This window comes from Odocoileus virginianus, chromosome X, assembly GCF_023699985.2.
Source record: "Odocoileus virginianus isolate 20LAN1187 ecotype Illinois chromosome X, Ovbor_1.2, whole genome shotgun sequence".
In the NCBI taxonomy this organism is placed as follows: Eukaryota; Metazoa; Chordata; class Mammalia; order Artiodactyla; family Cervidae; genus Odocoileus; species Odocoileus virginianus.
This window is the reverse complement of record NC_069708.1, coordinates 36,743,139-37,201,730: the sequence shown is the minus strand read 5'-3', so window position 1 is coordinate 37,201,730 and position 458,592 is coordinate 36,743,139. Positions and strand designations below refer to the sequence as shown.

Here is a 458,592-nt window from a genome sequence, read left to right as displayed (position 1 = left end):
ATCTCACTGTACTTTTAAAAATTATGTATTTATTTTACTTTACAACATTGTATTGCTTTTGCCATACATTGACTTGAATTCACCATGGGTATACATGTGTTCCCCATCCTGAGCTCCCCTCCCAACTCCTCCCCATCCCATCCCTCTGGGTCATCCCAGTGCATCAGCCCTGAGCATCCTGTATCATGCATCGAACCTGGACTGGCGATTCGTTTCACACATGATAATTTACATGTTTCAATGTCATTGTCCCATATCATCCCACCCTCGCCCTCTCCCAGAGTCCAAAAGACTGTTCAATACATCTGTGTCTCTCTTGCTGTCTTGCATACAGGGTTATTGTTACCATCGTTCTAAATTCCATATATATGTGTTAGTATACTGTATTGGTGTTTTTCTTTCTGGCTTACTACACTCAGTATAATAGGCTCCATTTTCATCCACCTCATTAGAACTGATTCAAATATATTATTATTTTTTTCATTTATTTTTATTAGTTGGAGGCTAATTACTTTACAGTATTGTGGTGGTTTTTTGCCATACATTGACATGAATCAGCTATGGATTTACATGTGTTCCCCATCCCGATCCCCTCTCCCACCTCCCTCCCCATCCCATCCCTCTGGGTCTTCCCAGTGCACTAGCCCTGAGCACTTGTCTCATGCATCCAACCTGGGCTGGCGATCTGTTTCATACTTGATAATATACATGTTTAAATGCTATTATATCAGATCATCCCACCCTCGCCTTCTCAAATGTATTCTTTTCAACAGCTGAGTAATATTTCATTGTGTATATGTACCACAACTTTCTTATCCAGTCGTCTGCTGATGGGCATCTAGGTTGCTTCCATGTCCTGGCTATTATAAACAGTGCTGTGATGAAAACTGGGGTACACGTGTGTCTTTCACTTCTGGTGTCCTCAGTGTGTATGCCCAGCAGCGGGATTGCTGGGTCATATGACAGTTCTATCTCCAGGTTTTTAAGGAATCTCCACATTGTTCTCCATAGTGGCTCTAATAGTTTGCATTCCCACCAAAAGTCTAAGAGGGTTCCCTTTTCTCCACACCCTCTCCAGCATTTATTGCTTGTAGACTTTTGGATAGTAGCCATTCTGACTGGCATGTAATGGTACCTCATTGTGGTTTTGATTTGCATTTCTCTGATAATGAGTGATGTTGAGCATCTTTTCATGTGTTTGTTAGCCATCTGTATGTCTTCTCTGGAAAAATGTCTGTTTACATTTTTGGTCCACTTTTTGATTGGGTCTTTTATTTTTCTGGAACTGAGCTCCAGGTGAAGCTTGTATATTTTTGAGATTAATTCTTTGTCTTTTGCTTCATTTGCTATTATTTTCTCCCATTCTGAAGGTTGTCTTTTCACTTTGCTTATAGTTTCCTTTGTTGTGCTTTTAATTTTAATAGATCCCATTTGTTTATTCTTGCTTTTATTTCCAATATTCTGGGAGGTGGGTCATAGAGGATCCTGCTATTTATGTCAGAGAGTGTTTTGCCTACGTTTTCCTCTAGGAGTTTTATAGTTTCTGGTCTTACATTTAGATCTTTAATCCATTTTGAGTTTATTTTTGTGTATGGTGTTAGAAAGTGTTCTACTTTCATTCTTTTACAAGTGCTTGACCAGTTTTCCCAGCACCATTTGTGAAAGAGATTGTCTTTTCTCCATTGTGTATTCTTGCCTCCTTTGTCAAAGATAAGGTGTCCATAGGTGCGTGGATTTATCTCTGGGCTTTCTATTTTGTTCCATTGATCTATATTTCTGTCTTTGTGCCAGTACCACATTGTCTTGATGACTGTGGCTTTGTGGTAGAGTCTGAAGCCAGGCAGGTTAATTCCTCCAGTTTCATTCTTCTTTCTCAAGATTGCTTTGGCTATTCGAGCTTTTTTGTATTCCCATACAAGTTGTGAAGTTATTTGTTCTAATTTTCTGAAAAATACCATTGGTAGCTTGACAGGGATTGCATTGAATCTATAGGTTGCTTGGGTAGTATACTCATTTTCACTATATTGATTCTTCTGATCTGTGAGCATGGTATATTTCTCCATCTATTTGTGTCCTCTTTGATTTCTTTCATCAGTGTTTTATAATTTTCTATATATAGGTATTTTGTTTCTTTAGGTAGATTTATTCCTAAGTATTTTATTATTTTCATTGCAATGGTGAATGGAATTTTTCCTTAATTCCTCTTTCTGCTTTCTCATTATTAGTGTACAGGAATGCAAGGGATTTCTGTGTGTTAATTTTATATCCTGCAACTTTACTATGTTCATTGATTAGCTTTAGTAATTTTCTGGTGGAGTCTTTAGGGTTTTCTATGTAGAGGATCATGTCGTCTGCAAACAGTGAGAGTTTTACTTCTTTTCCAATCTGGATTCCTTTTATTTCTTTTTCTGCTCTGATTGCTTTGGCCAAAATTTCCAAAACTATATTCAATAGTAGTGGTGAGAGTGGGCACCCTTGTCTTGTTCCTGACTTTAGGGGAAATGCTTTCAATTTTCACCATTGAGAATAATGCTTGCTGAGGGTTTCTCATATATAGCTTTTTTTATGTTGAGGTATTGTACTTCTATTCCTGCTTTTGGAGCGTTTTTATCATAAATGGATTCTGAATTTTGTCACAGGCTTTCTCTGCATCTATTGAGATAAGCATGTGGTTTTTATTTTTGAATTTGTTTATGTGGTGTATTACATTGATTGATTTGTGCATATTAAAGAATCCTTGCATCCCTGGGATAAAGCCCACTTGGTCATGATGTATGATCTTTTAAATATGTTGTTGGATTTTGTGAGCTAGAATTTTTTTAAGGATTTTTGCATCTATGTTCATTGGTGATATTGGCCTATAGTTTTCTTTTTTTGTGGCATCTTTGTCAGGTTTTGGTATTAAGGTGATGGTGGCCTCATAGAATGAGTTGGGGAATTTGGCTTCCTCTGCAATTTTCTGGAAGAGTTTGAGTAGGACAGGTGTTAGCTCTTCTCTAAATTTTTGGCAGAATTAATCTATGAAACCGTCTGGTCCTGGGCTTTTGTTTGTTGGAAGATTTTTGATTACAGTTTCAATTTCCCTGTTTGCAATGTGTCTGTTGAGATTTTCTATTTCTTCCTGGTTTAATTTTTGAAAGTTGTACTTTTCGAAGAATTTTTCCATTTCTTCCAAGTTGTCCATTTTATTTGCATATAGATGCTGGTAGTAGTCTCTTATGATCCTTTGTATTTCAGTGTTGTCTGTTGTGATCTCTCCATTTTCATTTCTAATTTTGTTGATTTAGTTTCTCTCCCTTTGTTTCTTGATGAGTCTGGCTAATGGTTTGCCAATTTTATTTACCTTCTCAAAGAACCAGCTTTTGGTTTTGGTGTATTTCTTGATTTCTTTAAATGAAATTCATGACAGATATCTCCCATCACATATAACATATTGTTAATGGGCCAGATGCTTGTATGAAGCTGTCACGGAAATTATTTTTTTTTTCTTTTTTAATAAGATATCCTGAGATTTATATATATTTTCTTAATGTTTTCTATCCTTTCATTCTCTTTTTTTTTTAAATTGGAGGATAATTGCTCTGCATTGTTCTGTTGATTTCTGCCATACATTAACATGAATCAGCCATAGGTATACATATGTCCTCTCCCTGTTGAACCTCCCTCCCCTCTCCCATCCTATCTCACCCCTCTAGATTGTCACAAAGCACAAAGTTGAGCTCCCTGTGTCATACAGCAAATTCCCACTGGCTATCTATTTTACATATGTTAATGTACATGTTTGAGTGCTACTTTCTCAGTTTGTCCCACCCTCTCCTTCCCCCACTGTGCCCGCAAGTCTGTTCTTTATGTTTACCTCCATATTTTTGCCTTGCAAACAGGTGTGTCAGTATCATTTTTCTAGATTCTGTATATATGCCTTAATATATGATACTTGCTTTTCTCTTTTTTACTTACTTCACGCTGTACAATAGGCTCTAAGTTCATCTACCTCACTAGAACTGACTCAAATTCATTCCTTTTACTGGCTAAGTAATATTCCATTGTGTATATGTACCATAACTTCTTTATCCATTCATTTATTGATGGACATCTAGGATGCTTCTATGTCCTGGATATTGTAAATAATGCTGCAATGAATATTGGGGTACATGTGTCTTTTTCAAGTATGGTTTCCTTGATGTATATGCCCAGTAGTGGGTTTGTTAGGTCATATGGTAGTTTTATTCCTAATTCTTTTAAGGAATCTCCATAGCATCTTCCATAGTGGCTGTATCAATTTACATTCCCACCAACACTGCAAGAGGGTTCCCTTTTCTCCACATCCTCTCCAGCACTTGTTTGTAGATTTTTTGACAGTGGCCATTCCGACCAGTGTGAAGTGATATCTCATTGTAGTTTTGGTTTGCATTTCTCTAATAATAAGTGATGTTGAGCATTTTTCATGTGTTTGTTAGCCATCTGTATAGCTTCTTTGGAGAAATGTCTGTTTGGGTCTTCTGTGCCTTTTTTATTGGGTTTGTTTTTCTGATATCGAGCTGCATGTGTATTTTAGAGATTAATCCTTTGTCAATTGTCTCATTTGCAATTATTTTCTCCCATTCTGAGGGTTGTCTTTTCACTTTGTTTATGGTTTTCTTTGCTGTGCAAAAAATTTCAGTTTAATTAAGCCTCATTTGTTTATTTTTGTTTTTATTTTATTTACTCTGGGAGGTGGCTCATAGAGGATCTTGCTCTGATTTATGTCAAAGAGTGTTCTGTCTCTTGCTTGACCATGTCTAATTTACCTTGATTCATGTACCTAACATTCTAGGTTATCCTATGAAATATTGTTATTTACAGCATTGGATTTACTTTCACCACTAGATACATCCACAGCTGATTGTCATTTCCACTTTGGCCCAGCCACTTTATTCTTACTGGAGTTATTAGTAATTGCCCTCTACTCTTCCTCAGATGCATATTGAGTACCTTCTGACCTGGGGGCTCATCTTCCAGTGTGATATCCTTTTGCTTTTCTTTCTTTTCTTTCTTTCTTTCTTTCTTTCTTTCTTTTTTTTTTTTTACTATTCATGGGATTCTCCAGGCAAGAATACTGAAGTGGGTTGCTATTTTTCGCTCCAGCAGATCACTTCTTGTCAGACCTCTACACTATGACTCATCTGTCTTGGATGGCCCTGTGCAGCATGGCTCATAGGCTCATTGAGTTATGCAAGCCCCCTTGATTTGACAAGGCTGTGATCCATGATGAGGATTAAAAGCCATACATTTTATTTCTTTTCAATTTTTTTCTATTGTATTGTTTACTTTTGTAAATTGCATCGGATCTGTTTTATCAAGCCTGTTAAGCCACTTTTTCCCCTTTAATCATTATATTTTTTCTTAATATAAATATTTTATTGAAGTATAGTTGACTTACAATGTTTCACGTTCAGAGCAAGGAGATTCAGTTATACATATACATGTGTATCATTTTTGAAATTATTTTCCATTACATGTAATTATATCCATTACATAAGATACTGACTATAGTTCCCTGTGCTATAGACTTAACATTTCTTACTGGTTAAATATCTCTTTTTTTTTAAACTAGAAATCTAGCATTCTATTCATACGAAGTCAAACAAGTGGAATCAAAACATCATAAATTTTTTAGTTAGGCAAAAATTCATAAGTTTTCCAGAAAATATATTATACATACTATTTATATAAATGTATACAAAAGCTTATTTACTCTGCTTGATAAAAGCTTGAGAAATAACATCAGAAAAAATAAGAAAATATGGAGAAATTGAAAGACATAAACTAAATGTAGTGGAAGAACTTAATGTGAAATAGAAAAAGTGAAAAAAACTAGGTAAAAGTAAAAGATGATCATATTTTGTTGTTATTCAGTCACTCAGTCATGTCTGATTCTTTGTGACTCCATGGACTGAAGCATGCCAGACTTCACTGTCCTTGACCATCTCCCGGAGCTTGCTCAAACTCATGTTCATTGAGTTGATGATTCCATCCATTCATTTCGTCCTCTGTCATCCCCTTCTCTTTAGTCTTTCCCAACTTCAGGGTCTTTTCCAATGGGTTGGCTCTTTGCTTCAAGTGGCCAAAGTATTGAAGCTTTAGCTTTAGCACCAGCCCTTCCAGTAAATATTCAGGGTTGATTACCTCTAGGATTGACTGATTTGATATCCTTGGAGTCCAAAGGACTCTCAAGAGTCTTATCCAACACCACAGTTTGAGAGCATCAATTATTCAGCATTCAACCTTCTTTATGGTCCAACTCACATATCTGTACATGACTATTGGGAAAACCATAGCTTTGACTATATGGACCTCTGTCAGCAAAGTAATGTCTCTGCTTTTTAATACACTGTCTAGTTTTGTCATAGCTTTTATTCCAAGGAGCAGGGGTCTTTAAATTTCATGGTTGCAGTCACCATTTGCAGTGATTTTGGAGCCAAGGAAAATAAAGTCTGTCACCATTTCATCATATAGCTCAGTTGCTTTTGAACATAGATGCTCATTAAAAACATACATGGAGCTATGGTGAAAAAAAGCAGTATCTGGGCATTTTTATTTTTCAAAAAATTCCAAGATAATTTTGATATTTATCTGCAATTTATTAAGTGATTACAGGCTTTTCTATTTAATGGTAGTTCTGGTGATGAAGAGTTCTAATATTTTTCTATTGACCAATCATGGTACAATTTTACTTAGTGAGTAACAGTTACATAATCAAAATAGTAAAATATCAGTTTTCACAGTCAATAGCCAGACAAAGAAATAAAAGATCATTACAATTGTAAGCCATAATGGGAACCTGATTAACCTAAGGATATAAAATAATTACACACAATTTGATGGGGGGGGGGCGGTCAAGCAAAGTGATGTGGTAAGTGAAAGTGCACAGATGCACATGTTTTCATCTGCCCATCCAGTCTATGTCTTTTGGTTGGTGCATTTAATCCATTTATATTTAAGGTAATTATTGATATGTATGAGTCTATTACTTTTTTCTTGTTTTAGGTTTATTTTCTGTAGGTCTTTTCATTCCCTTGTGTTTCCTGTTTAGAGAAGTTCCTTTAGCATTTGTTTTAAAGCTAATTTGGTGGTGCTGAATTCTCTTAATTTTTGCTGATCTATAAAGCTTATGATTTCTCTGAATGAAAGTCTTGCTGTGCAGAATACTCTTGATTGCAGTTTCTTCCCGTTCCTCACTTTAAATATATCACGCCTTTCGGTCTGACTTGTAGAGTTTCTGTTGAGAAATCGCTGATAGCCTGATGGGAGTTCCCATGTATGTTAGTTGTCATTTTTTCCTTGTTGCTTTTAATATTTTATCTTTGTATTTAATTTTGACATTTTGATTACCATGTGTCTCAATGTGTTCTTCCTTAGATTTATCCTGCCTTGGACTCTGTGCTTCCTGGACTTGGTTGAATATTTCTTTTCCTATATTTGGGAAGTTTTCAGCTATTATCTCTTCAATTAGTTTTCTCAGGTCTCTTCTCTCACTCTTCTCCTTCTGGGATGCCAATAATGGAAATGTTGGTGTGTTTAATGTTGTCCCAGAAGTCTCTTAGGCTGTCTTCATTTCTTTACATTCTTTTTCTATATTATGTTCTGTGGCAGTGATTTCCACCATTCTGTCCTCCAAGTCATTTATCTATTTTCCTGCCTCAGTTAGTCTGCTATTAATTCCTTCTAGTGTATTATTCATCTCTTTTGCTTGTCCTTTAGTTCTTGTAGGTATTGGGTAAACATTTCTTGCATATCCTCCATTATTTCCCCAAGATCCTGCATCATCTTCACTACCATTATTCTGAATTCTTTTTCTGGAATGTTGCTTAGCTTCATTTAGTTGTTTATCTTGTCCCTTCGTCTGGGACCTAACTTTCTGCTTTTTCATCCTAATTAACTTTCTATAATGTGGTTTTGTTTTAGCCATTGTGGGACTGTGGTTCTTCTCATTTTTTCTGTCTGCCCTCTCATGGAGGAGGCTAAGAAGCTTGTGTAAGCTTCCTGACGGAAGACACTGGCACTGGGAATAATTGGGTCTTGCTCTTGTGGACAGGGCCATGCTCAGTAAAGCTTTAATACAATTATCTGCTGGTGGGTATTGTTGCAGTCCCTCCCTGGTAGTTTGGCCTGAGGTGACCCAGCCCTGGACCAGGAGACTTCTCTGGTGGCTCAGATGATAAAAGCATCTGCCTACAATGCAGGACACCTGGGTTCAATCCTTGGGTTGGGAAGATCCTCTGGATAAGGAAATGGCAACCTACTCCAGTATTCTTGCCTGGAAAATTCCATGGACAGAGGAGCCTGATATTCTACAGCCCATGGGGTCGCAAAGAGTCAGACACGATTGAGTGACTTTACTTTTTTTCTTTCAGACCCAGCCCTGAGGTCTATAGGCTCTATGGTAGGGTTAACGGCGACCTCCAAGAGAGACCTCCAAGGGAGACCTTCCAGGACTGCCGCTGCCAGTGCCCCTGTCCCCGTGGTGAGCCCCTGCTGAACCACACCTCCACAAGAGACCCTCCAACACTAGCAAGTAGCTTTGGTTCAGTTTCTGTGTGTTCACTGCTTCTTTTCCTCTGGTCTTGGTACATGCAAGATTTTGCTTGTGTCCTCCAAGAGTGGAATTTCTGTTTGCCCCAGTCCTGTGGAAATCCTATAATCAAATTCCCCTGGCCTTCAAGGTTACATTCCCTGGGGATTCCTAGTCCCTTTGCTGAAAGCCTGATGTGGGGCTCCGAACCTTCACAACAGTGGGAGAACATCGTTGGTATTATCTTCCTCAAGTTTATCAGTCACCCACATGGTGGGCATGGGGTTTGATTTTAGCAAGATTACAACCCTCCTACCATCTTGCTGTGTCTTCTTATTTGTCTTTGGACATGGGATATCTTTTTTTGGTGAGTTTCAGCATCTTACTGCCAATTGTTGTTCGATAGCTAGGTGCAATATTGGTTATCTCACAGGAGGAGATGAGTACATGTCCGTCTACTCTGCCATCTTGAACCAGAAGATGCTGAACCACTTTTTATAGCTTCTTATTCCCTCCAAAATAGTTAATATTCTCTCTTTAATTCGTTGATCCTAGTAACCACTTGTTTTAAAGGTATTTCCTCAAATATTATTATTTGAAGCGTTTTTTGTATGCTGTTTCTTTTCCACTACTTTTTCTTTTGGTATCTGGGTTCTTATTATATTTGATTATCGTTGTGTGTTGCTTATTGTGCCTTGAACAATTAGCTGTGGAAATAACTTGAGATCTAGAATGAAAGTGACTTTATCCATCAAGAATTTGCCTCTGCTTTGAATGCCTAGGGATCCTACAATTCTTTTTCCTTATTGAACTAAATTCACAACTTGAGGTGTTCTGGATGATACAGGTGACGTGTATTTGTGCAGCAAAATAGTATACTTATGTTTTACTTTTACCTTGAGTACCCTGAGGTAAAAGGGTATTTTGAGGACTCAGATTCCAAATTTAAAACCCTTCTAGTTTGCCAAATATTCTCAGGGTCAAAATAGCTTGGGTAATGACCTTTCTGGAGACTCACTTTTCCTTCAAATTTTATCTATAACTACCAAATTATATTTAATTTTCTTTGTTGTTTATAAAGAGATTTTTTTAACAAAACAGATATTTTATCCAGTACAGTAAGTCACCACCATATATGAATATTCAAGTTGTGAACTCTCAAAGATGTGAACATGTGTTTGCTTGTCCAATCACGTGTAGTTCATGTATATGGTGTGCATTGTCATGGGCGTTCATCCTTTACAAGTGACTGTGATTTTGTGTACTTTACTGTTCAGTACTATATAGAGTACAGTAGCACATCATCTATATTTCAAGCCCAGGTTGTCTGGAAGCAAGCAGAAAAGCAGCTTGATGTAGCTGGTACTGCTGAGAAGTGCCAAGTGATAACAATGGAAACAGAAGTAAAAATAATTGAGAGAGTGGAGCAAGGTGAAAAGATGGCAGACATCGCTCATTCCTATAACATGAATCATTTGACCATTGGCACTATTCTAAAGAGCAAGCTGTGAAGTCTACTGTGTCAATGATGTCAACAATAATGTTGAAGAAGTGTGGCAAAGTGATGCAGGATATGGAGAAACCTCAGTATGTGGATGCGGAATAAACATCAGCACCAAGTCTCTCTCAGCTTAATGCTGATTTAGGAGAAAATTAAAAGCTTTTGTGAAGACTTGAAGAATAAACATGGCAAAGAATCAGAGGGCACATCATTTAATGCCAGCCATGGCTGGTTTCATTGGTTCAAGGCTAAAGACAACCTCCACAATGTAAAAGCAAGTGATGAGGCAGTGAGTACAGATACAGTAGCTGCCTGGGAATTTCTTTAAATGCTTCAAGAAATTATTGATGAGGGTGCATATTTATCAGAATACTTTTTAGTGTGGATGAGGCAGGACTGCACTGGTAGAGGATGCCAGACCAACGTTGTATCAGTAAGGAGGAGAAGATGATGACAGACTATAAAGCAGCAAGGTAACCTAACTCTGTTGTTTGGTGGCAGTGCTTCTGACAGTATGAAGCTAGAGCTTCTCTTAATTTATCATTCAGAGAACCCAAGAGCCCTTAAATCATAGCCAAAGGCTCTCTTCCTGTTGTGTGGAAGAGTAACCCTAAAGCCTGTGTTACACAGGCTATTTTCCAGGTAAGGTTTTTCCACTACTTTACCCCAGAGGCATGGGAATATTGCTTGGAGAAGGACATCCCATTCAACACTCTTTTCCTGCTCGACAGTGCTCTGGGCCACCGCCCATTCATAGATGACTTTCATCCCAATGTCAAAGTAGTGCATCTGCCTCTGAATATTATGTCGCTCATCTAACTTATGGACCAGGGAGTTACAGCGACTTTCAAGAAACATTATTTACCTCACACTTTTTGTCATGCAGTAAAGGCAAGTGACAATCCTGTGAGAATTTTGGAAGGACTATAACATCTACAAGGCCACAAAATCATTGACTTTGCTTGGTGTGAGGTTATAGCCATCACTGTGAATAGGGTGTGGAAGAAATCTTGCCTGCCATTTGTTCATGATTTTCATGGATTTAGAGAAGGTTTATGAGGAGTTCAAAGAAGTCTTCAGCAACTTAGTCACCCTCAGTGAGAAGCTGGAGCTAGATCTGCAAGAGGATTACTTCACTGCACTCTGCTGGGCAACATGGGGAGTGAACTAATGAAGTCCTGATGGAATTGGAGGCTCAGAGAAAAGATGAAGAGAGACAAGAGGAAGAAGTGACTGAAGAGCCAAAGAGATTTACAATGCAGGAAATGACAAGGGGGTTTCTTTATATGAGGAGGCACTGTTAGTTTTTGAAGCATAGGACCCTAAAGTAGAATAGAACACGAAGGTCGCAGCAGCCATTCCGAATGCAATCCAGTGTTACTGTGTCAACTATGATGGGAAAAAATAAACTATTACTTAGACATCAATGGATTTTTTTTTCAAGAGGACAGACAGAATTTAATCCAGCTAGGAACCAGAACCTGCACCATCAATGTGAGGCATGAGTGAAATTGCAGCATGCCCTCCATCTCCTATTGCTGATGATCCTTCAGCTCTGCCATCCCTCACCCCCCTCCCTCCTCCAGTCAGTAACTCTTCTTGCATGCTCACTTGATGCCAGCACCTGTATGGCAGCTATTGTACTGTACCACTGTACCTTTCAAGGTACTGTACTATAAGATTTAAAATGTTTTTTGTTGTTATTTTTTGTTTCTGCTTGTTTTTTCATGCATTATTGGTGTGGAAAGTATTATAAACCTATTACAGTGCAATACTACATAGCCGATTGTGTTACTTAGGTACCTAGGCTAACTTTGTTGGACTTACAAACAGAACTGGATTTACAAATATGCTCTCAGAATGGAGCTTGTTCATATGTAGGGGATTTACTAATATCTTAATTTGTTTTCTCAGGAGTGTTTGGTGAGATTAAATTCATTTTTCATTATTAAAATATGTCATTCCTTTACTTTTTTGCAAGCTCACCTATGCATTTAAAAAGAATGTTGTTATTTTCCCAGCATTCTAAGTGTACAATAGTAAGAGACTTTTCATGTTTCTGATCATAATGCTGGAAATAGAAGTCTCCAGGTTTATATGAAGAATATACACATTAAGATGTTACAGCAAGCTGAGCCAAAATATATATGAGCCTCTAGGCCACTCTTGCTCCTTTAGGCCAATGCTCAGATTAAAGAAGTCTGAGGTACCTATTATGTGCCTCCCTTTAACTAAGTCTTCTTCTGGAAGCAGAATTTTCTAAGCTGCCCACATTAGCTTTTCCCTGTGATTTACCCAGGTCCAGTGTTTCCCAGTCCTATCGTACCACATCAAGCACTTGGAAAGGAAAAGGGATACTGTACTAGTCTAGTGGGCTAGTACATTAGAGGTAAAGAAGTTAAGTCTAAAGTCTAGAGGTCAAGAAGTCTAGTACACTAGAGGTACACTAGAGGTAAAGAGGTAAAGGGGTAAAGAGTCACTAGAGGTAAATAATTAGCCTGCAATGCAAGAGATGTGGGTTTGATCCCTGGGTCAAGAATATTCCACGGAGAAGAAAATGACAACCCAGTCCAATATTCTTGCCTGGGAAATCCCACTGACAGAAGAGCTTGGTGGGCTAGAGTCCATAGGGTCGCAAAGAGGTGGACACAACTTAGCAACTAAACAATAACAACAAATTAGTCTAGTACTATTCATATTCTGTTTACTTGATTTAATAAAAGCTCCTCCTCATGAAACTGTATACCTAATTTTATGTCTTTGAGAACTCTATTTTGTCTTAATCATTATCATTATTTCTATTACTTGGGAGTATAATACAGAGGGTGAGTGGATGATAGTAGTAGTGGTAATGGAGAGACTTATGCATATAATTACTCTAAGGATTGTGTGTAACCAGCATTAATCTTGTCCTGTAGCTTGGAAAATTTACATTAATAAGATTAACTACAGTTCACGTGGTATCCAAATTCATGGTCCTTGGGGCATTTGTAGTATTTCAGCAATCTACATGTGATAAGAGTTTGTAGTACCCCATTCTGTCCCAGTTACTCTTCCCTAGGTAAGAACATTTTCCTGAATCTAAGATTCACCTTTTTAAAAAATAAGATGGTAGGGTGGGCAAGGCATAATGAGCATATCATTACTTCAGATAAATTGCTCTTATTTCTAGAAATTCCTTGACCATGTATTTAAGGTGCCTATAGTATTCTTGCCTTTCATCTTTTGTCAAGGTATCCTGTTGCTTTTTATAAAGTTGTGGTTTGTAAGGAAGTGTTACTATTTAGCATATGAAGTAATTTAGATTAAAAATGTCTTCATTGATAAAATATGGGTTTTAGAACTGAATAATTTCCATTTTATCACCTCAGCACTCACTAAATTTGTATATTGATTACTTAAAAAGAAGTACATGTAATCTTATCTGCACGTGATCTAATAGTTTCTTCACATTTTAAAGGAATTTCACAAGTGTTTTGCTAGTGTGTTCACTACATTCTTATAAAACTTGTAATATATTCTATTACCATTCTAGCTCTTCAAATGACAGGTAACTTTCTTAAGGTATTTATAAATTATTAACAATTTAATTCTTCCTTAAAATTTGATAACTCAAATACTCACACTCTAATTTGAGAAGTAGGCAAAATCTGTCTTTACTTCCACCTTTTCTCTATAATATCTAACCGTCTTAATCTTCTATCGCTTTCATGGTCTTACTGCCTATCTGTTCTCTCCCTCTACCCCTAATCCAATAAAAGGGGCTCACCTGCTATTGTTAAAATATACTTCAGCATTAAAATTTTCCAGAGAATAGGGTAGCAGTGTAAGAAATTGTTTCTTTTTCTTTTCTCCTTACTCTAAGGCAAGATGAACAAAGATGAAGCAAGGCATCAGTCCCACTCCAGACCCAGGTAACAAATATACATCAATGAATACTGAGTATGGATCTTTATATGCCTGAGGAGCAAGATCCCTGGGGCCCTCTTACCAACTTTTTCAGTGACCTGAAGTAATTCTGGAGACTTCAGACACTCTGAGATTCTAAAGCCTTTAATGGTCTGATTCAATGTCCTTAGCTTGGTCCATATAGTCCTCTATTCAAGACTGATGATGATTAGAGATCCTTATTGTCTTAATCTTTCTTTAGAATGGGAATTGGTACTGTATTATCAAGCCATCTACAGACCCTGGACACCTGAACACATTGTACCACCATCATCTGGCCATGACAGGAAAGCTACCTCTCCTGAGCTCCCAACTTACTTATTTATACTTGAGCATACAGTAAAGAGAGCTTTCCGGGTGGCGCTAGTGGTAAAGAAATGGCTTGCCAATAGAAGAGTCATAAGAGACAGACGTTTGATCCCTGTGTAGGGAAGATCCTGCAGAGAAGGGCATGGCATCCAACTCCAGTATTTTTGCCTGGAGAATCCCCATGGGCAGAGGAACCTGGTGGGCTATAATCCATAGGGTCACAAAGAGTCGGACATGATTGAAGCAACTTAGCATGCACATACAGTAATGGATTTCATGTAGTTTTCCTTGCCTAGTGGCAGAAATTCACAAATGACTGAAGCTAGCCCTTTATTCATTTTTCATTCATTCAAAAAATATTTATTGAGTGCCTACTATGTGTCCAGTTTCTTGGAATGTAAATATGAACAAGTCAGACAAGATCCTGTTCCTCATGAAACTTAGAATATAGTGGGGAAAGAAAAAGACATTAACAATTAGCATGTAAATATATAATATAATATTATATAGTGATAAGTTGTATCTGGTAATTTAAGTCTGTTTAAGGTGTTATGAGAATGCTAGCAGGGAGTGTGACTGTTTTTGAGTGGACAGGACATACTGAACATGCTATAACTTTTTGTAGTTATGAATTTCTGTTATTTTCAATACCTTTCGGCACCCAAGACCTAAAGGAGTTCATTCCTGGTAGCAAATTTGGAGTGGGTACCTGCTGCTTCTGCTGTGTATGACCCCTTAGATAGAAGGCACGAGGCAGATAAGAACATGAGAACTAATCCCTTGGCCATTGAGGTGGAACTGAGGGCCATGGAATGCTTGAGGACATTAGGTTCCTGACTTCTTTAAAAATAATAATTATGAAAATGTTACATATACACAAATGTAAATATGGAATAATGGTGAAGCCCCCATACAGCCATAACTCAGATTCAACAGTTGTCTTTTTTTTTTTTTTTTTGCTAAATTTGCTTTATCTAAACCTTTCTTTGGCTGAAATATTACAAAGTGAAACCCACACATCACATCATTTCATTGCTACATATTTCTGTATGTATCTCCTTTAAGAATGAGCATTTTCTTACATAATCACATGTTAACTTCATCCCTAATAAAATGAAAATTATTTCTTGGTATCATCTATTACCCAGTCCATAATCAGATTTCCCCAATAGTAAGTATCTTTTTTTAAAGAATATGAATATCACACTAAGCACAGAAGGCAATATAGGAAAATGCTTATAAATGATGGACTTTGGAGTCAGGTGAGAATAAGGTTTAATTCAGGATTTCTTATTTACAAATGTGAGTTTAACCTCTCTGAGCCTAGATTCCTCCTCTGAAAATGAAGCTAATAATACTTCAACACTGTTGTGGAGCTTAAGTGAGAGAATATAGTAAATAATTTATTTAGTATCTGATATGAAATTATCATTCAATAAGAGCATTGCCATCACTGTGTGTGCTATGAGAAAAGGGAAACAAATACAATCCAAAACAGGAAAATATGAGCTTTGTTTTCTGTAAGTGATGGTTATTTTTTTTAAAAAAGCTAAAACTTCTGTTTGATGATACAAAATTCACACTAATTAAGATTATCTTAATAGAATGATGCAACTTCTGTTTTATTGTCTTCAGTAAAATAATGATTATTTATATTTAATATTCTTATTTGTAAAACAAACTTAAGTCTCTCCTCTCCTGAAGACTGAATGAGATGACATATGGGAACATATCCAGGATGATGTTCAATATGGTGGGTGCTTAATAAATGTAGATCATATTTGAATTTTAAAAGGCTTTGTTCCATGGCTGATTCATGTCAATGTATGACAAAAACCACTACAATATTGTAAAATAATTAGCCTCCAACTAATAAAAATTAATGAAAAAAAAAAGGCTTTGTAAGATTTAGTTGATTACTACACTAAAGAATTCATGTATGCTGAGTTCTCATAGTTTATTGCTCGTGACATACACATGCAGAGTACATCATGTGAAATGCGAGGCTGGATGAATCACAAGCTGAAATCAAGATTGCCAGGAGAAATATCAACAACCTCAGATGTGCAGATGATGCCACTTTAATGGCAGAAAATAAAGAGGAACTAAAGAGCCTCTTGGGCTTCCCAGGTGGCGCTAGTGATAATGGACATGTTTGCCAATGCAGGAGATGTATGATACACAGGTTTGATCCTTGGGTTGGGAAGATCCCTTGGAAGAGGGCATGCAACCCACTCCAGTATTCTTGCCTGGAGAACCCCATGGACAGAGGAGCCTGGTGGCCACAGACCATAGGGTCTTAAAAAGTCGGACATGACTGAAGTTACTTAGCACAGCACACACAAAGAGCCTCTTAAAGAAGGTAAAAGAGGAGAGTGCAAAAGCTGGCTTGAAACTCAACATTAAGAAAACTAAGATAATGGCATTTAGTCCTATCAGTTCATGGGAAATGGGGGAAAAGTGGAAGCAGTGACAAATTTTGCTTTCTTGGGCTTCAAAATCACTGCAGATGGTGACTGCAGCCTTGAAATTAAAAGATGCTTGCTCCTTGGAAGGAAAGCTACAACAAACCAAGACAGTGTATTAAAAAGCAGAGACATCAGTTTGCCAACAAAGGTCCGGATAGTCAAAGCTATGCTTTTTCCAGTAGTCATGAACATGTATGGGTGTGAGAACTGGACCATGAAGAAGACTGAATGTGCAATAATTGATGCTTTTGAATTATGGTGCTGGAAAAGACTCTTGAGAGTCTGTTGAACTGCAAGGAAATCAAACTAGTCAATCCTAAAGGAAATCAACCCTGAATATTTATTGGAAAGACTGATGCTGAAGTGAGGCTCTAATATTTTGGCCACCTGATGCAAAGAGCCAACTCATTGGAAAAACCCCAATGCTGGGAAAGATTTAAGGTAAAAGGAGAAGAGGGTGGCATAGGATGAGATGGTCAAATAGCGTCACTGACTGAATGGTAATAAATTTGAGCAAACTCCAGGAGATAGTGAAGGACAGGGGAGCCTGGTGTGCTACATTCCATGGGGTCACAAAGAGTTGGACACAACTTAGAGACTGAACAACAAATACACAGATTAAAATTATTACTGAAATATTGCTAAGGAACATGTTTATTTAGAAACAGGAGAATTGACTTGAATGCTTGTGATTCCTGCTCCAAGTTATATTAAACAATTATCTTCCACAGTATTAGACTACTAATGATCATGTTTGTCCAAGTAAAAATTATATTTAAGATTTGAGAATATTGGCCATTATATCTAGGTGAGTTTGTTCAGCATATCCAGGGTAGCCTCACTAATAAAGGCACTGATTAGCAAATAGGTCTAAGCCATGTGTCTCTAAAAGAGTTCTCCTGGCCTATTTCAATCTTAACACTCACTTCAGATAAACATGTTAACTTTAGTTTCATATTATTTTATGCATTATTTCAACATCCAACTCTGGTATTGCAGCTTTTGCTTCCATATCTAATCACTTAGTTTCAGGTTTTGCTTTTAACTATCAATCACAATTCTGACCCATTTGATGCAGACGTTGCCAGGACCAGTTAAATTTAAAATTCGTTTGACCAACATCCTTTGTCAATTTACCTCTCTCAAATCAGCTTCATTAGAAGATATATTCACTATCCCAGGTTTCGCATTATTTAGGAATGTGTATAAATCTTTTTTTTAATCAAGCTAGAGGTAAAACTTGAGGTATATTACTATACCTCAAAATAATATATTATATTGTTATCAAATAAGTTAGCTACTTGATAACAATATTCAAACATTAATTAGATTCAATTCACTTGCTAGATAAGTTATTCTATTTTAAATTAGAAAAATTAATTTGCAAGCACAAATAGAGTGGAATGCTTTCACTTCTTCCAAACATAGGTTCAGTTTTCAACTGTACCTCACATTTTAATAGTAATGAAAGTAAGTTAATAACCCCTCCCAATTAGCCTCAAACTACTTCTCCATACCACTTTTCCATAAATTTGGAAAGGAGTACGTCAAGGCTATATACTGTCACCCTGTGTATTTAACTTATATGCAGAGAGCATCATGTGAAATGCTGGGCTAGATGAAACACAAGCTGGAATCAAGATTGCCGGAAAAATATCAATAACCTCAGATAGGCAGATGACAACACCCTTAGGCAGAAAGTGAAGAGGAACTGAAGATGCTCTTGATGAAAGTGAAAGAGAAGAGTGAAAAAGCTGACTTAAAACTCAGCATTCAAAAAACAAAGATCATGGCATCTGGTCCCATCATTTCATGGCAAATAGATGGGGAAATAATGGAAACAGTGTCAGACTTTATTTTCTTGGGCTCTAAAATCACTGCAGATGGTGACTGCAGCCATGAAATTAAAAGACACTTGTTCCTTGGAAGGAAAGCTATGACCAACCTAGAAAGCATACTAAAAAGCAGAGACATTACTTTGCTGTCAAAGGCCCATCTAGTCAAAGCTATGGTTTTTCCAGTAGTCATGTATGGAAGTGAGATTTGGACTATAAAGAAAACTGACTGCTGAAGAATTGATGCTTTTTGAACTGTGGTGTAGAAGACTCTTGAGAGTCCCTTGGACTTCAAGGAAATCAATCCTAAATGAAATCAGTCCTGAATATTCATTCATTGGAAGGACTGATGCTGAAGCTGAAATTCCAATACATTGGCCACCTGATGCAAAGAACTGACTCATTGGAAGAGACCCTGATGCTGGGAAAGATTGAAAGCAGGAGGAGAAGAGGATGAGATGGTTGGATGGCATAGCTCACTCCATGGACATGAGTTTGAGCAAGATCTGAGAGTTGGTGATGGACAGGGAAGCCTGGAGTGCTGCAGTCCATGGGATTGCAAAGAGTTGGACACAACTGAATGACTGAACTGAACTGAACTGAACTTCTCTATATACTGTCCTCATATTTTCCTTTTCCAATACCCTCAGTGTGCTAGTAATTACTTAAAGTGACTCTTTGGTAAAGGGAAACCCTGATTTGTACTGTTGATTTTCATTATGTTATGACCCCCACCATAGCTAAATTGAAGTTACCAAAGTGTCAGAATAGAGAAAGCATGCATATAATCAGTTGTCCTGAGCAAGTGCTAGTAGATGCCAGCATTAAACTGTCTTTACTCATCCACTTAGAAGAATAATGTGTCTAGATTTTTAATTATCAAATTTCTTTGGATATAATACTTTTGAGGACAAGAAGAAGAATATAAATAAGTAGGGGTATAAGGACTCTACATTAATACTTAAAACAAAGAAATTAAAATGGTAGATCTATTGAAGCTACTATTTATTCAATGTAGCAGATTCCCCATGTTTTAAAGACGCAAATAACTGTGCTGCTGAAATTGCTACACAAGATTTTAACACTAAAGCTTTGGCTGTGAAAAACAAAATAGTGATAGGCTACCATAAGCACCAGCTACATATAACCTTTGGCTAGTTTGCCAGTTGAATATGTTAATGTTAACAAAATGACTCTTAGACTAAATTGCTGAATCCTAATTAGAAATCTGTTAAACTATAGAATCTAACTAACACTGTCAACTTAAATTTTTGGAACCTACAGAAAGAAAGCTCTCATGTATCATACTAGATATCAGGGGAAATGGTTATATAACAGCATAACTCAAACAAGCTCATTACATTTCATTTTCTATGCATTGTTTCACCAAATAAATTTGAGATGATAAAAAAGTAAACTCAGTTACAGTGCTCAAAAAAGGAATGTGACTCTTGACAACACAACACGTATCTGAAGCAGGCTGGGAGTTTGTATTGAAGGAACAATATTAAGAAAAAATTTTCTCGGGACTTACCAGGTGATTCAGTGGTGACTCCCCACTTCCAATGCAAGGGCATGGGTTCGATCCCTGCTCAGGGAACCAAGATCCCACATGCTACATGTCTTGGTCAAAATAAATGAATAAGTAAAAGGAACAAATTTCCTCAATCAATGTAGTACACCACATCATTAACAAAAGAAGGAAAAAGATCACATGAGCATCTCAACAGACACAGAAAAGCATTTGATAAAATTCAACATTTATTCATGATAAAAACTCTCATCCAAGAGGGATTAGAAGGACTGTTTCTTAAAATAATAATGAGCATTTATGATAAATCCACTGCTAACATCATACTCAATGGTGAAAAGCTGAAAGCCTCTCCTCTAAAATCAGGGGCAAGACAAGGGCACTCACTCTTGCCACTTCTAAGAAATCAGACAAGAAAAAGAAATAAAAGATATACATTAACAAGCTGCATTCACCATCTCTTTTGTTAATATTATTCTCCCTAAAGATTCACAAAGTCCTTATAAATTTTCACTCCCGCACATGTATCATTTCACATGTAAAACAAACTGAACACTCAATTTTCTCTCTAACCTTATTATGTAATGAATGAGCCTTAGGACTTCAGATGTTTACTTTTTGAACATAAAAAAAATTATAGAATTAGCTAAAGGCACTTATTATTGCTACATGTCTACCAAACTCCAACCATTTTAATAAAAAATAGATTTATATTTGCAACATGATGTGCAAGCTATAAACAACAAAGAACAGAGACTGTAAAAGTAAATAAGAAAAACCTATGCAGTATGGAGTATGTTAAAGTTATGGTTTGCTGAAGCAGGACTTTTTTTCACCCTCTTTTTTCTCCCCAAAATTTACTATTAACTCTACTATTATCAAAGGAATGCATATATCAAAAGGTGTATATATATGTGTGTGTGTATACTTTATTATATATATATTTATATATACACTTTAAATCTGAAAAAGAACAGAAAAACATTTTAGAAATGCAATTTTAAGTGTAAAATGTGAAATATAAGAGGAAATTATTATTATTTAGGTAGGTGATAAAATTGTATGAAAAAGAATGAAATACCTAGGAATAAACCTCACCAAGGAGATGAAATATGTATACTCTGAAAACTATAAAACATCAATGAAGGAATTTGAAAATGATAAAAAAGAAATGGAAAGATATTCTTGCATTCTTGGTTTGGAATAATTAATATTGTTAAAATGGTCATACTCCCTAAAGCAATCCGCAGATTTAATGTAATCACTATCAAAATACCTTTGATGTTTTCCCCAGAGCTAGAACAAGTAATCCTAATATTTATATAGAACCACAATAGACCCTGAATTGCCTGAACAACCTTAAGAAAAAACAAATTTGGAAGTATCATACTGCCTGATTTTAGACTATCCTACAAGGCTTCAGTAGTTAAACAGCTTAGTACTGTCACAAAAACAGACACCTAGACCAAGGGAACAGAATAGGGAGCTCAGGAGTTAACCTATGCACTAAAGGTCAATTAATTACCGTAAAGGAGACAAGAATATACAATAGAGAAGAGACAGTCTTCAATATGTGGTCTTGGGAAAATTGGACAGCTACGTGTAAAAGAATTAGACCATTTACTCACACCATGTGCAAAAATAAACTCGCTGTGGATTAAAGATCTAAATGTAAAAGTGGAAACCATAAATATCTTAGAAAAGAACATAGGCAGAACATCCTTTGACATAAATTGCAGCAATTTTTTTTGGATTTGTCTCCTAAGGCAAAAGAAATAAAAGAAAAACAAAAAAAAAAAAAAAAGAGAGAGAGAGAGAGAGAGAGAGACCTAATGGACTGTATAGCCTGCTAGGCTCCTCTGTCCATGGTATTCTCTAAGCAAGAATACTGGAGTGAATTGCCCTGCCCTTCTCCAGGGAATCTTCCTGACCAAGGGATTGAACCCAGGGCCTCCCTTCATCTTCTGCACTGCAGACAGATTCTTTACTGCTGAGCCACCTGGGAAGTCCACAGATTAGTATGTTGGTGCAGCAACTTAGGAAAACTGTATGGAGTTTCTTGTAAAAATGAAAAACAAAACTACTATGTCATTCAGCAATTCCACACCTAGGTATATATCCAAAGAAAAGGAAGACATTGATTTGAAAATGCATGCACCCTAATAATTCATAGGAGAATTATTTACAATTGTCAAGACATGGAAACAACCTAAAGGGTCCATCAACAAATGAATGGTAGAAGATATGGTAAATCTTCTATGGTATATATATATATATATACACAGTGAAATTCTACTCAGCCATAATAGTGAAATTCCATCATTTGTAACAGTGTGGATGAAACTAGAGAGTATTATGCTTAGTGAAATAAGTCAGAGAAAGACAAACACAATGTGTTACCAGTTGTATATAGAATATAAAAAATAAAACAAACATATATATAACCAAATAGAAACAGACTCACAGATGCAAAGAACAAACTAATGGTTACCAGTGGGGAGAGGCAAAGGGAACCAGCAAAACAGGGGTATAGGATTAAGAGATACAAACCACTATGTATAAAATAGGTAAGCAACAAAGATATATATTGTACAGCTAAGGGAAATATATCCTTTATTTTATAACTTTAATTGGAGTACAATCTACAAAAATATTGAATTACTATGTTGTACACTTGCAACTTATAAATCAACCTTACTTCAATTACAAACAAAATAATAAAAATAAACTTCTTAAGGTAAGCTTATAAAATGATTTTCATACATTTTCATACAGCCTGTATAATGGAAGGCATTTTTATAAAATAGTATAATTTTTTTAAAAAGTCATGAAAAATTTATTTACCAAGTTAATTTTGTGTGTCATTTAGAAATTTTACTCTAATGGGAACAATGATACTCATTTAATTTTGAAAGAAAGATGTTATTAATATAAATTCTTATAAGACATCCAAAACACTTTATATTTTCCTTTGGGTGTAATTGTCAGGTTATGACTGCCAGAAGCTACTACTTTTACGGCTGTCATTTCTTGATTTGCCTTAACTCCAGTCACTCACTTTCTTGATTATTTATTAAAGCAAATTGGCCTCGCCTGAGTTTATCTTGTTTATAATCTCTGGGTTTGTTTGTTTGTTCAGCTTGACTTTTAAAAAAATAATTAATTTATCTTATTTGGAGGCTAATTACTTTACAATATTGTAGTGGTTTTTCCACACATTGACATGAATCAGCCATGGGTGTATGTGAATCTGCTCAACTTTGGCCTGCCAACTTAGATCTTAATACTGTTTTCCCAATATTTTGCCTGCTTTCTGATACTTATCTTCTTTACCTGAGTTCTTAATTTCTATAAACAAGTCTGGCACCTACGGATCAAGAATTTTGCTGCTGACTTTTACTACATGTCTGATATGCTTTCTCTAACTGCCTACAATTTAGGCCTCACTACCTGGTTCTGACTATTGGACATTTTATGTGCACTTAATTTGTTTTATTCACATGGTTTCAAATCACTGGTTCTACCTTGACTTAGACCCAGCCCTTAGATCCATTAATTCACCTTGCCTATCCTTAGATCTTCAACTTTCATCCACTACCTAGGCCTGGAAATGACATGATTATTAATAGTCACTTTCAAAAGATCATCAACTCCATTCAATCAAGAATATATCATTTAGTAAATTACTGATCCATTGACCTTAGGTGATTCACTTTGCTTTATTTTCCTTATCCAGAAAAAGTGATGGCAAGATGATGTGAAAACTGAAACAGACTTTTTTTTTTCTTATTTGATCTACCTGAAAAATAGCCATCTTGATCGTTTATATTTTTAGTTCAGAGTCATTTTTCAAAAGGTTGTCAAATGACTCTGGATTTTTAAGAACTCTTCCTTACCTTCTCTGATTCTTCCTGTACTACAAATGCTGGTTTGGAATAATTAGATTTTTTATTATCTCCTTTTATAAAACAGATACCAAAGAATGTATTTGGGTGCTTCTTCACACACATTTTGCTTGCTTGGGCAAAGGTATTTGCAAAGTATCTCCCTTATTTTGACCTGAGGACTACTGGTCCATTCATCTCCTCAGGTCTTTTAGTTCCACTAAAAGATAAATGATTTCAGATCAAATTATGGGTGTCTGGTTGGATTAAAGGGTGAGAACTAGTAAAGGATACTGATTTGAGGTTTTCTTGGATGGCCCCCACTTCATAGTGCTAAATAAATAACTAATTCCTTTCCAGGCAATTTATCCAGGCTACTACTAGCACTCATTACCAAATAAATCACTTTATGGATCATCTCAAAGCACATAACATGAAAGTTATTTCCTAGAGTATAACCAGGCCAGCAAGTTCATAGATGATCTATAGGAAATCCATGGTCTCCTCCCACAGCAAACATCATGCAAATTTGTATGTGTGTGTATTTCTGGGGAGAGTATCCAAGGTTGTATCATATTAGCAAAAGCATCCCTAATCCCCCAAGTGGTTGAGAACCACTTTAAAATATAAAGAAAGACAATTTAATCTTGATAAAGCAGTATATTTCCTTTGCCATATAAACAGGGTTCAAGCTGCTTCCAGTAGTTGATCAGTATAATTATGTAGGTGTCCTAGATATTCAGCAAGAGGTAATGCAGGAGACCTGGGTTCAATCCCTGGGTCAGGAAAATCCCCTGGAGAAGGGAATGGCAACCCACTCCAGTATTCTTGCCTGGAGAATCCCATGAACAGAGGAACCTGACAGTTTACATGGGGTCACAAAGAGTCAGACATGATTGAGTGACTAATGCTTTCACTTTCTTTGTACAAGTAAATTTCAGTATGGAATTAGAGAAAGAAATGAATCAATTTCATAGTACCATCTAAAGAGAGATTTATAAGTGGACTTTTTATGGATGTATGCACATTGTTTTTTAGTAGTTTGCTTTGCATAACTGCTAAATTAGATAACTAAAGCTCGGGTTTCTCACTTTTACTGACATTAATAGTACGACTAAAAGGAGAAACATTCAGAGAAATATCAGGAATACAGTTGCTGACATATCAGAAATAGAACTAGACTCTGCAAAAGGTGATCACTCATATTCATAGTTCTAGTTTTCCTAGACCCTCTCACAACCCATCTCTATATCACTATTTTGAATTTTCTCTTAACACTCATTACAGATTATTCTTCATTCCTGACTGATATTCACTATGCAACTAGACTGTGAATATTTTGAGGACAAAATTCATGTTTTAGTAAATTCTCTGTGGCTAGCACATAATAGGAGCTAAATAAATGTTTGTGGAATAAAATTGCCTCCATTATTCCCCTTTATACTTAGATCTTAATATATTGAATCTCAACCTTTTTCATACATAAGAATTTTCTGTGTGGCTGGCTAAATACTGGTTGTTGGGCCCGACTCTTAGAGTTTCTGAATCTGTACAAAGGGCCCCCAAAATTGCCTTTCTAAAAGGTCCCAGGTGATGATACAGGGAAAATATACTCAGTTTAAGTAGAAGCAAATGGGAATATTAGTAATATGTCACATCTCAAAAACCACAGTGTAACTCAGAAATCAGATTCATTTTGGAACTTTGCTAAGTGAACAAGTTTCATTAATACATTTTCTATAATATGAAGTACTTTAATATGTAAAATATAAAGTAGAAATTTAGTATTCTGCAGAAGTCATTTACAGAATCATTATAGTACAGTATATGCTAATAATTCTCAAGAGTTTTCCACTAAATGTTTGCATCAGAGAATTCATTCCTCTTAAATGTACTTTGATCTGCCCCCACAGTAAGGTGAGAGAAGTTCCTTCAAAGGGCATCTCTTTAACCAAAATACTAAGAACAAGACTCTTAGATAATTGAAATCCATTGAGAACCTATAAATTTAATATTTCACTTTCTTTTTTAAGTTATTTCCTTCATGCTTTGAATTAAGAGAGTTTAAAAGGACAACACTTAATATTAATGTTCTCATCAATTTTTGGTGTACAACTTTGATTGGAGATGCCCATAAGCTACAAAATGCCTAAAAGTTGCACAGCAAAAAGTGAAAGAGACAAAGAGCTTAAGTAATATAGAAACAAAGCATTGAGCTTCAAATTAATGATAAGCAGCTGGACCAGAAAAAAATTAACCTGATTTTAAATAGCTTAGACATTAGTTCTTCTAACCTAGCAAGTCATATTGTTTAGAGCTGTGTTCTGGGCTTAAATAGGCAGGCTTCACATGTACAGTAAATGATTGCTTTCATTAAAACAAATTGGCAGATGAATGCTTACATGAAACATGAATTGAAACATGAAAAATGAAAGTTAAAAGCATTTTCTTTGGTGTGTACAACCCTATACTGACCAAAATGCCCAATAAAATGTTGTTTTAATTAATTTGTTCATTATTGAAGGATAATTGCTTTAGAGAATTTTGCTGTTTTCTATCAAAAGATGCTACCTATTGAAGAATAGTAGATTATTTGCCTTTTATTAGTGTTATTCCAATCTAGAGCTTGCTTCCCATTCGATTCCACTAAACCAAATCTTAAAGGGCCAAATCTACCTTTAAGGTATTTTCTTAATCCCTATATGACATGATCCAAAAGTCAGTGAAGTCTATGTTGGAATGAACTTTAGTAGTCACTCATTATAGATTATTCTTCATTCCTGGCTGATATTCACTATGCAAGAATATTCACAATGATTGAGACCTTTGACTTTACAAAGCAGTCCCTATCATTTTTGAATGCTTGAATGTTAAGCTGACAATTGTCTCCATGTAAGTTGTTGAGACCGGCTTGACAAGCAGGGTTTCTGAAAGTGCGATATGGCTAGAGAATGAGAACAAGAAGTAAGAATTTAGAGAAAAGTGAGGATCAGGGGACCAACACCACTCCAAGGTGAAGGTGCCGAAACTGAATCCAAGCCAGCTTTATTATACTTTCAGCCGTGAATGAAAGAATATGCAGGGAGTTAAACTATAACACGACTTCCCTGGTGGCTCAGATGGTAAAGCGTCTGCCTACAATGCAGGAGACCCAGGTTCAATCCCTGGGTTGGGAAGATCTCCTGGAGAAGGAAATGGCAACCCACTCCAGTATTCTTGCCTGGAAAATCCCATGGGAGGATGAGCCTGGTAGACTACAGTCCATGGGGTCTCAAAGAGTCGGACACGACTGAGTGACTTCACTTTCAAACTATAACACATGTGGCCTTCAGGGCCAAAGAACAAAATGATCATTAACCATTGAGTAAGTAGGAAACAGTAATCAATAACAAATCAGTAACTAAGACTAATATTCTTATCTATAGATTTTCAACTAGATATGTAAAACATGTGACTCTGAGAGGCCAGCTGAGAAACAGTCTGGGGTCGATTTTCCTCTGGACTGTTTCCTCTGGACTTGTTCCAAGAGTCTCATGCCTTATAGCATCCAGTTTATCAAGAATTATACTTTTTTTTTTTAACGGCCCTTGCCAGAGCCTGCTTTTCTTTTATTCTTCCTGTCTCCTACAGTTAGTTATCTTTTTAGTCTTGGTTTTGCATTCTGGAGAACCACACTATAAGTCACATGTGTCTTTTCCCCAGTGTAGTTCAGTTAAGTTCAGTCACTCAGTCATATTCAACTTTTTGTGACCCCATGGACTGCAGCATGCCAGGCTTCCCTGCCTCTCACCAACTTCCAGAGCTTGCTCAAACTCATGTTCATCGAGTCAGTTATGCCATCCAACCATCCCATCCTCTGTTGTCCCCTTCTCCTCCCACCTTCAATCTTTGCAGCATCAGGGTCTTTTCCAAAGACTCAGTTCTTTGCATCAGGTGGCCAAAGTATTGGAGTTTCTGCTTCAGCAACAGTCCTTCTGATGAATATTCAGGATTGATCTCCTTTAGGGTTGACTGGTTGGATCTCCTTGCAGTCCAAGGGCCTCTCAAGAGTCTTCTCCAACACCACAGTTCAAAAAACATCAGTTCTTTGGCACTCAACTTTCTTCATAGTCTAACTCTCACATCCATACATGACTACTGGGAAAACCATAGCTTTGATTAGATGGATATTTGTTGGAAAAGTAATGTCTATGCTTTGTAGTATGCTGTCTAGGTTGGTCATAGCTTTTATTTCAAGGAGCAAGTGTCTTTTAATTTCATGGCTGCAGTCACCATCTGCAGTGATTTTGGAGACCAAGAAAATAAAGTATCTTACTGTTTCCATTATTTCCCCATCTATTTGCTATGAAATGATGGGACCAGATTCCATGATCTTAGTTTTCTGAATGTTGAGTTTTATTTTTTTTATTTTTTTTCATTTATTTTTATTAGTTGGATGCTAATTACTTTGCAATGTTGTGGTTGTTTTTGCCATACATTGTGTTCCCCATCCTGAACCCCCTCCCACCTCCCCCCCAATCCCATCCCTCTGGGTCTTCCCAGTGCACTAGCTCTGAGCACTTGTCTCATGCATCCAACCTGGGCTGGTGATCTGTTTCACCCTTGATAGTATACTTGTTTCAATGCTATTCTCTCAGAACATCCCACTCTCGCCTTCTCCCACAGAGTCCAAAAGTCTATTCTGTACATCTGTGTCTCTTTTTGTTTTGCATATAGTGTTGTTGTTACCATCTATTTAAATCCCATATATATGCATTAGAATACTGTATTGGTGTTTATCTTTCTGGCTTACTTCACTCTGTGTAATGGGCTCCAGTTTCATCCATCTCATTAGAACTGATTTAAATGAATTCTTTTTAATGGCTGAGTAATATTCCATTGTGTATATGTACCATAGCTTCCTTATCCATTCGTCTGCTGATGGGCATCTAGGTTGCTTCCATGTCCTGGCTATTATAAACAGTGCTGCGATGAACACTGAGGTGCACGTGTCTCTTTCAGATCTGGTTTCCTCGGTGTGTATGCTCAGGAGTGGGATTGTGGGTCATATGGCAGTTCTATTTACAGATTTTTAAGGAATCTCCACACTGTTCTCCACAGTGGCTGTACTAGTTTGCATTCCCACCAGCAGTGTAAGAGGGTTCCCTTTTCTCCACACCCTCTCCAGCATTTATCGCTTGTAGGCTTTTGGATAGCAGCCATCTTGACTGGCATGTAATGGTACCTCATTGTGGTTTTGATTTTTATTTCTCTGATAATGAGTGATGTTGAGCATCTTTTTATGTGTCTGTTAGCCATCTGTATGTCTTCCTTGGAGAAATATCTGTTTAGTTCTTTGACCCATTTTTTGATTGGGTTATTTATTTTTCTGGAATTGAGCTGTAGGAGTTGCTTGTATATTTTTTAGATTAATCCTTTGTTGCTTTGTTTGCTATTATTTTCTCCAATTCTGAAGGCTGTCTTTTCACCTTGCTTATAGTTTCCTTTGTTGTGCAAAAGCTTTTAAGTTTAATGTTGAGATTTAAACCAACATTTTCACTCTCCTCTTCACTTTCATCAAGAGGCTCTTATGTTCTTCTTCACTTTCTGCCATAAGGGTGTTGTCATCTGCATATCTGAGGTTACTGATACTTTTACCAGCAATCTTGATTCCAGCTTGTGCTTCATCCAGCCTGGAATTTTGCATGATGTACTCTTCATATAAGTTAAATAAGGAGGGTGACAAGATATAGCCTTGACATACTACTTTCTCGATTTGGAAGTGCTCCGTTTTTCCATGTCCAGTTCGAACTGTTTCCTCTTCACCTGCATACAGATTTCTCAGGAGGCAGGTCAGGTTGTCTGGTATTCCCATTTCTTTAAAAATTTTCCACAGTTTCTTGTGACCCACATAGTCAAAGGCTTTGGTGTAGTCATTAAAGCAGTAGTAGATGTTTTTCTGGAACTCTCTTTCTTTTCAATGATTCAACAGATATTGGCAATTTGTTCTCTGGTTCCTCTGACTTTTCTAAATCCAACTTGAATATGTGAAAGTTCATGGTTCACCTACTGTTGAGGTCTAGCTTGGAGAAATTTGAGCATTACTTTGCTAGTGTGTGAGATGAGTGCACTTGTGTGGTAGAGTGAACATTCTTTGGCATTGCCTTTCTTTGGAGTTGGAATGAAAACTGACTTTTCCAGTCCTGTGGCCACTGCTGAGTTTTCCAAATTTGCTGGCATATTGAGTGCGGCACTTTCACAGCAGCATCTTTAGGATTTGAAATAGCTCAGCTGGAATTCCATCACCTCCGCTAGCTTTGTTTGTAGCGATGCTTTCTAATTCCCACTTGACTTCACACTCCAGGATGTCTGGCTCTAGGTGAGTGATCACACCATTGTGATTATCTGGGTCATGCAGACATTTTTTTGTATAATTCTTCTGTGTATTCTTGCCACCTCTTCTTAATATCTCCTGCTTCTGTTAGGCCCAAACCATTTCTGTCCTTTATTGAGCCCATCTTTGCATGAAACGTTCCCTTGGTATCTCTACATTTCTTGAAGAGACCTCTAGTGTTTCCCATTCTATTGCTTTCCTCTATTTCTTTGCATTGATCACTTAGGAAGGCTTTCTTATCTCTCCTTGCTATTCTTTGGAACTCTGCATTCAAATGGGTATATTTTTCCTTTTCTCCTTTGCCTTTGGCATCTCTTCTTTCATCAACAATTTGTAAGGCCTCCTTAAATAACCATTTTGCCTTTTTGCATTTCTTTTTCTTGTGGATGGTCTTGATCTCTGCCTCCTATACAATGTCACAAACCTTCATCCGTAGTTCTTCAGGCATTCTGTCTATCAGTAGTCTTTCAAATATTTGAAGATATGTTCTCTCCAGATCTTGCTCTCTTTAAATTAAGCAACCTCAACTTCTGGAGCCTTGATTGCCTCATATCATATTTTTTAGGTGCCTCATCATTCTTGATTTCTCTTATCTAGAAGCAGCCATCTGTGAATATTTCTTTTAAAATAAGAAGCAATCAACTGAACAGAGTAAATGTTGTCTGATCAAGGTACAGGATACCTTAGTACATTTCTTGCTTTATATGTTTTTTCATAATGCAGTTTGTCTCAATTATCTTGCTTAAGATCATTGGTATACTAGAAAATATTCAATTTATAAAATTTTGAAATAAAGCATTTCCCACCTTAAGTATTTATTGCCCATCATTTACTTTTGTAACTGATTTTCACAAACATAAATGAAATACTGACTGTTGATCCCTGTCAAACTTGATCTTGTTCCGTTTGTATGTTGAGTCTTTTGAGATCTTTGAAATCTTGGTTAATATACATGCTTTAAATATTCTTCCTCTATTGATTTCACGTACAAATTCAATAAACATTTAATTAATATATTGTGAACAGAGTAGGTACAGATGCATAAGTCATGACATTAGAAACACCTCTGATTTCTGAATGTTTATTACTTTTGCCTAGATTGCATCACACAGTCTATACTTTCCTATATCCACTCATTCAAAAAGGCTTATTCAATGCTTACTACATGCCAGGTGTCATTCTAGGTACTGGTGCTATAACAGTAAATAAAACAGATAAAATCCCTACCCTCTTGGGGAAGAACAGAATAAGCATATAAACAAATTACATGATTTCTTATAGTGATGTTAAAAAATAAATAAAGCACAACAGGAGGATAGAGGAGAGAGACTGATTTGGGGATAGTATTTTAAGTATATTGGTCCCTGAAGATACATCTGAGGAGGCAAATTTTAGCAGACAATCTGGGTGAAGAAGTGTGCTATGTGGAGATCTGAGGAAAGAGTTTTCCAAGAAGGCACAAATGTAACATATATAAAGCCAGAACAGGCTTCCCAGAAAGAGGTGTGATGGAGGTAAAGGCTTAGTTACAACATAGTGAACTAAGGCAGAAAAAAGTGGTGACAGTTAAGTAGTAACAATGATTTAAAGCTTTATTTTTACTCTAATGGGAAACATTTGGAGGGTTTTAAACTGGGAAATGATATGATCTGATTCAACTTTGTAAAGAATGTTTTAACTGATGTTAAAAGAAAGTATTAAAGAAGGACAATAGAAGATTATAGGAAATCATGTAAGATGCTTTTGTATTGTATCTATTCAAGCTAGAAGTGATAGTGTATTTGGTATAGTAGGAAAAGAGGAAGTAAAATGTGCTCATATTTGGAGCATATTTTGAAGGTACAGCATACAGAATTTACTGATGTCTTGGATATTAAGTGTGAGGGGAAAAGAAGAATGATCAACTACAAAAAAATTACCTCTTTTTGTAATAATCTGGTTTATAAATTTTTCAAGGGTAAGGAAGCTGCCACTTTTCTCTCAAATCACTTCATTTCAAGGTATGCAGTAAGTACTTAATGAACATGTTAACTTGTCATAGGTAGCTCATCTCTAAATTCTCCACTTCCACTTTTATTATTCTTTATTTAAAGTATCTCAACTTCAATTATTTCTCTTCATTTATGCTCTTAACATCCTGATTTAGACTCAAGTAATCCAGAACCTGGATTACTATTACAACTATCTAAGTGATCTCTGTCACAACAGCCTACTCCCAATCTGGTTCAAACAGCAAAATGATGACTGACAGATCACTTGAAAAATCTTTCAGTCATTCTTTCAAAATCTGCCTACTGATTTGTCTACTTTATGTCCAGGACTCTTCTAGATGCCATCGATATAATAATAAAACAGACAAAGAAACTCACCCTTGTGAAGTCTATATTTGCAATAACTAAAATATATAGAGTATATTAGCAATAAGTGCTATAAGGAAAAATTTAAAAAGAAAAGGGTATAGGTAGGTAGGTATAGGGAGTGTGGAAAAGATAGAAATTTGAAATATGATTGTGTAACCTCTTTAAATTTTAAAGAAATTACTTTGAAAGAAGTTACATATAATTAATACATTTTAAAGAGGTTACATTTGAGCAGAGATGTGAATCAAGTAAGGGACCAAGTCCTAAAAAAGATCAGAGGGAACAATAGTACAAAGGCCCTGATGAGGTCAAGAGCTTAATTTGTTTGAGAAATGAAGAAAACGCTGTGTGACTGGCAAGTGAGTTAGTGGTAGAGTGGCAGGAAAGAAGGCCAGAGAGATGGGAAAAGCCAGATCATTTAAGACATTGGGGTTAATTTGTATTTTGTAGCATATATGAATGGAAGCCATTGGATGATCTGGAGCTGGTCATGATCTGACTTTTGTTGTAAGAAATACTTAAACTGCTCTATAGATTGACTGTAAAAGTTTGAGGTACCTTGCCCTAAGGCCCTTGGTAGCTTTTAATAAGATCAAAGTTCTCTGCCTACATTCAAAGGCTTTAATATCAATATACCTTATCTCCCACTGGTTCCCAAAATATGCCCTCTGTTTGTGAGGCTGATTTCATCATGAACCTCCTGTATATATATATATATACACACACACACACATATATATACACACATATATATTTATATTTATATATACACATATACTGTCCTACTTTTGCCTATTTCTTCCCCTTTAAGACAATGTTTTCCATCCTTTCTTATCCCCCATTCAACAATCAGCTCAGTTTTCAATACAACACAGAATGCTTCTACAACTATCCTCACCTCACTGATCCTTTCAGTCATTAAATGATGTAACTCTTGTCTGTCCTTTATACTGAACAACATGGTCATGTACTTTATTGTATTGTGTGTGTGCTAGTCATACTGTATCTATGAATGGTAAGTTCCATAATGGCAGAAGATCAATGAATTCTGTGTCTCTAGTGGCAATATCATTCAGCTTATTTTGGGAGTGTATCAAGTGTGTTAACTAAGGTAACATATAGCTTGAGGGTTGTTTTTTGTTTTTTTTCCTGTTATGGTATAATGGTGATTACTCAAACTTCCAACAAAACAGATATTAAGGTTAGGTGAACAGAAACGATAATTTTAATTTCTTCAGTTGTCAGACTCAACAGGAGACCTTAACCAATACACTCACTCTTGGGCTTGTTTTAACAATACACAAACTCTAAAGGCTCAGTGGACACCTTGATTTCGGTAATATTTTTCTGAATGTTCGATACATTTGTCAATTGAACACTGACCACAAAAAGTATATATATTTCTGTATGTGATCACTTGATTTTGGCAGCGTGCAACAATTCTGCTGCAAGCGAATCTCGACTTGGAAGACCAGGCAGGACCTGCTCAAATGGCTGGCATATAACTACTATAGTCACAGGGATGCTGGGCGTTCACTTCTACTCAGGAAGCCAGAGGTACTGAGAGACTTGGCTTCAGATGTAGCTGATACGTGCGGGGAGAGGCAGCCCCATTGCAGGCAGCTATCTCTCCTCCCCCTACCCACTCTTGGGTTCTGGGCTGAGGCCAGGGACTGTCCAGAGCTGATCTCGGGCTCCCATTGGCCGCTGTCTTTTGTGACGTCACGATCATGATGAGAATTGATGATCGGACACGCTGATTTCATTGTCTGAGGAGGCAGTGAAGACCCAGGAAAAATCTCGCTGAATACGCCTGCCCCAGAACTGCCTTGATCTGGGATCTTCTTTCTTTCCTGTGACCGCACCACACCCGAGGTAAGCACCCTGCATGTGTGGGTGTGTAAGGTGAAGGAGGGCGAACAAGGCGCCGAGCTAATGCTCTGCCCAGTGCCAGGCACGGAGGTTCAGCGGCCTAAAAAGGCTGCCAACAGACTGGTGCGGCTTTTGGGAAACCAACTGCTTCTACCCTCCGAGTGAAGCCTAGAGGCAGCATGAGGTTAAAAAAGAGCTGATGAAAGGGATACAGTAGACACTGGCAGAGAGCGAAAGATCTCGCTCCGAGAGAGGGCGACGTTTGGGTCGCGCTTCTGGCCCCAGAGTAAGAGGAAGTGGCGACTCTGTCTCGGAAGAAAGGAAAGAGGTGAATTCTACCACTTCTAGATTTCACTGGACTGTAGATTTCGCACAGCCCTACTCAAACGCGCAGAAGGTGCTGCGCCTGCGCAATAACCACCTTTGTGGGGCGTGAGCGGGGGTGTGGGTGGGTGAGGAGTTCCTGGCTAGGAGAATAGGCTTAGAATTTGCGCATGCGCTTTTTTCTTTATCTGGAGGGGGTGGGGCTGAGGTCTGTCTGAGCAGAATTTGGGAAGGGTTGGTAAATTGGCCTTGTAATGTTTCAAGCGCTAATTGATGGAAAGAATCTATCAGTTACTTTGTAAGAGCATATCCATCCCCAAGTGGGCCTGAGAATTTTAGGACGGCAAATTCTTAATCTTCACTAATCGGATTTAGAATAATGGAAAGAACTCGGAGAGGAGTTTGGAATAGAAATTACTGAGATGAGAAACCATTTGGAGAAAACACTAATTATTCAAGTGAATCAAACTTTTAGTCTTCAAGGAACTCTGATTAGGTGTGCCACTCAGTGATGTTTGATACTTAAACTGTTTGGAGAGACTAAAAATATAAACAAAAATCCTTACCTGTCTCCTTTTTCCTTCTTGAAAAAGTCTCTTATAAAGCTTTGGTCTCAGTTTCAGGCTTGGTGCTAAGTCCTTTTCCCTTCTTCCTCTGTGCCACTGTTAGAACCAAGGTCAAATCTTATTTTGAGAGACCCTTGTCCAACTTCCCTTCATTGGGAGGGACTATATTACTCAGCAAACATGAGGAACAATCCTGCCTATCTGCCTTTGTTCTGTCCTTGGTGGATAAATTTTATAGTAGTGTTAATACTTCTGCTCCACGGTCAGATCATGAACTCCTAACTATTTTACAAAGAAATATGGATTTTTCCCCATTTCTCATAGTTAAGGGGTTATCAAGTCTTGGTGAGTTTTCCTTTGAAAGCCTCTTCTACCATTTCCCCCTTATTTTGCAGTCTAAACTCTCATCACTATCCATTCAGTCATTCCAGGAGCCTCCTACCCAGCCTTCTAATTCATCCTAACAGGCTAATGACTTAAGCACTTCCTTCAACAAATCATTTTTCTTCACCAAAATATTATTGGCTCCTTATTTTCTATTGTTCAAAGCCCAGATATACTTGGATTGCAAAGAGCTTCCTAATCTCACTTAATTGTACCGCAGGAATATTATCTTTATTTCTTAGTGCACAACTGTCCCTAATGAGCCCTGAACAATCTACCTACAGAATTTCGCTCCTTGTACAATTACCACTCCCTTCACCTAGGATGCTCTCTCTTTGTCTAATCAAATCTTACCCGCTTTGAAAGCTCAACTTAAGTTACACCTCTCATAAGTACCTCCTAAGTATAATCCAACTCTTATTAAGCTCACCTTTTCTAGAACTCCTATGTCAGTTCTTACATTTGCCACTTTTCTTATAGCCTGCTTTAATTTTGTGTGTGTGTATGTGTTAGACCAGATTCGTCAACTGGATTTTAAATCTGTTCTTAAGAGTTGGTACCATGCCATCTACCATGTATTTCTTTATCCAAGGCACCTAGATGACTATTTGAAATATCTATTGCTATATGGTCTTTGTTTTCCAATTTCTTGGGAAATGAAGTAATATAGTTATAAAGAACTGTATGTACGTGGAAACTTATTCATCATTGGTCAAGCAAGGAACCCTCCAGTAACTGAATAAACCTGAATATGAGTCAAAGAAAATGCAATACAGACATCTCTATATGTTGGGTGACCTGTGAATATATTTTGTCCTCATAAGACCAAAGGAACATTATCCCAGAAGTGGTTCTGTCTGTAATTTTCTCAGTTTGGAAAATACTAAGACATTTTCCTATTTCTGTATTTCTCTTTGATAACATTGCTTTATGCATTTCTTTTAAATATACCAATTATTCACTCTTTTTATTGCAAGATGTCTTACATTTGCTGCTTTACATTGACTGTCACTGATAGTTTTTATCTTGAATCAGAGCTAATCATTGTGATGGTTTCCATAATTTCTATTTTATAACGTTTCAACTGTTACTTTCCTGCTCCTTGGGCTTCAGACTGCATTGTTTCATGGACCTCAATTTTATTTGAATGAAAGTGACTGTGGTTTAATACAGAGGCTTTCTATAGATTTTACTTTGCTGCCTCACTTTGAGGAACCATCACAATATTGTATCAAGGTTTGAGGTTGAGGAACATGCATGAAAAGCAGTCCAAAGGGTATTATTATAACCTGTAAACTTGAAAACTATTGTGAAGTAAACTATGAATATTTTTTAAAGTATTTAATTAATTCTACTTTTAAAATTGTACTCCCAGAGGGAATTATGTTTTTGTAGTAATGTATTTTTTTATGTTTTTATGTATTTTTGTGATCCCCAACAGGATAAAAATATTTGAATTGTTGATTTTGATTTTACTGTAGAGTCTGATAAACATGAAATTAGTGGTGTCTGAATATACTATATCTAGCATAGTGATTTGGAAGTAAAGTGTGAAAATTCTAGAGATATATGTTCTGCATACAAAGGGGACTCTCCAGTTAGTATATTCAGAAACTGTCACCAACAACTGTGACCTTTCTAGCCTCCATAAAATTTCAAGACAATAAACTGAAACCTGTCTATGCAAATGGAATCATTTTTGTGCTAACAAGTAGCTAAATTGCCTGGAGTAACCAGCGATCCAGGTACATAGCAGCTGAACAATTAACATTATACTGTGTCAGTCAAATGCTATTTTATGTCAATCAAATGCTATAACTTGCATTTGACATCTGTAAAGAAACTTACAACAGCAGCTGTCTTACCTTCTTGATCTATCATTTTTCATGAGATTTATCTCCAGTTGGGTTGATCCTTAGAATCTTTAAATGTGTTATTTTTTAGAGAGGCAAAAATTGAGGAAAATGTTTTCTTAGCTGTTCTTCCCTTGGAATTGGGGGAAATTTACTTTAAGCTTCTTAATACATCCATGGAAACATGTAACTTATATGCCCTGTGTAGGCACTTTTCTCAAGTAGACAAGCATTTGTGTATGGTGCCTGCCCAAAATCATACAAGTAGTAAGTGGCAGAGCCAGTATTTCAAAGCAAGCATCATTCTAGAGGCTTCACTCTTAACTACTAGGTTCTAGATTGGAGAGCTAGAGTGAGGCCAAACTTCATTTATTGTTTTTAAACATTGTGTGTAAAATTTCTCCAGACTTATCTCTCTTTATGATTATGTAATGCCTGTGATATATTCCTTTCTCAGTGGAAATGAAACTTTTTAACAGATAGGCTGAGTTTTAGAAGGGATCTTTGTTTGACTCCAGTGGCTTCAATGGCAGAAGGCATATAGACCCATACATTATTTTTCCTACTGTCAAGTACCGAGCAGTGGTGAAAGTATTTCTTCACTGTGAAAGGACAGATAGAGGTGTTTTCTCCTACAGTAATACATTGCTTTATATATTATACTTTCTTATTTGTTTAGTTTGGTCTACCTATTGTGTCTTTTATGGATGAAATTTGTTGTTGTTTAGTCGCTAAGTCATGTCTGACTATTTGCAATCCCATGGACTGCAACACACCAGACTTCCCTGTCCTTCACTATCTCCTGGAGTTTGCTTAAACTCATGCCCGTTGAGTCAGTGATGCCATGTAACCATCTCATCCTCTGTCGCTCCCTTCTCCTCTTGCCCTCAGTCTTTCCCAGCAGCAGGGTATTTTTCAGTGAGTCAGCTCTTCACAACAGGTGGCCAAAATATTGGAGCTTCAGCTTCAGCACCATTTCTTCCAATGAATATTCGGGATTGATTTCCTTTAGGATTGACTGGTCTGATCTCCCTGTTGTCCAAGGAACTCTCAAGAGTCTTATACAGCACCACAGTTCAAAAGCATTAATTCTTTGTTGCTCAGCCTTCTTTGTCTCACATTCATACATGGCTACTGGAAAAACCATAGCTTTGATATACAGACCTTTGTCAGCAAAGTGATGTCTCTGATTTTTGATACAGTGTCTAGATTTGTCATAGTTATTTTTCCAAGGAGCAAGTGTTCTTTAATTCTGTGGTTGCAGTCACTATCCGAATTGATTTTGGAACCCAAGAAAATTAAATCTGACAGTGTTTCCATATTTTTCCCATCTATTTGCCATGAAATGATGGGGCCAGGTGCCATGATCTTCATTTTTTGAATGTTGAGTTTTAAGCCAGCTTTTTCACTCTTCTCTTTCACCTTAATCAAGGGGCTTTTTAGTTCTTCTTCACTTTCTGCCATTAAAGTGGAGTGGTATCATCTGCATATCTGAGGTTGTTGATATTTCTCCTCACAATCTCAATTCCAGCTTGTTCTTTATCCAGCCTCGCATTTGCATGATGTACTCTGCACATCAGTTAAATAAGCAAGGTGACAGTATATACCCTTGATGTACTCTTTTCCCAATTTTGAACCAGTTCATTTTTTCATGTCCGGTTCTAACTGTTGCTTCTTGACCTGCATACAGGTTTCTCAAGGAGACAGGTAATGTGGTTTGGTATTCCCATCTCATTAAGAATATTCTGCAGTTTTTTGTGATCCACACAGTCAAAGACTCTAGTGTAGTCAATGAAGCAGAAATAGATTTTTTTTGTTGTTGTTGGAAATCCCTTGCTTTTTCTATGATCCAGTGTATGTTGACAATTTGATCTCTGGTTCCTCTGCCTTTTCTAAATCGAGCTTGTACATCTGGAAGTTCACAGTTCACGTAAGCTGAAACCTAGCTTGAAGGATTTTGACCATTACCTTGCTGACGTGTGAAATGAGTGCAATTATATGGTAATTTGAATACTCTTTGGCATTGGAATGAAAACTGAGGTTTTCCAGGCCTGTGGCCACTGCACATTTTCCAAACTTGTTGGCATAATGAGTGTAGGACTATAGCAGCATCATCTTTTAGAATTAGAAATAGCTCAGCTGGAATTCCATCACCTCCACTGGCTCTGTTTGTAGTAAAGGTTCCTAAGTGCCCCCTGACTTCACAGTCCAGCATGTCTGGCTCTTGGTGAGTGACCACACCATCATGGTTATCTGGGTCATGCAGATTTTTTTTTTTTTTTGTACAGTTCTTCTGCGTGTTCTTGCCACCTTTTCTTAATCTCTTCTGTTTCTGTTAGGTCCTTGCATTTTTGTCCCTTATTGTGCCTAGCTTTGCATGAAATGTTTCCTTTGTATCTCTGGTTTTCTTAAAGAGATCTCTAGTCTTTCCTATTTTATTGTATTCTTTTCTTTCTTGCATTGTTCACTTAAGAAGGCTGTCTATCTCTCCTTGCTATTCTCTGGAACTCTGCATTCAGTTGGGAATATATTTCCCTTTCTCCACAGTATGAAATGAATGAAATAACTATGCCAATTAGGAGAGTAATTATCTGAGACTCATTCTCTGAGTAGCTTTTCCCATTCAGAAACCGATTGCTTGTTGTGTTGAAATCCCCTCAACAGAGAAACAATTGGAAAAGATCTAAGTAATTGTAAAATGTGGTAGAAGAAATATATTCTACATTAATGGGCAGTATTACATTAGGTATAGAATGTTCAGCCCTGACTCATCCTCACTATTCTAAGACAACATGAAGGTATTAAAATTTTAATATGCATGTGTTATGAAAATAATCAGTCAAGCATTTTAATTAGAACTTAGAGGCTCACTCTTACCTCCAGTGAATACTGAAGAGATGCTAAATATCAGTTTGAGGTGTTTTTTTTTTTCCCCCACTAGGAGTGCTTAATGTAGAGAGAACTCAGTGTTCATTGTCATTTGGAGCCAGTTTACTTTTCTGGTAGGGTTTGGTGCTTCTGTGTCTATTAAATCCTTGCTATTCAAAGTGTGTTCCATGGAATAGTAGCATGGGCATCACTTAGAATATTGCTGAATCTCTGGCTCCACCCAAGACCTACCGAATCAGAATCTGCATTTTAATAAGATCCCTGGGTGATTCCCATACATGTCAAAGTCTAAAGTGAAATATGAATTCCTGTACAACCTAAACTTTTAAGAGCTGATAATCATAGAAAAAAGTGAACTTCCTTTTGTCCATTTTCACATGTGTAAAGTGATATATAATCAAAGTATTGTCTGTTTAATATGCATCAGTTTTGCTCCATTCTAGAGTCAGCATTATCTCATTGAGAAGATAGCTACACCTATGTGATGGGTAAAATTGTTAAAAGTCTGAAAAAATCCATTTACTTTGTTGATAGTAATGACCTTACTATTGAAATGTTGTTTACCCTACTTGCTTGACTTGTCAACAGTGTTACAGAAGAGTATAGCTTTATTGGGGTCACTGTCACTAATATCTTCAAGAGGAACTGTATTAGTTTTCTATTTGCTCCTGTAATAAATTACCACAAAGACAGTGACTTTAAACTACACATGTATTATCTAACAATTCTGGTGGTTAATGGTCTGAAACAGGTCTCACTGGGTGAAAATCATGATGTCAACAGGGCTTTCTTTTCTGGAAGTTTTAAGGAAGAATATATTTACTTATCCTTTCTAGCTTCTAGGAGTTATCCACATTTCTTAGCATGCGGTCCTCTTTCATCTTCAAAGTCAGCAATGACTGATCACATGTTTCACATTGCATCACTCTGACATTCTTCTGTCTCCATCTTTCAGATTTAAAGATAACTGTGATTACACTAGGCCCACTAAAATAATCTAGGATAATCTCTTTACTTTAAGGTCAACTGATTATCAGCCTTAATTCCTTCTGCAACTTTAATTCACTTCCCATGGAGCATAAAATATTCACAGATTCCAGGAATTGGGATACAGAGGGGTAAAGGTCTGCACAGGAAATGATGGCCTTTTGGGCTGATAAAGGAAGCCAGCATCTAATCTTGTTATTAGGAGAAGCAATTAGTCAGTACTAAGGGAGAATGCCATGTAAACAGGAAGATGGCCATTTACAAGCCAAGGAGAGAGGCCTACAACCCATCCTTCCCTCACTGTCCTCATAAGCAACCAACCCTTCCAACACCTTGATTTCAGATATCTAGACTTTAGAACTGTGAAACAATAAATTTCTGCTTAAGCCACCCAGTTTTTGATACTTTGTTATAGCAGCCCTAGCAAACTGATATCGTCAAGATAGTCCTTTAGTTGGTATCTAAGTTGATATCATCCTCAAAATCACTTAATTAGTAATTTTGTGTTTTATAATATGCTAAGTATTGGATAAAGTGAATTAGACATCAAAGTGTTTATAATATACATTAGGCATATTTTGTGAGACAAAGAAAAATATCACATGTCTGGCCCTGAGTTTATTCAACTGTGAAATGAGGGCACAATCTTCATTATACCTAGCTTAAAAATATATGATTCTATTTATTAATTAAATTTTAATGCTATTAAATTAATATATTAATAAAAAGTATTAAGTGCAGTCAAAATTATGTTAATGTTCTCTTCAGGAAACAGTATTTTAATAATTACCTTTCTTGCCATCCATTGCCCATTTTCTCTCACCTTTTAAAGAAAAGCAATAAAGATATTGAGAAATACCATTCTTTTGACTCTCTTGACCACTTTGTAATTAAGATACATTCAGAACACAGTACATTAATACCACTATAATATGCAAATATATGCTTAAGAAATACATTTTAAGTGAATAAATTAAAATGTCTGTGGTAATACACTTATATATTGGCAACGTTTGAGAGCAGTGACTTAGAGAGGAAAGGATTACTTTGCAAAAAGTTTTGCTCTGATTTCTCACTCTGCAAAATACATTAAAGCAATATGTGTTCTCAAAATTCACAGGTGAAGGTATACTTTCTAAATAGCATTGAGAGTATTTTTTCAAATTGTTATCAAGTTACCTGAATTAAATTAGCAGTAAAATAACAATTGCTTAATATGATCATGGTCAAACCTTGGATAATATAGTCAATATGTTCAGATATGGTCTGATTAACACCAATGAATATAATTGTGATGAAATACCCAGCAGCATCTTTGTTATGTAACAGTCTGTTGTGCTTCATATCCAAGTGAAAAATATGACTATGAAGGAGAAATGCAGTGCCAACAAAATCATTAGGGGTTACTATTTATCCCATTCTTCAAGCATACATACATCCATGATTTGGCTATAGCATAAGTTTTCTATCTTAATGTCATAGGCTTAACATAGGGCAGTGTCTCTGAAATTACAGTCTGCAGATCATAGGGTGTCCAAGGACATGTTCTTAGGGGTCTGCAAGTTTTATGAAGATTTTTAAATTTGAGGGTTTTATTTCACTGATAATCTTGAAAAGAAAACCCATAAGATGCATGTATTCACTCACACACAGAGTCTTTCTACCAGGTATAGTGACAAAGCTGCTTTTTTATAGTCATAAATCACAATTAAAATACATTTGATGGAATGAGTTAAGTACATTAAGACAGAGTTCCTCAGAGACCCAAAGGTAGATTTGGACAATGTAGGAAAGATTTTTTTTGATTTTGTTTCCCTCTTTTAAACGAAAAAAAAAAAAAAAAAAAAGACTTTACCTGTGACTATCAGCTTTGAGTTGCACTCCATGAGTCTTTTCAACTATTATACAGTTTTTTAGTCTATTCAAATTATTTGTAGGGATAAATTTATGCTTCCACTGTTTGATGAATTAAAAGTGTGTGTGTGTGTTGTTTCAAAACTATACATGTTACAGATGGTGTGCTTTGAGAAATCTTCCCCCAGATTCCCTGAAGAATAGGATGCATATTTTTACCCTCAAAACCTTTGCAGTTTTTGCAGTAAAATCAGAAATTGAAATATAAGAAAATCAAATAATTCATCTCTTTGCTTCTAGGTAAAACTACCCTTAAGTCTTAATATACACTATGTAAATTTGATTCACAAAACATTAAAAACCTATCTAGTTTAAGTGAGTAAATATGGCTTCAACATTTTAAAAACAAGTTGTAATTACCCATGAAAACTTTTGCCGAGAGTGGGAAGGAGTTAAGAAAGAGTAGGATAGAGTTATGTAGATGATAAGAAAAGGTTAAGAGAGAACTAAAAAGGATAAATTCATAGTACAGTGAAATTCAAGAGACATATTATTTTGATATAATGAGTTACTAATTAATAATTACTTTTGCAGTGTGCAACTATGAGAAATTTTATAAAGCTCTCCTCAGTAGTAAATTAAAATGCAATCTGCATTTAAAAATCTTAATTTAGAATGTTAATTACTAGATGTTAGTGGTCAGGGCTTATGGCAATGGCATCACTATCATGAATTGGTGAAAGATAGAAATGATTTACTTGCACAATTTGCTTGGAGCTAGAAATGTAAAAATGAATAAAAATTAGTCAACAAATATATATGGATCAAGGTAGTGTTTAACTCATTGGGAGATTCTATGTAACAATGGTCACATATTTTCTATGATTGTATGTAATTAGAGCTGAAGAAAACAGGAAATCCGTTTTCCAGTTGAGGCCCTGTTTATGCTTCTGTTGTCCAACAGGTTATCTGTTTGAAATTGATCTTTTTTACTTTGTTATGAGTTTTGATATCTGAGTGTACTGATAAGGTATTTGTAGTTTAAAAATATTTTATTATTTGTGATAAAAGCAGCATCATTAAAAGCTAACAAGTTATTAAAATTGATGAAATATCTGAGATCTAACATATCTACTTGCCAATAATTTTTTGAACATTTACATATGGCTATAGAGCTATGTCGTGTAGATATATACTTTCATCTGTTTATATGAACAATATATACATAATATTGTCTTGGAATTTGTGCCCATGCCACTATGAATATATATTTAACTTTTATGTAACTGGATAATATTAACATCAATTGTAGAGAATTTTAAAGTGTTTTTAAAAATGAGATTAGTGTACAGTTTCTTCATGCCCTGAGAAAATTATATAGATTGTTGTTAAAATTTCCTGTTTCATATGTCTATCTTAGTGATAGAGGCCAATAATATCTCTATTAAAATGAAAGATAAGAGATGTGTACAATGCATTTCAGTAGTTATAGCCCAATAAACAAATAAAGAATATCCTTTCATAGTCTTTAAATAGATGCAATGCCTGTTACTTGACTTCATGCTTAGAAGATGATGAAATTTTTTTGTGATATTTGCAAGTTCTGATAAGTTAATTATAAAATAGCTAAATAGAAAACTGCTATTTGTAAAGATGAGGATTGTTAAATGTAAATGATAGATTACAGTGAGAGCTTCTAATAACAGATTTGCCATAGCAATTCTTTTGCATGTATTCAAATTTCATTAAGTTCAAAGTGTCAGTTCATTATTGCATATTTAGTAAAATTTGTTAAATAAATCACTATTTAACAACTTAGTTTTTAATAGAATTCCACTGTAATATAATATCCTTTAATTTTCAACATTAAATTTACATTAAAAATTATACAGAGACATCTTTGTCATCAAGTCAATGGACATGAGTTTGAGCAAATTCTGGGAAATAATGAAGGACAGGGAAGTCTGGTATTCTGCTATCCATGGGGTTTCAAAGAGTTGGACATGACTGAGCAACTGAACAACAACAAATCTACATGCATGGATGCCATGCCTGTTGGTGTTGTGCTTAATTTTTGCATTCTCCTAAATTTTAAAAGATCAAACTCTCATTACACAGAAGATCCAAATTGCAATTCTAGAGACAAATGTAAAACTACTATGGAAGCAACCTAGATGTCCATCAGTAGATGAATAGATAAAGAAGTTGGAATATTAAAGTAATTAGCCTCCAACTAATAAAAACAAATGGAAAAAAATAAATAAATACTCAGTCATAAAATGAATGCATTTGAGTCAGTTGTAGTGAGATGAATGAACCTAAAGTCTGTTGTACAGAGTGAAGTAAGTCAGAAACAGAAAAACAAATTTCATATATTAATGCATATATATGGAATCTAGAAAAATGGTCCTGATGAACCTATTTGCAGGGCAGGAATAGAGATGCAGAAATGGAGAACAGACTAGACATAGTGGGAGAAGGAGAGGATGGGACGAATTGAAAGAGTATCATTGACATATATACACTACCATGTGTAAAATGGATAGCCAGTGAGAAGCTGCTCTATGGGCACAAGGAGCTTGACCCAGTGCTCTGTGAAAACCTAGAGGCATGGGATGGGGTGGGGGATAGGGAGGAGGTTCAGGAGGAGGAAGATTTATATGTACTTGTGGCTGATTCATGTTGTTGTATGGCAGAATCCAACACAATATTGTAAATCAATTATCTTCTAATTCAAAATAAATAAAAACACAAAAAATACTAATGGACCATTAACTTTCTGCCTACAAAGTCAACCACCTAAAGTAATTGTACATATTCTTTGAAAGACAGAAATTATCAAATCTTGTTTGAGAAGAACTACAATAACTGAACACTTTATTAAATAAATTGAATTTATCATTAAAATTCTTCCGTTGAAGAACTTCCCTGGTGGTCCAGAGGTTAAGACTCTGCACTTCCAATGCAAGGGATGTGGGTCTGGTCCCAGGGCAGGGAAGTTCCATATGTCACATGACACGGCCAAAAATAGAAAGAAAAGGGGGAAAAAAATCCTTGTCTGAATTACTGCACTAGTGAATTAACTCTACCAAACACATAAGAATGATAAAAATTTACAGATTCAAGATCCCTTGAGATAAGTTAAACTCAAAGGAAATCATGACCAGACATTATATTCAAATTGCTAAAAATCAAAAGTATTGTCTTGAAAACAGCTGGAGCAAAACAAAATATATAGGGAAACAAAGATTTGAAAATGACTATAAATTTCTCCCTGTGCAAGGATGACATGCAAACTCATGAAGTGTTCCATATTTTAGGCTTTCTTGTAGCTCAAATGGTAAAGAGTCTGGCCATGATGCAGGAGATCTGTGTTTGATCGCTGGGGTGGGAAGATCCTCTGGAGAAGGGAATGGCAATCCACTCCGGTATTCTTGCCTGGATAATCCCATGGACATAGAAGCCTGGTGGTCTACAGCCCAGGGGTTCACAAAGAGTTGGACATGACTGAGTGACTAATACACACACAATGAATTTCTCATGACAAACCATAGACACCAGAGTCAGTGAAAAAAGCACTTCAAAAATATATAAAGATATGTACTCCAAAAGCCAATGAATTAAAATATTACAAAAACATTTTCAGATAACGAAAAGGAAACTGAGAACAGGGAAATAGAACAAAAAATCAGAAGGATCAACAAAAAACAGTTATTAAAATAATATGCCTAAATCCATCCATATTAGTAATTATATTAAATATAAGTGATCTAAACACAGTAGCTTAAAGACATATTGTCATACTGGATGTTTTTATAGTTTACTTATATAATTTTTTATTGTCTGTATCCCTTTATCATAGTATCAGTTCCAGGAGATTCTTCTCCCCACTTCTCTATCTCCAGTGCATAGACAAGAACCTGACATATAACCTGGCCTATAACTTGGCATATAATGTATTTCATTCATTCTAACAAGCACAATTTTCCCCATATACTAAGACTCATCCAAATGTTAGGGGGTGTATAGACAAAAGTATTAGAACTGACCGTAAAAATATTGAATGCTTCATGAATTTGTATGTCATTCTTGCACAGGGGCCATGCTAATCTTCTTTGTATTGTTGCAATTTTAATATATGTACTGCTGAAGTGAGTAGCATATAGGATTTTTAAAGCTCAACTGTACCTTACATATAGGAAAACTATGTATGAAGACATAAGCTAAAGGTAAAATGATTAAAAAAATTATATTCATTAACAGAATATTCAAAACAAAGCTGAAGTATATCCTTCAGTGTCAAACAAATCAAAATATAGAAGAAGGAATAGTATGAGGAATGAAGAGGGTATATTACATAATGAATAAAGGATCAATTTACCAAAAGAATGTAACAATATTAGTTGTGTATGTTCCTAACAAAACATCTTCAAAATACATAAAGTAAAACTAATAAAATTAAAAGTTGAAACAGACAAGTGCACAATTATACTTGGAGACTTCACCATTCCTCTTTCAGTAATTGATAGAACAAGTAGTCAGAAAATCAGTATAGATACAGAAAATCTGAGCAACATTATTAACCAACATAAACTAATTGACATTATTAGAACCGCATTTCCAACAACAGCCAAAGATATATTCCTTGCAAAATGTACATGGAATATTCTTTAAAATAAATCATATTCTGCTTGGCCCATAAGACAAATTGTAAAGAACTTAAAACAGTTGAAACAAGTACACTAAACTGGAAATCAATAACAACGATATCTGGAAAATACTTACATATTTTAAACAATAAATGGGAGAATCAGTATTTTGAACTGAATGATGATTAAAATACATCATGTCATCATAGTTTTGCTTTGCATTTGCCTGAAGCTTAATGATCTTTCAAATCTTTCAAATACCTGTTGGCCGTTTGTATGCCTTTTTCAGAGAAATATCTGTTTAAGCCCTTTGCTCACTTTTAATTGTATAATTAGTTATTTTTGCTATTGAGTTTTGGGAGTTCCTTACATATTTTGGAAATTAACCCTTACCAGATATATGGTTTCAAATATCTACTTTCATTCTGTTGGTTGTGTTTTCATTTACTTGATTGTTCTTTGCTAGGCAGAATTTTTTAGTATGATGTAATCCCACTTGTCTATGTTTGCTTTCGTTGCCTGTACTTTTGGTGATATAACCAAGAAGTCATTTCCAAGGCCAGTGTCCAGAAACATTTTTGCTGTGTTTTCTTCTAGGACTTTTACAGTTTCAGGTCTTGTGTTTAAGTTTTTTTTTTGTTTGTTTTAGTTGATTTCTGTGTGTGTTTATGGTATTAAACCTGTTAGAATGCCTATTATTAAACAACCAAAAGATAAAAAGTATTGGCAATGCTGTGGAGAAATTGGAACCCTTGTACATTGTTGGTGGGATGTTGATTAATGTTCAGCAGCTATGGCAAACAATATGGAGATTCCTGAAAAAGAATAAAAATAGAATTACCATATGATTTAGCAATCCCACATCTGGGTATATAGTCATCTTTTTGTTTCCATGGATTTGGAACCCAGGGATAGGTTGATATAGAGAGTCAATTATAATGGATTTGAGCATCCTTGGATTTTGTTGGGGTTCCCGGAACCAATCTCCTGCAGGTAGCAAGGGGCAACTATATTCAAAAGTATTAGAATCAGGATCTTGAAGAGATAGCTGCACAACCATATTTATTGCAGCACTAGTCAAAATAGACACAATATGGAAATAACCAAGTGTCTATCAACAGATGAATAAATAAAATGTAATATATACATACAATGGGATGTTATTCAGTCAAAGAGAAGGAAATTTTGCCATTTGCAACAACGTGAATGAACCTGAAGGACATTAAAGTGAAACAAGCTAGTCACAGAACAAATGCTGCATGATTCCACTTAAGTGAAGCGTCTAAAAGAGCCAGAAGGCGAGAATGCAATGGTGGTTGCCAGGAATGGAGGGTGAAGGAAATGGGAAGTTGTTATTCAATGGGTAGTTAGTTTCAGTTATGCCAAATGAATAAATTATAGAGATCTGTTTTAGAACATTATACCTATTGTTTACAATACAGTATTGTATACCATGAACATGAATTTGAGCAAACTTCAGAAGATAGTAGAGGATAGAGGAGCCTGATGTGCTACAGTCCATGGGGTTGCAAAGAGTCAGACATGACTTAGTGATTGAACAACAATAACAATGTTGTCCACTAAAAAATTTGTTAACGGGGCAGGTCTCATGTTAAGTGTTCTTGTTACAGAACATATACACAATGAAACACAAGGAAACTCTGCGGGATGTTGGAAATGTTGACAACTTTGATTATGGTAAAGGTATCACTGGTTTTTGTTTAAGACTAAACTCATCAATTTGTAGACACTGAATATTGTGCAGCTTTTATACATCAGATACACCTCAGTAAGGTTGTTAAAAAATACAGCCTATCAAAATTTGTAGAATTCTGCCAAAGTACTACTTAGAAGTAAATTTATAGCATTAATTGCTCATAATTAGAAATGGAGAAAGGTCAAAGATCTATAATCTAAGTTCCCATCTTAAGAAACTAAAAAAAAAGAGAAAAAGAAAACAAAGAAGACCAAATTAATTCCAAATAAAACAGAAAGAAAGTAATGGTAAGAGCAGAAATCATTGTAAATGAAGACAGAAAAACAATAGACAAAAGTCAGTGAACTACAATATTGTAAAGTAATTAGCCTCCAACTAATAAAAATAAATGAAAAAAAATAATAAAGACTTAATGGTAAAAAAAAAAAAAATCCCTATTCCTCCTTGCTGCCCAACCCATGGTAACCTCTATTCTACTTTCTGACTCTATGAATTTGCCTATTCTGAATATTTCATATAAAGTGAAGTAATATAACAAAAAAAAGGTCAGTGAAATGAAAAGCTAATTATTTCAGAAGATTGATAAAGGTGATAAACCTCTTGTCAAACTGACCAAACAAAAGAAACAGATTTCCAGTATCAAGAAGAAGAGTACATCATAATATACCCTCAAAATACTAAACAGAGCATAAAAAAATAGTCTATAAGAAACTTTGCACCTTTAAATTCAGCAACTTAGATAAAATGACCAATTTTTTTTGAAAGACAGAAACTACCCAAACTCAATCAAGAAGAGCTAGAGAGTCTTAATAATATAGAAATGTAATGCATAGTTTAAAACTTTCCAACAAAGAAAGTTCCATGCACAGATGGCTTCATTGGTAGTTTCTAAAAAATATTTAAATGCAAATAATTCTATATAAACTCTTCTAGAACATGTAAGTAGAGAAGAAACACTTTCTAACTTATTACTATGTACCAAACCTAATACAATTGAAGAAAATAACAACTTTTAACAAAATATTAACAAATCAAAAAATATATAAAAGCAATACATCACCACCAAATGGGATTTATTCCAGGAACAGAAGAGTGGCTCAACATTTGAAAACCAATCAGAATAACTTACCATATCAAGAATGTAAAGAACAGAACAATATCTATACAATTATCTCAATAGATGCAGGAAAAAGTATTTGACAAAATGCAATATCCATTGATTATAATGATGATAGTAAGGTTGTTGTTGTTCAGTCACTCAATCGTGTCTGACACTTTGTGACGCCATGGACTGCAGCACACCAGGTTTCAATGTCCATCATCAAATACGAAATTTACTTGAACTCATGTCCATCAAGTCAGTGATGTCATCCAACCATCTCATGCTCTGTTGTCGCCTTCTCCTCCCGCCTTCAATCTTTCCCAGCATCAGAGTCTTTTCCGATAAGTCAGCTCTTCACATCAGGTGGTCAAAGTATTGGAGTTTCAGCTTCAGTAACAATTCTTCCAATGAATATTCAGGATTGATTTCCTTTAGGATGGACTGGTTGAATCTCCTTGCAGTCCAAGGGACTCTCAAAAGTCTTCTCCAACACCACAGTTCAAAAGCATCAATTCTTTGGTGCTCAGCTTTCTTTACAGTCCACCTCTCACATCCATACATGACTACTAGAAAACCATAGCTTTGAATAGATGGACTTTTGTTGACAAAGTTATGTCTCTGCTTTGTAATATGCTGTCTAGATTGGTCATAGCTTTTCTTCCAAGGAGCAAGTGTCTTTTAATTTCATGGCTGCAGTCACCATCTGCAGTGATTTTGGAGACCAAGAAAATAAAGTCTCTCACTGTTTCCATTGTTTTCCCATCTATTTGCCATGAAGTGATGGGACCAGATGCCATGGTCTTAGTTTTCTGAATGTTGAGTTTAAGCCAACTTTTTCACTCTCCTCTTTCACTTTCATCAAGAGGCTCTTTAGTTCTTCTTTGCTTTCTGCCTTAAAGGTGGTGTCATCTGCGTATCTGAGGTTATTGATAGTTCTCCCAGCAATCTTGATTCCATCTTATGCTTCATACAGCCTAGCATTTCGCATGATGTATTCTGCATAAATGTTAAATAAGCAGGGTGACAATATACAGCCTTGATGTACTCCTTTCCTGATTTGGAATGAGTCTGCTGTTCTATGCCCAGTTCTAATTGTTGCTTCTTGACCTGTATACATATTTCTCAGAAGGCAGGTCAGGTGGTTTGGCATTCTCATCTCTTTAAGTACTTTCCATGGTTTGTTTTGATCCTTACAGTCAAAGGCTTTGGCATTGTAAATAAAGCAGAAGTAGATGTTATTTCTGGAACTCTCGTGCTTTTTCAATGATCCAATGGATGTTGGCAATTTGATCTTTGATTCCTCTGCCTTTTCTAAAACCAGCTTGAACATCTGGAAGTTTACGGTTCACCTACTGTTGAAGCCTAGCTTGGAGAATTTTGAGCATTACTTTACTAGCGTGTGAGATGAGTGCAAAAACAAGACCAGAAGCTGATTGTGGCTCAGATCATGAATGGTCTAGTTGTTATCCCTAGTTTCTTCTGTTTGAGTCTGAATTTGGCAATAAGGAGTTCATGAGCCACAGTCAGCTCCTGGTCTTGTTTTTGCTGACTGTATAGATCTTCTCCATCTTTGGCTGCAAAAAATATCAATCTGATTTTGGTATTGACCATCTGGTGATGTCCATGTGTAGAGTCTTGTGTTGTTGGAAGAGGGTGTTCGCTATGACCAGTGTGCTCGCTTGGCAGAACTCTGTGAAACTTTGCCCTGCTTTGTTTTGTTCTCCAAGTCCAAATTTGCCTGTTACTCCAGGTATCTCTTGACTTCCTACTTTTGCATTCCAGTCCCCTATAATGAAAAGGACATCTTTTTGGGGTGCTAGCTCTAGAAGGTCTTGTAGGTCTTCATAGAACCATTCAGCTTCAGTGTCTTCAGCATTACTGGTCGGGGCATAGACTTGGATTACTGTAATATTGAATGGTTTGCCTTGGAAATGAATGGAGATCATTCTGTCGTTTCTGAGATTGCATCCAAGTATTGCATTTGGGACTCTTTTGTTGACTGTGATGGCTACTCCATTTCTTCTAAGGGATTCTTGCCCACAGCAGTAGATATAATGGTCATCTGAGTTAAATTCACCCATTCCAGTCCATTTCTGTTCACCTTTTCCTAACATGCTGATGTTCACTCTTGCCATCACCTGTTTGGCCACTTCCAATTTGCCTTAATTCATGGACCTAACATTACAGGTTCCTATGCAATATTGTTCTTAACAGCATTGGACTTTACTTCCATTACCAATCACATCCACAACTGGGTGTTATTTTTGCTTTTGCTCTGTCTCTTTGTTCTTTCTCGAGTTATTTTCCACTCTGCTCCAGAAGCATATTGGGCATCTACCGACCTGGGGAGTTTATCTTTCAGTGTCCTATCTTTTTGCCTTTCATTTTCATTTAAACATTATACTCTAGGTCTTAGTCAGGCACAATGAGAAATAAAAGGCAAATGTATTGGTAAAGAAGAAATAAGTCTTTCTCTCTTTGTGAATGACATAATTGGTTAGCACAGACCAGACAATCAACAAAAAAGGCTTCTGAAACCAATAAATGAGTTTATAGAAGTCAATATACCAAAATCTATTGTATGTTGATATACTAGCAATGAACAATTGGAATTTTTTTAAAAAAGACTCCAGCTCTGTTGACGTATAATTCACAAATGAAAATTGTGTATGTGTAAGGTGTACAGTGTGATGGTTTGATATGTAAATGTAGTATGAAATGATTACTACAATCAGGATAATTCATATATCCATCAACTCACATTTTTCTATTTAGATCTCTCTCTCTCTTTTTTTTTTTTTTTGGTATAGTGAGAACACTTGAAATCTACTCAGCAAATTTCAATATACACTATGTCATTTTTAACTATAGTAACCATGATTTTAAAAATACCATTTATAATAGTCCCCCTAAGTCCCCCCCAAACACAAGAAATGCATAGGTATGTAATTTAAAGGACTATGTACTGACTCTGTATACTGAAAACTATAAAACTCTCAGGAAAGAAGTCAAACAAAATCTAAATAATTATAGAGAAATGTATTCATGATTTAGGAGACATACTAGTTGCCCCTACACTGATTTATAGATTCAATCCAATCCCACCAGAAGTTTTGCAGGTACCAAGAATCTGATTCCAAAATTCATAAGAGGATGAAAAGAATGTTAGTAGCTAACTTGAGTTTTTTAAACCACAGTGTTGGAAGACTTACACTTCCTGATTCAAGACTTACTATAAATCTATAGTAGTTAAGACAATGTTGTTTTGATTAAGGAATTAACACTTTGATCAATGGAACAGTAAAGAGTGACCAGCAAGAGAGGCATGCTTATGTGGTTAAATGACTTTTTACACAGATGAAAAAGCAGTTCAGTAAATTATTTTTCAATTAGTGACACTGGAACAATTGTATATCACAATGCTAAATAAATAAATAAAACTTTGATCTGTACGTCACACCATATACAAAAATCAACTCCAGATGGATCCTAAACCTAAATGTGAAATGCAAAAATATAAAGCGACTAAAAGAAAACACAGGAAAAGTTTTTGTGACCTTGTGTTAGATAGAGATTTCTTAGATATGACACTAAAAGCACAGTCCATAATATGAAAGAGCAGTGATAAATTGGACTCCATTAAAATTAAAAACTGTTCTGTAAAATACAGTTATTAAAGTAAGACAAGCTACAAATGAGGAAAAATTTATTTGCAAGTAATATTTCTCATAAAGGACTTATAGGCAGGATATGTAATGAACCCTGCAAGTTCAACAAGAAGAAACAACCAACCCAATTTAAAAACTTGCAAAATATTTGGAGACTTCTACAGAGAAGATGTGAATGACAAATAATCATATTAAAAGATGCTCAATATCATTAGTTACTAGGGAAATACAAATTAAAGCTACAATAATACCATACAATTACACAACTATTAAAATGATTTTTTAAAAAAAATCTGATAATAATAAATATAGTACAGAATTGAAAGAATTGAAAGTTTCATAGAATGTTGGTACAAAAGCAAATTTGTACAGCAACTTTTGAAAATGGTTCAGCAGTTTTCTATAAAGTAAAGCATACATTTGCTGAGTGACCAGCAATCATAATCCTAGGTATTTACTCAAGAGAAAAGGAAACATATTTGGAGACAGAAACCTGAACACAAATGTTGTTTTTTTTTTTTCACAAATGTTTTTAATAGTTTTATTCATAATAGCCACATGTCCTTCAATGAATGAATAGATAAACTGTGTTATTCTTACCATGGAATTCTCCTCTGCAAGAAGAGAAGAAAACTATTGATAAAGACAATACAGATGAATCCCAAATACATTATGCAAAGTGCAAGAAGCTAGTCTCAGAAAAAATACATACTGTTTTCTGTCTATATGGCATTCTATAAAAGTGAAAATAATAGGAACAGTGTAGTAATTGTCAGGGTCTGGGTGGCTGGAGAGACTGATTACAAAGAAGAAACATAAGGGATTTTTTAGTGACAAAACTGTTTGTTGTTGTTGAAAGTCTTCAGTTCGGTTCAGTTCAGTCACTCAGTCATGTCTGACTCTTTGCGACCCCATGGACTGCAACATGCCAGGCTTCCCTGTCCACCACCAACTCCTGGAGCTTGTTCAAAGTCATGTCCATTGAGTCGGTGATGCCATCCAGCCATCTCTTCCTCTGTTGTCCCCTTCTCCTGCTTTTAGTCTTTCTCAGCATCAGGACCTTTTCCAATAAGTGAGCTCTTTGCATAAGGTGGCCAAAGTATTGGCACTTGAGCTTCAGCATCAGTCCTTCCAATGAATATTCAAGACTCATTTCCTTTAGGATTGACTGGTTTGATCTCCTTGCAGTCCAAGGGACTCTTAAGAGTCTTCTCCAGCACCACAGTTCAAAGGAATCAATTCTTCATCACTATACTTTCTTTGTGATCCAACTCTCACATCCATACATGACTACTGGAAAAATCATAGTTTTGACTAGACAGACCATTGTTGGCAAAGTAATACCTCAGCTTTGTAATATGCTGTCTAGATTGGTCATAGCTTTTCTTCCAAAGAGCAAGCATCTTTTAATTACATTATTTCAGTCACCATCTGCAGTGATTTGGAGCCCAAGAAAATAAAGTCTCTCATTGTTTCCATTATTTCCCCATCTATTTGCCAAGAAGTGATAGGACTGGATGCCATGATCTTCATTTTCAGAATGTTGAGTTTTGAGCCAGGTTTTTCACTCTCCTTTTTCACTTTCATCAAGAGGCTCTTTAATTTCTATTCACTTTCTGCCGTAAGGGTGGTGTCATTTGTGTATCTGAGGTTATTAATATATCTCCTGGCAATCTTGATTTCAGTTTGTGCTTCATCCAGCCTGGGATTTCACATGATGTACTCTGCATATAAGTTAAATAAGCAGGTTGACAATATACAACCCTGACATACTCCTTTCCCAATCTGACACCAGTCTGCTCTTCCATGTCTGGTTCTAACTGTTGCTTCTTGACCTGCATACAGATTTCTCAGGAAGCAGGTAAGGTGGCCTGGTATTAATATCTCTTTCAGAATTTTCCAGTTTGTTGTGATCCACACAAAGGCTTTAGCATAGTCAGTGAAGCTGAAATAGATGTTTGTTTCTGGAATCCTCTTGCTTTTTCTATGATCCAATGGATGTTGGCAATTGGCTCTTTGATTCCTCTGCCTTTTCTAAATCCAGTTTGAACATCTGGAAATTCACAGTTCACGTAATGTTGAAGCCTAGCTTGGGGAATTTTGAGTATTACTTTGCCAGTGTGTGAGTGCAACTGTACAATAGTTTGAGCATTCTTCGGCATTGCCTTTCTTTGGGGTTGGAATGACAACTGACCTTTTCCAGTCCTGTGGCCACTGCTGAGTTTTTCACATTTGCTGGAATATTTGTTGTAACACTATAACAGTGTCATCTTTTAGGATTTGAAATAGCTCAACTTGAATTCCATTGCCTCCACTAGCTTTGTTCGTAGTGATGCTTTCTAAGTTCCCCTTGACTTCACATTCCAGGATATCTGGCTCTCGGTGAGTGACCACACCATCATGGTTATCTGGGTCATTAAGATATTTTTTGTATAGTTCTTTTGTGTATTCTTGCCAACTCTCTTAACATCTTCTGCTTCTATTATGTCCACACCATTTCTGTCCTTCATTGTGCCCACCTTTGTATGAAATATTCCCTTGGTATCTCTAAGTTTCTTGTAGAGACCTCTAGTCTTTCCCATTCTATTTTTTCCCCTCTATTTCTTTGCATTGATCACTTAGGAAGGGTTTCTTATCTCTCCTTGCTATTCTTTGGAGCTCTGCATTCAGATGGATATATCTTTCCTCTTTTCCTTTGGCTTTTGCTTCTCTTCTTTTTTATTTGCAAGGCCTCTTCAAGCAACCAGTTTTCCTTTTTTGCATTTCTTTTTCTTGGGAATTGTTTGAAGGCTGCATTCAGGACAACAACTGACAGAACCAGATGTGGACCTGCTTGGCTCAAAATTGCAAAAGGTGTGCGACGAGGGTGTATGTTGTCACCCTGCTTATTTAACTTGATGCAAAATGCTGAATCACAAGCTGGAATCAAGATTGCTGGGAGAAATATAAAAAAATCACAGATATGCAGATGATACAACTTCATTGACAGAATGTGAAGAGGGAGTAAAGAGTATCTTGATAAGAATGAAAAAGCAGAGTGAAAGAGCTGGTCTGAAGCTCTACATTAAAAAACTTAAGACCATGGCATCCAGCCCCATCACTTCATGACGAATAAAAGGGGGGAAATTTGAAGCAGTGACAGACTCTATTTTCTTGGGCTCTAAAATCACTGAAGACTGTGACTGCAGCCGTGAAATTAAAAGATGCTTGCTCCTTGTAAGGAAAGCTATGACAAAATGAGACAGCATATTAATAAGTAGAAACATCACTTTGCTTACAAGGGTCTGTATAATCAATGCTATCATTTTTCCAGTAGTCATGTATTAATGCGATTGCTGGACCGTAAAGAAGGCTGAGTGTTGAAAAATTGATGCTTTGGAATTGTGCTGCTAGAAGAAAACTCTTGACAGTCCCTTTGATTGAAGGAAATCAAACCAGTCAATCCTGAAGGAAATCAAACCAGTCAATCCTAAAGGAAATCAACCCTGAATATTCATTGGAAGGACTGTTGCTGAAGCTGAATCTCCAGTTCTTTGGCCACCTGATGCATAGAGTTGACTCATTGGAAAAGACCCTGATTTTGGGAAAGATTGAGGGCAAGAGGAGAAGGGAGCAGCAGAGGATGAGACAGATAGCATCATCAACTCAATAGATAAAAAGCTGAGCAAACTCCAGGAAATAGTAGTGGACATAAGAGCTTGGTGTGCTACATCCCATGGGGTCTCAATCAATTGGATACAACTTTGTGACTGAACAAGAATTTTAAAAGTGAATAATAATAGTGAATTAAAAGGACAATGCTAACAGTTCTACTGGCCAAGATAAAGATATTCAAGTTATTATATTAGCCTAAAACTCAATCCTTTGTAAATAAATAAAAAAAAATAAAAGTTTTGACATTGGAAATAATGTCTTCTATTTGAGTTGTTGATGATTTTATAGATTCACTCCATTTTCAAAATCAGGTTTTTGAAGAATGAGCATTTATGAATTTTTTTTTTTGTATTTTTCAAATGGTTTAGCCCCTTAATACGTTGCAAATGTGCATTATTTGCTCAGTTGTGTCTGACTCTGTGTGACACCCTGGGCTGTAGCCTGCCAGTCAATTTCAATTCATGAAATTCTCCAGACAAGAATACTGTAGTGGGTAGCCATTCCATTCTCCAGGGAACCTTCCTGACTCTGGGATTGAAGTGGGGCCTCCTGCATTGCAGGCAGATTCTTTACAGTCTGAGCCACCAGGGAAGCCCACTTAATACAATTTTAGGGCATTATTAACACTGGTTTTAAGTATGATATTTGATATATAAAGAGTATTTCATAGGAATTTATCTGAAATATTCCAATGCGAAAATACAGCCTTAGCTATCTGGAACTCCTAAGGAGACAGTCATTCCTCAAAGTTGTATTTTTCAAGTACTTCCAAAGCAGTATATCTAAAATATTTCACCCATTGCTCTGTTTGGTTGCATAGAACATGCTAAACATAATTTAATCATTTCCCAGTGGCTCAGGGTCTTCATTAAAAAGCCAAATTCTAAAGCAGAGAGCAACCTAAGAAATTCCATATGACTATGATAGATAAACGGAAAGGCCTCATTATCCTAAAAATATATAAATATGTTACGACTCTAGCATGTTTTAGAATTTAAGAAAAATAGGAATTCCCTCACAGTCCAGTGGTTAAGACTTCACACTTCCACTGCAGGGTGTTTGGGTTCAATCCCTGGTCAGGTAACTAAGATTCTGGAAGCTGCAAGTCACAGACAAACAACAACAACAACAAAAGCACTAAGAAAGATGAGCTGACATATCTTAAATTATTTGCAACAGTCCAGATTGGTAAATAAACCAAGTCATATAATCCAGAATTTTACTGAGTAGGATATGGATGCTCATAGGAATTAATGATTTACCAAATAGTCTCCAGTGAAGCTAAAAAGTAAGGCACAGATTGTCTTATTACTTGTGGGCTGGCATATTTTCAGTGGTTGCTACAATGCAAAGAGTATTTATTAGACTCATGAGGTAAAGCTAAATGACTTGTTATTTTGATATTTAATCCCTTAATTCAGTTACCTTCCCTCACTCAACCCAGTGGGTCTCAATTTTCATGAATCCAATGGGTTATTTTATCTTCCACATAAATAACAACCCAACTTTTAGAATGAAAAAAATTTTCAACTCTTTTCCTGGTGTTTGTACAGATGGTTAAGAACTTCATGCATTCAATGACTTGCCTCTCCATCGGCCAAGATAATGAGGGCAGCTGGAGATAATAAGTTTTCTTGATTATAGGGTATATCTAGTTGAGCAGGTAAAGAATGAACTTTTTGAGAAAAAATTCATAAAATTCATAACAAAGTTCTAAAATATATAATATTATACACACTATGTGTGTGTGTGTGTGTGTGCAAAAGCTTAGCTAAAAAAATTTATAACATTTTGGTTTCATTTGACTGAAGTATGAATAGAATGCTAGATTTCTAATTTGCATTCACTCAAAACTTTGATATAGTTTCATTTATTCTGACATCTAGTATTACTGCTAAAATCTAGAAAGCTTATTATTTTAGTAATTTTAAAATATTTTTTCCATTTATTTTTATTAGTTGGAGGCTAATTACTTTACAATATTGTAGTGGTTTTTGTCATGCATTGACATGAATCAGCCATGGATTTACATGTATTCCCCTTCCCGATCCCCCCTCCCACCTCCCTCTCCACCCGATCCTTCTGGGTCTTCCCAATGTTTGAAGCATCTAATCCAGTTCTAAGAATATAAAGAAATACTATGTTGTAAAAAATCAAAGCAAAACAAAACAAAATTTACATGTTAAACAGTATTATTAGCTAGAGATTTTGTTCAAATTTCACAAAATTTTATGCTAGTATCCATTATTTGTTTTCATGCCTTATTCAAGATTCCTCATTGCATTTAGTTGCACTGAACAGTTTCAGCTGTATGGAACAAATTTTGATAAATGTTTTCTTTCTGGAATTGAGCTGCAGGAGCTGCTTGTATATTTTTGAGATTAAGTAAGTCAGTAAGAAAAACACCAATATATATTAATGCATATATATGGAATTTAGAAAGATAGTAACAATGACCCTATATATGAGACAGCAAAAGAGACACAGATGTAAAGAACAGACTTTTGGACTCTGTGGGAGAAGGTGAAGGTGGGATTATTTGAGAGAATAGCATTGAAACATGTATATTGTCATCTATGAAATAGATCACCCGTCCAGGTTCAATGCATGAGACAGGGTGCTCAGGGCTGGTGCACTGGGATGACCCAGTGCAGGAGTGGGATGGAGAGGGAGGTGGGAGGGTTTTCAGAATGGGGAACACATGTACACCTCTGGCTGATTCATGTCAATGTGTGGCAAAAAACACTACAATATTGGAAAGCAATTAGCCTCAAATTAAAATAAATAAATAAATTTAAAAAATAAATTTAAAAATTATTTTTCTTTTCATTTTTGTACTGTTATGGATATTTTCTAATTTTCTTTGTTATGACTTCTTAGATACACCCATCATTTAAAAGCAGACATTTAATTTCCAAATTCATGGGATTTTAAAAATATCTTTGACATTAATTTCTCATTTAAATGCTTTCTTCTCTGCAATCACCCTCTGTGTTTTTTCAGTCTTTCAACTTTATTGAGACTTTCAATGGCTAAGTCAAAGATCTCTCTTGGTAAATGTCACAATGCACTTGAAAATAGGGTCATTTCCTAATATCTTTTGATATTGATTTCTAACATAATTTCACAGTGATAAGAGAACAGATTCTATGATTTCAATACCTTTAGACCATAAAATTTTGCACCTTGTTTTGTGTCCTTGGATAAAGTCTAGTGTCTCCTGGTTTATACTCTATGGGAACTTGAATAGAATTTGTATCCTGCTGTTGTTTGAAAATTATATAAATCTTAATTATGTTGAATTGCTTCACTGTGCTTTTCCAGTCTACTATATTTTTCTACTTTTTTGTCTATTCATTCTATTAATTTTTTTATTCATTCTATTAATTTTTGAGAGTTTGATAGTGAAACTCCAACTAAAATTCTTAATTTATGTAATTAAAAAATCAATTGTAACATATAGTTGAACTATAACATATGTAATTTTGTTCTATATTTTCCTCATATCTCATTCAAAAGTACTTTACTACTTAATCCACACCAGATGAGATATTTCAGGTGTTTGAACTTCATCTCCTGACTGTAGCTAAACCGTTTAGGAAAAGGAGCCCAGAATTGCTCTGAAAACTGATATACATGATAGTAATATTGCTTTGATGAATATTGTCCCTACACTCTGGCCCAAACATTCTTGAAAATTTGGTCAGTTTGCAGATAAGAGATTTACATTTCCACATTGGCGTTCTCTTTGTAAAGTAGTTTGTTTCTGAATGTTCCTACCCTCTTCTACATGTGAATTTCTCTCATAAAATCTCTTAATATTATATAGGAAGACATTTGTATGGTCAAGAAAAAAAAAGCCATGTGTACAGATTGCACTGGATATCTATATGGCTATCTTTAATTTCTTTATGAAACTTTATTGTTCAACATATTTTTAAAAGGGAAGTTATTTTCCATGTCAGTGTACTTAGTTGTTTGCATACCCAGCATATTAGAATGATTTCTGTTTGGTTTGTTTTTGTTGCTGCTGTTTTCCTAATTTTGAAAGGATTCATTCCTTGGAAAGAAGGTTTTCTTTCTGTCAACTTCTAGGAATAACAGTTTTGGTGTGACAACTTTTAAAAGAAACCTGAAATTGCCTTTATCTAATTATGTGTTCCTCTTTATAAAATGTACTACCGGAATTCATCTTCTTTATGAAGAGCTTGGCTTGCCTCTTATTTGTGAGATTCACAGAGTTATTCCCATAATATTAAACATCTTGCCTATTAACAAGAAGAGTACTGTGTTTTTAAGAAAATTTCTCTTGCCTAATTATGATGTCAGTTGCAAGTACATGGTTTATTTTTAGGAAAATGTACATGATTTTTAATTTGGGTTTATATACTGTAGCTGTTAAAAATAATTATTTTGTTTAGTATTGTGTAAAGCAAACACATTTTCATAGTCACTAAACCTTCCTGGTTATTTTTAAGCTTTAAAGAGAGATTTTGACTTCTGTTTAAAATGAACCCCTTTATCCCAGAAAAAGAAAAAAATAAATGAAAGCACCTTTCTGTTCCAGAGCACAGCTACTATCTGTAAGACATATGCCAGATGCTTTGCTTGACAAAGAGCAGTGAGTTGACCATGTATGGCTACCTATCTCTGGCTTTACTAGCCATAAATACTTGTTTTGGTGAAAGAACTTGTGTTTTTTTTTTCCTTATGCACTGACACTATCCAGATAAAGGCTTTCTTCTTTTTTGTCTTTAAAGGTGATTTTTTTTCTGAACAAGTTCAATAAGTGTTCACATTATGCATAATTTTCAGTGAGAACATGTCTCCCTTTGGCACACAAATTATTGCCCATTACTGAAAATATTTCACTTAAAAAAAACTCACAACTTGAAAGCACTGAAGTTATTTAAAAAAAACAAAAACATGCAAATTCTACACATACCCATTTTTTATTCCAATTTTCAGAGTATCTTCTTTTATTTTTAGATGAATCTACGTTCTGTATTTACTGTAGAGCAACAAAGGATTTTACAGCGTTATTATGAAAATGGAATGACAAATCAAAGTAAAAATTGCTTTCAGCTCATATTACAGTGTGCACAGGAGACTAAGCTGGACTTCAGTGTAGTCAGGGTAAGTATTCAGGTCTTAAACTCTTGAATTTAATACTTTTTATTGCAAGGAATAATTGCTTAATATGAGAAAAACTATCAGGATATGAAGTCACTAACTTTATAAATAGCTTAATTTCCCTTGTATAAAATTACTATTTTTAATAAACACAATTCTTTAATATGTATTTTTCTCCAAATAGCTTGAAAGCACTAAAATTTTTCATTTTTAAAATATCTTTAAAAAAAATCCCAGTCCTTTCTACTTATAGGTACCTTTAGGATTAGTTGTTGATCTCATGCTTTGTTTATACCTAGAATTAATATAGATATAACCCTCCAAATTGATATCAGTAAAACATGCATTTACCAAGGGACTTTGCATATTTTCTTGATGCATTTAAATTTTTTCATCAGGCACTTATGACTTTAGTATTTATGTCTTTTTAGGAAAACATAGTCTTTTATAAATGCCACATCTTCTAAGTAAAATGTATGCATTTTAATGGGTTACAAGGTAAGGGACAGAAAATCCCTAGGGAAAAAAAATCCTTTTTTTACAATCATAGTTATTCAGCTATTAAAAATCAGAGCTGCTACACATTTGGGAAAGGCAGTGAGAAGGTGACAGAGAGGAGGCAAGAGATAAATGTAACAACTAGTCACAGATTTCATAGTGAGAATATAGGTCCTTTTATGGTTGTCTGAAAATGCTGGAAATCCTGCTGGTTTGAAAATTTAGGGATTCAAAGAGTAGCAACTTCCCCAACTTTGTCATTCATTAGGCTAATTTGGTAACAGAAAGGACTCTAAGTTTATTTTTCTGTTGAAGAAACATTCAAAGACCCCCAAAGATAAAAAACCTTGATAAGAATTCTTTGGAAAATCTATTTTTTTGACTGAAGGATATATTTACCTTCATATAGGGAATTTTGTCACTAATTCTAGTGGGGGGGGGGGCGCTGATATCCAGGCTATCTGTGCTGAGATCATACTCAGATTTGTGTAAGAACTAGAAATGTCTCCAACTGCTAGCTCTAAATTACCTATTTGCAATCCCTTTGGTAAATTTGAGAAAAAAAAAAAAACTAATTGCCTTAGGAAAAAATTTAAATATGTAATATTTCAAGCTGATGAGATTTCTATTTTATAAGTAAAAACTCATGGTTTTTTTTTTTTCCTGCAATAACTTCTTTCTTTTCTTATCTCTTATTTTACCATTATTTTAAAGTGAAAAGTCTTCTTAGGCAGCTACTTTGTGGACCTTTCATATTTCCAATTTTCAATTACAATCTTCCTGCTAATGACTTATTTGACTGTACTTGAGTATTGAGAGTGTTGAAATACAAAGGCTTATATTTATGCTCCAAATGGTGTGAAATCTATAATAAATAATGGAAATGAAAGAAAGGAACTTTCTAGAATGCAAGTTTGCATTCCATATAATTCCATATAATGCAAGTTATATGGAATTGTGTAAAATGGATTCATTCTCTCTGTTCTAGGAGAGTGTAAATTCTACAGAAATTCCATCTTCCTAATCTAAATTTCAGCACAACTTTGGTGGTTTTTTAGCCAGAGGAGAAGTGAGTTGTTTATAGACTCACTATTCCACAACCTCCCCTGCCTCTGATATTTTGATATAGGTCTACATATTCTACTTGAAGGAGATCTTCCCTTATTATTTTAGTATAGTACTTGTTGTGCTTTTACTCAAAAGAACTGAAATCTCACTGTACTAAGAACTTAATCCCAATGTGTAAAGAACTTAAAAGGCTAAAACACCTAGGATATATATATATATATATATGCTTTCTTGGTAGCTCAGCTGGTAAATAATTCGCCTACAATGCAGGAAACCCCAGTTCAATCCCTGGGTTGGGAAGATTCTCTGAAGAAGGGATAGGCTACCCACTTCAGTATGCTTGGGCTTCCTTGATAGCTCAGATGGTAAAGAATCTGCCTGCAGTACGGGAGACCTGGGTTTGATCCGTAGGTTGGGAAGATCCCCTGGAGGAGGACATGACAATGCACTCCAGTATTCTTGCCTGGAGAATCCCATGGACAGAGGAGCCTGGTGGGCTACAGTTCATGGGGGTTGCAAAGAGTCAGACATGACTGAGTGACTAAGCACAGTATATCTATATATCTATATATATTGTGGGGTAAAAGAACAGGAAAAAAAAAGAAGGAAGTATAGAAAAAGGAAAAGTTTGGAGACGTTGAATTTCTAAAAAGTTGACTGAAAAATAATTTTATGGACACTAAGGATAGGTTACCCAAGTTCATTACCTTTCTTTTTTTCTATGTAGTATCACTTTATTAGTTCCAAACCCCAAATGTTCATCATATCAATTTTGATTAACCCATTTTTTTTTTCCTCTCACCAATGAAACTTTTGGAATGAGAATCTTTTATACTCTATATGCATTGGTCAATTTTGGATCCTGTGGCTGAATGACTTTTAGTAAAATTTAATTCTGTTATTGGGAACCCTTAGGTAATGAAATCTCTTTATTTTCAACATTTTAATATAAAGTAATTCTTAACTATATACTTTCCTACTTTATTTGAATAGAAACTATTGAAAATAACTGAATCTTTACTTTTTGACTCAAGAGTTTTACTGTGGAAATCTATTACTATACTGTGCTATAAAATAATGATGCTTATAACATGGTAAGATATACGAGATGATTTTCTCCTTTACTAAAGAACCCCAGACATTTAACGATTTCTCACATCAGTTCTCTTATGATTTTCCTTTCTTCTTTTTAGCAAGTAATATTTAATGAAAATTCTTAGTTTTAGTGCTATCAAGGTGCTTTCAACAGCAATCACTATTACCAATGCCCCTCTTGTTTTGTTATTTCTGATTTACTATAGATTAGGATACCAGGTTTGGTAAAATTATGTGCAAAATAAGATTAAGTGTTTTAAGATCAAGGATTTTCCTTTCAGTAAAGTACATGGATCTTGTGACATCTGTATTGGCTGCATTCTGAACAAGTGAGATTGTTAGACAGCTGAGTTTCATATTCATTTGATATTCTATTGCATTTTGCTTTTCATGGGTACATGATATAAATATCTAGTAAACTATTTAAGTAATTACGTATGTGAACTATAAAACTATTAAAGTAAGCCATAAATTTGCAATGTAATAATATTGCTCTTAAAATTCTTGTGTTAAGATAGATACTATGATGGGAAAATGATAGGTTGTTTGTTTTCTTAGAAATCTTGCCCAGAGCTGCCCTCCAGATGTAGTAGATCTTGAGTTCAAATTTTATCAATTCACTATGCTTTCCCACTGAAAATTTTTTAATTTTAAAATTACAAAGCATCATGCTTCCTGTGCATATTCTTCTTATTTGAAAAGTCATAACACAGTGACTTATTTTGAGTATATGTAATATTCACCTTTTTGAACAATAAATTGAAATTATACTTATTCACAAACATTTCTTTTTAAATATTACTCGAGTATATACTTTAAAATCTTGTAATTTCCCCCCTACCTCCTTCTCTTGTGACATTTATATTCATTTGTCTCTCTGCTTGTAATCCTCACTTCTACTCTTTAGTAAACTACATAAAAGTGAGTTTTACATTCCCACAGCCTCTTGTGAAGCAAAATGGAGTGAGCACCTCTGTTTCTGGAACATATTATTAGATAAGTACTAATTATAAAATTAAAATGACCCACAGAAATGGCCAACTCCATTTCAGGAGTTTCTCACCATAGAGAAAGGATAATGTTCGTTGAGGTTAAAATTAAATTGATTTTGATTCCTTGCTCTGCCAGTAACTGGTCAGGAGATCCTTCTACAAGCTACTTAATATTTTTGATTCTCAGTTTCTTCATTTATAAAATTAGAAAAATTATGCCTAGCAAAGTAGTATATATATATATAAACACATAATGGAATTCAGTGTTAGCTTTTATTTATAGTTTTACAACGTCTGATGTTGTATACAATATAAAATATACGTTGAAAATTGGATGATTTGTGCAGTCTTCAAGAGTACATCCCATTAAATTAACCAAATACACCTAGCACCACGTTTGTGCAAGGCTAGGCCATTTAATGTTTTCACTTATTTATTTTTTGAAGTTCTTAAATAGATTAATGTATTTTAGTAGTTTATAAGATGATATGCATTTTAAAATAATTATAAATTTTAGTGATTGTTTTGTGGAGCATAATATTTATTGTACATTTTAAAAGGAAAAATGATTCAGTGTAATAATACAAAGATTGTTATAATACTTATATAAAAGTATGTATTTTGTAATCAAATCCTAAATGCCAACCACTGGTATTATTTTTATTGATTTTTCTGGTTATATCCATGGCTGATTCTTGTTGATGTTTGACAGAAAACAGCAAAATTATGTAAAGCAATTATCCTTCAATTGAAAAATAAATAAGGTGGCCAAAAAAAGAAAGAAAAAAGAAAGGCTAAAAGAAAACAAAAATAATATATATTCAGTGTATAAAATTCAGTAAGTAGATAAAAGCATAAAAAAGAAAATAGCTACCATAAATTAATGACAAACTGGAAAAGTTTTTGCAAATTGTGACAAAGTGCTGCCAACTCTAGTAGAAAATTGCTGTTATAAATCAATTAAAAATGACAAACACCCCAATATAAAAATTAAGGTTTTTTTTAACTGGTATAGGTAATGTTTAAGAAATTCAATGAAAGTAACCATAGAAACTAAAATCTAAACAGCAATTATATACCTTTTCTTAACTCCTGGGCTTATAGATACTACAGAAGGATAATGCAAAGTGTTGTTGAGGTGTGGGGAAACCAGTACTTTTATACATTGGAGGGTAAATTGAAAATGTCAAAAAGTCAAGCAATTTTCCTTCTAGGATGGCATTCTAATGGACCAATAGAACAATGATGCATGTACAATAGTGTATTTCAATATGGCTTATAATAGTGAATATTTTAAAAGTAATCTAAATTCCTAGCAATATTAAATTAAGCAAGTTATGATATATTCATAGAACAGAAGTTCTTGCTGCAGATTAATTGTCTGGATTTTGAGGAGAAAAGCAATAATACTATTCTATCAAAGTTTCTGGGGCTTCCCTGATAGCTCAGTTGTTAAAGAATCCGCCTGCAGTGCAGGAAACCTGGGTTTGATTCCTGGGTTGGGAAGATCCACTGGAGAAGGGATAGACTGCCCACTCCAGCATTCTTGGGCTTCCCTGTGGCTCGGCTGGTGAAGAATCTGCCTGCAATGCAGCACACTTGGGCTCAATCCCTAGATTGGGAAGATCCCCTGGAGAAGGGAAAGGCTACCCACTCCAGTATCCTGGCCTGGAGAATTTAATGGACTGTATAGTCCACAGGATCACAAAGAGTTAGACACAACAGAGCAACTTTCACAACAATTCACATCAATGTTTCTACATATTTATTATGTGCTGGTTCCTGATGGTCTCTGATCTTATATTTTGCTTTTTCTTTTACTATATATTTTTCCTTTAAATTTGTATAGGCCTTGATTTATGACAAATGAAAATATAATTTATCACATAGAAATTGATTTTCTTACTTTTTATTAAGAACTTTTCCATAATATATATATATATTTTTTATCCTTCCAGACGTGGGTTGGCAATAAAAGAAGAAAAATGAGTAGTAAGAATTCTGAATCAGGAGCAACAACAACAGGAACTGTTTCTGGTACTTCTTTGGCAGCTCCAGATGTTACAGTCAGAAATATGGTTAATATTGCTTCACCCTCAAGTCAACAGTCTTCTTGGACATCGCCCAATAATGATGTCATCATAACTGGTATATACAGTCCAGCCAGTTCATCAAGTAGACAAGAGACAACCAAGCATTCAAATACACAAATTACAGAAGCACATAAAATCCCTATCCAGAAAACAGCCAGTAAAAATGATACTGAGTTTCAGTTGCACATTCCTGTTCAAAGACAAGTAGCACACTGTAAAAATGCCTCTTTACTCTTAGGTGAAAAAACAATTATTTTGTCAAGACAGACAAGTGTGCTAAATGCTGGAAATTCTGTATACAATCACACAAAGAAAAACTATGGAAGCTCTTCAGTGCAAGCCTCTGAGATGACGGTACCTCAAAAGCCATCTGTGTGCCACCGACCTTGCAAAATTGAACCAGTTGGAATTCAAAGGTCATATAAGCCTGAACACACAGGTCTAGCATCACACAACTTATGTGGGCAAAAATCATCAGTTAGAGACCCTTATTGCAGAACACAAAATTTGGAAATCCGTGAAGTATTTTCACTGGCAGTTAGTGATTACCCACAGAGAATTCTGGGAGGAAATGCCCCACAGAAGCCTCCTAATTCAACAGAAGGAACTTGTTTGTCCATTGCAATGGAGACTGGAGATGTTGATGATGAATATGCCAGAGAGGAAGAATTGGCATTGATGGGAGCACAGATACCAAGCTACTCAAGATTTTATGAAAGTGGCAGTTCCCTTCGAGCTGAGAACCAAAGTACAACTTTGCCTGGACAAGGAAGAAATATGCCAAATTCACAAATGGTGAATATTAGAGACTTGTCAGACAATGTACTGTATCAAAACAGAGAATACCATTTGACACCACGGACCTCATTACATACAGCGTCTACTGCAATGTACAGTAATACAAATCCATCACGAAGTAATTTTTCTTCACATTTCGCATCATCAAACCAATTGAGGTTATCACAAAACCAAAACAATTACCAGGTAATGTGTAAGTTTGTTTTATAAAGGTTTCATACAAATTTGTTGGTATAAAAATTGTGTTGGTAATCAACTAGACTTGATACCTGGGTCACGTAACTCATATTTTGAAGTAATTTGAATATTTTTTTCTTCTAAATGGCAGTTTGGGGGTCAACTCTTTAAAGAATTTTATGCTTTCTTTGTCATGTTTAAAAATGATGAGTCCTTTTTTTTTCATGGAAGTTAATAATTGCTACAACATAGCAACCTTCTCCTAACATTTAAAATTATCTGGTCCAGGCAACAATAGCCTTATGGGAAGCATGGCATTTCTCCTCACTAAAATAGGACTAAATTGTCTAGATGCATCCTCTTGAACATAGATAATTCTTGCTATGGTTTTTACTTGCAGTTTTGGAAGATGTCACTAGATGAGTGGTGCCTTCCCTGGGTACGTAGCCAGGCAAGTCAATCATTGCTCTAGGTGACAATGGTTGAGAAGTCAGAGCCTGCAATAACTCAGCCATTTTTTTTGAGTAAATGCTTTATTAACACATTAAGTGCAGCATTAATCAAACTGTCTTTTTAAAAACATTTACTTTTTATTGTTTTAAATTTATTTTTAATTGGAGGATACTTACAATACTGTGTTGTTTTATAAGGAAGAGATAAGTTCAGAGTGAGAATTAAAACAATTTTAGACCTGTGCAAAAATAGGCATTATTTCTTTACTGTTTCACATATTCAGTTATTTATATATGCTTCAAATAATCTCAACAGTGAGGTATAAACCTACTTCAGAATATCTCTTAAGGCCATAGATCTTCTCTCTGAAAAATCTGCTTCAGAGAATTTGAATAGCAGGGCAGGAATGTTTGCTATTTTTTCTTGCTACTAGCTAGACCCTTTAATTTTCAAACACAGTATTTTTTATCTGTATTTAAAATGCTTCCAGGCTATTCTTAACCAATATAAGGAACCAACTTCTCTTGACTCCTTTTATCTTATAGCTCCCTGCTACAAAATGAAAAGCAATAAAAGAGTATAGGAAGTATCCTTCTGGCACCTACCTCTAACAGAAGACTACTCCATCATCATCATTAGTAGACATTTCTTATTAAGGATCTTTTCATTTTTCTATGTTTGTTCTTTCCTAAGGCATGATTAAAGTAACATTGAACCATACCTGTAGGATCCTCCACAATGCCCCCTTTCATTCACCTAACTCTTTTGTACTTCTTCATCCCCTCAGTGTTGCTCCTAACAATCATAACAATAGCATTTATGAATTGTTGAGGACCTTGCATGTACTAGGCACCATCAGTAAATTTGTATACTTCATCTAATTTAATCTTCATGGCAGTCTGATCATATAAGCATTTTATCCACATTTTAATATCATGTCTAGAATCATACAGCCAATACAGGACAGAACCAAGATTCCAACTCAGAAATGCATCATGTGGGGTTTCTTTTTTCTACTTTACCATACAGCCTAACAATATAGAGTATTTGGAGGCTTGAGAGTGCAGAGTTTAATTTTTAGTTTTTTTTTCAAACTGATTGCTCCTATGGTTTTACATTTTTATAGTCTTTATCTTTTTTCCTGAGTGAAAGTTTAAAGAAATTAAGTTTATTTTATATGAAAGTAACTTTTAAATGGAATAAACTTAGCTACATTTTTTTTTGAAAAGTAATCTCTTTAAAGAAAGACAATCTGACAAAAATTAGGACATGGATTTAGAACCAGACAGACCTGGATTCAAATCTAGGCTCTGCTACTTTCTACTTGTGTGCCCTCAGACAAGTGTCATAAACTCTCTGTGTAACAGTTTCTTCATTTGTATAATGCATTTAATAATACCTGTTTCACAGGAATGCTGTATATGAAATGACAATCTGTGCAAGGATCCTTGTACATTCCTGGCAAATAAACTTTCTTATACTTGTTACATCATGGTTGGAAAGTTAATGAACCTCTGCTAGTCCAGGTCTTCTTTACATTCCATTTCAAGTAAAATATTGCACAGCCCACAGTTATCACAAGGTGGTTGAGAAATAAATAACTGAAAGAATATTGGAAATCAGCTCTCAACTTCACCATAATCTATGTATTAAAAGCCTATATATTTCTATTCATATTATAACAGACCTCCTCCAACTTGACCTGAGACAGTATGGTAGACAGTGTTTGCAGAATTGAAGTATAACTGACACATTATTTTTATGTCCCACCTTTATTTTAATTAATGGAGATCTTAGGGAACCAAGGCAGCCTGGGCAAGTGCAGTCCATGAAGATTAATGGCAATCCATTTGGGTTCCTAGTACAAAAATATCATAGACAGGGTGACTTAAAACCCAACAAACATTTATTTCTAATAGTTCTGGAGTCTTGGAAGCCCCAGATCAAGCTGCTGGCTGATTTAGTGTCTGGTGAGTGCCTGCTTCTTAATTCACAGATAGCTATCTTTTCACTGACTTGTCACGTGTTAGAAGTGCCAAGAGAGCTCTCTGGGGTCTCTTTTATAAGGAAACTAGTCCCATTTTTGAGGGCTCCATTCTCATGACCTAATCATCTCCCAAATGCCCCACTTTGAAATACCAGCACCTTGGGGATTAGATTTCAGCATGTGAATTGAGCTGGGATACAAACGTTCAGCCCATGGTAGTTATCCAAGATTTTGATGATATTCTATTACCTACCTGTATTATTAGTAGATCAGGACTTAGAAAGATAAAACCAGTGACCATCTTGTCAACTTTCTAGCTATGAAAGTATAAGCAAGCAAGCAATTTTCTAAGTTTCTGACATTGGGACTATATGAGAGTTATCTGTCTCTTTTCTCTGTTGTGCCAAGTATCTTCAAGCTGAGGTTCTATTCCTGGAGTATAGTCTAGTTCCAGGCTATATAGGTGGCTGAATACAAATTGAGGAATACATGAGGAAGCTAGGAAGTTGAAATTGGCTCTGCTTTAGAGTCACTGTGGAATACCACATTATATAGCCCAGCTCTATTTCAGGCTGACCCCATTCCTTTGGGGCTAGATTGCAACCGTATTGGGCTCCAAGCTGCCATTCATTTTCCATATTATGTTCATGCCAGTACACCTATTTTTGTTGAGTGCTATGTTGATAACAGATTAATAATTGATGATAACTTATGTGAAGATATTGGAAGACAAATGATATAAATTTAGGTTTGTTGCAATTATTATTACTTAATAATTAACTGTCTTCTCAACTCTCATGGACATCATAGCAACTTAGAAGTTAATAGAGTTAGAACATTTTGAGCTTTCTTTAAAAGGTACTAAATAAGTACAATGTATCCCTAACAGTAGAAGTACTTTGATAGCATCCTCCAAATTTATTCAGTGTTTATAGGTTTAAGTGCATTTTTAAAGTAAACATGGAAATTTAATGGCTGTAAAAACTGTAAACATCATTTCTGAACCAATACAAATGGTATTTTGACCTGCGGAAAGGGAGTGCCAGTAAGATTGAATGACTTTGCTAAAATAACTCTCAGGCAATATTCAGCTTTTAAAAAGTAATAGTAATCTGTGTTGAATAGATGTAGTTAGCATATTTAGTTGTGTCTGACTCTTTTGAAACCTTATGGACTGTAGCCAACCAGGCTCCTCTGTCCAGGGGTTTTCCAAGCAAGAATACTGGATAAGGTTGCCATTTCCTTCTTCTGGCGATCTTCCCAACCCAGGAATCGAATTCATGTCTCCTGCATTGCAGGCAGATTCTTTATTGACTGAGCCACTAAGGAAGCCCTTGTAGTTAGCATGGATAATTTTAAATAACTTTATTGAGATATAATTCACATAGTACAGTGGTCACACTTCAAAAATATACAATTAAATAGTTTTTAATATATTCACAGATGTGTTAAAGCAGTATCAATCTAATTTTAGAATATTTCATTACTTCAAAAATAAACTACATACTCATTAGCACACCAAATCTCCCATCCCAGCACGAGACAATCATCAAACTTTCTCTCTCTATGGATGCACCTATTCTAAATATTATTATAAATGGAATAATGCAATATGATGGATTTTTGTAACTGGCTTCTTTCAGGTAGCATAATGTTTTCAAGGTCCATTTTATAATATGTATCAATAATTCCTTCTTTTGCATTGTTCTATGATATTCCATTGTGTATATATAGCATTGATTGTTTATCCATTCATTAGTTGATAAACATTTGGGTTGTTTCCACATTGTCTATTATGAATAGTGCTGTTATGAACACTGATATACAAATTTATGTGTGGAAATACTTTTTTCATATCTCTTGGCTATATATCCTGGAGTATATTTCCAGTTCCTATTGTGATTCTATGCTTAAAGTTTTGAGGAAATACCAATTTTTTTTTTCTGAAGTGGTCGTATCACTTTACAATCCAACCATCAGTGTAAAAGGATTCCAGTTTCTCCATATCCTGACAAACACTTGTCACATCAGTGATTTTGATTATAGTCACTGTAATGAAAGTCTTGATCTGCATTTCTCTCACAGCTAACGATTTTAACTCTTTTTATGTGCTTATTGACAATTCAAATATCTTATTTGGAGAAATGCCTATTCAGAGAATTTAGACACTTTGTAAATGTTCATTTGTTCTTCGAGTTGTGAGTGTTCAGTTCATATTCTCTATACTAATCCTTATCAGGTATATGACTTACAAATATTTTCTCCCACTTCATACACTTATCCTTTCACTTTCATGGGGAATATTGTTTAAACACAAATGTTTTTAATTTTGATCAAGTCCAATTTATCTGTTTTTTTTTTTTTTTCTGTTGTTTCTTGTGCTTTTGGTATTGTATCTAAGAAGCTATTACCTAAGCTGAAGTAACAAACAGTGACTCACATATTTTCCTCTGAGAATTTTATACTTGTATCTGTTACATATAGATGGCTCATTTGTTTTGAGTTTGTTTTTGTGTATATCATGAGGTAGGAGTTTTTCTTGATTATATAGTATATGAATATCCAACTGTCCCATCACCACTTATTTAAAAGATTATACTTTCCCCATTTAATGGTCTTGTCATCCTTTTTGAAATCAATTGATTATATGGAAGGCTTTATTTCTGGACTCTCAGTTCTATTGTTTTGAGACTATATATTTCTTCTTATGCTGATACAACACTATTTGAATTGCTATACCTTTGTAGGAAGTTTTGAAATTGGGACATGTGAGTCCTCCACATGTCTTCTACTTTATCTAAATTATTTTGGCTATTCTAGGTCCCTTAAATTTGCACATGAAGTTTAGGATTAGCTTATCACTTTATGAAAAAACAGATGGAATTTTGATAGTCATCATGCTGACCTGTGGATAAATTTGGGGAATATTCTTGTATTAATAATCCTGTGTCTTCTGATCCATGAACATGGTATGCCTTTATACTTGTTAGATCTTATTTAATTTCTTTTAACAGTGTGTTATACTTTTCAGTCAAGTCTTGTCTTTATTGTTTTAAATTTATATATAAGTATATAACTTTTAATGTTATTTTAAATGGAATTTCATAATTTAATTGTTGGATTTGAATGATTGAATTTTGTACATTGATATTGTATCCTGAGAAAGTATTGAACTAATCTTTTAGTTAAATACTAGTGTATTTCTTAAGGTTTTATTTATATAAAGTCATGCCATCCGTTAGCACAGATAGTTTTACTTGTGTAAAACCTTACTGCATTTTATTTCTTTTTATTAGCTAATTGCTAGAACTTTCAATACAATGCTGAATAGAAGCAGTAAGGCATATTTTCATCTTGATGTTAAATGGAAAACAATGTCTAACAAGTATGGTATTATCTGTGGGGATTTTGTAGATGGTCTTTATCAGGATGATAAAGAATAAAAGTCCCCTTTTATTCCTGGTTTGTTGAGTACTTTTATCATGAATATGGGTTGGACTATTGTCAAATGCTATTTTTGTATCTAAGATGTGTTCATGTGCATTTTTCTATTTATCTTGTTAACATGGCATATTGTATTTTTTTCTTTTCATTTTATTTTTTGGCATTTTTTTGTATATCTTTTTTTTTTCAGTTTTACTAAGATATAATTAACATACAGTACTGTGCAAATTTAAGGTGTTCAGCACAATGATTTTATTCACATGAAATGATTACTAAGCAATTCAATATTTATTACTAAGCAATAAGCTTAGTTAATATCCACTATCTAGTGTGTATTTTTTGAAAAAAGAAAAAATCTTCCTTTCCTTGTGACAAGAATTCTTGGGAACTACTCTCTTAACAATTTTCAAATATTCAAGGCAACAGCAGTGTTAAATACAGTCATGATGCTGTACATTACATTCCTAGCACTTTTTTATCTTTTAAGTGGAAATTTGTACCTTTAATCATTTTCATTCAATTCCCACTCCCCAGTTCCCTGCCTCTGGTAAGCACAAATCAGATACCCTTGTCTATGAGGTTACATTTTTTTTAATCTATTTGTTTTAGATTCCACATATAAGTAAGATCATTTATCAGTTGTCTCTCTCTGATTTATTTCATGTAGCATAATGCCCTTCAGGTCCACTCATGTTATTGTGAACGGCTAAATTTCATCCTGTTTATGGCTGAATAATATTCCATTCTCTCTATATTTTATAGCTTCTTCATTCATTAATCTGTTGATGGTCACTTAGGTTGTTTCCATGTCTTGACTATTTTAAATAATGTCACTATGAATATCAGGGTGCATATCTCTTTTCTCTTAAAAAAAATTTTTTTTATTTTGTATTAGTGTATAGCTGATTAACCATGTTGTGATAGTTTCAGATGAACAGCAAAGAGCTTCAGCCATACATATACATGTTTCCATGTCCCCTAAACTCCCCTCCTATCCAGGCTGCCACAAAAAATTGAGCAAAGTTTCAAGTGTTGTACAGTACGTCCTTGTCTCCATTAGATATATTCCCAGAAGTGAAATTGATTGATTATATGGCAGTTTTGTTTTTAAATTATTGAGGATCCTTTATAACGTTTTGTGTAATGCCAGTACCAATTTATAATCCCACCAACAGTGTGCAAGTTTTCCCTTTTACCCTCATCTTTGACAGCATTTTTTATTTCTTGTCTTTTTTGATGATAGGCACTGTAACAATCTTGAGGTGAAATCTCACAGTGATATTAATTTGCATTTACCTTATGATTAATGATGTTGAGCACATTTCATATACCTTCTGGCTATTCATCTGTCTTCTTTGGAAAATGTCTATTGAGGTCCTTTGCCCATTTTTAACTGGATTATTGTTTATTTGTTATTAAGTTGATGAGTTTTTAAAGTTTATTTTGGATATTAACCCTAACCAGACACATGGTTTGAAAATATTTTTTCTAATTCCATAGGTTGTCCTTATATTTTGTCAGCCATTTCTTTTTGCTGTGCAGAAGATTTTAGTTAATGTAGTTCTGCTTGTTTATTTTTTACTTTGTTGCTTGTGTTTTAGGTGTCATATACAAAAACTCATTGCCAACATCTGTGTCAAGGAGATTTTTTTCCTATTTTCTTCTAGGAGTCTTACAGTTGCTAGTCTTTAATTCATCTTGACTTAATTTTGTGGATGATGGAAAATAGGGGTTTAGTTTCATTCTTTTGCATGTGAATATCCAATTTTCCCAGAAATATTTATTAGGGAGATTGTTTTTTCTTCATTGAGTAACCTTGGTCTTGTAGTTAAATATTATTTGAACTTATATGGGTTTGTTCATTTTTGAGTTCTTGATTCTGCTCCATTGAGCTATGTGTCTGTATTTTATGCCACTGCCATAGTGTTTTGATTACTGCAGCTTTTTTTCCTTTCAGTTTTATGTAGATATAATTGACATGCAGAACTATATAAGTTTTAAAGTACACAACTTAATGTTTTGACTTACATACATCATGAAATGATTACCATTATATTATATAGACATAAAATTTTTATAAAATAATAAAGTATTTTCCTTGTGATGAGAATTCTTAGGATTTACTCTCTTAACAACTTTCATATATAGCATACAACAGTGTTAATAATATTAATCATGTTGTACATTGTATCCCTAGTTCTTGCTTATCTTATAATTGGAAGTTTGCACATCTGACCACCTTTATCCATTTTTCCTTCTCCCCTCCCTGCCTCTGGTAACCACAGATCTGATCTTTTTATGAGCTTGTTTGCTCATAATTGACCTATAACACTATGTGAGTTTCTGGTGTATAACACAGTGATTCTATATATTACAAAATGACTACCATGATAAGTCTAGTTAGCATGTCACCATGCAAAGATATTGCATTATTATTGACTACATTTTCCCATGCTGAGCATTTCTTCCCCATGACTCATTTGTTTTACAACTGGAAGCTTGTGCCTCTTAATTTCTCTCACTTTTTTCACTCATATGTCCCTCCCCACAGCAAGCACCTGTTTGTTCTCTGTCTCTATGACTCTGTTTTCTTTTATGTTTGTTCATTTGTTTTTTAGATTCCACATATAAGGGAAATCATATGATATTTGTTTTTCTCTGACTTATTTCACATAGCATAATATTGTCTAGGTCTATCCATCTCATAAATGGCAAAATTTTATTTTTTAATGACTAACTGTCTGTGTGTATCAGATTTTTCTTTATCCAGTCACCTATTGATGAACACTTAGGTAGCTTCCATACCTTGGCTATTGCAAATAGCACTGCAGTGAACATAAGGATGCATATATTTTTGAAATAATGCTTTGTTTTTTTTCAGCAAAATACCCAGAAGTAGAATTACATATGATAGTTCTACTTTTAATTTTTTAAGGCTCCTCCATACTGTTTTCTGTAGTGACTACTATAGCTTTTTAATATAGTTTGAATTCAGAGAATGTGGTACCATCTGCCCTGCTCTTTCTCAGAATTGTTTTGGATATTTGGAGTCTTTTGTGCTTCTACAAAATTTTTAGGATTATTTTATATTTCTAAAAAAACATCATTGAAATCTTGATAAGGATTGCATTGAATTTATAGTTAGCTTTAGGTAGTACTGACTTTTTAATAATATTAATTTTTCCAATCCATGAACACAGGATACCATTTTGTTTATTTGTGTCTTGTTATATTTCTTTACTTAATGTACTATAGTTCAGAGAGTAGACACTTTTCACCTCCCAATTTAATATATTCCTAAGTATTTATTTCAATGCTCTCATAGATGGAATAACTTTCTTTATTTCTTTTTTTGGATAATTCAGTTTTTAGTATGTAGAAATGTTACTCATTTTTGTGTGTTAGTATCATGCTACTTTACTGAATTCATGGATTAGCTCAAACAGTTTTTTTGTGGACTCTTTGGGATTCTATATATAAAATTTTGCCATATGAAAATAGAGCCAACTTTATCTCTTCCTTTCCAATTATTATGTCTTTTATTTATTTTTCTTGCCTTATTGCTCTGGCTAGCACTTCCAGTACTAGCTTGAATAGGAATGATGAGAGTTGGCACCTTTGTTTTATTCCTGATCTTAAAAGTGAGGCTTCCACCTTTCACCATTGAATATAATGTTAGCTGTGAGCTTTTCATATATGGTATTTTTTATGTTGAAGAATGTTCCTTCTATATCTAATTTGTTAAGAGTTTTTATCATGGGGATTCTGATGTCACCTATATGGCAACATGAAAGTGAAAGTGAAAGTCACTTAGTTGTCTGACTCTTTGCAACCCCATGGACTATATAGTTTATGGAATTCTCCAGGCCAGAATACTGGAGTGGGTAGCCTTTCCCTTCTCCAGGGGATCTTCCCAACCCAGGTATCGAACCCAGGTCTCCGGCACATTGCAGGCCAATTCTTTGCCAGCTGAGCTAGCAGGGAAGTCCAAGAATACTGGAGTGGGTAGCCTATCTCTTCTCCAGTGGATCTTCCCAACCCAGGAATCGAACCAGTGTCTCCTGCATTGCAGGCAAATTCTTTAACAACTGAGCTATGAGGGAAGCCCCTATAGGTTGTTCTTAATTTCATTTCCCCTCACAACAAAAATACTAACAAGTATTAACAACTAACAACTCAAGAATAAGACACTACTGAGAGAATAGTAGAACATGGGGATGAGACTGAAGCATCCTCTTGCACCACAGAGAATAAGGTAGACTGCATTAGAAGGGTAAGAGAAGTAGCTACATGTTGACTGCATTGTCTCTCACCCAGGCCAGCACAGCACCATGTGTACAGGTCTCCACAGAGCCTTTGTTTCTCCAGTGGGAAGAGAGAATCAGGGGAAAACTGAGGGACAACAAACCCACCCCCAGCATTTTGCAGCACTTTGCAAGAGCACCTAATCTGCAACATGGGCGTTCTCATGAGAATATGTGAGACTTGACCACTACAAATCTGATTGTAATGAAGAAAGGGGGAGGTGCTTGCAACAACCAGCACATGGATCTTGACAAACTGCATTCATATTTGCAAATATGATAGTGTATTTGCTGTATAGTAATCTCAAACAGCAGTTTTGTTCATCTGTAGAACCAAGTTAAGGCTGCATTCTGACCACAGTGGGGTACATGTCTGTCTGATTTGAATTCCCAAAGAGGAGCTTTGCTGACCAACCTACTGTGGAAAGTGTCTTCTGGCCCCATCTGACTGAAAGAATTGGTAACATCTCCTGGAAGATCTGGGGGTCCAACAGCACTTGAGCTAAGAGGTGGGCAGCAGAGCAATAGTTTTTAGAACATCAGTGGTCCTGTTCAGTAGGGGATCTTGGGGTGTGGGTTGGCTTGGGTTAAGACAACAAACAAAGAGGCTTTCTGACCTTGGAGATGGTTCTTTTGCTTAGTCTAGACAGGGAAAATAATTTGTAGTCCAACCCATTTCTGAGTGTAACCTTCAGTCCAACTGAAGAGGGAACCTAATCAGAGCATATGAGAAGGTATATAACCCATCCAACAGCCATGCTTACAGTGGAACTTAAAAAGAGAGCACAACCATGACTTACTCCATCTGCAGAACAAAATCGGAATCCGTGTATGGCCACAGAATTCAGAACATAGTCTTGCCTGATTTGGGTCCACAAAAAAAGTGATATGAAAGTCATAGAGCCTATTATGGTGCCCTGACAAGGCAGGTAATCAAATTCATAGCCATGCCTACTCTTGAGTATAGTTCCCAGCCCTAAATACCTAGTTAGCCTGAACAAAGAAACCAAACAACTGCAGAGTACATTCTGTAGCCTCACACAAGCAAGATACCAAGCCAGCAGTTCTATCCAACTATTCTGAGCCAGTGGCACACACCCTCATCCCTGTCTTCAGAGTTCTTGGACAGTGACCTTGCCCTAGAATAGACCCTGATAAAAGTCTCACTTGCCCAAGGACATTACCAGCAGATATGCACAGAACTTCAGCCTGAGTTGATGGGTGAAAAACTATCTCTACCAATGAGAACCTTTAAAGTCCGAGGGAGGAGACCACTTACTAAAATGCACAGATGCCAACTTAAGGAATCAAGGATCACTAAAAATCAGGTAGATTTGACATCACCAAAGGAAAATAATTTAGCTCCAGTTCAGTTCAGTTCAGTTCAGTCACTCAGTTGTGTCTGACTCTTTGAGACCTCATGGACTGCAGCATGCCAGTCTTCTGTGTCCATCACCAGCTCCTGGAGCTTGCTCAAACTCTTGTCCATCGAATTGGTGATGCCATCCATCCATCCATCCATCCAACTAACCTTAAAGAAATAAAGATCTCTGAACTTTCAGAAAAAATTCAGTGGTCATGTTAAGGAAGTTTTATGGACTATGTGAAACCACAGAGAAATAATTTAATGAAATAAAGGAAACCATGTATAAACAAAACAGTTCAAAGAGGAAATAACAACCATATTAAAAACAAACAAACCAACAACAACAACAACAACAAAAAAAAAAAAAAAACAGAAATCTTAGAGTTGAAAAATACAATAATTGAAAAATTCAGTATAGGTTAAAAAAATAAATTTGATCATACATAAGAAACATTCAATGACCTGAAAGGCAGGACAGTGGAAATTGCACTGTCAGAGTGGCAAAAAGAAAAAAGAATGAAAACGAGTGAGGAAAGCCGATGGGAATTATGGGACATGATGAAAAGCAAACTATTCACATTATGAGAATTACAGAAGGTAAGAGAAAGGAGAGAACGTATATTTAAAACAATAATGGTAAAATTTTTCCTGGACCTGAGGAGAGAAAAGGACATTCAGATACAAGTGACCCAAGGAATAGTTTGAATCTGAATAGCGTCTCAGTGAAAGACACTATGATTCAATTCATGAAAGTCAAAGACAAAGATCAAATTTTAGAGTGCAAAAGAAAGAGTAATTGCATAGAAAAGAACACCTATACAACTATTGGTGGATCTTAAAACACAAAATTTTCAGGCCTGGAGACAATAGACATATTCAAAATATTGAAAGAAAATATCAACCAAAAATTCTATACCCAGAGAAAGCTGCTTTCACACCTGCCTTACAGGAAATGCTAAATAGAGTTCTTTTTAAGTCAGAAGATACAGTTAAGAACATACAAACAGAAAGGTAGCTAGTAATGTTAAATAGTCATAATTATAGTCTGCAATATGGTACTGGCAGTGCATAATATATTTATAACTAGCTTATAAGTTAAAAGGACTTCCCTGGTGGCTCAGACAGTAGAGCATCTGTCTACAATGCAGGAGACCTGGATTTGATCTCTGGGTCGGTAAGATTCCTTGGAGAAGGAAATGGCAACCCACTCTAGTACTATTGCCTAGAAAATCCCATGGACAGAGGAGCCTGGTGCAGGCTACTGTCCATGGGGTCGCAAAGAATCGGACATGACTGAGTGACCTCACTCACTTATAAGTTAAAAAGTTAGCCAAAATAAACATAACCACTGTAAATGGAAAAAGAATTAAAACTAAAATTAAGGAATCCTATTGAAGTTAAGTTGGTCAATTTAAAATAAGGCATTATATATTTAAGATATTTTATGTAAGCTTCATGTTCAACACAAGGGAAAATCCTATAACAGTTACATAAATGAACATGATAAAGAATTCAAAGAATGCTGAGCTCAAAAGAGACAACAACACAAAAAGTACAGTAGGTTAAAAAAAAAAAGGAACAATGGATCTACAAAATATTCATAAAACAGCCTTGAAAATGACAATAGTAAGTACTTATTAATAAACAGGATAAATTCTTCAAATAAAATACATAGTATGGTTGAATCAATGAAAGAGCAAGATCCAATGATATGCTGCTTACAAGAGACTCACTTTAGCCTTAAAGACCTACATAGATTGACAGCAAAGGAATGGAGAAAAGACATTTCAAGCAAATGGTAACGAAAAGAAAGCATGGGTAACAATATCAGGAAAAAAAAAAGACTTTAAAATGAAAATGGTAAAAGGAGACAGAGAAGTTCATATAATGAAAAGGGGGGCAATTCATTAAGAAGATATAACAGTTGTAAATATGTATGAAGCCAATGTTAGAACATCTAAATATATAAAGCAAAACTAACAGAGCTAATGAAGAGATAAACAGTAATACAATAACAGGGACTTTGTAATCCACTCTCAACAATGGAGATAGCATCCAGAGAAAGAAACAATAAGAAAACACTGTGCATACACAACGCTATAACAAATAAACCTAACAGACATATATAGAACATTCTAATAACAGCAGAATACAGACTCTTCTCAAGCACACATAAAACATTTTCTAGGATAGACTGTATGTTAGAACACAAAACAAGTCTTAGCACATTCAAGAAGATTTAAATATATCGAGTAACTTCTCTGACCACAATGGCACGAAAATAGAAATAAATAACGAGGAAAGCTGAAAAATTTAACAGCAAAATGAAATTAATTAACACTCTCCCAAATAACAAAAGAATCAGAGAAGTAATTCAAAGGGAAAAAGTTTCTCAAGACAAACTAAGATGGAAACACAATATACTAGCACTTCTGGGAGTCAGCAAAAGCAATTCTAAGAGGAAACTTCATAGCAATAAATGACTATATATTAAGAAGCAAGAAAGATTGCAAGTAAAATAATCTAACTCTGCCTCAAATAACTAGAAAAAGAAAAACAAACTGAGCCAAAATTTTTGGAAGGCAATAATGAAGATAAGATCAGAAATAAATGAAATAGAGAAAATGAAAACATAGGAAAGATTAAAATAATTAAGAGATTCTTCTTAGAAGATGCAAACAAATTTGAAAAAAAAAAAACAACTTTAGATTATACAAGGATGAAAGAGAGAGGATCCAAGTCAACAAAATTATAAATGAAAACAGAAACATTACTACTGATACCACAGAAATACAAAGGATCATCAGAGGCTACTATGAACAACTATACCCAAGCAAACTGGACAACCTCGACAAAATAGAAAAATTCTTACTAACATGCAATTTGCTAAGACTGGATCAAGAAAAATGTAAAATGTGAAAAGACCAGTTACTAATAAAATGATTGAATTAGTAATCACTAATTTCTTAGTGAATAAAGTCCCAGGAACATTTTGCTTCTCCAGTGAATTTTACCTAACATTAAAAGGAATATTAACTCCAATATATCTCAAATTCTTCCAAAAAATCAGAGTAGAGATGTTTCCCAAAATTGTAAAATAGGAATCCAGTGTTATCCTGAAATTAACACCAGAAAAGGATACTGCTAGAAAAGAAAAGTGCAGGCCAATATCTCTGATGCATATAAATACAAGAATCATCAATAAAATACTTGAACACTGAATTCAGCAGTATATTCACCATGATCAAGTGGGAATTATCCCTGAGATGCAAGGATGCTTCAACATAACTTCGTTCAATATTTTCAACAAATCCTAGTTTTCAACATATTCAACATACTTAACATCAACATATTGATGTTAATTGACATTTTAATATATTACAGCACATTAATAAAATGAAAAAAGAATCATGTGACCACCTCAATAGACACAGAAAAAAGACTTTTAACAAAATTCAACACCCATTCATGACAAAAACTTTGTAAATTTGAAATGAAGCAAGCTTAATTATTTAATTTTCAATGGGCATACATTACTGTATAAGGCTTACAACATGAAAGTTTGGTTAGCATATATTGTGAAGTGATTATCATCATAGGTTCAGCTTACATCCATATTCTCATATATATAATTTTTAAATTATCCTTATGATGACAACTCTTAGGATCAACTTTTAAGAACTTACTTCTATATCATTCATCAATATTAGTTATCATCATGACATTATACATTATATTCCTAATACTTATTTACCTTATAATGGGGAGTTTGTACAATTTTGACCACTTTCCTCCAATTCTCACACCCTCTATATCCAACTTTGGTAACCACAAGTCTGATCTCTTTTTCTATGATTTTTGTTATTTTTTTAGATTCCACATATACATGAAATTGTGCTATATTTTATTCTCTAACTTATTTTACTTAGCATAATGCTTTCAAAGTGCATCCATGGTGTCACAAATTGTATAACTTCCTTGTTTTTTAATGACTGAATAATATTCCATTGCACATATATGCCACAACTGCTTTATCCATTCCTCAACCAATGGACAATTAGGTTATTTTCATACTGTAAATACTACTGCTATGACATGGATACAGATTTTTTTCATTTTAATATTTTCATTTCCTTTGGCTATATTCCTATAAGTGGAATTGCTGGATCATATGGTAGTTCTATGTTTAATTTTTTAAGGAAACTCTACCACTTTCAATACAATTTATAACCTCACCAGAAGCTCCAATAATTTGCCCACCTGATGTGAAAAATTGACTCATTGGAAAAGACCCTGATGCTGGGAAAGACTGAGGGCATGAGGAGAAGAGGGTGACAGAGGATGAATTGGCTGGGTGGCATCATTGACTCAATGCACATGAGTTTAAATAAACTCCAGGAGATAGTAAAGGCCAGAGAAGCCTGGGGTGCTGCAAACCATAGGGTCACAAAGAGTCAGACACGATTTAGTGACTGAACAACAAATCACTGTACAAGGGTTCCCTTTTTCCCACATCCACTTCAGCGTTTGATTAGCTCTTGTCTTTTTTATAATGGCCATTCTAATAGGCTTGTGGTGATCTCTCATTGTGTTTTTAATTTGTACTTTCCTAATTTTGGCCACCTGATACAAAGAGCTGACTCATTTGAAAAGACCCTGATGTTGGGAAAGATTGAAGGAAGTAGGAGAAGGGGACGACAGAGGATGAGATGGTTGGATGGCATCACCGACTCAGTGGACATGAGTTTGGGTAAACTCTGGGAGTTGGTGATGGACAGGGAGGCCTGGTGTGCTGTGATTCATGGGGTCGCAAAGAGTCGGACACGACTGAGCGACTGAAATGAACTGAATTGAATGACTAGTGATGGTGAGCATCTTTTTATGTATCTGTTGGCTTTTTGCATATCTTCTTGGAGAAAAGTCTATTCAGGAACTTTTCTCATTTTGGGGGGGCTTCTTCGATGGCTCAGCTTCCTTTTGTATATTTTCTTTGGTGAAATGCCTGTTCAGACCCTTTGCCCATTTTGGGGTGGGGGGAGCTTCTTTGATGGCTCAGTGGAAAAGAATCTGCCTGCAATGCAAGAGACACAGGAGATGCAGGTTTGATACCTGGGTTGGGAAGATGTCCTGGAGGAGTAAGATGGCAACCCACTCCAGTAATCTTGCCTGAAAAATCCCATGAGCAGAGGAGTCTGGTTGGCTACAGTCCATGGGGTCACAAAGAGTTAGACACTTTTTAATTGAGTTATTTAGTTTTTGGCTATTAAGTTGCATGTGTTCTTTATATGTTTTGGATGAAAGCTCTTATCAGCTACATTGTTTGCAAATCTTTTTCCTATTCCATAGTTTATCATTTTTGGATCATTCTTTTGCTATGTGGAAGGTTTTTAGTTTGATATATTCTCACTTGTTTTTTTTTTAATTCTGTTTCTTATGGTTTAGTTATCATATACATATAAAAATTAATTACTGGCATGATCTATGTCAGATTTTTTTCCTATTTTCTTGAAGGGCTCTTATGACTTCTGGTTTTACACTTAAGAGCATGTTCAGTTAATTTTTGTCAGTGTTAGATTCGTCATCTTTTTGCATATGAAATCCAATTTTCTCAGCACCATTTAATAAACTATATTTTCTTCTTTGAGTATTTTTGGCTCCCTTGTGAAATATTAGTTGACCATAAATGCTCTGTCTTATTTCTGTTGTCAAATAGAATATACTGTATATGTCTGTTACAGCCATTTTTTCTACAGTATCAGTTAAATGCTTTGCTTTATATTGATATTCTGCCTGAATGATCTATCCCTTTCTAAAAGTGGGATATTAAAGTCCAACTATTCTTGGAGTTGTTTATCTCTTCTTTCACTTATGCTAGTGTTTGCTTTATATATTTTATGCATTTTGGCATGATTTACATATATATATATTTAGGTATTCCAATGTTGTGTGCATACATATTTATAATCATTATTGCTTCTTGATGGACGCACCCCTTTGTAATTATATAATGACATTTATTGTCCCTTTTACCAGTTTCATTTTAAAGACTATGTTTTCTATTATAAGTATAGCTAACCCTGCTTTTTTTAGGTTGCCACTTGCTTGAAATGTTTTTTTCCCATCCCTTCGTTCTAAGTCTATGTGTATATTAGGCTAAAATGAGGCTTTCACAAGTTTTCAGTGGATCTTGTTCTTTCATCCTTTCAGTCATCCTGGTTCATTTGATGAGAAATTTAATCAATTTGCATTTAAATTCGTTATTGATAAGTAAAGACTTACTATTCAGTTCAGTAGCTCAGTCGTGTCTGATTCTTTGCGACCTCACGGACTGCAGCACGCCAGGACTCCCTGTCCATCACCAACTCCTAGAGTTTGCTCAAACTCATGTCCATTGAGTTGGTGATGCCATCCAACCATCTCATCCTCTGTTGTCCCCTTCTCCTCCTGCCTTCAATCTTTACCAGCATCAAGGTCTTTTCCAATGAGTCAGTTCTTTGCATCAGGTAGCCAAAGTATTGGAATTTCAACTTCAGGATCAGTCCTTCCAACGAATATTCAGGACTGATTTCCTTTAGGATGGACTGGTTGGATCTCCTTGCAGTCCAAGGGACTATCAATAGTCTTCTCCAACACCACAATTCAAAAATATCAATTCTTCAACAGTCAGCTTTCTTTATAGGCCAACTCTTACATCCATACATGACTACTGGAAAAACTATAGCTTTGACTAGATGGACCTTGTCAGCAAAATAAAGTCTCTGCTTTTTAATATACTGTCTAGGTTGGTCATAGCTTTTCTTCCAAGGAGCAAGTGCCTTTTGATTTGATGGTTTCAGTCACCATCTGCATAAAATTCTATTCAAGTTTCAGTAAACTGTAAACTAAGAGACACTGGAGTATATCGAGGGACATAAAACAAGGTGAAAAAGTTTTGTGGTCTAAAGGTATAGAAATTATACAGAATCTATTTACATATCACTGTGGAACTATTTTAGAAATCAATATCAAAATATATTTGAAAATGACCCACATAATTTCAAGTGCACTGTGACATTTTTGCCATTGAAAGCCTCAATAAAGTTAGACTGGAGAAAGCACAGAGGGTGATTGCAGAGAAGAAAGCATTTAAATGAAAAATTCGTATCAAAATAAGAAATTAATATTAAAGATACATTAAACAAAATCCCATATATTTGGAAATTAAATGTCCACATTAAATAATGAGAGTATCTCGGAAGTCATAACAAGGAAAGTTAGAAAATATTTGTAATAGAGTAAGAATGAAAAGAGAATTTGTCAGATTTTGTTACATGCAGCTGAAGCTGCTCAATGTATTTAAATACAATTTGGAGTGTTTGATGAGGTATGAAAACATTAATGTACATTAGCATAAAATTTTGTGAAATTTGAATAAAATCTGTACTTTAGTTTTTAATACTGTAATATTGTTAACTCCCTGTTTTTTATAACATAGTATTTCTTTATATTCTCTAGAAGTTTCAAGCCTCATTAAAATTTTTTTAAGTCACCAAGATAATAAATTTTCTAGACTTTTAGTTGTAATACTAGATGCTGAAATACATTGAATTTTATCAAAGTTTTTAGTGAATATAAATTAGAAATCTAGTATTCTATTTATACTAAGCTAAACAAATGAAACCAAAATATTTTTTGACTAGGCAAAAATTTATAGATTTTTAAAAATGTATATATATTATACATTGTTGTTGTTTAGTCAATCAGTTGTATCTTACTCTTTCACTTTAGCTGCATGGACTGTAGCCCACCAGGCTCCCCTCTCCATGGGATCTCCCAGGCAAGAATACTGGAGGGGTTGCCACTTCCTTCTCCAAGGGATGTTCCCCACCCAGGGATCAAACCCAGGTCTCTTGTATTTGCAGGCAGATTCTTAACCACTGAGCTGCCATGGATTCCTTTTTTCCCCAGCCCTCCAGATTTGTTTCTAATGAGCAGCCACATTAAAAAAAATGGATTATATGACCATGTTTTACTTTTATCTAGTTTCACTTTTTCTATCTCATATTCAGTGCTCCCATTTTATTTAGTTTACGTTTTCCAATCTCAGTCTCTTTGTTGTTGTTCTTTCTCTGTCCTTTATCAAATGTAGTAGAAAAACTTATATATATATATACACACACACACAATAAAAATATATATGCTTATGTATATACATGCTGTATAAAAATGCTATATATATATATATAGTTTGTGTGTATATATAAATAGATTAAATGTACCAATCAAATGTCATAGACTGGCTGGGTGGATGAGAACTTGTGCATGTATTCACTTCCACTTACCACACCACTCTACTTAACCCCCAAAATTGTATGTAATTATTTTATATTGTTAGGTTAATTATGCTTTTATTTTGGCTTGCAATTATTTTTTTTAATTTTTTGTCTGGCTATTGATTGTGAAAACTGATAAACATCTTTTACTATCATGATTATATAACTATTATTTGCTTAATGCCATTGTATACCATTGTATAGCATTGGTCCACAGAAAATAATAGAATCTATATCACTAAAGCTACCATTTAATAGAAAAACTTCAATAACTTTAAAAAATTCAGATGCTTATTAGAATTATCTTGGAATTGTTTGAAAAATACAAATGCCTATGTATTTGTTTTTCTCCCCAAAGCTCCATATTTGTTTCTAAGAAGAAGCCATGTTTTACATTTACTATAATTATTGATATGTACTATCCTGTTACCATTTTCTAAATTGTTTTTGATTTATTTTATGTATGTCTTTTCCTTCTCTTGTGTTTCCTTCCTAGGGCAGTTTCTTTAGTATTTGTTGTAATGCTGGTTTGGTGGTGCTAAATTCTCTTAACTTTTGCTTGTTTGGAAAGCTTTTGATTTCTCCATCAAGTCTGAATGAGAATCTTTCTGGCTAGAATATTCCTGGTTGTTAGTTTTTCTCTTTCACCAATTTAAATATATCATGCCATTCCCTCCTGGCTTGTAGAGTTTCTGTTGAAAAATCAGCTGATAACCTTATGGGATTTCCCTTGTAGGATATTTGTTGTTTTTCCTTTGGTGTTTTTAATATTTTATCTGTCTTTAATTTTAAAATTTTGATTAGTATGTGTCTCAATGTGTTCCCCCTTGGGCTCATCCTGCCTAGGACTCTCTATGCTTCCTGGACTTGGTTGACTATTTTCTTTCCGATGTTAGGGAAGTTTACAGCTATTTTTCAGATGCTTTCTCTTGTCTTTTCTCTCTCCTCCTTTTGTGATACCTATAATGCAAATATTGTTATACTTAATGTTGTCCCAGAGATCTTTTAGGCTGTTTCCTTTTTTTTTTTTTTTTCATTCTGTTTTTCTATATTCTATTCTACAGCAGTGATTTACACCATTCTGTCCTCCAGGTGACATTCTCCATTTATCCATTCTTCTTTCTGAGTTATTCTGCTATTGATTCCTTCTAGTGTATTATTTGTCTTTGTTTGCTTGTTCTTTAGTTCTTCTAGGTCTTTGGTAAACATTTCTTGCATCTTCTCAGTCTTTGCCTCCATTCTTTTTCTGAGATCCTGGATCACCTTCACTATCATTATTCTGAATTCTTTTTCTAGAAAGTTGCCTATCTCTTCTTCATTTGATTGTTTTTCTGAGGTTTTATTTTGTCACTTCATCTGGGACAAAACCCTCTGCTTTTTCACAGATGTGAAATGTAATGTGGTTTTCATTCTAGCCACTGTCAGACTGTGTTTTTTCTTGCTTCTTTCACCCTCTGATGGGTGAGGCTAAGAGGCTTGTATAAGTTTCATGATGGGAGGGATTGGTAGTGGGAAAAACTGAGTCTTGCTCTTGTGGGCAGGGCTGTGCTCAGTAAAACGTTAACCAAATTATCTACTAGTTAGTGGTGTTGTGCTCCCTCCCTGTTAGTTGTTTTGACTTAGACAACCCAGCCTTGGAGTCTAACAGTGGGCTCTATGGTAGGGTTAATGGTGACCTGCCAGAGGACTTACACCAAAGGCCCCCTTCCAAGACTGCTGCTGCCATTGTCCTTATCCCCACAGTGAACCACTCCTGACCCACAGGCGACCCTCCAACACTAGCAGGTGGGTCTGGTTCAGTCTCCTATGGAATCACTGTTCTTCTCCACTGGGTCTTGGCATGCATAAGATTTTATTTGTGCCCTTCAGGAATGGAGTCTATGTTTCCCCCTATCCTGTGGAAGTCTTATAATCAAATTCTGCTGACCTTCAAAGTCAGATCCCCTGGGGATTCTCAGTCCCTTTGCCAGATCCTCAGGCTGGGAACCCTGATGTGAGGCTTAAAACCTTCACAACAGTGGGAGAAATTATTTGGTATTATTATTCTCCAGATTGTGGGTCACCCACCAGGCAGGTATGGAATTTGATTTTATCGTATTTTGCCCCACTACCATCCATTGCAGCTTCTTCATGTCTTTGGTATGGGGTGTCTTTTTTGGTAGGTACCAGCATCCTCCTCTTTGTGGTTACTCAACAGCTAGTTGTGATTTTTGTGCTTTCATAGGAGGAGATGAGCGCATGTTCTACTCTGCCATCCTGAGCTGGAATGTCTTAGGCTTTTGACTATTGGGCATACCTCACAGCTATTTTGTGTTCAGTTCCAGGCCACCCTAAAAAAGTGATGGCAATAAGGTGAAACACATGAAAAATTTTTGGTCTCCCAGTGCATATAAAAGTTATGTTTATACTATACTGTAGTCTATTAAATGGCAATAGCATTATGTCTAAAACAAAATGTATATAGCTTAATTTAAACTTGCTTTACTACTAAAAATGGTAACTATTTTCTGAGCATTCAGCAAGTCATAATGTTTTTCTGGTGAAAGGTCTTGCATCAATGTTCTTGGCTGCTGAGTGATTAGGATGCTGGTGGCTGACTGTTGGGTAGTGCTGTGGCAGTTTCTTAAAATAAGACAGCAATAAAGCTTACTACATTAACTGTTTCTTTCATTTGAACATGTAGAGGACATTGTAGGCTTACTAATTGGCCTAATTTCTGTATTGTTGTGGCTCAGGTAATAGGCAGGCCTGAGGAGAGGCAGAGAAATGAGGAAATGGCCAGTTGGTAGAGTAATCAAAGCACTCAAATTTATTGTTTGCAATCTTATATGGACATGGCTTATAGTACCCCAAAACAATTCCAATAGTAACATCAAAGATCACAGATCACCATAAAAATACAATAATATGAAAAAAGTTTAAAATATTGCAAGAATTACCAAAATGTGACACAGAAACATGAAGTGAGCAAATGTTGGACAAATGATGTTGATAAATTTATTTGATGCAGGGTTGCCACAAAAATTCTATTTGTAACAAACACAATGTCTGCAAAATAGAATAAATGAAGTGCAATTAAATGGAGTGCAAGTGTAGTTATAATATATCTTAGTGTAGCCTTATTCAGTTTCAACTTATTTGGGATTCTTTGTGTCTCATGGATCTGGGTGTCCATTTCTTTCTCCATTTTTGGGAAGTTTTCAGCCATCATTACTTTAAATACACTTTCTTCCCCATTTGCTCTCTTCTTTTTCTGGAATTCCCTTAATATAGATATTTTTACTGTGTCCTATAAATTTCTTGGACTTCTTCCTTCTTGCTAATTCTTTTCTCTTTTTAATTCTTTTTTTCTCCTCTGACTGATATTTCCAAATATCCAGTCTTCTAGGTCACTGAATCTTTTTGTGTAACCAAGTCTACTTTTGAAGCTTTGTATTAAATTCTTCAGTCATTGTATTTTTGCATATCTAGGAGTTATTGTTGCAGTTTTCTTATGTTTTTTATCTCTTTGTTACTCATTTTGTTCTTGTATTATTTCCCTAATTTCTTTTGTATGTCTGTTTTTGTAGTTCATTAAGCTTCTCTAAGAACTTTATTTTGAATTCTTTGTATAAGCTAACAATTTCCATTTCTTTAGGGTCATTGGAGTTTTATTAGTTCTCTCTGCTGATGTCATGTTTGCCTGATATTTTATGATCCTTAATTCTTTATTTTTGTATCTGCTTATTTGAGGAAGTTTTCTCTCTCAGACTTTACAGGTTCTCTCTGGCCAAGACAGTTCTTCACCAATCAGCTTAGGTTGGGTTTCTGAACATGTCTGTTGGTTATGTCCTTGGGCAGGTGGGTCCTGTTATCAGAGTCTATTTTGAGGTGAGGTCACTGACCAAGCTCTTTGTTTGAGTGGGATGCAAAGAATGCATGAGAATGGTTGGATAGTACTACTGGCTTAGTTTACTACTCTAGCAAAGCTGTAGGATGTAATAGCTCTGTAGTTGTCTGGATTCTCTAGATAGGTTTACCAAATATTCAGGTCTAGGTTATATACTCAGGAATTGGTGAGGCTATGAATTTTATTCCCTGCCTTGGTGGCACAGCAGGACAACACCAAGGGCCTATACAGTTCATTCGCTGCAGACCAGAATCATGTTAGAGTGTGCATTGAATTCTCTGGTTAGATGAGGCCTATGGTTTTGCTCTGCAGATGGAGAAAGTCATGGCTTGTGCTCTCTTTTTGAGTGCCACTGTATACAGGGCTGTTGAATTGGTTGTGCAGCTTCCTGTGTGTTCTGGTTAAGTTCCTCGACTGTGCAGTTTAAGAGCTATATTCAGCCATGAACAGGAAAGTGTGAGCTAGTTGCCCTACCTGGAACAGCTGGAGAAGTAGCTTCAAAACTGGTAGAGCTCTTTGTTTTTGGTCTTAACTCAAGGCAAACCACTCTGCCAAGTTCCCTGAATAAATGGGACCGTTGGCTTTGCTATTTGGATGATCAATTCTGCTTGCTGGACTCTACTTGAGCATTGATGGACTCTCCGGGAGTATTGGCCAGCCTTTCTTGTTGGGCAGGGCAGGGAGGTACACTCAGCAGTGAGTAGCCTTGCTAACTAGCTCCCCTGCCTGGGTTAAACAGGAGGACTAGCCCCAAGAAACCTCTCAGGTATTCTGGATCAGGGTATCTTGTCTTGTGGGAGCTGCAGCTACACTCAGCAATAGGTGCAGCTAGAATTAGCTCCCCTGCCTGAGCAGAATAAGTAAGCTGACTCCAAGCTGGGCAATGATATTTATTTGTAACCTTGAATCAGCTGACCCCCCTCCCAGAGCTTTCTGGCTGAAAAGTGCCTCTAGGTTTTCTCTGTGGATAATCAGTTCTGCCTGCCATACTCTGCTCAAGTGTTGTTCACAGTCAGCTGACAACACTTTGTTGGAGATTCTGGTGTTATTAATTTTTACTTGTTTAAGCCCATTCAGATTTTTTATTTTTTCTTGGATCACTTTTGAGATTTTAAATATTTCTAGATATTTATTTTGTCCAAATTATATAGTTTGTTGGCTGAACTGGTCAGCTTTCAGTTCTTCTGACTAGCCTTTCTGCTAAGGTGGGGCTGGGAACCACTCTGAGCAGTGGATTGGGCTATGACTCAGTTTCCCTGCCTGAGTCAGGGAAGACCAGGCTCCAGGACTGGAATGCTGTTCTTTTGAGGACCCAAATCAGGCAAACCTTCACCACATCAAATCCCCTGGTCAGTCTACGCCACTGACTTGGCTCTGTAGATGACCAAAACCACTGGCTGGGACCACTTCTTGGGTGCTCTAGGTCTGAACTTGGTCTAGTAAGATTTAATTCTGGTTGCTGCTAACCTCCTCCCCTTTCTGTATCACAATAAGATTCACAGTGGTCAACCCCTACAAACTTACCCATAATCCTTGTGGGATATACTGGAGTGGGGAATCCCAAGAAGTGACCCACAATGCAGGGGGTGCAGGATGTCTACTTTGAGCACTCTCTTTTCACTGGATGACCTGGAGCCTCAGAGGAAACATCTTGGTGTGGTGCTGTGTCAGCCTAGGGGAGGGGCAATGTGGTCAGCATGTGGCCATCGCTCTTACCATTCTAATGTGGTCTCTATTGGTCTCTGTGATGCAGGAGACTGCTTTAACCCCATAGTGGTGTTTTAAACTTTTCTCTCTGGTGTCTTGTCCAGTAAGAGTTGTTATTTGTTCTTGTGTGGTGAGGGGCCAAGTAAGAAAGACCTATGTCCCATCTTAGTGAAATCACTCCTGATTAAATTTTATATGTTGAACCAACCATAAACTCTTGGAATAAGCTACACTGGGTCATTGTGGATAATCTTTTTAAAATGCTTTTTTCTATACCCATTGAGATTAACATGTGATTTTTCTCCATTATGCTAGCAATATGGTGTGTTAAGTTAACTGATTTTTAGATGTTCAATCACCCTTGCATTCCTGTGATAAGTCTCACTTAAATATGGTGTAAATCCCTCTTACATGTTGCTGGATTTGGTTTGATACTATTTTGTTGAAGATTTATGAGGATGTATTCATAAGAGATATCATCATATAATTTTCTTTATTATAATACTTTGGTTTGATATCAGTGTAATACTGGCCTGATAGAATGAGTTGTGAAGTGTTCTATCCTACTTTTTTGGATTATTTTGTAAAGAATTGTTATTAATTTTCTAAATGCTTAGTAGAATTTACCAGTGAAGCCATCATCAGTTCAGTTCAGTCGCTCAGTCATGTCCGACTCTGCTACCCCATGAATCGCAGCACACCAGGCCTCCCTGTCCATCACCAACTCCTGGAGTTTACTCAAACTCATGCCCATCAAGTTGGTGATGCCATCCAGCCATCTCATCCTCTGCCATCCCCTTCTCCTCCTGCCCCCAACACCTCCCAGCATCAGGGTCTTTTCCAATGAATCAACTCTTCGCATGAGGTGGCCAAAGTATTGGAGTTTCAGATTCAGCATCAGTTCTTCCAATGAACACCCAGGACTGATCTCTTTCAGGATGGACTGGTTGGATCTCCTTGAAGTCCAAGGGACTCTCAAGAGTCTTCTCCAACACCATAGTTCAAAAGCATCAATTTTTAGGCACTCGGCTTTCCTCACAGTCCAGCTCTCACATCCATACATGACCACTGGAAAAACCATAGCCTTGACCAGACGGACCTTTGTTGGCAAAGTAATGTCTCTGCTTTTTAATATGCTATCTAGGTTGGTAATAAGTTTCCTTCCAAGGAGTAAGCATCTTTTAATTTCATGGCTGCAATCACCATCTGCAGTGATTTTGGAGCCCCCCAAAATAAAGTCAGCCACTCTTTCCACTGTTTCCCCATCTATTTCCCATGAAGTGATGGGACCAGATGCCATGATCCTAGTTTTCTGAATGTTGAGCTTTCAGCCAACTTTTTCACTCTCCTCTTTCACTTTCATCAAGAGGCTTTTTAGTTCCTCTTCACTTTCTGCCATAGGGTGGTGTCATCTGTGTATCTTGGCTGGGATTTTTTGTTGGCGATTTTGGTGTTGTTAATTTTTTACTTGTTTAAGCCCATTCAGATTTTTTATTTCTTCTTGGATCACTTTTGGGATTTTAGATCTTTCTAGATATCTATTTTGATCAAGTTATGTAGTTTGCTGGTATAAGGTTTTTTCATAGTATTCCCTTTTCATGTTTTAAATGTTTGTAAGTTTGGTAGAGAGTGCCTCCTTTCATTCTTAGTTTTAGTAATGTGTTCTCATTCTTTTCCCTTTGGTTAGTATATTAATCTCTTAGAGTTTATATAAAAGATAATCAGAAATTGAGTGACTTAAAACAGTAGAAATGTATTCTCTTACAGTTCTATATTCAATGTATCCTCAGGGTTGTAATCTGATGGCTCAAGGAGTGAACACTTCTTTGTTTTTTTCAATTTTTTGTGGCCCCAGGTTTTCTTTGACTTGTCACTTCATAACTCCAGTCTATGCCTCCATCTTCATCTGACTTCCTTTCATGCCTTCTCTTCTTTCTCTTGTAAGGATACTAGTCCTTGGATTTAGAGTCCAGCTAAATATTCTGGCATAATCACATCTCAAGATCCTTAATTATATCTTCAAAGGTCCTTATTCCAAATAAAGTAACATTCACAGATTTCAGTTGTTAAGATATGGACATATCTCTTTGGCAGTCATCAGTCAACAGTCTATAGTCAATCTACATAAAAAAATTTTTTTAAATGTATTTCTCTTGGAAAAAAAATTTTTTGATTTTCTATTGTTTTTCTTCCATTCTCTTTTGTATTTTTTCTCCTCTAGTACTTTTAATTCCCTTCCTACTCCCTCTTTTCCTTTAGTTTGATCTTCCTTAGCCATTTTTAATCAGATTGCTTGTGTATTGTTTTAGATTGTAAGAGTTCTTTATAAATTGCAATATTAATCTCTTATCAAATATGTGACTTACAATTATTTTCTGTCATTACACAGTTTGCATTTTTGTTCTATTGATATTATCCTTTTGATGAACAAAGTTTTTAATTTTAATCTAGTTAAACATATCTAGTTTCTGTTTTGTTCTTATGTTTTTGGTGTTATATTTAAGAAATCATTGCAAATTCATTATCATGAAGCTATTCTGCTATATTTTCTTCTAAAATGTTAATAATTTTAACTTTTATGTTTAGGCCTTTGACCCATTTAAGCTTGTGTTGTGTATTGAGTAAAATAACGTTCCTTCGATCTATAGTGAGTCTGTTGTAGACAGCTTAAAGTTGAATCCTGCTTTTTATCCATTCTTTTAACCTGTCTTTTATTAGTAATTTGGGAATCAATCCATTTACATGTAATTACTGAGAGTGAAAGAGTTACTAGTGTCCCTTGTGTTACTTACTTTCTGAAAGTCTTATATATTTTTGTCCCTTATTTCATCAATTACTACCTTCTTTTCTGCTTAACTGTCTTTTTAATAGTAACTCTTTTTGGTTCCTTCATAGTCTATACATATTTCCCTTTTGTTTACTGTGAGGGTTACATATATAATGTCTTAAAATTATAGCAATCTTTTAAATTGATAGTAATTTAACTTCAGTTGCATACAAAGATTTTAATCCTTAACAACTCTGTCATACCACTTTAATGACATCACAAATTACATTTTTATATATTGAGTATATATTAAGTACCAATTAATGTGGATTTATAGTTATTTTACTCCTTCATCTATAACTTCATTTAGAAAAATAAAAAGTGGAATTACAAACCAAGCATTACAGTAATACTGGTTTTTATATTTGTCCATTTGTTTACCTTTCATGGAGAAACTTTATAATTTCACATGGCTTCAATTTAATGTTTAATGTTTTTTCATCTCAACTTGAATGACTTCCTTTACCATTTCTTGCAGAGAAAATTTAGTGGTAATAAATTGACTCAATTTATATTTATCTGGAAATGTTTTAATTTCTCCTTCATTATGGAAGGACTGTTTCCTAGATATATAATTGTCAGTTGGTAATTTTTCTTAAAATTTTGTCACTTTAAATATATTCTCCAACTTCCTTCTTACCTACAAACTTTCTGCTATGAAATCCTCTGATAATCTTATTAAGAATCCCCTTTGTGTGATGAGTCCACTTTCACTGTTTCCAATAATCTTTCCTTGTCCTTATCTCTTGACAGTTTGATTATAATGTGTCTCTGTGTGGAATTCTTTATATTTATCCTACTTGGATTTTTTGTTTGTTTGTTTGTTTTAAGTTATTGGATATGTATAACAATGACTTTTCTCAAATTTGAAAAGTTTGATTCAAATAATTTCTCTGACTCTTTGTCTTTATCTTTTCCTTCCAAGACTTCTATAATGTATATATTGTCTGCTTGTTGATGTCCCATTTGTCTCGCAGGACTTGTTCACCTTTTCAAGAATTCTTTTATCTTTTTTGTTCCTAAATCTTCATAACATCAAAGATCCTCTTTTCAAGTTCAGTGATCTTCTCTTTTACCTTCTTTTGAAATTTTTCAATGAATTTTTCAGTTCATTCATAGTATTTTCAGCTTCAAAATTTCTGTTTGGTTTCTTTTGTAATTTCTGTCTCTTTGTTGATATCCTCATTTTGTACATATATTGTCACTCTGATTGCTTTTATCTCTTTATGCTTTTTCCTTTAGTTCATTGAACATATTTAAGATAATTGTTTTAAAGTGTTTGTCTCATAATTCCAATGTCCATGTTTCTTCAGGGACATTTTTGTGGACATTTATTTTATTCTTTTGAATGACTGATGTATTCCTATTTCTTTGCATATTTTGTGACTTTTTAAATTGGCCACTTGAACAAATAGTCACCTCCCCAAGTCTTTGCCGCCTGTCTTCGCATTTGAAGACCTTCACTAATTAGACTGGTGTAATGGCTTAAGGTCTTTGTAGGCTTTTCTTGGGCATGTGTCTCCTCTGGTCCTGTGTGCATGCTTTGTGCTGATTTCCCTCTATACATGGCTACATTTAAATATTTTTATTTCCCAAAGAGTCTCATTTTTGTTTCTCTTAGACCCTTAGAAGGTCTAGTGTATGCATCAATAATCTCTTTCTTGCTATTTTTTTGAGTCTTTCCTGCTGCTTCCTGCCACTTTCCCTAGCCTGAGATCTGAGCTATGCCACTCTTGGCTGTGTGAACTCCACCTTAGGAGCTAAAGAGATGAATCTCTCAAGTAGCCCAAAGTCAGGTTAGAATGTTGTAAGTTCACTCTATTCTGTTCTCTTTGGTTCACATAAGGGGACTGGTGACCAAACCAACACTTTCTGTGATTCATGTCATGCCACATAAGGAAGAGAGTGCAACATTTTTTAAATGCCATGAAATTTCCCACTTTTTTGTGTGCTCCTGCAGGTACTCGGTCATATTTGACTCTTTGCAACACGATGAGCTGTAGCTCACCAGGGTCCTCTGTCCATGAGATTTTCCTGGCAAAAATATTGGAGTGAGTTGCCATTTCCTCCTCCAGGCGATCTTCCCAACCAAGGGATTGAGCCCGTGTCTCCTGCATCTCCTGCATTGCAGGTGGATTCTTAATGTGGCTCTTTCTTGTTTTTTTCTTTGTTTGATTGATGTAAAATCTTGAACTAATTTCTAGATCTACCATGATGTTGTTCTTTTCAATTTCTATCTGTTAATTTAATGTTTCCAGGTAAGGGAATTCAACTCTAAATCTGCTTACTCCATCTTATTGTTGTCTTTGCTGTTTGTCTTTTAAATTACATGGTAAATATATCAGTACATAAACTACTATCAGCAATAAACTATCAGGGTGTTTGATGTCTTTTAAGTGCCTGTCTTTTGGTTCAGCAAGGACCCATATGCAAAGCAAAGACTGGAAACCATGATTCATGTTAAGAATGCTAGTCCAAAACAGAGAATATTATAGCTTGATAAAAGCTATAAATCTTTTGCTGTTTTTTAAAAGAAATTTACCTCCGAATATACATGTAATAAAACTTAATTTCAGTTGTATGGAGAACTTAAATGTAAATCTGACAATTTGTTTTCTAAAGTTAGTAAAGAATGCTTATATTTTCTCAGTTTTTTTTTACATAAGAAACATTAGGATAAATATATTTCTATACTCCCCAGGTCCTTGGAATTAAAACACATATTAATTTATATTTTTTACTATATCCCTCCATTATTTTTAACAGGCAATATCTCTAAAATCAGTATGGTAAAACCAGATTTGTTATGTCATCTGTGTGTACTTTTATAATTCCAGTGAAGTGTCTTGGGATTCAAGTTTCCCTGATCTTAATCTCTTGTAGTTTGTGAAATTTTAACTACTAAAATTACATAGTAAAAACAACAACAACAACAACAAAACAAATAGCATTTTGGTTGTCAACTGCAAGAATTTATCAGGCTAGTAAACTTCTCTAAACACTAATTTCATATGACTTAATAGAGAAAAAATCCATATGCTTAAAAAATGTGTTAGTTGCTTGGCCAAAAGTTGTAATTAAAATTTGAAATGTAAAGATTATTTACTTCCTGATAGCTTTTCTACACTTGGTAGAGAGAAAAGAGGGAAATATTTTATTTCTTTTCTTCATTGCTCCAGGACACATTATTCTCAGTCAGAAACAACTTATTCTCTTCCTCTCAACTGCCTACCCTATATTTCCACTCATGGCCTTTGTTGAATTTTGGCAAGTAAAGCTAGTAAACAATAAAGGAACAAGTTAATTTGATCAATCAATTAGTATATATTTATTGATTGCATATTGCATGCCCAGCAGTGTCCTCTATGCTCTATATCTCATAATTGAAAAAAGTCTAGGAAGTTCTGCTGATTATAGAAAAATTCTTGACAGGTTTTAATGCTCCACAGATAGCAAAGCAACTGATGGAAAACTAAAACATTATTTTGTGAATTGCTTACTGCTGAAGTTTATTGAGAGGTATGGTTATTATCTGAATGTTTCAGATAATCAAATTCTATATAAACACATGTTAATTAATAATATACTTAATTTTCTGGCTTATGTAAAATACAGTGTATTTCAGATAGGAGCTTTTTTGCACCAATGAATTCTGGATTCTTTACCAGCTGAGCCACCAGCAGAGGTATATGTGAGGTCTAAATGGCATATAATTAAATATGATGAAAATTCCTTAAAAAATTCCTTAAGTCACTCATAAAAGTAACTATGTGAAAAAAAAAGTAACTATGTGCATGCTTTCTTGTGAACATATAACTATGTATATTAATGTATATATATAATTTATAACTAATATTCTGATATATGGTATCTGTTTTAAGTATGAGAAAGATTGTTGTTGTTCCAATTGCTAAGTCGTGTCTGACTCTTTGAAACCTCATGGTATGCAGCACACCAGGCTTTCCTGTCTTTCACTATCTCCCAAAGTTTGCTCAAACTCATGTCCATTGAGTTGGTGGTAATGCTGTCCAACCATCTCATCCTCTGTCATCCCCTTCTCCTCTTGCCCTCAATCTTTCTCAGCATCAGGGTCTTTTCCAATGAGTTGGCTCTTCAGATCAGATGGCCAAAGTACTAAAGCTTCAGCTTCAGCATCAGTCTTTCCATTAAGATTGACTGGTTTGATCTCCTTGCTGCCCAAGGGACTCTCAAGGGTCTTCTCCAGCACCACAATTTGAAAGCATAATTTCTTTGGCACTCAGCTTTCTTATAGTTATAATGCTGAAGACTAGCTTAAAGGATTTTGAGCATAATCTTACTATGATGCAAAATGAGTACAATCACATGCAGTTTGAACATTCTTTGGCATTACCTTTCTTTGAAATTGGAATGAAAACTGACTTTTTCCAGTTCTGTGGCCACTGCTAAGTTTTCCAAATTTGCTGACTCATTGAGGGCAGAACTTTAACAGCATCATCTTTTAGGATTTAAATAGCTCAGAGAAAGATAAGTGTTTTATAGTTAGATTCACAAATCTTAGTTATCTGTATGATGTGACTCCACTTTACATCCAAATTAGTGTGTTATATACTTTAGGGTATCCACTCTTAGCCAAGAGAAGTAGATTTCCAACATTAGGCACTTTCTTACATTCACATTCAAAGTTGTGACTCTCCAATTCTCCATTAGTTTGAGCAGGGCAGCCATTTGTGGAGACAGTTTTATGATGACCATTAAAAGACTATTTTAGTAATCTCCAGATTGTTTAGTTTTCTTGTATCCCAGCACAAGACCTTTTTTAGAAATATGTTTTATATTTCTCTTCTCAATTTCCACCTCTTCTAAACTTGTTCCAAGCCTGGATTATCTCTTGCCTAAATTATTGTAAAAGTTTCCATACTTAATTCAGTATACTTAATTGTATACATTTAATCACATTGACCATCCTTATGTGTAAAACTACAATTCTCAACATATAATTCATCTGCTTAGAAACTTTCAATGACTCCTTATTTTCTACAGAATTAGATATACATGTACCTTGGCATTAATACACTCCACAAAGTGACCCTAACTCCCTTTCTAGATCTATGTAAATTGATCATCCCCAAACCCACCCTATCCTTTTATAACGGCAGTGTTCATGCCATTCTTTCCCCCATGGAATGTTTTTTTATTTCTATCAAAATTTTGCTCATCTTTTAACATTCAGCTGAGATATAAGTCCACGAGTGATGCAATTTTGCCATATCTTGAACTCCTACTGCACTTCATTTATTGTACCTCCTTTGTGTCATTTTATCAGTTTTCTTTGTATTACAGTCATTCATGCACATGTCTTATCTTTATCTCTAAAATTATAATTCTTCCCCCTAGGAAATTATGTTTTACCCATCTTTTTGTTTCTTGTAGCACCTATAACAGCACCTAGTATAGAGATGCTTGATAAATATTTGAACAGAATTCAAATTAGTTACCTTGGAAAGTTAAATATACTTATGTCAATTTCAATAATGTTCTACTGCTCAAAAGTTTTTGAAGTTCTTTTACAGTTGCCTTAAGGTCCTGTGGGATTCTTTTCAGTGCTTTCAGTGGTGACAAACCATCATTTGAAGGAAAACTTGATTTTGGAAAACAATTCATTCTGAGCCACATTTAGTGAATAATAGGGATGTTAGATCTGAGCTGTTACATTTTTAATTAAACAAAAGGAATATGATTGAGACAGAATATCTGGATGAGTCATGAACTAACAAATATAAAAAAAAATCCCAAGGTGCTTTCAATAATGTGGGATCATTGCAATGACTGTATAACTTCCTAGATTTTTTACTTTGAAACACACAGTACTCATTTGGATATGTAAGTTCTAATATGTTTGTTAAATCAGTCTTGTCTTCTTGTTGATTGATTTTACAATTTTCAAAGCCAGAGTGTTGAAAACTGTTTTTGAAACTTCAATATCACATAAATGGGAAGTATATTATCCGACTTATTTGAAATACTGCATTTTATAGCTTCTTATGAGGGAGAAACCTTGTCATCACTAATGCACTAAAGAAATCTTTCCAAATTTGAGAGAAACATTTATACAGTAATATGATTTTTTTAAAAACCTACAAATTAGCTACTATGCTTGGCCATTCCTGAGTTCTAGCAGAAACATAAGGAACTGAAGAATTTATATGAAATAAGAGTAGAGGGTAGTTAAACACAGAATTTTAGTATCACATAACTGGTGTCACAGAATTATAAAGCAAAAAATGACCCTTCATCTTTTTTTGAATCACATGTAATATATAATATTTGAATGCTAAGGTGCATATTGGAGTTTTGCATTTTCTGGGTTACATTCAAGTGATTTAATAAAGAAACCACATTTTATATTCTTTTTTATTAAATTTTTAGTTTTTAAACTTTTTGTTTTGTATTGATGTGTAGCCAATTAGCAATCTTATAATAGTTTCAGGTGAACAGTGAAGGGATTCAGCCATACATATCCATATATACTTTCTCCCCCAAGCCCCCTTCTATCCAGGCTGCCACATAGCATTGAGCAGAGTTCCATGAACTATGTAGTAGGTTATTGTTGGTTATCCTTTTTAAATATAGCAGTGTACATATATCCATCTCAAACTCCCTAACTATCCCTTCCCCTCATCTTTCTCCCAGCAACCATAAGTTTGTTCTCTAAGCCTGTGACTCTCTTTCTGTTTTGTAAGTAAGTTCATTTGTATTATTTCTTTTAGATTCCACATATAAACAATGTCATATGATATTTTTACTTCTCCGTCTGACGTACTTCACTCAGTGTGACACTCTCTAGGTCTATCCATGTTGCTGAAAATGACATTATTTTATTTTCTTTAATGGCTAAGTAATATTACATAGTATATATGTACCACATCTTCTTTATCCATTCCTTTGTCAGTGGACATTTAGGTTGATTCCTTGTCTTGGCTATTGTAAACAGTGCTGCAGTGAACATTGGGGTGCATTATATCCTTTCAGATCATGCTTTTCTCTGGGTCTATGCACATGGGTGGGATTGCAGGTTCATATGGTAGCTTGACTTTAGTTTTTTAAGGAGCCTCCATGCTGTTCTCTATGGCAACTGTAAAAATTTACATTCTCCCCAACAGTCTAGGAGGGTTCCCTTCTTACCACACCCTCTCCAGAGTTTGTTGTTTGTGGATTTTTTGATGAGAGCCATTTTGATTGGTATGAAGTGATATTTCATTGCAGTTTTGATCTGCATTTCTCTAATAATTAGTGATGCTGAACATTTGTTCTTTGGCCATCTATATGTCTTCTTTGGAGAAATGTCTATTTAGGTCTTCTGCCCATTTATTGATTAGGTTGTTTGCGGTGATGCTGTTGAGCATCATGAACTTCCCCAATCACTCAGTGGTAAAGAATCTGCCTGACAATGCAGGAGATGCAGAAGACGCAGGTTCGATCCTGAAGTCGGGAAGATCCTCTGGAGAAGGAAATGACAACCCACTTCAGTATACTTGCTAAAAAATTCCATAGACAGAGGAGCCTGGCAGGCTATAGTCCATGGGCTCACAAGAGTCAGACACCGTTGAACATGCATGCACACATGCATGTGTCATGAACTGTTTGTAAATTTTGGAAACTAATCCTTTGTCAGTCACATCACTTGAAAAGATTTTCTCTCAATCTGTGGTTGTCTTTTTCTCTATTGTCTCCTTTGCTGTGGAAAAGCTTTTGAGTTTAAGAAAGTTCTACTACTTTTGTTTGTATTTTCATTATTCTTGGATGTTGTTGTTATTCTTGGAGACTATCAAAAAAGATAATGCTGTGATTTATGCCAGAGAGTGTTCTTCCTATGTTTTCTCTAGCAGTTTTATAGTGTTTGGTCTCACATTTAGTTATTTAACCTATTTCAGACTTATTTTTATGAGTGGTGTTAAATAATGATCTAATTTCATTTTTTTTAAACAGGTAGCTGTCCAATTTTCCCAGCACCATTTTTTAAGAGATGCTTTCCAACATTGTGTAGTCTTCCCTCCTTTGTCACATATTAATTAAGTATAGGTTCATGGGCTTATTTCTGGGCTTTCTATCCTGCTCCACTGATCTATTTTTGATCTATTCTATTTTTGTGCCTGTACCATACAGTTTAGATGACTGTAGCTTTGTATTATAGTCTGAAGTCAGGGAACCTGATTCCTCTAACTCCATTTTTTTTTTTTTTCTCAAGATTGCTTTGGCTATTTGGTGCCTTTTGTATCTCCTTACAAGTTATGAGATATTTTGTTCTAGTTCTGTAAAAAATGCCATTGGTAATTTGATAAGGATTGCATTGAATCTGTGGATTGTCTTGGGTGGTATATTCATTTCGACAATATTGATTCTTCCAATCTACAAAAATGATATATCTTTTCATCTGTCTGTGTCTTCTTCAATTTTTTTCATCAGCATTATTTTGTTTTTGGAGTGCAGGTACTTTGTCTCCTTAGGTAGGTTTATTCTGAAGTATTTCATTATTTTTGACATGATGACAAATGGAATTGTTTGTTGAATTTCTCTTTCTGATTTTTCATTGTTAGTGTATAGAAGAAGTGCAAGATTTCTGTGTGTAATTTTGCAACCTTCAACTTTGCCAGGTTCATTAATGAATTCTAATAGTTTTCTGGTGGTATCTTTAGGATTTTCTATGTATAGCATCATGTCATTTGAAAACAGTGGCAGTTTAAATTCTTTTCTTCATATTTAGATTCTCTTTACTTCTTTTTATTCTCTAATTGTTATAGCTAGGACTTCCAAAACTATGTTGAATAGAAGTGACAAGTGTGGACATCCTTGTCTTTTCCTGATCTTAGTGGAAATGCTTTCAGCTTTTCACTATTGAGTATGATGTTAGCTGTAGGCTTGTTGTATATTGCTTTTATTTTGCTGAGGTATATGTTCTCTATGCCCAGTTTCTTGAGAGTTTTTATCATAAATGTGTGCTGAATTTTGTCAGGAGTATTTTCTGCATCTATTGAGATGATCATATAGTTTTATTCTTTAATTTATTGATGTGGTATATCACATTGATTGATTTGCAGATACTGAAAATACTTGCATCCTTGGAATGAATCCTACTTGGTCACAAGAAAGATCTTTTAAATGTATTGTTGGATTTAGATTGCTAATATTTTGTTGAGGATTTTTGCATCTATGTGCATTAGCGATGTTGGCCTGAAACTTTTATTTTTTGTGGTATCTTTTTCTGGTTTTGGTGTCAGGGTAATGGTGGCCTCCTAGAATGAGTTTGAAAGTTTTCCTTCCTTTGTAATTTTTTTAGAATAGTTTCAGAAGAATAGGTATTTACTTTCTGTATATATTTGATAGAATTTGACTATGATGCCGTCAGGTCCTGGACTTTTGTTTGATGGGAGTTTTCAAAATCACAATTTCAATTTAAGTGCTTATGATTTATCAGTTCACATTTTCTATTTCTTTCTGGTTCAGTCTTGGGAGACTGTACCTTCCTAAACATTTGACTGTTTCTTCCAGAGTGTCCAATTTCTTGGCATTCAGTTGCTCATAGCAGTCTTAGTTGATCCTCTGTGTTTCTGTGGGTTCATTTGTGAATACTTTTTCACTCTACTTTTGCTGACTTGAGTCCTCTCCTTTATTATTATTATTATTTTTTTTTTTTTCTTGAAGAGCCTAGCTAAAGGTTTATCAGTTTTGTTTAACTTTTCAAAGAACCAGGTTTTGGTTCCATTTATCTTGGCAATTGTTTTCTTTGTCTCTATTTCATTTATTTCTGCTCTGATCTTTGTAATTTCTTTCCTTTTAATAACTTTAGGTTTTGTTTGTTCTTCTTTCCCTAGTTATTTTAGGTGTAAGTTTAGGTTTTCTACCTGAGATTTTTCTTGCTTCTTGAGGTAAGACTGTACTGCTATAAACGTCCCACTTAGAACTGCTTTTGCTGTATCCCATAGGTTTTGGACCATTGTGCTTTTGTTTTCCTTTGTCTTTAGGTATTTAACTGTTTTCCTCTTTGATTTCTTCAATGATGCATTTGTTGTTTAGTATTAATAGCATATTGTTTAGCCACCATGTGTTTCTGTTTCTTTACAGTTTTTTTTCTTGTGGTTTATTTCTTTTTGTTTTTAATTTATTTATTTTAATTGGAGGCTAATTACTTTACAATATTATAGTGGTTTTTGCCATACATTGATATGAAACAGCCATGGGTGTACATCTGTTCCCCATCCTGAACCCTCCTTGCACCTCCTTCTCCATCCATTCCCTCAGGGTCATTCCAGTGAACCAGCCCTGAGCACCCTGTCTCATGCATAGAACCTGAACTGGCAATCTGTTTCATATATGATAATATATATGTTTTGGATTTTTGCATCTGTGTTCATCAGTTATATTGGCCTGTAGTTTTCTTTTTCTGTGGCATCTTTGTCAGGTTTTGGTATTAGGGTGATGGTGGTCTCATAGAATGAGTTTGGAAGTCTCCATTCCTCTGCAATTTTCTGGAAGAGATTGAGTAGGATAGCTAGTTAGTTAGTAGTTAACTAGATAGATAGTAGTTAGCTCTCCTCTAAAGTTTTGGTAGAATTCAGCTGTGAAGCCGTCTGCTCCTGGGCTTTTGTTTGTTGGAAGTTTTCCGATTACAGTGTCAATTTCCGTGCTTGTGATGGGTCTGTTAAAATTTTCTATTTCTTCCTGATTCAGTTTTGTAAAGTTGTACTTTTCTAACAATTCATCCACTTCTTCCAAGTTGTCCATTTTATTAGTTATTAATTGTCCACTTTATTGGGCATATAGTTGCTGATAGTAATCTCTTATGATCCTTTGTATTTCTGTGTTGTCTTTTGTGATTTCTCCATTTTCATTTCTAATATTGTTGATTTGATTTTTCACCCTTTGTTTCTCGATGAGTCTGGCTCATTGTTTGTCAATTTTATTTATCTTCTCGAAGAACCAGCTTTTGGCTTTGCTGATTTTTGCTCTTGTCTCTTTTGTTTCTTTTGCATTTATTTGTGCCCTAATTTTTAAGATTTCTTTCCTTCTACTAACCCTGGGGTTCTTCATTTCTTCCTTTTCAAGTTGCTTTAGATGTAGAGTTAGGTTATTTATTTGGCTTTTTTCTTGTTTCCTGAGGTAAGCCTGTATTGCTATGAACCTTCCCCTTAGCACTGCTTTTACAGTGTCCCGTAAGTTTTGGGTTGTTGTCTTTTCATTTTCCTTCGTTTCTGTGCAGATTTTTGTGTATTTTTTTTATTTTATTCTGTGATTTGTTGGTTATTCAGCAGTGTGTTGTTCAGCCTCCATATGTTGGAATTTTAATAGTTTTTTCTACTGTAATTAACATCTAATCTTACTGCATTGTGGTCAGAAAAGATGCTTAGAATGATTTCCGTTTTTTGAATTTACCAAGGCTAGATTTATGGCCAAGGATGTCATCTATCCTGGAGAAGGTTCCGTGTGCGCTTGAGAAAAAGCTGAAATTCCTTGTTTTGGGGTGAAATGTCCTATAGATATCAATTAGGTCTAACTGGTCTATTGTATCATTTAAAGTTTGTGTTTCCTTGTTAATTTTCTGTTTAGTTGATCTATCCATAGGTGTGAGTGGGGTATTAAAGTCTCCCACTATTATTGTGTTATTGTTAATTTCCCCTTTCATACTTGTTAGCATTTGTCTTACATATTGTGGTGCTCCTATGTTGGGTGCATATATATTTATAATTGTTGTATCTTCTTCTTGGATTGATCCTTTGATTGGATGGGGAGGGAGGCGCGAGGGGGGTTCAGGATAGGGAACACATGTACACTCATGGCAGATTCATGTCAATGTATGGCAAAACAAATACAATATTGTAAAGTAAATAAATAAATAAAACTGAAAAAAAAATGATAATATACATGTTTCACTGCTATTCTTCCAAATCATCACACCATCGCCTTCTCCCACAGAGTCCAAAACACAGTTCTATACATCTGTGTCTCTTTTTCTGTCTCACATATAGGGTCATTACCATCTTCCTAAATTCTGTAGATATGCATTAGTACACTCTATTGGTGTTTTTCTTTTTGACTTACTTCAGTCTGTATAATAGGCTCCAGTTTCATCCACCTCATTAGAACTGCTTCAAATGTATTCTTTTTAATGGCTGAGTAATATTCTATTGTGTATATGTACCACAGCTTTCTTATCTATTCATCTGTCAATGGATATCTAGATTGATTCCATGTCCTGGCTATTATAAACAGTGCTGTGGTGAATATTGGGGTACATGTGTCTCTTTCAGTTCTGGTTTCCTCAGTGTGTATGTCCAGCAGTAGGATTACTGGGTCATATGGCAGTTCTGTTTCCAGGTTTTTAAGGAATCTCCACACTAGTCTCCATAGTGGCTGTACTAGTTTGCATTCCCACCAACAGTGTAAGAGGGTTCTCTTTTCTCCACACCTGCTCTAGCATTTATTGTTTGTAGGCTTTTGGATAGCAGCCATTTTGACTGGCGTGAGATGGTACCTCATAGTGGTTTTGATTTGCATTTCTCTAATAATGAGTGATGTTGAACACCTTTTCATGTGTTTGTTAGCCATCTGTATGTCTTCTTTGGAGAAATGTGTATGTAGTTCTTTGGCTCATGTTTTGATTGGGTGGTTTATTTTTCTGGAATTGAGCTGCAGGAGCTTCTTGTATATTTTTGAGATTAATTCTTTGTCAGTTGTTTCATTTACTATTATTTTCTCCCATTCTGAAGGCTGCCTTTTCACCTTGTTTATAGTTACCTTCGTTGTGCAAAATCTTTTAAGTTTAATTAGGCCCTGTTTTTTTTGCTTTTATTTCCATTACTCTGGGAGGTGAGTAATAGAGGATCTTGTTGTCATTTATGTCAGAGAGTGTTTTGCCTATGTTTTCCTCTAGTAGTTTTACAGTTTATGGTCTTACTTTTAGATCTTTAATCCATTTTGAGTTTTTTTTTTTTTTTTGTATGGTGTTAGAAAGTATTCAAGTTTCATCCTTTTACAGGTGGATGACCAGTTTTCCCAGCACCACTTGTTAAGTGATTGTCTTTGCTCCATTGTATATTCTTGCCTCCTTTGTCAAAGATAAGGTTTCCATAGGTGCGTGAATTTTTCTCTGGGCTTTCTAATTTGTTCCATTGATATATATTTCTGTCTTTGTGCCAGTACCATACTGTCTTGATGACTGTGGAATTGTAGTAGAGCCTGAAGTCCGCGGGTTGATTCTTCCAGATCCTTTCTTCTTTCTCAAGATGCATTGCCTGTTTGAGGTTATTTGTATTTCTATACAAATTTTGAAATTCTTTGTTCTAGTTCTCTGAAAAATACCGTTGGTAGCTTGATAGGAATTGCATTGAATGCCTAGATTGCTTTGGGTAGTATACTCATTTTCACTATATTGATTCTTCCAATCCATGAATACGGTATATTTCTCCATCTATTTGTGTCATCTTTGATTTCTTCCATCAGTGTTTTATAGCTTTCTATATATAGGTCCTTTGCTTCTTTAGGTAGATTTATTCCTAAGTATTTTATTCTTTTCATTGTGATGGTGAATGGAATTATTTCCTTAATTTCTCTTTCTGTTTTCTCATTGTTAGTGTATAGGAATGCAAGGGATTTCTCTGTGTTAATTTTATATCCTGAAACGTTACTATATTCATTGATTAGCTCCAGTTATTTTCTGGTGGAGTCTTTAGGGTTTTCTATGTAGAGGATCGTGTCATCTGCAAACAGAGTTTTCTGCCTTCTTTACCCATCTGGATTCCTTTTATTCCTTTTTCTTCTCTGATTGCTGTGGCTAAAACTTCCAAAACTATATTGAATAGTAGTGGTGACAGTGGGCACCCTTGTCTTTTTCCTGACTTTAGGGGAAATGCTTTCAATTTTTCACCAATGAGGACAATGTTTGCTGTGAGTTTGTCATATATATAGCTTTTATTATGTTGACGTATGTTCCTTCTCTTCCTGCTTTCTGGAGGGTTTTTTTTTTTTTTTTATCATACATGGATGTTGAATTTTGTCAAAGGCTTTCTCTGCATCTATTGAGATAACCGTATGATATTTATCTTCCAATTTGTTATTGTAGTGTATTGCATTCATTGATTTGCATATGTTAAAGAATCCTTGCATCCCTGGGATAAAGCCCACTTGGTCATGATGTATGATCTTTTTAATATATTGTTGGATTCTGTTTGCTAGAATTTTGTTAAGGATTTTTTCATCTATGTTCATCAGTGATAGTGACCTGCAGTTTTCTTCTTTTGTGGCATCTTTGTCTGGTTTTGGTATTAGGGTGATGGTGGCCTCATAGAGTGAGTTTGGAAGTTTAGCTTCCTCTGCAATTTTCTAGAAGAGTTTGAGTAGGATAGGTGATAGTTCTCCAAATTTTTTGTAGAATTCATCTGAGAAGCCGATTGGTCCTGGGGTTTGTTTGCTGATAGATTTCCTATTAAAGTTTTGATTTCTGTGCTTGTGATGGGTCTATTAAAATTTTGTATTTCTTCCTAGTTCAGTTTTGGAAAGTTATGCATTTCTAAGAATTTGTCCATTTGTTCTAAGCTCTCCATTTTATTAATTATTAGTTGTCCATTTTATTAGACATATAGTTGCTGATAGTAGTTTCTTATGACCTTTGTATTTCTGTGTTGTCTCTTGTGATCTCTCCATTTTCATTTCTAATTTGTTGATTTGATTTTTCTCCCTTTGTTTCTTGATGAGTCAGGCTAATGGTTTGTCTATTTTATTCATCTTCTCAAAGAATGAGTTTTTTGTTTTGTTGGTTTTTTGCTATGATCTCTTTTGTTTCTTTTGCTTTTATTTGTGCCCTAATTTTTAAGATTTCTTTCCTTCTACTAACTCTGGGGTTCTTCATTTCTTCCTTTTCTAGTTGCTTTAGGTGTAGAGTTAGGTTATTTATTTGACTTTTTTTCTTGTTTCTTGAGGTAAGCTTGTATTACTATGAACCTTCCCCTTAGCACTACTTTTACTGAGTCCCATAGGTTTTGGGTTGTTGTGTTTTCATTTTCATTTGTTTCTTTGCATATTTTGATTTCTATTTTGATTTGTTGGTTATTCAAAAATGTGTTGCGTAGCCTTCATATGTTGAAATTTTTAATGCTTTTTTCCCCTGTACTTGACGTCTAATCTTACTGCACTGTGATCAGAAAAGACGCTTGGAATTATTTCACCTTTTTTGTATTTAGCAAGACTGTATTTATGGCCCAGGATGTGATCTATCCTGAAGAATGTACCATATACACTTGAGAAAAAGATGAAATTCCTTGTTTTGGGGTCAAATGTCTTATAGATATCAATTAGGTCTAACTAGTCCATTGTATAATTTAAAGTTTGTGTTTCCTTGTTAATTTTCTGTTTAGTTGATCAATCCATAGGAGTGAGTGTGGTATTAAAATCTTCACCATTACTGTGGGATTTTACTATTATTATTATGGGATTTTACTAATAATTTTAATAGTGCTGTTAATTTCCCTTTTCATAATTGTTAGCATTTGCCTTACATATTGTGGTGCTTCTATGTTGGGTGAATATATGTTTATAATTGTATATCTTCTTCTTGGATTGATCCTTTGATCATTATGAAGTGTCCTACTTTGTCTTTTATCTCAGCCTTTATTTCAAAGTCTATTCTATCTGATATGAGTATTGCTATTCCTGCTTTTTCTTGGTCTCCATTTGCATGAAATATTTTTTCCAGCCCTTCACTTTCAATCTGTATGTGTCCCTTGTTTTGAGGTGGGTCTCTTGTAGATAGCATATATAGGGATATTATTTTTGAATCCATTCAGTCAGTCTTTGTCTTTTGGTTGGAGCTTTCAAGCCATTTACATTTTAGGTAATTATTGATAAGTATGATCCTGTTGCCATTTACTTTCTTTTGGGTTCGAGTTTATACAGCTTTTCTGTGTTTCCTGTCTAGAGAAGATCCTTTAGCATTTGTTGAAGAGCTGGTTTTGTGGTGCTGAATATTCTCAGATTTTGCTTGTCTGTAAACCTTCTGATTTCTCCTTCATATTAGAATGAGATCCTTTCTGGGTACAGTAATCTGGGCTGTAGGTTCTTTTCTTTCATCACTTTAAGTATGTCCTGCCATTCCCTTATGGCCTGAAGAGTTTCTATTGAAAGATCAGCTGTTATCCTTATGGGAATCCCCTTGTGTGTTATTTGTTGTTTTTCCTTTGCTGCTTTTAATATTTGCTCTTTGTATTTGATCTTTGTTAATATGATTAATATGTGTCTTGGGGTGTTTCGCCTTGGGTTTATCCTGTTTGGGACTCTCTGGGTTTCATGGACTTGAGTGGCTATTTCTTTCCCTATGTTTGGGAAGTTTTCAACTATTATCTCCTCAAGTATTTTCTCATGGCCTTTCCTTCTGTCTTCTTCTTCTGGGACTCGTATGATTCGAATGTTGGGGCGTTTGACATTGTTCCAGAGGTCTCTGAGATTGTCCTCATTTCTTTTAATTCTTTTTTCCTCTCTGCTTCATTTATTTCCACCATTGTATCTTCCACCTCACTTATCCTATCTTCTGCTTCTGTTATTCTACTGTTGGTTCCCTCCAGAGTGTTTTTTATCTCATTTATTGCCTTATTCATTATTGATTGACTCTTCTGTATTTCTTCTAGGTCCTTGTTAAACCTTTCTTGCATCTTCTCAATCTTTGTCTCCAGGCTATTTATCTGTAACTCCATTTTGTTTTCAAGATTTTGGATCATTTTTACTGTCATTATATTTAATTCTTTTTCAGGTAGACTCTCTATCTCCTTCTCTTTTGTTTGGTTTGGTGGGCATTTATCATGCTCCTTTACCTGCTGAATATTTCTGTGCCTTTTCATCTTGTTTATATTGCTGTGTTTGGGGTGACCTTTCTGTATTCTGGCAGTTTGTGGTTCCTCTGTATTGTGGAGGTTCCTCCCTGCGGGTGGGTTTGGACCAGTAACTTGTCAAGGTTTCCTGTTTATGGAAGCGTGTGTCAGTGTTCTGGTGGGTGGAGCTGGATTGATTCTCTCTGGAGTGCAATGAAGTGTCCAGTAGTGAGTTTTGAGATGGCTATGGATTTGGTATGACTTTGGGCAGCCTGTATATTAAAGCTCATGTCTATGTTCCTATGTTGCTGGAGAATTTGCATGGTATGTCTTGTTCTGAAACTTGTTGGCTCTTGTGTGGAGCTTGGTTTCATTGTAGGTATGGAGGCTTTTGGATGAGCTCTTATCTATTAATGTTCCATGGAGTCAGGTGTTCTCTGGTGTTCTCAGGTTTTGGATTTAAGCCTCTTGCCTCTGGTTTTTGGTCTTAATCTTACAGTAGCCTCAAGTCGTCTCCATTCCTACAGCACTGATGGTAAAACATCTCCTTTCAAAGGCAATGGGCTGCCTTTCTGGGTGCCTGTTTTCCTTTGCCTGCATTTGGAAGTTGTTTTGTGGAATTTGCTCAGCATTCAAATGATGTTTCTATGAATTTGCTGGGGAGAAAGTGGTCTCTCCATCCTATTCCTCCACTATCTTAGGACCTCCATCTTGTAGTTTTTTTCTAATCTCATAACACTTTGATGAGACAACATGCTTGATGTGTTTTCAATTTTCTTTAATTTGCCGAAGTTTGCCTTGTGGTCCAGCATGTGGTCATTCCTGGAGAATGTTCCGTGTGCATTTGAGAAGAATGCTGCTTTGGGGTGGAATGCTCTATAATTATCAGTTAAGTCCATCCATTCTAAAGTGTCATTTAAGCCTGTGTTTCCTTATTAGTTTCTGTGTAGATGATGTGTCCATTGATAAAAGTGGGGAGTTCAAGTGTCCCACTACTATTGTATTACTGTTGATTTCTCCCTTTACTCTTGTTTGTATTTGCCTTACATTTTGAGGTGCTCATGTGTTGGATGTATATATATTTGTAATTTTTATATCTTCTTCAGTTGAATACTTGATCATCATGTAGTGCCCTTCTTTGTCTCTGTAAGTCTTTTTTTTTTAAATCTATTTTGTCTGGTATGAGTATTGCTACTCCAGCTTTCTTTTGATTTTCATTTGCATGGAATACCTTCTCTTCTCCCCTTACTTTCAGTCTGTAAGTGTCCCTAGGTCTGAGGTGGGTCTCAGCATATATATGTGTCTTGTTTTTGTATCCACCCAACCAGTCTATGTCTTTCGGTTGGTTGCTGCATTTAATCTATTTACATTTAAGGTAATTATTAATATGTATGACCTTATTACCATTTTCTTAATTGTTTTGGGTTTATTTTTTGTAGGTTTTTTCCTTCTGTTGTGTTTCCTGCCTAAACAGGTTCCTTTGGTTATTTGTTGTATAGATGATTTGCTGGTGCTGAATTCTCTTAACTTTTGCTTGTCTGGAAAGCTTTTGATTTCTCCATCAAATCTGAATGTGAGTCTTGCTGCATTGAGTATTTATGATTGTAGGCTTTCCCCTTTCATCATTTTAAATATATCATGTCATTCCCTTCTGGCTTGTAGAGTTTTTGTTCAGAAATTACCTTATAACCTTATGGCAGTTCCTTTATATTATTTTTTGTTTTTCCCTTGTTACTTTTAATATTTTATCTTTGTCTTTAATTTTTGTCAGTTTGATTACTATGTGTCTTGGTGTGTTCCTCCTTTGGTTTATCCTGCCTGAGACTCTGCAGTTCTGGGACTTGGTTGATTATTTCCTTTCCCATGTTTGGGAAATTTTCAGCTATTATCTCACCAAATATTTTCTCTGTCCTTTCTCTCTTTTCTCCTTCTAAGGTCCCTAAAATGCAAATGCTGGTATGTTTAATGTGGTTCCAGAAGTCTCTTAGTCTGTTGCCGTTTCTTTTCATTCTTTTTTCTATGTTCTATTTTGCAGCAGTGATTTCCACCATTCTGTCATCCAAGTCACTTATCTGTTCTTCTGCCTTAACTATTCTGTTATTGATTCATTCTAGTGTATTGTTTTTTTTTTTTCTGTGTGTTTGTTCTTTAGGTCTTCTAGGTCTTGGTAACCATTTCTTGCATCTTCTCTGTTATTTTTCCAAGATACTGGATCATCTTCACTATCATCATTCTGAACTCTTTCTGGAAGGTTGCCAATTTCCAGTTCATTCAGTTGTTTTACTGATGTTTTATCTTGTTCCTTCATCTAGGATATAATCTTCTGCTGTCTCATTCTGATTAGCTTTGTGTGATTGTTATTTTCATTATGAAGGCTGTGACACTGTAGTTCTTACTTCTTCTGTCTGCCCTCTTGTGAATCTACATTTTATATTCTTAATTGTATAATGTCCATGTTTAAAGAAATTCAGTTACCTTGTTTATTATATATATCATTTGTTTCATATTAATTTTTGAGTTCAGTTCAGTTGTCGCTCAGTTATGTCCGACTATTTGAGACCCCATGAACTGCAGCACACCAGGCCTACATTTCCATTACCAACTCCCAGAGTTTACCCAAACTCTTGTCCATTGAGTCAGTGATGCCATATAACCATCTCATCCTCTGTCATCCCCTTCTCTTCCTGCCTTCAATCTTTCCCAGCATCAGGGTCTTTTCAAATGACTCAGCTTTTTGCATCAGGTGGCCAAATTATTGGAATTTCAGCTTCAATATCAGTCCTTCCAATGAACACCCAGGACTGATCTCCTTTAGGATAGACTGGTTGGATCTCTTTGCAGTCCAGGGGACTTTCAAGAGTCTTCTCCAACATCACAGTTGAAAAGCATTGATTCTTTGACACTCAGCTTTCTTTATAGTCCAACTCTCACATACATACATGACTACTGGAAAAACCATAGCCTTGACTAGACAGATCTTTGTTGACAATGTCTCTGCTTTTTAATATGCTGTCTAGGTTGGTCATAACTTTCCTTCCTTTTGAATACTTACTAGTTTATGAGGGAAGTTTAACTCATTTGGTTTAACATATTTTTTCCAGTAACTTAACATGATGAGTTTTAAAATATCCTCAGTTATAGATAAAATTACATATACATATATCCAGTTGGATATCTCTATTTTTTCAAGATTATATTATATGACTATTTTAGCAGGTTTACCTCCTTCATTGAGACCAGCAATCAATTTACTTTGCAAACATTTTATCTTATACCAAGTATTAGTGATAAGATAAGAAGATATAACTTTTGAAGTATTTTTCTGTAGAAGTTTTTAATTCTCAATTCACCATTAAAAAAATCAATTATGCAAACATTCTCATGCCCTCAAGCATTTGAGTTATTTGCTATTATACTTTAATGGGATTTTAACTTGAATAAAAGTTTTTCTTACAAGTATTATTTGGAGTTTATATAATTTATAACCAGTTCTTAGCATATTGATGTATTTTTAAGTCAATAAAAATGGCAAGTCTGATAGCCAAGGACAGTAATCATTTACCTGGTATTTCAATAATATTACTTTACAACTTACCTTGACTGTTTGAGCATCACTTCTTATAAATAAGCATAATACAGATTCATTGATCATCACTAAATATAATTTATCAAAACCAAAAAATGTTTTATTGAATACCAAATTCCTTCACCACTACCACTTAGAAAGGCTGATTTTTCAGTCTCCTAAGAACCATGTGTTTGAGATCACCAGCCCAGGTTGGATGCATGAGACAAGTGCTCGGGCCTGGTGCACTGGGAAGACCCAGAGGGATCGGGTAGAGAGGGAGGTGGGAGGGGGGATTGGGATGGGGAATACATGTAAATCCATGACTGATTCATGCCAATGTATGACAAAAACCACTACAATATTAAAAAGAAAGAAAGAAAGAAAAAAGAACCGTATGTTTGGGAGGGAAGGAGAGAGCAAGTGTAGAGTTCTGAGTACTCCCCAATCCTTGTATGTCTTAGGAAAAGGTGTGGTTAAGTATAGGCTAACCAGAGTCATTGCTCTCAGAAATACTTTGGTCTCTGGAATCACTCCACAGAATCCTATGAGAGTACCATCTATCTCCTTATGTGGCAATGCTGATGTAATATGGTGTTACTAGCTATTCACCTTAGTAGTTTCTACTTAAAAAGGGCCTTGCAATTATGTAAGATGAATAAATGTAGACAGCGAATATATAGTACAATGACTGTAGGTAATTATTTGATGATTGTAACTCATTTATTACACAGACCAATTAAGTTTTATTATAATAATTTTATTGTCCATAGATTTCCAAACCATATCTCCAGGCCCAAAAAACGTCCTCAAAATTTTCTTAAATTTTCAGAGGAACTGCACTACTTTTTGAATTTTGCCATGAAGGAAGGCCTTTTAAATATCTTGTTTTCAATAAGGTAACAGCATTTGTCCACATAGGGGATATGCTCTGAATGCAGACCTATCTTGACATCTTGTGTGAATTCTTTGGTGTTGATCAGCATTCCAAATAGTATCAATGCATACCTTACTGAGATTCCATTTGTTGTTTCCACAGATTTCAGGAAACCTTACTGTGCCTTGGATTACAGGGTGTTCTAGAAAAAGAGCAGTAAGTAATCTTTCATTTAAAGCAGCAATTGGGTTTCCCCCGTCTCATTAGTAGGAATGCCATTGAGAAAATTGTCCTGATATTTGTAAAGTTGAAAATACTGAGCCTCAGTAAGTTAATTAATCCTAATCTCAAAGGACATATTTTGAGATCATAATATTTATATAAACTAAAAAGTAGCCTTAAATAAAAGGCAGTAATTAGAACACTGTATAAACTTTGAGCAGCTTTTTCAGTTAAAAAAAAATTAAAGATATTTCATAAATATCATAATTTTTATACATCTAATAAGCCCAGTTAATTTGATCATAGAATTGAATCATGATTGATATAAACATCTCGATCAAGGTTAAATAAATTACATTACTATATATTTGTGTATTTCAGTATTTAGAAGTGGTGAGTAACTAATATTTTAACAATATTACAACTGTTATGATTCTTATTATATTAATCTAACAGAATTTCATTAAAATTGTGTTTTCCTAAAGAATCTCATTTAGTTAGTCTGTGTAGCACCTATAAATCTAACATGCAGGAGATTTTGATGTAACTTTTCCTTAGAAGGGAAACTATTAAAGGATTCAATAGTAAAAGAAAAAAAATGTGAGTAGACTTTTAGAAAATATCTCAAGTTATCGCATGGTAAATAGCTTTGAAACAATGGAAAATAATTGAGAGTGCAGAAATAGTTGCTATATTTATAGGGAACTGATTTTATAAAAAATGTTAAGACAATTCATTGTGGAAGAGAAAGATGTTTGTTTAATGAATGGTACTGGGACAGTCCGACTTGCACACACACACAAAATTACTTCAAAATAGATTATAGACCTAAATGCACGAGCTATACCAATAACTTTATGAAAAAAATAAGAGAAAATATTTGAGACTAAGAGTTAGGCAAAGATTTCTTAGATATTAAGTCAACAGTGCAATCCATAAAATTTAAAAATGAATAAATTGGATCTCAACAAAATTCAAAACCTTAACACTTTGAAAGATACCATGAAGAAAACGAAAAGATGAGCAACAGCCTAAAAGGAAATATCTGCAAATCACTTATCCCTTAATGGACTTTTATCCAGCATATACAAAACACTTACAAGGACAAATGATCTGTTCACAAAATGAACAAAAGATATGAGCTTGATATTTCAACAAAACTGATACATGAACATTCAATAAATATGTGAACAGCTGCTCAAAATCATACACCATTCAGGAAATGCATATTGAAACCAAAATGAGGTATTTCACACTCTCTAGAATAAGAATCATTGGCAAAGATATGGAGATAAAGGAACAATCATACATTGATGTTGGGACTGTAAAATAGTACAGCCACTTTGGAAAACACTTTGGCATTTTTTTTTTAAAGCTAAACATAACACCTGCCCTATTATCCAACTATTCTGATAAGTCTTTGCCCAAGAGGAGTGATAGCACTTATCCTTAAAAAAACTTTTACATGAATCTTTATAGCAGCTGTATTTATAGTAGCCTAAAAGTAGAAACAAACTAAATGTTCATTAACAGGTGAATGGATAAAAAATTTTTTGTTCATATAGGGGAATAGTAATCAACAATTAAATCAACAATTAAAAAGTGAACTATTGATGCTGTATTTATAGTAGCCTAAAAGTAGAAACAAACTAAATGTTCATTAACAGGTGAATGGATAAAAAATTTTTTGTTCATATAGGGGAATAGTAATCAACAATTAAATCAACAATTAAAAAGTGAACTATTGATGCACACATCACATGACTGAATCTTAAAATAATCAGCTTGAGTGAAAGAAACCAGATTTTAAAAAAAGAATACATACTGTATGCTTCCATCTGTATAAAATTATTGAAAATGCAAACTAATGACAGGAAGCAGGTCAGTGCTTGCATGGTCATGTAAGCGGGCAAAAGGTGGGGCAAACTGATTGAAAGAGGGCATTAGGAAACATTTGAGGATGATGGGTGTGTTCACCCAAGATTGTTTCTTGACATATACACAAATGAGAACATCAAATTGTACAATTTAAATATGTGTAATTAATTTTCATTAGTTATGCCTCAATAAAGCTTTTAAAAAGCTAACAATTCAGTTACTAGAAAACTTGGATAGTTGAATCTACTTTTTCAACTGTAAATCTTGTGAAACTTATGTATAGGTCAAGTTTGTATGATGAAAATTTAGCATTCAAACTGACATATGCTACAAGTATAAAATAAGTGATTTCAAAGATTTTGTGAAAAGAATATAGAAATGTCTAAATTTTTATGCTAATTGCTGTTTAAATGAAAAAATTTTGAATAGATTGAGGTAAAGTATGTTAGTAAAATTAATTTTACCAGGAGTTTCTCACTCTTTTAATATTGCTGTTAGAAAATGGAAGCCTATGTATTTATCTCATATTCTATTTCTATTGTACTCCAGAAGTCTACAATGTGCCAGACATTGTGCTCGATCTTAGGGATACAATGGTGAGAAAAGCCAGATATTTTCACTGTGCTTATGGAACTGGTTATCTAGATTTAATAGGAAGAGAGGTATTCATGAAATAATTATGTAAATATAAAATGCCACTGTGAGAAACACCCATGTTGATCACTTTCTAGCTTCTCCTGGACACACATTTTATCCACACAATGAAATATAACCGTCATCTGAAAATTCTTTAGCTTACTTCCAAGGAAAATTTACCGCTGTCAGTGTCCCTCAATCAAACCAATAAGAATAAATCAGTAGTGAAATAAGCTGTATTTATTACTTGTTGTAGCAAAGAAGAACACATAGCATAGAGAACCTTGATATATCTCAGTAAGAGGATGCTAGAAATACCTAACTGAAGGATTTGGACTTTGGCTGGGTAATTTAGGGGAGCATTTGCTCTAAATTGGATGTTTTGAGAGTGATAAGTCGCTTCAGTCATGTCTGATTCTTTGTGATCCTATGGACTATCACCTGCCAGCCTCTTCTCTCCTTGGGGTTTTCCAGGCAAGAACATTGGAGTGGGTTGCATTTTCTTCTCCAGGTGATCTTCTCGACCTGGGGATCGAGCCTATGTCTCTTACATCTCCTGCAATGGCAAGCAGGTTCTTTACCACTATTGCCACCTGAAAAGTCCCAGCAGGGACAATTCAGTGATAGGGTATTTAGAATGTGGCATTGCAGCCTTGGTTTTGACTGCTGAAACAAAATTATGAAGTAGCTTTGTTTTATTTCATGTTATCATGGTCTCTGTTGGCTATGATGGCTATTACATTTCTTCTAAAGGAATCTTGTCCACAGTAGTAAATATAATGGCCATCTGAGTTAAATTCACCCATTCCAGTCCACTTTAGTTCTGTGATTCCTAAAATGTCAACGTTCACTCTTGCCATCTCCTGTTTGACCACTTCCAATTTGCCTTGATTCATGGACCTAACATTTCAGGTTCCTATGCAATATTGCTCTTTTAGAACATCAGACTTTACTTCTATCACCAGTCACATCAACAACTGGGTGTTGTATTTGCTTTGGCTCTGTCACTTCAAAAAGGACAGAAATGGTCTGAACCTAACAGAAGCAGAATATAGTAATAAGAGGTGGCAAGAATACACAGAAGACCTATACATAAAGGATCTTCAGGACCCAGATAACCATGATGGTGTTATCACTCACTTAGAGCCAGACATCCTGGAATGCAAAGTCAAATGGGCCTTAGGAAACATCACTACAAAACTAGTGGAGGTGATGGAATTCCAGTTGAGCTATTTCAAATCCTGAAAGATGATGCTGTGAAAGTGCTGCACTCAATATGCCAGCAAATTTGGAAAATTCAGCAGTGGCCACATGACTGGAAAAGGTCAGTTTCCATTCCAATCCCAAGGAAAGACAATCCCAAAGAATGTTCAAACTACTGCACAATTGCACTCATCTCACACACTAGTAAAGTAATGCTCAAAATTCTCCAAGGGAGGCTTCAACAGTACATGAACTGTAAACTTCCAGATGTTCAAGCTGGTTTTAGAAAAGGCAGAGGAACCAGAGATCAAATTGCCAACATCCTTTGGATCATAGAAAAAGGACGAGAGTTCCAGAAAAACACCTATTTCTGCTTTGTTGACTATGCCAAAGCCTTTGACTGTGTGGATCACCACAAACTGGAAAGTTCTGAAAGAGATGGGCATACCAGACAACCTGACCTGCCTCTTGAGAAATCTGTATGCAGCTCAGAAATCTAAGCTCAGAAACCTTAGAACTGGACACGGAACAACAGACTGGTTCCAAATAGGAAAAGGAGTACATCAAGGCTGTATATTGTCACCCTGCTTATTTAACTTATATGCAGAGTACATCATGGGAAACGCTGGACTGGATGAAGCACAAGTTGGAATCAAGATTGCTGGGAAAAATATCAATAACCTCAGATATGCAGATGACACCACCCTTATGGCAGCAAGTGAAGAGGAATTAAATAACCTCTTGCTGAAAGTGAAAGAGGAGAGTGAAAAAGATGGCTTCAAACTCAACATTCAGAAAGCTAAGATCATGGCATCCGGTCCCATCACTTCATGGCAAATAGATGGTGAAACAGTGGAACCAGTGAAGAACTTTATCTTTTTGGGCTCCAAAATCACTGCAGATGGTGACTGCAGCCATGAAATTAAAAGACACTTTCTCCTTGGAAGAACAGTTACTACCAAACTAGACAGCATATTAAAAAGCAGATACATTACTTTGCCAACAAAATCTGTCTAGTCAAGGCTATGGTTTTTCCAGTAGTCATATATGGATGTGAGTGTCAGATTATAAAGAAAGCCGAGTACCAAAAAATTGATGCTTTTAAACTGTGGTGTTGGAGAAGACTTTTGAGCGTTTGTTGGACTGCAAGAAGGTCCAACCAGTCCATCCTAAATGAAATCAGTCCTGAATATTCATTGGAAGAACTGATGCTAAAGCTGAAGCTCCTAATGCAAAGAACTGACTCATTTGAAAAGATTCTGATGCTGGGAAAGATTGAAGGTGGGATAAAAAGGGGATGAGAGAGGATGAAATGGTTGGATGGCATCACCAACTCAATGGACATGAGTTTGAGTAAACTCTGGGAGTTGGTGATGGACAGAGAGGCCTGGTGTGCTGCAGTCCATGGGGTTGCAAAGATTCAGGCACGAGTGAGCAACTGAACTGACCATGGTTTCTGAGTCATCTTGTTTTAGATTGTAGTCTGTGAAGTTAAACAATGTTCAACAAAAGAACAAAATGACCCAATCATGAGTGTCAGGCCAGCATATAATGTTGTAGTCTAGTTGAACATCAGTTCAATTTTGAATGACATGTTTTTTTTTTAATCTTACTAGAATGGCATCTTGAGATTATGCACACTATGCTTGACATTCTATTCATATTACAGTTACTGTCCATGCACAACATCTTGAAAAGTCATCTTAGTAAACCTGACTGTTAAATGGATGGTCTGTATCAATAAGTGCCCAAGAAGGTAAACAGAAAGCTTACCAAAAGAATTTAATTTTATAAACTATTTAGACAGGTTTTAGAGGATTTAAAAAAGCAAAAATGAAACTTAGAAGCATCAAGAGTGTTAGTTCAGGAAGTAGCTATCACCTCTTGGGCTAGGAAAACAAAGAGTAGTTTCTATTTTCAGAAACTATAAATTTACAGAAAAGGTTTGCTGAGATGGGACTGATTTCTCAGTTTGGTACACTGCCAGCTAGTGCTGGTACCTTTTGTGGTACAATGAGGTTGACTCTGATAGTGTACAAAAAGAGGAACTGACTGCTACTATTACCAACAGCCAATGCCAGGATGGAGAGTGGGTCTTTGGGTGAAACTGATAGGAATAGAAACCAAAACAGAAAAGACCATCTTCCTTCTTCAGTCATCTAGTCTCCTTGTACTGTTCTCTATTGGCAGAATCTCATTCAAAGATATTTTGTTGTTGTTCAGTCACTGTCATGTCCTATGCTTTGTGACCCCACGACTGCAGTACACAAGACTTCCCTGTCCTTCACTATCTCCTGAAATTTGCTGAAATTCATATCCATTGAGTCAGTCAATTTCATCTGTTCAAAGACATTTAGTAAAGCAAAAATGTGGTTTGCAGAGTTTCATCAAAAACATTGTATAGAAGAGTGTGTTTGGAACTGAGAAAATGTAGCTTAATTACCAATACAGAAGAAACGAGGAATTTTTGTTTGCTTTAGTTTTTTGTAAAACCAAACTGTAGGAGTATATGCTGCTACATGTGGAATGAAAGTTGGTCTATATAAATTACAGAGTTGTTACTGACTTTTTGAAATCTCAATACTGTCTATTTGACTTTTGAAAACTACAAATTGTGCTGATTGTTCTTATTATAACAAACTATGTATGTTAATACTACTCATATTAGGTTGTGGCTCTTCAATAGTAAAAATAATACTAGCATATGTATAGTATAGGGCTTCCTTGATCGCTCAGATAGTAAATAATCTGCCTGCAATGCAGGAGACCCAGGTTCAATCCCTGGGTTGGGAAGATTCCCCTGGAGGAGGAAGTAGCAACCCACTCCAGTATTCTTGCCTGGAGAATTCCATAGACAGAGTAGTCTGGTGAACTATAATCCAAGGGATCACGAAGAGCCAGACTCGACTGAGTGACTAACATACACATGTATGGTATTTTATAGTTTTAAGCAGGGGTCTCCATTCCCTGGGCCACAGAACACTGGTTCATGGCCTGTTAGAAACCAGACTGCACAGCTGGAAGAGAGCAGAGGACAAAACTGAACCCATTCCCCATCATCCCCAAACTGTGGAAAAGTTGTCTTTCATAACACAGGTCCCTGGTGCCTAAAAGATTGGGGATTGTTGGTTTAAAGGCATTTTACTTTGCTTATCTCATTCTAATCCTCCCCAAAATGCACAGAGGCAGATAAGACAGACATTTCTATTTAGACTTTATAGATGAAAATAAATTTAGGATGATTAAGTTACTTGACTGCTATCTCTGTGGCACAATTTATTAGTGCGTTCAGTTGTTAACTGAAAGGTTGGTGGGTTGAGCCCACCCGGGGGCTCTTTTCAAGTTACTTCAAAAGACTATGTGTATATCTAGCAAAAGTTTGAATTTGGATTAGAACTCAAGTCTTTTTTGATTTGTAGTCCCACTATCTTTAGTATCTTGCCTAATAGTAGATGGTGATTGCAGCCATAAAATTAAAATTAAAAATTAAAATTTCCTTGGAAGGAAAGTTATGACTAGCCTAGATAGCATATTAAAAAGCAGAGACATTACTTTGCCAACAAAGGTCCGTCTAGTCAAGGCTATGGTTTTTCCAGTGGTCAGGTATGGATGTGAGAGTTGGACTGTGAAGAAAGCTGAGCGCTGAAAAATTGATGCTTTTGAACTATGGTGTTGGAGAAGATTCTTGAGAGTCCCTTGGACTGCAAGGAGATCCAACCAGTCCATCCTAAAGGAGATCAGTCCTGGGTGTTCATTGGAAGGACTTATGCTGAAGCTGAAACTCCAGTACTTTGGCCACCTGATGTGAAAAGTTGACTCTTTGGAAAAGACCCCCATGCTGGGAGGGATTGGGGGCAGGAGAAGGGGATGGCAAAGGATGAGGTGGCTGGATCACTGACTTGGTGGACATGAGTTTGAGTAACTCCAGAAGTTGGTGGTGGACAGGGAAGCCTGGCATGCTGCAATTCATGGGGTCACAAAGAGTAAGACACGACTGAGCGACTGAACTGAACTGAACTGAGCATCAGGAAAGGAGAAGAGCTATTGTTTATTTTAAGCAGAAGCCCTCAGCTTTTTGTTTCTTGTTTTGTTTTTGAGTAAGAACACTTTTTAGTTTTCTTTCTTTGGTGTCTCAACACGCCTGGGACAAAACAAAATCTGAGCTAAAAGGAAAGTGGAAAGGTGACTGTGGTTAATTATCTATTTCAGTCAATGTTGGAAAGATATGGAAATATAACCTTTTAAGTAAGTCATTGCGAATGAGTTCCAATGGCAACTCTTTTCTCTTCAGCCCCGCAATGAAGGGCAAACCAGGAGAAAGAAGTCAGTAATGTGAAGACCCATCCAGTCAATATGTATTTCTCAGCCTTGCCTGATCATAAGAATCATTGGAGTCATATGTTGGGGGTGATGGCTTGTTAAAAATATATGTCTGGATACTACCCAGTATATACTAAATCAGAAGCTCTAGAGGAAGACCTGGAAGTAGTATTAATAAATGGCCCATTAGTCTTATGATGAGCTAAGGTTGTTAAACACTGTCCTGATTCTAGTGGTTGGGGTACACTGATCAGACTTCATTGTCTGATTATTATTGTCATAGCAATAATTGAACCATATTATGAAAATTAATTCCATGAAACTTATTTTTTAAATTTTATACATGAAATTTATTTTTAAAAACATCATAACATTATGATACTAATTAAAATTCAGGACTAGAGGGGTTTTTAACTTCTTGCATATTACATCCTTATATATACACTTTCTTCTACAAAGCAAATACTGATTTTCTAAGACACAGGGACTGTAAGGATATCCCATTTACTTTATCACACATTAAGCACACAGTAGCATCAGAATAATAATATTATTATAAATAATGATGTCAATAACTTTCAATGCCAATATAATTAATGAAAAAGTTAATTTTTTTCACATGCCCTTCTCATTTCCTCTATATTTTATATATATTTATTTTTAATTGATGAATGATTGCTTTACAATATTGGTTTGATTTCTGTAATAATACATCTATGTAAATTAACCATAGGTGAATCTCCCTTCCATGTCCTGCCCTTTCCCACCCCTCTAGGTTATTACAAAGCCCCAGTTTGAGTTCCCTGAGTCATACATCAAATTTCCATTGGGTATCTATTTACATATATTAGTGTTTATGCTTCCATGCTACTCTCTCTATTCATCTCACCATCTCCCTCTTCTCCCACACCCTTGTCCATAGTCTGTTCTGTATGTCTGTGTCTCCATTGCTTCTCTGTGAATAGGTTCCTCAGTATCATCTTTCTAGATTCCATATATATGGATTAATATATGATATGTGTTTTTCCCTCTTTGACTTAGTTTGCTCTGTATAATAGGCTCTAGGTTCATCCACCTCATTAGAACTGACTCAAATGTATTCCTTTTTATGACTGAGTAATGTTCCATTGTAAATATTTACCACAGCTTCTTTATCCATTCATCTGTTGATGGACATATATGTTACTTCCATGTCCTAGATATTGTAAATAGTGCTGCAGTGAACATTGGGGTACATGTGTTATTTTCAGTTTTTGTTTCTTCAGGGTATATGCCTAGAAGTGGTATTGCTGGGTAATATGGTGGTTTTATTCCTAGTTTTTAATGGAATCTCCATACTGTCTTTCATAGTGGCTGTATCAACTTATATCCCACCAGCAGTGCAGAAGTGTTCGCATTTCTGCACACACTCTCCAGCACTTGTTGTTTGTTGATTTTTTAAATGATGGCCATTTTGACCAGCATGAAATGATATCTCATTGTAATTTTGATCTTCATTTTTCTAATAATGAGAGATGTTGAGCATTTCTTCATGTGTGTATTAGCCTTCTGCATGTCTTCTCTGGAGAAATGTCTGTTTGGGTATTTTGCCCATTTTTTTTTATTGCATTGTTTGCTTTTCTGGTATTGAGTTGTTTGAACTGCTTGTATATTTTGGAAATTAATTCTTTGTCAGTTGATTCATTTGCTATTATTTCTCCCATTCTGAGAGTTGTCCTTTTACCTTGTTTATAGTTTCATTTGCTGTGCAAAAACTTTTAAATTTAATTAGATCTCACTTCTTGTTTTTGTTTGCTTTTATTTCCATTATTCTAGGAGGTGGATCATAATGGATATTGCTATGATTTATGCCATATGCTATTCTGTCTACCTTTTCTTCTAAGAGCTTTATAGTTTCTGGACTTGCATCTAGGTCTTTAATCCATTTTGAGTTTATTTTGTGTATGGTATTAAGAAGTGTTCTAATTTAACTCTTTTACAGATAGTTGTCCAATTCTTCCTGCACCACTTATTGAAGAGACTATCTTTTTCCTATTGTATATTCTTGCCTCCTTTGCAAACAAGGTACCCATAGATGTGTGGAGTTATCTCTGGTTTTCTATCTTGTTCCACTTCTGCCTTTGTGTCAGTATTATACTTTCTTGATGACTGTAGTTTTGTAGTTTTGTCTGAAATCAGGTAAGTTGATTCGCCCAGCTCCATTCTTCTTTCTCAAGATTGCTTTGACAATTTGGGGTCTTTCGTGTTTCCATATGGATTGTGAAATTTTTTGTTCTAGTTCTGTTAAAAAAAATGCCATTGGAAATTTGATAGGGATTGCATTGAATCTGTAAATTGTGTTTGGTAGTACACTCATTTTCACAATATTGGTTCTTTGAACCCAGGAACATGAAATTTCCCTGCCACTGTTTATGTCATCTTTGATTTCTTTCAGCAGTGTATTATAGTTTTCTGTATAGAGTTCTTTAGTCTCCTTAGTTAGGTTTATTCCTAGGTATTTTATTCTTTTTGCTGCAGTGGTAAATGGGATTGATTACTTAAATTCTCTTTCTGATTTTTCATTGTTATTATTTTCATTAGGAATGCAAGTGATTTCTGTGGATTGATTTTTTTTATCCTGTGACTTTACTAAATTCATTGATTAGTTCTAGTAATTTTCTGATAGTATCTTTAGGATTTTCTATGTATGGTATTATGTCATCTGCAAATAGTGAGAGTTTTACTTCTTCCTTTCCAATCTGTATTCCTTTTATGTCTTTCTATTTGATTGACATGACTAAGACTTCCAAAACTATGTTGAATGATACTGGCGAGAGTGGGAACTCTTGTCTTGTTCCTGAGAGGGAATGCTTTCAGTTTCTCACCATTGAGAATAATGTTTGTTGTGGGTTTGTTGTATATGTTCTTTATTATGTTAAGGTAAGTTCCTTCTGTGCCCATTATTTTTAAGAGTTTTTATCATAAATGGGTGCTAAATTTTGTTGCAACCTTTCTCTGCATCTATTGAAATTATATGGTTTTTATCTATTAATTTGTTAATATGCTGTATCACATTAATTGATTCACATATATTGAAGAATCCATGCATCCCTCATGTTGTATGAACTTTTTAATGTGTTGTTGAATTATGTTTGCTAGAATTTTGTTGAAGATTTTTGCATCTATGTTCATCAGTGATATTGGCCTGTAGTTTTCTTTTTTGTGATATCTTTGTTTGGCTTTGGTATCAGGTGATTGTGGCCTTGTAGAACTAGTTTGGAAGTATTCTTTCCTCTGCAAATTTTTTGAATTTCAGAAGGATAGGCGTTAGGTCTTCTCTAAATGTTTGATAGAATTCACCTGTGAAGCCATTTGGCCCTGGGCTTTTGTTTATAATCACAATTTCGATTTCAGTATTTGTAGTTGATTTGTTCATAATTTCTATTTCTTCCTGGTTCAGTCTGGAAGGTTCAAGTTTTCTAAGAATCTAAATTTCCTCTATGTTGTTCATTTTATGAACATATAGTTGCTTGTACTAGTCTGTTATGATCCTTTGTATTTCTGCATTGTCTGTTGTAACCTCTCCTTTTTCATTCCTAATTTTGTTGATTGATTTGATTTGATTTTTCTTTCTTTTTTTCTTGATGAGTCTGGCTAATGGTTTGTCAATTTTGTCTATCTTCTCAAAGGGCCAGCTCTTAGTTTTATTAATATTTACTATTATTTCTTTCATTTCTTTCTGCTCTGATCTTTATGATTTCTTTCCTTCTATTAAGGTTGGTTTTTATTGTTGTTGTTGTTCTTTTTCCAGCTATTTTAAGTGTAGAAATAGGTGGTCTATTTGATTTTTTTTTTTTTTTTTTTGTCTTGAGGTAGGATTGTATTGCTATAAACTTCCCTCTTAGAACTGCTTTTGCTGAATCTCACAGGTTTTGGGTTGTCAGGTTTTCACTGTCATTTTTTTTCTAGGCATCTGTTGATTTCCTTTCTTATTTCTTCAGTAACCTCTTTGTTACTTAGAAATGTATTGTTTAATGTCCATGTGCTTGTGTGTTTTTTATTTTCTTTAATTGGAATCTAGTCTCATATCTTTGTGGTCAGAGAAGATGCTTATGATTTCAAGTTTTAGATTTACTGTGGTGACTTGTGATCCAAGAAGTGGTCTATCCTGGAGAATGTTCCATGTGCATTTGAGGAAAAAGCTTATTCTTCTGCATTTCTGTGGACGATCCTGAAGATATTAACTAGGTCCATTTGGTCTAATGTTTCATTTAAGATTGTGTTTCCTTATTGATTTTGTGTTTTGATGATCTGTCAATTGGTGCAAGCTGAGTGTTAAAAGACCCTACTATTATTTTGTTACTGTCATTTACCCCTTTTTATGTCTGTTAGTGTTTGTCTTATGTACTGAGGTGGTCCTATGTTGGATGCATAGATATTTATAATTGTTATGTCTTTTTCTTGGATTGATCCTCTGATCATTACATAGTGTCCTTCTTTATCTTTTATACTTTATTTTAAAGTTTATTTTGTCTAAAATGAGAATTACCATTCCAGATTTCTTTTGATTTCCATTTGCATATGTTATTCCATCCTTTTACTTTCAGTCTGTACTTATCTCTAGTTCTGAAGTGGGTCTCTTGTAGACAGCATATATATGGGTATTGTTTTTGTATCCATTCAGCCAGTCTGTGTCCTTTGGATGGAGGGTTTAACCCATTTACATTTAAAGTAATTATTGAAATATATATTCGTATTGGCATTTTCTTAATTGTTTTGGCTTTGTTTTTGTAGGTCTTTCCTTTCACTTGTGTTTACTCTCTATATAAGTTCTTTTAATATTTGTTGTAAGCTGGTTTAGTGGTGCTAAATTCTCTTAAGTTTTGCTTGTCTGTAAAGCTTTTGATTTCTCCATCAATATGAATGAGATCCTTGCTGGGTAGAGTAATCTTGGTTGTAACTTTTTTCTTTCAGTATGTTAAATATATTCTGCCATTCCCTTCTGGCCTGCAGAGTTTCTGCTGAAAGATAAGCTGTTAATCTTATGGGTTTTCCCTTCTACATTACTTATTGTTTTTCTCTTGCTGCTTTTAATATTCTTTCTTTTCCTTTACTTCTATTAACTTGATTAGTATATGTGTCTTGATGTGTTTCTCCTTGTTATCCTGTATTGGCCTCTCTGCCCTTCTTGGACTAGATTGGTTATTTCTGTTCCCATGTTAGGCAAGTTTTCAACTATAATCTCTTCAAAAATTTTCTCAGCACGTTTCTTTTTCTCTTCTTCTTCTGGGACTCCTATAACTTGAATACTGGTGTGTTTAATATTGTCCCAGAGGTGTCTGGGTCTATCCTCAGTTCTTTTCATTCTTTTTCTTTTATTCTGCTCTTGAGGAGTTATTTCAACCATTCTATTTTCCAGCTCACTTATCCATTCTTCTGTCTCAGTTATTCTACTGTTGGTTCCTTCTAGAGTATTTTTAATATCCGTAATTGTGTTATTCATCTCTATTTGTTTATTCTTTGTTTTCTCTATGTCTTTTTTGATTGTATTAATTGTGTTAATTGCTTCTTGCATTTTGTCCATTCTATTTTTGAGGCTGTGGAACATCTTTACTATCATTATTCTGAATGCTTTTTCAGGTAGTTTACCTAATCCCTCTTTGTTTATGTGGTCTTGTGAGTTTCTACCTTGTTTCTTCATTTGTGCTGTATTTCTCTGTCTTTCCATTCCCCCCCCCCCAACTTATTCTGCTTGAGGTCTCCATTACCCAGGCCTCAGGGTTGTATTGCCTTTTCCTTTTGATTTTTAACCTCAGTGGGAAAGGTTGATTCAGTGGTTTGCGTTGACTTTTTATTAAGTGTGCCTTGTATATGTGGTCTAGTGGGAGGAGGTTGAGGTTTGTTTTTTTTTTTTTTTTTTTCCTGTCATGTTTAGGGCTGTGTGAGGTGGTATATTTTGCAGTGTCTGTGGAATCCTGTCTGCCAATGATTGTTTATGTGTTTTGGTCTTGGTTATTGTTTTGGTGAGGTGCACTGCACTGGATGCTGTTGGCAGCTGGGTGATACAAGGCTGTTTGTACAGGTGTAGGCCAACACCCTTTGGATCATAGAAAAAGCAAGAGAATTCCAGAAAAACACCCACTTCTGCTTCATTGACTATGCTAAAGCCTTTAGCTGTGTGAATCACAACAAACTATGGAAAATTCTTAGAAAAGATGGAAATACCAGACCACCCTATATGTAGTCACCCTGCTTATTTAGCTTCACACATCTCATCTTTCAAATCCTTACTCAAATCAAAATAATTACTCATGACTCTTGATCCCATCACTTCATGGCAAATAGATGGGAAAACAGTGGAAACAGTGGCTGACTATTTTTCTGGGCTCCAAAATCACTGCAGATGGTGATGGCAGCTATGAAATTAAAAGACACTTACTCCTTGGAAGGAAAGTTATCATCAACCTAGAAAGCAAATTAAAAAGCAGAGACATTACTTTGCCAACAAAGGTCTGTCTAGTCAAGGCTATGTTTTTTCCAGTGGTCAGGTATGGTTGTGAGAGTTGGACTATAAAGAAAGCTTGAGCACTGAAGAATTGGTGCTTTTGAACTGTTGTGTGGAAGAAGACTCTTGAGAGGCCCTTGGACTGCAAGGAGATCCAACCAGTCCATCCTAGAGGAGATCAATCCTGGGTGTTCACTGGAAGGACTGATGTTGAAGCTGAAGCTTCAATACGTTGGCCACCTGATGTGAAGAGCTGAGTCATTTGAAAAGACCCTGATGCTAGGAAAGATTGAGGGCAGGAGGAGAAGGGGACGACAGAGGATGAGATGGTTGGATGGCATCACCGACTCAATGGATATGGATTTGGGTGGACTCCGGGAATTGGTGATGGACAGGGAGGCCTGGCGTGCTGTGCTTCATGGGGTCGCAGAGTCAGATACGACTGAGTGACTGAACTGAACTGAAACTTGGAAGATAATGATAGTTAAACATAAGGATATTTACATAATACCCCTTGCTTTCTCCTTTTCACCTATTTTAAATAGCTTCATAATTTTTTTAAATAGATAATATAATAGACTATATTTTAATGTAATTCCCATGTTCATGCATGCTTTCAATTATTCATTTAGTAAATATTTTAACTTGAAGTTCTCACTATGTTCCAGGCATTGCTGTAAACATTTGGCATATATTAGGAACCACACAGTAAAAGATCCCTTCCTTTGTGGAGCTCACTTTGTATTCAAGAGACATATATAATAAACAAATAAAATAAGCAAATAAATCATACGTCAGAAGGTTCTAAGTACTATGGAGGAAAAAAATAGCAACAGTTTATGGATGAAAGGGGCAGCCTGTAGTAATAAATAGGCCTAACTTCAGTGAAAGAATATTTACTACAGTGTGCATGTTGATACTTGACTGTTACACTACTGAAAAGGTTTTTTGCTTTTGCAATCTCAGGAACACTACTGTGGAATTTCTCTAGAGTTATGAAATCTAGGGGTTTAAAAAATATAGTGCATTGCATATATATGAATTATTTGTCCATTGTTTAATAATTATATCTCAGTCTTTGACTTGGAATTCATAGTTATATTCCTTTCTCTTGTGATATTTGAAATAAAAGTTTCCCCAATTTGGTTTTTGTAATTCTGTTTAGCATTTATATAGTTTCTTTCATATCTGTCTTCTGTTGATGCAGCCACTGTGCCTCCTCATTGCCTGCGGAATCTAATAAAACTTATTCTAGCATTAGCGCTCACTATTTTCTGGTTCCACCCTGACTGTTTAAGTGTATTTTCAGTGGAGGTTGTTGCCTCCTTTTGCCACTTGAACAAACCTATTATATTCTCTGATATCTTCACCTGCACTTTCACTATTTCCACTTCCTCTCATCTTTCCCAACAAAATCTTACTCGTGCCTCAAGCCTCAACTCACAGTCCTCCCCAGTGACCACCTACAGAGCTCTCTTTCATCTGAAATTTCATAATGCTTATTTTTGCATCACACATTTCAATCTCTAATTCTATTTAGCCTTCAATTCATGTGTGTTTATCCAGTCTTCTCAGCAAGCCTCTCTTTCATCACCTATAATACTTAATAAAGTTCTGAGCCTTTACTTGTAAGTATATTGAAATGAATTGATAATGTATTGTATTACAGTATTCTCCATCTGAGGAACTTAGATCTGCTGTTTTGACTTAAAATTGATCAGTCAATTACTGGACAATAACCTATTTGATAATTTTTCAGAAACTCTGCTGATTGTTTCTAAATTTGTTGATTCATACCACTGCTTAAATGTACTACAGATGTGACACACTTGTGGTATTTGGAAAATAGCAGAAAGTGTATGTAATAAGACTTAAATAAGATATGTATATTTTTAATGCTACAAAGGTGTGTAATACCAGAAAAACAAACAATCCAATCAAAAATTGGGAGGAAGACTGAAACAGACATTTCTCAAAAAAAAAAAAAAAAAAAAGAACAGATGGCCAGCAAATACAGGAAAGATGCTCAACACCCCTTATTATTAAAGAAATGCAAATCAAAATTACTTTGAGGTAACACCTCACACTGGTCAGAATGGCCACTACATAAACTAAATGCTAGAGAGGGTGTGAAGCAAAGGGAACTCTCTTGCACTGTTGTGAATGTAAATTGCTACAGCCACTAGGGAGAACAGTTTGGAAATTCCTTACAAAACTAGAAATGAAGCTAACACATGACCCAGCAATTCCACTACTGTGTATATACCTTGAGAAAATCATAATTGAAAAAGACCCATGCACCCCAATGTTCATAGAAGCACTATTTACAATAGCCAGGACATGGAAACAACCTAGATGTCCATCAACAGATGAATGGATAAAGAAGATGTTGTACATATATGCAATGAAATATTACTCAGCCATAAAAATGAACACCTTGAGTCAGTAGTAATGAGGTGGATGAATCTAGAATCTGTTACACACAGTAAAGTCAGAGAGAGAAAAACAAATTTTGCATATTAATGCATATATATGGAATCTAGAAAAATGTTACTGATAATCCAATTTGTAGGGCAGACAGAACAGCCTTTGGACACAGCAAGAGGAAGGAGAGGGAGGGGCAAATTGAAAGTATATCATTGAAATATATATATTGCCATGTGTAAAATGGATAGCTAGTGGGAAGTTGCTGTATAGCACAGGGAGCTCAACTCAGTGCTCTGTGACAACCTGGAGGGTTGAGGTGGGGTGAGGATTGGGGGGAGGTTCAGGAGGGAAGGGACACATGTATACTTGTGGCTGATTCACATTGTTTTATGGAAGAAGCCAGCACAGTATTGTAAAGCAATTATCTTCCAATTAAAAATAAATTTAAGAAGTATTTCAAACACAAAATATTAAAAATATATGTATCTCTTTTGAGCAACAAGGATACCTAGAGATTGTCATACTGAGTGAATAAGTCAGAGAGAGAAAAAGAAATATCATATGATATCCCTTAAATGCAAAATCTAAACATAAGTGATACAAATGAACTTACTTACAAAACAGAAACAAACTCACAGACTTAGAAAATGAATGCAGGGAGCAGGAGTGTGGGGAATGGATAGTTAGGGAGCTTGGGATGGATGTGTGCACGTTACTATATTTAAAATGAATAACAAATAAGCTCATACTGTATAGCACCAAGAACTTGGCACAATGTTATGTGGCAGCCTGGATGGGAGGGGAGTTTGGAGGAGAATGAATACATGTCAGTAACTTCAGATACACAGATGACACCACCCTTATGGCAGAAAGTGAAGAGGAACTAAAGAGACTCTTGATGAAAGTGAAAGAGGAGAGTGAGAAAGTTGGTTTAAAACTCAGCATTCAGCAAACTAGTACAGCCACTATGGAGAACAGTGTGGAGATTCCTTAAAAAAAACTGGAAATAAAACTGCGATATGACCCACCAATCCCACTGTTGGGCATACACACCGAGGATACCAGAATTGAAAGAGACATGTGTACCCCAATGTTTATTGCAGCACTTTTTATAATAGCCAGGGCATGGAAGCAACCTAGATGTCCATCGGCAGATGAATGGATAAGAAATCTGTGGTACATATACACAATGGAATATTACTCAGCTATTAAAAAGAATACATTTGAAACAGTTCTAATGAGGTGGATGAAACTGGAACCTATTATACAGAGTGAAGTAAGTCAGAAAGAAAAACACCAATACAGTATACTAATGCACATATATGGAAGTTAGAAAGATGGTAATGATGACCATATATGTGAGACAGCAAAAGAGACACAGATGTATAGAACAGTCTTTTGGACTCTGTGGGAGAACACGAGGGTGGTATGATTTGAGAGAATAGCATTGAAACATGTATATTATCATATGTGAAACAAATCACCAGTCCAGGTTCCATGCATGAGACAGGGTGCTCAGGTCTGGTGCACTGGGATGACCCTGAGGGATGGGATGGGAAAGGAGGTGGGAGGAAAGTTCAGGATGGGGAACAGATGTATACCCATGGCTGATTCATATCAATGTATGGCAAAAAACCACTACAATATTGTAAAGTAATTAGCCTCCAATTAAAATAAAAATTTAAATAAAAAACAAACTTCAGCATTCAAAAAGCTAAGATCATGGCATCTAGTCCCATCACTCCATGTTTGCAAACAGATGGAGAATCCCTGGAAACAGTGACAAACTTTATTTTCTTGGGCTCCAAAATCACTGCAAATGGTGACTGCAGCCATAAAATTAAAAGACACTTGCTCCTTGGAAGAAAAGCTATGACCAAAATAGAGAGCATATTAAAAAGCAGAGACATTATTTTGCTGACAAAGGTCCGTCTAGTCAAAGCTATGGTTTTTCCAGTAGTCGTGTATGAGAATTGGACTATAAAGAAAGCAGAGTGCCAAAGAATTTATGCTTTTAAACTGTGGTGTTGGAGAAGACTCTTGAAAGTTCCTTGGACTACAAAGAGATCAAAGCAGTCAATCTTAAAGGAAATCAGTCCTGAATATTCATTTGAAGGACTGATGCTGAAGTTGAAGCTCTGATACTTTGGCCACCTGGTGCAAAAAAACTGACTCATTGGAAAAAACCTGATGCTGGGAAAAATTGAAGGCAGGAGGAGAACGGGATGACAGAGGATGAGATGGTTGGATGGCATCACCGACTTGATGGACATAAGTTTGAGCAAACTCTGGGAGATGGTGACAGACAGGGAAGCCTGGCGTGCTGCAGTCCTTGGGTTCGTAAAGAGTCAGACACGACTGAGCGACTGAACCGAACTGAACTGAATACATGTCTATATGGCCAAATCCCTTCTCTGTTTACCTGAAACTATTACAACATTGCTAATTGTCTATACTGCAATATAAAATAAAAATTAAAAAAAAAAATAAGGTTTCTCTGGTCCCAAAATTCTGTTGCAAACATCTGTACTATTGTCACAGTTCACTACAGACCTGTTAATCAATTACTCATAAGATTTCATCCACCGTGAAATGTGTATTCTCCAGTTGGCCTATACAATGCCATGTAATTAACATCAATACTCTAAATCTATAAAAGGTGTAAAACAAAAAGATTCTCCTTTTAAAAATAGGTAAATAAAAATATTTTTATCATTCAGATACTTTTTATGGTCTAAGAAGCTAACTAGATTAATCTATTCTTTTTGTTCAGGAGTTAGATGATTAAAACAGTTTCATGTCAATTAAGATACACTTTCTTTTTAAAGGATTAACCAAAAAATAAGAATTAAGAATTTTAAAAAATGAGATTTCCAGTTCAGTTTTTTCAGAAACACTCTAAAAATCCACAGTGTCTTTTCCTTTTTGTCTTTCCTCCATCCTATATCAATGTACTATCTTTTTTTTTGATTTAGTATTAAGTGTGTAAGTATTAGTATTGGACTTTCCTTGTGGCTCAGCTGATAAAGAATCTGCCTGCAATGCAGGAGGCCTGGGTTCGATCTCTGGGTTGAGACGATCACCTGGAGAAGGGAAAGGCTACCCACTCCAGTATTCTGGCCTGGAAAATTCCATGGACTCTATAGTCCATGGGGTCACAAAGAGTTGGACATGACTGAACTACTTTCAGTTCACTTCACTTCATTAAGTGTGTACCTGGTAAAATATATCCATTACTGTTATAAAGTATGCAGTTTGGTTTCACTTATACATATTGTTAGTATGATTACCACAATAAGTTTAGTCAACATCCATTATCTTATACAAATACAAAAAGAAAAGAAAAATTCTGTTCTTGTGATGAAAACTCTTACAATCTAACAATTTTCAAATGTATTATATGGTGGTGTTAACCATAGTCATCATGTTGTACATTATTTTTCAATGCTTATTTATCTTACATCTGGAGGTTTGTACCTTTTGACCAGACCACCTTCATTCAAGTAGCCTTACCATTTTTTAATGTTACATAAAGCATAAAGAACATTGTATTTAACCCTTATTTTTTCTAATGGTGCTTGTCAATTTATTCATTTATATTACAATTGCTTGATGTTTCAAAACTACTGGAAAGTTTGACCAGAGTCTAAGATTTTCTGTATCCAGGTAGCAAATACTTTATTCTAAGGTGATTGATAAAATGAATTAGTTACTGTGATTCTTCCCTAAATCATACTGGAGCAAATAGTTCCAGACTTTCTAGAATATTTTCTAAGCAAGCATAAATTTCAGCATAAGCACAAGTTTAAGCTCAAATATAAAATTATAGTTTTAAAAATTATTTGGGGAAAAATTCACACAAAGATGACTTTGCAAAGTACCAGTGTCTTTAGTGTGAAAATGCCATGTGATTTTAAAGAATTGATTTAATTATTAATTTATTAATTTAGAATTTATTTATTAATTTTTAATTGGAGGATAATGACTTTACATTATTGGGATGGTTTTCCCACACATCGACATGAATCAGTCATGTATACCCATGTGATTTTTTGGTTGTATATATTCTAGGTCAAAACGTTATACACCCACTAAAATGGCTAAATTCAAAATGCTAAGATAGCATTTTCTGATGAGGAACAACAGGAAATCTCATTTATTTGTGATGGGAATATAAAATGGTACAGCCACTTTGGAATACAGTCTGTTTCTTTCAAAGCTAAACATGGTCTTACCACATGATCCAGCAGTCACACTCTTAGTCATACTCCTAACTGATTTGAAATTTTATTTCTACCCAACTCCTGCGTGAAAATGTTCATATAAGCTTTATTTATAATCATCAAAACCTGGAAGCTACAAAGATGTCCTTCAATAAGCAAATGAATCAACAAATTGACATACTGAATACAATTGGAATACTATTCAATGATAATAAGGAATGAGCTATGAAGTCATGCAAAGACATTGATTAATCTTAAACATATATTGCTAAGAGAAACAGCCAGTTTGAAAAGGCTTTACACTGTATGATTCCATTTTCCATTCCTCAGAAGAATGTAGAGATACCCATAATGCCTGCAATGCATTGCACAATATTTTAGCCTTTCAAGCTAAATTGATTGAAGAGTAGTTCTCAATTTCTACATTTGCCTGCTTTAATCGTAACACATCCACACAGTAGTACATCCAAATTATAGATTTTAGTCTTGTTATGAGACATGTCTTCATTTGAGTACTTTATTGTTAAACATGCTAAAGCTATCTGAAATTTATAACTCTAAGCTATTTTCCTATGCAAGAGAATTTTTGTCTGAAAAATAATTAAGCCAGTTCCTTTGCTTATAATTTAATTACAATGAGTTGCAAATGTTTTCACACTTTAAAACCTTCTGGTTACTTGAATAGATCCTCCTTCCTTCTTTTATACTCTGGCTAACCATACATGAGTACTTATACATATTTATCTTGGATAATTTTGAAATTGTCCAGTCTGAACTGGGGAATTGCTAGTGATTACTTTCTCTGTGGTTCTATGAGTCACATGCTCCCCCCAAAGATAATGCTCTTAAATCTATGCTAAGTGTTATACAAAGAAAAATTATTTCAGTCTCTGCCTTCTAGTAGCTTCTAGTTAAAAGCTAAGCAAATTTTTGGAATATGATAAAAAAATATTTATACCATAACAAGTGCAGCAAAGCAAAGGTTACTTAACTACAACATTGGAAATAGGAATTAACATTTTTATTTCTGGCTATGTTGGGTCTTTGTTGCTGCATGCAAGCTTTCTCTAGCTGCAGCAAGTAAGGGCTAATCTCTAGTTATGGTGCATAGGCTTCTCAGCACAGGCTTCAGTAGTTGCAACACATGGACTTAGTTACACTGCAGCATGTGGGATCTTCCTGTACCAGGGATCGAACACATGTCCCCTGCATTGGCAGGAAGATTCTTAACCAGTGGATCACTAGGGAAGTCTAAGAATTAACATTTTAAAATTTTTCTATAAAAGATTATTTAAAATAGGACAGAGTAAACCTGGATATTATTGCCTTGATGGCATTTATCCTTTTTTTTCATTCTTTTCAGCTTTTGTTGTTGTTCAGTCAACCAGCAGTGTCTGACTCTTTGCAACCCCATGGACTGCAGCACACCATGCTTCCCTGTCATTGACCACCTCCTGAAGCTTGCTCAAACTCATGTCCGTTGAGTCTGTGATGTCATCCAACCATCTCATCCTCTGTCGTCACCTTTTCTTCCTGCCTTCAATCTTTCCAGCATCAGAAGTTTTTCTAATGAGTCAGATCTTTGCATTAGGTGGGCAAAGTATTGTAGCTTCAGCTTCAGCATCAATCCTTCTAATGAATATTCAGGACTGATTTCCTTTAGGTTTGAGAGCTTGATCTCCTTGCTGTCCAAGTTACTCTCGAAAGTCTTCTCCAACACCACAGCTCAAAAGCATCAATTCTTTAGTGCTCAGCCTTCTTTATGGTCCAACTCTCACATCTATATATGACTACTGGAAAAACCATAGCTTTGACTATATGGACAATTTTCAGCAAAATAATGTCTCTGCTTTTTAATATGATGTCTAGATTTGTCATAGTGTTTGTTCCAAGGAGCAAGCGTCTTTTGATTTCATGGCTGCAATCACCATCTGCAGTGATTTTGGAGCCCAAGAATATAAAATCTGAAACTGTTTCAATTGTGTCCCCATCTATTTGCCATGAAATGATGGGACCAGGTGCCATGATATTTGTTTTCTGAATATTGAGTTTTAAGCAAGCTTTTTCATTCTCCTCTTTCACTTTCATCAAGAGGCTCTTTAGTTCCTTTTCACTTTCTGCCATAAGGGTGGTTTCATCTTCATATCTGAGGTTATTGATATTTCTCCCAGCAATCCTTGATTCCAGCTGTGCTTCATGAAGGCCAGGATTTCACATGAGGTATTCTACATATAAGCTAAATAAGCAGGGTGACAATGTGCAGCTTTGACGTACTCTTTTCCCAATTTGGAATGAGTCCATTGTTCAATATCCTGTTCTAAGTGTTGTTTCTTGACCTGTTTATGGATATCTCAGGAGGCATGTAAGATGGTCTGGTATTCCCATCTTTTTAAGAATTTTCCATAGTTTGTTGTGATCCACACAGTCAAAGACTTTAGCATAGTCAATGAAGCAGAAATAGATATTTTCTCTGGAATTCTCTTGCTTTTCCTATGATCCAGTGGATGTTTGCAATTTGATCTCTCATTCCTCTGCCTTTTCTAAATCCAGCTAGGACATCTGGAAGTTCTCAGTTCACATAATGTTGAAGCTCGGCTTGGAGAATTTTGAGCATTATTTGATAGCATTTGAAATGAGTGTGATTGTATGTCAGTTTGCACATTCTTTGGCATTGCCCTTTTTTGGGGTTGGAATGAAAACTGACCTTTTCCAGTCCTGTAGCCACTGCTGGGTTTTCCATATTTGCTGGTATATTTAGTGCAACGCTATAACAGTGTCATCTTTTAGGATTTGAAATAGCTCAGCTGGAATTCCATCACTTCCAGTAGCTTTGTTCGTAGTGATGCTTCCTAAGGCTCACTTGACCTCACACCCCGGGATGTCTGGCTCTAGGTGAGTGATCACACTATCATGCTTATCTGGGTCATGAAGAACTTTTTCTTATAGTTCTTCTGTGTATTGTTGCCACCTCTTCTTAACATCTTCTGCTTCTGTTAGGTCCATACCATTTCTATCCTTTAGTGAGCCCATGTTTGTATGAACTGTTCCCTTGGTACTCTAATTTTCTTGAAGAGATCTATAGTCTTTCCCATTCCATTGTTTTTCTCTATTTCTTTGCATTGTTCACTTAGGAAGTCTTTCTTATATCTCCTTACTTTCTTTGGAACTCTGTATTCAAATGGCTATACCTTTCCTTTTTTCCTTTGCCTTTCTCTTCTTTTCTCAACTATTTGTAAGGCCTCTTCAGACAGCCATTTTGCCTTTTTGCATTTCTTTTTCTTGGGGATGGTTTAGATCACTGCCTCCCGTACAATGTCACAAACCTCCATCCATAGTTTTTCAGGCACTCTATCAGATATAATCCCTTGAATCTATTTGTTACTTCCACTGTATAATCATAAGGGATTTGATTTAGGTCATACCTTGATGGCCTAGTGGGTTTCCCTACTTTCTTCAATTTAAGTCTAAATTTTGTAATAAAGAGGTCATGATGTGAGCCACAGTCAGCTCCCAGTCTTTTTTTTTGTTTTTGCTGACCCTATAGAGCTTCTCCATATTTGACTGCAGAGAATGTAATCAATCTGACTTTGGTACTGACCATCTGGTGATGTCCATGAGTAGAGTCGTCTCTTCTGTTGTTGTAAGAGGGTGTTTGCTATGACTAGTGTGTTCTCTTCACAAAACTCTGTTAACTTTTGCCTCACTTCATTTTGTACTCCAAGGCCAAACTTGCCTGTTGCTCCAGGTATCTCTTGACGTCCTGCTTTTGCATTCCAGCCCCCTATGATGAAAAGCACATCTTTTTTGGTATTAGTTCTAGAAGGTCTTGTATGTCTTCATAGAACCATTCAACTTCAGCTTCTTTGGCATTAGTGGTTAGGACATAGACTTGGATTACTGTGATAGTGAATGGTTTGCCCTGGAAACAAGTAGAGACCATCTTGTTATTTTTGAGACTGTACCCAAGTACTGCATTTCAGACTCTTTTGTTGATTATGAGGGCTATTCCATTTCTTCAAAAGGATTCTTGCTCACAGCAGTAGATATAATGGTCATTTGAATTAAAATCTCCCGTTGCAGTCCATTTTAGTTCACTGATTCCTATAATGTTGATGCTCACTCTTGCCAACTCCTGCTTGCCCATGTCCAATTTACCTTGATTCATGGACCTAATATTCCAGGTTCTTAGGCAATACTGTTCTTTACAGCATTGAACTTTACTTTCACCACCAGTCACATCCACAACTGGTCATCGTTTCTGCTTTGGCTCAGCATCCTCATTCCTTCTGGAGCTATTTTATCACTCTTCTCCATAAGCACATTTGGCACCTACCAACTGGGGAAGTTCATCTTTCAGTTTCATATCTTTTTGCTTTTTCATACTATTCATAGGGTTCTCAAGGCAAGAATGCTGAAGTGGTTTGTCATTCCCTTCTCCAGTGGACATGTTTTGTCAGAACTCTCCACCATGATCCATCTATCTTGGGTGGCCGTGCACGACAAGGCTCATGGTTTTCAGCTTTATGGAGACAGAAGTAAAATATAACATTGCATTTATCTAAGCATAATATGTACATAATTGACAGCATATATACAACATAATGATTTGATATATACAGAGCATGAAATTATATCAACAATAAGTTTAGTTAACATAAATCACAGGTTAACAGTTTAGTAGAAACAAATGAAATCTGTTATTACACTTATCAAAGTCCATAGGACTGTATGCTTTAAAACCAGATGCATATGAGAATAAACATTGAGATTGTTGTTGCTTCTAGCTACGTGATGTAAAATTAACAAAATACCAACAGTAACAGGTAAATGTAGTCAGACTTATGGTCTTGATGACTTTCAACATTTTTAGTACTTATTACTGAAGTTAACAGTGAGAACTGCATGTGATACACACTAATGTAATATCATATTAGACTTGGAGCTTCCCATGTGGCTCAGTGGTAAAGAATCCACCTGCCAATGCAGGAGACACAGGAAATGCATTTTCAATCTCTGTGTCAGGAAAATACCCTGGAGTAGGAAATGGCAACCTACTCTAGTATTCTTGCCAGGAAAATTCCATGGGCAGAGGGGCCTAGTGGGTACAGTCCATAGTGTTGCAAAGACTCAGACACGACTAAGTGACTGAGCATGCATGCATGCATAGTAGACTTGAAAAGAGTTTCTTTTTTTTTCAATTTTACTTACAGAATGCAATAAACTAATGTACATTCTTTTGGAAGCTGTTTTTAGATTTGAATTGGGTGCAGATTTCTCTGGTTTGTTATTAGGTATGAAATCATGTTTCAAAATTCATGTGTGATATTATAAAATTACCGAAGAACAGTCTTTTCTCCCTTTGGCTAACTCAGTTTCAGTTATCTGTAAACACTCATGTTAATTCTAAACATTTGTTAGTGTAAATCTCTGTTCCCAAAAGATTTTCTTCCTTTAATGGTGATGGCATCATTCTACAGATAGAGTAGGAAATTCCAGAATTGGGAAATAAGCTTTCTACTTTATATATACCACTTTAAAAAATGCATATAACTGTTCACATTTTCAGAATGTCACAATTTAGTTATCAAAACTATTTTAAGAATTACTTTTTGCTTTTTCATGATCAGCTTTCTAAGTGATTCAAATGCATTTTGCAATTAGGATTTTTAATATACATATTATTTAGCTATCACATTCAAAGTTTCAAGGTTCAGAAAGTAAATTTTTTTGTTTATTTGCATTTTGTATTAGATTCTGGTGTTTCTAAACATGGATTGAAACCCATATAAAAGCAAGGTTTTCCAAACACATAGTTACAAAATGGGATATTGGGGGTTGGGGGGAGGAGACAGGGAGAGAAATAAATTAGGAGTTTAGGATTAACACATACACACTGCTATATATAAAAAAGACAATTAACAAGGATCTACTGTATAGCACAGGGAACTCTACTTGATTCTCTGTAATAACCTAAATATCAGTTTAGTCTCTCAGTTATGTTTGACTCTTTGCAACCCCATGGACTGCAGCATGCCAGGCTTCCCTGTCCATCACCAACTCCTGGAGTTTACTCAAACTCATGTCTATAGAGTTGGTGGTGCCATTCAACCAGCTCATCCTCTGTTGCCCCCTTCTCCTCCCACCTCTAATCTTTCCCAGCATCAGGATCTTTTCCAGTGAGTCAGTTCTTCGCATCAGGTGGCCAAAGTATTGGAGCTTCAGTTTCAGTATCAGTCCTTCCAGTGAATATTCAGGACTGATTTCCTTTAGGATGGACAGGTTGGACCTCCTTGCTGTCCAAGGGACTCTCAAAAGAATTGAATCACTTGGCTGTATACTTGAAACTAACACACCATTGTAAATGAATTATACTCCAATATAAAATAGAAGTTAAAAATAATAAAAGATAATAAGAATAGATAAATAGCAGTGACTTACTGTATAGCACAGGGAACTATAATTGATATCTTATAGTAACCTATACTTGAAAAGAGTCTGAAAAGGAATGCATATATATATATATATATATATATATATATATATATGTATAACTGAATTACTTGGCTGTATACCTGAAACTAACATAGCATTGCATATTAACCATACTTCAGTTTTTTAAATGGTTTAAAAAAATGTATCGTTTAACATATCAGTTGATTTCAACTCCATGTAAAAAATAGATAAATAAATTTTAAAAACAACGTTTTCAATAAAAGGTACACCAGTCAAATAAACTTGGATTTTTAATCTATTGTGCTACTCTTCAAAATAACTCTGTTCTTCACTCCTTCACACTTGAATAGGTTAGGAGCATCCTGGCTGGTAAGGCATGGTTTTCCTTAAACTGGTTCTTATTCTTTAGAAAACGTTAATGGATTTTTAAAATTTGGTTTGGTGTTAATCTGTTTCAAAACATCAGCCTTTATGAATAAGTTATTTTTGTATGGCATACTTTAATGTAAGGGAAGTAGGTCTAAGTTTTTTCAACTTAATGATATTAGCTATATTTATGCTGTCATTTAAGGGAATAAGTATTTTAAATGCAGTTGTAAAAATGATTATGGGCTTTTCTTTTACCTGAGGGTTTTAGGATAGTAGTATGAGTGACAGGACAATTTCCTGATCTATAGATATTTAATTAAATTAAGCTGTCTTATTTCTCACATGCTGCAAATCAAATGTCTAATTTTATGATTGTATTTGTTTTATACTCATTGCAAAATCTTTCCCATTCTCAGGTTAGAACACTAACTTAAAAGTCATACCTTCTGATAAACCTTTTGGAGCCTAGTTACATTTTACAAGAATAATTCTCATTTTTAGGTCTATGTTATACATTAGTTCAGTAAAATAAGGATATGTTAAAAAAGAGAATGTCACGTTAAGATAATACGTATTCTTTTGTTTTAAGGCACTCAGTTTGTGGTGCTTTGTTACAGAAGCCAAGGCAACCAATAAAGAGGTTTTAAATCAAGGATCAACAATGTAACGGATAACCAATAGACTATTCTGCAAGAGGGAGTGATGAGATTCAAACATTGCTATAAGTAGCTGGTTTCTGCTGTAGGAAAGACAGTACAGATGCTGCTAGAGATGAAGTCATGGCAGGTTCAGTTAAAAACAAGAGAGAAAGAGAATGTAGGAACAAAAAAGAACCTATACAATGCATTGAAATTAAAGAAAAGAAGAATTGAAATCACAAAAGTCTGCTTTATATTAGAGAATCCTCAACCACACATGGGCTTCCCTGGTGGCGCAGAGGGTAAAGCATCTGCCTGCAATGAAAGAGACCTGGATTCTATTCCTGGGTCGGGAAGATCCTCTGGAGAAGGAAATGACAACCCATTCTTGCCTAGAAAATTCCATGGATGAAGGAGCCTAGTAGGCTACAGTCCATCGGATTGCAAAGAGTCACACACGACTGAGCAACTTCACTTCTTTTCAACCACACATGAGTTTTAGTGACAACAAATGTAAATTTATAAACAGTATAGCTGTATACTTATGTATCACCCCGTAGACAGCCAATATTGTTGACTGACAAAATATCCCATCTAGTGGAAGGTTTACCACTGCTTTTTCTTCTCACTTAAGGTTATACAAAATTGCTTTTATTAGGTATGCCTTAATTTGCAATATAAGTATGGGTGTACATAACTTGATATATATATATTTGATGCCAGAAATGTACTTAACATGGGAAAATATAATAGCACTTTCTGTTATTGGATTAAAATTATGAAAAATACATAAAGAAAAATTATGTAAGTTTTTCTCACTGCTGAACTACCTGATTTGCTACTATGCTTACCCACTTTGTGTCTAATTCTGTGATCCTGTGTTTTCCTTGCTGTTTTATTGAATCTGAACATTCTGAGATATCTACAGGCTTATTTTACTGTATCAATGAGGGTAGCATGGAAATGTCAGGTTGGTTTATTTCTCTTCCTCAGTTCTTGTCTCATTGCAACAGAGATTTGGAGCAATGGACCAAAAGGTGTAGAACAACAGATAAGTTACAGCTCAGTTTAGCTCAAGCAGACAGGTTTTTTATTAGTCTGACACTCCCAAAGGAGTCCTCTTCATCCTTCCTGTCAAGTCCCCTTGGCTTCCTGCTTTTATATTTTCAGTCTCCTCCTTTTGGTTACACCTGGTTCAAAGTAGGGCTTGTACTCACCACAAGTCAATGAAAGTGAATACAAATGGGCATATGCTCAAGGCTGATTGACAATTATAAGTTGTATAACAGCAGGCTGCATTGTTTATATTTTCCCAAATGTCTGCTCATAATTCCATCTGTTATGATTAGGTGTAGAATATTCATGAGTCCTTAATGGGCTCCTATAACTGCCTAAGGTTACTTGGAGAAACCCCTGTGGTCATTTTGTATCCATTGTGTGCCTAGGGCACATGTGGAGGAGTTGAAAAGTCTTTGTAGTTATGTTGTAGCATATCTGTGAGCTCTCCTGAGTATGTTTGGGATGGAGTTTAGAGATCGGCTTGCATCTTTTGAGCCAGGCCTCCCCTCTTTGTCTAACTTTAGGTCATGTCTAACTTGTCTAACTTTATACCTAATAGAAATATATACATTATCATATGTAAAATAGATAGCCAGTGGGAATTTGATATATGACTCAAGGAGTTCAAACTGGTACTATGTGAAAATCTAGAGGGATGGAATGCAGTGGGAAGTGGGAAGGAGGTTAAAGAGGGAGGTGACCTATGGCTGATTCATGCTGATGTATGTCAGAAATCAATACAACACTGTAAAGCAATTATTTTCCAATTTAAACTTAAAAAAAATAAGAGAATCCTCTCAAACTACATTCAGTTCATTTCTGTCACTCAGTCATATCAGGCTCTTTGTGATCCCATGGACTGCAGCACACCAGGCCTCCCTGTCCATCACCAACTCCAGGAGTTTACTCAAACTCATGTCTATTGAGTCGGTGATGCCATCCAACCAGAGGGTGACATCATCCTCTGTCACCCACATCTCCTCCCACCTTAAATTTTTCACAGCATCAGGGTCTTTTCAAATGAGTCAGTTCTTCCAATCAGATGGCCAAAGTATTAGAGTTTTAGCTTCAACATCAGTCCTTCCAATGAATATTCAGGACTGAGTTCATTTAGGATGGACTGGTTGGATCTCTTTGCAGTCCAAGGGACTCTCCAATACCACAGTTCAAAAGCATCAATTCTTTGGCCCTCAGCTTTCTTTATAGTCCAACTCTCACATCCATACATGACTAAAGGAAAAACCATAGCCTTGGCTAGACAGACCTTTGTTTGCAAAGTAATGTCTCTGCTTTTTAATATGCTGTCTTGGTTGGTCATAACCTTTCTTTCAAGGAGTAAACATCTTTTAATTGCATGGCTGCAGGCACCATCTTCAGTCATTTTGGAGCGCAAAATACTAAAGTATTCCACTGTTTCCCCATCTATTTGCCATGGAGTGATGGGACCAGATGCCACCATCTTAGTTTTCTGAATGATGAGCTTTAAGCCAACTTTTCCACTCTCCTTTCACTTTCATCAAGAGGCTCTTTAGTTCTTCTTCACTTTCTACCATAAGGGTGGTGTCATCTGCCTATCTGAGGTTATTGGTATTTCTCCCAGCAATCTTGATTCCAGCTTGTGCTTCATCCAGCCCAGCATTTCTCATAATGTACATTACATATAAGTTAAATAAACAGAGTGACAATATACAGCCTTGACATACTCGATTTCCTATTTGAAACCAGCCTGTTGTTCCATGTCCAGTTCTAACTGTTGCTTCTTGATCTGCATACAGATTTCTCAAGAGGCAGGTCAGGTGGTCTGGTATTCCCATCTCTTTCAGAACTTTCCACAGTTTGTGGTGATCCACGCAGTCAAAGGCTTTGGCATAGTCAATAAAGCAGAAATAGGTGTTTTTCAGGAACTCTCTCGCTTTTTTGATGATCCAGCAGATGTTGGCAATTTGATCTCTGGTTCCTCTGCCTTTTCTAAAACCAGCTTGAACATCTGGAAGTTCACGGTTCACATATTGTTGAAGCCTGGCTTGGAGAATTTTAAGCATTACTTTACTAGCATGTGAGATTAGTGCAATTGTGCAGTAGTTTGGACATTCTTTGGCATTGCCATTCTTTTTAATTTATTTTTTTTCCATTTATTTTTATTAGTTGCAGGCTAATTACTTTATAATATTGTAGTGGTTTTTGCCATACACTGACATGAATCAGCCATGGATTTACATGTATTCCTCATCCTGATCCCCCCTCCCACCTCCCTCTCCACCCGATTCCTCTGGGTCTTCCCAGTGCACCAGCCCCGAGCACTTGTCTCATGCATCCAACCTGGGCTGGTGATCTGTTTCTGGAATGAAAACTGACCTTTTCCAGTCCTGTGGCCACTGCTGAGTTTTCCAAAGTTGCTGGCATAGTGAATGCAGCACTTTAACAGCAGCATCTTTTATGATTTGAAATAGCTCAACAGGAATTCCATCACTCCCACCCACTAGCTTTGTTTGTACTGATGCTTCCTAAGGTCCAGTTGACCTCACATTCCAGGATGTCTGGCTCTAGGTGAGTGATCACCCCATCGTAATTATCTGGGCCATGAAAATCTTTTTTGTACAGTTCTTCTGTGTTTTCTTGCCACCTCTTCTTAATATCTTCTGCTTCTGTTAAATCCATAGCATTTCTGTCCTTTATTGTGCCCATCTTTGCATCAAATGTCCCCTTGGTACTCTAATTTTCTTGAAGAGATCTCTAATCTTTCCCATTTTTTGTTTTCCTCTTTCTTTGCACTGATCACTGAGGAAGGCTTTCTTTTCTCTCCTTGCTATTCTTTGGAACTCTGTGGTCAAATGGGTATATCTTCCCTTTTCTCCTTTGCTTTTTGCTTCTCTTCTTTTCACAGCTATTTGTAAGGCCTCTTCAGACAACCATTTTGCCTTTTGGCATTTCTTTTCAATGGGCATGTTCTTGATCCCTGTCTCCTGTACAATGTCACGAATCTTCATCCATAGTTCATCAGACACTCTGTCTATCAGATCTAGTCCCTTGCAGTCTAGTTGATTTTCAATGTGTTAGTTTCAGGTGTACAACAATGTGAATTTTATATATATAGTCATTCTTTTTTAGATTCTATCTCATATAGGCCTTTACAGAGTAGTGAGTAGACTTTCTTGTGCTATACAGTAGGTATTTATTAGTTATCTATTTCATATATAGTCGTGTTGTTGTTTAGTCACTAAGTTGTGTCCAAGTTTTTTGCAAACCCATGGAGTAGCCAGTCTCCTCTGACTATGGAATTCTCCAAGCAAGAATACTTGAGGGGGTTGCCATTTCCTTCTCCAGTGGCTCTTCCTGACTCAGGGATCAAACCTGCATCTCCTGCATTGGCAGGCTGATTCTTTACCACTGAAGCCCATAGTAGTGTGTATATGACAATCTCAATCTTCAAATGTATCCCTCCCTTTCCTTACCCCTAGATAACCATATGTAGGTTACATCTGTAACTCTATTTCTGTTTTATAGATATGTTCATTTGTTCTCTTATATGTGGACTTCCTACTTTGATTTATTTTTAACTAACTTTTCCCTAATTTTATTAACTTTTAAATTAATAATGGAGAAATAGAGCCAATTATAAGAACTATGGGGATTCCCTGGTTACTCAGATGGTAAAGAATCTGACTGCAGTGCAGGAGACGTAGGTTCAGTCCCTTGATCAGGAAGACCCCCTGTAGAAAGAAATGACAACCCACTTCAGTATTCTTGCCTGGAGAATCCCATGAACAGAGGAGCTTGGATAGCTACAATCCATAGGGTCACAAAGAGTCACATCATGTGACTTTACACAACATATTACTAATCATAGAAAATATATTCCATACGGTTAAAAATACCCTTCTTTGCAAAAAAGACATCTAACATATGTTTAGCACAGTTCTTGTCACTGAGTATACAAATTAAAAAAAAAGAAAAAAGTGCATCATACTTTAAATAAGCATTTTTCAGAAAAATAAATTCATAAGGCTAAGAAGCATACAAAAACCCTTGGTCTTATTTAAAGAAATACAAATCAAAACAGCAAGATAAAATCTTTCACTAAACTAGTAATAATTATAAAGTTGGATAATCCCTAGCATTGATAAAGATACAGGAAAATAGGGACTATCATATATTTCAGCCCTTATCCAAGGGCAATTTGTCTATATTTACAAAAACATTTTAAATGCACATACTCTTTGGGTAACCAATTCCATTTTGTGGTGTAAAACCTAAAATTAAGTTACCACATTATTTGTGTATTGACATCTGGGAAAAGCCAAGAGGGCCTTGAATTATGGCCTAAACACAAGTTCCCCTTCCCATCCTGTTCCCGCAGATGAAATACCATATTCAAACAACTCTCCTTAGCACAGGGACAAGACCAAATGCCTATTTGTCCCTGAATTGCAAGCTTCAGTTCCCTGCTAGCCCCCCAAATGATTCAAACAAGTCGATCACATCCTCCTATGGGAAAGAGAGGTTTCACCATGTTTCAGGGTTACACCACAGCCCTTGCTTGTTCATTCTGTTTTCAATGTTCTCATATGTTCCTGTATGGCATACAGTGTTCTCCTTTCACAGGCTGTGAGTATATGTGACTCACATAAATATGGTGGTTTCATCTGTCTGGTGTTGGGAGTCCTTTCCTTGTCAACTTGAAGAACTGGAAACACATGGCTTGGAATTTCCTGTTATACATAATTGCAAATATAAAGCAAGATATGTACCAGAATGTCCATTTCAGTATTGATTTTAATAACAATAACCTGAAAATCACCTAATGTCTATCATTAGATAGCTAAATTAGATAACATAATTCAGTTCAGTTCTGTTCAGTAACTCAGCTGTGTCTGAATCTTTGCGACCCCGTGGACTGCAGCATGCCAGGCTTGCCTGTCCCTCACCAACACCCAGAGCTAGCTCAAATTCAGGTCCATCGAACTGGTGATGTCATCCAACTATCTCATCCTCTGTTGTCCCCTTCTCCACCTGTCTTCAATCTTTCCCAGCATCAGGTCTTTTCCAATGAGTCAGTTATCTGCAACAGGTGGCCAAAGTATTGGAGCTTCAACTTCAGGCATCAATGATTCAGGACTAATTTCCTTTAGGATTGACTGGTTGGATCTCCTTGCAGTCCAAGGACTCTCAAGAGTCTTCTTCAACACCACAGTTCAAAATCATCAATTATTTGGTGCTCAGCCTTCTTTATAGTCCAACTCTCACTGTCTCCATACATGAAAACTGGAAAAACCATAGCTTTGACTAGATGGACCTTTGTGGGCAAAATAATGTCTCTGCTTTTTAATATGCTGTCTAGTTTGCTCATAGTTTTTCTTCCAAATAACATGTTTCTTTTAATTTCATGACTGCAGTCACCCTCTGCAGTGATTTTGGAGCCCAAGAAAATAAAATCTGCCACTGTTTCCATTGTTTCTGCAGCTATTTGCCATGAAATGATGGGACCAAATGCCATGATCTTAGTTTATTGAATGCTCAGTTTTAAGCCTTCTTTTTCACTCTCCTCTTTCACTTTTAGCATGAGGCTCTTTAGTTCCTCTTCTCTTTCTACCATAAGGGTGGTGTCATCTGAGTATCTGAAGTTATTGATACTTCTCCTGGCAATCTTGATTCCAACTTGTGTTTCATCCAGCCTGGCATTTCGCATGATGTACTCTGCATATAAGTTAAATATGAAAGGTGGCAATATAGAACCTTGATGTACTCTTTTCCCAATTTAGAATCAGTCCATTGTTCCAAGTCTGGTTCTAACTGCTGTTTCTTGACCTGCATACAGATTTCTCAGGAGACAAGAAAGGTGGTCTGGTATTCCTATCTCTTTAGGGATTTTCCACAGTTTGCTGTGATCCAGACAGTCAAAGGCTTCGGCACCATCAATGAAGCAGAAGTAGATGTTTTTCTGGAACTCTCTTGCTTTTTCTATGATCGAACCAATGTTGGCAATTTGATCTTGGTTCTTCTGCCTTTTCTGAATCCAACTTGAGCATACAGAAGTTCATGGTTCATGTACTGTTGAAGCCTGGCTTGGAGAATTTTCAGCATTACTTTGCTAGCATGTAAGATGAGTATAATTGTGCTGTAGTTTGAACATTCTGTGGCATTGTTTTCTTTGGATTGGAATGAAAAGTGACCTTTGCTAGTCCTGTCGCCTCGTCTGAGTTTTCCAAGTTTGCTGGCATATTGAATGCAGCACTTTAACAGCATCATCTTTTAATATTTGAAGTAGCCCGTATGACATAATTAGATAATATTAAATAACAATTGCATAAGTAAATTGTATAGTGTCCTTATGATGGAATATAGTGTAGCAGTTAAAATGATTGAAGTATATTGACGGTATCTTGAGGATATACACATGATATAGTGATGATATGGAAAAATTTTCTAAATATAATAAATGAAAAAAGTTAAGTTTATAGTATCATTGGTTTGTTTTTTCTAAGTGTATATACATTTTTACCTTGGAAATTTACTCAGGAAGCTACTGACAGTGGTTGCCTTTGGTGTCAGGATTGGGAGTTTGTACCTAAGAAAGGAAGAGAGATTGTAGCTCATTTTATATCCTTCTGTTTGAATTTGTTAAACAAGTACATAATTACTTTCATTTTTACAATGAGAATAAAAGCAAAAAGGCATGATACCTGCTATTAGCCCATTATCTAGCATTATCTAGAGGGAAATTGAACAAGCTTTCACAAAGCTAGTTTGAAATCTCAACAGTATACATTACTCTCTGGACTGATGATTGGGATATGACAGAATAATCCACAGCATATGGAAAACTGAGGGAGTAAGGAAATGTTAGTTGAGATTAACATTTTTAATAGTTCTCATTTCAAAAGGATTGCTTCTGAGTACAAATATATAATTCATTTCTACATTTAACTCTAATAAGACAAATACTTAAAACAAGAATCTATGCTCCCCAATATCAGAATTTTGTCACTCAGTTTTATTTTAAAAAGAAAAATCAAAGAACTAAATTCCTTGAAATGTTCTTAAAATTGGTGAAGAGGCCAGAAAATTTTTTTCTGTTGTATTACAATATAATCCAAGTGAAATCAAAATAATTACCTGGTCACATAGGCCAAACCTCAGCTTTAACCTAGATTTCCAGGGTTACTAGAATGTTCAGTTCAGTCGCTCAGTCGTGTCCGACTCTTTGTGACCCCATGAATCGCAGCACACCAGGCCTCCCTGTCCGTCACCAACTCCCGGAGTTTACTCAAACTCATGTCCATCGAGTTGGTGATGCCATCCAGCCATCTCATCCTCTGTCGTCCCCTTCTTCTCCTGCCCCCAATCCCTCCCAGTACCAGGGTCTTTTCCAATGAGTCAACTCTTCTGATGAGGTGACCAAAGTATTGGAGTTTCAGCTTCAGCATCACTCCTTCCAATGAACACCCAGGACTGATCTCCTTTAGGATGGACTGGTTGGATCTCCTTGCAGTCCAAGGGACTCTCAAGAGTCTTCTCCAACACCACAGTTCAAAAGCATCAATTTTTCGGCGCTCAGCTTTCTTCACAGTCCATCTCTCACATCCATACATGACCACTGGAAAAACCATAGCCTTGACTAGACAGACCTTTGTTACTCCTCACAAAAATCAGCAAGATAATTGACTAATATGTCTCCATCACTTAAATCATCAGTTTAGGCTGAAGGATGTCTTGTAAAGTGAAAGTGGTTTAAGTCCAATAGAGAGACAAAGGGACTTTCCTGGTGGCTCAGACAGTAAAGAATAACACCTGCAGTTCAGGAGACCCAGGGTCAATCCCAGGAAGATTCCCTGGATAAGAGAATGGCAACATACTCCAGGGCCTCAGAGTTGGACATGACTGAGTGACTAAGCAAGGCTCACAGCTCTTCAAGAGACAAAATTGATTTCATATTCAGATTTCCTCAGGGAAGTATTCACCTTAAGTATACACATTTTTTTTCTCTAAATGAATATTCAGTTTTAATGCTAGTTGATTTTTATTACCTTACTTATTATCTTAGTTAGAATATGCTCTTAGGAGTTTTAAAAATAATTTCCCTTTCCCCCATAAGCTTCTACTTAATGGGAATTTTCATAATAGGTCACCTTTAGCATTGCTGATGCTAAGATCCTAGCACATTTCTAACAAGTCAAATCAGGTTTTATTTAGTTCAATTTAAGGGATGAATCAGCTTTGGATGTCCTTTAAATGAGTTACAAATTAACTTGCTGAGTGTGTTCAGTGTTCTGTTCATTATTCTTTCCATTTCGACAATAATGTAAGCTAGCTTGCAGTGGAGAATTTGGTGCAATGGAAAAATATGGGAATATTCATGCTGGCTGTTATTATGAATTATTTCAGTCTACCTAGAACCATGCTCCCATTAATTTTGCTCTCTGGTTTTGAAAATTTCAACCCCATAACTATTGTACAAACAATAAAGGAGATTTTCAGTTGCTTAGTCTCATCTGACTCTTTGTGACTCACACAGAAGGCAGCACACCAGGCTTCCCTGTCCATCACCAACTCCCAGAGCTTGCTCAAAATCATGTCCATCGAGTTGGTGATGCCATCCAACCATCTCATCCTCTGGTGTCCCCCTTCTCCTCCTGCCCTCAATCTTTCCCAGCATCAGAGTCTTTTCCAATGAGTCAGCACTTTGCATCAGGTGGCGAAAGTATTGGGGCTTTAGCCTCAGCATCAGTCCTTCCAATGAATATTCAGGACTGATTTCCTTTAGGATTGACTGATTGGATCTCCTTGCAGTCCAAGGGACTCTCAAGAGTCTTCTCCAGTGCCACAGTTCAAAAGCATGAATTCTTCAGCACTCATCCTTCTTTATGGTCTAACCCTCATATCCGTACATGACTACTGGAAAAGATAAAAATCATAGCTTTGACTATATGGACCTTTGTTGGCAAAGCAATGTCTTTGCTTTTTAATATGCTATCTAGGTTGGTCATAACTATTCTTCTAAGAAGAAAGTGTCTTTTAATTTCATGGCTGCAGTCACCATCTTCAGTGATTTGAGAACCCAAGAAAATAAAGTCTGTCACTTTTTCCATTGTTTCCCCATTTATTGCCATGAAATGATGGAACCAGATGCCATGATCTTAGTTTTCTTGAATGTTGAGTTTTAAGCCAGCTTATTCACTCTTTTTTCACCTTCGTCAAGAGGCTCCTTAGTTACTCTTCACTTTATACCATTAGAGTGGTGTCATCTTATATCTGACGTTATTTATATTTCTCTCAGCAATCTCGATTCCAGCTTGTGCTTCATCCAGCCCAGCATTTCGCATGATGTACTCTGCATAGAAGTTAAATAAGCAGGGTGACAATATAGAGCCTTGATGTACTCCCTTCCCAATTTGGAACCAGTCTGTTGTTCCAAGCCCAGTTCTAACTTTTGCTTCTTGACCTGCATAGAGCTTTATCAGGAGGCAAGTAAGGTGGTCTGGTATTCCGATTGACTGTTGTGATCCACACAGTCAAAGGCTTTGCATTGTCAATGAAGCAGATGTTTTTTTCTGTAATTCCTTTGAAACTTTCCCTCCCATTTTCTATGATCCAATGGGTGTTGGCAATTTGATCTCTAATTCCTCTCGTTTTTTTTTTGTGCCCTCCAAGAGTCTCTTATTTCCCTCAGTCCTGTGGAAGTTCTGTAATCAAATCCTGCTGACCACCAAAGTCAAATTCAACTGAGGATTCTCAGTTGATTTGCCAGATCCCCTGCTTGGGAAGTCTGTTGTGGAGCCTAGAACTTTTGTAACAGTGCAAAAATTTCTTTGGTATTATTGTTCTCTAGTTTGTGGATCACCCACCCAGAGGCTCTGTTGTGGGGCTAATGGTGATCTCCTCCAAGAGAACTTATACATCACACTCTGCCTCCCAGGACTGCTGCTGCCAGTGCCCTGTCCCCGCAGCAGGCCACTGCTGACCCATGCTTCCACAGGAGGGCTTCAAACACTCACAGACAGATATGACTCTCGCTTGTGGGGGGGTCACTGCTCCTTTCACTGGATCCTAGTGCCCACAGGGTTTTGTTTATGCCCTCCAAGAGTCTCTGGCAGGTGTGAAGCTTGATTTTAAACATGATTGTGCCCCTCCCAGCGTGTTGTGACTGGTTCTCCTTTGTCCTTGGATGTGGAGTATCTTTTTTTGGTGGGTTCCAACAGCTTCCTGTCGATGGTTGTTCGGCAGTTAGTTCTGATTTTGGTGTTCTTGCAGGAGAAGATGAGCACCGCCCTTCTACTCTGCCATCTTGCCAAACTCCGATATAGGAAAGACACATAAAATTTTTATGTTATAAATAACTTGATCGTTATTTTACTTGATTAAAAAAAACTTGGATGACATGCTTTGATTCTTTTATTGTAAACATGTAATTTCTTACTAGTACTTGTAATAGATGTTACTAATCAGGGTTTGTTTGTTTTTAACTATAGCAGGGAGAAGACAGTTAGGTGGTATTGAAATTCATTAACACACAAAGAAAAGCTATATTATATGTCTTACTGAGAGACATATGTTAACTATACAGTCTAACTTCATTTTCTTGGTAGTAAACTGAGAATTCATATATTGCTTTTTCATCCTGATAGCTAAAATTTGTTTTAAAAAACTGTAGCTTTAAAACAAACTTGCACCTGTTTATTATTATATCAGTATTAGCTCTGATAACTCTGTTAAGTATGGTTTACATGTTTTATACATTATCTTTCATTGTTACCTGAATTGAATTTAGAAGAGAGTTCCATATTAAATTTCAGTTAGGGAGGAAATGTTCAAAACTGTTTATGTCTAAGAAGGTTTTAAAGTCTAACCTCTGTGTGGGACCAGATCATTTATTCTTAGGCAGAAGGCAGCAACAGAACCTTACTTCATGCCATGATTTGACACTTTTATTCTCTACTCATTCACTCTCATAGGTTTTTTGCAACTCTCCTTCACATCACTCTCACTCTTTCATCACAAACACGCATATACTCATACAGGATTTTACAGGGTATATATTTTTAATCAGTTAATTTTTAGATTTTTTAACTACTCCTTGAAATAATTGGAGACATCATAGGGATAAAACTACTAGAAAAAAATCAGATATATGTCTATTTCTAACTGCCATGATATCTCTGTGCCCTGTTGAATAAGTCCTTTGATCTTTCTTTACATGTCTTCTTATTCACAAATAAAGGTCATTATTCTATCATGCTTCTTAGTTCTTAGAGATGCCCCTAGGGTTCATTGAATTAAAACCATATATAAAGTCCATAGTTACTTGGTTTAAAAAAAGCTAAAAATTAAAAAGACAGGCTTATTCTGAAACTTTCTGAAGGCATAAATGTGATTGTTCTTTTAAAAGAACATTATCTCGTTGTGGTTTTGATTTACATTTCTCTAATAATGAGTGATGTTGAGCATCTTTTCATGTGTTTGTTAGCCATCTGTATGTCTTCTTTGGAGAAATGTCTGTTTAGTTCTTTGGCCCATTTTTTGATTGGGTCATTTATTTTTTTCTGGAATTGAGCTGCAGGAGCTGCTTGTATACTTTTGAGATGAATCCTTTGTCTGTTGCTTCGTTTGCTATTATTTTCTCCCATTCTGAGGGCTGTCTTTTCACCTTGCTTATAGTTTTCTTTGTTGTGCAAAAGCTTTTAATTTTAATTAGGTCCCATTTATTTATTTTTGCTTTTATTTCCAATATTCTGGGAGGTCATAGCGGATCCTGCTGTGATTTATGTCAGAGAGTGTTTTGCCTATGTTCTCCTCTAGGAGTTTTATAGTTTCTGGTTTTACATTTAGATCTTTAATCCATTTTGAGTTTATTTTTGTGTATGGTGTTAGAAGGTGTTCTAGTTTCATTCTTTTACAAGTGGTTGACCAGTTTTCCCAGCACCACTTGTTAAAGAGGTTGTCTTTTTTCCATTGTATATCCTTGCCTCCTTTGTCAAAGATAAGGTGTCTATAGGTACATGGATTTATCTCTGGGCTTTCAATTCTGTTCCATTGATCTATATTTCTGTCTTTGTGCCAGTACCATATTGTCTTGATGATGGCTGCTATCTAAAAGTCTACAAGCAATAAATACTAGAGAGGGTGTGGAGAGAAGGGAACCCTCTTACACTGTTGGTGGGAATGCAAACTGGTACAGCCACTATGGAGAACAGTGTGGAGATTCCTTAAAAAACTGGAAATAGAACTGCCTTATGACCCAACAATACCTCTCCTGGACATACACACCAAGGAAACTAGATCTGAAAGAGACATGTGCACCCCAATGTTCATCGCAGCACTGTTTATAATTGCCAGGACATGGAAGCAACCTAGATGCCCATCAGCAGATGAATGGATAAGGAAGCTGTGGTACATATACACAATGGAATATTACTCAGCCATTAAAAAGAATGCATTTGAATCAGTTCTAATGAGATGGATGAAACTGGAGCCCATTATACAAAGTGAAGTAAGCCAGAAAGATAAAGACCAATACAGTATACTAACATATATATATGGAATTTAAAAAGATGGTAACGATAACCCAATATGCAAAACAGAAAAAGAGACACAGATGTACAGAACAGACTTTAGGACTCTGTGGGAGAAGGTGAGGTTGGGATGTTCTGAGAGAATAGCATTGAAACAAGTATACTATCAAGGGTGAAACAGACCACAAGCCCAGGTTGGATGCATGAGACAAGTGCTCAGGGCTGGTTAACTGGGAAGACCCAGAGGGATGTGATGGGGAGGGAGGTGGGAAGGGGGATCGGGATGGGGAACACATGTAAATCCATGGCTGATTCATGTCAATGTATGGCAAAAACCACTACAATATTGTAAAGTAATTAGCCTCCAACTAATAAAAATAAATGAAAAAAAATAAATAAAAGAACATTATCTTCTTGCATTTCTCTTATTTAACATTTTAATTAATTATAACATTAAGTGGAGCTTACCTATAGTAAATCTAGATTAATTTATCAAAAGACAGCACTGTGACATGATCTCAACTCTGGTAGTTTTTAATATATGTAGTGTGAGTGTGAATATATGTATTATAGAGAAAAGTTTGAGAGAATATAATTATAATTAAAATATGTAATTTCCAGGATGGTTAGTGATTTAAATTATCTTCTTTTAAAAATGCATTTATATCTTCTACAATTACCTGTATTATTTGTGTGATTACAACCATTTTAAATCAGTATTGCTTAATTACTATCAGTTAACTTTTTTTACCCATTTTATTCTAGCACATGTTCATCTCACAGAAATAAATACCATGAAAATGTCCATTTCAGAATGGGGAAACACAGAGCAAGAATTATGAAATTAATTTATGCATTGAAAGTAACCTAGCACATCTTCCTCTGATGATGCCCTTTAATATTTGATTATTGATTATTCTAATTTTTGAAAATGTTCTTTACAGCTACAAGATCGCACTCAGTTCAGTGACCAAGACTTAGCCACTCTTAAGAAGTACTGGGATAATGGCATGACCAGCCTTGGCTCTGTTTGTCGAGAAAAAATTGAAGCAGTTGCAACGGAATTAAATGTTGACTGTGAAATAGTTCGGGTAAGGGATTTTCAGTAATTTTCATGTTGTAGTTGATGAGTGTCATATTAAAAATTTCATCATTTGTGTTTCTCTAATAACTAGTGATGTTGAACATCTTTTCATGTGCTTTTCTGGCTACCTGCATGTCTTCATTGGAGAAATAGCTACTTATAACATCTGTCCATTTTTTGATTGGGTCTTTTTTTTTTTTTTTTGAGATATTGAGATGCACGAGAGGTTTGTACATTTTGGAGATGAATTCTTTGTCAGGTGCTTTGTTTGGATATTGAGTTTTTTTTTTTTTCATTTATTTTTATTAGTTGGAGGCTAATTACTTTACATCATTACAGTAGTTTTTGTCATACATTGAAATGAATTAGCCATGGATTTACATGTATTCCCCATCCCGGTCCCCCCTCTCACCTCCCTCTCCACCCGATCCCTCTGGGTCTTCCCAGTGTCAGGTGCTTTGTTTGAAAATATTTTCTCCCATTCTGAGGTTTGTCTTTTCATGTTGTTTATAGTTTCCTTTGCTGTGCAAAAGCACTTAAGTTTAATTAGGTGCCATTTGTTTATTTTGGTTTTTATTTTCATTACTCTAGGAGGTAGATTGATAAAAAGCTTGCTGTGATTTATGTCAGAGTATCTGCGTATGTTTTTTTCCAAGAGTTTTAGAGTATCCATCCTTAAATTTAGGTCTTTAATCCATTGAATTTATTTTTGTGTGTGGTTTCTGACTCTGCAACCCCAGACAGTCCATGGAATTCTCCAGGCCAGAATACTGCAGTGGGTAAACTTTCCATTCTCCAGGAGATCTCCAACACCACAGTTCAAAAGCATCAATTCTTCAGCCCTCAGCTTTCTTTATAGTCTAACTATCACTGGACTGGTTGGATCTCCTTGCAGTCCAAGGGACACTCACGAGTCTTCTCCAACACCACAGTTCAAAAACATCAATTCTTCGGTGGTCAGCTTTCTTTATAGTCCAAGTCTTACATCAGTGTTCTAATTTCACTCCTTAATATGCAACTGCCACTTTCCCAGCACCTAGGTCTCCCACATAGCAGGCAGATTCTTTACCAGCTGAGTCACCAGGGAAGCCCATGTGGTATTAGTTCAGTTCAGTTCAGTTCTGTTGCTTGGTCATGTCCGACTCTCTGCAACCCCATGGACATCAGGCCTCTCTGTCCATCACCAACTTCTGGAGTTTACTCAAACTCATGTCTATTGAGTCGGTGATACCATCCAACCATCTCATCCTCTGTTGTCCACTTCTCTTCCCGCCTTCAAATCTTTCCCAGCATGAGGGTCTTTTCCAGTGAGTCAGTTCTTTGCATCAGGTGGCCAAAGTATTGGAGTTTCAGCTTCAGCATCAGACCTTCCAATGAATATTCAGGATTGATTTCCTGTAGGATGGTTTGATCTCCTTGCAGTCCAACGGACTCTTAAGAGTCTTCAGAAGAAATGCTAACAGCTGGCTCTTGTGTGCAAGTAAATGTAGTCTTCAGCTCACACTGAAGGATCATTCCAGAAAATCAAGAGGTAACTACTATTAAAGGAAAAAAACAATACAGAACTCTTCCAGAGGAGGAAATATTTTCTCATACATATATACATGAATAAAGAGGGAGAAATATAGGGGAAAATCAGAGCATATTGCTAAAAATAAATAATATTCTCAAAATAAATACTGTCATGCTCAGACCTTTGCTTTTTATTTTTTTAGGATTCAGATGAGAAGTCAAATGAAATCCTGTATTTACTGAGCATGCTGCTGCTGTTTAATCACGAAGTTGTGTCTGACTCTTTGAGATTTCATGGACAGAGCATGCTATGTGTTATACATATGAACTGGGAAATAGTAATACATTAGACACACCCAATTTCTAAGGAGCTTGAAGTCTAGCAAAAGAGATAACAAAAGAATATAGGTGACTGAAGAGAAATTGGAGTGGGACCATGGTATGTGGAGTCTAAGTGAATGCCACAATTATGGAAAAACAGAGAAGGTGTTTTTGTTGTCATTGTTTTTAATTAAAATTATATACACCCATAGCTTAAGGAGTTAAGTTCTGTAGAACTTGCTACAAAACTAACAATCTTTATTTCTCCCGTCCTACCATTTTGTGGCAGCCAGAATCAATTATTTCCACCCTTTAGATGATTCCTTTGGTATTTACCTCTATCTGTGAATAATTCTTTATTAACTAGAATTATGTTTTGCTGTGAATAACAAAAAGACTCAAAATAAATAGGCATTTATTTTAAAATATTTTAAACAAGATATTTCAAGTCCATGTACACATCTAGATCTGGCATGGCAGTTCTGCCCTGTGAAGTCCTCAGAGATTCTGATGCCTTCCATCTTCCATTCTGCTATCCCTATGATGTAGCTCTTGTCCTCAAGGTCCAAAATCATGACATTTATGGTTCAGGTAGCATGACAGAGGTGAGGAGAAAGAAGGGACAAAAGTGTGTACCAGCTATCTTTTAGAAGGAATTCCCAGAAACTGCTACAAGATACGTTCACTTAAATCCCATTGGCTAAAGATGAGTCACATGGTCATATTTAACTGCAAGGAAAACAGCAAATGTAGCTACATTATGGAGATCCATGTGCCCAACTAAACTTTCTATTATGTTGGATGAGGGATAAATATATTGGAGAACACCTAGCAGTTTCTTCTGTGTATATCACTGTTTCTTGATTTTTTTCAGTGTTAGGCATTGCTGATTGATATTTTACTATGAAATGCAAGGTATTCTAACTCTTTCAAGATCTCTTCATTGATCCTTTTCACCTAAATGTATATTTCTTCTCTTCTTACTCTCACATTATAATTACTTCATAATTTTAGTTGGTTTGATATTCAGTGTTAACATTATTATGACTATGTAAATACATTACCATTTGTCTTATGTAGTATAATATTTTTGTCCTTTTCTGCATAGTATTATTTTGTTTCCTTGAAGTCTATTATTTAATTATTTTTTGGTTTTTGTATATTTGCTTGCTAATTTTCTAGGTACTGACTACTAATTTATCCTGATACACTTCCCCACTTGTACATATCTCCTTTCAGTATATTCATACACATTTGGTAGTGTAACAATTTTATCATCTTAAAGAAATTTTTCCTGGAATCTTCCGATATGCTCCAACTTGAATTGATTACTCTGCACCTGGAGCACAACTGTTACCCTGAGATTTCCATTTTCAATCTGTTCATTCTTTTGTTATACTTTCAATAAGGTATCTTCAAATTTATCTTCCAAATTTTCCACTGAGTTTTTTTTTTTGTTGTTGTTGTTGTTCTTATTCAATCTATCACTGATACTATAAACTCTATGTACCATGAAAGCAGCTTTCAGACTCCTTGGATTGTCATACTGGTTCCTTGAGACTCCATACTCCAGGAGAGGAGACACAGAGACAAAATATTACTGAAAACATACTCTCCTGAAATGAAAGATAACCACAGGATTCCTAGCTAGGATTTTATTTGATATAAAAGAGTTTTAGGCATAATTGATGTTAAAAATGGCCAAAGCCATTGACTGTGCAGAAACCTTTATCCCTATAGAAAACGCTAACAGAGAGAAAAAGGAAGAAGTATTACTATTTTCTTCTTGTCTGTGGCCAGTTAAAACTTATATCAAGAGGGAGGGAACATATGTACACCTATGGCTGATTCATGTTGATGTTTGACAGAAAATGACAAAATTCTGTAAAACAATTATCCTTCAATTAAAAAAGAAAAACTTCTATTAGGGGAAAGAACAGTGAACTGCTTACTATCCTTTTGTTTTTAGGGATTTTTCAAAATGCAGCTTGCTCATGGAAGAAAGAAACTTTGAAAAGATGATGTGTTTTAAGAGAACTGTTTTTTATTATTAGGTAGATAAACTGCAGACAATAATATGTTTGCCAGATAAATATATTCCTGAGATATTGGGAGAAACTATGTAGATGTTTTTAAGTCTAATAGACATTATAATTATTGATCACCAAAATGAACTTTGCCTCAGGATATCTAGTTAACCATTACTTGTGGAATAATGTGAAAATTTTGGATTCACGTTTTCTTGTAATAGTTTATAACTCTAAAAATTCTAAAAAAAAAAATTCTAGGAAGCAAATGGCGCATTTTCCTTCTAACTTCATTGACTGTTACTATGTGCATATATTTCTTTAATTTGGAGTGTTTCCCAGGTTAGAGTCGATTATTTATTGACTTACTCACTCACCAAAGGTAAACTGAGCACTTATTATATACCCGAACTCTTCTAGATGCCATGAGAAAAACACAGCTCTCCTTAGGAATTTGCAAATTAGCATGATCAAAATGTTAATGTCTCTGTGCTTCAGTTCACAGTAAATGGACTTAATATAATAAAGGGTTGTTTTGAGATAATAATAATATATGTGGATAATAAGTGTAAAGCACCATAAGTGAAGTTGCTCCAACTCTTTGCGACCCCGTGGACTGTAGCCCACCAGGCTCCTCCATCCATGGGATTCTCCAGGCAAGAATACTGGAGTGGGTTGCCGTTTCCTTCTCCAGGGGATCTTCCCGACCCAGGGATTGAACCCAGGTCTCCCGCATTGCAGGCAGACACAGGCAGACGCTTTAACCTCTGAGCCACCAGGGAAGCCCCAGAGCACGATAAGTCTTTCATAAATTTAGTTCCCTGACCTATCTTCCTTAAATTCAGTTTAATGCCTTGCCTTTCCATCTATGTTTGGGTTATAGTGGAGAGATGTCAAAATGAACTCTTGTGTGTTAAATATTTGCATAAATAATACGTTTCAATGTTTTAAATGCATTTTGAAAGACAGGTAAATTTCATGGAAAATAAATGTATTTTTTTAAATTTTATATTATATTTATTTTCCAAAGATCATGACTAGATTTGACATCTTTAAACAGAAGACTGCTTTTCACTTATACTGTTTTTACCCTACTTTTTTTTTCATTAAATATATGACCCTCTGCCACTAATGTATATATAAAACAAATTGTCCATGCTTGACTATATACCATATATAGTATACTACATACCATGGACATTGAATTAAAGCTGCTAGGCATCTTGAGATTGGATTTCATGCTCTTATTTTATATAAGAAAAGTGTGGTTAGATAGGGGTATAGCTTGGTGAAGGACACACAGCCAGTTGTTTATTGGATGCCAGATTTTCTTATTACCAATCCAACATTATTTCTATTTCCATTTCACCAGCATATGTTTTACCATAAGAATTACTTTTCATACTTCTTAAAAATACTGATTACCCCATCCCAGATCTACTAAATCATGTTTGCAGGGAAGGGTCCTAGGATCTGAATGTTTCCTTTCCCCTAATAATTCTTATGACATATGACTTTGGAAAGGATTTCACTTTACTATACTCTGTTTGTGGCAAAATATTCTAGTTGATTCTTTCCCTCCATAATACTTGATCAAATTTTGTGATTTGTAATTTTCTTGTCTATTTGTTTATTGTCTATACATCTACCAGATTGTAAATTCAAGTTCCACAAAGGGCATATATGAGGCCTACTTGTTTACTCCTGTATCCCTGGCTCTAACACAATGTTTATACATCCTTGATGTTCAGTAATATTTGTGGGATGAAAGAATGAATTTTTTATACAATTTTAAGGGTTATACTTCATTGGCAGTTATTACAAAACGTTGGCTATATTCCTCATGTACAATACATCTATATAGTCTATCTTACACCCAATAATTTGTACTTCCCATTGCCCCTTCTCTATATTGCCCTTACCCTCCCTTCCACTGGTACTTACTAGTTTGTTCTTTATATCTGTGAGTCTGCTTCTATTATGTTATATTCACGAATTTGTTGTATTCTTTAGATTCTACTTATAAGTGATATCATACATATTTGTCTTTCTTGGTTTGACTTACTCCACTTAACATAAAGCCCTTCAGGTTCATGTTGCTACAAATGGAAAGATCTTTGTTCTTTTTATATGGCTGAGTAGTATTCCACTGTGTGTGTGTTTGTGTATACACACCACAACTTTTTTTTTCCACTTATTTTTATTAGTTGGAAACTAATTACTTTACAATATTGTAGTAGGTTTTGTCACACGTTGACATGAATCAGCCATGGATTTACATGTATTCCCCATCCTGGCACACTGGGAACACACCACAACTTTTTTATCCATTCATCTGTTGATGGACACAGGTTGCTTCCATATCTTGACAATTGTAAATAATGCTGCTATGAACTTTGGAATGCATGTATCTTTTTGAATTAATGTTTTTGTTTTTATTTTTTTGGATATATACCCAGAGGTGAATTATTGCCTCAAATGGTAGTTCTATTTTTAGTTTTTTGAGAAACCTCCATACTGTTTTCCAAAGTGGTTGCACCAATTTACATTCCCACCAATGTAGGAGGGTTTCTTTTGAAAGAATGCACATTTAACAGAAAGGTATGAGCTCTATACATAGTACACAGAAAACAGGTATAGAATGGTATACATTTAAACTGACATCAGTTTGGAATATTATTTTTCTATTTTTAATAGAAATGTACTTAGAAGGGTATAGGGCCTGAGAGTTCTCATTTTTAATAGTCATTATATTTGCCCTGTTAATACAGGGGGAGTTCTGGTTGAAAAGATATAGTTATTACATAAATTTATGAGCAACTGAGGAGGGGTAAATATTATCCAGGAGACTATAGATTTGGAAACCAGTTATATCAATGTATAGATTCTTCATATAAGGAATCTGAGGCCTAGATTGATAAAATAACTTGACCATGGGTCACATAAAGTGGTTGAAAAACTGTATATTTCAAAACCTTATGAAACAAAGAAATAAATACTCAAATTCCTCGATGGCCTAGTGGTTAAGATTCAATGATTTCATTGCCATGGCCCAGGTTCAATCCCTGCTTGGTGAACTGAGATCCTGCAAGCCACATGCCATGCCCCCCCCCAAAAAAGGAATAAATCATCTTTACATAATTGATAGTTGGAATGTGGAAAAGGCTATTTGGGATAAGGTGGATCCAGAGTGAAATATTGGAACCAAGGCTTAGATTAATAGGACAATAGATATTGATTCAGTCTAAGGAAGAACATTTTGGAAAAAAAACACTATATAAAAAATGAACTAGGAAAATCTTGCAAGGTAGTATGCTTCATATTCCTGAAATTTTCATGCAAAGACTGACTAGCCATTCCCCTACAATGTCAAAGAAGGAACTTTTACACTAAATGGAAAGTTAGACTGGTTGGCTTTTAAGATTACTTCTATCTTCTATGATTCATTGAAAATGTAATAAAGCCATTAACATTATATTTGTATACCAAAATATTTTCTCAATGCCTTCCAGTTTTAAGAAATATCCAAAAAGGAACTATTTCAGTCCTAGTATGTAATGAATTCTCATACAATCCTGATGTTCACATCAAATATTATTTTACTTTTATCACTATGCATTTCATAATTACTCATTCCACCCAAAATGGTTGAGAAAAGAAGTTAAAAATAATCAAAACTGGTTTTCTGTTTTCTTTTTCTCCTCTTTCCCCAATCCTTCATGACGTAAAGGAAACAAAAAATATCCTAAGAAAACTGTATTGGTCTTCTTCTGCCCACATCATCATTTTTCCAAGCATCTATGGCTAAGATTATCGTGAAAAAGAAGCTTCTGCACTTAAAATTTGATAAGCATCAGTATTCAAAGATAGAAAATAGATAAAGTACCTGACAGTTTATTGGAGCTTTAGTAAGAAGTTGAAATTCTTTACTTTTTCTGAAGTCTAATAGTTTATTCTCATTGAGACCATGTGAAGGCAAATTGAAACAGAACTGTACTCTTTAAACTAGTACTTTTTCCTTGGGAGAAGTTACCAAAGCTAGCAAAATTAATATTCATGAATATTTTTCTTTTCTACCAGGTAGTTTTCACTTGGTAGTCTACAAAGCAATCCATGTGTTTCAGGTTTCACATTTAGCATGGAATGCTAAATATGTCAAAGACACTACATTCCCTAGAATATGAAGAGAAAATGTACACCCAAATATATAAAGAATTAATCTTGGATTAACTGAATAGATCTTCTGTTTTGCCTTGCATTTTGTTTTACAAAATTTTATCAAGTAAAAGTTAACTTTATTCATAATTTTTATTTACATTTGATAAATAATGTAGATCCTTACATCTAAGGTTCTTTTGTATTTATGTGAACCTTGTGATATAGAAGAAATTCTATTTGCTATACAAAGAAAGGGTACCATAATCAAATTTAGACCTGAAATTATGAAATGCTATTGAGTGACTTTCTACATTCAAAGAAAATAAACAGATTTTAAGAATTATTTTACTTTGTAGATTGGCATGGCAGTTATTCTTTGTAGGGTATCATAACAAAAAATATAAAGGTTATGAGCTTTTTGAAAATTACATGAGAAACTTAAGTATAAAATTGGTTTTAGACCACTGCTTTCAAAAAATGTTGGGGTAGACATAATTTTCTACATAATTTTCTACATAATTTTCTTAGTTGTTTAGTCACTAAGTCATGTCTGACTTTTTGCAACCCCATGTACTGTAGACCACCAGGCTCTTCTTTCCATGGGATTTCTCAGACAAGAATACTGGAGAGGGTTACCATTTCCTTCTCTAGGGACGCTTCCTTATCCAGGGATCGAACCTGCACCTCCTGCATTGGCAGGCAGGTTCTTTACCACTGAGTCATCATGGAAGCCCTATTCAATTATTGATTGTTAACCATTTTTAATTGAATTATAGTTTATTTACCACGTGTTAGTTTCAGATGTACAGCAAACTGATACAGTTTTATATATGTATGTATATGTATGTGTGTGTGTGCACATGTTAGTTGCTCAGTCATGTCTGACTCTTTGCGACCATGGACTGTATGTAGCTCACCAGGCTCCTTTGTCCATGGGATTCACTAGGTAAGAATACTGGATGGATGGTCATTCCCTTCTCCAGAGGATCTTCCCGAACCAGGGACCAAACCCAGGTCTCCCGCATGGCATGAGGATTCTTTACCATCTGCACCACCAGGGAAACCATATATACACACACATATATGCATATATATATCCTAAAGGAGATCAGTCCTGGGTGTTCATTGGAAGGACTGATGCTGAAGCTGAAACTCCAATACTTTGGCCACCTCATGAGAAGAGTTAACTCATTGGAAAGGACCCTGATGCTGGGAGAGATTGGGGGCAGGAGGAGAAGGGGACGACAGAGGATGAGATGGCTGGATGGCATCACTGACTCGATGGACATGAGTTTGAGTAAACTCCGGGAGTTGGTGATGGATAGGGAGGCCTGGCGTGCTGCGATTCATGGGGTCACAAAGAGTCGGACACAACTCTTTGTGTCTGAGCGACTAAACTGAACTGAACTGATACACACATATTATTCAGATTCTTTTCCATTATACATTATTGCAAGATACTTGCTATAATTTTCTGTGCTATATAGTAGGTTCTTGTTTGTTATTTATTTTATATGTAGTAGTGTGTGCATGTTAATCCTAAACTCATAAATTTATCTCTCCCCTCCATCCCACTATTCCCTTTGGTAATAAGTTTGTTTTCTGTGTCCGTGAGTCTATTTCTATTTTGTGAATAAGTTCATCTGTAATCTGTATAATTTTTTTTATATTCCACATTTAAGTGATATCATATGACATTTGTCTTTGTCTAATTTGCTTCACTTAGTATGCTAATCTCCAGATCCAGGCATTATTTCATTCTTTTTTATTGCTGAGTAATATTGTTTATATGTATATATACCACATTTCTTTATCCATTCATCTATTGATGGACATTTATGTTGCTCTATTACTATTAAGAAATTGAATTCATCATTAAAAAATCTCCCCCCAAAATAAATCTACAAGCACTCAAAACCTACAGCTAGCATCACATTTTAATAGTGAAAAACAGAAGCTTTCCCCTGAGACCAGAAACAAGATGTCCACTCTGGCCACTTTTATTATCATACTGGAAGTTCTAACCAGTACAATAAATCAAGAAAAATAAATAAAAGATGCATGATTGTCTGTTTAGAAAGTCCTAAAGAAATAAAACATTCCTACAACTAATAAGTGAATTCACCAATGTCTCTGGATACAAGATCATCATATAAAAATCAATTGTATGTCTGTATAGTTAAAAATGAACACAAGCTGAAATTTAAGGTACATTCTTTGCAATCACTCAAAAAATCAAATACATGTAACTCCAACAAATCATGTACAGGACTTAAATGCTGAAAACTACAAAACACTGATGAAAGAAATAAAAGCAATTCTAAGTAAATGGAGAGACATTCTGTGTGCACATACCGGAAGACCCAACATGGTAAAGATGTCAAGTCCTCTCAAATTGTTATTCAGTTTTAACATAATTCTTATAAAATTCCAGCAAGATTTTGTGTTGATGTAGACAAGATATCTTTAAAAGTCATATGGAAAAGAAATATGCTAGTATAGCCAAAACAGTTCTGGAAAAAATAATAAGGGGAAGAAATTCATTTCTAATTTCAAGACTTATTATATAAGTACAGTAATCAAGACCGTATTAACAGGGTGATAGATGTATAGATCATTGGAACAGAATAGAGAATCCAGAAATATTCCTGCACAACCATGGCCAGCTTAGCTAATTTTGACAAAGATGCAAAAGCAATTCAGTGGAGGAAGTCTTTTCAAGAAATGTTCTGGAACATCTGTATTTCTATTGGAAAATGTAAATTACCTTAGACCTAAAACTCACACCTTAGACAAAAATGAATTCATAATGGACCAGGGATTTAAATGTGAGAAATAAAACCATAAAAAATTACATATTGATACAACTTGGTGAAAAATTCTTAGGAATGGTACTAAAAGCACAACCCATAAAAGAATAAAAGCAATAGCTTCAACTTTATCAAAATTAAAAAAAAAAAAAAACTTTTGTGCTACAAAAGACCAGAATGGTGAAAATACAAGCTACAGACAAGGAGAAAATATTTGCAAGCCCCATATTTGGCAAAGAACTCATATCTGCTACAAAATGGAAGAAAATTTTCAAAATCACATATCTGACAAAAATTCATATCTGAATATATGAAGTATTCACACACCCCAGTACTAAAAGACCAACTCTATCACAAAATGGTCAAAAGACCTGAAGAGACAGTTCACTGATAGGTGGATAGCAAAAAGTATGTGAAAATATTATCAATACTACTAGCCATTGGGAACCAAATTAAGAACTTGATGATCATTACTATATGCACAAATGAGAGCAGCTAAAAAAAATACTTATAATACCAAGTCCTAGCAAGAACACCAAGAAACTGAATTTCTCAATCATTGCTGGTAAGAATGTAAAATGGTACAACTTTTATGGAAACAATTTGGCAGTTTCTTTTAAAATTAAACATATAATTACAATTTGACCCAGAAATTTCATTATTTGGCATTTATGCTAAAGAAATGAAAACTTACATCAGCACAAAAACCTGTACAAAACTGTTCATAGGAGTTTTATGGCTGTATATAACAGCTAAAAATTGGAATCAAGTGTCCTCCAACAAGTGAAGGGTTAAACAAACACTGCAAAGAAAAGGAAAGAAACTGTATCATGAAAGACTTCTTAGCAATAAAAATAAATTGACTATTAGTACATGTAATTTGAATAAATTTCCAGGAAATTATGCTGAATGAGAAATCCAATTTTTTGAAATTTTTTGCAGTCACATGCTGTATGACTTTATTTATATAGCATTCTCAAAATGACACAATTATAGATGTGGAAAATCCATTGATGGTTGTCAGAAGTTGAAGATAGCAGAAAGGAGGAGAAGAATGGTATGATAAAAGAACATAAAATTTTCAACACATATTGTGCAATATCAATTTCCATTTTCTGTTATGGTACTATAATTATGTAAAATGCTGTAACTCCATGGCTGATTCATGTCAATGTATGACAAAACCCACTGAAATATTGTGAAGTAATTAGCCTCAAACTAATAAAAATAAATGAAAATATATATATACAAAACCAAATGAAAAGTTTTAACTTTTTATATCCCCTCCCAAATTCTCACACTGAAAAACAAGTATAAGCATTTAAAAATTTTAAAAAAAAGAAAATAAAAGAAAATAGAATGAAGACCAATTTTTGTAACTTCCTGTAACTCCAAACTTACTTTAATATAACAAGTTTTAGAAATTGGTTCTAAGTCTAATAAAATGGGACATTAGAATACTTTAAAAACCCAGGTAATCATCATGGAGCCAAGCCAAATTACTAGAAAGCACATTTTCACCTAGGAAGATCGAGATTGGAATTAGAATATGAAATATAGTTAGAGCTGCATGCCTGGTCCCTTTTGGGAAAGAATCAGTTCATGTTTCTTTTGAAATATTTGGTGGGTTATTTTCTCCACAAAGAAAACAAAAGCAAAAAAGTGTTCTGCAATGGGCTGCATGTTGCTTGAAAGTCTTATTATTAAGATAATAAAACTTTTAAAATAGAAACATTTATATTTTAGTTTATTGAGTAATAATAAAGCTGCATTTTTCTCGGTACCTATTTATTCTTTACAATCATATTTTACACAGCATCCATTCAGTATTTTAATGGTAGAACTGCTAAGGTTTCTATTTTTACAAAACTTCCTCTTGTATTTCTCTCATAAAGACATGGATTGGGAATCGAAGAAGGAAATATCGTTTAATGGGGATTGAAGTTCCACCTCCAAGAGGAGGCCCTGCTGATTTTTCTGAGCAGCCCGAATATGGTTCTTTGTCTGCACTCACATCAGGAGAGGAAGCTGGTCCTGAAGTAGGAGAGGATAATGACAGAAATGATGAAGTATCCATCTGTTTGTCTGAAGGAAGTTCTCAAGGTATTTTATATGCTGCACCTCCTAATGATATCTTTTGTGTATTTGATGCATTTTTACTTGTTTTTCAGTTTATTGTGCTTCAAATCTAAAGTCATCAAAACATTTGGTTAAATAGACATATTTTATTTATTTTTATATTTTAAAATAATAGTCATATATATTTAAAATGTACAAGTTTAGATATAAATATATATACATAAATGATTACTATGATCAAGCTAATTAACATATCTATCTCTTCACATAGTTACCTTTTTGTCTGTGTATGTAATGAGAGCACCTGAAATCTACTCCCAAAGCAAATTTCCAGCATACAATATAAGACATATAGTTGATCCTTGAACAACATGGGTTTGAACTGCACTGGTTCACTTTCAGTAATACACTGGAAAAAATGTTGGAGATTTGCAACAATTTGGAAAAACCTGCAGACAAACCATGTGGCCTAGAAATATCAAAAAAGAAAAAGGTATGTCATGAATGCATAAAATATATGTAATATATGTAAAACATACAAAATATGTGTTAATCAATTGTTTATGCTATTGGTAAGTCAACAGTAGGCTATTAGTAGTTTAGTTTTGGAAAAGTCAAAGTTATATTTGGATTTTTAACTGTGACGGGGCTTCCATGACCCTAACCCTCATGTTGTTCAAAGGTCAACTATATTGTTAATTATTGTCATCATGCTCTATATTAGTTACCTAAACTTACCCTATGTAATTGAAAGTTTCCACCCTTTGACCAAAATTTCCCCATTTTCCCCATGTCCCCACCCTGGTACCTACCATTCTATTCTGCTTCTATATATTTGAATTATTTGATTCCACATATAAGTGAGATCATGCAGTATTTTTCTTCCTGTATTTGGCTTATTTCAGTTAGTATAATGCCCTTTAGGTTCATCCAAGCACTTGCAAATGGCAGAATTTTTAAAAGACTAAAAGAATGAATAATATTCCAGTGTATGTATATACCACAGTTTCTTTATCCATTCATCTGTCTATGGACACTTGCTTGCTTCCATACCTTGGCTACTGTGACTAATACTGCAATGAACATGGAAGTGCAGATATACCTCTTTGAGGTACTAGTTTCATTTCCTTTGGATATATACCCAGAAGAGGGATTGTCGGATTTAAATAAAAAATTTAAATAGAAAAAAATCATTATTAATCTTTTAAGGAATTTTCATACTGTTTTTCCTAATGACTCTAACCCTTTTTTCACCAACATTTGTATTTTATCCTTTTGATTTTTAATGCTTCCACCTAAGCAGTCTCCTACATCATCATCACAAAAAGTAAAACTGATCTACCACAATAAAGATCTCCCATGCTTAGAAAATATTTGCTATTACAACAATCCATAGATTATAGTACATGGTTATTTCAAATTTTTGGAATTTCAGTCAGTTTAAGTTAGAGCATTGTAGTGAAAGACCATATGGCATAATGTGATAAACAACAGGCTAGTAGCTGGACAACTTGGGTGCAAGTCCTAGATCTTCTACTAGCTGATTATTTGACTTCAGGCAAACTATTTAATTCATCAGGCTTTAGTTTTCTTATCCATAAAATAAGGGAGTTAGGCTAGATCATCTTTATAATACTTCTTAGTGTTTCCCTAAATAAGAATTCAAATACACTACAATATTGTAAAGTAATTAGCCTCCAACTAATAAAAATAAATGAAAAAAAGAACAAATGTGTGAATGAATAAGAAAAAAAAGAATTCAAATAATAATATGTAATTATACCATTTGTCCATGAGAAGAATTTTCCGTTTGATTTCAAATACAGAAACAGTCCTCTCCTGACACCGTTATGAGCACTTTTATTAAGGTTTAATTTACAAAGAGTAGATTTCATCCATCACAAAAGTAGAATTCAATGGTTTTGTTTAGTTGCTCTGTCATGTCCAACTCTTTATGACCCCATGGACTGAAGCCCACCAAGCTCCTCTCTCCATGGGATTCTCCAAGCAAGAATGCTGAAGTGGGTTGCCATTTCCTTCTCCATGATTTTTAGTAAATTATATGCAGTTGTACATTCATCCCTATTTCTAAAATTAACTTTCAGAATAATCACTAAAGTCCAATTTTAGAATATTTTTATGACTTCAAAAAAGTAAAATCCAATTATAGAATGCTTTTATCACTTCAAAAAATTTCCGTGAGACCGTTTTCAGTCCATATCCCCTCCCACCTCAAAACCTAGGCAAAAACTGATCTGATTTCTGACTATATAAATTTGTCTTTTCTGGGCATATCATATAAGTGGAATTATATAATATATAGTGGGTTTTCTTTTTGCATCTATGATAGAGACAATTTGCACTGCTTTTTAAAAAATTCTATTGATCTGGATAGTAACACTATATTTTCTAATTTATTTTTATCTTCTAAGTTTGTTTATGGTTTTCAACAGTCACAACTTTTGCTTGTAATTTTTCTGTTGTCAGATATACCAGCTTTTTTCCTATATGGTTTGTGACTTCGGCGTCATGATCAAAAAATCCTTCCTTGTACTACAGTTATGTAAACATACCCCATATATGCTTCTTATTTCCTTATGGATACAATTTTACAACTTGATATTTATCCCACCTAGAAATTGTTTTATTTTACAATGTGTGAAGACAGTATCTAACTTTACTTTCCAAATGATTACCCAAATGCCCCTACAATATTTGTTGAATAGTACAGCATGTTTCCAGTGATTCTGTGTAGCTTTTAAAATCAAAGATGATAGATAGGAAAATGGCTTGACAGTCATCTTGTTTAGGCCACCTGCCACTTGGAGGATATAAATGTCAAAAGGAAGCAGATGTTGATGTGTATAGACTGATGCATTGACCTGTGTGCTGGATAGGTGTCCTATCTTTATCCTACCATTTGAAGGAAATGCCAAAGTTGAATAATCAAGTTACTAGCAAAAGAGTTCCAGAAAAAGAAGAATTTATCTTCTAACTAGTACAGTACTTCTCAAATGGTCATGTCTCCAAGACCCATGTCTCCAAACTGAGCAGGTGTTACACTTCCTCACAGCCTGATAGTCTGACAGCAATCATTGGAGTATTGCAGAGAAGAACTTTAATGTACAATTTATAACAAAGAAATATGAAGACTGAAGAGAGGATGGGACTATGAGAACTAAGAAGATCCTGAGACCTGGTTCAGACACAGATTTTCTAAAGTCTCCTTCTGTCAGCACCCAGTCTTACCTTATTGAAGACAGTGTTTCTGACCATTGTTGGACTATATCCTGCTATCTGTTCCCTCAGGAAACAGGAATAGAGTAAGACATCACAGGTGAAAGGAATATCATTTAATAAATAGATCAAGCCCTGAGCCTTTGGAATGGAAGTACTAACTCCAAGACCCTAGACTACAGGAGAACTAACCCTCAGTTCAGTTCAGTCGCTCAGTCATGTCCAACTCTTTGCGACCCCATAAATATCAAATAGTGAGAACTCACACAAAGGAAACCACTTGAATAAAAGACCCAGCATCATCCAACCACAAGTAGCACCCTGTGCAGGACACCTCATCTAAACAACAAACAAACAAAAAAATACAAACCCAGTCATCAGCAGACAGGATTACCACCTCACTCAGCCTTGCCCATCAGGGGAAAAACAAAAACAAACAAACAAACAAACAAAAACTCAGCAAAAATCTCACCCTATAAGAAGCATACACAAACCACTGGACCAAACTTAGGAGGGCAGAAACCAAAAGGAAGAAAGAAGTCAACTTTGCAGCCTGGGAAAAGGATCCCTCAAACACAATAACTTTAAAATAAAGAAAAGGCAGAGAAATACTACACAAATGAAGGAACAAGCTAGATACACAGAAGTTCAAATAAATGAAGAGGAAATAGGGAAATTACCTGAAAAATAATTTAGAATAATGATAGTAAAGATGATCAAAAACCTTGAAAACAAAATGAAGAAAATGCAAGAGTCAATTAACAAAGACATAGACGAATTAAACAATAAACATACAGAGACAAACAACACAATTATCGAAATTAAAAATACTCTAAAAAGAATCAGTAGCAGAATATCTGAAGTAGAAGAGCAATCAGTGAGGTGGAAGATAAAATGGTGGAAATAACTACTGAAGAGCAGAATAAAGTGAAAGAATGAAAAGAACTTAGGATAATCTTAGAGACCTCTGGGAGAATAGCAAACACACCAACATTCGAATTATAGGGGTCTCAGAAGAAGAAGAAAAAAGAAAGGGTATGAGAAAATTTTTGAAAGAATTATAGTTGAAAAATTCCCCAACATGGAAAAGGAAATAGCCAATCAAGTCCAAGAGGCACAAAGAGTCCCATACAGGATAAACTCAAGGAGAAACACATCAAGGCACATATTAATCAAACTAACAAAGACTAAACAAAAACAAAGAATATTAAAAGGAGTAAGGGAAAAGCAACAAGTAACATATAGGGGAAATCCCACATGTTCAAGAGCTGATCTTTCAGCAGAAACTCCACAGGCCAGAAGGGAATGGCAGGATATATTTAAAATACTGAAAGGGGAAAATCTACAACCAAGATTATTGTACCAGCAAATAATTCATTCAATATTGATGAAGAAACAAAAAGAGCTTTTCAGACAAGAAAAAATTAAGAGAATTCAGTACCACCAAACCAGCTTTACAACAAATGTTAAAGGGACTTACATAGTCAAGAAATAGAAGAGAAGAAAAAAGATCTACAAAATCAACCCAAAACAATTAAGAAAATGGCAATAGAAACATATATATCAATAATTACTTTATTTTTTATTTCTTTTAATATTTCTATTTTATTTATTTTTTTAGAAAGTACTATATTTTATTTTTTATTTTTATTTTTTTTCCATTTATTTTTATTAGTTTGAGGCTAATTACTTTACAACATTGCAGTGGTTTTTGTCATACATTGAAATGAATTAGCCATGGAATAATTACTTTAAATGTAGATGGTTTAAATGCTCCAACTGAAGGACACAGACTGGCTGAATGTATAAAAAACAAGACCCATATATATGCTGTCTACAAGGAAACCCACTTCAGACCTAAAGACACATATAGACAGAAAGTGAGAGGATGGAAAAATATATTCCATGCAAATGGGAATCAAAAGAAAGCTAGAGTAGCAATCCTCATATAAGACAAAATAGACCTTAAAGAATATTTCAATGTGACAAAAACCACTGCAATGATGTAAAGTAATTAGCCTCCAACTAATAAAAATAAATGAAAAAAAAAAGAATATTACAAGAGATGAGGAAGGACATTCATAGTGATCCAAGGATCAATCCAAGAGGAATATAACAATTGTGAATATCTATGCACCCAACATAGGAGCACCTCAATACATAAGACACACACTAACAGAAATAAAAGGAAAAGTTGACGGTAACACAACAATATTAGGAGACTTTAACACCCATTCACACCAATGGACAGATCATCAAAACAGAAAATTAATAAGGAAACACAAGGCTTAAATTGTACATTGGATGAGATGTATCTCACTGATATCTTCAGGACATTCCATTCAAATGCAGAAGAATACAACTTCTTCTCAAGTGCACATGGAACAATCTCCAGGATAGACCACATCTTGGGTCACAAATCAAACCTCAGTAAATTTAAGAAAACTGAAATCATATCAAGCATCTTCTCTATTCACAAGGATATGAGACTAGATGTCATTTATAAGAAAAAAACAGCAAGAAACACAATCACATGGAGATTAAACAATATATTTCTAAATAACCAACAGGTTACTGAAGAAATTAAAAGGAAAATAAAAAATGTTCTAGAAACAAATGACAATGAAAACATGACAACTCAAAACCTATGGTATACAGGAAAAGCAGTTCTAATGGGGAAGTTTATAGCAGTACAATCCTACCTCAAGTAACAAGAAAAACATTGAATAGACAATGTAACTTTACACCTAAAACCACTGGAAAAACAATAACAAAAGATCTCCAAAATTATTAGCAAGAAAGAAATAAAGATCTGAGCAGAAATAAATGAAAAAGAAATGAAAGAAACAACAGTAAAAATTAATGAAACTAAAATCTGGCTCTTTGACAAGATAAACAAAATTGACAAACCCTTAGCCAGACTCATCAAGAAAAAAAAAAGAAGAAGAAGAATCAAATCAACAAAATCAGAAGTGTAAAAGGAGAGTTTACAGCAGACAACACAGAAATACAAAGGATTATAAGAGACTATTATGAACAACTACATGGCAATAAAATGGATAAACTGGAAGGAATGCACAGATTCTTAGAAAAGTTCAATCTTCCAAGACTGAACCAGGAAGAAAGAGAAATCATGAACAACCCAGCTACAAGCACTGAAATTGAAGCTGTGATAAAAAATCTCCCGAAAAGTAAAAGCCCAGGATCAGATAGCTTCACAGGAGAATTCTGTCAAACATTTAGAGAAGAACTAGTGCCCATCCTTCTAAAACTCTTTTAAAAAGTTACAGAAGAAAGAAAACATGCTAACTCATTCTACGAGGCCACCATCACCCTGATACCAAAACCAAACAAAGACAACACAAAAAACTAAAACTACAGGCCAATATCACTGATGGACAAGAATGAAAAAAATTCTCAAGAAAATTTTAGCAAACAGAATTCAGAAACACATCAAAAAGCTCGTACACCAGAATCAATTTGGGTTTATTCCAGGGATGCAAGGATTCTTCAATATACAGGAATCAATCAATATGATAAACCATATTAATAAATTGAAAGATAAAAACTATCAGATAATCTCAACAGATGCAGAAGAAGTCTTTGACAAAATTCAGCACCTATTTATGATTAAAACTGTTCAAAAAATGTTCATAGAAGGAACATACCTCAACACAGTAAAGGGCATATATGAAAGCCCACAGCAAACATTATTCTCAATGGTGAAAAACTGAAAGCACTCCCCTAAGATCAGGAACAATACAAGGGTGTCCACTATCGCCACTATTATTCAATGTAGTTCTAGAATTTCTGGCTACAGCAATCAGAGAAGAAAACGAAATAAAGGAAACCAGATTGGAAAAGTAAAGCTTTCACTGTTGGCAGATGACATGATACTGTATGTAGAAAACCCTAAAGACAATATCAGAAAATTACTAGAGCTTATCAGTGAACTTAGCAAAGTTGCAGGATACAAAAGCAATACACAGAAATCACTTGCATTTCTATCTACTAACAGTGAAAAATCAAAAAGAGCAATTAAGGAATCAATATAAGTCACCATTGCAACAAAAAGAATTAAATATCTAGGAATAAACTTACCTAAGGAGACAAAAGAGCTGTATACAGAAAATGATAATACACTAATGAAAGAAATCAAAGATGATATAAACAGATGGAGAGATATTCCATGTTCCTGGGTAGGAAGAATCAATATTATGAAAATGACTATACTACCAAATGCAATCAATAGATTTAATGAAATTCCTATCAAATTACCAAGTGCAGCGGCTGTATATTGACACCCAGCTTATTTAACTTATATGCAGAGTATATCATGAGAAATGCTGGGCTGGAAGAAAAGCACAAGCCAGAATCAAGATTGCCGGGAGAAATATCAGTAACTTCAGATAGGCAGATAACACCATCCTTAAGGCAGAAAGTGAAGAAGAACTAAAGAGCCTCTTGAAGAAAGTGAAAAAGGAGAGTGAAAAAGTTGGCATAAAGCTCAACATTCAGAAAACTAAGATCATGGCATTTGGTCCCATCACTTCATGGCAAATAGATGGGGAAACAGTGGAAACAGTGGCTGAGTTTATTTTTCTGGGCTCCAAAATCACTGCAGACCGTGATTGCAGCCATGAAATTAAAAGATGGTTACTCCTTGAAAGAAAAGTTATGACCAACCTAGACAGCATATTAAAAAGCAGAGACATTACTTTCTCAACAAAGGTCCATCTAGTCGAAGCTATGGTTTTTCCAGTGGTCATGTATGGATGTGAAAGTTGGACTATAAAGAAAGCTGAGCACCAAAGAACTGATGCTTTTGAACCGTGGTGTTGGAGAAGACTCTTGAGAGTGCCTTGGACTGCAACGAGATCCAACCAATCCATCCTAAAGGATTTTCAGTCCTGGGTGTTCATTGGAAGGACTGAAGCTGAAGCTGAAACTCCAATACTTTGGCCACCTGATGCAAAGAGCTGATTCATTTGAAAAGACTCTGATGCTGGAAAAGATTGAGGGCAAAAGGAGAAGGGGACGACAGAGGATGAGAGGGTTGGATGGCATCACTGACTCAATGGACATGGGTTTGGGTGGACTCCAGGAGTTTGTGATGGACAGGGAGGCCTGGCATGCTGTGGTTCATGGGGTCTCAAAGAGCTGGACATGACTGAGCGACTGAACTGAACTATCAAATTACCAATGGCATTTTTCACAGAACTATAACAAAAAATATCACACTTCATATGAAAATACAAAAGACCCCGAATAGCTAAAGTAGTGTTGAGAAAGAAGTTGAAGGAATCAACCTTCCTGACTTCAGGTTATATGATAAAGCTACAGTGATCAAGACAGTATGGCACTGGCACAGAAACAGAAATATAAACCAATGGAACAAGTTAGAAAACCCAGAAATAAGACCATGCACCTTTGGCTCTCTTATTTTTGACAAAGGAGGAAAGAATGTACAATGGAGAAAAGACAGTCTCTTCAATAAATGGTGTTGGGAAAACTTGACAGCTACATATAAAAGAATGAAATTAGAGCACTTCCTAACACCATACACAAAGATAAACTCAAATTGATTAAAGACCTAAATGTAAGACCAGAAACTATAAAACTCTCTGGGGAAAATATTTGATGGCATAAATCAAAGCAAGATCCTCTATGACCCACCTCCTAGAATAATGGAAATAAAAACTAAAGTAAACAAGTGTGACCTGATTAAACTTAAGAGGTTTTGCACAGCAAAGGAAACTATAAGCAAGGTGAAAAGACAATTCTCATAATTGGAGAAAATAATAGCAAATGAAACAACTGACAAACTATTAATTTTCAAAATATACAAGCAGCTCATACAACTCAATGCCATAAAAACAAACAACCTGATTAAAAAGTGGGAAAAAGACCTAAACAGATATTTCTCCAAAGAAGACATGCAGGTGGCTAACAAACACATGAAAAGATATTCAGCATCACTTATTGTTAGAGAAATGCAAATCAAAACTACAGTGAGATATCACCTCACTCTGGTCAGAATGGCCATCATTAAAAGTATACACACAATAGATGCTGGAGACCGTGTGGATGGAAGGGAATGCTCTTGCACTGTTGGTGAGTATGTAAATTGATACAGTCACTCTGGAAGACGGTATGGATATTCCTTAAAAAACTAGGAATAAAGCCACCATATGACCCAACAATCCAACTCCTTGACATATGCCCTGAGGAAACCAAAATTGGAAAAGACACATGTATCCCATTATTCACTGCAGCATTATTTACAATAGCTGGAACATGGAAGCAACCTAGATGTCCATCGACAGATGAATGGATAAAGAAGTTGTGGTACCAATGCAGTAAGATTAGATCTCAATTACAGGAAAAAAACTATTAAAAATTCCAACATATGGAGGCTAAATAACACGCTTCTGAATAACCAACAAATCATAGAAGAAATAAAAAAAGAAATCAAAATATGCATAGAAACGAATAAAAATGAAAACACAACAATCCAAAACCTATGGGAGACTGTAAAAGCAGTGCTAAGGTGAAGGTTCATAGCAATATAGGCTTACTTCAAGAAACAATAAAAAAGTCAAATAACTAATCTAACTCTACACTTAAAACAACTAGAGAAGGAAGAAAAGAACCCCAGGGTCAGCAGAAGGAAAGAAATCTTAAAAATTAGGGCAGAAACAAATGCAAAAGAAACAAAAGAGACCATAGAAAAAATCAACAAAGCTAAAAGCTGGTTTTTTTGAAAGGATAAATAAAATTGACAAATCGTTAGCCAGACTCATCAAGAAAGAAAGGGAGAAGAATCAAATCAACAAAATTAGAAATAAAAATGTAGAGATCTCAACAGACAACACAGAAATTCAAAGGATCATAACAGACTACTGCCAGCAGCTATAGGCCAATAAAATGGACAACTTGGAAGAAATGGATAAATTCTTAGAAAAATATAACTTTCCAAAACTGAACCAGGAAGAAATAGAAGATCTTAACAGACCCATCACAAGCAAGGAAATCGAAACTATAATCAGAAATCTTCCAGCAAACAAAAGCCCAGGACCAGGTGGCTTCACAGCTGAATTCTACCAAAAATTTAGAGAAGAGCTAATACCTATCTTACTCAAACTCTTCCAGAAAATTGCAGAAGGTAAACTTCCACACTCATTCTACAAGGCCACCATCACCCTAATACCAAAACCTGACAAACATGCTACAAAAAAATAAAACTATAGGCCAAAATCACTGATGAACATAGATGCAAAAATCCTTAACAAAATTCTAGGAAACAGAATCCAACAACATATTTAAAGGTCATACATCATGACCAAGTGGGCTTTATCCCAGGAATGCAAGGATTCTTTAATATCTGCAAATCAATCAATGTAATACACCACATTAACAAATTGAAAGATAAATACCATATGATTATCTCATGTAATACACCACATTAACAAATTGAAAGATAAATACCATATGATTATCTCAGATGCAGAAAAAGCCTTTGACAAAATTCAACATCCATTTATGATAAAAATTCTCCAGAAAGCAGGAATGGAAGGGACATACCTCAACATAATAAAAGCTACATATGACAAACCCACAGCAAACATTATCCTCAATGGTGAAAAAGTGAAAGCATTTCCCCTAATGCCAGGAACAAGGCAAGGGTGCCCACTCTCACCACTACTATTCAACATAGTTTTGGAAGTTTTATCCACAGCAATCAGAGCAGAAAAAGAAATAAAAGGAATCCAGATAGGAAAAGAAGAAGTAAAGCTCTCACTATTTGCAGATGACATGATCCTCTACATAGAAAACCCTAAAGACTACCAGAAAATTACTAGAACTAATCAATGCATATAGTAACATTGCAGGATATAAAATTAACACACAGAAATCACTTGCATTCCTATACACTAACAATGAGAAAACAGAAAGAGAAATTAAGGAAACAATACCATTCACCATTGCAACAAAAATAATAAAATACTTAGGAGTATATCTACCTAAAGGAACAAAACACCAATATACAGAAAACTATAAAACACTGATGAAAGAAATCAAAGAGGACACAAACAGATGGGGAAATATACCGTGTTCATGGATTGGAAGAATCAATATTGTCAAAATGGCTATACTACCCAGAGCAATCTATAGATTCAATGCAATCCCTATCAAGCTACCAGAGGTATTCTTCACAGAAATAGAACAAATAATTTCACAATTTGTATGGAAATACAAAAAACCTCGAATAGCCAAATAATCTTGAGAAAGAAGAATGGAACTGGAGGAATCAACCTGCCTGACTTCAGGCTCTACTACAAAGCCACAGTCATCAAGACAGTATGGTACTGGCACAAAGACAGAACTATAGATCAATCGAACAAAATAGAAAGCCCAGAGATAAATCCACATACCTATGGACACTTTATCTTTGACAATGGGGGCAAGAATATGCAATGGAGAAAAGACAACCTCTTTAACAAGTGTTGCTGGAAAAACTGGTCAGCCACTTGTAAAAGAATGAAACTAGAACACTTTCTAACACCATACACAAAAATAAACTCAAAATAGATTAAAGATCTAAATGTAAGACCAGAAACTATAAAACTCCTAGAGGAGAACATAGGCAAAACACTCTCCGACATAAATCACAGCAAGATCCTCTATGACCCACCTCCCAGAATATTGGATATAAAAGCATAAATAAACAAATGGGACCTAATTAAACTTAAAAGCTTTTGCACAACAAAGGAAACTATAAACAATGTGAAAACACAGCCTCCAGAATGGTAGAAAATAATAGCAAATGAAGCAACAGACAAAGAATTAATCTCAAAAATATACAAGTAACTCCTGCAACTCAACTCCAGAAAAATGAATGACCCAATCAAAAATTGGGCCAAAGAACTAAGCAGACATTTCTCCAAAGAAGCCATACAGATGGCTAACAAACACATGAAAAGATGCTCAACATCACTCATTATTAGAGAAATGCAAATCAAAACCACGATGAGGTACCATTTAACACCAGTCAGAATGGCTGCTATCCAAAAGTCTACAAGCAGTAAATGTTGGAGAGGGTGTGGAGAAAAGGGAACCCTCTTACGGTGTTGGTGGGAATGCAAACTACTAAAGCCACTATGGAGAACCGTGTGGTGATTCCTTAAAAAACTGGAAATAGAACTGCCATGTGACCCGGCAATCCCACTTCTGGGCATACACACTGAGGAAACCCTAGCTGAAAGGGACATGTGTACCCTGATGTTCATCACAGCACTGTTTATAATAGCCAGGTCATGGAAGCAACCTAGATGCCCATCAGCAGACGAATGGATAAGAAAGCTGTGGTACATATACACAATGGAATATTACTCAGCCATTAAAAAGAATACATTTGAATCAGTTCTAATGAGGTGGATGGACCTAGAACCCATTATACAGAGTGAAGTAAGCTAGAAAGAAAAACACCAATACAGTATACTAACGCATATATATGGAATTTAGAAAGATGGTAATGATAACCCTATATGCAAGACAGAAAAAGAGACACAGATGTATAGAACAGACTTTTGGACTCTGTGGGAGAAGGCAAGGGTGGGATGATCTGAGAGAATTAGCATTGAAACATGTATATTATCAATTGTGAAACAGATCACCAGTCCAGGTTTGATGTATGAGACAAGTACTCAGGGCTGGTGCACTAGTATGACCCAGAAGGATGGGATGTGGAGAGAGGTGGAGGGGGGTTCAGAATGGGGAACACATATAAATCCATGGCTGATTCATATCAGTGTATGGCAAAAACCACTACAATGTTGTAAAGTAATTAGCCTCCAACTAATATAAATAAATGAAAAAAATTTAAAAAATAAATGATCATGCTATCATTAGAAAAAATCGTGGTACATATACACAATGTAATATTACTCAGCCATAAAAAGGAACACATTTGAGTCAGTTCTAATGAGGTGGATGGACCTAGAACCTATTATACAGAGTGAATTAAGCCAGAAAGAGAAAGATAAATATCATATTCTAAGGCATTTTTACAGAATCTAGAAAAATGGTACTGAACAGTTTATTTACAGAGCAGCCTTGGGGAAACAGGCATAGAGAATGGGCTTATGGACATGGGGAGGGGGAGAAGATGGTGAGATGTTTAGAAAGAGTAATATTACCATATATAAAATATATAGCCAATGGAAATTTGCTGTATGGCTCAGAAAACTCAAACAGGAGCTCTGTATCAACCTAGAGGGATGGGATGGAAGGGAGGTTCAAAAGGAGGGATATATATATATATATATATATATATATATATATACACACACACACATACATAAGTACATACATATACCTATGGCTGATTCATAAGGGGTTTGACAGAAAACAACAAAATTCTGTAAAGCTATTATCCTTCATTAAAAAAATAGTTAATTTTTTAAAAGACAAAAGATGATATATACATTCATGTGTATATACATACAGAGGTAATTAAATTCTGGTTTTCCTGTTATGTAACATTGATCTGATTGTTTATAATTGTGGTTTCATAAAATATCTGAAGATCTACCAAGCTCTCATTCTTAGCTCTTGTAGCACACTGTTTCTTCTAGGTGAAATTAATTCATACTTTACCCAATCACTCTCCCCAAAATCCTTTAAGATTTGTGTTGGTACTGCACTAAATGGATAATGTGGAAATATGAATGCAGTTTTGCATGTGCTGAGTTTTAGGTGATGGCAGGACATCCATGTTGGGCTGTCCAGCAGACTCTTCGATAATATGGTCCTGGAGATCAGAAGAAGGGGTAAAACATGCGAAGAAATGTTGGAGTCACCCACATCGAGAACAAAAAAAGTCTAGCCTTAGAAATAGGTGATAAAATAGAAAACAGGAAAGAAGATGGACAAGGACAGTGTGTTGAGAAATACCCAGATTTCTGAAGGAGAAAGGAGAACCATTGAAAGAACATTCAGATATAGGAGAATCAGGATAGTATTTTATTGTTAAAACCAAGGAAAGAAAAAGATTTTAGAAGAAAGAGGTGTGTTTATCTCAACCGTCTCATAGAAGTGAGTAAAAATTACTCTCATATTGTTGTTCAGTCGCTAAGTCGTGTCTGACTTCTTGTGACCCCATGGACTGTAGCATGCCAGGCTTCCCTGTCCTTCACTGTCCCCCAGAGCTTGCTCAAATTCATATACATTGAGTCAGTGATGCCATCCAAACATCTTATCCTCTGTCATTCCTTTCTTCTCATGGTCTCAATCTTTCCAAGCAGCAGGGTATTTTTTCCAATGAGTGGGCTCTTCACACCATGTGGCCAACCTGTTGGAGCTTCAGCTTGAGCATCAGTCCTTTCAAATAATATTCAGGATTGATTTCCTCTGGAATTGACTGGTTTGATCTCCTTTGCAGTTCAAGGGACTCTCAAGAGTCTTCCCCAGCACCACAGTTCAAAAACATTAATTCTTCACTGCTCAGCCTTCCTTATTGCCCAACTCACAACTCACATGACTACTGAAAAAACCATAGCTTTAACTGTACAGACATTTCTTGGCATAGCTTTGACTGTATGGACATTTGACTGTACAGGCTTCCCTCATAACACAGTTGTTAAAGAAGCCGTCTGCAATGCCAGAGACCCCACTTCGATTCCTGGGTAAGGAAGAGCCACTATTCTTGGGTTTCCCTTGTGACTCAGCTGGTAAAGAATTTGCTTGCAATGCAGAGACCTGGGTTCGATCCCTGGATTAGGAAGATCCCCTGGAGAAGGGAAAGGCTACCCACTACATTATTCTAGCCTGGAGAATTCCATGGACTGTATAGTCCATGGGGTTGCAAAGAGCTGGACACGACTGAATGACTTTCACTTTCACCTTTCTGGGCAAAGTGATGTCTCTGCTTTTTAATATGCTAAGTTTGTCATAGCTTTTTTCCAAGGAGCAAGCGTCTTTTAATTTCATGGCTGCAGTCATGGTCTGCAGTGATTCTGGACATCAAGAAATTAAAATCTGTCACTGTTTCCACTTTTTACCCACCTATTTGCCATGAGAAGATGGGATCAGATGCCATGATCTTAGATTATTTAATTTGAGTTTCAAGCCAGCTTTTTCACTCTCCTCTTTCACCCTTATCAAGAGGGTCCTTAGTTCCTCTTTGAGTTTTGCCATTAGGGTGATATCATCTGCATATCTGAGGTTATTGATATTTCTCCCAGCAATCTTGATTCTATCCTGTGAGTCATCCAACCCAGCATTTCACCTGACATACTCTGCATATAAGTTAAAAAAAAATGTTGACATATACAACCTTGATGTATTCCTTTCTGAATTTTGAACCAGTCTCTTCTTCCGTGTCTGCTTCTAACTTTTGCTTCTTGTCCTGCATACAGGCTTCTCAGGAGACAGATAAAGTAGTCTAGTATCCACATCTCTTTAAGAATTTTCCAGTTTGTTGTGATCCACACACAGTCAAAGGCTTTCACATAGTCAATGAAGCCGAAGTATATGTTTTTTTCTGGAATTCTCTTGCGTTTTCTATGATCCAAAGGATATTGACAATTTGATCTCTAGTTCCTCTGCCTTTTCGAAATTTAGCTTGTACATACGGATGGTCTCAGTTCACGTACTGCTGAAATCTAACTTGAAGGATTTTTAGCATAATCTTGCTAGCATATATAGTGAGTGCAAAAGTAAGGTAATTTGAACATTCTTTGACATTGCCTTTATTTGGGATTGGAATGAAAACTGACCTTTCCAAGTCCTGTGGCCACTGCTGTATTTTCCAAATTTGATGGCATGTTGAGTCCAGCACTTTCACAGCATCATCTTTTAGGATTTGAAATAGCTCAGCTGGAATACCATCATTGCCACTAGTTTAGTTCGTAGTGATGCTTCTTAAGGCCTACTTGACTTCACACTTCAGGATGCTTGACTCTAGGTGTGGCTATACCATCATGATTATCTGTGTCACTAGGACACTTTTTGTATAGTTATTCTGTGTATTCTTGTCATCTCTTCCTAATCTCTTCTGCTTCTCTTAGAGTCTTGCCATTTGTGTCCTTTATCGTGCCTATCTTTGCATGAAATATTCACTTGGTTTCTCTGATTTTCTTTTTTTTTTCATTTATTTTTATTAGTTGGAGGCTAATTACTTTACAACATTGTAGTGGTTTTTGTCATATATTGACATGAATCAGCCATCTCTGATTTTCTTGAAGAGATCACTAGTCTTTCCCATTCTAATATTTCCCTCTATTCCTTTGCATTGTTCAATTAAGAAGGCTTTCTTATCTCTTCTTGCTATTCTCTGGAACTCTGCATTAAGTTGGGTATATCTTTCCCTTCTCCTTTGCCTTTCACTTCTCTTCTCTTCTCACATAGTTGTAAGGCCTCCTCAGACAACCATCTTGGAGTGATTTTGGTCAATGCCTCCTGTACAATGTTATGAACTTCCATCCATAGTTCTTTAGGCACTCTGTCAGATTTAATCCCTTGAATCTATCTGTCACTTCTACTGTATAATCATAGGGAATTGATGTAAGTCATACCTGAATGGTTTAGTGGTTTTGCCTACTTTCTTCATTTTCAGCCTGAATTTTTCAATAAGGAGCTCATGATCTAAACAATAGTCAGCTCACAGTCTTGCTTTTTACTAATTGTATAGAACTTCTCCATCTTCAGCTGCAAAGAATGTAATCAATCTGATTTTCTTATTGACCATCTGATTATGTCCATGTGCAGAATTGTCTGTTGTGTTGTTAGAGAAGTGTGTTTGCTATGACCAATGCCTTCTCTTGGCAAAACTCTGTTAGCCTTTGCCCTGCTTCATTTTTTACTCCAAAGCCAAACTTGCTTGTTATTCCAGGTATCTCTTGACTTCCTACTTTTGCCTTCCAGTCCCCTATGATTAAAAAGGACATGTCAGCCCAGGTTGAATGCATGAGACAAGTGCTCGGACCTGGTGCACTGGAAAGACCCAGAGGGATCGGGTAGAGAGGGAGGCGGGAGGGGGGATCAGGATGGGGAATACATGTAAATCCATGGCTGATTCATGTCAATGTATGACAAAAACCACTACAATATTGTAAAGTAATTAGCCTCCAACTAATAAAAATAAATGAAAAAAAAAAAGGACATGTTTCTTTGGTGTTATTTCTAGAAGACCTTTAGGTCGTCATAGAACCAGTCAACTTCAGCTTCTTTGGCATTAGTGGTTAAGACATAACCTTGGATTACTGTGATATTTTATGGTTTGTGTTGGAAATGAACAGAGATCATTCTGTCATTTCTGAGACTGCACCCAAGTACTGCATTTCAGACTCTTTTGTTGACTATTAGGGCTACTCCATTTCTTCTAAGGGATTCTTGTCCACAGTAGTAGATGCAATGGTCATCTGAACTAAATTCGCCCATTCCAGTCCATTTTAGTTCACTGATTCCTGAAATGTCAATGTTCACTCTTGCAATCTCCAGTTTGACCACGTCCAATTTCCCTTAATTCATTGACCTAACATTCCAGGTTCCTATGCAATATTGTTCTTAACAGCATCAGACTTTACTTCCATCACTAGTCACATCCACAACTGGGCACTGTTTTTGCTTTGACTCTGTCTCTTCATTCTTTCTGGGATAATTTCTCCACTCTTCTCCAGTAGCATATTGGGGATCTACCGACCTAGATAGTTCATCTTTCAGTGTCCTATCTTTTTGCCTTTTCATACTATTTATGGGGTTCTCAAGGCAAGAATACTGAAGTGGTTTTCCATTCCCTTTTCCAGTGGAGTGTGTTTTGTCAGAACTCTCCACCATTACCTGTCCATCTTGTGTGGCCATACACAGCATGGCGCATAGTTTCATTGAGTTAGATAAGGCTGTGTGGTCCATGTGATTAGTTTGATTTGTTTTCTGTGATTGTGGTTTTCATTTTGCCTGTCCTCTGATGGATAAAAATAAGAGGCTTAGGGAAGCTTCCTAATGGGAGAGACTGACTGGCAGAAACTGGGTCTTGTTCTGATGGGCGGGGCCATGATCAGTAAATCTTTAGTCCAATTTTCTGTTGATGGGGGGGGGGGGGACTGTGTTCCTTCCTTGTTGTTTGACCTGAGACCAAACTATGGTGGGTGTAATGAAGATAATGGCAACCTCCCTCAAATGGTCCCATGCATACATTGTTGCACTCAGTGTCCCTGTCCCTGCACCAGACCACTGCAGATCCACACCTCTGATGGAGACTCCTGGAAACTCACAGGCAAGTCTGGGTCAGTCTCTTGTGGGATCACTGATCCTTTCTCCTGGGTCCTGGTGCACACAAGGTTTTGCTTGTGCCCTTCAGGTGTCTGTTTACCCAGTCCTGTGTAAGTTCTATAATCGAATCTCACTGGCCTCCAAAGTCACATTGCCTGGGGGTTCTCAGTCCCATTGCCAGATCCCCAGGTTGGGAAATCTGTTGTTGTTCCTAGAACTTTCTTAACAGTGCAAGAGTTTCTTTGGTATAATTGTTCTGCAGTTTGTGGGTTGTCTGTTCAGTGGCTCTATGGTGGGGTTAATGGAGACTTCCTCCAAGAGGGCTTATGTCACAGGCTGTGTGACCCAGGTCTGCTGCACCCAGAGCCCCTGCCCCTGCAGCAGGCCACTATTGACCTGTACCTCTGCAGGAGACACTCAAACACTCAAAGGCAGGTATGGTTCAATCTCTGTGGGGTCTCTGGGTCCTGGTGCACACAAGGTATTGTTTGAGCCCTCTGAGTGTCTCTGGTGGGTATGGGATTTGATTATAAATGCAATTTGGGAGTTTAGGCTTGGTGTGTGTATAATTCAAAGCATGGGCAGTATGCAAAGCAAGGGCAGTAACGTGTGCCTCAATAACCTTAGCTACTCCTTGAAGCAAAATCAGGGCCCCAAAGCAGTACCGCCAGAGGGTCTTTTTTACTTGGTACCAGGCATGGACTGTGTCCCGATTGGCGGGTCAATGTGGGAGAGATACATATATCAAGGTGATACATATATCAATGTGGGAGAGATACATATATTGGGGCTGGCCCCAAGTGCACTGTCAAATCCAATTCCCATGTAAGTATGGCCACCTATATGACCCACATACCCATAAGGTGCCATGAGGGACAAGGGTTACACTATTAGCTTCTCTATAGCCCTGATCAATGCTAACATTAGCACAAAGAGATGGGGGTGTCCATCCTGCCAGCTCAGTACAGTCCCTTTTTTTCAACACAAAGGGGTTCAATATCCCATAATTCAACACTCACAGCCAGAAACCAGGAAAACCCATCCCATAGTACATGTTCTCCTTGGGGGCAAGGCATACTCCATCATTTCTGCACATCTTGTATGATCACATGCTTTGTCTCATTCCACTCAGCCATCTTCTGCTCTGGCCAGGAAGTGCTGCATTTCCAGGTTCAATTAGCCATAGTCATAGGCTGAATGCTGAAGGGGAGTCCCGTGAAGCTCCAACAGGGAGCTCAGTGCAGACCCAACATGCCAACATATTTTGTACTGTCTTGCAGGTGTGTGCCCAATCTACAATCATACTGGTCATGACACACTTGTGGGTGGAAAGACAAAGAGGTCAAATGCACCAGCATAGACAATTCATTTCCAACTAATAGAATGCATGCAAACTTTGTGTCTTGCCACAGTTCCTGGTACCTGAGGTTTACCTGGTTTTGTGTACCACACATTGTTTACCTGATTGCTCACACCCAGTGGTTCTATATGAACTATAACAGGAGAACTCATAGTGAAAGGCTGTTGCTTAACCATGAAATACACTGGGATTCTTGGCCTCCGGAGGAGAAGAATTCAAACTGGGGCCAGAGACAAGTCTTAATCACTCAGAGCTTTGGTGTAATAAGGTTTTATTAAAGCATAAAAGAGATAGAGAAAGCTTTTGACATAGACATCAGAAGGGGACAGAAAGAGCGCCCCTCTGTTAGTCTTTAGCTGGATGTTATATAGCTACTAGCAGTCTGCTAATTAAAGAAAGGAAAGGTGTCAAAACTCAGAGAATGGCACCAGGCCCCTCACCCACAAGATGCACTGAGATAACCTTGGCACCAGGTGAGTCATCCCAGGCCATAAAATGATTGACATGAATCTTGAAGAAAGGCAGATTTCCATACAAATATATAGTTTCATTAACATAGATTAGGAGAACAATGTATGAGTATAACATACTGGTTTGTCAAGTTGGTTCTGAGCCTTTAGGCAGAACCAACTTGAAGACAGAGTCTGGGGTAAATTCATAGCACATTAGTATAGCGCAAGACAAACATTTCTATAAGAATAATGCATTGGTTAGCTCAAGGTTTGAAAAAAGTTAAGTTCAGGTGGAACCAGGTGTCATTATGGTAACAGAATTTTAAGAGAATCCTCTTTTTAAATTTGTATAGAGAAGGAGAAAAATATAACGCTAGTTTCTTTCCTCCTGCCGCTTAAGAGAGAGAGAAAAAATGTCTGACACTTGTAGCCTATTTCCTCCTTTTGGAGACCCTGGCCTTCCTGCCTGTTACTCACTCACTAGTATGCCACAGGGAGTGTGCAAGTGCACCTTTCAGAACCGAGGTGGCTCCCTGCAGTCCCAGCCAGGTAACTCTCTCACGAGGGAACCAGGTGCACAACCGGATTCCAGGGGACAACCTGGTTGCAATCTTTGCCCTCATGGCTACCCACTGCATGTGGTGTGCCTTTATCTTCCATGGCCAAATCCAGTCCACTGTCTGTCCTTGTGAAATCTTGGTTAAACCTGGCAACAGGATACTACCTTGGATTCTGTATACAACCTTTGACAGAATGTCTGTTGTTGTCACTTGCAGTTGTATAAGTGCAACAGTACAATGCAGAAGAGCCTCCAAAGGGGTAACATCAACCCTTCAAGGTTTCTCATTAAGGACTTGAAAAGCTTCCCATAAGCTTCAGGCCCAATCCTTCAAGGAGGGGATCTTTGCAGTGTTCACAGCCCACCCACATGATTCCAAATGCTTTTATATTGTTCTGAATCTTCAAGAGAATCAGAGGTTAGTAGCACATCATAGGACACAGCCTTTACCATATAACTCCACATAGGGAGCCATCCAATTTCCAAAAGTAAGGACACAGCTTCTGGCTTGCAATAAACAAGGTTGCATTCAGCACCAGTGCCAACCAGGGCCATTACCCTGGTTACATTACATTAGCTGGTGACCAGTGAATTGCAAGTTCTACATGGTGCCTCTGGTTCCTACTTGGGCTCTTCAGGAGGGCACCTTGATCTAAGCCCTATTCAAAGCAAAAAAGAGCATCATCTAAAGGAACATCCTTGGGTGCCATGTAATCTTTTCACTGAACCCTCAGCATCTTTTGCTGTGGGTGCTTCCCAAACTTGATAAACTGCTGCTCTCGTCTCAGTTACCTCCATATCTCTAGGAGCAGAGCATTAGGCTATGTATCCATTTTATATCTGTCAACTCCCACTGGCAGCAAAACAGCCCACATTTGCATTCTCATTACCCAGACGGGGCCTTTGCCAGCTCTGGCCCCCTTCAAAGTCTTCACACTTATAATTCCATTTGCCTGTCACTGTCACTCTATTTCTCAGGCACATTGAGGTCACCTCATATATGGTGAACCCCACATAGGGCGCAAGAATAGCAGAGATCCAAAAGTGGTGGACAGGGTATTGTTCTAAATGGCGTCTCAAATGCCGCCAGTAAAATGCTCATCATCTGGGCCTCGGGTATTTGACTTAAATATCGACTGCTTCCTGCCCAGGTCTCTCACCACTTGGGTCAACTCGGCATAGGTATGACATCTATTCACAGTATCCAGGAGCTCTCCCACGTTTGACCACATGGTGCAGATGGCAGTGTTAATCCATTCCATGAGGGTGTGCCTTTGGTTCGGTGCCCCTTTCATGAGACACCTAGGGTTCTGCAACCTTTGTCTCAATGAGGGCTGAGTGGTTATAGATGCCATCCATTCTATTTCATACCCAACATGTATGATACTGTCCACTCTTGTGTCCCAAAGTGGCAAGAGCCATGCTGCCAAGGGTTCCCCTTGCTTTTGTTGAAGTTGAGTACCTGTCAACCATCTCCACCTGAGTATGTGGTCAATATGTTTTGAACTTAGTTACATTGGGGGGCCCCCTTGAGGATGCCCCCCCCATGGGCCCTAGGCTGCTCATGCTTTACTTTCTGCTGCACTGGAGCCCACATGAGAGAATCGTGGCCACATGGTACCACATGTTATATGGTGGTCACTGACTTCCTCCATCCAGTGGAGCCTCAGGCTCTTCTACTTGCTGGGTATCCTGCCGACTATGCCAGTTGTCTTGCTGATCCTGTTTGTGATACCAGTTGTCTTGCTGGCCCACACTGTCTGCTGGATTCAGAGTAGGCAAGGCTTGAGCTAAGAGATTGGAAGAAAACGTGAGGAGCTATAGGAACTACAGGCACTTTTATTCTCCCCTGGCTGGCATGGTGGACATAATACAGCCTCTCTCCTGGCTGATACAGCAGCCACAACATAACCATAACATAGCCATAACATAGTCATGACATAACCTTACATAATGTAACCATGATGCTGCCCCAATGTAGTCTCAGTGCAGCAGTAGCCAGGGCTTTTCAGACGAAGCTTATATATACTTACAGATCAAAAGTAGCCTGTGACCAAGCTGGTACCTCGTGACATGCATGTGCAGTGCTATAAGTGATTGCAGCTGTTACATAACCATGCATAGTCATTGTTTATAGAACATGGGGTGAGATGGCATAAGAGTGTGGGGCAAGAGAGCCTGACTAGCACCTTGTCAAGTTCCCCACACCCTCCTTTCCTCACCTCTGGCTGCTTGGCACTATTGTATGGGCTGGTGAGTCCAGCCACCCCAAGGGGGTTGCACAGTGTTCCTCTCGGATAAGACATCTAAAATAGTTAAAGGTATATAAGTGAACAGTAGAACTGTGGTAAGAAGAAATGGAGGGAAAGAGATATGGGGAGTTTTTGTTCAATGGATATAAAGTTACAGTTACACAAGAAGAGTAAGTTCCAGAGAACTGCCGAACAACTCAGTACCTTTCAGTTCAGTTCAGTTCAGTTCAGTCGCTCAGTCGTTTCTGACTCTTTGCGACCCCATGAATCGCAGCACACCAGGATTCCCTGTCTGTCACCAAGTCCCGGAGTCTACCCAAACCCATGCCCATCAAGTCGGTGATGCCATCCAGCCATCTCATCCTCTGTCGCCCCCTTCTCCTCCTGCCCCCAATCCCTCCCAGCATCAGGGTCTTTCCCAATGAGTCAACTCTTCGCATGAGGTGGCCAAAGTACTGGAATTTCAGCTTCAGCATCAATCCTTCAATGAACACCTAGGACTGATCTCCTTTAGGATGGACTGGTTGGATCTCCTTGCAGTCCAAGGGACTCTCGAGAGTCTTCTCCAACACCACAGTTCAAAAGCATCAATTTTTTGGTGCTCAGCTTTCTTCACTGTCCTACTGTCACATCCATACATGACCACTGGAAAAACCATAGCCTTGACTAGACGGACCTTTGTTGGCAAACTAATGTCTCTGCTTTTTAACATGCTATCTAGGTTGGTCATCACTTTCATTCCAAGGAGTAAGCTTCTTTTACTTTCATGGCTGCAACCACCATCTGCAGTGATTTTGGAGCTCCCCCAAAATAAAGTCTGACACTGTTTCCACTCTCTCCCCATCTATTTCCCATGAGGTGATGGGACCAGATGCCATGATCTTAGTTTTCTGAATGTGAAGCTTTAAGCCAACTTTTTCACTCTCCTCTTTCATTTTCATCAAGAGGCTTTTTAGTTCCTTTTCACTTTCTGCCATAAAGATGGTGTCATCTGCATATCTGAAGTTATTGATATTTCTCCCAGCAATCTTGATTCCAGCTTATGCTTCATCCAGCCCAGAATTTCTTAGGATGTACTCTGCATAGAAGTTAAATAAGCAGGGTGACAACATACAGCATTGACGTACTCCTTTTCCTATTTGGAACCAGTCTGTTGTTCCATGTCCAGTTCTAGCTGTTGCTTTCTGACCTGCATACAGGTTTCTCAAGAGGCAGGTCAGGTGGTCTGGTATTCCCATCTCTTTCAGAATTTTCCACAGTTTATTGTGATCCACACAGTCAAAGGCTTTGGCATAGTCAATAAAGCAGAAATGCATGTTTTTCTGGAACTCTCTTGCTTTTTTGATCATCCAGCTTTAGTTGGTATTATAATTATACAATAAGTGATGGTATACTTAAAAATTTAAGAGGGTAAGTCATGTTAACTGTAACACAAAAAAAGGGACACAAATAAATTTTTAGAGGTGATAGATATGTTTATTACCTGGATTGTGGTGGTAATAACAAAAATATATACATATTCAAACTCGTCAAATTGTATATATTAATTATGTGCAGCTTTTGTGTACACATTATACCTCAATAAATTGGAAAAATTGAAGTTAAAAAAGAAGAATGAGAAGCCATTGAATTTGGTGTTCATGTGTTCTTAGAAAAAGCAGTTACATAGCAAGGGCAGGCAAGCAGATTCAGTAGGTTGAGTAATGAAAGGGATATAAAAGCTGTTAATGTTGAGAGGATCATGTATTTTAATATCAGGTGTTTGGAAAGTTTTGTGAATTTTCAGGTTCATTCTGTCTCTCTGTCTTCAACATTTTATATTGATGGAGATATTAGCACAGAATTTAGTGTATAGCTAAACTGTGATGCAAGGAAAATAAAGGAGAAGCTACTGTATCATTTATAAACCCCTTAATTCTAATTCAGTTGGTTCATGAAGCCATTTTTATCTTGTTTTAGTCTTTACAAATTGCATGTGCCTGAGAATACTTGAATGTTTTCAGTGATTCTAAATAGATCCTTAGAGAATAATATCTGGCAGCTATTTGAGGGATAGAGGAGCAGTAGAGATTTGTGTGTTTCTCTGTGTGGGTGGGAATGCTATGTGGAAATATTCTGATAAAAGGAAACTACAAAAGCCCCTAAGGGGGGTTTCATTGCCCAACTCCAACTTACCCATCTAAAAGGGAATTTTAAAAAATAAATAATAATAATAATAATTAATTGGAAAGAAAAGTGAGCTAATTTTAAGGCTGCTAATAGACCACTGCTACTGCATGGGCATCCTTTGTAATTTAATAGCATGCTCTGCTATCAAGACAGTTGGCATAGTAAGCAAGACCTAATGAGAAAATGGAGAGAGAATTTAATGCATGAATCAAAAAACACTTGATGGGAAATGAAATTGCCTAGAATTCCTCTTGGTGTCTTATTTTTCACTGCTTCATAATATTTTTTGCATTCTCATCAGAAATTGCAAAATAAAAGCATGAAAGAATTTTCAAATACTGAAAAGGGTCTTTTTCTTTAAGGTTTCCTACTGGTTATTTCCTGTTATTGTCTTCATTTTGTTGATGGGGAATACTAGTGTGTTTAATTTAACAGTGTCCTTTTTTTGTGACAATTAAGTAAATTGTATTATCCAGCCTAGACTAATATAATAACTTTAAAATATGCTAACCATATTTGTTTCCAGTTATGAAAATGTAGTCAAATATATGCTTGCTTTGAGTCTTCATTAATTACATTTTAGAGATATAGAGGCAGGATAAGCACAGTAACTTGACATACTATAATATTTCAAAAAACTAACTACTTGAAACTCAGAGTCCTTTATAACACAGCTTTTGCTTCAATAGAGTTAGAGTCTTCTAAATGTCTTAGAAGAAAAAAATGTCTTTAAATCAGGGCTCACATTTTTTATTTCAAAAACAATCAAAACCACTTAAAAATATTCTAGGAAAAAAACTCTGTAAGCAAAAATAAGGATTATTTTTTAGAACACAGTAAAAAGCAAGGTTAGGCAAAGTCATGAAACAGTGCTGATGATCTTTTAGCAGTTTCAAGTCTATCTTTTGCTTCTAGGAAAGTAGGTACTTCCCTGATACAGAGCTTCTGACTTACCTATAATTTCCACCTTCTACTTCCCACCTTTGCTTCTCCCATTATTTTGTCTTTCCATGTGTGGAGATAAAATGAAAGATGTGGTTGGGATTGATAAAGAAAAAGTTAACAGGATTCACCTGCCCCTAAGTTTGTGCTCAGTTGCTCAATCATGTCAGACTCTTTGTGACCTCATGGACTGTAGCTAAACAGGATCCTCTGTTCAAGGAATTTTCCAGGCAAGAATACAGGAGCAGGTTGCCATTTCCTACTCCAGAGGATCTTCCCAACACAGGGATTGAATCCACATCTCTTGCATCATCTCCTGCATTGGCAGGTGGATTTTTTTACCATTGTGCCACCTTGGAAGTCCCTCACCCCTCCCCACCCAACCAACTGCAAACTTTAGCAAAAGTAATAGATGACTCAGTTCATTAATTTCAAGTTTTATGTCTACCAAATATGTATTTTGTAGTTGACAAACTCTAAAAAGTTCATACTATCCTGAGAGGCAAGCTGTCTAAAGTATAGGAACAATTAACATCCATAACGTTAACTTTTATAAATGGCCTCCTTCAGCTGTATCTATTTTGTATGTGGGTGTGCACATGAAAGATAATTCTATGTACAATTACTTAATGTGAGCATGTGGCTACCACATAGAATGCCCTCTAGAGTTTTCACTTTTTAGTAATTCTACTTATTTATTTCCCAATTAAGAGAGTTGCTTTTTTTTTTTTTTAGTAATAACCAGACACATTGACTGCTTTTAGCTTTCAAACTTTCACTAATATGTAAGCTATCAGTAAGCAAAAGAAAATGTGCCTTATTCAGCTATATAATTCCATACTTTTTTATTTTAGAAATCCTAAAAAATAATTTTATATGTATCTTACAAAAGAATCAAATAATGAGTGAGTATGTTGCTAGTAAAGCAGAACCGTGTACAGTTATGAGCAAGTGAGTACAGAAATTTAAGGCAAATCTCTAAGGAATGATACCAGTAATAATCAGCTGATGAACAATATAATTCCTATTCTGAGGGCACAAGTACTAATACCAGCTCTGCAGCTAAATCTGATGACAATTTTCCTTTGCTTTATTTAATTTAGTTGCTGATTACACAGGGCTTGAAATGCAGTGATTTGAAATGTCAAAATAATGAATAAGGTTTCCTTTATCTAGGAACCACTCTTTTTGTGTGTGAAATTTGAACAAAACCTGTACTTTAGTTAATAATAGTACTGTATCACATATTAATTTCCTGGTTTTTTATAATATAGTATTTCTTTATATTCTCAGACTTGGATTAGAAGTTTTTCTTAAACAAATTACTAAGATGATAAATTTTCTAGACTTTTAGCAACAATACTAGATGCCATATATTTTGCATGGAATTAATTATATCAAAGTTTTGAGTGAATATAAATTAGAAATCTAGAATCCTATTCATACTAAGTCAAGCAAGTGGAATCAAAATGTCATAAATTCTTTAGCTATGAAAAAATTCAAAATTTTTCTAATATATATTATACATATTATTTATATACAGATGTATATCAAAACCTTTGTACTACACATGATAAAGACTTGGGAAAGAACACAACAAAAGAGAGATAGGGAAGTTGGAAACATAAACTAAATGAAATGGGAGCACTGAATATGCAATAGAAAAAGTGAAACAAGCTAGATAAAAGTAAATGATCATCATATAGTCCAGTTGTTTTTAAACATGGCTGATCATTAGAAATACATCTGGAGCTTGGAAAAATACATGGGCATTTGTATTTCTCAAAAAATTCCAAGATATTTCTGATATGCATCTGTATTTTAAAAAGTGATTCAGGTCTTTCTATTAAACGGTAGGTTTGTTTACTTATAATTCAATTATTTTTTGTTGACCAATCATGACAAAAGTTATTAAGCAAATAATAATTCCATAATCACAATGGGAAAAGATGTTCATCAGTTTTCACAATCAATAGCCAAACGAAAAATAAAAGATCATTATAATTGCAAGCCATAATGGAAACATAATTAACCTAACAATATAAAATCATTACATACAAGTGCTCGGGCCTGGTGGACTGGGAAGACCCAGAGGAATCGGGTGGAGAGGAAAGTGGGAGGGGGGATCGGGATAGGGAATACATGTAACTCCATGACTGATTCATGTCAATGTATGACAAAACCCACTGAAATGTTGTGAAGTAATTAGCCTCCAACTAATAAAAATAAATGAAAAGAAAAAAAAATACATACAATTTGGGGGGTTAAGTAGAGTGATGTGATAAGTAGAAGTGCATACATGCACATGTTTTCATCTGTCCAGCCAATCTGTCTTTTGATTGGTGCATTTAATCTGTTTACATTTAAGGTAATTATTGATATGTATGATCTTATTACCATTTTCTTAATTGTTTGGGTTTATTTTGTGTAGGTCTTTTCTTTCTCTTGTGTTTCCTGCCTAGAGAATTTCCTTTAGCATTTGTTAAAACTTGCTTGGTGGTGCTGAATTTCCTTAATTTGTGCTTATCTGGAAAGCTTTTGATTTCTCCATCAAGTCTGAATGAGAGTCTTGCTGGGTAAAGTATTATTGGTTGCCGGTTTGTCCTTTTCATCACTTTATATTGCACTATTCCCTTCTGGCTTGTAGAGTTTCTGTTGAGAAATCAGCTGATAACCTTATGGGAGTTCCCTTGTATGTTATCTGTCATTTTTCCCTTGGTGCTTTTAATATTTTGTTTAATTTTTGTCATTTTGATTACTATGTGTCTTGGTGTGTTCCTTCTTGGGTTTATTCTGACTGGGATAAACTTTGTGCTTCCTGGACTTAGTTGACTATTTCTTCTCCCATGTTAAGGAAGTTTTCAACTATTTTATTATCTCTTCAAATATTTTAGGTCCCTTCTCTCTCTCTTCTCCTTCTGGGACACCCTGTAATGCAAATGTTGGTGTGTTAAAAGTTGTTTCACAGGTCTCTTAGGCTGTCTTCATTTGTTTTTTCATTCTTTTTTCTATATTTTGTTCTGCAGCAGTGATTTCCACCTTTCTGTCATCCAGGTCATTTATCCATTCTTCTTTCTGAGTGATTCTGCTATTGATTCCATCTAGTGTATTGTTCATCTCTGTTTGTTTTTTCTTTAGTTCCCCTAGGTCTTTGATAAACATTTCTTGCATCTTCTCCATTCTGTTTCCAAGAATCTAGATCATCCTCACTATCTTTATTTTGAATTATTTTTCTGGAAAGTTGCCTATCTCCACTTCATTTACTTGTTTTTCTGGGATTTTACCTTGGCCCTTCAACTGGAACATCACTCTATACTTTTTCATTCTCAATAACTTTCTGTAATGTGACTTTCATTCTAGCCACTGTGGTTCTCCTTGCTTCTTCTGTCTGCCCTCTGGTGGATAAGACTAAGAGGCTGGTGTAAGCTTCCTGATGGGAGGGACTGGGAAAACTGGGTCTTGCTCTGGTGGAATAAGACTCTGATGGAACAAAATTTTAATCTACTTATCTGCTGATGAGTGGGGTTGTTCTACCCCCCCTGTTGGTTGATTGGCCTGAAAAGGCCCAGCTCTGGGGTCTACGGGCTCTATGGTAGGGTTAATGGCAACTTCCAAGAGAACTGACAACAAGAGGCACCTTCCAGGACTATTGCTGCCGGTGCCCCTGTCCCTGCAATTAGCCACTGCCTACCCACACTCCAGAGGAGAGCCTCCAAAACTAGCAGGTAAGTCTAGTTCAGTCTCCTGTGGAGTCACTGCTCTTTTTCCCTGGTTTTGGTGAGCACAAGATTTTGTTTATGCCCTCCAAGAATGGAGTCTTTGTTTCCCACAGTCCTGTGGAAGGTCTGTAATCAAACACTGATGGTCTTTAAAGTCATATTACCTGGGGATTCCCAGTCCCTTTGCAGGATCTCCAGGCTGGGAAGCCTGACGTGAGGCTCAGAATCTTTACAACATTGGGAGACATTCTTTGGTATTATTGTTTTCCAATTTGTGAGCCACCCACCCGGTGGCTATGGGATTTGGCTTTACTGTGACTGTGCCCCTCCTACTGTCCTGTTGTGGCTTTTTCTTTGACTTTGGACTTGGGGTATCTTTTTTGGGGGGGAGGGGGAGTGGGTTCCAGTGTCCTCCTGTAGATGATTGCTTAACAACTAGGTTGCAATTTTGGTGCTTTTGCCCTCTTGCAGGAGGGAGATGAGCACATGTCCTTCTATTATGCCATCTTGAACTGGAAACCTAGAAACCACTCTTTTCTAGAAAAAAAAAAAAAATGAGCTCATAGTAGACTTTGTATTAAAACTCTGGTAAATTTTCCCTGAATATCTCTTGTTCTCCATGCACTCATATGTGAGTTCCTGGATGAGCAGTGACTACCTCCTAGTCATCCTCCATGTTCGTACAGAGACTCATATGTCTTTCCATGGGAAGGGATGGACTCAAAAAATCTTAGGAGAACTGATAACTATTTTGTTCTGCTTTCTCTGGTGAAATAAATTATTCATTACCAAGGAACTGAGAACTTCCACTAATTTATCCAAATAATGTTCATGATATGGTGTTCAGAAATAAAAGAGAGAAACATTACTCATCTGTTTTTATAAGGGGTAGAGGTGGAGGAAATCTAAGATAAACGATTATCTTGTAGGTACACTATGCTGTGAATTAGCCGCTTCTCCTAGCTCAGCATGAAGCTTTTTAGTAGACTGATCTTTCTGAATTGATTTTCTTTTTTTAATTTTTTTCTTTTCTCATTTTTAAACTACTGAGTTTTTTTTTTTTTAATTTCATTGCTGTTTTATTGTTATTTAATGTGACAGTCAGGCATTGACTACTCATTCAAATTTACAGTTTGCTAACTTCTTTTTCGTTTTGTTGAAATATAATTGACATACAACACGGTATAAGTTAAAGGTGTACAACATAATGGTTTGAATTGCATACATCATCAAATGATTACCACAAAAGTTTTGCAAAAGCCCCTCACCTCAAATAGAAAAAAAATGTTAAAGAAATAGAAAGCAAATTTTCCTTGCAATGAGAGCTCTTAGGATTTACTCTCCTAAAAATTTTCATTTATAACACACAGCCATGTTACATTACTTTGCTGACAAAGGTTCCTATAGTCAAAGCTACGGTCTGTAGTCATGTACAGATGTGAGTTGGACCATGAAGAAGGCTGGGCACTGAAGTATTGATGCTTTTGAATTGTGGTGCTGGAGAAGACTCTTGAGAGTCCCTTGGATTGCACAGAGATCAAACCAGTCAGTCCTAAGGGAAATCAAAGCTGAATATCTATTCGAAGGACTGATGCTGAAGCCCAAGTTCTAAAACTTTGGCCACCTGATGCAAAGAGCAGACTCATTAGAAAAGACCCAGATGCTGGGAAAGATTGAAGGCAGGAAGAGAAGGGAATGATAGAAGATGAGATTGTTGGTTGGCATCACTGACACCATGGACATGAGTCTGAGCAAGCTCAGTGAGATGGTGAAGGACAGGAAGGCCTGGCACGCTGCAGTCCAAAGAAGTTGGACATGACTGAGCAACTGAACAACAGCAACAAGACTACATGGTAGTTTTATTTTTAATTTTTGAGGAGTCTTCATGCTGTTATCCATATTTTCTGCCATCACCAATGTACATTCCCACCAACAGTGCAGGAGGGTGCCCTTTTCTCCACATCCTGGCCAACAGTTGTTATTTCTTGTCTTGATAACAGGCATTCTGACAGATGTGAAGTGATATCTCACTGTTGTGATTTGCATTTCCCTGATGATTAGTGATATTAACCATCTTTTCTTGTTGGTCATCTGTATGTTTTCTTCGGAAAAATGTCTACTCACTGAAAAATGTCAGTTTTTCATTGGGTTGTTTGTATTTTTTATATCGAGTTCTATGAGATCTTTGTATATTTTGGATCTTAATCCCTTATCAGATACATCCTTTGCAAATAATTTGTCCCATTTCAGTAGGTGACCTTTTCATTATATTGAGTTTCCTTCACTGTGTGAAAACTTTTATTTTGATGTAGTCTTATTTGTTTATTTTTACTTTTGTTTTCCTTGATTGAGGATATATATCCAAAAAATATTGCTGAAACTGGTATCAAGGAGCAAATTACCTATGTTTTCTTGTAGAAGTTTTATGGTTTCAGATATTACAGGTACATCTTTAATTTGTTTTGGGTTTTGTATATGCTGTGAGAAAATAGTCTATTTTGATTCTTTTCAAAGTAGCTGGCCAGTTTTTTCAATAGTATTTATTGTAGAAGCTGTACTTTCTCCATTGTATATTCTTGCCTCCCTTGTCATAAGTTAATTGCCCATATAAGTGTGGGTTCGTTTCTGGGTTCTCTATTTGGTTCTGTTGATCTATGTATCTGTGTTTGTGATAGAAACTTACTGTTGAATACTGTAGCTTTGTAGTATAGTATGAAATCACGGAGCATGATATCTTTTGTTGTTGTTGTTGTTGTTCTATTAAGATTGTTTCTCCTATTCAGGGTTGTTTGTGTTTCCATACTAATTTTAGAAATATTTCTAGTTCTTTAAAAAATGCCATTGGTAAAAAAAAAAAAAATGCCATTGGTATTTTGTTAGGGAACATGTTGAATCTGTAGATTACCTTGCAGAGTATAGTTCTTTTAACAATACTAATTCTTCCAACCCATGAACACAGAATTTCTTTCCATTTGTTTTGTCATCTTCAATTTCTTTCTTCAGTATCTTATAATTTTAGAGCATAGATCTTTTACCTCCTTAGCTAGATATATTCCCTGGTAATTTATGCTTCTTGATGTGATTGTGAATGGGATTGTTTTCATAAGTTCTCTTTCTGCTAATCCACTGTTAGTGTATAGAAACACAGCAGATCTCTGCATATTAATTGTCTGTCCTGCAACTTTACCAAATTCATTGATGATTCCTAGTACTTTTTGATGGTTTCTTTAGGTGGCTCAGATGGTAAAGCATCTGTCTGCAATGCAGGAGACCCAGATTCAATCCCTGGGTCAGGAAGCTCCCCTGGAGAAGGAAAGGACAGCCCACTCCAGTAGTCTTGCCTGGAAAACCCCATGGATGGAGGAGCCTAGTAGGCTACAGTCCATGGGATCTCAAAGAGTCAGACATGACTGAGTGACTTCACTTTCACTTTAGCATTTTCTATGTACAGTATCTTAACATCTTTAAATAATAGCAATTTTCCTTGTTCCTTTCAAATTTGGATATCTTTTCTTTTTCTTATCTGATTACTGTGGTTAGGACTTCCAATATCATGTTGAATAAAAGTGTCAAAAGTGCCATTCACTGGTGAACAGAGTTGGGTCCCAGTCTCTGGCTTCAGGGCCCTGGGAGTCCTAGGGTTAGTGCAAGTGCACTGGTGACCTTGGCCAGGTCCTGGGCATTCTGGTAGATGTGGCCAGGTCCTGGAGCAACTAGGAGTTTAAGAACTCCTAAAGCAGTCAGTCTGCTGGAGGGTGAGACTGTGTCCCCACCTGGCTAGCTGTTTGGCCTGGGGCATCTCAGAACTGGGGGTGGGGTGAGTCCTGGCAAGAATAAGCTAGAGGGGGGATTCCAAAATAGTGCTTACCAGCACCAGTGTACTTATGGTGGGATGAACTCCCACAAATGGCTACTGCTAGCTTCTATGTTTCCAAGGGGAGTTTCATTTGCCTCCTGCCTCCAGGAAGATTTTCAAGATCAGAACTGAAGCTCCTTTCAAATGACTGCTTCTGCCCCGGATCTTGGAGGGTGAGATTTTGTGTACCCTTTATGAATGGAGTATTTTCCCCGCAGCCCTCTGACTCTCTTGAATGTAAGCCCTGCTGCACTTCAAAGTCAAACATTCTGAGGGCTCATCTTCCCAGTGCAAAACTCCTAGACTGGAGAGCCTAATGTGTGGTTCAGACCCCTCCCCTTGGGGGAGAATCTCTGCAATTATAGTTATCCTCCTGTTATCTTACCCAAGGGTATGGGTCTTCACTGTACTGTGTCTTCACCCCTCTCATTCCTCTTCTTGTGACCCCTTCATTGTATTTTCAGTAGTTAATACTTTCTGCTTGTTCTCATATTGCTCTCAAGGGTAGTTGCTCTGTAAATAGTTGCAATGTTGGTGTGTCCATGAGAGGAGGTTAGCTCATCTTGGCCACTCCCCCTACAGTATGAGAGTACTAACTTTTGATCATAAAATGAATACACGTTCATTATAGAAAATATTGCAACATAAAATGAAAAAAAATAGAAAAAAAATCATACCTCTCAGTGATATACATTCCTGAAATGGGGGTGAGAAAATATTTATGCCAGTGCTTTCTCTTTGCATATATACAGGATTGTTTATGTGTGTCTGTGTATACTCATATACACATCCTTTATTACAAATTTGAAAATGTACTGTATTTATAGTTTTATATCATGTATTTGAAAATTATTTTTATCACTTTTTTCTTATTAAAATGAGCACTACATTTTTATTGTAGAAAATATTTAAATATAAATAAGCAAATGAAAGAAAATAAGAATTATCAAAGCAAGTAAATTAGACAAAATGAAGAGTAATAAAAGTTGCCTGTAATTCCATTCAGAAATAATAATGGCAATGCCTTGGTGTAAATAGTGTCAGTCTTTTTTTTCTCCATGAAAATATATGCTTTTTCTCCTAAACAAAATTAAGATCACAGTGTACCTACATAGTAGATTTTGTCACCTTCAGTTTTTCTCTTTCCAATAGATATGAAGATTTTCTTTAATATCAACTATTCTTCTACTTCATTTTTAGTTCTTTTATAGCATTTATTTAAGGATGAGCCCCACATGATTTATCCAAGCCTCTATTGTTAACCATATAAACGCTTCAGATTTTTCAATTATAAACATCACAGTGACGACCATCTTTAAATTTGAACCCATCCACACTTATTTTCTTAGAATACACTGAAGTAGAATTGCCATTTGTGTCTTTTTACAATAGAGAAATTATTAAAGTTATTTTGAAAAAAAAGTTTGCAATAAAGATTTAAGGAATGAAAAATGAAATTATGGCCTTCTTTGTTTCCATAGAGGAGTCAAATGAAGTTGTTCCAAATGAGGCAAGGGCTCATAAGGAAGAGAACCACCATGCAATATCTGCAGATAATGTGGTACGTACACTTTGAGATTCTTTCCTCATTACACGATGGGTTGCAAGATTTATTTCCCGTTGGTGACAATATTAGCATTGTCAGAAAAAAAGTCTTGCTCCACAAATCAAAACAGATCTGTTACCTATGCAATGATATATCTTATAGGGTTTAATAGATGGAATTTAAAGTGATATCATTTGTACCTTATTTATGTAAGAGCTTTGCAAATGTGAAAACTTAATGCCTACTATATATGTGACATTTTAAACATAACAAGTTATTTTGCTTCAACATATTCAGCAAATAGCCAATTTCTTCTCATTTGACAGATGGCAGAATTTTAAAAGTTTAACATGAGACCATGAAAGAAGTCATTCTTAGTTCTGGAACTTGTATCCATGCATTCCTGATTCTTGTGTTCTTTGTTCAGACCATACCTGTCTCCACTGTGTTTGGAAACTTTTCTTCTTTTTAGTTAAATTGGACTCAGCTAGTCATCTTAAATATTGTAGTAATAGAGGAAAGGTAGTATTGAAAAATTGAATAGCAAGCAGATACAGCCTACGTGTGGATTAAATTAGGTTTTGTAAAAATGTAAACATTATTGGTATATAAAGATGTTCTCAAAGCAGCTGTTTTAGCAGTATCTGTTCATATTCTGACTCAATCCAGTAATTCAGAAATCAAGATGGTATTAACCCAAAGTCAGACATAAAGGAAAATATTGTGCTGTTGTTTTTGTTTTCAAATCAGTGTTTTTTGCTTCATTGTAATCTTTACAATTGGCCTATATAATGGATTTTTCTATTACAAAATTGCTGTAACTTCAAGATTTACCCTGGCTTCCACTACAAACACTATTTATCTAGCATTATAATTTTGTCACATCACTTTAATAAAACTTGAGCACATAAAATGCAGTTTTGTTCTTTTTTGCTATATATAAACAATATATAACAGTGTTTTCCGCATACAGAGTGTAGTTTAAGATTGTATTTTACTGATTTCAGTCCTGATTTAAGTTGATGGTTGACCTAACTAAATTGAATGGGCATATAGAAAAATTAGCTTTTATTTTGAGGCAAAGTTGTGTTTTCATTAGATAGCTAGTAATAATTGTTTTCCACAATTATTAATTGTGCCAATATTCTTAATTCCACTATTTAATAATTTCCTTTGCTCTAGATTTGAGTAATACTATTACAAATTATATGCAGTTATATACAAATTGGAAACTTTGTTCCCCTAAAGACATGCTCATTTTCTGTTTGAATTTCTCAGCATTGAATCTCCCCTGTGGCAGCCATTTGAAAATAATGAATGAAGTCCTGGCATGAGATGACTCACAGTCACTAAGGCACCTAATTTATCAAGAAAAATTTGTTTTCAGAGACAAAACTTCAAATTTTCAAAGGTTTATTTCCTCTGCCTATAACTTTTGAGTGTCCCCAATTATTCATGGATGGCAAATCACAAAGACATACAAGACCTATTTATACGCACAAATCTATACAGTGGCCCCTCAAGCTTTCTCTCTTGATTACTTAGCTCTGTTTTCCCAGAAGCTATCCAAATATAAAAATTTAAACAACAGCATCAAAAAAAGATATCAAATCAGTGTTCTTGTGAGAGCCAACATAAGTAAGCCCCAAGTTTATAGTTATTATAATAGAAAACAAAACATTAGATTCATCTCCAGGCAGCAGTACAAAGCAATTCCTTTGCAGCTGTCTTTCTGACTCAGAAGACTGATGGTAACAAACCCTGTTATGGTATCATATCCCCAAAGGCAATATATCAAATATAATCATTCCAAGTTCGTTTGTGATTTTTAATCACCATATCAATTGCTGGCTAGGAAATTTGATTTCAAATTCTGCCTGTGACATGTTGCTATTAATGTGATTGTTCTTAAAAGACTGCCTAGTGACTCACTCTAGCTTAGCTTTTCTCTTTTTAAATTTTCTTTTGGGTTGGCAGGGTTTAAATGTTTAAAGTGTTTTTTTTTTTCTTTTTTAACTGAATTATTCATATGCAAAAGAAAAAATTGAAGCAGATTTGTCTTTGGGTTTTGGTTTTGTTTTTCTTTAAAAAGAATTCTATGATTAGAGATTCTATGGTTGGAGCTTATCAGCCATTCTTTCCATTGATGTTAAGCTGTTATGTTCATTCTTTTGACAAATATTTAATTAGTACCTACTGTGTGCAAGATACTATACAAACTGCTGTACGTCAATTCTAAAGCTAAGGGCAGTTTTTTTTTTTTCTTGGGGATGGACTTGATCACTGCCTCCTGTACAACATCACGAACCTCCATCCATAGTTCAATGTTCACTATGGACAGAGGTTCATGACAATGTACAGGAGGCAGGGATCAAGACAATCCCCTAAAAAAGAAATGTAAAAAAGGCAAAGTGGTTGTCTAGGAGGACTTACAAATAGCTGAGAAAAGAAGAGACACTAAAGGCAAAGGAGGAAAGGAACGATATATCCATCTGAATGCAGAGTTCCAAAGAATAGCAAGGAGAGGCAAGAAAGACTTCCTCAGTGATAAATGCAAAGAAATAGAGGAAAACAATAGAATGGGAAAGACTAGAGATTTTTTCAAGAAAATTACAGATACCCAAGGGAGCATTTCATGCAAAGATGGGCACAATAAATGACAGAAATTGTATGAACCTAAGAGAAGCAGAAGATATTAAGAAGAGGTGGCAAGAATACACACAAGAACTATACCAAAAAAAAAAAAAATCTTCATGACCCAGATAACCACAATGGTGTGATCACTCACCTAAGAGCCAGACACCTTGGAATGCAAAGTCATTGCTTAGCAATGCTTAGCTATGAACAAAGCTAGTGGAGATGATGGAATTCCAGTTGAGCTATTTCAAATCCTAAAAGATGATGCTGTGACAGTGCTGCACTCAATATGCCAGCAAATATGGAATACTCAGCAGTGGCCACAGGACTGGAAAATGTCAGTTTTCATTCCAATCTTAAAGAAAGACAACACCAAGGAATATTCAAACTACTGCACAATTGCATTCATCTCACATGCTAGCAAAGTAATACTCAAAATTCTCCAAGCCTGGCTTCAATAGTATGTGAGTCATGAACTTTCAGAATTCAAGCTGATTTTAGAAAAGGTAGAGGAACAAGAGATCAAATTGCCAACATCCATTGGATCATAGAAAAAGCAAGAGAGTTCCAGAAAAATATTTGCTTCATTGACTATGCCAAAGCCTTTGACTGTGTGGATCACAATAAACTGTGAAAAAGTCTTCAATAGATGGGAATACCAGACAACCTGACCCACCTCCTGAAGAATCTGTATGCAGGTCAAGAAGCAACAGATAGAATGGGAGATGGAACAACAGACTGGTTCCAATTTGGGAAAGGAGTACATCAAGGTTGTATATTGTCACCCTGCTTATTTAGCTTATATGCAGAGTACATCATAGGAAATGTTGGGCTGGATGAAGCACAAGGTGGAATCAAGATTGCTGATGGGAGAAATATAAATAACCTCAGATATGCAGATGACACCACTCTTATGGCAGAAAGTGAACAAGAACTAAAGAGCTTCTTGGTGAAAGTGAAAGAGGAGAGTGAAAAAGTTGTCTTAAAGCTCAAAAAACTCAGATCATGGCTTCTGGTCATGGCAAATAAATGGAGAAATAATGGAAATAGTGAAAGACTTTATTTTCTTGGGCTCCAAAATCACTGCACATGGTGACTGTAGCCATGAAATTAAAAGGTACTTGCTTCTTGGAAGAAAAGCTATGTCCAAACTAGACAGCATATTAAAAATCAGAGACATTACTTTACCGACAAAGGTCCATCTAGTCAAAGCTATGGTTTCTCCAGTAGTCATGTATGGATGCGAGGGTTGTAATATAAAGAAAGCTGAATGCCAAAGAATTGATGCCCTTGAACTGTGGTGTTGGTGAAGACTCTTGAGAGTCCCTTAGACTGCAAGGAGGTCTTACCAGTCAGTTCTGAAGGAAGTCAGTCCATCCTGAATATTCTTTGGAAGGACTGATGCTGAAGCTGGAAACTCCAATACATTGGCCACCTGATGAAAAGAACCAACTTATTTGAACAGACCCTGATGCTAGGGAAAGATTGAGGGCAGGAGGAGAAGGGAATGACAGAGGAGGAGATGTTTGGATGGCATCACTGACTTGATGGACATGAGTTTGGGCAAGCTCCAGGAGTTGGTAATGGACAGGGAAGCCTGGTGTGCTGCAGTCCACGGGATTGCAAATAGCTGAACACGGCTGAGCAACTGAACTGAAGGGCAGTTTAGTGTTTCTCTTGTTTTTGCTCTCTCTCTCTTCTCACTTACTGTCCAGTGAAGGAAACAAATCACCATACTCTTATCACCATTATATTCTAAATGTCTGCTTTCAATTATCTCACTAATGGAGAGTTGTGAATCAGTGGATTTTTTTGGGGAAAAAAAAAACAAAACAAAACTGTATTTGACTTTGCAATGAATGTTGATATTTTGCATTACAAGTTGCAAAGAGAAATACGAAAGTGTAAAGAAGAAAGTTCTGACAGCCAATTAAACTTTTAGTCCACCTTTACAGAAAACAAATTCCCTGTTCCTGAAGGGCACTATTTAAGCAGAGTTTGATTACTTATTTTTTCAAGGATATTATGAAAGTGATTTTTCTATTTTAAATTATATTACAATAACTTTCTATTACTAAAGGAGGTGGCTCAGACACATACTAGGTGTAAGGCTGAGGAACCATTTAGAACTTACTCTTGATAACCTAGACTAGAAAACCCCATCGCTAAAACTGAACATTGAAAGATATGCTCTATACATTATTGAGTGTAACGGTGATGATGATATATATTTATGAAAACTTCTCTACTTGTGTTACAGAAAATAGAAATTATTGATGATGAAGAAAGTGATATGCTAAGTAATTCTGAAGTAGAGCAAGTGAATTCTTTCTTGGATTATAAGGTAATTTCAGATCCTTAATTTTTTAAGAGAAGGTATTAAAGGAGGTTGGTGATAGACAGGAATCCTGGCATGCTGCAGTCCATGGTATTGCAAAGATTCAGACATGACTGAGTGACTGAACTGAACTGACTGATTAAAAGAGGTAGACTTTTACAGTACCTATGTACCAGTTTTTTTCACTTCCATTTTCCATTTGATAAATTAAGCATCCTGAGGCTCTGCATTGACTCGCTCAGGCATCTGGATATTAGTCATTGTGCTGGGCATTTTAATTAATGCTGGTCAGTTTAGTGGTTAAGGTCTTAAGAACAGTTTGCTGAGCAGCAGTAAGTATTAATGCTGCATTGCAAGATGAGGCATAGTGGTGGTTAGTGTGAAATTTATGACAATAGTTTTTTTAAAGCCTATGTTCATTTTTAAATGATTGCAAAGGGGATATTTTCCCTAGTGTTCCTTGTTAATTTTATCTTGAGTTTCAGTTTATGAAGATTTTTTAAAAACATATAATAATATACCTGTTTTAGAAGAAGTTTAAAAACAATCCCCATGGCAATTACTGAATTAATATGAATACAGATGACCTTTTCTTAATGTCACTTGTTACTAAAATGAAAGACTTACTTTGACAGCATGCCATACATAATTTTGTTTTTTAAAAATTTTTGACATAAGCTATCAGTCTAGATGTTGATATGTTTTTCATAGATGTTTAATTGTTGTCCCTTTGTTAATCCATGTCATATCTTACTAGGTAGCTTTGGGACCTTCTGAAATTTTGACCACAGAGTCATTTTTTTCATAGATAATAGTAATTTTAAAATGTTAACAAAAGATAACATTTAATCAGAAAGATAGCAGCTGTCATTAACCTTTTTCAGTTTTATTATAATTGAAAACTATGTAATTCAACATATTCTGTTTTTCAACTGTTTATGACATGTCAGACTTTAAAATATTGAACATTGTAAACACAGAAGGAAATTATTTTTTGAAATTTATTTCCTAAGTGGTCAAAAAGCACAATATAATCCTGTATTTAAACTATATTTTAACTAATAAAATTATAAGGTTGTTGGTTGTGAAGTACAAGAGATCATTCTAATCTCTCCATGGTCATATAACATTTATAAATGTCCAGTCCAGGGTTTAAATGGCTTTGCAAACCATCGCTTGGCACAGGCTATGGAAATTACTGATGATACGACTGGGTTGCACAGCTATTAAGTGTACTCAGTACTCTCAAACAGGTCAGATAGGACTGGTCCCAGAACTCAGAGGATTCTTTCCAGGACATTTACCCATTGGTGTACCAGCTCACTTGAAAGGTTTGAAGCTGAAGACATCAGCAAGCCAGAGTATCCAGTCCAGAAATGTCATTTTCATTGAATTCTAAAGGACATTTAAAGATTCAGTGTTTTCCATTTTGGTGAATGCTGTGGGAACAAGGGGTCTTTTGCTCCCTTATTAAGATATCTTTTATAACACATCATCATTCTATACAAACTTTTATTAAACTCTCAAAAATTAGCACCTATATAGAAAATATGTCTCTCTATAGTCATTATTCAAGATATTTCAGTTCAACCCATCAGTGAATTTTGTTACTTTAATTCCAAAATAACGATAAGTGAAACCTCATATAGCAGTTCTCATTGCTAATTTCAGTACATTGATTTATTTATTTTTTTAAATATTACTCAGCCTTTATTTATTTTTTCCATTTATTTTTATTAGTTAGAGGCTAATTACTTTACAACATTGCAGTGTTTTTTGTCATACATTGAAATGAATTAGCCATGGATTTACATGTATTCCCCATCCCGGTCCCCCCTCCCACCTCCCTCTCCACCCGATCCCTCTGGGTCTTCCCAGTGCACCAGGCCCGAGCACTTGTCTCATGCACCCAACCTGGGCTGGTGATCTGTTTCACCCTAGATAACATATATGTTTCGATGCTGTTCTCTTGAAACATCCCACCCTCGCCTTCTCCCACAGAGTCCAAAAGTCTGTTCTATACATCTGAGTCTTTTTTTTCTATTTTGCATATAGGGTTATCGTTACCATCTTTCTAAATTCCATATATATGTGTTAGTATACTATAATGGTCTTTATCTTTCTGGCTTACTTCGCTCTGTATAATGGGCTCCAGTTTCATCCATCTCATTAGAACTGATTCAAATGAATTCTTTTTAATGGCTGAGTAATATTCCGTAGTGTATATGTACCACAGCTTCCTCATCCATTCGTCTGCTGATGGGCATCTAGGTTGCTTCCATGTCCTGGCTATTATAAACAGTGCTGTGATGAACATTGGGGTGCACGTGTCTCTTTCAGATCTGGTTTCCTCGGTGTGTATGCCCAGAAGTGGGATTTAAAATACCCCTACCAGTTTGGAAATTTGATCTTCCTTCAAAGACAATCATTCTATTCTCTTTGCACATGCTAGTCTCCTTTGTTTAGGGTTCAGAATCACTTTGTTGGTTTCTTGAATATATTCACCATAAGCTTCTTGAAGTCAGATACATATCTTATTCATGTATATGTTAAGCACCTAGTGCTTAAGTCATAGGTATCCAGTAACTAGTTCCTAGAATAAATTCATATCCTTTGGAAATATATTTAATATTATTAGGCGTGTTCATTTAATATGCAAGTGTTTTCTATTTGCATTTGGAAATTACTACTATACAACCATCAATATTCAGTGTTGGCATAGTGGAGTTTCTGATTGAGATATTTGCCAGGAATCCATATTACTAAGAGTTCTAACTACCTGAAATGCTTGTGAGACAAGTGAACGAGATCAGTTTTCAGGCATGATTAGCTATGTCATAATGCCTCAGGTTTAGCTGCATTTTAAAAACATTAATTTATTTATTTTAATTGGAGACTAATCGCTTTACAATATTGTGGTGGTTTTTGCCATACATAGACATGAATCAGTCATGGGTACATGTGTCCCACCATCCTGAACCCTCCTCCCACTTCCCTCCCCACACCAGCCCTCTGGGTTGTCCCAGAGTACCAGCTTTGAGTGCATCAAACTTGCACTGGTCGTCTATCTTGCATTTGGTAATATACATGTTTCAATGCTATTCTCTCATACTGTCCCACCTTTGCCATCTCTCACAGAATCCAAAAGTCTGTTTTTACATCTTTGTCTCTTTTGCTGTCTTGCACATAGGGTCGTCAATACCATCTTTCTAAATTCCATATATGTATTGGTGTTTCTCTTTCTGTCTTACTTCACTCTGTAGAATAGGCTCCAGTTTCAACCACCTCATGAGAACTGACTCAAATGCATTATTTTTAATAGCTGACTAATATTCCATTGTGTATACATACCACAGCTTTCTTAACCATTCTTCTGCCAATAGACATCTAGGTTGCTTCCATATCCTAGCTATTGTAAATAGTGCTGCAATGAACATTGGGCTACATGTGTCTCTTCCAATTCTGGTTCTTCAGTGTGTATGCCCAGCAGTGGGATTGCTGGGTCATATGACACTTCTATTTCCAGTTTTTTTAAAAGAATATTCACACTGTTCTCCACAGTAGCTGTATTAGTTTGCATTCCCACCAACAGTGTAAGAGGGCTCCCTTTTCTTCACACTCTCCAACACCTATGGTTTGTAGACTTTGTGATGATAGCCATTTTGACCAGAGTGAGATGGTACCTCATTGTGTTTTTTTTTCTGTTTTTTTTTTTTTACTTTTAATTTATTTATATATTTTTAAATTTATTTTAATTGGAGGCTAAGTATTTACAATATTGTGGTGGTTTTTGCCATACATTCACATGAATCAGCCATGGGTATACATGCATCCCCCATTCTGAACACCCCTCCCACCTCCCTCCCCATCCCTTCCCTCAGGGTCATCCCAGTGCACCAGCCCTGAGCACCCTGTCTCATGTATCAAACCTGGACTAGTGATCTATTTCACATATGATAATATACATGTTTCAATACCATTTTCTCAAATCATCCCACCCTCACTTTCTCCCACAGAGTCCAAAAGTCTGTTCCTTACATCTGTGTCTATTTTGCTGCCATGCATATAGGGTCGTGATTACCATCTTTCTAAATTCCATATATATATATTAGTATACTGTATTGCTGTTTTTCTTTCTAACTTACTTTGCTCTGTATAATAGGCTCCAGTTTCATCCACCTCATTAGAACTGAGTCAAATGCATTATTTTTAATAGCTGAATAATATCTAATTGTGTATATGTATCACAGCTTTCTTATACATTCATCTGTTGATGGACATATAGGTTGCTTCCATATCCTGGCTATTGTAAACAGTGCTGCAATGAACATTGGGGTACAGGTGTCTCTTTCAATTCTGGTTTCCTCAGTGTGTATGCCCAATAGTGGGATTGCTGGGTCGTATGGCACTTCTATTGCCATTTTTTAAAGGAATCTCCACACTGTTCTCTATAGTGGCTGTATTAGTTTGCATTCCCATTAACAGTGTAAGAGTATTCCTTTTTCTCTGCACCCTCTCCAGCATTTATTGTTTGTAGATTTGTGATATCAACCATTCTGACCAGGGTGAGATGGTACCTTTTTGTGGTTTTGATTTGTATTTCTCTGATAATGAGCAATGTTGAGCATCTTTTCATGTGTTTTTCAGCCATCTGTATGTCTTCTTTGGAGAAATATCTGTGTAGTTCTTTGGGTCTACTGTGTAGTTTTTTGGGGTATAATTTTTTGATTGGGTCGCTTATTTTTCTGGAATTGAGCTGCAGGAGCTGCTTGTATATTTTTGAGATTAATTCTTTGTCAGTTGCTTCATTTGCTATTATTTCCTCCCATTCTGAAGGCTGTCTTTTCACCTCGCTTATAGTTTCCTTCTTTGCACAAAATCTTTTAAATGTAATTAGGTCTCATTTGTTCATGTTTGCTTTTATTTCCATCACTCTGGGAGGTGGCTCATAGAGGATTCTGCTATGATTTATGTAACAGAGTGTTTTGCCTATGTTTACCTCTAGGAGTTTTGTAGTTTAGATCTGGTCTTACATTTAGGTATTTAATCCATTTTGAGTTTATTTTTGTGGATGGTGTTAGAAAGCATTCAAGTTTCATTCTTTTACAAGTGGTTTTCCCAGCACCACTTGTTAAACAGATTGTCTTTTTTCCATTGTATATTCTTGCCTCCTTTGTCAAAGATAAGGTGTCCATAGGTGAGTGGATTTATCCCTGGAATTTCTATTTTGCTCCATTGATCTATATTTCTGTCTTGGTGCCAGTATCATAATGTCTTGATGACAGTAGCTTTGCAGTATAGTCAGAAGTCAGGCAGGTTGATTCCTCCAGTTCCATTATTTTTTCTAAAGATTGCTTTGACTATTTGAGGTTTTTTCTATTTCCATACAAATTGTGAAATTATTTGTTCTAGTTCTGTGGAAAATACCATTGGTAGCTTGATAGGGATTGCATTGAATCTATAGATTACTTTGGGTATTATACTCATTTTCACTATATTGATTCTTCTGATCCATGAACATGGTATATTTCTCTATCTATTTGTGTCATCTTTGATTTCTTTCATCAATGTTTTATAGTTTTCTATATACAGGTTTTTTATTTCTTTAGGTAGATTTATTCCTAAATATTTTCTTTCTGTTGCATTGGTGAATGGAATTGTTTTCTTAATTTCTCTTTCTGTTTTCACATTGTTAGTGTATAGGAATGCAATGGCTTTCTCTGTGTTAATTTTATATCCTGTAACTTTACTATACTCTTTGGTTAGCTCTAGTAATTTTCTGGTGGTGTCTTTAGGGTTTTCTATGTAGAGGATCGTGTCATATGCAAACAGTGTGAGTTTTACTTCTTCTTTTCCAAACTGGATTCCTTTTATATCTTTTTCTTCTCTGATTGCTGTGGCTAAATCTTCCAAAACTATGTTGAATAGTAGTGGTGAGAGTGGTCTTGTTCCTGACTTTAAGGGAAACACTTTCACTTTTTCGCCATTGAGGATAATGTTTGCTCTGGGTTTATCATTTATGACTTTTATTATGTTGAGTTATGTTCTTTCTATGTCTGCTTTCTGGAGGGTTTTTATCATAAATGAATGCTGAAATTTGTCAAAGGCTTTCTCTGCATCTATTGAGATAATCGTATGGCTTTTATAATTGTTGAATTCTGTTTGTTAGAATTTTGTTAAGGATTTTTGCATCTATGTTCATCAGTGATATTGGTCTCCAGTTTTCTTTTTTTGAGGCATATTTTTCTGGTTTTGGTATTAGGGTGATGGTGGCCTCATAGAATGAGTTTGGAAGTTTACCCCCCTCTGCAAGTTTCTGGAAGAGTTTGAGTAGGATAGGTGTTGGGTCTTCTCTAAGTTTTTGGTAGAATTTAGCTGTGAGGCAATCTGGTCTTGGGCTTTTGTTTGTTGGAAGATTTCTGATTACAGTTTCGATTTCTGTGTTTGTGATGTGTCTGTTAAGATTTTCTATTCCTTCCTGGTTCAGTTTTGGAAAGATATACTTTCTAAGAATTTTCCCATTTCTTCCAAGTTGTCCACTTTATTGGCATATAGTTGCTGATAGTAGTCTCTTATAATCGGGTGTATTTCTGTGTTGTCTTTGTGATTTCTCCATTTTCATTTCTAATTTGGTTGATTACATTCCTCTTCCTTTATTTCTTGATGAGTCTGGCTGATGTTTTGTCTATTTTATTTATCTTCTCAAAGAACTAGCTTTTATCTTTGTTGATTTTTACTATGGTCTCCTTTGTTCCTTTTAAATTTATTTCTGCCCTAATATTTATGATTTCTTTCCTTCTACTAAACCTGGGTTTCTTCATTCTTCTTTTTCTAGTTGCTTTAGGTGTAGAGTTAGGTAATTTATTTGGTTTCTCTCCTGTTTCTTGAAGTAAGCTTGTATTGCTATGAACCTCCTCCTTAGCACTACTTTTACTGAATCCCAGATATTTGGGGTTATTGTGTTTTCATTTTCATTAGCTTCTATGCATATTTTGATTTCTTTTTATTTCTTCTGTGATTTGTTTGTTATTCAGAAGTGTGTTTTTTAGCCTCCATATATTTGTATTTTAATAGTTTTTTTTTTTCCTGTAGTTGACATCTAATCTCACTGCTTTGTGATCAGAAAAGATCCTTTAGATGATTTCAGTTTTGTGAATTTACCATGGCTAAATGTATGGCCCCAGATGTGATCTATCCTAGAGAGGATTCTGTGTGCACTTGAGAAAAAGGTGAAATTCATTGTTAATGGGTGAAATGTCCTATAGATATCAATTAGGTCTGACTGGTCCATTGTATCATTTAAAGTTTCTGTTTCCTTGCTAATTTTCTGTTTAGTTCATCTATCCATAAGTGTGAGTGGGGTATTAATGTCTCCCACTATTATTGTATTAATGCTAATTTCCCCTTTCATACTTGTTAGCATGTTGCCTTATATATTGTGGTGCTCCTATGTTGGGTGCATATATATTTATAATTGTTATATCTTCTTCTTGGATTGATCCTTTGATCATTATGTAGTGTCCTTCTTTGTCTCTTTCCATGACTTTATTTCAAAGTCTATTTTATTTGATATGAGTATTGCTACTCCTGCTTTCTTTTGGTTTCCATTTGTGTGAAATATCTTTTTCCAGCCCTTCACTTTCAGTCTGTATGTGTCCCTTTTGAGGTGGGTCTCTTGTAGACAACATATATAGGGGTCTTTTTTTTTATCCATTCAGTCAGTCTTTGTCTTTTGGTTGGGGCATTCAACCCATTTACATTTAAGGTGATTATTGATAAGTATGAACCAGTTGCCATTTACTTTGCTGTTTTGGGTTTGAGTTTACATGCCCTTTCTGTGTTTCCTGTCTAGAGAAGATCCTTTAGCATTTGTTGGAGAAATGATTTGGGGGTGCTGAATTCTCTCAGCTTTTGTTTGTCTGTAAAGCTTTTGATTTCTCCTTCATATTTGAATGAGATCCTTGCTGGGTACAGTAATCTGGCTTGTAGGTTTTTCTCTTTCAACCCTTCAACTATGTCCTGCCATTCCCTTCTGGCCTGAAGAATTTCTATTGAAAGATCAGCTGTTATCCTTATGGGAATCCCCTTGTGTGTTACTTGTTGTTTTTCCCTTGCTGCTTTTAAAATTTGTTCTTTGTGTTTGATCTTTGTTAATTTGATTAATATGTGTCTTGGGGTGTTTCGCCTTGGGCTTATCCTGTTTGGGACTCTCTGGGTTTCTTGGACTTGGGTGGCTATTTCCTTCCCCATTTTAGGGAATTTTTCATCTATTATCTCAAGTATTTTCTCACTGCCTTTCTTTTTGTCTTCTTATTCTTGGACTGCTATGATTCAAATGTCGGGGCATTTGACATTGTTCCAGAGGTCTCTAAGGTTGTCCTCATTTCTTTTAATTCTTTTTTCTTTTTTCTCTCTGCTTCATTTATTTCCACCATTCTATCTTTCACCTCACTTATCCTATCTTCTGCCTCAGTTATTCTACTGTTGGTTCCCTCCAGAGTGCTTTTGATCTCACTTTTTGTATTATTCATTATTGATTGACTTTTTTTTATTTCTTCTAGGTCCTTGTTAAATTTTTCTTGTATCTTCTCAATCTTTGTCTCCAGATTATTTATCTGTAACTCCATTTTGTTTTCAATATTTTGTATCATTTTTATTATCATTATTCTGAATTCTCTTTCAGGTAGACTCCCTATCTCCTCCTCTTGTTTGGTTTGGTGGGCATTTATCATGTTTCTTTACCTGCTGAATATTTCTCTGCCTTTTCATTTTGTTTAGATTGCTGTGTTTCATGTGGCCTTTCTCTAGCCTGCAAGCTTTTGGTTCCTTTTTATTGTGGAGGTTTTCCCCTGTGGGTGGGGTTGGACGAGTGGCTTTCAAGGATTCCTGGTTAGGGAAGCTTGTGTCAGTGTCCTGATGGGTGGAGCTGGACCTCTTCTCTCTGTAGTGCAATGAAGTGTCCAGTAGTGAGTTCTGAGGTATCGATGGGTTTGGTTTGACTTTTGGCCGCCTGTATTTTAAAGCTTGGTTTATGTTCCTGCGTTGTTGGAGAATTAGCTTGGTATGTCTTGATCTGAAACTTGTTTGCTCTTGGGTGGAACTTGGTTTCAGTGTAGGTATGGAGACTTTTGGATGAGCTCTTTTTGATTAATGTTCCCCAGAGAACATCTAAGTTAATGGTGAAATGATTCTCCGCAGTGAGGGACACCTAGAGAAATGCATAGAGTTACATGGAGAAAAGAAGTGGGAGGAGGGAGTTAGGGGTGACTTGGAAGAGAAGAGAGGGAATAAAAAGAGAAGAGAGCAATCTAGCCAGTAATCAATTCCCTGTTTGCTCTCCAGAGTTTGGAACACTCTGAGAAGTTCACAGAGTTCCATAGAGAAAAGAGGGAGGAAGGAGACAGAGGTGACCAGGAGGAGAGGAGGGGGAGTCAAAAGGAGAAAGGCCAATCTAGCCAGTAATCAGTTCCCTAAATGTTCTCCACAGCCCGGAACACCCAAAGAGATTCACAGAATTAAGTAGAGAAGAGAAGCGGGGGGGGGGGGGGGGGGAGATAGAGGTTACCTGGGGGAGAAAAAGGAGAGTCAAAAGGTGAGAGAGAAATCAAGCCAGTAATCACACTCCTATGTAAAAATGCGTTCTGAAAATTGGATTTTTTTTTTTTGAAAATTGGATTCTTAAAGGTACAAAATTGATAGCAAATACCAAAAAGCAAAGATTAAAAATCTAGAGTAGAGGTTAAACTCTCAAAAATACAATATTAAAAAAAAGAAGCAAATTCACAAAAATAAAAAAAATATGCATTTGAAATTTGCTTTAAAAATAGGGTATTTTTTGCAAGGTAATAGTAAATTATTAAAGTGAAAATTAAAGGAGTAATAAAGAAATTAAAAACAAAAAATTTAAAAATGATAATAGTAAAATATATCTAGGAATTTCTCCTGAGCTGTTGAGGGCAGTGTGGGGTCAGTTCAGTTTCAGATAGCTCCTTGTTTCAGCTTATACTTCTTCTCAAGGTCTATAGGCCCCTTCCAATGTAGTCAGTGCTAAGTACAGGTTTTAGTCTGTTGCCATTGTCACTTCCAAAGGGGTTCCTTTTTCATTGTTTATTTTGGCTTCCTCTGTTTTCATGTCTCTTCAGTGTCTAATTTCCACCCTGACACAAGATGGTGAAGGTGGTAATTTATTTAGGCTCACTTTTTCAGTTGTGCTGCAGGGAGGGAGGAACACTGCAAACAAATAGCACTGGCGTGTGTGGGGAGTGCTCGCAGTGTCTGGGCCACACTGGCTTTGCCCCCGCTCACGACCTGTGTGCTTTCCCAGTCTATACTGCTCAGGCTCCAGGTTGCTCTGCAGGGGAAATGCCTAAAGTGGGCCCTGGGTTGGGTGCACTTCCCAGGTAAGCCACCCAAGTTCAGGTTCTTGGTATGCCACAAAGGCACAGACTTGGTTGGGCCTGCGTTTTGTGCTCTTCCCAGGTCCGAGCAGCTCAGGCGACCAGGTGCTTAGCGAGGGCACACTCCTCAGGTAAGTTGTGCATCTTATCACCTCCCACATCCCAGCCGCTCAGTTTCCTGGGTGCACAACGGGAGTGCCATCTTAGGTGTGCTATGTGTCTCCTCTGGGGAGCTGATCTCTGGCTGCGACCCTCCTGGTGGATGTCAACCCTCCAGGATCCCAGGAAGACTTGGTTAGCAACTGGGAGCCTGTTCACAGTTTGGTAGAAGATGCCGTCTCTGGGGCTGAGTTTGCCCTTCGCCTTCTGGCTCTGGCCTTCACCAGCCTGTCTCTCTGCCTCTGGTGGGGGATGAGCCTGTCCACTGCCAGTCCGCTGCTGACTAGCTCTCCTCTAGTATTCACTCAATCCTTTGTTCTGTGAGTGGGCCCAGCAGTGCCTTAGGCTAGAGCATTTCACGGGGAAATTCTCTCTGTTTCTTTTTGTTTGTTTGTTCCTCTATTTCTGGCTATCCAACATTTTGGGTTGCTGTCTCACGTTAGCTCCCTCAGATTTTCCTCAGGGCATTCAGGCCGGGTCCTTACCCCAAGAAATACAGCCCATGTCTCCCTGTTCAGCCCCCACTTGCTGGTGAGGGATGTGAGTGTCTGGGCTACTTCTCCACTGGGAGTTGCAGTTAGGCACATAATCTATGGGTTTTATTTATTTATTTTTCCTCCCAGTTATGTTGCCTTCTGAGATTCTGAAACTCCACACAGACCTGCCCGTGAGTGGGTTTCCTGGTGTTTGGAAACTTCTCCTCTTTTAAGACTCCCTCCCTGGGTCGGGTCTCCATCCCTAACTCTTTTGTCTCTCTTTTTATCCTTTATATCTTTTCCCACCTCCTTTTGAAGACAATGGGCTGTCTTTCTGGGTGCCTGGTGTCCTCTGCCAGCATTCAGAAGTTGCTTTGTGGAATTTGTTCAGTGTTCAAATGATCTTTCGATGAATTTGTGGGGGAGAAAATGGTCTCCCTGTCCTATTCCTCCACTGTCTTCACACTCCTCTCATTGTGGTTTTGATTTGCATTTCTCTGATAATAAATGAAGTTGAGCATCTTTTCATGTGTTTATTAGCCATCTATACGTCTTCTTAGGTGAAATGTCTGTTTAGTTCTTTGGCCCATTTTCTGATTGGGTCATTTATTTTTCTGGTATTGAGCTGCTTGTATATTTTTGAGATTAATTCTTTGTCAGTTTTTTCATTTTCTACTATTTTCTTCCATTCTGAAGGCTGCCTTTTCACCTTACTTACACTTTCCTTAGTGGTGCAAAAGCTTTTAAGTTTAATTAGGCCCCATTTGTTTATTTTTGTTTTTATTTCCATTATTCTGGGATGTGGATCATAGAGGATCTTGCTGTGATTTATGTCTGAGTGTTCTGCCTATGTTTTCCTCTAGGAGTTTTATAGTTTCTGGTCTTACATTTAGATCTTTAATCCATTTTGCATTTATTTTTGTGTATGGTGTTAGAAAGTGCTCTAGTTTCCTTCTTTTACAGATGGCCATCCAGTTTTCCCAGCAACACTTGTTAAAGAGATTGTTTTTTCTCCATTGTATATTTTTGCCTCCTTTGTCAAAGAAAGATCAAAGCCCTGGTCCATATGAAACCTTGAGTGCTTCCTACAGCCATCTTGGAGAATAATTGACATAATTTAGTGGAAATAAAAGGAAGATTTTAATAAGAAAAATTAGCTACATCTTGTTTTGTGAAATTCAGTAACTGATGTTTATCAATACTTCCACTCAAACCATTAACTTAGGAATATCTTAAAAGGCCACATAAATTGCTGCCTATAATCTAGAAAGTGTTTAATAGGCTTGCAAATCGCAGTTTCAAGAAGAAAATGTCTGTAATATTAAATTATCTTAAAGCTATTTATGTTTTAAAACATTGCATAAATACATAAGGAAGAGGAATAGTTTCAGGAGAAATTAGAGGTCTGCATACCAAAAGATGCTTCCTGACTTTTGCAAATATGAATTGTTTTTAAAATGCTTCTTGTGAACAGTGAGTGTAGTTCAGATAGACTTGTGCCTTCAAAGGAGACACTGTGATAATGAAGATAGATATCTCCTGTATTCAAAAAGACTTCCTGACCAGTACTTTACTAATACTGTTGTTCTGACAATAAATACTAAGAAAATATAATGTTTAGAATTAGTCAAATGTATTATGGCAGGAACAAGTGGAATTATAATGCTTACTTATAACTTAGATTACCGTAGAATGCCTTTAAATAAATAATTTAGCTTGAATCATTTGCAGACCATTCACTTGATATTAAATGATCTGAAAAGGAAGCCCTTTTATTAGGGCAAATAAGTTCTAAATTGAGTTGATATAACTGGTGCAGTAAACATATCCATAGATTGAATATGGTTAATACAACTTTATCCTCTCAATTGTAAAAGGAATGCCCATGGAATTAACTAATTTTAATATATTTTATGCAGCTTTTTGAGCAAATGATATTAAAGTTCCTGCTATTCTCTTTGAGACAGGTTCTCCAGTTGCAGAGGATGCTCATAGCTTATTTTCAAGCTATTTGGCAAGAAAGCTGGCTAATAATTTTTAATCATGTTTTTTATTTATATCAAATATAATTTACATATAATAAAATTCACCTTTTCACACGTTTAGTTTTGACATTGGACACAATTGCATAAGCATGATCACAATTTGTTATTCATCTGGTGATGAAAATTTGTGTTACATCTAGTTTGGGGCTATTATGGATAAAGCTGCTATGAATATTCATGTATGCCTTTTTGTAGACGTACATTTTCATGTCCCTTGGGTAAATACTTAAGAGTAAGATTGCTGAGTCAGATGGTAAGAAAGGCTATGTTTAAGAAACTGCAAGACATTTCCCGAAGTGGCTGTATGGCTTTACCCTCCCACCAACAAAATATGAGACTTTTAATTGCTCCACATTCTTCTCATAAGCACTTGCTATTGTCAGTCTCTTTAACCTAATCTATTTAGTATGTTCATAGGAATACCAGACCACCTTACCTGCCTCCTGAGAAACCTGTATGCAGGTAAAGATGCAATAGTTTATATAACAGAAAGTGGAACAATGGACTGGTTCAAAATTAGGAAAGCAGTATGTCAAGTATGTAATTATCACTCTGCTTATTTAACTCATATGCAGACTATATCATGCAAAATACAGGGCTGGATGAAGCACAACTGGAGTCAAGATTGCCAGGAGAAATAGTAATACCCTCACATGTGCAGATGACACCACCCTAATGGCAGAAAGCAAAGAGGAACTAAAGAGCCTCTTGATGAAGGTGAAAGAGGAGAGTGAAAAAGCTGGCTTAAAACTCAACACTCAAAAAACTAAGATTATGGCACCTGGTCCCATCACCTCATGGCAAATAGATGGGGAAACAAGGGAAACAGTAACAGACTATTTCTTGTGCTTGAAAATCACTTACAATGGTGACTAAAGCCTTGAAAATAAAAGAAGCTTGTTCCTTAGAAGAAAAGTTATAAGAATCCTAGACAGGGTATTAAAAAGCAGAGGCATCACTTTGCCAATGAAGGTCCATCTAGTCAAAGCTATAGTTTTTTCAGTAGTCATGGATGGATGTGATAGTTGTACCATAAAGAAGAATGCTGAAGAATTCATGCTTTTGAACTGTGATGCTGGAGAAGACTCTTGAGAGTCCCTTGGAGAGCAAGGAGATCAAACCAGTCAATCCTAAAGGAAATCAATCCTGAATATTCATTGGAAGGACTGATGCTGAAGCTGAAGCTCCAATACTTTGGCCTGATGCTGGGAGATCATGATGCTGGGCAAGATTGAAGGCAAGAGGTAAAGGGGATGACAGAGGATGAGATAGTTGGATAGCATCCCTGACTCAAAGGATATGATTTTGAGCAAACTCCAGGAGATGATGAAAGGCAGGGAAGCCTGGCATGCTGCAGTCCATGGAGTCACAACAAGTCAGACAAGACTGAGTGACTGAACATCAACAGTATGTTGGTGGTGGCATCTCTTTGTGATTTTAATTTACATTTCCTTTATGACAAACAATATCAAGCAATTTCAAGTGTTTATTGGTCACTCTTATATCTTCTTTGATAAATTGTATGTTCAAATATTTCACCTGCTTTTTATTCTATTGGTGGGCCTATATTTGTACTATAAGAGCTCTTTATGCATCCTCAATGCAAATCATTTATCGTATATGTGATTTATAACTTTTTTCTCCTAAATGTAGCTTGTATCTTCATTTTCTTAACAGTGATTTTTGAAAAGCAATGATGTGGGTTTTCTCTTTTTTAAATGAATTCTTTTAAGTTTCATGATTTTTGTTTCTTATTGAAAATTTTTTGCCTAACCCAAGGACATAGAGTTTTTCCTCAGTTTTCCTCTAGAAGTTTTATAGCTTTTGGTTTTACATTTAGGTCTGTGATCTAATTCTTATTAAATTTTGTATATTGTGTGAGTTAAGGTTTGATAATCTTTTTTGGAGGAGGTATGGATTTACAAGTTTTGAACCACTCTTGAAATGTTGAAAGACTATTCTTTGTGCATTGAATTACCTCAGCAGCATCATCAAAAGTCAACCAAATGTGTATGTGTGTGTACATATATATACATATATGATGCAATATATATTTCTGAACTCTCTATTATGTCCATTGATCTATATGTCCACACTTTCACCAGTGTCACACATTCTTAACTTCTGTAGCTTAAATAGTAAATCTATAGGTAGCAATTCCATGGCCATTATCTTATTTGACCCTTATAACCCTCAAGTTAGAATTACCAAAGATTACTAGTATTATAGCCATTTTATTGACGAGTATATACAATCACAGGTTAATTGTCCTGCACAAGTTTACACAATTATCAGTAGATCTGGCATTAAAATCCTCCCAAACCTAGTTTATTGTTATTTTACTACACAACTAGGAAAAATAGTGAAGAGAGACTGAGTTTCAAATCATTGTAAATTTGGAGATATTTTATGAATAACAGACTCTTACATGGGGGGGGGGCTCAGCAAACTATTTGATAGTCTAATGAAATTTTCCGTCCCTCTTTGTTGCAAAATAATAATCTTTTTAGTTCTCAGTGCTTGACTTTGTGAATGATATGTTCAGCATTACTGCATCTGCTATTGCTCTTTACTTGGGGTAAATTTGACTCTGTATATTCTTAATCCTAATCTGAGTGCTAATTATGTTTAATGTAGGATCTCTTTCCAAGAAGGGAAATGTTTCTTGATTATTCTCTTACAGGAATTTATTTGATTGGATTTCTGACCTTGCAGATTATTTTCTGTTGGTGATTTGCTTAAAAGGCAGTCTTTGAGTAATAGGATAATTTACTTCGGTGCTTTAGAATCCTTTATGCTAAAATTTTATCTTTTTATCATCCCTTTAATTTGATTTCTTTTTAAAAGTGTTATGGTGCATCAAACATGTGTAATCTTAGGTTTGCACAGAGTAATTTATTATTTGATGCTTTCTCCTTCAGAATGAAGAAGTCAGATTCATTGAAAATGAGTTAGAGATTCAGAAGCAAAAGAATTTTAAACTTCAGACATTTGTAAGAAGCTTGATACTAGCTATAAAAGCTGACAATAAGGAACAACAACAGGTAAGCAACAGAAGAGAATAGAGAATTGTAATATATAATGTTGAAAAGTGGCAAGTCACACTTGGATTCTTCATATTATTTTTTTTTTCATTTTTATACCTCATTCCTGCTTGTCATCAAGGAAGGATTTGTTACCTCCTGACTTGTTAGTATAGCTTTCTTGGGAATAAATACTCAGATTTTGTGTGCTGCTTTAGTGGAAAATCAAAATGATTAACATACTTTGTTAATTCCAAGCCAGTATTAAGTAGGGAAACATTTTAAATTTTTAAAATATAATAATTGGCTCTATTCACTATCTTGTACATATTATTTCATTTAATTAATTTTAAAGAAATTCTCAAAACAGTTGTAAAGATGGGGTTACACTAACTGGAGAGGCACATATTTTGGGACCTTCTATGAATGAAAGAAGTGAGGCATTTGCCTCTCTTCTGGATTCCAGTTAGCCTTCCAACCCCTACTAAAGTTCACAGGTGTTTGGATACCTTCTATCCCATGATATGTTGCACATCACTAAAAATAATTGAAATTACTTTGTGAAATTCTTTGTAACCACAGTGCAGCATTTACTTTTCCCAATTTAACTATAGTGTTTGATTCCACTACCCCAAAGATGAAGTGAAATGTCTTGTTTGTCACTGTGGATTTTTTTTTTTTTGAAAATTCTTCCCAAATTACATTTTCTGCCTCACTTTTTCTGTTAAAATTTGTGTAATAATTTATTAATCTTGCTAAAAAAGAATAGGTCGTGTCAGTCATGTCTGACTCTTTGCAACCCCATGAACTGTAGCTTGCCAGGCTTCTCTCTCCTTGGGATTTCCCAGGCAAGAATATTGGAATGGGGTGCCATTTCCTACTCCAAGGGATTTTCCCAACCCAGGGATCAAACCCGGGTCTTCTGCATTGCAGGCATATTCTTTACCATCTGAGCCACCAGGATAGCCTAAAAAAAAAAAAAGAATATAAAATTATGTTAAATGTTATATTTAATACTAAATGTGTTATATTTAATACTAAATGATACCAAATATGCCTCTGAGTTGTGCACTACCATGTTGATTACTGATTATCAGAGAAATTCAATGTAAGTAGTATATTACACAGGTAAGCCTTAATTAGGAAGCAATCTCAGTGGTTTTTATTCAGCTAGAGTACAAGCATTTATTCCTTATATCCAAGCAAGATGTATGTAGCCTATTCCAGTCATCTCCAAGAAAAAAAGATTAGTCTTAGCATCCCACAATTCTCCTGTTTTTAATAAGGAAAACATCTTTATATAGTTTATCAAAGTACTGAACCACAAAAATTAAGCTGTAATTTACTCATGAGGCTTAGTCCAGCGTGTATATTATGTGTCCAATTTCATGAATTGTGCTTCCCCCATGCTGTACATATGCAGACATCCCAGGATGGTAATTACCAGTCATTTTTGCCAGTTTTATTTAAACATTTTGGTTTATTATGTGAGCTAAGCATATTCCATGGCATATTGAAAATGTATTTGTTTTTTAGGAACCTAAAATAAAGATTTTAAATGAATAAGATGATAGTCTTGAACATGGTCCCCAAAGAACTGTAATTTCTAATTACATTAATATTTAGAAAAGTAAAAGTAGAATTAGGTTCAATATGGGAGTAATTTGGAATGTGGTCCTAGCCCAAAAAGTCATGCATGGTTTGTATTTCAGAGTTATGGGGTCAGCTTATTCACAATTGTCTATGACTTTTTATATCTAGGGATAGCACACAAGCTGCATTTTATTTTCTAATTCTAACCTGGCTTTATTCTTCCCCAAAAACCACTAAAAAAATAAGAAAATTACCTATTGTACATTTTACTTTTGCCATTTTCCTCTACTTTTCCTCTGAAAAAAAAGGCTGATGAACTAAGATATGCAGAAAACATTGGCTGAAGGGAGGAAAGAGATAGTTATACAAAAATTGTACTGAATATCATAGCCTGTATAATCAGCATCCAGGTAGAAAATACTGATTTTGTAGTTGAGATTGAGTATAATGGATCTCCAAATATGGTCTAAAAATATAGAAGATACCAACACAAAAGTTACCCAAGTCATCTCTTAAATTGCTGATCTTAACTATGAAATGCTTAAAGGTTTATTTCTGGAAGGGCTTGATTTTTATTCTGCCCAATAAAAGAGAATCATTGTGTCATTAGTTTCTCAGTTAAAAATCCTGTTTTTCTGTTAATCTTGATTTGGGTAAGTTAAGTGAGATGAGTGGTCCACAGACTATTTTGCCCCCATGAAGCAGTCCAGGATTTGAAAATATATGATAATGTCTGACTGAATATTAGCTTATCCAAACCAATAGCCATTTTAAAATAAAAAATAATGTTGTCAGCACTGTACTAAGTCATTAGTTATGATCTTTCTTCCCTTGATAATTCACTATGTGATTCTATTCTATTGGGAAATGCTATAATCTTTTGGGAAGAATGGCAGTAGGTCACACTCTGACTGGTAGAGAACCTGGAGTGAAGCAAGTTCATTGTGTTCACTTTAGTCTATGAAAAAGACAGTTCTAGCAACTGACAGAATCTGAAGATTTGTTCAGGGTGCCAGTGTTGCAATCCAGAAAGATATCGAAAAGAAATATTTTTAAATGCACCTCATGCATTAGTAGTGCCTCATTCTGCCCCAGATATTAAAATTTCCCTATTTCATACTGTACTGATTTTAGACAGGCAACTACATTAAACGCAATGACAAAGAAATACATAGTAGTGCTTCTTTGATTTGAAGTTCTCCCCACTAGAATTTAAATGCTGTTAAGTCTGCTCACCTCCATGACTCTCCAGTACTCTAAGCTTTGTTCATTGGAACACTTTGCCCTCTCTAATATGGCTTCTTTGCACTTGCAAAGTGAAATAAATCCAGTGATATATTTCTCATAAACCATGATCAACCATTGTCAGCAAAGACTTTGTTGTACTATACTGGGTTAGTGGTAAACAACTGACCTAGAAGAAAATGGTTCTGTGCCCTATTACTGCAACCTAGAAACCTTAGAAAGCATGTAGTACCTTTAGGTGACTGCTTTGTAAACAGTACTCTCAGTTTCACCAAGAAGTTCATGAACCATTTAATAGCAGAAAATAAATAAATTTTTGTACAGACTGGAGTTAACCTTTCCTTTTGAAGCCTGACAGAAAGTTCTAATCTTTCCTCTTTGCTCTAAAACAAACAACAACAACAACAACAACAACAAAACTATAGGATTTATAACTGTAACTTCTTTTAATAAAGAGAATAGGAGAGTATTGTCTTATTTCAACAGTGGATTTCATGTGTTCATGCCCTGTCTTTCTGTTCATTATTTGGGTAGAGGCAAGCCTGCAATTGATCTTTTTTTTAACTATTGCACCCAAAGCTAACTCTGCAACTAATGTTGTCTAAAAATTGCTGAGATAATGTTACATTATTTTAGTATGGGGTGCAGCAAATCATTCATTTAGTTTGCTATTTCTGATGGTCAAATGGGCAACAGCACTACCAGCCAGATAAAACCTGATTAATTATTTATTTCTTTAGTATGAATGTCTGCAACTCCAGATGGAACAATTACACCATGGCAAAACTTAGTTCATGGCTCTTGCCTTATCCTAATTACTGCAGAAGAGAGATGAGCAGTCCTCTAGAAACATCATTACACAGCCAAAATCACTGGTTCAGCAGAGCCTTTGTGAATGCTTGGCCATCTGTATATATGAACATAGCCTAAGGAAAGAAAAAAAAAGTCACTTGGACCTTTAAAATGCTAAAATTTTGTCTAAAATAGAATAGCTGAACTTTCCCCCTAAATACTTAATTATTTCTCCCACTGAAGTACAAAATGGTCTTGTGAACTGTATTTTAGTGTGACAGACAGCATAACCGAGCAGGGGTATTTTAATAAGGAATACAATTTTAAAGTCCTTTAGCAGTGATCACTGAACACTCAAAACTGGTATGAAAATCACTTATCTCAGACATTTCAGAGCATTTGGTTCAGAGTAGTTGCTCATTTCTCTCCTTATTCCCTGTTTGTCCAAGGATGCACTCTACATAATCCACACTCTCAAGATCTAGTATTTTATTACTTCCTTAATAGTATATGAAGAGTTTTTCTCTTAGATAAGATGTTGTATAAGGTTCTGAGAGAGAAATGCTCCTTTCTTTAAATCTGTAAGAGTAAATCAATGTGAAAGGACCACAACTATAAAGTTAGAAAAATATGTCCAAATACTAATTCAAAACAATTGATTTTTCTGACTCAGGCATTGCTGTCAGATTTACCTCCTGAATTAGAAGAGATGGATTTCAATCATGCCTCGCCGGAGCCTGATGATACCTCATTCAGTGTGTCTTCTTTATCAGAGAAAAATGCCTCAGACAGTTTGTGATTGGGGTGGGGGAGGGATATATGATACAGCCTTTTGGCTATCCAACAGGTATGCATTTCAAGATAGTTGCATTGTGCTGCCCCAAAATTCATTAGTTGGAAAAATATATTGCTGAAACAATGTATTCTGTGAAGGATGAATGAGATATAATGGCTGTGGTGCAAAATGGTACAGACGGTACAAAAAAAAAGTATGTAAAATTTAAAAGCATTGTTTGAGAGCTTTTTCCCAAACTGATGGAACTCTGGAGGAAAATGTACTTAATTTTGAGCAGTTTAGCTATGAAATGCATAATGCCTAATTACTGAAAGTTCTTTTTTTGTTTGTTTGTTTTATAGGTGAATCTTAGTTTTAGTAATAGTTTCGACCAGAGACACAAAAAGATATTTCAACACAGCTTATCAAGTTACTGAAGCTTGACTAGTCGTGTTTTTGTAACCATTACATCTTTCTTCCTCTCTCCTTTTCCTGTCATCCAGATACACTTTTACTCAGGAAAGTAGACTGAAAATTGAAAAAAAAAACATTAAAAACTTTATAACCTAGATAAATCTTGGGATTCATTTTTAAACTTCTGTGAGAATTTGACATAAGTTAATGATTGAAAATTGAAGTGACTGCTAGTATATAATTGCAAAATATTGATATTCTTCTATAATTAACCCAAATATTTGGGAGGAGGAGGAAGAGCATTATGGAAAAGTAATTTAATCAACATGAAGTCAAATAAATTGCTAAGTGTATAGAAACAAATTGTTGTAAAAGATTCATCTTAATGGGAACTCTTTCTTGCTGCAAGTGACAAATATTAATAAGATTCACATTCTACTACTAAATTTGTATAACTTAGATGAAATGTTGCACAAGTATTATAAGTTTATCACCATCATCATAATATTTTTTTCAGTTCTTAGATTTTGTGAAACGGGAAGTCAAGGTAAGCCACTGAGTTTCCCTTTCTTTAATCTAGTCACTGAGCTTTGCCACTGAATTTACCTCATTTCCATATGAGGCTTGTACAGAGTTATCAGCCAAGGATAATACCCAAAAGAATTATACCACTTTGGTTGTAAATCACAGTTCTCTGAATTTCCTGAATACTATTCTATGAGTACACTCCTAAAACGGGCATGCTACCCAGTTGTTCTATTAGTAGGTACCAGATGGCGCCACACAATTTTTTGCAGACCTTCCCTTCCAGGGTACCAGACAGCATTACCAAGACCCATAGAAGGGAAAATGCCAGTTTCTCCCTGTGCACACAATATCACATATTTGTGAGTTGGCAGTGTGGAACTGTATCATATGGTTAAATTACTCTCTATACCTAAAAGATTAATGAAATAGCTAGATGGTGCTTTTGGCCATCAAGTTTCTACGTCAGATATTTTTGTAATTTGTAAGTAAAGCCAATTTTGATCTTGGAATTCACAGGTGCCAACTTATGAATACAGAAAGGCAGTCATGGATGTCTTTGACCTTGAAATACCCCTCCCCCACACACAAATAACTAAGGTTCATTAATAATCTTTCACCTTGTCAGCTATTTGTTTGATTTAGTATCGCTGCCATTCTACTATTATGGTTCTTTGTTAGCAGAAATATTTCAGTTGTTAGGTATGCTCCCTTTTAGCTGAGAGCCATATAGTTCTTTTTAAACAATGTTTAGTATACCTTGTTGACAAGTCAAATTCCATTCAGAGAAAAGAGGGCTGAATAATGGAACCTGGGATACTAAGTTTAAATTTATCAGTCACACTAATTCCCCTATGAGATACAAAGTTCCTACTATACACAGCAAACTTAGAAACCATGTCTTAAGGTAACATGGACAAATTCAAGGCCTTCAAGTCTCTCTTAGGACTTTATACTAGTTGTTGAGGTTATCTTTAGACTGATTTTTCCTGCTTCAATTTAAACCCCTTATTATTTAGTTCTTGCTATGAAGTAAAAAGAGGTGATTCTCTCATACATCTTTCAAGTCTGTGGATTAAACTTGTCACACCTCAGCAACTAGTCAATAAATCAAAAAAAAAATTCATTGAACTCCTACAATAGGGACATTGGATTTCTACTCCTCAGCAAGCTGTAAACTTCAGAATAAATTGCTTATTTTCACTTTTTCAGGAATATAAATAAAAATTATGGAAGTTGAAATTTTAATAGATTCAAAGATTTTTGCTAGGTATGACTCCTGGAAGGAATCCTAATCTACAACTTTGAGAGGAAGTGTAGATGATTCCATTGTCCCTGTTTAAAGTTATATTAAAAAAGCAACTGCATAAATCATAACAGTACACTTAGGAATCCTTTTGTATTGACATTTGTGCTTCAGCATTTTTTGTAGCAGGAACCAAAGGAAATATATTGTATCCAGAAAAACAACATTGGCAGGATGAAATTATATACCATAGATTTTTAAAAACATTCAAATGTTAAATATTAAAATCTATTATGAAGAAATGAATTTTCACACATATAGATTAGAATGTTTTGAGACAATTCAGAACAGGAAAATATCAGTTTGTGGACTGCTTTGTGAACATCTTCATGACTGGGAGGAGAAAACAACTAGTGTTTCTTTCTTTAAGGCTTTGAAACCATAATGAACAACCTATCTGAAGCCATAGTATCTCTCACAAAGACAGAGGCCAAAAATGAAAAAAAAACAAAACAACTTTCTTTTTTTCTGTTCACTACCCTTTGATGTATGCTGTTGGGCTAGGTTTGTTGTTATTTAGTTAGTAAGTCATGTCTAACTCTTTTGTGACCCCATGTACTATAGCCCACCAGGCTCCTCTGTCCATGGGATTTCCCAGACAATAATACTGGAGTGGGTTGCCATTTCTTTCTCCAGCAGATCTTTCTGACCCAGGAGATCTTTTCAAACCCATGTCTCCTGCCTTAGAAAGTTGGTTCTTTACCAATGAACCACCAGGGAAACCCTGGCTTAGGATAGCCAAACAGTTTCTAAACAGGAAATGTGTAGCTAAGAGCACTTTTCAAAGTGTGTATTTTTAAAAAAGAAACTAAAGTAACCTTTCTCATTTCAACAAAGCTAAAATTAGTCCCAAGAAAATGAGAACTGCAGTTACCCTGGAGAATAGGAAAATTAGCACATGAAAGGAAATCATTGCAAGAAAATTGGCCTTTTCATGGAACTTAGGGATATTTTGTTGTAAGATCAGTTATCAACAGCAGGACTTTTGTACTACCATAAAAAATTTGTGATAGAAATGTTATTGTTGAGGAAGAAAATGTCACAGGCCAGTCACATCCTGTGCTCTATATATTACAAAGACCTCAAAAAATGTCGAACAGGTAATTTCTCCAGACAGTAATATCTATTTTAAGGCAGTTTCAGTTAGCAGTATGTAAGTTTGTATGAGAAAACATAAGTGGTATATTCAAAATAATTCTAGGCTCTAAAATTTACTTTGTTGCACCTTTTTAAGGAAGATGAAATAATCAGCCCTTTTCCAAGGAATACTTTCTTCATCTTGGCCTGATAGCTTATGATCATATTTAAGAATTCTGAAAATTCCTTCCTTCCTCTATATTGCAGTGATAGTATATAAGTATATATATAGTATATATATATATATATATATATATATATATATACTATATATATATATATATAATATATATATGTATAATATTTTTTAACAAATATTAGATTTTCATTCACATCCAAAAAATGCCAAATTCTGATAGATTAGCTTTTTAAGGGAGTTCTTAGTACCGTTATGTCTAAGTGGTTAATAAAAAGGTTTATTTTTGAAGCTGGTATTATCCTTGGCAGACAGCACTGTATCATGCTCTTCACCAAGCTATGAATTGGTGGTGTTAAAATGGAGGAGGCTACTAACTTGTGAGCCTACAGTCAACATACCATTGCCCCAAACAAACCTTTATTAAGGGCATATTTGCTGAGGGATAAAAGAGAATAAAGTGATATTTTCATGGAAATATATTGATTGCTCCATTAAAGTGTACTGAGTATATATTGTTTGACATTGAAATTTTATTTTGCATTAACTTGCTTATTTCTTTTAGTATTTTGTGTCCCATTTTACTGGCACTACCTCTGAAACCATATCATGTTAAAACCATATCGGACAGTAATGTGAACTTTTTGTAGAGTTTTTATTTAAACTTTTATAGAGGCAATAAATGATTTCCAGCTAATAGAAACATCTCTTTCTTTCAATGTTTATTTTTCTACAGATAAATTTTTCCTCCCAAAGATAAAGTTCTGATAAAAAGACTAAAAAATGAAGAGAATAATAAGGTATTTGGAGGCAGAGAAAGGAGAACATGGAATGCTCAAATGGAAATTTGGATGATTCCCTAGCTGACATATGTATCATCCTTAATTGACTTCACATAACAGAGAATTACTCCAACACCAGTGAAATAGAGTGAATATTCAAAAATAGACAATAAATTTGTCCATGATATTATATTCAAGTGGTAAAGTCAGCAAGTAAAAAACCACAGTTTAAACAATGAATGCTATTTTTACAACATTGTTTTTAAATGGCAATGTTGCATTGAACTTCTAGCTCTCTTTGACACTGGTTGAATATGCTTTTAATTTGGATGAAATACACCCATACTTTTTTGGTTTAAGTCTTATGCCAGTTAAAACTTTTCATGTTATCAAATGGGGGAGGGCAAGGGATGAGCTTCAAATAGCACATCTTCAGTTTTCTTTCCCAGCTGATACATTTTCAAGAATGCTTGAAGGCTCTTCAAATGACCCAAGTCTTTCTCATATCTGCAAAAACATTGGCTTAAGGTGGTGAAATCCTTTGATTTTATAGAAATGAATGGGAATGATTACAAATATATATATTTTTGTAATTTTTTTTTCATTTATTTTTATTAGTTGGAGGCTAATTACTTTACAATATTGTAGTGGTTTTTGTCATACATTAGCATGAATCAGTCATGGATTTACATGTATTCCCCATCCCGATCCCCCCTCCCACCTCCCTCTCAAATATATTTAAAAAACAAGTCAATGGTTGAGTATGTCTATAAAGTTGAATGATGATTTTCAAACACTTTGAGACTAGCTTTCATTTCCTGTTTATATCATATTATAAAGACAATACATGTTCATTGTAGACATTTTAGAAAATACAGATAAAAGAAAAACATAGCAAAAACTATCACAATATTGTAAAGCAATTATCCTCCAATTAAAATAAATTAATTTTTAAGAAAGAATACATGCAATTCCACCCCCTAATAATAATCATTCTTAACATATTAGTATATCTAGTTCCAGTCATTTATTCTGCATATTACATATATCCAGCAATACTGGGATTATACTGATGGTACATTTACAAGTCCTGCTATTTTTCTTGACAATTTATTGAAAGCATTTACCCAGGTGACCAGGGGATATTTTTTTTAAATTTATACAAGAAAAAGCAAACCTAGTACTAATGAAAATGCATTTATTCTAGAAAATTAACAAGTACCTGCTTTACATAAATATTATATATTTTTTTGCCTTACATTTATAACAAATGGCACTATTTCTTTACTTTCATGATAATAAAGTAGCTATATTTTGGATGCAAGTTACAAAGTACTTCTCCTTAATACTTCTACCTAAGTAATGTTTTTATCATCTATACTAGCAATCTATTCTAAACTTTAAAAATAAGATCATTTTAGGTATGAAAGGTCTCATATTGGGGACACCATTATGTACTTGGACCAATAATTTTTTTGAAGTCAGATTGTAATTCCAATTATTCTCTCAAGAATAAGACTTTATTTTCATTATATTGTTCTGTTTCAACCAGTTTGGGAAATTTGGAAAATGCTACCAATTCTGGATCTTTTTGTGAAATAATCAATATTCATATCTCCATTTTATCATATAATATAATGTATACAAATACCAAGACCATCATAATGAAGTACTTACTCTTGTTAGCTTAAAGTGGATAGCTCACTGTTCTGAGACACAGGTCACAGGTTTGATCTCCATTCAGATGAGTCAGTTTATATAAAAGGGAAATCTCTCTGCTGTAGGACCACCATTTTCAAATATTGTCTTGCAGTTCAATAGTAGTCACAGTGCAGAAGTCACCCAGGAGAAGATGTGGGTGGATATAGTCAACCATATATGTTGCTTAAACAGTATGAAATAATGGATGTTGGGAAGTTTCTCCTGTCCATTCCCACCCACAACTCATGCCTCTGTTGAAAGTCAATTGGTAGTAATTTATTGGAAATAACTTGGTATAAAATGGAGTTATCCATGACAAGTGTCAGTTCAGTTCAGTTCAGTTCAGTCGTTCAGTTGTGTCTGACTCTTTGCGACCCCATGAATCGCAGCACACCAGACCTCCCTGTCCATCACCAACTCCAGGAGTTTACTCAAACTCATGTCCATCGAGTCGGTGATGCCATCCAACCATCTCATCCTCTGCCATCCTCTTCTCCTCCTGCCCCCAATCCCTCCCAGCATCAGCGTCTTCTCCAATGCGTCAACTCATCGCATGAGGTGGCCAAAGTATTAGAGTTTCAGCTTCAGCATCAGCCCTTTCAATGAACACCCAGGACTGATCTCCTTGAGGATGGACTGGTTGGATCTCCTTGCAGTCCAAGGGTAAGAGGGACTAAAAGGTTGCTATAGCATAACAGCATTAGCCTAATCTCCTGCATTTGTTGTAATATTGGATGAAAGAGATCAAGGCACTAAGGAATCTCCATGCTGTCCTCTAGAGTGGCTATATTAATTTACACCCCCACCAACAGTGCAAGAGAGTTCCCTTTTCTCCACATCCTCTCCAGTATTTATTGTTTGTAGTTTGTTTGTTTGTTTTTCTGATGATGGTCATTCCAATTGGTGTGAGATGATATCTCATTGTAGTTTTGATTGCATTTCTCTAATAATGAGCAATATTGAGCATCTTTTCATGTGTTTATTGGCCATCAGTATGTCTTCTTTGGGGAAATATCTATTTAGGTATTCTGTCTTTCTTTCTCCTGGAGTATTTGTTTTTCTGATACTGAGCTGTATCAGTTGCTTATATATTTTAGAGATTAATCCTTTGTCAGTTGCTTCATTTGCAATTATTTCTCCCATTCTGCTGGTTGTTTTTGCATCTTTTTTATTGTTTCATTTGCTGTACAAAGCTTTTAAGGTAAATTAGGTCCCACTTGTTTATTTTTGTTTTTATTTCCATTGCTCTAGGAGGTGAATCAAAGAGGAACTTTCTGTGATTTATGTCCAAGAGTATACTACCTATGTTGTCCTCTAGGAGTTTTATAGATTCTGGCATTTGTGATTCCTGCCTCCTTTGTCAAAGATAGCATGCCCATGGGTACATGTGTTTCTCTCTGGGCTTTCTGTCTTGTTCCATTGGTCTGTATTTCTGGTTTTCTGACAGTACCAAACTGTCTTGATGACTACAGCTTTGTAGTATAATCTAAAGTCAGGAAGGTTGATTCCAGCAGATGTTTTTCCTTCTTAAGATTGCTTTGGCTCTTTAGGGTTTCTTGATTACCCATAAAAATTGTGAATTTTTTGTTCTAGTTCTGTAAAAAATGGTATTGGTAGTTTGATGGATATTGCATTGAATCTGTCTTTACAATTTTGATTCCTCCAATCCAAGAACATGATATATCTCTTCATCTGTTTGTGTCATCTGTGATTTCTTTCACCTACGTCTTATAGTTTTCTGTATATACAGGTCTTTTGACTCTTTGGGTAAGTTTATACTGGGTATTTTATTCTTTTTTTTTTGCAATGGTGAATGAGATTGTTTCCTCAATTACTCTGAGTTTTCATTGTTAGTGTATAGGAAGGTAAGGAATTTCTGTGCATTAATTTTATATCCTGTGACTTTACTAAATTGAATGATTAATTCTAGTAATTTTCTGATGGCATCTTTAGGGCTTTCTATGTATAGTTTCATGTCATCTGCAAATGGTGAGAGTTTTATTTCTTTTCCAATCTGGGTTCCATTTATTTCTCTGCTGTGGCTCTGACTTCCAAACTTACATTGAATAATAGTGGCAACAGTGTGAACCCTTGTATTGTTCCTGATCTTGGAGGAAATATTTTCTGTTTTTCACCATTGAGAATAATGTTTGCTGTGGGCTTGCTATATATGGCTATATTATGGTGAGGTAGGTTCTTTCTATACTGCTTTTCTGGAGAGCTTTCTATCATAGATTGGTGTTGAATTATGTTGAAGTTTTCTCTGCATCTATAGAGATATTCATATGGTTTTTATTTTTCAATTTGTTAATATGATGTATCACATTGGTTATTTTGCATATATTGAAGAATCCTTGCATTCCTGGGATAAACCCCACTTGTTCATGGTGTATAATCATTTAATGTGTTATTGAATTCTGTTTGCTAGAATTTGGCTGAGGATTCTTACATCTATGTTCATCAGTGATATTGGCCTGTAATTTTTTTTGTGTGTGTGATGTCTTTGTCTGGTTTTCGTGTCAGGGTAATTGTGATCTCAAGTGAAAGACAAGAATGAAAAAGTTGACTTAAAGCTCAACATTCAGAAAACTAAGATCATGGCATCCAGTCCCATCACTTCATGGCAAACAGATGGGGAAACAGTGGAAACAGTGGCTGACTTTATTTTTTTGGTGTCCAAAATCACTGCAGATGGTTATTGCAGCCATGAAATTAAAAGACACTTACTCCTTGAAAGGAAAGTTATGACCAACCTAGATAGCATATTAAAAAGCAGAGACATTACTTTGTCAACAAAGGTCCGTCTAGTCAAGGCTATGGTTTTTCCAGTGGTCATGTATGGATGTGAGAGTTGGACTGTAAAGAAAGCTGAGTGCCAGAGAATTGATGCTTTAGAACTGTGGTGTTGGAGAAGACTCTTGAGAGTGCCTTTGGACTGCAAGGAGATCCAACCAGTCCATCCTAAAGGAGATCAGTCCTGGTTGTTCACTAGTAGGAGTGATGTTGAAGCTGAAACTCCAATACATTGGCCACCTGATGCGAAGGGTTGACTCATTTTAAAAGACCCTGATGCTGGGAAAGATTGAGGGCAGGAGGAAAAGGGGACGACAGAGGATGAGATGGTTGGATGGCATCACTGACTCAATGCACATGAGTTTGGGTGGACTCCGGGTGTTGGTGATGGACAGGGAGGCCTGGCATGCTGTGGTTCATGGGATTGCAAAGAGCCGGACACGACTGAGCAACTGAACTGAACTGAACTGAAAATGAGTTTTTGAGTTTTCCTTCCTCTGCAATTTTTTGGGAGAGTTTGAACAGGATTGCTGTTAGCTCTTCTCTAAACATTTGGTACAATTCATTTGTGAAGCCATATGGCCCTGGGATTTGTTTGTTGGAATATTTTTGCTCACAGTTTCGATTTCAGTACTTGATTGGTCTGTTCATAATTTTTATTTCTTTCTTATTCAGTCTTGGAAGGTTGTGCTTTTCTAAAAATTTGTCCATTTCTTCTAGACTTTCAATTTTATTTGCCTACAGTTGCTCATAAGAGTCTTGTGTTTCTTTATACTTCTGCATTGTATGTTGTAACTTTTTTTTTTCATTTCTAATCTTATTGATTTGAGTTTAAGCCCTTTTTTCTTCATGAGTCTGCCTCACGGTTTGTTGATTTTGTTTACCTTCTCAAAGAACCAGTTTTTAGTTTTATTGATCTTTGCTACTGTTTGTAAGAGCTGGGCCATAAAGAAGGCAGAACATCAAAGAATTGATGCCTTCAAACTGTGGTGCTGGAGAAGATTCCTGAGAGTCCGTTGGACAGCAAGGAGATCAAACCAGTCAATCTTAGGGGAGATCAACACTGAATACTCATTGTAAGGACTGAAACTGAAGCTGAAGCTCCAGTATCTTGGGCATCTGATGCAAACAGACAATTTGCTGGATAAGTCCCTGATGCTGGGAAAGATTAAGGGCAGAAGTAGAAGCAGATGTCAGAGGGTGAGATGGCTGGGTAGCATCACTGATGCAATGAACATGAGACTAGGCAAACTCTGGGAGATGGTGAGGGACAGGGAGATCTGGTGTGCTGCATTCCATGGAATTGCAAAGAGTTGGACATGACTGGGTGACAAATAACAAAAACATTGTTTCTGTCATTTCTTTTTAGTGTATTTCTTCTCTGATCTTTATGATTTCATGTCTTTCTCTAATTTTGGTAGTTTTTGTTCTCTTGCCTTAGGTATAAGGTTAGGTTGTTTATTTGCTGTTTTTCTTATTTCTTGGGGTAGACTTGTGTTGTTATAAACTTCCCTCTTAGCACTGCTTTTACTGCATCCCATAGGTTTTAAGTTGTCATGTTTTCATTGTAATTTTTCTAGGTATCACTTTATTAATATTCCTTCTTTGAGTTCTTCATGACCTTTTGGTTATTTACAATCAAATTGTTTTGCCTTGTGCTTTTTTGCAGTTTTTTTTGTTTGTTTCCTGTGATTGATATCTGATCTTATAGCATTGTGGTGATAAAAAGTGCTTGATACAATATAAATTTTCTTAGATTTACCTAGGCTTGATTTGTGACCCAACATGTGATCTGTCTTGGAGAATGTGCCCCGTGGACCTGAGAAAAAGTGAATTATATTGCTTTTGGATGAAATATCCTCTAAATATCAATTAGGTACTTCTGATCTGCTAAATTATTTAAGTCTTCTGTTTCCTTATGAATTTTATGTCTGGATGATGTGTCCATTGGTGTGAATGGGGCATTACAATCCCCCACTCTTATTGTGTTACAGTTGATTTCCTCTATTATAACTGTTAGCATTTGCCTTATGTATTGAGGTGCTCCTATGTTGGGATTTAAAAAAAAAGAAAGGAGAGATAAGAAAGTCTTTCTAAGTGATCAATGCAAAGAAATAAAGGAAAATAACTGAATGGGAAAGACTAGAGAGCTCTTCAAGAAAATTAGAGATAGAAAGGGAACATTTCATGCAAAGATGGCTCAATAAAGGGCAGAAACAGTATAACCTAACAGAAGCAGAAGATATAAAGAAGAGGTGGCAAGAATACACAGAAGAACTATACAACAAAGATCTTCATGATCCAGATAACCATAATGGTGTGATCACTCACCTAGAGTCAGACATCCTGGAGTGTGAAGTCAAGTGGGCCTTAGGAAGCATCACTACAAACAAAGCTAGTGGGGGAGGGGATGGAATTCCAGTTGAGCTATTTCAAATCCTAAGAGATGCTGCTGCTAATGTGCTAAACTCAGTATGCCAGCAAATTTGGAAAACTCAGCAGTGGCCACAGGACTTGAAAAGGTCAGTTTTCATTCCAATGCCAATGTTAGACAATGCCAAAGAATGTTCAAACTACTGCACAACTGCACTCCTCTCAGATGCTAGCAAAGTAGTGCTCAAAATTCTCCAAGCTAGGCTTCAACAGCACACGAATTGAGAAATTCTGACATTCAAGCTGGATATAGAAAAGGCAGAGGAACCAGAGATCAACTTGCCAACATCTGTTGGATAATATAAAAAGCAAGAAAATTCCAGAAAATCATCTACTTTTGCTTCATTGACTACATGAAAGCCTTTGACTATGTGTATCACAATGAATTATTGAAAATTCTTAAAGATATGGGAATATCAGACTGCTTTACCTGCCTCCTGAGAAATCTGTATGCAGGTCAAGAAGCAACAGTTAGAAACCAACATGGAACAATGGACTAGTTCAAAATTGGGAAATGAGTATTCCAAGGCTGTATATTGTCACCCTGAATATTTAACTTACATGCAGAGTACATCATGAGAAATGCTGGGCGGGAAGAAGCTCAAGTTGGAATCAATATGACAGGGAGAAATATCAATGACCTCAGATAGGCAGATGACACCACCCTCATGGCAGAAAGCAAAGAGGAACTAAAGAGCTTCTTGATGAAAGTGAAAGAGGAGAGTGAAAAAGCTGGCTTAAAACACAATACTCAAAACAATGAAGATCATGGCATCTGGTCCAATCACTTCATGCAAATATATGGGGGAACAATGGAAAAAGTGACAGACTTTACCTTCTTGGGCTCCAAAATCACTGCACATGGTGACTGCAGCCACAAAATTAAAAGACTCTTGCTCCTCAGAAGAAAGGCTGTGACCAAACTAGACAGCATTTGAAAAAGCAGAGAGACATTACTTTGCCATCAAAGGTCTGTTTAGTGAAAGCCATGGCTTTTCCAGTGGTCATGTATGGATGTGAGAGTTGGACCATAAAGAAAGCTGAGTGCTGAAGAATCGATGCTTTTGAACTGTGGTATTGGAGAAGACACTTGAGAGACCCTTGGACAGCCAGGATGTCAATCCATTCAATCCTAAAGAAAATCAGTACTGAATATTCATTGGAAGAACTGATGCTGAAGCTGAAATTCCAATACTTTGGTCACCTGATGCAAAGAACTGACTCCTTGGAAAAGACCGTGATTCTGGGAAAGATTGAAGGCAGGAAAAGAAAAGGATGACAGAGGATGAGATGGTTGGATTGCATTACCGACTCCACTGACATCAGTTTGAGCAAGCTCGAGGAATTGGTGATGGACAGAGAAGCCTGGCATGCTGCAGTCCATGGAGTTGCAAAGAGTTGGACATGACTGAGTAACTGAACTAAACTTATGTGGGTGCATATATATTTATAATTATTATATCTTCTTTTTGGATTGATTCCTTGATCATTGTGTAGTCTCTTTCCTTATCTCTTTTAATCAGTTCAGTTCAGTCACTCAGTCATGTCCAACTCTTTGTGACCCCATGAACTACAGCACACCAGGCCTCCCTGTCCATCAACAACTCTCAGAGTTCACCCAAACTCATGTCCATTGAGTCAGTGATGCATCCAACCATCTCATCATCTGTTGTCCCCTTCTCCTCCTGTCCTCAATGTTTCCCACCATCAGGGTCTTTTCAAATGAGTCAGCTCTTTGCATCAGGTGGCCGAAGTATTGGAGTTTCAGCTTCAACATCAGTCCTTCTGAAAGGTTGTTGATGAACAACAAAAGACGCTGGGATTCTTAGCCTCCAGAGGAGAAGAATTAAATCCGGGGCCAGAAACAAGGCTTGATCGCTCAGAGCTTTTGTGTAAAGCGTGCCGGCTGTGACGGACCACGCAGAAGCATGGCCATGAAGAGCCACCCCTCGCCCAAGGTCAGGGGTAGTGACCTAGAGCTCCAGGATGTGACAGCACAGGAGCGGCGGCCAAGAGGAGCTTCCCAAGGTCCGAGGTAAGGGCAGCGGCCGAGAAGAGCTACCACACCCCCGAGGTCAATGGCGGCGGCCGAGAAGAGCTACCCCACTTCCACGGAGTGGCTGCTGCACGGATGCAGGAGGGCCGAGAGGAGCTACTCCACGTTCAAGGTCAGGAAGGGCAGCAGTGAGAAGATACCCCTCGTCCAAGGCAAGGAGCAGCAGCTGCGCTTTGCTGGAGCAGCCGTAAAGAAATACCCACGTCCAAGGTAAGAGAGACCCAAGCAAGATGGTAGGTGTTGTGAGAGGGCATCAGAGGGCAGACACACTAAAGCCATAATCACAGAAAACTAGCCAATCTGATCACAGGAACAGAGTCTTGTCTAACTCAAAGAAACGAAGCCATGCCTTGTGGGGCCACCCAAGACAGTCCGGTAATGGTGGAGAGGTCTGACAGAATGTGGTCCACTGGAGAACGGAATGGCAAACCACTTCAGTATTCTTGCCTTGAGAACCCCATGAACAGTATGAGAAAGCAAAATGATAGGATACTGAAAGTGGAACTCCCCAGGTTGGTAGGTGCCCAATATTCTACTAGAGATCAGTGGAGAAATAACTCCAGAAAGAATGAAGGGATGGAGCCAAAACAAAAACAATACCCTGTTGTGGATGGGACTGGTGATAGAAGCAAGGTCTGATGCTGTAAACAGCAATATTGCATAGGAACCTGGAATGTTAGGTCCATGAATCAAGGCAAATTGGAAGTGGTCAAACAGGAGATGGCAAGAGTGAATGTCGACATTCTAGGAATCAGCGAGCCAAAATGGACTGGAATGGGTGAATTTAACTCACATAACAATTTTATCTACTACTGTGGGCAGGAATCCCTTAGAAGAAATGGGGGAGCCATCATAGTCAACAGGAGTCTGAAATGCAGTACTTGGATGCAATCTCAAAAATGAAAGAATGATCTCTGTTTGTTTCCAAGCCAAACCATTCAATACCATGGTAATTCAAGCCTATGCCCCAACCAGTAACACTGAAGAAGCTGAAGCTGAATGGTTCTATGAAGACCTACAAGACCTCTTAGAAGTAACACGCAAAAAAGATGTCCTTTTCATTATAGGGGACTGGAATGCAAAAGTAGGAAGTCAAGAAACACCTGGAGTAACAGGCAAATTTGGCCTTGGAGTAAGGAATGAAGCAGGGCAAAGGCTAATAGAGTTTTGCCAAGAGAACGCACTGGTCATAGCAAACACCCTCTTCCAACAACACAAGAGAAGACTCTACACATGGACGTCACCAGATGGTCAACACTGAAATCAGATTGATTAAATTCTTTGCAGCAAAAGATGGAGAAGCTCTATAAAGTTAGCAAAAACAAAACGAGGAGCTGACTGTGGCTCATGAACTCCTTATTGCCAAATTCAGACTCAAACTGTAGAAACTAGGGATAACAACTAGACCATTCAGGTATGATATAAATCAAATCCCTTATAACTATACAGTGGAAGTGAGCAATAGATTTAAGGGACTAGATCTGATAGACAGAGAGCCTGATGAACTATGGACGGAGGTTCATGACATTGTACAGGAGACAGGGATCAAGACTATCCCCATGGGAAAAAAAAATGCAAAAAGGCAAAATGATTGTCTGAGGAGGCCTTACAAATAGCTGTGAAATGAAGAGAAGATAAAAGCAAAGGAAAAAAGGAAAGATATTCCCGTTTGAATGCAAAGTTCCAAAGAAGAGCCAGGAGAGATAAGAAATCTTTCCTCAGAGATCAATACAAAGAAATAGAGGAAAACAACAGAATGGGAAGGACTAGAGATCTCTTCAAGAAAATTAGAGATACCAAGGGAACATTTTATGCAAAAATGGGCTCAATAAAAGACAGAAATGGTATGGACCTAACAGAAGCAGAAGGTAGTAAGAAGAGGTGGCAAGAATACACAGAAGAACTGTACAAAAAATATCTTCATGAGCCAGATAATCACAGTGGTGTGATCACTCACCTAGAGCCAGACATCCTGGAATGTGAAGTCAACTGGGCCTTAGAAAACATGACTACGAGCAAAGCTAGTGGAGGTGATGGAATTCCACTTGAGCTATTTCAAACCTTGAAAGATGATGCTGTGAAAGTGCTGCACTCAATAGGCCAGCAAATTTGGAAAACTCAGCAGTGGCCACAGGACTGGAAAAGGTCAGTTTTCGCTGCAGTCCCTAAGAAAGGCAATCCCAAAGAATGCTCAAACTACCACACAATTTCACTCATCTCACATGTTAATAAGGTAATGATCAAAATTCTCCAAGCCAGGCTTCAGCAATACATGAACCGAGAACTTCCAGATGTTCAAGCTGGTTTTAGAAAAGGCAGAGGAACCAGAGATCAAATTGCCAACATCCACTGGATCTTCGAAAAAGCAAGAGAGTTCCAGAAAAACATCTATTTCTGCTTTATTGACTATGCCAAAGCCTTTGACTGTGTGGATCACAATAAACTGTGGAAAATTCTGAAGGAGGTGGGAACGCCAGACCACCTGACCTGCCTCTTGAGAAACCTGTATGCAGGTCAGGAAGCAACACTTAGAACTGGGCATGGAACAACAGACTGATTCCAAATAGGAAAAGGAGTACATCAAGGCTGTATAGTGTCACCCTGCTTATTTAACTTCTATGCAAAGTACATCATGAGAAACGCTGGGCTGGATGAAGCACAAGCTAGAATCAAGATTGCTCGGAGAAATATCAATAACCTCATATATGCAGATGACACTACCCTTATGGCAGAAAGTGAAGAGGAACTGAAAAGCCTCTTGATGAATGTGAAAGAGGAGAGTGGAAAAGTTGGCTTAAAGCTCCACATTCAGAAAACTAAGATCATGGCATCTGGTCCCAGCACCTCATGGGAAATAGCTGGGGAAACACTGAAAACAGTGTCAGACTTTATTTTTTGGGGCTCCAAAATCACTGCAGATGGTGACTGCAGCCATGAAATTAAAAGACGCTTACTCCTGGGAAGGAAAGTTATGACCAACCTAGGTAGCATATTAAAAAGCAGAGACATTACTTTGCCAACAAATGTCCATCTGGTCAAGGCTATGGTTTCTCCAGTGGTCATGTATGGATGTGAGAGCTGGACGGTGAAGAAAGCTGAGCACCGAAGGATTGATGCTTTTGAACTGTGGTGTTGGAGAAGACTATTGAGAGTCCCTTGGACTGCAAAGAGATCCAACCAGTCCATCCTGAAGGAGATCAGTCCTGGGTGTTCATTGGAAGGACTGATGTTGAAGCTGAAACTCCAATACTTTGGCCACCTCATGCGAAGAGTTGACTCAGTGGAAAAGACACTGATGCTGGGAGGGATTGGGGGCAGGAGGAGAAGAGGATGGCAGAAGTTGAGATGGCTGGATGGCATCACTGACTCTATGTACATGAGTTTGAGTAAACTCCCGGAGTTTGTGATGGCCAGGGAGGCCTGGCGGGCTGTGATTCATGAGGTTGCAAAGAGTCGGACATGACTGAGTGACTGAACTGAAGTGAAAGTATAAAAGGGATAGAGAAAGCTTCTGACATAGACATCTGAAGAGGGCAGAAAGAGTACCCACCAGTACTAGCAATGGTGTTATATACTCTTCAATTATTTATTACAATGAATAAAAAGAATGTCCTGACTATGGAAAGATCTTACTAGACCCACTCCCACAATCCACATTTCAACATAACAGGATTAGCCAGAAGGCCCTCAGGAAGGAAAAACTGTCCTCAAGCAAGATACGTCCCTGCTATATAATCCTTAACACAGTCCAAACTGAGTTGTTAGTTGTGTTATCATCAGGTCCAGGCTTAAATATAAAAACGTTTTATGGGACAATGACTAAGGAATGTAGAGGAAAAAAATGTTTTCCCTTTCCTCCTCCTTAAGAATTCCAGACCCCTATATCCTTGGGTACCCCAGGACTTCTTATCAAGGTACCTAGCAATTGACTCTCTCACTTCCAATGAACACCCAGAACTGATCTCCTTTAGGATGGACTGGTTGAATCTCCTCGCAGTCCGAGGGACTCTCAAGAGTCTTCTCCTTTATCACAGTTCAAAAGCATCAGTTCTTTGACACGAAGCTTTCTTTGTAGTCCAACTCACATCCATACATGACTACTGGAAAAACCATAGCCTTGACTAGATGGACCTTTGTTCACAAAGTAATGGTTCTGCTTTTTAATATGCTATCTAGGTTGGTAACAACTTTCCTGCCAAGGAGTAAGACTCTTAATTTCATGGCTGCAGTCACCATTTGTAATGATTTTGGAGCCCCCCAAAATAAAGTCTGACACTGTTTCCCCATTTATTTGCCATGAAGTAATGGGACCAGATTCCATGATCTTAGTTTTCTGAATGTTGAGCTTTAAGTCAACTCTTCCACTCTCCTCTTTCACTTTCATCAAGAGGCTCTTCAGTTCTTTTTCACTTTCTGCCATAAGGGTGGTGTCATCTGTATATCTGAGGTTATTTATATTTCTCCCAGCAATCTTGGTTTTAGCTTCTGCATCATCCAGCCCAGCGTTTCTCATGATGTACTCTGCATAGAAGTTAAATAAGCAGCATGACAATATACAGCCTTGACGTATGCCTTTTCCTATTTGGAGCCAGTCTGTTGTTCCGTGTCCAGGTCTAACTGTTGCTTCCTGACCTGCATACAGTTTTCTCAAGAGGCAGGTCAGGTTGTCTGGTATTCCCATCTCTTTCAGAATTTTCCACAGTTTACAGTGATCCACAGAGTCAAAGGCTTTGGCGTAGTCAATAAAGCAGAAATAGATGTTTTCTCTGGAACTCTCTTGCTTTTTGATGATCCACTGGATGTTTGCAGTTTGATTTCTGGTTCTTCTGCCTTTTCTAAAACCAGTTTGAGCATCTGGAATTTCACGCTTCACTTATTGCTAAAGCCTGTCTTGGAGAATTTTGAGCATTATTTTACTAGTGTGTGAGATGAGTACAATTGTTTGGTAGTTTGAGTATTTTTTGGCATTGGCTTTCTTTGGGGTTGGAATGAAAACCGACATTTTCCAGTCCTGTGGCCACTGCTGAGTCTTCCAAATTTGCTGACACACTGAGTGCGGCACTTTCACAGCATCATCTTTCAGGATTTGAAATAGCTCAACTGGAATTCCACCACCTCCACTAGCTTTGTTTTTAGTGATGCTTTCTAAGGCCCACTTCACTTCACATTCCAGGATGTCTGGATCTAGGTAAGTGATCACACCATCGTGATTATCTGGGCTGTGAAGATCTTTTTTGTACAGTTCTTCTGTGTTTTCTTGCCACCTCTTCTTAATATCTTCTGCTTCTGTTAAATCCATAGCATTTCTGTCCTTTATTGAACCCATCTTCACATGGAATATTCCCTTGGTATTTCTAATTTTCTTGAAGAGATCTCTTAGTCTTTCCCATTCTATTGTATTCCTCTATTTATTTGCATTGATCACTTAAGAAGGGTTTCTTTTCTCTTTTAATAGTCTTTATTTTAAAGTTTATTTTTTCTGATACGAGTTTTGCTATTCCTGCTTTCTTTGGATTTCCACTTACATAGAATTTCTCTTCCCAGCTCCCCAGTTTTAGTCTGTATCTTTCCTTAGGTTTTATGTGTGTCTCTTGTAGATAGGATAGCTTGTTGCTGTTGTTTTCATTCACTAAGTCATGTCTGCCTGCTTGTGACCCCATGACCATAACCTGCCAGGCTTTTCTGTCCATGGGATATCCCAGGCAAGAGTACTGGAGTGGGTTGCCATTTCCTTCTCCAGGTGATCTTCCCAATCTAGAACTCAAACCCACATTCCCTGCATTGGCAGGTGAATTCTGTACCACAGAGCCACCATGGAAGCTCAGATAGTGTATATCAGGATCTTGATTTTGTATCAATTCAACCAGTCTGTGTCTTTTGTTGAAGCATTTAAACCATTTACATTTTAGGTAATTATTGATATGTCTGATCTCCTTATTTTTTACTTTATTATTTTGGGAGATTTTTTTGGTAGGTCTTTTCTTTCTTTTGTAGTTCTTGTCTAGAGAAGTTTCTTTAACATTTGTTTTACAGCTGGTTTGATGGTGCTTAATTCTCTTACCTTTCACTTATGTATAAAGCTTTTGATTTCTCCACAGAATCTGAATGAGATCTTTGCTTGGTAGAGTAATCTTGGTTGTAGTTTTTTTCCTTTCATCATTTAAAGTATATCCTGCCATTCCTTCTTGGCCTGTGGAGTTTCAGCTGAAAGATCAACTGTTAACCTTATAGGGAATCCCTTTGCATGTTATTTGTTGCTTTTTCCTTGCTTCTTTTCATACGTGTTCTTTGTGTTTATTTTTTGTTAGTTTGATTAGTATGTGTCTTGTCATGTTTCTCTTTTGGTTTATTATGTATGGAAATATGGGCTTCCTGGATTTGGATGGATATTTCCTTTCCCTTGTTAATGATATTTTTTACTATAATCTTCTCAAATATTTTTCACACCTTGTCTTTCTGTCTTTTTCTTCTGGGACCCCTAAAATTCAAATATTGGTGTGCTTCGTGACCCAGAGGTCTCTGGGGCTTTCCTCTTTTTTTTCTTGGTTTTTCTTTATTATGCTCTGCTTCAGTTATTTGCACCATTCTGTCTTTTATTCTTTTGCTTCAGTTATTTTGCTACTGGTTCCCTCTATTGTATGTTTTATTTCAGTTATTGTGTTGTTCATTGCTGAATGTCTATTTTTATTTCTTCTAGGTCCGTGTTAAACACTTCTTTCATCTTCTCAGTCTCCGCCTCCTTTCTGTTTATCTATACCTGTATTATTTTGGATCATCTTTACTATCATTACAATGAATTCTTTTTTTTCAGGTAGACTGCTTATCTCCTCTACATTTGTTTGTTCTGGTGTGTTTTTACTAGGCTCCTTTATCTTATGTATGCTTCTTCTTTTTTTCTTTTTCACTTTGTTTAATTTACTGTGTTTAGGGTCTCCTTTGTGCAGGCTGAAGATCATAGTTCGTCTGAAGTTGTGAAGTCTGCCCCCAGTGGGTGGAGTTGGATCAGTGGCTTGTAAAGGTTTCCTGGTGGGGTGGATTTGTGTCTGTGTTCTGTTGGGTGGAGTTGAATCTTGTCTTTCAGTGTTACATCCAATGGCATCTTTTGGCATATCTGTGAACTTAGTATTGTCAAGACCAGCTCAACAAGCAGGGTTTCTGAAAGCGTGATATGGCGAGAGAATGAGAAACGAGACACAAGAATTCAGAGAAAAATGAGGATCAGAGGACCAACACTGCTCCAGGGTGAAGGTGCTGAAACTGAATCCAAGCCAGCTTTATTATGCTTTCAGCCGTGAATGAAAGAATATGCTGGGAGTTAAACTATAACTCATGTGGCCTTCAGGGCCAAAGAACAAAATGATCATTAACCACTGAGTAATTAGGAAACAGTAATCAATAACAAATCAGTAACTAAGACTAATATTCTTATCTATAGATTTTCCACCAGATACGTAAAACATGTGACTCTGAGACTCCAGTTGAGAAACAGTCTGAGGTCGATTTTCCAACCCCAGGATCATATCTTGTTTTCAAGATTATGAACTGTTCCCTCTGAACTTGTTCCAAGAGTTTCATGCCTTATAGCATCCAGTTTATCAGGAATTATACATTTATTTTGCAGCCCTTGCTATGGCCTGCTTTTCTTTTATTCTTCCTGTCTCCTATATCTCCCCCTTTTTGATTTTGCACGTGATGAGAAATAGTGAGAAATGCTAGTTGCTGTTGTCAGTTTCATTGTCTCTTGATCATTCTTCTCCAGACTATACAGAAACACAAACACATAATTAATAGCACTCCCATAACCAGAGCAATTCCATATCCAAATGTCTTGATCTGTTTTAAGGGATTAAGACAAGAAAGATTATCAGCAACAGTATCAAGAAAATATGATCCAGAAATTACATCGAGATGTTTATTAAAAGCTTTTAATATATCTTGTTGTAGATTTTGAATATCTACAGAAATATCACCTTGGTTCAATAGGTGCTGTTTAACTTTATCTTAATTGAATTGTGTCTTATTATATTTGAAAGCTGTTATACAAAAGGAAGTATAGTTCCAATCACATTTTAGTCTCACCTGTTTTTGTAAACTGACTAGTTGATCTCTTAACAAAATAACAGATTGTTGAAGGTTGGTCACTTGGGAGGCCAACCTTCTATCATTTTTTTGTTGAGTGGTCCAAAGGACATAGGCATCTTTATGTCATTCTTGTAAAAAATGAACTGTTTGCACAGATTTATGAAGAGCCATTCCAGCTACGACTGCCATAGTTGTAATAGCAATAATGCCTAAGATGGCAGCAATTAAGCAGTCCCAGAAAATGTTTAACATGTTTAAGATTTTTCAATATTTCTTCAATAACATATAATGTAGGGCTTTCTTGCCAAGGTCATTGTAAATCAACTGGAGCCCATATGCCAGTTCTGGTTTTAAGAATGTAAATACTCTGCCAACTTTCATTAAAAGGAATGGTATTATTTATACATGTATAAAATGAACAGTTAATATATGTTACTAATCCTCAAATTGAGATCATATTTTGCTGGTCCGATCATAAAAACAAAAGGAATTCTTACACAAGTCTGGGTAGTGTGGGTAGAGTTTTTTTGTAAAATTAAAGGTAGCTTTTGGGTCATTTAAAATATATTCAGTATATCGTCCCTTCCAAGCAATTAATTCTTTTAGTGCTGTGGGTATTTTCCATATTTCATCATTAATAGGATAATGATCTAAATGAGGCACAGGGGGAGCTAATCCTACCCCATGCCATATGAGGGGTTGACTACCATAAGTACTAATTGTCTTATCATTATATAACCATGGGGAAGACACTTTAGATTCTGTTAGTTTAGGGGTTCCTCGGGGTCCCCAATCGATAATGGAGCCTTCTGCAACATTTAATAATAAGGACCTTCTGATCCTTTACATAATTTTCATCTTAACCAATTTTCAATACCAGGGCTAGTTTCAGCAACACAATCAAGAAGGTCAGGTGGATTCATAATGCTGGAAATTTCCTCTTTTTCCAAAAAATTAAGAGCAGTTAACAGAAGGAAGGAAGTCTTATCCTCATTTGATTCTTTGACAACTGAGAGCCACTTTTGATATCCTGTTTTAAGACATATACTTCCAAAACGAATACAAATAGGAGTGGCATCAAATCCAATAGTATGATTCATCAATTGACAACCTTCTTCTTCCTCTTCAATCGGAAGATTTTTATCATAAGGTCTGGGGAGCCAGGTAGAATCATTTACAAATATTGGGACTGGCGAATCTTCCCAAGTCACAGGTCTCAACAGGGGAAGATTAGGTATATAAGTCCAATAATGATGACTATCTACAGCTTGTGTACTTACCACCATGGTCAACAAAGTGACCATAGCTCAGAACAAGCTGTCTCGTATTTTTGGAAGTCTTCTTCTAAATACCATGTTCTCTGCTTCTAGAGATAGCTTCTTTATCCATCCCCAAGTTGGCAAAGGTGCCTCTTAGGTTCTTCTTGATAGAGATGGTCCAGGATTAAGGGTCAGCAGCTACATGGCTCCAACGAGGGGTTCAGACAGGTTCAAATAGGTCCTTTTCTTTCCAGAGCCAGATTTTTCTTTTTGGGATCCACTGATGTTCATTTTCTTCTGTTAAAATAAGAGCATAGCCTCGTACTTGTTTAAGTAAAATTCCCCTTTTCCAACTCTTACCGTCTTTGCATAAGACTTGCTGAGTTTGTTGTAAGGTTTCTTTTTTAGAAAGCAAATCATTACCAGCTTGATTATTTGTCCAATGTATTGTAGCTGCTGGTTCTGTATTGTCCCCTCTAATATCCAAAAAATTGAGAGCAAAAAGAGCTTTTGCTAATTTATCTTTTGGGGAATTTAGTCCTATTCCATAACTCCCCCCGCCCCCGCCTTTTTGTTTTTGTAAAGTGTTTTTTAATGTTCGATTGGCTCATTCAACTATAGCTTGTCCTTGTGGGTTATATGGAATTTCAGTGATGTGTTGATAAACCAGTCTTTAAAAAATAATTTTAATGTGTGACTTGTATAAGCTGGTCCATTATCAATTTTTATATGTTTAGGGAGCCCCATGTAAGCAAAAGCTTGTTTGAAGTGAGAAACATAGTTATTTGCAGTTTCTCCTGTGTGATGTGATGCAAATATCATTCCGGAATAAGTGTCAGTGGGCACATGGACTAGTCCAGCACTGCCAAATGTTTGGATATGTGTTACATCAGATTGCCAAATATCATTGGGAAATAATCCCCATGGGTTAACACCTTCAGGCAATGTCAGATAGAATTAACTTGTTGGCAGGAAGGACATTGAGATATGATATCTTTAGCTTGTTGATGAGTCAGTTGGAACTTATGCTATAATATTTTAACATTTAAGTGCATAAGTTCATGAAATTGTGATGGAGAAAGAAATGAAATGAGTTTAGTGTCAATAGTATTATTTCCTTGCTAAAGGTCCTGGAAGTTGTGAAAGTGGTCGAATATGAGCAATATAAAAAGAACTATTTTTATGAAGAATAGCATTTTGTAATTGATTAAACAGTTGAATAATAGGCAGGTTAGAGTTAGGTATTGTTATGGTCTCAATTAAAGAAGTAACCTTGACAGCATATTGTGAATCAAAAACAATGTTAACAGGTTCTTTAATATACAATAATACTGTGCAAATTGCTTCTAATTCAGCCTGTCGGAGAAGGCAATGGCACCCCACTCCAGAACTCTTGCCTGGAAAATCCCATGGATGGAGGAGCCTGCAGGAGGCTGCAGTCCATGGGGTCCTTAAGAGTCGGACACAGCAACTTCACTTTCACCTTTCACTTTCATGCACTGGAGAAGGAAATGGCAACCCACTTCAGTATTCCTGCCTGGAGAATCCCAGGGATGGTGAAGCCTGGTGGGCTGCCGTCTGTGGGGTCACTCAGAGTCAGATACGACTGAAGCGACTTAGCAGCAGCACAGAAGAGTATTTAGATTGCAAATCTTTTCAGTAGGACCAAAGTAACCTGTTTTGAGGTCCTTCTTTGCATCAGTAAAATAGGTGACAGCATTGTGAATAGGCTCTATTTTTGTTATTTTGGGGAGAATCAAAGCATGTTTTTTAAGAAAAACTTAGAAGTTGATCAACTTAGAAGAAGGGTAATGGCAATCAATGTTGCCAATAAAATCAGAAAGGGCTATTTGCCAATCAGTATTTTGAAAATACAAATGTTCAATTTGTGTTTTTGAAAATGGTACTACTATAGTCTTTGGATCGTAACCAGATAATTGTTGAATACGAGTTATCATCTTAAATATTAACTTGCTAACCATATCCACATAAGTAGCCAATAACTTATTTTGTTTATGAGGCAAAATGACTCATTCATTTATAGCTTCTGTTTGCCAAATTATTCCTGTAAGAGAATATGGAGTGGGCATAATTAAGGCTGTTATGGGCTAACTTAATTCTATCCTAGTCAACTGTTGATTTTGAATTGGCTGATTAATTTGTTGTATTTCTTTTTTGGCTTCAGGGGTTAAAGAGTGAGGACTGTTTTAATTCTCCTGTAATATATTAAATAGATTTTTTAAGGCATAATTAGGAATCCCTAATACTGGAAGAAGCCTGTTAATATCACCTAATAAGTTTTGAAAATCATTTAAAGTTTTTAATTGATCAGTTCAAATCTGTGGTTTTTGTGGAGATATTAAGTTTATATTTAATATAAATCCCAAATATTGATAAGAAGCTTCAGTTTGAACTTTATCTGCTGCAATAACTAAACTGTATAATTCTAAAATCTTTTGGGTTTCTAAAAATATTTGTTGAAGAATTTTTTTATCAAAGTGTGCTAATAAAATATCAATCATATATGAATAATATAGGCTTGTGGATATTTTTCTCTAATTAAACCTAAGGGCTGATTTATGAAGTGTTGACATAAGGTGGGGCTGTTCATCATTCCTTGTGGCAAGACAGTCCATTGATATAGTTGATTAGGACCCCTTTAGGATCTAATGGGATAGTGAAAAAACACTCTTTTAAATCAATGATAATAATTTCCCTTCCTTTTGGAATCATAGCAGGAGAAGGGTGTCCAGGTTGTAATGCTCCCATGGGTTCCATAACAGCATTAACTTTTCTTAAATCTGTAAGCATTTTCCATTTACCTGATTTCTTTTTAATCATAAAGACTGGTGAATTCCAAAGGCTAGTAGTTTCTACTATATGTCCTAGTTTTAATTGTTTTTCTATTAGCGTTTGTAAGGCTTCAATTTTTTCTTCTTTTTTTTCCATTTATTTTTATTAGTTGGAGGCTAATTACTTTACAATAATGTAGTGGGTTTTGTCATACATTGACATGAATCAGCCATGGATTTACATGTATTCCCCATCCCGGTCCCCCCTCCCACCTCCCTGTCCACCCAATTCTTCTGTGTCTTCCCAGTGCACCAGGCCCCAGCACTTGTCTCATGCATCCAACCTGGCATTTCTCCAAAGAAGACATACAGATGGCTAACAAACACATGAAAAGATGCTCAACATCACTCATTATCAGAGAAATGCAAATCAAAACCACAGTGAGGTACCATTACACGCCAGTCAGGGTGGCTGCTATCCAAAAGTCTACAAGCAATAAATGCTGGAAAGGGTGTGGAGAAAAGGGAACCCTCTTACACTGTTGGTGGGGATGCAAACTAGTACAGCTGCTATGGAGAACAGTGTGGAGATTTCTTAAAAAACTGGAATTAGAACTGACATATGAACCAGCAATCCCACTTCTGGGCATACACACCGAGGAAACCAATTTTTCTTTTGATAAGGACCACTAATCCACCCATATAGGTTTATTTGAAAGCCATTTTATTTTTAATGCAGCCTCCAGAACAGTGGCCCCTAGGCTAAATTTTGAGGAGTACTGGGGTGAAGTCCCATATTAGTCATAATTTGTTTTGTCTGAGACATTATGGAAGGTATTGTAATATAAGTTCCCCATTGTATAAGTAAATCACAGCCTCATAAGTTACAAGGAATATCAGCGACCAATGGTTGAAGCATAGCAGTTTGTTGATCAGGCTCCTGGCATCGCATAGGGCATGCACACTATATTGCTCATTGTTCCTATTCCAATAATAATTGTAGGAACTTATTGTGATGGCCAAGATTGAGGCCAGTGCTTAGAGGCAACGATAGAAACATCTGCCCCTGTGTCCACAAGTCCAGGGAATCACCTTCCCATAATTTCTATTTCTAACTTTGGTCTTCCATCTGTAACAAAAGTTTGCCAAAATACTTGTTTTCCAGTACTTCCAAATCCCCCTATTCTCTTTTTAGGAGAATAATTTAATTTTAGATAAGGTAATAATAACAATTGAGCAATTTGATCTCCCTTAGATATTTGATAGGGAATATTGGTTTTTAGCATTATAAGTACTTCTCCTTCAAAATCTTCATCTATTATTCCTATTTGAACTTCAACCCCTTTTAAAGTGAGACTGCTTCTTCCTATTATTAAACCAACAGTATTTTTTGGTAGGGGTCCATAGATGCCATTTGGTATTTTATATATTTCCATAGAGGGCATTACTAATAAATTTTATATGGCTGATATGTCTAATGCTGCACTCCTTGATGTTTCTGGGAGTAAGTCATGAAATGATTGTTTTCTTGAGGTTGAGCTGGGTAGCATAGGGGACTGTGTTCCAAGTGCTCACATTGTTTTTGGGGCCCTGGGTTAGGCCCCAATTCCCATTTCCTGACAAGGAAGTTCCATCTTCGTGAAATTTTGAGTTACATTGATTTGCCCAGTAATTTCCCTTTTGACATTTTGGGCATAATCCTGGAATTTTTACATCATTTTTTGTCTTTTTTGAATTTCCTCCTTTACAAACCTTTTTAATGTGTCCTAATTTTCCACATTGGTGACATTTCATATCTGTCCTTTTATTAGCCTTAGACAGTGCTTGAGCCAGAAGTTTCATTTTATATGGTTCTGACCCATATATCCTGGCAAACTTTAAGATATTCTTCTAGAGGGGAACCCTGTGCTTTGATAGGATAAATCACCTTCTTACATTCTGAGTTAGCATTGTCATAAGCAAGAACTTGCATATCTCTTAAATCAGATTGTGAGACTGTTTTATTTAAATTTTGACGTAGCCTGACAATAAAATCAACATAAGGTTCTCCATTTGACTGTTTAATTTGGGTAAATGAAATCAAGGCTTGTCTGGGTGGACTTATTATCTCCCAGGATTTTAAACATATCATTCTCACTTGAACGAGTAATAGATCATCAAATTGTAACTGAGCTTGAATGCCAAAATGTGCCCCACTACCCATTAATTGATCAAGTGTTATATCAACTGGTGGGTTGGCTGTTGCATTTCTGTGAGCTTGTTGATTTGCCTCATCTTGCCACCAGGTCCTAAACCAAAAATTCTGAGGTGGATAGGTAAATTCTGGCTATCATTTCCCAATCATAAGGAATTAACTGTTCAGCTTGTGAAATTCCCTGAATTAGTCCCATGGTATAAGGAAAATTAGTTCCATATTGGGTATAAGCCTGTTTTATCTCCTTTATGGCTTTAAATGGTATGGCATTATAATCATAATGTATTCTTCCTTGTGGGAATTGAGGATCTGGTGGGATTTGAGTTACAGCCACAGGGAGAACTAAAGCGTCTTCATCCCCCTGCAACTGTGCCATACAAACTCCCTTTTGTAAAGGCATCATTTTATTAGGCACAGTTATCTGTGGTTTAAAAGCAAATCCATCATCCCAAGGGGTTTCAGGATTGAAAGGAGGGGGCTCAACCAAAGGTGCAGTTGGCCCAGCGAGAAAGATCTGTTCTTGAATTCTACCATTCTTTGGCTCTTATTTTTCATTTTCATTGATTGTTTATTTTCCTCATCAGCTAAGTTATCATATAAATTCATTCCCTCTATTTGTCCTTGTATTTGTTCTACAGAATCCCCTGAATCCAAGGTTTCGGATTGCGGTGGTCCTAAAGCTGTGCTAATAAGATTCCCTACTGACCATACAGACAAAGGAATCTTTTCGCCGCGTTGGTAGGCACAGCGCAGGCAAAGCATAACTTCTTGCCATTCCTCATGCCTCAAAGTCCCTTTATCTGGATCTAGCCAGTAGCAATATTTTTCAATGGCAGAAAACAATTTTTTAAAAGAGGAGTGAGAAATCTCAACCCCCGAACTTTTTAACAAAGTCCTTAATACTTGCATATAGTCACTATGCTCAGAAGGATTTTGCCCCATTGTTACCCTGACTGACAAATCCGCAGCGGTCAACTTACCAACTACTTTCCTCATCCGCCGAGTTGGCTGGGTTTCCCTGCGTTCTCTGCCGCTAGGAGCTAGCCTCGCAGGCTGGATTCACTTTCGGGTCCCTGTTCGGGCATCACTTGTCGAGACCAGCTCGACAAGCAGGATTCTGAAAGTGCAATATGGCTAGAGAATGAGAAACGAGACACAAGAATTCATAAAAAAGTGAGGATCAGGGGACCAACACCGCTCCAAGGTGAAGGTGCCGAAACTGAATCCAAGCCAGCTTTATTATACTTTCAGCCGTGAATGAAAGAATATGCTGGGGAGTTAAACTATAACTCATGTGGCTTTCAGGGCCAAAGAACAAAATGATCATTAACCATTGAGTAATTAGGAAACAGTAATCAATGACAAATCAGTAACTAAGATTAATATTCTTATCTATAGATTTTCCACCAGATATGTAAAACATGTGACTCTGAGACACCAATTGAGAAACAGTCTGGGATCGGTATTCCAAACCCAGGATCATGTCTTGTTTTCAAGATTATGAACTGTTCCCTCTGAACTTGTTCCAAGAGTCTCATGCCTTATATCATCAAGTTTATCAATAATTATAAATTTCTCTTGTGGCCCTTGCTGGGGCCTGCTTTTCTTTTATTCTTCCTGTCTCCTACAAGTATGACTTTGGGTCACCTGTCTGCTAATGGGTAGGGTTGTGTTCCTGTTTTGTTAATTGGTGTGAGACATCTGGCACTGGAGCTTGCTGGCTATTGGATGAGGCCAGGTCTTGTTGTTGAGATGAAGGCCTTTGGGAAAGCTCTCTCTCTGATTAGTATTCCATGGAGTCATATATTCTCTGGTGATCCAACATCCTGGACTCAGGGCTCCCACCTCAGGGTAGAGGCCTGTGCCATTTCTGGAGCACCAAGACTCTACAAGCCACACAGCACAGAAGAAAAAGAGAAAGAAAGAAAAGAAAATCAAACAAGCATAAAAACAAAAAGTGGATAGACCAAATTCCAAGACAAATGGTAAAAGCAGCATTAAACAGACAAGAATACCCAAGGAACCTCAGTCACAAAAAGGAAAGGAGAGGGAAAAGAGAAAAGGTAAAGAATAAAAATGAACCAAAACAGAAGAGAGCAACAGAACCAGTAAGCAAACCCATAAATGGAATGAATATTATAAACTATAATCGTTAAAATACTAAGCAAGAACCATGGAGGGAAATGCAATACAGCAAAAATATAAATAGGAAAAAATAAAATAATTTTAAAACAAAAGCATTAAAACAAAGAAAAGTAAGTTTATGGATGCATGAGACAAGTGCTCGGGCCTGGTGCACTGGGAAGACCCAGAGGGATCGGGTAGAGAGGGAGGTGGGAGGGGGGATCGGGATGGGGAATACATGTAAATCCATGGCTGATTCATGTCAATGTATGACAAAACCCACTACAATATTGTAAAGTAATTAGCCTCCAACTAATAAAAATAAATGAAAAAAAAGAAAAGTAAGTTTAAAAATAAAAGAATATTTTTAAAAGAACAGTATGAAAAAGAAAAAAGACAAAAATATATAGAGTGATCGAAAGAATATTTTCCTTTGACCTCAGCTATCCTCACAACACAGTGAGCTGCAGTCAATCTGCCTACTTCAGGAAGTCCTCCAATCTCTAAGATGGTCTCTGCGCCTGCTGTAGCCACTGTGGTGTCAATTTAGATTCAGACATGGCCTTAATCCAGCTTGTATTATAGTGATAGTGGTAGTCACTCAGTCGTGTCAGACTCTTTGTGACCCCATGAACTATAGCCCACCATGTTCCTCTGTCCATGAGATTTCCTAGGCAAGAATACTAGAGTGGGCAGCCATTCACTTCTCCAGGGGATTTTCCTGACCCAGAGATCGAACCCCAGTCTCCTGCTTTGTAGGCAGTTTCTTTACCACCTGAGCTACCAGGGAAGCCCAGTTTATATTATGTTTAGTTCCAAAATCCACAGTTGCCCCCAAAGTCCACAGCCTCAAGCTACTTATGTGGATTTAATCTGCTGCTCCTGCGGCTGCATGAGAGAATTCCCTTCTTCTTCCTTGGTCACACAACCCCTGGCGCTCATCTTTGGTTTTGGCCTCACCTCTGTAGACTGCCTTCTGGTGGCATCTGTTACCCAACCATTGAAAAGGAGAGAAAGCAGCAGCTTATAAGTGCTCACTTGTTCAGTTGGGCAGGAAAGCGGGAGGGATATGGCAAACACAATCGGAATGTGTGAGGAGTGCCTGCAGTGGCAGAGGCCTGGGGGAAGTTGCTACAGGCTGAAGCAGGTGCGCTCTCGCATGGGAACTGGCCCAAACTCATGTATCTCTCAGCAGTGCTAAACTGCATTGGCTCCCAGGGAAAGTATGAGCAGTCACCTTTCCTTGCTCACAGCTTGGTGGCATCTGTGACTTCAGCAGCGTCTTGTCTCCTGACTATGGCACTCATGCAGGGTTTGACAGTATCCAACTTGCCCTCCTTTGGAGTCACAGACTGCAACTGTGGCCTGTCTTGCCTCTAGCACTTGCTAAGGTCTGCTGTCTGCCATCTGCAAGCCAGCCACAGAATTAGAGGATCCCCCTCAGCGATGATCTCTTGCCTCTCTGACTGTCCCAAACTCTTGTCTGGACTCCCTCAGCTGTGTCAGACTAGTTTCCTAGGAGTATCTTCATGGCAGCAACCCCAGTCCCCTCCCTGGCCTCTGACCTCCGAAGCCTGAGCCTCAGTACTCAGCCCTTACTTGCCACAGTCGGTGTGTAAACATGCATCTCAGGCTGGGAAGTGCTGGTTGTTACTGATATCTGTAGTGAATTCTCTCTGCTTTGCCTTTCATTCATCTGTTGCAGTGCTCCACTCTAAAGTTTCGAATTTCCCCCTGTCCCTACCCTTGAGGGTGTTTCCTCAAGTGTTTCCTCAAGTGTGAAAACTTTTCCTCCTTCACAGCTCCCTCCAGAGGCACAGGTCTCTTCTCAATTCCTCTGTCCTTTTAATTTTTTTCCTTATATCTTTTGCCCTATCCCATTAGGTAGAGATTAAAGTGCCTTTTTGCAAGTCTGGGGTCTTCTGCCAACATTCAGTAGGTGTTCTGTAGGAGCTGTTCCACATGCAGATATATTTTTTTGTGTATTTGTGGGGAAGAAGATAATCTCCATGTCTTACTGTGCCATCTTGAACAGCCGCTCTTGAAGCTGTAAATTCTTTAAGCCTCAAATGAAATGGGAATAATATCTGCCCTGATTGCCTTTCACAGTGGTTTTGAGAATCCTGAACTAGTTTTAAAAGCATTTTGTAACTTACAAAGCAATACAGAAAAAAAATATTAACATCTATTAATACTCACTGGTTGCCTATTCTTCAACACTGTAATAGGCTTGGGAGTGGGCATATGGAAAGGAATATTTTCACTGATTTCAAGGAGCTTGTCATATTTTTAAAAATTAGGCTTAAAGAGTTAAAAGGTAACATACAAGAAAACATAAAATTGAGTGTTAAATATTATGGTGTAGTTACTCAGGGATTGGTGAGGAGTTGTTTGGAGGGGGCCTAAATAAGGAAGGGAACTTCCTGGTAGCTCAGTTGATAAGAATCCACCTGCAATGCAAGAAGAAATCCCGGTTTGATTCCTGGGTGGGGAAGATCCACTGGAGATGAGATAGGCTACCCACTCCAGTATTCTGGCCTGGAGAATTCCATGGACTCTATAGTTCATGGGGTCGCAAAGAGTCAGTCATGACTGAACAACTTTCACTTTCACTTTCAAATAAGGGGCAGTTGTCAAAAGAAGCTTTGCATAAAAGAGTAGGTTTGATTTGATTGTATCCAGCCAAGAATTCATTCCTCATGGCCACCAAAAGATTATGTGGGGGAAAAAAACATGATTTGTCTTCATAGGTTTAAAGATAGCACCCAAATAATTTCCTAACTTTCCTTAAGGCATAGTTTATTACATATCTGTCTCTTGAGAACTTATTCAATTACAGCTTGAACATTTTTATATTTTCTGTCTTCATTCACATAATTAATATTGAATCCATATTATTGCCAGGAATTGTGCTGGCTCCTAGGTTCTCTGACCTCCTGAAGCAAGTGTAATTAATTTAATGTCCTCTGTGTATATTCATATAATGTTAGGCCTGAAGACCTTAAAGTTGTGTTGTTAGTCACTCAGTCATGTCCAACTCTTTGCTACCCCATTCACTGTAGCCTGCCAGGCTCCTCCATACATTGGATTTTCCAGGCAAGAATACTGGAATGGGTTGCCAGTTCCCTCTCCAAGAGATCTTCCAGACGCAGGGATCGAACCCAGGTCTCCTGAATTGCAGGCAGATGTTTTACCATCTGAGCTACCAGGGAAGCCTGACCTTAAAGACCTTAAAATTTCTCTTGATCAAATCTCTCATTGTAAAAAGAAGGAAAATTGGGCTCACAGAGATGACATCACTTACCCAAGATCTCACAGATGATAAAAGGCAAAGCCAGGATTAGATCCTAGGTCTCTCCTACCCAAATCACTGTGTTTTTCATCATACTAGATTATAGAATTGTACCTTATCTTACTGATTCTAAACTACCTCTTTAAGACAATGGTTTTCAAACTTAAAACTATATATGAATTATTGGGGAGGGAGTTTAAAATGCAATTTCTTAATCCTCTAAGCCAGAGGTTCTAGAAACTTAAGACTTGGGGTTTGCTTTGTTTGAGGTTTTGTTGCTTATTTTCTTGCTTTTTTACTTTCTCAACCTGGTGATTTACCCACGTGATTGTGAGGTATTTACACAGATCACACTTGGAGAAACTTTATATTAAAGCTTTAAAGTAGTGACTATACATAGTTTCATTTTTTTGTGATTTGTTGTTACTCATTAATAATCTTCATAATTTTAAGGATTTAATTGATCTGTATCAGTCTTGGTCTTTGCAGATATTAAAGCCTACACTTTAAGTTCTTTTCTTACATTGAAGTCTTATAGCCTTGAATTTTTTAGTTCCTCCATCATAGACTGAGTCAGTTGCTCATCAATCAATACCTGTCTGAGGTTTGCAGAAAATTAGAAATGATTCAGTGTTAGAACAGAACTGGTGCCTAGTGCAGGCCCTAAAACCATGTCTTGATGACAATAGATGTAGGGTTCTAAATAAGAGGAAGGCATCCGAGGTGACAAAACCCACTGAAATGTTGTGAAGTAATTAGCCTCCAACTAATAAAAATAAATGAAAAGAAAAAAAAAAGTCTATCTAAGGCAACACACATACACACACAACAACAACAATCCACAAATTAGAGTGGCACTAACTAATGAATCAAATTCTAGGAAAATAATTGGGTCATCTGTTGCTGGTAGGTGGGATAACTATATGTGAAAATATCATTAATGTTGGTGTCTCTGTCTCTCTCTTTGGAGCTTTTTCTTTACCACCTCCTTCTTGAATCTAAGAGTGTCAAGAGGCATGGTTCCCTGCTGACCTCCTCTCAGACACATCCTTTCAGTATATTATACTGTGCAGCCAGCTGATGGCTGATCTGACTGATTTGGGCTCAGGAAATAGATCCTTATTAAGTTTCCAGTTTAAACTTGTTTTCTAATCAGTTTTACACTAATCTCAGCCCTAGGTTTTTACAAATCCAGTAAATAATACAAACATACTTCACTTTCTCATTTACCATTATTTCTCATATGATTTTTCCTTCAGTGACCTCAAGGTGGGGGAAGGGTATGGCGATTGTTGTGGTGGAGTTTGGGTATTCTTGAGTCTCCATAACACTTCAAAGCTTAACAGTAGCAGCTAAATAAAGATTGAATATCATTGAACTTCTTTTATTATGAGAGTATTAAGTTGTCCAAAGTCTTAGAGTTACATAAGAACTCAGGAGCCAGTATAGAACCCAACAGTCTTGTGTTCACTGTCTTAAACACTTTGTACAAGGCAATTACACATGCTAAGCAGTCATTTGAGGTTCCCTAGTCCCACAGTCAGTAGTACTTGTGAGTTTTCATTTATTATTATTATTTCTTTCACTTACCAGAAACAAAATGGAATCACAACATACAATATTTAGAAAACTGACATTCTCACATTTTATCTTAAGGGCTGGAGGGCTTTTTTTAATTAAAAAGTATAATTGCTGATAATAATAATGATAATGTGAAGAATAACAAAAAAGGAACCTACCTGTGCATTATTTCAATTCACATAAGGATTTTATTCTTTTAAAATTATTTTTAATTAAAGGATAAATGCTTTACAGAATTGTGTTGGTTTCTGCCAAATATAAACATGCATCAAATATAGATATAAATATGTCTCATTTCTCTTGAACCTTCCTCCCCATCCCACCCCTCTAAGCTGTTGCAGAGCCCAGGTTTGAGTTCCCTGAGTCATACAGCAAATTCCCATTGACTGTTTGTTTTACATATGGTAGTGTAAGTTTCTATGCAACTCCATCCATACATCCCACCCTCTCTTTCCTCCCCCTGCCCCGTGTGCATAAGTCTGTTCTCTATGTATGTGTCTCCATTGCTGCCCTGCAAATAATTTCATCAGTATCATCTTTCTAGATTCCATATATACGCACTAGTATATGATATTTGTTTTTCTGTTTTTTACTTACTTGATTCTGTAAAATAAGCTCTAGACCACCTCATTAGAACTGACTCAAATGCTTTCCTTTTTATGGCTGAGTAATATTCCATGGTATATATGTGCCAGAGCTTCTTTATCCATTCATCTGTTGATGGACATCTAGGTTGCTTCCATGTTCTAGCTACTTTAAATAGTGCTACAATGAACGTTGGGATTACATGTGTCTTCTTCAACTTTTTATTTGCTCAAGGGATAAGTCTAGGAGTGGGATTTCTGGGTCATATAGTGGTTTTATTCCTAGCTTTTCAAAGGAATCTCCATATTGTCTTCCATTGTGATTGTATCAATGTACATTCCCAACAACATTGCACACACCCTCTCCAGCATTTATTGTTGGCAGACTTTTTGATGATGGGCATTCTGACCAGCATGAGGTGATATCTCATTGCTGTTTTGATTTGTATTTTTCTAATAATGAGTGACATTGAGCATCTATTCATGTGTTTGTTAGACATCTGTATGTTTTCTTTGGAGAAATGTCTGCTTATCTCTTTTTCCCGCTTTTTGATTGGGTTGTTTGTTTTTATGGTATTGAGTTGTATGAGCAGCTTGTATATTTTTGAAATTAATCCTTTGTTGTTTCACCTGTTATTATTTTCTCCCATTCTGAGGGGTATATTTTCACCTTGTTTATAGTTTCCTTTGCTGTGCAAAAGCCTTATGTTTAATTAGGTCCCACTTGTTTAATTCTGTTTTTATTTCCATTATTTTAGGAGGTGGGTCATAGAAGATATTGCTTTGATTTATGTCATAAAGTGTTCTGCCTATGTTTTACTGTAAGGGTCTTATAGTTTTTGGTCTTACATTTGGGTTTTTAATCCATTTTGAGTTTACCTTTATGTAGGGTGTAGGAGGGCTTCCCTGGTGGCTCAGATGTTAAAGAATCCACCTGCAATGCAGGAGACCTGCGTTAGATCCGTGGGTTGGGACGATGCCCTGGAGAAGGAAATGGCTACATACTTCAGTATTCTTGCCTGGAGAATCCCTCTGGACAGAGAAATCTGGCAGGCTACCACCCATGAGGTCACAAAGAATCAGACACAACTGAGTGACTAAGCACACAGAGCATATAGTGTTAGGAAATGTTCTAATTTTATTCTTCTACATATAGCTGTACAGTTTTCCCAGCACCACTTACTGAAGAGGCTATCTTTGTCCCATTGTATATTCTTGTCTCCTTTGTCAAAAATAAGATACCCACCAGTGTATGGGTTTGTCTCTGGGCTTTCTATCTTGTTCTATTGGTCTATATTTCTGTTTTTGTGCCAGTACCATTCTGTCTTGATGATTCTAGCTTTGTAGTGTAGTCTGAAGTCAGGAAGGTTGATTCCTCCAACTCTATTCTCCTTTCTTAAGATTGCTTTGACTATTTGGGGTCTTTTGTATTTCCATATGAATTGTGACATTTTTTGTTCTAGTTTTGTGAAAAATGTCATTGGTAATTTGATAGGAATCGCATTGAATCTATAGGTTACATTTTGTAGTACAGGCATTTTCAGAGCATTGATTCTTCCTACCCAGGAACATGGAATATCTCTCCAACGGTTTATGCCATCTTTGATTTCTTTCATTAGTGTCTTATAGTTTTCTTTATATAGTTCTTCTGTTTCCTTTGGTAAGCTTATTTCTAAATATTTTCTTATTTTTTTTGCAATGGTGAATGGGAATGACTCCTTAATTTCCCTCTCTGATTTTTGATTGCTAACATATAGGAATGCAAGTGATTTCTATGTACTGATTTTTAAAATTATTTATTTTAATTGGAGGCTAATTGCTTTAAATATTGTGGTGGTTTTTGCCATATTGACATGAATCAGTTATGGGTGAACATGTGTCCCCCATCCCGAACCCCCTCCCACCTTGTTCCCCATTCCATAGCCCTGGGTTGTCCTAGTGCACTGGCTTTGAGTGCCCTGATTCATGCATTGAACTTGGACTGACCATCTATTACACATATGGTAATATTTGCTTTATTGACTATGCTAAAGCCTTTGAGTGTGTGGATCACAGTAAAGTGTGGAAAACTCTGGAAGACATGGGCATACGAGACCACCTGACCTGCCTCTTGAGAAACCTATATGCAGGTCAGGAAGCAACAGTTAGGACTGGACATGGAACAACAGACTGGTTCCAAATAGGAAAAGGAGTACGTCAAGGCTGTATATTCTCACCCTGCTTATTTAACTTGTATCAGAGTACATCATGAGAAACGCTGGGCTGGAAGAAGCACAAGCTGGAATCAGCCCGTCTAGTCAAGGTTATGGTTTTTCCAATGGTCATGTATGAATCCGAGACTTGGACGATGAAGAAAGCTGAGCGCCAAAGGATTGATGCTTTTAAACTGTGGTGTTGGAGAAGACTCTTGAGAGTGCCTTGGACTGCAAGGAGATCCAACCAGTACATCCTAAAGGAGATCAGTCCTGGGTGTTCATTGGAAGGACAGATGCTGAAGCTGAAATTCCAATATTTTGGCCACCTCATGCAAAGAGTTGACTCGTTGGAAAAGACCCTGATGCTAGGAGGGATTGGGGGCAGGAGGAGAAGGCAATGGCAGAGGATGAGATGGCTGGATGGCATCACCAACTCGATGGACATGAGTTTGAGTAAACTCATGAGTTGGTGATGGACAGGGAGGCCTGGCGTGTTGGGATTCATGGGGTCGCAAAGAGTTGGACACGACTGAGCGACTGAACTGAACTGAACTGAATATACACGTTTCAATGCCATTCTGTCAAATCATCCCACCCTCGCCTTCTCCCAGAGTCCAAAAGTCTATTTTTTATATCTGTGTCTCTTTTGCCATCTCACATACAGGGTCATCATTACCATCTTTCTAAATTCCGTATATATGTGTTAATATACTGTATTGGTGTTTTCCTTTCTGAATTACTTCACTCTGTATAATAGGCTCCAGTTTCATACCCCTTATTAGAACTGATTCAAACGCATTCTTTTTAATAGCTGAGTAATATTTCATTGTAATATTCCATGGATAATTTCTTATCCATTCATTTGCTGATGGACATCTAGGTTGCTTCCATGTCCTAACTATTGTAAACAGTGCTGCAACAAACATTGGGGTACACGTGGCTCTTTCAATTCTGGTTTCCTTGGTGTGTATGACCAGCAGGGGGATTGCTGGGTCGTATGGCACTTCATCCACTGGATCATCGAAAAAGCAAGATAATTCCAGAAAAAACATCTATTTTTGCTTTATTGACTACAACAAAACCTTCGACTGTGTGGATCACAATAAACTGCGGAAAATTCTGAAAGAGATGGACATGCCAGACCACCTGACCTGCCTCTTGAGAAACCTGTATGCAGGTCAGGAAGCAACAGTTAGAACTGGACATGGAACAGCAGACTGGTTCCAAATAGGAAAAGGAGTACGTCAAGGCTGTATATTCTCACCCTGCTTATTTAACTTGTATGCAGAGTACATCATGAGAAACGCTGGGCTAGAGGAAGCACAAGCAGGAATCAAGATTGCTGAGCGAAATATCAATAACCTCAGATATGCAGATGACACCACTCTATGGCAGAAAGTGAAGAGGAACTAAGAAGCCTCTTGATTAAAGTGAAAGAAGAAAGTGAAAAAGTTGGCTTAAAGCTTAACTTTCAGAAAACTAAGATCATGGTATCTGGTCCCATCACCTCATGGGAAATAGATGGGGAGAGAGTGGAAACAGTGTCAGACTTTATTTTGGGGGGTCTCCAAAATCACTGCATATGGTAATTGCAGCCATGAAATTAAAAGACGCTTACTCCTTGGAAGGAAAGTTATGACCAACCTAGACAGCATATTAAAAAGCAGAGACATTAGTTTGCCAACAAAGGTCTGTCTAGTCAAGACTATGGTTTTTCCAGTGGTCATGTATGGATGTGAGAGTTGGACTGTGAAGAAAGCTGAGCACCGAAAAATTGATGCTTTTGAACTGTTGTGTTGGAGAAGACTCTTGAGGGTGCCTTGGACTGCAAGGAGATCCAACCAGTCCATCCTAAAGAAGATCAGTCCTGGGTGTTCACTGGAAGGACCGATGCTGAAGCTGAAACTCCAATACTTTGGCCACCTCATGCGAAGGGTTGACTCATTGGAAAAGACTATGATGCTGGGAAGGATTGGGGACAGGAGGAGAAGGGGATGACGGAGGATGAGATGGTTGGATGGCATCACTGACTCGATGGACTTGGGTTTGAGTGAACCCCGGGAGTTCGTGATGGACAGGGAGGCCTGGCATGCTATGCTTCACTGGGTCAGAAAGAGTCGGACACTACTGAGTGACTGAACTGAACTGATATGTTAATACATTTGTTTTCTATACTCATTCTAGATATTGCATGTAAATGTCCTAAAAATAAATATGTGACCTTGTGGAAAGAAAACACAGAACTCTTAGTACCTGACATGGTATGTGAATAGGTACCTACTCTTTAAATGCTTGTTTTATAGATAGATTCAGAGATAGATGAATGAATGGATGGGTAAAGATGAGAGACATCAAGCTCTCAGTTCTACATAAGAGTGTGTACAAAGAGGAGACTATTTTAAACAGATTTGGCTTGCATTTTCATTTATTTAAATGTTCAGTAGTAGTAAAATAAAGCAACAACTCCCATTCTCAAATGTTTTGCAGATGGATGTATGTGTGTGTATCTGCATATGTGTGTGGAAATGAAGTGGAACTAAAATGAAGAGATAAAAATCCCATTATTGAGATCTGCTAAAAAAAAAAAAGAGGATAATTATCATGTTCACATATATTCCTATAAAAATGCATTGGTACTACCCATGAAATTAGCCAACCAGCTGATTCTGAATGTAGTCACTTTCTCCTTAAATCTTTCTTCCGATTATTAGTCTTTTGGAAGCATTTGCTCAAGCTCTCATTTACATTTTCTTAACTAGAGTTTGATACTATTTTATTTGTGCTGCTTTTCTGATGGCTGATAGTAAAGAACCTGCCTGCAACATGGGAGACCTGAGTTCGATCCCTGGGTCGGGAAGATTCCCTAGAGAAGGAAATGACAACTCACTTCAGGATTCTTGCCTGGAGATCTTCATGAACAGAGGCTACAGTCCATGGGGTCATGACTGAGCTACTAACACTTTCACTTTCACAAACATGATAAAATATGAATATCTGATCAAAGATTTGAAGGTCACACAACAAAAGGAAATGTCTTATTTTCACCGTTCCCTGTTTTATAAGGAAAGCTGAGCACAGAAGAATTGATGGTTTTGAACTGTGGTGTTGGAGAAGACACTTGAGAGTCCCTTGACTGCAAGGAGATCCAACCAGTCCATCTTAAAGGAAATCAGTCCTGGGTGTTCATTGGAAGGTCTGATGTTGAAGCCGAAACTCCAATATTTTGGCCACCTCATGCGAAGAGCTGACACATTTGAAAAGACCCTGATGTTGGGAAAGATTGAAGGCAGGAAGAAAAGGGGACGACAGAGGATGAGATGGTTAGATGGCATCACCGACTCAATGGACATGAGTTTGAGTAAACTCTGGGAGTTGGTGATCGACAGGGAAGCCTGGTGTGCTGCAGTTCATGGGGTCACAAAGAGTCGGACATAACTGAGTGACTGAACTGAACTGTTTTATCTGAGATTTTCCATTGCTGGCAAAAAAGAAAAGCAAAAACAAAAAACAAAGATTCTCCAAACATGTCAAAATTGTTTTCTACAGGATCAGAAAAGATTTTTGAATAAAACCAAACTCTAGGACCCTATGTTTTGTTATAACTGAATTTTAAACTAAAATAGCAATGACCACAGCATTAAAAGGTCAGGAAATAATGGGTTCAGACTGACTTCTATGTCATCGAGTCTAACTCCTTGCATCCCAGAAATGTTGTAAAAAATTCCCCTTTCTTCAGACAAATAATGTTTGGCTGGATTATTCTGCTATTTGAAGTCCTCCCTAGTATCGTCTCAACCATTTTCTCTTCTGTATCCTAAGCTCCAGTTATGTTCAACTATCTGGACTTTCCAAATGTACCTAAGCTTTCTTACCTTTTATGCTTTGCTCACAAGACTACTTTTGTTTAAAATATTTTCACATCATCTCTACTAGCCCACATTCTGCCCATATTTCAAGATCCAGGTCAAATGCCAACTCCATGAAATCTTGTAGAGTCATGTAGAAACTTGTTTATAACTCTATCAACTTTCTGTTCACACTCTGCTTTCTAAGTTAGATGTCAGCTCATTTTCTTTTCACCTTTGCATCCTCTGGTGTCTTGCTCATAGTAGGAACTCAGTAAATATTTGTTGAATACCAATTTAAGTACTGCATTTTTCCTAGGTATAGCCAATCATTACTTCAACAAACATTTCCTGGGGATACAGCATTGAACATCACAGACATCTCTGTCTTTTGAAAGCTTTCATTCTAGTTAAAGAGATACAAAATAATCAATATATTATTTAGGGAGTGATAAAGTGCTAAGAAGAATGTTGGAAACTCCTTGACAGCAGAGAAGGTATCAGATTCAGCTTTATTTCACTATAGTGCCAATAAATATATGTTGAAAGTTTTGAATGGCTTCATTTTAATAAAAAATGAACTAATAACAATACCTTATGTTTTTATAGCATTTAGCTATTTCAAAGTGTGTTTCCAGCTTTTCTGATTTGGTCTTCACATGCTTGTAGACTAGATATGATTGTTAGTATTTTCATTTCATAGATAAGGCCTAGAAAGATTTTTATTTCATGTAAAAAAAAAAAAGATTCTCTTTGGGTCTTTCATTCATTTATTCATTCAAGAAATATTTGTTGACAGCCTGCTTTGTGAAGGAGATATAATGCTGAATAATACATGTTCCTAAGGAGTTTTAATTAAAAAAGGGAAAGGGGTAGAATTAACTATAACCAAAAATAATATGACCTCAGTATCCTAAGAAAGGTATCAATGAAGCATTCTGGCAGTTCAGAGGAGGGAGCGTTTGCCTTTGAGGAAAATAAAAGCTTTAGGAAATAGTTGGGCATTTAAGCTGGGTCTGAATTTCCCCTCATTTATAATGTGAGGACATAATCTCAGATGAGTTCCCACAGAGAGAACTAGTTCTGCCATTTATATCTGGCATATTACATGAGACATGACTATAAAGTGGTAGGACTGATTTCCTCATGTGGATCATAAATTGGCTTTGCTGGAAGCTCCAAAAGAGAAATTCTTGCATTGGTTAGAGCATAGGCAGCATCATTAGAATAAATATATAGCTCTCAGAGTTATTACTTTGGAGGAACCACCGCTTATTTGACTGTACGGTTTCAATAATTTATAATAATTTGACACCTTATTTTTAGATAAGGATTATTTCAGTTTAACAAGGGTGTTGTCCCTATGTGGTTGAATTATATACAAGGATTTGAGAGGGTACACAGTGATAGAGTCCTAGGGCTGTAATGTAATCTTCTATATCCCATTACCTTAAGGAAAAAGATAGAGGGAACTCAGGTGAATTGTTATGACATAGACCATTCAAAACTCTTGAGAACTTCCTGAGTAAAATAAGCCTCCTGTGTTCCTAGATACAGGAGACCAATATAATGACATTTACAGTGAGACCACATAACTCTTAGTGTAAGAATACAAGAAATTTGAATGAGCTACATCTCCTTCTTAGATTGCAGTAATTTACAGAATTAAAATAGTTTTACACATACCATAGGACTAAGCCAAAATATTACAATTAAGTCATGTTTTGAAGATTGAAATGCAGTGTCTTAGAAATGTACACAAAGATGTGAACATTTTTTTTACTGAAGCAAGGTTGATTTACAATATTATAATAGCTTCAGGTATACACAAAATAATTCAGTTATTTTTTCACATAATTTTCCATTAAGATTATTATAAAATATTGAATATAGTTACCTGTGACACACAGTAAATACTTGTACTTATCTATGTTATGTTTAGTAGTTTGTATCTGTTGATCCCATACCTCTAATCTACCAATCCACCTATCCTTTTTCTCTTTGGTAGTAATGTTTGTTTTCTATACCTGTGAGTCTGTTTAACTTCTGTATACAGATTCATTTGTTTTATTTTTTAGATTCTGCACATAAGTGCTGTCATATAACATTTGCATTTTTCTGATTTACTTCACTAAGTATAATAATCTCTAGGTCAATTCATGTTGTTGCAACTGGCAATGTTTCATGATTTTATGGCTAATATTTCTTTCATATATATATATAGCATCACCTGTCTTTGAGATTGGAATGAAAACTGACCTTTTCCAGTCCTGTGGCCATTGCTAAGTTTTCCAAATTTGCTGGCATATTGAGTGCAGCAGTTTCACAGCATCATCTTTTAGGATTTGAAGTAGCTCAGCTGGAATTCCATCACATATGCTAGTTTTGTTCATAGCGATGCTTCTTAAGGCCCACTTGACTTTGTACTCCAGGATGTCTGGCTCTAAGTGAGTTATCACACCCTCGTGGTTGTCTAGGTCATTAAGATCTTTTTTGTATAGCTCTTCTGTGTATTGTTGCCACATCTTCTTAATATCTTCTGCTTCTGTTAGGTCTGTATTGTTTCTGTCCTTTATTGTGCCCATCTTTGCATGAAATGTTTCCTGGGGTAGCTCTAATTCTCTTGAAGAGATCTCTAGTCTTTCACATTCTATTCTTCTCTATTTCTTTGCACTGATCACTTAGGTTTTCTTGTCTCTCTTTGCTATTCTTTGAAACTCTGCATTCAGATGGATGTATCTTTCCTTTCCTCCTTCTCCTTTCACTTCTCTTCTTTTCTCAGCTATTTGTAAGGCCTCCTCAGACAACCATTTTACCTTTTTGCATTTCTTTTTCTTGGATACGGTTTTGGTCACTGCTTCCTGTACAATGCTGTGAACTTCCATCCATAGTTTTACAGGGACTCTATCAGATCTAATCCCTTGTATCACTTTCACTGTATAATCATAAGGGATTTGATTTAGGTCATACCTGAATAGTCTAGTGCTTTCCCCTACTTTCTTCAGTTTAAGTCTGAATTTGACAGTAAGGATTTCATGGTGTGAACCACAGTCAGCTCCTGCTGTTGTTTTTGCTGACTGTGTATCATTTTTCCACCTTCTGATGTTAAGAATATAATCAATCTGATTTTGGTATTGACCATCTGGTGATGTCCATGTGTAGAGTCATCTCTTGTGTTGTTGAAAGAGCGTGTTTGCTGTAGCTAGTAAATTCTCTTTGAAAAAGTCTGTTATCACTTGTGATGCTTCATTTTTTAATTAATTAATTAATTTTTATTGAAGGATAATTGCTTTACAGAATTTTGCTGCTTTCTGTCAAACCTCAACATGAATCAGCCATAGGTATACATATATCCCCTCCCTTCTGAAACTCCCTCCCATCTCCCTCCCAATCCCACCCCTCTAGGTTGATATAGAGCCCCTGTTTGAATTTCCTGAGCCTAACAGCAAATATCCAATGGCTATCTATTGTACATGTGGTAATGTAAGTTTCCACATTACTCTTTCCATACATCTCACAAGCTCTTCCCCTCTCCCCATGTCCATAAGTATATTCTCTATGCCTGTTTCCCCATTGTCCTATAAATAAATTCTTCAGTACCACTTTTCTAGATTCTGTATATATGTGTTAGAATATGGTATTTATCTTTCTCTTTCTGACTCACTTCACTCTGTATAATAGGTTCTAGGTTCATCCACCTCATTAGAACTGACTCAAATGCATTCCTTTTTATGGCTGAGTAACAGTTGCACTCATCTCACATGCTAGTAAAGTAATGCTCAAAATTCTCCAAACCAGGCTTCAGCAATGTGTGAACCATGAACTTCCAGATGTTCAAGCTGGTTTTAGAAAAGGCAGAGGAATCAGAGATCAAATTGTCAACATCTGCTGGATCATCGACAAAGCAAGAGAGTTCCAGAAATAACATCTATTTCTGCTTTATTGACTATACCAAAACCTTTGACTGTGTGGATCACAATAAACTGTGGAAAATTCTGAAAGAGGTGGAAATACCAGACCACCTTACCCACCTCTTGAGAAACCTATATGCAGGTCGGGAAGCAACAGTTAGAACTGGACATGGAACAACAGACTGGTTCCAAATAGGAAAAGGAACATGTCAAGGCTTTATATTGTCACCCTGCTTATTTAACTTATATGCAGAGCACATCATGAGAAATGTTGGGCTGGAAGAAGCACAAGCTGAAATCAAGATTGCCGGGAGAAATATCAATAACCTCAGGTATGCAGATGACACCACCCTTATGGCAGAAAGTGAAGAGGAACTAAAGAGCCTCTTGATGAAAGTGGAAAAGGAGAGTGAAAAAGTTGGCTTAAAGTGCACCATTCAGAAAACTAAGATCATGGCATCTGGTCCCAGCACCTCATGGGAAATAGATGGGGAGAGAGTGGAAACAGTGTCAGACTTCATGTTTTTGGGCTCCAAAATCACTGCAGATGGTGACTGCAGCCATGAAATTAAAAGACACTTACTCCTTGGAAAGAAAGTTATGACCAATCTAGATAGCATATTAAAAAGCAGAGACATTAGTTTGCCAACAAAGGTCCATCTAATCAAGGTTATGGTTTTACCAGTGGTCATGTATGGATGTGAGAGCTGGACTGTGAAGAAAGCTGAGCACCGAAGGATTGATGCTTTTGAACTGTGGTGTTGGAGAAGACTCTTGAGAGTCCCTTGGACTGCAAGGAGATCCAACAAGTCCATCCTAAAGGAGATCAGTCCTGGGTGTTCACTAGTAGAACTGATGCTGAAGCTGAAACTCCAATACATTGGCCACCTCATGCGAAGAGTTGACTCATTGGAAAAGACCCTGATGCTGGGAGGGATTGGGGGCAGGAGGGGAAGGGGACGACAAAGGATGAGATGACTGGATGGCATCACTGACTCGGTGGACATGAGTTTTAGTAAACTCCAAGAGTTGGTGATGGATAGGGAGGCCTGGTGTGCTGTGATTCATGGGGTCGCAAAGAGTCGGACACGACTGAGTAACTGAACTGAACTGACTGAATATTCCATTGTGTATATGTACCACACTTCTTTATCCATTCATCTCTCTGTGGGCATCTAGGTTGCTTCCATGTTTTAGCTATTGTAAATAGTGCTGCAATGAACAATGTGATACATGTGTCTCCTTCAATTTTGGTTTTCTCGGGATATATGCCTAAGATTGCTGGGTCATATGATGGTTTCATTCCTAGATTTTTAAGGAATCTCCATACTGTCTCCCATAGTGGATGTATCAATTTACATTCCCACCAACAGTGCAAGAGTTTTCCCTTTTTGCCACACCCTTTCCAGGATTCATTGTGTGTAGACATTTTGATGAGGACCATTCTGATTTGAGTGAGGTGATACCTCATTGTAGTTTTGATTTACGTTTCTCTAATAATGAGCAATGTTGAGCATCTTTTCATGTGGTTTGTTAGCAGTCTGCATGTCTTCTTTGGAGAAATGTCTGTTTAGCTCTTTTTACCACTTTTTGATTTAGTTTGTTTTTATGGTATTGTGTTGTATGAGTTTCTTGTATATTTTGGAAATTAATCCTTCAACAGTTGTTTCATTTGCTATTATTTTCTGCCATTCTGAGGGCTGTATTTTCACCTTGCTTATAGTTTTCTTTGTTGTGCAAAATCTTTTAAGTTTAATCAGGTCACACATGTTTACTTTTGGTTTTATTTCCATTACTGTAGGAGGTGGGTCATAGAAGATCTTGCTTTTATTTATGCCATTGAGTGCTCTGCCTATGTTTTTCTCTAAGAGTTTTATAGTTTCTGGTCTTACATTTAGGTCTTTAATTCATTTTGAGCTTATCTTTGTGTGTGGTGTAAGAAGTGCTCTAGTTTCATTCATTTACATGTAGCTGTCCAGTTTTTCCAGCACCATTTATTGAAGAGGCTGTCTTTGCCCCATTGTATATTCTTGCCTCCTTTGTCAAAAATAAGGACCCATAGGTGCATGGGTTTATTTCTGGACTTTCTATCTTGTTCCATTGGTCTATATTTCTGTTTCTGTGCCAGTACCATACTGTCTTGATGACTGTAGCTTTGTAGTATAACCTGAAGTCAGGAAGGTTGATTCCTCCAGCTCCATTCTTCTTTTCCAACACTTCTTTGGCTATTCGGGGTCTTTTGTGTTTCCATATGAATTGTGAAATTTTTTGTTCTAGTTTTGTAAAAAAAAAAAATGCCATTTGTAATTTGATAGGGATTACATTAAATCTGGAGATTGCATTTGGTAGCATAGTCATTTTCACAATACTGATTCTCCCTCCTAGGAACATGAATTATTTCTCCATGTTTATGTCATCTTTGATTTCTTTTGATAGTGTCTTATCATTTTCTGTGCACAGTTCCTTTCACTCCTTAGGTAAGTTTATTCCTAGATATTTAATTATTTTGTTGCAGTGGTAAATGGGTTGATTCCTTAATTGTTCTTTCTGATTTTTCATTGTTAGTATATAGAAATGCAAGTGATTTCTATATATTGATTTTGTAACTTGCAACCCTGCTAAATTCACTGATCAGCTCTAGTAATTTTCTGATACTATCTCTAGGGATTTCTATGTATAGTATCATATCATCTACAAACAGTGAGAGCTTTATGTATTTTCTGATCTGGATTCCTTTATTTCTTTTTTTTTCTTTGATTGTTGTAGCTAGGACTTCCAGAACCATGTTGAATAATAGTGGCAATAGTGGACACTTTTGTCTTGTTCCTGATCTTAGGGGGAATGATTTCCATTTTTCACCATTGTGAATAATGTTTGCTGTAGGCTTATTATACATGGCCTTTACTATGTTGAGGTATGTTCCTTCTATGCCCATTTTTTAAATAGTTTTAATCATAAATAGGTGCTGAATTTTGTCAAAGGCTTTTTCTGCATCTATTGAGATGATCATATGGTTTTTATTTTTCAAGTAAATATGGTGTATCACATTGATTGATTTCCATATATTGAAGAATCCTTGCATCCCTAGAATAAACCCAACTTGATCATGGTATACGAGCTTTTTGATGTTTTGCTGAATTCTGTTTGCTAAAATTTTCTTGAGGATTTTTTTCATCCTTGTCCATCAGTGATATTGGCCTGTAGTCTTCGCTTTTTGTGTTGTCTTTGTCTGGTTTTGGTATCAGGGTGTTGGTGGCCTTGTAGAATGAGTTTGGAAGTGTTCCTTCCTCTGCAATTTCTTGAAAGAGTTTTAAAAGGATAGGCGTTAGCTTTTCTCTAAATGTTTGATAGAATTCTCCTGTGAAGCCATCTGGTCCTAGGCTCTGTTTCTGGGGAGATTTTTGATCACAGCTTTAATTTCAGTGCTTGTAATTGGGTTGTTCATAATTTCTCTTTCTTCCTGGTTCAGTCTTGGAAGAATGAACTTTTCTAAAAATCTTTCCATTTCTTCCAGGTTATATATTTTATTGCCATATAGTTGTTCATAATAGTCTCTTATAATCCTTTGTATTTCTGCATTGTCTGTTGAAACCTTTCCTTTTTCATTTCTAAATTTCTTAATATGATTCTTTCTTTTTTTCTTGATGAGTCTGGCTAAGGGTTTGTCAATTTTGTTTATCTTCTCAAAGAAGCAGCTTTTAGTTTTATTAATCTTTACTATTGTTTCTTTCATTTCTTCTTCATTTATTTTTGCTTGGATTTTTATGATTACTTCCCTTCTACTAATTTGGGTTTTTTCTTCTTTCTTCTTTCTCCCTCTTAGAACCATTTTTGTTGCATCCCATAGGTTTTGAATTGGCATGTTTTCATTGTCATTTGTTTCTAGAATTTTTTTTATTTCCCTTTTGATTTCTTCAGTAATTTGTTGGTTATTTAGATACATGCTGTTTAATCTCCATGTGTTTGTTTTTCTTACTGTTTTTTTTTCTTGTATTTGATATCTAGTCTCATAGCATTGTGGTCAGAGAAGATGATTAATATGATTTCAATTTTCTTAAATTTAATTTGTGACCCAAGATGTGGTCTATCCTGGACAATATTCCATTACACTTGAGAAGAAGGTATATTCTTCTGCATTTAGATGGCATGTCCTGAAGATATCAGTGAGATCCATCTCATCCAATGTATCATTTAAGACTTGTTTCCTTATGAATTTTCTGTTTTGATGGTCTGTCCATTGGTGTGAATGAGATGTTAAACTCTCCTACTATTATTGTGTTACTGTCAATTTCTCCTTTTATTTCTGTTAGTGTTTGTCTTATGTATTGAGGTGCTCCCACATTGGGTGTATAGATATTTACAATTGTTATTCCTTCCTCTTTGATTCATCCCTGGATCATTATGTAGTAGCCTTCCTTATCTCTTGTAATATTCTTTATTTTAAGGTGTATTTTGTCTTATATGAGAATTGCTACTCCAGCTTTCTTTTGCTTCCTATTTGTATGGAATATAGTTTTCCATCCTTTAACTTTCAGTCTATATGCGTCTTAAGGTCTGACGTGGGCTTCTTGTAAACAGCATATATATGGGTTTTGTTTTTGTCCCCATTCAGCCAGTCTGTGTCTTTTGGTTGGAGTGTTTAATCCATTTTCCATTTAAAGTAATTATTGATGTGTATGTTCCTATTGCCATTTTCTAATTGTTTGGGGTTGATTTTGTAGATCTTCCTCCTTCTCTTGTATTTCTTGAGTATATAAGTCCCTTTAACATTTATTGTAAAGTTGGTTTGGTGGTACCAAATTCTCTTAACTTTTGCTTCTCTGAAAAGTTTTTTATTTCTCCATTAATTTTGAATGAGATCCTTGCTGAATACAGTAATCTTGGTTGTAGATTTTTCCCTTTCAGAATTTTGAATATATGCTGCCATTCCCTTCTGGCCTGCAGAGTTTCTGCTGAAAGATCAGATGTTAAGCTATGGGGTTTCCCTTGTATGTTACTTGTTCCTTCTCCCTTTCTGCTTTTAATATTCTTTCTTTGTGTTTAGTCTTTGTTAGTTTGATTGGTATGTGTCTTAGCATGTTTCTCGTTGGGTTTATCCTGTATGGGACTTTTCGTGCCTCTTGAACTTGATTGGCTATTTCTTTTCCCATGTTGGGGAAACTTTCAACTATAATCTCTTCAAAAATTTTCTCATACCCTTTCTTTGTCTATTCTTCGTCTGTGACCCCTATAATTTGAATGTTGGTGCATTTGATATGGTCTCAGAGGCCTCTGAGACTGTCCTCAGGTCTTATCATTCTTTTTACTTTATTCTGCTCTTCAGAAGTTATTTCCACCATTTTATCTTCCAGCTCACTGATTTGTTCTTCTGCTTCAGATATTTTGCTATTGATTAATTCCAGGGTATTTTTAATTTCAGTAATTGTGTTGTTTGTCTCTGTATGCTTATTCTTTAATTCTTCTAGGTCTTTGTTAATTGATTCTTGCATTTTCTCCATTTTGTTTACAAGGGTTTTATCATCTTTATTATCATTATTCTGAATATTTTTTCATGTAATTTTCCTATTTCCTCTTCATTTATTTGGACTTCTGTGTTTCTAGTTTGTTCCTGCATTTGTGCAGTATTTCTCTGCCTTTTTTTTCCCCCTTTTTTTTAAGTTATTGTGTTTGAGGTCTTCTTTTCCCATGCTTCAAGGAAAGTTGAATTCTTTCTTCTTTTTGGTTTCTGCCTTCCTAACATTGATCCAGTGGTTTGTGTCAACTTGTGTATAGGGTCAGATTTATGCTGAGTTTTTGCTTTTCTGTTTGTTTTTCCTCTGATGGGCAAGGCTGAGTGAGGTGGTACTCCTGTCTGCTGATGATTTGGTTTTTAATCTTGTTTTGTTTGTGGTTTAAATGAGGCGTCTTGCACAGGGTGCTACTGGTGGTTGTGTGAAGCCGGGTCTTATATTCAAGTGGTTTCCTTTGTGTGAGTTCTCACTATTTGATACTCCCTAGGGTTAGTTCTTTGGTAGTCCAGGACCTTGAAGTCAGTGCTCCAACTCCAAAGGCTCAGGTTGATCTCTGTCAGGAACAAAGATTCCAAAAGTAGTTTGTTATGTCATTAAGGGAAAGTAAAACAAATATCTAAAAACAAGAAACTAAAGATGAACACCAGACAAATGGCAGTTACAAAATCAGGCAAATAATAATTAAAATAATGGAATATACACACATAAATATACACCCATGAGCAAAGTGAAAACAGTTCAACAAAAATAAAATACAGTAGACTGATACAGCAAACAAGGGAAATCTAAAATTATATTTACCAGTTAAGAACAAAACTAACTTAAGCACAAACTGGAAAATAACACTAAAGCAAGGTGCCAAGTGGGGAATAAAGCAATGAAAACAAAACTAACAAGTATGTTGAGAGGAAAGGACAGAAAGAAAAGAAAGAAAGAATAGATGTGCAAAGTTAAATAGAGGTAGATGAAGAAGATTTATATATGTTAAAGGTTAACTGCAAGGAGAAAAGAACAGTAGGAAAAGCAAACAGGGACTAAATGTAGAAAAAATAATAATAATAGCTTTAAAAAATTAAAAACTAAAACTAAAAAAAGAGAAAAGAAAAAGAAAGAGGAAAACTCCACAGAACTGCAAAAGCCCAACATAGAGGCAGAGGTTTATGACAATAATAAAAAATGTGACTGAGGAAAAAAAAAAGAAAAGCTCAAAAATTTAATTGTATTTCTTAGTGCCAATAAAATCAACAACTATAACAAAGCGGGGAAAAGGGGAAAAAAATCCAGAAATATCTGCAGAACAGGTCAAAAATAGTAATAATAATAAAGGTTTTTCTTGAGTTATGGCTGCCAGAGTCCTTTCCCATTCTGGGAATCACAGTTCACCTAACCTCCCTAGGATGCCCTCCAAAGCTGTACTGATCTCTAGGCCTGCTGTGGAGACTGCTCAGATTCTAATCTGGTCCTACTCCTGTGTGTTCTTGCCTCGAGTGTCCACAGCTATCAGAGCTAGTGCATTTTCTTTTGTGGGAGCTTCCAGTGGCCTTTCATATATTCCATAGACACAAAGTCTGCTTAGTTGATCATGTGAATTTACTCTGAAGCTTGTACAGCTGGTGGGAAGGTTTTGGGTCTTCTTCCTTAGCCACACTGCCCCTGGGTTTCAATTGTGGTTTTATTTCCACCTCTACATGTGGGTCATCCACTGGGGTTTAGCTCTTGAGACTACTCTGGAGAGCTTGGGTTTGTCCCTGTGAGGGCCAGGTGTGAAGTGGTGCAGCTGCTTGGGTTGCAGGGGTTCTGACAGCAGCAGGTATTCAGGGTGGGTGGCAGCTAGGGCAGCAGGAAATACAGTGCTCTAGAAGGGTATGGCAACAAATATTGTCCAATACAATCCAGTATTCCTGCCTGGAGAACCCCCCTCTCTAACAGAGAAGCCTGGCAGGCCACAGTCTATAGGGTCGCAGAGTCAGAGAGAACTGAAGTGACCTTGTGTGCATAAACACAAAACTTCTTCTTTCTTTTTTTTTTTTTTTTTTGCCTATGGCAGCTCTGCCCCAGTGAGAGTTGAGCGTGAAGGTGGTGCAGCTGCTTGGCTTGCAGGGACCCTGGTGGCACCAAGTGTTTAGGGACACAAACTGCCTCCGTGGCAGGAGTTATGGCCCTATCAGAGTCTTTTTTTCAGGCCTCTTGTAGCTGGCCATCAGAAGGCCTCTTTGGCCAGTCTTTCTCCATAGCTCCGCCCATTCAGGCACTTAGAGGAATCCCTTGCCTGGGGTCCTTCTGTTGTTTGGCACGTCAGGCACATAGAGGGGCCACTCTGACTGGGGTCCTACTCTGTAGATTGGCACATAAGGCACTTAAAGGGGCACCCTGAGTGTGGTCCTACTCTGTAGTCCAATACGTCAGGTGTTTGATGGACCTACCTCTCTATTGCTCAGCTGTCAATGGTGGTGTGTGGAGAGGGAAAGGCTGTGGTGATGGCTCCAACTCCTACACATTACTCAGCAGTATTGTCTTGCTTCCGAGGCTGCCTAGCTTTCCTCCACAGGCACTTCCCACTACAATCTCCTCTCAAATCCCCTCAATTCAGCTCTCTGCAGGCAACAGCAGCCCTCGCATCAGGATTGCTCCACAATCCCTAAACTCCAGCTCCCAGCCACTGCCCCTTCCAGGAGACTCGTGTTCCTCTCCAGCATATGTATGGCTTTTGCAAGGACTGTCTGATTCTCATTCCATTCAGGCTGCCACAGATCAGCTGTTTCACTCTCAGCCTTTAATGTTTTGCCTCTGACTCAAACAATTGCTCCTCTGTGGGGATCGGACCCCTGCTCCAGTTCCCCCACTTGCCAAGTGTAGGTCCAGTCCTACGAATACTCCTGTTTTTTCCCCCTAGTTCCTTGGTCCTACCGAGTTTTACATGTTTCTATATATTATTTTGCACTGATCATGTCCTCCTGTCCGCTATCAACTGGTGTTCTGCATTCACTTCTGTGTCTGAAGGTGTATTCCTGATGTATCCATGGAGAGAGTTGTACTCCATGTCTACCTACTTCCCCATCATGTTCTCTGTGCTGCTTCATTTTGTACACCAAGGCCAAACTTGCCTGTTACTCTAGGTACCTCTTGACGTCCTACTTTTGCATTCCAGTCCCCTATGATGCGCTCTGCCAAAGAATGCTCAAACTACTGCAAAATTGCACTCATCTCACACGCTAGTAAAGTAATCCTCAAAATTCTCCAAGGCAGTCTTCAACAGTACATGAACTGTGAACTTCCAGATGTTCAAGCTGGTTTTAGAAAAGGCAGAGGAACCAGAGATCAAATTGCCAACATCTGCTGGATAATTGACAAAGCAAGAAAGTTCCAGAAAATCATCAATTTCTGCTTTATTGACTATGCCGAAGCCTTTGACTGTGTGGATCACAATAAGCTGTGGAAAGTTCTGAAAGAGATGGGAATACCAGACCACCTGACCTGTCTCTTGAGAAACCTGTATGCAGGTCAGGAATCAACAGTTAGAACTGGACATGTAACAACAGACTGGTTCCAAATAGGAAAAGGAGTATGTTGATGCTGTATATTGTCACCCTGTTTATTTAACTTACATGCAGAGTTCATCATGAGAAATGCTGGGCTGGGAGAAGCTCAAGCTGGAATCAAGATTGCCGGGAGAGATGTCAATAACCTCAGATATGCAGATGACACCACTCTTATGGCAGAAAGTGAAAAAGAACTAAAGAGCCTCTTGATGAAAGTGAAAGAGGAGAGTGAAAAAGCTGGCTTGAAACTCAATCTTCAAAAAACTAAGATTGTGGCATCTGGTCCCATCAATTCATGGCAAATAGATGGGGAAACAATGGAAACAGTGACAGACTTTATTTTCTTGGTCTCCAAAATCAATGCAGATGGTAACTGCAGTCACAAAATTAAAAGACGCTTGCTCCTTGAAAGTAAAGCTATGACCAACCTAGATAGCATATTAAAAAGCAGAGACATTATTTTGCTGACAAAGGTCCGTCTAGTCAAAGCTATTGTTTTTCACCGTTAGCCTATTAGCCTTTTCTCTGTTCATTCTGTTAGCCTTTGTCCTGCTTTATTTTGTATTCCAAGGCCAAATAGCCTGCTACTCCAGATATCTCTTGAATTTAAACTTTTGCATTCCATTCCCCTATGAGTAAAATGACATTTGTGTGTGTGTGTGTGTGTGTGTGTGTGTGTGTGTGTGTTAGGTCTAGAAGGTCTTGTAGGTCATCATAGAACTAATCAACTTCAGCTTCTTTGGCATTAGTGGTTGGGGCATAGTCTTGGAATACTGTGATATTGAATAGCTTGCCTTGGAAATGAGCAGAGTTGATTCTATCATTTTCGAGACTGCACCCAAGTGCTGCATTTTGGACTCTCTTGTTAACTCTGAGGGCTACTCCATTTCTCCTAAGTGATTCTTGCCCACAGAGTAGATACAGTGGTTATCTCAATTAAATTCGCCCATTCCAGTCCATTTTAGTTCACTGATTCCTAAAATGTCGATGTTCACTCTTACCATCTCCTGTTTGACCACTTCCAATTTACCTTGATTGATGGACATAGGAACATTCCAGGATCCTATGCAATATTGTTCTTTACAGCATTGGACCTTACTATCACCAGTCACATCTACAACTGGGCATTGTTTTCAGTTTGGCTCCATCTCTTCATTCTTTCAGGAATTATTTCTCCATTGATCTCCAGTAGCATATTGGGCACCTACTGATGTGGGGAGTTCATCTTTCAGTGTCCTATCTTTTTTGCCTTTTCATACTGTTCATGGGGTTCTCAAGGAAAGAATGCTGAAGTGGTTTGCCATTCTCTTCTCCAGTGGATCACGTTTTGTCACAACTCTCCACCATGACCCATCTGTCTTGAGGGGCCCTACAGGGCATTTCTCATAGTTTCATTGAGTTAGACAAGTCTGTGATCCAAGTTACCAATTTGGTTAGTTTTCTGTAGCTATGGTTTCCATTCTGTCTGCCCTCTGATGGATAAGGATAAGAGGCTTATGGAAGCTTATTAATGGGAGGGACTTGCTGTGGGGGAATCTGGGTCTTGCTCTGATGGGTGGAGCCATGCTCAATTCAGTTCAGTTCGTGTCCAACTCTTTGCAACCCCATGGACTGAAGCACGCCAGGCCTCCCTGTCTATCAACAACTCCCAGAGTCCACCCAAACTCATGTCTATTGAGTCAGTGATGCCATCCAACCATCTCATACTCTGTCGTCCCCTTCTCCTCCTGCCTTCAGTCTTTCCTAGCATCAGGGTCTTTTCCATTGAGTCAGTTGTTCGCATGAGGTGGCCAAAGTATTGGAGTTTCAGCCTCAGCATCAATCCTTCCAATGAATATTCAGGGCTGATCTCCTTTGGGATGGACTAGTTGGATCTTCTTGCAGTCCAAGGGACCCTCAAGAGTCTTCTCCAACACCACAGTTCAAAAGCATCAATTCTTCGGCACTCAGCTTTCTTTATAGTCCAACTTTTACATCCATACATGACTACTGGAAAAGCCATAGCTTTGACTAGATGGACCTTTGTTGGCAAAGTAGAATCTCTGGTTTTTAATATGCTGTCTAGGACCATGCTCAGTAAATCTTTAATCCAATTTTCTGTTGATGGGTGGGGTTGTGTTGCTGTCCTGTTTTTTGGCCTGAGGCAACCTCTTTCTAAAGGACTTATGCCAGGACTGGGTTTTTTAAAGTATCTTTTTTGATAAGATAAAAATTAATCAACCCCAGGGGGCTTCTCTGGCAGTCCCATGGTTAAGATGCTGCATTCCCAAAACAGGGATGTGGGTTTTATCCCTGGTTGGAGAACTAAGATCCCACATGCCAAATGATGTGCTCACCACCAACTTAAGTAAGCCCATATTTACACTCCACCTTTTTATTAAATCTGAAAAATAAAAAGAAACAATAAATTATTAGAAAATTAAAGAAATAGGAGCCCAAAAGAAGATGTAAATTGCTTAAGAACTAATAACTAACCAATATCAGAGGCCAGGACTAAAACTCAGATATTCTTTCATCTAGACTAACCCTTTTTCCTGGTAACTTAAGTTGCCTTGCAAGGGAGCTTTACAATTTTGTTAGTGAACACGTTAAAAATGTTACCATTTGCCTTTTCCTTACCCCACAACTCTGAGATGCTTCTTCCTACCTCTTGTGCTATGCTTAGTCGCTCAGTCACATTTGACTCTTTGCGACCCCATGGACTGAAGCATGCCAGGCTCCTCTGTGTATAGGGATTCTCCAGGCAAGAATACTGGAGTGGGCTTCCATGGTCTCCTTCAGGGTATCTTCTCAACCCAGGGATCTAACCCAAGTCTCCCACATTTCAGGCGAAATCTTTATGGTCTGAACCACCAGGGAAGCCCCAGGAAACCTCTCATAACATTTAATTTAAATCCAAGTTCCATATAGCATGGAAACGTTTGGACTCTTAGTCAACTCTCCTCTCCCTATAGGAGAAACAAGGATCTTTCATTCTTTGATCCTCCCTTAACACACATAGGCTTTCCTGGTGGCTCAGATGGTAGAGTGTCTGTCTACAATGAAGGAGACCTGGGTTCGATCCCTGGGTGGGGAAGATCTCCTGGAAAAGGAAATGGCAATCCACTCCAGTATTCTTGCATGGAAAATCCCATGGATGGAGGAGCTTAGTGGGCTACAGTCGATGAGGTTACAAAGAGTCAGACACGACTGAGCAACTTCACATACATACATAACACACATAGCTGCACAGTGGGTATTTGCAACCATGTTGTCAACCAGAAAATATACCTATCACTCCTTGAGTCAAAATAGCTTTTGTGTTTTTGGAATTTCCTGCTGCAAAAGAACTCTGCCTGGGGTTCTGACCTTCAGGGGAATTGTGTAAGACACATATTATTAGTAGAGCTTTTCCCTGGATCTGGTGTATTGAGGTAGTTAGTTGTGAGTACTTTTTCCTCTGCTTTCTCACCACATGCATGCTTCACATAGACACTCTTACATTTATTTCTGATTTGGGGGAAAGTAAGGACACCTTGTCATCTGTTTGATTTTACTACATTCATGACCCCATGACTGCTTCCTAAAAAACAATGTTTGTCTGGATTATATTTATTTCTTTCAGTTAAGTATTAACTTTAAAAAAATGTCATGTTTCTCCTGGAGACAATTAGCCTCCCCAGGCCTGAGAAACTCAACTCTGTTACTTTTTACCTATTACAGGAACAGTGGAAAGAAATGGGTAACACTGACTATGGTGCTGTTTAATTTGTTTAAAGTAGCTTCCAGTTTCTGATTTACCATCTCAAAAATTGATTTGTAGCCATATATGAAGCAAAAAAATCTTCTTTTTATGATAGCAACTGAATTATAAATAATTTTACTGACATAAAATGGCTAGAACCATCTACAAAGCAGCTATATGAGATAAAAAGTCCCATATTTCATGGCTGTTCTCATATATTTTTGGGATGGTGCCCATCAATAAAGGCCACTAAATAGCAGTATCTGGAATGGGTAGGTTTGAAAAGACTAAATAATTAATGTTATATTGGAAATTATTCTAGCAGTCCTAGGGGAGATTGCAAGGAGATATATGTATGGGGAAGGCAGGAGCAATTCAAGAAAAACTCAAAGTAGTAACTCTTTTCTTCACTGAATCTAACCACATGTTAAAAACTCAGCTCAATATGTTTTCACTCTGCATTATTAACTCATTAAGGCTATACCCATGGAATATAGAATGGGAAACTGGCTGTAGGGTCCTGCCGTTAGCACTATTCAGATAGCTCTCTCTACTGTACTGAGTAGCCCACCTATAGAGTGAAATAGATGGCCATTTCCATGCACTGATGTGAAGAGCAGTAAGAGGCATTCCATCTCCAAAGTGCTACCTTTTCCTTGGCTTGTCACTTCTTTCAATAAAGGATTCAACACCCTTGTTAGAATATAAATGTTATCTGAAATGGGGAACATATTACACAGTCATCAGTCTCAACTATCACAACTTGTTTTTCCTTGAGCAGGATTCTGAGGAAATGGAACAGAGGACAGGCAAATGTTGATGGGTGGAGGGTAAGGAATTGAGTGGTGGTAAGGAGGAAGAGAAAATTGGAAATGATTTTTTTTTCTGCAAGCATTTCTATCATTGGGAAAGAACTGATATAGAGGGCATGGAAAGTTTAGAGATCTCCCCAAAACAAGAATGGTAATATAAGATTTTAGTCTTGACTTCCTTCACCATATCAATTTACCTACTTGGACACACTAATTTGGGGTATACATGCACATCAGGCTAGAAGTCAGGACTTCCTCATGCTCTGGCTATGATCCTGATCATAACGAAGAGTTACAGAGGTAGCTGCTTTTTCCTTCTTCTTTAATAACCTATTAACAATGGAAACCTTAATGTTTCTTCTGCTGAGCAGCCACAAACTCTGCTTCTATCACCATTATCTTTGTTAGCTTTTTTGATTGTTATTCATGATCAGCTTGGCTACTTGCAATCAAACTTAAATGGATGTAACCTTGGCTTTATGCGTAACTGATGCTAGTTATACTAAAATCTGAATCTTAAAATTTACCAGCAAACTGATTAGAATTCCAAAGGGGTCTATAGGCCTCCCTATGACCCTGCAGGCATAGTGAGCAGTGAGGTCAGAAGATCTCTAAATTTCCATTGCCTTCTTGCAATTGTCTATGCTATGTGCTTAAATCTTGCCTACACGCGTGGAAATAAGAGTGAAGATAATAGGAAAGTTCTTACAGTGAGGAACAAACTGTCAGATGAGTCTTCAGAGCAGACACAGACAGTTTCATGCATAAACAGTTCAGTTTAGTTCAGTTCAGTCGCTCAGTCATGTCCGACTCTTTGCAACCCCATGAATCACAGCACGCCAGGCCTCCCTGTCCATCACCAACTCCCGGAGTTTACGCAAACTCATGTCCATCCAGCCATCTCATCCTCTGTGGTCCCCTTCTCCTCCTGTCCCCAATCCCTCCCAGCATCAGGGTTTTTTCCAATGAGGTCTCTTCGCATGAGGTGGCCAAAGTATTGGAGTTTCAGCTTCAGCATGTGTCCTTCCAATGAACACCCAGGACTGATCTCCTTTAGGATGAACTGGTTGGATCTCCTTGCAGTCCAAGGCACTCTCAAGAGTCTTCTCTAACACCACAGTTCAAAAGCATAAATTTTTCAGCACTCAGCTTTCTTCACAATCCAACTCTCACATCCATACATGACCACTGGAAAAACCATAGCCTTGACCAGACGGACATTTGTTGGCAAACTAATGTCTCTGCTTTTTAATATGCTGTCTAGGGTGGTCATAGCTTTTTCCTTCCAAGGAGTAAGCGTCTTTTAATTTCATGACTGCAGTCACCATCTGCAGTGATTTTGGAGCCCCAAAAAATTAAGTCTGACACTCTTTCCATTGTTTCCCCACCTATTATTTCTCAAGAAGTGATGGGACCAGATGTCATGATCTTAGTTTTCTGAATGTTGAGCTTTAAACCAACTTTTTCACTCTTCTCTTTCACTTTCATCAAGAGGCTTTTTCGTTCTTCACTTTCTGCCATAAGGGTGATGTCATCTGCATATCTGAGGTTATTGATATTTCTCCTGGCAATCTTGATTCCAGCTTGTGCTTCTTCCAGCCCAGTGTTTCTCATGATGTACTCTGCATATAAGTTAAAAAAGCAGGGTGACAATATACCGCCTTGACATATTCCTTTTCCTATTTGGAACCAGTCTGTTGTTCCATGTCCAGTTCTAACTGTTGCTTCCTGACTTGCATGTAGATTTCTCAAGAGGCAGGTCAGGAGGTCTGGTATGCCCATCTCTTTCAGAATTTTCCACAGTTTGTTGTGATCCACACAGTCAAAGGCTTTGGCATAGTCAATAAAGCAGAAATAGATGTTTTTCTGGAACTCTCTTGCTTTGTCAATGATCCAGTGGATGTTGGCAATTTGATCTCTGGTTCCTCTGCCTTTTCTAAAACCAATGTGAACTTCTGGAAGTTCATGGTTCACGTATTACTGAAGCCTGGTTTGGAGAATTTTGAGAATTACTTTACTAGCATGTGAGATGAGTGCAATCGTGTGGTAGAAAGAGTAGAAAGTACTAATTCCCAGCCTCTGACCTAATTCCCTCACTCTTCCTCTCTGGTGCCCTGGCCTGGCTTCTTGCTTTCTGAAAGTATTATTATTTAAAACAATAATGTAAATGCATTTTTAGAATTCATGTCATCTCTTCAAAAAGGAAAAGCACGTGAGTCTGAGGGAAGGATGTGTAGGATGGTTATGAAGGCTTTAACTGAAGAAATAAAAATGACAGAATAACTTGGCTTTCTGTTGATTGTTTTGTTTCAGATTAAGGAATGATTCATCAACCAATTATAGCCAAAAGGAATGAACACATGAGTGAGCTTTCATGAGAATGGAACTTCAGCCCTATCAAAATTACTTGATAGTTGGCTGTCACAGAGCATCTTGAAAGTGTGCTTCTCTGCCCAATGTTCATTATAAACCTTTGTAAGGAAAGTAGGAGAGGCATAGGAAAAAGAGGATAGAATTGCAATATGACTAGATTCTAGGGGTAATAGGAGTTTGGAGAAGCCTGTGTGAAGATTCCTGTATCTGCATAGTAATGTGTCTGACTGATATCACAGTGCTTACTTAGAAGTTTCACGATGTTAGATAGAGTACTGAATTTGAAAATAGGAGCTGTAATTCTTAGTTCTATTGCTGTTACTGTGTGAAGCCTGCGAAAAAACAGACTCTTCATTTTCCCCAGCACCAAAATGAGGTAGCTGGATAAGAAAGCACCTAAAGTAGCTTTCAAATCTAGTGTTTTGTGGGTAAGAGCCTGCAATTTTCATGAGTAATCAAATAATATGCCATTAAGGTGGACCAAAGCAAAATGCACAAATGTGTTTTGTTGGGTCCATTGAATTTTCCTTGCATTTTCACTCTACCTCTGAAATGTATTCACACAATTCTACTAGCTATATATCACCACAATACCCCCAAATTTTGCCTGCTGAAATCATGCTCTTCTTTGAAGCCTATCCCAAAGATTATTTTTACAATTGCATTTTCCCTGATACTCTAAAACAAGAAATAAACTCTCCATCTCAGTGCCTAGAACACAAAATCTGCCTTTCTCTTACAGCAGTAACCACAGCTCTTCATCATGACTGAGTATATTTTTTTTTCCTCACACTGAGACACGGGACTAGGTCTTACTCATTTCAGTGTCTTCCACATTTCCCTGTATCTATTACACGGAATTGTTCAATCCATGATATATTAAATCTTTTCACGCAAATATTAAGATGCATCTTGTCTCTCTCAAATGTGATTGCAAATTAATAAAAAAAAACTAAGTATATGTTGTGTTCAGAAATGTAAACCAATTTAAATTTTATCTTAACTTTGAATTCTACAACAACTTCAGACTTAAAAAAATAGTTCTGGAAATTGTACAAAGAATTCCCAAATACCCTTCATCAAATTCATCATCAGTTCAGTTCAGTTCAGTCACTCAGTCATGTCCGACTCTTTGCGACCCCATGAATCACAACACGCCAGGCCTCCCTGTCCATCACAAACTCATGAGTTTACCCAAACTCATGCCCATCTAGTCGGTGATGCCATCCAGCCATCTCATCCTCTGTTGTCCCCTTCTCCTCCTGCCCCCAATCCCTCCCAGCATCAGGGTCTTTTCCAATGAGTCAACTCTTCGCATGAGGTGTCCAAAGTATTGGAGTTTCAGCTTCAGCATGTGTCCTTCCAATGAACACCCAGGACTGATCTCCTTTAGGATGAACTGGTTGGATGTCTTTGCAGTCCAAGGCACTCTCAAGAGTCTTCTCCAACACCACAGTTCAAAAGCATCAATTTTTCAGCGCTCAGCTTTCTTCATAGTCCAACTCTCACATCCATACACGACCACTGGAAAAACCATAGCCTTGACCAGATGGACCTTCGTTGGAAAACTAATGTCTCTGCTTTTTAATATGCTGTCTAGGTTGGTCATAACTTTCCTTCCAAGGAGTAAGTGTCTTTTAATTTCATGACTGCAATCACCATCCGCAGTGATTTCGGAGCCCCCCCAAAATAGAGTCTGACACTGTTTCTACTGTCTCCCCATCTATTTCCCATGAGGTGATGGGACCAGATGCCATGATCTTAGTTTTCTGAATGTTAAGCTTTAAGCCGACTTTTTCACACTCCTCTTTCACTTTCATCAAGAGGATTTTCAGTTCCTCTTCATTTTCTGCCATTAGGGTGGTGTCATCTGTATATCTGAGGTTATTGAGATTTCTCCCGGCAAACTTGATTCCCACTTGTGCTTCTTTCAGCCCAGCGTTTCTCATGATGTGCTCTGCATATAAGTTAAATAAGCAGGGTGACAATATAAAGCCTTGACATATTCCTTTTCCTATTTGGAATCAGTCTGTTGTTCCATGTCCAGTTCTAACTGTTGCTTCCCCACCTGCATATAGGTTTCTCAAAAGGTGGGTCAGATGGTCTGGTATTCCCATCTCTTTCAGAATGTTCCACAGTATATTGTGATCCACACAGTCGAAGGCTTTGGTGTAGTCAATAAAGCAGAAATAGATCTTGTTCTGGAACTCTCTTGCTTTGTCGAAGATCCAGCGGATGTTGGCAATTTGATCTCTGATTCCTCTACATTTTCTAAAACCAGCTTGAACATCTGGAAGTTCTCGGTTCATGTATTGTTGAAGCCTGGCTTAGAGAATTTTTTAGCATTACCTTACTAGCGTGTGAGATGAGTGCAATTGTGCGGTAGTTTGAGCATTCTTTGGGATTGCCTTTCTTAGGGACTGCAGCGAAAACTGACCTTTTCCATTCCTGTGGCCACTGTTGAGTTTCCAAATTTGCTGGAATATTGAGTGCAGCACTTTCACAGCATCATCTTTCAGGATTTGAAATAGATCAACTGGAATTCCATCACATCCACTAGCTTTGTTTGTAGTGATGCTTTCTAAGGCCCACTTGACTTCACATTCCAGGATGTCTGGCTCTAGGTGAGTGATCACACCATTGTGATTATCTGGCTCATGAAGATCTTTTTTGTACAGTTCTTCTGTGTATTCTTGCCACCTCTTCTTAATATCTTCTGCTTCTGTTAGGTCCATACCATTTCGGCCCTTTATTGAATCCATCTTTGCCTCAAATGTACAGTTGATATCGCTAATTTTCTTGAAGAGATCTCTAGTCATTCCCATTCTCTTGGTTTCCTCTATTTCTTTGCATTGATCCCTGAGGAAGGTTTTCTTGTCTCTCCTCGCTATTCTTTGGAATTTTGCATTCAAATGGGAATATCTTTCCTTTTCTCCTTTTCTTTTCGGTTTTCTTCTTTTCACAGCTATTTGTAAGGCCTCCTCAGACAATAATTTTGCCTTTTTGCATTTTTTTTCCCATGGGGATTGTCTTGATCCCTGTCTCCTGTACAATGTCACGAACCTCCGTCCATAGCTCATCAGGCTCTCTGTCTATCAGATCTAGCCCCTTAAATCTATTTCTCACTTCCACTGTATATTCATAAGGGATTTGATTTAGATCATACCTGAATGGTCTAGTGGTTTTCCCTACTTTCTTCAGTTTAAGTCTGAATTTCACAATAAGGAGTTCATGATCTGAGCCACAGTCACCTCCTGGTCTTGTTTTGCTGACTGTATAGAGCTTCTCCATCTTTGGCTGCAAAGAATATAATCAATCTGATTTTGGTATTGACCATTTGGTGATGTCCATGTGTAGAATCTTCTCTTGTGTTGTTGGAAGAGGGTATTTGCTATGACCAGTGCGTTTTCTTGGCAAAACTCTATTAGCCTTTGCCCTGCTTCATTCCTTACTCCAAGGCCAAATTTGCCTGTTACTCTAGGTGTTTCTTGACTTCCTACTTTTGCATTCCAGTCCCCTACAATGAAAATGACATCTTTTTTGGGTGTTAGTTCTAAAAGGTATTGTAGGTCTTCATAGAACTGTTCAGTTTCAGCTTCTTCAGCCTTACTAGTTGGGGCATAGGCTTGGATTACCATGATATTGAATGGTTTGCCTTGGAAACGAACAGAGATCATTCTGTCATTTTTGAGATTGCATCCAAGTACTGCATTTCGGACTCTTTTCTTGACCATGATGGCTACTCCATTTCTTCTAAGGGATTCCTGCCCACAGTAGTAGATATAATGGTCATCTGAGTTAAATTCACCCATTCAAGTCCATTTTAGTTTGCTGATTCCTAGAATGCCGACATTCACTCTTGCCATCTCCTGTTTGACCACTTCCAATTTGCCTTGATTCATGGACCTAACATTCCAGGTTCCTATGCAATATTGCTGTTTATAACATCGGACATTGCTTCTATCACCAGTCACATCCACAACTGGGTATTGTTTTTGCTTTGGCTCCATCCATTCATTCTTTCTGGAGTTATTTCTCCTTTGATCTCCAGTACCATATTGGCCACCTACTGACCTGGGGAGTTCCCCTTTCAGCTTCCTATCATTTTGCCTTCTCATACTGTTCATGGGGTTCTCAAGGCAAATATACTGAAGTGGTTTGCCATTCCCTTCTCCAGTGGACCACATTCTGTCAGACCTCTCCACCATGACTTGACTCTCTTGGGTAGCCCCACACGGCATGGCTTAGTTTCATTGAGTTAGACACGACTGTGGTCCTGTGATCAGATTGGCTGGTTTTCTGTGATTATGGTTTTAGTTTGTTTGCCTTCTGATGCCCTCTCGCAGCACCTACCGTCTTACCTGGGTTTCTCTTTCCTCGGACGTGGGGTATCTCTTCACGGCTGCTCCAGCAAAGCGCAGCCGCTGCTCCTTATCATACATAACCATAATACAACTATGAAAATCAGGAAATTAGCAATGATCCAGTGACTATATCTAATTTACAGTCTTTATTTAAATGTCACCAATGGTTCCATGAATGTGCTTTTGGTGATCCAGCATTTAACTGAAGATCACATGTTACATTTATAGTTTTAATGTCTCCTAAATCTCTTTTGAGCTGGAACAACATTTCAGTCTGTCTTTCAGATCCTTGAAACCATTAAAAAAATATTGGCAATTTTTTTTTTTTTTGTAGAATGTTCCTCAAATTAGATTTGTGATCAGATTGTGCATTTTGGTAGAAATACCATATAAGTAATGCATGCTACTTGGTGGGTCATATCAGGAATCATATGTCCATTTGCCCCATTACCAGTGATGTTATTAACTTTAATCATTTGGTTGAGGACATCCTCTCTAAATTTATTAGTTTTTTTTTCTTTTAATAATTAATAATTTTCCTGTAGGGGAATGCTTTGAGACTATGTTATTATTGTAGTGTTTGTCAAGTTGTGGTTTTCTATTTCTCTCAATTTTTTACATTTACTAGCTGAAATTCTAGTAGCAGATATGAGCTTTCTCTTCTCTCCCATTTGTTTACTTATAAGATAATCTTTATATCAGGATGGATCCATGGATTCTTATATTATATATACAATGGGTAATAGTCCAATACCATTGTTCTTTACTTTGTTTGAGCCAACTTTTAAAGAAAAATTTTCAATTCTGATTTTATCCTGTTCTCTCTTGTGACCTAAGAGTAGTGTATGAAGCTCAAACTCTTGATTAGGGCTACCCAAAGAATAGGAGGCCCATGTTTTTTTCTTAAACAGTATCAAATCATGGGAGCACCTAGTACAATATCATGCACTCAGTGAATATTAAAAAAAGTGGGGTATTTTTGTTACTGAAGCAGGTAATTCTGAAGCCTTGGAAGAATGAAAGCTCAAACTTCTGTTCATTATAAGTAATTTTACTTTGGGCCATATATTCAACCAATATTCTGTTCATCATTGTAGATGTTGAGTACTGAAGCAAGTTTTTTGCATCCAACAATTGTCTAGAGGCACTGCTCACAGAACTAGGAGGTAAATAATGTTGGCATTGCTTCAGGATGACATTGGAACACTGGCATGTGTTACTGTGCTAAATTTAACCCTGTATGAAGGCTACTAAATGTATTTATTTCAGTGCAGATCTTGATTAAACACTGATAAATTGGACAGAAGAGAAAATGGAGCTTGGGCTAAGATAATGACCCTGGTAGGTAAGGACTTTAGAAATAGGGAAAATGGTGAGAAAGAGAGCTATTTGCATGAAACAATTCTCCCTGTAACTCCAAAGGGTAGAAAACAACCCACAGTTGCCTTCAAATCAGTCAACTGAAGAAAACAACTCATTAAATGAAAAAAAGAAGATACTCTCTTTCCTGTGAAATCTGGCAGACCTCAGAGCTACAAATCGGAGAGACATTTCAGGTAACATTATTCACTCCAAGCAAGATATGGTTAAAAAAAATGTGTATCTATTTGGAACTCAGTCCATGGGGTTCTAGTTAATGGGAACTAGAACATGCTTGTGATGCCATAGACCCAGAATGGATCTAGTTTTGTAGGGCTTGACATGTATATAACATGGCATTTCTTATGTGACAAAAAAAAATTCATGACATTTACTTGCAAATATTATACAAGCATGTGAGCATGTGAACATATTGCTAACATACCTCTCAGAGCCTTGGAACGTATCTATGCAAATGAGGGCCCCTGAAGCTTCAACTCCATTAGCTTCACAGCAAATATGTTTCTGGGTAGATCCATAGAATGGACTACAGGAAAAACCTGATATGAGGCTCTGATACCTTTCCTTGCCTGATACAAGTCTATAGGCTTAATTGTCATAGTTATAACCAGAAATAGAGATGCCACAAAGAAAATTATATTGCTTCTGTTGAAACTGTAGGATTACTGGGTGGCTTTTGTAAAAGTAGAGTAGGATTACTGGGTGGCTTTTGTAAAAGTAGACTACTCTGTGGAAGTCACTGCCCCAAAGCAATGATTTGGTAGGTTTCCTGTAGCAGAGGAGTGGTGGAAGGGTGAAAGGTAGATAAGTCAATGATATGGGTGGATTATATTGGGTTGACCAGAACAGTTCATTTGGGTTTTTCCATAGCAGCTTATGGAAAAATGCAAAACAAATTTTTAATGTTAAAAATGTTACAACTGTAACATGCTAAAAATATTTAAAAGTGCAATGAAATACATAACTCTTTGTGATTTGTGAGTTTATGGTATTTGCTACATGAAGATTTAACAAGAAAGGACTGCATCTCACAATTTTTGAATCTTCAGTTCAGTTTAGTTGCTCAGTCGTGTCCAACTCTTTGTGACCCCATGAATCGCAGCACGCCAGGCCTCCCTGTTCATCAACAACTGCCAGAGTTTACACAAACTCATGTCCATCAAGTCAGTGATACCATCCAAACATCTCATCCTCTGTCATTCCCATCTCCCCCTGCTCCCAATCCCTCCCCAGCATCAGGGTCTTTTCCAGTAAGTCAACTCTTCAAATGAGGTGGCCAAAGTACTGGAGTTTTAGCTTCAACATCACTCCTTCCAATGAACGTCCGGGACTGATCTCCTATAGGATGAACTGGTTGGATGTCCTTGCAGTCCAAGGGGCTCTCAAGAGCCTTCTCCAACACCATAGTTCAAAATCATCAATTCTTCGGCACTCAGCTTTCTTCACAATCCAACTCTCACATCCATAACTGACCACTGGAAAACCACAGCCTTGACTAGACGGACCTTTGTTGGCAAAGTAATGTTTCTGCTTTTTAATATGCTATCTAGGTTGGTCATAACTTTCCTTCCAAGGAGTAAACGTCTTTTAATTTCATGGCTGCAATCATCATCTGCAGTGATTTTGGAGGAAAAAAAATAATAATGTCTGACACTGTTTCCACTGTTTCTCCATCTATTTCCCATGAAGTGATAGGACAAGATGCCATGATCTTAGTTTTCTGAATGTTGAGCTTTAAGCCAACTTTTTCATTCTCCTCTTTCACTTTCATCAAGAGGCTTTTTCGTTCCTCTTCACTTTTTGCCATTAGGGTGGTGTCATCTGCATATCTGAGGTTATTGATATTTCTCCCAGCAATCTTGATTCCAGCTTGTGCTTCTTCCAGCCTAGCGTTTCTCATGATGTACTCTGCATATAATTTAAATAAGCTGGGTGACAATATACAGCCTTGACGTAACCCTACCTAAATCATCTCTCTCTGCTTTCATAATCCTGAGGTTTTGTGTTACTCAAAAATAACAGCTATTGCAGTAGCCTATAGTTTATAGCAGTGGTTCTCAAAAGGAGGAACTACTTGGAACACTTGTGTGAACTACTAATTTATAGGCACCATTGCTCACATTCTGGTGTGGGAGGTCTGGAGTGTGGCTCAGGATTTTTTATTTTTTTAAATTTCTATTGGAGTATAGTTGCTTTGCAATGTGGTGGAAGTTTCTGCTGTACTGCAAAGTAAATAAGTTATAGGTATACATATATCCCCACTTGTTAAAATTTCCTTCTCATTCAGGTCCCCACAGAGCACTGAGTAGAGTTCCCTGTGCTTTACAGTAGGTTCTCTTTAGTTATCTATTTATAAAGAAGTGTATATATGTAATCCCAAACTGTCAATTTATCCCATCCCACTTCCCCCCTTGCTATCCATAGTTTGTTCTCTACATCTGTGTCTTTATCTTTGCTTTGCAAATAAGTTCATCTGTACCATTTTTCTAGATTCCACAAATAAGTGATATTTGTTTTTCTCTTTCTGATTTACTTCACTCCATATGACAGTCTCTAGGTCTATCTACATCTCTGCAAATGGCATGATTTCATTCTTTTTTTATGACTGAGTGGGCTACAGTCCATGGGGTCACAAAGAGTTGGACATGACTTAGCAACCAAACAACAACAACAATAATCCATTGTATATGTGTACCATGTTTTCTTTATCCATTCATGTGTTGATGAATATTCAAGTTCCTTCCATGTTCTGCCTATTTTAAATACTGCAGCAAAGAATACTGGGGTGCATGCATATATCTATATTGATATTAATTTATATATTTTAATTTATTTATTACAATTGAAGGATAATTGCTCTACAATATATATATATATATGTTCAAATTATGGTTTTCTCCAGATACTTGCCCAGAAGTGGAATTGCTGGGTTATATGGCAGTTCTATTTATACTGTTTTTGGAACCTGCATACTGTACTACATAGTGGCTGAGCCAATTTACATTCCCACCAACATTGTAGGAGGTTTCCATTTTTTCCACATCCTTTACAGCATTTATTGCTTGTAGATTTATGTGTATGTGTGTGTGTTTAGCAGAGTTTATTAAAGTGAAAAAGGGACAGAGAAAGCTTCTGACAAAGACATCAGAAGGGGGACAGAGAGGGGTCCACTCACTAGTCTTAGCAAGGGTTTTATTTTCTCTAGTCTTTCCCATTCTATTGTTTTCCTCTATTTCTTTGCATTGATCACTGAGGAATGCTTTCTTATCTCTCCTGGCTATTCTTTGGAACTCTGTATTCAGATGGGAATATCTTTCCTTTTCTCCTTTGCTTTTCATTTCTTTTCTTTTCACAGCTATTTGTAAGGCCTCCTCAGGCAACCATTTTGCCTTTTTGCATTTCTTTTCCATGGGGATGGTCTTGATCACTGTCTCCTGTACAATGTCACGAACTTCCATACATAGTTCATCAGTCTCTTTGTCTATCAGATCTAGTCCTTTAAATCTATTTCTCACTTCCACTGTGTAGTCATAAGGGATTTGATTTAGGTCATACCTGAATGGTCTAGTGGTTTTACCTACTTCAGTTTAAGTCTGAATTTGTTTTCAAATGGTTATTACAGCAAAGCAAAAGAATGTCTTAAGCTGTAAGGGTCTTGCCAGAACCACTTCCACAAGATATATATGTATTTTTAATTAATTTATTTTTAATTTATTTAATTGGAGGCTAATTACAATATTGTAGTGTTTTTTGCCATGCATTGACACGAATCAGCCATGGGTGTACATGTGTTTCCTATCCTGAAACCCCTCCCACCTCCCTCCCCATCCCATCCCTCAGGGTCATCCCAGTGTACTGGCCCTAAACACCCTGTCTCATGCATCAAACCTGGACTGGTGATCTACTTCACATATGTTAACATATATGTTTCAATGACATTCTGTCAAATCATCCCACCCTCGCCTTCTCCCACAGAGTACAAAATTCTGTTATTTATATCTATGTCTCTTTTGCTGTCTCACATATAAGGTCAACATTAACATCTTTCTAAATTTCATATATATCTGTTAATATACTGTATTGGTGTTTTTCTTTCTGACTTACTTCACTCTGTGTAGTAGGCTCCAGTTTCACCCAACTCATTAGAGCTGATTCAAATGCATTCTTTTTAATAGCTGAGTAATAGTCCATTGTGTATATGCACCACGACTTTCTTATCCATTCATCTGGTGATGGACATCTAGGTTGCTTCTATGTCCTAGCTATTGTAAACAGTGCTGTGATGAGCATTGGGGGACACCTGTCTCTTTCAATTCTGGTTTCCTCAGTGTGTATGCCCAGCAGTGGGATTGCTGGGTTTTACGGCACTTCTATTTTCAGTTTTTTAAGGAATCTCCACACTGTTCTCCATTCTGGCTTTACTAGTTTGCATTCTCACCAACAGTGTAAGAGGGTTCCCTTTTCTCCACACCCTCTCCAGCATTTATTGCTTGTAGACTTTTGGACAGCAGCCATTCTGACCGGCATCATATGATATCTCACTGTGGATTTGATGTGCATTTCTCTGACAATGAGTAATGTTTAGGATCTTTTCATGTGTTTGTTAGCCATCTGTATGTCTTCTTTGGAGAAATTTATATTTAGTTCTTTGGCCCATTGTTTCATTGGGTCATTTATTTTGCTGGAATTGAGCTGCAGGAACTGCTTGTATATTTTTTAAATTAATTATTCGTCATTTGCTTTGTTTGCTATTATTTTCTCGCATTCTGAAGGCTGTTTTTTCATCTTGCTTATAGTTTCTATAATTGTGCAAAAGCTTTCAAGTTTAATTAGGTCTTATTTGCTTATTTTTGCTTTTATTTCCATTACTCCAGGAGGTGGATCATAGAGGATCCTGCTGTGATTTATGTCAGAGAGTGGTTTGCCTATGTTTTCCTCTAGGAGTTTTACAGTTTCTGGTCTTACATTTAGATCTTTAATCCGTTTTGAGTTTATTTTTGTGTATGGTGTTAGGAAGTGTTCTAATTTCATTGTTTTACAAGTGATTGACCAGTTTTTCCAGCACCACTTGTTAAAGAGATTTTCTTTCCTCCATTGTATATTCTTCCCTCCTTTGATAAGGTGTCCATAGGTACTTGGATTTATCACTGGGCTTTCTTTTTTTTTTTTTAATTTTTATTAGTTGGAGGCTAATTACTTTACATCATTACAGTAGTTTTTGTTATACATTGATATGAATTAGCCATGGATTTACATGTATTCCCCATCCCAGTCTCCCCTCCCACCTCCCTCTCCACCCGATCCCTCTGGGTCTTCCCAGTGCACCAGGCCCGAGCACTTGTCTCATGTACCCAACCTGAGCTGGTTATCCGTTTCACCCTAGATAATATACATGTTTCAATGCTGTTCTCCTGAAACATCCCACCCTCTCCTTCTCCCAGAGTCCACAAGTCTGTTCCTATTTTGTTCCATTGATCTATATTTCTGTCTTTGTGCCAGTACCACACTGTCTTGATGACTGTGGCTTTGTAGTATAGTCTGAAGTCAGGCAGGTTGATTCCTCAAGTTCCATTCTTCTTTCTCAAGATTGCTTTGACTATTCGAGGTTTTTTGTATTTCCATACAAATTGTGAATTTATTTGTTTTAGTTCTCTGAAAAATACTGTTGGTAGCTTGATAGAGATTTCATTGAATCTATAGATTACTTTGGGTAGTATACTCACTTTCACTATATTGATTCTTCCAATCCATGTACATGGTATATTTCTCCATCTATTTGTGTCATCTTTGATTTCTTTCAGCACCGTTTTATAGTTCTCTATATGCAGGCCTTTTGTTTCCTTAAGTATATTTTTTTCCTAAATATTTTGTCCTTTTTGTTGCAATGGTGAATGGAATTGTTTCCTTAATTTCTCTTTCTGTTTTCTCATTGTTAGTGTATAGGAATGCAAGGGATTTCTGTGTGTTAATTTTATATCCTGCAACTTTCCTATATTCATTGATTAGCTCTAGTAATTTTCTGGTGGAGTCTTTAGGTTGTTCTATGTAAAGGATCATGTCATCTTCCAACAGTGAGAGTTTTACTTCTTTTCCAATCTGGATTCCTTTTATTTCTTTTTCTTCTCTGATTGCTGTGGATAAAACTTCCAAAACTATGTTGAATAGTAGTGGTGAGAATGGGCATCCTTGTCTTCTTCCTGACTTTAGGGAAAATACTTTCAATGTCTCACCATGGAGGATAGTGTTTGCTGTGGGTTATCACATATGCCTTTAACATGTTGAAATATGTTCCTCCTATGTTTGCTTTCTGGAGAATTTTTATCATAAATAGATGAATTTTGTCAAAGGCTTTCTCTGCATCTATTGAGATAATCATAGGGTTTTCATTTTTCAATTTGTTAATGTGGTGTATCACATTGATTGATATGCACATATTGAAGAATTCTTGCATCCCTGGTATAAACCCCAATTGGTCATGATGTATGATCTTTTCAATATTTTGATTTCATATTTAAAATTTGGATTCTGTTTGCTAGAATTTTGATAAGGATTTTTGCACCTATGTTCATTGGTGATATTGGCTTATAGTTTTCCTTTTATTGTGGCATCTTTATCTGGTTTTGCTATTAGGGTTATGGTGGCTTGATAGAATGAGTTTGGAAGTTTACCTTCCTCTGCAATTTTCTAGAAGAGTTTGAATAGGATAGGTGTTAGCTCTTCTCTAAAATTTTGGTAGAATTCACCTTTGAAGCAACCTGGGCCTGAACTTTTGCTTGTTGGAAGATTTCTTATTACAGTTTTTATTTCCATGCTTGTGATGGTTCTGTGAAGATTTTCTATTTCTTCCTGGTTCAGTTTTGGAAAGTGATAGTTTTCTAAGAATTTTTCCATTTCTTCCAAGTTTTCCATTTCACTGGCATGTAGTTGCTGATACTAGTCTCTTATGACCCTTTGTATTTCTGTGTCATCTGTCGTGATTTGTCCTTTTTCATTTCTAATTTTGTTGATTTGATTCTTCTCCCTTTTTTTCTTGATGAGTCTGGCTAATGATTTGTCTATTTTATTTATCTTCTCAAAGAACCAGCTTTTGGCTTTGTGGATTTTTACTATGTTTCCTTTGTTTCTTTTTCATTTATTTCTGCCCTAATTTTTATGATTTATTTCCTTCTACTAACACTGGAGTTCATTTCTTCTTTTTATAGTTGCTTTAGGTGTAGAGTAAGGTTATTATTTTTTTAATTTATTTATTTTAATTGGAGGCTAATTACTTTACAGTATTGTAGTGGTTTTTGCCATACATTGACATGAGTCCACAACGGATGTATATGTGTTCCCCATCCTGAACCCCCTTCCCACCTCCCTCTCCATCCCATCCCTCTGGGTCTTCGAAGTGCACCAGCCCTGAGCACCCGTCTCATGCATCTACCTGGGCTGGTGATCTGTTTCACAGAAAAAGAGACACAAATGTACAGAACAGACTTTCAGACTCTGTGGGAGAAGGTCAGGGTCTTTTCAAATGATTCAGCTCTTCACATCAGGTGGCCAAAGTATTGGAGTTTCAGCTTCAACATCAGTCCTTCCAATGAACACCCAGAACTGATCTCCTTTAGGACGGACTGGTTGGATCTCCTGGCAGTCCAAGGGACTAACAGTTCAAAAGCATCAATTTTTGGTGTTCAGCTTTCTTTATAGTCCAAATCTCACATCCATATATGACTACTGGTAAAACCATAGCCTTGACTAGATGGAACTTTGTGGGCAAAGTAATGTCTTTGCTTCTCAATATGCTGTCTAGGTGGATCATACATTACCTTCCAAGGAGTAAGTGTTTTTTATTTTCATGACTGCAATTGCCATCTGCAGTGATATTGGAACCCAAAAACAAAGTCAGCCACTCTTTCACCATCTAATTGCCATGAAGTGATTGGAATGAATGCCATGATCTTAGTTTTCTGAATGTTGACCTTTAAGTCAACTTTTCACTCTCCTCTTTCCCTTTCATCAAGAGGCTCATTAGTTCTTCACTTTCTGACATAAGGGTGGTGTCATCTGCATATCTGAGGTTATTGATATTTCTCCCGGCAGTCCTGATTTCAGCTTCTGCTTCATCCAGCCCAACGTTACTTATGATGTACTCTGCATACAAGTTAAAGAAGCAGGGTGACAATACACAGCCTTGATGTACTCCTTTTCCTATTTGAAGCCAATATGTTGTTCCATGTCCATTTCTAACTGTTGCTTCCTGACCTACATACAGGTTTCTCAAGAGGCAGGTCAGGTCGTCTGGTATGCTCATCTCTATCATAATTTTCCACAGTTTATTGTGATCCACACAGTCAAAGGCTTTGGCATGGTCAAAAAAGCAGAAATAGATGTTTTCCAGGAACTCTCTTGCTTTTTCAATGATCCAGAAGATGTTGGCAACTTGCTCTCTGGTTCCTCTGCCTTTTCTAAAACCAGCTTGAACATCTGGATGTTCATGGTTCACATATTGCTGTAGCCTGACTTGGAGAATTTTGACCATTACTTTGCTAGAGCGTGAGATGAGTGCAATTGTGTGGTAGTTTGAGCAATTTTTGACATTGCTTTTCTTTGGGACTGGAATGAAAACTGACCTTTTCCAGTCCAATGGCAACTGCTTAGTTTTCCAAATTCACTGACATATTTAGCGCAGCACTTTTGCAGCATTATCTTTTAGGATTTGAAATAGCCCAACTGGAATTCCATCACCTCCACTAGCTTTGTTCGTAGTGATGCTTCCTAACTCCCACTTGACTTCACATTCCAGACTGTCTGGCTCTAGGTGAGTGATCACAGAATTGTGATTATCTGTGTCATGAAGATCTTTTTTGTACAGTTTTTCTGTGTACTCTAGCCACTACTTCTTAATAGCTTCTTCTTTTGTTAGGACCATATTATTTCTGTCCTTTTTTGAGCCCATCTTTGCATGAGATGTTCCCTTGATTTGTCCTGAATTTTCCTGAAGAAATCTGTAGTATTTTCCATTCTATTATTTTGCTCTATTTCTTTGCATTGATCATTGAGGAATGCTTTCTTGTCTTTCCTTGCTATTCTTTGGAATTCTGCATTCAAGTGGGTATATCTTTCCTTTTCTCCTTTGCTGTTTGCTTCTCTTCTTTTCATAGCTGTTTGTATGGCCTCCTCAAAAAGCCATTTTGATTTTTTGCATTTCTTTTTCTTTGGATGGTCTTGCCCCCTGTTTCCTGTACAGTTTCACGAACCTCTGTCTGTAGTTCATCAGGCACTTTGTCTATCAGATCTAGTCCCTTAAATCTATTTATCACTTCCACTGTATAATCAGAAAGGATTTGATTTAGCTCATACCTGAATGATCCTGTGGTTTTCCCCACTTTCTTCAATTTAAATGTGAATTTGGCAATAAGGAATTTATGATCTGAGCCACATCAGCTTCTGATTTTTTTTTTCTGTAATTGACATCTAAAATATCCCATTGTGATCAGAAAAGATGCTTGAAATGATTTCAATTGTTTTTTAATTTAGCAAGGCTATATTTAGGCCCAAGATGTGATCTATCCTGGAAAAGGTTTCGTGTGCCCTTGAGAAAAAGGTGAAATTCACTGTTTTGGGGTGAAATGTCCTATAGATATCACTTAGGTCTACTGGTCCTTTGTATCATTTAAAGTTTGTGTTTCCTTTTTAATTTTCTGTTTAGTCAATCTATCCATAGGTGTGAGTGGGGAATTAAAATTTCCCACTATTATTGTTTTATTGTTAATTTCCCTTTTCATACTTGTTAACATTTGCTTACATATTGCAGTGCTCCTATGTTGGGTGCATATATATTCATAAAGGCTATATCTTCTTCTTGGATTGATCCTTTGATCATTATATAGTGTCCTTCTCTGTCTCATTTCATGGCCTTTATTTCAAAGTTCATTTTATCTGATAGGAGTATTGCTACTCCTGCTTTCTTTTGGTCTCCATTTGTGCAAAATATCTTTTTCCAGCCCTTCACTAGTCTGTATGTGTCCCTTGTTTTGAGGAAGGTCTCTTGTAGACAGCATATATAGGGGTCTTGTTTTTGTATCCATTCAGCCATTCTTTGTCTTTTGGTTGGGTCATTCAACCAATTTACATTTAAGATAATCATTGATAAGTATGATCCCATTGCCATTTACTTTGTTGTTTGGGGTTCAAGTTTGTAAACCTTTTCTGTGTTTCCTGTCTAGAGAAGATCCTTTAGCATTTGTTGAAGAGCTGGTTTGGGGGTACTGAATTCTCTTAGCTTTTGCTTGACTGTAAAGCTTTTGATTTTTCCTTCATATTTGAAAGAGTTCCTTGCTGGGTACAGTAACCTGCATTGTAGGATTTTCTCTTTCACCCCTTTACATATGTCCACCATTCCCTTCTGGCCTTAAGAGTTTCTGTTGAAAGATCAGCTGTTATCCTTATGGGAATTTCCTTGTGTGTTATGTGTTGCTTTTCCCTTGTTGCTTTTAATAGTTTCCCTTTGTGTTTGATCTTTGTTAATTTGACTAATATATTTCTTGGGAGGATTTCACCTTGGGTTTATCCTGTTCGGGACTCTCTGGGTTTCATGGACTTGGGTGGTTATTTCCTTCCCCATGTTTGGGAAGTTTTCAACTATTATCTCCTCAAGTATTTTCTCATGGCCTTTCTTTCTGTCTTCTTCTTCTGGGACTCCTATGATTAGAATGTTGGGGTATTTGGCATTGTCCAGAGGTCTCTGTGGTTGTACTCATTTCTTTTAATTCTTTTTTTCTTTTTTCCTCTCTACTTCATTTGTTTCCACCATTCTCTTTCACCTCACTTATCCTATCTTCTCCCTAAGTTATTCTACTCTTGGTTCCCTCCAGAGTGCTTTTGATTTCAGTTATTGCATTATTTATTATTGATCTACTCTCTTTTATTTCTTCTAGGTCCTTGTTAATAATTTCTTGCATCTTCTCAATCTTTGTCTCCAGACTGTTTATCTGTAACTCCATTTTGTTTTCAAGATTTTGAATCATTTTTACTATCATTATCCTGAATTCTTTTTCAGGTAGACTGCCTATCTCTGCTTTTGTTTGGTTTGGTGGGCATTTATCATGTTTCTTTGCCTGCTGAATATTTCTCTGCCTTTTCATTTTGTTTAGATTGCTGTGTTTGGTGTGGCTGGAAGTTTGTGGTTCCGCTTTATTGTGGAAGTTCCTCCCAGTGGGTGGGGTTGCACGAGTGGCTTGTCAAGGTTTCCTGGTTAGGGAAGCCTGTGTCAGTGTTCTGCTGGGTGGAGCTGGATCTCTTCTCTCTGGAGTGTGATGGATTTTCCAGTAGTGAGTTTTGAGGTGTTTATGGGTTTGGTGTGACTTTTGGCGGCCTGTACTTTAAGGCTTAGTGTTATGTTCCTGCGTTGTTGGAGAACTAGCTTTTTACATCTTGCTCTGAAACTTGTTGGCTCTTGGGTGGAGCTTGGTTTCAGTGTAGGTATGGGGGCTTTTGGATGAGCTCTTGTCAATTGATCTCCTGGAGTTAGGTGTTTTCTTGTGTTCTCAAGCTTTTGATTTAAGCTTCCTGCCTCTGGTTTTCAGTATTATTCTTACAGTAGCCTCAAGACTTCTCCATTCGTACAGCACTGATGCTAAAACATCTAGGTTAATGGTAAAAAGATTCTCCACAGTGAGAGACACCCAGAGAGATTCACAGAGTTACATGGAGAAGAGAAGAGGGAGGATGGAGATAGAGGTAACCAGGTGGAGAAGAGGGGGAATAAAAGGGGGAGAGGGCAATCTAGCCAGTAATCAGTTCCTTAAGTGTTCTCCACAACCCAGAACACCCAAAGAGATTCACAGAATTAAGGAGAGAAGAGAAGGGGGGGGAGGAGATGGAGGTCACCTGGACGAGAAAAAGGAGAGTCAAAAGGGGAGAGAGCAATCAAGCCAGTAATCACACTCCTAAGTCAAAATGGGTACTGCAGATTAGATTCTTAAATGTACAAAATTGGTAACAAATACAAAATTCAAAGATTAAAAGTCTAGAGTAGAGGCTAGACTCTCAAAAATACAATGTTAAAATAAAATCACAAAAACTATATATATATATATGAAATTTGCTTTAAAAATGGGATCTTTTTCTGCAAGTTAATAGTAGATTATAAAATAAAAATTAAAGGAGTAATAAAGAACTTAAAAATTAAAAAAATAAAATGATAATATAAAATTTATCTAGGAATTTCTCTGGAGCTGTTGAGGGCAGTGTGGGGTCAGTTTAGTTTCAGATAGTTTCTTGTTCCAGCTTATACTTCTGAAGGTCTATAGGCCCCTTCCAATGTAGTCAATGCTAACCATAGGGTTTTAATCTGTTGCACCTGTCACTTCCAAAGCGGTTCCCTCTTTGTTTATTTTGGCTTCCTCTGTTTGTAAGTCTCTTCAGGATCTAATTTCTACCTTGACAGAAGCGGACAAAGTTGGTTACTTATTTAGGCTCACTTGTTCAGTTGTGTTGTGTGAAGGGAGGAACACTGCAAACAAATATCACTGGCGTATGTGGGAAGTGTTCACAGTGTCTGGACCACACTGAGTTTGCCCCAGCTCACAGTGGTGTGTGCCTTCCTGGTCTACACTGCTCAGGCTCCAGGTTGCTGTGCAGGGGAACTCTCCAAGGCAGGCCCTGGGTTGTGTGCACTTCCCAGGTATGAGCTTCTCAGGTTCAGGTTCTCGGGTATTCCACAAAGGCACAGGCTTGGTTTGACCTGCTTTTTGTGCCTTTCCCAGGTCCAAGCAGTAGAGGCGACCAGGTGTTTGGCAAGCTCACTCTCTCAGATGTGTGGTGCATCTTATCACCTTCCCATTCCCAGCCACTCAGTTTCCTGGGTGTGCCACAAGAGCCATCTTATGTGTGTTGTGTGTCTCCTCTGGGGAGTGGATCTCAGGCTGTGACCCCCCTGGCAGATGTCAACCATCCAGGATCTCAGGAAGACTCGGTTAGCAACTGGGAGCCTGCTCATAATTTGGTGGAGGATGCCATCTCTGGGGCCAAGATTGCCCCTCGCCTTCCAGCTCTGGCTGTCGCCCGCCTGCCTCTCTCCCTCCAGCGGGGGGATGGGCCGGTCTGCAGCCAGCTAGCTCTCTTCTGGTATTCACTCAATCCTTTGTTCTGTGAACTGGCCAGGCTGTGCCTTAGGTTAGAGCTTTTCACGGGGAAGTTCCCTTTCTCTCTCTCTCTCTCTCTCTCTCTCTCTCTCTCTCTCTCTCTCTCTCTCTCTTTTTTCCCGCTCTCTGGCTGTCCTACAGTTTGGGTTACAGTCTCATGTTAGCTCCCTCAGATTGTCCACAGGGCTTTCAGGCCCAGTCCTTACCCTCAGCATGCAACTCGCACCTTCCTGTTCAGCCCCCGCTCACTGATGGCGGACGCAAGCATCTGGGCTACTTCTCCGCTGGGAGTTGTGGTTAGGCATGTATTCTGTGGTTTTTGTTTTTTGTTTTTTGTTTTCTCCTGGTTATGTTGCCCACTGAGATTCCAAAAACTCCTGCACAGACCCGCCGGTGAGAGGGTTTCCTTGTGTTTGGAAACTTCTTCACAACTCCCTCCCTGGGATGGGTCTCCGTCCCTAACTCTTTTGTCTCTCTTTTTGTCTTTTATATTTTGTCCTACCTCCTTTTGAGGAAAATTACCTGCCTTTCTGGGTGCCTGGTGTCCTCCGCCAGCGTTCAGATTGTTTTGTGGAAGTTGCTCAGCATTCAAATGGTCCTTTGATGAATTTGTGGGGGAGAAAGTGGTCTCCCCATCCTATTCCTCTGCCATCTTAACCCTCCCCCAACAAGATATATTTTAAGATAACAGAATTAGTCTGAAAATTCTTACAGAGAAACATGTCTTCAGGCAGGATACATAGTTGTCATAGAATCCTTAGTACAGAGTTTAAGATGAGCTTTTATGTCATGTAATCATCAGCCCTGGGCTTAAAGAAAAAAATGTTTTATGTGATTAAGATGAAGGAATGTAGGAAAAAAGCTTGTTCTTTTCTCTTTCTTGAGAGCCCCAGATGTCTTTCTCCTCACTGGGGACCCAGGACTTCTTATCAGCCTACCTAAGAATTGACTGTCTCATCCCCCTCTTTTCTTTTAGGAGAATTATGTTGCCAAGGGAAAGGGGCATTGTTGTCATTCCAAAACTACTTCCTGCCTTTGAGGGGCATCATCCCTAAATTATTCTCCTAACATTCATATTAAGGTTCTTTGATCCAGGGACCCCAAGTTACAGTTGTAGGTGGCTGTGGCACTGGTAGGAGCCTGGACAACCATTTGTAACTTAAAAGCTTTCAGATGCTTAGAAACAAATCTCGTTACACTGTCATAGATGCAGGGAGCAAACAATAAAAACAGAACAGTTAAAATTATTTCACCATGGGGAGCTAGTTAAGAAGTGAGGTGACTGATGCTTTAGCAGCACCCATAGCCTGAATCATCTTGTTCATGTTTTTAGTAAAGTGAATAACATTAGTGCTCATATCTGATATATATGTGCAACATCGGGTATGAATAATGGCACAAGTTCCTCCTTGTGCAGCTGTTAGAATATCTAAGGCAAATCTGTTTTTGTAAAACTACTTTTCTAATTTGTATTTGTTTAGCATTAAGGGATGAAATAGCTTTTTGAGAATCTTGTAAAACCTGTTGAGTAAAGTTAGTCATAGCATCAGTTTGTAGCATAAAATCTGTAGTTCCCAGAGAAGGAATGAATATTGCAGGCAGACAATCATACCAGTGAAATACAGACCTTGCCCAAAGAGTTTTCAGGTGTGGCAGGTTAGCAGGCTTCTCTGGAAGTTCTGAAAATATGAAGCAATGAGTAAAAGTTAGACCTAGCGTGCATCTCCTTATCCAGCCAGGGGGAAACCACACCCATAGGTAAGAGCCACATATCCAGTAGGTCCATTTGGAGCAAGCCAGCATGACTGAGGGATCCAGTCCCAATCAGTGCCTGGCCAGGCAAAAGGAGGACCTGAACTGGGATTGGAAAACACAGGAATGATTACATTGCATATTTCTTGAGGCAAAAATTCCAACTGTTTCCAATGAGTTTCCAACTCATTATAATAAAGTTGTTGACTAACTTCTGGGGATGGTTTTATTTGTTCCCATCATATAGGAGCATTAGATAGTAGGCGACCCTTTTCATGAGTTAGCCATATGACCTCATCCCATAATTGATAAACATCAGGTAGAAAACCACCAGATCTAGACCCATTTATTTTCTTATGTGCAGCAAAATAGTCATTAAACCAAGTTAAAACATAATCAAAATTAAAAATTACATTATGTACATAGTTAAGGTACAATATGTTATACCAGTCCATCTTAAGATTGTTAGATGTCATCACAGAGTTGAGGAAAGTCCTTTCCTTGAAGTGGAGAAACCCATCGTGTGAAAGTTGCTCAATCATGTCTGACTCTGCGACCCCATGAACTATACAGTCCATTGAATTCTCCAGGCCAGAATACTGAAGTAGGTATTCCCTTCTCCAGGGGTTTTTCCCAACCCAGTGATCAAACCCAGGGTTCCAGCATTGCAGTCAGTTTCTTTACCAGCTGAGCCACAAGGGAAGCCCAAGAATACTGGAGTGGGTAGCCTATCTCTTCTCCACTGGATCTTCCTGATCCAGGAAACAACCCAGTGTCTCCTGCATTGCAGGCAGATTCTTTCCCAACTGAACTATCAGGGAAGCCCATACAAGTCTTAGCAAATACAAGTCCCTCTTAGGACTGATAGATGTCATTGCAGAGTTGAGGAAAGTCCTTTCCTTGAAGTGGGGAAACTCACCATGGGAAGCCTTCAATTGATGAGGAGGGGGAGCACTTCACAGACCAAGCAATTAGGTCTATTGTGGAATGTGGTGTAGGAATGTGCCCAGGACAGGAAGGCATTGTCTTGGGGGTCAAGTGGCAGACTCAGGACTTTTAGGAGTCAGTAGAAGCAAGCCCATATAGTAAGAGCCTTCCCAGAGGGGCTCAATGTATTGTCCCCTTGATCCCAATGTCTTTATCAGGACCTCAGTTCTTGGTTCAAACAGTGGCTTGTCTGAGTCAAAGGCTGGGTCAGAAGTTAGCTCCCAGAGTTTTCATAGTGCCTGTTGAAAAGCTAAAAGCTGAGTCACATAGTTAATTCTAAGGCTTCAGGATCTATGACAATATCTATGCCCAAAAACGGTCTGTCATACAGTCCCTTCTTCTTAGGGGCAGTTTGAGCCCTCTGAATTAGCTTACGCAAATGTCTCTTAATAATATCATTAGCCTTTTCAACTTTTTCTGAAGATTGGAGTCTCCAGGAACAGTGTAAGCGATATTCTATTGCTAGAGCTTTTGACACTCCTTGAGTTATAGCAGCTTTAAAGACAGAACATTGTTGCTCTGAACTTTAGAGTTTAAGATTCCACTTACATCATGAGAGGTCAGTACAGCAAGATTTTGCTCATTAATGAACTTAAGAGATTTAGGCATTAGAAAAACAATAGCAGCATTTACCCTTAAGCAATGTGGCCATAGACCGCCACCCCCCCCCCTTTTTTTTTTTTTTTCAGTAAAGAACTAACCTCTTATCCTTTGGGCAAGTTCAAAGAGGGAGACTGCAAGTGAGTACCGTGAAGAGCCTTAAAAGCCTTTAAGTATCTGAGTATCCTGGAGACTAAACCAGCTTGTTGGCTTGGGCCTGCTGAGTCTCAGTCATAAGTTTATATTAAGGCCAGGCAAGTTCCCCATAATCCGGAATCCAAATGAAGCAATGGCCTGTAATGCCCAAGAATCCTCTTAATTGTCTTAAAGTTGTAGGCAGAGGATGATTTAGTATAGGTATAACTCCAGAAAGCAACCTTCAAATCAATGACTGAAAAATATTTGGCACGTTCAGGAATTTCGGACAATAAAGTATAAGGCTTAGGCACTTATTATTCATATATTTTGAACAAGTCTCCATTTATTATTTGACATTTTTACACCCCAAATAGGAGTGATGCATGGACTGTAACGGAATTAATAACCCTTGTTACTTTGAATTTTCAATGATGGGTTTTAACCCTTCCTTAACCTTGGACTTTAATGGACACTGCTTTTGATGTGGAAATATGTGAAGGTATTTGAGTGTGATAATGACAGGAACAGCTTTTTATGTTAGACCCACAGTTTTTCCATCACCAACACTCCAGAATTTACATTTTGTTCAGTTAAAAAGAGTGGGTTCCATATTCATGAAAACAAAGGCCTGGACCTTGCTCAGTATATCCCTCCCCAGAAAGGGTGAGGGAGGCTTTGGCATGATGAGAAACTCATGCGAAAACAGCACAGGGTCCCAAATTGCAGCTTAATGAATGACTGAAATAATAGTGTTGGGCTTATCCAAACAGGCCCATTATGGCAGTGGACCAGGGGGAAAGCAGGCCAGGCACTTCTGGGAGGAAAAAAGTTGCAGCATTGTCTAAAAGGAAATTGACTGCTTGGCCGCCCACAGTTATTATTACTCAGGGTTCCTCAGGTGTAATTAGAACAAGAGCTTGTGTGGGGCCTCCTGGGCACCTTCAGTCCCAATTGCCTTAAGAGTGCAACACCTTGGGCCTACACCTTGGAAAGCAGTCTCTTCTTCAGTGTGGTCCCTTGCAGACCGGACATGGAGCCAAGGGCAGCTTAGACACGTGAGGGCAATCCCATTTGAGATGCCCGTCCTTTCCACAGAAATAGCAAGCCCACCCCTTTTTGCCTGGGTCCCTCTGGGAATTTTCCTCAGGCTGTTTCAGAGCAGATCTAACAGCCAATGTTGGGGCTTCCGTCTTTTGCCTGGTTCTTTTCTTGCCTCCTATTTTCCTCCTCCTCCATGCCATGGTATACTGCCTGAGCCAGCTGCTACAGTTTTCCTAAAGACGAATTTAGTCAAAACATCTGTTTTTGTAACTTACAGCAGATATCTGAAGCTAACTGAGTGAGAAATCTGTCTTTTAAGATTACTCCTCCTTCTGCATCTTTGGGATCAACATCAGTAAACTTGTGGAGGGCCTCCTGTAGTCTATCTAGGAATTTACTAGGAATTTCCTTCTCTTCCTGTTCTGTCAGCCAACTTAGCATAGTCTAAAGTCAGCATGTGCTCACTTGAGACCTTCAAAAATACATCCAACAAAATGACTCTGTTATAGGAACTGCTTGGTCCCCAGTAGGGAGGAGGGCTATTTTGTGTTCCCTCTTTCCCCTTGCCTTCAAGCGATTCATCTCCAAAAGCAGTAGGTCCCCCAAAAGCTCGAGCTCTCATGTCAGGAGTCAGCATCTGTCCCAAGATATACATTACATCTTTCCAAGCAAGCTCATAAAGTGAAGTTAGGTTCATAAAGTTTTCTATGTACCTTTTGAATCCTCTAAATGGTCTTGGCCACAATTGGGACTGTTGGAATTTCTACCGAGACTGAGGCAACCCCTCCTGGAAGGGTGCCCTTATCCTCAGTCTGTTTAGTTGGGAGTCCCAGATACAGGTGCAAAATAATAGAACAGGAGGGAGCTGAATGTTTCACAACCAAATCTACACCCTTAGGACATAAGTCTGGCATGTTTCACTGAGAGAAAGAGTAACACATATGTCACTTCTACACATTTCTCTTATTTTCTACAGAAGAGAGCTAATTGTAAAATAGTATTATAGTTGTGACCCTTCAACAGGCCAGCATTCCCCATCTTCCAAAGGCTACTGTGACCATTCAGTATCACAGAAGATCAGGAGTGTCTTTTTTAAGCTCTGGGAATCAAACTTGTCCCAGTTTTTTAAAACATATTTTAAAGGAGAGAATCTGAAACTGATAGCTAGCATCTGTAAGAGAGATAAAAGTGGTCTCACAGGCTTTTTTCTCCTGGAGACATCCCTCCATGCTTTAGATGAGGGTGAAGACAGACTTTCCACCGAAGCTTTCCTCCCCTGGTCAGACTTAGTCCGTTCCTTACCAACACAGATGATTTACTCATCCCCTTCAGCCCGCTCATTCTACCATCAAGGTGGCATGGAGATGCACCAGGGGTAGACCTGACAACACCCCAAATTGATTTCAAGTTCCTCATCACCAAGACCTTTGTTTGATTTGTCCTTTTCCTTTCATAGAACCTGGAGTGGAGCAGAGTAGCTTTCCTTGAAAGTTTCCAAAGCAAGAACTACTAGGGGAAGCATCCATCTTATGTGTGCCTGTGCACATTCTTAAGTACAGTCCTGACCACAGTAGAATCGGCGAGTCATCACCACACCAGTAAGCAACTGGAGAGTTTTATCTAGTATACTAATAGCTAGCACTATCAAAGGAATAAGTCCACTGTACTTCCAATCTGGGATTCCTGAACCATGTTCTTGGAAACCTCATACTCGCCAGCAGCACCTCCATCCATATAGTTTGGAGGCAGAGCTATGACAAAGACTCACTTCTGGGACTCTGGCTCCATATGGAAACAACCAACAGAGAGGTGATGCTGGAGCTAGGGTTCCAATTCATTCCCAAATATGCTCCTAGCAAGTCTAGGTTCCCCATGAATACCAAGATTGGGGCCTAAGTAAAAGAATACAGGAATGGCAAGAATCACAAATTCAAACAAAGTCTATGATCTGACAGATTAGGTTCAGTTCAGTTCAGTTCAGTTCATTCACTCAGTACTGTCCAACTTTTTGTGACCCCATGAATCACAGCACGTCAGGACTCCCTGTCCATCACTAACTCTCAGAGTTTACTCAAACTCATGCCCATCAAGTCAGTGATGCCATCCAGCCATCTCATCCTCTGCCAGCCCCGTCTCCTCCTGTCCCCAATCCCTCCCAGCATCAGGGTCTTTTCCAGTGAGTCAACTTTTTGCATGAGGTGGTCAAAGTACTGGAATTCCAGCTTCAGCATCAGTCCTTCCAATGAACACCCAGGACTGACCTCCTTTAGGATGCACTGGTTGTATCTCCTTCCAGTCCAAGGCACTCTCAAGAGTCTTCTCCAACACCACGGTTCAAAAGCATCAATTCTTCGGTGCTCAGCTTTCTTCACAGTCCAACTCTCACATCCATATATGACCACAGGAAAAACCATAGCCTTGACTAGACGGACCTTTGTTGGCAAAGTAGTCTCTGCTTTTTAATATGCTATTTAGTTTGGTCATAACTTTCCTTCCAAGGAGTAAGCATCTTTTAATTTCATGGGTGCAATCACCATCTGCAGTGATGGTGGAGCCCAAAAGAAATAAAGTCTGACACTGTTTCCACTGTTTTCCCACCTATTATTTCCCATGAAGTGATGGGACCAGATGCCATAAACTTACTTTTCTGAATGTTGAGCTTTAAGCCAACTTTTTCACGCTCCATTTTCACTTTCATCAAGAGACTTTTTAGGTCCTCTTCACTTTCTGCCATAAGGGTGGTGTCATCTGCATATCTGAGTTATTGATATTTCTCCTGGCAATCTTGATTCCAGCTTGTGCTTCATCCAGCCCAGCGTTTCTCATGATGTACTCTGCATATAAATTAAATAAGTAGGATGACAATATACTGCCTTGACATATTCCTTTTTCTGTTTGGAACCAGTCTGTTGTTCCATGCCCAGTTCTAACTGTTGCTTCTTGACCTGCATATAGGTTCCTCAAGAGGCAGGTCAGGTCGTCTGGTATGCCCATCTCTTTAAGAATTTTCCAGTTTGTTGTGATCCACACAAAGGATTTGGTATACTCAAAAAGGCAGAAATAGATGTTCTTCTGGAAATTTCTTGCTTTGTCGATGATCCAGCGGATGTTGGCAATTTGATCTCTGGTTCCTCTGCCTTTCCTAAAACCAGCTTGAACATCTGGAACATCAAGGTTCACATATTGCTGAAGTCTGGCTTGGAGAGTTTTGAGCATTACTTTACTATCATGTGAGATGAGTGCAGTTGTGCGGTAGTTTGAGCATTCTTTGGCATTGCCTTTCTTTGGGATTGGAATGAAAACTGACCTTTTCCAGTACTGTGACCAGTGCTGAGTTTTCCAAATTTGCTAGCATGTTGTGTGCAGCACTATCAAAACATCGTCTTTCAGGATTTCAAATAGCTCAACTGGAATTCCATCACATCCACTAGCTTTGTCCACAGTGATGCTTTCCAAGGCCCACTTGACTACACATTCCAGGATGTCTGGCTCTAGGTGAGTGATCACACCATCGTGATTATCTGGGTCATGAAGATCTTTTTTGTACAGTTCTTCTCCATCTCTTCTTAGTATCTTCTGCTTCTGTTATGTCCATACCATTTCTGTCCTTTATCGAACCCATCTTTGCATGAAATGTTCCCTTGGTATCTCTAATATTCTTGAAGAGATCTCTAGTCATCCCCATTCTGTGATTGCTGAGGAAGGTTTCTTGTCTCTCCTTGCTATTCTTTGGAACTCTGCATTCAAATGGGAATATCTTTCCTTCTGTCCTTTGCTTTTCACTTCTCTTCTTTTCACAGACATTTTTAAGGCCTCCTCAGAAAACTGTTTTGTCTTTTTGCATTTCTTTTCCATGGGGATGATCTTGATCCCTGTCTCCTGTACAATGTCATGAACCTCCATCCATAGTTCATCAGGCTCTCTATCAGATCTAGTCCCTTAAATCTATTTCTCACTTCCACTGTATAGTCATAAGAGATTTGATTTAGGTCATACCTGAATGGCCTAGTGGTTTTCCCTACTTTCTTCAGTTTAAGTCTGAATTTGGCAATAAGGAGTTCATGATCGGAGCCACAGTCAGCTCCTCGTCTTGTTTTTGCTGACTGTATAGAGCTTCTCCATCTTTGGTTGCAAAGAATATAATCAATATGATTTCAGTGTTGAGCATCTGGTGATGTCCATGTGTAGAGTCTTCTCTTGTGTTGTTGGAAGAGGGTGTTTGCTATGACCAGTGCGTTCTCTTGGCAAAACGCTATTAGTCTTTGCCCTGCTTCATTAGTTACTCCAAGGCCAAATTTGCCTGTTACTCTGGGTGTTTCTTGACTTCCTACTTTTGCATTCCAGTCCCCTATAATGAAAAGGACATCTTTTTGGGTTATTAGTTCTAAAAAGTTCTAATTTCCCACACAGTTATTAAATGGCCAAAGAGACCAGGAAAAGGTGACCAAGAAAGGAAAGTTTGGTCCAAATGCTTTGCCCATTTCTGGCTGCTCCCCTTGTAGGGACATTGGGTGCCTCTTGGCATTGGAAGGTCAGTATAAACCCCTAACATGGCTCCCCTTTGGGGACTGCCTTCAGTCATTATGAGGCACCACACAGCCGCAGAGCAGGGCTCATCACGAGCTTCATACTTATTTCTGTATGTCTCTTTCTTTCTACATTCACACAGACAGGTAAGAAGAGTCAATTCCTAGGTTCAGTTCAATTCAGTCGCTCAGTCATGTTCGACTCTTTGTGACCCATGAACCACAGCATGCCAGGTGTCTCTGTTCATCACCAACTCCTAGAGTCCACCCAAACCCATTCCTTTGAGTTGGTGATGCCATTCAACCATTCATCAACTGCCGTCCCCTTCTCCTCCTGCCCTCAATCTTTGCCAGCATCAGGGTCTTTTCCTATGAGTCAGCTCTTTGCATCAGGTGGCCAGAGTACTGGAGTTTCAGCTTCAACATCAGTCCTTCTGAAGAACACCCAAGGCTGATCTCATTTAGGATGGACTGGTTGGATCTCCTTGCAGTCCAAGGCATCATTCTCAAGAGTCTTCTCCAACACCACAGCTCAAAAGCATCAATTCTTTGGCACTCAGCTTTCTTTATAGTCCAACTCTCACATCCGTACATGACCACTGGAAAAACCATAGCCTTGACTAGATAGATCTTTGTGGGCAAAGTAATGTCTCTGCTTTTTAATATGCTGTCTAGGTTGATCATAGCTTTCCTTCCAAGGAGTAAGCGTCTTTTAATTTCATGGCTGCAATCACCATCTGCAGTGATTTTGGGATCCAGAAAAAAAAAGTCAGCCACTGTTTCCACTGTTTCCCCATCTATTTGCCTTGAAGTGATGGGACCGGATTCCATAATCTTAGTTTTCTTAATGTTGAGCTTTAAGCCAACTTTTTCACTCTCCTCTTTCACTTTCATCAAGTGTCTTTCTAGTTTCTCTTCACTTTCTGCCATAAGGGTGGTGTCATCTCCATATCTGAGGTTATTGATATTTCTCCCAGCTATCCTGATTCCAGCTTGTGCCTCCTCCAGCCCAGCGTTTCTCATGACGTACTCTGCATGTTAGTTAAATAAGTAGGATGACAATATACAGTCTTGGTGTACTCCTTTTCCTATTTGGAACCAGTCTGTTGTTCCATGTCCAGTTCTAACTATTGCTTCCTGACCTGAATACAGATTTCTCAAGAGGCAGGTAGGTTGATAAGAAGTCCAGGTTTCCCGAAGAGGAGAAAGGGTCTGGAGCCCTTGAGAAGGAGAATGCTGTCTGGTGCTCTCAAGGAGAAAAGGACAAATGTTCTGTTTTACATTGCTTTGTTTTAGTCAATGTAACATTGGATTTTGCTCAAAAGCACGTTTCTCCTTAACAAGAACCTTCTGACTAATCCTAATATAAAATGTATATTATGGGAGTGGGTCTGGTACGATCTTTCTATTGTTCATTCTAATCTTGTTAACTTAAGATATATGTTGTGGGATTGAGTTTGAAAAATATATATAAGGCCTTGATAAGACTAGCTAGGGGGGCGTTCTCTGTTCTCCTTCTGATGTCTATGTCAGAAGCTTTTTCTTTACTTTAATAAAATTCTACTACACAAAAGCTCTTGAGTGGTCAGGGTCCCTGGTCCTGAAGCTAAATCTTCTTTGGAGATCATGAATCCAACCTCGTTCACCATAAACTACCATCTTGGGGGCTGGTCCAGGGTCTTCAGGACCAGGTAAGAACACTCAGAGCTCTAGCCTCTCTGGTTTCTCAGTATGCACATCTTCTGCTTTACTTTCCTAACTCTGTGGTGTGCTTGTGTGAATTAATGACACAGCCTCTTTGAAGCAAGTGATAAGCCCTGCTCTGTGGTTCTGCTTTACTTTCCTAACTCTGTGGTGTCCTTGTGTGAATGAATGACACACCCTCTTTGAAGCAAGTGATAAGCCCTGTTCTGTGGTTTTGCAGTGCCTCGTAATAACTGAAGGCAGGCCCAAAAGGGGAGCCTTGTCAGGGGTGTATACCAACCTGCCAATGCCAAGAGACACCCAAGGTCCCTGCAAGGGGAGCGACCAGAAATGGGCAAACTGTGTGGACCAAACTTTCTTTTCTCAGTCAGCTTTTCCTAGTCTCTTTGACCATTTCATAATTGCGAGCAAAATTAGAACTACTAACCTAATTTGTAGGATCATAGACTTTAAATGGACTTGTAATCCATGCTGTTATTATGTGCTTTTACTTAGACCCCATATATGCAAGCCCTTAGCCTTGCTAGACTAGGCAAGCCTTGCTAGAAAGTTACTAACAGCACATTTTAGAGTGAGGTGGAACTCTAGTTCCAGAAATGTCTCTCAGGCTCTTGGTTGCCTGCCTCAGGGGCCAGTGACCTGAAAGTGAGTCATTGTCATGGCTGTGTCTCCTGAAGCACTGCTGGTGACTATGAGGTTTTTGAGGACACAGATCAGGAATTGTAGGATCTGGTCAGATTGGAAATGCAATGGGCTTCTTCCTTTGGTAGCACTAGCTCTTAGCAGACCAGAGAAGACTCTCTGATGGCTTCTGTCTCAACTCCTTATGTATTTCTTTTGTGAAAGGTGTGGAAATGAACTGTAAGAACTGGCACTAGTAGCTTGAGGACAAAAATCAGTTTTTCCTCGCTGGCCAATCCTCCACCCCCTCTTTTGCTCTCACATATACTGGTGTGGTGACACTCAGAAGGGACATCTTGGTTGTTTTCTGTCCCTTTATGACTCACCGCTTCTACTGCAGTCAGGACTGTATTCAGGAATGTGCATAGGCACATGAAAGATGGATGCTTCCCCTAGTAGTACTAGCTTGGGAGGCATTCCAAAAAGCTACTCTTCCAGCCCCAAGTGGAATCAGAGGAAAAGGGCAAATCAAACAAAAGTCTTGGTGGTGGAACTAAATCAATCTGGGATGCCATCTGGGATGCATCTCCACCCCACCTTGGTGGTAGAACTGGGAGGAATGAGTAAGATGCTTGCATCAGTCAGGGACAGACTAAGTCCGACCAGGGAAGGAAAGCTTTGGTGACGAGTCTGTCTACACCCCTACCTAAAACAGGGAAGGACGCTTACAGTGGAAAAAATGTCATGGCTGTGGATGCTGCTTTATTCTCTCTCTCTTTTTTTTTTTTTCATTTATTTTTATTAGTTGGAGGCTAATTACTTTACAATAATGTAGTGGTTTTTGTCATACATTGACATGAATCAGCCATGGATTTACATGTGTTCCCCATCCCGATCCCCCCTCCCACCTCCCTCTCCACCCAGTTCCTCGGGGTCTTCCCAGTGCACCAGCTCTGAGCACTTGTCTCATGCATCCAGCCTGGGCTGGTGATCTGTTTCACCCTAGATAATATACATGTTTCGATGCTGTTCTCTTGAAACATCCCACCCTTGCCTTCTCCCACAGAGTCCAAAATTCTGTTCTGTACATCTGTGTCTCTTTTTCTATTTTGCATATAAGGTTATCATTACCATCTTTCTAAATTCCATATATATGTGCTAGTATATGTGTTAGTATTGGTCTTTATCTTTCTGGCTTACTTCACTCTGTATAATGGGCTCCAGTTTCATCCATCTCATTAGAACTGATTCAAATGAATTCTTTTTAATGGCTGAGTAATATTCCATGGTGTATATGTACCATTGCTTTATTCTCTCTTATAGATGGGAGCTAGAAGTTCCAAAACCACTCGTTTAAAATGTATTTTTTTAAAGTGCTGAGACAACTTTGATCCCCAGAGTTAAAAAGACATGCCTGATCTTCTTCTGTGATACTGAATGGCCACACTATCCTTTGGAAGACAGGGAATGATGACCTGTTGAAGGATCTCAATTATTACTGTTTTACAACTAGACTGGTTCTGTAGAAAATAAAGGAAATGGGTTGCCTTATGTGTTGTTCTTTATCTCTCTGTGAGACATGCCCGACTTATGTCCTAAGGGTACAGATTTGGGTGTGAAACTTTCAGCTCCCTCCTGTTCTCTTACTTTGCCCCTTTATCTGGGGCTCCCAATTGAACAGGCTGAGAATCAGGCCACCCTTCTAGGAGGGGTTGCTTCAGTCTCGGTAGAATTTCAAACAGTCCCAATTGTGGTCAAGACTATTTAGAGGATCCAAAATGTACATAGAAGACTTTACAGGACTAACTTTACTTTATGAGCTTACTTGGTGAGATGTAATGTATGTCTTGGGACAAACACTGACTCCTGACTCGCAAACTTGAGTTTTGGTGGAAGCTATTATTTTTGGAGATGAATGGTTTGAATGTGAGACAAGGGGAAAGAGGGAACACAGAATAGTCCTCCTTCATACTGGGAGCCAAATGGTTCCAATAACAGAGCTGCTTTGCTGGATGTATTCCTGAATGACTTAAGCAAGCTCATGCTAAGACTTTATGCTAAGTTGGCTGACATAGAACAGGGAGAGAAGAAAACTTCAGGTAAATTCATAGATAGACTATGGGAAGCTCTGCACAAGTTTACTGATGTTGATCTTGAAAGTGCAGAAGTAGGAATGATCTTAAAAGATAGGTTTCTCACTCAGTCACCTCCAGATATCTGCCATAATTTACAAAAACAGCCGTTTGGGCCAAATCAGTCTTTAGAAAAACTGTTACAGCTGGCTCAGATGGTATATTATGGTAGAGAATATAAGGAGGAAAATGAGACAAAAAAGAACCAGGCAGAAGACTGAAGCCCCAACAATGGCTGTTAGATCTGCTCTGAAACAGCCTGAGGAAAAATACCCAGAGGAACCCAGGTGAAAAGGGATGACTTGTTATTAGAGGAGAGGAGGGGCATCTCAAGTAGGATTGCCCTCAGGTATCTAAGCCACACCTGGCTCCAGGTCTGCAAAGGACCATACTGGAGAAGAGACTTCCCTCCAAGGTGTAGTCCTCCAGGGTCAGACTCTCAAGACAATCTGGACTGAAGGTGCCCTGGGGCCCCTCACAAGTTCCAGTCCTCAGGTGTAATTTACACCTGAGGAACCCTGGTTATTAATAACTGTGGGGTGTCAATCAGCTGATTTCTTTTGGACCCTGGGGCAGTTTTCTCTATGCTCACTGAAGCCCCTACCCTGCTTTCCTCCTGATTCACTACCATAATGGGACTGTCTGGATGAACCAAACATTATTACATCTGTCATCCTTTAAGTGGCAACTGGGACTCTGTACTGTTTTCTTAGGAGTTTCTGATCGTGCCAGAATCTCCCTCATCCCTTCTGGGGAGGGATATACTGAGCAAGGTCCAGGCCTCTGTTTTCATGAATATGGAGCCTGCCCTTTCTCTCTCATTAATTGAACAGAATATAAATCCTAAAGTGTGGGCTGATGGAAAAACTGTGTGTTGAGCACAAATGCTGTGCTTAACTTTATCAAACTCAAAGACCTTCACCTATTTTCACATCAAAATCAGTATCCATTAAAGCCTGAGGTGTTAAGGAAGGGTTAAAACACATCATTGAGAATTTAAAGGAGCAAGGGCTATTAATTCTCTGTAACAGTCCATACAACACTCCTATTTTGGGTGTAAAAATTCAAATGATAAATCGAGACGTGTTCAAGATATACTAATAATAAGTGTCTAATCCTTAAACTTTATTGTCTGAAATTCCTAAATGAGCCAAATTTGATTTTAAGACAATTGGGAGGATTCTTGGGCATTACAGTCTATTGCAGCATTTGGATTCCAGGTTATGGGGAACTTGCCCAGCCTTTTTATAAACTTACAACTGAGACTCAGTAGGCCCAAGTTGACAAGCTGGTTTGGTCCCCAGAGACTCAAAAGTCTTTTAAGGCCTTTCGAATTGCTATCTTATGGCTCCAGCTTTGAGCTTGCCCACAGGATCAGAGTTTAGTTTGCTACTGAAAAAAGTTATGACCACATTGCTTACTATTGTAAGCATTGTTATTATTGTTTTGTTAATGCTTAAAGCTCATAAGTTTACTAATGGGTGAAATTTTACTGTACTGACTTCTCATGATGTAAGTGGGATCTTAAATTCTAAAGTTCAGAGTGACAATGGTTCCGTCTTTTTTTTTTTTTTAGTAGTTTTTGCCATAATGGTTCCGTCTTAAAGCTGCTATAACTCAAAGGGTGTCAAAAGTTCTAGGAATAGAATATCACACTGTTCCTGGAGACCCCAATCTTCAGAAAAAGTAGAATAGGCTAATGACATTATTAAAACACATCCATGTAAGCTAACTCAGGAAACACAAGACAGTTGATTTACAGTTCTGCTCATAGCTTTAATGAGGGCTCAAATTATCCCCCACACACGCACAAAAGAAGGGACTGTCTCTATGACAGATTGTTTTTGTGCACAGATATTGTCATAGATCCTGAAGCCTTAAAATTAACTATGTGACTCAGCTTTTAGCTTTTCAACAGATATTATTGAGATATTAACTCCTGACCCAGCCTTTGAGTCAAACAAACCGCTGTTTGAGTCAGGAACTGAGATGGGCCTGAGAATCTATATGGGCTTGTTTCTGCTGACTCCAAAATGTCCTGAGTCTGCTGTTTGACCCCCAAGACAACGCCTTCTTGTCCTGGGCTCATTCCTACACTTCATTCCATAATCGACATAATTGCTGGGTCTGCAGAGCATGCCCCTCCTCATCAGTTGAAGACTTCCCATAGTGGGAAGTAGACTAAAATAACAGGCGAGTTAGAGCTCTGATTGTCTTTACTCTGTCCTGAAGATCCCAGATGAGCCCCCAAGATGATAGCTTATGGTGAACCACGTCAGATTCATGATCTCCAAAGAAGATTTAGCTTCAGGGCCAGGGACCAGGCTTGATCACTCAAGAGCTTTTGTGTAGCAGAGTTTTATTAAAGTGAAAAGGGGACAGAGAAAGCTTCTGACATAGACATCAGAAGAGGATGGAGAGTGACCCTGCTTGTAGATTTTTTTAATGATGGTCATTCTGACTGGTGTGAGGTGATACTTCATAGAAGTTTTGTTTTGCATTTCTCTAATAATTGGTGATGTTGATCGTCTTTTTATGTGCCTCATGGTCATCTGTATGTCTTCTTTGGAGAAATGTCTATTTAAGTCTTACACCCACTTTTTATTAGGTTGTTTGTGGGTTTTTTGCTATGGAGTTGCATGAGCTGTTTATATATATTTTGGAGATTAATCCCTTGTCAGTTGCTTTGTTTGCAAATATTTTCTCTCATTCTGAGGGCTGTCTTTCCATCTTGTTTCCATCTGCTGTAGTCATAAGAAGGCCAGCCCCAGAGGGGGCCTTTCCTAGTTCCTGAGGAGGCAGGGTTGTAGAGTGTCTGCAATGGCGGCTCCGTCTTGTCCACATTATTGATTAATGGCACGTTGCTTCTATGGAAATCGTAATTTCCTCCGAAAGCATCTCCAGTTGCAAGTTTCCTCACTCCAGTTCCCTCAGACTGTATCCTTGCCTTCGGCAGCAGTCCTCTCCCCAGTTTCACTCTCCAGTCACCATGTTCCAGCATCCAGCCTCCATGCTGACCGATGGACATGTGTCCCAGGCTGGGACATGTAGGGTTGTGGTGCAAACCATCTGTATAGGTTTCACTCTGTCCTGCCTGTTTCATTCTCCTCCCATTTCATTCTCTTCCAACAGCCTCAGATGCCCTCCTTCTGTCCCAACTGATATCCTGTTGGTGAGGGGGTTTCCCTGGATTTGAGAACCTTTCTGCTCCTTCAGCTCCATCCCCTAGGAGTGCAGGTCCCCTACTGTTTTCTTTCCTCTTCTTTTTCCCTTCTTTCTTTCATCTTACCCAGTTGGTGTCTGAGGTCTTCTGCTAGTGTGCTGGTGCTCTGTGTGAATCATTCCATCTGTAGATGTATTCTTGGTGCATTTTGGAGAGAGATTAATTTCTTGTTCTCCTACTCCTCCACCATTCCTTGCTTTCTCCTAGGAATTTGTATTGTTTGCAACCATCTTGGGTGATTCTCATGCAAGTAGTCCTTAGACAATAGTATGATGAACACTAGCTTAAGCTATTGATAGCACTAGGATTGGTCTGTGGAAAATTTGCCATTGGTAGCATTCTTTCTATAGATACTGAAATTCTGTTTCTCACCAATGTGCTTTACTATAGTGAGGCAATACAAAATTATGGATGAATGCTGATACTGAAATCAAAATAACCTGTGTGACCATTTCTGCTGTGTGATCTTGAGTATATTACCTTCCTGAGCCTCACTTTTCTTGTAAGCAAATTGTAAAGAGAATACTATAATCTTGCATTACTGGGGACTATTGTAAAAGTTAAATGCATGTAGAACAGCTAGCATAGTGTCTTGCACAGGAAATCATGTGTGACATTGTTAGTTGTTATTGTTATTATAATAATTTAGCATCAATCTTACTAGTAGATGGATTACCATGTAGATGAGTGGGAGAACAAGGAAACCCCCCATATTGTTTTCCAGTGAACCTAGAAAATGGGACTTAGTTATCCCACTGCATGTAAAGAAGAGAATATAGTCCACAACATGAGACAACTGTCTATGTAATTCATGCAGTCAAGATGGGAGGTTTTCCCAATCTTTCTTTCTTATACTAATCATATTGTAAAGGAAACCATTCTTATCCTTATGTTATCATTCGACTTTAAAAATCTATACAATAAAATACATGTCCAAAAATAAACTGAAACTATGTATGTATAAGGTTGTGGGTAATGAGAGACAAACTTCTCATTGTCAGAGAAAGAATTTACAAATAGGAAAAGGCAGAGGGCTAGAATGAAACCTGTTGTGTTGAATTGGAGATTAAAGTCAAAGACATGAGTATGAACTCATATCTTTTTTAATGTGTATGGGGATGGATAGATACCAAAATGATTATAAATCTGTGTGCCAAGAAGCCCCTAGAAGTAGTGAGCCCCAGTAACAATGCGTACACCTAGTTTTCAGACCTTTATTTCTAATTACCATTCTCTAATGAAAGGAACCAAGGCTACATGGAGAAATTTCTGATTCTTGGGCTAGGGCAGTGAATATAAAAGATTAGTGTGGAGAATCTTGTTGTCTCAGAAAGTAAGGAAGTGTTCAATAAATGATGAGGGTATGTCATAGGTACAGAGCAGTCAGCCTGAAGGAGATTCCCAATGGCCAAAACTAGAATAATCTGACCAACAAAATTAAAAAAATGATATTATTGAATTATAGCCCAGTGAATAAAATATTCCTCTGTCCATACTTATGTAAATAAATGATCAGATAAATAATTAAAAGAGAAAGAAGAAATACCTCTTTCTTTGAGAAGGATTTCAACCAATACATGTAGAAGAAATGGAAATTTTTTTTTAAGTCATCATTAGGCAAACATCACAGTAAATAATTGTTGCAAGCAAAAATCTTAGATGGATGTGAAAATCTTTGGGCAAAAATATGAGAAACAATCTCTATAATTTCAAACAGCCTCTTCCACAAGATGTATATTAGATAGAAGAGGGGGGCTTAGTAACTATACAATGTAGAAATCTGTCAGACCAAATGATCAAAATTAGCATGACCTGTATAAGATATTTTATGATGAATTGAAAAATGTCACCTCTGTGGTGTTCATACAAAAATACATAATCTCAATCTATTCATGACCAGGTCATGAAAGATGGAAAGACAGAGAGACTATCACAGACAAGAGTAGACACAGAAGATAGGACAACTAGGTGAAATGTGGAATCCACCTGGAGAAGAAACTGTATTCCTAACAAAAATTGGTAGAATTCTTAAAAGGTCCATAGATTATTATGTATGTATTTTACAACAAATAGTATTGCTTCAAGTTAATTGTTAGTTTTTCTAAACAAAAATCTTCCATTCAATAAAACTAGAATCTTTTGGTTTCCTATGTGAATATTTTCCATCCAGATTCAGCGAATATATTTCTCCCCTCACAGCACATCACAATTTTCCAAGAGATTAATTTAGCAGGGGATTATTTTCAAGGACTGTTGATGAAAAACTCTCAAGTGAATAAAACTTAATGTATAAAATTGATTTGGTCCCAATAGTATTCTTCTTGGATGATGTATTGTAAATTAACAATTTTAGCATCACTAAAAATCATAACATAAAATATTCCATCACTATGGTTGTGATCTTATGTTTAAAAGCAATAGTACATCACTCATAAACCAAGATAATATTTCACAGTCTAGAGACATGTTGTATTGTGATTATACATTTTTTTGGGGCCATGTCATGTGACTTATGGGATCTTTTTAGTAACCTAATCAGGAATTGAAACTGGGCCATTGGCAGTGACAGTGCAGAGTCCTAACCACTGACTATACTGTGCTTGGTCGATCAGTCATGTCTGACTCTTTGAGACCCCATGGACTGTAGCCCATCGGGCTCCTTTGTCCATTGAGAGCCATGGAATTCTCTGATTATACTTTTAAATTTATTTGAATCATTATGGTATCAAGTCTACTAAGAAATGAGTTGTTTATGTCCCAGGGGAAGAATTTGTTTATTATCTACTTAAGTAGAGAGTAAAGATTTAGAAAACAAATTTCTGATCTTCAAATGTCTGCCATCTGAGGCTGTGAGATTTCTACTGCAGGGTAGGTTTTATTTACTAGTGTGGTCCAGAAATATTGGTATGATTGCCTACTGGTCTCAGGAATCATGTAATAAAATGCTGGTAAGACCCGTGCCAGTCCTATGGGAAGCTATTAATGCCAATAATGTGTAATCAGTGATCTTTGAATATATTCAAAGTTGGTTCACAGAAAAATATATACCCTACAGTAATGTGTGGCCAGAAATTAGAAACAAATGAAATTTGGAGAAAAACCTTTGTAAACTATACCAAAATAGTTACCTGCTCTCTCATGTTCAAAACAAGTGTGCTGAATCAGTTACATGTTAAAAACATTGGTGAATAATTACTGAATTAAATTTAATTTACCTTAAATCAGTTAAACTAACAAATTGCCTGTTCAACAATCATTCCAAAACCCCCAAAGTAAAGACAGAAAACAGAAATGTAAAACATTACTTTTGTCCAGAATAATTCTCTCCTACAGCCAAGTAGGGTACCAGCTGGTTAAAATCACCAATTGAACTAGTTAATTGGAGTAGCAAATGGGACATATAAACGTTGCCATTGGGACTACAATTAAGAAATTAGGAAAATCTGTCACTCTCTCCTTTCTGAACTTTTTCTTCTCTTGGCTATAACCCTTTTTTACTCTCCTCTCCTATTACCTACAGATCAGCTTCCAAGTGCTTATTCACAACCCCCTTTTGCCAGCAGAAGATGCCCTTGAGGTTTTTCATGTTCCTAAGAATGTGCCTGGCATATAGTAGACACTATAAGTGTTTTTCTTGAATGAATAAACAGGTATTAGAGCATTAGAAGTTTAATAGAGGAAGATGTTTTGAGGAAAATGGTGCTTTCTCACTGTACACTGAAACCATACCATAAAATGTCTTCCTTCTTCTTACTTATTAGTACAGTTCTTAACATCAGAAGAAACATAAGTGTATTTGAATTTCAAATGGTAAGTTTTCTTTCACACTATAAGTTAGATCAGAGATAGATTTGTGGAGGGAAAAGGTATATTGCTGATTTTTTTCTTGGGTCTGTTGACTGGAAAAAAAACACAACAACACAATCTAAAAGCTAAGAAATATGTTTTATTTGGGAAATTAGTGAGGACTATAGTCTTGTATATAGTCACTCAGTTAGCTCTGAGAAACTGTTCTAAAGATGTAATAAGAGGGCCCCACCAAAGGATTAGCTGGGAGTCCCAGGTCAGCATCTCTGTGGAAAGGGGCTCAGATTCCTTAGCACTCACTGGGGTTTTTGATTCAGGACAACATGGGGCCATGTCTGTGTTGACTGGGGCTGAATTTCCTGAAGACAATTGTGACACTGGGAGGAAAATGTCATCCAAAACACAGAAGACAGTGTCTCCTAACATAATCTTTCCACAGTGCCTGTAAATTACATGTGGACTCTGGGTGAACTGAATCTGGATTGGCTTTCAGTGTTGTATGTTAGAACACATCACCAGACCAAAGTCGTGTAGACCTTTCATTGCTTTCTCCTAAAATTTTTATATATTTTCTTTGCTTTTCTGTTGTTCTGTGTTTTTTTTTTCTTTTTAATAAAAGTACATTTTTCCTTTTTTTTTTTTTTTTTGCTATCACTGCTTTATTCATCACTTGGGACTCTGCTTTGGTTTTGTTTTTTTAGTTTTGTTTCTAATTGTTTTATTTCATTTTTTGTTTCATTTGTCTGCTTGTTCTCTTGTTTTTTTTCTTTGGTTCTATTTTTATTCTTTTCTGTGTGAGGGTATATGTTTCTCTGTTCTTGTTTGATTTTACTTTTACCATTTGTCTGGGGATCATTTGTCACTTTTAAAAAAAAAATCCCCTTTCTTGCCAAGAGGAGTGGTTTACAATGTCTTTGTTCCCCAAACAGAAGTAAGGTCTGTGCCTCAGGGGTGGGAGCACAAAGTCCAGGGTGCTGAACTACCAAATAATTCCTGGCCCCAGAGAATATTAGTCAACAAGAGCTCTCAGGGAAACCTCCATCCAAATCTGAGATCTGACTCCACCCAATTGCCTGTAGCACACACCACTGGATGCTACATGCCAAAAACAAATAAAACAGGAAAACAAACCTACCCATCAGCAGACAGGCTACTTAAAAGAGTACGAAGCCCAGAGATATCCCAAAACACACCTGAAATGATCCTCCCATCAGAGGGTAAAGATTCAGTTCCACCCCCCAGAATGCAGGTATCAGTCCTTCCCACCATGAAGCCTACACAGGCTACTGGAGTTACCTTACCCGCTAGGGCAGAGACCAAATGAACACTGTAAGTTAGACAAAATGAGGAAACAGAAAAATATCTTTCAGGCAAAGTAAAAAGGTAAAACCATACAAGACCAAATAAACGAAGAGGAAATATGCAATCTATGTGAAAAAAATTCAGAGTAATGATAGTAAAAATGATTCAGAATATTGACAATAGAATGGATAACACACAAGAAATGATTAACAAGGACCTAGAAGAACTAAAGAACAAACTATGATGAACAACACAATAACTGAAATTAAAATTACACTGGAAAGAATCAAGGGCTTCCCTGGTAGCTCAGCTGGTAAAGAATCCACCTGCAGTGAGGAAGACCTGGGTTCAATCCCTGGGTTGGGAAGGTCCCCTGGAGGAGGGCATGCAACCCACTCCAGTATTCTTGCCTGGAGAATCTCCAGGGACAGAGGAGCCTGGTGGGTTACAGTCCATGGGGTCGTGAAGAGTCAGGTACGACTGAGCAACTAAGCACAGCACAGCAGAGAAGGAATCAATAGCAGCCTAACAGAGAAAAGAATGGAGAAGTGAGCTGGAAGATAAAATGTTTGTAATAACTGTTGAGGAGCAGAATAGAGAAAAAGAATGAAAAGAATTGAGGACAGATTCAGAGACCTCTGGGACACACTTAACACACCAACATCTGAAATGTAGGAGTCACAGAAGAAGAAGAGAAAGAGTCTAAGAAAATATTTGAAGATTTTACAGTCACCCAAATCTAAGAAGTGAAGAGAGTTCCATACAGGATACACAAAATAAGAAACATACCAAAACACATATTAATCAAATTAATAAAAATTAAACACACAGAAAAATATTAAAAGCAACAAATAACATACTCCCACAAGGTTAAGTGCCCGTCTTTCAGCAGAAGATCTGCAGGCCAGAAGGGAGAGGCAGGATATATTTAAGGTAATGAAAGGGGAAAATCTACTACCAAGAGTACTCAGCAAGGATCTCATTTAGTTTCAATGAAGAAATCACTAGCCTTACAGACAAGCAAAAGTTAAGAGAATTCAGTACCACCAAACCAACTTTACAACAAATGCTAAAGGAACTTCTCTAGGCAGGAAACACCAGAGAAGGAAAGGATTAAAAAAAGAAAAAAAAAAAAAAAAAAACAGGATCTGAAGATGGCCGGCATTGTAAGGTGATGGAATCACTCTTGATCTGGTTTTTCTGGGTCTGGCATCTGAGAGGTTCTGACGGAGTAAAGGTACTTCTTTCTGCTACTCTCTTGAGATCTCTTGAGGGCAGGTCCAGATATCCAGGAATTGGAGACACTGAAACTGAATGATGGGGCAAGTGACTGCTCAAGGGGCAGCAGAGATGGATCCAGAGTCATCTTCTAGCCCTCACTTAGGTTGAACTTATTTTCAGTCAAGAGCTTAGGTTTGTGCCTTGCACAAATTTCAGATCAAGTTGGTGAAGTAGGAAGATCCTGCACTCACTTCCTCGCAGGGACACAACAAAACTACAACCACATATAGAACCACTGTCTGTGAGAACTGACCCAAAGACTAGCACAACAGATTTTCTACAGAAAAGTAGGAGGCACATAGTCCTGGTCTAGTGAGAACCCTCCCCCCACATACACTACTATGGGTCAACCCACAAAGAGAAGAGATATCACAACTGCAGAGGCAGTTCAACTCAAGAGGAGCAGGGGTTCAACTCCCATATCAGGCTGGAGGACCTGCACTGGGAAGCTGAGCCTCCATAAGAGCTGGCTTTGAAAACCAGCAGGACTTACATCTGGGGGAGCCTAGGGGCTGTGGGAAAGGGAGGAGACTCCACTCTTAAAAGAAAACTCACTCACTCCAAGGTCCATCACAGAGGGAGCAGCTTGAAAAGCTCCTGGGCCATACAAGAAGGAGAGTCATTGAGTAATTTCAGGGTTTGCATCAGAGGGGCAGGGGTCCAGTGGAACTTTTGGGATGGAAATACTGGCAGACATCATTTGTTTTTACTTTCTTTCCACGTAGCTGGCCTGGTGCTGGTGAGCACCATTTCTATCAGTTTCCATCAACCTAAATAACGTCACCTGCCCTGCCCCCTATTTCCCCTGAGAACTCAAGAGGCCAGACCCATGCACCAGAATCCCCTCCCTACAGCAGATTCAGCCAGATCCTATAAACATTTGGACCTGGAACCAGCTCAACCTACTAAGGCCATCTGCAGTGGCCACATCCAAGTCTGCATGGGGACCAACCTCACCTACCAGCACACCCGCAACAACTGCTGTCCACCTATCACAGGAGGGCACATATAGCCCACACAGGGGATACCCCTGGGATGCCTGGCTTTGTTGACCAGGGGAGATTGTGCCACTGGACCCTATAGAACACCTCCTACATAAGTTCATTCTTCAAGGCGGGGCAACAAATGAAGCTGATATATGTAGAAACAAACACAGAGTTAGGCAAAATGAAAGAACTACAGAATATCTTTCAAACACGAGGATATATCAGAAAAACAACTAAATGAAGAGGAGATAAGAAATGTAGCAGATAAAGAATTCAGAGTAACACTCGTAAAGATGTTCATCTGAATCAGACTCAACAAAAAAATGGATCAATTCAATGAGAGAATCAATGAAAGTCTAGGCGAATTGTAAGCCTACTTCAGCAAAGGGCTAGAAACTATAAAGAAGAAAGATTTATAACTTTTGAGTTCATTTACTGAAACAAAAAATACACTAGTGGAAACCAGCAGGAGGTCAGAGAATGAAAAAAAATAAAAACAGATCGGTGATTTGGGTGACAAGGGTAGTAAAATTCACTCAATCAGAATAGCAGAAAAGAAAGAGAATAAAACAGTAAAAAGCAAGAATAGGTCCCATGAGCAGTTCAGATGTTCAGGCAAGGGAAAGAGCAGCCATGGTCAGGCAGACCAGCTTCCAGACTCCTCTCCCCACACCCAGGACTGCCAGGGTGCCCCAGAGGAAGGTCAGCTCAGCATCGGGAGTGGGGTAGGTACTCAAGAGGAGACCTGGGAGGTTGTCAACTAAATCTGCTCCTGTGTAAGTGGAAACAAAGCCAAAGAAGGTAGCAGCAAAGGATAAATCTTCAGATAGCAAAGTGCAAACAAAAGGGGAAAAAGGAGCAAAGGGAAAACAGGTGGAAGTGGCCAACCAAGAGACTGAAGACTTACCTACATCAAATGGAGAGACTGAAAACGAGGAGACCTCAGCCTCTGATGGAGCAGGAAAGAAAGAAGTTATGTGTGATTAATATCACACACCCGAATCTATTGGGGTCTCTGTCTACCTTCTCGTACAATCCAGAAGAATGTTTTTATCAACTATTTTGTGAATGCAATTTTTTTTAGTAGCTCTAGTAGTATTTTTAAGATGGTAGAACACCTACCTCATCCATTTTTAAAGTGCAAGTTCTTTTTTTAATTTAACTGGAGCACAGTCAATTTACACCATTGGAGTCAGTAATGCAAAAAAAAAAAAAAAAAACCCTAAAACAATTAAGAAAATGGTAATAGGATTATGCATATCAATAATTACCTTAAATGTATATGGATTAAATGCTCCAATCAAAAGACATAGACTGGATGAATGGATACAAAGACAAGATATGTATATATGGTATCTACAAGAGGCTTACATCAGACCTAAGGACACATAAGAATGAAAGTGAGGGGATGGAAAGAGCTATTCCACACAAATGGAAATCAAAAGAAAGCCACAGTAGCAATACTCACATCAGGCAAAGTAGACTTTATAATAAATAATATATTACAAGAAACAAGAAGGACAGTACATAATACTCAAGGAATTAATCCAAGAAAAATGCATAATAATTGTAAATATTTTATGGAGCACCTCAATACATAAAGTGAAAGTGAAAGTGGAAGTCTCTCAGTCATGTCCGTCTCTTTGCGACCCAATGGACTATACAGTCCATGGAGTTCTCCAGGCCACAATACTGGAGTGGGTAGCTTTTCCATTCTCCAGGGGATCTTCCCAAACCAGGTTTTGAACCTGGGTCTCCCGCATTGCAGGTGGATTCTTTACCAGCTGAGCCACCAGGGAAGCCTGCAATATGTAAGATAAATGCTAATAACCATAAAATGGGAAATTGACAGTAGCACCATAATAGTGGAGAATTTAACATCCCATTTACACCAATGGACAGATAATCCAGACAGAAAATTTGTAAGGAATCATGATTCTTAAACAACATGTTAGCACAGATGGAATTTGTTGATATGTGCAGGACATTCTGTCCAAAAGTAGCAGAATACACTTTCTTTTCAAGTACATATAAAACTTTCTCCAGAATAGATCACTTTTGGGTTGAAAATCAAGTCTCAGTAATTTTTTAAAAGTTGAAATCATATCAGGCATCTTTTTCAACAACACCATGAGATTAGATATCAATTAAAAGAAAAATAACTGTAAAAAAAAAACAAACACATTGAGTTTAAACAGTATGCTGCTAAATAACCAAGAGATAACTGAAGAACTCAAAGAGGAAATTAAAAAATACCTAGAAACAACTGATAACAAAAGCACAATGACACAAGACCTATGGGATTTAACATAAGTAGCTTCATGGGGAAGCTAGTAGCAAAAAAATCTTACCTCAAAAACAAGAAAAATCTCAAATAACAAACTAAACTTCCACCTAAAGCAATTAGAAAAACAAGAACAAAAAACCCCCAAAGTTAGAAGGAAGGAAACCATAAAGATCAGAGCAGAAATAAAGAAAACAATAGCAAAGTTCAATAAAACTAAAAGCTGGTTCTTTGAGAAGATAAAATAGATAAACAATTAGCATGACTCATCACAAAAAAATGGGAAAGAACTCATATCAATAAAATTAGAAATGGAAAAGAAGTTAAAATGGACACTACAGGAAGATAAAGAATCATAAAAGACTACTACAAGCAACTATATGCCAATAAAATGCACAACCTGGAAGAAATGGACAAATTCTGAGAAAAATATTGATACAACCTTCCAAGACTGAACCAGGAAGAAACAGAAAATAAGAGCAGACCAATCATAAGCACTGAAATTGAAACTGTGATTAGAAAACTTCCAACAACAAAAAGCACAGGGCCAGATAGCTTCACAGGTGTACTCTTTAAACATTCACAGACGAGATAACATTTAGCCTTCTCAAATTCTTTCCAAAAGCTGAAATGGGAGAAACCTTCCAAAACACAATCTACAAGGCCACTATCACCCTGATGCAAAAACCAGACAAAAATTTCACACAAAAAAAGGAAAATTGCAGATCAATGTCATCTATGAAAATATGCAAAAATTGTCAAAAAATACTAGCAAACAGAATTCAATAAAATGTTAAAGGGTTATACACCATGATTAAGTGGAATTTATCCAAGGGATAGAAGGAATCTTCAGTATATGGAAATCAATCAATGTGTTACATCATATTAACAAATTGAAGGATAAAAAACACATTATAATCTCAATACTCAATAGATGCAGAAAAACCTTTCAGCAAAACTCAACATCCATTTATGATTTAAAAAAAATCCTCCAGAAAGTGGGAATAGAGGAACCCTACCTCAACATAATAAAGGCCATATACAACAAACCCACAACATACATTATTCTCAATGGTGAAAAACTGAAAGCATTTTCTCTAAGATCAGGAACAAAGCAAGGGGCCCACTCTCACCACTATTATTCAAAAGAGTTTTGGATGGTCTAGCCATGGCATTCAGAAAAGTAAAGAAGCAAATGGAATCCAAATTGGAAAAGAAGTAAAATGGCACTGTTTGCAGATGATATGATACTATACATAGAAAATCCTAAAGATGTTACCACCAAAATGCTAGAAATGATCAATTAATTTGGTAAAGTTGTAGTATACAAAATTAATACACAGAAATTTCCTGCAATCTTATGCACTAACAACAAAAAATAAGGCAGAGAAATTAAGGAAATGATTCCCTTCATCTTTGCAACAAAAAGAATAAAATAACTAGGAATAAGCCTACTAAGGGGACAAAAGATCTGTAGCAGAAAACTATAGGACGCTGATGAAAAAAATCAAAGGTGACACAAACAGATTGAGAGATAAACCATGTGCTTGGATTGAAGGAATCAGAGTGAAAATGAGTATACACTGAAAGCAATCTACATATTCAATGTAATCGCTTTCTATTTATGAAGGGCACTTTTCACAGAAGTAGAACAAATTTTTTACAACTTGCATGGAAATACAGAAGGACCTGAATTGCCAAAGCAGTCTTGAAAAAGAAATGCTGAGCTGGAGGAATCAGGCACCATGACTTTAAACTATACTATAGAGCTACATTAATTGAGACAGTATGGTACTGACAGAAAAACAGAAATATAGATCAATGAAACAGGATAGAAAGCCCACAGATAAACTCATGCACCTATGGCCACCTTATTTTTAATACATGATGCAAGAATATACAATGGAGAAAAGAAATCCTCTTCAATAAGTGGTGCTGGGAAAACTGGAAAGCTTCATGTTAAAGAATGAAAGTAGAACACTTCCTAACACCATGTAGAAAAGTAAACTCAAAGTGAATTAAAGACCTACATATAAGTCCAGGCACTACAAAACTCATAGGCAGAACGCGTTTTGACATAAATCATAGCAAGATCTTTTGTGACCCACATCCAAGAGTAACGAAAATAAAAACAAAAATAAAGAAATGAGGCCTAATTAAAAAAGCTTTTGCACTGCAAAAGAAAACATAAACAGGATGAAAAGATAACTCTCATAATGGGAGAAAATATTTGCAAATGAAATAACCAACAAAGGATCAGTCTACAAAAATACAAGTTGCTCATGCAGCTCAATATAAAAAACAATTCAATCAAAAGATGGGCAGAAGACCTAAACCAACATTTTTCCAAAGACATACTAATGGCCAACAAACACATGAAAAGATGCTCAACATCACTCATTATTAGAGAAATGCAAATCAAATCTATAAGGTATCACCTCACACTAGTCAGAATGGCCATCATCAAAAAATCTACAAATGTTAAATGCTAGAGAGGGTGTGGAGAAAATGGAACCCTCTTGCCCTATTGGTGTGAATGTATATTGAAACAATCATGATGGGGAACAGTATGGAGCTTCCTTAAAAAACTAAAACTAGAACTACCAAGTGACCCAGCAATCCCAAAACTGGCCATATACCTTGAGAAAACCATAACTCAAAAAGACACATGCACCCCAAAGTTTATTGCAGTATTATTTACAGTAGTCAGGATGTGGAAGCAACTTAAATGTCCGATGACAGATGAATCAAAAAAGAAATATGGTATGTATATACAATAGAATATTACTCAGTCATAAAAAGGGGAAAAATTGAGTCATTTGTTGTGATATGGATGAACCTAGATTCAGTCATACAGGGTGAAGTTAGTCAAAAAGTTAAAAACAAGCATCATATATTAATGCATATATATGGAATCTAGAAAAATGGTACTGGTGAACCTAGTTGCAGCACATGAAAGAGATGTAGATGTAGAGTACAATCTCATGGACACAGGGCAAGAATGAGAGAATGGAATGAATTGAGAGAATAGCATTGACATATATGCACTTTGAAAAATAGTTAGTAGAAGCTGTTGTATAGCACAAAGAGCTCAGCTCAGTGCTCTGTGATGACCTAGAGAGGTGAGATAGGAGCCATGGGAGGGAGGCTCAACAAGAAGGGGATATATGTAGACATATAGCTGATTCATGTAGGTATACAGCAGAAGCTAACACAACATTGCAAAGCAATTACATTCCAACTTAAAAAAAAAAAGTTTTATAGTTTTGTAATTGTACAAAAAAGAGGTAATGGAGGAGAAGTCAGGATATGTGTGTGTGTGTGTGTGTGTGTGTGTGTGTGTGTACACATATATGTTTCATTTTGCTGAAAAAAAAAAGCATGTAAGCGAAAATCAGAAGATTATTGCTAATCACAAAAAAAACAGACCTCTTAAGTTAATGATTTTAGTGTTTTCCTACATATGGTAAGATGTAAGGATCGGGGTTCATTGAACTTATTCCTTTGATATGCATCTTAACTATTTAGGACCAATATCCTACTTTTCTCCATCCTGTATTCCTCTCAGGGTGCACTGCTAGGGGCGGCTGCTGTGGCTGATGGCTTTATGGTCACAATATTCTTTGTTCACTGAAATGGAAGGCACCGTTCCTTGTCCACAGGTCAGATGTAAATAAAACTCATTTTGGAAGAGTGGAGACATGTTAACAGATATTGGCACTTCTTCATAGTCTCAAAGCTTATTTGTTGGTATATTGATTACACTGGCTTGGTTTATTGTTTTTCTGACCTGAATTAGGACAGTGAAAGACTCGAATCCATCTGACAAATGTGTCAGTTACAGCAGGAATTGCACTTTTCAACTTTCAGGGGAAATCACACCTTGTTGTAATGACTGAAGCAATGAGAAAAAAACAGACGGACTTGGGGTGCCTAGGGAAATAGCAATGTGAGGCCAGTGACTCACACATCATAGTGGAGGGGGCAGTGAGTGTGAGTATCATTGATATATTTTCTTCTGTTCAGAGCTCCATTTCAAGATAAGTCACTTAAAAACGAATGAAATGGTTGACTGCAAGCCGCCTTAGATCTTAATGTACAAACACTTCTCAAAATGCCCCAGGTCACATTAGAGGAGCTGGAAAGAAAATCTTCACATTTTGATCCCTTTAGTTCAAATTGGCTGACTTCCGGCATAAATATCAAGTGAGGAAATGTTATGTTCAGGGATATTCCTCTTCTGTATTCGACCCATATGAAATCACTGGATAAGACATATCAATAGGCAGATGGTTGAGTGGTATCATTTGGAAAATCCATTTTTTTAAAAAATGGGAATCATAGATACCTTACCGGGTGGTGCTAATGGTAAAGAATCTGCCTACCAATGCAGGAGACATAAGAGATGCAGGTTCCATCCCTGGGTCCAGAAGATCCTCTGGAAGAGGGCCTGTCAAACCACTACAGTGTACTTGCCTGGAGAATCCCATGGACAGAGGAGCTTGTTGGGCTACGGCCCATAGGGTCCCAAAGAATCTTACATGACTGAATTGACTCAGCACATCAGTTCAGTTCAGTCGCTCAGTCGTGTCCAACTCTTTGTGACCCCATGAATCACAGCGTGCCAGGCCTCCCTGTCCATCACCAACTCCCAGAGTTTACTCAAACTCATGTCCATCGAGTCAGTGATGCCATCCAGCCATCTCATCTTCTGTTGTCCCCTTCTCCTCCTGACTCCAATCCCTCCCAGCATCAGGGTCTTTTCCAGTGAGTAAAGTCTTTGCATGAGGTGGCCAAAGTACTGGAGTTTCAGCTTCAGCATCAGCCCTTCCAATGAACACCCAGGACTGATCTCCTTTAGGATGGACTGGTTGGATCTCCTTGCAGTCCAAGGGACTCTCAAGAGTCTTCTCCAACACCACAGTTCAAAAGCATCAATTTTTTGGCGCTCAGCTTTCTTCACAATCCAACTCTCACATCCATACATGACCACTGGAAAAACCATAGCTTGACTCAGCACATAGAAACCTCTAAAAATGAAAAACAAAAATATGATACTAATAACCTACCTAGGCATCAGAAATTTCATGCAAAAGAAGTAATTCAGTTCAGTTCAGTTGCTCAGTCATATCCGACTCTTTGCAACCCCATGGGCTGCAGCACGTCGGGCTTCCCTGTCCATCACCAACTCCTAGAGCTTACTCAAATTTATGTCCATCGAGTCAGTGATCACATCTAACCTTTTCATCCTCCGTCGCCCCTTCTCTTCCTGCCTTCAATCTTTCCCAGCATCAGGGTCTTTTCCAATGAGGCAGCTCTTCACATCATGTGGCCAAAGTATTGAAAGTTCAGCTTGAACATTGGTTCTTCCAACGAATATTCAAGGTTGATTTCCTTGAGGCTTGACTGGTTTGATCTCCTTGCACCCCAAAGAATTCTCAAGAGGTTTCTCCAGCACAATCCAAAAGCATCAATTCTTTTGTGCTCACCCTTCTTTATGGTTCAACTCTCACATCCATATGTGACTATTGGAAAAACCATTGCTCTGACTATATGGACCTTTGTCAGCAAAGTGATGTCTCTACTATTTAATACGCTGCTTGATTTGTCATAGACTTTCTTCCAAGGAGCAAGCATCTTAATTTCATGGCTGCAGTCACTGTCCTCAGTGATTTTGAAGCCCAAGAAAACAAAGTCTGTCACTGTTTCCACTGTTTCCCCATCTGTTTGTCATGAAGTGATGGGACCAGATGCCAAGATCTTAGCTTTTTGAATGTTGAGTTTTAAGCCACCTTTTCACTCTCCTCTTTCACCTTCATCAAGAGGCTCTTCAGTTCCTCTTGGATTTCTGCCAATAGGCTGATGTCATCTGCATATCTAAGGTTTTGATATTTCTCCTGGCAGTCTTGATTCCAGCTTATGCTTCATGCAGCACAGCATTTCAAGCATGATGTACTCTGCATGTAAATTAAATAAACAGAGTGACAATATATAGCCTTGACATACTCCTTTCTCAATTTGGATCCAGTCCGTTGTTCCATGTCCAGTTCTAACTGTTTCTTCTTGACCTGTTTACAGGTTTCTCAGGAAGCAGGTAAAGTGGTCTGGTATTTCTATCGCTTTCAGAATTTTCCAGTTTGTTTTAATCCACACAGTCAATGGCCTTAGTTTAGTCAATGAAGCAGAAGTAGATGTTTTCCTGAAATTCCCTTGCTTTTTCTATGACCCAACAAATGTTCACAATTTGATCTGTGATCCCTCTGCCTTGTCTAAATCCAGTTTGTATATCTGTAAGTTCTTGATTCACATGCTGTTGAAGCCCAGCTTGTAGTATTTTGAGCATAACCTTGCTAGCGTGTGAAATGAGTGCAATTGTCTGGTAGTTTGTGTATTCTTAGGCTTTGACCTTCTTTGTGATTGAAATGAAAACTGACTTTTCCAGTCCTGTGGCCACTGCTGAGTATTGCAAATTTCCTGCCATATTGAGTACAGCACTTTCACAACATCATCGTTTAGGATTTGAAATAGCTCAGCTGGAATTCCATCACTTCCATTAACTTTGTTTGTAGTATTAATGCTTCCTGAGGCCCACTTGACTTCAAACTCCAGGATGTCTGGCTCTAGGTGAGTTACCACACCACAGTGTTTATCCAGGTCATTAAGACCTTTTTTGTATAGTTCTTCTGTGTATTCTTGCCACCCCTTCTTAATATCTTCTGCTTCTGTTAGGTCCATACCATTTCTGTCCTTTATTGTGCCCATCTTTGCATAACATGTTCCCTTGGTATCTCTCATTTTCTTGAAGAGATCTCCAGTCTTTCCCATTCTATTGTTTTCCTATATTTCTTTGCATTGTTCAGTTAAGAAGGCCTTCTTATCTCTCCTTGCTTTTTTTGGGAACTCTGCAGTCAGATGGATATATCTTTCCTTTTCTTTTTAGCCTTTTACTTTTCTTCTTTTCTCAGCTATTTGTAAGGCCTCCTCAGTCAACCTTTTTGCCTTTCTCCGTTTCTTTTTCTTGGGGGTGGCTTTGACCACTGCCTCCTGTACAATGTTATGAACATCCATCCATAATTCTTCAGGCAAGAAGGAGAGGAATATATGTATACTTGCGGCTGATTCACATTTTTGTATGGCAGAAACAAGCACAACTTTTAAAGCAATTATTCCCTAATCCAAAATAAAAAGAGAAAGATTCGGTAACTAATTTGAAGTCACATAGTTAGGAAGTAATACTTTTGGTGTTTGAACCCATGTTTGCCGTTCTAAAATCTGTACTCTACTATGATGGCACACTGCCTCTGTAGGCACTTAGGAGGCTTGTTTTGCCTCTGTATCACTAACTTTTGCTTCCATATCACTCTGGTATCCTGGCCAAGTCACCTTGTCAACTTTAAAATGAGAAAACTGGACTTAATGAGCTCTTTAACCTTCCAATTCATCTCTGAGGGCAATAGGTCTTGGCCCTCCTTGCCAGAGGATTTAAGGTTACTGAACTTCTACTTACTTCTCATGAACTCAGTGAAGGACATTATATTTAGGTATCAATACATATTGAAAGCACTTTTTTTTTTCCTGCTAAGTTACTAGAAGGGCTGGGAGGGTTTTACTACACATTTGTAAGTATGTATATGGCTTCCCTGATGACTCAGTCAGTAAGGAATCTGCTCGCAATGAAGGAGATCTGCCTGAGTAAAAGAGACTTAGGTTTGATCCCTGGGTCAGGAAGATTCCCTGGGGAAGGAAATGGGAACCCACTCTAGTATTCTTGCCTGGGAAACCCCACGGACAGAGGAGACTGGTGTGCTACAGTCCATGGGATCACAAAAGTCCGACACGACTTAGTAACTAAACCACCATATGTATATATAGTTTATTGAAAATGAGATTATTTATCCTATGATACCATTTTCATATAATGGCCAAGGCATTTATTTTAGGTTCAATATATCTTGGTAAATTATCAACAGACTGAAAATTTGTTAATCTTTTCTTGACTGTCTGCCCAGGGAGAGACATTACTTCTCATCAATGCCATTCTATGAAAGAAAGTTAAAACTGCAAAAACTCATGATACCTTCTTTCTAGTTATTAAAACCTATGTATAGGCATTTAACCCTATGAGAATGTACTTCCTTCCATAATGCAAAACCAATGTGTGATTCATTGGTCTTTTACCAACAGACAGACCAGCCAGCAAGCTATTATTCAAATCTTTCATTTGTTTCACGCTCCCAATCAGAGTGCTTGTTAAAAATATGTACACTAGGAACTCAACTTTACCAGGAACTGAAGGCCCTGGATCACACTGTGAAGTAAAAATCCAAGAATTTTATCCTCTGAAGGAGTTTTGATATTATCTAGTCCATTCCCCTTATCTTAACAAATGAGAAAACTGAGCTTCAGAGAGGTCTTACCAAGAGTATGGTCGTCAGAGCTTTTTCTCCCTCCAACCCATCTTCCCATCCCAAAATACCTTCTTGTGTCTATACCTTTTCCCAACACTTTTCCTCCACCTTATATATCCAGTCCATGAATACTGACTTCTGAGGAGTCCATTTCATACCTTCCCCTTCAATTTCTCCTGGCCTTCACAAACACTTCCCAGGTCAACTTTAAGTGGAATATTATTAAAAACTCTGTTCTTACAGTTTTTTCTAATACCGTAATGCACTTGTGACCATTTTCTCCATGTCCCCCAACAAATTCTAAACTTATGAGACTTTATCCCATTTCCTCCGGGCCTTGTTCCAAAGAAACCCATTAGAGCCAATATGAGAAAACTAATACATGTTAATGGTGTGAACTGGTTAATATGTTACTTCTTCCAGGAATGATGCTTGCATTTTAACAGAGAATATTGAGACGAAGCTAATGAACTGGAATGACTCTTCCCTGGGAATTTCATGCCAGGCTAGTAAAGAACAAGGTTCTCAGTGGGAACCCTTTAACCTTGAATCACAAAGTAGAGCCTATCACTATACCTAAAGCTAACACTGTTACCCACGGTTAAGAATTTGTCTTTTTGGCAAATTAATATATAACCAACTATGTGCAAAGGTATTTGAATGTTTTTCTTTTTACAAAGGCCAGTTCTTAAAGATATTTTAAGGTGGGAACAACCTTGAAACCAGCTTTCAGCTTCAAGGAGAAAGTCATTTGTATGAGCATGAAGACCTTCAGTGGACTCTATTCCATATTAGATACAGAATCAAATTATTTTTCCTTTCATGTGATAAGTTAGAGTTCTCCTCTGAAAGTCATTTACCTAGTTTTCTTCTTTCAGCTTTCAAGCTTTATTCAATCCCAGTCTCTATTTTACATTCCTTACCTTCTGTTTTTATTTCTATAAACTCTCTTTGATTAGTTCCTTTCCCTGACTCATCTGTTATTTTCCATATTCTTTCTCACATTTTCCTTTTCCTCTAGCTTTCTTTCCACTATTTGTCCTGCCAGCTTTGGCATCTCAGGTACAGAGAAGCTCTTGATGATTTGGCCTTTAAACCATTCAGAGAAATTCCACCTTCCAAAGGGAAAATTCCAATTCCAGTGTCACACTCCTGGTTTCTGGGGAAAAGTAGTGAGTGGTCCTCTTACTAAAATCATGACAGCTTAAAGATGTTACTAATTGTACTGTCTACATGTACAATATCTTTAACTTGAGTGATTTTTTTTAAAATATCAAATGTTTACATTTCACTTTTCCCCTCTGAAGATTAATTCTCATGTAATCTTGTGCTTAGTTTCAAGTCTACTATGTTCTTCAGTTGCTTTTGATGTTCTATAGGCTGGTATTTGTTTTTATTATGCTAAGTGTGCTACCTCCTCACCCACACTATTACCACTTCATCAGGCACTGTTTTCAAAGCACAATTATTCTACTTCTCCCTGTATCTGACATATTCTTGAGTGACTCTAACATTGTATTCCACAATTCTCAAACCTTAATGAGCATTAGAACCAGCTGAAGATCTTGATAAGGTACAAATTCCCAGTCCTCATCCACTCAGGATATTACTATTTACAGCAGGTTTGAATGGAACTGTACAACATTCATCCCAGGTGATTCTAATGAGAATAACTCCTGGTGACATTTTTTGAAATGTCACTGTGTGGGTGATGAGATACATCAACCAAGTACTCTAAAAGGCCTTGTGCAGAATCTAAAGTTGACAACCAGAAGAATACTTAGACAATTGGTTTTCCATGATATTTTGCTACAAGAGCCTTGTAACATAATGAAACAATTAGCATGTGCAGGTTCTTTGACATCACTCACTTAGGCTGATGGGGAGAATTGTATCTTTTACTGTCAGTCATGAAAATTCATCTAATGGAAGTGGAAGAGACTTTAGACATATTTTAGTTCAGTAAATCATTTTATTTATAGAGAAACTATGACCCTGAAGGGGAAAGTGACTTGCCAAATAGAGTAAAATTTTGGCCAAGGGCTAGAAAGCAGGTCTGCTAACTCAAATTTTAATATTTGCTCTTCTAAAAACTGAGATCTCCATAGGCAAATCTTATTTTTCCCTTACACATATGTCCTTTCACTGACCTATATCAATTTAGAAAAGTTCATTGATATTGGGGATGTCCAGAAAGATTGGGATGTACTTAAGGAAGCAGAGAACCAGGAGAGATATTAAGAGCTAGAAGCATTTCAAATCCATTGCAGAGTGCTTTGAAATACAGGACTTAGGCCCTATAAAACTGACTATGACTTGAAGATCAGGAGAGTATATTTTTAAATTTAAAGGCTTTTAACATTTTCCCTTCAAATTTAAGCAAATTCTTCAAATGATCAAAGAGCTTCAGCAAAGATAAAATAAGGTAAAAATCAATAACTACTGATATGAAGCCTTTAGAGCAAAATAATTATTTACTTTCTTATAATAAAATTAAACACAAAAGTTGCTTCAATAAATGAATCATACTAGATCTCTTTTTAAAAAGTTAAATAGCATAGAGAAGTACTCTAAACCTGCGTTTAATTGGAAACTGGTGATAGCCTAAAGCAAATTTGGACTTCAGCAGCCTAGCCATAAATATTTGCAGTTGTTCTTCAGTCACTCAGTCATGTCTAACTCTTTGTGACCCCAGGGACTGCAGCACACCAGAGGACTCCTCTGCCCTTCACTACCTCCCAGAGTTTGCTCAAACTCATGCCCACTGAATCAGTATTGCCATTCAACCATCTCATCCTCTGTCACCCCCTTCGCCTCCTGCCCTCAATCTTTCCCAGCATCAGGGTTGTTTCCAGTGAGGCGGCCCTTCACATCAGGTGGCCAAAGTCTTGGAGCTTCAGCTTGAGCATCAGTCCTTCCTATGAATGTTCAGGGTTGACCTCCTTGAGGATTGACTGGTTTGATCTCCTTGCAGTTCAAGGGACGCTCAAGAGTCTTCTCCAGCACAATTCAAAAGCATCAATTCTTTGATGTTCAGCCTTCTTTATGGTCCAAGTCTCACATCCATACATGATGTCAAATACAAATCGGCAGTTTTCAACAGCATCGCCAACAATTGAACAACAAAGGCATTTATCATCTGCCTCTATGGAGATTGAACCTCATGCTGCTATAGCTGGTGACCTTCAACAAGCCCTGAAGGAGTTCAGGGTGGAGTGAGACATTCTGTTCTCCAGGGAATCTGGTGGGACAGGTCTTTAGATAGTTGGATGTTTTTAGGAACAGATTTTATTATCTCAATCCTTCCATCTCCTCATATCTAGAGAAGCACTAAATCCCTTCATAGTGACATCAGATTCTTATGACTAACAAAAAACCTTTTGTAAAATAAGTGCTTCATGGTATTGAACTCCCCCTTCACCAAAACCTTATATATTGAATTTACCCCACTGCCGCTTTGGAGCAGTGTCTCAGAGCTATCTGAGATGCTGCCTCCCAGGCTGCAGTCCTCATTTTGACTCCAAATGAAACTTAACCCACAACTCTCAAGTTGTACATCTTTTTTAAGTCAACAATGACTACTGGAAAAACCATTGCTCTGACTATACAGATCTTTGTCGGCAAAATGATGTCTCTACTTTTTAATATGCTGTATAGGTTTGTCATAGCTTTACTTTCAAGGAGCAAGCATCATTTACTTTCATGGCTGTTGTCACTGTCCGCAGTGATTTTGGAGCTCAAGAAAATAAAGTCTGTCTCTGTTTCCACTGTTTCCTCATCTATTTGCCATGAAGTGATGGGACCAGATGCCATGATCTTAGATTTTTGAATAGTGAGTTCTGAGCCAGCATTTTCACTCTCCTCTTTCACCTTTATCAAGAGGCTTTTTAGTTCCTCTTTGCTATCTGCTGTTAGGGTGGTGTGATCTGCATATCTGAGTTTATTTATATTTCTCCCAGCAATGTTGATTGCAGGTTGTGCTTCATCCAGCCCAGCATTTCAAGCACGATGTGTTTTGCGTATAAGTTAAATAAGCAATTTGCCTTGATTCATGGAACTAACATTCCAGGTTCCTATGCAATATTGCTCTTTACAGCATCGGACCTTGCTTCTATCACCAGTCCCATCCACAACTGGGTGTTGTTTTTGCTTTGGCTCCATCCCTTCATTCTTTCTGGAGTTATTTCTCCTCTGATCTCCAGTAGCATATTGGGCACCTACCGACCTGGGGAGTTCCTCTTTCAGTATCCTACCATTTTGCCTTCTCATACTGTTCATAGGGTTCTCAAGGCAAGAATACTGAAGTGGTTTGCCATTCCCTTTCCAATAGACCACATTCTGCCAGACCTCTCCACCATGACCCGACCGTCTTAGGTGTCCCCACATGGAATGGCTTAGTTTCATTGAGTTAGACATGACTGTGGTCCCATGATAAGATTGGCTAGTTTTCTGTGATTATGGTTTTATTGTGTCTGCCCTCTGATGCCCTCTCACAACACCCACCGTCTTATTTGGGTTTCTCTTACCTCGAACGTGGGGTATCTCTTCACGGCTGCTCCAGCAAAGGGCAGCCACTGCTCCTCACCTTGGGCGAGGGATATCTTCTCACGGCCACCTCTCCTGACCTTGAAAGTGGAGTAGTTCCTCTCAGCCCTCCTGCGCCCCGCATGGCAAGAGTGAATGTCAACATTCTAGGAATCACCGAATTAAAATGGCTTGAAATGGGTGAATTTAACTCAGATGACGATTATATATACTACTGTGGGCAGGAATCCCTTAGAAGAAATGGAGCAGCCATCATGGTCAACAAGAGAGTCTGAAATGCAGTACTTGGATGCAATCTCAACAGTGACAGGATGATCTCTGTTCGTTTCAAAGGCAAACCATTCAGTATCAACAGTAACCCAAGCCTATGCCCCAACGAGTAATGCTGAAGAAGCTGAAGTTGAACGGTTCTATGAAGACCTACAAGACCTTTTAGAACTAATACCCAAAAAAGATGTCCTTTTCATTATAGGGGACTGGAATGCAAAAGTAGGAAGTCAAGAAAATCCTGGAGTAACAGGCAAATTTGGCCTTGGTGTAAGGAATGAAGGAGGGCAAAGGCTAATAGAGTTTTGCCAAGAGAAAGCGCTGGTCATAGCAAACACCCTCTTCCAACAACAAAAGAGAAGATTCTACACATGGACATCACCAGATGGTCAACACGGAAATCAGATTGATTATATTCTTTGCAGCCAAAGATGGAGAAACTCTATACAGTCAGCAAAAACAGGACCAGGAGCTGACTGTGGCTCAGATCATGAACTCATAGACAAATTCAGACTTAAACTGAAGAAAGTAGGGAAAACCACTAGGCCATTCAGGTATGACCTAAATCAAATCCCTTATGAACACACAGTGGAAGTGAGAAATAGATTTAAGGGACTATATCTGATAGACAGAGAGCCTGATGAACTATGGATGGAGGTTCATGACATTGTACAGGAGATAGGGATCAAGACCATCCCCAAGGAAAAGAAATGCAAAAAGGCAAAGTGGTTGTCTGAGGAGGCTTTACAAATAGCTGTGAAAAGAAGAAAACCGAAAAGCAAAGGAAAAAAGGAAAGATAGTCCCATTTGAATTCAGAACTCCAAAGAATAGCCAGGAGAGATAAGAAAGCCTTCCTCAGAGGTCAATGCAAAGAAATAGAGGAAAATAACAGAATGGGAATTACTAGAGATCTCTTCAAGAAAGTTAGAGATAGCAAGGGAACATTTCATGCAAAAATGGCCTCAATAAAGGACCGAAGTTGTGTGGGCCTAACAGAAGCAGAATATATTAAGAAGAGGTGGCAAGAATACACAGAAGAACTGTACAAAAAAGATCTTCATGAGCCAGATAATCACAATGGTGTGATCACTCACCTAGAGCCAGACATCCTGGAATGTGAAGTCAAGTGGGCCTTAGAAAGCATCACTACAAACAAAGCTAGTGGATGTGATGGAATTACAGTTGATCTATTTCAAATCCTGAAAGATGATGCTGTGAAAGTGCTGCACTCAATAGTCCAGCAAATTTGGAAAACTCAGCAGTGGCCACAGGACTGGAAAAGGTCAGTTTTCATTCCAATCCCTAAGAAAGGCAATCCAAAAGAAAGCTCAAACTACCACACAATTGCACTCATCTCACACGCTAGTAAAATAATGCTCAAAATTCTCCAAGCCAGGCTTCAGCAATACGTGAACCAAGAACTTCCAGATGTTCAAGCTGGTTTTAGAAAAGGCAGAGGAACCAGAGATCAAACTGCCAATATCCGCTGGATCATCAAAAAAGCAAGAGAGTTTCAGAAAAACATATATTTCTGCTTTATTGACTAGGCCAAAGCATTCGACTGTGTGGATCACAATAAACTGTGGAAAATTCTTCAATAGATGGGCATACCAGGCCACCTGACCTGCCTCTTGAGAAACCTGTATGCAGGTCAGGAAGCAATAGTTAGAACCGGTCATGGAACAACAGACTGGTTCCAAATAGGAAAAGGAGTACCTCAGGCTGTATATTGTCACCCTGCTTATTTAACTTATATGCAGAGTACATCATGAGAAATGCTGGGCTGGAAGAATCACAAGCTGGAATTAAGATTGCCGGGGGAAATATCAATAACCTCAGATATGCAGATGACACCACCCTTGTGTCAGAAAGTGAAGAGGAACTAAAGTCTCTTGATGAAAGTGAAAGAGGAGAGTGAAAAAGTTGGCTTAAAGCTTAACATTCAGAAAACTAAGATCGTGGCATCTGGTCCCATCACCTCATGTGAAATAGATGGGGAGACAGTGGAAACAGTGTCCGACTTCATTTTGGGGGGCTCCAAAATCACTGTGGATGGTTATTGCAGCCATGAAATTAAAAGACACTTACTCCTTGGAAGGAAAGTTATGACCAACTTAGACAGCATATTAAAAACCAGAGACATTACTTTGCCAACAAATGTCTGTCTGGTCAAGGCTATGGTTTTTCCAGTGGTCATATATGGATATGAGAATTGGACTGTGAAGAAAGCTCAGCACCGAAAAGTTGATGCGTTTGAACTGTGGTGTTGGAGAAGAGTCTTGAGAGTCCCCTGGACTGCAAGGTGATCCAATCAGTCCATCCTAAAGGGATCAGTCCTGGGTGTTCATTGGAAGGACTGATGCTGAAGCTGAAACTTCAATACATTGGCCACCTCATGCAACGAGTTGACTCACTGGAAAAGACCCTGATGATGGGAGGGATTGGGGGCAGGAGGAGAAGGGGGTGACAGAGGATGAGATGGCTGGATGGCATCACTGACTCGATGGGCATGAGTTTGAGTAATCTCTGACAGTTCGTGATGGACAGGGAGGTGTGGCGTGCTGCGATTTATGGGGTCGCAAAGAGTCGGACACAACTGAGTGACTGAACTGAATTGAACTAAATAAGCAAGGAGACAATACACAACCTTGACATACTCCTTTCCCAATTTGGATTTAGTCCACTGTACCAGATCTGGTTCTAACTGTTGCTTTTTTTTTTTTAATTGAAGGATGATTGTTTTACAAAATTTTTTTATTTTCTGTCAAACCTCAACATGAATCAGCCATAGGTGTACATGCATCCCCTCCCTCTTGAGTCTACCTCCCTTTTCCCTCCCCATCCCACCCCTCTAGGCTGATATAGAGTTTCTGAAACAACAGTAAATTCCATTGGCTATCAATTTTACATATGGCAATGTAAGTTTCCATGTTACTCTCACCCTCTCTTCCCCATTACCTGCATCTATAAATCTGTTTTCTCTGTCTGTGTCTCCACTGTTGCCCTGAAATAAACTTCTCGTTACCGTCTTTCTAGATTCCTTATATATGCATTAGTATGTGCTATTTATCTTACTTTCTGATTTACTTGACTCTGTATAATAGGCTCTAGGATCACCACCTCATTAGAACTGACTCAAATGGATTCCTTTTTAAATGCCTGTGTAATATTCCATTATGTATATGTACCACAACTTCTTTATACATTCATCTGTCGATGGACATCTAGGTTGCTTCCATGTTCTAGCTATTGTGAATAGTGCTGCAATGAACAATGGGATACATGTATCTCTTTCAAATTTGGGTTCCTTGGGGTATATGCCAAAGAGTTGGATTGCTGAGGCATATGGTGGTTTTATTCCTAGTTTTTTTTTAAGGAATCACCATACCATCTTCCATAGGGGCTGTATCAATTTACATTCCACAAACAATGCAAAAAGGTTCCCTATTCGCCACACCGTCTCCAGCATTTTTTGTTTGTAGACTTTTTGATGATGGCCATTCTGACCAGCTTGAGGTGATATCTCTTTGTAGTTTTGATTTGCATTTCTCTAATAATGAGTGATATTGAGTACCTTTTCATGTGTTTGTTAGACATTTGTATGTCTTCTTTGGAGAAACGTCTGTTTCGGTCTTTTTGCTACTTTTTGATTGGGTTGTTTGTTTTTATGGTATTGAGTTGTATGAGAGACTTGTATATTTTGGAAATTATTCTTTCAACTGTTGTTTCATTTGCTATTATTTTCTCCTATTCTGAGGGTTGTCTTTTTACCTTGCTTATAGTTTCCATTGTTGTGCAAAATCTTTTAAGTTTAATCAGGTCCCACTTGTTTACTTATTTTTTAAATTTCCATTATTTTAGGAAGTGGGTCATAGAGGATCTTGCTTTGATTTATATAATTTTGTGTTCTGCTTATGTTTTCCTCTAAGTTTTAGAGTTGCTGGTCTTACATTTAGGTCTTTAATCCATTTTGAGTTTATCTTTGTGTATGGTGTTAGGAAGTGTTCTAATTTCATTCTTTTACATGTAGCTGTCCAGTTTTCCCAGCACCATTTATTGAAGAGGCTGTCTTTGCCCCATTGTATATTCTTGCCTCTTTTTTAAAAAATAAGGTACCCATAAGTACGTGGGTTTGTCTCTGGGCTTTCTAACTTGTTCCATAGGTGTATATTTCTGTTTTTTTTTTTTTTTTTTTTTTTTTTTTTTTTTTTGCCAGTACCATATAGTCTTGATGACTGTAGCTTTGTAGTATAGCCTGAAGTCAGGAAGGTTGATTCCTTCAGTTCCATTCTTCTTTCTCAAGACTGCTTTGGCTATTTGGTGTCTTTTGTGTTTCCATATGAATTGTGAAGTTTTTTTCTAGTTCCATGAAAAATGTCATTGGTAATTTGATAGGAATCACATTGAATCTACAAATTGCACTTGGCAGTAAAGAATTGATTTTTCCTACCCAGGAATGCAGAATAGCACTCCATCTGTTAATGTCATTTTTTATTTCCTTTATCCATGTCTTATAATTTTCTGAGTAGAGTTCTTTTGTCTCTGTAGGTAGGTTTATTCCTAGGCAATTTATTCTTTTTTGTTGCAATGGTGAATGGGATTGATTCCTTAATTTCCTTTTCTGATTTTGCATTGTTAGTATATAGGAATGCAAGTGATTTCTGTGTATTGATTTTGTATCCTGCAACTTCGCTAAATTCACTGATTAGCTGTAGTAATTTTCTGGTAGTATCCTTAGGGTTTTCTGTAAAGTATCATGTCATCTGCAGACACTGAGAGCTTTACTTCTTCTTTTCTGACCTGGTTGTTTCTTTTTCTTCTCTGATTGCTGTGGCTAGGACTTCCAAAACTATTTGAGTAATAGTGGTGAAAGTGGACACCCTTGTTTTGTTCCTGATCCTAGGTGGGATGCTTTCAGATTTTCACCATTGAGAATAACGTTTGCAGTGGGCTTATCATATATGACCTTTACTGTGTTGAGGTAGGTTCCTTCTAAGCCCATTTTTTAACTGTTTTAGTCATAAGTGGGTGCTGAATTTTTTCAAAGACTTTTTCTGTATCTGTTGATATTATCATATGATTTTCCTCTTTCAATTTGTTAATATGGTGTGTCAGATTGATTGATTTGTGTATATTGAAGAATGCTTGCATCCCTGGGATAAACCCAACTTGATCATGGTTTATGAGCTTTTTAATATGTTATTGAATCCTATTTGCTAGAATTTTGTTTAGGATTTTTGCATCTATGTTCATCAGTGCTATTGGTCTGTAGTTTTCTTTTTTGTGTGTCGTCTTTGTCCAGTTTTGGTATTAGTGTAATGGTGGCCTCATAGAATGAGTTTGGACGTGTTCCTTCCTCTGCAATTTCTTGAAAGTGTTTTAGAAGGATAGTCATTAGCTTTTGTCTAAATGTTTGATAGAATTCACCTGTGAAGCTGTCTGGTCCTAGGCTTTTGTTTTTTGGGAGATTTTTGATCACTGTTTCAATTTCAGTGCTTGTAATTGGGTTGTTCATAATTTCTGTTTCTTCCTGGTTGAAGATTGAACTTTTCTAAGAACCTGACCATTTCTTCCAGGTTATCCTTTTCATTGCCATACAGTTGTTCATAATAGTCTCTTATAATCATTTCTATTTGTGTATTGTCTGTTGTAACCCCTCATTTTTCATTTTTAATATTGTTGAGTTGATTATTCTCTCTTTTACTCTTGATGAGTCTGGCTAAGGGCTTGTCAATTTTATCTTCTCAAAGAACCAACTTTTAGTTTTATTAATCATTGCTATTGTTGTTGTTTTTTTTTCATTTCTTTTTCATTTACTTCTGCTCATATCTTTATAATTTCTTTCCTTGTGCTAATTTTGGGAGTTTTTAGTTCTTCTTTTTCTAGTTGTTTTAGGTATAATGTTAGGCTGCCTATTCAAAGTTTTTTTCTTGTTTCTTTAGGTAGGGTTGCATTGCTATAAATTTCCCTCTTAGAAATGCTTTTGCTTCATCCCATAAGTTTTGAGTTGTAATGATTTCATTGTCATTTGTTTCTAAAATTTTTTTTAATTTCTGTTTTGATTTCTTCTGTCACCTGTTACTTAGAAATGTATTGCTTAATCTCCATGTGCTTATGTGTTTTTTTTTCCCTTGTAATTGCTATCTAGTATCATAGTGTTGTGGTCCAAAAAGATGCTTGATTATGATTTCAATATTTGAATTGTGACCCAAGGTGTGGTCTATCCTGGAGAATGTTCCATGTGCATTTGAGAAGGTGTATTCTGCATTTGGATGGAATGTCCTGAAGATATCAATGAAGTCCGTCTCATCTAAAGTATCACTTAAGTCTTGTGCTTCCTTATTAACTTTCTGTTCTAATGATCTTTCCATTGGTGTAAATGGGTTGTTAAAGTCTCCTATTATTATTGTGTTACTGTCAATGTCTCCTTTTATGTCTGTTAGTGTGTGTCTTATGTATTGAGGTGCTCCCACATTGGGTGCATAGATATTTGCAATTATTATGTCTTCCTCTTTGATTCATCCCTTGATCATTACATAGTGTCCTTCCATATCTCTTGTAATATTCTTTATTTTAAGGTCTATTTTGTCTGATATGAGGATTGCTACTTCAGCTTTCTTTTGCTTTCCATTTGCATGGAATATATTTTTCCATCCTCTCACTTTCAGTCTATATGTGTCTTGAAGTCTGAAGTGGGTTTTTTGTAGACAGCATATATATGGGTCTTGTTTTTGTATCCATTCAGCCAGTCTGTGTCTTTTGGTTGGAGCATTTAATCCGTTTATATTTAAAGTAATTATTGATATATATGTTCTTCTTGCCATTTTCTTAGTTGTTCGGGGTTTATTTTTGTAGATCTCTTTCTTCTCTTGTATTTCCTTACTATATACGTCCATTTAACATTTGTTGTAAAGCTGGTTTGGTGGTACTGAATTCTCTTAACTTTTGCTTGTCTGAAAAGCTTTTTACTTATCCATAAATTTTGAATGAAATCCTTGCCAGGTACATTAATCTTGGTTGTAGATTTTTCCCTTTCATTACTTTAAATATATCCTGCTATTCCCTTCTGGTCTGCAGAGTTTGCTGAAAGATCAGCTGTTAAACATATGGGGTTCCTCTTGTATGTTACTTATTGCTTTTCTGTTGCTGCTTTTAATATTCATTCTTTCTTTGTGTTTAGTTGTTGTTAGTTTGATTATATGTGCCTTGTCATGTTTCTCCTTGTATAGGGCTCTTTGCACCTCTTGAACTTGATTGGCTATTTCTTTTCCCATGTTGGAGAAACTTTCAACTATAATCTCTTCAAAAATTTTCTCATACCCTTTCTTTTCTATTCTTCTTCTGGGACCCCTATAGTCCAACTGTTGGTGTGTTTAATACTGTCCCAGAGGTTTCTGATACTATCCTCAGTTCTTTGCATTATTTTTTCTTTATTCTTCTCTTTAGCAGTTATTTCCACCATTTTATCTTCCAGTTTGCTGATCTGTTCTTCTGCTTCAGATATTCTGCTATTGATTCCTTCTAGAATATTTTTAATTTCAGTAATTGTGTTGTTTGTATGCTTATTATTTAAATGTTCTAGATCTTTATTAATTGATTCTTGTATTTTCTCCATTCTATTTTCGAGGTTTTGTGTCATCTTTACTATAATTATTCTGAATTCTTTTTCGGATACTTTGCCTTATTCGGACTTCTGTGTTTCTAGTTTGTTCCTTTATTTCTGCAGTATTTCTCTGCTTTTTCATTATTTTTTTAAACTTATTGTGTTTGAGGCCTCATTTTCTCAGTCTTCAAGATTAACTTCTTTCTTCCTTTTGGTTTCTTCCCTCCTAGCATTGGTCCAGTTGTTTGTGTAAGTGTCATTTAGGGCGAGATTTGTGCTGAGTTTTTCTTCCCCTTCCCTCTGATGGTCAGGGCTGAGTAAGATGGTAATCCTGTCTGCTGATGATTGGGTTTGTATTTTTATCTTATTTGTTGTTTGGATGAGGTGTCCTGTACAGGGTGCTACTGGTAGCTGGGTGATGGTGGGTCTTGTATCCAAGTGGTTTCCCTAGGGTTAGCAATTTTCTGGTTGTCTAAGGTCTTGGAATCAGTACTCTCACTCCATCAACTCAGGACTTGATCTCTGGCCACGAACAGAGATTTCATAGGTGGTTTGTTATTGCAATAAATGAAATTAAAACAAATACCCAGAAACAACACCAAAAAAATCCAAAAAACAAAAATGAACCCCAGACAAATGGCAATTACAAAATCAGGCAAATAGTAATTAAATAATGAAATATATACATTTACACCCTTAAGCAAAATCAAAGCTGTTCACAAAAATAAGATACAATAGACTGACCTGGCAAATAAAGGAAATGAAAAATGATATCCACCAGTTAATAAAACTAACTAAAGCACAAACTGGAAAACAAAGCTAAAGCAAGGTGCCAACTGGGGAATAAAACAATGAAAATAAAACTAACAAATATGGTAAGAAAAAGAAGAAAAAGAAACAATAGAAGTGCAAAGTTAAATAGAGGTAGATAAAGAAGATTTATATATATTAAAGATCAATTGCAAAGAGAAAAGAAGAGTAGGAAAAGCAAACAAAGGAATAAATGTAGAAAAAACAATAATAGGTTTTAAAAATTTTTTAATTATAATTAAAAAAGAAGAAAAAAAGGAAAACTCCACAGAAATCCAATAAGCCAACGTAGAACAGAGGTTTATAACAGCAATGAAAATTGTGATTAAAAAATATGGAAAGTTTAATTAGATTTCATAGTGCTAGTAAAATTGACAGCTACAATAGAGGGAAAAAAGTAGGGGAGGGGAAGACAAAAGAAAAAAAAATCCAAAGGAAACTCCATAAAAAGTCAAATGAAGTTAATAAATGTTTTTCACGAGTCTCTGCTGTCAGCGTCCTTTCCTTCTCTGGGAGTCACAGTCCAACTCACTTCCCTAGGATGCCCTCCAACACTCTATTGGTCTCTATACCTGTTGTGGAGGGATCTCAGACTTTAATCTGGTCCTACTCCTGTGTGTTCTTGCCTCCTAAATGTCCACAGCTATCAGAACTAATGCGTTTTCTTTTGTGGGAGCTCTCAATGGCCTTTTATATATTCCATAGGCACAGAGTCTGCCTAGTTGATCATGTGGATTTGATCTGCAGCTTGTACAGCTGGTGGGAAGGTTTTGAGTCTTCTTCCTTAGCCACATTGCCCCTGGGTTTCAATTGTGGTTTTATTTCCCCCTCTGCATGTGGGTCATCCACTAGAGTTTCCTCCTGAGGCTACCCTGGAGGATTTGGGTCTGCTTCATTGAGGGTCAGATATGGAGGTGGTGTAGCTTCTTGGGTCACAGGGGTTCTGGCAGCACCAGGTACTCAGGGGAATTGGTGGCTAGGGCTACAGGAAATAAAGTGCTCTAAAAGGGTATGGCAACCAATATTGGCCAATAAGCTCCAGTATTCTTGCCTGGAGAATCCCACTGACAGAAAAATCTGGCAGGCCACAGTCCACATGATCACAAAGAAAGTCACAACAGAAGCTACACTGCATGCATAGATGCAAGACTTTTTTTGCCGGCGGCAGCTCTGCCCCAGTGAGGGTTGAGCCTGAAGGTGGCACGGTTGCTTGGGTCGCAGGGACCCTGGTGACACCAAGTGTGTAGGGACATGGACTGCCTCAGCCACAGGAATCATGGCCCCGTCAGAGTCTTTTTTTTTTTTTTGAGTCTCTGGTAGCGGGCAGTCAGAAGGCCTCTTTGGCTAGTCTTTCTGCGTTGCTCAACCCATTCAGTCACTTGGTGGGCTCCCTTGCCTGGGGTCCTTCTCTGGTGTTCAGTGCATCAGGCACTTAAAGGGGCACCCTGGGTGGGGTTCTGCTCTGTTGTTCTGCCTGTCAGGTGCGTGAGGGGCCAGCCTGTCTATTGTTCACCTGCTGGCATGTGGGGAGAGAGAGGCTATGGTGATGACTCTAACCCTATGCATGATTCAGCAGTATTGCCTTGCTTCCATGGCTTCCTGGCTTTCCTCCATAGGCATTTCCCACCACAGTCTTCTTGCTTACATCCCCTTGGTCCATATCTCCACAGTCAACAGCAGCCTTCACCCTGGATTTACTCCACAATCTCTACATTCCAGCTCCCAACCCGCTGCACCTTCTAGGGGACTTGCATCCTTCTGCACGGTATGTATGGCTGCAGCAAGGACTGTCTGATTCTCATTCTATTTAGGCTTCCACGGATCAGCTGCTTCATTCTCAGCCTTAAATGTTTCTCCTCTGACCCAGACAATTATCCCTATGTGAGGATTGGACCCCTGCTTCAGTCCCCCCACCATCCAAGGGCAGGCCCAGTCTTACTAACACTCTTGTTTTTCCTCTAGTAACTTCATCCTACCAAGTTTTGCATGGTTCTATATAATCTTTTCCAGTGGCCAGGTACTCCTGTCCATTCTCAGCTGGTTTTCTGCAGGCAATTCTGTGTTTAAAGGTGTATTTCTGAATGCACCCATGGACAGAGATGTACTCCACATCCACCTACTCTTCCGCCATCTTGTTCCTTCCTTAGTGTTGCTTCTTGACCTGCATACAGGTTTCTCAGGAGGCAAGTAAGGTGGTCTGGTATTCCCATCTCTTTCAGAATTCCCCACAGTTGCTGTGATATACATAGTCAAGGGCCTAGTGTAGTCAAAGAAGTAGATGTTTTCCTGGAATTCCCTTGATTTTTCTATGATCTTATGGATGTTGACAATTTGATCTCTGGTTCCTCTGCCTTGTCTAAATCTAGCTTGTACATCTGTAAGTTACCAGTTCACATACTGTTGAAGCCTATCTTGAAGGATTTTGAGCATTACCTTGCTAGCATGTGAAATGAGTACAATTGTGTGGAAGTTTGAACATTCTTTGGTATTGCCCTTCCTTGGGATTGAAATGAAAACTGATCTTTTCCAGTCTTGTGGTCACTGCTGAGTTTTCCAAATTTGCTGGCTTATTGAGTGTAGCACTTTCATAGCATCATCTTTTAGGATTTGAAATAGCTCAGCTGGAATTCCATCACTTCCATTAACTTTGTTTGTAGTAATTCTTCTTAAGACCCACTTGACCTCAAACTCCAGGATGTCTGGCTCTAGGCGAGTGACCACACCACAGTGTTTCCCCAGGTCATTAAGGTCTTTTTTTGTACAGTTCTTCTGTGTATTCTTGCCACCTCTTCTTAATATCTTCAGAGGCTACAGCAAAGGTAAAGGTAAATAATTTCTCTCTCTGAATTAGTATATCTTCTGGAATCTAAGATCAATTGTGGACTTAAAAAAAAGACTTTTTTGTCTTTATTGTTACTAAAGATTTTCAGTTTCATATAATCCTTATGAAGATATATTAAATTGCAGCAATTCATTTCAATTCAGTATTAATAAGTACATATGAGAAAATGTCCAGCTCTCTGCCTAGTACTGTGGGGAAAAAGGAAAACGATAAATACTCACTCTTCCTTATAATGGTCTTGCAATTTACCATTTACAACATTCTATAACATCTACCATTTCATCTGACCCTCTCATTCTCTCACCTCAAATATGCGAGCAAGGCAAAACATGTACTATCCCCATTTTGCAGATGTGAAAAGGGAAATTTTGAGAAGTAATGAAACTAGAGCCCAATGATGTGCATTAAGTGCTGTAACTCAGTGATATTTAAGTTTTCTTAGATGTCTCAAGTTATTTTCAAACAAATTTCTTTCCAGATCATATAAACTGAATCTCTCATGGTATCATTTCAAGTCAGCAGAAAAGACAGCTGTTTCTGGGCCAGAGCTGTTTTCAGATCACTTACTTGGACCTGGGACCTAGTCTGGCACCCCAACTCTTGGTGCCCTTATGTCTTCCCATCCTAGGCCTAGTGCTGTTTTCCTGCTTCCTTCCATCTACCCAGAGTCCCCTTGCAATGTACATTAAGGTAATACTTGTTCTCTGAACCTTGTTTACGTCTTTTTTCTTCCTAATCAATATTGTTCTGTTTTGTCCTTGTGACCCAGTACCTCAGAGCACTTTCCTCCTTGATGATTAATCTCTCTAAGGTATTAATAAGTGCTAATGAACTAATGCATTATCCTTCCAGTGGGCATAATTTGCATTTTTACTGAGGCATTTTAGAGAACTATGCTTCATCCTGTTCAAGTCACCCCCTAGACAAAATCTTCAAAGGCTCCCCACTGTCGGTCAAATTAATTTTAAACACTGTAACCCTGAAGTATAAAGCCCCCAGAATACGATCCCAATCTAACCTTTCTCTCCCAGAAATCTGCCCTGTATGTCCAACAAAATGGACTATTCCCTTTGCTCCATATAGTCACAGTTCAAATGTTTACCTCTCCTCTCCATAAATGTTTCCCTAATCCTTTCTGACTGCCACAGCTTCAGCATTCAAACCATTATCAGCTATTCTTAACAGACTAGCTGTTGGAAGAATTAGGGAATGAGTTGAAACAAGCAACAAAATTAGAAGTGCCCACAGAATTAGGAAGATGAAAGGATTCTAGAGATAAAGCTTTGCCAACTTCATACTTTTGCCAAGTATTATGCCTGGAAGTGGATGTCCAGTAAGTTATGAATTAGGGACCTTTGTTCTAGATTCAGCCTTGCTGAAAAAGTGGGCCTATGTGTATCAGAAATGTACAAATATCAATATCCTCAGAGAGAGGAAATTAAGGAAGTGACATACACAAGATCGTATAGTTAGTGAAGTGGCAATCCAGAACTTGTCTCATACTTCACTGCTCTTGAAAATCCTAATAGGAAAAAAAAAATTTACACTGTAAAGATGTGCCTTTACACAGGGAAGGAAATCATCTACAAAACAGAAAAGCAATGGGCTGACTGGGAGAAGATATTTGCAAATTATATATTAGATAAGAAGTTAATATCTAAAATATATAACTATGTCATACAACTCAGTATCAAAAACACCAAACAATCCAATTTAAAAATGGACAGAGGGCCTAATAGGCATTTTTTTTTTTCCAAAGAAGGCATGCAGATGGCCAACAGACACAGGAAGAGATGCTCAACATCAGTAACCAACAGGGAAATGAACATCAAAACCACATGAGATATCACCTCACATCACTCAGAATATCCATTATTAAAAAGCCTACAAATAAAAGTTTGAAAGCAAGTTAAGTCTTTAGATCTGCAAATTTAGTTCTTCCATTATTTCCGAGAATTTTTCTACTGTTTTATCTTCTAATATGTTTGCTGTTTTACTGTACAATAAATAGAAGCTATTCTGTTTCAGCATTATTCCTACTAGATTATCTTTGATCCTATCTCTATTATCTTGTAACTAGTTAGTTTAATTTGTCTTTATTCTTTTCACTAACTGTGATTACCCCAGAATTTTTCTTCATTGCTTTCACTTTGATTTTTTTAGCAATTCTACTGAGTTTCTTGCTCCTTATATTCATTTTTAAATTATGTTTTTGCATCTCAATTTGTTTTCTTAACTCTGTACAGATACTTGCTCAAGTGCCTGCTTTCAATTCTTTTGCATATAATCCTAGGAATGGAATTGCTTTGTCATATGTCAACCAAGAATTTTGTGCCCAGGAAAACTATCCTTCAAAAATAAAGTAGAAATTAAATATTATCAGATAAACAAAAGCTTAAAAGTTTGTTAGTAGACCTCCATTACAAGAAATCCTAGAAGGAGTCCTTCAAACTAAAGGGAAAGGAAACTATAATATATGGTAACTTAAAGTCATATGAAGGAAAAAAGATCTCCAGTAAACATAGCCACATAGGCAAAAATAAAAGCTAGCATCATTGTATTTTTGGTTTATAACTTCTCTGTTGTGTCTTATGTGATTTATAAAGACAAACACATAAAAAGATAATTATGAATCTATGATAATGAGCACAAAATGTATAAAGATTTAATTTGTAACAACAACAACATAAATGGAGGGATGAAGTTAGATAGGAGCAGAGTTAAGGTATGGTTCTTGAAGCTAATTCGGTGTCAATTCAAATTAAATTATTATAAATTTAGGATGTTGACTATAATATCCATAGCATAACTAAAATATGCAGAAAAGAAAGCAAAGAGGAAATCAAAATGCTGCACTAAAAATTTAACCAAAGACAAAAAAGCAATATTGGAAGAATAGAGGAACAAAAATAAATACAAGATATATATTTTAATAGCAAAATGACAGAATTAAGTCCTTCATTATCAGTAAATACTTTAAATAGATTAAACTTACCAATTAAAAGACAGAGATCATAGAATAGATAAAACCATGTTGCCACTACATATTGTTTACAAGTACTCACTTTAGACCCAAATATACAAATAAGTTGAAATTGAAAGAATGGAAAAAGATATTCCATGCAAACAGTAACCAAAAGATAGCTGGAGTAACTATAATAATATAAAAAACTTACTTTATTTTTTTTTATTTTACATTGGGGTATAGTTGATTAACAATGTTGTGTTAATTTCAGATGTACAGCAAAGTGATTCAGTTATACTTAAATATGTTTCTGTTCTTTTTCAAATTCTTTTCCCACTTAGATCACTACAGAATATTGAAGAGTTCTCTGTGCTATACATTAGGACATTTTTTGTTATCTATTTTAAATATAACAGTGTGTACATGGAAATCCCAAACTCCCAATCTGTCCCTACCCTAGCCCTTCTCCCTTGGTAACCATAATTATTTTCCTATGTCTGTGAGTCTATTTCTGCTTTGCAAATAAGCTCTTTTGTACATATATATTTTTTAGATTTTGCATATAAACTGTATCAGGCTTACTTCACTGAGTATGATAATCTCCAGGTCCATCCATGTTACTGCAAATGACATTATTTCATTCTTTTTAATGACTATTATTCCTTTGTATATATGTACCATATTCATCTTTATCCATTCATCTGTCTATGGACATTTGGCTTGTGTCCATGTCTTACCTATTGTAAAGAGTGCTGCAATGAATATCGGGCTGCATGTATCCTTTCAAACCATGTAGAAAAACTGACTTTAAATCTAAAAAGTTACAAGAGACTAAGAGGACATTACATATTAGCAAAAGGTTCGGTTCAGCATGGCTAGAAGATATAACAATTATGAACATTTATGCACTCAATAACATTCAAAATTTATGAAGTAAACATTGACAGACTAAAGAGAGAATTAGACAGTTCAACAAGAAACTGGAGACTTCCATATCACACTTTCAATAACAGACAAAATATTTAGACAGAAAATCAATAATGGAATAGAGAACTTGAACAAGTCTGTAATTCAGCTAAACACAGTAGACATACACAGAACAGTTCACCCAAAAATAAGCTATGCATTCTTTTCAAATGCAGATTGAGCATTTTCCCTAGGCCACAGGTTAGGCTCCAAAGGAAGTCTTAATAAATTTAAAAATATTGAAATCATACAAAGTATTTTCTCCCTCAACAGTGGGTTGAAGCTTGAAATCAACAACAAAAGGAAAACAGAAAATCACGAATATATGAAGTCAACAATGTATTCTTAAACAACAACTGGGCTAAAGAGGAAATCCTAGAGAAGCTAGAAAATACTCTGAGATTAATGAAAGGAAAAATATAAATACCAAAATTTATGGGATGCAGCAAAACAAGTGTTCAGAGGGATGTTTGTAACTACAAATGCCTACATTAAGATCTTAAATCAACTGACTACATTTTAAACAACTTGAAGAGGAAAATTGTGAGGTGTGAAAAGGAATATATTTTTGAGACGCATCATCCGTATAGTCAAAGTTATGGTTTTTCTAATAATCACGTACAGATGTGAGTCTTGGGCCATAAGGAAGGCTAAGTGTTGAAGAACTGATGCCTTTGAACTGTGGTGCTGGAGAAGACTCTTGAGAGTCGCTTGGGCCGCAGAGATCAAACCAGTCAATCCTAAAGGATATCAATCCTGAACATTCATTTGAAGGACTGATGATGCTAAAGCTCCAAAACTTTGGTCACCTGATGCAAAGAGTTGACTCTTTGGAAAAGACCCTGATTCTGGGAAAGATTGAGGGCAGGAGGAGAAGGGCACAACAGAGGATGAGATGGTTGGATGGCATCACTGATTCAGTGGACGTGAGTTTGAACAAACTCCAGGATATAGTGAAGGACAGGAAAGCCTGGTGTGCTGCAGTCCAAGGGATGGCAAAAGAGTAGGATACGACTGAGCAACTAAAGAACAACTCTATCATCAGTATTATACATATAATAATCTCATTTAATCAAGGGGGGGGGAAACTCCAGGGCATAGGTAATATCATTACCATTTTACAGAGGCAGAAACTGAGATTCAAGAAAGCTAAATAATTTGTTCAAGGTTTCACAGTAATTTGTTGAGCTACATCCAGATTTAGGTATGTCTGAAGCCTCCCTTAATGATCAATGCAAAGAAACAAAGGAAAACAACAGAATGGGAAAGACTAGAGACCTCTTCAAGAAAATTAGAGATAGCAAGGGAACATTTCATGCAAAAATGGGCTCAATAAAGGACAGAAATGGTATGGACATAACAGAAGCAGAAGATGTTAAGAAGAGGTGGCAAGAATACACAGAAGAACTGTACAAAAAGATCTTCATGACCCAGGTAATCACAATGGTGTGATCACTCACCTAGAGCCAGACATCCTGGAGTGTGAAGTCAAGTGGGAATTAGAAAGCATCGCTATGAGCAAAGCTAGTGGATATGATGGAATTCCAGTCGAGCTATTTCAAATCCAGAAAGATGATGCTGTGAAAGTGCTGCATTCAATATCCCAGCAAATTTGGAAAGCTCAGCAGTGGCCACAGAACTGGAAAAGGTCAGTTTTCATTCCAATCCCGAAGAAAGGCAATCCCAAAGAATGCTCAAACTACCGCACAATTGCACTCATCTCACACGCTAGTAAGGTAATGCTAAAAATTCTCTAAGCCAGGCTTCAGCAATACGTGAAACTAGAACTTCCAGATGTTTCAAGCTGGTTTTAGAAAAGGCAGAGGAACCAGAGATCAAATTGCCAACATCCGCTGGATCATTGAAAAAGCAAGAGACTTCCAGAAAAACATCTATTTCTGCTTTATTGACTAGGCCAAAGCCTTCGACTGTGTGGATCACAATAAATTGTGGAAAATTCTGAAGGAGATGGGCATACCAGACCACCTGACCTGCCTCTTGAGAAACCTGTATGCAGATCAGGAAGCAACAGTTAGAACCGGTCATGGAAAAACAGACTGGTTCCAAATAGGAAAAGGAGTACCTCAGGCTGTATATTGTCACCCTGCTTATTTAACTTATATGCAGAGTACATCATGAGAAACGCTGGGCTGGATGAAGCACAAGCTGGAATCAAGGTTGCTGGGAGAAATATCAATAACCTCAGATATGCAGATGACACCACCCTTGTGGCAGAAAGTGAAGAGGAACTAAAAAGCCTCATGATAAAAGTGAAAGAGTAGTGTGAAAAAATTGGCTTAAAGCTTAACATTCAGAAAACTAAGATCATGGCATCTGGTCCCATCACCTCATGGGAAATAGATGGGGAGACAGTGGAAACAGTGTCAGATTTCTTTTTTTTTTTTTTTTTTTGCGGGGTTGGGGGGCTCCAAAATCACTGCAGATGGTGATTGCAGCCATGAAATTGGAAGATGCTTACTCCTTGTAAGGAAAGTTATGACCAACCTAGATAGCATATTAAAAAGCAGAGACATTACTTTGCCAACAAAGGTCCATCTGGTCAAGGCTATGGTTTTTCCAGTGGTCATGTATTGATGTGAGAGTTGGACTGTGAAGAAAGGTGAGCACCGAAAAGTTGATGCTTTTGAACTGTGGTGTTGGAGAAGAGTCTTGAGAGTCCCTTGGACTGCAAGGAGATCCAACCATTCCATCCTAAAGGAGATCAGTCCTGGGTGTTCATTGGAAGGACTGATGCTGAAGCTGAAACTCCAATACTTTGGCTACCTCATGCGAAGAGTTGACTCACTGGAAAAGACCCTGATGCTGGGAGGGGTTGGGGACAGGAGGAGAAGGGGATGACAGAGGATGAGATGGCTGGATGGCATAACCGATTCGATGGGCATGAGTTTGAGTAAACTCCGGGAGTTTGTGATGGACAGGGAGGCCTGGCATGCTGCGATTTACGGGGTAGCAAAGAGTCGGACATGACTGAGCGACTGAACTGAACTGACTCAAAAGATCTTTCTTTAGCCCAGTGCCCATAAAGACATAAGAATGGTGACTTATTGAAAGAAATACCAGAGACAATTGATAAGATGTTATGAGAAATTATATGTAGACACCAAGAGAAGGAAAAAAATTCAAAGAAAATTCATCCCTGGGTATTTTATTTGAATGAGTAGATTATGGTGTCAACAACTGATATTAGGAGAAGCTGGTTTAGGGAAGGAAATTCATTTAATTATGAACATGTTGAGTTTGAGGTGCCAGGAAGGCATCTAAGTGGAGTTTATTTAGTACTTAAAAGTGCATCTAACACGGCTTGATCACCATAGTATTCCAAGTGCTTTCCATATGTGCATTCATTTATGTAAGATGAGGGGGCTTCTCTGGTGGCTGAGTGGTAAAGAATATGCCTGCAGTGCAGGAGACATGGTTTCAGTACCTGGGTTGGGAAGATCCCCTAGAGAAGGAAATAGCAGCTCACTGCAGTATATTTTGCCTGGAAAATCCCATGGACAGAGGAGCCTGGTGGGCTATAGTCCATGGGGTCACAACAAGTCAGACATGGCTGAGAGACACAATGCCAATGTAAAGTGAGAGATTAAGATTTAGACTTCATCAGTCTGTTGAGAATGGAAAGGAAGGAAGAGATACAAGAGATCTCATAAGGGAAGAATCTCTTAGATTTAGTTAGTGCCTGGATTTGGTGAAGTACTCCAAAGCCCCAGGCCTAGGTGCCTGGGTAAACAATGTTGTCTTTGATATTGAATGAGAAATATAAATACTTTGTATTTATATTTGTCTTTATAGATGTCAAAGCACCTTTTCCACTTTATTGAGAACTGACTTAGAACAGAAGATGTTAAATTTGACATTTGATGGGTTTGAAGCAGCATCTAAATGTCTCCATGGGAATGTCCAAGAGACAGTTGTGATACAGATTTAGAGCTAGTGTGATAGGGTAGGGCTGCAGATATAGATTTAGGAGTCATTCATATAGACATGGGAGTTGAAGCCACGTTAGTGGGCAAGATCTTAAAGGAAGAGAATGTAGATGGAGTATCAGTTCAGTTGAGTCACTCAGTCATGTCCAACTCTTTGAGACCCCATGGACTGCAGCACGCCAGGCCTCCTTGTCCATCACCAACTCCCAGAGTTTATTCAAACTCATGTCCACTGAGTCAGTGATGGCATCCAACCATCTCATCCTCTGTCATCCTTTTCTCCTTCTGCCTTAAATCTTTCCCAGCATCAGAGTCTTTTCCGATGAGCCAGTTCTTTGCATCAGGTGGCCAGAGTATTGGAGTTTCAGCTTCAACATAAGTCCTTCCAATGAACACCCAGAACTGATTTCCTTTAGGATGGACTGCTTGGATCTTCTTGCAGTCAAAAGGACTCTCAAGGATCTCCTCCAACACCACAGTTCAAAAGCATCAATTTTTTGGTGCTAAGCTTTCATTATAGTCCAACACTCACATCCATACATGACATTGGAAAAACCATAGCCTTGACTAGATGGACCTTTGTTGGCAAAGTAATGTCTCTGCTTTTTAATATGCTATCTAGGTTGGTCATAACTTTCCTTCCAAGGAGTAAGCATCTTCCAATTTCATGGCTGCAATCACCATCTGCAGTGATTTTGGAGTCCCCCAAAATAAATTCTGCCACTGTTTCCATTGTATCCCCATCTATGAAGTGATGGGACCAGATGCCATGATCTTAGTTTTCTGAATGTTGAGCTTTAAGCCAACTTTTTCACTCTCCTCTTTCACTTTCATTAAGAGGCTCTTTAGTTTTTCTTTGCTTTCTGCCACAAGGGTGGTGTCATCTGCATATCTGAGGTTATCGATATTTCACTCAGCAATCTTGATTCCAGCTTGTGCTTATTCCAGCCCAGCATTTCTCATGATGTACTCTGAACATAAGTTAAATAAACAGGGTGACAATATACAGACTGAGGTACTCCTTTTTCTATTTGGAACCAGTCTGTTGTTCCTTGTCCAGTTCTAACTGTTGCTTCCTGACCTGCATACAGATTTTTCAAGAGGCAGGTCAGGTGGTCTGGTATGCCCATCTCTTTCAGAATTTTCCACAGTTTATTGTGATCCACACAGTCGAAGGCTTTGGCATAGTCAATAAATCAGAAATAGATGTTTTGCTGGAAATCTCTTGCTATTTCAATGATCCAGCGGATGTTGGCAATTTGATCTCTGGTTCCTCTGCCTTTTCTAAAGCCAGCTTGAACATCTGGAAGTTCATGGTTCACATATTGTTGAAGCCTGTATTGGAGAATTTTTAGCATTGCCTTACTAGCATGTCAGATGAGTGCTATTGTGCAGTAGTCTGAACATTCTTTGGCATTGCCTTTCTTGGGACTGGAGTGAAAACTGACCTTTTCCAGTCCTGTGGCCACTGCTGAGTTTTCCAAATTTTCTGGCTTTTTGACTGCAGCAGTTTCACAGCATCATCTTTTAGAGCATCTTTTCACAGCATCTCGACTGGAATTCCATCACTGCCACTAGCTTTGTTTGTAGTGATGCTTCCTAAGGCCCACTTGACTTCACATTCCAGGATGTCTGGCTCTACGTGAGTGATCACTCCATCGTGATTATCTGGGTCGTGAAGTTCTTTTTTGTACAGTTCTGTGTATTCTTGCCACCTCTTCTTAATATCTTCTGCTTCTGTTAGGTCCGTACCATTTCTGTCCTTTATTGTGCCCATCTTTGCATGAAATGTTGCCTTGGTATCTCTTGTTTTTGCTGACTGTATAGAGCTTCTCCATCTTTGGCTGCAAAGGATATAATCAATCTGATTTCAGTGTTGAGCATCTGGTGATGTCCATGTGTGGAGTCTTCTCTTGTGTGGTTGGAGGACGGTGTTTGCTATGTATGACCAGTGTGTTTTCTTGGCAAAACTCTATTAGTCTTTGCCCTGCTTCATTTTGTACTCCAACGCCAAATATTGTCTGTTACTCCAGGTGTTTCTTGACTTCCTACTTTTGTATTCCTGTCCCCTAAAATGAAAACAACATCTTTTTAGGGTGTTAGTTCTAAAATGTCTTGTAGGTGTTCATAGAACCATTGAACTTCAGCTTGTTTAGTATTACTGGTCAGGGCATAGACTTGGATTACCATGATATTGAATGGTTTGCCTTGGAAACAAATAGAGATCATTCTGTCATTTTTGAGATTGCATCCAAGTACTGCATCTTGGACTCTTTTGTTGACTATGATGGCTACTCCATTTCTTCTAAGGGATTCCTGCCCACAGTAGTATATATAATGGTCATCTGAGTTAAATTCACCCATTCTAGTCCATTTTAGTTTGCTGATTCCTAAAATGTCGACATTCACTCTTGCCATCTCCTGTTTCACCACTTCCAATTTGTTTTGATTCATGGGCCTAACATTCCAGGTTCCTATGCAATATTGCTCTTTATAGCATCTGACCTTGCTGCATATTGGGGACCTACCGACCTGGGGAGTTCATCTTTCAGTGTCTTATCTTTTTGCCTTTTCATACTGTTCATGGTTCTTAAGGCAAGAATACTGAAGTGGCTTGTCATTCCCTTCTCCAGTGGACCTCATTTTGTTGGAACTCTCGACCATGACCCATCTAAGGCATGGCTCATTGTTTCATTGAGTTAGACAAGGGGTCTATGTGATTATATTGGTTAGTTTTCTGTGATTGTGGTTTTCAATCTTTCTGCCCTCTGATGGACAAGGATAAGAGGCTTATGGAAGGTTACTGATGGGAGAGATTAGATCTTGTTCTGATGGGCGGGGCCATGGTCAGTAAATCTTTAATCCAATTAACTGTTGATGGGTGGAGCTGTGTTTCCTCCCTGCTATTTACCTGGGGCCAAACTATGGTGGAAGTAATGAAGATAATAGTGACCTCTTTGAAAAGATCACAAGCATGTACTGCTACACTCAGTACCCCCAAACCTGCAGCAGGCCACCACTGACCCACGCCTCCACTGAAGACTCCTGAACACTCACAGGCAAGTCTGGTCAGTCTCTTGTGGGTTCACAACACAAACTCCCAGAATAACTCTTAGCCTTACCAGTGCTCCATGCCTTTTTGGTAAGTCAACCAAAGGCATGTATTTCTCTTCGGGAATATTATTCACTGGTAATAATTTGTTATTTATGACACTGAAGTTAATATATCAAGGTTTTCCCTCCTTGAAAGCCAGGCCTCTGACTGAATTCTTAGTAGATTCAGAGGCTGTTTGCTACATTGTTATTTGTTACCAATTTGTGCAGGGTTGGTCTCCTCCACTCTTGGAAGAGAATGTTTATTTTCCCCTGGCAAATGTATTAGATATGAGCTGAAAAGCCAAAAGTTTCTCCCAGTTTTTTGGTTTCTTGATGGAAAGGCTAGGCTCTTCTCTCCTTTGACCTATGACTCAAAACACTGCCGATGTGAAAATGTCTTCCTTCCCAACATCACTATGAAAGCCTTGGCATGCCATGGCCCTTTCATGCAATGTGAGGGAAAGAACTGATGCAGGGTTTTGGCTTTTATCTGCAGTTTTAGCTGACCCTGGAGATCACAATATTCCTTTAATATAAAACTTAACCTGTTAGAGCTTAAAGGGACTTTAGAAATCAATCTAATCCCATGGTTTTATGGATATGGAAACTAAGGCTCAGTAGAATTAATGTGGAAACTAAGGCTCAGTAAAATGTTGTAGAGCAAACAGCATTTCCTACTGGTTAAAAGTGTGACCTCAGGAGTCAGATGAACCTGAGTTTGAATCTTGGTTCTGATACTTACTAACTGCTTGAACTTTGGTTTTGAAAACTTCCATAGTCTAAGGCTATGTGAAACTTTGAGAGATTTTCTCAACTTCTCTGAGCTTCAGCTACATAATCAACAAAGTAGTAATCATAATAGTGTCTATCTTATAAGGATGTTGTAAAGATTAAATGGAATAGAGCATCTAAAGTACTTCTTTCATTCCTTGTCAGATAATAAGTATGCAATGCATATTACTATTATAATTGTTGCTGTTTTTATATTGGAAAAGGAATGAACTTGCCCAAAGTTGCATGGGAATTAAATGATGCATCTGGGACTAGAATGGAGATTTCAACTCTTAACTCAGTGCTGTTTCCTCTACACTATGCTGCTTCTTTTTTAAATTTATTTTTTAATTGGAAGATAATTACTTTACAATGTTGTGATGGTTTTGCCATACAACAATGCAGACTGCTTCTTTATCAAGATTTCTTTGAGGAATCTCCAAGTCCTCCCCAGTATAGCTGAATTATAGTATTCAGTGCTGTTATTATTACTTAGAACATTCTTAGTTCTAAGAACATTTTTAAATATATAGTAGATAAAATACAGAAGAAGAAATGTTCTTCAGAGCTCCACAATTCACAATTAAAATAAAGAAAAACACTACTTTGAAATTAGAAGGATACTAAAGGAGAAGGGGGAAATATTTTTCTCAACATTTGGATTTGATTTTGATTCTGTCCAGTCTTTTCTTTCAACTCGATATTTCTGGATTTATAAGTGATTTCTGTCAACTTGATATTTATGGATTTATAAGTGAGCTGTTTGGGTCAAGGGCATCCTGAAAGATCTAGGTTTAAAATGACTTTACAGAAAGTCATTGGTGATAGTTCTGTGAGGCCAACTTATTCCAGGGGTCCAAGGAAAAGGCAAGAAATGAGGAATGGAGGGTTAGGCAGAAAGGGCAGAAACAGTAAAATGGTAAATGGAAGAGGAACTGAAGGATGGAAAAGGCAGCATGCTTGGGGAAATAAAAAGAGTGATCTCGATGAAGAGATAGACCACCAAGAGTTGGCAGTAACATACAGGATAAGATGTTTAATGACTACTCTTTTTCCTTTCAGAGAAGGGACTAGGTAAAAAGAGATAGGAGTTGTACCATCTCTCTCACTGGTTTTCTAATAAGGGCAGAATTCACCCATAAACTTCTTAATTTCTTCTGGCTGTGATCTACACTTGTACAACCATACCCAACAAATAGGTTTAAGTCAATTGGACCAAATATATGCTACTCTCAGATTAAAGCTAATTAACCTTGCACATCTTTCATCCTCTTGATAACTTTCAGACCTCTAAGCCTCTGGACTCTGATTTCCTCCATAACCGGCCTATGCCTTAATTTAGGCCTGTACATCTATCCAATATCTCTTATTAATACTTTATGTGGCAAGACATATTGAAGAATTAGAATATTGTTAGCCAAGACATGGAAACAACCTAAATAGGAGATGTGAGATATATATACATATACATATACATATACACACACACGCACACACACACACACACACACACACACACACACACATATATATATATATATATATATATATATATACGTATGTATAATCATTGTTGTTTTTTAGTCACTAAGTCGTATTGGACTCTTTTATGACCCCATGAGCTGTAGCTTGCCAGGTTCCTCTGTCCATGGGATTTCCCAGGCAAGAAGACTGGAGTGGGTTGCCATTTCCTTCTCCAGGGGATCTTCCCAACCCAGAGATCGAACGCATGTCTCCAGCATTGGCAGACAAATTATTTGCCACTGAGCCACCAGGAAAGCCCATATATATGTATGTACACACACACACACACACACACACACACACACACATGCACACTGGAATATTACTCAGCCATAAAAAGAATGAAATAATGCCATTTTCAGTAACAAGGATGGACGTAGAGATTATCATATTACACAAAGTAAGTCAGAAAGAGAAAAACAAATACCATATGATATCACTTATATGTGGAATCAGAAATACGACACAAATGAACATATCTACAAAACAGAAACCGACTCACAGAATATAAAGAAAAGACTTGTAGTTGCTATGAGGGAGGGTGGATGGGGGAAGGAAGGATGGAACTTTGGGATTAGGAGACACAAACTATTATATATGGGGTCTCCCTGGTGGCTCAACCTGTAAAGAATCTTTTCTGCAGTGCAGGAGACCCAGGTTCGATCCCTGGGTTGGAAAGATACCTTGGAGAAGGAAATGGCTACCCACTCCAGTATTCTTGTCTGGAAAATCCCATGGACAGAGGAGCCTGACAGGCTACAGTATATATAGAATGGATAAACAACAAAGTCCTACTGTGTAGCACAAAGAATATTATTCAATATCCTGTGATAAGCCATAATGGAAAAGAATATATATAACTGAATCTCTTTACTATATAGTTGATATAATCAACTATACTTCAATATTTTTTTTAAAGTATTAGAGTATTCTTGCTTGGGAAAGTTTATATTGAATAGAATCAAAGGAGTTTACAGTTGTAATTGTTGACTTTAAAATTCCATAAAGGGAATTCCCTGGAGGTCCAGGGGTTAAGACTTGGTGCTTTCACTGCGATGGCCTGAGCTTAATCCTTGGTCATGGAACAAAGGTTCCACAAGTTGCATGATGCAGCAAAAAAAAAAAATCCATGAATATATCCCTCCCTTTTTTCTCCCTTACCCATTGTTTTTTGCAAGAATAAGCTTTTATAGTCACATTAACAAGCTGAGGGAACTTCCCAGGTATCTCGATGGTAAAGAATCCACCTGCCAATTCAGAAGATGCAGGAGATGTGGGTTAGATCCCTGGGTTGGGAAGATCCCCCAGAGTAGGAAATGGTAACCCACTCCAGTCTTCTTGCCTGGAAAATCCCATGGACAGAGTAGCCTGGTGGGCTACAGTCCATAGTGTCTCAAAGAGTCAGACACTACTGAGCAACTGAGCACACATGTAACAAGGTGAGGAATAGTTATTTTTCATGCTAAGAAGCTTGGATTCCTTCCTACCTTTGATTGATTGTCTTTTTCTTTCTTCAGTTGCCCATTAATTTCAGTGGGTCTTAGTTTTCCCCATTACACCTACAGAGATAGTTATATATAACTGAGGACTTTAAATCCTGAGGGGAAAAAAAAGAAAAAAAGAAAACTTCAGCTATGTAAAAAAACTTCTCAAAGTAGTTGATTCACTATAGGAGGAATTTTGCAACTTTATATCCTTTTAACTGCTGTGAAAAGTTTGGAAAGTTTTGCCTGGCTGTTTTAGTGAGCAATTTATGATTCTATTCAATCAAAACCATTTATTGGGTGCCTACTATGTGCCAAAATAGAAAAGACCCTGATGCTGGGAAAGACTGAAGGCAGGAGGAGAAGGGGACTGCAGAGGATGAGATGGTTGGATGGCATCACTGACTCAATGGAGATGAGTTTGAGTAAGTTCTGGGAGTTGGTGATGGACAGGGAGGCCTGGCATGCTGTGGTCCATGGCGTCATGAAGAGTCGGACATGAATGAGCGACTGAACTGAACTGAACTATGTGCCAGGCTCTGGAGTAAGTAGGCACTATGCCATTTCTACAAGGAAAAATTCATCACGGTGTTGTTTTAAATGGAGCTACTAGAGAGCAGATTTAACCCCAAGACACCCCTGACAAGGACCAGTTTTACCATGACAAGTCCTGCCAAAAGTTAATACTAAAATATTTCCCCTCCCGTTCTTGTCCCCTATAGCCATTGACATGTGGTTAGGAGTAGCCTTACCGTTTCAAACTTCATTCCTGGGATACTATCCCAAACCCTGAGTTATACTCTCTGGCAGACTAGCCTGAACTTGGAATGAGTATAAAGGTAAATGAGCAAGAATAGAGAGCATTAAGGAAGAGAAAGAGAAGTATTTTGCCTATAAGCCATCCAGGACTGAATATGAGTTGGGATACCCTATTCTTCAAACTGGAAAGACAATCTTTTATTTTTTAAGTATTTATTTATTTTAATTGGAGGATAATTACTTTACAATGTTGTGATGGTTTTTGCCACACATCAAAATGAATTGGCTATGGGTATACATGTGTCCCCCCACCGTGAACCTCCCGCCCCACCTGGATTGTCACAGAGTACCAGCTTTGGGTGCCCTGCCTCATGCATCGAACTTGCACTGGTCATCTATTTTACATACGGTAATATACATGTTTCAAAGCTATTCTCTCAAGTCATCCCACCCTTGCCTTCTCCCACTGAATCCAAAAATCTGTTCTTTGCTGTCCTGCATGTAGGGTCGTCATTACCAAAACCAGAGACAATTTTTATAGTCTATCTAGGTAGAAAATTTGCCCCAAGGACGCAGTATCATACCCCAGAGCCCTATATTATGCCCGAGCTTCAAACCTGAATCCTTATATAGCCCTACTTCCTTCTCTATGCTTCTTGCTTTCCTACACCAGATTAGGTACTAAAAATAGGTACTCCCAACCTAAGAATTTCAGACATATTATGGCTTTTGTACTGTACTATTTGAGTATATCAGAGCTTAGGACACTATTATTAGACTCAGTGTATACCCTTCTCCCCCACTGTGCCTTAGCTTTAGACTCCACTTCTGTTTATGTCAGTTAGGATGTCAAGTTACCAAATTCTGCTCGAATGTTAGGACCCTGCTTTGGTATGTGCTCTCGTGCCAAGCCTGGATTTGCAAGCATTAAACCCACTGCTATTTTAACATTGCCCATATCCTGTTCCCTCTGTTTTAATATGACACCCAGATTTCTGACTACAGTTTTTCCCTTTGGATCCATTATACACTTGAGCCATTTGTTCTGTCAGACTTTACTTATTCTCATGTTCCTTGTGAGTGAGACTTATTCTCTAGAGAACTGTCTGTGGGGATCCCAGCTTCAGGCTCTGGAAAGCAAGCATGAGAGAGCAGCTTCTGGGCTTAGAGGCCAAGTCCTACCCCTGGTTAGGAAGCTGACAACACTGATGTAATGTCTACACAAACAGGGTTAAATCAGACATGGCCAAAAAATCTCAAATTCTGACCTATTATTGGAGAGGACAGAGATTCCTGGAGTCCTGCCACCCCCAGGAGTGTATAAATGGGCAGACCTGAATTAGAATCTTCACAGCTGGTAGACAGAAGGAAGACAGAATGGCCAGCATGGGCTGACAACAGCAATCAGGTAAGGTCTCTGATTGCTATGGTATACGAACTAGTCTGAGTCTTTCATTTAGATTGTGTATGTGTATGTGTGCGTGTGTGTGTGTGCATGTGTGTGTGTGTGTATGTGTATGTGTATGTGAGTGCGTGTGTATTCTGGGCACTGAGAACTTCTCAAGCAAGTTTCAATCAAATCACAGATTTCTCCTCTGGAGCAGTAGAGTGCTCTAGTTTTCTTTCTCCCCTGCTTCACACCTACCACATAGTTAGGTTGTGCCTAAAGAGTTTTTGGTGTTTATAGAAGATGGAGTCTTTCCCTGAGGAGGACTGGACTTCTCTAGGAGAGACTAAAGCTGATGAACAACTATCAGCTGGCCTCATTAAGGATGATGCTGGCAAAAGAAGAGGTGGAGGGGAGAATAAAAGCTCCTGTTCCTAAGCCAGGTAGGACTTGGAGGGAGCAACCAGAGTTAGGGATCTTGTGTGAAAGCTAAGGAGCTCTTGAGAGTGATACCAGAAGTGTTGGCATGAAATCTGTTTGGATAATAATTTCTCACACTTGTACAGGGCTCTTTGTTTTGCGAAGTGCTTCCATCTCTGTGATTTCATTGGGCTCCTCTGGTACCTCTGTGAGGTTGTTAAATTCGGTATTAGAGGTGAGGGAATTTGCTCAAGGTCACAAAATGAGTCAATGACAGAGGTGGAACTAAAAACCTAGGCTCCTGCTTTCCTCTCTTGTGTCCTCCTACAGGAGCAGGCTGGCTGCCTCTAGAAGCCGATGAAGGCCCACCTTCTCTGTGGTGAGTAGCTTTTCTTTCTTTTTTTTTTTTTTTTAATTTTGCATGTTTTATTTATTTATTTATTTATTTATTTAGGGTTTCTTTTTTTTTTCTTGTTTTAGCTTTTTTTTTTCCATTTATTTTTATTAGTTGGCTAATTACTTTACATCATTGCAGTGGTTTTTGTCATACATTGAAATGAATTAGCCATGGATTTACATGTATTCCCCATCCCGGTCCCCCCTCCCACCTCCCTCTCCACCCGATCCCTCTGGGTCTTCCCAGTGCACCAGGCCCGAGCACTTGTCTCATGTACCCAACCTGGGCTGGTGATCTGTTTCACCCTAGATAATATACGTGTTTTGATGCTGTTCTCTTGAAACATCCCACCCTCGCCTTCTCCCAGAGTCCACAAGTCTGTTCTATACATCTGAGTCTCTTTTTCTGTTTTGCATATAGGGTTATCATTACCATCTTTCTAAATTCCATATATATGTGTTAGTATACTGCAATGGTCTTTATCTTTCTGGCTTACTTCGCTCTGTATAATGGGCTCCAGTTTCATCCATCTCATTAGAACTGATTCAAATGAATTATTTTTAATGACTGAGTAATATTCCATGGTGTATATGTACCACAGCTTCCTCATCCATTCGTCTGCTGATGGGCATCTAGGTTGCTTCCATGTGCTGGCTATTATAAACAGTGCTGCGATGAACATTGGGGTGCACATGTCTCTTTCAGATCTGGTTTCCTCGGTGTGTATGCCCAGAAGTGGGATTGCTGGGTCATATGGCAGTTCTATTTCCAGCTTTTTAAGAAATCTCCACACTGTTTTCCATAGTGGCTGTACTAATTTGCATTCCCACCAACAGTGTAAGAGGGTTCCCTTTTCTCCACACCCTCTCCAGCATTTATTGCTTGTAGACTTTTGGATAGCAGCCATCCTGACTGGCGTGTAATGGTACCTCATTGTGGTTTTGATTTGCATTTCTCTGATAATGAGTGATGTTGAGCATCTTTTCATGTGTTTTTTTGCCATCTATATGTCTTCCTTGGAGAAATGTCTGTTTAGTTCTTTGGCCCATTTTTTGATTGGGTCACTTATTTTTCTGGAGTTGAGCTGGAGGAGTTTCTTGTATATTTTTGAGATTAATCATTTGTCTGTTGCTTCGTTTGCTATTATTTTCTCCCAATCAGAGGGCTGTCTTTTCACCTTGCTTATAGTTTCCTTTGTTGTGCAAAAGCTTTTAAGTTTCATTATGTCCCATTTGTTTATTTTTGCTTTTGTTTCTAATATTCTGGGATGTGGGTCATAGAGGATCCTGCTGTGATTTATGTCGGAGAGTGTTTTGCCTATGTTCTCCTCTAGGAGTTTTATAGTTTCTGGTCTTACATTTAGCTCTCTAATCCATTTTGAGTTTATTTTTGTGTATGGTGTTAGAAAGTGTTCTAGTTTCATTCTTTTACAGGTGGTTGACCAGTTTTCCCAGCACCACTTGTTAAAGAGGTTGTCTTTTTTCCATTGTATATCCTTGCCTCCTTTGTCGAAGATAAGGTGACCATAGGTTCGTGGATTTATCTCTGGGCTTTCTATTCTGTTCCATTGATCTATATTTTTGTCTTTGTGCCAGTACCATACTGTCTTGATGACTGTGGCTTTGTAGTATAGTCTGAAGTCAGGCAGGTTGATTCCTCCAGTTCCATTCTTCTTTCTCAAGGTTACTTTGGCTATTCGAGGTTTTTTGTATTTCCATACAAATTGTGAAATTATTTGTTCTAGTTCTGTGAAAAATACCGTTTGTAGTTTGATAGGGATTGCATTGAATCTATAGATTGCTTTGCAAGTGTGTTCTTAGACTAGGAATGGAAGCCTCAGAATGAATAATTAATTTGTTACTGGTTATTCCTGGGGCCTGGAGCTCTTTTTCCTTAGTACATGCAAAGAGCTTTCCAGAATTCAACTTTACTTTATTTAACAGCCATTTTTCTAATCTCTTTTCTAATAGATAGTTATTGGTTATTGTTGTTGTTTAGTCATGACTTCTAAACTCTTGGCTCCTCTGCCCATGGGATTTCCCAGGCAAGAACACTGAAGTGGGTTGCCATTTCCTTCTTTGGGGGAACTTCTCAACCCAGGGATTGAAACTGTATCTCTTGCATCTCCTGCATTACAGGCAGATTCTTTACCACTGAGCCACTAGGGAAGCCCTGTTGGTTATTACTTTCTTTTATTCTTCCATTTAAAAAAAGTTTATTTCTGCTATTCAAGCTGATAACCTTACCAAACACTGATTTTTCTTCCTGCAGAACACTGGAATTAAATGGGTGAGTCTTATACATTCCTTATGAGGACCACTCGGCTGTGTAGTGTTTACAGCCAGCCATTTGAAGTGTGGTTGCTCTTCTAGAGAAGGACACCAGCATTGGCACTGAGAAACAGAGGGACTCAGAGATCGAGCAGGTAATCTCTCTTTGAATGATTATCTTTAAGCACTATTCTGGTTGTGCAGGTGAGCTGGAAAAATAGGCATTTTCTTTCCCCTGGTCAGTAGGCAGAACTGTTCCGGGAATGACAAGTGGAGCTGATCTCCATGGGGCTATAAATTTAAGGTATTCCTGTGGCCAGACAGTAAGTAAGGGAGGCATTTCATAAACTGGTACTAAAAGACTTAAAGCATGCATATGCAAACACATAAATACCCCATTCCCCCTCTGCAGCTACCTCCACCTGCTGCTCCAAGGTATAGCAGCCAGGGGTGGCTTTCTTTTTTTTTTCTTTCCATTTATTTTTATTAGTTGGAGGCTAATTACTTTACATCATTGCAGTGGTTTTTATCATACATTGAAATGAAATAGCCATGGATTTACATGTATTTCCCATCCCGGTCCCTCCTCCCACCTCCCGCTCCACCTGATCCCTCTGGGTCTTCCCAGTGCACCAGGCCCGAGCACTTGTCTCATGCACCCAACCTGGGCTGGTGATCTGTTCCTGTCTTTCATACATGCACCCTCAAGCTGACGTCTAAATGACTACTCTTTTGCTCTCAGACTTCCCTGTTATTTCTTGTAACACAAATGTTGAGAGAGGGAGAACAGCATGTGATTACCTTAAGGCCCTCAATGTCCTAGCGATGACACTACCTTTACGCAAGTTACTGAGCACAGACATACCTGGGAAGAGTACCTACCCACTCTTCTTCCCACTTCATAATTGTGATATGGCTCTTCTATCTTTCCACAACTATAGGAATAACTCAGCTTCTCTCCAGAATCAAGCAATTCTCTGACTATAGAAGTCAATTTGGTAGCTGCCCTAACTTTGAATTCCCGTAGTTTCTGAGCTATGTCACTACTGTTTAAAGCTACACGAGGGCATATGATAATAACATATGAAAGTTTAAGAGAAAATCTCAAATATACATCATGTATATAAACAGATTTTGACTTGTACTCTGGAGGAATCTGATTTACACTACCCCACTTGAGACTCATGTCTTAGTTATTAAAACACTGAAAGTGCTACTGATGATTTAGCCTTATCAAAATGATAACAAATCAGTTTATTTCCCAGACCTTAAAACTTCTGAAAGTTGCTACTGGGTGCACAACCCCTTCTCCACCTCCAAATCCTCCAGTTTCTTCCTTAAAGATGGTTTCCTTTGTTTAAATAAAATTTGTCTATGACCTTCTTCAGATGTACCCTCCCTCAAATCTTTACACAGTGAGTATGATATGATCCATTCATAAAACTGTGTAAGAGCTTAATCTGGACACTGTACTGTTTTATATGATGTTAATCTTGTTTAAATTGCATTAGTTTTGTCTATTGGTGGTGCTGATTTTTTGTTTCTGGGTTGTTTTTTTTTTTTTCAGCAGCTACTGGTTTACTGTGCTTATGATCAACCCCAACAACAAAAAACACTTTCAGTGTTTTTAAGGCAGTACTCTTTGTATAGATACTTTATAAACTAATTAAGATACTTTGCATTAATTATTTCCATTTCATATGGCTAGATTTTATCCATTATTTTAGATTGACATCACACTCATGTGCTCTCCCTTCCAATTTTGTCATCTGCCAATTAAAAAAAAAAAACATTCCTTTTCTATTTTCATTATGAGAGCCTGATAGCAATGTGAATAAAATAGGAAAGCCTATAATTTTCCACTATTGTCAGCAATGAATTAATACATTTGTTAGAATGGTTGGTTGTTGTGATTGTTTAGTTGCTAAGTCGTGTCCAACTCTTTTGCGACCCCATGAACTGTAGCCCGCAGGCTCCTCTGTCCATGGAATTTCCCAGGTAAGAATACTGAAGTGGGTTGCCATTTCCTACTCCAGGGGATTTTCCTGACTGAGGAATTGAACCTTCATCTATTGCACCTCCTGCATTGGCAGGCAGATTCTTCACCACTGAGGCACCTGGGAAGCCCCAGAATGGTTGGCTACTTAACTATGCATCCTCCTATTATTTCAGGCCACATTTTGCCTGCCTAACAACAGGAAGATTATGCTTTGTTCAATTCAGATATGATACCTATATGGCATCTATCTAATCTATCAGACTATTCACACTGTCAAAAAAAGAAATGAGGTTAGTTTGGCCTAACTTGTTCTCTGTGAACCCTTGCTAATTTACTGAAGGCAAAATGGTCTCTGTCTTGCCAGTTCAAGTTATTTGGATTTAACAAAGATAAATTATATGCTGTCAGAGCACTTATACTGTCCTGACCAACCCCCCTATTGGAAGTGGAACTCCAATTCCAATTGACAGAGCTCATATTTCAGAGGTCATTTTTAACATGAAACTGACCCAGAAGTCAGTATGATAGACAGAAATAAAAGCTGGAAAACTGAGAGAACATGACCTTACCTTTGTCTAATAGGAAAGAAAAGGAGGGAAACATGGGTCTGTCACCTTTTCTGTTCATTTTAAGCAATCTTGTTTCTTTCTTCTCCACAGTTTGGGATAGAGACCAGGTGGAAATTTAAAGTATGTGTGTTGGTAGGTGGATTGAAACAAACTTAAAAGTCAAAAGGAAGCAAAAAGCCTTAAGGTAGCTGTAGTCAGTAAAAAGAGAGTAACTTGAGGTCAAAAGTTGGACTGAAATATGAGACTCTGGTAAATATTAGGTAAGTGCCCTTGAGTAAGTCATTTAATACTTTTGAGCCCTGATTTCTGGGTTTTTGCTTTTTTTTTTTTTTTTTCAGATGAATCGTACTGCATAAAGTTGTTGTGAAGATTAAAATCCTTCCTTCACAAGATAGGAAAGGAAAGAGAAACTGTTCAACAGGGACTTACTTTCCTGCTGCTCTAACTTTGGGGACTGTCTTCTTGGGGGCATCTTACTTTGCCATTTTGTAAAGTTATATTAGTACAAGATACACATGTGAATCTGATAAAGTGTGTAGGAATCTCCATATCTTTTGAATTGATGGCAAAGCTTGAAATTTAGACAGCAGTATTAATGTTGAGTATTTTACTATTTTTATCTTAGAAATTCAAAGTATGTTTTTTTCTATAACCTGAATTCCTTATCATTAACCTGGATTAGACAAATCAAGATTTATTTTCAGTTTTTTTGAACTGGAAAGATAAGGTATAGCTAAATTGTTTAGATAAGTGGTCTCCAACATAGGTTGTGCAAAACAAGCTATTGGGATATGGTAACAAAAATAGTGTAACTATAGTTACTTTTGACTCAATCTTTTACATTTTCTGCCTTTTGTGTAAGTTTTATATATAATTATATTGATACATTAATATAATTGCCCTACAAATTTGGGGAACACATATCCAAAATTTACTGATAGGTTGCACAAATTTTAAAGATCACTGGTTTGGAGGATGATAGAAATAAGATCAGAGAACTTTTGCCAGAAATTCACTGCGCCTGAAATCAAATACTTCTGTTTCTCCTATGAATCTACTTTTCCTCTTGACCTACCTACTTCTATCAATGATATGATCATTCTCTTAGTTATTAAAACTAGGAACTTAGGAATCCTTCTTCACCTTGTCTCATCTATCACATAAAATTAGTTGCCGTGTTCATTGTTTCTGAAACATCTTTCATATCTGCTTCTCTCCTTTTAATTTTACTGCCACCATGATAATTCATGCTTTAGGTTTTTGTTGTTGTTGTTGTTCTATTGTAGCTGTTTGCTTGTTTGTTTTTAACATGAATTACTGCAGTATTGTAACAGCTTACTAACTCGCTTCTTTTCTCTTGGCCCAATTTAACCTATCCACTTTTTGTGTGTGTGTATCTGTCTTATCCCTCTTAGTTAGAATATGTGAAGCTATAGGCAGTGTCTTTTAACTTCCTATTTGGTGCTTTGCATGTGGTAGGCACTCAAACATTTCTAAGTGCATCAAATTAGTCTGGGATTTGTCTTTCTGACCGAGAATTAGGGTTCAGGCCTTGGGGTTCAAACTCACATAGTTCTCTATGATTTGTACTATCAAGTAATGTTAATCTAGCAGTCTAAGAAAGCAGTGCTTCTTGAGATTATATTCAGAGATCAATTTGCCAACATCCGCTGAATCATCGAAAAAGCAAGAGAGTTCAAAAAAAAAAAAAAAAATCTCTTTCTGCTTTATTGACTATGCCAAAGTCTGACTGTGTGAATCACAATGAACTGTGGAAAATTCTGAAAGAGATGGGAATACCAGACTACCGGACCTGCCTCTTGAGAAACCTGTATGCAGGTCAGGAAGCAACAGTTAGAACTGGACAAGGAACAACAGACTGGTTCCAAATAGGAAAAGGAGTACCTCAAGGCTGTATATTGTCACCCTGCTTATTTAATTTATATGCAGAGTACATCATGTGAAATGCCAAGGCTGGATGAAGCCCAAGCTGGAATCAAGATTGTTGGAAGAAATATCAATAACCTCAGATATGCAGATGACAGCACCCTTATGGCAGAAAGTGAAGAAGAACTAAAGAGCCTCTTGATGAAAGTGAAAGAGGAGAGTGAAAAAGTTGACTTAAAGCTCCACATTCAGAAAACTAAGATCATGGCATCCGGTCCCATCAATTCATGGCAAATAAATGGGGAAACAGTGCAAACAGTGGCTGACTTTATTTTCTTGGGCTCCAAAATCACTGCAGATGGTGGTTGTAGCCATTAAATTAAAAGAGCCTGACTCCTTGGAAGGAAAGTTATGACCAACCTAGATAGCATATTAAAAAACAAAGACATTACTTTACCAACAAAGGTCCATCTAGTCAAGGCTATGGTTCTTCCAGTGGTCATGTATGGATGTGAGAGTTGGACTGTGATGAAAGCTGAGCACCGAAGAATTGATGCTTTTGAACTGTGATGTTGGAGAAGACTCTTGAGAGTGCCTTGGACTGCAAGGAGACCCAACCATTCCATCCTGATGGAGATTAGTCCTGGGTGTTCATTGGAAGGACTGATGCTGAAGCTGAAGCTCCAGTACTTTGGCTAGCTGATGTGAAGAACTGACTCATTGGAAAAGACCCTGATGCTGGGAAAGATTGAGAGCAGGAGGAGCAGGGGATGACAGGGGATGAAATGGTTGGGTGGCATCATAGACTCAATGGACATGGGTTTTTGGTGGACTCCGGGAGTTGGTGATGCACAGGGAGGCCTGATGTGCTGTGGTCCATGGGGTCTCAAAGAGTTGGACACGACCGAGTGACTGAACTGAACTGATTCATTTATTCTTGTTAGCTACTCTGAAGAATCTCAGTTTGTCTGAGAAAAGCATTTCATGAATAAAATAAACATTATCATAGATGAAATGCCACTTCTCTTTTTCAAAATGTGCTTTCAGGGAGCATTTTTTCATTCTTTCTTCTTGTCTTGGGAATCAGAGTTGAATTCTAGGCTGTACTTTTTAATCAACTTCCTGTGATTACCTGGGTGAATTGTTACAAATCATATGTTTGCTCTGTTTATAGAAATAATCAGATCTTCCCTTCCTCCCTCTTTACCTACCTTCCTCCAGCTATCTTATAGAGATAGAAGAAATGTGATCTTACATTTGACATGACTAAATATTCTTAAAAGAATAACTCTTTATAAATTCAAAACAATGTAATAAAGTTGCCTCTTGGGAAGAAAAGGAATTGAAAATAAGCTCAAACTGGTTCATTCCTGTATAATTATGAATTTGTTACCTTATTCAAAAATCTTCAGAAATAGTGTATATGAAGTAGCTCCATGACTATTTATTGAATGAATAGATAGTAATGCTTATAGCCTTTCATGTCCATGCTACAAATATACTTGGTGAGTTCTGCCATCCTTCCTTCCACCTACCCAGCCAGCAGTTCTAACATTTCCCTTTGAGTTCCCCATGACAATTCCAATTTGCTTCTGTATGGTATTTAGAATATAAACCATCATGTTCTTTCTATTAATACAAATCTCTCCCATTTTCATTTTAAGCACCAATTCACTAGCATTTTTAATATACATATTATTCATTTCTAGTTCTATGTTTCAAGCTCAAGCCTTCTTCCTTTTGTTTTTTATCAGATTTTTTAGCACCAAAGAAATTGAGCACTCAATGCTGATATTGGCAGCAGTGGCCTCTCCTTGTTTAAGATTGATTATAGCCAACTTCTTTAGGTCTGCATGACAAAGTGGCTGCTGATATCATCATTGATTTCTCTGTTTATCCCATGCCAAAGCAATCCATTAAATCAGTGCAAAATTGATTTTTGCAACTGGAAACTACAAGGAAACAACTGATTTCTAAACTATCAAATCAATCAGATATTTTAAAAAATTGTTACTGAGCAGAGGTGTGATTCATGAATGTGCCCACCCATGTGATTAGATGATGTATTCTATCTACATACATTCTTCATTGAGGATCATGTAATATGTGCAGAATTTGAAAATGCAGGGAAGTAAATGATACTGAGTAGGCTATTTCAAGTAAGTTACTTGTTATGAATCATCTCTGAGCAGCTACTGTAGCAAATTTCTAAGCAATAATTGACTGTTGAGAATATGTTCTTTTGGTCATTTTAAGCAGACAGAATTCCAGAGGCGTTCTCTTGACCAGCTTCTAATTTGGTATATTAAATTTTGCCATAAATCCACTGCTTTTAGTAGTTTCAGTTGAGTAAGGCAGGGCCTCTAAGTTTAGATCCATTTCATACTTCTTATCAAAGCTTAATATAACAGTTTGTCTGAGCTTCAACATTGTCAAATGTACTCCAACACAGAACTGGTTTTGTTACAAAGACAAGGGACAAATTTCTACAACTGTTATGTTTGTGAACACATTTTAAACTATAAAGAGTATAAATAACTTCATGGTATTGAGGAGGATGGAATTTTGGTTTCTTTCAGCACTGAGATTTTATAAAATTGTCAGACATGTTGGAAACAAGAATTTACTGTTCTGTAGGCATACTCTGTGTATACAGATGATGTACATGATGGTACAAAAACTAAAACTAGGGAGCGAAATTAATTTATTCTAAAATTTGGATCCCAAAATCTTATGAGAGCAAACCTAGCTTCTGTGACTGGTTTCTGAAAACAACTAATAAAAGGCAAGTATATAAACTGGTCCTGACTGATATGCTTCCTACTGGCTTCCTAGAATTTGTGCATGGGTTCTTAATAGCCAAGACACATGTATCATAAGGGTCTAATACTTCATTTTATTTTAAGATCAGATATCCTTATTGCCACTACATTCACAAAGAGAGGAAGTGCCTTAGTTATACCCCTCTTGACTCCTGTTAATGCACAGGGGGGTGTCTCTTCTTTGATCCACAGGCTAAGAATTAATTTTATAAAGTTGATGAGTTAAGTAGCAAATTAAGAATTAATTTTTAAAAAATGATGTATTGCATGCAAAGTATTTTCATATAAGCTATAACCAGTCATCCCCATTACAATCTCTATTTCACAGTTGAGAGAAATAAAGCTTACATATGTTGTCATTCATCCATGGTCACAAATTAATAAAAGACAGAATTGTTATCGGAGCTCCTTATCCTCCTGAATTACTAATAATGAAACTGGAAGAATTTACCTCAACGTGAACCCAAATAAAAGCACTTGGGAAGAAACCATCTCCTAAGAGATGCTCTGTTTGCTGCTAATCTGTTATAAATTCTTCATAATATGAAATCAGTTGCCAATATTCTAACAGAAATTTTCTTTTGGACTATAAACATCCTAATAACTTGAAATAGTCTCTATAAATGTCAACTTGCAGATTGTCACTAGGACATGGTCTATAAGCATGGTTTAACAGCCCTTTCTAGTTACTAAACTGATGCCTGGAAATTCTCTCTCATTTACCAAAGCTACATTTGTAATTGTTTCATGCAAGTTTTTAAAATATATGCTTATTAACAGATAACTTTGGAAAAACAGGATTAGGGAGTTGGAATCTGAAGGTCAGGTTTTATGTTCTGGCTCTGTTGCTGTGACCTTGCACAAGGCACTTAGTCTATGGGAAACCAACATAAATGATTGGTTGTAATGACTAACACCATTACATAATTGGTGTTTGTGAAAATTGTAAACTGTGACATAAACAACAACAAGTGAAGTTGCTCAGTCATGCCCGACACTTTGTGACCCCATGGACTGTAGCCCACCAGACTCCTCCATCCATGGAATTTTCTAGGCAAGAGTACTGGAGTGGATTGCCATTTCCTTCTCCAGGGGATCTTTCTGACCCAGGGATTGAACCTGGGTCTCCTGCATTGCAGGCAGATGCTTTACCCTCTGAGCCACCAGGGAATCCCAGTAAACTGTGAGGTACCATACAAAATTTAGATAGTAAGTGTAATGGCTACATCTGAATATTGAACAAGTGAACAATTTAGAGGATTATGCACAAGTGAACTATGTTAGAGGATTTACTTAATGGCTAAATTCTTTGTTTTTTGACCAAAATCTATTGCTTTGTTATTATAGTTCCTCCACAATGCATTTCTTGATAAAGATCAGAGTTAACCATAGAATTATTTTATCAGCTTTATTTGAGAGGTAATTAGTAGTAAACCAAATGTGGTCTGGTGCTGTCTCATTTTAAACTTAACCTTATATTTTTCACATGTCACGCTCTCTTAATTTTCTGGTGAATCTTGGGACTGTTACTTTTTTAAAAATTTATTTTAATTGGAGGCTAATTACTTTAAAATATTGTAGTGGTTTTTGCCATACATTGACATGAATCAGCCATGAGTGTATATGTGTCCCCCATCCTGAAGCCCTCTTCCACCTCCCCAGCATCCCATCACTCAGGGTCATCCCAGAGCACTGGCCCTGATTGCCCTGTCTCATGCATTAAACCTGGACTGGCGATCTATTTCACATATGGTAATATACATGTTTCAATGCTATTCTCTCAAATTATTGCAACCTTGCTTTCTCCCACAAAGTCCAAAAGTCTCTTCTTTACATCTGTGTCTCTTTTGCTGCCTCACAAATAGGGTCATCGTTACCATCTTTCTAAATTCCATACATGTGCATTAATATATTGTATTGGTGTTTTTCTTTCTGACTTACTTCACTCTGTATAATTGGCTCCAGTTTCATCCACCACATTAGAGCTGATTCAAATGCATTATTTTTAATAGCTGAGTAGTATTCCATTGTGCATATGCACCACAGCTTCCTTATCCATTCATCTGCTGGGCATCTAGGTATCTTCCATGTCCTAGCTATTGTAAACAGTGCTGTGATGAACATTACATAATGAACAAACAGTACATGTGTCTCTTTCAATTCTGGTTTCCTTGGTGTGTATGCCCAGCAGTGGGATTGCTGGGTCATATGGCAGTTCTATTTCAAGTTTTCAAGGAACCTCCACACTGTTCTCCATAGTGGCTGTACTAGTTTGCATTCCCACCAATATAAGAGGTTTCCCTTTTCTCCACGCCCTCTCCAGCATTTATTGTTTGTAGACTTTTGGATAGCAGCCATTCTGACTGGCATGAAATGGTACCTCATTGTGATTTTGATTTGCATTTCTCTGATAATGAGTGATGTTGAGCATCCTAACATGTGTTTGTTAGCCATCTGTATGTCTTCTTTGGAGAAATGTCTCTTTAGTTGTTTGGCCCATTTTTTGATTGGATCATTTATTTTTCTGGAGTTGAGCTGCATGAACTGCTTGTTTATTTTTGAGATTAATTCTTTATCAGTTGCTTCGTTTGCTATTATTTTCTCCCATTCTGAAGGCTGACTTTTCACCTTGCTTATAGTTTTCTTCGTTGTGCGAAAGCTTTTAAGTTTAATTAGGTTCCATTTGTTTATTTTTGCTTTTATTTCCATTACTCTGGGGGGTGTCTTCTTTGATTTCTTTCATCAGTGTTTTATAGTTTTCTATATATAGGTCTTTTGTTTCTTTAGGTATATATATATTCCTAAGTATTTTGTTCTTTTCATTGCAATGGTGAATGGAATTGTTTCCTTAATTTCTTCTTCTGTTTTCTCATTGTTAGTTTATAGGAATGCAAGGGATTTCTGTGTGTTAATTTTATATCCTTCAACTTTACTATATTCATTGATTAGCTCTAGTAATTTTCTGGTGGAGTCTTTAGTGTTTTCTATGTAGAGGATCATGTCATCTGCAAACAGTGAGTTTTACTTCTTCTTTTCCAATCTGGATTTCTTTTATTTCTTTTTCCTTCTCTGATTGCTGTGGTCAAAGCTTCCAAAACTATGTTGAATAGTAGTGGTGAGAGTGGGCACCCTTGTCTTGTTCCTGACTTTAGGGGAAATGCTTTCAATTTTTCACCATTGATGATAATGTTTGCTGTGGGTTTATCATATATGGCTTTTATTATGTTGAGGTATGTTCCTTCTATTCTTGCTTTCTGGAGAGTTTTTATCATAAATGGATGTTGAATTTTGTCAAAGGCTTTCTCTGCATCTACTAAGATGATCATATGGTTTTTATCTTTCAGTTTGTTAATGTGATGTATCACATTGAATGACTTGCAGATATTGAAGAATACTTGCATCCCTGGGATAAAGCCCACTTGGTCATGATGTATGATTTTTTTAATATGTTGCTGGATTCCATTTACTAGAATTTTGTTAAGAATTTTTGCATCTATGTTCATCAGTGATATTGGCCTGTAGTTTTGGTGTTGTTTTTTTTTTTTATGGCATCTGTGTCTGGTTTTGATATAAGGGTGAGGGTGGCCTCATAGAATGAGTTTGGAAGTTTACCTTCCTCAGCAATTTTCTGGAAGAGTTTGAGTAGGATAGCTGTTAGCTCTTATCTCAATTTTTGGTAGAATTCAGTTGTGAAGTCATCTGGTCCTGGGCTTTTGTTAGCTGGAAGATTTCTGATTACAGTTTCAATTTGGGTCTGTTAAGATTTTCTATTTCTTCCTGGTTCAGTTTTGGAAAGTTGTACTTTTCTAAAAATTTGTATTTCTACCAAGTTGTCCATTTTATTGGCATATAGTTGCTGATACTAGTCTCTTATGATCCTTTGTATTTCTGTGTTGTCCATTGTGATTTTTCCATTTTAATTTCTAATATTGTTGATTTGTTTCTTCTCCCTTTTTTTCTTGATGAGTCTGGCTAATGGTTTATCAATTTTATTTATCTTCTCAAAGAACCAGCCTTTAGTTTTGTTGATTTTTGCTATGGTCTCTTTCGTTTCTTTTGCATTTATTTCTGCCCTAATTTTTAAGATTTCTTTCCTTCTACTTACCATGGGGTCTTCATTTCTGCCTTTTCTAGTCGCTTTAGGTGTAGAGTTAGGTTATTTATTTGACTTTTGTCTTGTTTCTTGAGGTAAGCATGTATTGCTATGAACCTTCCCCTTAGCACTGCTTTTACAGTGTCCCATAGGTTTTGGGTTGTTGTGTTTTCATTTTCATTCATTTCTATGCATATTTTGATTTCTCATTTGATTTCTTCTGTGATTTGTTGGTTATTCAGCAGTGTGTTGTTCAGCCTACATATGTTGGAATTTTTAATAGTTTTTCTCCTGTAATTAACATCTAATCATACTGCATTGTGGTCAGAAAAGATGCCTGGAATGATTTTTTTTTTTTAATTTACCAAGGCTAGATTTATGGCCCAGGATGTGATCTATTCTGGAGAAGGTTCCATGGGCACTTGAGAAAAAGGTGAAATTCATTGTTTTAGGGTGAAATGTCCTATAGATACCAGTTACGTCTAACTGGTCTATTGTATCATTTAAAGTTTGTGTTTTCTTGCTAATTTTCTGTTTAGTTTGTCTATCCATAGGTGTGAGTGGGATATTAAAGTCTCCCACTATTATTGTGTTATTGTTAATTTCCCCTTTCATACTTGTTAGCATTTGCCTTACATATTGCGGGGCTCCTACGTTGGGTGCATATATATTTATAATTGCTATATCTTCTTCATGGGTTGAACCTTTGTTCATGATGTAGTGTCCTTCTTTGTCTCTTTTCACAACCTTTATTTTAAAGTCTAATTTATCTGATATGAATATTGCTACTCCTGCTTTCTTTTGGTCTCTATTTGCATGGAATATCTTTTTCCAGCCCTTCACTTTCAGTCTGTATGTACTCCTTGTTTTTAGGTGGGTCTCTTGTAGAAAACATATATAGGGGTCTTTTTTTTTTATCCGTTCAGCCAGTCTTTGTCTTTTGGTTGGGGCATTCAACCCATTTACATTTTAAGGTAATTATTAATAAGTATGGTCCCATTGCCATTTACTTTGTTGTTTTGGGTTTGAGTTTATACACCTTTTCTGTGTTTCCTGTCTAGAGAAGATCCTTTAGCATTTTGGGGGGAGCTGGTTTAGGGGTGCTGAATTCTCTCAGCTTTTGCTTGTCTGTAAAGCTTTTGATTTCTCCTTCATATTGGAATGAAATCCTTGCTGGGTACAGTAATGTACATTGTAGGTTTTTCTCTTTCATCACTTCAAGTATGTCTTGCCATTCCCTTCTAGCCTGAAGAGTTTCTATTGAAAGATCAGCTGTTTTCCTTATGGGAATCCCCTCGTGTATTATTTGTTGTTTTTCCCTTGCTGCTTTTAATATTTGTTCTTTGTGTTTGATCTTTGTTAATTTTATTAATATGTGTCATAGGGTGTTTCACCTTAGGTTTTTGCTGTTTGGGACTCTCTGGGTTTCTTGGACTTGGTGACTATTTCCTTCCCCATTTTAGGGAAGTTTTCAACAATTATTAACTTAAGTATTTTGTCATGGTCTTTCTTTATGTCTTCTTCTGGGATTCCTATCATTTGAATGTTGGGGTGTTTACCATTGTCCCAGAGGTCTCTGAGGTTGTCCTCGTTTCTTTTAATTCTTTCTTCTTTTTTCCCCTTTGCGTCATTTATTTCTACCATTCTATCTTCTACCTCACTTATACTATCTTCTGCCTCCTATTCTACTGTTGGTTCCCTCCAGAGTGTTTTTTATCTCATTTATTGCATGATTCATTATTGATTCACTCTTTTTTATTTCTTCTAGGTACCTGTTAAACATTTCTTGCATCTTCTCAATGCTTGTCCCCAGGATATTTATCTGTAACTCCATTTTGTTTTCAAGATTTTGTATCATTTTCACTATCATTATTCTGAATTCTTTATCAGATAGATTCCCTAACTCTTCCTCTTTTGTTTGGTTTGGTGTGCATTTATCCTGTTCTTTTACCTGCTGAGTATTTCTCTGCCTTTTCATATTGTTTAGGTTGCTGTGTTTGGGGTGGCCTTTCCATATTCTTCTGGCAGTTTGTGATTCTTCTTTATTGTGGAGGTTCCTCACTGTGGGTGGGGTTGGTCAGGTGGCTTGTCAAGGTTTCCTGGTTAGGGAAGCTTGTGTCGGTGTTTTGGTGGGTGGAGCTGGATTTCTTCTCTCTGGAGTGCAATCAAGTGTCCAGTAATCAGTTTTGAAATGTCTATGGCTTTGGTGTGACATTGGGCAGCCTGTATATTGAAATTCAGGCCTATGTTCCTAAGTTGCTGGAGAATTTGTGTGGTATGTCTTGCTCTGGGACTTGTTGGCTCTTGGGTGGTGCTTGGTTTCAGTGTAGGTATGGAGGCTTTTGGATGAGCTCTTATTGATTAATGTTCCCTGGAGTCAGGAGTTCTCTGGTGTTCTCAAGTTTTGAACTTAAGCCTCCTGCCTCTGGCTTTCAGTCTTATTGTTACAGTAGCCTCAAGACTTCTCCATATATACAGCAACAATGATAAAACATATAGGTTAATGATGAAAAGTTTCTCCACAGTGAGGGACACCCGGAAAAGTTCACATAGTTACATGGAGAAGAGAAGAGGGAGGAGGAAGATAGAGGTGACCAGGAGGATAAGAGGGGGAATCAAAATGGGAGAGAGAGCAAGCTAGCCAGTAATCACTTCCCTATATGCTCTACACAGTCTGGACCCCTCAGAGCTGTTCAACGAGTTACACAGAAAAGAGAAGAGGGAGGAAGGAGACAGAGGTGACCGGGAGGACAAAAGGGGGAATCAAAAGGAGAGACGTTTTCAGCCAGTAATCAGTTTCCTAAATGTTCTTCACAGCCCAGAACACACAAAATGATTTACAAAGTTGTGTAGAGATGAGAAGGGGGAGGGAGGAGATAGAGGCAACCTGATGGACAAAAAGGAGAGTCAAAAGGGGGAGAGAGCAATCAAGCCAGTAATCTCACTCCCAAGTAAAAATGGGTACTGAAGATTGGGTTCTTAAAGGTACAAAGTTGATAACAAATACCAAAAAGCAAAGATTAAAAATCTAGAGTAGAGGTTAGACTCTCAAAAATACAATATTAAAAAAAAAAAAAAACAAAGTCACAAAAATTATAAAATATATATATGAAGTTTTCTTTAAATATAGGGTCTTTTTTTTTTTTTTTGCAAGGTAATAGTAGATTATAAAAATGAAAATCACAGGAGTCAGGGGTAGTGCCTGAGAGTGCCAGGCTGTGACAGTGCAGGAATGGTGGCCTAGAGGAGCTTCCCTATGTCCCAGGTAAGGGGAGGTGGCCAAGAGGAGCTATCACACGCCCCAGGTCAGGGGCGGCGGCCGAGAGGAACCACCCCACCCCGGAAGTCAGGGGCCCTTCCCGAGAGGAGCTACCCCACCTCCAAGAAGTGGCTGCTGCACGGGCTCAGGAGGGCCGAGAGGAGCTACTCCACGTTCAAGGTCAGGAGGGGCGGCCTTGAGAAGATACCCATCGTCCAAGGTAAGGAGCAGGGGCTGCACTTTGCTGGAGCAGCTGTGAAGAGATAATCCCATGTCCAAGGTAAGAGAAACCCAAGTAAGACGGTAGGTGTTGCCAGAGGGCATCAGAGAGCAGTCACACTAAAACCATAATCACAGAAAGCTAGCCAATCTGATCACAGGACCACAGTCTTGTCCAACTCAATGAAACTAAGCCATGCAGTGTGGGGCCACCCAAGATGGGTGGAGAGGTCTGACAGAATGTGGTCCACTGGAGAAGGGAATGGCAAACTACTTCAGTATTCTTGCCTTGAGGACACCATGAACAGTATGAGAAGGCAAAATGATAGGATACTGAAAGAGGAACTCCCCAGGTCGGTAGGTGCCCAATATGCTACTGGAGATCAGTGGATAAATAACTCCAGAAAGAATGAAAGGATGGAGCCAAAGTAAAAACAGCACCCAGTTGTGGATGGGACTGGTGATAGAAGCAAGGACCAATGTTGTAAAGAGCAATATTGCATAGGAACCTGGAATGTTAGGTCCATGAATCAAGGCAAATTGGAAGTGGTCAAACAGGGGATGGCAAGAGTGAATGTCGACATTCTAGGAATCAGCGAACTAAAATGGACTGGAATGGGTGAATTTAACTCAGATGACCATCATATCTACTATTGTGGGCAGGAATCCCTTAAAAGAAATGGAGTAGCCATCATAGTCAACAAAAGAGTGTGAAATGCAGTACTTGGATGAAATCTCAAAAACGACAGAATGATTTCTGTTCGTTTCCAAGGCAAACCATTCAATATCACGGTAATCCAAGCCTATGCCCCAGCCAGTAACGCTGAAGACGCTGACGCTGAACAGTTCTATGAAGACCTACAAGGCCTTTTAGAACTAACACCCCAAAAAGATGTCCTTTTCATTATAGGGGACTGGAATGCAAAAGTAGGAAGTCAAGAAAATCCTGGAGTAACAGGAAATTTGGCCTTGGAGTAAGGAATGAAGCAGGGCAAAGGCTAATACAGTTTTGTCAAGAGAACACACTGGTCATAGCAAACACCCTCTTCCAACAACACAAGAGAAGATTCTACACATGGACATCACCAGATGATCAACACCAAAATCAGATTGATTATATTCTTTGCAGCCAAAGATGGAGAAGCTCTATACAGTCAGCAAAAATAAGACTGGGAGCTGACTGTGGCTCAGATCATGAACTCCTTAATGCCAACTTCAGACTTAAACTGAAGAACGTGGGGAAAAGCACTGGACCATTCAGGTATGACCTAAATCAAATCCCTTATGAATATACAGTGGAAGTGAGAAATAGATTTAAGGGACTAGATCTGATAGACAGAGAGCCTGATGAAATATGGATGGAGGTTCGTGACATTGTACAGGAGATAGGGATCAAGATCATCCCCAAGGAAAAGAAATGCAAAAAGGCAAAATGGTTGTCTGAGGAGGTCTTACAAACACCTGTGAAACAAAGAGAAGCAAAAAGCAAAGGGAAAAAGGAAAGATATTCCCATTTGAATGCAGACTTCCAAAGAATAGCCAGGAGAGATAAGAAAGTCTTCCTCAAGAATCAATGCAAAGAAATAGAGGAAAACAACAGAATGGGAAAGACTAGAGATCTCTTCAAGAAAATTAGAGATACCAAGGGAACATCTCATGCAAAAATGGGCTCAATAAAGGACAGAAATGGTATGGACATAACAGAAGCAGAAGATATTAAGAAGAGGTGGCAAGAATACACAGAAGAACTGTACAAAAAAGATCTTCATGAGCCAGATAATCACAATGGTGTGATCACTCACCTAGAGCCAGACATCCTGGAATGTGAAGTCAAGTGGGCCTTAGAAAGCATCACTATGAACAAAGCTAGTGGATGTGATGGAATTCCAGTTGAGCTATTTCAAATCCTGAAAGATGATGCTGTGAAAGTGCTGCACTCAATAGGCCAGCAAATTTGGACAACTCAGCAGTGGCCACAGGACTGGAAAATGTCAGTTTTCATTCCAATCCCTAAGAAAGGCAATCCCAAAGAATGCTCAAACTACTGCACAATTGCACTCATCTTATACGCTAGTAAGGTAATGCCAAAAATTCTCCAAGCCAGGCTTCAGCAGTACATGAACGGTGAACTTCCAGATGTTCAAGCTACTTTTAGAAAAGGCAGAGGAACCAGGGATCACATTGCCAATATCCGCTGGATCATCACAAAAGCAAGAGAGTTCCAGGAAAAACATCTATTTCTGCTTTATTGACATTGCCAAAGCCTTCGACTGTGTGAATCACAATAAACTGTGGAAAATTCTGAATGAGATGGGAATTCCAGACCACCTGACCTGCCTCTTGAGAAACCTGTATGCAAGTCAGGAAGCAATAGTTAGAACTGGACATGGAACAACAGACTGGTTCCAAATAGGAAAAGGAGTACCTCAAGGCTGTATATTTTCACCCTGCTTATTTAACTTATATGCAGAGTACATCATGAGAAACTCTGGGCTGGAAAAAGCAGAAGCTGGAATCAAGATTCCAGGGAGAAATATCAATAACCTCAGATAGGCAGATGACACCATGCTTATGGCAGAAAGTGAAGAGGAAATAAAAACTCTCTTGATGAAAGTGAAAGAGGAGAGTGAAAAAGTTGGCTTAAAGCTTAATATTCAGGAAAAAAAAAAGCTTCACATTCAGAAAACTAAGATCATGGCATCTGGTCCCATCACTTCATGGGAAATAGATGGGGAGACAATGGAAACAGTGTCAGACTTTATTTTGGGGGGCTCCAAAATCACTGCAGATGGTGACTGCAGCCATGAAATTGAAAGACGCTTACTCCTTGGAAGGAAATTTATGATCAACCTAGATATGATATTTAAAAGCAGAGATATTACTTTGCCAACGAAAGTCTGTCTGGTCAAGTCTATGGTTTTTCCAGTGGTCATGTATGGATGTGAGAGTTGGGCTGTGAAGGAAGTTGAGCACCGAAAAATTGATGCTTTTGAACTATGGTGTTGGAGAAGACTCTTGAGAGTCCTTTGGACTGCAAGGAGATCCAACCAGTCCATCCTGAAGGAAACAAGCCCTGGGTGTTCATTGGAAAGACTGATGCTGAAGCTGAAACCTCCAGTACTTTGGCCGCCTCATGTGAAGAGTTGACTCGTTGGAAAAGACCCTGATGCTGGGAGGGATTGGGGGCAGGAGGAGAAGGGGATGACAGAGGATGAGATGGCTGCATGCCATCACCCACTCGATGGGCATGAGTTTAGTAATCTCCGGGAGTTTGTGATGGATGGGGAGGCCTGGCGTGCTGTGGTTCATGGGGTCACAAAGAGTCGGACAGGACTGAGTGACTGAATTGACTGAATGACTGGCTATCCTACAGTTTGGGTTGCTATCTCACGTTAGTTCCCTTAGATTGCCCTCAGGGCATTCAGGCCCATTCCTCACCCTAAGCAATGCAGCCAGTACCTCCCTCTTCAGCCCCCATTTACTGGTGGCTGCTGTGAGAGCTGGGAGTTGCAGTTAGGCTCATAATATGTGGGGTTTAATTATTTATTTATTTATTTATTTTTCCTCTTGGTTATTTTGCTCTCTGAGATTCCAAGATTCCCCACAGACCTGCCAGTGGGAGTGTTTCCTGTTGTTCGGAAACTTCTTTTTTTTTTTTTTTTCAGGTATTATATTTAAATTTTTAATCCATTTTGAATGTATTTTTTTACATGATGTGAGAAAGTAAACCAATTTTATTCTGTTGCATATAGCTGTCTAATATTCCTAACACTATTTATTGAAGTGGCTATCTTTTTGCCATTGTATACTCTTATCTTCTTTGTTGTAGATTAATTGACTATATAAGTATGGATTTATTTCTGGGCTCTCTATTCTGTTCCATTGATCTGTGTATCTGTTTTTGTGCCAGTACCATACTTTTTTATAAATTTATGTAGCTTTGTAATATAGTTTGAAATCAGAGAGTATTATATGTTGAGCTTTGTTCTTCTTTTTCAGATTGCTCTGGCTATTCAAGATCTTTTAAGTTTCCATACAATTTGAGAATTATTTATTTTAATTTTTGGAAAAATGCCAACAAAGCAATCTATAGATTTAATGCAATCCCTATCAAGCTACCAACAGTATTTTTCACAGAACTAGAATAAATAATTTCACAATTTGTATGGAAATACAAAAAACCTCAAACAGCCAAATAATCTTGAGAAAGAAGAATGGAACTGGAAGAATCAACCTGCCTGACTTCAGACTATACTACAAAACCACAGTCATCAAGACAATGTGGTACTGGCACAACGACAGAAATATAGATCAATGGAACAGAATAGAAAGCCCAGAGATAAATCCACAAACCTATGGACACCTTATCTTCGACAAAGGAGGCAAGGATATACAATGGAAAAAAGACAACCTCTTTAACAAGTGGTGCTGGGAAAACTGGTCAACCACCTGTAAAAGAATGAAACTAGAACACTTTCTAACATCATACACAAAAATAAACTCAAAATGGATTAAAGAGCTAAACGTAAGACCAGAAACTATAAAACTCCTAGAGGAGAACATAGGCAAAACACTCTCCGACATAAATCACAGCAGGATCCTCTATGACCCACATCCCAGAATATTAGAAACAAAAGCAAAAATAAACAAATGGGACCTAATGAAACTTAAAAGCTTTTACACAAAAAAGAAAACTATAAGCAAGGTGAAAAGACAGCCCTCAGATTGGGAGAAAATAATAGCAAACGAAGCAACAGACAAAGGATTAATCTCAAAAATATACAAGCAACTCCTGCAGCCCAATTCCAGAAAAATAAATGACCCAATCAAAAAATGGGCCAAAGAACTAAACAGACATTTCTCCAAGGAAGACATACAGATGGAAACTTCTTTTTTAAGACTCCCTTCCCAGGATGGATCTCGGTCCCTACCTCTTTTGTGTCTCTTTTTATTTTTTATATTTTGTCCTACCTCCTTTTGAAGACAATGGGCTGCCTTTCTGAGTTCCCGATGTCCTCTGCCAGCATTCAGAAGTTGTTTTGTGCAATTTGCTCAGCGTTCAAATGTTCTTTGGATGAATTTGTGGGGGAGAAAGTGGTCTCCCTGTCCTATTCCTCCACCATCTCAGGACCACCCATGGGATTGCCACATATATTTGTAAGTTAAATGTGTACCTTACTCTTCCTTTTTAGAAACTATATGACATCTTTTAGTTTTTCTAAAGGATGTATTGTATTTTTATAAATATCTGAAGAATTTGAACTGAATGGCATTTTTAATGATCACAACTATCCTAAATCACCAAATCCTTTAGTGTTACTAAACAAGCTATCTGTTTTTAACCTTAAGATAATTAGATGTAGCTTTACATTTAACATACTGGCTAAGCCAATATAACTCAGAACATTGAAACTCAGTTTTCAAGGTTAATTCGGCTATTAGGTTGCTGTAGTATAATTAAGAAATAAATAAACCATCACTCACTCTTCATTTTAGTGGTATAGAGCTAGTCATTTCCCCAGTACTCTTATATAGATTATAAACATGTGTGTGCATGCTAAGTTGCTTCAGTCATGTAAGAGTCTGAGACCCTATGGACTGTAGCTTGCCAGACTCCTCTATCCATGGGATTCTCCAGGCAAGAATACTAAAGTGGGGTGCCATATCCTCCTACAGGGGATTTTCCTGACCCAGGGATTGAACCTGTGTCTCCTGCTACTCCTGCACTGGCAGGTGGATACTTTACCATTGGCACCTTGGAAGCCCAGATTATAAACACATTTGCTCTAAAAGGTTTACTTCAAGTGTGACAATTTGGGGGCAATTTAAATTTTCCATGTTAATTATTCTCCTTTATACCATATGAAAAGCCAATGATTCAATTGCAGCTTTCAGGTGTGGCATGTTTTTCTTTGTCATTAGCAGTCTGACCCTTCTGTTTTGTTCACTCCTGTAAGCTAGCAGTTGTAGAAGGCAATGGCAACCCACTCCAGTAATTTTGCCTGGAAAATCCCATGGACGGAGGAGCCTGGTAGGCTGCAGTCCGTGGGGTCGCTAACATTCAGACACGACTGAGCGACTTCACTTTCACTTTCACTTTTATGCATTGGAGAAGGAAATGGCAACCCACTCCAGTGTTCTTGCCTGGAGAATCCCAGGGACGGGGGAGCCTGGTGGGCCTCCGTCTATGGAGTCACACAGAGTCGGACATGACTAAAGTGACTTAGCAGCAAGCAGCATAAGCCAACAGTCAAGTGTTACCAAAAGAGATTGAGATTCTTTCTAAGCCTCTATGCCATTTTCAAATTATTATTAATGATAGCTTACAGTGAATGGTGTCGTATTCATGATCTCCGAAGAAGAAGGTTTAACTTCGGGACCAGGGACCAGGCTTGATCACTCAAGAGCTTTTGTGCATTAGAGTTTTATTGAAGTATAAAAGGGACAGAAAGCTTCTGACATAGACATCAGAAGGAGGTTGAAAAGTGCTCCCCAAGGGAGCTATATACTTTTCAATTGGTTATTAACAATAAATCAAAAGAATCTCTCAAGGTTGTAAAGATCTTACCAGAACCACTCCCATAATATACATTTTAAGATAACAGGATTAGTCAGAAGGTTCTCAAGAAGAAGAAACAGGTCCTCAGGCAGGATACATTGTTATTACATAATCATTGGTACAGAGTTTAAGGAAAAACATATCCTTGAGCAAGATGAGTTGTTTTGTTGTGCTCTGGGCTTAAAGAAACAAAAACAAAAACGTTTGTCTTTTTCACCTCCTTGAGAACTTCAGGCCCCTATCTCCTCCTTAAGAGCCCCAGACCACTCTCTCCTTATTGGGAACCCCAGACTTATCAATCTGCCTAGGAATTGACTTTCTCATTGGTAAGTATCCTTCAGTCCTAAACTCCAAACTCACTTTCCCTATCAGTAGTCCTTATATCAACACTGTTGATGTTCACATAAATGAGTCCTCTTTCTTCTCTCCAACTCAAATCTCTATCTTTTCCATCTCTAGCATTTCCACAGTCCCTTCTGTCTATGGAATAAGTGTTGTTCCTTTATTTTCATTGCTAATTCTATATCCATGTCCTTAGTTCTATCCTTATTCTGCTTTTGCAGGAATTTTGCTTCACTTTTTATCAAGGTCTGTGTTGCTGTTGTGTTTTAGTCATTAAGTTGTGTCTGACTCTTAGACCCCATGGGCTGTAGTCTCCCAGGCTCCTCTGTCCATGGGATTTCCCAGGCAACAATACTGGATTGGGTTGCCATTTTCTTCTCTAGGGGATCTTCCCAACTCAGGAAACAAGCCTGCGTCTTCTGCAGTGGCAGGTGGATTCTTTACCACTGAGTCACCAGGGAAGCCCATCAAGGTCTGTAGACAGGACCAACTTTGGCCCAGTAGCAAACAAAGTAATGAGGTTTTCTTACTTTTTCCTTTAATATCTGTTTGCTGTAATCTTGCTCTAAGGACCCTTTCCACCATAGAGTGTAATTCTCTCAATTAGCGATCACATTTGTGAATTTAGTTGACAAGTACTATGGTGTTAACAACTGGTAATTATAAAAGGTCAGAGCTTTAGCCCTTCTAGAATAATTACATTTTTAATTTGAGGATAAGGGACATGCTGAAATCCACCAGCTTTGAAACCCTTTTATTAGTAAATCCCTGAGGATGTAATTTCAGCCATTAGTTAAACAGGTATTTGTGGGCATATACCTTTCCCAGTGTCTCTTAAATCACACCAGATAGGCAAGTGCCTATTTTGTCTACCTTAAAATCAGCCTTTTCACCTTCATAATATTATTCTTGACACAGTTTGAGTGGGTATTTCCTAGAGTTATTTGGTAGATTATATGTCCACATGGTGAAATTTAAAGCAATGCTGATATTTACAATATTGTGTTTAGTCACTAAGTCATGTCTGACTCTTTGTGAACCCATTAACTGTAGCCTGCCAGGCTCCTCTGTCCATGGGGATTCTCCAGGCAAGAATACTGTAGTGGGTTGCCATGCCCTTCTCCAGCGGATCTTCCTGACCCAGGGATCAAACCCAGGCTTCATCCATTGCAGGCAGATTCTTTACCATCTGAGCCATCAAAGTTACCCAGAAATATTTTCTGATTAACTGCAGAGCTAATTTGCAATAGCTCTGGGTATTGAAATGAACATCTTGTTTTAAAAATTTTGCAAAATTTCAGAACTAAGTACTTTCAGATGGATAACGGATTTGGATAGCAATTTTTTTCCAGATAGTCTAGTGGGTAACATTTGACTAATAGTTTGTTAAATAATTCCCCTTTTGTTTAAAGCATGATTCTTCATTGCTATGACATTTTCTTGTTTTCTAAATGCATACCTAAAATTCCAAAATCTTATAACTGATTGCCCAACCTCCTAATATTCAACTGGGAGCAGTTGTAACCATATAGATTTTATTTTGGTTATTCTAGAAATTTTTAGTGGACTTAGCATGTGAATTCTTTTCTAAACAGGTGAGCTGTCTTCCCCATCTGTCCAGCTCAACTCCTACTTTTTGAGGCTGGAGCTTATGTAAAATTCCAATTTTCATCAAAATAGTTAGTCAGTGTTATTCAGAACACTTCTTGTAGACAGTGCTGTGATATCCATAACTGCTGCTATTATGAGACACGGCTTCCTATCTGTGGACTTGAAGCTAAGCTAATCTTTTCTCTTTATTGGGATAAACTTTAAGTAAATACCTTACAGGGACTAGCTACAGTTTAAAATAAATTCACTATGTTTACTTTGGAATATCTTTAATATTCAACAGATTTGATGATATGTACCTTTTGGAGGAGAATATCTCTGGAATTCCATCCAATGGAGTTTTAGTATTTTTACATAAGCTCATCATAACATTAAGATAGTTTTCTATTAAATCAAACAATTAAAGATTCTTCATTGCCAGGCACAATTGTCTCTTTCTTTATCTTCATGGGGTCCCTTCTTTTCTATTTGGTTAAAATTTCCATTGGGCTTCCCTGGTGGCTCAGTGGTAAAGAATTCACCTGCAATGCAGGAAACACAGGTTTGATTTCTGGGTTGGGAAGATTCCCTCAGAAGAAAATGGCAACCAACTCCTATATTGTTGCCTGGGAAATCCCACGGACAGAGGACCCTGTCAGTTTACAGTCCATGGGGTTGCAAAGGGTCAGACTCGACTTAGTGACAGAACAACAATAAGTTTACATTCTTCTGCAACATCCTGTTTAATGGCATTCATTTTGGTTGTAGAGAGCATGTTTCTTTGTTGGTAAAGTAATGTCTCTGCTTTTTAATATGCTGTCTAGGTTGGTCAAAGCTTTCCTTCCAAGGAGCAAGAGTCTTTTAGCTTCATGGCTGATGTCAACATCTGCAGCGAAGTCTGTCACTGTTTCCATTGTTTCCCCATCTATTTGCCATGAAGTGATGGGACCAGATGCCTTGATCTCAGTTTTCTGAATGTTGAGTTTTAAGCCAACTTTTTTACTCTCCTCTTTTACTTTCATCAAAAAGCTCTTTAGTGCTTTGCTTTCTGCCGTAAGGGTGGTGTCATCTGCGTATCTGAGGTTATTGATATTTCTTCAGCAATCCTGATTCCAGCTTGTGCTTCATTCAGCCTGGCATTTTGCATGATGCATTCTGCATAAAAGTTAAGTAAGCAGGGTGACAGCATACAGCCTTGACGTACTATCTTCCAGATTTGGCGCCAGTCTATTGTTCCATGTCCAGTTCTAACTGTTGCTTGTTGACCTGCATACAGATTTCTCAGGAGGCAGGCCAGGTGGTCTGGTATTCCCATCTCTTGAAAAATTTTCCACAGTTTGTTGTGATCCACACAGCATAGTCAATAAAGCAGAAGTAGATGTTTTTCTAGAACTCTCTTGCTTTTTCAATGATCCAGCAGATGTTGGCAATTTGATCTCTGCTTCCTCTACATTTTCTAAATCCAGATTGAACATTTGGAAGTTCATGGTTCATATACTGTTAAAGCCTGGCTCGAAGAATTTTGAGCATTAGTTTGCTAGAATGTGAGATGAGTGCAATTGTGCAGTAGTTTGAGCATTCTTTGGCATTGCCTTTCTTAGGGATTGGAATGAAAACTGACATTTACCAGTCCTGTGACCACTGCTGAGGTTTCCAAATTTGCTGGCATATTGAGTGCAGCACTTTCACAGCATCATCTTTCTGGATTTGAAATAGCTCAACTGGAATTCCATCACCTCCACCAGCTTTGTTCATATTGATGCTTCCTAAGGCCCACTTGACTTTACATTCCAGGCTGGCTGGCCCTAGGTGAGTGATCACACCACTGTGGTTATCTGGGTCATGATGAACTTTTTTGTGTAGTTCTTCTGTGTATTCTTGCCACCTGATCTTAATATCTTCTGCTTCTGTTAGGTCCATACCATTTCTGTCCTTTATTGTGTTCATTTTGCATGAAATGTTGCCTTTGTATCTCTAATTTTCTTTAAGAGATCTCTAGTCTTTCCCATTCTATTGTTTTCCTCTATTTCTTTGCATTGATTGCTGAAGAAGTCTTTCTTATCTCTCCTTGCTATTATTTGGAACTCTTTATTCAAATGGGTATATCTTTCTTTTTCTTCTTTGACTTTCACTTCCCTTGTTTTCTCAGCTATTTGTAAGGCCTAGTCAGACAGCCATTTTGCCTTTCTTTTTCTTGGGGATGATCTTCATCATTGCCTCCTGTACAATGTCATGAACCTCCATCCATAGTTCTTCAGGCATTCTGTCTATCAGATCTAATGCCTTGAATCTATTTCTAACTTCCTCTGTACAATCGTAAGGAATTTTATTTAGGTCATATGTGAATGGTCTAGTGGTTTCTCATGCTTTTTTTCAATTTAAGTCTGAATTTGGCAATAAGGAGTTCATGATCTGAGCCACAGTCTTGCTTTCTCTGACTGTATAGAGCTTCTCCATCTTTGGCCGCAAAGATTATAATCAAGCTGATTTCGGTGTTGACCATCCGGTGATGTCCGTCTGTAGAGTCTTCTCTTGTGTTGTTGGAAGAGGGTGTTTTCTAGGACCAGTGCATTCTCTTGGCAAAACTCTGTTAGCCTTACTTTACCAACAAAGGTCCCTCTAGTCAAAGCTATGGTTTTTCCATTAGTCATGTATGGATGTGAGAGTTGGACTATAAAGAAAGCTGAGCGCTGAAGAATTCATGCTTTTGAACTGTGGTGTTGGAGAAGACTCTTGAGAGTCCCTTGGGCAGCAAGGAGAACCAACCATCCCATCCTAAAGGAAATCAGTCCTGAATATTCATTGGAAGGACTGATGCTGAAGCTGAAACTTCAATACATTGACCAGCTGATGCGAAGAACTGATTCCTTGGAAAAGACCCTGATACTGGGAAAGATTGAAGGCATTAGGAGAAGGGGACGACAGAGGTTGAGATGGTTGGATGGCTTCACCGATGGAATGGACATGAGTTTGTGTAGGCTCCGGGAATTGTTGTTGGACAGGGAAGCCTGGCATAGTGCAGTCCATGGGGTTGCAAAGAGTTGGACACAACTGAGCAACTGAAATGATTGAGCATGTTTCTTCCACTATGGCTTGCTGCCAATCTGCAATATTTTATTCATTTTACCTGCTTTTGTGTTCTGAATGAAGATGCAAAGGAAAGGGTGGAGGGTTGCTGTAGGGATCCATTGCTGGCCTATCCTTTGTTATGATAGTTTCCAGTTGAGTGGCTTAATAAGAATAGCTTAATTCCATCCTACTTGTCTATTTAATATGAGTCTTGGGAAACAAATATGACATATTTCAAACAATCACCCAGTATTTCTCAACCCTCTCTGAAACCATTGCATTGGGGCTCTGGAAATCCTTTGTAGTGCCTAATCACTGAGTGTTAAAAGTTTTTCCAGTGTCCAAACAAGTCTGTCGCTTTTGCTTTGCCTCGTCTTATTTTGGTCATAACAATCAAGACCTCCAGGAATGAGCTTTCTTCATACTAATTCTATTTTCTCTCTTTTGGGATTGTAAAAGGATTAAAACTGCAAACTTTTCTTGATGAGGATCCGCTTGTATTTAACTGAAGTTTTGTGATTGTTGCAGGCATGTAGGGACACATGAGTTGCTAATTTAAAGGATTAGTTCTCCCCAGTTTGTTGAATGCAATCCCCCTCCATTGCGCTTCTCTGTAAATCTTAGAGAGGAATGTGTGGATGGAGAAGCTGACCTACATATCAACCTTTCAACCCTTTGTCTACATGGCTGGGAAACCACCAAGGTAAGGCTTTGAGATCTACCAGTAGATCATTACCTAATTTGGGGACAGTTGACCTAGGCTGATTGGATTATAAGATGTTATATCTTGAAAGGATTGTTATTATTAATATTATTAATGACTAGAAATCCCACTAATAAAGAAAAAGCAGAAGGCAAAAGAGGAATAAGAAAGGCCATACTGACTCATTCTATTCTACCCAAGCTGCTGTTCTTCTTCATAAGGGATTGTTTGCTGACTCAAACTGGATGTTATAAAATCCCCCTGTAAATGATGACTAAGGTAATGCCTCTAGAAACCTTTATTATTTTCTTCCTAACCATGGATTCAGTCAAAATTTATCCTGAAAAAAAAAAAAAAAAAACACTGAAAAATATTTCAAATGATCATCTCTATTTTCTTTTTTAAAATTAGTTATCATTTCAACCAAATGATTTTGCCTAGATTGAGTATTTCAACAAAGGAGTCATAAAACTGAAAGCTTGAAATTACAGAAAATAAAATGGATTAAAATGATAGGAGGATTTCAAAAGTTGGGAAAAAATCTTAAGAGTTACAGGGAATTATTGCAGAAATATGAACACAAATAATGTGAATTCTAAGAACAAAGAAGGGAATGATGGTCATAGAGATAGACACTTATTGCCAGGAGAGTTAGAGATTTCTAATATATGCATTATAGAGACTATTTATATATAATTTATATTATATATATGTATGTGACTCAGTAGTAAAGAGTCTGCCTGCAATGCAAGAGATGTGGGCTTGATCCTTGAGTTAGGAAGATTACCTGGAGAAGGAAATGGCAACCCACTCCAGTATTCTAGGTAAAAAATTCCATGGACAGAGGAGCCTGGCAGGCTACAGTCCATGTGGTCACAAAAGCACAAAAGAGTCAGACATGACTGAGCAACTAAACAACAACAACAACTCTCTCTCTCTCTCTCTCTCTATATATATATATGGTTTACCAGGAATAGAGGGAAGGAAATAAAATATTGGAGCTTCCTATCTTCCTTTCCTTTCCCCAATATTTTTCTTTCTGGAAGAAAGGAGAAGGAAAAGGATTATTCAAGAAGAGGAAAAAAAAAAAAAAAGGAAATGAAGCATCTCAAAGCTGTCAGAATTCAAAGACTACAGATCAGATTGCAAAGTGTTTTTGAATGAAGAGATATTAAATTTAAACACTGAGCAAGGGCAGGGAGATATGAAAACTCAAAGACAGAATATGGTGGGTTGAAAGCAATGGTGGCTGGTATATCATGGACATAACATCATTAGGGAAGAGAGTGCACAGGGGAAGAAGAATTCACAGCTTCAAAGTTATTGCTAGAATATTATTGGATTTTTAAAACATGTGAAATCTTTGAGCTCACTCAAAACATTTTACTGCTAAAAAGTTGATCAAAATTAAGTACCTCTGAAGTTTTGAACTCATGGTTTGTGTTCACAAGAAAAATAAACTCGCAATTGGCATCTTATTTCACAGCAATCTACTCATCCCCATATTATTCGCTTCACAGAGCAGAGCAAGCATTGAATATGAACGGAGTAGCTTTAGGTTTTCTAATGATTCAGCCCACTGTTAATGAAAATGCATCCCTTTTTATGACTGCCTTGAATAATGAGCTACTTTATTTACCTCTCTCTATACCTTTGTATCTGATTACAGTAAACTGTAAACTGTGTTTTTAGGTACATTCAGAAGTAAGGGATTCTGGTTTGTGAACTGCTTTATCCTTAGGTCCATTTGTTATTTCTGTCTCACAAATATAAGCCATTTGACTTTTATTTCCTGCAGCTCTGGAGGGTAGGCTTCATTTGTAATTTGAGAAACAAAGCTAGAGGAACAAAAGTGGCGGTATAAGGATTCAGTTTGGAGCTTGTGATTTCCTTGGAAAATTGGCACTTTTGTCAACAAGTATTTATTGAATACATGATGCAGATTGGGCTTTTTAAAGGATGGGGAAATACATGTAAATCCATGGCTGATTCATGTCAATGTATGGCAAAAACCACTACAACATTGTAAAGTAATTAGCCTCCTACTAATAAAAACAAATGAAAAAATAATAATAAATAAATAAAATGAAAAAATAAATAAAAAGTGCGTAATTAAGATGTGGAACACTTTCTCCTTTTGCCAGTTTATAGAGTGTGAAGTAGCAGACACTGTGCAGTTTAGTGATTTTCTTCTATTGCTCAGCAAGTAGAGGTAAAAGAGATAGGAGTTAGTTGTGAATGAACTAGGTAGCCCTATTTTCAATCTAGTATTTCCTCTGGTAGCTCTCTGCTTCTCACTTCAAAGTTCACTGTTTAAATCAGCCCAGGGACTATAGTCATGGAAACAATAAGTAAAATCTAGAAACCAATTAGGCATTATATCTACTCCCCAAACAATTATTCCATCTAAGACCACAGCAGTCTGCTAGGCTGAATATCCAAAGTGTTAGTCAGTCGTGCCTGACTCTTTGCAACCCCATGGACCCCTGCCAGGCTCCTCTGTCCGTGGGATTTCCCAGACAAGAATACTGGAGTGGGTTGCCATTCCTTTCTCCAGGGGATCTTCCCGACCCAGGGAACGAACCTGCGCCTCTTATATCTCCTACATTGGCAGGTGGGTTCTTTACCACTAGTGCCACCTGGGAAGCCCTAGAAAAACCTAGACAGTGTATTAAAAAGCAGAGACATCACTTTGCCATCAAAGATTTGTATAATCAAAGCTATGATTTTCCCAGTAGACATGTACAGATGTGAGAGTTGGACCATAAAGAAGGCTGAGCACTGAAGAATGAATGCTTTCAAATTGTGGTGCTCGAGAAGACTCTTGAGAGTCTCTTGAACTGCAAGGAAATCAAACCAGTAAATCCTCAAAGAAATCCACCCTAAATATTCACTGGAAGGACTGATGCTAAAGTTCCAGTACTCTGGCCACCTGATGCCAAAAGCCGACTCATTGGGAAAGCTCCTGATGCTGGGAAAGATTGAAGGCAGGAGGAGAAGGGAACAACAGAGGATGAGATGGTTGGATGGCATCACCAGTTCAATGGACATGAATTTGAGCAAACTCCGGGAGATAGTGAAGGACAGGGAAGCCTGGCATGCTATAGTGTTTGGGGTCGCTAAGAGTCAAATGCAACTTGGAGAGACTGAACAACAACAATAAAAAATAAAAATTTAAAAAACCTTTCCCTTTCCCATCTATCATTTGAGTTAATAAACATCAGGGAGAAAATGGATTTTGTTGATTTAAACAAAAAGAGTTTACAGAATTGTGTTTATGGAAAGTAATTAAGCATACTTTGTACTTCAGTGCTTTCAATTGAGAATATGAGCATTCACAAATGGATTTGGATTTATCCATAGTATTAACATTTCAAAATGCCATCTTTAGCATATGTGTAAGCCACAGAATGTAGCCTAATGATTTGATTAGTGTAGAAGTGAATGTGTCTCTACCAGGGCTGTGCAGAGGCCTGGCTAGGCACATCCTCATTTGGCCTTTCCTTGTAATGCACAAGCACTAATTGGATATTTCCATGAATGTAGGATTGAAAGGGACACTGAACCTAGAGTGTCCATTTGCCCCTAAGTGCTAACCAATGTGATCCTTTTACTGGTTTACTGATTCTTTCAGCTCATATTTCTTAAAAAGCCAGTTTCAGAGGCCTCTTGAGTATATACATAATGAATAACATAGGCCTGTTTGTCTAGGCACTTAGTTACTTACCAAACAGGGAGAATCACAATATTAAGGAGGGAAAGAAAGTAGGAGATATCTCTAGGCAGCATTTGATAAATTATAGAGGTTCTTTACATTCACTGATTGTATGTGATAGGGAATAAAATTTGATAGGTAAGAATAAAATGAGAGAAAAAGGAAACTGTGTGGCTGCTATCAATCTTCAAAGAAGCTCAAGAGATTCTGGGTTTCTGCAGGATGATTTAAAGAGTACTGGCATGCATACTCAGTTTTGTCCAATTCTTTGTGACCCCATGAACTGTAGCCCACCAGTTTACCTCTGTCCATAGGATTTCCCAGGCAAGAATACTGTGGTGGTTTGCTATTTCCTCCTTCAGTTAATCTTCCTGACCCAGGGATTGAACCCACATCTCCAGCATTGCAGGGGGATTCTTTACTGCTGAGCCATGGGGGAAGACCAAGGAGTACTGGAGAAGACCACAAATCTATCTCTCAAAAGTCTTCCATAGAGTCTGAATGTATCACACTTTGAGGTTAAGATGTGGGAGGCTCTTATCACAGTCCTAACTTACTACCTCAAAGCAGAAATTCATTAGGCTTTTTTCATCTATTAATGGCTTAATATAGGTTATTTTGTCAGATCAATTTCAATCACCTAGCAAATCCTTGAGAGAAAAGAATACAATAATAGGTAAGGGTTGCTAGTGAGAAACAGGAGGAGAAATATACATGATTTCTCCAGCCAATAATATAAATGATTACTCCAGCCAAATATGTTTTAGAGGGGAACCTGCTCAGTTGAGGGAATAATATAAAGAAAGTGGAGACCTAGGCACTGTATGGGCAGAGGCTAGAAGAGTAAAGGTAGAGAAAGAAGACATGAATTCAAGGCCAAAATAATATTTTCTCTCTTTTGTAGCTTAGCTGAGCATACTAGCCTAGTCTAATATACTGTCTTCTGTCTATGGCAGCAGAGCCCAGACTTTTTGTCATCACAAACAGATTTAGTGGAAGACAATTTTTCCATGCCTGGTGGGGGTGGGAAGTAGGGGGAGACGGTTCAGGTGGTAATGCAAGCAACAGGGAGCAGCAGTTGAAGCTTCACCTGCTCTGCCACTCACCTCGTCCTGTGCCCCCTGGTTTCTAAGAAGCCTCCATGGTACCAGTCTCTGGCCCTGGGGTTAGGGGCCCCTGGTCTATAGCATCTATCTTTTTGAGCCTTTGTTGAGCAGATGGTGGCCATGGTAGTGAAAGGAGACATTTAGTAATTACAGGCCACCTCATCACTTTTTTGGTCCTTTTCTTTTCAGGTTCACCTTTCAGGTTTACACTCTGTGATCAAAAAATGCTAGGACATTGCTCTTCCTTGTGATCACAGAGTATAAACCTGAGGAGAAAAGTCTTGAGAAAAAGTAGAGTATAATATCAATTAATTGGAAACAATTTTGTCAAAATCTTTGGGTTGGTTAACAGACTTCTTTGTGAAAAGCCACGTGTAAGGAGATAATCAGCTTGTAGAAATTACTTAGTATTAATCTTGCCTTCACATGACATCTGGCTGTGAAGAGCAGTGGCATTGATAAAGAGTTAGATGTTGTATATTGTGGTTAATTCATTACTGTTTTTTTAACCCCTGAACACTCTCATTTTCAGACTGTAATAAGGAAAAAAGGAAAGACATTGCATTTGTGTAGTCCTGAATAGAGGATTGGAAAAGACAAAGGAATCCCTGGTGTTTGGTTGAAATGCAGGTTCTCATCCTCTTAGTTGGATATCTCTTATCACTATAAAGTGGGGTTTTAGTTATTTGCTTTTTGGAATTAGCATTCTATTTGATTTAAGACATGGAAAAACTGGAGGGATTCTCCTGAAAATGTACCCAAATAATAAACAAGATGGAGACTCAGCCCTAACACAATTATGGCTACTCTGCCTGGAGACGAGAAAAGTAAAGAATAATGTAGTTGTAGAGTACAAGAAAATATAGAAGGGTTATGTAGAGAAAAGTTAGATGCTGACCACTTATCTTCTATGACTATGAAATAGTCTACAGAGAAAAAAAAAACTTAATTTTAAAGAACAGATCTTAGTTGGCCCAAAAATGTTTTTGAGGATTAAGTTAAAACATATTCATGGGAATGAAAACTATGTGAGAAAGGTTGGAAAGTCTCTAAGAGTTCTTGAGAGGTAATAGTCATGAATACACAGGAATTTGCAATAATATTCTTTATAACTTTTTATTCTAAAACTTTTTTTGCCTCACTGGGCAGCATGCCAAACCTTAGTTCCCTGACCAGGGATGAAGCCCATTGCCCCCAGCAATGGAAGCATGAAGTCTTAACCACTTGGCCACCAGAGAAGTCCCTGTTACAAAATATTCTAAAATAATTAAACAGAATAATGATACCATTATTTTCTTTTTAAAATGTTTCTGATAATCTTAAAATGAACACTGTATTTTTTTATAATTAGATGAAAAGTGATTAAAAAGTGTTAAAGTTGAGAAAAATTACCTCTGTTTTCTATAGATTGGGCATTTTTATATTTTCTCTCCCAAACCTCTTTGACATTCTTGTCTAGTTTTATTTCTGTCTGCCCTCCTCATTTAATTAAGATTTTTTTTTAAAATATTCAATAACTTTTAAAGTACCAATGTACTGTATGAAATGCATGGATACTAACATAACCAAAGCACAGCCTCTACCTTCATATTGCTTAAAGTCTTATGAGGGATACAGAGAAGTGAATGAAATAATGGAGTAATTATCACAGCAGAGTTGTGAATAGCCTGTTATGGAAGCAGAAGAGTGAAGTTGGAAGGGCACTTAATATCAAATCTGCAAGAGTTCATCTGAGTGAGATAAGTAGGAAATGTCTTAAGCAAAAAGAAGGAAGGGAGAGCATTTCAGGCATAGGAGTACTATTTTTAAAAGCAAAGTTGTGAAAGGCCTGACCATGTCTAGAGAATGACAAGAAGTTCAAAGAAAGGAGGAGTCAAATCTAACATCTAGGTTTCTGGGTTAGGGCATTTGGTTGCTTGAGGCCATTTACTGAGAATAGAAGCAAAGGGGGAGGAACCGTTCCAACACTTTGAGGTTGGAGTTGGAGGTTGATAAATTCAGTTTTGGTCTTTATCTTTCTGGCTTACTTCGCTCTGTATAATGGGCTCCAGTTTCATCCATCTCATTAGAACTGATTCAAATGAATTCTTTTTAATGGCTGAGTAATATTCCATCGTGTATATGTACTACAGCTTCCTTATCCATTCATCTGCTGATGGGCATCTAGGTTGCTTCCATGTCCTGGCTATTATAAACAGTGAGGGTGGGATGTTTCAAGACAACAGCATCGAAACATATATATTATCTAGGGTGAAACAGATCACCAGCCCAGATTGGGTGCATGAGACAAGTGCTCGGGCCTGGTGCACTGGGAAGACCCAGAGGGATTGGGTGGAGAGGGAGGTGGGAGGGGGGACCGGGATGGGGAATACATGTAAATCCATGGCTAATTCATTTCAGTGTGTGACAAAAACCACTGCAATGATGTAAAGTAATTAGCCTCCAACTAATAAAAATAAATGGAAAGAAAAAAAAATTCAGTTTTGGTTATGCTGAATTTGAGTAGCCTGAGAGAAGTTTAAGTCGAGATATCTAATAGTTTAGAAAGGAAGTCTGGATTGAGGATGAAGTTTATGATGTATTGTTCAGTCACTGTCATGTCCAACTTTTTGTGAACCCACGGACTGCAGCACACCAGGCTTTCCTCTCCTTCACTATCTCTCAGGGTTTGCTCAAATTCATGTCCATTGAGTCAGTGATGCTATACAACCATCTCATCCTCTGTCGCCCCCTTCTCCTCTTGCCTTCAAGCTTTCCTAACATCAGGGTCTTTTCCAATGAGTCGGCTCTTTGCATTAGGTAGCCAAAGTATTAGAGCTTCAGCTTCAGACCTTCCAATGAATATTCAGGGTTGATTTCCTTGAGGATTGACTGGTTTGATCTCCTTGCAGTCCAAGGGACTCCGAGTCTTCTCCAGCACCACAATTTGAAAGCATCGATTCTTCAGCACTCAGCCTTCCTTGTGGTCCAACTCTCATGTCCATACATGACTACTGGAAAAACCATAGCTTTGGCCATATGGACCTTTGTGACATATTAGTATATAGGAATAGATCACATGGATAAAAGAGTGTAAAATGAGAAAAGTCAAGGGCTGAGGGTAGGACACTGGAAAAGACCAATATTTTAAGGAGTTTAAAAGAAATAGAGTTACCACCAAAAAAAGACTATTAAGAGGTATCTAAATAGATAGGAAAAAAGCAGAATGGTGTCTTAGAAACCAAAAGCAAAGGGGCATTTCAGTAAGAGAGAAATCAATATCACCATTGGATTTCACAATAACTTGGTCATTGTGTACTCTGGAAATTCTGTTGGATCAGAGGAGTGGAAACAAGATTTGTAGTAAGTTGCAGAGTCAACAAGAGGTGTGGACATTGAACCAGTGAATGTAAACAATTCTTTAAAGAAGTTTGGCAGGATGTGAGACTGTCTAAACAGACTACAAGGCAGAGGTGTGGTGATCATAGGAGAGACAATCAGATTTGGGATAGGCTAAAAAAGAGATAGGAGGGTCACTGGATGGCATTGAAAGCAAGTTGGGTTTAGAGACCAAGAATTTGCATTAGGCCAATTTATACTTTTCTCTAACAACATCTATGAGTTCAATATTGTAGAGCTAAAGACATGGACTTGGGGGTTGATATAGCTCTTGGAATTTAGTGTGTGGATGCTGCATAAGGACAATGAATATGAAAGGTGAGGAAACTGGCAAATTGAAGTTATAGATAATAGGATCTAGGCTGGAAGGCTGAGCACTGAAAAACTGATGCTTTTGAATTGTGGTTCTGGAGAAGACTCTTGATAAAAATTGAGTCTCTGAAGGACATAAGTGCTAAATCTAAAATTCTAAATCCTTGTAACTAAAATTTTAATGGAAGAGGCTTGGCAAAGGGAAGTGGTCAATATGCAGTGATCTGGGATAACAGTGGTAGTACAGTGGAAGCATGGGATTTGGGTTTAGTGAGACTCTGACACCGTGCAAAATGCTGGTGGTAATTTTGTGTGTCACTCTAGCTGTGACCTAAAGGCATAAGGACAGTGGAAAAGGAAGAATTTGATAGGAGTCGATGACTGTCCTGATAAAATAGGTAAAGGGATGAATTATAGATGGAAAAATGTTATAAGAGAGAGACAGAGAGAGACAGGAAAGGGACATTTATGAGGAAAAATATGATGAGTTCTGTTTTGGAATTGAAGAATCTATAGCAGTGATTATTAGCCATGTAAACATTTTAGTAAGACATATGAGACTGTATATTACCTGAAGATCTAGCTTTACTGTCATCAACACATATATGATAGAATCCATGAAATCGAATGAAATTTCCAAGGTAAAGAGTGAAAAAAAGGACAGGGGCATTAAAAACTAAATCCACAGAGACATGTAGATGTAAGAATAACTAGTGAAGTAAATAAAGAATAATCATGTGGGGAGAAAGGAAAAGAATCAGGATACTGTTATAGAGGCCAAAGGAAGAAAATGAAACATGATAGAGGTGATGGTTAACAATGTGCTATGAAGAGAGAATGTGGATTTTTAAGAGGTTAGTGGTGAATACTAAGAAAGTAATTGTCCTAGTGAGGTGGAACAAAGTAAAAATTGAAGAGTTATGTATAGGGACATTACACAGAAAAAGGAGTAAATTTATGTACACCATTTGAGAAATTTGATCATGAAAGAAAAAAAATGTGGCACTAGAGAGAGTAATAGGATATCATAATAGTTGTTTTCAAGGCTGGGTATACCTACTCTCAAAAAAATGTTAAATATTAAAATGCTTATTACATGCATGTTTTGGTTGTAAAATCTACTAATTATTCACCAGATCCATCAAGCTGTCCACCAATGTACAGGGTCAATAAAAACCTTTAGTTGATTGTCCATTGATGCTAGAATATTAATGCTACAGTCAATTCAGCTCAAATGTTTAATCATGTATGATCTGACAATGTTTTCCTTTAATTTGATTTTTGGAATAAAATCTCAATATAAATGATTAGATTATAAACACAGGCTAAATTTGGGAGCTTGGAATACTAATGGTATTTGATGATTAGAAATAATACTTCTAGGGCTTTATCCTTAGAATTTATTTTTCTGTTCCTTATTTCTAAATCCAGGAAAGCAAAAAGCTGTATCCATTTTTACAAATATAATTTATTTTGAAATAGTTCAACTCTGTAAATATATTTTGTAACAGAATAAAGAAGCTGTATTATTTTGCTATATTGTTCAGTCAAAATAGAAGAATAGTGGATAGAGGAATGAGTAGCCACTCTATTGGAAATTAGCTTCTGTTTTTGTGCCTCAATTTTCATTATGTTCTCCCTTTACAAGAGTGATGAGAGATGGAAAATGCACAGTTTTGGGGCTCAGATTTCAATTCCAATGTGAACTATGCCACTAATTAGCTGTGGGCACTTAACCTCTCTGAACTTCAATTTTCTTACCTGCAAAGTGGGGATGATATTATTTACTTTAGAATTTTGAGGATTTAATAAGTTAACTTGTGAAAAAGCATCTAGCTTATTGTCCAGCCTAGATTTTTTTCATTTTTTCTTATGTTTTCTTCTTCTTCCAGCCTAACGACTCTTGTCTATAAAACTCCACCTATTTTTATTGTTTTTATTCATATCAGCTATAATGCTCATAATGATTAATTCAATCCAGGCTCATTAACAATCATGAATTTGGTGGCCTTGGTAATTGAGTCTAACAGCTAATGTGAAGAAATGTTTCAAAGAGTACTTTTAATGAATGAGAATAAAAGACAACATCATATAACAGTTTTATTTACCTCTAATGAAGCAAACTTTGTTTTTCTTTTTTCAATCACATAGTACTGTTGGAGAGAGTTGAAAAGGAAGATTATAGGGACATGTAAGTTTGATGGGAAAAAATTTCTGTCACCTATCCATTCCTTAGAATAAAGATCTGCTCTTTTCAGCAATACTCATTATCACTAAATACTCATACAAAAAAAGATAAAACCATTTTTCAGCCTAGTTATTTGGGGATATTTAAGAAAAAGTAAATATGGTGCAAATATATGGAATCTTTTAAAAAATATTTGAATGAAACATTTCAGTAATAATAGATGATAGTATGTCTCCAATTCAGTGTCGGCTGCTTCTAATCTTTTTTTAGAAATATGTATAGTAAAAATTATAAATAAATAAAATAAAATCTCAATGTCAGACTCCAGCTTTCCTCTATTCCACATAAATTCAAGCGCTTAAAACTGAAAATTAACTTGACCTACATTTATACTAGGGAAACTGAAATGCCAAGCATGTTTTCGATTAGTAAATTCTTTACTCTCCCCAAACCCTTAGTGCTTGGTATAATCTATTTTAAGTTTTAGCACAAACTTACATTGACATAGGACACTGGTTTATCATAACTTAATATATATTAAATGTTAATGATATAGTAGGTGCTGTCAATTGGGTCCACAGTCCAAATTAATCACTCATGTTAAATTTGTAGCTTCTAAGTGTTATATAATTAAAGGCATTCAACAGTCTAGTTATTGATAGAAGGGACATTGCCAGTTGGCTGGAGTCCCAGAAGATCTGAGCTGAGGTGGAAGGATATATTTATGATAGGAACTGCCCAGGGACAGAGACAGTTCTGAAGTAGGAATGCCAGGAATTTAAGGAAGAAAGAGTAAGTGAAAATCCCAGGAGAAAATCAATGAAAAAGGAATAATTTAGCCTATTTTTTCATTCCATGTCTGAGGAATATGCAGAACCTAGGCTTTATAGAGGGTAAAGTCTCACTAAGTTTTTCTTCTGCATTCTCTTCCCCTTGCCCAAGAGAAAGAGTTGACCTAATGAGTTGCATTATTGTTGTTGTTGTTACAGCAAGCATAAAACTTTCTGCACCCCCAGAGAGTAAGGGTTAAGGTAAGATCACCTCTCCTGGAAACTTCTTCCCCTACTCCATTCCTTCTCCCTGCCCATGTATTGAATTGCTGTATTTTCCAGCTCCACTGCTGTTCCTTCCCAGTCACATGGGTTTTCCATGCTGCACTCCAGGGGGAACACACTTATAGACAGTATCCACTTTGGGGCACAATGAGTTCCAGAAGGACACATCATAGAGTGTCTGGAAGTAGGTCCAACTTCAGTTTAAGCCTGTGCTGTTGCCTTCCATTCTTCGAACATCATTGGAGACTCCTCAAGAATCAGGTAAGAACATCTAGAAACAAGGCTCTGGGTTTTATAGTCTGTGACTAAGGGGCAGAGGTTTGGAAAATGTTGAATATCTTAGTGTCATGACTATGCAGATCTACTGAATAAGTTTATCATGCTTGAGAGTTTCTCTAAGGAACTCATACAAGTCAAAGAAGTCTGCTTTTGTGGGTGGGTGCAGGGGATTGAGGAGGTGGGATAAGATTGGGATTCCAAACAATTTTGACAAACAAATAGGAAAAGGAGTACATCAAGGCTGTATATTGTCACCCTGCTTATTTAACTTCTATGCAGAGTACATCATGAGAAATGCTGGGCTGGAAGAAGCACAAGCTGGAAGCAAGATTGCTGGGAGAAATATCAATAACCTCAAATATGCAGATGACACCATTCTAATGGCAGAAAGTGAAGAGGAACTAAAAAGCCTATTGATGAAAGTGAAAGAGGAGAGTGAAAAAGTTGGCCTATAGCTCAACATTCAGAAAACTAAGATGACAGCATCTGGTCCCATCACTTCATAGGAAATAGATGGGGAAACAGTGGAAACAGTGTCAGACTTTATTTTTGGGGACTCCAAAATCACTACAGGTGGTGATTGTAGCCATGAAATTAAAAGATGCTTACTCCTTGGAAGGAAAGTTATGACCAACCTAGACAGCATATTACAAAGCAGAGACATTACTTTGCCAACAAAGGTCCATCTGGTCAAGGCTATGGTTTTCCCAGTGTTCGTGTATAGATGTGAGAGTTGGACTGTCATGAAAGCTGAGCGCCGAAGAATTGATGCTTTTGAACTGTGGTGCTGGAGAAGACTCTTGAGAGTGCCTTGGACTGCAAGGAGATCCAACCAGTCCATCGTAAAGGAGATCAGTCCTGGGTGTTCATTGGAAGGACTGATGTTGAAGCTGAAACTCCAATACTTTGGTCACCTGATGCGAAGAGTTGACTCATTGGAAAAGACCCTGATGCTGGGAAAGATTGAGGGCAGGAGGAGAAGGGGACAACAGAGGATTAAATGGCTGGATGGTATCACCGACTTGATGGACATGAGTTTGGGTAAACTCTGGGAGTTGGTGATGGACAGGGAGGCCTGGTGTGCTGCAGTTCATGGGGTCGCAAAGAGTCGGACACGACTGAACGACTGAACTGAACTGAACTGAAAGTGAGTAAAAAATAAACAAGAAAAAGTCTATTAAAGGCAAACTCAATTAGGAAGGAATACCAGCTTACAGAAGTGAGTGAAAGATAGTTCTTGATTGGTTATGTGTAAGTATAGGAAACAATTGCCTTGGGACCGTGGGAGTTATAGATCAAAAACGTTAATAATAAAATGTCATATGATTGAAAATGGTGGACATTATCTCTTATATAGATATGTTGTTGCTTAGTCTCTAAGTCGTGTCTGATGCTTTTGCAACCCCATAAACTATAGACCATCAGGCTTCTCTGTCCATGAGATTTCTCAGGCAAGCATACTGGAGTAGGTTGTCATTTCTTTCTCCAGGGGATCTTCCTGACCCAAGGATTGAATCCACATCTCCCGCACTGGCAGGTGGATTCTTTACCACTGAGCCACCAGGGAAGCCCTATATAAGTATAGAGATATATTAATAGCATGAAACGGCTGAGATGTAATCTTCTTTGTGTATTAGTTAGATTTTTATTATGAGTTCTATATGAAATAATTATTATTTAAGTATGTATGGCTTATATGGAGTATTCAGAGAAGGGCCAGGATAAGCTATCCAAAATGATTCCTTTGAAAGATTTATATAATTGCCCCTGTGAAAGAAACCTAAGAGAATGGGAAGATATTTTAACCACATCTTCAAGTATTAGGAAAGATATCATATGAGGAGTGAAAAGGCAGCTGTTCAACATATCCACTCAAATCAGATCAGAGAAGATAACTTTTAATTATAGTGGGGCAAGTCAAAAGTTTGTTTTTATTTAATAACGATTCTCACTCTACAGTACAGAAAAAGTAGACTTATTTAGAAGTAAAGATAAATTAGAAGAATGTCCCTTTTGAGATTTCTCCGCACAGAGCAAACAGCTAACTTTATGAAATTACTGTACTGTAGATTGGCCATATGGCAAAGTGGATCTATTTAGTAGGTGTTTGGAAAGCCTTTTAAGAAATAGAAGTCTGTGAAATAAGGTTCATTTACCTTGGTGTCAACAGTTCAAAGGAGAAAATTAGATTTCTAAACATCCATTTTGTTTCTCATTATAATTTTGATAGCATTTGTCCTCAGGGTGTTTTTAAACAGTTTCATAGACTTTAAGATTTCCCAGACTCTTTTACATTTCTAAATATTTAACACTGACCTTTTTTCCAGTTCTTAATATGTCTACATAATTGCCATCTGTTTATCCTAGACTGAGTGTTCTAACAACATAAACCTGATATGTGTGAAAATATTTCTATTTAATCATTACATTTCTGAGTTATCAGATTATTCTAGTTCTTACTTAGTTTTATAGCTCTAGAATTTGTCTCTATGTCCAAAGTAGGTATTTGTGGCAATTGCTAAAATCAAGTGGGCTACTAACCTGCCCTTCAACTCATTATTTATTCTTTATTGACATAAATTTTCTTAACATAAAAAACAGGCTGGTTCCAAATTGGGAAAGGAGTATGTCAAGGCTATATATTGTCACCCTGCTTACTTAACTTATATGCAGAGTACATCATGTGAAATTCTGAGTTGGGTGAAGCACAAGCTGGAATCAGGATTGCTGCAGAAATATCAATAACCTTAGATATGCAGATGACACCACCTTTATGGCAGAAAGCAAAGAAGAGCTAAAGAGCCTCTTGATGAAAGTAAAAGAGGAGAGTGAAAAAGTTGGCTTAAAACTCAACATTCAGAAAACTAAGATTATGGCATCCGGTCCCATCATTTCATGGCAAATAGATGGGGAAACAATGGAAACGGCGAAAGACTTTATTTTGGGGAGTTCCAAAATCACTGCAGATGGTGACTGCAGCCATGAAATTAAAAGATGGTTGCTTCTTGGAAGAAAAGCTATGACCAATCTAGACAGCATATTACAAAGCAGAGACATCACTTTGCCAACAAAGGTCCATCTAGTCAAAGCTATGGTTTTTCCAGTAGTCATGTATGGATGTGAGAGTTGAACTTTAAAGAAAGCTGAGTGCCAAAGAATTGATGCTTTTGAACTGTGGTGCTGGAGAAGACTCTTGAGAGTCCCTTGGACTTCAAGGAGATCCAACCAGTCCATCGTAAAGGAGATCAGTCCTGGGTGTTCATTGGAAGGACTGATGTTGAAGCTGAAACTTTAATACTTTGGCCACCTGATGCAAAGAACCAACTCACTGGAGAAGAGCTCGATGCTGCAAAAGATTGAAGACGGCAGGAGAAGGGGACAACAGAGGATGAGATGGTTGGATAGGCAACACTGACAGGATGGACATGAGTTTGAGTAGGCTCCAGGAGTTGATGATGGACAGGGAAGCCTGGCATGCTGCAGTCCCTGGGGTTGCAAAGAGTCAGACACGACTGAGAGACTGAACTGAACCAAACTGAACTGAAACTCATTTCAAGAGACAAAATGAGCAATTGAAGAAAAGCATGAATTTTTAGTGTTCTGACTCACTGAGTATATATGACTGTTCACTGGTAGGCATGCTAGAGGTATGCTTATTTTTCTTTAGTCCAATTTCACCATGGCTAGGCACCAAGGTTTGATAACCAAACTACTGGTAATTTCAGGCAATTAGCAACTTGTTTGGACTTAGATACTCAACATCAGCTTATGACTGTTTTTTTTCACTGACATTTTCAGTGGAAATTTCACTCAATTAGTTGTTTCACTCAAAGTGAAGTGAAAAATTGGCACAATTATCCATGTGATTTAAGCAAAAAGGTGACTTGTTTGACCTCAATTATAGTACATGAATATTTTAAGAAAACTGTGAGTTTTGTTTGAAAACTGGTTAGGATGTTGGTGTTAAGCATTTAGAAATGTAAAATTTGTGGAGAAACTGCCTAAATTCTCAACTTCTGTGTTCGTGTATGTGTTTCTGAATGTAAACTGCAGTAATGCTGATTAATACAATGCAGAGTATACTGATTCCCGATAAGAAAGGCTTTGTTTAAAGACAAATAGCAATTCTAAATTATCCTTGTGAAAACAAGCTTATTAACAAAGGAGAAAAGGTGACAGAGATCCTAAGCTGTCTATAGTTACTGATGTATTATTGTACCAAAAATATGTAATAAGGGAAAAGTCAATAAAATTAACATTTGAAATGACAAGTCATATAACACACAGCATACTAACAAGTGGGTACAAAGAGTGGTAGCTGAGTAATTGAAGGGTCTTTTCTCCAATTTTCTCCAACTACAAACATGTATCATTACTTCAGTGAGCTGAAGTAAAGCAACAATAGTCACTTATTGCTGAACAGTGGTTAAAAAAAAAAAAAACTAGAAAATGCAACAGAATTAATTTAAAATCATTACTTAGCAAATAAAAAAAAACAGACATGGAGAATAAACTTACAGTTGATGTGGGGGGTGGAGGTTGGGGGAAAGAGATAGTTAGGGAGTTTGGGATTGATATGCATATTCTACTATATTTTAAGTGAATTACCAACAAGGTTGTACTGAATATCACAAAGAACTCTGCTCAATGCTATGTGGCAGTCCAGATGAGAGGGCAGTTTGGGGGAGAATGGATACATGCATATGGATGGCTGACTCCCTTTGCTAACTACAAGCATTATTAATTGGCTATACTCCAAAATAAAATAAGATGTTAAAAAAAGAAACAGGAAAGCAAATAAGCTCTGATAATACGACTATGGAATAATAAGTTGTTATTATTCCATAACAAAGAGGAGTCATCATAGAAGACAGAGTTTTCTTAGCTCTAAAAGGTAAGACAGGTCTAAAAGGTACATCAAGAGAGAAGATAAAATGAAATATAGTAAAGCCTAAACTTATTTTATAGCCTTTCAGTCACAATCTGAAATGGATTATCCTGTTGAGTGTTTGATCTGAGGATTCTGACATAAAAATTTTTTAATTGGAGTATAATTGCTTTACAATGTTGTGTTAGTTTCTGCTGTGCAACTAAGTGAATCAGCAATATGTATGGCATAAACATTTATAGTATGTTGCTCCCTGAAGAAACATGTAATCTTCAGTTGTCTGGAACTTTTCAGAAGTCAATCAAACCCACCTTTCATCAATTCTATTCTGGGAGATGACCATTCATCCTTTAGTAAATAATTTATCTCAGTTGAGTGCTAAATATTGCTGAGTTCCATCATTTAACTACTTGGATAATTATATGTAGATAAGGAAAGAAGAGGAAAGGGGCAAAACAACTGATCTACTGAAAGAAAATTGCCAACTTGATAGAGTAAATACAGTGGGCATGAGCAGAAGTGACTGCATTGTAAATCCATACTTTTCAGAAACATTATGTATCATGCATACCAAAGCATGCAAGTAGAGAAACATAAACTCTCCTTTTGCTTCACACAAATAAATTACATTCAGTTCCCCCAAAGAAACAGGCTTTCTCATGCTTCAGGACTTTTGTATGTGCTGTTTCCTTTGCTTAGAATATGCTTATCTTCACTAATCTTCCCCTTTCCCTGCTCTCTCTCCCTCCATCCTCAGGACACACACTCAAGTCCCTATTTTCCCTTAAAGACTAGTTTTTTTTTTTTTTTTGGAAATTATCCAAACATTTCTGTCACTCAGCCTGTCCCCTAGTTGCCACAACACTGAGTATTGTCACCTTTCCTGTGCTCCTAAATTACATTTTACCTACATTTGTAAGATTTATAATGCAGATATACTTTTTTTATCCATTCTCGAGTATTCTTCTCCCACTAGACCATTTCATTTTTAAGAAACTTTTTATATAGAAGTGGGCCAGGCAGTAATTAATAAAAATATTGTTTATATGGAAATTGAGATGTTTTGTATAAACCAGCTGTTCAAATTTCATTAATTTCTTGTGATTTCTTATTATAAATAAATATTAACTTTGGCACTTAAATAAAATAAAATAGCTTTAGGTTTACAGAAAAGTTATGAAGTGAGTACAGAGAATTCCTATATACCCTGCACCCCGCACCAATCTCCCTTATTGTTAACATTTTACATTAATAGGTACATTTGTCACAACTGATATTGATACATAATTACTAACTAGGAGAGATTAGCTCTGATAGAAATTAGGTCTGGAGGGAATAAATAGTAAAAGAATCTTCTGTAGCAATAAGGTTTTATCTGGAGAAATGAGCAGGAAGTGAAAGTAAAGGAATGGAGGGTAGAGTTTGGCAGAGATATCATTGATTGACTGAAGGTTTTGTAAAAAGAGTAGCTTATCCTGAACCAAATGCTACAATGGGGGGACTTCCCAAATGGATTTATTGTACTGACAGAAGTTTGTAGCCAAATATTTCTGGCAACAGGGTGCTTAAGGCCTTTTCTTGACACACTATGGACAGAGTGAGCTATTCTGGCTTTAAAGACTACCAACCCTTGGGAGCGAGTCTATGACTTCTTTAGAATAGGATACCCTATTCTATTTAGAATAGAATACCCTCTGCCATCAGAAAAAAATGATCTGTTTTAGGAAAAAAAAAAAACATTCTAGGCTAGAAAGGAGTTGAAAGACCTGGGAACTGTCACTCTCTAATTTGTCCTTTGGGGTCAAGCCAGCCTTCTTGCAGCATTGTATTTGACCACGATACTGACAACTCAGGCTCAATGGGTAGAAGAGTTGACAATGTGAAGGATACTGAATAGTACTGGCAATAGTGAAAGACAGAGGAGCCTGGTGAGCTGCAGTCCATGGGGTCATAAAGAGTGAACATGCCTTAGTGATTGAGCAACAACAATTGGCAATGTTTTATATTGTGTTATTTTGCTTATGTTTTTCTTTCTACAAATTATCTATATTTTATTCATTTAGTTCTAAGACAGACTAAAGCAGGGAACAGTCATAAATATTTTAGCTACAAACAAATTCTTCCAATGATTGAAAAAGAAAACTTGCCAGAACAAGTGTCAGTGATGGTACACAGTTCATTTCTATAATTGTTATAAGGTCAGTTTGATTAAATATTTTTTGGAAGCTTGATTTTTATCTCTGAAAACAAGATTGGATCATTTGTCATAATGAAAGAATATTTCTTAATCAAGATCTTTGTTCTTTAAGAAATCTCCACACTGTTCTCCATAGTGGCTGTACTAGTTTGCATTCCCACCAACAGTGTAAGAGGGTTCCCTTTTCTCCACACCCTCTCCAGCATTTATTGTTTGTAGACTTTTGGATAGCAGCCATCCTGACTGGCGTGTAATGGTACCTCATTGTGGTTTTGATTTGCATTTCTCTGATAGTGAGTGATGTTGAGCATCTTTTCATGTGTTTGTTAGCCATCTGTATGTCTTCTTTGGAGAAATGTCTGTTTAGTTCTTTGGCCTATTTTTTGATTGGGTCATTTATTTTTCTGGAATTGAGCTGAAGGAGTTGCTTGTATATTTTTGAGATTAATCTTTTGCCTGTTACTTTTTTTTCATTTATTTTTATTAGTTGGAGGCTAATTACTTTACATTATTGTAGTGGGTTTTGTCATACATTGACATGAATCAGCCATGGATTTACATGTATTCCCCATCCCGATCACCCCTCCCACCTCCCTCTCTACCCAATCCCTCTGAGTCTTCCCAGTGCACCAGGCCAGAGCACTTTGAATTAGTTCTAATGAAATGGATGAAACTGGAGCCTATTATACAGAGTGAAATAAGCCAGAAAGATAAAGAACATTACAGCATACTAACACATATATATGGAATTTGGAAAGATGGTAATGATAACCTTATATGTCTGTTGTTTGTTTGTTATTATTTTCTCCCAATCTGAGGGCTGTTTTTTCACCTTGCTTATAGTTTCCTTTGTTGTGCAAAAGTTTTTAAGTTTAATTAGGTCCCATTTGTTTATTTTTACTTTTATTTCCAATATTCTGGGAGGTGGGTCATAGAGGATCCTGCTGTGATTTATGTCAGAGAGTGTTTTGCCTATGTTCTCCTCTAGGAGTTTTATAGTTTCTGGTCTTACATTTAGATCTTTAATCCATTTTGAGTTTATTTTTGTGTATGGTGTTAGAAAGTGTTCTAGTTTCATTCTTTTACAGGTGGTTGACCAGTTTTCCCAGTACCACTTGTTAAAGAGGTTGTCTTTTTTTCCATTGTATATCCTTGCCTCCTTTGTCAAAGATAAGGTGTCCATAGGTTTGTGGATTTATCTCTGGGCTTTCTATTCTGTTCCATTGATCTGTATTTCTGTCTTTGTGCCAGTACCACACTGTCTTGATGACTGTGGCTTTGTAGTATAGTCTGAAGTCAGGCAGGTTGATTCCTCCAGTTCCATTCTTCTTTCTCAAGATTACTTTGGCTATTCGAGGGAGAACAGTGTGAAGATTTCTTTAAAAACTGGAAATAGAACTTCCATATGACCCAGCAATCCCACTTCTGGCCATACACACCGAGGAAACCAGATCTGAAAGAGACACATGCACCCCAATATTCATCACAGCACTGTTTATAATAGCCAGGACATGGAAGCAACCTAGATGTCCATCAGCAGACGAATGGATAAGGAAGCTGTGGTACATATACACCATGGAATATTACTCAGCCATTAAAAAGAATTCATTTGAATCAGTTCTAATGAGATGGATAAAATTGGAGCCCATTATATAGAGTGAAGTAAGCCAGAAAGATAAACACCAATACAGTATACTAAGGTATGTATATGGAATTTAGAAAGATGGTAATGATAACCCTATATGTAAAACAGAAAAAGAGGCGCAGATGTATAGAACAGACTTTTGGACTCTGTGGGAGAAGGCGAGGGTGGGATGTTTCAAGAGAACAGCATCGAAACATGTATATTATCTAGGGTGAAACAGATCACCAGCCCAGGTTGGATGCATGAGACAAGTGCTCATACCTGGTGCACTGGGAAGACCCAGAGGGATCAGGTGGAGAGGGAGGTGGGAGAGGGGATCGGGATGGGGAATACATGTAAATCCATGGCTGATTAATGTCAATGTATGGCAAAAACCACTACAATATTGTGAAGTAATTAGCCTCCAACTAATAAAAATTTAAAAAAAAAAATAAATAAATGGGAAAAAAAGATCTTTGTTCAAGTAAATGGGATCTACCATATATAATTGATTTAACTCTAATTTATCCATTAGGCATGTTAATAAAAATACAAATTATTTTTAGAATTACAAGTAGAAAAGTAATTTGCTTTTACAATTGGAAGCATGTTAGCTTGTCATCTAGATGGGTGTGCTCTGATAAAATTTTAGTGCTGATTCTAATCAAGGTGAGATCAATAGTGCATTGTTCTTTTTCTATAATTCATATGAAACAAATGAGTTACATTAATTCAGGCCTGAGTACATGGATAGCTATATCAGAGTAAGACAGTTTGGACTGAAAACTATTTTTTAAAGAGGTAACATGAATTCAGGACCAAATGAATTCTAAAGACTCCACTCGCCTGTCTAGTCATTTATGTAGAATTCACCAAAGTAGTAACTGCCTGAAATCTCTGTAGTAGTAACTGCCTGAATCTCTGAGAGAGATTCATTAAGCTAGGAAGAAAACATACTATGGGTGGGTAAATAAACTCAGAATCTCCTTTGCCATCAGCAGATGGTAGCTATGGGTGGGCCATTATGAAGATCTAATAATCTGATGACCCCTGCTTATTTGCTGATGTCTGTCTGAAAATTTTTCCTTACTATGTGTACTGTACTGACTCTTTCACATAACTGGAGGTCAGTATTACAAGACAAGTGATTTACCAGAAGTTTTACGATAGTCATTACATTTTCAGGAATTTGAAGAGTATGGCCCCAAATTGGATTTTCTTTTATTAAGACAGTTTTTGAAGAGTAGTTGTAGGTTTATAACAGTATTGAGAGGGAGGTACAGATTCCCATATATCCCTTGCCCCCACACATACATAGCCTTTGCCATTATAAAACATCACTCACCAAAATGATACCTTTTATTTTTTTAACCAAGGATAAGCCTACATTGACAGATCATAATCACCCAAAGCCCATAGTTTACTGTAGAGTTCTTTCTTAGTGCTGTACATTGTACAGGTTTGAAAAAATGTGTAACATATATCCATCATTTTATTATCATACAGAGTATTTTCTCTTCCTGAAAAAATCATCTTTACCCAAAATTATTTCTCCTTTTCCATAAATTATTATCTCTATGTTTTACATAGCTTGGCTACTACCAACTCTCCACATCAAAGACTAAAGGAGACATGTATTTAAATTTCACAATGCTATCTTATCCAGGCAATATAAATCATTATCATAGAACATGAGTAGAATTTGAAGATTTCCATATGCGACTTGATATTACCTGAATCACTTCTGTTGAAATTGAGATTCTTTTCAGGAGATGTGATTCATTTTTTTTTTTTTCAAATTCCTTATATTAAAAGCCTTCTTGTGGTCAGCAAAGGAATATTATTTTTATCACCTTAATAAAACTGGAAATTGGATTATTTAACATACAATATGTTCTAAATAATGCCTTACCTGTTTTATAAAACATTCAGATGTTTTACACCTCATGTTTTTTTATCATATTGTTGCATGTAAAATAGATAACTAATGAGAACCTACTGCCTAAAACAGCGAACTCTACTCAATGCTCTGTGGTGACCTAAATTGGAAAGAAATTCAAAAAAGAGGGGATATTTGTATAGTGTAGCTGATTCATTTTGTTGTGCAGAATAAACTAACACAACATTGTAAAACAACTATATGCCAATAAAATTAATTTTAAAAAAGATATGGTAATATGCAATCTATATCTTCAATCTGTATTATACTCTCTTGTGAGGAGAATAGCAATCAGATCATTTGATTATCACTGTTTATGTCAGAATGGGTACTCAGATGAAAGCATGATAGACCACATGTCATGGGAACTGGAGAGGTGAGTAACTAGAGTCTAACATGCCTGGTGGGATGGCCATTTTGTAAAAAGTTTAGTTGCAGATACTAAAAAGACACACTGAAAGGCAGTTAGGGGTGTTTGGGCATAGTGGCAGCTAAGAGTTGGTAATCAAAGTAGTAATGGGGAGGTAGTAAGTGAGTGTTCCCCAAATCAGGTGAAGGCCTAAGAGAAGGGCTGGAGGGCAGGAGATCAGGCAAAACATAAAGAATGAGTGAGAAGGTAGCAAAAGGTTATGGGACTGGGCCTGGTGAGATGGGAATGAGGTAGTAAAGAGAGAATGCAAAGGAGAGAGAAAGGGTGGATTCTGAAGGGAAGAGAATGGAAAAAGGGTGTGGAGACAGTGCAAAGGGGTCAGGAAGCCTGAACATAGAATAGGGGGAGAAGGAAGTGGGAAGGCAGAAATGGGAAGTGGATGGGAAAGGAAGTTGAAAGAGATGGGGTTTTGTGGAGGCAACCAGATCGTTATTACAAATTTTGTTTTCCAAGCAAATAGTATGGATGACATCTTTTGCTAGTTTAGCTTCTGTTAATTGAATCATTTATTTAATTCCTATTTTTTTTGCTCCAGTGGTTGTAAACAATGTGGCTCTTCAAATTGTTTCGGGGCATAGGCAGGATAAATACATTAATTATGCAAATAAAGTATGAATAACTAACTACAACACTTTCTCTACTTTCACTGCTTTCTAAAAATGAGGTATAGCTAAGATTAAGCAATTGGATAATTAGCAATGGCATGTAGCCACCTGGTTGGGAGGGACATTAGTTACTGGTATTATGGCTATCTCTTCAAAGAAGTTTAAAGTGATGCTCCTTTTTCTGAAATACTTCCATCTTAAATTTATGATAATGTGAAAATGTGCACAGGCTTAAATTGTCATCAGTTCAGTCTCAGTCATGTCCGACTCTTTGCGACCCCATGAAATGCAGCATGCCAGGCCTCCCTGTCCATCACCAACTCCCGGAATTTACTCAAACTCATGTCCATTGAGTCGGTGATGCCATCCAATCACCTCATCCTCTGTTGTCCCCTTCTCCACCCGCCTTCAACCTTTCCAGCATCAGGGTCTTTTCAAATGAGTCGGTTCTTTGCTTCAGGTGGCCAAAGTATTGGAGTTTCAGCTTCAGCATCAGTTCTTCCAATGAATATTCAGGACTGATTCCTTTAGGATGGACTGGTTGGATCTCCTTCCAGTTTAAGGGACTCTCAAGAGTCTTCTCCAGGATCACAGATCAAAAGAATCAATTCTTTGATAAGAAACTATAAAAGGCAGTATATAAAAGGTAGCATTAACTTTCACTTTAAGTAAACATTTCCAACATCAATATTTATTAAATCTGTACATACAGCACATTTATTTCTGTGGTATTAGATATGAATGTTATATTATAAAGAAACTGTCTTTCCCAAACATACATTCTTAATCATATATATCTCACTTTCCAAAAGAAATGAATCTAAGAGCATTCAAATAATGATTTATATTTCTCTTTTAAGATGTTAACTGAAAGTGAGTAAAACACAGTTTTGAAAGGAAAGTAATTTCTCTGCCATTTAATAAAGCTCTTTAAACTCCACTGTGGCCACATTTAAAGAAACACATAAAAATATTAAATATATAAGTTTGAATGTGCTCCTTTCTGTGGGTATCCAGAAAAATTTATTTAGGTGGAACAGTTCATCCTAGAGTGTAGCATATCAGAGCTATCCCTCTGGGCCTCCCATTTTAGGATGCTGTGTACTATTGTGGGGAATATGTTGCTTGAACTGCACAAATACTCTGGAAGGACAGTGACTCAGTATGTTAGTGGGAGGGAAAAATCAGGTGACAGAACAGGCTACTGCTAAAAAGGATTTGAGGTGTTCTTATATAATTAGAACATAAACACCCACATCCATAACCAAGGTAACAAGGCTAGTTTGGTCATAAAGTTTCCTGCCCTTTAAATACTTTCCTTGGGCCTCAAAACCCCCTTTCCCAAAATCCACTCTGTAATTCCTTACATACTCTTAAACTCTCTTTATATTACCCTCTGCTATTGTTCATATTTTGCATGTACACTTGTGTGTATTTCCTTTTTTGGCCTGTTCAATGCCCTTTTTAAAAGTCAGGTTTATTGAAGAATACTTCTTATACAATAAAACACTATTTTAGGGTACAGTTTTGTATTGTGATAAACACATATAGACATGTAATCAAAAATACAGAACTTTTTCATCACATGCCAAAACATCTGCTTTTGAACAAAACCCTTTCTTCCACCTCCAGCCCCTGCAACTGCTAATCTGTGTTCTATCCTTACAGTTAGCCTTTTCCAAACTGTAACACAAATAGTATGAGTATCAAGCATTTAAGGCTGTTTCTTCTTAACTTGAAACAATGTATTTGCAATTCATTCATATTGTTGCAGGTACCAGTGGTTCCTTCATTTTTATTGCTGAGTAACATTCCTTTCAATATACCACAGTATGTTTACCCATTTTCCAGTTGAAGGGCATTTTGGTGGTTTCCAGTTTGGGGAGATTATGATCAAAGCTGCTGTAAACACTCATATGCAAGTTATTATGTGAACAAATACTTTAATTTCCTTGGCAAATATAGGAGTAAGGTGCTAGGTTATTTGATAATTAATTATTTCACTTTATAGGAAACAGCCAAACTGTTCTCCTAAATGACTATAAAATTTTGCATTTCAATTAGCAGTCAAAGTTTCAGTCACTGAGTGTTCTCTTTGGCATTTGGTATTGTCAGGTTTTCCTGGCTTTTTTCTTTTTTTTTGCCATTCTAATAGACATTGTCTTAGTCCACTGGGGCTGCTACAACAAAATACCATAGATTGAGATGCTTACACAATAAGCATTTATTTTTCACAGTTCAGAGTTCAGTACAGTCGCTCAGCCATGTCGACTCTTTGTGACCCCATGGACTGCAGCAAGTCAGGCCTCCCTGTCCATCACCAACTCCCAGAGTTTACACAAACTCACGTCCATTGAGTTGGTGATGCCATCCAACCATCTCATCCTCTGTCATCCCCTTCTCCTGCCCCCAATCACTCCCAGCATCAGGATCTTTTCCAATGAGTCAACTCTTCACATGAGGTGGCCAAAGTATTGGACTTTCAGCTTCAGCATCAGTCCTTCCAATGAACACCTGGGACTGATCTCCTTCAGGATGGACTAGTTGGATCTCCTAGTACAAGGGACTCTCAAGAGTCTTCTCCAACACCACAGTTCAAAAGCATGAATTCTTCAGTGCTCAGCTTTCTTTATAGTCCAACTCTCACATCCACACATGACCACTGGAAAACCCATAGCCTTAACTAGACAGATCTTTGTTGGCAAAGTAATGCCTCTGCTTTGTAATATGCTGTCTAGGTTGGTCATAACATTCCTTCCAAGGAGTAAGTGTCTTTTAATTTCAAGGCTGCAGTCACCATCTGCAGTGATTTTGGAACCTCCCAAAATAAAGTCTGCCACAGTTTCCACTGCTTCCCCATCTATTTGCCATGAAGTGATGGGACCAGACGCCATAATCTTAGTTTTCTGAATGTTGAGTTTTAAGCCAACTTTTTCACTCTCCTCTCTCACTTTCATCAAGAGGCTGTTTAGTACTTCTTCACTTTCTGACATAAGGGTGGTGTCATATGCATATCTGAGGTTATTGATATTTCTCCCCGCAAACTTGATTGCAGCTTGTGCTTCATCCAACCAAGTGTTTCTTATGATGTACTCTGCATATAAGTTAAATAAGCAGGGTGAAAATATACAGCCTTGACTTACTCCTTTCTTGATTTGAAACTAGTCTGTTTTTCCATGTCCAGTTCTACCTGTTGCTTCCTGACCTGCATACAGATTTCTCAAGACGCAGGTCAGGTGGTCTGGTATTCCCATCTCTTTCAGAATTTTCCACAGTTTATTGTGATCCACACAGTTAAAGGCTTTGGCATAGTCAATAAAGCAGAAATAGATGTTTTTCTCAAACTCTCTTGCTTTTTCAGTAATCCAGCAGATGTTGGAAATTTGATCGCTGGCTCTTCTGCCATTTGTTTTTTTTTTTTTTTTCATTTATTTTTATTAGTTGGAGGCTAATTACTTTACATCATTGCAGTAGTTTTTGTCATACATTGAAATGAATTAGCCATGGATTTACATGTATTCCCCATCCCGGTCCCCCCTCCCACCTCCCTCTCCACCCCATCCCTCTGGGTCTTCCCAGTGCACCAGGCCCGAGCACTTGTCTCATGCACCCAACCTGGGCTGGTGATCTGTTTCACCCTAGATAATATACATGTTTCAATGCTGTTCTCTTGAAACATCCTCTGCCATTTCTAAAACCAGCTTGAACATCTGGAATTTCACAGTTCACATATTGCTGAAGCCGGGCTTGGAGAATTTTGAGCATTACATTACTAGCATGTGAGATGAGTGCAATTATGCAGTAGTTTGAGCATTCTTTGGCATTGCCTCTCTTTGGGATTAGATTGAAAACTGACCTTTTCCAGTCCTGTGGCCACTGCTGAGTTTTCCAGATTTGCTGGCATATTAAGTGCATCACTTTCAAAGCATCATTTTAAGATTTGAAATAGCTCAACTGGAATTCCATCACCTCCACTAGGTTTGTTCATAGTTATGCTTCCTAAGGCCCACTTGACTTCACATTCCAGACTGTCTGGCTCTAAGTGAGTGATCACACCTTCATGATTATCTGGGTCATGAAGATTGTTTTTGTACAGTTCTTCTATGTATTCTTGCCACCTGTTCTTAATATCTTCTCCTTCTGTTAGGTCCATACCATTTCTGTCCTTTATTGAGCCCATCTTGCATGAAATTTTGCCTTATCTCTAATTTTCTTGAAGAGATCTCTCGTCTTTCCCATTGTATTGCTTTCCTCTATTTCTTTGCACTGATCACTGAGGAAGGCTTTCTTATCTCTCCTTGCTATTCTTTGGAACTCTGCATTCAAATGGGTATATCTTTCCTTTTCTCCTTTGCTTTCGGCTTCTCTTCTTTTCACAGCTATTTTTAAGTCCTCCTCAGACAGTCACTTTGCTTTTGATCCCTGTCTCCTATACATTGTCATGAACCTCCATCCATAGTTCATCAGGCTCTCTATCAGATCTAGTCCCTTAAATCTATTTCCCACTTCTACTGTATAATTGTAAGGAATTTGATTTAGGTCATACATGAATGGTCTAATGGTTTTCCCTTTCTGTTCAGTTTAAGTCTGAATTTGGCAATAAGGAGTTCATGATCTGAGCCACAGTCAGCTCCCAGTCTTGTTTTTGCTGACTGTATAGAGCTTCTCCATCTTTGGCTGCAAAGAATATAATCAATCTGATTTCGGTGTCGACCATCTGGTGATGTCCATGTGTAAAGTCTTCTCTTGTGTTGTTGGAAGAGGGTGTTTGCTATGACCAGTGCTTTCTCTTGGCAAAACTCTATAAGCCTTTGTCCTGCTTCATTTTGTACTCCAAGGTCAAATTTGCCTGTTACTCTGGGTGTTTCTTGACTTCCTACTTTTGCATTCCAGTCTCCTAAAATGAAAACGACATCCTTTTTTGATGTTAGTTCTAGAATGTCTTGTACGTTTTCATAGAACCATTCAACTTCATCTTGTTCAGCATTTCTAGCCAGGGCATAGACTTGGATTACTGTGAAATTGAATGGTTTGCCTTGGAAACGAACAGAGATCATTCTGTTGTTTTTGAGATTGCATCCAAGTACTGAATTTTATACTCTTTTGTTGACTATGATGGCTACTCCATTTCTTCCAAGGGATTCTTGCCCACAGTTCTAGAGGCTCAGAAGTTCAAAACTAAGGTGCTGGCAGATCTGGTGTCTGGTGAATTCCTACTCCCTGGTTCTTAGATGGCTGTCTTATTATATCCTCACATGGCAGAAAAACACAGGAGAGCTCTCTGGAGTCCCTTTTACAGGGAAACTAATTCCTTTCATGTAGGCTCCACCCTCATAACCCAATTACTTCCCAAAGGCCCCTATCTTCTAATACCATCACATTGGTGTTATTGTTCCAGGACATGAACGTTAGGAAAAAACAAACATTCAGTCCCTAATAGGTGTTCACTAGCATCATATTATGGTTTCCATGTGGATTTTCCTAATGTCTAATGGTATTTAGTATTTTCTCATATACTTTTTTTTTTCATCAGTGTATCTTTTTGGTGAGGTGTCTGTTCAAATCATTTTTACTTTAAAAATTATTTTTATTTTTATTATTGGGTTTTGAAAGTTTCTTGTGTATTCTAGATACAAATCCTTTGTAAGATGTATGATTTGCCAATATTTTATCCCACTCTGTGGTCTGTCTCTTCATTCTCTTAATTGTGCAAGAGCAGACATTTTAAAATTTGATGAAGTGCAAATTTTTATTTTATGGATCATGCTTTTAGTGTCAAATCTAAGAAACATTTGCCTTTAAAAAGTCACACCATTTTCCTTCCTTTTATATTCTTTATTCTAGAAATTTTATGGCTTATGTTTTATAGCTTATGGTCTATATTGAGCTACTCTTTGTATATACTACAAGGAATGTATCAAAATTCATTTTCTTCCACATGGATGTCCAAATTTTACCCTGCCTGTTGTTGAAAAGTCTCTTCTTTCTGTGCTGAATTGCTTTTCCAACTTTGTAAAAAAGTCAGTTGATTATGTATTTTTGATTCTGTTTCTGAGTCTATATTGTGTTCTATTGATCTGTCTCCAATAATACAGTCTCTTGATTACCATATTTTTATAATAAGGCTTGAAATCTGATACTGTACATCTTTTAATTCTTGTTTTTAAGAGTTATTTTGGCTATTATAGGTCCTTTGCCTTTCTGTGTCAATTGCAGAATCAACTTACAAATTTCTATAAAAATCATGCTAGTATTCTCTTTGGAATTGCATTGAATCAATGGATCATACTGGATAAAACTAACATGTTAATAATATTGAGTCTTTGACTCTGAATCCATCTCTCCATTTGTATTGGTTTTCTTTGATTCTTTCATCAGTGATTTGTAGTTTCATTACAGAAAGTTTGAACATATTTTGTTAGGTTTACATCTGTGTTTCCATTCTTTTATGCTATTAAAAATGCTACAATTTATTTAATATTAATTTCTAATTGTTTGTTGCTAGTATTTACACATAAAAATGATTTTTTTCATATTGACCTTGTACCTTGTAACCTCACTAAACTCACTTATTAGTACTAGTAGATTTTATATATATATATATATATATATATATATATATATATACACACATTTTTCCCCCCAGGTAGACACTCATGTTTTCTATGAATAAAGTTTTATTTTTTCCTTTCAAACCTATATACCTTTTAATCATTTTTCACCTCATATTGAATTGGCTGGAAGTGCCAGTGTAATGTCAAATAGCAATGGTGAGAATGGACATTCTTAACTTTCTTGTCCTTGATCATTTTTTTTTAATAGGGTAACATTGGTTTATAACATTATAAAAGTTTCAGGTATACAGCATTATACTTCTACTTCTGTGTACATTGCAGTGTGCTCACACTCACAAAATTTTAGCTTCTATTCATCACCATATGATTGACCACCTCTATGCATTTTACCCTCCTCTTCACCCCTTCCTCTCTGGTAACCACTACTCTAGTCTATTTTTATCTTGCTTAATTTTTTTTGGTCACACTGTGTGGCATGTAGAATCCTAGTTCCCCAACCAGGAATCAATACCACTCCCACTGCATTGGAAGCATGGAGTCTTAACAACTGGACCTCCAGGGAAAGTTCCACTACTACTGTATTTTAAATGTTTACAAGTTTGGTTTTGTTTGTTCACTTATTTTGTTTTAGTTTTTGTCTTTTATATTCCATATACAAATAAAATCATATGATGTTTGTCTTTGTCCATCTGACTTATTTTATTTATTTCACTCATAAAATATCTGGTCCCTTGTGTCTGGCTTCTTTTATTTAGCATAATGTTTTCAAGTTTCATCCATGTTGTAGGGTGTTTCAGTATTCCATTCCTGTTTTGGCTGAAAATTCCATTGAATCTTGAGTGAGCTTTTGTTGTTTGTTTCTTACAAGTGAAATCATATGATATTTGTCTTTTTCCACCTGACTTAATTTCACCTTCACTAAAGGTTCATCCTTGTTGTCACAAATAGCAGGATTTCGTCTTTAAGGCTGAGTAATATTCCATTGTGTGTGCATGTGTGAATCATGTCTTTATCCATTCATCTATTGATAGGCACTTAGGTTGTTTCCATATATTGGCTATTGTAAATAATGCTGATAATCTTGGTCCTGATCTTAGGGGGGAAAGTATTTGGCATTTTATCATTGAGTATGATGTTCATTGTATGCTTTTCATAGATGTCCTTATTCAGTTTGTGGAAATTTCTTTCTGTTCTTAATTTTCTGAGAGTTTTTTATCATGAATGGACGTCAGGTTTTGTCAAATGCTTTTTTTGCATCATTGAAACAATGATATGATTTTTTTTTCTTATTTAGTCTCTTAATTTGTTGAATTATACTGACTTTTTTTCCAATGTTGGACTAACCTTCCATTTTCATGAGAAATATCTTTTGGCCATAATGCCTTTTAGTTTTTAATTATTTGTGAACTCTGCTCATATTTTGGAGAATATATTTGTGTCTATGTAAAGTATACTGGTGGAGAAGGAAATGGCAATTCACTCCAGTACTATTGCCTGGAAAATCCCATGGACAGAGGAGCCTGGTAGGCTACAGTCCATGGGGTCGCAAAGAGTCAGACAGGACTGAGAGACTTTGCTTTACTTTACTTTACTTTAAAGTATACTGGTCTGTATTTTTATTTTCTTGTAGTTTCTCTTTTTGATATCAGGTTTTCATTGGAATTAAAAATAACTTGGTATGTGTTTTCTCCTTTTATTTTCTGGAAGAGCTTGTGTAGAATTGGTATTGTTTATTAATTAAATATGTGTTAGAATTCACCAGTCAAGCTATCTGGGCCTAAGTTTTTTGTTGGAAACTTTTAAACTAGGAATACAATTACTATAAGAAAAACAGGACTATATTCACACTATTTATTTTTACTGATATATAATTCACATACTATAAAATTCACCCTTTTGAAGTGTAGAATTCAACATATATATATATTTGAGATTGCATCACTAAAACCATTTTATGATTTCAGCATATTTTCATCACCCCCAAAAGAAACCTGGTACTCACTACTCTTCATTTTCCCCTCACCCCAGCCTCTGGAAACTACTAATCTACTTTCTCTAGCTTAATGAATTTGCCAACTATGGATATTTATATAAAAGGAATCATACAATATCTTGCCATTTGTGTCTGGCTTCTTTTATTTAGCATAATGCTTTAAGGTTAATCCATGCTGTATTATGTTTCAGTATCCCATTCCTTTTATGGCTGAATAATATTCCACTGAATCTTGAGTAAGCTTTTGTTGTTTGCTTCTTGTAAGAAACTGGTCACATCTAAGACAACCTTGTAAATTAACTATACTCCAAGAAAATTAAAAAAATAAAAAAAGAACTGGTCACTTTTATCTATTGGACCTACAGGCATAGACTTGTTTTTAATATCCTTTATTATGCATTTCATATCTGTAGGATTTGTAGCAATAGCTCTTCAATTTTGATATCTATAGTTTATGCCTTTTAACTTTTTTTCTTGATTAGTGAAGACAGTAACTTATAAATTTGATTCATCCTTTCTAGAAGTACCAGATTTTAGTTCTGTTGATTTTCCTTATTGTTTTCTGTCTTCAATTTCATTGCTTTTTCTATCTTATTTTTATTATTTACTTCTTTCTGCTTGCTTTGAGTTCTGTTTGTTCTTCTTTTACTACTTATAAAGGAAGAACTTTAGGTTATTGATTTGAGAAGTTTCTTCTTTTCTTATATAAGCATTTAATGATATCAATTCTAAGTACTAACATAATTTTGGGGTGACAAGAACATTCATACCACAGCAATGTTGAATATTTTATTCTTTTAAAAAATAGACATTTTTAAAGAGCACTTTTAGGTTCACAGCAAATTTGGGAGGGGAATACAGATACTTCTCATATATCTCCTGTCTGTATATATGCACAGCTTCATGCACTATCAACATCTCACACAGGATGCATTTGTTACAACTTATGGACCTACTTTGAAACATCATTATCCCTAAATTCCATAGTTTACATTAGAGTTCACTCGGCATTGTACATTATATGGATTTTGACAAATACGTGATGGCCTGTACCCACTATCATAGTATCATTCAGAATAGTTTCACTGCCTTAAAAATCCTCTGTGCTCCACCTATTTATCCCTACCTCCTCATTAACTCTTGATAACCATTGTTCTTTTTATGGTTTCCATAGATTTGCATTTTCCATCATGTCATATAATTGAAATCCTATAGTTGGAACCATATAGTATGTAACCTCTTCAGACTGATCCCCTTTGCTTAGTAATATATATTTGAGGTTCTTCCATATATTTAACAACTTGATAGCTTATTTCTTTTTAGCACTGAATAATATATTATCTGGATATACCACAGTTTATGTATCCACTCACATACTGAAGGACATCTTGATTGTTTCCAAGTTTTGGCAATTATTAAAAAACTGCTATAAACATTCATGTGCAGATTTTTGTGTAAACATAAGTTCTCAGTTCCTTGGAGTAAATACCAAGGAGCACAATTTCTGGATCATATGTGAAGAGAATGTTTGAAGAGAATGTCAAGTTTTTTAAGAAACTGGTAAACTGTCTTCCAAAGTAGCTGTACCATTTTGCCTTTCCACCACCAGTGAATGAGGATTCCTCTTCATCTATATCCTTGCCGGCATTTGGTGTTGTTAGTGCTGAGTAATCTTACATATGCTTATTGGCATGTATGTCCTATTTGGTGGAGTATTTGTTCCAGTATTTATCTTATTTTTAAATTGGATTTTTTTTTCCTGTTGAGTTTACAGAATTCTTATATATTTTGGATCAAGACTTTCGCCAGATATATAATTTTCAAACTTTTTCCCCAGTTTGTGGCTTATGTTTTCATATCCTTAACAGGATCTTTTGCAGAAAAAATTCATTTTGATGAAATCTAATTTATCAATGTGTTCTTCTATGGATCATAGCTTTGGTTTCATATTCAAGAACTCAGCACCTATGACTTGTGACCCTAAGTCACAAAGATTTTTCTTATGTTTTCTTCTAAAAGTTTTATAATTTAAAAATTTATAGTATGATCCATATTCAGCTAATTTGCCTTTCCTTCTTCAAAACTTTTCATTTTGTATTGGGGTATAGTTGATTAACAATGTTGCGATAGTTTCAGGTGTAATTTGCTGTTGCTTTTTATTTGGTACATGCTATCACAGTGGTGAACTGACTCATTAGAAAAGACCCTGATTCTGGGAAAGACTGAAGGCAGGAGGAGAAGGGGACAACAGAGGATGAGATGGTTGGATGGCATCACTGACTCGATGGACATGAGATTGAGCAAGCTCCAGGAGTTGGTGATGGACAGGGAAGCCTGGCATGCTGCAGTTCATGGGGTTGCAAAGAGTCAGACACGTGCCTGAGTGACTGAACTGACTGACCAGACTGGTGAGACAAGGGGATTTCTCTGTTGTCCTGGTGTAGCCTCAGTCGTAGACAGACCTTGTGTCCCTGAATTATCAGAGCAGAGTTTTCTCAGCAATACTATCTGTCCTGTGCATGGCAGCTAAATTTTGCCTTATATCTTCAGTGGGCCTTTCAAGGAAAGTTTTCCGCTCCTTCTCTTTGCTATAAAGCCTCTAATTGCCTAGGTCTAGGACAGCTTTTTGCCCCTCTCCTAAGGAACAGAGGAATTTTTTTTTTCCTTTTACCTTCTTTGGAAGCAATGGGTGTTCACACATTTCCTGAGGAGCAATAGTGTATGCTGCCCCACCTCCCCCTACCAGTCAGTAGCATTTGTGAAGAATTTTTGCCTTTCTTGTAGCAATGATTTACCCTCTCTTCTAAGCCTGCAATGTTTGTTCAGAGAGGCTTTATCTGGTGTTCTGCCCTGTCACCTCTCTTTCTCATGATCACCAAATGTAAGTCTGCGGCAAGCAGCCTAAGAGTGAAAGCCAATTTCCCTGGTCCTTGCTGTTCCAAGGTTTATAATATGCTCTTCCACATTTGGAGTTTACAAAAATCATTTTAAAATTTAGCTCAATTCTCTTTACTGCTTTATGGCATTGCATATCTTTTACCCCTGTGTTGTGCTATAGGTGAACCAGTGCTAGCATTCCATCTCTCCTTGGAAGGGTTGTCTTTGGATTTTAGGCTACTCTGTTGTCCTGTGACCTCAGCATTCTGGTGTGTTCAAGAAAAGTTATGATTTTGTTGTTCATTTGCCTTTTTATAGTTGTTAGTATAGAAATGCACTTTCTATCTTTTCTGCATCCTGGGCTGAAGTGGGATTCTGGGCAATAGCTTCTTAAAAATTAATTTATTTAGGGACTTCCCTGGTGGTTCAGTGGCTAAGACTCTATACTATCAATGCAGGGGCTTGGGTTCAATCCCTGGTCAGGGAACTAGATCCCACATGCCATAGCTAGGACTTTGCAAGCTGCAGCTAAAGATTCTGTATGGCACAATGAACATCGAAGATCCCTAATGCTCCAACAAAGACCTAATGCAGCCAAATAAATAAATAAATATTTTAAAAAATCAATTTGTTAAAAGACTGTTTAGGGAGAGGTCATATAGGAGTTCCCTCTGGTGTCATATCTCCTTGTGTATAGGCATAGTAATCTATTTTAGTTCTAAGATGTATTGTTATGTTAATTTTTTTTTTAATTTTTAAAAGGTTTCCAAATCTCCCCTGACTTAAGTTATAGTATTTACATTTTTAACAAGATTTTTCTCATTGCAATGTCACTTGATAAACAACAAAGGCTTTTTGGATTCATCTTGAATAGTTATTAATTTAAATAAGGCTTTAACTTAAAATTTTTTCTTGAAATGTATTAAAATCCATAAGATAAAAAATGCCATTGTGGGACCTCTCGTTAAGGGTTGATTTTACTAAAAATTGAACTCCCAAATGAACCAGTAATCCCTCTTCAGGGCATATACCCTAAGGAAATAAAATTAGTACTTCAAAGAGATATCTGCACTCCCATGTTCATTGCAGCATTATTCATAGTGGTCAAGATATGGAAATGACCTAAGCATCTATCAATGGATAAGTTGATTAAGAAAATGTGATATTTGAAATACTATTCAATCATAAAAAATAAGGAAATCCTGCCATTTATAACAACATGGATGAATCTGAAGGACATTATGTCGAGTGGAATAAGTCAGACACAGGAGGAAAAACACTGCATGATCTCACTTATATGTAAAATCTAAAAAAAAAATAAGTTTAATACATAGAAGGTGAGAAGAGAATTGTAGTTACCAAGGGCAAAGAGGTGAAGGAAATGAAGAAATGCTGGTTAAAGAGTACAAAGTTACAGTTATGTAGGATGAATAGCTCTAGAGATCATCTACAACATGATGATTCTAGTTAATAATATTGTATTGAATACTGGAAATTTGCTAAGATAATAGATTTCAGGTTCTCTTATCACACATTGAAAATGGTAACTGTGAGAAGATATGTTAATTACCTTGACTGTAGTGAACCTTGCACTACGTATATTGGATCATCATATAGTACATTGTAAGCATATAGAGTTTTTTTTAAAGAGCTTTAATCTTGATTTAATTAAATGTCCAATGAAATATACTAGATCATACTCAAAGATGTAGAAAGCAAATAAGTTAGGTAGAAGCTGTGCTGCCTTTAAGAACTTTTCATGATTATATAGAACTTATTTTCTAGGAGAAGGCTAAAGTTATAAGATTATTTTCTACTGCATTCATGTTGAAAATCTCTTGAAACTAGATTTTAGGTCAATTCAATAAATAATTTAAGAGGTAAATGAACTCTGAATCAGTAAGTGCAGAAGGAAAATAATGAATGTAATTCTTTGCTTTAGAATGGAAAACCAATTCTTGGTTTTAAAAGTCTTCTTTTGTCTAAATATGTCAGGATCCTGACATAGTCTACTTGGGATTATAGATATCTCTGATAGCGGTTCTGAATGTTACTGGTGAAATTAAAATGTTCTTTTGCTTCCTAGTATCCAGGGGCTCAAATCTGCGTAAATGTTTGGGCTCCTTGAACGTTCAGGATTCTAACAAGAAAAGCGTTGAAAGCGTTAGTCGCTCAGTCGTGTTCAACTCCTTGTGACCCCATGGACTGTAGCCCGCCAGGCTCCTCTGTCCCTGGAACTCTCCAGACAAGAATACTGGAGTGGGTTGCCATTCCCTTCTCCGGGGTATGTTCCCAACCCAGAGATCAAACCGGGGTCTCCTGCATCGCAGGCAGATTCTTTACCGTCTGAGCCACCAGGAAAACCCTTCTAACAATGAGAGGGGCTCTAAATAGGAAAAAAAAAAAAAAAAGGCTTACTTACAGGAGGCCAGACTTAAAGCAAATTCTTCTCCAGGGAGCTATCCAGGGTACTATACCACGTTTACCTGACGTTTTCCTGATCCATTGGACAGGAACCCTCTGCCCTTATCAGTGTCTACATATCTTCCTAATTTCAACTTGCTTATCTCTGACCTGCTGACCACAAGAAACCTAGGAACACGTCACCTGCCTTTGTCTGTGCTCAATCTGAATATGAATATATATATATATATATATTTTTCTTCTGTAACCAACTCCAAATTTGCCTATTTTCCCAGTTAAACTCCTAATACAGGGCACCAGGAAAAAGACACTTTTATTAACTTCAACTATGTTTATTAATAATAAGTTGTTATTAGCATGTCAACTGCTTTTATATAATGAAGCCTTAAAGTGCTTCAATGGGGTTTGTATCTTATATAATATTTCCTTTGTAGATTTTTTTTCTTTTGCAGTTTAAATTTGCACTTTCCAATTCTCTGTAATTTTTATATGAATTTTTAAAACCTGAAATCTGAATGAATCATACAGGCTTTTAGAACAAAACTTCTCTCTAAAATATCTGTCTCTTACTTTGGCTAATTATAACTTAAAACAGTAGTTCTCAAAGTGTGGTCCCAAGACCAGTAGTATCACCTGAGAACTTGGTAAGAATGCAAACACTCAGTCCCCAACCCAGATTTAATTAATCAGAAACACTGAGGCTCAGCAATCTGTGTTTTGACAAAGCCCTGCAGGTTATTCTCACGCACACTCACCAGTGACTTAGAGTACAATGTCAATAAGACCATGACCATAAGTCTGAAATTATCTGGTTCCGTTTAAAACAATTCTTATTTAGAAACTGTAAATACCAGGGGAACCTAGTGAACAGGTATAGATGGGTCCAGATGAGTCAGTTCACTTTTTCCAGCTAAATTGTATGACCATGGAAATCTTTTATTATTACTTCAGTCATAGGAACTCTAAATACATATTTTATTGCAGGTGACAAGAGTTTTGCAAATTATATGCAAACGACAGTTTGAAACTAGGTAAATTGGTAGATACACAAATTTACATTTTTATTACTGTTATACAGATTTATGAGTTATGTTTGAAGTCTGAGTAGGGTAACATTGTTACTCTCATATCCTTAATGAAAGAATGGTCCACCTTTAACTCGGAACTCTCCATAACAAAGTTCTAAAATTTGCAGGAACCCAAGTGAAAAATTCTGAGTTAACGAAGAGACATCAAATGAGTGGCTCAATTTAATTGGCTCTACCTGTGTGAATAATACTGTGAAAGATGTGGGCAGCCAGATTACCTTCACATCTGGTGTTATTGCTTGGGTTTATAAAAAATGTATTTATTTTGTCACCTACAGCTGGTTATGACATTTATGTATGTTATCCTAGGAATTAATTTCCTGTTTCATAGATCCATTATTCTAACATTTTAGAAAACCTACCAGTAGGACAACTGTTTTTTTTTTTTTTTTTTTTCAGAAAATATCATTATAAACAAACATGTTGGCTGGATTTGAAGAGATTTAGAAATAAAAAGAAAATAAAATGTTATTCCTTGATATTTTGCCTATATATAATACAGCAGAACTCCTTTGTAATATGTGCCATTGTTAAATAGGTTAAAATTCTAGCTAAATCATAAAATATAATAATAATAAATTTTCATAAAAATCTTAAGAGTTAGACTACAAACAATGGTAACTACTCTTCCCCCTCTCTAGTATCATTAAGGGATTTTGTCCTCTGTTTACTATAAACTTTAGTTACTGTCCAAAGAGAAAAACTACTAAATTATAGCCATATTTATCAGTTATTTACTGCTTAATCTCATTCATTTCAACAAAAATGAAACATATTTCACAAGTATGTGTGACTTGCTCCCCCTTTTGAAATTGATTTGTAGGGGGACCAAAGTTATTTAGTATTTTTAGAAAACAAAAGTTATCTGACATTCCTGAGGAATAACTTAAATATAATAAGTATTTGCTAAAACTTAAAAGTTTCCTGTTTCTGCACACAGATCCAATTTTTTATATATTTAAATCAGAATACCTCCAAGTAAAATATTGGAATATTTTTCTAATAGTGCTTTTATGTTCTAAGTTGATTCATCACTTCCCAGCTATTTGGATTATAAACTTTGGGGAACTAGGCAGAGAATGCTGAGGGACTGTGTGGCTCTTTCTATAATTATACCCCAAATAAGCAGTGTTTCTATATGTCACAATCTAGGAATAAGAACAACAATGTAGGATCTGTGGGTGGTCTGTGATTTGCTGATCAAAGGTCCTTGGTTCATATTTCACACCCCCTTAGTGGGGCCAAGATGAGTTTGTTTTTATCTCCATGTGGGTTGGTTAACTTTTTTCAGCTAAATTGCATGACCACCCACTTTTACACCTGACCCTGGTCATCTGATGTGTGCCATTTGTCACAGGGCAAAGAAGTCAGTGTAGAGGTTTATGTACCCTTTCCCTAGTTCGTAAAATACTCAGAAAACATGCTCTAATGGTGGTAGAACCCATTGCATCATCCTTTATGATGAATAATATATTATTTAGAAACTAGTTAAATACATCCCAGTTCCATAACAACCAAAACATTGCCAAATACTTTTTAAACTTTTAATGCTACAATAATTGGAAATCCAGAGATACATAGGCATATAGAAATTTTGAGGCAAAAATGTCCTGACCACTGAAAGGAAAGCAATAAACTCTGCTGTGTATACTTATAGAAAATTTAGAATTTTAAGTTCCAGTCTTCCTTACTACTTGCCTTTGTGCTTAAATAAAGTCATCATGTTTTTCACCAACAGTTCAAGGGCTTTCTCATTTAGTGGAAATTAGATCTAATAGTTCCTGGTTACTAATAACTTAAAATCAGGTAATATGTCTTTGATACAAGGAGTCAACACAGAACAGATAGGCATTAGACTTCTCAAGAGTTAAGTACTGTCACACATTTTTATAACAGACCTCAGTTTTAACACAGTGTCTGGCTAAAGTAGAAATGTTGTTTGTCCATCCTGCACGTTTATTGAGCACCAGCCATATGCAGTGAATGCAGAGCTTAATTAATTCGCTACCATGAAAAAGCTCACTGGTAAAGAAAGATAAAGAAATGCTGAGATTAGTATATGGAAAAGATATTATGGAAGTACAGAGGAATGGGTGACTAATTGATCCCTGGGATGAGTGGAAAGAAGGAATGAAGAGGGGAAGTTAAGCTCTAAGAGGCTTCACAGAGCACCAGAGTGGGGTAAAAGGTTTGGCACCAGGCAGACCTTGTTTTAAGTCTAGATTTTTCATTTATTATCTGTGAGGTTTTGGGAAAATCACTGAACCTTAGGCTCAGGTGCCTCCATCTGTAAAATACAGATAATATAAATTTTTACAAGTTCTTATGTACACTAAACAAATCCATGAAGACCATAAGCCTGGAGCACAGTCAGCTCTTCTCTCAGCAAACAGTAGTTAATATTGACTGCTATTAAGAGAAAGTTATCTACAAAGACTAGGATAGGGAAGAGACAATCGCATGTGCATAAATTTGACTGGAATATGAAATGGTACATGAAGCTAGGAAAATAGAGGCCAGATGGTGAAAACTTTTAAACATCTGCATTCAGAGTTAAGGAGTTTGGGTATCTTACTGGAGATGATAAAAGAATCACTGGAAAATTTTGATCACTGGGCTGACAATGAGGAGGATGGTTTGAGGAGAGAGTATAAATTTAGAGTCAGAGAAATCAGTTAAGAGGAATCATTGTTATAATTGGTTCAAGTAAATATTTTATGAGGTGAACTGAGTCAATGGTGGTGGGGATGGAGCAGACATTTAAAAAAATAATTGAGATAGAAGAAATAAGACTTGTTAACTAATGGAAAGATTTGAAAAATGAGAGTCTATTAAAACCATTGAGTTGAGGAAGGTACTTTAATTAATTTTTTAATGAGATATGTATATTTATATATTGGAGAAAAAAATGGCAACCTACTGCAATATTCTTGCCTGGAGAATCCCATGGACAGAGGGGCCTGGTGGGCTACAGTCCATGTGATCACACACAGTCAGACATGACTGAGTGACTAACACACACACATGTCTATATATTAAGGGGAATGTTGAATGAATGAACATACATGAAAGTTTAATTTTATATAGAAGCAGAGTAATACATTCATGGTGAGGAAGCTTCTTAATATAGTTGATGTGAATTTATCAAATCCATAGGAGGAAAGGACAAATTCATTCATTCAGAAAAGTTTACTGAGTATCATTATGCTAGGTGCTGGAGGGAATAAATAAATCATATATCACATGTTGATTAGTATTATCAAGAAAAAGCAAGGTGAGGCTAGATAGTTATGGGGATGGTGTTTTAGAATGGATGGTCATAAAAAGACTCAAATGACATTTGAGCAACAAACTAGTGGGTGGTGGAGGTCATTAATTATTCTGAAGACTAGGCATGGAGCAGGTTATTTAGGGTCGAATCTAGAATTCAGTTAGGTATCCAAATAGAATAAGCAGTTGCACGTACAAGTCTAGACTTCAAGAAAGTGTTTATTGTTAGAGATATAATGCATGAGACAAGTGATCAGGGCTGGTGCACTGGGAAGACCCAGAAGGATGGGATGGGGAGGGAGGTGGGAGGGGGGTTCAGGATGGGGAGCACATGTAAATCCATGGCTGATTCATAGCAATGTATGGCAAAAACCACTACAATATTGTAAAGTAATTAGTCTCCAACTAATACAAATAAATGAAAAAAAATTGACAATCTTCAGCATACAGATGGGATTTAAAGCTGTGGAACAGGATGGGATATGGGAATACCTAAAATGTTGGGGAAGGTATAGGTCAAGGACTGAGCCCTGAAGTTCCAGTTTTTAGAGATTAGGAAGATGAAGGATGATATAGCAAAGGACACAGAGGAGAAATGGCCAATGATGTAGAAGGAAAATGAACAAATGTTTTGCTCTGGGGGCCAAGTGAAGATAATGTTTTAAGAGACATGAACTGCTTCAAATACTAATGAGGGGTCCAGCAAGTTGAAGTCAGTAACAGCATGTTTTTTGGCTGACAGGAAAGGTCCAGTGGAGGAAGAAAATAGATGGTGTGAAAGGGGCAGGTAGGAAGTGGAAGAACTGCATAACAAGGCCTTTGAGTAGGCAAGAAAAGATGATATCCAGTGCTCAAAGCATTGGCGGAAGCAAGGTCAGTTCAGCCAAAGGAAAGTCTACCTGCATGTGGGTACACGCTCACATATTTTCACTGTTTATAGCCCCATGTCTCCACTACTTTCAAAGCTTTCATTTTTATAGAATCATATTCTTAAAACTTACTTACTCCCTGGGGTTTTAAGCTGAGTAGATGGGAGTGATCTACTAGTGATCTTTGATTGAGATCCAGGTACAATCTCTGGTTCACTTTACTTTGCCAGTGCTAGAAGCTAGATGGTGAAATAAATAGAGAGCATAGTTCAACGTTTTCCGTGGAGCACAGCATCACAGTCCCAGGTGTAGTACGTGGGGGGGTGGTGGTGGTGTTATTTTATGTCTACCATTAGAAACCTCTCCAAGGTACTGAGCTGGCTTAGTCGCTGTTACAGTTGCACTTTCAAGTTCTTTGAAGTGTCAAATGTGGAATAACATTTTTACTCTAGGTTTTGAAGTATTTCCCATGTATTGATCATTTCCCATGCATGAGGCTATACTTCATCTCAGTTAAATTGCTAGCATCTGGTACAGTGTGTGGCTTAGAGTAGCAAAGCAGTAAATGTTTGATTTGGAGAAGAGAGAAAAACGATAATTTCTGTCACTACAGGTCCAATATCCTCAGAGCGGGGTGGAAATGAAGTTAGCTTCGTACACTCTGTCTTCACTGCGTCACGTTGAGTCCAATAAGTGGTGTACGTCACGTATGTGAATACTGGAAACACGGGGTGTCATCAATAGTATGAAGACAACCAGCGTAAATACCAACACCGTAAGCAGGACAAGAGGAGAGGGGGGAGTTAGGGAGCGCAGTGGTAATACTTTATTTTAAACGGATTTTATTCCTGCCTCCAGCTTCTACGAGGCTAATGTATAAATAGACTAAAACCCCTGCC

The 458,592-nt window shown here is 37.1% G+C and overlaps 1 protein-coding gene, 1 long non-coding RNA gene, 2 other non-coding genes and 1 pseudogene across 7 annotated transcripts; 3 read left to right on the top strand and 2 right to left on the bottom strand.

The window, feature by feature from the left end:
- The first annotated feature begins 27,131 nt into the window (after positions 1–27,131).
- Positions 27,132–27,203, top strand: TRNAC-ACA (transfer RNA cysteine (anticodon ACA)). The gene has a single exon. It is a non-coding gene; the product is annotated as a tRNA-Cys (tRNA).
- A 7,252-nt stretch (positions 27,204–34,455) lies between these two features.
- On the top strand, positions 34,456–240,547 carry HDX (highly divergent homeobox). Of its 4 annotated transcripts, XM_020880858.2 has the most exons (11): positions 34,456–34,635; positions 63,269–63,415; positions 69,024–70,142; positions 119,859–119,912; positions 163,059–163,205; positions 175,922–176,129; positions 211,406–211,485; positions 216,368–216,451; positions 232,444–232,566; positions 236,849–236,930; positions 237,313–240,547. In XM_020880858.2, exons 2-11 carry the CDS (start codon positions 63,269–63,271, stop codon positions 237,321–237,323), a joined length of 2,055 nt encoding a protein of 684 aa, XP_020736517.2. In that variant the 5' UTR covers positions 34,456–34,635; the 3' UTR covers positions 237,324–240,547. The 4 variants fall into 4 exon arrangements, with proteins under 4 accessions (XP_020736517.2, XP_020736516.2, XP_070317882.1 ...); XM_020880857.2 differs by having other exon boundaries at positions 236,849–240,547; XM_070461781.1 differs by lacking the exon at positions 119,859–119,912 and having other exon boundaries at positions 236,849–240,547.
- On the bottom strand, positions 47,542–47,648 carry LOC139033232 (U6 spliceosomal RNA). Its single transcript, XR_011485854.1, has one exon. It is a non-coding gene; the product is annotated as a U6 spliceosomal RNA (small nuclear RNA).
- A 16,886-nt stretch (positions 240,548–257,433) lies between the features above and the next one.
- On the bottom strand, positions 257,434–265,818 carry LOC139033174 (uncharacterized). The gene is made up of 2 exons (XR_011485802.1): positions 265,541–265,818; positions 257,434–259,871 (listed from the first exon to the last, which is right to left on the bottom strand). It is a non-coding gene; the product is annotated as an uncharacterized lncRNA (long non-coding RNA).
- Positions 265,819–341,151: 75,333 nt separating this feature from the next.
- LOC110129467 (non-histone chromosomal protein HMG-14 pseudogene) lies at positions 341,152–342,043 on the top strand (annotated as a pseudogene).
- The last annotated feature ends 116,549 nt before the right edge of the window (positions 342,044–458,592 follow it).

Excerpts from the sequence above, each read along its gene's own strand:
- HDX (XM_020880857.2), top strand. The coding sequence starts at position 63,269 with ATGAATCTACGTTCTGTATTTACTGTAGAGCAACAAAGGATTTTACAG. Across the intron at positions 163,206-175,921 it reads TTGACTGTGAAATAGTTCGG|ACATGGATTGGGAATCGAAG; the intron begins GTAAGGGATTTT and ends TCTCTCATAAAG. Across the intron at positions 211,486-216,367 it reads CAATATCTGCAGATAATGTG|AAAATAGAAATTATTGATGA; the intron begins GTACGTACACTT and ends CTTGTGTTACAG.